Source organism: Lissotriton vulgaris, chromosome 4_1 (assembly GCF_964263255.1).
Source record: "Lissotriton vulgaris chromosome 4_1, aLisVul1.2, whole genome shotgun sequence".
Taxonomy (NCBI): domain Eukaryota; kingdom Metazoa; phylum Chordata; class Amphibia; order Caudata; family Salamandridae; genus Lissotriton; species Lissotriton vulgaris.
The window spans coordinates 1,373,535,795-1,374,112,510 of record NC_141691.1 but is presented as its reverse complement, the minus strand read 5'-3'; positions in this window follow the sequence as shown (position 1 = coordinate 1,374,112,510).

Genomic DNA, 576,716 nt, shown 5'->3' with positions numbered 1-576,716 from the left:
TATATATATATATATATATTCACTGAAAAAACCATAGGTTTCACACCAGTTATAGTTAGCTGGAAATTTTACTGACATAAAACCATTGAAATTCCCACGTTATAGTTAGTTGGACTCTCTATAACTTGCGCGTGCAATGCACTGCTGATGACGTCACATATTACATCACTCATGACATGGTCAGTGACATCACTCATGATATATATATATATATATATATATATATATATATATATATATATATATATATATATTTTACACCAGGATTCCCACGACTATTCCAAGTCGAAAAGTGGGACAAGGACACCAAGTAAGTGCAAAATTTTCTTTATTTAGCTGACTGACGCTCGGCATGTTGGATGACACGTTTTGCCCATCCAGTGGGCTTGATCACATGACGAGACCCTACTCCCTCATTACTTTTCAACACCATTTCCGTACTACGTCACGTGATTAGTGAAACTGGAAAAAAACACTGTTGTGCATTCTCTCTATATTCAGGTCATCGTAATTACTTAAGATGGAGTTAAAAATACATAGCAGCATGGACTGTTGAAATATACAAACTGTCTTGGATCAATCCTATGTACAGTATAAAGTGCTAAGTGCATATTCACTTTATTATTGGAGCGGTGGTTATATTTCTTGTTTAAATACGCATTTCAAAATCGCAATCATTTAAAATGGAAATATTATGATTCTGTGCAAATAGCAACATGGATTGATAAAATAAACAAACTTTCTAGGATCAATCCAATGTACAATACAAAGTGCTAAATGCATGGTCACATTATTTCTTAAAGAAATTGTTGTCATCTTGTTTAAATACACATTTACAAATTGCAATCATTTAAAAAGGGGATATTTTAGTTCTGTGCAGATAAATGTGCGTGGTTGTTGGATATCTCCTATCAAAGTGACCAGAATTATGCAATATTTAGTATATTCTTGATTCATTTGTTGATGGAACACAGTTAATCTGACATCTAAAGGAACAAAAATATCTATATACTGGAAACAAACTACATCATTCATATCTTTAACCTTCTGAAATTCATCATTCAGCTGTCTGACTCAAGCAATCAATAATCCTTTATTCGGTATTTAAAAAACACCATAAAAGTGCATATTTATACAGATAAAAAACAATTAAAATACAATTCATAGACATCACCTGCCCGCAACAAAATTGATTAGGAATAATTGGTAAAACATTCATTCAGCACAACCATCTTGTATTCCTTAGCCTTAGAGCAACCTTAATAAAATTCATAATACAAAACAACGTTCGAGGATCATTGGCCCTTTGCAAGAATAATAGGGCGACTTAGCATGTCTGAACTTGGCCTGTTTTAAACTACCTACTAAAAAACTGCACCTGGGTAATACATAAAATGGGCATAATAATACAAAATGAAGGGTGTCCTGCAGAGACCGAATGTCACAGCCACAGGCACTCTTCTGCTCAACAGTTAAAGTAAAACCTGGCGGATCAGCTAGTAGGTGATGTAAAAGGTTGAGCCTAAAATGGGTCATTAAAAATCTATCCTGCACATTAAACATAAGAGTGAGATAAGGTTCCATCCCCTCCCCTGTCTTAACCATATTATGGGCACAGACTGAGGGTTTGCCTCCTTCCACTGCTGCTCTACGTGAGGCTACCTGATCCAAGAAAATTCTCTTGACTCTAATTTTATCTTGAGAGGTAATTTCCGTTGGCTTTGTAAAAAGATCCTTACAGCCAATTCCCTCAAGGGAAGTCTTCATGTACTTTAACTATGGGATACTCATTCTTTTATCCCTGTCAAGGCAATCTCTAACGATTTGTCTGCTCAAATCTGCCTCAGTTTTGGTCCAAATCTTAAGCCAAGCCATAAGGGGCCTGACCTTTACCTAATCCTCAATGTATACCCTACCAAATTCCTCATGAATAATAAGGGCGGGTATGCTTTGTGGGGTTTTGAGCACCTTTCTTAAATATTTGTTCTCCTCCATCTGTAACAGGTAGGCATTTACAAAACCCCAAACTTCAGACCCGTAGACCACTTTTGAGCAGCATATTGAGCTATACAAATTCATTATTTTTCCGGTGACCACCGACCCAGCCTCATTAAGATCCCCTCTTATTATCGATTGAACAAAGAAAATGTAAACAATTCAATCCTCCATGTTCTATACTGAAAGCCCCATATGAATATAAATTCATAGCCATTGCTTGTCTTATGATGACACCACAAGAGAATATACAAAGTGCGTTTAAAGTGTGCTGTGCAAAAAAGCAAAAATAATCAAATATGTTTAAAATATAAAAATAGAAATTAAAATGACATGATACACCACATGATCACTGCCATGTGGTTTTCATTTAGTGTAATATACACTCAATCACTGCAACCTCACTACTTTGGAAGGCTCAATTGGACATGTAGCTAGAAGAGTAGCCCTGTTGTAATATAATATAGTATATTGTAATATTTATAATGCAGTACCCATTGCCGCATGATAGAATCCTATGAGACCTGAAGTTTCTAATGGGGATGAATAAAAAGGATGTTAGCTAAAAATTTTGTTTATATATATATATACATACTAAATATGGTGTTGTAAATATGATGTTAAAACCTTACTTTAATAGTTTCATAAATAACCATAAACATAAATATTTATAAGATTCTATAAAATCTCTCATAAAATATTATACTGTTCTTCCCCATTGTTAAGTCCATTTGGAGTATCTAATTCAAGTATACATTTGGCCTCCAACTGTTTTAGGACTTTTTCCCTGTTCCCTCCCCTTCTAAATGGTGGAACTGCAGCTATGACAACGTATTTTAAATCTTTCAGTTTGTTGTGATGCACTGACTTAAAATGTATGGCCACTGGATAGGTCATATCAGAGTTGACCATGGCTCTGAGGTGCTGTAAAATACGCACACGAACCTGCAGTTTAGTGCTGCCTACGTATTGAAGTCCACAGGTGCAGCTCAATGCGTAGATGGCAAATTCAGTGCGACAACTATATCAGGCTTTAAGTTTGTTTGAAGTGGCACCAAACACTGTGGTATATTGTGATGTGTTGGCTCCAAACTTACACGCTTTGCACGTATTGCAACTGATAAATCCATTGTGAGGTGCTTGTCACATGTAGCTTGGCTGAATTTCATTAGTAATCACTCTGGGCTGGGCCTGACTAAGGCATTATGCATTGATTTGGACTTTCAAAAGTCAAGGCTGGAGGTTGGGAATAGCTGTTTCAATATCATGTCAGTTTGCACTATGGGCCAATGCTTGTTTATGATGGTCCTAATGTTCTTGTGCTGACTGCTATATGTGGTTATAATTCTCAATTTGGTATTCTCTTCTTCTTTATTGGAAAAACTGATTTTTCTCTTATTGCAAGGGGTAATCTTGTTGGCCAACAAATCTTCCTGGAATTTCATTGTAACCTTAGCCAAGGCTGAGTCAATGATCGTATGGTTGTAACCCCGGCTATGAATCTGAGTCTGCATTAATTTATAAATTTAGCAAATGCTGTTTCTGTGCTACATCTTCTACGCAGCCTTAAGAATTCCCCATATGGTTTACTTCTTATCAAATGAGTAGGATAAAAACTTGATGCATGAAGAGTCGAGTTCCCAGCTGTACTTTTCCTGTGCAGAGTCGTCTCTATTACATTGTTTTCTATAAAAACATGTACATCCAGAAAATCCATAGATTTTTTATCGACTACTGCAGTGAATTGGAGATTAGGATCATTGGTGTTCAGGGTCTTAATAAAAGCTTCGGCCATTTCCTCATTTCCTTTCCATACAAAAAAATATATCATTGATGAAACACATCCATCCTATGAGGCGTACATACCATACCTCCCTGTATTTGACCTTGAGAACCTGCTCCTCCCACCAGCCCGCATGTAAACATGCATAGCTGGGGAAGAAGCAGGCTCCCATGGCGAGTCCTCTTACTTGGTGATATATGTCTTTATCGAATAAGAAATAGTTGTTATGGAGACAAAATTATATCATATCTAAGATCATGTTACCATGTTGGTAGAGTTCCATAGGTTTACTTCCCAAAAAGAAGTGCACCACATTCATACCATCAATATGATTAATGCTGGTATATAAAGCACAAATATACAAAGAAATCAACATATAATCTTGTGACCAGGGAATAACTCTTAATTTCTCCAGGAAATGGGTATCATATTTTATATATGATGGCAGGGTGACAACCAACTCCTGCAGGTGAAAATCCACATATTCCGAGATCTTCTCTAGGATTCCTCCTCTAGCATTGATAATAGGTCTTCCCGGTACTGGTGTAGTCTTGTTATGTATTTTGGGTATGAAATACATTATGGGAGTGATTGGGAACTCAGTGCGTAAATAATTGAATTCATCGTTGATAATTAGATTGTTTCATTTCCATTTGTATAGATATTTGAGGCACAGGGCATTCAGCGTCGATGATTGCTGGGGGTTTCAAATAGCATTTAGTATCTTTTAGATGTTTTTCCGCCTCAATCACATAATCCTTACAGAGCCACAAGACTATATGGCCCCATTCATCAGATTGTTTAATTATAACCTCATTATATTCCTGCAATTTTTGATAAAATCTTGATATTTCTTGAACTTGATATTGGTGCCACCTTTTTGCCCCTTAATTGCTAGGTGAAGCATTTTTACTTCTTCGATGAAAATGTCTTGATAGATATCTATTGGATCACGTGGCATAATGCGAAAAAAGGTTGGTTTGAGTTTAAAAGGGGATTCAGTCTTGCAGGACAAAGTCACACCCATTTCTGTGATCAGATCTTGTGTTGACCTGGAGTATCCTCCTGATTAGTATTGAATAATTCACTCATAGTTTGTAAAGTTGGAATGTCCGATATTTTTAAGTTGGAAACTAAGTCAGTTCTGGCTGAGTCTATATTGACTGGAGATTCTTTATGGCAAAGTATTCATTTTGTTTCATTTTGAGGATTAACTTATAAATATCCACTCTTGTTTGTACGTAGTTCAAGCTACTTTCCGGACAGAAGGATAAACCCAGTGTCAGTATATGGGTTTTTGCCTGATTAAGTTGGACTGATGATAAGTTCACCACGGTGTTCGCCTGGGACTTTACTTCCTGTTCCATTTTTTCTTTCATTGATGCCGGTTTCTTGCATTGTCGGGCTTGCCTTATGGCTTTCCTTCTTTTGTTGTGTCTTGTTGTGGATTTGGTGCGGGCTTCCGAGGTCTTAGCGTCTGGCGCCATGCCCGCTGCACAAAATCCAGTTCCTCTCCCGGGGTGGGGGCACCCATGTCTTCTCTTCCTTGAAATCTAACCATACCACTACCATCTGAGTCAACCTCACTGACGGTTGAGTTGGATTCTGACATGGATTCTGAGACTATCTCTTGACTTATGATACTTTGTGCCCCACTGGACATACCTGGAGGTGTTCATTTATTTTTCAAGACGTCATACTTTTTTGAGAAGGTGAAAATATGTCCGGTCTCATAATCTTGTTTGTCCCATGCATACTTATATGCTTTTCTCGTTTTTATTATTTCTTCCAGTTTTTTAAATGTACCTCTATTTCTAGTCTAGTTTTTGCAATGAAATCCTTAAACTCCAGTTTGGCCAAATCATCATTCGTTGTTTGAATTTGTTTTAAAATTGTGTCCAGGTCAATTTATTGAATATTTAATGAATATTTGGACCATACGCATTGAGGCTTCTAGGTTGCTGCTGGCCCATTCCTTCAACATCTTGGGATTTGAGTTCCTAAAACTAGGGGCCAGCAGTATCCACAACCCTCATGGTACCCTATTTGCTTCCACATATTTTTCACATGATTTTTGTTCCCACCACTTGGTCATTTCTGACTTCATAAGTTTTTCCCATTTTTTAAGCAATGTCCGTACTTCACCCTCCGGTGGGTTAATAGTGTTCGTTTTATTAAGTCCATTAGTTAGGACTACTGGCAGATTACCGAACAGTTCTGCTGCCACTGCTTCCTGCTCTCTAATCGTCTCATCTGCCATACTTTGAGCTAGATATAGCTTATCGCTATATATATGAAAAAACAAACGAACAAACAGTATTGGCAAAATCTACACAAGGGAAGTCCGTTGTCAGTTTTAAAGAGCTCCGGATACTGTCTTTGATTTTTGCCCCTTGTCTCGCCAACCGTCCATTTATCCGCACACCTCCCTAGCTGCACAGACCTCGTATTATGGCAGCAAGTACAACAGCTTACCAGCTGGTTTCTGCCAGGAATAGTCAATACTCCGATGAACGGCTCATTATTGCAGTTCATGAACTTTGTTATGTTCCCAGATTTACCAGTAGGTAATGGGTAGGTTTTCCTGTTTTTGCTAGTGCTACAGGCTTTGCACTTTTCACACTTACAAAGCCCTTCTGCTGTTGTATCCAACTTGGTTGTTTGCTGGTACTCATGTAGCTACTGACCAACATGTCTTTGAGGGAACGTGCTGTCCTGTATATGACCTTAGGATGTTCACTGACTCTCGTCGCTATCACTGGATCATTTCTGACAATGTGCCAGTGTTTCCCTAATGTCTCACATACAGTGTTAGACTCCACTTTGAACTCAGTTATCATCCTTATGTCGTTAGCCTCACTCTTAGCTTTGGGTCTTTTCACCAGTAGGGCTGCTCTATCCTGTGCGGCTACTCTGTCACTTGCTATGTGGAGAAATTTATCAGAATACCCTCTTTTCTTAAATCTGTGTAACATGATATTCTTTTCATTTTCATAACATGAATTGGTATTGTAGTTACGTCTGGCTCTTATAAGCTCTCAGTTTGTGATGCTCCATTTTATTTTAGGGGGTTGATGACTCAGTGGCCTTTCTGTGTAGAGTAGTGAACATATTTTCCTCCACTATGTGTATACCGACATACAGAAAATCCATTTCCTGCTGGTCACATTTGTGTGTAAAGCAGAGATTGACTTAATTCTCCCCTAGTCTCTGAAGGACATCATCCAAGTCAGGTTTACTGCCATCCCATATCATGCACATTTCATCAATGTATTAGGTCCAGAAAACAATGTGTCGAGTCAAGTATTCATTCATATAGTTCCACACCACTTGTTCCTCCCATCATCCCATTAGCATACAGGCATAGCTCGGCGCAAAGCAGCTTCCCATAACGGTAACAATCTTTTGTTTATACCACCTATCCTCAAAAAGGAAAAAGTTATTGTGAAGACAGAGGGTCAACATTTCAATGTGCATGTAAGTTTGTTCATCCAGAAAAACTGATCTGTCTCTAAAGAAATGCCAGCAGGCATTGATACCATCCTTGTGTTTTATACAGGTGCATAGTGACACCACATCTATTGTCACCAGCCAAAACTCTTTCTGCCATGTGATCCCCTCTGTCTGTTGATGAAGTGTGTGCTGTCTCTACAATATGAGGGGAGGCTAAGGACCTATGGGAAGAGAAAATAGTCCAGAAAAATAGATGTGTTCTCTAGTAGACTCCCAATGGCAGATTCTATAGGCCTACCAGGTGGATTGCTTTTGTCTTTGTGTATTTTAGGCAACATGTAAAACACGCTGCCATAGGATGTTTTTTGTGAATACATTTGTGCTCTTGTTCCCCCAGTAGTTCCTGTTTTCTCCCGTAATCAATTCTGTTGGAGAAGGAGGTGGTCGCTTTATCGGGAAACATCCTTTACCAAGCGGATTTTACTCCGCAAGGCATTAACAACGCGTCCATTACAACGCAAGTCGTAACCACGACTTGCGCTGGAGGGCGCTAGAGGATTAAGAATAGTATATTTACTATTTCAACACCTTCCCTAGTGTCCACGGGGACTGGTGTTAGAATAGTCAATTATACTATTCTCAATCCGCGCCCCCAACGCAAGTCGTGGTAACGACTTGCATTGTAAGGGGCGCGTTGTTAAAGCACGCGTTGTGACGGTACGCGTCGTACCATCATACATCCCGCTTTATCATATGCAGACTTATTAGTTCTCTTGTAGTTACCAGAGAGAGTTAGTTGTCTCATGGCCTCTTGTCTATATAGTTCTACATCCCACAAGACTACATTTCCCCCCTTGTCTGAAGGTTTAATGACAAAACTGGGGTAGCTGTTAAGTGTTCCTAGAGCTATACGCTGTTCAGGAGTCAAATTGTGTGCATGTCTATTTATACTGTTACTCCAGATTATTATTAAATCTCGCGTCACCACCTCGTGGAATGTGTCTAAGTTGTCGTGTGGTAGGTTCAGGTTAAAGGTGGATTTGGGTCTGAAGGTAGTTGGAGCTCTACCCCTAGTATCAAGACCCATCTGTTCTAGGAGATCACGCCCATCTGACCACTCACTTATTTCTCTTCCCAACTCTTCAAGGCAAGCTAGACCTTCAATGTCATTTAACATAGGTGTCCAGATAGTCGTTCATCTTCCTTTATGCCCCCAGAACCACTCTCTGTGGCACGCTTTTCTTTGTTTAAAAACATTTCCATCAATTTAAGTTTTCGTACATATAAAAACATATAAATTCTAGTTTTGCTGTAGTAAAAGTTGGCCGTAGGGCAATACGTAAGGCCTAGTTCAAGTAATGTTTTTTCTGCCAATGTCAGTTCATGTGAAGAAAAGTTGATCACTGTTAGGTTCTGCTCACCCTTCATTTCCGTTTTGTCTGCCTCGTTGTTCTCCCATGTGGCATTGTATCCTTTGTGTTTTCTTCCTTCACTCTTTGTTGTTTTCCTCTTGTGCTTGTGCCTCTTTCTTGGCCTTTTCCTCTTCCCCTTTCCGGAAGTCTCGTTCTCAGTGTCATTTTTGTTTGTAAAAACGATATTCCTCAAGGGGTTTGAAGGTGAGGGGGTCTCTTCCTTGGCCATCCGGTAAATCCTCCAGATCTGAGTAAATATCCGAACCGGATTCTGATGTGCAAAATGGTATATCCTAACACATGTAATAATGAAGATACAACTTTTCAGAGATTAGTAAATAACACAACACAATTGATGGATTGTATCAAATCTTTTCTTCTTTTTTAATCAGTCTTCCCGAAGTTCGGGTTTCACGTTTTTCCAAGCCAAGCCAACACGTGTTTCGTCGCTTCTTGTACAAATTAGAACATGCGACTTATTCACGGCTAGGTTAAAACATATATGATACATTGTGAGAATTTCATATGATAAATTACACTTTGAAGCACAATTTGTGAGTAAAAACTAACAAATGTGACATAAACCCAGTGTTATTCATTTAGTCCAAAAGGAATGCAATGCAAGAAAATTCAGTAATGCATGCAGTGCAACATTGTATGCTAACGGAAAATAGATCTGTCAGCATTCAACCAAGTGCTCATGAATTTTAGGTTGGTTATGTGTTTGGCATTACCAATATATGTGATCCTGCCTATCATATCACCAAAATCACTATTAGTCACCCAGTAATGAGAAATGTGTATTTAGAGTGAATCCAAATCCTTATACTCCCTATTTTTAAACACCGAAAACAAGTGGAACAAGCATAGTATAACTCTAGTACCTAAATGGAGAAAGCCATACACTGACCTGTATGTATGATCAATAATAACTTCTGAAATTGCAAAAAACAAGAGTTGTATCTCTGTAAGATCCTATTAGTCAAAGAGGTTTCAAATAATCATAAAATTCAAAAAGAACAAATACCTCTTATATGGCGATAATTTTAGGCCACATGGTCCCATGGCGTGAGCTTAACCTTTAAAAGTCCCCATAGGTACAGGAAATATTAGTCAAAGGCCAATAGCCAGGAGTCCAGAATCTAAACATAAAATTAAAAATGCCCATTATTACTAACAGTTTTATCCCAAACACCAGGAATTCCAATAGTAGCACAAATTAAGACCAATCAAAAAGCTGTCTCAAATGGTAAATTGGAAAGAGAATGGTGCACAGGATTATACTTTTACCTGTTTATATGATGCTCTTCCAAAACTCGAAGCTCGTAGGAGCGTTGACAGTGTACACTAAGTGGCACAATAGTATGATTACTGTGCTTACTTGCAATGTGCACTATTCTCTTTATTACAGTATTACAGCTTTGAATAAGTAAAATATCAACTAAGCCAACCCGAAAATGAGTAAAAGCAACCCCTGACCCAGTGTTTTGCTCTAAATAGAGATCTTCAGAGGGGTATAGCTTTGTCCGGGCACAAGGGAGCACCCAGTATAAGTAAAAAAAATACCCTTTCAGGCATAGAGTGATGAATAAAATATGCAAAAAAGAAGCTGAGAACTCTGGGTAGTTCTCAAGTTTAGGTGGAAAGCAGCTCCTGTACATAGCACTCTCAACACCAGGGACATTCTAGATCTGCTCACCTCAAATGTCTGCTTGTCTATCAAAGTCTTAAAGCATAGGATTAGCACAGTGCCATCCACGCCGAGATAGAAATGGACAAAATCCTTTGCCATTTCTACAGCAAAGTCTTTAAGCATAGGACTAGCACAGTGCTGTCCTTGCAGAGCTGTAAAATAACAAAAGCCATTTACCACTCCAGGCACAGTATTACAGCTTTGAATTGGTAAAATACCAACCAAGCCAACCTGAAATGAATAAAAGCAACAGCTGACACAGTGTTTCACTCTAATTAGAGCTCTTCAGAGAGGTATAACTTTGTCCGGACACAAGGGAGCACCCAGTATAAGTCAAAAAAGAGAAAGGTGGCACATAGTCACCTTACAGGCAAGCTGTCTCACCTTTGATCAAGGTTTTCATTGTGGATTTTCATTGTGGATCCGAAACGCGTAAGGGAACAACATGAGAACACTCTGCCTTTCATATTTGGACACTAAATGCATTACTGTTCTTGGAACTGAGATTCCACATTTGTTAGTGTGTCAAGTGACAGGCTGCTCTGTGCCTTTTGTATATTCTATGCCGCCCTGCAGGGTCAAGGTTCCCTTTTCGGAGGCGATTTGTGGGTATCTCTCTCTCTCTCTCTCTCTCTCTCTCTATATATATATATATATATATATATATATATATATATATATATAGAGAGAGAGAGAGAGAGAGAGAGAGAGAGAGAGAGAGAGAGAGATACCCACAAATCGCCTCCGAAAAGGGAACCTTATATATATATATATATATATATATATATATATATATATATATATATATATATACATTATCTACTGGCTGTTACCAGTATATAGTTGTTGTTAGGACCTATTATGCATAGGAAATCAGCAAAATTCTATTGACAATAACTTTGGCGCCGATTGATGAATCTTCTCAAACTTTTCTAAACTTTTGGCCAGCTCAGTTCCGCTCCTTCCCTGAAAGTTTGGGGGTGATTCGTCAGGCGGGGGCCGAGAAAAAAGGGGGGTCCTAAAACATGTTTTCCCCATGCAATTTATCATAGGACCTTTAGCCACAGCTACAGCCCGAACTGCTGAACGGAATTACACCAAATTTGGCAAACAGGTAGTCCTTGTGCCTTTTGCTTATTTGGTGTAAATCTGTTCAGTAGTTTATGACGTTATCTTTGAGACAATGCTAATTATTGTTTTCTGACTGGTTGAAAAAAAATGTATTTGGACAGTTAAATATTTACAAATTACTTGATATAATGTAAATACCTATTGAAATATAGATGGGATACAATGCATTCACGCAGATATTATGTGGTTAGAAAACAGACTTGAAGTTCACAACACAGTATGTTTTCACTTTTCACTATGTGTGTAGTTTCAATACTCACCTGAGCACAATTAATCATTGTATTTAAGTTGAACTGTTAGAGCAGCGATGTTATGTGAGCAAGGCTACACGCTAGCCAAAACGCGTCATCTTGCCCGACATCTCGCACTTTTTGTAATGGAATAAAGTCATTGCAACCAGCAGTGTAAACTGACTCGTGAGTCCGTGTCTCTCTCCATTGGTGGTCACAGGCGCCGGAGCGGTAATTGAAGATTACCTAAGGAGGTTGGCTTGTTCCATCTTTTACACGGACCCCTCTTCATCGAGTTGGCTATCCTGTCTACGAGCTGGTTTTGGAGGTGTAGCTGTTTAAGCATCATTGGATAAGCCCCCTGCTAGTTTGTATCTAAGAGGCTGTGCAGTGAGACTTTTGTGAATTCTCTCGTAATAGCGATTGTGAACGAGGACGCAGAGGAACGCCTTGCAACAGCTAATTACAATCTATGTAAGCAGGCAAAGAGGTATTGTTACACGACTGGTATACGGGAGTCTGACTAAACAGGTTCCCAGAGACTGCGTAAACAAATTAAAATATAAGTGCGATACGATGTCGGACGACGCGCTGCTCAAACGAGAAAAAGCAGCTGAAGAGCTATTTGATAATTCACCAATGAACCCGGAAGCAAGCAAACAACAAACTCTGGAGGTGGAACAAAGTTTGGATATCAAATCACTGCTTAAGGCGTTGGAGAAAAATACCCGCAACGAGTTGACTAAATGGTGGGAAATTAAATCGCTGCAGAAGTATCATGAGGTAAACCGGGTTCCCCGTGGGCTAAGAATAATGTTAGCCCCAAGCTTTGAGAATCCAAACCTGCTACTTTTAAAAGACTGGGCGGAGAGTAACTTGGAAGCCTCCATGCGACTGGTTTGCCTGCTAATTAAGTATGCGGTGATTGATAGAGAGGAGAATGTGAAAGAAATCAGCCGCATTAACCAAGAACTTCAACTCCTCACCTTGCCAAGTAACAAAGAGTTTATAGACAAGTATTTACATGAGATGGCACTGCGTATCAAGAAGCAGGAATAAAAGGATAAAAGTCAGGAAAGCGTACAAATTCACCCGGGACAAAAATGATTACGAGCGAGGCGAAGTTTTTACCTTTGCCCGTAAATATGATTTGATCAAAAAACAACGAAGTGCGAAGGTGTTACCGAAAATAAATCAAGAACTGAAAACTGGAATGAACAAAGTCACAGGCTCATCCTCGGACGCCAGCATCACAATATCTGATACAGAAACAGAAGATAGCGGTTCGATACGGGGAGCGTTGCAGCCCTGGGCCCCCTAACATATGCTGAGAAAATGGATTTTGTTCATCAACAGAGAAAATCGACCCTACGCTCGAAGAATGCCAACTTTCCCAAAGACAGCGCAGGAACTACAAAAGGCGGCAGCGAAGGAAATGCGCAAAGCAGAGGGCGAGGAAGAGGGCGATACAACAAGAAAAAACAACAGAACAAATAAACGTAAGTGCCGAACAAACAATAATCAATCTTACAAGTGTGGAATTGAATGCTGCGGAATTGCAATTATTGAGTCTGGGTTTAAGTTACTGTCCAGAGAGCAATTTTAACTTTGTTGACACACGAGTTGATGTTTATAAATTTATTCGCAAACTTAAACTTGCCAAATTCTTTAAAATTAAAAACCAATCGACATCAACCAATCCCAGTAATGCTCCTGCTCCCGGTCCCAGCAGACTCAATGCTAAACAAATCCCACTTTTAAAAACGTTGTTTTCCCTGGGTAGAGAGACAACGGACAGCTCACAAATCACCAGCACGCAACAGATAGCTGATAAGGAGTGGATAACAATCTCGGCAGCTGGTGGTAGCCCGTTTAAAGCACCCTCATCTTTTGTCCCCATTATGCCGCGTGACGCTCTAGACATTTTTCATGAGCGGGTCACTGATGAGCTAAAAAAACTGCATATTAGGACAATAAAGGGTCTACAGAAACATGAAGAATCGCAAACAAAACAATATTTTCAATTAATGGAGAAACTGAAATCTAACAATTCAGTGATAGTGAAGAATTCCGACAAGGGAGGTAATTTGGTACTCTGAGACAAATATGAATATAAAGTGGAGGCTTATCGACATCTGGATAATGCAGAATGTTATGAGCAATCCAATGGTTTGGCGGTGAACAGGGTCAACAAGGACTATAAAGCACAACTGTTGGTGTGGAAGAGGGAGGGTTTGATAAGTAAAGATGAACTTTGTTTTCTGAATAAGGACTTTCCCACCCTTCCAACTTTCTACCTTATACCAAAGGTTCACAAGCTAACAACACCAGTGCCTGGACGTCCGATCATTTCAGCTAGAGACAGTGTTTTTGAAAACACATCCAAATATGTGGACCACTATTTGCAAGAACACTTGGTCTCTCTACCAACATATCTCAGAGACTCAAAAGATTTCCTTTGCAAACTGAATACTATCACTTGGGCAGAAGATTATCTCCTCATGACTCTTGATGTGTGTTCTCTATACACGAGCATTAGACATGCTGATGGCCTAAACGCAGTTGAATACTTTTTGCAGAATAGGAACATAGCATTTTATAATCATAATAAAATTTTAATCGACATGATTAGTCTATGTTTAAATAATACCTTTTGTTGTTGCACAGAATCCAAACAGGGTCTAGGAAGCAGTAGATACTAATCTATCAGGGGTACTACTGACTATACCACGTGCTAATGTACATGTACATGTACAGGAATTTTATATAGCGCAAATCACCAACCGGTCTCTAAGCGCTTGCTTAGGGAACCCGTCCTGGTATTCCCCTGTGAGATAACCCCGGCCGGGTATCCGCAAGGTGAAAGCCAGGCATCCCGCTGCGAGGGGCCGTTGTGGAGATTAAGCAAGCTATTGCCCAGAGTCGCAGAGTGTGAACCCGTGAATCGATTAGGCACCGGAGCAAGAATTGTCGAGTCCATGGACATTTTAGGACTCAAGACCCCGCCGAGCCGGGAATTGAACCCTGTTCCCGGGCTGACCTCTGCTTCCAGGTCTGCCTCCTCTAACCAGTGAGCCACACTTCTCCACCTAATAGATGAAAGACCATTGGATCTAGACATTAAAGTGGCACAGAAATTCATAGGCCACAGTGTAGAGGTTTTTTTTTCTTATTATCGTCTAGCACTTTTGTGTGTTATATCTGGTTTTTAATGTGTTTCTTAAACATGCTTTTTAATATGTTTCTTGTGATATATGAATTGTGATAAATGAATTTATGCCTGTTTATTGTTTACAATGAATTGTAGTTAGACTTCCATTTTTTAAAAATAATTTATGAACTTAAACATTTTTTGCTTATGTTATTGTAATCGGTTTATGCGTGTACAAAACTTTTGTAAAAATTTGATTTTATTAAAAAGATTGTGAATGTTCTATTTTAGTGTGGAATCTGACCTCTTTTCCTCCTCTGTGACCATTTGGCCTGTGGGGGGGTAATATATAGATGGTCGAAATACGGAAATTTCCCGTGTGAGTGTGCACCCAGGGATTCTCCCTAGACTGGTATGTGTCCATGGGTGCATGCTTCTCCCCCAGCTACGCGTGTTTACACGTGGGCTGGTGGGAGGAGCATGTACTCAGGGCTCAACACAGGCTTTTAGCTGATAAACATCTTATGCACATTTGGAGATATATTGACGATATTTTCATTGTTTGGAGAGGGACTATGTTAGAAGCAACAACTTTTGTAAATACAATCAACAAAAATGAGTTAGATCTGCAATTTACCGCCCACATAGACCAACACAGAGTGAATTTTCTGGATATTGCTGTAGTTATTGAGGATAATCATATCTGCACCGAATTATATCGCAAACCAATGGCAGGGAATTCCCTGTTACATGCATCTAGCTTTCACCCACAACATACCATTACTGGGTTACCATATGGGGAATTCCTAAGGATTCGTAGGGCATGCAGTACCATCGCAGCCATGAAGACAGCACAGGAAGCAGGCAAAAGTAGAATGTTACAACGTGGCTATTCAGCCAAACTGTTGGACTCTGCATTGACTAAAGCCAATGCCAGAGATAGAAATGATTTGTTATGCACAGAGACAAAAAAAGGTCCTTCATTAACATCAGAATCATTGAGTAATACCCATGATGCTGAACAGAGTTCTAGCAGAACACCACCATGTAGGTTCATTTCTACTTACAGCAGACAGGTGAAAGCGATTAAAGGTATTATTAACGCACAATGGCCCATTGTTCTGACTGATACTGTCTTGGCCCAAACTTTGCCCAGTAAACCTGACTACACTTATCGCAAAGCTAGATCTGTGCGTAGTGACTTAGTGAGAACCAGCCCTGAACAGGACATCAGTAAAAGCTGGCTCACAGCTAGTATAGGTTTCTTTAAATGTAATACATGCCGGGCATGTAAGTTTGGTGTTAATACCAAAACATATGTAGATAGTTTCTCTGAATGGCCAACTAAACTTAAGGGGCACTACACATGTCGCACAGACCATGCAGTCTATGTGCTACAGTGTGGCTGTGGACTCCGCTATATGGGGAGCACAAAACTCCCAGTCCACCAACGAATACGCAGCATTTGAGGGCCACTGTTAACTCAGATATTACATATCCGGTGGCACGCCACATTAATGAAGAGCACAGTGGGAACTTAAATATGTTGCAGTATTTTGTAATCGACAATGTAACCTTAAGTAAACGAGGTGGGGATCGTGAAAAAAGACTGCGACAACTAGAGACCAAGTACATTCTAAAACTCAATAGCAAAACACCTAATGGATTAAACATCTGTGAAGATATTCACCACTTCCTTTAGTACTTTTGGTCTTAGTATGTCAATGTAGCTGAATCTGTAGACCTTGATGTATAACCGTATGTGATATCCGAGCCAATAGGAAGTAACTTAGCATATTTTAGATATTTTGATTATTGTAATTTGTCCATGGGATGCATTTCCTGAAACCTAATTTCCCTGCTATATATTGTAACATGAGTGTTTAATTGTGACTATTCCTTTTGAAATAATTTGCCGAATCTGTAATTCAAGTCTTGACATCCAATCGTCTAATTTTCCATATTTTGATAGATACAGAATTGCTCCACTTTAAATGTCTTTCAAATTGGTATCTTTTTTTAGAAGCTCTTTTTTTGGAGCTGTTTTCTCAAACCAGTTTATTTTAGTGTATATGACACTATCTGGTTTAAGTACTCTGTTCATTATGAATAGATTTTATGTAACTACATGTCACACAATTTTACACTTTAGTATCACTTTATATTGTTGTTGTTGAACTCATAGCATGGGATTATTTGCACTTGTCTTCGTCTCCTTTTATTTATTGATATTCAGTCAATACAGTTAAGTCTAAAAATACAAATGGAAAATCATGAACCTAAAAGTGTTCTCACGCAGTATTTATAATTGCGCAATATGATATATATACTTTTGTTTGGTTCATGCGAAATCTTTGTTTTACTTTGTAGGTCAACACCACAGAATCATCTTCTCACGTTGGACCTATCATGTTGTTTAGACTTAATGTATTTGTACAGTTAATCCAGAGAGACGTTATCTTTCAGACAATGCTAATTATTGTTTTCTGACTGGTTGAAAAAAAATGTATTTGGACAGTTAAATATTTACAAATTACTTGATATAATGTAAATACCTATTGAAATATAGATGGGATACAATGCATTCACGCAGATATTATGTGGTTAGAAAACAGACTTGTAGTTCACAACACAGTATGTTTTCACTTTTCACTATGTGTGTAGTTTCAATACACACCTGAGCATTATTAATCATTGTATTTAAGTTGAACTGTTAGAGCAGCGATGTTATGTGAGCAAGGCTACACGCTAGCTGAAACGCGTCATCTTGCCCGACATCTTGCACTTTTTGTAATGGAATAAAGTCATTGCAACCAGCAGTGTAAACTGACTCGTGAGTCCGTGTCTCTCTCCATTGGTGGTCACAGGCGCCGGAGCGGTAATTGGATATGTATATATATACATATATATATATATATTTTCTACGAGTTTCCAGAGTTCAAACGATGCATACGAACCAACTCGGAAAAGGAGAATAAAGCCACCAGATAAGCGCGTTTCCAGTTTCAGTGCAATTTATTGTGAATGTGCAGCCCACCAGTCGTCATGACGCGTTTCGCCTCAGCCGAGGCTTGATCACATGTCATGCAAGGAAAATAGGAGGTGACATATATAGTTTGGGTGGTCATGTGACCAGTGCACAGTCATACATTTCTTAAAGTCACAGTAGCAATACAAGAAGTAATGTTGGGCATAGTGCCCTATTTTAAAACATTCAAAAGGATCCCTGCTTCCCACACTAAATAGTAGTGCGAAGGTCATATTGATGTGCAAAATATGCAAACACATAAATATAATACAGTCTATATCTAGAAAAAGTCGTTTTTCTTAAAAGACATAAATATATATACACGTCATAAATATGAAGTTAATATATATACATAGCATAAATATTGTTAATTTCCTTAAAAAATTAAAAAAAGGAAAACTGTTATAAAAACCATTTCATTTAGAACAATAAAATTATGTTGTCTAAAAGCCAGTATGGAATTCATTATTACGTTTGTATTGCACATGAGTCAGGGAAAGATTGGATGTAAACATTACACTGTGATTTGTTATCTTGCCCAAAGTGAGCGAAAAATATCTATCAATCATCCATAATAAGAAGTATGAATAATGCACAAAATATGAAAACTCCTAGAGGGTTGTATTTAAATAGTGTATAAAGTGCTAGTGTCAGAAATCAACAAAATCATAATAGACAACATTTTAGATTTTCAGGTTTACGAATCAGTATTTACGATATGCATACATGTATCACAACTAATAGTGGACCCTTGATGTTGTTTCATAAGCATGTGTAGAGGTCCTCACTACTGTTGAGCCCTCCTGGCTGTTTGCTATTAAGCTCTAATATATAGCGCGTTTCCAGGAGGCGCAACTTGCCATCTCTGTCCCCTCCTCGTTTGAGGGGCAGGACTGAATCTATCAGGTAATACTGTAAAAGGTCTGGATTACTGTTGTGTAAACTTTCAAAGTGTCTGGCAACAGGATAGGATTGGTCCTTCCCCGTGATGGCTCTTAGATGTTGTAGGATGCGTTTGTGTGCCGGCAGCCGAGTGCTGCCGACATACTGTAGACCACATGGACATAACAGAATGTAGACTACGAATTCAGTTTTACATCCTAACTTTTGTTTTATCGTAGTAGGCTTTTCCTGAAAAGGACTTTGATAGTGGGTTTTATTTATTGCATGTTTACAGGCCTTGCAAGTTTGACATTTCTTAAAACCTGTAATTTTCTCCCACCATTTCTTTGGGACCTCAAGAGTGTTACTAACCAGGGCACTGCCTAGTGAAGGTGACTTTCTAAAGGTAATTTCAGGTTTCCCTTTTACCAACCCGCCTATAACAGGATCCCCCTGTATTAGATTCCAATTTCTTGTGAATATTCTGCGGATTTCGGCATGCTGCTGACTGTAGGTGATAATGGCCCTGCATTGTGTTTCACCTTGCTCTGTAGTAGAGATTGGATGATGCTCTAGAGTTTGCTGTCTTGTGAACTTGGTAGTTTTTTTAATTGCTTCATCAACAATATTGTTGCCATACCCCCTCTCTCTCTATATATATATATATTATCTACTGGCGGTCACCAGTATATAGTTATTGTTAGGACCTATTAAGCAAAATTCTATTGACAATAACTTTGGCGCGGATTCATGAATCTTCTCAAACTTTGCTAAACTTTTGGCCAGCTCAGTTCCGCTCCTTCCCTGAAAGTTTGGGGGTGATTCGTCAGGCGGGGGCCGAGAAAAAAGGGGGGTCCTAAAACATGTTTTCCCCATGCAATTTATCATAGGACCTTTAGCCACAGCTACAGCCCGAACTGCTGAACGGAATTACACCAAATTTGGCAAACAGGTAGTCCTTGTGCCTTTTGCTTATTTGGTGTAAATCTGTTCAGTAGTTTATGAGAAAATTACATTTAAAAGTACATGTATATCTATGGGCGCAGTGGATCTGCGGATTGTGAGAGGATTGGCATCGTAGCATAAGCGCACCGTCCCGATCACACGCTCAATGCTAATTGACTGTCAAGCGGTTGTAAAGATTCGAAACCAGGAACTGTTGCCAGCCATTTTGTGCCTCGGTAGAAGCGAGGCTGAGGAAGTCAGTGGAATATGTGTGCAAAACGGAGAAAGGAGACAGGGTAGAAATAGTTTTACCCTCTTCACCTGCTTAGGGGGTCCTAGAAGGACCCCAGGGCCCACATTATTTTTCTAAATCGGCAGGTCCGTGTAGGGTGCGCTGACTCTGCTGTAAAATTAATAAAATAAAACAGAGCTTTTTTATAAGTAGCCCCTGGGGGGGTAAATACCGGGGGCAAAATTATAAAATTTTATGGGGGCCCTTATAATTAGACCTCGGGGGGCTAAATACCGGGAGCAAAATATTACATTTTATGGGGGGCCCAGAGGGGCTCTCCAACCCCGGGGAGCGTCACTCCCTGGGGTAAAAAGAAAAAAATGGTGGGGGGAGGGGTCCAAGGTCCCTAAAGCCGCAGGGACCATCACCCTGAGGCGTTATGTATTGTGGGAGGGGGACTGCGTGGCCACCTAACCTGGAGCACTCGAGGGCCCGTTACCCACAGGGCTACAAACAAAAATGGTTGGCGGGGCTGTAAGGTCTCCAAAGCCCCAGGGACCACTGCTCCCTGGGGATTAATGTATTGTGGGAGGGGGACTGTGTGCCCCCTTCCTGGAGCACTCGAGGGCCTTGTTACCCCCATGGCTATAAAAAAATGGTTGGGTGGCAGTAAGGTCTTTAAAGCGCCGGGGAGCACCACTCCCCGGGGCATTATGTATTGTGGGAGGGCCGGCTCCTGCAGTGTCCTAGGGTGTCTATCCTGCCTTCCCATAGCAAGGAAATATTTTCTCCCTTTCAGAATGTAAATGAGAATGCTTTTCCACATGGCGAGCTGCATGTTAGTAGGACTCCATGTGGAAAAGCAACGTCGGCTCCCAAACGCGTAGTAGTTGTGCACCAAAGGCGTTGGAGTCGCCACCATACAGGAGGAACGGTTCTATGATTTGCGAGGCCCTGGACCAAAAGGGAATGCGCGAGGCCCGTCTAATTTATTGAAGTGACCCCTTGCAAAGCATTCATTTTGGCCAGCTCAGTTCCGCTCCTTCCCTGAAAGTTTGGGGGTGATTCGTCAAGCGGGGGCCGAGAAAAAAAGGGGGTCCCAAAATATGTTGTCCCCATGCAATTTATCATAGGACCTTTAGCCACAGCTACAGCCCGAACTGCTGAACGGAGTTACACCAAATTTGGCAAACAGGTAGTCCTTGTGCCTTTTGCTTCTTTGGTGTAAATCTGTTCAGTAGTTTATGAGAAAATCACATTTAAAAGTACATATATATCTATGGGCGCAGTGGATCTGCAGATTGTGCGAGGATTGGCATCGTAGCATAAGCGCACCGTCCCGATCACGCGCTCAATGCTAAATGGCTGTCAAGCGGTTGTAAACATTCGAAACCAGGAACTGTTGGCAGCCATTTTGAGCCTTTGTAGAAGCGAGGCTGAGAAAATAAGTGGAATATGTGTGCAAAACGGAGAAAGGGGACAGGTTAGAAATAATTTTACCCTCTTGACCTGCTTAGGGGGTCCTAGAAGGACCCCCAGGGGCCACATTATTTTTCTAAATCGGCAGGTCCGTGTAGGGTGCGCGGACTCTGCTGTAAAAGTAATCAAATAAAACAGAGATTTTTTATAATTAACCCCTGGGGGGGTAAATACCGGGGGCAAAATTATAAAATTTTATGGAGGCCCTTATAATTAGACCTCGGGGTTGCTAAATACCGGGAGCAAAATTATTACATTTTATGGGGGGCCCAGAGGGGCTCTCCAGCCCCGGGAGTGTCACTCCCTGGGTTAAAAAGAAAAAAATGGTGGGGGGAGGGGTCCAAGGTCCCCAAAGCCCCAGGGACCATCACCTCGAGGCTTTATGTATTGTGGGAGGGGGACTGCGTGGCCACCTAACCTGGAGCACTCGAGGGCCCGTTACCCACAGGGCTACAAACAAAAAGGGTTGGGGGGCTGTAAGGTCTCCAAAGCCCCGGGGACCACTGCTCCCTGGGGCTTAATGTATTGTGGGAGGGGGACTGTGTTCCCCCTTCCTGGAGCACTCGAGGGCCCTGTTACCCCCAGGGCTATAAAATAATGGTTGGGGGCAGTAAGGTCTATAAAGCCCCGGGGAGCACCACTCCCTGGGGCATTATGTATTGTGGGAGGGCCGGATCCTGCAGTGTCCTAGGGTGTCTATCCTGCCTTCCCATAGCAAGGAAATCTTTTCTCTCTTTCAGAATGTAAATGAGAATGCTTTTCCACATGGCGAGCTGCATGTTAGTAGGACTCCATGTGGAAAAGCAATGTCGGCTCCCAAACGCGTAGTAGTTGTGCACCAAAGGCGTTGGAGTTGCCACCATACAGGAGGAACGCTTCTATGATTTGCGGGGCCCTGGACCAAAAGGGAATGCGCGAGTAATTTATTGAAGTGACCCCTTGCAAAGCATTCAGAGACACCGCAGGAGGCCCATTGTACAGGATTTTAGCGCTCCTATAGTTTTAGCTATCAGCCCACAAGCAATTCTCACACCTCCAGCCTGATAGGTGTAAGAATTGCTTCTGAGCTGAGAGTTAACACTGTGTGGGCGCTAAAATCCTGTACAATGGGCCTCCCGCAGTATCTCTGAATGGGTCTCCTTGCAATTGGGACTAGGGGAAGTGTCTCTGTCCTGTAGGTCTCCAGACACCATCCCTGAGTGGCCCAGGGAGGGGGGGGGGGTTTCCCTGGACCCTAATTGGAAAGAGAGAGGGAAAGAACAGGGCACACGATTGGTTGGGGCCCCATGCTGGTGGGCTGAGCGCCAGCCCTAGGCAACTGCCCATGTCTAGCGCTGGTCCTTCACAACAGATTATGAGTCGTGAATGCAGCACATGTAAACCAGAGGCCAAACTGCCGGGGCTAAAAAAAAATGGTTGTGGGGGGGCTGCAAAGTGTTGAAAGTCCTAGGGACCACCACTTGCCGGGCTTTATGTAATGTGGGAGGGCCGGTTCCTGCAGTGTCCTGGGGTGTCTATCCCGCCCTCCCATAGTAAGGAAATCTTTTCTTTCTTTCAAAATGTAAATGAAATTGCTTTTCCACATGGTGAGCTGCATGTTAGTAGGTCTCCATGTCGAAAAGCAATGCCGGCTCTCAAACGCGTAGAAGTTGTGCACCAAAGGCGCTGGAGTCACGCACCCTACAGAATATGAGTCGTGCATCCAGCATGTGCAAACTAGGGGGCCGCACTGAGGTGGGTGCTCGACTTTTAATTTTACTGTAAAAAAGTATTCCCTATCAGTAATTTCTAATATTCCCCTATCCCCTGGGTCTTATAAAAAAATGTTGGGGACCGTGGGGGGAGCCACAAAGCCCCCACGGTCCCGCTTGCTTCCCACGTTCTCCGGGAGCCGGCATTGCTTTTCTGCATGGGGAGATGCTATCTTGCATGTGGAAAAGCAATCTGGTTTTGATTTTGAAAGTGAGAACCGATTTCACTGTTGTGTCTTTCAAAATGCAAACTAAGTTTGCTATGGGAGGGCGGAAGGCGCGAGACTCACGACCTCTCATTGCAAACAGCAGTGTCCCGGGGGTAGGCACCCTGGGACATTGTAGGAGCTGGCCCTGGGGAGTGGCAGTGTCCAGGGCCTTCGAGGGCTCTAGGCATAGGGTCACGCAGTGTGCCTCGCACAATACACTAAAAAAGAAGAGAAAGTGACGAGAGATGATTTGTGAGGTGTTTAGGCTTGAGAGCCTGGATAATCATTAAATGGGGTCTGGCAGAGAAGTGCATACTTATTCTGGAAGAAGTCTTTTGGGGTCTTGCAAAAGCAAGTCATCTTTAATAATTGCCTCTCGCTGTGTGTACTTGCAAGGTTATCTGATTTACTCGTATGTTAAAAAGAGAAGCTTTCAACACCTCTTTTTGATTGGTTGTGAAGCATTGTAAGAAGACGTATTAGCGACCAATCCCTTTCCTTGTGCAGATTTTGAAAAACATTTGATTGGGTGTTGTGTGGTTACGTCTACCTTCCTGATCCTAATGTTGATTGGCTTGTTGTTTCTATGTGACGTTACGATACACTCACCATGTACGTAGCCCATTTTGAGGAGCACTTTATTTTACTATGCGTTTCAAAAACTAGTATCTCTGAATGGGTCTCCTTGCAATTGAGACTAGGGGAAGAGTCTCCCTCCCCTAGGCCTCCAGACACCATCCCTGAGAGGCCCAGGGAGGGGGGCCTGCCCTGGACCCTAATTGCAAGGAGACCGGAAAACAACAGGGCATGGGGTTCGGGGCCCCATGCTAGTGGGTTGACTTTTTTCCTTTAGCGTGGAGTAATTTGTCCTTTCATTACATGTATAGTTCTTCATAGAATCCTTGAAAGAAAAATGCACACGTTTTCAAAATCTTTTTATTGAGTCTTTTATATTCATCACATGGGTGAAATGCACATTTTGTTCTCATTCATTGGTATCACACGTTGGACCACATTTCTTTTATTTTATCATAAGCACTCATTTCTTAAGTTTACATTACATAATTGCTGCCCCATCATCTTTTTTTAAATATAAGGGCTTATTTTACTTTCAGATAAAGTAGAATAGAAGTGCTACGACAAACATTCCCTTAGTACATCATCTTTCTTTTTTCATGTACATTTCATGTCATTATTACATTTTACAATAATTTTTAAAAATTGAAGGAATTAATATTCACATTAACATTTGAAGACACAATTATATTATTTTGTTGAAAAAAAATGCTTGCAAAGATAATCCTCCTATTCTTCACAAGTGAAAATTGGTGAAAGCACTACTCAATATAAATACTTTTAACCCATTTTTACTCTAGAAAATAAAGAGTATTCTCCTTTATTGCAAAGCATTTTCACGAAAGCTTATTTATACTACATTTTTCAACCTTTAAGAAATATTTGCATAAAAAAATTTAAGTCATTCAACTCCAGTTGAAGGATCATAAAGTTCTATATAATTTAAAATATATATTAACAATATGATCCCTCTGTGGAAATGGAATATAAATTGAAGATTATGACATCGCTCCTAATGATTACTTTGCACATAATAATTCCTTAAATACATATATATTATATTCTATTTTTAAACGTAATCATACCACATTCTATAATCAGTTAAATATTTTTGCTTTCTTTCTTAAATATATAGAACATATACCCATTAAGATAATTTACCTCTCTTCGATATTCGTTCCTTCCTCCTTCGAAATTCATCCAACTCCTCTTGAGGGCACATAATGTTTTCTGTTTTTCTAAATATACATTAACAATATGTTCCCTCTGAGGAAATGAAAGATATTGTCTAGATGCTTCTGCAGTCCCGAATCATTACCTTGCTCGTAGTTTCTTCACCCGTATTGATTCTCTAAAATGAAACTAATTCTCCCACGGGTGTGGTTTATATACTTTTTGGTTACTTAACAGTCTATGGGATCAATTTATTGCTCCTCCCACTTTTAAGTCATGTTTTTCAGTTGACATGTGTTCTCATTTGCACTGTTTTAGTGTGTCACGAGTTTATGTAAACGTGCCTCTTTCCATACTTTTTAACGTTTGCTTAATTTCTAAAATGCTTTATTTAATCTCATTCATTCTCCTTTTTTTCCCGACTTATCATTCTAGTGACTTCCCTTTTTTTGTAAAACTATTTTTAATATTCTTCATTACCCTAAACCCCTATTTCCCTACATCCTGTGCAAGAGATAGTCTCTATTAAACTTTGAGTATTCTAATTTATATCCTAATATTAATGTATTTAATTCCATTACTGCGAGTATTAATATATTTATTTATCTAATATTTTTAATCTTTCTTTATACACTGCAAGGGATACTGTTATTTGTGAAGAATAACAGTATGAATCAGTGTCCAATTGGAAAATTGAGAGAGATTGATTTGGTTGGTTGATGTGTTTGCAGTTACCTAAGTATATATACTCTTGCAGCAAGCCAGGCTTTAGGGTATGCTTTGCTTCAAACTCCTATGCATTATGCATGTAGTTGTGTAACCACCTTCACATTTGTGCTTCAAGACTACAATTCCCCATTCAGTATCTATATACTCCCGCTAACATAGTGTGACTTCTGTTGCAATTTGAAAATGACACTTTTTGTACCATGTAGTAATTCATCCAGTAAAGTAAAAGTGAACCAATTAAGAATTCACTCAGTGTCTTTACTTATATTAATGTAATAATTTACTCAGTAAGCATGTACTCATGTAGTGAGGCAGGCTTTAGGGAATGGAGTGCTTTAAAGTGCTATGCATTATGCATGTAGTGGTGTAATGACCTTCACATTTGTGTTTCAGGACTACAATTCCCCTCTCACTATCCATACCAGGGGTCTCCAACTAGTAGCTTGGGAGCTACTGGTAGTTCACCAGCGCCTTGAAAGTAGCTCTCAGAGGTGAACCAAAACCAAAGTAATCTCAGAGATTCTATGTATATTAAAGAAGATACCACTGTTCATGTTACTACCCTTAAGAGTTACAGAGAGCCAAACAAATGGCAGGGTCTGATGATAACACTCAAATACACACTGTGGTGGCGTATGAATCAATCAATCAGGGATGTATAGAGCACACTACTCACCTGTGAGTGTTTCCAGGAGCTTGGGGAGTTTGTGGGAGGGATTTGCGCAGCTTTGGTCATTCGAAAAGGAAGGTCTTATGGATTTTCATTTGTCCTCATTTTTTTCATTCAAATAAACGCTACAATGAGCAGTTTACATTGTAGGAGAAAAATGCCTTTTCTGATTGTTTTTGTGCAGGAAGGTGTGTCTTCCTACACCAAAAGAAACTCCACACGAGACAGATATTCTAACACCATGGTGCAATGGATGGTGCCTGTATCACCCACCACATGCGTGCAGTTTAAGCAGCAGTGGAGAGGGAAGAGCAGACTTCCAGCAAATTTATGTTCATATGTTGCACCTGTGTCCTTCGGAAGTAACTGAGCATGCTGTAGCTAAAGAGCTAACAGCGTCATGGTACAACACTTTCTTATAGTTCTGCAGTTATACATTCATCATATATGACAAATGCATTCTTTAGGCAATTATACAGTACGTATCCATTTATGAAAACTTTCACACATTAACATATAGCTGCATTGCAGAGTGTTGTAAAAAGGGGCGTGGCCTCATAACACATCTCTGCAACGCAGCCCTCTGGCGCATACTAGAGGTATCTGGGGACCTCAGGATTCAAAGGCATTTAATCCTGCAACTTAAAACGCGCCGCAGGGCGTGTTTGCGCACATGTCACCTCAGGCCCTGCCACCTTCCTTCACCATTGTACAAATATTTCTGTAAAATCAGCCGAACTACAAATTCGGATTTGCTCACCTGTTATCAGGAGAGAACGCAGTGCGGCATCTTTTAGCCCAGCACTGACCCTGAAAAGTAATTCTAGGCGTACTTACAGTAACTTGTATTTCCTTCCATAGGAATCCATTGTGTGGTTTTCAGCAGAAAAGTTTCTAAGTGTTGATTTTTGAAACGAACAAATATTCTTATAAGGTCAGTCGAACTACAAATTCTGATTTACTCACCTGTTATCAGGAGAGATCCTAGTGCTGCATCTTTTAGCCCAGCACAAACTCTGAAAAGTAATTCTAACCATACTTACCAGTAACTTGAATTTCCTTCCATAGGCGAACATTGGCTGGTTTCACTTGGAAATTCTTCTGTGTGGAGTTTTTGAACTTTAAAAAATTCCTATAAAATCAGCAGATCTACGATTTGCGATTTACTCACCTGTTATCAGGAGTGACCTCAGTGCTGCTTCTTTGAGCCCAGTACTGATCATAAAAAGTAATTCTAACCGTACTTACCAGTAACTTGTATTTCCTTGCATAGAAATCCATTGCTTGGCTTTTACCAGAAAAGTTTCTAAGTGTCTATTTTCACAAACTAAAAATATTCCTTAAAAATTGCCTGTATGACTTAAATGCATTCTTTCGACTGTTTACAGGAGATGCACTCGTGCTGGAACCAGGATGCAACACTGAGTAAGAAAAAGTAACGTTAACACTACTTACCTGATAAGTGAATTTCCTCCAATAGGATAACATTGGTGATTCTATGTGAAAACGTTTCTAAGTGTCATCTTTTAAAATACAATAAAATTCCTTAATAAACACTACTGTAACCAAAATGCTTCTACTCAACTGTTTACAGGTGATGTCTCAGGACTGAATTTAGGATGCAGTCCTGTGGTTAGAAAAGTAATCCAAAAAGTAATTAATTACATTTAACTAGAAATTCACATCGACCTCAATGTTGCATTGTGTATAAAATTGAGTTGCCCATTGCAACAACTGTAAACACAGTACTTAAAAGTCTATTGCCTATTTGCAAAGTATTTAAACTAAAGAAATTCATTCTGAGAAAGTATATTTTGTAATGTAATGTATAATGTAATTATAATGTAATTTAAAAAATAAAAATTCTAAAAAAAATAGTTTACATTTTTTTATAAATCAGTATAAAAAAGTAGCAATAAGTACATTTAAAAATTGTCATTTACAAAACCTTTGAAATTCACTGAAAAAAACCATAGGTTTCAGACATGTTATAGTTAGTTGGACATTTCACTCGTACAAAACCATTGAAATTCCCACATTACAGTTAGTTGTACTAACTATAACTCGCGCACCCGCAAACCACTGCTGATGATGTCACATGTTACATCATTCGTGACATGGTCAGTGACATCACTGATGACATCACTGATAACATCTCAAATGACATAACTGATTACATCATCCACTTGATAATCAGATACACCTCATCATAGACTAGTATAACCTTTTATCACTCACTGTAAAATACAGAGTACTATATTTGAATGCATTGACAAGCCAATACAAGTTTCTAAAATCCCACTCTGTGATTCCTAGATCTACACACACATCTAATCACTTACCTATAGATTCACTCATACTTGTTATCAATGATCAATAGAACACTATCAAATATACTTATACTGTCAGGAATTGCCATACTGCGCCTACATTGCATAGAAACTACAATTCCCATGATTCCTCCTGCTACATGCAGGAAGTACTTTAGGGATCGGGACACGCTTCCTGTTGTGTGTTATTCCGGTTTTTGAATCTTGCTGCTTCTAGCGTGAGAGAGGTCTTCGTCACGCCGTGTTCCTGGATTGCTGTTCGAGGTTTTGTTTCTTTGCTTTCTCGCTTCTGAATCCAAGGTAGGATTCTTTGTGTTTCATTGTTCGACGAGCGCTGCCTTCCGCCGCTCTGCCGAAAGGATCTCTGACATTTCTTAAAGTGAGGTGTTGTGGAGTACATTGGCAGGCTGCTATTAGTCTTCCTTTTTCTTTATGTTTGAACTGACATCCTGAGGAGCGTTTGCTGTTCCTTGAGAGACTTGCAGTTCGTGTTAGGACTTGATATTTCCGTATTGTGGATTTTGGCTTTCTGGTTCTCACGCGGAATGCTGTGGTGGTAACAACTACGCGCCGCCGTGTTTGTGAAGTTCCGAACTGAAAGAGGGAGGAGAGAATAGCGGAGCGCTGTGGTGGCCACAACTACGCGCTACCATTTATTGGATTGACTTTATAATTGAAACTTTGTGGAAAGAATCCAGAACGTGTTAGTGATATCAACTAGACGTATTGGTTTAATTTTTCTTTTCGTTGGTATCTGTTTGGGTCAAGCAGGACCATCAGGAGCAGAGTGTTGTGGTTCTTGCCTCCTACACACTACCGTATCCCAAATTCTTCATCCAGAATCAATGGTCTATTTGCATGACTGATACTATATGGTTCCTCGATGTTCTCTTCCTTCATAATTATTTAGCGGTATGTTTCAGTGTAGAATACTCACAGTTTTGCCCCTCATACACCAAGAGATGTTCTAACTTTTTTTGTTGTGTTTCATATAGGCATTTTTTCATCGCAAGAAGAGAGGGAGAAGAGGCTGATATCAGAGTATCTTGTTGTTTACTTATAAGCAGGTGTACAGGGTTGCATTAGCGAGAATTCATGAGAGTAGCAATTTATTGATTGTTGATGCTTATGAAGGTATTATTTGTCGTTTTAGGTTTCCCTTTCCCTGCTGACCCCTTCCTTTCGATTCCCTTCTTATCTCTTCCTATTTTTCCCTCACCTAATGACTCGAACACCCTGTGTTGCATATTCGGGGTGTTGGTGACATTTGGAGGTGGAGCATTTTATACAACAACTGGATTCCGTGGAGATAAAATCTGACAGAATAACATGCCCAAGAATTTTACTATACCCGATTCAATTGTGTATTGAAATGGCCACCATGGACAAAGTATTGCAGGTTTTGCTTCTGGTACAACAGGAGCTGGCCTCCTCCAAAGCAGAGGCAACCCCATTGAGAGAGAAGGTAGACAGGTTGGCAAGAAATCCCTTTGATGCCCCTTCGTCACAGATACAGGTCAATGTCCCTCCTCCTATTCCGCTGGCTAGTCCGGAGAGGTATTCAGGAGATCCTAACAAGACACAGGTATTTCTGACTCAGGTCATGCTACACTTTTCTTGTAAGCCCGCCTCGTTCCCTAACAATCACTCTCGTGTAGCTTTTGCTATTTCCTATCTAGTAGGGGATGCAGCTAATTTGGCAGTACCGTTAGTAAGAAATGATGATCCGGTACTCTCTGATTGGTCAGCTTTTCGTGCTGAGTTCGAGCGAGTGTTTGATCAAAGGGCCACTACTTTTAGTGCAGACAAAGAACTATTAGAACTTAAATAAGGTAGAAATGATTTGGTGACCTGTTTGGCCACGTTTAATAGGTTAGTGGCTGAGACTTACTGGCCAGAAGAGAAGAGGATGTCCCTTTTTTACCAAGGGTTAAGGGATGGTTTAAAGGACGTTATCACACAAATAGATCCTCAACCAGTCACTTGTGCAGATATGATTAGTTTGACTTTGAGATTAGATGGTAGAATGACAGAAAGGGGAGGAGACAGGAGAAAGTGGGATAGAGGTCCTTCTAGGCCAGATTGGACTCCCCGTAGACCTATATCTTCCACTGAGAGTAGTGTAGAACCTATGGAAATAGGAGCGGTTAGAGCTCCATTGACCAAGGAAGAAAAAGAAAGCCAAAGGGCAGCAGGGTTGTGTTTATATTGCGGAAAGAAGGGGCATTACGTAAGGGAATGTCCCTCCAAACCTAGGTCCACTGGGGGATGGGCCAGGAACAAAAGAGTAGCTGTTTGGGTGTTGAACCCGCCGGAGGGATCAGTAGATAGAATCCCTGAAGGCAAGAGTGAAGCACAACCCTGGAAGGTTCCCTCATTGACTGTACTCACCCTATTGGACACTGAGACACATATCCTCCTACCCATGAGATTAGAAAATCAATTACAAGTTCACCAGGTCTTGGTCATGATTGATCCCGGGGCCACCGGTAATTTTATAGATAGTGGTCTTGTGTCAACCTTGGCATTGGATAGAGTCTCTAGGGAAACATCAGAAGAAGTCCTAGCGGTAGATGGGAAACCTTTGACATCAGATCTTATCACAGAGCAGACCGAGACTTTGGTGCTTTCTGTCGATGTTAAGGAAGGTATATACAGAGAGGAGCTAGCATTGAATATCATTGAAGCCCCACAATATGAAGTAATTTTGGGGATGCCTTGGCTAAGTCACCACAATCTGTTGATTAACTGGAAAGAAAAGATGGTTCAGTTTGTGTCAGGAGAATGTCAGAAACACATGGAAGGGCCCAGAACCACTTTAGCCTCTATGCTGAGAACTCCATTGGTGGTAGCTACTGCCGCAGAAAAACTGGTTAGTTTACCCGCTGAGTATCAGGAATATGAAGATATATTTAGTGAAAGAATGGCAGAGCAGTTACCCCCGCACAGGTTATACGATTGTAGAATAGACCTAGTGGAGGGAGCCACCATTCCATCATGTAGAGTGTATGCGTTATCCATACCAGAAACCACACACTTAAAAGGATACTTGGAACATTACACAGACATAGGTTTCATCAGACCATCCAGATATCCTGCAGCCTCTCCTTTGTTTTTCATAAAACAGGCCAATGGGGATCTGAGGGCATGTGTGGATAATCGCATGTTGAACAAGAACACCATCAGAAATAGATATCCACTACCCCTCATCTCTGTGTTGATAGACCAAGTAAGGAATGCCAGAGTTTTCACTAGATTGGACCTCATAGGCGCGTACCATTTGGTCCGCATTCGTGAGGGGGACGAGTGGAAAACTGCTTTTAAGACCAGATACGGCTTATATGAGTATACTGTTATGCCATTCGGCTTGTGCAACGCACCAGCTGCGTTTCAATACTTCATAAATGATGTCTTGAAAGATTTTGAGGACAACAGCATAGTAGTGTACATTGATGACATCCTGATATATTCAGAAGATACCTCATTACACAAACAACATGTTGTGGAGGTTTCGCAGAAATTGAGAGAACATAGTCTTTTTTGCAAGATCAGTAAATGCGAATTCAGTGTGTCTGAAGTAGAGTCCTTGGGGGTGATTCTAAGTCATGAGGGGTTGCAGATGACAGAAAGAAAGGTACTAGCGGTACAAACATGGCCTACTCCCACATGTGTGAAGGAAGTTCAGAGCTTTTTAGGCTTTGCCAATTACTACCGCAGATTTATATTACAGTTCTCCAAGGTAGCGGTTCCTTTGACTAAGTTGCTCAGGAAAGGAGAGAAATTTCAGTGGTCTGTTGAGGCTGCTGAAGCATTCGCTTTTCTGAAATCTGCTTTTACCTCAGCTCCCATACTTGCACATCCACAACCAGAATATCCTTTTGCAGTAGAAGCAGATGCTTCGGATGATGCCATAGGGCCTATACTATCCTAGCAGGACAAGGACACAGGGCAATTACACCCTATTGCCTATCTGTCTAAGAAGTTGTGTCTTGCAGAGAAGAACTATACAGTTGCTGAAAAGGAGCTGTTAGCCATAAAGAGAGCCTTTCAAGAATGACGTCAACATCTGTGGGGGGCGGCCTTCCCGGTCCCGGTTTACACGGACCATAGAAATCTTCGATTTATGAAGACGGCTAGGCACCTCACGCAGAGACAGATGCGATGGATGCTGTTCTTCTCAGAGTACGATTTTGCCATCACGTATCGGCCAGGGGCGAATAATATGAAAGCAGATTCACTTTCTAGACAAGAACGAGTAGAAACAGAGAGAGTTGAAAAGAACCTGGCAGCAATCGTAAATCCACGTAAGGTGATTTGCGTGATACAGGCAGATACGTTCCTGGAAGTCATACGCAAAACGAAGGATCAGGATGCATGGGTTCTTTGGGCAACTAAGGGCAGCAACCGCTCGTTAAAACAGGGTCTGCCTTTTCATAACGATAGATTGTTCCTACCCACCTCAGTCCTGCAAAGAAAGGCTTTCTCTTGGTGCCATGATTCCCCATTGGCTGGTTACCAGGGGGGAGGGAAAGACATTATTGCTTTTGTAACGACATTTCTGGTGGGAAACAGAAAAGGCGGATGTGTCCAAGTGGATAGGGCAGTGCGAAGAGTGCACACGTGCTAAAAATATGACTGGTAGAAAGAAGGGTCTGTTGATGCCGCTACCAACACCTAGAAGGCCTTGGCAGACCACCAGTCTGGACTTCCTTACTGTATTACCTCAGGATCAGAGCAAGTCTGCTATATTGGTTGTCTCACTAAGCTGGGACATTTCATCCCATGTGTGAATCTCCCTACAGCTGGGCAAACGGCACAGGTATTACTGACCAATATCAATATCATTCGATTGCACGGAGTGCCTGAGGTCATAGTGTCAGGCAGAGGCCCGCAATTTATTGCCAGATTTTGGAAGGTATTGTGTCAGGCCTTGCATATTCAATTCTCGCTCTCTACCAGCTTCCACCCACAAAGAGACGGGCAGACTGAGAGACTAAATCAGACACTTAAAAATTACCTCAGATGTTACGCTACCGATGCCCAGGATTCCTGGGTTTCTATGCTGTGGATGGCCGAGGTAGCATACAACAATGCTTGGCATAGTTCAGTGGATGTTTCTCCTTTCCTTGCTACCTATGGTTTTGATGCTAGGATCCTTCCGGTCCAAATTCCTGAGGGGGTATCTAATCATTCTACGGTCATGGGGCTGATGAAGAAGAAACACACCGTACATAGGAAGATAAGAGTGCATCTGCTGCAGGCAAAGAAGGAGTACAAAAAATGGGAGGATAGGCACCGGACCGAAGGCCCTGTATATCAGGTGGGCGATAGAGTCTAGTTGTCCACACGCAACATCAAGTTCAAACTTCGTAGCGTGTTTTATCCTAGGTACATTGGGCCCTATACCATCATGAAACGTATCAATCCAGTGGCCTACAAATTGAAATTGCCTGGTACACTCAGAATCCACCCTGTTTTTCACTGTAATCTATTGAAGCCTGCCCTCTCGGCAAGAAGGCGGGCTCCCCCTCCGATGGTCTGTGATGGTGGTCTTGATTACGAGGTCAAGGGCATCAAGGACTCTAAGATCAGAAGAGGTGTTCTTTGGTATCTGGTATCCTGGAAGGGTTACTCAGCTGAGGACGATACCTGGGAACCTGTGGGTAATATACATGCTCCTGCTGCCATCAGCTCGTTTCACAGGAGGTTCCCCCTGCGACCAGGTCCTAGTAGGCGCTAGGGAGGGGGATGTACTGTCAGGAATTGCCATACTGCGCCTGCATTGCATAGAAACTACAATTCCCATGATTCCTCCCGCTAAATGCAGGAAGTACTTTAGGAATCGGGACACGCTTCCTGTTGCGTGTTATTCCGGTTTTTGAATCTTGCTGCTTCTGGCGTGAGAGAGGTCTTCGTCACGCCGTGTTCCTGGGTTGCTGTTCGAGGTTTGTTTCTTTGCTTTCTCGCTTCTGAATCCAAGGTAGGATTCTTTGTGTTTCATTGTTCGGTGAGCTCTGCCTTCTGCCGCTCTGCCAAAAGGATCTCTGACATTTCTTAAAGTGAGGTGTTGTGGAGTACATTAGCAGGCTGCTATTAGTCTCAGTTTTTCTTTATGTTTGAACTGACATCCTGAGGAGCGTTTGCTGTTCCTTGAGAGACTTGCTGTTCGTGTTAGGACTTGATATTTCCTTATTGTGGATTTTGGCTTTCTGATTCTCACGCGGAACGCTGTGGTGGTAACAACTACGCGCTGCCGTGTTTGTGAAGTTCCGAACTGAAAGAGGGAGGAGTGAATAGCGGAGTGCTGTGGTGGCCACAACTACGCGCTACCGTTTATTGGATTGACTTTATAATTGAAACATTGTGAAAAGGATTCAGAACGTGTTAGTGATATCAACTACACGTATTGGTTTGATTTTTCTTCTCTTTGGTATCTGTTTGGGTCAAGCAGGACCATCAGGAGCGGAGTGTTGTGGTTCTTGCCTCCTACACACTACCGTATCCCAAATTCTTCATCCAAAATCAATGGTCTATTTGCATGACTGATACTATATGGTTCCTCGATGTTCTCTTCCTTCATAATTATTTTGCGGTATGTTTCAGTGTAGACTACTCACAGTTTTTCCCCTCATACACCAAGAGATGTTCTAACTTTGTTGGTGTGTTTCATATAGGCATTTTTTGATCGCAAGAAGAGAGGGAGAAGAGGCTGATATAAGAGTATCTTGTTGTTTACTTATAAGCAGGTATACAGGGTTGCATTAGCGAGAATTCATGAGAGTAGCAATTTATTGATTGTTGTTGCTTATGAAGGTATTATTTGTCGTTTCAGGTTTCCCTTTCCCTGTTGACCCCTTCCTTTCCCTTCCCTTCCCTTCTTCTCTCTCCCTATTTTTCCCTCACCTAATGACTCGAACACCCTGTGTTACATATTCGGAGTGTTGGTGACATTTGGAGGTGAAGCATTTTGTACAACAACTGGATTCCGTGGAGATAAAATCTGACATATACATCTATATCGACATTACACACCAGCACACATGCTATTCAGTTATAAACACAATGAATCATACTTACATTTACTCAGTTACACACTTATACACAGACACTACTTTATTTATTGATATAGATAGTAACTCATACTTAGTGTGTTATAAAATCACTGTTACAAGTATACAGTTGTCCATACAGTCACTCATTCAATCAGTGAGTCTTATGTATACTTATTTATATACAACAACTGTCACGTACACTGCCTTTTATATTACTACTTTGTTGGACATGAATCATTGAAAAATATATTTACTCATCACTACACCCATAAAGACTTTCACTCACCCAAACAACTGTTTCCACAAGCAGTTTTAACCTCATATACCTAGTAAATCAACTATTTACACATCTTTGGACAATCACACACCTTCCACTAAAACACAAACACATTCACTCTCCCATAAAAATACTCAGTTAACTAATCAATAAATAATATATACTTTCACATAGCTAGTAACCAACTGGTGAAGAAGTACACAACAACTGACAAAGTGGTACAGATATTCACACAGTTTAGTCACTATCCAATATATTTAGTGAGACAGTATAAATAGTCAAGTAAACAGTTAATCACACTGCTACTAAGTCCCCCATCCAGATATTTATATATCCACTCATTCTTCTATGCAGATTGCTATAAATATAATACATATTTAAATAACGAACCAAACCACATTCACTGGATGATGTCATCAGTGATGTCATCAGTGATGTCATTTGAGATGTCATCAGTGATGTCATCAGTGATGTCACTGACCATGTCATGAATGATGTAATATGTGACATCATCAGCAGTGGATTGCGGGCGCGCAGGTTATTTGTGAGAATTTCAATGGTTTTGTACGAGTGAAATGTCCAACTAACTATAACATGTCCGAAACCTATGGTTTTTTCAGTGAATATATATATATATATTCCACACGAAAGGCAGTAATTAGGCGCTCTTAGAAGTTTTGGGAAAAAGTGCAGAGTTTATTCCTCAGTTGGTAACGCGTTTCGAAAGATAGACTTTCTTGATCACATATTGAGTGTTGTGAAGAGGGGCATCACATTGGCAAAGTACTTAGACAGCAACATAAACAAAGGACTTGAGATAAACGTCAATGTTCACTGCACCACATACTTGCTAGCCATCTTAGAGCTGTTTGTCGTACATGTGTAACCAAAGTAAATGGCATGTTCCACATTATAATGTGCTCAAAAGATATCTATGTGCATTATTAATTCACAGCATGAATAAATGGTAATGTGTAAGAGCATAGAGGAAAGAAAAGTAGAAAGAGGGGAGAACTCCTTCCTGTGTTGTCGGCTACTGCAACTCAAATGATTATATGTTATGTTATGTTAGAAGTTTATAAAGCGCAACAGCTGCCCCAGCTAAGAGGCGTCCCGGAGCTAAGCAGCAAGAGAATGACACATGCAAAAGGCACAGGGAGACCTACAGAGAAGACAAAAGAAATGTTTTGATGGCTTTCCTAAAATGCAGATAGTGAGACCTTGAACATGGGCCGGCGAAGAGTTCCAGGGAATGGCAGCTCTGTGATGAAAAGGGTGACTACTGGTACAAACCCTTCTCACACGAGGAATCATACCAAGCATTGTCCCATAGATCGAAGCGATCGCTTGAGAATATAGGGTAAAAGAAGATCGGTCAAAATTTGCGGGATGCCAGTTTCAAGATTTTGTAGGCTATACACAGTGCATTAAACTCAATTCGCCTTGCCACAGGCAACCAGTGGAGGTGGCGGATGGCACTTGTATTAATATATTAACCTTGAGCCAGACGTGGTAGCACGATGCAGATGCGCCAATGTCAACGCTCTGGAGGAGATAATGGGCTGCGGGCAGATTAGGGTCCCAAATTATGGAAACCTTTCAAGATGGCACTCCGTGCCCATCTTATGAAGTGCAAAAGTGCAATTATATTAAACACACCCCAGGATGCAAAATTAAGGGATGACGACTAGGTAAAGACACATGTATATATGTATATGTAATATACATATACAAGACCAAGGCTCTATGAAGCCATTAGGGCTGGTCGTAAAATCCCCCAAGGAGGCAAAGAGGCCTGGTAAGCTAGAGGTACAGTACATTAATACTAGCGCCAAGTTGCAATTATAGCGCTGATTGCATACCCAAGTACAGCCAAGAAACAACAGTGTCCAAAAGTGAAATTAAGTGAAAAAGTTCCTATGTAAGTGGATCGTGCATTCCCGTTGTCGGGGAAGAAAATGGTAGGGAGCCCATGAAGTGCCAGTTGACGATTGGTGTGCCCCTTCCTTTCCTCCTGTGGAAAAAAGTGAAAAGAAAAATATATGGTTAAAATACACAGTAACACCATGTAAATATGCAGTATGTCAAATATATGAGAGCACATTGAAATCAATATCGATATACATCATTGAGGTCCTAAGACTAATCGGGGAAACAACATATCAGAAATATAAATACAGTACATGTACTCTTCAAGTAAGCTTGTTGCCAATTCCTCTACAAGGTTGTGTCGCATGGGGTACCTGGTCCTGAGATTCAGGATCCACTTGGATTCCTTTTTGAGTAGTTTTAATTCTCTGTTGTCACCTATCAGACACATCTGTACCTGTTCTAGGATACAATAACGCAGGAGTGAGCTATTGGGCAAATGATAGTCCTGGAAATGTCTCACTACTGGGTAGTGGGGGACTTTGTTGGTGATGGCCTGAAGATGTTCCAAGACCCTTTTCTTGGCCATCAGTGTAGTGCTTCCTACATATCTTTTTCTGCACGGGTATTCAAGAATGTAAATCATGTGCGTAGAGCTACAAGAAAGGAATTGGTTAATATTCTGTTTCTATTTGAGTCAGGTGTACTAAACTACTTCACCATAGAACTGATTCGACACACCTTGCAGTGTCCACAAGGGTAAAAACCTTTGAGGTTATGTGTACCCTTGCAAATTTCTGTGATGTCCCCATGCACCAACATACGTTACTTTAGGTCTATCACTGATAGTAGGGCCAACCATGGTGTCAGTTTTAAGGATGTTCCAATTGTCTGCTAAGATTGTTTGTATTTTCTGTGAATCTCTATTGTAAGTAAGAATCACTCTGGTCTAAGGGGGTTCGTTACTCTCCTCTTTAGGATTCAGGGTGTCTTGTCTGGTGATGGTTTTCATCTTAGAAGAAGCACGGTTGAGTACCCAATCAGGGTAATACCGTGCCTTGAATCTAGAAATCATGATGGCCTACTCCTTAAAGTACGCCTCATCATTGCTACAGTTTCTTCTTGACCTCAGCAGTTCACCATATGGAATGCTCCATTTCAGGGTGTCTGGGTGGCAGCTGAGGGCATGGAGAAGGCTATTTCCTGCTGTGACCTTGCAGTACAAATGGGTCTCCAGGGTACCCTGTAGGGCTTTTACCCTGACATCCAAGAATTCATTTTCCTCACTACTTATGGTATCTGTGAGTGTTATGTTATAGGAGTTGTCATCAAGTTTGTTTATGAAATCAATGGCTTGTTGTTTGCTTCTTTTCCATATCACGAAAAGGTGTCAATGCAGCAAAGCCATACTACGGCCTTCTCGAAATTTTGAGCATATCTTGCATCCATCTGTATCTCCTCCTCCCACAGGCCCAGGAACATTTTGGTGAAACTAGGGGTAAAACAAGTACCCATACCTGTCCTCAGTACTTGTTTATACATATTACCATTAAACATAAAGATGTTGTTGCGGAGAGACAAAGATACATTGTTTCTACAAGCATGGTGGTAAGTGCTAGGTAGCTTATGTGCTTCTCGTTCAAATTATTGTGAACATGCTCTATTGCCTTGATTGTGGTCAATTATAGTATAGAGCTAGTTCACATCAAGGGTGATGAACATGTATGTGTCTTCCCATGTTATGCCCCCTAATTTACATAAGTCTTTTGGGATGTATGACGTTACAACGCATACGTTTACAACGCATACCTTTACAAAGCATTTTTTACAACGCAACATCCATTACAACGCATTACATTACAACGCATGCCATTACAATGAATTTTTAAAAACTACCTTTACAATGCATTCCATTACATCACATACTACCTTTACAACGCATACCATTACAACGCATAACTTCACACTGCATGTAAGGTAAGTATTGGATAGTGTAGGGGTAAAAATTACTATTCTAACTCCAGGGGGTGTAATAGTAGGGCAAGTGTTGGATAGTGTAGGGGTAAAAATTACTATCCTAACTCCAGGGGGTGCAATAGTAGGGTAAGTGTTGGATAGTGTAGGGGTAAAAATAACTATTCTAACTCCAGGGGGTGCAACAGTAGGGTAAGTGTTGGATAGTGTAAGGGTACTATGTGTTTTAATGCTATGCGTTGTAATGGTATGCGTTGTATGACTGTGTTGTAATGACATGTGTTGTAGTGGTATGCGTTGTAGTGTCATGAGTTGTAATGGTTGCATTGTAATGGCATGCGTTGTAATGGATGCTGCGTTGTAAAATTTTTGTTGTAATGGTAGTTAGTTGTAAAAGTTGCGTTGTAAAGGTTGTTTCCCAGTCTTTTGTGTCCTTGACATGAGTTGGTAATGTAGTTACATAGTCCTGTAAGAAATGGTCCACGTATTTAGAAATCTTTTTGAATACGCTCCCTATTGATGATACAATGGGCCTACCGGGAGGGACAAACGGATTCTTATGTATCTTGGGGAGAAAGTTCATGATAGGAAGCTTGGGAAAGTCCCTTTTTAGAAACAGGTATTCTTCCCAATTGATGATTTCTTATTGCTGAGATTCAGATAACTTTCCCCATGTATAATTGATACTTTCATTGTAAGTTCTGGTGTGACAACTACAGAAGAATTTACTGTTCTCCAATTGTCTGTGTGCTTCAGCAATGTACATTTCTTTACTGAGAAGCACAATATTGCCGCCTTTATCTGCGGGATGTATCACAATTTCTTTGTCATTCTCCAGGGACATGATAATGTCTTTCTGCTTGATGGATACATTGAAAGTCATAGCCTCTCTGATGTTCTCATTTACCACTTTGTGAAATGTATCTATTTTGTCATGCAGGAGATTGGGATAGAAGATCGAACGTGGTTTGAAGGGGATAGAATCTGCCCTATCAGCTTCAATGTCCAAAACCTCATCCATGTTCAGCATGTTTCCATTAATAATGACCTCTGTAGTGGATTCAAGTTTCTGCATAGTCATGAGGATATTTGTATCTCCTACTGTGAGATTGGACCGAATTATGATATTACTATTGGTTCCATCACTTGGTTTACTCCCTTTGAGGCTGTGCCATTTTTTAAGTTTAAACTTCCTAATGAACTTAAAGATGTCAATACGGTTGTCTGAATAATTGAAGATTTTTGTGGGGAAAAATGTCAAAGCTAAGCATAAGGTTTTCTTCTCCTATAAATACATATATTACCTACTGGCGGTCGCCAGTAGGTAGCTATGGTTAGAAACTAGTTTCCATAGGAATAACATTTATTGAGTTGCTAATATCTTTAACGTCGTCTGACGAATCTTTGCAAACCTTTCAAAATGAATGGCCTGCTCAGGTAGGCTCATTTCTCTAAAGTTTCGGGGTGATTCATCAAGTGGGGGCCGAGAAAATAGGGGGGTTTTCTCCATGTTTATTTCCATAGGAAACTTTAGACAAAGCTACAGCCTGAACTGCTGAATGGAATTACACCAAATTTGGCAGAAATGTAGTTCTTGATTCAGAAAGTGTACTTCTCCTAAATGGTGTAAATCCATTCAGTAGTTCCTGAAATATTCATGTATAAAAATATTATATATCGGTGACTGAGGAGGATTCGCGAACCCTCCCAAGCACAAGCTTGGTTCTGATTGGCTGCCAACACTTCAAACCAACAAGTGTTGGCAGCCATCTTGTCACTCGGTAGAACCGAGTCACAAGAAAAAATTTTAAAAAAAGAAAAGGGGGCAGGGTAGAAACACTAAGCATGGGCGGAAAATCCGTTCCACTCGCGGATTTCGCGGATTTTCGGTAAATTCGCAATCCGCGAGATTCGCGAATTTCCCGCAAAATCCGCGAATGGAACGGATTGGGTCAAAAGTTCAAGCTGACTTTTGTAACTCTTTTAGAATGGCGCCGGCAAGCTGCCAGAGCCATTCTACAATAGTTACAAGTGTGGGGGCTGCGCGGGCCCCGCAGCCCTGGGGACCTCCACCTCCCTGGGGCTTTATTAATTTTTACCATCAGAGCCACGAAGGGATCGATCGGGAGGTATTTCCTTGCAGAAATCGTGCTATTTAGCACACCAGATCCTGACGTTTGGCTCATGAGGCATTTCCTTCAACTCCAAAACAGTTGATTAACAGACTACGTCTTTTTTTTGCTAGGTACATTGTTTTTTACCTGCACTGTAATTTCTTTCCTCACTTTTATTAGAAAATTCTAGTATTGGTTAGAGAAACGTGAGTAAGGTGGGGATTTGTGCACCCCGTCCTGGAGAAGGTGCATCTTGCACCGAAACATGTCGACGCACACCAAGAGGAGGTAACGCACATTAACTGCGTAACAACCTCACACCTGCATTTTAACAGTACCAGCCCGGGGGCTTATTAAATATTTTTTAGTCACCCCACGAGCCAGGTCCTTTTTAACCTTTCACTAATTCCCAAACCCCACAATACACTCACATATAAAAAAAACCCTCACCAACACCGCACATAGTCTATCAAGTGCTCCCGCGTATCGGTAGGTCGCAGCACGCCGTACCCCGTAGAGGGGTACGATGACCCCGATGATGAAGCATGACACCAAGGGGCCTGTTGGTGTGTAAGGGGACCTAAAAACAAGAAAGGTGTGCCCCATTGCGGAGGATACACCCAAAGTCTAAGAGATTGGATTCGATGTGTTTATGTATCTATGCCCAGGGAGAATGAATCCATTCTGATTCCCTGTTCTCTCTCTCCCCCTTCTGTTTGTAAATAAGCTTTTTTAATTATGCATGGGGGCTCTTCCCCCCACACTGCCCTGGGGACCGCCATTTCGCTGGGGCTTTGATGTTTTGTGAGGTGGGGAGATGTCATCAGTGATTTCATCAGTGATGTCCCTGAACATGTCATGAATGATGTAATATGTGACGTCATCAGCAGTGCATTGCGGGGACGCAAATTATAGTTAGCTCAACTAACTATAAAGTCCGAATTTCTCGGGCTTTGTACTAGTGAAATGTCCAACTAACTATAACGTGCCTGAAACCTGTGTTTTTGTCAGTGAAAAAAAAAAATATATATATATATATATATATTTATATAACATTTTGAATGAGTATATATTTAATATTTCTGTCAATTGAAAAGTTAATTTTTTTCAATTTAGAAACAATAAAGGAGGCAACTAAAATATCGAAAAAAATAAGGGGGTGGGGGTAATGACCCTTCAAATGTATATCCTGTTTCTACAGGACCAATATTGGTACAATTTCCCCCTGAATCATAAATCATCTTGAATCTGGTCAACCACTACTATATTCCTCTCTTATATAACATCTTTAATAATACTACCCACCTTTTAAAGTATATTAGCTAGGTGACAAGACTTTTTGGTATGCACACAAATTAAGCTACCCGAGAATTATATTCAGTTAGGCTACAGCGTCCCTATTAGCGCTACTTATTAGAAGTGCTGGACATACAAAAAATTGTAACAGGTTGTCCTCACACACCAACAGGTGTCATGCTTCATCATAGGACAACCCACACTCTCCAAAAACCTGGTTTGATGGACAGCATACCTACACCTGAAGATAGGGAGCACTTCTAAGCTACAAATATGCTGCAGGGATTGCGGTCCGGTTCACCAATGGACCCCTGCCCATCTGCGGTATTAAAAAACATTCCTGAGGTCGTGGCTTCCATCCTTACGTCCTTGTTTAATACTATCATAGACGGAGGAGAATATCCTAGGCCTTGGAAATCCGCCTCTATCCTACCTCTATTAAAAAAAAACAATTTGGATAAAGAGGATCCCAATAACTATAGACCCATATCTCATCTCCCGCTGCTGGCCAAGTTGCTGAAGAAAGCCAATAATAGGCAGCTCAACGCTTTCTTTCAAACCACTAAGGCGCTTGACCCCACGCACTTTGGGTTTAGTGCAGGGCATAGTACAGAGCTGGCCCTGATCAAGGCCACTGAGGAGGTTAGAGCAGCGGTTGATCAGGGAGGTGTACTGATCCTGCTGGATCTGTCCGTGGCTTTCAATACCGTCCATCACCATGTGTTGATGGACCGTTTATCAAAGGCAAGGGTGGAAGGGAGGGCTTGGCACCTCCTGAAATCTTTCTTAACGGACAGAGTCCAAACAGTTGAGATGGAGCAGGACAAATGCAAGCCGTTTACCCTCCCATGTGGGGTGCCGCAGGGCTCCTCCTTGAGCCAGATGCTCTTTAATGTCTATGTCAGTCTGTTGGTGGCACTGATAAGGTCCTTCGAACTGCAATTAGCATCTTATGCAGACGACAAACAAATTGTGCTGTCCATTCAAAGAGGGACTAAAGACATGATGGCCATAGGATGTCATGATTGTCTCAACGGTATCTCTAACTGGATGGCCACGAATTGCCTGAAACTGAATGCAGGCAAGACCGAGGTCTTTATATATGGGAACAATCCACACATCTGGCCTCCTGACATGTGGCCGGAGGGTATGGGCAAATTTCCAGCTCATGTAGATAAAGCAAAAATCTGGGTGTGATCCTGCATCATAAACTCGATTTTGGGGACCAGGTCAGCGGATTGGTATCTACCTGTTTGTATCTCCTTAGGATTTTGAGAAAAATCTGATTTCTCCTTCGAGCAGATGGTTTCAGGACAGCAGTCTCAGCACTAATCTTGTCCCGCCTCGATTACTGCAATAGTCTGTACCTTAACTTGAAAAAAAAAATCTGGTCAGACTACAGACAGTACAAAATGCAGCGGCAAGACTGCTAATTTGGATACTTAGGTTTGCCTCTGTCCGAGATGGTCTCCTGCAATTGCATTGGCTACTGGTTATAAAACAAGCACAATTCAAGGCACTGTGCATGGTTTTTAAGGTGCTGAATGGCACTGGCCCAGATTTTCTGACTAAGAGCTTTGAATGTCATGTTACAGGCAGAGAGCTGCGTTCCACCAAAGGAGGGCATCCATTCACTCACCAACACAACTATAAACACACACTCAGTCAATTCAATTCAAATATCTTTATTCGAATTTCAAGAATTCATAAAAGCTTATCACATTTATACAATAACATCCTTAAATCCTTATTCAAAACTTTACAAAATAGGCATCAGATGATTGGAAGAAAAATTAATATAAAGCAGAAAATCAAAGATTATCCATCATTTTATGGGCTCGAATAACAGGTCTCAAGAAAGTGCTGGTGCGAAAGATTATTTCTTCAGTGTCCAAGGAAAGCAGCATCTGGTAAGATTCACCCAAAGAAAGGGGTCCATGTTTCTTAAACAAAAGGAGTTAAAAACCATTTTACATATTTTAAATAATATTTGCAGAAAAAGAAGAAGTGCAGGTCATCTTGTGCGCTCACTCCATCACAAGGACATGGTATGTATCCTGGGTTTGACCAATATCCCAAGGGAAAACTCAGTAGGCATCTTATGGTTCCCACCCTTAATCAAAATAAGAGGCTTCTTTCCCAGTTTGCCATTGGCAAGGCGAGATATAATGGTATGGGATACCTATACAGCTCCTTGGCCATATAAATAGAGACTGTAGATTTCTTAGATTCCTTATTAATCCTATCTGATTTATAAAGCGCGTAGAGGGCTTTTTTAAAGTCATTCTTATGTGATGGGTCATCTCTAGTTGGTTCTAAAAACAGGTCACCTTTGTCCACACTATATAAACTCTTATACACTCCTGAAAGCCAAGCAATGTCCATTCCTTTCTCACACTTAAGGCAGTCACTTATGATTTCTTGCGTCAGAGTGGCTGATTTATTCCTCCAAACTGAAAGCCAAAATAGCGCTGGTCTTGCCCTAATAAAGTCACAGATGAAATGCAAACTGAACTCCCTATGGCAAATATACTGAGAAGTAGAGATCGGTACACCCAAAAGCTTCCTACAGAAACGGTTTTCTTCTTGTTGGATGCACCGATTTCCAGCCAAACCCCATAGCTCAGCCCCATATGTGGCCACTGGAACGCATTGCAGTTTCAAACTTTTTAAAATAACTTTAATAGCACCTGTTTGCCTCGGACGGGGGAGACTAAGAATTGAGTTGATGGCCTTTGAGAACTTGCTCGTGGAGTGGGCCATAAGCCCAGTCCATGAGCTGTTCGCAGCAAAGACCATCTCTAAATATGGGAAAGTGCGGGTGGAAATTAATCTGTCATTCCCCACTAATATAGAACTGAGCTTGTGTTTCCCTGGCCCGCATGACATAATGAACAATTTTTTAAAGTTCACGCGTAGGTCCAGACCGTCCATATACTGTACAAAACTTTTAACCAAAATACGCAAATAATTTGGGGTGCGGCCCATAAGGACCGCATCATCTGCGTAGAGAAGTACTGGTAATAGTTTACCATTGATTTTCGGAACGTCTGGGGTCGATTGTTTCAGGCAATTGCTCAGCCCATTAATGTAAATGATAAACAGCAGGGGTGCTAAAACGCACCCCTGTCTAACACCTCTTACCACCCTAATGGCACCAGAAACCTCCCCACCCATGCCAATCCTGACTTGTGCTTTAAGATCTGTGTGTAAAAATGCCAGGAAATGTACCAGGGATTCATCTAATCAATAATCCAACAAAATAGACTAAAGTTTGGACCTATTAACTAAATCAAAAGCAGACGATAGGTCGTAAACGCTAAATCAACAGGGGAGGATCGGGCAATGTTATTTTTACTGATGACCAGATTAAGGTTCAAGAACTGTTCTTTCGTGCCAACCTTACTTCTGAAACCCAGATGACATAGGTCCAACATTCCACTTTTCTCTGTCCATTCCAAAACCCTGTTATATATTACTCTGCCCAAGACTTTCAATGTATTATCAAGCAGCGAAATTGGTCTACAATTAATTGGGTCAGATCTGTCCCCCTTTTTATATATTGGGACAATGATGCTTGTTGCCCATGTATTAGGCATGGGAACTTGGGGTAAACTATTAAAAACATTCAAGAGAATTGGAGCCCAGAGTTCCGGTTTCCACTTTTTTATATCTATGGGTAGCCCATCGGGACCCGGGGCCTTATTGCCAAGACTCTGTGCGATTGCCTTTTCTACCTCAAGCAGCGTGACCTGTAGGCAGCAAGGATGTCCCTGCACATAATAATCTGTGCCTTGTGTTGGTGTAGCATATATTCTAGAGAAGTGATTCTCCCATGAATCGCTGGAGATAGTACAGCTGACTGGTGTTAATTGTTGGCCCATGATACGCAGGTCCCTAACTGTGGACCAGAATGAATTACCATTCTTTCCCCCAGCTGAATCAGCTAGTACCTCCCAGCGCTCCCCCAGGAGTATATCCTTCCGCTCTCTAGTTGCTGTTTTATACATCTTTCTTGCTGTCCTTACGTCCATGGGACACCTAGGTTTAGAGGTTAGAGCCTTGCGTAGATTCTTATTCGCCTCTGAACATTTATGGTCAAACCATCTTGGTTCTTTGTCTGCCTTAGGCAGTGGCATTAACAGGAGGGATCTAATTGCAGAGCAGAGTTTGGTAAAATTCTCAATTATACTTAAGTGGTTACTTTTGGTTGAAAGACATGAAGTAATTAGGTGTGAATGCCCTTTTATCACAGTCTCAACTATTCCACCACTATCTACTCCCCTCCACTTCAACCTTAAATTATCTGTTGAAGGAGTGACGTCCCTAGCCCAGTGAAAGATGGTATAAACGGGGTGAGATGCTAATCTTAATACCACCGTCAAGGGTTTGTGGTCCCCAAAATCCGTTGCAAGGACCTCAGCAGTTATTAAGCGGTCTGCAAGGCAAGAGGAGACGAATATATAATCAATGGTTGAAAAACAGTCCCTACCTCTAAAAGTCGGTACCCGCTGATTCGTAGGGGTTAGAACCAAATCCATTACATTACTAAGGATCTGTTCACTAATAAAGATATCAAATTCCAATCCCCTTCGCACTGCTGGGTCTGCATAGGATTTATTCATATCTTGATATTCCTTCGGCATCTTAACATTAAAGTCCGCTCCTAGAAGGATCCCAATACAATCATCTGCACCTTGGTGTCTATCTAAATTTGAAATACATTTTAAAAAGCTCACTAAAATTCCTATTTGGAACAGAGTAAAAGTCATTATTATAAAAATGAATTAGGTAGAAGGGGACCCCTCTTTTATATTCCAATATTTGTATGTTGGGGCTATTGGTTGGTATCACCGTAATACTCCCTCCAGAATCTATCCTGATCCCAATGAATAGACCTCCAGATGCACGCCCAAAATCTGGTTTAGATGCTGTCAGACTAAAGCAGTGATACCCCTCTATATACAGATCATGTGTGGCCCATGTTTCCTGGAACATTATAATGTCTTGGCCGGATATTAAATGCATCCAGTCTGTATCAGCTAATCTCGGCTCAAGGCCTGCAACATTCCAACTCAAAATATTGAGGTCTTTTTGAATTATGTAGATTCTTCGGTGTTACAACAATAATGGCTGATACTAGCCCAATGGACCCCTCTACATGTGAATGGTGATCATCTAAAATATCTAGGTGTGTGGGTGTTGGTTCCTGTATTTCTTTCTCCTTCGCTGCAATAGTTGATCGGTGAGCTAATATCTCCCTTGGTAATGTACAATCATGGTCATTAACGCTAACCAACCTATCCAGTTGTCAGTCTTGTGTGTCTAGATCTGAGAAGGCCTGATCAGAATGGTTATAGGTCGGAACATTATATTCATACCTCTCCTGGTTTTGGGAAATAGATGGGTTGTTGCTTCTATATATAGGTAGGGTCAAGGGGTTACGATAGAAAAAAACCCAGGGGTAGAATATGAATCCACTCCCTGTCCATTTGCGGTGTCTCTGCTCTTTCTCGAATTGTTCTTACTAGGGGCGTCATTAGGATTGCGTTTTTTCCGCATCCGGCCCGGAGGATGCGGAAAAATCGCTGTGGAGCCTTCAAAGACCCCCCACCAGATTAGGATGGCTGGGGGGTCAGGAAGACCATTCAGCGCTTTTCTGCCGCGGTCGCCTTACGACCGCGGCGGAAAAGCTCTAATATGGAGGCGGTGTCTAACAGACACCGCCAGCCATATTAGGATAGGGGTGAACAGATTGCTTTCCGCGGCGGCTTCTCCACCGTGGAAAGGCATACAGTGATTTCGATTTCCCTATCCAGGGGACCCTACGAATCATTTTAAACTCCTGGAACAAGTGCCTACCCAATCCAGTTCTAATGTCTAACAAGTGGAGTGCCCTATTTTTTAAGGTGGTCCAATGTTCCTCAGAGTTAGATGGTATTGGTGGTACATTTGAAAGCACAACTGTATAAGGTGTGGACTCAGGAGGTAAGTTGAGATATCCCTTACCATGAGCAGCAACCAAGCACCCCCATTCAAACCCTTATAAATTCCCCCAGCTTTTACTCCTGCCCATGCACAATTGATTTGTGCTGGTTGGGTGTTGACACTATTTAATGTGGAGGCCTGTGCACCTGTATTAACGATAACATCATTTACTACTGGGGGCCTATTTGAATCGGCGACCAGTCATATATCTTGACCACCCTGAGCTATTGAGCCCCGATTTGGTGTTTTGCCGGTCAGTCACCTATACAACCCTTCACTTATGCACTCACTAACCAATACAGCCACTGACTCACCCACTCACTCATCCATGCAAGCAGGAACACACCCTCTCACCCTCTCACCCTGCCACACAGACACTCATACAGATTCTCAGAGTACCAATCAATCAGCCATACAGCCACTCACTTACCAACTCACCAACCCACAACTCACCAACCCATACAGCCACATAGACACCAACTGACAGACTGATACAAACATTTGCACAACCTAGTCACTCAACCATACATTCACTGACACACCTAATCACTCACTTATACAGTCAGTCATGCACCCACTGAACTGTCCATACAGGCCCCAATACACCCACTGATTTACCAACACACCATGGTAATATATATATATATATATATATATATATATATATATATATATATATATATATATATATATATATATATATATATATATATATATATTGTCTACTGGCGGTCGCCAGTAGGTAGGTATAGTTAGGACCTATTTTCCATAGGAAATCTGCAAAATTTTATTTGGAATAACTTTGGAGCCGGTTGACAAATCTTTGCGAAATTGTAAAAACTTATGGCCAGCTCTGGTCCGCTTCTATCCTGCAAGTCTCGGGGTGATTCGTTAAGCAGGGGCTGACAAAAAAGGGGGTCCCAAAACATGTTTTCCCCATGCAATTTCCCATAGGAACCTTTAGTCTCAGCTACAGCCTGAACTGTTGAACGGAATTGCACCAAATTTGGCACAGAGGTAGACCTTGGTTCAGAGTCATGCCTTTTGCTTAAATGGTCTAAATACGTTCAGTAGTTTACCAGGGGGCTGCGTTGCAGAGAGGTGTTCGGAGTCCACGCCCTTTTTTACACCTCTCTGCAACACAGCCCTGTGGTGCTTACTGGAAGTAGATAGTGGGCTAGTCGCACCCCAAGGACACTCAATATTCAAGGGGAGTTAATCCTCCAACTTAAAACACGCCAGGGGGCGGGTTTGCACAGTGCTGAAGGAAGGGGGGTGGGTCCTGAGTTCACATGTATGCAAACACACCCTGTGGCGCGGTTTAAGTTGGGGAATTAATTCCTTGTCAATCCTGAGGGTCCCTGGAGGCCAGCTAGCCCACCAGGTACCTCCAATAAGCGCCATGGAGCTGTGTTTCAGAGTGTTGTAAAAAGGGGCATGGCCTCTGAACACCTCTCTGCAACGCAGCCCCCTGGCACATACTGGAGGTACCTGGCGGGCTAGTTGGCCCCCAGGGACCCAAAGGATTGAAGAGGAATTAATTCTCTAACTTAAAATGTGCCACAGGGCGTGTTTGCAGACATGTCACCTAAGGCCACACCCCCTTCCTTCACCACTGTGTAAACGCGCCACGTGGCGCGTTTTAAGTTGGGGAATTAATTCTCTTTCAATACTGAGGGTCCCTCAGGGCCAAATAGCCCAACAGGTATCTCCAGTATGCGCCAGGGAGCTGCGTTGCAGACAGGTGTTCAGAGGCCACGCCTCTTTTTACACCTCTCTGCAACGCAGCTCTGTGGTGCTTATGGGAGGTACCTAGTGGGCTAGTTTGACCCTAGGGACCCTTAGGATTGAAGGGGACTGAATCTCTCAACTTAGAATGGTCACAGGGCGCCTTTACACAGTAGTGAAGGGAGGGGACAGGGCCTGAGGTGATGTGTGTAAACCATGTGTAATTATTTCCCCAACTTAAAACGCACCACAGGGCTTGTTTGCACAGTGGTGAAGGGAGGGGATGGTGTAGGAAAGTGTCTCTATATATACTGGAGCTAAGTAAAATCAGCCGAACTACGAATTCCGATTTACTCACCTGTTATCAGGAGAGACCTCAGTACTGCATCTTTGAGCCCAGTAAAGATGCTGAAAAGTAATTCTAACCATACTTACCAGTAACTTGAATTTCCTTCCATAGGCTAACATTGACTGGTTTCACTTGGAAATTCTTCTAAGTGTGGAGTTTTGGAACTTTATATTATTCCTCTAAAATCAGCCCAACTACGAATTCTGATTTACTCACCTGTTATCAGGAGAGACCTCAGTGCTGCATCTTTGAGCCCAGTACTGATCCTGAAAAGTAATTCTAACCATACTTACCAGTAACTTGAATTTCCTTCCATAGGCTAACATTAACTGGTTTCACTTGGAAATTATTCTAAGTGTGGAGTTTTGGAACTTTAAAATATTCACCTAAAATCATCCGAACAACGAATACCGATGTACTCACCTGTTACCAGGAGAGAACCAGGTGCTGCATCTCTTAGCCAAGCACTGACCCTGAAATGTATTTCTAACCGTACTTACCAGTAACTTGTATTTCCTTCCACAGGAATCCCTTGTCTGGTTTTCACCAGAAAGTGTTCTAAGTGTCGATTTTCACAAACTACAAAAATTCCTTCAAAATCGCCTCTATGACTTAAACCCATTCTTTCAATTGTTTACAGGAGATGCACCAGTTCTGGATCCAGGATCCACCACTGAGTGAGAAAAAGTAACGATAACACTACTTACCTGCTAAGTGAATTTCCTCCCATAGGATAACATTAGTGATTCTATGTGAAAAGGTTTCTGTCAACTTTTACACACTTTTACTCAACTGTTTAAAGGAGATGTCCCAGGACTAAATCTAGGATTGTGGCCTGTGGTTAGAAAAGTAATCCATAAAGTAACTAATTGCATTCAACTAGAAATTCACATTGAGCTCAATGTTGCATTGTGTTTTAAATTATGTTGCCCATTGCAAGAACTGTAACGACTGTTCTTAAAAGTCTATTGCCTATTTGCAAAGTATTTAAACTAAAGTAATTCATTCTAAGAAAGAATATTTTGTAATGTAATGTATAATGTAAATATAATGTAATTTAAAAAATAAAATATCTAAAAATGAACAGTTTAGAAAAATGTAGTAAATCAGTATAAAAAAAATATAGCAATTATTGCATTTAAAAATTGTCATTTACAAAACCATTGAAATTCACTGAAAAAACCATAGGTTTCAGACATGTTATAGTTAGGAATTAGCAATTAAAAAGCCTTAGAAATTCACTGAAAAAAACCATAGGTTTTAGGGGTGTTATAGTTAGCTGGACATTTCACTCGTACAAAACCATTGAAATTCCTCACTTATAGTTAGTTGTACCAACTATAACTCGCTCACCCGCAATCCACTGCTGATGATGTCACATATTACATCATTCATGACATGGCCAGTGACATCACTGATGACATCTCCAATGACATTTCAAATGACATCACTGATGACATCATCCAGTGAATGTGGTTTGGTTCGATATTTAAATAAGTATTATATATATAGCAATCTGCATTGAAGACTGAGTGGATGTATAAGTGTCTGGATGGAGGATTTAGTAGCACGATGATGGACTGTCTAAGTGACTAATTTAAAGTGGCTCGCTAAATATATGGGATAGTGTCAGACTGCTGGTTGAGCCTAGAGCCTTTGAAGAAGTGTCTATGACACGAAAAGCGTCAGGCGGGCAAGACTTTAATTTGGGCTGAAGCACCGAGCTGTTTTAATTGTGTTTCCTCAATAAAAACGAAGGCAAGAGTCACTCACCTGTGTGGGTTCCCTCATCTGCAGGCAAACTCTTTGTTGGATGTTTTGCGGCTATGCTTGGGTCGCGAGGAGAGCCCAGCTGCCCGTCCGTGCAGTCCGACTGTTTCACCAAAGGGCGGAGGAGTTTTAGGAACAGTGTGATGCCATTGAGGGAAGCAAAGCGGCAATTTGAACAACGACAGTGATTTACAGCAACCCACTCGGGATTTACAAGCAAAGACAACTGCGGGGCGAATTACTCACTTGAGAAGACGGGCACTACATTATCCATCAGGCCACAGGGGTGGCCACGCCCACATGGGCGGGGACTATTGAAACTTTAAGTAGTGCCGAAATTCAGCCCGTGTCAGACTGCTGGTTGAGCCTAGAGCCTTTGAAGAAGTGTCTATGACACGAAACGCGTCAGGCGGGCAAGACTTTAATTTGGGCTGAAGCACCGGGCTGTTTTAATTGTGTTTCCTCAATAAAAACGAAGGCAAGAATCACTCACCTGTTTGGGCTCCCTCATCTGCAGGCAAACTCTTTGTTGGATATATATATATATATATATATAACACTCATAAACTTTTATATAAACACTCTGAGTCACTGGATGATGTCATCAGTGATGTCATTGACCATGTCATGAGATCATAAGCAGTGCATTGTGGGGGCGTGAGTTGCTGAATTTCTATGGTTTTGTGCATGTGAAATCTGAGCTTAACTATAATATCTCTATAACCTTTGATGTTTTCAGTGAATTTCTAAGGTTTTTTCAGTTCTGTTTCCTAACTATATTGGCCTAGTCACCTATGGTTTTTTCAGTCAATTTCTAAGGTTTTTTTACAATTCTATTTCTTAATTGTAACGCCCATTGTTTTTGAGTGAGCTTCTAAGATTTTCGTATTTTCTTTCTATAATTGGATATTGTACATTATAAATATATCATATAGCACTCATTTTTTTATTTGGTAGGTGTTTATCAGAAAATGCATTAAAAACCGTTTGTATTTTAAGGAATTCTTTTCAGTTGGCACAATATTGCAGCATTTGCTGTGGAGGGTGTGAGAGCAGCAAATGTATTTCAAATACTGAAAAATATACCTAAAGACATTTTCTAAATAAAGTTTAAGCCTAGATATTTAGTAAAATATTGCTTTAACTTTTCATTCTGTAATCAATTTAAGAGAAAAACACCCTTACCAGCGCCAGGAAGCCGTTTGGCCATCGTGCGCTCTATAAATACCTTATTTCATTTCATTTCATTACCAAAAATTTTAATATTCACAACTACCGAGATCATCACGAGGACGTCAGTAGTCAAGAAGAGCACATGGTTTGTACTAAGTGTAAAATATATAGGCACATTCTTCTGTATATTTAACAGTAGAGATTTATTAGTTCTGTTTTCAAACTTATATTTTATAGTGTTTCCAGAAAAATCGTTTTCAAGGACAATTTTCAGTTTTTATGTTGACGCTTGGGCATCAGAATGACGTTTGTAATCTCGAAGAGTGCGTGTTTTGTACAAAGTGTAAAAAATATATAGACATGTTGAACAGTATAATTAACAGTACAACTGTATAACTGTACTTTTGAAACTTAAATTTTGTCAAGAGTTTCCAGAAAAACCATCTTCAAAGACTATTTTCCATTTTCTCGGCGATTATGGGCATTGCAATGACGTCTGTAGTCGCACAGAGTGCATGCTTTGTACAATGTGTAAAACAAATATAGACACATTCTACAGTATGTTTAACAGTAGAGGTGTATTTCTGTATTGTTTAAACTTATGTTGTTGTAGTTATTTAGCTAAAAACTAATGTAGAAATCTTTTTTTCTAATTTTGCGGTGAGTCTGGTCGTCACAACCATATTCATGATCGTGACGATGGGGTGTTTTTGAAAAGTTTAAAAATATATATACACATATTTTAGAGTAAGTGTGACAGGAGGTGGTTATATACCGGAGCTTGAAAGTTAGGCTTTTATATTTACATTTTTCAAACCGAGTTTTGTTTCTTTTTCCAGTGTTCACGAATATGTAAGTAGTTACGAAGATCAAGTGACCTGAAAAGAATGCGATATGATTTGACAAAACAGTTTTCATCTATATTAATAGGAAGTCTGCATCCATATTTTTTTTTCTTGAATGTTCCATTCATTGGGGAATCGTTCTTAGCAGGTGTGTGTGCAGTGGAGAAGTCATTGGGGAGGTTATCCAATTTTTAATTTTTTTGCAGAAAACGTCAGCAGAAGGTGCAGAGGAGAACCAGCTCCAACAGGAGGCAGAACAGTATATTGAGGAGGTGGAAGGAGAATAAGAACAAGATGAAGAGCCCCTGCTGAAGAAGAGCAGTATAGTTTGGGAATTTTTCACTATCCCATCTAGTGAGTCCAAGAAAGTTGTAAAATTTGTAAAAATATTCTCTTTGCAGCAAGACATTATCTAGAGGCTCCAACAAAAAGTACGCATGTGCTACTAAGTCTGTGCTCCATCTTCTTAAAACATACCACAAAAATGTTTTAAAAAGAGCAAAGAAAGCCAGAGAATCTGTGGCACCATCAACATCATTTAGTGCTCCACCTGTTCTTGGAGAAAAAGTGCCAGCTGAAGTAGAAAGCCATCATGTGGGGTTGGTCCCAGAATTTAGAAGGATGGCTGAGTCTTGCATGGACTGTTCAAGTATAGTTACTGCTGGAGAGCAGTCATTTCCAGCTTTGAATAAGGAAGCAAAGGAGCACAGATGTTAATTTTGCTTCAATGTAATTCTTACTTTGTGTAGCTTGTTTCTGCTGCTTGTTTTCGTTTTTTTCATACCAGGTTTAACATTTCTTTGGAAAGAAAACAGCAACAGAAAATATCAAATAAAATAACAATGGTTCTTTTTAGACCCACCTTTCATGGTTAAAAAGAGAAAAGCTGAATTAATTTTTAACTTCATGGGCAGTGCCTGAGTGATTGCATGACTGCATGGTTAGTTTCTGAGTGATTAGATAACTGCATGTTGAGTCACTGGGTGATTGAATGGGTGCATGTGTAGTGTCTGGGTGATTGAATGAGTGCAGGTATAATGCATGGGAGATGGGATGAGTGGAAATGCAGTGTCTGGTAATTGAGTGTAAGTGCACTGCCTAGATGATTGGATGAGTGCACATGCAGTGCCTGGGTGAATTGATAAGTTTAATTGCAGTGACTGGGTGAATGCCTGAGTGTAAGTGCAGTGCCTGGGCCATTGCATGCCAGCATGGGAAATGCCTGAGGGATTGTATGAGTGCAAGTGCACTGACCGGAAAATGGCAGGAGTGCAAGTGCAGTGCCTAGATGATTGCATGAGTGCAAGTGCAGTGCCTGGAAGAATGGATGAGTGCAAGTGCATGCTGGGTGAATACATGAGTGCAAATGTAGTGCCTGTGTGAATAAATGAGTACAAGTGCTGTGCATAAATCACTGGATGACTGCAAATACAGTGTCTGGGTGAATGGATAATTGCAATTGTAGTGCATAGGTGAATGAATGAGTGCATGGGTAGTGCCTGGGCAATTGATGGAGTGCATGAGTAAAGTCTGAGGGAATGGAAGAGTGCAAGATAGTGCCTGGACAATTGGGTGAGTACATAGGTAGTGCCTGGGTGATTGGATGAGTGCATCGGTAGTGTCTGAGTGAATGATTGAGTGCAAGGGTAGTACCTGATTGATTGGATGAGTGCATGGGTACTGCCTGGGTGATTAAATGAGTGCATGGGGCCTGCCTGGGTGATTTGATGAGTGCTTGGGTTGTGCCTCAGTGAATGGATGAGTACATTGGTAGAGCCTATGTGATTGGATGACTGCATGGGTAGTGTCTGGGTGATGGGGTGAGTGCATGGATACTGCTAGGTGATTGGATTAATGTATGACTAGTGTCTGGGAGAGTGCAAGGGTAGTGCATGGGTGATTTTCTTAGTGCATGTGTAGTGCTTGGTGTTTGGATGGGTTGTGTCTCAGTGATTGGATGAGTGCATGGGTAGTGCCTGATTGATTACATGAGTGCATGGGAAATGTTTGAGTGAATGGATGAGTGTATGGGTACTGCCTGGGTGATAGAATGAATGCATGGGTAGTGCCTGGGTGAATGGATGAGTGCAAGGGTAGCGCCTGAGTGATTGAATTAGTGCATGGGTACGGCCTGGCTGATGGAATAGTGCATGGGTAGTACCTGGGTGATTGGATGAGTACATGGGTAGTATCTGGGTGATAGCATGAGTGCATGGGTAGTGCCTGAGTGAATGGACCAGTGTATGGGTTGTGCCTGGTGATTGGATGAGTGCATGGGTAGTACCTGGGGGATTCCATGAGTGCACTTATAGTGGATGGGTGAATGGATGACTATATGGGTAGAGTCTAGGAGATTGGGTGAGTGATTGGGTAGTGCCTATATGATTGCCCACCTGAGAGACCTACACTGGCTCCTCATCAACAAGAAGATAACCTTCAAACTCCTCATCCATGCACACAAAGCCCTACACAACACCGGACCAGCATACCTCAACGGAGGACTCAGCTTCTACACCCCCACCCGCAGCCTCTGCTTAGCCAGCCTCACCCTCGCCATGATCCCACGCATCCGGAAAACAACCGCTGCCGGCAGATCCTTCTCCCACCTCGCCGCCAAGACCTGGGACACCCTCCCCACCAACCTACGACAGACCCAAGACCTGCTAACCTTCAGGAGACTTCTCAAGACCTGGCTCTTCGATCACTACCAGCCACCTCCCCCCCCCCTCCCCCCCCGGCGCCTTCAGACCCTCACGGGTATGTAGCGCGCTCTACAAATTCCTTGATTGATTGATTAATGGATTGGAAGAGTACATAAGTAGTGCCTAGGTAATGGGATGAGTGTAAGTGTTGTGCCTTGGTGATTTGATGAGTGTATGAGTAGTGCCTGAGTTAATTGATGAGTGCATGGGTAATGCCTGGGTGATCGGATGAGTGCATGAGTAGCGCCTGAGTGAATGAATGAGTGCAAGGGTTGTACCTGGGTGACTGGATGTGTGTATGGTTAGTGCCTGATTGGTTACATGAGTGTATGGGTAGTGCTTGGGTGATTCCATGAGTACATGGATAGTGACTGGGTGAATGGATGAGGTCATGGGTAGTGCCTGGGAGATTGAATAAGTGCATGGGTAGTGCATAGATGATTCAATGAGAGCATGGTACAACCTGGGTGATTGGATGAGTGCATGGGTAGTGCCTGTGTGACTGTATGAGTGAATGGGTAGTGCCTAAGTGATTGTATGAGTGCACGAGTAGTGCCAGGGTGATTGGATAAGTGCATGGTAGTATCTGGGTGATTGCAAGCGTGCATGGGTAGTGCCTGAGTAAATGGATGAGTGCAAGGGCAGTGACTGGGTGATTGGATGTGTCGATTGGTACTGTCTGGTTAATCACAGGAGTGCATGCGTTGTACCTGTGGGATTTAATGAGTGCACGGATAGTGGCTGAGGGAATGGATGAGTATATGGATAGTGCCTGGGAGATTAGATGAGTGTATGTGTAGTGTCTGGTTAATTGGATTAGTGCATTTGTGTGTCCTGGTGATTGGATGAGTGCATGGGTAGTGCCTGGGTTAATGGATGAGTGCATGGGTTTGACCTAGGTGATTGGAGGTGTATGGGTAGTGCCTGGGTGATCAGATGAGTGTATGGGTAGTGCCTTGGTGATTAGATGAGTGCATGGGTAGTGACTGCTTGATTGGATGAGTGCATAGGTAGTGCCTGGGTGACTCCATGAGTGCATGGGTAGTGCCTGGTTGATTGCATGAGTGCATGGGTGGTGCCTGGGAGATTCAATCAGTGCATGAATAGTGGCTGGGTGAATGTATGAGTGCATGGGTTGCACCTGGGTGACTGGATGAGTGCATGGTTAGCACCTCGGTGATTGGATGAGTGCATGGGCAGTGCCTGGGTGACTGGATGAGTGCAAGGGTAGTGACTGGGTGACTAGATCTGTGTATGGGTAGTGGCTGGTTGAATCCATGAGTGCATGGGTAGTAGCTGGGTGAATGGATGAGTGCATGGGGTGTGCTTGGGTGATTGAATGTGTTAATGAGTGGTGCCTAAGTAAATGGATGAGTGCAAGGTAGATGTCTGGATGAATGAATGAGCGCAAATGTGCTACCTGTGTGATTGGATGAGTCCAGTTGCAATGTTTGGTTTAATGGATGAGTGAAAGTATAGTGTCTTGGTAATTGCATGACCTCATGGTTAATGCCTGAGTGATAGCATGAGTGCAAGTGCAGTCCCTGAATGAATTGATAAGTGCAAGTGCACTGTCTGGGTGAATAGATGATGGCAAGTGTAGTGCCTGAGTGATTGGATTTGAGAATGGGTAGTGCCTCTTTGATTGGATGAGTGCAGATATGCTGCTTGGGAGATTCTATGCCTGCATGGGTAGTGTCTGTGTGATTTATGAATGTATGAGTAGTGTCTGGGTGATTGGATGTTTGTATGGGTTGTGACAGAGTGATTGGATGAATGTATGAATAGTGCCTGGCTGAGTGCATGAGTGTATGAGTAGTGCCTAGGTGATTGGATGAGTGCATGGGAAGTGCCTTGGAGATTCCATGAGTGCTTGGGTAATGACTGAGTGATAAGATGTGTGTATGGGTAGTACCTGCTTGATTGCATGAGTGCATGGGCAGTGCTTGAGTAAACAGATGAGCACAAGGTTAGTGCCCGGGCAATTGTATGAATGCATGAGTAGTGCCTTGGTGATTTATGAGTGCATGGGTAGTTCCTGGGTGATTGCATAACTGCATGGATAATGTGTGAGTGAATGGATGAATGCATGGGTAGTGTCTGGGTGATTGCATGACTGCATGGGTAATGCATAAGTGATTAGATGTGTGGATGGGTAGTGCCTGCTTGATAACATGAGTGCATTGGCAGTGCCTGGGAGATTGGATGTGTGATTGGGTAGTGCCTGGTTGAATGGATAAGTGCAAGTGTAGTACCTGGGTAAATGGATGAGTATAAGTGTAGGGCCTGAGTGAATGGATGAGTGCAAGTGCAGTGCCTGAGTGAATGAATGACTGCAAGTGCAGTGTTTGGGTGATTGCATGACTATATGGGTACTGCCTGAGTGAATAGGTTACTCCATGGGCCATGCCTGGGTGATTGGATGACTACAAGTATAGTGGCTGGATGAATGAAAGAGTGTAAGTATAGTGCCTAGGTGATTCCATAACTGCATTAGTAGTGACTAAGTGAAGGTATGATTCCATGGGTACCGACTGGGTGACTGGATGACTTCCTAAGTAGTGGCTGGGAGATTAGATGAATGCAAGTGCAGTACCTGAGTGATTAGATGATTGCCTTGGTAGTGGCTTGCTGATTAGATGAGCAGAACTGTAGTGCCTGGGAGATGGGATGAGTATATGAGTGGTGACTCAATTGATACATCACTAGATTAGTGATTTGATACACATAATATATCCCGATCTCCAACCACTGTGAAAAAATATAAACAGAAAAATGTACTAGAATTTTATTTTGAACATTAGGCAACTAAAACAACACACAATATTTTTTTCTCCAGAACTTTAATTCAACATACATACATTTTTTACTGTTCTTTTACTGTTTTAAGATTTCAAACTTCTTCACATTCAACAGTGCTTTGTAAGAAGCATCATCATCATACAGTGTGGAAAAAACTGTTGACAGATTGTATAAAAAACAACTTCTGCACAGAATATCATTTCAAATATGTCATACTGTGCACTTCACTCACTTCAAGTTTTTTAATAGTGGCTTGCTGATCGCTTACTACCTTAATGAAGGCAACTATATGTAAAACTGTTTCTGAAATTTTTATATCTGGTACAAAATGTCCAACAATCATGAAGCAGTCTTAATTTTTGGATATCCTTTTGTAAACATCATCTCCTGTTGGGGCCAAATGATGTATAAAATGTTCTTAGTCCATATACGAAAAACATAACATACAGTAATACGTAGAAGTTGCGGTAGCAGAAACAAAAAGGGATTTTTTTTAGTGGTGAAGAGACTTTTCAAGTGAAACTTAAGTCTACTACTGGTATTATAGTACCTCCATTTAGTGTGCACCTTTAGTAACAGAATGTAGTCCTCAAATGTTTATAAATTGCTTTCCTGCATTTGAAAAGAGTCTTTATTTCTAGGAGCTTGCTGTAGACAATACCCCTGATAGGCCGAATGATGTCTCAGAAACACATAATGCATATATATGTCAACACAATACCACATTTTCTTATTCTAAATTCTCCTTAATACTCCAGTTCTAGAAATAGCAGATATGAGTTTTGTAACTTTTTAGGTAGTCTTGATTTGAAAGTCACTTGTTTGTCATTGCACTCTGTCCATCCTGTTTGGCATCTTAAATATAGTGTGTAGTGTCCAGAGATTATATTAACTCCTTCATGAAATATGATTGCTATAGTTCTGAAAGTTCTTTTTGAAGTAGAGATTTCTCCAGCTACAAAGTTTGTAATTTCAGTTCCTAATTCAGCACCATCCACTCTGCATCACTGTGGCATGTCTATGACATATTTTCCATACCGTTTTAGAAACAACGTTGACCTAAATTCTGATCTGCAGTTTGGACAGGTCATATCTTGATGGGCGTTTGTAGTTATATCTTCAAAGGGCACATCTTTACAATCTTGTAATGTCAAGTAGAGGAATTGTTCTGAATTTCAGTGCTAGACGTAAATCACAGTCTTCACAGTTATGGGTCCATTTATAAGTTAAAGCAATTAATGAATTGATATTCACATCTTCATCCTCTAATTGTCTTAGAATTACCATTAAATATCCTTGAGCATCCTACTGGAGATTTTGAGAGAACGCTACTGATCCAGTAGTGTAAATTTTCTTTTTCCAGAAGCAGAATGTATAATAGTTCTGTCACTTCTTAATTCTTTAAGTAAACTACATAGTTGTGAAGGCATTTTTATATCTACATTTTCTTTAATGGAATTTGTAAAATGAGGCAAACGTATAGTCCATTTAACTCTACATTTGTATAACAATTCACTCCAGAGTTTTCTTTTCTTTGCTCCATCTTGTTTTTCTTTTTGATCATCTTTCTGTTCAACTGTGATACACTACTTTGTTATTTTCCACTTTGGGCACATAATCGGTTTTTCAAACACAGGTTACTGGCCTAAATGAGAAGTATATTAAGCTCTTAACCGGTTACACTCCCTTACACAGCTCACATCAGCACTTACTAGGATTGCTAGTGTGAGCGTGTGAGTGAGAGTCCTGAGGCGGAAGCCGGGACCGTGATTGACAACATCGCGATTGCTGCTTTGTTTTGACAAACTTTGTTCGAATAGGACATTTTTATACTTGCCTGCATTTTAATATTTTAATATTGTGTTGCCCATCTTAATCCTCTCGCTGCTATTTTCTGATGACAATTGCACTTTAGCCCAATTTAGTACCGGAGGCAGCTCTCCCCCGTGAGTCCCGCAATATTGGGTCGGGAGCCGGCCGAGCAGTCTAGTGCTCCGCCCCTCCCGCCCTTTCTTCCTTAAATCCTGACAATTTCCACACACCCCACTGATTGCTAGTGTGAGCGTGTGAGTGAGAGTCCTGAGGCGGAAGCCGGGACCGTTATTGACAACATCGCGATTGCTGCTTTGTTTTGACAAACTTTGTTCCTTAAATGGCTCCCCTTACCAGGAAGCGCAGCGGGCGCGCCGGCGGCGCGGCAAAGGCGAGCCCGTCTGTGCCCGTGCGCGCCGGACCCGCGCCCAGGGCCATACCCCCTGCCTCTCCCGACTTCTGTCACACTCATAGACATGTTTATGATAGAGAGGCGCTATGGGCCTTAAATAATAAGTCCTCCACAAAGGGTTGTGAAGTAAGGGAACCAGGGACCAAAGCCCAATTTAATACCTTCCATTGCGCCAACTGCCTACAAACCCTGCCTAAACTACTCTGGCAACCTATTGTACCTCAAGGGAACCAAAATGCTATCTCATTAGGAAAAAAGATCCACTGGTCAATTGCTTTCTTCTTAACACGAGGTCATTAGTCAAACACAGCTCGGAGGTAGCAGAGGTAATCCAGGACGAGGATATAAAAATAGCATTCATCACCGAGTCATGGACTGATGCTGCATCAGGTCCTGACATAGTCAAGGCCACCCCACAGGATTATGTGTGCCACACCCAAAATAGGGACAATAGGAAAGGGGGTGGTCTAGCCATTATTTATCAAAAAACTATCAGAGGTTCCTTTCAATCCGGTCCCACTGGACTTGACGAGTCACTGCTTTTTAACTTCACCCTTTCAGATCATCTATCCTTTAGTGGCTGTCTTGTATATAGACCCCCAGGTACGAAAGCCCCATTTTTAGTAGCACTGAGTAGGGTACTCGAAGCTGCAGCATCCGCCCAAAAGTTCATTCTTCTGGGTGATTTTAATTTTCATCTGGAATGTGACAGAGACACAGACACCTGAGAGCTAATCGACCTACTGCTGGGGGTTGATATGACTCAACGGGTATCGGACCCAACACACAAAGCAGGACATACCCTAGACGGGATTTTCTCGAATCATCCCAGTCTGAAAGTGACATCAGTTCTGCCGGTCCCTTGGTCAGATCACTCAGCGATCTACTTCACGGTTTCCCTAACCACTCCCAAGAAACCACCTAGTACTAGAAACGCCCCAAGACAGGTGAGAAAATGGAACAACATCAAAGGGGATAAGCTGGAGGACATACTAAAAAACTCCCTGACACCCATTTCCGCCGATGATGAGGAAGGTGCCACCTCCTATACAACTTGGCTGGACCGTGCCTGCCTACTCCTGGCTCCTCCTAAAATCACCTACTCCACACGGGCAATTCCCGCTGCTCCCTGGTTTACCGAACAAATCAGGGAACATAAAGTAAGGTGTAAAAAACTGGAGAGAATCTGGCGAACGAATTACTGTGAAACAGACAAGCAAATCCTTAATTCAGAGCAAAGACTCTATAAAGAAAGAATCTTGCAGGCAAAAAGGGCTTTCCTTACAAAACAGATAGAAGAAGCCAGCAATACCCCAAAAGAACTATTCCTAACAGTTTCATCTTTGGCAAACCCTAAAACCACAGAAGTTCCCCCTAGTCTTCCACTCTGTGAAAATTTGGCCACCTTCTTTCGAGAAAAGGTAGAAAATATTTTCTTTTCCCTAGACAGTCTGGTTAGGACACCTCCCTCGAGGGAGGGCCCGGATCCAGACAGCACTTCGGAAAAACTTCTACACTTTCAGCCCATCACTGAAAAGGAAGTGGTGAGTCGCCTACTAAAGATAAAATCGGGCTCCCCACATGATCCATGTCCTACGGCAATAGCCAAACTAGCCCCCGACATCATTGCAAGTGGACTCACCCCCCTTTTCAATCAGATGTTGGAGAAAGGGGAATATCCGTCCAGATGGAAGCGAGCCTCCATCCTGCCCCTGCTAAAAAAACCTAACCTAGACATCACCAAGATGAATAATTATCGACCGATCGCTCGACTTCCCCTCCCTGCTAAAATCATGGAAGGCAACTTGAATGCACAACTAAGCGCCTTTTTAAAGACAGGGGAACATCTTGATCCTTCCCAACACGGCTTTCGTGCGGAACATAGCACGTAATCCGCCCTGATCAAATCAGTGGAAGACATCAGGCAGGTGATGGATGCAGGAGGCAGAGCGGCCCTTATTCTGTTGGATCTTTCAGCGGCCTTCGACACGGTCCACCACAAGTTGTTGGTGGAGCGGTTGAGGGCCTGTGGAATTCAGGGAAAGGCACTAAAAATCTTACAGGCCTTCCTTTCCGACAGAACCCAGTCGGTGGCCCTGGGAGATTATGAATCGCTTCCGTTTGTGCTGCCCTGTGGAGTTCCCCAGGGGTCTTCACTTAGCCCCACCCTTTTTAATGTTTATGTGGCAACCCTTGCCCCGGTGATTCGATCGTTCAGTTTTCACCTCACAGCATATGCGGATGACACACAGATAGTGGTGTCACTATTACCCGGCAATACTGACAACACAGCAGACAGATTTAAAGGTTGCATGCATGAGGTGGGCTGCTGGATGGGACAAAACTGTCTAAAACTTAATTCCTCGAAGACAGAAGTACTGCTCTTTGGAGCCAGGGATAACTTCTGGTCCCCGAGATGGTGGCCAGACGAAATGGTGCCACTCCCCTCTCCGGTGGATAAAGTTAAAAACCTGGACATACTGGTGGACAATTCGTTGTCCTTCAAACCCCAGATTAATGCACTTTCTTCCTCCCTGCACTATACTCTCAAAACCATCAGAAAAATTCTCCCGTATTTGGAGAAGGAGCATAGGAAAACTGTTGTTACTGGTCTAGTCCTTTCACGCTTGGACTATTGTAACAGCTTGATGTTAAACGCCCAGCAGAGTGTTCTTAATAAACTCCAATTATTGCAAAATGCAGCTTCCCGCCTGATCACCGATACTCCCAAATTCGCATCGGTAGCTCAGGACATGGTAACCCTTCACTGGTTGCCAATCCGTAAGAGAATTGCCTTTAAAGCGCTATGCATGGTCTTCAAGGCCCTACATGACATGGGTCCTAGATACATGAAACTGCTCTTCCGTTGGCACAAACCAGCACGAACCCTAAGATCGGGGGAATTGGCTCTGGTTACTGTCCCCAGAGTTAAAAGAGCACGCTGGGGAGGCAGGAGCTTCTCCCTTGGGGCAGCAGAGGCCTGGAACAAACTGCCACTCTCTCTCAGACAATCCCAGGACTTGATGGCCTTTAGGAGAGAGCTTAAGACCTGGCTCTTTACCCATTTATCCCTTGCTACCCACTCATACTAGTTCAATTTTGCCAGCGCCAGGACACCTCCGGGTAACAGAGCGCTCTACAAATGTGATAAATAAATAAATAAATACTTTCTTCTTATCAAAATCAATCAGAAATATCCCAGACAATATTCTAATTTGCACCAAAGCAACATATGGCATTCCATCTTTGAATACAATACTTTCAATATTAACAAGAGCTATAGCAAAACTTAAACATTGCGATTTGTGAACAGTTACTTCATACGCTAAAGGAACTAGGAACTGCTTTCACTGGACATAAAAGTCTTTCAGGAGTAGGAAATGGACAATGCATCTACCAATCTGCTTAACTTCACCAGTATTATCACATTTTATGGCTAAGTATTCCACATCATTTTTGTTTGGATAATTATTAAATATCATAATATCATCCATTGTGCCATTCACTAGCCCTTCTTCAACATTTCTCTTAGGTCAATTTTTACGGATACAGAATTGTTTTTCTAATCCTTTTCAACATAGACTTTTCTAAACTATCCAATTTCCATTGCAGTTTTTCTGTTAGTAGCACAATAACTCCGCGATGTTCCATTTTATCATTTGCTCTAATTTCCTTGACCTCTTCTTTTTCCAGTTGCATGAATTGTTCGTTGAATTTACTACACTCCTCAAGAGTTGGCATCACACTTACAATAGACTTCTCTTCCTTAACAAAATGATACATTACTTCAGCAGCTGAAACATGACTTGGAAACAATATGTTTATGAGAAGGGTTGGTAATACCATCTTTCCCTCTTTTGTTAGGACTCCTACTCTTATGTCCGTTAGTATATCTCCATAATGCATATCTTGTGCTTGGTGCATATTTTGGATTACCTCTTGAATTTCCAATACTTCCTATTGAATTTCTTGTTTTATTATGTTGTGGTTTCTTGAATACTGATTGTCCTTTTACGGGAGTTAGTTGTAGCAGGTCTCCACAGGCAATTAAGTGTTTTCCTCGAAAAAATACATTGTAGTCAGTTTTAAATATTTGCTGCATTCCAAAATGTAGAAAAGCTAGCATTATATTAGACACCATGCTCACTTCATCAATAATTAGTTGCTTTAATTTCTTAAATACTGTTTCCACTTCACGACAAGCATCACTAGATAATTTGTTTTATTCTAATATGTTTTCATGTTCAACTGGCAGCAGGTATAATTGATGAAGGGTAAATCCTTTCATATTATGTGCAGCTAGGCCTGTTGATGCAGAAACTACATACAAAAAATGGGAATCTGTTGTCTTCTGTAGATACCTTGTCAGTACGTTAATCAAGAAAAGTTTTCCAGTTCCAGCTTGACGACTTATGTACAATAGAACTGGTTTATATGAAGAGCATTACATTTTTTTTCTCATGCAGAAATCCATGTCTACTATACTTTTTATGAGTAAACAACAAGAACTAGCTATTAGGGTAGTGTTTGCGTACTATGTGTTTAGTATGGGAAACCATTTTGTTTGTTAGGAAGGCCCTCACCCACCAGCCTAGTTGGTGGCATGCTTCCTCATCGGGCCCCACCCGAGACACCGAGTGTGCCTCAGGTGTGCTGCGACGCCAGGCTACTGTGGAGCGGGTTTTTGGAACGTGAGTATGCTGTGCTGATGTGCTTTGTAAGGTTTAAAATGCTGTCCTTGGGGTCCCAAAGCAGAAAGTTTATTGGGTGGGCCCCAGGCATAAAATAAAAACAAAGGCTAAGGACGTGTAGGGGTAAACAAAATAAATTGCAACTTTCAAAGAAAAAGTGGAGTCTGATTATGAGGAACCAAAGGTGTGCCCTAATAGGGATGCAACCAAGCTTGGAAGCACAATATTGACCTATTTAATTACGGCGTTGACCCAGGACAGAAGCGTCACCTAAGGAGCACCCAAACCTGATATATCTTTTTATGACTAAATACAGCAATTTGGTTTTATGTACATAAACACCAGAGGCTGTGCACCTACCACCAGATTCTTATAGCTTTTAGTCTTTCCACATTTCTAAAGTAAACATTATTTTGTACCAGATATAAAGTTGATTTTTTACTGTGTTAACATCTACTAACGTCTGCCATATTTTCCTGTTCCTGGTAGTCATACCATTTACAAGAAGTACAAGTCCTTCTTCTAAATCTCTATCTACCCCTTCGGTTTCAATGTTTTTCTTGCCATCTAATAGGAAATACACAACTCTAGCTTTTAGACATTCTGCAGCTCTTTTGGGGGTAAGGTGCCTGTCTTTGGCTCCAAACGTACTATAGCCTGAAATTAGTACATAGTTTGGACAAGAATAGACTCATAAATATGTAAACCTTGAAATGCTTCAGGAATGGCAACCAGTTCTAAGTTGTTAAGTACAGCTCTAGCAGGCATTGTATTATCCTCTAATTTATTGTACAAGTAAATATATATAACTTGCCATGTGGACAAGACAAAGCATTCTTCTACAAAGAAGTACAGAGCAAACGTTTGCCAGTTATCATTACATTCTTTTTCATTTTTTAAATATAAGTCAACAATTCATGATTGAATCTTGTAGTGAGTGTGTCAACAACATAAACAAACATACTCTGGTTTTTCATAGCACACTGTCTTAAATGTTGTAATCTCTTCATCAAAACTATCATCTGTAGTACCTGTGTCCTTTTCTCAAGCTCCTCCTATTCTCAACTCTTCTCAACTCTTCAATTTCCCTACAGTCCTGTGCTATACCAAAGAAACAAAACTGCACATCATCACAAACCTTTTTTACCTCTGCCACAGTACCATGCAAAATGCCCTATTCATCTTTCCTAAATATAAAGCAGGAGTTTTTACATAGTACAGCCTCCAAACTAAAGTATGTATTTTAGAGTGATGTAGAGCTAACATCCTGAAATGATGAAAGATGCTTTGGCACACTTTCTTTGATCAAAAATCCAGTGAGTATCCTGCAAATGTCTGAAAGGAACCAAACCTTGTAAAGTACTTATTTTGTGTTTGAAACTTCACTTAGGAATTTTCTTAATATATCAATGGATTGCTGTCAAATACTACAAACACTACTCAAATTCCATTTGTATTCAGGGGTCTGACTATGGCTTCTTTGTACCTCTTCTGCAATAACTTCTTCTACAGTTCTAGGTAATATCACCTCTTTTGCTATAGGACTGCCATTCTTCATTTCATAACATTGTCCTCTTTCATCAATAGAATGAACTAATCTGTTATCCTTTCGTCATTAAAGAGAGACTCTGTACTAGAAGTATGTATCCATTTTCCACTAAATACTGTACAAAAGTTACTTCTATTTATTAATCCTTTCTTCTAATTTTGGCTCCACATACACCACACCATCTTGTCAAGAGTCTTCATTCTCCTTAGAATCAAAATGAAAACCTTCTTCTTCAAAGCAAATCAACTACACTTCCAACTTTCTGTTTCAGTGCTTCTCTCCTTCTTTAATACTTCTACATAGATCTCAGTAGGTTTCCAACCACTCTACTATGAAACATCATGGCTCTGATTTCCTTAAACTGCTTCTGTCTCCTGGTTAAGGTGTGTCCAACACTTGTTACATTCTTTTCAGTAGTTTCAATACACAATTTTCCACTCTTATTCTTACTCATAGTTAGCATTGTCATTATTTTGGAATCTTTACAAATGTCCACATATATATTTTTTAAAACGTACTTTGCCCTCGTTACTCGTAGCTCTTTCTTCTTTCACCACTTTCTTTGTATTGTGCCACTTTTATGTCTCATTTCTGCATAGATACTGCAGTTGCTTCTCTTGCTTTTTCCTTTAAGCTTTTGTATGCATTCTAGCTGTCTGTAGTTATGTAGATATTGTTCTGTAAACAAAATAAGTATATTTTAGTTTTTATTCTATCCAATGTACCAACTACTTTAGTACAGTTTTTATTTTATGTTGGAATTCTAAATCTACTGAAGAACATAGCTATATAATGATATGCACTTACTGTGATATAGCAACCCAAAACAAAACACAAAACTTAATGTATTATTTACCTTTTAATATTATAGCACCCTTTCATACAACACAGCTGTACCATATCGCAGTTCTCACTTATATATGGTAAAAGACCACTTTATCGCTTCTGTAGTAATTTTTAAAGAAAATATCAAAGCAAGTGTAATGTAAAGATGAGTACTCCTTAAATTGAGTAGTAAGTAGTTTATTACGCCCAACAGGGAGGCAAGTCGTTCTCTTCATAGACCATGTAACAACTGATCAACTCTCAAATAACAATACATTCCAAACCATGACCTAGTTACATTCTCAACAAGGAACGTACTCAATTAAAGGTAAAAATACAACAAAGTGTTAACATACATACATTTTTTAAATACTGTAAATCCGAAAAAACAACATAAGACCTATTTCTGTGCCTCTCTACCACTCTGTCGCTGTTGGATTTAGTGTTTCAGTACTTTCCACTTAGATTTGTCAGATTTAAATTTTGTACAGCAGTCCATATAAAATTCTGCATTTTAATCTCTATCATAGCATACAGTTCTGTAACTCTTCCATGTGCATGCAAACAGTATGTGACAGGTTGCATATATAATTCACCAGATTGTTCTGAAAGACGACATAATCCTCACTAAAAGTTGTAAATACATGTGTTTGTAGTTGAATACATCAATACTCACTGGATTATTGAATGAGTGCATAGGTAGTGCCTAAGTGATTCCCTGAAGATACACGTAGTGTCTGGATAATTCCCTGTGTATGTGAGAACTCCATGAGTCATTCAATATCTGCATACTCACAGCCTGGATGTTTGCATGAGTATATCACTACTATCTGGGTGTTTACAAGAGATAGTGGTTGGAATATTTAATGAGTGCATGGATAGTTCATTTGTGATTGTTTAAGTGCATGCATACCACCTGGCATATTAGATGAGTGCATGAGTAGTGTTTCAGTGGTTGCATGAGTACCTGGCTACTGCCCATGTGTTTTTGTTTGAGTTAACAAGTAGTGACTGGGTGTTTCGATACGTACATGGGTAGTGTCTAGATAATTGAATGAGTGCATCTGTAGTGTCTGGCTGATTTGATGAGTACAACACTAGTGTCTCAATGATTCCATGAGTCCATTATTAAGGCTTGAGTGATTGGATGAAAGCAAGTCCCCTGCTAGGGTAATTCTAGTAGTGCAAGAGTATTGCCTCAGTAATTTAATGAGTTCAATGGTACTGGAAGGGTGAAAGGTTCACTGCAATGGTACTCCCTGTGTAATTGAGTGCATGAGTAGTGTCAGTGTTTGGATGAGTACACATGTTGTGCCTCAGTATTTCAATGAGTGCATGGGTTGTAAGTGGCTGTTTGGATGGCTGCATACATACTGCCCGAGTTCTATAATGACTACATAGATACAGCCTTGGTAGTTGTATAAGTAAATGGTAAATGCCCGGGTGATTAGATAAATGCTTGTGTAGTGCATGCATTGTTCAACCACTACATAAGTTAGCCTGCATGATTGCAAGAGTACATATGTACTGCCGGGGTAATTGAATAATTCCATGAATGGTGCTTTGGTGATGTGATGACTGCCTTGCTGGTGGCTGGGTGATTGCGTGAGTGCCTAAATAGTGCCTGGTTGACTGGGAAGTACCTTCAATGTTGTTAGATACATACCAGTTGTTACTATATCTGCGACCTGCGATATCTTGTGCTCCTTCCCTTGTTTGCTCCCTGTACCCCTTCTCCCACTGATTGCCTGGTTTCACCCTCTTGTTTTTCCTCTCTGTGCCCCCCTTCCCCCATTTTGCCTTCTGTGTCCCATTTCTCACCCCCTCTCCCTCCGTGCCATCTTCCCGCCGCTGCATCCCTGTGGCCCGGCCCCCTACCGTCCCATTCGCCACCCCGCTCCCACCTCCCAGCTGCTCCGCCCTCCCACAGCCCCTCTTATGGAGGCCGCACAGCGGTGAAGGGAGCGACCTTTGACCCTGCCTGCAGGTAGGTCGCCCCCCCAGCTGCTACACGGTCCTCCTGCGACGCCGTGACTCTGTCGTCTTGCTCCCACTGCCTGCCTCATGCTGAGTGAGTCCTTCTGGTCTTCTTTGGTTACCTGCTCCTTCCTTGTTTTCTCCGCTGCTGACCCTTGTGCCCTTGTGCCCTTGTGCCCTTGTGCCCTTGTGCCCTTGTTGTGCCCCTTCCCTCGTTTTATCCCTGTGCCCATTCTCCCACTTATTGCCTGGCTTCACCCTCTTGTTTTTCTGCCGTTTTTCCTCTCTGTGCCCCCCTGCCCCCGTTTTTGCATTCTGTGTCCCATTTCTCCCCCCTCTCCCTCTGTGCCATCTTCCCGCTGCTGCTTCCCTGCGGCCCTGCCCCCCGCCGTCCCATATGCCACCCCGCTCCCACCTCCCAGCTGCTCTGCCCTCCCACAGCCCATCTTATGGAAGCCACGCAACAGACGCTCGCAGCGGGAGCGCCGCTGGCGCCCCAAAGACAAGCCCGTCTGCGTCCGTCTGTGCCTGGACTGCGTCCAGCACCAGAACCCCTGGACCCTGCGCCCCCCGCAACACCAGACTGCACTACGACTCCAGCACTCTCCACGCACTCAACACCGGACGAGACCACCCGTGCTACCGGGCCACCTCGAAGCGCACCCAAGGGCCCTTCGCCTTCCGGAGCTGCAGATTCACCAGCATCCAGCCCTCCAAACCACCAGCCAGAGAACCCAACCACCTCCGCTATATCCTCCACAACACCCGCTCCGCTTGCAAGCACGCCATCAAACTCTGGGACCTCCTAGACTCCACCGCTCCCGATGTCACCTTCCTGACGGAGACCTGGCTGAACGCCACCTCAGCACCAGACATCGCCAGAGCCATCCTACAGGGCTACAAGATCTCCCACAGAGACCACACCAACGGAGTTGGAGGGGGAATCACCATTATCCACAAGGACACCCTCAGAGTCTCGACCAACACCGACGACACCCTCACCACTGCCAAGCACATGCACTTCCAGATCCACACCGACCCCTACACCACCCTCAGAGGAACACTCGTCTACAGACCACCCGGACCACGACCACAGTTCTGCGACACCATCGCCGACCTCATCAGCACCCACACCCTCACCTCCACGGACTACATCCTCCTCGGGGACCTGAACTTCCACCTCGAGAACAACAACAACGCCAACTCCACCTCCCTGATCGACAACCTCGCCAACCTTGGACTCAAACAGCTTGTGACGACACATACCCATGCCGCTGGACACATGCTGGACCCCATCTTCTCCACAATCCCCCACGTCTCCTTCAACCACACCACCGAACCTCACTGGACCGACCACAGATGCGTCCACTTCACCTTCATGAAAACCGCCACACCCAAATGCACCCAACAGCTAGACCGCTGCTGCTGGAGCAAGGTCACCAAGGACCAACTGACTACCACACGCGCCCTGAGACCACCCACCGACCCCACCGACCCAGACACCGCCGCGACCAACCTCAAACAGTGGATCAACGACTGCGCCGACACCCTCGCCCCTCTCACGACCTCCACAACCAACCACACCAACCAGAAAGCCACCTGTTTCACGAAGACCTCCGGATCTCCAAGCGCACGAAAACTGGAGAAGAAATGGCTCCACGACCGAACACCAGACACCCACAGAGCCCACAAAAGTGCCACCCGCAGACACCACCAACTCATTAGGACGCCAAGAGGACCGCCTTCAAAGACCGCCTAGACAACAGCGCACACAACACCAAAGAGCTCTTCAGCATTGTGAAAGAACGCTCCAACCCCAGCTCCAACACCAACGACATCCCACCATCGCAAGACCTGTGCGACTCCCTGGGCACCTTCTTTCACCACAAGATCACTGACATCCACGACAGCTTTAACTCCAACACCCCGCACCCACCACGAGTCCACCACCCCTGCAATCACCACCCGCACCAGCCGCCTGACCGCCTGGTCCCAGGTTAGCGACAAAGACACCATCATAACCATGAACTCCATCCACTCCGGATCCCCATCCGACCCCTACCCTCACCACGTCTTCAACAAAGCCAGCCCAACCATCCCACCCCACCTCCGGAAAACATTCAACAGTTCCTTCGAGACAGCAACCTTCCCGCAAAGCTGGAAGCACTCTGAGATCACGCCCTTCTGAAGAAGCCCAAGGCGGACCCCAAGGACCTCAAGAACTTCCGGCCCATCACCCTGCTCCCGTTCCTGGCAAAAGTGACAGAGAAGATTGTCAACAAACAGCTAACCCGCTACCTCAAAGACAACAACATCCTAGACCCCTTCCCAATCCGGATTCCACAGCAACCACAGCACCGAGACCGCCCTCATCGCCGCCACTGACAACATCAAGATCCTGATGGACAAAGGAGAAACATCTGCTCTCATCCTCCTAGACCAATCAGCAGCCTTTGACACAGTCTGCCACCGAACCCTTTCAGTACGCCTCCATGATGCCGGATTTCAAGAGAAGGCCCTGGCCTGGACCACATCCTTCCTCTCCGGCAGAACCCAGAGCGTCCCACTCCCACCCTTCTGCTCAAAAACCACCAAGATCATCTGTGGCGTCCACAGGGATCCTCCCTCAGCCCGACGCTGTTCAATCTCTATATTGCACCGCTACCCCACGTCGCACGACAACTTATCCTCAACATCATCTTCTATGCCAACGACACCCAGCTGATCATATCCCTCACCAAAGACCCCCACACCGCCAAAGCCAACCTCCACAGAGGAATGAAGGCCGTAGCCGACTGGATGAAGGACAGCAGACTGAAGCTGAATTCAGACAAGATGGAGGTCCTCATCCTTGGACCCACCCCATCAGCCTGGGACGACTCCTGGTGGCCCACATCGCTAGGCACAGCCCAAGAACCCACAGACCACACACGCAACCTGGGGGTGATCCTCGACTCCACCCTCTCCATGACCAGGCAAGTCAACGCCGTCTCCGCGACCTGCTTCAACACCCTTCGCATGCTCCGCAGGATCTTCAAATGGATCCCCCCCCGACACGAGAAAAACCGTCACCCAGGCCCTCATCACCAGCAGACTCGACTACGGGACTGCCCTCTACTCAGGAACAACAACCAAGCTCCTGAGATGACTACAACGAATCCAGAACGCCTCAGCACGACTGATCCTCGACATCCCCCGACACAGCCACATCACACCCCACCTAAGAGGCCTGTACTGGCTCCCCATCAACAAGAGGATCACCTTCAAAATCCTCACCCACGCACACAAAGTACTACAAAACACCAGACCCACATACCTCGCCACAATTCCTCGTATCCGGAAAGCCACTGCCAGCGGCAGATCCTTCTAATACCTTGGAGCCAAGACCTGGAACCCTCTCCCTACCAGCCTACGACAGACACAAGACCTGGCTTTTCGATCAGTAGCACCCCCCCCCCCTCCCCCCAGCGCCTTGAAACCCTAACGGGTATGTAGCGCGCTTTAGAAATGCAATGATTGATTGATTGATTGACCTATTGGTTATGTCCTCTTATCAGTATCAAATTACTTGTTTTAGTGTATCTATCTTTTTCTAATGAGCTATGTATAAGTGAGGTCTGGATATGAAACTTGATGTATAATTCGATACATGGTTCTCTAGGAGCATACATTGCTTTGTTACTCAGCGTGCACATGCATCAGTAAGTTTCTAAAACAGAAAACAAAACTAAATGTTTTCAATTTTTCAAAGCACAAAACCCTTTCCTATTGGCATACCTCCATCATTTCTCAAATATTTCTCCAACTTCTGAAACATATATTTTAAATTTCTCAAAATAAAGGTACAATCCAAATGAAGCTAGCACAAGAACTCTCCAGACATTGTGCATTATTAACCCTCCTCAATTTTAAACAAACCATGTTCAAGAAAAAGCACCGTCCTCTCCATCAATCAATCAATCAATCAAGAGTATTTGTAAAGCGCGCTACTCACCCGCTAGGGTCTCAAGGCACTGGGGGGGGGGCTGCTACTGCTCGAAAAGCCGGGTCTTGAGTTGCTTCCTGAAGGAGAGATGGTCCTGGGTGAGTCGTAGGTGGGTGGGGAGGGTGTTCCAGGTCTTGGCCACCAGGTAGGTGAAGGATCTTCCTCTGGTGGTGGTTCTGCGGATCTGTGGGACAGTGGTGAGGGCAAGGCTGGCGGAGCGGAGCTGGCGGGTTGGCGTGTAAAACGTGAGGCGGTTGTTGGGGTATTCGGGGCCCAAGTCGTGGAGAGCCTTGTGTGCGTGGGTGAGGAGTCTGAACGTGATCCTCTTGCTGATGGGGAGCCAGTGCAGGTCCCTCAGGTTGGCGGAGATGTGGCTGTGTCGGGGGATATCCAAGACGAGTCGTGCTGAGGCGTTCTGGATGCGCTGGAGTCTTTTCTGTAGTTTGGCGGTGGTCCCAGCGTAGAGGGCGTTCCCGTAGTCCAGACGGCTGGTGAGAAGGGCCTGGGTGACCGTTTTCCTGGTTCCAGTGGGTATCCAGCGGAAGATCTTACAGAGCATGCGGAGTGTGTTGAAGCAGGAGGAGGTAACGGCGTAAACTTGCCTGGCCATCGTGAGGGAGGAGTCAAGGATGAAGCCCAGGTTGCGTGCGTGGTCCGTGGGCTTGGGTGGGGGGCCCAGAGCAGGGGGCCACCAGGAGTCGTCCCAGGCGGAGATGGATGGGCCGAGGATGAGGACTTCCGTCTTGTCTGAGTTCAGTTTCAGGCGGCTGAGCTTCATCCAGTCTGCGATGTCTTTCATTCCGTCCTGGAAGCAGGCACTGGCGGAGGTGGGGTCGTTGGTGAGGGAGAGGATCAGTTGGGTATCGTCGGCATAGGAGATGATGTTGAGGTTGTGCATGCGTGCGATGGCTGTGAGGGGGCTAATGTAGACGTTGAAGAGGGTGGGGCTGAGCAAGGAGCCTTGAGGTACGCCGCAGATGATCTTGGTGGCTTCTGCGAGGAAGGGCGGGAGACGGACTCTTTGGGTTCTGTCGGAGAGGAAGGAGGTGATCCATTCCAGGGCCTTTCCTTGGATCCCGGCGTGGCGGAGGCGGGTTGTCAGGGTGTGGTGGCAGACCGCGTCGAACGCAGCCGAAAGGTCGATCAGGATGAGGGCGGCGGTTTCTCCGTTGTCCAGCAGGGTCCGGATGTCGTCGGTGGCCGTGATGAGGGCGGTCTCGGTGGTGTGGTTCACTCGGAATCCGGACTGCGATGGGTGGAGGGAGCCGTTCGTCTCCAGGAAGGCTGTCAGCTGTTTGTTGACGTTTTCTTGATGACTTTTGCAGGGAAGGGGAGGAGCGAGATGGGGCAGAAGTTCTTGAGATCTGAGGGGTCTGCGGTGGGTTTTTTCAGGAGGGCGCTGATCTCTGCGTGCTTCCAGCTCTCCGGGAAGGTGGCGGATATTAAGGAGTTGTTGATGATGTCCCAAAGTTTGGGTGTGATGATGGAGTCGGCTTTGTTGAAGATGTGGTGTGGGCAGGGATCAGCTGGGGAGCCCAAGTGGATGGTGTTCATCGTGTGGGTGGTATCTTCCGTGCTGACCTGAGTTCAGGCGCACAGGGTGGTGGTGGGGGGTATAGGTTCGGTGGTGGGGTACGAGTTCTGAGCACCGAAGCTGTTGTGAATGTCGATGATCTTACGGTGAAAAAAGGTGGCCAGAGAGTTGCAGAGGTCTTGAGAAGGCGTGATGCCGTTGTTGCTGGCGTTGGGGTTGGAAAGCTCTTTCACGACGTTGAAGAGTTCCTTGCTGTTGTGGGTGTTGTTGTCCAGTCGTTCTCTGAAGGATGACCTTTTGGTGGTGCGGATCAGCTGGTGGTGTTTGCAGGTGGTGTTCTTGAGGGCTGTCATGTTATCCGTTGACTGGTTGTGGCGCCAGGCTTTCTCGAGGTCCTGGCAGAATTTCTTGGAGTCTTTGAGATCGTTTGTAAGCCACGAGGCTTTCTTGCTGTTGAGGTTGCTGGGAGGGTTTTTCAGTGGAGCAAGGGTGTCGGCGCAGTCGGTGATCCACTGTGTGAGGTTGCAGGCTCCTTCGTTGAGGTCCGTGGCATTGGTGGGAGGGTTTTGGCTCAAGGAGGTGGTGAGTCCGTCGGTGGTGATCTTGCTCCAGCATCTTTGGGGGGTATGTTGAGGGTGGTGGTGGGTCGTTGTTTTCCTGAAGTTGAAGTGTACGCAACTGTGGTCGGTCCAGTGGAGCTCGGTGGTGTGGCTGAAGGAGATGTGGTTGCTGGAGGAGAAGACGGGGTCAAGCGTGTGGCCGGTGTAATGGGTGGGGGTGTTGAGCAGTTGCTTGAATCCGAGGTTAGCGAGGTTGTCTAGTTCGGCGGTGGTGTTGTTGTCCTGGTCGTTCTCCAGGTGGAAGTTGAGGTCTCCTAGGAGGATGTCGTCGGGGGAGGTGAGGGCGAGCGGGCTGATGAAGTCTGCGATGGCCTCACTGAAGTGTGAGCGTGGTCGCGGGGGTCTGTAGATGAGGGTTCCTCTGAGGGTGGTCTTTGGGTCGGTGTGAATCTGGAAGTGCAGGTGCTCTGCGGTGGCGAGGGTGTCGTCGGTGTTGGTCGTGATGCGGATGGTGTTTCTGTGGGCGATGGTGATGCCTCCTCCGGTCTGGTTGACGCGGTCCCTCCGGATTAACTTGTAGCCGTCAGGGATGGCAATGGTGATGTCGGGGCTGAGGAGGCGTTCATCCAGGTTTCCGTGAAGAAGGCGACGTCTGGTGCCGTTTTGTCCAGGAGGTCCCATAGTTCGATGGCGTGCCTGTGGATGGAGCGGGTGTTGAGCAGGATGCACTTGAGGTGGTTGTTGTTGGCGGCTGTTTTGGCTGGTGAGGTGCATGATCAAGTGCAGGTGAAGTAGCAGGCATGAAATTTTCATTAGCTCTATAGATCATAGATAACCATGCTAACTCATGTGATTTCTTAATAGTATACACTTTCAAGCCATATTTCCAAAAATATATACCTCTCTGCACCTTTAACTAAACTCAAAAGAGTCCCACCGTACATATAACTATTTGCAACCTGGAAAAACATATCTCACCATCTAAGCATATGCAAATCGGTCATTTAAGTGAAAAACCATATTGTCAAACACACTACATACCTAACAAGTATTACTACTTTCTAATTTATATACAGGCGCAAAACATGTTCTCCTCTTTTATTTATGACTACACTACTCCCAGTTATTAATTTTACTAAAAGTGCTACAACTCCAAGTATACAAATAAGATCGATGTGTCTATTCTGAATGTTTAGACGTTTAATATATTCTTAGTTTTAAATACATTCCTCATTACAACTTTCCACAATACCATACTGGTATTTTTCTATGAACTTGAAAATGGTAGAGGAGTCCCTAAGGGTCACCCCCCCCGTGGGGTTAATCAATGAAAAATTCTAACACCCACTGCGCAATAATACTGTACAACCACCAAGTATCAACCGATAGATTTAGATCAATTTAAGGCGTTTCTGTAAACCCAAAACCCAACCACAGCAATATCAACATAGACAGCTTCTTGCAATACTACACGAAATACATCTTGCATAAAATTTCACATGATTTTATTACATTTGATAGTCATTAAAAAAATGTGTTTACAATTGTCAGGTAATATCAAAAGAGATTACCAGAGGTCAGTGCACAGTATACAGTCTATTACACAATTAAAAGTCAATCAGAGAGAAAAATAATATTAAACAAACATTTTAAAAAAATCTTGAGATTAAAAAAGTCGACGTGGCGTTTCGGTTAAAAACCTTCTTCAGGACAGTTTCTATAAGGAAACACAGAATTACTTAAACAGTACTGACAATGATCATAAAGTTTTTACACATGAATATAAAAACCTGACTGAACATTTGCATTTTAAGAAAATTTAGTGCAAAGAGGATCTATATACACCATATACCATTCTAAATATTCTTGTTATTTGGGTTTTGTCGAGATTATAAGGAAGAATAACATTACAAGAACATACTATTCAATGGTACCTGTCTATTACATTATTCGTCATATATGTGCAATGCATCTTCTATGTTATATTAGTGGTTGTACCAGTAAGCAAGCGGGATGTCTAGCTATTAGAAAATTTCATTTAAGATAAGCGCGCAAAAATTGATTCTGATACGCGATTATCTACAGAATAGGGTGATCAATCAGGTAATACTCCTACCTCAAAACAGTATTTCTGTATCGTGTTCAGATGTTAATTACTGAGATCAGATACTAGGATGGTGTCCTAATATAGGTCCACACTTGAGACAATGACTTGCCAACTTAATAAGGCTGGGTTATTTAACTTAAATACTGACACCGTCCAATGAAATCAATCTTTAAAAAAAAGAAAACACCTCCATTTTAAGTGCTTTTCATTTGGAAAACTGCCTTGTTCAGCTCCAGCCTTCTCTGGACTGCTATTGCTCCTTCTCTTGAAATGCTTAGAGTATGGATTGTTGGCCACAGCTCTTTCTATTGGGCTAAAGAGGCTGCAAAAAAGAGAGGTATTGACAGGGACTTTGGCTTGTCAAATGTAGCGATTACTTGGTTTGGACAGAGAAGGTTAAAGTTTCATTAGTTGCTGGCATTGATTAGAACCATTATGGATTGCCGAGCTCCTCAGTTCATGTTTGTGCACTGGGGCGGCAATGACCTAGGCACATTGACTGGGGTGGGGCTGGAAATTCTAATGAAAGAAACCTTTGCAGAACTAATGTTGCTTTTCCCTCACACTGTCTTTGTACAACATAACATATGCCAAAGACAGAAATGGAAGTGGTCAAATCAATTCTGTCCACAGATTGACAAAGGCAGGAAACATGTTATAAAACTTTTTCTGCATTACTCAGGGATCATATCATGGGCCGTATTTATAACAACAATCTGCATTTTGGCATGCATGGAATTTATAAAAATTATGGAGTGCACATTACAGATGAAGGCAACAGTGTGTTTCTAAGTAACCTGAAACTCTGCATCCGGTCTTATGTGTAGCTGTCATATATACACAACCAACACAATAGCTCTTGTCAGAACCACCCTAATACCTGAAATATTGTAAATTTTCTTTAAAAAGATCCTTTTTATATTTTTGGAGATATTCGCAACAATGTCGTGATTGTCACGGATACATCCTGAGAACGTAAAAAAATAAAGCAGACATTCAATGGCTACCAGCACATCCAAAAATAATAAGTAAAAAAATCCATTGTAAACTTTGCACTACACATATTACTATACACATGCTTCTTCAAACACATGTTTAAACTCATGTTCCTTTAAAATCCATCTTTATGACCTATTTTCACTTTTCTCTGTTATCCGGAAAGTCACTGCGACTAGGTTAACTCCAATGATTGTGCCTTTTCCATAAAGTTTAAAACACCTATATGCACATATATTACAGTATTTTACACACTAGAAGTTTATTACAGTACTCTCTAAAGTCATGTTTTTCTATAAAAACAATCTCTAAAACATATTTTCTGTTTTCGTGGTGAATCCGGAGATTGTTGGACTAGCTTCTTGACACATAAGTCAGTTAGTTGTAGCTAGGATTGAGTCTTGGCCTAGATAAGAAGCGGTAGAGTAGTTCCCTGTTACCTGCGAGTACTGTGGGAGATAGTAATTAAATTGGATGCTAGTTCTAACGGGGGCAAGCTACTGCTTCCAGGACAATTAAACTGTGGACCAACCTACTGAATGATATTTATTCAATTCCTAGCAATATTTATGCATCCATAAACTTTTGAAATGTTATTCTATGTGGCTAGGTATCTACAATGGGGAAAATGAAATGTGCAATTTCTCCATCACCAGGGCATACAAAACACATTTGTTAAAGGCCAAGTTTACACTTACATGACCCCCAACCCCTGGGACACCTAGGGGAGACATTGGGGTCTTTTATATGTAAACATAACATGGATCCTCACCCCACAGTGCTCACAGCATCAAACTCGCATTTGGGAGGAAGTTTAATACAATGGGGAAGTGAAATGTGCAATTTCTGGATGCCCAGGGCAATTAAAAAAACATTTCCAAGGACCCTGCTTATAATTATTATGTGACCTCCCATTCCCTGGGACAACTAAGGGAGTCCCTAGGGGTACCTAATATCTAACAATAATGTACATAATGATGGTTACGGCGGTGCAGTGGCGGTCCGACTAACCAAAGTTGAAATACGGCAGTCGGACTAACAGTGTGGCGGTGGCTGGACAGCCACCACCTCGCCACCTGAGTCTGGCAGTGTTAAAATCCCCAAGCTCGTAATCTTGCCCTTAATGTTGCATGCCTAAAAATATGAATCTAACATTGTATATTGTAATTGGTGCTCCCGTAAAGCGGTCCAGTCCCCTTGCTCTCAGTTTGTGCTGCAAAAAACTGCAAAACATAAACAAATTAAGATAAACAGGGCGTTGCATATGTATGCCAGCCTGCTTCAGGAGGGTCCCTGGTTATTATCACACAGTAGTGGAAGGGCGCGATTTTGATCGATATCTTATCACTATTGATCTAAAACCCCGATCTGGTCGACTGAATCTTTATTGCCTGTCATTGAGGGAAGAAAGTGCATCTCTTACCAAGTTAGTTCACCCAATAAAGGACTCCGCTTCAAAGGATCACAAACAACTTCTAGCTTTCAAGGATTTATTATAAAGTCAAGATAAGTTGCAGGTACAAGCATCTCAAGATGAGATTCACAAGATACACGGGCCCAACTACATACATGTGCTCTCTGAAAGCCCTCAGACGAGCAACGGAAACTACCAGCACCAATTCTAAAAATAATAGGGCTATTAGCATAGACACATACTGAGATCTCTCAGTCATTTACAGCCGGAGGGAAAAGACAGGTTAGGCTGTCCCTACCCTGATCTAGATGGTATCCCTACTTAATCAGGTCCCTACCTAACAAAGGTGTCAGCAGTGAATGACCCCCAAGGGAAGTCACCCACTCTCAGTCTCCCAGGGGTGCTGTCCCTAATACAAAAATACAACAACATTTAGGACGCCCCTCGTGAGACGCCCCTCACGTGGTGTAGCTTCTGGCTTTTTCCATGATGAGGCCTTGTGGTTAGAGTCGACCTTGCTTCTCAGACTCGTCTCCGGCCCGCTGATACCCCTTAAACATTCCGGAACCCTCCTCCATGTCTGGTCCGCTTCTTGAACAAACTTCTATTCATTTTATTTCTAATTGAATACCCCCTTTTCTCTTACAGACAGACATTTGCAGCCAAATCCCAATTCTCATAGACTTCCAACAGCGTTGCAACATTCCCCAGCCCAGACTAATATGTGTAAATCAACGTTAAACTTTTCAGGCCTACAACTTTCTCATAATGATTATAACTTTCGACTTTTTCTTTAATTATGGCATGTTAGTACTCTTATTCTGCTATTCAGTAAACACATCTATAAATCATGGTCTATTTGTTATTACTAAAACATTAGTGCAATCCATGTTGTGAAATTGAACCACCTTCCCCCTCCCTTCTAGCTCTGGCCCTGAGGCCTACCACGTTCAGCGTTTCCGTATGCCATCTTATATTTTAGCAGCTACACAACATGGATTCAGGAATAATCACGTTTAATTAAATCATTTGTTTCACACATTTCTGTATTAGTTCCACTTCTACTTAAATCTCTACATTAACTACACATTTCAGAATATAACTGTAGGTACTATCAGCACTCATGGCATTTCTCTTCATGACTTGTGCTTACTACGTGTAAGTGTGACGCACTTCTACATTTTGGTCAGTTTGCGCTCTCTCAGTTCCCCCCTTTGGTGACCTCTCGGGGTCATCATTAACATTTAAACTGCAGTGATTGCTAGCATAACTCGTTTCTGTGTTTCCAGAGCCCTCAGACTCCGGTACTGACTATCTTGTATGGCCGCCAATCTCTGCAGCTGTTTTCTCCGAGCCCTCTCTGACCTTCTTGATCTGTACCATTTGAATACCCTCACCAATCCCCACAACACGATCCCACAGATCAATATTATGATGATAGGTTTTAGTATTTTCCACACAAAGCTTTTGCCTAAGGTGGTGAGCCAACCTCCAGCTTCACTTATTCCATGGCCCACCTTTTCCCAGACATTTTCTCTGCTCAGGTCTTCGATCTCCTTGTGAATATCAGTTATGTTCCTAATAACTTTCTCAAGGGGCTTCGAATTGTCTGGAATGTAAGTACAACATTCCTGGACCTTCAAAGCCTTACAGACTCCGCCCTCTTTTGCTAATAGGACGTCTAAGGCAAGACGGTTCTGAAGAACCATAGCCCTTATCGATTGCATCTCTCCTTCTACCAGCATTAAGGACTGAGCAGTGCTGGCAGACAACCTGTCTACGACTGTTGCCAGTCGTCTAATTTTAACATCATTAAGGATTAATCCCAAAAGAGGGAACACAGCTCCAAAGACGTCTCCAACCATTTCTACACCTCCTACATCTCTCCTTCCCCTCGATGATGTCTTGCCCTCGATGATCTCTAAGTCTTGAGCATGATATATTTTAGGGAAGATAATTGCCAAGTAACATGATCCATACCAGTTGTCAGGTAGTCTTACGTAGGCATTTCTCCCACATACAAAATATACATTTGGAATCGCTTGCATTCCCTTCAGGAAGTCTTTAGTATAGTACTCTAAATTGAAAGCATGTTCACAGCTAACTTCTCCCACGTATACATTTTCATAATACGTTTTGGCTCTATGAAGACATAACTTTCCTCTCTGCGTTCTATCTAAAGCTATTGGACCACTACTACCCTTTCTCTTGTGTGCCTTCTCTTCCTCGGTCCAATCTGTTTTCCATTGTCCTGATTTTTTCAAAATCTTTTGTCTCCTATTTCGATCATCCACCTGCCCTATGAACTTTTTCTCGACTTCTGACACCTTGCATGTCAGGTTATTTCTGCGGGCATGTGAAGTATCTAAGGTAATCCAAGGAATGAAAAACTTTGCCAACCTATCTTCACTCTTCCAGTAGTCCCATTTATTCATTTGTTTATAATTTGGGACTTCTGGTAACACTGCATCGTAATTGGAGAAATAGTATTCAAAACTATCTCTCCCATAAAATATACTAAGCAATAAGCTACATGTAATGCCATACGTCAGCGGGAGGTGATGATATTGAATGCCTTCATCTACAGACGCCGGCAACTGCATGCAGACGTAACAGTCCTTAACCTCCATGGCATCCACGTATTCATATAATAGTTTAGCATAAGCGTTTGACCTAAAGTCACCTTGGGACTCATCTACGTGTAACCTGCGGGCTTCTGCAGCTAATAACGCTTTTTCTTGAGTGTTTTCCCCTTTCTCACCAGCAACGGTGGGTGTAAGCGCCTCTACAGATTTCACATCAGTTACCTTTGCCTCTTCCTCACGTCCCTTTACATAAGAGACTGTTACTACTAAAGCTATTAATATTATCACTCCTACTATTAGTGTACCTATTATACATTTCGCTCTGCGGTTCTGGGTGCCGGCCTCCATTTCGTCAGACCGTATGGCTCTCTCGTATCTTTGCACAAAGTTCTTTCTTTTTCGTTCCTTTACAGTCTCTTTTACTCCTTATTGTCCTTAGAACCACACAACTGGAAGCTGACAACCCTCTTCGCAAAAGTTCTTTATAGTTCAATACAGACAACCCTAGCCCTTCTCCAGTAACTCAAGGGAAGGTCCCTAAGATTCTCTGCTTCCTGGGCGCTAGGTAATCTTCTTTTCTGCTCGCTTATTTACAAAGTCTTTTAAGCATCCACTATCAGGCGATCGCCTGCAGCTTCGACAGCAAAGTTCAATATCTCCATACGAAGATTGTGCTCTTCTTGGGCTGATATCTTTGTACCAAAATCGGGGAATTGCAATTCTGTGAGAAACATGTGCTTTAACTTGCTGAGGCGGGGAGGTCGGGGAACCATAAATGTCAGTGACCCTTCTTGTTCGACACCGGGCACTAACAGTCGTATCTCTACTGTTATGATGGGCTCAGAACTGGACACCACCACCGCTCGGATCCTCCCTGTCACTGGTTTCGAAGCCATCTGTCGCCAGATATGTCCACTCAGGGGTGGAGTATCTTCTGCTAGGTACACGCACTCTTCTTGACCTCCTCAAGACCGGTGCTTCAGCGCCCTGAGCACCTTCTTCCGGGTCTGAATCTTCTGATATCGGAGGAAGGGTTCTCTCTGGAGTTGACCTCAGACTAGAGCTTCTTCTCTGCGGCCAATCCGCTTCTCCACGTACCCTTCTACTCCTTCTCCTTCTCGTCTGTTCGCGCTCTCTGTCAGACCTGTCAGTGTCTGACTCGTACTCCCAGCTACTTTCTCCTTCAGTAGCGTCGTCTGTTTCGCTGCTGTACTGACCGTCCTCAGCTTGGTCAGACTCGTTCCTCGCTTCCGCTGGCACCTCTACAGCTTGGCTGGCCCCCTCTATGGCTTCTCGGTCCGCAGCTGGACGTCTATCCGAGAGAGGAGCTGTGTCTTCCAGAGGTGCTGGTACTCTCCGCGTGTGCGACGCGTGGATCCAGTTGGGCAGGCCTCCCACTTTCACTGCCGTGTTCGTGATCAGGATGATCTGAAAGGGCCCACGCCAACGAACATCCAAACAGCTTCTTCTCACGTGTTTTTTCACCAGGACCCAGTCCCCAGGAAGCAAGTCATGACACGGGTCCTGGCACGATGGTACCTCGGCAGCCTGCACCTGAAGGGACACAGAATGAATGGCGTCAGACAGCCCCTTACAATAGTCCAGGATCATATCATCTGTGATGCTAATCAGTGCAGCAGTTGGGACAGAAGGTAACCTCATTGCTCTTCCCATCAATACCTCATGAGGAGACAAACCAGTTCTCCTATCCGGGGTACTACGGAGGCTCATAAGGACCAATGGCAACGCATCAGGCCAACTCAAGGATGTTGATGAACACACCTTTGCAATTCTGGCCTTGATGGTGCCATTTATTTGCTCCACAATTCCTGAAGCCTCTGGTCGATAACTGCAATGTAGTTTCTGATCTATGTTCAAAGCTGCACAAATCATTTTCACAAGCGAGCTGTTGAAATGCGTTCCCCTATCTGATTCCAAAGAGGCCGGCACCCCGAAGCGCGGGATAAGCTCCCTAAGCAGTAACTTGGCTACTGTGAGGGTGTCGCACCTACGTGTAGGATATGCCTCAACCCATCTGGAGAAAACGCAAACAACCACCAGGATATAACGGAGGCGGCTGCACCTTGGCATTTCAATAAAATCTATCTGCATTCGATTGAATGGACCTCCTGACCTCCCAATGTGGCTCAGTGCAACTGGTGTCTTTTTCCCTACATTCAACTGCTGACACGTCACACAACGCTGGCACACTGCTTCGGCTGCTACTCTGAACTTAGGGTTGTACCAGGTCTGTCTAAACACTCTCAGCATAGCATCTCTTCCTAAGTGGACAGGACCATGTATGTGTCTGGCCATTGGGCTCACCATCTCATTGGGCAACACTGCTCTGCCATCTGCTGAGACCCAGAAATGGGCCTCACCCATCACACATCCTGCCTTTTGCCATGTTTCTTTTTCACAATCAGGAGCATTTTCTTGCATGTCTTTTAGTTCGTCCCAAGTATCAACAGTTTCTAATATCATGGCTAATTCAGTCCTTACATTTATTCCGCCCACTTCCACCTCGGTGAAAGAGTACCCTGTTTCCGCGCAATACCGTGCGACTTCGTCGGCATATCTATTGCCTTGTGACACGAAGTCCATATTTCTGGTATGTGCGGTGCATTTCACAACTGCGATACCTGCTGGATATTGCAATGCCTCTAACAACAGGCGCACAAATTCTCCATTGCGAATGGGAGAGCCTGAAGAGGTCATGAAACCTCTTTGAGACCACAACTGCCCGTAATCATGAACTACCCCGTAACCATATTGACTGTCAGTGTATATGGTGACTCGGATTTGATTGCTTGCCAGGCAGGCACGTGTCAGGGCAATAATCTCGGCTACCTGAGCGGAGTGTACTCCTTCCAGGCATCCAGCTTCCACAACTCCAGTAATTGTACAAACAGCGTAAGCTGCTCTTAACTGCCCAACTTCGTCTCTTACACATGAGCCATCGACAAAGAAAATTTCATCTGGGTCCGTCAGTGGCTCATCTACGATGTCGGGTCTTGGTTTGGTGCATAGTTCAGTCACATCGAGGCAGTCATGGTCTGTACATTCATTATCATCCTCAATATCGTTTGGAAGTGGCATCAAAGTAGCAGGATTTAAAACAGAGCATCTCCTGAGGGTCACGTTCTCTGCAGCAAGAATGACTTGCTCATAGCGCGTGAGTCTGCTGTTCGTCAGATGCTGTGTTTTGGTCCTGGTCATCAACAATTCAACAGAGTGGGGCACATGCACCTCTAACGGGTGCCCCATGACTATATTTTCACACCTCTCAATGCTGACACCTGTTGCGGCAACGGATTTGAGACATCCGGGCAACGCTGCGGCTACTGGGTCTAAAGTAGCCGAGAAATAAGCGACTGGTCTACGGGCATTCCCATGAATTTGGACTAACACAGACAGCGCGCATCCCTCTCTCTCGCAACAGTAGAGCAAGAATGGTTTATCGTAATCTGGCATTCCCAGAGCCGGAGCACGACACAAGTCCTCTCTCAGCTGCAGGAACGCCATCAAACAGTCTTTGTCCCATGGTACCGGATCACTCACCTCCTTGTGCGTCAGTTTTTGCAAGGGCTTTGCTTTCAGTGAAAAGTTTGCAATCCACTGTCGGCAATATCCCACCATTCCTAGGAACATCCTGACTTCTCTCTGTGTTTTAGGCGCATTCATCTTCATGATGGCCTCTATCCTATCTGGTGACACTTTTCGTTTCCCTTTCTCAATTCTGTGTCCCAAGTACTGCACCTCTGTCAGGCAGTACTGCAATTTTCCCGGGGACACCTTATGCCCATTCTCAGCTAGGTGATTTAACAAAGCAATAGAGTCTTCCCTGCAAGCTTCCTCTGTTTCTGACGCCACAAGGAGGTCGTCTATGTACTGGACCAGAACTGACCTCTGGGGCAGCACTAGACTTTCAAGATTTTTCTTTAGAAGCTGGTTGAAGATCGATGGGCTCTCTGTATACCCCTGAGGAATACGACACCATGTTAGGACGCGACCTTCCAGCTTAAATGCGAAAAGAAAATGGCTTTCCTCGTCCAGAGGGATCGAGAAGAAAGCCTGACAAAGATCAATTACAGTGAACCATTCTGCTTGGAACGGTATCTGAAACAGTATCACTGATGGATTCGGTACCACTGGACAACACGAAACGACTATGTTATTAATCTTTCTGAGGTCCTGCACTATCCGGAATTTCCCATTCGGTTTCTGCAAACCCATAATCGGGGAGTTACATGGACTACCCACGATTTCCTTCAGTATTCCCTGCTTAATCATGGATTCGATCACGGGTTTGATGCCTGCAATCGTTTCTGGAGTCAATTTATATTGAGGTGTTCTTGGAAACTCAGCATGCGGTTTCACTACAATTTTCACTGGGTCCACCCCTTTCACCAACCCAATCTCTTCCCCAGTGAAATCCCACACTTCTGGAGCAACTGTCTCTCTCAGATCCCAGGGGAGCTCATCTACTGTCAGAGTGGGATACAATTCCACACATATTCTGGAATTTGCGACTTTAAAGTCAGCATCATCGTCATTAGTCAATACCTCCACGCCCTGTGGTGTGCAGTATATGGTGCAATTTAACTTGCACAAAAGGTCTCTTCCTAGCAGACATACAGGACTAGAATCGCAAACCACAAACTGATGCTCATCACTGTACTTCCCTATTTTCACCTGCACGGGTTCAGTCAGAGGACTGGTCATTCTCCTGTTAGCGACCCCCACCCCTTGTATGGTCTCTCCAGACATGGGCAGGCCTGGCACTGCGGCTGACCTGATCGTGGATCGAGTGGCTCCTGTGTCCACTAGAAATGTCGTGGGGAACCCTGCCACTTCGGCCTCAACATAGGGTCCCCTCTGATCTACCTCCAGAGCTGCCCCGAGGGTGCAGTCATCCCTTTCTACCCTCTGTCCAGTTAGTGGGTCCACATAATAGCATTCCTCTCCCCCGACAAACAGTGGCATCTGTCTATAGGTCTTACCCATAGTCCCTACTCTGGGTGGCTGCGGGAACTGAGCTCGGGGAGGTGGGCCCCCCCCTTTGAGCACCTTTCCCTGGTATTGCGTTACCCCTCTTGCAGGCGCACTCTGGGTCACTTCCTCTTCTACCTCTTGGTCTCCTATCTCAACATTATAGGGACACTCGCGTTTCCAATGCCCCACCTCGTTACACTGGTGGCACCTAGTTGTTTTCTTTAAGGCAGCTATATCTATCCTGGGTCTAAAGGTGGAGTTCTCCTCATTGCCCTTGTTCTGACTGTACTGTTTCTTTCCTCCAGTACCGGTTCCTGGTTGCTGTTGCTGCTGTCCCCCCTTCCCAGCTGCCTGCATCTGTACCACCATCAGTTTCTCCTTTAGTTTCTTAGCCTTGGAGTCTATCTCATCACAGCAGTACCTGGCATACCTCAGTATTTCGTCTAGGGGTTTGTTTTGCCAACAAATCAAGTGTTGCTGTATCATTAAACTAATATCCGGTCTCAGGCCCAAGACGAACTTGGACACAAATTGCCCTATGTCCTTTGGATCCATTACATCCAGACCGCTATACTGTTTAAACGCCTTCAGCAATCTCTCATAGTATTCGTGAACTGTCTCTTTGGGTTCCTGTCTCGTTCGGTCAATTTTTACCCAATCTATGTCCTGCATTGGCACTTTATCTTTCAGCCAAGTCATTACTCTCTCGAATTTTGCCATCACACTCTCGGACGGCCCATTAGTCTTAGCATCTCTCTCGGGCTCTATGGTGGGCCACTCAGCGCTAACCTTGCATGCGGTCCACAAATCTCCTGGCACTACTATGTCAAACAGCGTGTTCAAATCTATCCATAGGACCTTTGAGATTTTTACGAATCTCTCAACTTGCTTATACCACTCCACTGGGTTTTCCCGCAGTTTGGGGAAAGAGGTGGTAAAAGCAGCTAAATCCCCCCTACTCCAAGGGACGTGGACATAGGTCCCATTTGCGACTTCCCTCAGAGGGTATGTCTCTACTCCCTGCTGTCCTCCTGGTGTCATCCTAAGTGTGCTTCTCCTGACGGTCCCTCTCTTGGACCACCTCTCTTCCCACTTATCTAGGGCCCTCCATGTCCTTATTCCAGTGATCAGCTCTCTTATGTGTGTTTTCAATCCGATGGTTCTCCTCTCATCTAGATCTCGGTCTGTGTAATGTAGTCTGTGGTTGCCCTGTAATGCTTTAGTTCTTGACAGGTCCACCATATATTTGCCTGCTAGTTCTACCAATTTCTCATGGATTGCCCTCGCCTTTCGAGTTACGTCCTTTGCCATGAACAGAATTTCATCCTGCTCATACATGTCCATTCTTTCTAAGGGCAGGGTACCGTCTACCATGTCATCCAGATCCGACTTTAAGCTGGAGACATCGAGTCTTTTGGCTTTTATTTCTGCTCGCAATACCTCCTTCGAGGGAGGTTCACAGGTTTCTCTCCCATCCCAACTCCGGGCCCTACGTTTGGGTTCGGGAGAGTTGGGGAGTGCTCTCTCTTGTTCCCATCTCTCCAGGTCCCATGCTCGGCCATCCGATCTTGGAAGGTGATGGAACACGGGCCTGTTACCCCCTATCTTACTTTGTCCATTCTCTCCTCTCTTTTCACAGTAGGACTCTCTGCTATTCTCCCTTCGGTCTCCATTCTCTCTTGGCCTCGTATCACTCAGTATCTGATACGATCCTTCCTGGTTTCCCATATTCCCTGGGCTGCGCTCATGTCCGTTATCACAGGGACTATGGTGCGGTCTCTCGCATCTCCCACTCTGTTCTCGGTTGCCGGGTACACAGTGGATACACTTAAAGCTGTCTCTGTACTCCCGAGCCCTCCTGTCTTCTTCACTATGTATTGGGCGAGACACCCCCCCGTTCTCTGGGTCCCCGTTTTCCAGGTCTGATCTACCTTCACTCCGGGCCCAATGGGTGCCTCTCCTACTGTCCTTCTCCCTCCCGTCCCACTCCGGACTGCTCTCTTCAGCCCCGCAGTGAGTCCGGGCTCTGCTGTCCTGCCTTTCCCTTTCAGCTTCTGCAGTTATGATGTTCTTGTGAGCCTCCACTGCCTCATCCCACTTCTTCATGTACTCGTTTAACTCCTGAAAGGATTTCCGTCCTGATCCCCTCATATCCTCTGGCCATCTATGGCCCCCCGGATCTCCTGTTGTGTGTACTGGGGTGCTCCACTCTCTTGGTATCGGCAACTGGCTTGGGGAGTTGATCGTATCATTCCTCCTTGCCATCTCTGCTCTTTCTCTGTCCCTCCGTACCCGTTCTTCCCCTCTAGCTCTCTCTGGGTCATATATCGATACTATAGGACCTATGGTAACGGGTACCTGTAGTGCATCAGGTAATGCGTAGGATGTGGCACACTCCGTCTCTGGCGGCCTTTGCACCACAAACCTCCCGACCACCTGTTGCACCTGGCTAGGCTGGGACAGTTCTTTCTTTGCAGCGGGATCCCAATCAGGACTGGGAAGCGGCCTATGCTCTCCTGCATTGCCCCCCCCCCTTCTCACTATTCTCATCATCTCCCCCTGCTCTGTTATACGGGGGTGGCCTGTCTGTCAATAATCTGTTTATCAGGCTGTCCTCTGTCTCGCTCTCGTCATCTTCTTCTAGGGGGCTTTTGTTCCCGGGCATCTCTAACACTGGATGCAATTTATTTACTTCCATGTTATGCACCCTCCATCTTTTAGCATCCGCATCCCACTTGGCATCCTGTACTGCCCTTACCGAACGTTTCACTCTTTCTTGCCGTCTGTTCATGTTCTTTTCATGCGCTGCCCTAATCCATGCATTAAGGGCTTCAAACTGGGTTGGTCTAGGCAAGGGTCTCGTTGAGGTCATAATTGCTTTTAATCTGTGTAGCACCTCTAATCTGAACGTCCCGTACTTCGGGAACGTAAGTTCCTCATTTCCGTCTGTCATCTTACTCCACTCTGTGATCCATAGAATCGTATGCAGCCCAACATTTGTCCCCATATAACGGGCTGGTGTACCCTCCGGCGGGGCTTCTTCCCCTTCATACGATCCCCGCCTCTCTCTTTTAAACAGCGCTCTTAACCATTTAAAACACTTCATAATTATGCGTAAAATTTCCAGCTTGAATACTCTGTTTACTTCCTGATGACAATCCACCAATCCTAGCGCGGCTTTGCTAGCTGGCCTATCGCAGCGCGGTCTTTCACCGGCCGGCCAATCCCAGCGCGGCACTTTCTGACGTCACTAGTCTCCGCTTCGCAGCAGCACCCCTCCTTTCTCAGCTCTCTTCGCGGTCATGCATGCGTCCCATTCATACTCCGAAAAATGACTACTTCCGACCAAGCGGTCACTTCCCTCGACTGTACGTCCACAGTCTATCTGTAATTGTCAACACAACTGACGAGATGTCTATCGTCTCTCTGATAGGTTCTTTACACACACAGTAACTTCCGACCAGCGTCCGTTACTCACGCACTCACTCTTACGTTCCCCCTATCTCGGTCCTTCGGGTGATCAGTGGTACCTCGTGACCCCCCTTCACACTAGTTGACAATTACTCTGGGTGTCCGGCACACCCGAACCACTTAAGCTCTCCTTGAACTTAAGATTTCCACCGGTTGTGCGCGCTCACAACCTGTTCCACAGTCACTCTACAAGCATTCAACTCCGCCAGACATTTACAACATAGATACAATACAAAACACCGCAATCTTAACACGCATGACCCTTTATACTCACTCTCGACCGATACTGCTGCTTTTCTGTCTCACGTCATCCGGTCCTTCTTCGGCAGGCGGTTCTTCCGATCATCGATCTCTAGGGGCCTTGGGGTAATCTAACCTGGCCTAGATCACCTTCCTCAAGAAGGCAACCATTCTCTATAGCTACCAACTGGAAGGGCGAGATTTTGATCGATATCTTATCACTATTGATCTAAAACCCCGATCTGGTCGACTGAATCTTTATTGCCTGTCATTGAGGGAAGAAAGTGCATCTCTTACCAAGTTAGTTCACCCAATAAAGGACTCCGCTTCAAAGGATCACAAACAACTTCTAGCTTTCAAGGATTTATTATAAAGTCAAGATAAGTTGCAGGTACAAGCATCTCAAGATGAGATTCACAAGATACACGGGCCCAACTACATACATGTGCTCTCTGAAAGCCCTCAGACGAGCAACGGAAACTACCAGCACCAATTCTAAAAATAATAGGGCTATTAGCATAGACACATACTGAGATCTCTCAGTCATTTACAGCCGGAGGGAAAAGACAGGTTAGGCTGTCCCTACCCTGATCTAGATGGTATCCCTACTTAATCAGGTCCCTACCTAACAAAGGTGTCAGCAGTGAATGACCCCCAAGGGAAGTCACCCACTCTCAGTCTCTTGGTGAAAACCTATAGTTCTCCAATCATGACCCCTCTCTGCCTACCCATCCGCTCTCTTAAGGGTCCTCAGGCTTCTGCTCTAACTCCACCCAGGGGTGCTGTCCCTAATACAAAAATACAACAACATTTAGGACGCCCCTCGTGAGACGCCCCTCACGTGGTGTAGCTTCTGGCTTTTTCCATGATGAGGCCTTGTGGTTAGAGTCGACCTTGCTTCTCAGACTCGTCTCCGGCCCGCTGATACCCCTTAAACATTCCGGAACCCTCCTCCATGTCTGGTCCGCTTCTTGAACAAACTTCTATTCATTTTATTTCTAATTGAATACCCCCTTTTCTCTTACAGACAGACATTTGCAGCCAAATCCCAATTCTCATAGACTTCCAACAGCGTTGCAACATTCCCCAGCCCAGACTAATATGTGTAAATCAACGTTAAACTTTTCAGGCCTACAACTTTCTCATAATGATTATAACTTTCGACTTTTTCTTTAATTATGGCATGTTAGTACTCTTATTCTGCTATTCAGTAAACACATCTATAAATCATGGTCTATTTGTTATTACTAAAACATTAGTGCAATCCATGTTGTGAAATTGAACCACCTTCCCCCTCCCTTCTAGCTCTGGCCCTGAGGCCTACCACGTTCAGCGTTTCCGTATGCCATCTTATATTTTAGCAGCTACACAACATGGATTCAGGAATAATCACGTTTAATTAAATCATTTGTTTCACACATTTCTGTATTAGTTCCACTTCTACTTAAATCTCTACATTAACTACACATTTCAGAATATAACTGTAGGTACTATCAGCACTCATGGCATTTCTCTTCATGACTTGTGCTTACTACGTGTAAGTGTGACGCACTTCTACATTTTGGTCAGTTTGCGCTCTCTCAGTTGTTATGGATTACAATTGTTGTGGTTCTGGTGTATCTTTTTTCAATACAGTGCTTTTCCTTATTTTTTTGTTTGAGTGTTAACTGGAAACAAACACAATTTCGTCTCTGTGGACAATATTGAACTTTACTGGGAAATACCAGTGCATTTCAGTGCAGGTAGTTTGCCTTGCTCCATGTCAAAAAGGTCACAGGGTCAGGTACTGCTTTAATATGCTAATTTCAGCAGACCCATAGAAAGAGGGTAAGATGGCGGCTGCTTGAAACGCCGTGGTGTCTGCCCTCTCCAGCCCACATTAAAATGAGCTAAAATAATTCTGGTGACGCTTGGTAAGTAGAATAATGGAGAGGATGATATATTGGGCCAAAAAAAGATTACTGTTTTACCTCAGAGATGGAGTCCAAGCAGAAGCTAGCGGAGAGCAGGAGCTCACTTCACTGTTTATCCAAGTTAACGTGGAGGTGCTCGGGACATTTAATCACCGTGTCAAGAGTCGATGGAGCTCCACGATGACCCTGAAGCAGAGTATACCCTTGAAGGATCATGCTGAGACTACGGCATCTATGAGGAAGCAGTGGTATCTTTTGCTCAGAATACTTTGGCCGGGCAAAGGTTTGATGACATCAATGCCCTTGCAGTGGAGAGATGTGATGCAGAAGATCCCCCAGATAGGAAACTGGGAGAGAAAGAGGAGCAGTCTAGTGCCGACATACTGAGAGAGAAAAAGCCTCTGATCCCAGAAATCTTTGCTGGGCGATCTGTGGGAGCAGTGAAGAAGAAATAATGCTGTGCAGAGGCTCTGGTGACAGACTACTTGGAAGTAGGAACGGAAACTACTGGCTCCATGGTGACACAGACTGTGAGTACAGACTTACTATTACTGTCTCCCCAGGGTGGTACAACATCTGGCAAGGATGGTTTAATGCTGGAGGAAAGTGCAGTAGATTATGAGACCATGGGACAGGGGCCTATGCAGAATCACCAGAAATTGAAAACTTGGTGGTCCCAGAAAGTGCATGTTTGGGCCTGGAAACTAATATGGGGCCGAGCTTAGAGCGGCACGATCTGAGAGGTGGGGGCCCCCCAGAAGGCATTACAAAATTCTACTCATTAACAGATGAGTCAGATATTGCAGCGAGTACTGCAGCCCAGACGAATGATGACTTGGCTTCTGGCATGTGTGGGTAGAGCTGTGGAAGCTCTTGTGTCAAGCCTGTGATTCAAAAGCGGGCTGCCTCGCAAAAGAGGAAAAAACATATTGAAACATTCAGGTCTCGCGAGCTGGGATATGAATATGATCGGAGTATTGCCAGTCAGCTGAGATTGGACTACTCTGCCACAAGCCTCATCCAGGAGGTGGGGAGGTCAGCGGCAGGAAGCACTTTGGGGAGGGGCCAGCCATGAATCCCGATGCTGAAATAACACCCTCAAGGGAGCTAATATATTCCACATTAAAACAGATGCAGGGGGAATCGCATATTGAGAACATGAGAGCACACCTTTCTACAAAAAAGCTTCAAGGGACAATGCACAAGGTAAATAAGTTCTGCTCCAGAATTTAAGAACGTACAGCGGTTGTGGAAGATCGGACTGTATTACTGCAGGCAGGGGCGAGCAGATTTCCACTCAAGAAGCTCAAGAAGCTTGTATGACAGATACGATGTGGAAGCTAGAAGATTTTGAAAACTGCCAACACAGGAATAATGTTAGATTTCTTGGGGTTGCTTAAAATGCAGAGGGGAGTGACATTCGGTCTTTCATGCTGGGATTACAAAAGGGAATCTGAGGTGCAGAGAGTGCTTCATTTTCTTCTAATGTTAAGAAAAATCGGCAACCCGTGCAGAAGGAGAAGCCTATAGCCATTTTGCTCTTCTTTGGGAACTTTCTCTTGTGCCAGGCAATGTTTGAGTAGGCTAAACCAGAGGCTAAGTTTATATTACATGTTTTTGTTCTGCCGAACTTTTGCCATGTGACAGTTGAAAGAAGGTGGCAAATACAGCAATTGTTTGTGCCCTTTCAGGGACTTGTCCGTGAAGTCAGTAGGTTAAGCCCTGCCTGCCTTCAAGTTATTTTTAAAGGAAATCCCTTGGTATTTACCTCTGAAATTAAAGCTCAGGAATATCTGAAGGAGATCTCGAGTCGGAGGGGGCAAGGCTCAGCTTAGGAATGTGTTGATGGCATTGATAGGATAAACCAGACCCTATATGCAATATTAAAGTAGTGGTAGTGGTAATTGAAAATCATGTAAGGGTATGAAGAACGTAATGGGTAGAACTCAGAAGTCGGCCTAATATTGTAAGATGTACATATTAAATAAAAATGGCTGGGTCACTAGGGTGGTGGCAGTAGTAGGGATCAGGCTGGGGTTGTGGCCAGGTGGTGGTGAGATATCAAGAGGCATCACAAAAGTCATGTGTGACTTATTTGCTCAAGGAATGGGCGGAGTGCGGGAGGGTCAGGGGGTTGGGGGGACGGCAGGGCATAGGGAGACGATGACTGGTGGAAAGGAGGCATCCCTAGAATGGAAGAAGGTTATGGGTAGGTGGGTGCATAAATACAGAGTGCAACATTTATGGCATAGATGAGTAAGTTACAAATTGCTACAGTAAATATTTGTGGGCTAAAGAACCCCAAAAAACAATTGACTGGTTGATAAGGACATACAATTTCTGAAAGCAGAAATTGTATGTCTGCAGGAGACGTACATTGAGGGAAGTAGGCGGAAGGTATTAGTGTTTGCGGGCTATCAACTTGTTAGTAACACCACAGTAGGAACACCCACACGTGGGGTAGCCATTCGGGCTTGCAAACGGAGGTTTAGGTTTCCACGTAGTAGGGCAGACACATTTGGCTGATAGGCCATTGTGGAATGCTGTGTAGATGATAAATCATTTGCACTATGTTCTGTGTATGGGCCGGTGGCCATCTACCCCAATGTATCTGATTGGCTTAATAATGAATTGGCTGGGTAGCCGCTCCCTCTTATTGTTTGCAGTGATTTTAATATTACCATCAAAGGGGGTGAAATAGAGACAGGTGGCAAGCAGTACCAGGCCGCAAACCATGGGTTTTTGGGTCACTGATGCATCTGGGGGTGGCTTGTGGTTTATCTGATGTATGGGTCGAGAAGGAAATACATGACCGTGGATATACAGTTTTCTCTGTCACACACTGTGTACGTATTTGGTTGGATTATTTGTATTTCTAATGGATTTCTACAGGCAAGTCGGATGCATACATATCCCAGGGTTATGTCTGTCCATAACCCATTGGTATTAGAGGTGGAGGTGGGGGTGGTTTCTTCTCTGGTGTGTAGATGGTCATTCATAAGGGTTTTTTTGCATGACAAGTAATATGTTGATAATATGAATAATTGGATCCCCGTGTTTATATCAGAGAATATAGGGAGCACCCAGTTAAGTATTGTCTGTGATGCTCTTAAGGCAGAAATCCATGGGAAGACCTTAAGATGTAGCTGGACCCGTTAGAAGAGGGAGAAAAACGTCTGCGAGACTTGTATGAGGCTGCCGAAAAACAACTGATTGAGGCCATTTCCAGTGGTGAAAAAATTGAAAAGGCCCAATGGAGCGTTGCGGTCAACAAATCTAAGTTCATTGATATTTCTGTTAAAATGGCGGGGGATAAATACACAGTCTGGAAGAACAAGTTGTATGAATTTAATGACTGGGTGGGGCATCTGTTGGCCGTGCGCTCAAGACGAAGGGTAGCTCAGGGAGTGATCAGGAAGATTCGGGATCCTCAAAGTGAGATGGTCTCTGACCCGGCTGGAATATGCTCCTCCTTTCAAAAGTTCTATCAGTATCTGTACTCTGAGTAGGGTGGTAAGGAGTCTCAAGAAATGAATGAGTATTTAGAATTAACGATGCATGAGGGGTTATTGGTAGAAGATTGAGAGCTCTTGGATCGACCAATCAATCACGTATAAGGAGGTTATCACAGCCATTCTATTGTACTGGCAAGGAAATCGGTCAGGACGAATATGATCCCAGGGGAATTTTATAAGATATTTGCACCCCGCTTTCAAACTCTTATGGTTGAAGTATTTCTACTGCACCAGAGTCTTGGGCATTGTCAAATATAATAGTATTCCCCATAAGAAGGAAACATGTGCAGCCGATTACTTTGGTCAATAGGGATGTAAAAATATATGCGAAAATTTGGGCCATGAGATTAGCTGGGGTAATATAGAAGATAGCCCTCCTAAGTCCAACACAGGTTTATCCCAGGCCGCAGCAAAATCGACCATATACGATGGGTTATTACATTATTTAACGCAGCTAAGGTATCCGGATACCTTATGGCAATAATTTAACTGGATGCAGAGACAGCGTTCGATAGGGTCTCCTGGGCAGTTCTGGAGGAAAAAAAAGTTTGGATCTTGGGTTGATTACAGTGCTTCAAACTTTATACCGAACTCCAGTGGCCATGATCTCAGTGATAAGCGGCAAGTCTTAAGTGGTGATTAATGAACACGGCACAAGACAGGATTGCCCCTGCTCTTTGTTAAAAATGGGGTAGCCAATTCTACGAGGGGTAGCATGGTGCAGAGCGGACAGGCCAAACTCCTGAGGACATGTGTGAAGCATCCACGCAGTACAAACAGACAACTCCCAAGGCACACCACAAAAAGAGACACTACACCAGTTTTGGTGAAAAAGAATAACTTTTGTATTGTCTCAAATCTGCAACAGAAATCACAGTAGTCACACTGCTGCACCTACTGGCACCAGGGCAATATATACACTGGGATTATTTACAGTGTAAATGGAAAGAAAGAAGGTAAGTCCATCAGTGTCACTGTTGAAATGGTGAGTGCTTGCATTGTTTAACACTGCGTCCATCATCCCCTTTGGTTTTGCTTTGTTCACCCTAAGTTGGCAGGATAGGCCCAGACGTGGGTTCCTTGCTCACTTTGCCACTGGATTCAAGTTAGCCTGGCTATTGATGGCTGATTAGCCAGAAACCGGTCCTAGGATGCTTGTTTCAGGTCCAGGGAAGACATGTTCAAGTTCAAGTTCATTGATTTGTATAGCGCGCTACTCACCCAGAGGGTCTCAAGGCGCTTGAGTGAGGGTGGGTGCATTAGTGCATGATTTATCGAATAGCCAGGTTTTTAGCTGCTTCCTGAAGGAGGGGTGGTTCTGTGTGAGGCGGAGGTGGGTGGGAAGGGAATTCCAGGTTTTGGCCGCTAAATAGGAGAAAGATCTTCCTCCCATGGTGGATCTATTGATGCGCGGGATTATGGCGAGGGCTTGATTGGAAGAACGTAGTTGGCGGGTAGGTGTGTAGAAGGATAGTCGTTTGTTGAGGCATTCTGGTCCTAGGACGTAGAGGGCTTTGTGTGCGTGGGTGAGGAGACGAAACGTTATTCTTTTGTTGACGGGAAGCCAGTGGAGTTCTTTCAGATGACCAGAGATGTGAGCTTGACGGGGGATGTCCAGTATGAGTCTGGCTGAGGCGTTTTGGATGCGTTGGAGTTTTTTCTGTATTTTGGCTCTGGTTCCGGCGTAAAGGGTATTTTCATAATCCAGTCGGCTGGTGACCAGTGCGTGGGTGACTGTCTTTCTTGTTTCGGTGGGGATCCAGCGGAAGATATTTTTGAGCATGCGTAGGATGTTGAAACATGATGATGAGACGGCGTTGACTTGTCTGTTCATCGATAGGGAGGAGTCTAGGATGAAGCCTAGGTTGCGTGCGTGGTCTGTAGGTGTGGGAGCTGTGCCCAGGGCCGGTGGCCACCATGAGTCGTCCCATGCAGAGGGGGATGATCCTAGGATGAGGACTTCCGTTTTGTCCGAGTTTAGCTTTAGACGACTGTTCTTCATCCATTCGGCTACTTCTTTCATTCCCTCGTGTAGGTTGGTTTTGGCAGTATTGGGATCTTTGGTGAGGGAGAGGATTAGCTGGGTGTCGTCAGCGTAGGAGATGATGTTGAGGTTGTGTTGGCGCGCAATGGATGCGAGAGGGCTCATGTACACATTGAAGAGGGTGGGACTAAGTGAAGATCCTTGTGGTATGCCGCAGATGACTTCGGTTGCCTCTGATTTGAATGGGGGGAGGCGGACTCTCTGGGTTCTTCCGGCGAGGAACGAGATGATCCAGTCCAAAGCTTTTCCTTGTATTCCGATGTTGCTGAGGCGTTGTATGAGGGTGTTATGACAGACTGTGTCAAAGGCAGCGGAGAGGTCAAGTAGGATGAGGGCAACTGTTTCTCCGTTGTCCAGTAGCGTTCGGATGTCGTCTGTAGCAGCGATGAGGGCGGTTTCGGTGCTGTGTTTGGCTCGGAAGCCGGACTGCGAGGGGTCAAGTGAGTTGTTGGATTCAAGGAATGCGGCGAGCTGGCTATTGACGGCTTTCTCGATGACTTTGGCCGGGAAGGGGAGGAGTGAGATGGGGCGGTAGTTCTTAAGTTCGGAAGGGTCCGCTGTGGGTTTCTTCAGAAGGGCGCTGAGTTCGGCATGTTTCCAGCTTTTTGGGAATGTAGCGGAGTTGAAGGAGCAGTTGATGACATCGCGGAGATGGGGTGCGATGATTGAGTCTGCTTTGTTGAAAATGTAGTGGGGACAAGGGTCTGTTGGTGATCCTGAGTGAATGGAGTTCATCAGGTGGATGGTGTCTTCGGTCGTGATTGGGTTCCAGGCGTCAAGGTTGTGGGATTGTTGTTTTGGTTTGGCGGTGGGTGGAGTGGGTTGTTCTTCAGACAGGTTTCCAAAGCTGCTATGAATGTCGGCGATTTTGTTGTAGAAGAAGGAGGATAGGGAGTCGCAAAGGTCTTGGGAGGGAGTGATGTTGTTGGTGCCGGCGGTGGGGTTGGTAAATTCTCTGACGATGTTGAATAATTCTTTGCTGTTGTGGGTGTTGTTGTCGAGTCGATCCTCGAATGCTGATTTCTTGGTGGATCGGATCAGTTGGTGGTGTTTTCGGGTGGCATCCTTGAAGGTGGTCAGGTTGTCAGTGGTTGGGTTTTTTCTCCAGGTTTTCTCGAGGGTACAACATATCTTTTTGGATTTCTTAAGGTCATTGTTGAACCAAGGGGCCTTTTTGCTACCTTGTTTGATTTGGTGGTTTTTCAATGGTGCAAGTTCGTTAGCGCTGTGGGTGATCCATTGTGTGAGGTTGGTGGCAGCTTGGTTTGGGTCCGATGATATGGTGGGGGGGATTTGGTTAAGCGAAGTGAAGATTTGGTCGGTGGTGATTTTGTTCCAGTTTCTTCGAGGAATAGGTTGTGGTGGGATGTGGGTCGTGGTCTTTTTGAAGCTGAAGTGAACGCAGCTGTGGTCCGTCCAATGGAGAGCTGTGGTATGTTCGAAGAAGACATGTTTGCTGGAGGTGAAGATAGGGTCGAGCGTGTGTCCGGCAAGGTGGGTGGGGGTGTTAACGAGTTGTTTGAGTCCGAGGTTAGCCAGGTTGTCCAGGAGGGTGGTGGTGTTGTTATCGTTATTCTTTTCCAGGTGGAAGTTGAGGTCTCCCAGTAGAATGTAGTTCTCGGAGGTGAGGGCATGTGGGCTGATGAAGTCAGTGATGTCTTCATTGAATTGTGTGCAAGATCCTGGTCTGTAGATGAGGGTGCCTCTGAGTGTGGTCCTGGGGTCGGTGTGGAGCTGGAAGTGAAGGTGTTCGGCGGTCGCGAGATGGTCGTCGGAGCTGGTCGTGATTCGGATAGTGTTCTTGTGCACGATGGCGATGCCTCCTCCTGTTTGGATGGTGCGGTCTTTTCGGATGATCTTGTAATTGTCCGGGATGGCTGTGGCAATGTCGGGTGCTGATGAGGCGTTCATCCATGTTTCAGTAAGGAAGGCGACGTCCGGTGATGTAGAGTCGAGTAGATACCAGAGTTCAGTGGCGTGTCTGTGCACCGAGCGGGTGTTCAACAGGATGCACTTCAGATGGATGGGGTTGGATCTGTGTTTAGTGGGAGTGGCTTTGGTGTGGGTTCTGATGCAGGTATACTTGCAGTAGTGGCAGGCGAAAGGTCCGTGGGTGTATCCTGGGGTAGCTGTGCAGCATTGTGCAGTGCGTCCGGGGTTGAGGGCAAGGAGGGAAGCGGTGTCGTACAAAAAGCGGGAAGAGAGGGTTTTGCGAGGACCAGGGGGTCTGGCGCTGGGCGAGGTCCAGGCGCGGACGGGCGTAGATAGGCTTACCTTTGGCGCACCTTCGGCGCGCATGGGGCGCAACCGCTGCGCGTTCAAACATCTGTCATATGTGGATAGAGGAAGGGGAGGGGCGAGGGAGGGTCAGCTGGGAGGCGGGGAGCGGGGTGGAGATCGGGGCAGGGAGGCTCAAAACAACAACAAACAAGATGGCTGCAAGCCAATAGTACAACCGGACTGGGGCACGATAGGCAAATGCAGGAGGCTAAAGGCAGTGGCATCGGCACAATCAGGAAAATTAAATCAGCAGGCAGCAATATCAACAGTTGGACTAGCGCACCCTGGCAAGAAGCGCTGCTATCAGGTATCTCTTGGCGAAGAGCAAATAATTATGCAGGCGAATAAATAAGGTCCAATAATTATGCAGGCAATCGATTTATATTAAATAAGCTCTGCAGGCTCACGCAGTGCAGTGCGAGATCGCTACTGTACCAGGGCAGGTGAGGGCGTGGATCAGCTTGTGGAGTGACTGCTTCTGCTGGGAGCAGGACGGGCTGGACTGTTCCCTTGAAGACAAGACAGGGCAGTAGGCTTTTACCATCTTCCACTGTAGCGTGGCACTCTGCAGTGGGGCTTCCACTAGCCCTGGGGACAGCAGAGGGGTTGTAGTGGGGTGCAGGTCCAGCACACAGGCCCAAGTGGCGGTACCCCCTGGCAGCAGGTCCCCTCACGTTCATGTCCCTGCTCTGTCTGAGCACATGGTTGCACAGCCCCCTTATTTATGCGCCCCTCACCCCACTTACCAGGCAGTGCCAGAAGCTTCTAGAAGCCTATGGGGAACTGGTTATAACTGGTTTAGGGGAGGAGTAGAGCACCCTGGGTGCCAGGCTTTCCCTCTAAATGCTGGGATGACTGGGTACCAAACAACTAGACCGCTTACCCACTGCAGTCAGGTGGCACAACACACACCCATGGCATCCATTTTAAATGCAGCATGCTACCAGGGTACATTTCTACTATGGGGGTTAATAAGTGCACACACCACTGAATTACATTTAACATGGCGTCTCACACCACACATGGCCTATACAGTGTGCTACCATGGGGGAAACATCCTAAAATAGGGAGTTCAAGGTGAAAGATTTTGGGGAAATGGGCCAAGTCCAACACTCTTCTTTGTTGTTTGCCGTTTACATAGACTCTTTGATTAGGAGAATAAAGGCAAATACTTCAATCTGACCGATATGTGGTCAGGGATGTGAGACAACAATTTTAGCATATGCAGAGATGATCTAGGAATTGTTACCCCAGAATCTGTGGATGCTGTAAAAGAAATCGAAATGGAAGCTACAAAGTTTCGATATCTTTCAGGGTATCTAATAAATCAAAATAAAATGCAATTTGTTGTTAATAGTAAGGTTCAACTAAATGATAGCGGGTGGTGTCAAATGCGGTCTATCCGAGTGTGGATGTTACAACAGATATACAGAATACTGTTGAAAATAATTTCAGACCGCTGATCCAGAGTACTAAGCTCGATTTCAGGAGAATGAATAATCTTAGGCTGAAATTGATTGGGAGGAGTAATATTGTGAAAATGCTATTTTTACCTAAAGTTATGTATTTCTTCAGTGCTATTCCCTTGGACGTTGAGGGCTACTCCATTGGAGGTTGAGGGACACTGTTTCAAGGTGTTGGATCAGATGGTTTTGCGGTTCTTGTGGGCTTCATTGCTTCCCAGAAAAGCCCTGAAGTTTTTTCACTCCCCAAGGAATATGGGGTGGGCTGTGCCAAATTTTCAATGACCCTCTGTCCCACATCATGTAGTAGTTTTGTTACTTGGGGCAGGGGGAAGTGGACCTTGGGTGGGGATATACCTGTTGATTTATAACTTATTACTAGGAGGTGAGACTAGGAGCTGTCTCATGCACCAACTAGATTTTGGATATTTTAAAAGAGTCAAATTTAAAATGCTGATTTGTGCATACAGAATCTGGACAAGGGTCTGTAAGAAATTGGAGAAGGGTTAGTTGAATTGTTATAGGTCCCTGAATAATAACCCAGTGCTACAAGATATTTTTAGGGATGCACATGTTAAGAGCTGGAAATGAACGCGGCCCGCCTATTTTTGGTGACTTCGTGGGAGATGCGAGAATTTATTTGTTTGATGAGATAAAAAGAAGTTTGAGTTGGAGCATAGGGAATCTTTTAATGCTTGCAGATAAGAGATTTCTTGAGGAAAGGGGGGTGCAGTGGGTTCTCGATGGTTGATGTGATGGATTCACTTCTGAAGTCAAAGTCCTTGGTGGGTACACTATATAGGATGTTGAATTGTAGGATGACAGATGATATAGATATGAACATTAGCAGATGGCAGGAGTCACAACAAGTGGAAAAGGGGGATTGCAAAGACTCCTAATGCCTGGCCGACTCTATTTTAATATCGGCCAACCTGCAAATGTAGCATTTTGAAACATGTCTTAACCTTTATACTACCCAGCTAAGATTTTGAAATGTGGAGGAGTGACACTAATGCACTGTCCTTGATGTGGGTGTTATGGGGTGGACCTCATACACATATTTGCCACTTGTCCTATTTTAGATGGCCTAAAAAGGGAGATTAGTAGAATGTTAGCAACAAGGCTGGGTTTTAAAATATCATTTATTCCCTAAGTAATTTGTTAGAGGTGTGTGAGAGCGAGATACCACCACATGTGCATACTTTTATGTTTATAGCATAAGCAGTATTAAGGCTCTTGTTTGGTCACAGGTTGGTTAGACCCTGTTCTGCCTGCAAATCATCAGTGGATGGTTCGACTCTTAGCTATGTACCTTACAGAAACAGCAGTTTATGCTCTGAAAGGCAGAGTGGCTAAAAAAAGAAGATTGAAAGCATGGAGCTCTGGTGACTTGGATCAGGGCTTTAGTAGTGGAGGACAGGAACAGGAGAAGGGGTAGTAGTAGGTAGCGGGGGTACTGAAGGGGGGTGGCCTGCAATGTCTGATGGAATAAGTTATAAGAAAAGAGCTCTCCCAGTTAGTTGTAGGCCAAGAGGAGGGAGATAAAGGTACATAAAGCGGAAGCAAAACCTCTTAGAAGACCTATATTACTTTTGACAAGGCAATAAATCCAACAAATGTTTTCATATACAGGGATGCTATAAATAGACAAAACTTTAAGGTATTACAAAACCATTATTTTATTTTCCTTTTCTTTAGTCTTCTTTTTTTTTATCATTTTACTTTTTAAAGGTTTATACAAATAGACATTATATCATACAACATCACATACAAAAAGTAATAAATAATCCTAATACATTAAATAGATTACTAATGATACAGTTAGGTAAAGTGCAGTGTAAAGCAGATTTTTTTCCCCTATGAGGAATTAATTATTACCAGTACCGGCTACCCGATTGTGTACTGATACTATCTAGCACATCATGGAATAATACTATTATTCTTCCCAATAGCCATAGCAGGTAATGACCCTAAAGCTCGCTACTATCACAGTCTTTGCGCATAATCCCAATTCACCTGACTAGTTTTATCCTTTTTCCTCAGACCCCACTCTTTAGCTTCAAGTGAAGACCCAGTTCCCTTTTACTGCACACCTATGTGAATTTCAATAGGTAATCACCACACGTGTCATCTCTTTTATATTCATTTTAATTTTTCACCTGGGTGCATGGACCGGGACCCTTTGGAAGTTTCAGCATTGCTCATTTTTTCACAATCATGTTATTCTCTACAACTACACTGGGTGTCTATATGTCTCACCTACTTGGCTGTGGTATATGATTACTTCTCTCTATACCCTCCATGTTCTTTTTGGATCTCTTCTTCTCTATACTATAGCAGTCCTTTCTTTTAAAGGTAAATAACTGGATCTGCCAGACCATTGACCTTACAGGATGCTTGTTTAATAAATGCATAAATGCCAAAATGCATACATTTTATAAATTGAATAAATCTTGCAGTATGTATATATGTTTATACATGTCTTTTTTTGTTTTCAGAAAAGAAAAAACGTATTGCCCCTACTTTTTAAACTCTGTTCACTGATCGCCTGTATTAGTTTTGTTTGTTTCACCATCTTGACCCTGAGGAAGGTGATTGTTTCACCGAAACGTACGTAGGCCGTACATCCTAACAAGATCTGGATAATGTATCAAAGAATGATCAATACCACACAGATCATCGTTTAAAACCGGTGGAATCCTCATTTTTATATCATCTTTGGAAAGTGTATCACCATTTGCACCTTTGGGTTATTATTCCATCTTACTTAGTGTGTTTGTATGCTTCCCTTTTTTGCTGTTTGTTTTAAACAATTATGAATGTGGTTGTATGACTGGTATGTGTGAAAGGTTGCATGTTATCAAGATGTACTAGCGATATGGGCTAATTTCCTCTTCAAAAAATCTGCTTTACACTGCACTTTACCTAACTGTATCATTAGTAATCTATTTAATGTATTAGGATTATTTATTATTTTTTGTATGTGATGTTGTATGATATAATGTCTATTTGTATAAACCTTTAAAAAGTAAAATGATATAAAAAAAAAAAAGACTAAAGAAAAGGAAAATAAAATAATGGTTTTGTAATACCTTAAAGTTTTGTCTATTTATAGCATCCCTGTATATGAAAACATTTGTTGGATTTATTGCCTTGTCAAAGTAATATAGGTCTTCTAAGAGGTTTTGCTTACGCTTTATGTCTGATGGAATATACTGTGATAACTTTGTGGGGGTAATCTATGATGAATTTCTGTTCTGTTTTGGTTGACTATGTTTTTCTGTTGTTTCCCTTTTTTTCTTGCACCTCTTCGCTATGTATAAAATGATCCTCATTGACTGGTGGCTTTTGAAACTTGTAACCTTTTAAAGGATAAAGATTAAAGTATTGGGATTTGCTTGGAATGGGATTGGGGGGCTACTGGGGGTGTTATTATAACATTGATAATAAAGATTGACAACTATAAAAAGGCCCAAACAACAAAATCTAATAAGTAGAACAGGATGTGTGAGTTTCTAAAGAATAAAGCGCAAATGAGTGCCTAAAAGCACAAAGCGCCAACCACGGCTATCTGGTCGTGATGGACCGGGTCGAATTTCAAAATGTCAGGCTGATCGCTATGAAGAGCAGCTCAAATAAAGTCCCCATTTAGTCCTGCTGAAGGTTTACCTTCTCATTTTTGTGCAGCACTATTGTTTTTTTGTGCTGGGCAAGATATTGGCAGTGGGTATATGTCATTTTAGACTGGGTTTTTTACAATGTTTTGAGCTTCTGGACTGAAGTGTGCCCAGAACAGCAACTGGCCTTTTTACAATATAAATGTTGAGGCCCATATTTATCAATATTTCATGCAATGCAGAGCAGCAAGCCACCATGCTGTGCTACATGAAAGGGAAGGAATGCACCATATTTAATATTATATGGTGCATTCCTGCTCTCTTCCTGTGCCGTTGCACAAACTGAGGCTAGTGCCAACCAAGGTACTCTTGTACTTGCAGGCAGGGTTGTTTTTGTGTAGGAAGGGACACCTTTCTGTACAAAAACAAACCTCAGAGGCATTTTCCTCTTTCTAAGGGGAATATTCACAATGACATATCTCCGATTCATCTCCACTTTAATGCATCAAAAGTAAAGATAGATTTAACACCCCATTCACAAGCTGGTGCAAACTGCAGACATCACCAGTATTCCTGCGACAACTGCCCCAAAATGTATCTCCACGGTGGACTCCACCAACTAACCCTAATGAGATGCAGAGTAGGCATTCTCGTGCAAGAACACACAAAAAAACCAGGACACCAATTTCACAACGAACTGCCAGATCTGCGATGCGAGTCAAAAACACGCGATAAGCCGCGGTATTAGCAGGTATTTAACACCTGCCTCCTGCAGGTGTAAAGTCGGACGACTATCTACAGTAGACAATGGAGCCCCGCATACAGCCACACCAAAAGAACAAACTACACCATGGAGCTACTCACCATGCAGCTCGGAGCCCCAACAAGGCCACAACACCTACCGCCACCACCCTCAGGACCGCCACCACCCCCAGGACCAGGACCCGATCCCCCGGACCACCACAGAGGCAACACAGAGTAAGACAGCAGACCTACCAAAAACGCACCAGTCTCACAGACCATCGTATGTCAAACAGGGCCCACCATGTTCCGGTGCAAGCTCTGAGCCCCAGTCCCGTGACCTCTGCAGCCTCCGTAGACCATCCCTGGCCCCCATGACGCTCTCCCACATTACTCCTTTCTCATTGACATACTCCACCGGCGTCCTCTTTGTCCCAGTAGGTCCCACGTGTGATACTGTGTCCTGAGTCCTGAATAGCAGTGACCCCAAGTCCGTGGCAGCGGCCACAGCACCAGGCTCCCTTCGATCAGTAAGGCATAATTCCATGTCGCAGGCCTGCGACATGTGGTGCCACTAACCCTATTCAACGAAAGCCTGCGACACCTTGTGCCACTAACCCTGTTCAACGCAAGCCTGCGACATGTGGTGCCACTAACCCTGTGCGTCGTGAGTGACCGTCAGCCTCCGATGGAACATCATTGGTGTTTGAGCCTGCGGCCTGGGGGTTGTTATCAGCAATAGGCAGGTACAGAACTTGGTGTCTGGCATGAGTCAGTGGTATTCATATCCGCCACGTTGCCGGACACATCTGGCATGTGCCCTCTGCATCATGCCCTGGGGGTTGACCTCCCATTCTCCCCAGAGACACCCCGCGGAAGGCCCCTATGCCACATACGAGACCCTGCTCTTCCTTCATGACCATACCCCAGTCTCCCACAGGTAAGCATCACATGGCGGTGGGCCCGTGTCAGCCGCTGTGCATCCGGGGCCACTAACCCTGTGCGACTCAAGTCATCCCCCTTGTTGTTCTGACATTGCATTTCAGAGTGCCTCATGACTGTTGGAGTTTTTGCCAGCACCAGCTACTCCCTGAGGGCTGGCTTACACTCACCCCACACACAGCCAGCACAGGTGTCACTGGATTAGTGGGCCTGCCATCACATCCTGCCGAACCAAGGATTGACTCTTTGCTCCCTGCACTGTCACAAGTGATCAAGGATATGCCTCTGCCCTTGGATGATGACACCCCTCCGAGACCCAAACACACCCACTCAGAGGCAGTACAATGGGGCCCACATACGCACCAGCGGCATCGTTGAACGCAAATTTGGCGTGTTGAAGTCACGTTTCAGGTGCTTGGACGGCACAGGTGGAAAGCTCCTGTACAGCCCCGATATCATGTGCAAGATGATCATTGCATGTTGTGTGTTGCACAGCATCTGTCTACGCACCAATGCCCCATGGATCCCAGTTCCAGAAGTACCGGACGATGATGGGGACGGTAGGGCAGGTGCCCACAACCCACTGCAGCTGCGGCAGGAATGTCCGATAGGAACACCATCATTGACAATTACTTCTCATGAGCACGTGACATTATGGCTGTCCATGGCAATATTGGGAAAGTACAAAATGTCCAAAAGCACAGCATGTGTGAAGAAAACACATTTGCAAGTTACGAGTTGTACTTGTACATTGTCATGTCACAGTTTCCTTCTGTGCCAGATGTGATTTGCCATGTTGTGCACATTTGCGCCACCAGTTGAGTCCTGTGTTCTGTTGTGGAGGTGTTGTTGTTTGTACCGGGATGTTGTCAATGTAGATGTGCACTTATACTCATGTGAGTATTCTGCACACTGAGTGATTAGCTACTGCGGCTCTCATTTGTCTCCCACTGGTCCATTTCATGCGGTGTGCCTGTCAGTTCTGTGCTTCCAAGGTGCTGAGATGTTGCAGACTTGGGTAACTTGTGCTCTTTGTCGAGTTGTGACTCTTGGGCATGGTTTGTCCACAGATGTGTCTTTGACGTCAGGGGTTGTTTGTGCAGGTGGTTGTGTCCGAGTGTGACCTGCTCCTTTCCGGTTGTGGTCCGCACTCAGCCACCTCAGTGTCGTGCTGTGTACATTGTCATGGTGATTGGACTGCAGCCATACTACTCGTCATGTGGTGTCTCTTGCATTGTCTGTGTGGGTCACATATATGCATGTTTGCTGTGTTTCGCACATGTGCATGTGTTGGTTGTGTGCTTGTTGATGTGTTCTGTGGGTGCCCCTTTGGGCACATGGTATACGTGGGACTACTTGGTGTTTGTGTGTGTGCTGACGTGTTCACGTAGGATCAGGGACATGATCCTGAGTCATTGTGGGTGTGCAGTGTGCTCTGGTTAATTGTGCATGTGTGCCATTGAGCCCATCATCCCCGTCCACCGACTCCCTGTTGATGTGGTGTCGGGTCATGTTGGACGGTGTCCGGATCCCCGGCTACTGTCACTGTCTCCTGAATGGTGACTGTGGCCAACATCTTCTGCATGTTACAAACTTTTTAGTGCACAGCCTGCATGTTTTCCAATATAGTTTTAAGAAAATGTATCAATTGTTATGTGGTCCACAGGTGGTGTCTTCCGTCCAAGACGTCCTACATATAACTGCCAAAAAGTGCTTCTAACAGACCATTAGTCGCATTCCCCTGGGCACTCCTCTGGTTCCTCATAAAGAACTAGGACTCCAAAAAGTTTTGTGCAGTTGCTGAAACATTTTTTATTAATCCAAGTTTTCTTGCTTTGTTAATGAAATTATTCATCATTTGATTTCATTTTTCATATATTCTCTTAGTATGGCATTCTTGCCTTGCTCATGCTCCTATGAATTTCGCGCTGAAAGCCCTTCTGCAGGGAGCATCACTACAATTCAAAAAATAATAGCACAAACATTTATCCATAATCTGCTATAAACATAGATGCCTAAAATGCTATCAATACTAATGTAAACCCTTATATGCTGTGGTGAACAATGTCTTATCAAAGGGCTTCATAGTGCATGAATGGCACTGTCCTTCTAACAATTGTCTGTTAGAAGCACTTTTTGGCAACATCTTCTCCATGTCATTCAGCTACTGGTGTTCTGCTGGCCCCCCTCCTCCGGGTTGCATTGCTGCTTTCGTGTTGGCAGCCAGTTTCTGCTTGGTTTTACCATTCACATCAGTCCAGGGCCTCTTGTGCTCTTCCATTGTCCTCCTCTGCCATGAGACGGCATTCACTCGGTCCGAGGTGGTGTACCATCTGTGCCTCTTTGTTGCCAATGACACGTTGGAGGTGACTGTACCCCATCTTCCTCTTCTCATTGGCTTTCCACAGGTTCTGTATTCCTGGGTGTTCCTCCATGGGGATTGTGGGGTTCATGTTGTCCTCTGCAGTCGGTCAGGGTGCATCCGTGGTACTCCACAGTTGATGTCATTTTTAGTGGCATTTTCCGTATGCTGTTCTTGGGCTTTTTCCCACATTACGCTTTGGTGTTGCTGGCCTCTCGCTGGTTGTCACTGTTTTCTTATCGCGTTTGGGCACATCGTGTCTTTTTACGCATTGGGGTCTGTGTCTTTATCTCCGTCGCGGTGGTTGTATCATGGACATTGGCCTCGTTTTTGGCAGACTATCGCCTGGTGTCGCCTGGTTGTGAATTCCATGTAGACACAGGGTTGTTTTGCCGCGATAAGCTGCGATGTGTAAAGTTTTGTTTGCATTTTTTGGTAATCTTTAGCACACATTCTCATGAATATACCCCTAAGTGTGCTACAGAATGCAGAACACTTATAAATAAGAAACAATGAAGAGAAACACGGATATGTCTCCACATTGCAACTCTGGTGGGGAGGTGTACAATTCTGATGGATATCCAGGTCTGCCCGTGTTGGTAAATCTGGGAATGTGTCAGAATGCATCAGTTGTTGCATGGGAACACCCATGCTCCACCCATGGAGCACCTCCCTGCAGCAGAGTAATGCAAGGCAGTGATTTGCAATGCCTTCCATTACTCTAGATGTATTAAGTCATAGAGGGCCACGCAAGGTGGCCTTACCTGACTTGATAAATCTGGGCCTGAGTTTACTGGACAGCGCACAAAGGAAATTCTAAGTTTAGTGAACACACTTTAGTACATTGAATTAACTCCTTAAGAGCGTCGAACGTTCAGCGCCCAGTGCTGAACGTTCGAATAACGGGTGCTGGCCCGTCGGCCAACGGTCGTGCGCAGCACTGGCAAGGTAGTGCTCGCGACGACCGTTGGCCGACGGCAGCACTTAAACGGTTAAGACAAGGGCATAGTATGAACGTGTATCGATTCTGTTTCTGTATTTTTAATAAAGTATATTGAAACGCTTTCTTTTAGTCTTACCTATCATTAGAAACTGTGCCGTTCCATTAACAGCGAAGCATTTCATTAACAATAAAAGGAAAGGTTCATAATTTCTATGGAGGCCTTTCAGCTGAGGAAGCCTCGTTCCCATTGGCCTCTCGACCACTATTTTATCTAATTATACTGTACAAAACCTAATTAGTTCAAATTCGAGCACAAACGCCACAGGAGACAGAAGTAATTCCTCATTAATCATTGTTCCACATTTCCATGATAAACAAAAGCTTCTCCTCAGGGGGAGATAAAACTATTACCGGTATAAATCAATGATCACTGCAAATATTTGTAGAATCAACGTTCTGGATACACTAGTGGCAGTAAAGATGATAAGTAGGGAACAGCAGCAGCAGTGAGAAATATTTCTAAATAGATATCAAACGACGTCTAAGAGTGTGTTGCATACAGAATAAAAGATGGGCCTGCCTTCATCTTTGTGAACCAAACAAATAAAATCACACAAAGCAGCACTGCTTTAGTTTCGTGCGTCACAAATCTTTGTTTGACATTGGTATTGAATCTACATTAATTAATGCAATCATGTCACACAACAGATTGTGTATCTTGAGGTTCAACTTCACGAGACCTGGCTGTTTACCGAGCAACTCTTTATTCAGGTTCTCGTATTTGTAGGCTTGATTTTTACACGTTATAAGTATGGGGCCAAAGGTTATAGTCTCATTTTGCTGTTCGTTGAAGAAACAGAACTAACTGCTTCAACGTGACGCTTTTGGCCTGAAGAGGGTTAGCAGATATGAGAAACGGTTTATGGCGTTAAGTAATGAATCAAAGCACAGAGTTTAGTATATTATGTAAACACATGCACGTTACACACCCTACAGAAGCAATGAGCATTTGCAAAATGTCTAAATTACTCCATGGGCTAGATCACAAAACATGTTTTACTGGTCCTATTAAGATAGCAGTTACTTTAAACACCTTTTACTTAACTATTGTGAAAACAGAATTCTGAAGGCGGTAATGTGTGCACTTTGGGGGCACATTTACAAGGGACATTTTATAGTGTTCTGGTGGCGATAAGCCCTTTGATTTATTTGAAAGGCGGCATTAAGCTACGCCGCCTTGTAAATAAGGCCCTTTTTACACTGCACTTAGCATGAAAGGGGTGTGTAACGGTGTTGCGAAGGCGTTCCGTGGCAACACCCATTGCTTTTGACAATTACCCTATTTACAAGGGTGGCATAAATATGCACCAAAAATAAGACCAGAAAAAACCTGGTCTTAACCTGGTGAAACGAGAAGAAATTAATAATATTTCCTTGATTTTTCTGTTTCTATGTGTGCTGCATTACAGAACATCGCCATTAATAAATGTTCATCTGCAGGAAGGTTTCCTCTGATGCACAGAAGCAATCATTTGAAAATGATGAGCTGCAACTTCTATGTGTGCTGCACAAAGCAGCATACATAGAAATCACAAATCGCCAATATGGATTGCTTATGTGTAGGAAGGGACACATGCGGCGTTATCAATTTTGAAGCTTCGTTGCCCTCCACCAGTTTATTGTAAATATGCCCCTTAATGTATTGCGCTTTGTTTTGTTTAATTTCAGTTTTTCTGTGGTGTTCTTTTTTGACTGTTTTGTCGTGATGTACAACGTTCTGTTTTAATCAGCAGTGGCTTCTCCGCTAAGGCAAGAGAGCGTTGCCCAAGTGAAAAATAAAATGAAAATAACCCCATGCTATTATCATTTTATTTTTCAATACTGGCTCCGTAGGTGTGGGCTGCCCACAGTGCAGGAGAAGGAGTGCTGGGCACTTTCTAAGTGTGCATGACGGTTTGGCTGGCCGTTTTGGGATGGCCGAACAAACATACACACTTAGCATGACCCCACCCCGCAGTATTGCACAGCCAGGTGGAGAACATGTGCAGGCTCCTACTACCTGTCTGAATGCTGGACCAGGCCACTCAGATCAATCACAACGCTGCTATAATTCTGATGACAGCAGCATCATAATTGGCACAGGAGAGTCTGGCAGCCTGTGTGTTTTCTGTGTTGACCAAAGAGAATGGAGGAGAGGCGGCGGCCAGCAGGTAAGTGACATTTTTCCTTTTTCCTTTTTTTAACCCCTCCCTGCCCACCACTTATGCCCAGTAGCATTTGCTACTGGTTTTGATTGTGCTGTTACGTTTAACCCTGGGCGAAGCACTACCCTACGCTCGCATAGTTTGCGAAGTTTGCGCTACTTCGCACTACGCAAATTGCACATAGTACACCACAAACACGTGTTACATAGTGCAGCAGTCATTTTTTGCTTGCTCGCAGTCCTCAACAGCAAGTTGGCGACCGCGAGCGAGCAAAATGACATCCCGGTGAGACTATTTCCTCGTTTGCGATCAGCAACACCAAGTTGGAGATCACGAGCATGGAAAATAAACCTCCCGGCGACATTCTCAACTCGGGGAGGTCAAGTTTCTCATTGCAAGTGGTCAAGTATGCCCGCGACCGCTTGTGATGAGAAACTACCAGTCTGCATTGAGAAAGCTGCGGCTCGAGTAGAAATCTACTCGAGCGGCAGAAAACGACCTCTTGCACTGTGCAAGATGCGGTTTGCACTGATTGCACAGTGCGGACATGCATCCAGCACTGTGCAATCAGTGCAAACAGCATTTTGCACAGTGCACTACGCAGATTGTGTAGCTACGCGTAGCTCACGTAGTGCGAAGTGCACTTTGCGGGCTACGCGTAGCGCTACTACGCGAACTAAGCCCAGGGTTAGTTACATTGCTTTGAATGATTTGTATTATGTTTAGCTGTTTATTTTAGATATTTCCACCCAAAAGCTGCACATGCCTTGAGTTTCTGTGACAAGCAACTATTTGCCATTTTCCAATGGTGGTAAAATATCTCTGCTCGATCTCTTCAACCCCCTAAGACACAAGATACCTCAAAACTGTGGCCACCACCAGTGCTCACTTTATGTCTTAACCCCTTGCATGCTCATGACGAGCTCAGCTCGTCATGAGCTACAGTGCTCCGGTGCTCATGACAAGCTGAGCTCGTCATGGCCTTTAGAGCGCTCGCACTCTGGGCTAATTCCCCTGCTGTGCTGAGCGTTCTAAAGAAACAGGTGCGGCCGTGACGAGCTGAGCTCGTCATGAGCACAGGAGCACTGTAGCTCATGACCAGCTGAGCTCGTCATGAGCATGGGAGCGCTGTGCCGAGCAGGGAAGGGGATAAAGCCCCAATGTTTAGTAAGACCTAATGAGGCACAGTCAAGCGAAAATCAAATACCAGTAGGATTTTTTTAATAATTAGAAATGAATTTGTAATTAAGATGTGTGTAAGTTAAAATAACTAGGCCACAATCTACATGACATTATTATTATTATTATTATTAAGGATTTGTAGAGCGCCTGGTGACCCGAAGGCATCCCCGCGCTGTGAACTGTAGGATGGCTCAGAAGGGGGAGGGTGGAGTTGGACTCACTAATTGGGGAATAGCAGCGTTTTAAGTTGTTTGCGGAAGGCCAGATAGGAGGGTTCCATTCGCAATCTGCGGGGGAGCTGGTTCCACCGAGTGGCAGCTTTAACAGAGAAGCGACGGCCTCCGGTACGTGATCTCCTAAACTTAGGGACGTTCGCCAGATGTTCGTTGTCCGACCTTAGGGATCTCAAAGCTTTATACGGGGTGACCATTTCTTTAAGAATGGCTGGGCCTTGTCCGTTCATGAGCTATGGGCGATACACATAGCCTTGAACTCTATTCTCTCCCGCACTGGTAGCCAGTGGAGTGTTTTAAGGGCAGGTTTTGCAGAAGACCTAGAGGGGAGACCAAGCAGCAGTCGAGCGGCCGCGTTTTGAGTTCGTTGCAACTTTCCCAGGGTAGATTCCGGGGCTCCCAGGTAGAGAGCGTTACTATAGTCCAGGCGGGCCAAAACCAGTCCCTGGATCAGTAGCTTCCTGGAAAGGGGGGGAAGGAGGGGGAGAATCTTGCGGACCGACCGCATAAGTCCAAAACAGGTGCCGGCGGTTTTAGTGGCCTGTGTTTTCAAGGTGAGGTCTGGTTCAAGCCAGACCCCTAGGCTCTTGAGTTCCTTCTTTGGGGTGGGAACCTCGCCCAGGGAGTCGGGCCAGACAGATGGTGGGATGGATGTCCATTTTTTTCCCATCAGCATGACCTCTGTCTTGGACCCATTTAGCTTGAGCGAGGATTCGCACATCCAGTGATGGATCTTCTGGAGGCAGTGCAGAAGGCTGTCTGGATGTTGGTCTAGGTGAGATAAAGAGACGACCAGTTGCGTGTCGTCCGCGTAGCTAACGATCTTAAAATCAAAAGGGGCAACTACATCTTCCAATGGAGCCATATAGGCATTAAAAAGGGTAGGACTCAAGGAGGAGCCCTGAGGAACCCCGTTTACCAGAGGAAGAGGGTCAGATCGTGAACAGCCATCCCAGACCTGAAAGGAGCGGCCCGAAAGAAAAGACTCCAGCCAGGCCAGCGCTGTGCCCCCGAGTCCCGCCTCAGCCAGCCGATGGAGCAAGACACGGTAATCCACCGTGTCAAAGGCAGAACTGAGGTCCAGGAGGATCACTGCCACTGATCCTCCCGTATCCAAAATGCACCTTGCTTCCTCTATGACAGCGAGGAGGGCGGTGTCCGTGCCCTGGCCTGGGCGGAACCCCGTTTGGGACTGGCGGAGCAGATGGTTAGATTCTAGGAACTGGGATAGCTGCCCATTGACCAGTTTCTCTGCAATTTTGCTAATGCCGGGAAGCAGCGAGATTGGTCTATAATTCGCTAGGTTTGAGGGGTCTAGTTGGGGTTTCTTTAACAGGGCTTTAACTACCGCTCCCTTCCAGCTAGGGGGAACTATACCTTGGGCCAGTGAGGTATTGATCAGATCTGTGATAAGAGGAGCAATTACCGGGGCAACTTGTTTGAGGAATCTTATAGGAGCGGGATCGAGGGGGGAGCCACTTTTCATTTTGGCCAGAGTCGTTTCGACGTCATCCAGCGTGACTGCTCTAAAAGCCTTAAGAGACGGGCCAGGGGTATTTTCGGGGCCGATAGTAGACGGGACAGGGTCCCGACATGTTGGCTGACTCGACTGCGGAAGTGAGTCGAGGATAGTAGTAATTTTAGAGTCGAAGAATGTGGCGAGTTTTTTGCTCCTGTCCGGGGAGGTGTTGGACATTGAGGGGGGCTGAGGGATCTTAAGGAGTTCTTAAGGCATCCAGCTTGAGTTGACAGCTTTTTGGAAAAAAATTTGCACTTTTATTTTACATAAACAAGCCTTTTCACATGCATGTCAGTGTGTGGTTTTCCATATTAGAAAAATAAGCAAAATGCAATGTCTCTCCAGAGTGTCTGTTGATAAACCTGAATTGCATTAATTGGCTTCCTCATGAGAAAGCAATATTTTGAATGTTCCTGTATGTTGCAATATTCAAAACCCTTTGTCTAGGCATATACTAGAGAGCCATTTATGCTCTGAACATGATACTGTTTGTAAAGATACAAAAACCACCTTACATTTCCATCATTTTCTATAAATGTATAACATAATATTATGTCCTATAATAATATACCCTTCAAAATGCCATGTTTTTGGGAGATGGTCCAGACTTTCCCTGCCTTTAAAAGTGACCCGACGCTCTTATTGTCTGTTTAGTCACTTTACACGTAGACTTTCTGACTGTACAGAGTCTGTGGTAGTCTGTCTATTGATTTAAACTCAGACTTTCTTTTCCTTTTACACTGAGCAGAAGTCTGTTTACTTTATACTAAATTGTGGCGCTTAGATGTTTCCTTACTTTGGTGATAGGTCCTTTGTTGATCCTCTTGAATTATTTGATTTTAACGGATTATGTCTGCTGAATCCCCCTGATTTAACTAGCAATCTTTTTGTCTTCTGTAATTGTTAGACCTTACCTCCTTTGTTTGATTTCCCCTGACTTTTTTCCTTCTGTCCTCCTGCATTGCTGACTTCATTTTTGCTGACTTTTGGATTTTGGGCACTTTACCACTGCTAACTAGTTCTACAGTGCAGGTGTTCCTTCCCTAAAACATGGTAATGTTGGCTTATTCACAACTGGCTAATTTAATTTACTTATACGTCCCTAGTAAAGTGCGCTACATGTGCCCAGGGCCTGTAAATTAAATGCTACTAGTAGGCCTGCAGCACAGTTTATACCACCCACTTTAGTTGCCCGTCAAACATTTCTCAGGCCTGACATTACACAGCCTTTATGTGCAGTTTTAACCTGCCATGTCAACCTGGTAAGTTAAGCCTCTTGCCAGTTCCAAACTTTCCTTTTTAATACATATAATCCACCACTAAGTTAGGCCTTGGGCAGCCCTATGGGCAGGTCGCAGTGTATTTAAAAAGTAGGACATGTACTGTTGAGTTTGACATGTCATGTACTGTTGAGTTTGACATGTCCTTTTAGTAAAAAAATATTAAATTAGTTTTTCACTACTGCAAGGCCTATCTTTCCCATAGTTTAACATTGGGATGACCCTATTACATTTTATGAGTGTAATTTCCAATTGGGAAAAGACAGATATTTCAAGTTTGGTGTCTCTGGAATCACAATCTAAAATCACAACTTTTGGTAAAGTTGGATTTTAAATTGCAAGTCTGAAAATGCCACTTTTAGAAAGTGTTCTTACTTTAACCATACTGTGCCTCTGCCTGTGTCTGCATACATGTTTGGGATGGGTGACCACTGGGCTTTGTGCATTCCCTTTAAACAGCCACACACAAATGGAGCTTAGGTGTGACTGATGGGCCATCCATATCCTGATGAGCGATTAACATCCTGATAGGTCATTCTGGGCAGTATGAGAAGGAGGAGTTGACACATCTGAATGTCCTGTGCCTGTCACCACATAAAGAGCTGCATACCCCCTGTAGTGAGTCTGGACCCAGGTCAGGAAGGGCAGGGATTTTATGCATTTCAAAAGACCTCTCCTTGAAGTCTCCCTCACTTCAAAGGCACAACTGGCTGTAAGTACTGGACCTCAGACACAACTAGTTCAGTACACTTCTTGACCTGTGGATACTCTGCCAGGTAGAATAGCCACTGAGAGGTTACAAGGACTGATACTCTTCTAGACTCCTGTTTTGCTGTGCTGACCTGTTGCTGTGCCCTCCTTCCTGGGAGTAAGAGGGACTGGACTTGCATCTCAACATCCGAGATCCCAGAGCGACATCAATGGCCAGCTGACTGGTCTCCTGTTTCTAAAGTCTAAGGGACACAAAAGACTTCCAACCAAACTTCTGCTCTGGCACTTGGACTCTGCCATCTGTGAGTCTACCCTGTCACATGGTACCACCCCAGTCCTGCACATTTGGAAGTGGGCCTGAGGTGCTCTGCTCTCTGTGGTCCTCCTCAGAATCATTCAAACTTTATTTTGGTTTTTACGACCATAAAGGTGCAAAAGCACACAGTACAGCGTTGCAAGATTGAGTTCATGGGAATAATACATTAACTGTTCTACAATCATGAAAGTGCAAGTGCATATAGTACAGATCTTCAGCTTTGAATACCAATCAAAAATCCACTCGATACACTTCTAAGATCATTTGTAAAAAAATGTATCAGTCAGATAAAAGGGTAATCAGTATAACAGCAAAAAGATATAGAAATTAGTATAGCCACAATGAAAGCCCAGTTTAAGTACATTTAATATCCCACTATAAAATTATTGTCATTGTATAGGTTTTATTATGACCGCTCGCATTGTAAAAGCTATAAAAACACCATTTTTGATATATAAAAAAGTATAAAATAGTTGCATCGTCAAGAACATGTTACAGCAACTGTGTACAACTAGGCCACTCTAGTGTCATGCTAAAACCAGAGAGTATCATGCTATCAGCGCGTTAGAGGTAGAGCTATCAATAATGCATGTAGTGAGATTAAATATGCATAGTTTGCTGAAAAAAGAGTCGGGCATAACACTAAAAAAGTCCTTTTTAATATGCAATTCCATTTAGACCCGACTTGCAAACACCCCTCACAGAAGTATTGTCAAAAGCTAAAAACAATAAAATGCATATGCAAGGTATATAAATTGGCCTGGGTTTGTTATCTTGAGAGCCCAGTGACAGCTACTCAAAGGCCTCATATGACTGTGGGCTACACAGTTCCTGTTAGGGCCATCCTTCTAATTAACCATGCATGGCTTTGGAACTTAGCCACACTGCTGGCAAAAAGCGGTCTTTTGTCCAATCTATGGATTTGCAGGGCAACGCAATACTCCCATGTCTCCAGTTGCCGGCAAATCGGTTTTAACCATTTTTCCCTTGGTGTGGAATGTGCCTCACATACAAACATAATATGGGCAACACTTTCTACAAGGGCCTTGAAGCACGGACATCCTTAGACACTGGGTTGCATGTGTGCCATTAAGATGTGGTTTTGTTGACAGGAAGAATGCCAAACCTAAAGTGGATATAGGAGACTGTCCTGTGGGATCTGGATTATATCTAGAAAAGGCTCTAAATATCTTTCCTGCTTGTGGAAATAAAATCCTGCAGTGAGTCTCCACAGGTTTGGGTTGCTAAATTTTTGTTGGTCCACTCAATCCCAGTAAAGGCGCTTGAGCTCTACTTTTCTATGTGGAGCTTTTGTGTCCCAGTGGGCTCTGAGACTAATGGCTGTCATAATTTTCCTGATATTTGCATTCCAACCCACTTTACTAATTGTGTCTAACCTAATGACCTCAGAAAGGGTTTCCGTGTAAGGCAGAAGCTCTTCGGTTTGCCTAACGCATCAGATCAGAATAAATGCGAAGCCCTGAAAAGCCTTATCACAAGCTGCTGGACTCTCCGTAATCAATGCCAGTTGGCGCGAAGCCTCGCTAATCCTCAGCAAGGCTTGACATTCCTGTTCATCGCTGTGTTTTTCTGTGCCCCGGTTCTGATAAAATGGCAGCTGACAGTCCATCTAAACCAACGCATAGTGACACCAAGTCCTGCTAAGCCTCAACACACATCTCCTCAGGATCGATGCTAAGTGACACCAAGCCCTGCAAAGCCTTTCTGTGCTGCTTCCCGGGACAGGCACAAAGCAACATCAACCCCCGCAAAGTCTCACTGCATAGCTTCTCGGAACCAACGCAAGTTGACGCAAAGCTTTGCAAAGCAATGTTGCGCTGGACCGTGCACCAGATACTGTGTTCAGCAGGCCCCAGTGGGTCCCTGTAGCTGGCTTGCACTCCACTGTGGTCGGTCTGAACTTGTGACTTTGTCCCAGTCCATCACAACCAGATAACCACAGTAGGTGCTTTGTACTCTTATGCGCCATTTTCACCAACTTCTTTAAAATTGAATCTCTCTCTTTGTCGTTTTGGTCTTGGAGTGTTGAACCTTTACAGAACACTGCAAATATTCTGTAATACAAATGACTAGACTGCCTTGAAAAAACTGCTCTGCTAAGCAGGGGTAAAGTGCCTGTGCTCCTCCTTTTCACCTGACTACATTGGCATAGTTCTAATTGACATTTTACCTTACATGTACGTACCTAGTTTAGGATACAAAGTGTACCCCTGGCCTGTAAGTGACATGTTACTAGTGGACTGCAGCACCAATTGAGCCATCCACTACTGTGACAGTGCAAACATGGCTTAAGGCTTACACTTGTAGCCTGACTGTAGCAGTATAAAATGTGCAATTCAACCTGTCAAAATATACCCTTTTGACAGGTCATAACTACTGGTGGGAAGTAAACTCCTCTGTACTATAGCAGTTAACTGAGTTTTGCTACTGGCACACTCACAGCGAGAATTTGCGCACTGTTGTGCACATCACTAACTACACACAGCAAGGATGAGTTTGGCATGGCAGGCCAAGATCTATTGTGTCTAGCATTGCAAATGAAACTGAAAGAATGAAAACATGATCTGAAGTTAAATATGGAAATGGCTGAGACCACATTTCCTTTAAGAATTCCTGCATGCATTGTGTTCGACTGCACACAGAGTCTGCATCGATCTGACTGTCTGCAGGACATGCTTCTGAAGAAAACTTAAGCAAGAGTGTTTGTCTGTCTGCTACTATTGTGTCAGCTTACTGGCTGCTTACTGGTGCTTGCCACCGTAGATAGCCCGGACAGGATCATATGGCATCATTTTATCATTAAAATCAGTGGACTTAATGCACACCACTCACCTTTGTAGCCGGATCTCATTTACTTACAAATTATGTTCTATTTTATGCACATATCACATACTACATGACGCTGAAGGGGCTGCAGCACAAAGAGGTCCCCTTTTCTTCCTGTATGCCACTACTTGAACATGCTAAAAAATACTGGAGAATGAAGCCTCTGTATCCCAAGGAGAGCGGATAAGTTTTCTCCATTGTCCTAAAAATTAGTATAAAACCAAAAACAATACTTTTTAGAGGAGAGAGCTCCTTTAGCCGGGTCTGGTGGCCGGGTCTGGTGGCTCAGTGGACTAATGGGTCTACTGCAGGGGCCTGTGTTCGACCTCATGATCACAGGTTAAAATCCCGGTGGGTCCACTCAGCTTTTCATCTATCTGAGGTCGATAAAATGAGTACCATTGAGTTTGGTAACACCAAACATCTGTTATTCAGCGCCAAGATACCCGTGATAGAATTCACTTTTCGATACCCCAATTACCCATTGATGATGTGTGAGTTAGCATCATATGGCTAACTGATAAAGTTCGTATATGCACCTATGCTGAATTCTTTTACTTGCTCCTTTACTCACATTCAAATATACGTGTGATCATATTAGTTCCTTATCTTAGCTTGTGTGCCACCATTTTGTGTATCCCTCTGTGCCTGCGGGCCCTGCTCGCTCATATGCCCCTCCCGCAGGAATACAGAAATTCACTGTGACAGCAGTTTTCGTTTCTCGGCTTGCTGTGGCCGAAACTAACAAGTTTCTTTATCAGTAATGTTCTCATGCCCAGAGACGCCGAAGCCTAGCTCTGTGGCCTTGAGTACAGATAGCGATGTATCCCTTGCAGGTGCAGATGCCTGCTGTATGATGGCATTGTTCACTGGTACGAGTTTCGGTAAATTTCCACAAGGGGCGTGCCCTTATTAACTGTATTGCATTATAATGTATTGCTGTGATGCAGAGAGTCAGTCCTCTCGTTCGCACTCCTAGGAGTGAGGTCGGACAGGGCCCTCTCATATGAGTGTTGTTTGGCCTAATAAAGACTTTTGTTATTCTTCTCCACTGTCCGGCTGACTTCCTATATAGTGACTATAGGTGAGTGTAGTAAGTCACTCGGGTGGATTTGAGCCACGCTTATCAGATGGCGCCCGAATAGGGACCCCGCGATAAGGATCTTTCTCACCCGTAAGTGGGTAGCAGAAGACCGGGGACCCGCTGGTCGGCACGGTGGGCCCGGGTACCCATCTGATGCCGAGCTTGGTTCTCGCAGCGCTGCCCCACCCTGCTGATCGGGAGAGGTCCCGGTTCGGATCTTACGCCGGGGTCCAGAAGGCGGAACTCGAAGCTGACCGTGTTGGTCCTGGCAGCCGGAGGTGGAGAACTGTAGAGGTCGGTGCCGCCTACGGAAGGTGAGTGGTCCACCTGTGATTGTTTTAGGAACAGGAGTGTTCCGGGAGACTAGGGTGTCTCCAGTGGTTTGAGGAGCCGGTGTGCTCCTGGGGCTAGTGTGCTCCGGGGAACTCAGAGTACGAGTAAGTGCTCTGACAGACTTGACGAGGTTGGGGAAATATCTAGATGTATTGTTTGTAGCGATCCGACCGGGTGGTACTGTGGTGAAGGCGTGGCTCATCGCGGGTGGACTCCGGTGCTTGCCCTGAACTCCTAGAGTGGCGGTTCAGTGGAGGTGAGTCCTGGGTCTCCCGTGGTAAAGTGCGCAGTGATCCGTAGTGCCGCACGGGGAGCGGATTCATTTCCCCATCCTCAGAACAGTTAGTGTACTGTTCGGTCTGCGGTAGAGTCCAGGTTCCCCAGGACTTGGTCGACGGGCCTTGTCCCATTTGGTAACACGTGTTTGGAGGTATTGTATATGTGCGTGTGTGGTTTCCTAATGTATGTCTATATGTGTGTATGAACGAGCTCGAGCTAGCGACTCAAGGTAACGTAGTCTGTGGAGAAGTGTTTCTTTCACACCGAAGTAGAGATGCCGTGTTTTAGTAAGTTGCGATGTTTTGGATGTTGTTGTCGACCTTCAGATACTAGACTGGCCGAGAGCCAACCTGCACCCCCTGAAGGCACTCCAAGCTTTGATATGTATGTCAAGCATGGATTGGTCCCGCTTTTGTTTGGTACTTTGTGGCACCGGTACACTGCTGATAACGTGGATTTACAATGGCCTTTAACGGGTTCTTTCGATGAAGATAAGTTGGATTATTTGCAGGACAGATTGTTTGCTAGGCGTAGCCGTCAGAGTATGTTCGATTCTTTACGAGTGTGGCAGAAAGAGGCCAGAAAACGCAAGTTGAGAGACGAGAAAGAGGCTTATAAAAAGTCCACTCAGACTATGGCGCAGAAGGCGAGAGAACAGGTTGGAAATGAGAATGCGCTACGCATGGAGCGCTCAGATAGACTTTGTAGGTTGAAAGAAAATAAAAGTTATGTAGTGCGAGAGGACGACCCAGATGAGATGGAAGACATTTTGAACACCCGACCCCCTCCCCCTTATGCCCCACAGCCCTTGTATCCCTCCTTGCCAGTTCCGGCCCCCATTAGTGGAGTTCCGGGTCTTTCAGCAAGTGCCCCCCAACAATCTTCGCCCTCGACACCCCTCGTTTCTTTACTCCAGACCACTTCACCTGCACCCTCCCAATTTTCTTTAGCACTCCCTACTGTTTCAGCTAGTACCACCCCCAGTCAGGAGATGCTGACGCCGATTCGAGGCTCAGGTAGCGGATTACTCTCGCAGGTACGGAAGTTGCTTACGCGTTCTACAGTCGGTTTAGATGAGAAGAGTATGGTGGCTAATCAGGCATGTCAGTGGGCTCGGAATAATATTTATTCGTTTGAGGATATTTGGTCCACTATGAAAGATTTTGAGCCTTTGATGCAACAGCACGCTTTGTGGCACATGTCAAATGTATTGATACCGCTATGGGAGCAGGGGTATGGAGGTGTGGCTCCAGCGACTTTACGAGATATACAGAACGGAGCCTATAAGACGTATACTGGAGTGAAGGAAGTGATGAGTAGTTTACGTGCTCTATTACAATATAGAAATGAATTGCCCTCTGCAGGCACACCCTATTTCCCAGGTCTCCATCCAATGCGCGAGGTGCACCCTATTTTTCATCCCGAGATCCCCGAGTTGTTAGATCCGGTCACGAAGGCTGTCACCAGGAACAGGATGGATGCTCATTTCCAGGAGCAATGGGTGTATACGCCATGGAAGAGAAGTGAGGTATTATCGTTGAAGGCTCAGCTACCAGATTCTAGAAAGAACCCGACTGCCTACTACAAAGAGCTAACAGAAGCTGCGTCTTCTACTGTAATGACTTTGGCTGATGTTGAATTGTTTTTCGGGCTTTTGGTCCCGGTCGATGTGTGGCGGCAAGTGAAAGGTACTGACCATGCGGAAGAGTTAGGAGGTACGTGGCAGGAGTTGCAGGACTGGGATAAGGAACGTAAGCCAGGGGAGAAGCCGAAGGCTGAGATTTTAGCTTTACCAGGGCACATAATAAAATACATGCATTCTCTCATTCCCCCGAAAAAGGTAGATTGGGATAAGTTGACGGCCTGTAAGCAGAAAAAGGATGAGGCCGTTTCAGACTTCTTTACGAGGTTTGAGGAAACGTTCATAGACTTTAGTGGGCAGGATGTGTCACAGGATGGAGGGCAGCGGCTTTTTGTTAATAGGTTTGTCATGAACTTATTGCCCAAGATTTCAGCGAGATTGCAAGCGTCGGAGAGCACGTGGACAACGTCCTCTCCTTCCGGTATCCTTAGTATGGCGCAGTATTATGAGAACAGAGAAAATGAGAGTAAGGACAAGCAGGAAAAGAAGGCTAAGGATCTGAAGACAAGGGTTTTGTTGCAGCAAGTGGCTAGAGGCAGAGGAAGAGGTGCGGCGCCGAGTCGTGGGGGCGGATTTGGGAGAGGTGAGAGTAGGGAAAGGCTGGGACCGAATCAGTGCGCGAAGTGTAAGCAGGAGGGGCATTGGTGGAGGGATTGCCCACTGCTTCAGTCGAATGCTGGTCCAGGGCGTGGACGAGGAAGAGGTAGCGGTGATTTTGGGAGACAGGCTGCACGGTCAGAAGGAGGCGGGAGACCGGGAGGAAATTACTTTGACAATGGTGCAGACAGACAACAGTTGCAGAGGGGCGGTGGTCAGTACTATAACGATGATTACTCAGTGGACGATTTGACAGGGTTCTCCCACAACTAGGACAGCGTAGGACAGAGCATGGGACCAGTACTTGTGGAAGTTGATCAGAGGGGACCCTATGTCGAGGCAGACTTATTGGGGTCTCAACAAAAATTTCCAGTGGATACGGGTGCAATGAAAAGTTCAGTGGCTCGTTCTCGGGTCCCAGGGGCGGCTCTGTCTGGCAAAAACAACATCTCTGTGGGTTTCGCAGGAACTCCGGTGATTAGCCCCATTTCTAAACCTCTCACATTGACGATTGGCCCTTTCACTGTTGATTCACCGTTTTTATTGACATCGAATTGTGGGGAAAATTTGTTGGGCTTAGATCTATTGAAAAGGTTGCACGCCACCATCTATTGTTCCCCAGATGGCGTGTACCTTACTTTGGGCCCCAATGTCGCCCGCCCATTACAGTGTTTTTCAAAAGATGACCCATTACCACCTGAATTCCAGGGCATACCCGACAGCTTGTGGGCTGTCAATGATACAGATGTAGGTAAAATGGATATTGCCCCGGTGACCATAAGAGTGAAGGTGGGGGAAAAATTACCCAGGGTTCCACAGTACAGGATTCCTAGGGAGGGAGAGAAGGCCCTGTTACGAATAATACAAGATTTAATACGGTCTGGTGTAGTGGAAGAGACGGATTCGAACATATGTAACAGCCCTATTTTACCCATCCTTAAAAGACGATCGCCTGAAGCTACTGATAATACTCCTGATGTCTATAGGTTTGTGATTGATTTGCGCCAAGTAAATAGAGTAGTGGAGCCACAGTACCCGGTGGTCTCGGATATCACTACCATATTGACAATGATTCCCCCCTCTGCTAAATATTTCTCTGTCCTGGATTTGAAAAATGCTTTCTTCAGTATTCCAGTACATGAAGACAGCCGTTATCTCTTCGGATTCTCATTGGCTGGCCGAAGCTTCCGCTTTAAGAGAATTCCCCAGGGGTACACTGAGAGTCCGAGCATATATAGTCAGGCTCTAAAGGCACAATTGGATGAACTGGAACTTCCACCTGGCAACGTCATGTTGCAGTATGTGGATGATATCCTGATAGCGTCGGACGACGAGAAGGGTTGTCGGGATGCTACTGTGAAGTTACTGCACCATTTGGCAAAAAGGGGGCATAAAGTGTCCCTTCCAAAGTTTCAATATTGTCGAACGGAGGTAACCTACCTCGGTCACCTCCTTTCGAAAGTGGGGAGGAGATTGACGCCAGAGCGCATAAAAGCTATCAATAACATGAAGGTACCTAACACGCAGCGAGAGGTGCGCGCATTTTTGGGCATAACATCGTACTGTCGCCAGTGGATACCTAATTATGCGTTACTAACAAAACCCCTATTGTATCTGACTACCAAGGAAGTGCGCAAACCCCTACCCTGGACCCCCGCATGTCAAGAAGCGTTTGAGTCACTAAAAATGGCTTTATGTTCTGCGCCTGTTCTTGGAACACCTGATTACCAGAAGCCTTTTGTTCTCTACGTGCATGAGGCGGAAGGTTGCGCGTTGTCTGTTTTAACTCAGTGTTACGGGGGGAAACAGAGACCCTGCGCTTATTTTTCTGCAATGCTTGACAATGTGGCAAGAGCGCTGCCGAGTTGTCTGAGAGCCACGGCGGCTGCTGCGGTCTCCATAAGACAATCGGCAGGGCTCGTATTGGGATCAGATCTCACAGTCATGGTACCGCATGCTGTGGACATTTTGTTGAACAGAACACAGACGCAGCACTTAACTAGTGCTCGTCTTACGGGTTATGAGATGACTCTTTTTGCACCCCATGTTACGATCAAAAGGTGTGCTACATTGAATCCTGCCACATTGTTACCTATCCCCACAGATACAAAGGACGATGACATACATGACTGTCTGTTTAGGACAGAGGAGGAGACAAAGGGGAGGGTGGATCTGACAGACAGGCCTTTGGACGAACCAGACGGGGAGTTGTATGTGGATGGGTCTTGTTTTAAACTACCAGATGGTACATCGACGGCAGCATATGCAATAACAACATTACAGACGGTAGTGGAGACCTCTAGGATACCTTACAATTCGGCCCAAGCTGCTGAGATTATAGCCTTACTGAGAGCATGTGAATTGAGTGAGGGGCTAGACGTGAACATTTATACTGACAGCCAATAGGCCTTTGGCGTGGCTCATAATTATGGGCGACTTTGGGCAGAACGGGGATTTCTGACTTCTCATGGGCAACGCATACAACATGGCCCACTGATATTACCACTGCTAGCGGCACTGACACTACCCAAAAGATTGGCTGTGATAAAGTGTAGCGCACACAAGACAATAGTGGATGATGTAGGGCGAGGCAATGCCTTTGCCGACGAAACAGCGAAAGAGACTGCTCGAGGAAAATTACCACGAATGTTTGTGGCAGGACCAGCTAGATGGGTCCCAGATGTCCATATGTTCTCAGACACTGTACAGAGTGTAAAGAATATACAGGGAAAAGCGACAGAAGATGAATTGAGGGCATGGAAGGATGGGCAGGGACGATTGGATGCGGATGAATGTTGGACAGATGTGACCGATAAGAGACGATGGTTACTTCCAAATGCATATGTTCTTCCAGTAGTGACGATGGCGCATGGGCCTGCACATGTTAGTGCAAAAGGGATTTGTAAATTGTTAGACCCAGTGTGGAGCAATAAGAATATCTCTAAAGTGGCGACTCACTTGGTTCGACAGTGCATGGTGTGTTTGAGGCATAATCCTGGAAAGGGTACCCCTGTCCCAACTGGGAATTTCGCACCTCCTTCTTTCCCTTTTGAGGTGATTCAGATGGATTACATCGAAATGGAAAGGGTCAACAACTTAAAGTACGTTCTTGTAGTTGTATGCGCCTTTAGTAGGTGGGTGGAGGCGTATCCAACGAAAGATTGCACGGCCATTTCTACTGCAAAGATGTTGATAAAGGAGTATTTTTCTCGCTTCGGATTACCTAGGGTGATCTGGAGTGATAATGGCACGTCCTTTAATGCAGAACTAGTCAAGCAAATATGTAAAGGCCTACAGATTTCCCAAAAATTTCATTCGGCCTTACACCCTCAGGCAGCAGGACTTGTGGAGCGGTTTAACGGAACGCTAAAATTAAAAATGGCCAAAATACATGAGAGTACAGGTCTCCGTTGGCCAGATGCCCTTCCCTTAGCCTTGCTTTCAACGAGAGTAACAGTGAATTCAAAAATGGGCGTCTCCCCCCATGAAGTGGTATTCGGCCGCCCGGCCAATATCTGGGGAGTGCCCAGGCCTAAATGTTTTTCAGAAGTACCATATCCTTTGTTGATAGACTATCTGTATGCTTTGACTAAAGATCTTCGTTCTATTCATCAGCAGGTAGCAGACACTCTGAAGCCGTTGCCGGAGGGGCCAGGACACTCCATCAACCCAGGGGACTGGGTTGTCGTCCGAAGATATCAGCGGAAGTCCTGTCTGGAGCCAAGGTGGTCGGAGCCGCGTCAGGTGCTCCTCACTACGCGTACGGCGCTTCGGGTGGAAGGAAGGAAGGCGTGGACCCACGCCTCACATGTGAAGAGGGTCCCACTCCCGTTGCCCTATGACCAGTGGGTAAAGGACGGCATTGCTGATGAGGAACATGAGAATATACCAAGATACGTTCCCTTCTCGGATGCTTCACTGATTGGAGAAGAGCGAAGCGGAATAGAGAATTCAGTGAGCTCTACTATTCCTGTTGATACTAGTGAAGAGACACCAGAGAGTCCAGCATCTGCCACAGATACACCTGCTTTGTTCACTGACCCCGAAGTGCCAGGGAGCACTCGATACAATCTGCGGCCCCGAAGAAAATAAGTAACAGTGATAAATATGATGGACTAAACACTGGAAGAAGGGCTTAGTGAATTTTCTGAATACGAAGATTTAGTGGTAGGGATGGACTTGTAAGAGCCCTGGTGTTTGGCCGAAGATTGCGTTTTATGAGACTATAGAGTGGTGCGGGGCCCGGATTAAGTGCTCCCCTGTTTTCAATTGTTGAAAGCGACGTTGGAATAAGGTATGGACGGTAAAAGCCTGCCTGTGAGGCTTTGAAGGACACAGGGAGAAGATCCCTTTTTAAGGGTTGAAGAACCCCTCTGGCCGGTCGAGGATTGTCTGGGACTATTTTTTTAGTAGAAGTGTTTTTTTTTTTTTTGGCTCAGTTGATATATTTTGGACGCTCTTGGAAATGTATCCCTTTGGTCGTCCCCTCCCTGATGAGGAGCAGCCCTTTGCGGCTCCTCCGAGACCTGTACCTGATTCCCCCTGGTTGGCCCTTCCCTGGAAAGGAAAAATAGTGGTAATAATAATTGTCCTCATTGCTTTTATAGTGACTCTTGGAATATTGTTTTTTCTGGATAAAGCTTACCCCGTTCATGTGTTTGCACCCACACCCACCGCCATTCCTGAACATAATATGATTACTGTAGATTATGGTGAAAGAATGTTGAGAAAGGGTTACAAAGAAAATGTTTTTATTAAGACTTTGCACCATGCGCATGCCACCACCAATTTGACTGATTGCTGGGTTTGTGGGCTCCTCCCTTCTGCTGCCTACAAGAAAGATAGATTTCTAGCACTCCCTTTGACGCCTGTGAATAGTTGTGTGGGGTGGTATACTCTCATAGGTCTTGTTAAATATTTCCAGCAGCCAGATTTCCTGACTCCTCGACTGCAGAATAGGGGGTGGACAATGACAATGCGAGTACGTCCTCTGCCTCCATCTTCCCTTCGGCGAATATACACTGACGGACGTTTCGACCAGACCTTTATAGAGACATGTGAGAAAAAGTTGGGCCGGTTTCTGATACCAAATGATACTGACAGAGTTAGGGACAGTTTCCTGAAATTGAATGCTTCTCTGTCCTACAGAAGAAAGGGTAGAGAGGCCTTCAAGGGAAATACTTCATAAGAAAGATCAGTTGTTCGATATGTTTGTGGGATAAAATTAAATACCCAATGTATCAATCATATGGTTCAATGTACACAATCAATTTAGGAAACACATAAAAACATGTAAACGTATAAACAACAAAACACAAAGGTGTATCAAAAGAAGAGTTTTATCAAAGATTTCATTAAGTCAGCAGTAAATCAAAAAAGCAGGTAAGGAGATGCTGATATGAAAAGCACATCTTATCTCCACAGTGTTTAATTCACTTCTTGTTTTGAGATAGATGTCCTTTTTAGGTTTTGCTGTATTATTGATTTTCTGCCATTATGCTTTTCATATCAGCATCTCCTTACCTGCTTTTTGTTTTGTTTTGTTGTGGGGTGGGGTGTGTTACCTAGCCTACATGATTCCTCCTGTATATGTAGCCCCTTCTGATTACCACAAAACTCATCGTCGATTCCCCAGTCCCCAAGAGCAGCGAAAAAGGAGGGAGCTTCAGGTAGATGACGTTGATCAGACGAACACCTCGTACCAACAATGGACTGATTTTTCTAAGGGTTTGCTACCTTTCTGGGGTCCGATATTTAACAGTAGGGCTATTCGGCGACTGTCCAGGGTAATGGAAAAGGTAGTTCTCACTGAAGCTGACATTACAACTAACATATCTGTCGAGATTCAGGCTATGAGATTATTTACGATCCAGAACAGGATGGTGCTTGACGTCATACTGGCAGATAGGGGCGGGGCCTGTCGCGTCATCGGGACATCTTGTTGCGTGTATATCCCTGACTCAGCTCCGACTGTTAACTTAGCAGTACAGAAATTACATAGATTAGCGACTGAACTGCATCAGGATAATGGGACATGGTCCTTACAGGGGTGGCTCTGGGGTGCCTTTTCTTCCTGGGGTTGGAAAATATTGATGGGTTTGGTTGGTGTGGTGAGTGTAATACTGACTTGCTGCCTTTGTGTATATTGCCTCCCTCCATGTTGCTCTATGTGTGCTACGAATTTACGTCCGAAAAAGAAGTTACATGGTCAATATACAACTTCTATGATTACTGAAATTCCTGCTGATGCAAGTTGGTTGATGTTTATTGCAGAGGATGTTCTAGATTAAAGAAATAAAAAGAAAGGTGTATAAATGTCCTGCCCCTAGAATGGATGTCGACACTACCTTTTGGCAAATAAATGAGGCCATAGTTAGCCAATGATGCTAAAAGGAGGGTCTGATAGAATTCACTTTTCGATACCCCAATTACCCATTGATGATGTGTGAGTTAGCATCATATGGCTAACTGATAAAGTTTGTATATGCACCTATGCTGAATTCTTTTACTTGCTCCTTTACTCACATTCAAATATACGTGTGATCATATTAGTTCCTTATCTTAGCTTGTGTGCCACCATTTTGTGTATCCCTCTGTGCTTGCGGGCCCTGCTCGCTCATATGCCCCTCCCGCAGGAATACAGAAATTCACTGTGACAGCAGTTTTCGTTTTTTGGCTTGCTGTGGCCGAAACTAACAAGTTTCTTTATCAGTAATGTTCTCATGCCCAGAGACGCCGAAGCCTAGCTCTGTGGCCTTGAGTACAGATAGCGATGTATCCCTTGCAGGTGCAGATGCCTGCTGTATGATGGCATTGTTCACTGGTACGAGTTTTGGTAAATTTCCACAAGGGGCGTGCCCTTACTAACTGTATTGCATTATAATGTATTGCTGTGATGCAGAGAGTCAGTCCTCTCGTTCGCACTCCTAGGAGTGAGGTCGGACAGGGCCCTCTCATATGAGTGTTGTTTGGCCTAATAAAGACTTTTGTTATTCTTCTCCACTGTCCGGCTGACTTCCTATATAGTGACTATAGGTGAGTGTGGTAAGTCACTCGGGTGGATTTGAGCCACGCTTATCACCCATAGTAGTGAACGTGCGCTTTACAAATACACATTGTGTTATGTTACGATGGTTGTCTGAAAATGTAAAAATATATATATCATTTGTGTCCCCCTCCTGTCATAACTCCCCCAAACATGCTTTAATTGATGCTCCAAAAATTCAGACTGCAACTGGAAACATTAAAGCTGTGAATTGATGTGAGATTAAACAGTGATGATCCAGTAACAGTAGTTAAGGCCCACTCTGTCCGTCGCTCTGTCCGTCGGTACCTCGGGCTAAGCCAGAGGTACCGACGGACAGAGCGGGGCCTCATTGCCTGAGCGAGCGCCAGGAGAGGTGAGGTCTGATCCCAAGATTGCTCTGGGATACGAACTATCCTTCAGAGACACCACTTCCAGGTCTGGAACACAGTCATATGGTAGGGTCTCTGTGTTTATTGAATTATTTTTCCTCACATATTTGCAGTAGTGTTTTAAAATTTGGTCCTGAAGAAAGCCACTGGACTACCCACCGTCCTATTGGCTGGAACATGTCGACCTTTTTGAACACCATTGGATAGTTACCATCTATCTTTACTATGCTAACACTATTTTTAACCTGACATTATGATGAACGCTCAATAAACTGGTTCTTTTGGCATTATAATAGTCAATTTTAGCTTTCACCTTTTCATTCTTTTCACACTGCAATTTATCATTTTTTCAGCACCACCGCATTCCATCTTCGGTTGTGTTACATCACTGGTGGATCCTTCTTTGGATGTTCCACGATAACAACTAGTGGGACTCCTGGATGAGATACCAGTTTTCCTTTTTCAAAAAATCCCAGATGATGATGCTCCGCCATTGAACGGGTTTTCTATACATTTGTGGTGCCAAATACATAAGACACAGCCTATGCCACATTTTAGGGTGTCCTTGAGCCCACAAGACATCATCCATATTCATGAGGCATTGTTATTTGCAGACACAAATACAGTTTTGAGTAATTGAAGAACAAAGCACAATTTGTTTGTGAACCTGCAATTATAGCATAATATGCTTATCCCTATAAAACAACGTCCTTCCCTCAGTGTAATTCTGATATTAGGGATACCAAGCGAGCCCCGTTGGTGCTGATACCATGTTTATCAACATTCTCCATGGTCTCGCCGATGTCATTCTCAGCGTGCCTTTGCAGGGCTTCAAATATCGAGAGACGCAACCAGGAGTTGGTGTCCTCAATTTTTAGCAAGTAGCAGACTTGACAAAGGCCACAAACAGTACAGGAAAGTGACAGACTGCCATGTAATTTTTTCAGCCTCTGTGTCTGGGTTGAGGCAGGACACAGATTGTTAGGGAGCTGTTATGGCAAGGAGTGAATTTTCAGGCAGCTTACAGTGACAAAACAGCACCGCTCACCAGTTTCTACCTCAACTTGTAATAGTGGTACATTGTAAACACACACCTTCCTCATGTATTTGAATAGGGAACAATTATAGGGGTGGGTGGAACTCTGGGGAATTTTGCTGAGTTTTTATGAAATGCCACAAATTCCACAGAGTAAAACTCCACGAATTCTGCCCACCCCTAGTCACAACCTTCCTTAAAATATTAAGATATCATCCCTACGTAGGCATTGTGACCCACAAGGCAGAATGCATGATATGAAAAATTAAGATATGTAGACATGTAATGTTAACATGTCCTTTCAGTGACTAGCTTTTTTTCTTTCAATGTTGTGGGCCCATTATTTTATATGCAGAAAATCAGAAAGCAGAATAAAACCCTAATACTGTGTCTCGGGAATGGGGCTAGCTGGAAAAAACTACTATTTTAATAGTTATTAATAACCCAATTTAATGTGAAGTCATTATTTGTTATGTTATAAATATTAAGGAAAAGTACCTTTCCAAACGTTACCTTTTCCATGCCTGAAGTTTCTGGAGACCAATTTGCATTTTCTCTCAAACTTCCCTCAGACAGGGATCAGCATTTGAATAGGTGAGAAATGTTGCCAAGGTCAAAAAATAAGCGGCCTGAATTGACAGGTATGACTCCTCTAAACATCACCAAATATGCAGGGTGTGGGCTGTGAACATCTATTTTAACATCTCAGTGTCAAATTCTGCTTCAAAGGTCTGATGGATTTCATATAACGTGTTGGAAAGCACTTGCAAGGCTGGAGAGAGTACAGCCACTGTGCATGAACTGTCTGGATGTTAATGAACCCTATTTTGTCCTAGCAGATTTTTGTCTTTTGTCTCTGGGTTTTACATATAACACTAGGACCACATTTGAAAGGAAGGAAAACTGGATTGCAAAATAATTCTTGTGTAGCTGTATCTGCTGTTTGGTTGCAGGAAAGTCCTACTTTTGTTCTACTAGACTTCTGTCTCTTGGTTTATTGGAGGGTCAGTGGCTTCTTCAAACTGGATTTTGGTGTTAGATGTGGAATGGCACTGAAATTACCATATTACACTCCCAACAAATGCAGCTGGCCATCAGAATGTGAGTGTAGCTGAAGCCTTTTAGCATTTTGCAAATGCCCAAAGTGGCAATGTTTGCATGGCTGACCTCTGGAATATTGACCCCATTGGTTGGGGTATGCCCAGGAGTCATTCCAACACAATAGCTTGTGCCAGGCATACACGTGGCACTACAGACGCCCACTTCAGAACAATTCTGCCCATGAGGAAGAAAAGAAGAGGACTGGACCTGCTGTCTGTGACCTGAGAAGAGACTTTAAGGACTGGATCTGTTCCATCTTGTACAGAAGACAAAGAAGTGGACTCCAAGGGTCATAAGGCTGACCTTCTATTCTAGCTGCAGGGATTCAGCAAGCTACGAGAGGCCTTTCTTGCAACTTCTCAGCTACCAACCAGGCTACTCCATCACAAATGTGACAGGTATCCCGTGTGCCGTATTACAAGTCCACTATATCCTATGGAACTTGTAATACTGTAGGCGTGATATTCATCAAGTTTTGACAGAGTAACCCGTCGGCCAAACTCTAAATCTGGCCCCAAGTCAGAAGGTAGAATTTTTGACCAGGATGAACCTAGTCAGTGTTTCGAACCACATTTTATCACTGCCAAGCTCAAATAGCACCTAGGGCCCAGTCTACCCTAAGCATAGACAGCCATTAGCACAATATGGTCCTTGGCGCTATTCTTACTTACAATATTAACAATACATATCTCCGGTTCCCCTTGTATTTTTGGTGTTATTTTGTTTGTTAAATGTTACTCAATTTTTCTAATTCCATTTCAGATTTTTATTGTTTTGCATTTCAACTTTATTACCGTTTTTTTTTACTACATACATTCTTTACACATTGCCTTACTTTAAGCATGTCTGCTCTGTGCTATAGCTTCCAGGGGGATAAATCAGTTCAATTTAGTGAATTTGATGGTTTACTATGACAAGGGGTTTTGATTATTCCTTGAGGTGGGTAGTCAGTCATTACAATAATTATGCAATTCTTTACAGAGTAGACCTGTGCAATTTGAATCATACTGTCGTCAGAATGTATTTGACCTTTCTGTTTTTATGTATATAAAGTCATGTAAGTGCTTTCTTCATTTAGGGATGGGGAAGGTTGCATGCATTTCAGGGGGTGGGAGGGAGAAACCTAAAGAAGCAGGTGAAAACTCAAACTTCAGAAGTTTGTAAGTATTCACATACCACTTTCAAGTAGCTACTTACTTTAGAAAAGCATGCAAATTGATGATGTCAAAGGTAGTAGTATTCATAATCTCAAGATGGGAATAAATAGGATTTCTGGATGAGAAAAAATAGTTTCTCTGTAGGGAAGTGAAGAAGTTAAATGTGCATGCTTAGGCATGCAGAAATGCTTCGGTAGTCTTTTGACTCTGTAATTCCCTGACAAGTCAGACATTTCCTTCAAATTGAGACGTAGATACTTAGGAACACATTTGTGACTGTTCATTCTCGTCTTTCTCATAGGTGCTAATACATATTTCCTACATACAATTAACGATTCCCTTCTTCTTAAGCATCCAGTTATCACGTATATCTCAGGCCCCAGCTGTAGATTTTTGTTGGCATCTCCTAAAGAAACATGTAGCTATATCTTTCCGAAGATCATTTCAGCTGTTAGGCCAATTACATTTGCATTATGCCGTGTAAGCTTTCATTACAAGCGCATATTCTTGCATAATTTCCAGCATGTCTTTCGGTGATCATTACATGAAATGCAGAAGATTACGAAATTACAGCACTTTGTTTAATGGGGATTTCATTCAGGTAAACAGCCTAAAGTGGGAAAATGTGAACAGACTGAAAGTGCGCTGCTGTTGTTCGCGTCACACATGTTTTTGTGCTGTTTTTTTTACCAGGAAATAATCCTCACTTCAAATTAGACATATTTTGCGCTAAATAATTGTTCAAAATTCCACACTATCATTTTGTCTAATACCGTCTACTTTTGCATATTTCTGGGCATTTTGCGTAATTTACGAATTAGAAACTACGTACATTTTTACTCATTATTAATTTACATGCATTCACATACCAAATTCAGCGACACACAATAAGAATCAAGGCGCTTACAACTGAAAACCGAAGGCTTCATGTCAGGCACTGAATTTCAAAGACCACTTAGGCAATTTACTGAATGTTAGAACCAAAGTGGAACTGCCTGCCAAAAAGCAATGTTTGTGTCAATTCTGATACAAACAGTGCACAGATGACAATCTACAACACATGTGCTCACCGCTCATGGTCCCAAACATGGAGAGAATGGGACACAATTACTTATAGCCTATCAGGAGCCTTAGATACTGATCTATGGTGCTTCAAGGAGACTGGGTGAATGACCAACACTAAATATGCATTTAACAGTGGACAAAATCAATTAGGACGATTTCAGACAGCACTCTTGGCCCTTGTCATGAAGCTGCACTGCAACTGGCAATCAATGCAGTGGACACCGTTTAAATCAAATGACAATGTAAAACATGTATGCAATGAATTGATGTTAATGCATTTGTCTCGAGGACCTATCCGAGGAAGAGGTCTGCTAAACCCCCTCATAGAAGAACCAAGTGGAGCCAGAGTTGATACTTACAGTGACGCCTGTAACCTAAGAGAGTAGCCCTTTGAGCTCCTAAAGTGAAGATGTGGCTGAATATTAGGGAATTGGTGGTTCTTGCGTGGCTCCTAAAATAACAACCAGAGAGGGCAAGTAAGTAGTATTTCATGTCTGGTACATTATCCACTTCACCTACACCTGCTTATCCTTAGTCTTAATCCTACCCTTACTAGCACTCATGCTCTCAACCTAAGTCCTCCTCATTGTCCTACTTACTTCTCCAACTCTACTCAGAACATACAAATCCGGAGAAATTTATTTAATTAAATGGAACTGAGTTTGAGATTATTTTTGGCTATTCAATAACAGAGTTCTGGATCAATAAATAATTCAAAAGTAAAGCAATACACAGTTGATGCCTTGAAGGCTCTCAAAGGCAGAGTCATACAGAGTATGTAAAGAGCAGACATTTTCTCTTAGTCCCAAATGGGCAGCTAAATCAATACGAAAATGGACAGTCTCCAAAAAGCTCTCCTGCTCGGATTTCCACCCCTGGCTAGGTCAAGTTTTGAGATCTGGAGGACCGAAGACCACAATTCATGTATGGTAGGCGGCTGGCCGTCTTTCCAGTGTCTACAGATCTCCCTACGCGCCGCCAGAATGGAATAAAACAACAGGTTAGAAGCAGTATTACGGGCTTTGCCCCTCAGGCCGAAGATAACAAGGGCGAGATCAATGGAAATGTGAGAGCCCAATGACAAGGATAGTTTGTTTCCTATAGAGTCCCAAAATGAAGCTAGAGCAGTCGTACTGAGCCTGGGGTGTTTTTCTTTTTTCCCCCAGGGTCCTATGATTAATGCGGGCATTGCTCACCTTTGTTTCTATGGCGAGGAGCCATGGTGCATATGGGGCCTCGGTATCTCGGGCACTATCTACCAACGAATAGCCCTAAGCAAGATCTTTCAAGGCTTATGTGAATGTGCTGTTGGGAACCGGCCACCCCCCTCTCCTACGACATCCCTGCCAGCTAACGCTGAGACAGTACAGAAGCACAGCCCGATTTCCTGCTCTGTGGCATTTTCTTGTTCTGATAGATTGGAGCCATGCAAGCAAATGAGGATAAAAAAAAAAAAGAAAATGGACAGTCTCCATAGCAGCATCTATGTCTCCAGGAAAATCTTCTAAAAAATCTCTGACTTACCCCAAATTCAAGTGGTTTTATACATCATTCTTGAATAGTAAATCAGCATTTTTGCTGATTCATCATGGAGTGAACAAATGTATAATTTCTTCATCAAATCAGAGCGCATGACCAATAAAGCGTTAGATTGCCTTATTACTTGAAGCACAAACCCGCTACATAATTATTCAGCACCCTCTATGCTAATGTCATAAGGAGATGTTCGAACAGAAAATGATACATCAACAATAAAGTGTTATGTTAATAAACATGTCTCAGTGAACCAACAGAAGTAAAATCAAACATGTTAAAAGTTGAAGCTAAATGGGGAAGGCTCATCAGGAGAAAAACAATAATAACAGTGGAAAACAACTAACTGCATCACAGCGCTTGACTGTGCTCTGTGAAACTCGTGGGAAGAGGATATGCAGATGGACAGGACCACTAAATGAGTGACAGAACTTACTTCCATCTTGATGCAGTTTCACACATTAATGTGGCCTAATTAACAATCATTATAAAAAATGCACTTCTACTCATCGTATAAAATTTGTTTCAAAACCAGTCATATTTTATCAGTCTGTACATGTGAATTGAATTTGTGAGTATAAATACTTACTTCCCACTGTTAATGTTACACAAAAATAGAAACCTATAAAATCTCTAACAAGTACCCCCTCTGTTTACTCTATAATCACTAAAACACACAATTAATAACAAATAATGAATCAAGAAATAATAGCACGTCTGTTTCACATTCTACTTTTTCTTAGCATTCTCTTCCTTCATCTTTAACTGGTTGTGGACACAACCCTTGACATCCTCCAATTTAATTTCTTCTTCACATTTTTATCTTAATGATTTTCCTTTTTACTTAAATCTACAGGTTAGAAACAAACAGCCAAAGATGTTTCACAAAAAACAAGAAAATTTCTCAAATCATTATGATTACTACAGGTGTTAGGATTAATCTCACCCTTTCAAACTGTCAGTCCATTCACCAACCTTATTAAAACCCTTCCCTGTCTCACTAACCCAGGAACCTACAGACTCCTATACTCCATGCTCTTCTAAAGCTCGGGCTCTATAAGAAATGTTAGTCACATTGGTTGTATATACATTAATAACCGTGCTGTTATAAGGTATGAAGTTGCAACCTTCCTTACCCTTTAGTGCCTTGCCGTCACTGCCTTCCATTGCATGAAGCATATCCATTGCTAAAGAGTTTTCATTACCATTGCATGTATAAAAATTAATTCAGAATACATTTCAATAACCGTAGGGGCCATGTTAGAACGAAGCCAGTCCACAAAGTGTAGACAAACATCTAATTTTCACATTATTCATAGCCACATCTACTGGAGGGATAATAGCACCTAATACACCTAATACTATCTTTCCAAAACTATTTTTCACTCTCGCCAAACCAATTGCATCATCCATTACACTCTTACATTAAAATCTAGTAAACACTAAAGCAAGATAACAGGATCTAACCCAATTATGCAGCAAATTAAAATAAACAGTCTTATCACACACACACAATGGATCCCTCTCAGAATTGGTTTTTAACTAATACGAAAATCTGCTCTCCTATCTTAATCTCATCTCTCCAGTCTCTCACAATCTTCATTCTCCTCTCATTATATTTTTTGACACATTCATGTTCCCCTTTACTTAAACCACATCCATGCTCCTGGTTAGTTGTCTTAGATTAATGCTAATTTGTGCAACTGTTTTCAGAATGTTACTATATTTCAGATCCTTGTTAACATCTTCATCTTCAAATATAGGCATATCTTTGAGTTAAAGTTGAAAACCGACAAATATGGAGACAAAAAATCACTTTTTTAATGTATACTAAAAAGACATTGCAGGACAGTCTATATGAAAGAGGAAAATAAGAGGCCCCTTCACATTCAGAAGGAAGAAAACTGCACACATATCTGTATTTAACGTGTATTATTTCTATGTATTCCTGTAACATTTTTCCATAAATATTATTGTGAAATCCACTAAATCAAATTTCCCCATATGTCAGTGTGCTATGCTTAACTCCCATATGTACTGTAGTTAACTCAGTCTTTGTGGGGACATTTTGCACCAGAAAATATAGGTACAACAACAGGTCAACTAAGAGTATTAATATAATTAATTGGGTAATTAAATGGAAAGAGTTACATTACTTGCTGCAGATTATTATTATTTTTTTTTAATATCTTTATTTGATTTTTCCCAACAATTTAACACTTCCCCAAACTCACCCCCCACCATCCCAGGTCAGACAAGTGAAAATACAATATCATAATTTCATAATCTCATAATTTCATAATTTCATAATCATGTTACATTATCCCCAGGTGTACATAATTTTACAACATACCATACAATTGAGTATTCTTCATAATATACCACTAGATATTGCTTTGGGATTGACACCATTTTATTAGAGGTGACCAGATTCTCAACCCCCTTTCACGCCGTTTCCTGCCTTTCCATTTATAAATAGCAGCCTCCAGAATAGGGATTGTAAATAGCCTAGCTAGCCACTGATGAAAGGACGGTGCAGTAGGATCCAGTCAAGCTGAGGCTATGCACATTCTTAACACTGCCATAGCAATAAAAATGAGTTCATGACCAGTCTGAAATTACTAGGATCTGTGGCCCCTAGTAGGATAGCGTCACTAGATAGAGCTATATAACTTTGAAATATGGCAGACAGGAATTTCTCAATATTTTGATTTAAAGAAGTTAGTCCATCACAAGTAGAGAAGATATGTACACAATCAGCATTGAACAACATACATCTAGGGCAACACGTCCCCTTGCCACTCCCCCATTTGGCGATTTTGTCTGGTGTGTAGTATAAGAAAAAGCATGTTTTATAAAACTGTGCTTGAAGTTTTGTGGACATAAGAATTGTTTGAGACATTGAGTAGGCATAGTTAAATTCATCCATAGTTGAACAAATTTTCCCCTGTCACTTCTGTGACGTTTTCTCCAGATCATCCGGAAACAGCGCATTTAAAAGGGAATATATTCCCCCAATAGTGCTTTTTTTCCACTAAGGTTATTTTTTCAGGCAGAGCCCTTCCCCCCACCCTTCTTAATAAAAAGTCTCTGATTTGAACATATTTAAAAAAGTTCCGCCAGTCCAGTGGAAAGTTTTTTTTTAGTTCTTCAAAGGATTGTATCCCTGCAGGGGAGAAGAGGCACCCTATATAAGTTATTCCTGCCGCGTTCCATTTGTAAATGCAGTAATCTTTAAAAATTTCACTTTTTTTATGGTAGCTTTCATGCAAATGTCGCCAGAGATATCCACTACTTTTACTGCCCAAAATTAGCTGAAAGATAGATGGCGAGCCGTCCCCGGGTATCAACTCTATCCCGGTATCCTGTAATAGCTCACTATTATAGAGCAACACAGATGCCCAATAGTATGCTTTTAGGTTTGGGAGAGATAATCCTCCTCTTTCCTTTGGAAGGGTCAGAAGTTTATACACTTGTCGGGGTTGCGAGTATGCCCAGATAAAACTTGAGAAGGTGCCCTCCATAGATTTGAGCCATTGATCTGAAAATTCTAAACATATTGCTCTAAAATTTTCTAAGATGAACCATGTGAATTCGTTACATCCATGGTTCTTCATTCTATAATGGTCTGTTAGGGGAGCGTTTTCTTTTAGATTTTTAATTGCTGATCTGTGTTCCAACAGTCTGATCCGGAGTTCCCTCCCTGTCTCGCCCACGTAGCCGTAGCCACATGGGCAGATTAAGAGGTACACTACACTCTTACTTCTGCAATTATTTAGACTCTGAGGATTCAATGTTTTGCCATTGAAGTGGAGTGTTTTACTTTCAATGCAATTGGGGCAAATGGAGCATGATCCACATTTGTAGTTGCCTTGTGCTTTCTTGTTGCCTGTCAAAGTGCTTTTTGAAATTTGTATATTATAGATTGTATTTTACATATTGTTTAAGTGTATTTTTATGAATCAGCTCTCAAATGAGTGCTTTTTAATGAATTAACTGTATTTGTACAAATATATTTTTACAACAATAAATGATGTACTACATTACTGCTGTTGAAGTGATTAGTCAGTGAATGAGTGTAGCGGACCTATAACTAGGTATGTTAGTCACATTAAGTATAAGTTGTAGTCTCGCATAGGTTCACTAGGGAAAAGTCTTTTTTATACTGTTAAAGTACCCTATTCCCTTGGTGTTCAAGGGGTCTGTCTCAAATTTCTAAACATTATAAGTACAGTCTAGCTTGGACTGGAGAGTCTGTCTATAGAACACCCTGTATAGTATTAAACATACTGGTAGTTGTATCTAAGAATTTAGATTGGAGAGTCTGCAAGTAGAACAACCTGTATAGTATTTAACATACAGTGTGTTGTATCTAAAATCTGAACTATTAATTCTCTAGACATTGTAATACACCATGGACAGTTTTAAAACGTTTGGGTTTTCAGAGGACCAACTTAATAAACTATTGAATCAACAACCCAAATCAGGGGGTCCCTATGTAACCAATAATCAAAATGGTCATGACGAACTAATAAAAATCCTAAACCTTAGGAAAAAACTGATAAGAACGGAACTCCACGCGGAATTCCTCATGGGTTACCTAAGAGCGGGAGTCATTCCATTAGGACTCCGCATTAGAAATGAACCAGGACTCTTTACAGATAACAACAAATTCCTTGAAGTATGGTCACACATAGCCAATCGTTGTAGTAGGGATTGGCTAATCCTGATTATAGAAACAGCTCAGGAAGTCATCATTTTGGAACGCCAACAAATTGAGGAGTTAGAGACAGCGATTAAACAAAATAAGGCAGTGGATGATGCAAAAAAGAAACTAGAGGAGATAGCTCAGGATATCGAAGGCTACCAAATCTATCTAACCAATAGGAAATCCACAAAACTTAAAAAAGATATTGAGAATTATAGTGCTGAATCAGTTTATCCATTCCTTCAAAAAGACTACTATACCATCAAGAGGGATCAGAAATGGGATAAGCCCCAACAGCCCAGACAAATATACTCCAGGGGGGGAAACAGGAGAGTCACTTTCTCTGAAAGCTCCGGGTCGAGTGAGGAGGAGGAACACAACAATGACCACACAGGGAGACCAAATTCAAATTATCAGAAGGAACAGCAACATTTTTTAGGAGGCCGACCCTTCAGGGGGCACAGAGGCTACCGGAATTACTCCCGGGACGAGCCCACGAGGAACCAACAACCTCAAAATTTAGGCACTCCAAACTACCTAAAAACACGGAATGCGAGGTATTGGAGATAAGGGATTTCCCTATTATTAATTTGTCCGACAGAATACTAACAACTGAAGAAATTGAAGTCCTGAGATATGGCTTTAGTTTCGCTCCCAGTGCCCCACCTAACAAATTTGAACTTGAGAAAGATATGAAAAGCTTTTTCAGGAAAGTAAGACTCAATAGATATTTTGCAGATAGAGATTATGAACCTAAACAAAATACAACTGGTTTTAAACCAAAATCAACCTTTACCCCTAGCCTGAATCAGGTAGAAAGGAACGTAGAATTATTCGAGAGGATAGTGGAGATAGAAGTGAGGAACACCCTAACATCAGTAGGAAGCACAACAAACAATCTGTCAAGTAGTCAAAGAACAGCACTAAAAGATCTACAGGATTGTGATCAAATAATAATAAAACCCACCGACAAAGGGGGTGGGGTTGTTATTTTTAACAGCTCAGACTATGATAAGAAAATGAAGTCCCTTCTAGATGTAACAGATCATTATACCCCCACCTCATACAAAACAATTGATAAATTAAACAGAGATGTTTCTATCTTCTTAAATCAGGGTAGAGAGACCGGTGTAATCTGCGATGATGAATAAAATTTTTTACTTAACAGGAATCCGATAATTCAGCAATATACGGATTACCTAAAATCCACACGAATACTGAAAATCCTCCTATGCACCCGATTGTCAGCAGCCTTGGATCTCTATTAGAACCACTTAGTAAATATGCAGACTATTTTTTACGTCCAGTGGTACAGGCCCAGAAATCCTATTTGAAAGATACAGCCCACACAATTTCTATCTTTGAAGGTATGGCCTTCAATCGGGACACTCAATATCTGGTCACTCTAGATATTGAGGCCTTATATACAAATATCCCCCAGGATGATACCATTAAGGTTATATCGACCATCCTGGGGGATATTCACCTCAGTGACGGCCACAAAGTATTCATTTTGGGCTGTATTGAACTGGTCCTGAAAAATAATATTTTCTTGTTCAAAGAGGACCGTATAAACAGGTCAAGGGGACCAGTATGGGGGCCACTTGTGCCCCCAGTCTGGCCTGCCTCTATGTGGCTAATTTTGAATCAAAACATATCCACAACGAGGCAGCACCCTATTTTGAAAATGTCACCTACTGGCACCGTTTCATAGACGATATCATCTTCGTCTGGACCGGTGCCAGTGAGGAGCTGGTTTCCTTCCTAGAATGGCTCAACTTAGGTGATAACAATCTTAGATTTACCGCGCATTACAGCAAGAGTAGTGTAGATTTTTTAGATATCAAATTAAAAGATTCCCAGGGGAAACTGGAGGTAGAATTATACACCAAGCCAACGGATAAAAATAGCGTGTTAAAGTATCAAAGCAATCACCCAATCACCCAAAATCCCAGAGAGATAACATTCCCTTTGGGGAATTTCTGCGGTTAAGGCGGAACTGCACGAACTTAGATGATTTTTACCATCATGCAGAGATCACAGAGAGAAAATTGCTGGATCGGGGCTATCCGAAAGAACTAATAAAATCATCTCTGAAAAGAGCTAGATTTTACAACAGGGAGGCCCTTTTAGATATGAATAAAGAGAAAACAGATAAGACAGCAAATAGAATAGTGTTTGTCAGCCAATATTCAGGGTTGAGTAACAAATTAAAAAATATTGTGAACCGAAACTGGAAAATTCTGAATAGCGAATTGTCGACACCAATGCCAAAACCTTTGTTTTCCTTCAGGAGGAACAAGACAATTAGAAATGCATTGGTACATACTTATAAAAATCCTAGGGGCCCGTCCCAAAGCACTTTGACAGGCAACAAGAAAGCACAAGGCAACTACAAATGTGGATCATGCTCCATTTGCCCCAATTGCATTGAAAGTAAAACACTCCACTTCAATGGCAAAACATTGAATCCTCAGAGTCTAAATAATTGCAGAAGTAAGAGTGTAGTGTACCTCCTAATCTGCCCATGTGGCTACGGCTACGTGGGCGAGACAGGGAGGGAACTCCGGATCAGACTGTTGGAACACAGATCAGCAATTAAAAATCTAAAAGAAAACGCTCCCCTAACAGACCATTATAGAATGAAGAACCATGGATGTAATGAATTCACATGGTTCATCTTAGAAAAGGTGAGCATCAGTAGAAGAGGCGGCAATGTAGAAATGATACGCAAATCACGAGAGCAGTGGTTCATGATATACTTGGACACGATAAATAAAGGGTTAAATTCCAGAGAGGACTGGATGAGAATCTTGGCAAATCAATGAATACATTTATGCCCGGTCAGTCCGCACGAGTAAATCTGGATACCAGGCACCCTGCCTTATAAATGTGCGACAGGGAGTACCACACACTTATAACAACTGATGCCTTGCAAAATCTGCGTGTATGCACTTTTAGACAGGATGTATCTGTATAACTCAGGTGCATTCAGAGCACCAGATATCCAAACTAGACAGTTGTCGAGCTTATATTAAAAGTAGTGACCCGCTAATAAACAAAATAACAATATATATTTGGTTCGTAAACAAACAAGAACTGATTGTGGTTGGTCAGTATAAATATAATAATGGAGATAATAGTTATGTTAGGCAATTATGAATCAGTGCATGAAGCAAGACAATGGGACTAACAATAAAGTTAGCGTTTAATGAAACATATAACGCGGTCTATTCCATGAGAGATGATCAAAGATGGCCGCGTACCAAAACGAGGCGTGGAACCCACAGGAATAGCGGAAGTAAACACAGATGAAAATATCCCCGCACAGAATTAATTACTTCACAGTGCTCACCTGGTACAAGAGAGCCTTACCCAATAGCGCACTAGAACGTGATATTTAAAAAACAACGTGAAATGCTCAACGGTCTCTTCGTTTAATTAGACGTGAGACGACCGGCGGTCAGCTTGAGACACCGACTAATCGTGAAGGACGAGGGGTGAGGGAGACGAGGATTCTGCCTCATTCAGGTAAGAGCCCTTACTAAGCGGAAGGCAAACTGGGATAGTCAGGGAATTCCGGCCCGTAATTTAAACACAAAACTAACAAACAGCCCTATCTGTGAAAAGGTACCCGCCCCGTGAGAAGAATAAAAGATATAACATCCGTAAGTAGGGGAAAGAAGGGGTTTAAGTGCACAACATATAAAATATGGGCAATTAGAATAAAACAACGTATACCTTTTGTCCACAATTAAACCAACAGACCAGCGCGCTGTGAAGTCCCACAGAAAACGCAAAGGGAACAGTGTAGCACACGAACCTTCGAAAACCTAAAGATAAACTTAAGGTAAATTAAAAAGTGCCCGGATATTTATAAAACGTGATAAATAGTTGTGAAAATGAGCAATACTTAATTGGCCCATACCTTTATATTTCTACATGCAGAAAGCCCAACAGGGATCAGCCTATGAAACGCAAGTGGAAGGGATATTTAACCCACAATATATAAAACCAGGATCAGGAACAGAACCTAAACGGTAAAATTATCATGTGGCTATATAGAGATATTTGGAGAGTAGAGTGACTAAATACAGAGAGCTAATGCCAGTATATTCACTTTTTAGAGTGTGTTGTGGGGATGAACATCCGACCACTCAAGCTGAATATGTATAAAACCCAGTAACATGTGAAAGGTAAAATAGGCTCCTACTATATAAGAGTATAGAGATGTTGAAACGAGGGCACAGAACTAAACTAGAGCTGTAACGACGAAACAGCATGGCATCGTTAGAAAAATCTCTATTTTTAATAAATATAACTCTGTCCAACGTGCTAAACAGCGAAATGCATAAGAAGGGTGGAATCCAATATTAAAGGATCAGGACATTGACCTATTTATATCTGACTGTGAAATTTGTAGAATTGTGATAATTATCTCACTCTGTGTGCAGTAGAAGGGCGGATCCCTCACTCTTTGTAAATACAGGCATATAACATTGCAATTTGAAGTCCAACCCTCTACTTTTAACATATAGAGATGAGAAATGTTATGATATCAGCACCACGAATATTGTAGATATGTCCAGACATGAGAATTGTCAAAAAATATAAGAGCTGTCTGTACTTAAATGCATGATATGTAAGACACTGACGGCAATATGTTTATCTGCAGGAGTTTTTTGACATCACGGGCAACCAACCAGTGCCAAAATAAGTGGGAGAGACTAATTAGAATAGTCTTGATAAAGATGGTAACCTATCACTAAGACCATCGAAACGCGTTGACGCTCTACCGCACGATCAAGGGAGATAAACACTTATCTTGTAGAACAATAATTATACATTGTCAGGATTATGTGTATATGCAGCCTCACAACGTGCAACGCTTATTGACAAGTTTTGTGTCATGTGTACGTCTCTCCTTTTTCTGTTCTCATCCCTCCTTTTCATCTTTTTTATCTTCAAGTTTTAGTAATGCCAATTGAGTGTACTGCTTTTTGAAATTTGTGTATTATAAATTGCATTTTACATATTGTTTATGTGTATTTTTATGAATCAGCTCTCAAATGAGTGCTTTTTAATGAATTAACTTTATTTGTACAAATATATTTTTACAACAATAAATGATGTACTACATTACTGCTGTTGAAGTGATTAGTCAGTGAATGAGTGTAGCGGACCTATAACTAGGTCTGTTAGTCACATTAAGTATACGTTGTAGTCTTGCATAGGTTCACTAGGGAAAAGTCTTTTTTATACTGTTAAAGTACCCTATTCCCTTGGTGTTCAAGGGGTCTCTCTCAAATTTCTAAACATAAATATACTCAGACATGAGTCCCTTTCTCACTGCACCATCAGGATTCAAGCAAGCATGGCCGACGACGGCTGAAATGCCAGAAACCGGTCCCGGTAGCTTGTCTCCTTTTTGGTGAAGAATTGGCTTGGTAGTTTAGTCTGCCCTGTTCCCATGATGCACTGGGCCAGGGACAGACTGATTTGCATATAGCCAGGTTCTGAACTGGGATGGTGCAGTGAGATAAATAACGGTGATGGATCAAGCCCTGATCTTTGGACTGGGTAAGAGTGGTCTGCTTAATTCAGACACTCTGTTCATCACCACCCCCTTTTCTGAATCGTTTTAGGCCACTATAGGTGTGGCAGGGTATACTCAGACATGAGTCCCTTTCTCACTGCACCATCAGGATTCAAGCAAGCCGGGCCGACGACGGCTGAAATGCCAGAAACCGGTCCCGGTAGCTTGTCTCCTTTCTGGTGAAGAATTGGCTTGGTAGTTTAGTCTGCCCTGTTCCCATGATGCACTGGGCCAGGGACAGACTGATTTGCATATAGCCAGGTTCTGAACTGGGATGGTGCAGTGAGATAAATAACGGTGATGGATCAAGCCCTGAACTTTGGACTGGGTAAGAGTGGTCTGCTTAATTCAGACACTCTGTTCATCACCACCCCCTTTTCTGAATCGTTTTTGGCCACTATAGGTGTGGCAGGGTATACTCAGACATGAGTCCCTTTCTCACTGCACCATCAGGATTCAAGCAAGCCGGGCCGACGACGGCTGAAATGCCAGAAACCGGTCCCCGGTAGCTTGTCTCCTTTCTGGTGAAGAATTGGCTTGGTAGTTTAGTCTGCCCTGTTCCCATGATGCACTGGGCAAGGGACAGACTGATTTGCATATAGCCAGGTTCTGAACTGGGATGGTGCAGTGAGATAAATAACGGTGATGGACCAAGCCCTGATCTTTGGACTGGGTAAGAGTGGTCTGCTTAATTCAGACACTCTGTTCATCACCACCCCCTTTTCTGAATCGTTTTTGGCCACTATAGGTGTGGCAGGGTATACTCAGAAATGATTCCCTTTCTCACTGCACCATCAGGATTCAAGCAAGTCGAGCCGACGACGGCTGAAATGCCAGAAACCGGTCCCCGGTAGCTTGTCTCCTTTCTGGTGAAGAATTGGCTTGGTAGTTTAGTCTGCCCTGTTCCCATGATGCACTGGGCCAGGGACAGACTGATTTGCATATAGCCAGGTTCTGAACTGGGATGGTGCAGTTAGATAAATAACGGTGATGGATCAAGCCCTGATCTTTGGACTGGGTAAGAGTGGTCTGCTTAATTCAGACACTCTGTTCATCACCACCCCCTTTTCTGAATCATAATTATTTTCATGCCGTTCCCTGCTTTTCATCTTTTGTCGTTTTTTCGAGGCATTTTTATGTTTCTGCAGGTCGTTATCAGAGCTACTGTACCACTTGCCCTCCTCCTCCCCGCTTGACAAAGAAATGCTAATGTCTGACATCTCGGAATCTTCTGTAAGAGAGTAGAATTGGTCCTGATTGTCAGGCGTTTTCAACATGTAGTCTTGCCGTGTGCTACAAGTGGCTTGTGAAGATAGTACAGCATTTGAACATTCCTCCGGAGTATTTGACCTGCCACTTGGGATAGTATTATTGTTGTTGTGACTGTCGATGTTGTCCACGGGGGTTCGTTCTAGCTGAGCAGAAAGTACCAAGCAAACAGTTTTTTTGCTTGGACTGCGGGGAAGGGGCTATCTGGGAGTGATAGATCGCTCGGTACGACCGGTAAGGAGTGGCCCCCCCACTCACAGCACCAAAGCTACTGGTGATCAATGGCTGAGAATAGTAAAATTTTTTATTTAAGCGAGCGGGGCTTTTTTTGTAGTTGTAGTGTTTGCTATATCATTTTCCCCAGGGCTCTTATCAGCGTACTCCCTCTTCTCTCCTTTCTCTCCCCCACTTTGGCCTTTGATCTCCAGGGTGTCCAGGTTCTTCTGCCATGTCGCTGCCAAAGTTGCGCTGATCTGTGAGGATACTGTGACATTTTGGCCTTTCGCTACGCGTGCCCCTTTGCCAGTCATTCTTACTTGTCTCTCCTGGATACTGATGCTAAGCTGGAGAGTGGATGTACCGGCTCTGGAAGAATTTCTGTAGCGGCCACAGCGCGGTTGCGGAAGCTGACAGTTTCTTCTCTGGAGAGCGAGCGCGCTCCAGCACCTCGCCGTACTCCTGCGATACCGCCGTTCGGCTTGAGGCTCACACATGCCCAAGTGAATCCGAGAGGTCAGAGCTCGGCGGACGTCCTCGAGGCAGGGAAGATGCGTGCATTCGTACCACAGCAAACAGGTAAGAGAGATGAAAAATAAATTTATTTTGTTTTTCCTGCTGCATTCCCTGGTCGGGGTTTAGTTTGTAGATTATAGCAATTCAGCCTTGTCACGAAGGTCTTTTCAGAAGTGAATTTAGAGAGATTTCGGGGGATGCTCAGCGGAGCATCACAGCTGTGATGTTAGCCGGATGCCATCTTGGCCCAGAAGGAAAAGGTTCCTGAGATGCTGTAGAATACTTCTATTGAGACAAAAAACAAATGTTATAGTGAAGGCCCCAAAAAGCATGTTCTTTAAAACAATAATAACTTATTTTCTTCAAAACAAAAACAAAGTCAAAATAAACTTCAAAAAGTTTCTTCTTTTTTTTCAAAGTCCAATTTCAGTTCGAGCTGTCATCGATTACTTATTTCTCCTAGTACTCGACAATTTTTTTTATAAGTTAGCGTTATCTTAAACAGTCTTTTCAAACTTTTCAGGGTGATTCTTCTTCTTCCTCTTCTGATTCACTTTCAGGTTCACTTTCGAAGATGTACTGGCAACAAATTAGTAGACTATTGTTTTCTGATTTTGTCTCTTCTTCTTCCTCAGATATTGTTGCTATAAATACCCATTCACATGATGCATCCTTTCTTTTTGGAGTTCACAGGTCTTTTAGCTACTGGTGAATCACATTTACTAATTTTACTGTTTCTGGTTTAATTACTTCAGATTATTAGTTAATTGTCTTTAGTCTCTCATTTTCCCCATCCTTTCTTTTTTTTTCAGCGACTTATTTCTCTCAGCCGTTGTACCTCCATTTGTTTCAACTGCTGAATCTTCTCTTCTCACTGATGGATGTAAGGTATGTTCATCATCAGCAGCACAATTCACTGTGAACTGTTTTCTTCCTCTGGGGAAAATTGTGACTCGAATTTTCAACTGGAGTTTTTAATTGTCTGGATCAGAGACTACTTCTTCTTGCTTCCATTCATGTCTTTGACTTTGACATAGTGTGGATCCACTGTGAGATTCCAAAATGCTTTACAGCAGTATTAGTCACCAACATTATCTGATAAGGTTATTTCCATGTCTCTTCGAGGCAACTTTTTCTTAAGTCTCTTCCGACAACTACCCAATCACCAGGGTTTAGATTATGGCACTGAGTTTCTTTTGTTGCTTCAGTTGCCAAATCACCTGATGACAAACCGATTTCACCACATCAGCCAGGCTTTTACTGTAATCTTAAATTATGTAATCAGAAATTGATGCAAGGGTAGATGAAGGAGTATCAGCCAATCCCATTGCTGTTATTAGAGACATGGGGAGAGATCAGACTTTTTGTCAGGGGTACATCTAATGTTTATCAAATCAAGAGGAAGAGCATCTGGTCACTTCAACCCATAGAAGCACAGACGTGGCCAATTCTTTCTTTATGGTCTTGTTCCTCCTTCCCACCATCCTGGATGATTGAGGATGAGAACTAAAATGGAACTTCGCATCAATTTGAAGAGCAGTCCAATCGAATTGTTAAATCTCATTCTTAAAACGATCACCACCATCTGCCTCAATAGAGTTTGGCAAGCCAAACCTACATATTAAATCACTTACAGGTAGCTTGGCAACTAGCGAGCTATGTGATCTCTGAGTGAGCAGACAGCAACCCATTAATAAAATGAGCAGACAACCACCAGATTATGGTTAGAGTTATCTTAACAGGCATTTTGATTAAATATCTGGAAAGTGCAAAAAATAGCCACTCCGTATTGTAATTTTTCAATATCCTGTTTGCATTTCTCAATTGGAATCTAGATAGGGTGCGACAAATTGGAATTATCCATTTCTTAATATATGAGGAGTATGCGTGCCAATAGAAGTTTAAGTGCTCTTCATTTTCAGTACTCGCCCCACATGTAGATCATGATAATTGCATGTGACAATCGGTCCATCTACTGATTATACTGGCAGGATTCCATATCTGAATTTAAAAAAAAATGGATCTAGCTTCTGGTGGCTTAATTCTATCCAAGAATGATTCAAACTTCAATGTGCTCTTATAATCTAGAAACCTCACTGTTAACAAATCACATTGTTATTGTGCAGCCATCTTCCACAGATACGGTTCCAAAATCTACTCTTTAGACATTCCATTGTGTGCTTCATAATTTGCTTTGGCTCATCTCAAAGTTCAGTCATCCCTAGTATAGACAGCTAAGTTTCAATGTACTTGAGCCAGGGTATGCACCTCATATCTAGCAATTTCACTTCAATAAATGATTGCTTCAGTGGTAATGGGGAAAAATTGGACCAAGTGCTAAGCCAATAGTCCAGTGGTTTAAAAGCTGCCAAATCCTGTTATGTGTCTTACTTTCTATGGTTAACGCTGTCATTCGGTTCTTGTAAAGAATTCAACATAACAAAACTTAGACGACGTTATCAAAACTACAGTACCCATGGTTCCTGCATCGTACTCCCTGTTTCTTCATGATTGCTAATCGGCAGGAGAACTGGCCGGAACCCTAACATGGATTTCTGCGGTCTGCTGGCTGCAGATTATTTTCTAGCTGCGTGAGGAAGCGGAGCTGATGAGTGAGGCTGCGGTGTGGTAGGGTGCTTGCACCACTCAGTGTATGCTCTGGCAATGGCGTACTCTTACACGCTTGTTTTGGGACTACGAGTGCTTGAGTCCCTTCTGTTACTATGTTTTCTGATATGGGATCAGCATAAGCTTCCGCTGTACTTTTGGTTTAGTGTTGAGAACGCAACGGTGTTCAAAGAACAAGATCAGCTGCTCTCGGGGTGGAGTCTTTCTTCAGTCATTTTTTAGTTACTTGTCTTTGATACTTTACGGAATCCTTGATTGAGGTGTAGATATACATGAAAAATATATTCTGTTTGCTGTGCTTGAAGTTGTTCAGAAATCTACGAAGAATACACAAAGAAATCTATTAGTAGAGTAATTCTCTGCCGTTTTCATTTCGCCTATTAACAGGGAGTCAGAAACTAGAGGAATCCGTCTCTTCCCCTGTTAAGTTGGGCTGACCTATTCAGTTGATAGGTACTGTGGGAAGGGGATAACCAGCAAACTAATTATGCATTAGTATTCTTGTTCTCACTATTACAAACTTGAATCTGATCCTGTCCATTTATATTTCCACAGGAATAATCAATGACCATTACATAGGATCAATCTATGATTTAGCTCTCCATGGTCTTGTGAAGAATCTTGGATTATAATTTTTCTTAATTTGTTTTTTTCAGGTATTAATGACAATATACATAGAAACATGTAGCTATATGTCAATTCTAAGATGGTGTTATCATTGAAGATAATCTTGTTAACATTTTTATTTTAGGTCTCCTTCCCAGCTGTTCCTTTGCCTTCCTTCCATCACTTGATCTGATCACCATTCTGTTTTTATTACAATCAGAAGTGAGACAAGCAAGAGGGGGATCAAATTTTAGCATAGAATCAACTCCGAGGTATCTACAGGCTGACACATGCACTATATTTTTAAGGCCAAAGTATAAAAGCATTGGGGTTGGGGGTAACATGAGTGCTGATCTTATGAAAATAATCTCCACTCTTTCAAGTCCACCAATGTGGTTTGTCCCCTAGATCTCTGATTCCTAGAGTGCTGCACCCTTTTGCACTGTAAATATTCAAACACAGGTGTAGTTAACCTTTAGTATGAATTTTGTAACCGTTTAACTGTAGTTGAACCTGCATGTTGGAGATCCAACTGACTCATAGTTACCTGGTGGGCCAATGTGAGTCTGTTAGTAATTCTCACCCCCAAATAATCAAAGCTTTTTATGTTCTCCAGGTAGGCTGACCCTAGCTTAACCCTTTCCCTGAATGTCTCATCATGAATGTAGTCTTAGACATGTTGACTGCCACTCCTCACATTTTCCATGACACTACAAACTGGTTAGGTACATTTTGCAACCCAATGGGTGTCTTTTATATCAGTAGCGTGTCATCCGCGAAAAGCAGAGCTGGCACACTAAGGTCTGATAGCTTCGGTGGGTCACCTTTGCAGTCAAATAATGTCTTAATAAGCCCATTAATATATAAAGTAAACAGTGTCTGACATAATACACATCCTTGTCATTCTTCTCTATTTACACAGATGCCCTCAGCTAATTCGCCATTCATTCCACATCCTACCTCAGCATAAATATATCTGTGGAGCCACATTATAATATGTACGAGTTTGGTTGACATCCCCATATCATCAAATGATGCCCATTGTTTCTCTTTGGGGATAAAGTCAAATGCTGCATGGTGATCTACGAACACTAGATACATGTGCTCTTTCTTTAAGACAACACATTTCCTCAATATGAGCAGAAATCATAATACTTGATCAACAGTACTTGTATTGGCTCTCAAACCCACCTGTAGAGGGGATAGCACCTGCACCTCCTCCATCCATGATTGAACCTCACCAGAAGCTATCTGCAAAACAGCTTTTGGGAGCAGTCAATCAAACTGAAATTTACAGGGTTGCCTTTGTCTCCCTTCTTGGAAATTGGCACTACTGCACTGCCCTTCCATGTAATTTGTATATCCCTTCCTTTATTTATGGCATTAAAAAACAGTTTAAAATATACCCCCAGGATAACTGATTCAGAGGCAAAAAGGTCTCCTGGTATTTTGTCTACAACTGGGGCTTTACCTTTTTTTAGAGCTATCAAGTGCTTCAAGTGTCTCATCTAAGGTGAAGATGATCTTCTTATTGGCCCCTTTTTATCCAATTCTGCCTACTGTCATCATGTCATCAACACTAGCCTCCATCATTTTGCCCTGTCTTGAGTATAAAATACTGAAATGATTGACCCATGTTTGCGGCTGAATGCGGAAGTGTTCCACCCTATTTTGTGTGGAGTCCCTTTGCTTATCAAGTGCCAGAAGAACTTGTTATCCTTCATTAGTGCAGCCTTAGCTAGATCCTGTCATAGCTTCTCTTCCCAGTTCTTTTTAGCTTTTAATTGGGCGTATTTATAATTATTTCTTTCCTAAGTTATGGCGTCCCTAATGCCCTCCCTTAATAAGTCATCGAACCACTGAGCCCCACTAGGTTTAATTACTTTCCCCTTGCCTTCTTTGAGAAAAACTTGCATATAGTTCATATTAGTTTTGTAAAAATGCACATAACAGTTTGTGCATCTTGCTCCTGATTATTAATTTCAAATAATGCACACATTACAAGAGTGTGCATATGGGATAAGATATCCTCGTTACTTCCAATTGTGGGCCATTTTACTCTTCTTCTGTAATTGCTGACTATAGTTGGCAAGCAATCTATTGCAAGAGGTTACTAAAGGAAAATAGGGACATGTGTGCCATTTCTAGTACTAAATTCTTATGTTAGCTACCATGGCAGTCCATCACTTCCATATCTGTTAGTTGTTACCATACAGATACTTCTAGAGTTTTTCACAATAAGGGCATGTAAAACATCAAAGTACATGTCCAACACTTTCATTACAATAAAAATAAATTACATTTAAATGTATAAAGAGCTCTACCACCCATTGTTGTCTAGGCACTGGATCTTAGAAAAGAGGAGTCATCTTGTGAGACAGAACAGATAGAGGATATTATCATGAAAACCTACTGGCTGAAAAGCCATGTTTCTAGAGCTTTCCAGAAAGAGTGGAGGTTTGATAGTTTTCTTGAGATCCGGCAGCATTAATCAATCAATCAGTCATTTGTTAAGCGCACTACGTACCCATGAGGGTCTCAAGGCGCTGGGGGGAGGGGCGCTACTGATCGAACAGCCAGGTCTTTAGTGTCTCCTGAAGGTCAGCAGGTCTTGGGTCTGTCGTAGGCTCAGTGGGAGGGCGTTCCATGTCTTGGCGGAGAGGTGGGAGAAGGATCTCCTGCCAGTGGTTGTTCTTCGGATGCGGGGGACGGTGGCGAGTGAGAGGTCGGCAGAGCGTAGTTGGCGGTGTAGAAGGAGAGCCGTCTGTTGAGGTAGGCTGGGCCGGTCTTGTGAAGTGCCTTGTGTGCGTGGATGAGGAGCTTGAAGGATATCCTCTTGTTGATGGGGAGCCAGTGAAGGTTTCTCAGGTGGGGGTGATGTGGCTGTGTCGTTGTACATCAAGGATCAGTTGTGCTGAGGCATTTTGGATGCGTTGTAGTCGATTGATGAGCTTGGTTGGGGCTCCCGCGTAGAGGGCGTTTCCGTAGTCGAGTCTGCTGCTGACGAAGGCCTGGGTGACTGTCTTTCTTGTATCTGTCCGGATCCATCTGTAGATCTTACGGAGCATGCAGAGGGTGTTGAAGCAGGAGCAGGAGACGGCGTTGACTTGCTTAGTCATTGATAGCGTTGAGTCGAGGATGATTCCCAGGTTGCGTGCGTGCTCAGTAAGGGTCGGGGCTGCCCCCAGTGCTGTTGGCCACCAGGAGTCGTTCCAGGCTGACGGGTTGGAGCCGAGGATGAGGACCTCCGTCTTGTCCAAATTCAGCTTCAGACGGCTGATCTTCACCCAGTCGGCGACGGCCTTCATTCCTTCATGGAGGTTGACTTTGGAGGTGATGGGGTCCTTGGTGAGGGAGAGGATCAGTTGAGTGTCGTCGGCATAGGAGATTATGTTGAGGTCGTGCTGTCGGGTGACATGTGCAAGCGGGGTCATGTAAATGTTGAACAGTGTTGGGCTGAGGGAGGATCCTTTGGGTACGTCGCAGATGATCTCGGAGGCTTCGGAACGGAACGGGGGAGGCGGATGCTCTGGGTTCTGCCAGAGATGAAGGAGGTGGTCCATTCCAGAGCCTTGTCTCGGATCCCTGCGGTGTGGAGGCGTGCGCGTAGTGTGTGGTGGCAGACGGTGTTGAAGGCGACAGAGAGGTCTAGGAGGATGAGTGCTGCAGTCTCCCTGTTGTCTAGCAGGGTCCTGATGTCGTCGGTGGCGGCATTGAGGATGGTCTCAGTGCTGTGGTTGCTGAGGAACCCTGTCTGGGAAGGGTCCAGGATTCTGTTCTTTTCGAGGTTTCGGGTTAGCTGTTTGTTAACAATTTTCTTGATGACCTTGGCCGGGAAGGGGAGCAGAGAGATGGGTCGAACGTTCTTGAGGTCTCTTGGGTCTGCCTTAGGTTTTTTGAGTAGGGCATTGATCTCAGCATGTGTCCAGCTCTCTAGGAAGGTCGTGGTTGCAAGGGAGAGATTGATGACGTTGGGTAGGTGGGGTGCGATGGAGCTGCCTGCTTTGTTGAAGACGTGGTGTGTCAATGGGTCTGACGGAGAGCCGGAGTGGATTGTGCTCATGGTCTTGATGGTATCATTGACGCTCATGCTGGTCCAGGCTAGTAAGGGGACGTATTCAATGGTGTGCAGAGGGTCTGTTGTGTTGCTGTCTGTTTGGGCTGTCTGGGTGTTGAAGCTGTTGTGGATGTCTGCTATCTTGCGGTGGAAGAAGGTGGCGAGGGAGTCACACAGGGTTTGCGACAGCGGGATGTCGTTGGTGTTGGAGCTGGGGTTAGAGAGTTCCTTCACGATGTTGAAGAGCTCCTTGCTGTTGTGTGCTTTGTTGTCGAGGGGGTCTTTGAAGGAGATCTTCTTGGCAGCCCTGATGAGGTGGTGGTGGTTGCGGACGGCGTCCTTGTGTGCTGCGTAGCTGTCCGGAGTTTGTTCACTGTGCCATTTCTTCTCTAGTTTCGGCAGGCTTGCTTGGAATCTAGGAGTTCTACTGTGAACTAGCTGGCCCTCTTGCTGGTGTCTCTGTGGGGGGGTTTTCTTCAGTAGGGCGAGGCAGTTGGCGCAGTCCTCGATCCAGCGTGGGAAGTAGTGGGCAGCGACGTTGGTGTTGGAGGGCTCGTAGGTGGGCTGAGAGCGAGGTTTGCATGTAGTTGGTCTTCGGTGATTTTGCTCCAGCGGCAGCAGGGGAACTGTTGGGTGCGGTGGTGGGTTTCTGGAAGGTGAAGTGGATGCAATGGTGGTTGGTCCAGAGGATTTTAGTGGTGTGGCTGACGGAGACGTGTGGGCTTGAGGAGAAGACGGGGTTGAGCGTGTGGCCGGCGGAGTGGGTGGCAGTTGTGACGAGTTGCTTCAGTCTGAGGTTGGCGAGGTTATCGATCAGGGTTGTGGAGTTGTTGTTGTTCTGAAGGTGAAAGTTCAGGTCTCCGAGGAGGCTGGAGTCGGTGGAGGTCAGGGCGTGCATGCTGATGAAGTCGGCGATGTAGTCGCTGAACTAGGTGCAGGGTCCGGGGGGTAAGTAGACGAGGGTTCCTCTGAGGGTGGAGTTGTGGTCTTTGTGGATCTGGAAGTGCATGTGTACGGCAGTGCTGAGCGCGTCGTCTGTGCTAGTAGAGACCCTGATGCTGTTCTTGTGGACGATGGCGAATCCTCCGACGACTCAGTTGGTGCGGTTTCTGTGGGTGATCTTGTAGCAATCCGGGATGGCTATGGTGATGTCGGGTGCAGAGCAGTTGTTCAACCAGGTCTCTGTCAGGAAGGCGACGTCCGGGGAGGTTGTGTTGAGCAGGTCCCAGAGCTCGACTTCGTGTTTTCGTGCGGAGCGGGTGTTCAGTAGTATGCATCGGAGGTGGTTGAGGTCTTTCTTGGTGGGTGGTTTGTCGGCTCTGTGGCTGGTATAGCTGCCGCTCCAGCAGGTGGAGGGACCGTGTGTGCGTTTAGGTGCGGCCTTGAAGCAGTTGTGGGTCCGTCCGGGGTTGAGAGCATGCAGAGTGCTGGCGTCATAGTGGCAGCGGTTGTCATGGCGAGTGCGGGGGCCAGGGGTGCTAACGCTAGGCACGGTCCAGGTGCGGACGTGTGCAGATGGGCTTGCCATGTGCCAGCGGCGCGATAGCGCAGCGTCCAGTATGTATAGGGAGGTGGGAGTGAGGAACAGCTGGGAGGCGGGGCAGCAAATGGGAAGTCGGGGGTGGAGCCACCGGGGACGCAAGCGAAGGGGGCGGTGAGAGGTGACGAAGGAAACAGAAGGCAAAGGGCACAACAATTGAGGGGTAAACGAGTGGCACAGAGGGCAGAAAGGTCACAAAAGGGCAAAAGGCCCAGAAAACGGGGGAAACGAGTGGCACAGAAGGCAAAAGATCACAAGAAAAGGGCAGAAAGGTCAAAAAAAACGGGGGGAAATGAGTGGCACAGAAGGCAGAAAGGTCACAGAAATGCAGGGGCAGCTAAGCAACAGAAGGCAAAAACGGGCAGAGAGATACGGGGCCTTGAGGGGATCAGAAGGAAAAACCGGGCAGAGAGACACAGGGGCAGCGAGGGGAGCAAAAGGGAAACCGGGCAGAGAGACACGTGGGCAGCGAGGGAAACAGAGGGAGAAAATAGGCAAAGACCACGTACAAGCAGCGGGGGAGAAAACAACAGCAGTCACAGACACATCAATGAAAATGCAGTCACAACAACAGGAGCAATGAAAGAAAATACAGGCAATACAATGGAGGATGAGCAAACCTACGGCCTACCACTGGCCATCAGGGATGAGGCGCAGGTGGTGGCCTGCGGCTGGAGGAGGCCCTTGAACTTCCTCAGCAGCGGCAGCTGGGGCAGGGACACACAGGTGGTGCTGTGCGGAGGGGAGAGACTTACCTGGAAGGGTCAAGGGTCGCTCTCTTCACCACGCAGCGGCCGGCCTATATGGGGAAGTGGGAGGGAGGAGCAGCTGGGAGACGGGAGGTGGGGGCAGAGAATGGACAGTCAGGGGGGAGGGCCACAGGGGATGCAGTGGCGAGGAGCGATGAAGGAAATAGAGGGAAAAAGGGCACAACAATTGAGGGGGAAACGAGTGGCACAGAAGACAGAAAGGTCACAAGAAAGGACAGAAAGGTCACAAAAAATGGCGGGAAACGTGTGGCACAGAAGGCACAAAGGTCCCAAGAAAGGGCAGAAAAGGTCACAAAAAACGGGGGGAACAGAGTGGCACAGAGGTACGAAGGTCTCAAGAAAGGGCAGAAAGGTCACTAAAAAAGGGGGGAAACGAGTGGCACAGAGGGCAGAAAGGTCCCAAGAGAGGGCATAAAGGTCACAAAAAAACAGGGGGAAACGAGTGCCACAGAGGCACAAAGGTTACAGGAAAGGGCAGAAAGGTCACAAAAAAACTGGGGGAAACGAGTGGCACAGAGGGCAGAAAGGTCCCAAGAAAGGGCAGAAAGGTCAGAAAAAACGGGGGGAAACGAGTGGCACAGAGGCAGAAAGGTCACGGAAAACGGGGGAAACGAGTGGCACAGAGGCACAAAGGTCACAGGAAAGGGCAGAAAGGTCAGAAAAAAACAGGGAGAAACGAGTGGCACAGAGGCACAAAGGTTACAGGAAACGGTAGAAAGGTCACAAAAAACGGGGGGAAACGAGTGGCACAGAGACACAAGGGTCCCAAGAAAGGGCAGAAAGGTCACAAAAAACGGAGGAAATCGAGTGGCACAGAGGGCAGTAAGGTCCCAAGAAGAGGGAAGGTAACAAAAATACAGGGGGAAAGGAGTGGCACAGAGGCACAAAGGTGCCAAGAAAGTGCAGAAAGGTCACAAAAAACAGGGGGAAACGAGTGGCACAGAGGGCAGAAAGGTCCCAAGAAAGGGCAGAAAGGTCACAAAAAAACAGGGGGAAACGAGTGGCACAGAGGCACAAAGGTCACAGGAAAGGGCAGAAAGGTCACAAAAAACAAGGGAAACGAGTGGCACAGAGGCAAAAAGGTTCCAAGAAAGGGCAGAAAGGTCAGAAAAAAACGGGGGGAAACGAGTGGCACAAAGGTACAAAGGTCACAAGAAATGGCAGAAAAGGTCACAAAAAATGGCAAGAAACGAGTGGCACAGAGGCTGAAAGGTCCCAAGAAAGGGCAGAAATGTCACAGAAAATGGCAAGAAACGAGTGGCACAGAGGCTGAAAGGTCCCAAGAAAGGGCAGAAATGTCACAGAAAATGGCAAGAAACGAGTGGCACAGAGGCAGAAAGGTTCCAAGAAAGGACAGAAAGGTCACAAAAAATGGCAGGAAACGTGTGGCACAGAGGGCACAAAGGTCCCAAGAAAGGGCAGAAAAGATCACAAAAAACGGGGGGAAAAGAGTGGCACATAGGTACAAAGGTCTCAAGAAAGGGCAGAAAGGTCACAAAAAATGGGGGGAAACGAGTGGCACAGAGAGCAGAAAGGTCCCAAGAAAGGTCACCAAAAAAAGGGGGGAAACGAGTGCCACAGAGGCACAAAGGTTACAGGAAAGGGCAGAAAGGTCACAAAAAAACTGGGGAAAACGAGTGGCACAGAGGGCAGAAAGGTCCCAAGAAAGGGCAGAAAGGTCAGAAAAAACAGGGGGAAACGAGTGGCACAGAGGCAGAAAGGTCACAGGAAACTGTAAAAAGGTCACAAAAAAGGGGGAAAGGAGTGGCACAGAGGCCCAAAGGTCCCAAGAAAGGGCAGAGAGGTCACAAAAAAACAGGGGGAACGAGTGCCACAGAGACACAAAGGTTACAGGAAAGGGCAGAAAGGTCACAAAAAAACTGGGGGAAACGAGTGGCACAGAGGGCAGAAAGGTCCCAAGAAAGGGCAGAAAGGTCACAAAATACAGGGGGAAACGAGTAGCACAGAGGCACAAAGGTCCCAAGAAAGGGCAGAAAGGTCACAAAAAACAGAGGGAATCGAGTGGCACAGAGGGCAGTAAGGTCCCAAGAAAAGGGCAGTAAGGTCACAAAAAAATGGGGGAAAACGAGTGGCACGGAGGCACAAAGGTCCCAAGAAAGTGCAGAAAGGTCACAAAAAACAGGGGGAAATGAGTGTCACAAAGGGCAGAAAGGTCCCAAGAAAGGGCAGAAATGTCAGAAAAAAACAGGGGAAACGAGTGGCACAGCGGCACAAAGGTCACAGGAAAGGACAGAAAGGTCAGAAAAAAATGGGAGGAAACGGGTGGCACAGAGGCACAAAGGTGGGCAGAAAGGTCAGAAAAAAACAGGGAGAAACGAGTGGCACAGAGGCACAAAGGTCACAGGAAAAGATAGAAAGGTCACAAAAAACAGGGGGAAACGAGTGGCACAGAGACACAAGGGTCCCAAGAAAAGGCAGAAAGGTCACAAAAAATGGAGGGAATCGAGTGGCACAGAGTGCAGTAAGGTCCCAAGAAGAGGGCAGTAAGGTCACAAAAATACAGGGGGAAACAAGTGGCACAGAGGCACAAAGGTGCCAAGAAAGTGCAGAAAGGTCACAAAAAACAGGGGGAAACGAGTGGCACAGAAGACAGAAAGGTCCCAAGAGAGGGCAGAAAGGTCACAAAAACACGGAGGGAAACGAGTGGCACAGAAGGCAAAAGGCCACAAGAAAAGGGCAGAAAGGTCAAAAAACGGGGGGAAACGAGTGGCACAGAAGGTAGAAAGGTTACAGAAATGCAGGGGTAGCTAAGCAACATAAGGCAAAAACCGGCAGAGAGACACGGGGGCCACGAGGGGAGCAGAAGGGAAAACCGGGCAGAGAGACATGGGGCAGCGAGGGGAGCAAAAGGGAAACTGGTCAGAGAGACACGGGGCAGGGAGGGGAACAGGGGGAGAGAACAGGCACAGACCACGTACAGGCAGCGGGGGAGAAGACAACAGCAGTGTCAGACACAACAATGAAAATGCAGTCACTACAACGGGTGCAATGAAAGAAAATACAGGCAATACAATGGAGGATGAGCAAACCTACGGCCTACCACTGGCCACCAGGGATGAGGCGCAGGTGGGAGCCTGTGGGTCGTGGAGGGCCTCAAACTTCCTCAGCAGTGGCAGTTGGGGCAGGGACACATAAGCGGTGCTGTGCGGAGGGGGAGCGACCTACCTGGAAGGCTCAAGGGTCACAGCATGGAGTCCCACAGCCTGTCAGTGCAGATTACAGAGCTTCTGCCTCTCTAATTTGCTCTTCTGACCTAGGGAATGACAAGATTGGCTGTAGAAGAGGAGTGCAAAGATTTTTTAAGAAAGTCCCAATGGAAGCGTTTCGTAAGATATTTCGGACCTGAGTTATGCAGAGCTTTAAATGCATTTAATAAAGGGTTAAACTCAATCAATTTTTTGATGGGCTGCCAATGTATTGAAGGCAACATATGGGAAACTGACTGATATTTAGGAATCTCCAGAAGCAGCCGAATAGTCACATTCTGGAGGATCCATAGTTATTTAAATATATTTTCTACATGTTAGAGAAATGAGCACTACAATAATACATTTTTGACAAAATGAGTACAGAAATGACAGGTTTCTGTAAGTCAGGTGGAATAAAAGGAAGTATTTTCCTAAGGGTTTTAAGCATGAATAAACAAGAGGATGTGGTGGATAAGCATGGGCGAAAAATCTGTTCCGCTCGCGGATTTTGCAGATTTTCGGTAAATTCGCAATCCGCGAACGCTCGCGAATTTACCGAAAATCCGCAAATTCGCACGCAGCGGATTTTTTTTCTTGGTGATACAATTTTGCGGTGTGCGGTGTAAGTTCACAATTGCAAACATGTAGGTGCGGCAGGCAGCAACAATCTCGCACTCGCGAAATTACAAAAATTGCAATTCTGCACAAGAAATCTACTAGCAAGCAGCATAGACCTTCTGAAAATGATGATTTTTATCAGAATAACTCCACAGGTTGACATTTGCCTGCACTTTTTTGAATTTGAGGCCTTTTGATTTTCTTTGGATAACTTTTGGATTAGAAATCAACTTTCTCATCTAAGCTTGTTTGGGGCAATACAGTTGCTGTAATGCTGTTCTGCAGAAAAACGAGTTTTGCAAAAGTGAAAGCATTCATCAGGTTCAAAAGTTCAAACTCATCATTAGTAACCATTCCCTATAGTGCTTCCTGACAAGGGCCCCTCCAGAGTTCAGTTGCTAGTTGCAACAAATGTATGACCCTGCTCTGACCCTCACAGCAGGCTCATAGAATAGCTACAAGTAGGCCACAAAGGTCCTGAAAAAAAATTGCACTGCAACAGAAAGCAAATTACAGATAAGGAAGCAGGTGCCAGACTGGAATTTTAAAACAGTGACACATTAATAAATCAACCCCAAATTAATTCATGTCAGTTGAAGCAGGCAGGTGTGCTTGCTTTTTCCCCCCATAATCTACAGTGATGATGAACCAGAGGGTGGCATTGATGTACCAGAGGGTGGCATGGGTGAAACAGAGGGTGGCAGGGGTGAAACAGAGGGTGCTGGGAACCTGTGATGATGAACCAGACGTAGAAACAACATAATTGCGACCGTTGCGAGCCGACATGTAAGTTCGCAATTGCGAACTGGTACAAAACCCTCGCGAACTGGCAGAAATCCTTGCGAACTGGCAGAAATCCTTGCGAACACAAAAAAAAATATCCGCAAATTTGCGAGAATTCACGGATTTTGCGGATTGTGAGTTCGCAAATTCGCAAAATTCGCGAACGCCAGATTCCCAAAATTCGCCCATGCTTAGTGGTGGATTTTACATGTCCTGAAAAGGTTTTTAACTTTGGTAACAGTGGTTAGGAGACCAAAACGACATGTTTCTGCCAAACAACAAATCTCTGTTTTACCCAACTTTAGTTGTAAGCAGTTACTCGCCATCCAGATTCCAACATAAAGCATGCAATTTTGAAAAAAAGAGGCTGTGTCATCCGGACTACTGGCCACAGACTCCAAAATTATGGTGTTGTTGGCGTAAGACACCACTTCAAAACCATAAGATTTTATTAAGTGAGCAAGAGGGGTAACATATCAACTGAAAAGGATCGGGCTCAAAGCCAAACAGTATGGGACCACACAGGGAATAGAAAAGGAGGAAGACTTGAAGCCATTCAGCTCGACAAACTGCTCTCGCTCGGAGAGAAAAGAAGCAAGGAGCTTGAGGGTCTTGACCCTGATGCCTAAAGTGAAGAGACGGTCAATCAGAAGACTATGGTTGACCATGGCGAATGCTCACAGAAGTCTAACAAAATTAAGCAGCATTTCCACCCATAATCTAGTGTTTGCCTTATTTCTTCAGAGGCATTGATCGGAGCTATTTCGGTTCTGTGTTATCTTCTGAACGCAGCTGGGTGGCATCTAGGAGTGCATTATTATTAATAAAGAGTAAGAGCTCAGAATTCATATGTTTTTCCACAATATTGGCAGGAAAGGGGAGGTGAGAAATGGACCTGTAATTATTTGGATCACTACTGGATTGATTATTTTTTTTTAGAAGCGGCAAAATGGAGGCTTGCTTCCATTTCTTTGGAAAATAGCCCACAGTAATCATCCTATTGAAAATATTGATGAGGTGTTTAGAGATAATGCCTGGTGCTAGATGAAGAATTCTGGGAGCGCAGGGGTCGAGAGGAGAGCCAGATTTCACTTGGCTAAGAAATAACTGACCTAAATTATCTGCAAGAGGATTAAAGGACAATAGAAGAGTCTCTCAGGTTTCTGGACAATCTCCTAGTGTGATGGAATGAGGAACAGAAAAATCCTCTGATGACTTTATCGAAACCGAAGGAAATATAGCATTCGGTACCAAGTCACTGTGTAGGTCCTACTCAAAAGATGGACCCTGGGAAGAATGGAAGTTTGAAAACTTATTATAGATGGCTTCAACATTCTTTAGAAAGATACTTGCTAGCTTGGTACAGAATACCAGTTCGGCTGTATTATTTTTAGGTTCAGAGACCTTTCTCAAATTTGTCACTGCTAAGAAAAGTTATTTAGGGATATCTAGAGAAGATTTCATTTTAGCTGCGAAAAATATCTAGATTTTGCATTCAAAAGCCTCTCCTTATATACCAAATAACCTGCCTATTTGGAACTGTATCACAGGGATCATCCTGGGAGAGTAATTTCCTTTCTAGCCTTCTACAGGCTTGTTTATGGGCTCTAAGGTATTCATTAAACCAGGGTTCGGAAGGGAAATTTCTTTTATTTTTACAGCTCTTAAGTAGAGCGAGCATATTAACACTAGAATTGATCCACTGATGGTTAACTATATGTGGAGAGGTGTGGCTCACTGGTTAGAGGCGGCAGACCCGAGAGCAGAGAACGGCCCGGGACCAGGGTTCGATTCCCGACGCGGCAGGGTCTTGGACCAGGATCAGCGGACTGATAATTCTCGCATCGGTGCCTACTCCGACCAGAGATCACACTCGGCAACTCTGGGCATTAGCTTGCCTCATCTCCACAACGGCCCCACACAAACGCCGGGGATGCCTGGTTTCACCTTGGAGACCCCCAGGAGGGACTATCTCACAGGGAAAGCCAGGACGGGTTCCCCAGCGGTCTATAGCGCTACGAGGCCTGCAGTGCGGGTAGCAGTGCGCTTTACAAGACACAATTTACAATTTTTATTTTATTTATGTGGCTAAATCTAGGTCCACAGTTCTCTCTAGCATAGATTGAACCAGATGTACAGAGAATGTATCTGGATCCATTTTATGAAAAGAACGGCACAACGTGTGCTGTGGCTGAAGGTGATCAGTAAGGTCACTAGCCTTCGGAATCAGTCAGAACTTAACTGCATAATGGTGTGATCAAAGAAGTGGGAGACCAGTTGTTATTTGGAGATAAGGATTATCTGAAGAAAAATGCCATCTAATGCATGGCTAGCTGAATGTGTGTGAGGGCACCCTGCCCTGTAGGCTGTCTAGGACTACCTTAAGGGTGACCCACATGTAATAAAAGGGAATTTTAGGCTCAGCAAGAGTGTTATTTTGCCAAGTCAAATTGGCAGCTTAAAACCGCTTACAGGCTGAAATGGCAGACCTAGACAGGTTTATTTATTTATTTATTTAGAATTTTATAGAGCGCACAGCTACCTCCGACGGAGGTGTCCCGGCGCTGAAGACATTATCTCAGAAGGGACGAGGGCGAAGGAAGGAGGGGGATTAGATCTGAGAGAAGAACCAGGTCTTTAATTTTTTTCGGAAGAGGGGTTCTGAAGTGATGAATCTTAACTCTGAGGGCAGCTGGTTCCAGAGTTTGGAAGTGACAACGGCAAGACCCCTTCCTCCCGTACGTGCAAGACGAAACTGGGGGGATATCATTAGGCGTAGATGATTGGATCTGAGGTTACGTTGTGACTGTGAGAACCTCATTCTGCGCCGTAGGTATGCAGGGCCTCGGTCATTGAGGGCTCTGAAGGCAAAGGTCAAGGCTTTAAATTGGATCCGCATTTGTATTGGGAGCCAGTGTAGTTTAATAAGGTGGGGTGAGATGGAGTGACGGAAAGGGATATTGTTGATTAACCTGGCCGCTGCATTCTGAACTCTCTGTAGCTGGTTGATGAGGTAGGATGGGGCACCTACATACAGGCTATTCGCGTAGTCTAGATGGGAGGTTATCAGGGCATGGACTACTGTTTTTCGAGAGTCTAGCGGTAAGTAGGAAATCATTTTTTTTAACATACGTAACTTCCCGAAGCAGGCAGAGGTAACTTTGCTGATTTGTGTTTTACAGGAGAGGGAAGTGTCAAATTGAAATCCTAGGTTACGGGCAGTTGGGACAGTCACTGGGGGGGGGGGTATAGTTTGGTCGGCCACCAGATATTAGGGGGTAAAGGAGATTTTTGATTAAAAAATAAGACTTCAGTCTTATCAGTGTTGAGTTTTAAATTGTTCTCAGACATCCATGAGGCGATCTTTAGCATGCAGTGGCGAAAGTTGTCAAAAGATTTTTCAGCGTAGTCTTTGAAGGAGAACACCAATTGGGTGTCGTCGGCGTAGAAGGTCACACGATTCGACAATCTTTGCCAATGGTTTAAGGTACACGTTGAAGAGGAGCGGGCTTAGGGCGGAGCCCTGTGGGACTCCCCAAGTCAGTGTTTTTTTGGCAGAGAGAAAGGATCCCAGCATCACTTGTTGGGTTCTGTTTTTTAGAAAGGATTTTACCCACAGGAGGGGGGGCCGCCGATCCCTATCTCTTGTAAGTGAGTCATTAGTTTGTCGTGCGAGACGGTGTCGAATGCAGCGGACAGGTCGAGGAGGACTAACATGGCCTCCTCTCCCCTGTCCGTGCATTCCCTAATTGACTCAGAGACTTCAAGTAGTGCTGACTCGGTACTAAAGTCCGGTCTGAAGCCAGACTGGGTGTCATGAAACAAGGAGTTAGATTCCAAGTAGTCTGATAGTTGTAGTTGAACAGCCTTCTCTAGTACTTTGGCGGGTTCGGGCAAAAGTGAAATCGGATGGTAATTGCTTAGACAAAGAGGGTCTATGACTACCTTTTTTTTGGATAGGGATAAGTAATGCGTGTTTCCAGGCAGCAGGGACAACACTGGTAGATATGGAGGAGTTCCAGATTTCGAGCAGGGAGTTGAAGATTAAGGCGGCAATATCATTCAGGATTAAGGCTGGGGCAGGGTCTAAAGGTGAGCCTGACTTGCAATCCAGAAATAATTTCGTAGCTTGTTCCTTAGTGAGAGGTTGGAATGCTGTAAAGGCAGGATTACAGTTCATATCAGGGTCTTCAGTACTGACGGCGCCGCTTTGATGGATAGTAGCTGCAATATTAATAATTTTCTCTTCCAAAAAATTTGATAGATTGTCGCACAGTGTTTGAGACATGAGAACTGAGGCAGTAAGTGCATTAGGCTGAGTGAAGTCTTTCACTATATTGAAAAGGGTCTTCGTGGAATTCTTTGCTTTGGCAATGGTGTCAGAGAAGTAAGTGCTCATGGAATGGTGTTTGAGTTTACGAAACTCTTTAAGGCCTTGTCTGTAGATTGCCTTGGCTACTGGGTCATAGTTCTGTCTCCAGAGTCGTTCCAGCTTTTTGCACTTGCTTCTATGTGCCCTGAGTTCTTGTGTGAACCATAGAGCAGAAGGTTTTTGTCTGTGGGAGGTGAGAGGGCGCAGTGGGGCAATTTTTTCTATTGCAGAAGTAAGATCATTGTTTAGTATACGTACTGCTGCGTCCAGGTCGTCCGGGAGCGGGTTGGAACTAGTGAGATATGTTTGCTCTAAGGCCGTTAGAGAGAGTTTGTGCCATTTTCTGCCTTGAGTTCTTATGGTGGATTCTTGTTTAATAATTTGGGATAGAGAAATCTCAAAAGGTATTAAGTAATGGTCAGACCATGTCATGGGTAATGGGGGGAGGATTTTAAGTGTCTCATGGTTTGAGAATATGAGGTCGAGAGTATGCCCAGCGGTATGAGTGGGGCCAGTTACCCTTTGTGATAGATTTAGATTTTGCATAGATTCCAGGATTCGAGCAGCGCGGTTGAAGTTGCTAACATCCACATGATGGTTGAAATCTCCCAATACAATAAAGTCAGGGTGTTTAAGGGAGAGATCTGCTGTAACTGCCAGTAACTCGTTGACGGCAGGTTGGGGAGTGTTAGGGGGAACGTAGGCCAGCATCCCGGAGGAGATGGCAGTAGAGGAATCTATGATAGAGAAATATAGAGCTTCTATAGGTTTGGTGTTAGTAATTTTCCTAGTGGTAATTTTTAAGTGATTCTTTAGAATTACCGCTATTCCTCCTCCAGGTTTGGAGCCTTCGGGGCTAAGGCCAGTAAATCTGTAACCAGTGGGAATACCTAGGGCAATGTCAGGGTAGGCATACTATGTCTAAGGGTGTAGAGGACAGTAGCAGCCAGATGTCATTGGCGTGGCCGGGTAGTGAGCGGCAGTTCACTAGTCCCATAGAGTAGGTTTTTGGGGGGGGGGATTAGTGTCAGCGGGTTTGCGTGGGCAAGTCCAGGCGGGTTGAAGCGAGAAAGAGCAGTTAGGGCATTTGTGTAAGAAAGGGTTGGTTAAGGGGAAGCAGCAAGGCGAGGAGACGAGCAGGCTGTCTTACCTATGTCCAGAAGTTGTGCTTTGGTCCAAGTTAGTATCTGGGCAGGAGGAGAACTAACAGCATAGCAGGCCCTAGGCCTGGAGCTGGCGCGGACGGGCGCAGACGGGCTTGCCTTTGGCGCGCCTTTGGCGCGCAGACAGCGCGCCCGCTGAACTCGTCCGCTGCGCGGCCGGGAGGTGCACATGATTAAAGTGTTAGGGGGCGTGGCCTTGGGAGGTGGGCGTGGCCTCGAGGTGCCGAACAAATGGCGGCAAGCCTGGGTGGCGGTCTACGTCAGCGCTAGAGTCCGCTGGGTGTGAGTGTGCAAAGGAGCAGCAGATAGGCTTTTTAAAAACACAGAATACAGTAAATCTTTTAAAATAATTAGGCAATAGTACAAACACGTCTCCCGGCTTCCGCCTCAGGAGATTCGTAGTCTTAGTTTTAGGGGCTACTAAGTTGGCAGCACAATAAGTGCTCTAGGCCTACAAGTAGCATTTAATTTACCAGCCCCGGGTATATGTTATACAATATTATTAGGTGCCTGTAGGTAAATTAAATATGTCAATCAGGTGTAAGCCACTTGTACCATATTTTAGCAAGTGAACACAAGCAGTTTACCTTTGGTAAGCAGTGGTAAAATTCACAGAGTCCCAAGGCCAACAAAACCTAATTCAGCAAAATAGGAGGGGTGAAGGCAAAAGGTTTGTGGGTGACCCTGCAGAGAGGGCCAAGCCCAACATATCCTCACTCCAACAAAAAAGCCAGGGGAGCTTTTTAAAAACACAGAATACAGTAAATCTTTTAAAATAATTAGGCAATAGTACAAACACTTCTCCCGGCTTCCGCCTCAGGAGATTCGTAGTCTTCCGGTCGCGCTAGCAGTCAGCGCGCCTAAAGTACTCGGTGCGGGGGGCGTGGCCTGGGGAGGGGGGTGTGGCCTCGAGGTGCTGAGCAAATGGCGGCAAGACTGGGTGGCGATCTACGTCAGCGCTAGAGTCCGCTGGGCGTGAGTGTGCAAAGGAGCAGCAGATAGGCTTTTTAAAAACACAGAATACAGTAAATCTTTTAAAATAATTAGGCAATAGTACAAACACTTCTCCCGGCTTCCGCCTCAGGAGATTCGTAGTCTTCCGATCGCGCTAGCAGTCAGCGCGCCTAAAGTACTCGGTGTGGGGGCGGTGCCTGGGGAGGTGGGCGTGGCCTTGAGGTGCCGAGCAAAAGGCGGCAAGCCTGGGTGGTGATCTACGTCAGCGCTAGAGTCCGCTGGGCGTGAGTGTGCAAAGGAGCAGCAGATAGGCTTTTTAAAAACACAGAATACAGTAAATCTTTTAAAATAATTAGGCAATAGTACAAACACTTCTCCCGGCTTCCGCCTCAGGAGATTCATAGTCTTCCGGTCGCGCTAGCAGTCAGCGTGCCTAAAGTACTCGGTGCGGGGGGCGTGGCCTGGGGAGGTAGGCGTGGCCTCGAGGTGCCGAGCAAATGGCGGCAAGCCTGGGTGGTGATCTACGTCAGCGCTAGAGTCCGCTGGGCGTGAGTGTGCAAAGGAGCAGCAGATAGGGTTTTTAAAAACACAGAATACAGTAAATCTTTTAAAATAATTAGGCAATAGTACAAACACGTTTCCCGGCTTCCGCCTCAGGAGATTCGTAGTCTTAGTTTTAGGGGCTACTAAGTTGGCAGCACAATAAGTGCTCCAGGCCTACAAGTAGCATTTAATTTACCAGCCCCGGGTATATGTTATACAATATTATTAGGTGCCTGTAGGTAAATTAAATATGTCAATCAGGTGTAAGCCACTTGTACCATATTTTAGCAAGTGAACACAAGCAGTTTACCTTTGGTAAGCAGTGGTAAAATTCACAGAGTCCCAAGGCCAACAAAACCTAATTCAGCAAAATAGGAGGGGTGAAGGCAAAAGGTTTGTGGGTGACCCTGCAGAGAGGGCCAAGCCCAACATATCCTCACTCCAACAAAAAGCCAGGGGAGACTAATCAAAACATTGATGGGCTTCCCTGCTTATGCAATAGAACATGGACAATGGCCCTCTACTGCAGACGCCCTTGCAATTTTTATGCTCTCCTGAACTCAGTTGTATCCCTCTGTCTACACTCTCCTGAACCACTGTACTGCCCCACAGAGAACCCTTCTGCTCACCTGTGGGTCCCATATCTGCAGTACCTAACCTTAGCTTGGTCACCGATTCATCCAAGTAGGCAGATAGTACCAACACCCCCAACAAAGTGATGTGGCCCATTCCACCGCTTCGATAAGACTTCTGTCCCCAATCCAAGGAAACCTCTGTACATAAGGACGCATACCAACAAAGAACCCTCTCAGCTGTCAATGTCCAGAATCAGGCCTCAAGCCATCCAGAGTTATCTGACCCAGAGGGTTTTTCTGAGTGGGGGGTGAGAACTCCCAGTTTTAGGCACCCTACTTCCTCCGTATTTCCCACCAGTCCAGGGGTGGTACCCTGATAATGGTTCTCCAGGTCAGGGTCTGTACCCTGTGACTGACCAGAAGTTAGCATGAGCCTTTACTCCCCCTAACCCTCCATCCAGGCTTCTGTACTTTCCCTATGTGAGCAGTAACCCCAGAAACTAAGATTTCAGGGTGCATAGGGCGGCCCCCCTCCCAGCTCTTCTACAGGCTGTAGCATCTCATTTCCCAGAATGCAGTCAATGGGCATCTGGGGGACTAACTATTACCTTCCTAAGGGTCACCTTCCCAGCCAATTTCAGTGACATCAGGGCCATAGAGTGGAAGAAATCCTTCCCCTGACCCTAAGTAACATTGCATGCCTCCTAAGTGTACTGATCTGGGGAAACCTTGGTCTGGCTGACATTGATATCCCTCAGGGCAGTGAAAGGGACCTACTTTACTGTGATCTGGTGGAAGGTATACCTCCTACACTCAGGGAGCACCAGCTTACCCTCTGAGTCTACCTCATAACTAAGGGAGACTAGGGTCAGTTCTAACACCAGCCCCCTGGGACTACTTACCCCTAAGGCAACATTGGCAACTCCTGTAGAGGTTCCAATAGTATGTGGATTCTTAGGATATAGAGAGTCCCCTTGCTTGTGTCCTAGCTGAGAACAATCCAATCACGGGGTTGGAAATAGGGCGTCCTGTGCCCCAACTCACCAGAATCTCCTCCTACTTTCTCAGGAGGGACATCGGAGCTCTGTCCCCAATAATATGGAACTCATCTGTGTCTCTTTGAACCCCCTCCTCACTCTGCTGGGGGGAACTTGAACACCCTACTTGGGGTCACTTAGTCACTCTGGTTCGAATCCAGAGGTCTGCCTCCCTAGCAAGCTCCCTGGGAGCAGATCGGTTACTATCCACTAGGTGTTGGTGCAGCTCTGTAAAAGTCATATTGAGCATGTGCTCCCTCAGGATCAACTTGTGCATCCCAACATATTGATTGACCTTGCTGCCCCTCACCCATCCACTCAGTGCCTACTTCGAAAGTCAAGAAAGTCCCCCCAAGACTAGAGCAGGAGTTTGTGGTTGTTCCTTAACTTAAGGGGGAACCTTTCAGGGGTCAGTTTAAACTTGGAGACAAGAATGGCCTTCAGAGGGATGTACTACAACTGGTTCCCCACCTGTAATGTGAGATGAGTTTCCTTCCCCACTGTGGGCTTGTGTTTCCATATGGTAGCCCCTCAATACTCCTCTGGTACCCTGTGCATTCTCATTGTAACCTCATATGCAGAAACTCACTTATCTCCATCATCTCCTACCACATAACTGGGCACCAGGTTTTGTTGGATGTGGACTCTCACCTCTCTAGGGGACACTGCTGGTATGCTGCCATCATTGTTGCTGAACTCTACATATTTGTCTCAGATGTCCAGCTCTTTCAGAATTAGGCAATGGGTCATTTTTCTCTCCACCATGGCTTATTTATCTTCCTCTAGGGCTCTCTTTGCAGCCATCTCTCTCACCTCCATTTGTATTTTGACCATTTGCAGCATGAATTCCTTTTCAACCTTCCTGTAACCCAGGAGACATGCCTTGGGAAGATGCAAAGCTCCTTACTGGGTCAGGTGGCTCAATTTCTACCCCAAAGGTATCCTCATCAGCCTCTGAGTACGTCAGCTCAAGGTCTGATGCCAGACTGCCATCCTCCTCCACCTCTAAGTCTACTTCTTCTACTTCCTCTGGAGTAGACTCCATCCTTTGAAACTCTGCATTGGCATGAGGGTTACCTGGAGATCCACTTCCCCTCCATATTCATCCTTCTTAATTTTCAAAGATTCTGTAGCTGAGCCTGGCTGAGGGTATGAAAGTTGAGCAGCTTCATCTCCATTGTAAAAATAAGTAGGCAGGGAAACTTAAATTTGGAAAAGAGAAAGAAATAGTCAATCAAAAATGAAGGAGGATTTAAAAGAGGTCAAGTCTGGTGTCAAATTATTTACCTGGGATTTAAATGTTACACTGATCACTGTATGGCACTCCACAAACACAAGTACTGTATACCACACTGAAGACCAATGTGAGATTTTTGGGATGTTGGTTGAGGATGGTGTAAGCCCCTCTCAAGCAACAGCCACAATCTTCTTCAGGATAAACAACCAAATTCACTAAATGGATCCATGCTTAACCCTCTGGTACCTTTGCATAAAAGCATCCAGGCTTAACTTAGTGGCAATGTGTAAAATATTTATGCAGCACACAAAGAGTAATAAAGTGAAAGTACAACACAAGAAAAATCCCACACCACTTTAGAAAAATAGAGTACATTTAAATAACTTATTTGACAACAAAACTAAAAAAAACATAATCATTAGAACTGGAGATATGCAATTCTAATGATTTAGGTAAAAATGGTGTTTGAAAACACAAAGCGCTAACTGTGGTTATCTGGTGGTACCGGACTGGGACCAGGTTAGGCCACCTGAGAGTTGTATATATCTATTGGGGAGATATTCTGCCAATGTAAAGAAATTGTTTCCAGCAGCTTGAGTAGTTTCTATAGATATATGCTGTCATCTTCCCCTGAATCTCTGCCTATGCATCAACTCTGGGGCCCCTTTAGTTTTTTAGCTTGTTTAATTGTTTCCCAGCTGAGAGTAGTAGCTTATGTCGTTGATGAGGGGCATTGTTCCGAGAAGTGATGCAGGATCCTGTATTCCGTTATGTCAGTCTGTGTCATTTCTGATGAGGAGCTGCAAAGGTTGAGATGCAAGGTCTGCGTTGAGTTATGTTGCACTGTGTTAATTCCGATAAGAAGCTGTGAGGGTTGTGATGCGAGGTGAGTCACACTGCATCAGTTCGGATGAGCAGCTATGTGCACTGCTTTCGGGTTGCACAACCCTGAGTCGATTCTGATGTGGACCATAGCTGGGCTGGCAGGGCACCTTTATCCCCACTTCCAAGGGTCCAGGACTGAAGAGGCACCACTTGGGATGGTTAGGAATTACAGCAGGCAAAATTCAGGTGCACTGTTCAAGATGGTTGGAGCCTTTTCTGTCCTAAGGGTTTGATCAGGAGGCCAGCCAACTAGTCCTTGGAGTCACTCTTATGGTCCTTGGTTCAGGGTGCAGGTCCAGTCCTTCTTACTGAGGCAATATGGCTTGAGAGCAGCAGGGTAACAGAGCAGTCCTCCTTGCAGCAATGAATTCCTTCTTTTGAGTCTTCCACAGGTCCAAAACTAATCTGACGAGTGGGTATGAGGCTCCAGTATTTAAACCTGGTGCCCACTTTGAAGTGGCAGAATCTTCCAGAGAATTCCCCTACAGAGGTACTTCCTGCCTCCCTGCCTTTGTCCCAGTCTGTCTGTGGACACCATAGGCTAATAGGAAGTCCTTTGTGTGTGAGCTGAGACGGTGCTTTTGAAGTGCAAGTATTTTAGGTGACAAATCCACCCCTATCAAGTTAGAGATAGACCATTCTGACAAAATCCAGCCCCTGTGATGCTGTCTGGGAGGAACACCCAAAGTGCAACTGCCAACTACACCTAGGCATGTGATTATCCACAATTAGGCTTTTCTAGTGTAAAGAGAAACTTGCTCTCTGCTGGGTATCTGGCTGTCAGGTCTACATGCGTTCATGTACTATGGGGATAACAGGCAAGGTGTGACCCTAACAACCCCTAAACTAGTGCTTGGAACTCCAAACCTGTACAACATTAACCAAGGACCTGCGCACACATTAAGTCACAACATATAATATGTAAATATAATGGGCATGTGAACAAAAAGTGGAAATTCGCCACGTCTTTTCTTGTTGGTTTAATGTTAGTTTGCATGGACATCAGCCGACACCTATTTTGTCAGATTACAGTCAACTCTGACTCTTCAGGGCCGAGTCTCAATGGACGGCATCGTTGGCCCCTAGACCGGTGATTATTCCAACCTGGTCGGGGTCTGAAATGGTCGACGGAGTGGTCTTCTATACAAAAAAACTTCAAGGTGCTCCAAAATTTTGTGATAAATCCAAAAGGAAATTCAGATTCGGATTCAAGGGGTGAGTCTATCTGTCAACAATCAAACTTCATGTACGTCCACAGAGTCTGTATAATAATAAGTGGGCACGTACAAACGCCGAACACGGGTCAAAAAGGAACGGGTACATCTTGTAGTTAGTATTAAGGATATGAAAGGAAAATATCTGTCCTTCGCGTCCCGTACAAGGGTTCAAAACATGAGCACAATAAGGGACCCCGTCTTGGCGTATGTTTGTCAGGACCATGGTGGTGAGTGCTTGTATGAGTGGGAGTGACAAAAAGGTTCGGAAGCGCTTTCAGGCATCCATCAAAAACCCTCACTGGAAAAGGCAACATGCTTCAAGCAAAAGTCTTTTAATCAGCGTGATAAAGAATCTTCAAATGGCGGCAGAGACAGGCAGTGAATTTGACAGAATAAACTTGGGTCAGCGCTCTAGCGTTTGTCAACGCGCGAGAGCCAAGAGAAATCAAATGCACGTGAATAGAGAGAAAATGCGCATTTCAACTGTAGCGTGCGGTGAGCTACTACACACATCTGAATTGTCTCTGAGGAAATTTGTCAGGTGCTGAGGAGAGCGATAAATTTGGATTCTGAAGCAGTAATTAATTGAACTTCGTTCCGTTCTAGGGCTGCTGTGTTCCCGAGAATATCGCTTGTTCATTAGTAGCGATATTATTAGTTATGCGTCTTGGGCGAGCTGTAGTTTTTCCTGGACAAGATGCTTGTCCTCTTTTCTTTTTTCTGAAATTCATTTCTAGAGTGAGTTAACTCGTATTTGAATTAAGGAGCTTTCAAGTTACAAGGTACAGAAGATTAACAACGCAACACGGCAAGCCAGCCTTTCTCAGGATTCAGCTTGAAGATAAGGTACCGTGCTGCGCACCGCCAAAATACATTGTCAATTGGAGTCACAGGATTATTTAGTGTTATTTCTGGAACTTCTGAATTCTTTCAAAGCGCTAAGCCAGTTCTTTTGCATATGACTCTGCAGAAAAGTATTGTGAAGACAATTCTATAAGAGACTTTCCAAGAGCCTTATTTGGACTACATTATCATATAGAGAGAAGCATTTGCCTTGGACAGTGGGGTATGAGGTGTAATGTTAGCAATAATATATAGTATATGATAGGAATTGTTGGAATGTTGTTGCATGATTCTGTCTCTCCCCATGCAGATGCAGTAATGTTAATTCCATGCTGAGAAGCTGAGGTGCAGGAGGTATCCAGCGAATAGATCTTCCAAGGCAGTCTCTCTTTTTCTCCACTTCCCCTTTCCCCCCTGCTATTGCCATCACCAGGAATTATCTTGCTGGAGGTGGTACTGGTGGTGGGGCGTTGGGACCATTGTCGACTCCTGTGGAAGTAGTTTGGACTTCTGACAATGTTCCCGCTGCCCGAATGCTGTGTGTCTCCAAGAGACACACAGCATTCGGGCAGCCAGAACATACGCGAAGGACAGATATTTTCCTTTCAGATCCTTAATACTACCGATGTGTTAGTTCACCGAAGTGTGGAAGAGGAATGAGGCAGGTCCGGGGCTGAAAGGGAAGCGAGGTGGTTGGATAGAACTGACCATCGAAGGCCTTCGGGGACTCGGAGGCGCTGGGTGGGTTAATACCTGATGACGAGCTAGTCAGTAGTATGTAGGGAAGACCAAGAATAAATCGGGAACTTATCAGGAATAAAGGCAAGCATAGGATTACCAGCTTCGGCCTGGAACCAGAGGGCAAATTATTCTGCCCTGTGCAGTGTTCGTGGTTGCAGTGTGGATGCAAGAGCCAACGTGATCAAGCCGGAGTCCTCGGAGTCCTTCACGGGGGTCTGCACGGGGTCAAGGATAGAAAAATGTAATGTAGTGCTGATATAACTACTTTTACTTAAATACAGACCAATTTATATGGTTCCTCTTAAATATTGCAGTCTCTCTTATTTTCTTTGCGCAAAAGTGAACTGTTTTCTTCTTGAATTTGTCTAACTAATTACTACCAGTTGAGACATTTTCACTGTGTTGCAGGCTTCAAAACGGCATCCTTTTGGCCCTAACATTCGAAAATATTCAAGTTTATTATATGCTTCACCTAAAACCTCTGTTTAAGTTAATGGCCGTGCATCGTTGTATTTTAATGAGAGGCATGCAACAGGAATGTTCTTAATCACTGGTATTAATTATTTTATCCTTAAAACCCTTTTAAGAAATCCTTTGCAGGTCATCTTCTTTTCTCGGTTATAAACATATGGAAACTGAAGTTAAATTTACTGCAGATGCAGATGATGTTTTACTCGATGTTTCAGAACCACAGATTTCAATTTAATTTTTATTAACTTACTAAATGAATATTCAACCATATCCAGTTCTAAAATAAACATGGATAAGTTGAACGTCATGCCCTTAAATGAATACTGTTGAACGAAATATTTGAAATTCCGTTTTACATAGAAATCAAAGAGCATCACATGTGTGGGAAATAAATATTCCAATTCTGTAAAAGAAACAACCCCGTCAATTTATCAGACGTTAACTATAAAATAATTACTTTGACAGAGAAATGGTCACCTTTGTATTTATCATAGTGGGGAAGATTAGATACCATCAAAATGATAATAATGTCAATTGTTAATTTCTAACTATTAATGCTTCCAGTGATACTCCTTAAGAATTGTGTAAAACCCTTAATAGATCGCCTATAAAATTTTTATGGAACAAAACAAAAGCACGTTGTCATAACATGAATTACTAGAACCTAAACATTTGGCTGGGGTGAACTTTTCTGATGTTACAAAATATCATTCTGCTTTTGTACTGACACAAAGTTGGCCTCTGTTATCCAATGATGATACTGCTCATCTTACTGTGTGGCTTCAAGTGGAGGACTCATCAAATGCTCCATTCAGCTTTAGGAAAATGGCCCATATTTCAATGCCTCTAAAAACCTTCTCCTCTCATATTGTTAATAATTTGAATATCTAAGGCCCTCGTAGGCCAGAGTAGGCTGGGCTGGGCCCTCCCATTAACGTCTGTAGATCTGTTGTCCGTGTTACAGGCAAGTGAATGGCTATGCTGTCTGAACAGGGAACTCCTGGGAAAAGAGGAAGACTACGCAACGGGTCTCTGGACAATTACTTCCCTAAGGTCTTGTGTGAGGGTGACAAGGATTCTATTCTGGCTGAGCGAAGGGCTGAGCGGCGACCCTCAGTCGAGAGTCCGAAAAATAGATCCCTTACCGACAGTGCTCCTCTTACTATGGCCCGGGAGGGAGGTTCACTTGATATGAGTGGGGAAGCTGCCAGTCAAGAAGGTGTCCCTTTTTTGTTGCGCGATTATACCCCCACCCCCTGCTTGCCCTCAGACCATATTGTAATTGTTTCTCCTACTCCTAGCCCTTGCCGTACCACTGTTACGGCGAAGCCGAGGAAGTTGAAACCTAAGCAATTAGTTGTTGCCCAGATTCATGGCCCAACACCTAGTAAAAAAAGGGAGGAAATTAAGGGCGGCCCTAGGTAAAGCTAAAATCCCGCACTCTGACTTTGGTAAAGTGTTAAAAACTCCCACTACAAATGAGAGGGTACTAGTGGAAGTGCCGGAACTTCCATCATCTGAGGCACCCCCGCCAGAAAACAAATCACCTGAAATAGTCACACAGGTTGTAGGTTCTGATAGTAACGTGGGGGTTGTAGCACCAGATATTCCATCTCCCCCCACATTAATAGGGAACTTGGAATTCTTACTGAGATCTCTCCTCTTACCTATTAATGAGACCATTAAAAAAGTTGAAATCAGATTGACAATCCTGGAGACTGCTATAAACAGCATGGTTACTTTAACCAAAGCCCAGGGGAGCGGGGTGGTGCATCCCATACCTCCAGTTAGGCTACCTATTAACAATGCTGCTAATACCCCAATCGCCCCACCCCAGCCGTCTAAACAGAAGCCACAGCCCCAGGGTAGGGCTGAGCCCGGCCCTCAAAATCCACCCCCTCCTAAACATACTAATACTCCTGTAATTGAAACGAGTGGTGACCCCAAAAGGTTAGTGACGAAGGCCCCCACAACTAACAAACGGGAGGAACATGGGGAAGGTAGATATATTAGAGGCCCAGTAAACAAGGGGCCGCAAGTGGAAATTCCCCCAGAAGCAGTGCCCTTTGTGGTAGTTTTGACCGGGGTTCCACCGTTAGCAGGAAATAAGAAGGAGGGACATGCTGAATTAAAAAATAAAATCATACACTGGTTGAGGACATATAGGCCCATAGCACATAATATAGATGGGGATATAGTGCATGTCAGGCGGATCAATTGGCTGGGTAGTAGACGCAAAGATATTGAAGGGGACATAGTGGTGGTTAACTTTAGAGACCCTCGGGCAGTAGATTACATTCTAAACTGGCCCACTGGAAGTGGGGACACTCGTATTATCCCTCGGGCCCTAACATATTTCTATCCTAGGACAGAGGCTTTTCCCCCCAATCACCAAAGTTCCACCGTTATAGACCAAACCCTCCCTTACCATATAGCAGCATCTATCCTCAGTACGGGGAGTACCCTGCCCAGGCTGCTGATCACTTTGCCTGGACTACAGTACCCCAGAGACACACAATGAATCATGACACAAGGATGGAACATCTAAGACCCTTTACTCCTCTGGATATTTGCAATAGGTTTTCGCAGCTTTCAGGGTTGGAAGACTGCGATTGATGCTCACAGAGAGGTGGTCAGCTAGGTGTGGAGGCTCCGCGGTCAGGTGGCCGTAAAGGTACAAGGCAGGAGGGATCCCCTGTAGTTCAAAATGCAACTATCAACAGCACCATTGGGGCTTCATTGATAGCCGCGAGTACGGTCAGTACGGTTGGCTGCACTGTACACCCCAAATCTTCTATCCGGGAGGTGGGTAGCTGCACGACCAAGGCGGGTATTGATGGGGGGAGCAAGGGGGCCCATACCAAAGTATCTAAGAGCCGACGGGTAATAAACCTGTTATCCTGGAATATAGCAGGGTTAAAAAGGAAGATGGACATACCGGAATGGCAAACATTCATCGAGAATTTCGATGTTTGTCTGTTTCAGGAAACCTGGAGCCTGCTACCCATAAACAAACCGGGTTATACTACCTTTTTTTCTCCAGCAGTAAGCAGAGGGAAGGGCAGACCGGCGGGAGGCCTCACGGTCTGGATAAAAATTGATTTGGACTGGGATGTGATCCACCACGATTCGGAGTGTAGTGATATACTACATCTCTCCTCTAGGGGTCATATTGAGGGATGTAGGCTCGAACTATTCAATGTGTACGCCCGAGGGGCCCCAGGGGATACCATTTCAGCAACTATATCAAGTCTAGATTCAGCATTAGCCAATTGTCCTCCTGCAGCTAAAATTATTGTGGGGGGGATTTCAATTGTACGTTTGAACCTCTCCTCGGAGATGACCCCCTAGGTATCGAAGAAGAAGATTCTAAATGGTCCATCCCAACCTTGTCTTTACCCCCATTAGAAAATGGTCTGCTAGGGCAATTCAAATTAATGCACTTACCAGGGATCACAAACTAAGAGCTCTTAACGGTAGGACTATGTCCGACCGGGCAGGTGCGTTGACCTTTAATAGGCTCATAGGGCCGTCCAGAATCGATTACATCCTAATGGACGTTAGCATGTGGTCTGACCTAATTGATATGGAGGTGATACCTACTCAGGATAGTGACCATAACCCCTTGTGCAGCAAGTTTAAGTGGGGTAACTTTAAAGATAGGAGGGTGAGTGCCCCTACGAAGCTAACTAAAGAGATTATCCCATATAACAATAATCGTAGACTGAAATGGGATAAGGCAAACTTGAAGGAGGACCAACTAGGGACCATTAAATCCCTTGTGGTGGGCCTGTATTTGGATCTGGAGGTTTGGGATCGGGAAAACGGGAGTAGCCAGAACCCTCCCACTACCCTTGATACAGTCTATAAAGCCACAATTGAGCAAGTAAGTCACTTTTTTATCTCCAAAGGGAAAAGCCGTAGAAAGAACATCACACACCCCATTTCAAGCAACCCTTGGTATTCGGACCAGTGCAAGGTTAAAAGGAAAAACCTGACAGAAGCCCTACTTTCAAGGGATCCTTTACTAGTTAGAGCGGCTAGAAAGGATTATTTGAAAGTATTAGCCCTGGCTAAACGCGAATGGGAGTAACAGCATTGGCAGGATCTAACAGATGCTGTGAGCATGAGGAACCCGAATCTTTTTTGGGACTTAATCAATAAAGCTAGACAAGGGAGATCGCAACCACTTGCTGCTCATATAACTAGCCAGCAATGGTTTAATCACTTCTCAGCTTTATATGGAGGATCTGAGGACATAAATAGCCTTGGGGTAGCCAGCTGTGGGGGTGGGGAACCTACAGGGGAGGACGAGCTTCCATTTACGGCCTCTGAAGTAGCAGTGGCTATTAGACACCTAACCCCCAAGAAGGCGGCCAGTCCGGACGGGATCCCAGGGGACCTCTTGATTGCGGAACCTTTGGCCTGGGCCAACCTAATTGCCACAATAATGAATTTGATTGTAAGGGGCCATCCTGTGCCTGATTCTTGGAAAGGGGCTGAGGTGGTAACTGTGTTTAAGAAGGGGGCAAGAGATGACCCTGCCAATTACAGACTTATCAGTTTGATAGAGTAATCCAGAAAGTGGTTGTCAGGGTCATTATCTCAAGGGTTGGCGACTGGATGGAGGAGGCTAGCATCCTCTCCCACCTCCAAGCTGGATTCCGCCGAAAGGTAGGCACGATGGACCAGGTCTTTCGCTTTTTGTTATCTATTGGAAGACAGTTACCATCAAAAAGGGCAGTCTATATATGGCCTTCATAGATCTTAAAACAGCTTTTGACCTGGTCCCTCGGGCTAAATTGTGGGAGATTCTAGGAGGGATGGGCTTCCCCGGTAGACTCTTGAGTTTAATTGTAAAGCTCCACGAGGGGAACTACGCGAGGATCAGATGGGGTACCCAGGGACAGTTGACTGATAGGGTCCCTGTGAGGAGTGGAGTACGCCAGGGCTGTGTTATGGCTCCGACTCTTTTCTCCTTGTTTGTGAATGGAGTGGTGGACCATCTGAGAGGGGAAGAGTCGGATGCCCCATTCCTGGCGGGGGAAAGAATCGCCACTCTACTCTTCGCCGACGACACTATACTGATCTCCAAATCCCCAGTGGGTCTGCAAAATCTTTTGAATCGATTCAGCTCCTTCTGCATAAATAGAGGCTTAACCACCAACACCTCAAAAACCAAGCTGATGGCCTTCTCACCCTTCAAAAGATTTAAAAAAAAATTTCGCTCAATGGGGCCCCCCTGGAGATGGTCGATTCATTCGACTATTTAGGGGTGCGGATAAATAGTCGAATGAATTGGAAGGACCATCTGGCTAAAATGTTACTTGGTCACAAAAGAGTATCTGGGGGGACTCTGAGGGAGTTTCGAGAGTCAACAAGTAAACCTGTGTCCCCGGCCATGGCCATTTATGAGGGCCAGATACTCCCGGCTGCATTATATGGCTCTGAGCTTTGGGGGTTCGAAAATGTTTCGGAACTTTCCTTAGCGGAAAATAAGTTTTTGAGGGAGGTGGTGGCTCTCCCCGCCTCTACTCCGCTGATCCCCTTGCGACTAGACTTGGGTAGACGAGCCCTTAAGTTACCTAGTGAGGCTGCGCCCATTGATCTTCTGGGTCCGCTTAAGAAGGACTAAGGAGCTTGTTAAGTATGCTGAAGGGTTGGATGACCTATTATTGCTTGATACTGGCAACAAGATTGGATGGCTGAACAATGTGAGACACCTGGTTTTCCAACTGGGACTCAGAGATGCATGGGAGACACAAACGCCGCCGCCCAAACTAGTGATCAAGAAGCTATACTGGGATTGGGTACAGGGCGAGGCAATACGCGGTATGGTTGGGGGTTCACTCACCGATCAGTTTTTAGAGTTCAAATGGGCTAGAAAGCTGGAACCCTTTTTTGATCTGATAACCAAACCTCTAGACAGAGCGTTATATTTAAAACTAAGGTACGGGACCCTCCCGGTGCATGAATGCACCGCGAGGTGGTCCAACTCTGGTGTTCCTTACCGTTCGTGCCCTGGTTGCGCAGCCCCTAAGGAGTCTGTGGCCCACCTATTTTTTGCCTGCCCCGCCTACAAAGTGGCTCGGAAGATCTGGCTGAAACCTGTTTGCAGGGAATTGGAGTTGAGGTGTCACAGACTGGCCTTACGTGTACTCTCTACTGACTCAACATCCACTGCCTTGATATGCGGGGTGGCAACATTTTTGAGTAGTGCATGGCTGACGCGCTCAAGGATATTGAAGCTGCATTCTAGGCTACCAATTGATTGACTATATGTAATTGATGGCCCTCCTACTTAACTTAGTGAATGGTTGAGGATGCTTCGTCCTAGGTCTATATTAATTATACTGTTATATTTTATTACTGTTTTTAGTGGGGGAAATGTACTTTTATTGTGTATATGTACTCTTTTATGGTGAACAATTTTACCGAATAAAGATATTCAACACACAATTTGAATATCTAACAGTCTTGCAGGCTTTTATAGAATCTCGTATTTCATAGAATAATAGGATTAGTTATTGAAGCAAATAGTTTTTTGGAAGGAGTGGATGGTAAAGGGTATCATCCAAGTTAATCTGTTACTCTCAGTAACTGACTGTTTCTCCTCTTATGAGCTTGAACATAAATAAAATAGCTCTCCTTTCCTACATTCAAATATGAGTTGTTTAAGATGACTATTTCACAATACGTCAGCCCTCAAAACTTAAGATTACATTAACCACAGCAAATGTCCTGCTATTTTTAGTTTTTTCCTTACTGTTAATGCTTCCTACATTTATCTACATCTTGACTATTTGCCCACCAACCAATCCAAATGCAAACTGGAGATGCATTGGAAACTAGATTTAAACTGCAATTTTCAACTTCATACCTGGAATACCATTTAGTCTAAAATTCATTCCAACTCATGTTCAGCTAGTACCAAACAAACATTGTACTATTTTTTACAATTGTATTTTTATCCTTTACCACTCTCCATAGATCCAACCTCACCATAGATGATAAATGTTGAACCTGTAGTATTTTTCATGGAAATGTTATTCATATGTTTTTTATTGTCTGTCATTTAAATCCTTCTACTTGCCAATTTTGGCACCAATCTCAGCTATTTGCTTTACAAAACTTCCTTTTGATATTATGCATATTTTCTTTGGTGGCTTTTCACTGATGTGACATGGAAATCATATGGTTGGGAAATGTGTTGACTTACTTATTCCTGTTACAAATTATCATATCCAGTTGGAAAGATGGAACTATGATTACTTTTACCACCTAGTGGAATCTTTTATCTGACAACCATAGAATACATAAAGCAAGTGTAATCATTACTCAGTAAATAATTAGGAAATACTTATTATAGCTACAACTTTCCACACATTTATCTTGACAACACGTTCAGTTTTCTGATGCAAATGTCATTTTCCACCTCAACCAATAATAAATTACTGTTGTTTTAAAACATTTAGTACATTTATAACTCTCATAGTTGACAATCCTACTGTTCATAAGTTATTTTCCTCTTCCAATAAGGCATTTTACTTTTTCAATTTTTTCATTTTCTTTTTTCTACTCTCCCTTTTCTCTTACTCATTTTCCTTCTTTCTTTGAGTTTCTTTCCCTTCTGCATATTTTCTTCAAAACAAAACAAAAACAAAATTACAAACCGATAGTTTCACTACTGATTTAGGTTGCACATTTTTTACATATCTTTACACAGCTGTAAAATGGTATTACTTATATTGTTAATTGTTAGGTTTAATAATATTGCTCTTAATGTTATCTCTGTTATTTCTTTTGGAGTATTTAAAATAACAGGTTTTCAAACTTAAAAAATTGATACAATGTTGCAATTTCCCACACCTTGGAAAAATGGATACACATCAGTTTATGTTTCACCTAGACCGCTATCCTCACTTAAAAACAGACCTATGTAAATCTCTTTACAATAGTGGAGTTACAGTAACTGGTCTCAAGGGTGTGCCACAGGAAACCATAGAGTAAGGCACATTTTAATTTTCTCTATTGAGCCTCTGCTGCTGCCTTTATCCTTTACGTGAGGAATCAACTGGGAAGGCAAATTGGTACTTAAGGACAGAGCAAATTGATCTTTAACTCAATTTGGCTACGAAAAGATATGAGTGGCTGTATTAAAGACTTTAATGTTCTCTGTCAGTTGAGGGCTGCTTCTCCAGTTGTCTCAATGCGTTCACGCTCCTCTTAATTAGCACCTGTAAAGATACTAAGAAGTGTTTAGGACTGGGGGTGGGTGGAACTCACAGACCTTTACTCCTCAGAGCTACCCAAGAACTCTGCGAGGGTCCAAAGAGTTCCGTGGGCAGTGGAGTTGTGGCATGTCACACTGCTCGCGCTGGTTTTTAGTGCCAGGAGCTTGTCCCACATTCTAAAATCAGCATGAACAGCACCATGCCAGAGGGTGCTGATTCTTTCTGAGACTTAAGTAGATTTTCTACTTGAGTGGCAGATTTCTCACTGTAAGCAACATCTTTCTCAACACAAGCGGTAGAGACAGGCTGTGAATGCCTGTGTAGAGAAATCTCACTGGGAGGCGGTCAAGCGCTTGATTCTCCCAGTCACATGAGCTAACTTATACTTGCTGAGCTATGTGTGAGAAAAACTCCACCACGCAGTGCTCGCCACATTTTTTCCAAAACTCCAGGCTCCAAGCAGAGCAAGAGTGGACAAACTGTTTATGTGTGGCATTTTCATGGCTTCAATGTAGTTATGAGTGAAATTCAACTGCCAAAAGTATGACTTTATGGTGGCATTTTCTCACAAGTAAAACCAAGCTATGAAGTCCGTAAACTAGAACTATCAAAAAGTACTCCCTTTTGAGCAATGAGAATCTCTAACAGATATTAAAACTGCAGGAAACCCGCTAAAATGGAAAGCCACCACCCTACTGCCCCTATTTTTTTTTTTTTATGGCATGCAGATTCACAATACTTTCCATTTCTGGCACTCCAAATACACAAGTTGCATTCTCCACTGCATCAACCAGTATTCAATTATGTTTCTCTGTAGTCACATACACATTTACATACCCACAACCCTGCAGAAAACTTTATTCGGAAACCTCATTATGACGGATGCCGCCGACAGACTACAAACTGATCGTCTAAGTAGAACGATCTTTGTGCCACAAGAAATACTTATTCTTAGTTGTAACTAAAAGAATTTACATCATTCTTATGAAAGATCATCTAAGTTGAACGATCTTTGTTCCACAAGAAATATTTATGCTTAGTTGGAAATACAAGAATTGACGTTATTCTTTTAAAAGCCCTGAGGAAGCACTGGTCCGATGACCATGTAAGGGCGAAACACGTGTCAGCTGTTGAGAGTTCCTACTTGCACCTTTCTTGCTATGGCCACCGGACAATAAATATATTCAAAATCACCACCTGGAATCATGAAGCATTTTTTATCCAAACAACTGAAGAATGGAGGAGGAGGCATTCACACACTCCTAAGTTATTCCATTAACAAATTGAGGTTTTATAACGTAAAATAGTACATTTGCCACCAATTTTTTAAATCAGTTATCTTTGCATATTATATATATTTGGAAAGGAATTGTTTTATATTATTATCTAGTCACATTTTGTGGCAGCCTAACTTATGCTGTTTGTAATACAGTTTTGAGCTAATGACTTGCATATTTACAGTCCTTTCATTTGCAGATTGGGACCTTAAAGCACTGTAAATACACAAGCCAATTGTCACAACGTTGCCAAGTAAGATTCAATTCTATTTCTCGTTACTCACACACAGACATCTGCAGAGTTTAAATTAACTATCAGACTACAAGGAAATCGGGTAACCTTGTCCTTGTGCTCATTCCAAGGCAATAGGGCTGTTGTTTTACAAATGGAACTTAACAGTAGAATGAACATGGCTAAATGTGCTCAATGCAGTCTTATTGCAAATCCAGATGACAGTAAGCTGATAAATTTAAAAGTCTGTCTGAAAATAGGACAGTTTTGTCACCATGATTTGATCCTGCAATGGTGGGGCCTCTGTCGTGGTGGCAGCAACAATTGTCTCTGCTAGTGCGGGCTCCTGGTGCCCAGCGGGCCAGGTCTGCAGGACTACGATAAAAGCATAATCTGCATGCTCTAGACTGTGGCATAGCGCAACTCCCATCTCATAATTCTGGGTGGTGCTGGCTGTCATGCGTGCAGGCTGGACTGTAAAAGATGTCACTGACTCTGGCAGGCTGTGAGCACAACAAAGAAAAAAAAGCTGCTCGCTTGCAACTCGTACCATATGCCTCTGGCCAATCAGGTCCTGCATTGTCACAGTGGGGCAGGCAGATTGCCTAAAAAAACAACACAAGGCATACTACAACCCTCTGGATCCACGCGTGGCAGGCACTGTCTGACTGAATTGCTGGACAACATAGACACTGTTATGCACTAGTGCTCAGGTTTTGGTTTTTACATGAAATTCTGAGGTGAGGGCACCAGTAAATTCGTTGATGAGTAAGTCAGTGAGCTACTTAAACATGAAAGTGAGGCAACAAACTTTCCAAGCACAGCATATACCAGTGCAATCACTTAATTTTGTGCAGCGGAGTTCCTACAGTGCGCCTCATCAGGTTGTTTTGGAAAATTATAATTTCATGACTAATGGCTTTTAGTGCAGTGCTGGGGTCACCAGCAATAAAATGCATTTGTCTAACCCCTGATGCATGGTGGCAGAGTGGGGTTTTGTACTCCTAAATCTCTGGGTGTGATCACCAAACAATCCCCTCCACTGGTCGTATGGACCTTTGTTCGTAGACAATTAGAAGTGTAAAACAGCAATCATCTACATCAATCCAACAATGCAATATATTGTTTATGACATTATAACAGTCAATAAAGAGAGTTTTGTATGAGTTAAAGAGTTTTATTCTTCAATGTCTCAGGTTTTAATCAGTTGTACTCAATAAGAGTTAGTCTTTTAGGCATCAGCATGAGAAAAGCACATCATCCGAAAATTTACATTTCAATATAAGTTAAAATAGAACATTAGTCGAAACAACAGCACATATTGTTATAAGGCATCAAGTGTGTTCCATAAAAGTAGTTACCTAATCTAAATATTTTAAAATAAGGTATAAGTTCAGATACTCAATAAAGAGTTCTGATGAGAGAATTGATGCATAAGCATAAAGCCTCTGCATGTCAAGCTTGAAAGTGTTTGCGACTCTAAATCACCAGAGAATCATGGAACATAGACTAAGCAACTTCTAACGTAGATAAGTATTAGAAACTGTAAGATCAGTCCTGACAGAGAGTCGGAGAAGGAGAATCCTGCGGCTACTCTAGGAAAATGATTTAATATAAACAATATTCCAAACTGCATCAAGCGTCTTTTTGTCTCCTGATTTGAGCAACAGGATTGTAGTTAACACCTGGGAATAGGTAAATGCCCTATAATCATACGTCTTAAGACATTAGTCCTTGAAAAGTTACATCCTTCCCATTCTGCGGTCCAGGCTGTTCTTCTCATGAATTATCCTTCCTGTAGTCTCTTCTCCTCCAGGTATATAATACAAAACAAGTGTCTGTTCCATAACTAACAGAAGGCTTCTGTAAAGTTACAACATCTGCAGTCAAAAAGAAAAACATTTAGTGGAAAAATAACCATGCAATGTAAAAACAGGCCTTTGAATGTTAATGCATTATTTCAGTTAACATGGCATCAACAACGAAGCTAACCTAAATCAGCACTTATTTACTTCACTTGTAGGCCTCTAACATTTAAGTATGATTATCTGCTACAACTTTTCGTGTTTAGTATTTGTGCTATTCAAGCATAGGCTTTTGGACAGCATTAATAAAAAGCATTTTTGTTTGCAAATAGTATTCGTTCTGCGGTGGCAAATGGAAGTGCACTTGGCCTCTTCAGCGGTATCCATCATGAGATTCTCCACTGTCCCAGAAACTCACCAGCTAAACTCTTTGATCTCTTCCACATTAAAGGGAGATCCTGGTTCTGTATTAATGCATTCTTAGTCAGATATTTTTATGGGCCTACTCATTCTGTGTCAGGTATCATGCAGCAAATTTTACACTAAATTAGAAAATAAAAAGAGAAATATGTTTAACAACAAAAAGTTATATAAAATTCAAACCAATGTGCTGGTATGGAATTGTTCAATACCACAAGAAAACAAAGCACAAATTTTACATCTTCTCTTACATTTTATACGGCAGACATTGCAGAGAAACGAGCTTAAGACGGATTGAGCCCCCGAAATTAGACGAAAGTGTCCTAGAGCAGCAGAATTATTTAGTGGCAGTCAGGTTTCAAACAGGGCAGCTGTTTGGAATTCTTGAATTCACTTTTTGTGACGGAACGGCAGAATAAAACATGTCACCTGTTGCGTTCTATTTACAAATTCAAGCATCTAAGTAGATGTGTTACTTTGTAAACCCCTGCGCTACATTATACCTGCATCAGGTATAATGTATGCACGGGGGTTCCCATGCAAGTAAGCCTCCTAGAAGTGATGCAGTGAAATCTATGCAATTTCACTGCGTCACTTCTAGGACGCCATTGCGTCAATCTCTTACACCTGCCTAAAAGCAGATTGATGCAGGCCCTTTCACATGGGGCTTACCCCATGTGAAAGGACACATTGATGGGGTTGCGTCATTTTGTGACACACTCCAACAATGCGTCATTTTTTAACCTACAGATACGTCAGATATACTGACGTATCTGGAACTCCTTGCGACATGATGCGTCATACTGTAAATATGGCACATCCAGCATGGAGGGTGCAATGAAAAGTGACACATCGCTGTTTTCACGCAGCGATACATCACTTTTCATAGATGAGGCCCCCTGTGCCTAACAGAAATTAATGTGTGCTTGTGTGAACGCAACTGATGCTCATGTAAAGCTCTCTTATACCTTTGTGTCGAGTTTGTGCTATTCAAGCATAGGCTTTTGGACAGCATTAATAAAAAGCATTTTTGTTTGCAAAAAGTATTCGTTCTGCAGTTGCAAATGGAAGTGCACTTGGCCTCTTCAGCGGTATCCATCATGAGATTCTCCACTGTCCCAGAAACTCACCTGCTAAACACTTTGATCTCTTCCACATTAAAGGGAGGTCCTGGTTCTGTATTAATGCTTTCTTAGTCAGATATTTTTATGGGCCTACTCATTCTGTGTCAGATATCATGCAGCAAATCTTACACTAAATTAGGAAATAAAAAGAGAAATATGTTTAACAACAAAAAGCTATATAAAATTCAAACCAGTGTGCTGGTATGGAATTGTTCAATACCACAAGAAAACAAAGCATTAATTCTACATTTTCTCTTACATTTTATACTGCAGACATTGCAGAGAAACGAGCTGAAGACGGATTGAGCCCCTGAAATTAGAAGAAAGTGTCGTAGAGCAGCAGAATAATTGAATGGCAGTCAGGTTTCAAACAGGGCAGCTGTTTTGAATTCTTGTTAGGCTTACCATTTGCTAAGACGTCAGTGAGATCATGTTTGGGGAGCAAGGATTGGGGAGAGAACAGCTAGGGCTGTATGTCTCAAATCTGGGGGACAGGGTTCGAGTCTCAGCAATGACGCTCAACTTCCTGTGACTCTGGGCAAATTACTTAAACTCCCTGGGCCTTATTTAAGAGGCCATGCATCAGTTTTGCACTGCTGTTGCGTCAAAAAGTGACGCAACGGCAGCATAAAACATGTCACCTGTTGCGTTCTATTTACAAAGTCAAGCATCTAAGTAGATGTGTTACTTTGTAAACCCCTGCGCTACATTATACCTGCATCAGGTATAATGTATGCAGGGGGGGTTCCCATGCAAGTAAGCCTCCTAGAAGTGATGCAGTGAAATCAATGCGATTTCACTGCGTCACTTCTAGGACGCCATTGCGTCAATATCTTACACCTGCCTAAAAGCAGATTGATGCAGGCCCTTTCACATGGGGCTTACCCCATGTGAAAGGACACATTGATGGGGTTGCGTCATTTTGTGACACACTCCAACAATGCGTCATTTTTTAACCTACAGATACGTCAGAAATACTGACGTATCTGGAACTCCTTGCGACATGATGCGTCATACTGTAAATATGACGCATCCAGCATGGAGGGTGCAATGAAAAGTGACACATTGCTGTTTTCACGCAGCGATACATCACTTTTCATAGATGAGGCCCCCTGTGCCTAACAGAAATTAATGTGTGCTTGTGTGAATGCAACTGGTGCTCATGAAAGCTCTCTTATACATTTGTGTCGAGTTTTTGCTATATAAAACTTCGGGTGAAAAAAAGGATAGATAGTTTGTTTGGTGGACATCGCTGCTTGGTTATGTGACCATTAAGTTGTGGTTGCTTGAATATTTTGAAATTTCTCTCAACATACGAACACGTCGGCTAAAGACCTTAATTTAAGGTTTAAAATACAATAAAGCGATAGTCTGTCAATTTTTAGAATGCTTTTGTGAGGCGTGTTGTTATTGTGGCCTTAGACTGTGTTGTTTAAAAGCCAAAAAATGAATAAATGTTAATATAGTTTGTAGGCGTCAGAAACTAAAAGTTTTTTTTCTTCACAGTACAGTGTTATAGTAGTGGTTACATATGTGTGACTGTATATGTGTTGGAGGATTTTATTTCAGAGCATGCGTAAATTTGCTAGGCTGATCATCAGATTTAAATTCAAATAACCTTCAATAAAATAATGTATAAGTCCTTTAGAGACTTCTTGGGTCTCCGGCTGGAGGGGGGTAGGGTTCATTTCAACATACAAGTTGGAAAGCCTATAGATCAGTTCGAAAAATATAGGAAAAAATGTGGTCTAGTGGCGAAGTGTCGGCTCTCAAAATATGGCCACTTTTTTTAATATGTGAGATTAACCATGGGAAACACGCGAGAAAAGAGCAAGGGAAAAGAAAAATCTAATATGAAACATTGTTATCAAACAGCTTAGTTTAATTACGCAAATTCAGACATTTTCCAAGCAGTTTCCATATAACAAGTTTCTGGCCTTCCTGTCCCTTCGTCATAAAAACTACTGTTTCAATTCATCAACATTAAGCAGTGAGGACCGTCACTCTTTGATTGTAGAAGTGTAGGGGGCCACCCGGGCCCTCTACTATTATGTTGCCACTTTCATGCCTCCATACACCCCTCGGGTGGGCTCGACCCGAGGGGATAAATAAACGGCCGGAGATCGCTTGGGGTCTTCCGGCCACAACTGTAAAAGTAATTGTCTTGTGTGCTTCATTCACACGCTGCTGTGGCCTAACCTCACCTAGGCCCCGCCGCGCTACATTGGTGACGAGGCCAGTCGCATCCCACACGTGCCCACCTACCTTGCGTGGTTCATGCTGGGAGCGTGCGAAACCCACCTGCGCTGCTCTGCTCCCTCTGTTGCCGCTCTGCGCTCTGAAGGAAGCTCACGGAGCTCACCTGCATCACTTTGCTCTGAACGACATCTGCTGCCGCCTGGAGCCTGATGCCCGCAGCCTCTGCAGCCGCGCCTCCTGCCCCACTACCGGCGCTGATCAGCTTGCGCCTGCCCACGCATCACCCTGGCCTTCAGGAGTGCGATCAGCTGGCTGTGCTCGCTGGAGAAGTGCTCACTGTGGGGTAAGTGCCCGCTGCCCCGCCCGCACAGCGCTCACCTCAAGGACATCTCCACTCCTGCCCCCTGCAGCTCTGATGCCATGTTGAGGCCCGCAGGCCTGAAGTCACTCCCCACACCTGCTGTCTGACGGCGAGGCCCTGGGACTGCAGTGCCCCATCTGCTGCCTGCTCCGGCCCAGCATGTGCTAAAGTGGACTTTTTCCTCCCCACCGAGTGTGCAGCAAATCACAACGGCACCAGGTGGTGGCACAGGAGGACTGAGCTGTTTATTCTGGGATTCCCAAGGTAGGACCATGCCCCTGGAGTCAGCTGGGGGTAGGGGAAGGTAACAGGAACTGGGGACTGAAAACAAGGAAACATAAACACATGGAGTCTCACTGAGCAAAGAACTGAGAAAGGGTGAAAGGAACAGAGCAAGGCACACAGCAGCCTGCCACACCCACTTTTTCCCTCGTTCCACTGGGCAGCGCCGGAGGGTGCACTACCTCCTGCGCGCACGTGTAGCCACGAGGCAGTCAGTGGCACGTGGTCCTGTGCCCACACACATGCCCAGCTGCAGATTTTCAACATCCAGAAGACACCCTCACGCTGGTGCTCCAATGCACGGCCATCATCAGCAACCCAGCGACAGCTGGCACTTCTGCCCAGCAGGATGGAACAAATAATCCATGTGGGGGTGCCGCTGTGTGGCTGTGCCCCTGGCACAGCCACACGGCAGTCGCACCTCTGCCCCTCTTCAGTGAAGCCTCAGACCCTGCCAAAGCCGTGCAAAGATGGAAAGTGTGGGTCAGACGGCTCAAAAACTACCACTTCAAGGGGACAAGCGAAACTGACGGCACTGTCAAATGGTCACTTCTCTTCTACTATGGGGGCGGGGAAATCTATGACCTCTTCGAAACGCTCCCCAACACAGGGAATAATGACGATTAAGAGGTGGCGGTTGCCGCGCTTCACAGGCACTTTGACCCCCAACTGAACCCCGACTTTGAGAAGGACAAGTTCAAGAGGGCATGACAGATGGACTCAGAGTTTGTTGACATGTTCTATGCACGGCTACGTCAGTTGGCCAGCACGTGCAAGTTCACTGACCAATGGAAAGAGATATGAGACCAGATCATCCTGGGTTGCCACTCCAAGCTCCTGCGGAAGCTGATCCTCAGTCAACCAGGAATCTCACTGGACGAGATCCTGGTCCTGGCCCACTCCCACGAGCTATCGAACATCAGAGCGGAGGAAATGGAAGCCGCCCTGCACACACCGGTTGCCACCTCACATGCGCCAGGCACCGGTCGATCAAGGAAGAGAGGGTGGAAGCAATCAAGAGGCACCCCACCACGGCTCGCCAAAAGCTCAGGCCACCACTAGGTGGACCATGTGGATACTGCAGTGAAGATCACCCCGCGACGGCCGTCTGCGGGGCAAAGTGGAAGACATGCTCCCGCTGTGGCAATCTGAATCACTATGCCAAAGTATGCTGAGGAGGGCGGTTTAGACAAACCTCATCAAGGCCCAGAAGCATACCCCAGCGTGTTCGCCAAGTCTTTCTCGATGACTCGCCGTCGACATTGGATGACCAGCCACAGGAACGACGCCCAATGTATGAATATGAGGACGAGGAAGTGTTTGTGGTGTTGTAGCAGAACAGGCACTCATTGAAAGCCACCTCCCATGTGCTCTGTCTCAGTCGAAGACACTGATGTACAAGACCACATTGACACCGGTGCGTATGTCAATGTGATGGACTCGGAGCAGTATGACCACCTGTCACCTCGGCCCCTCACTTGCACCTTCCACAGCCCGAATCTACTCATATGTAGGAACTGACACGCTTCCTCTCCGTGGAGTCATTCAGACCACAGTCGCTAGTGGAACCTACTCCACGAGGCGAGGTTCCACATCACCGAAGGGAAAAAGTGGACTCTGCTCAGCTGCCACACAGCTGAAGATCCAGGACTTGTTTTCTTCGCCAACCAGATCCATGACTCCCATGCTGAAGTGATGCTGAAGAAATTCCTGGCTCTCTTCAACGGACTGGGAAAGCTCAAGGGCAAGAAGTTCAAGCTTCACACTGAACTCTCGGTACGTCCAGTGGCCCTCAGGCAACCTTTGCCCACAAGTGGAGGAAGAGCTGTGAAAGCTTGGAGATCTAGATGTAATCGAAAAGGTCTCTGGCCCAACCCCATGGGTGTCCCCGCTGGTCATGGCACCCAAACCCAAGCACCCTGGAGCCATCCGGCTCTGTGTCGACATGAGGCTGCCAAATACCGCTGTAAAGAGAGAACGTCACATCACTCCCACAATGGATGACATCATGGCGGACCTAAATGGGACCAAATGGTTCTCCAAGCTAGACCTGAATGCTGGCTACCATCAGCTGGAACTGGACCCCGAGAGTAGGTATATCACCACCTTCTCAACGCACGTTGGCCTTCAAAGATACAAGAGGCGCAGCTTTGGAGTGTCGTCAGCTGCCGAATTATTCCAAAATGCCATCTGGGCTACAAGGGGTTTTCAACCTTTGTGATGATATACTAGTGTTCTCAAACATGCTGGAGGAGCACCACACCCACCTCTGAGCGACCCTGAAAGGCTAGCAGACTGTGGGTTGACTCTGCACAAGTCCAAATGCTCGTCTTATCAGGAGATGGTCGACTTCTTTGGATATACGTACACCCGAGAAGGGCTCCTGGTAGACCCGAAGAAAGCTGAGGCCATCCAAGCAGCCAGCATGCCCAGAAAACCCACTGAAGTGAGGAACTTCCTTGGCATGGCCACTTATTGTTGGCGCTTCATCCGCAACCTAGTGGGCATGTCGAAGCCACTCCGGGTCCTCACATGCCATGATCACAAATGGTAGTGGACGACGGCGGCCAACAAAGCATTCCAGGACATCAAGGCAGGACTGCTAGACAAGACGGTGAATGCCTACTTCCATCCAAGGCAACGCACGGAACTGGTCGTCGACGCCAGCACGGTGGGCCTAGGAGCGGTTCACCTTCAGGAACATGGCCTGGAGGTCTGGAAACCAGTCGCTTATGCCAGCAAAGCTCTCACTTACCCAGAGACCAGGTACGCTCAAATTGAGAGAGAGGCGCTGGCTATCAAATGGGTGTGCCAACATTTCCATCTGTATCTGTGCGGCCAGGAGTTCCACGTTGTGACTGACCACAAACCGCTACTCCCACTGTTTGCAGGCTCATCCCAGCTGGCACCCCAAGGATCGAACGATGGGCTGTGCAGTTACAGTCGTACAACTTCAAAGTAATCTATCGTCCAGGGGATCCCAATTTAGCCGACTATCTGTCTCATTATTATGCCATCGGACCTGTCGGTGGATGCCTGTAATACCGAAGCCTTCATCAGCATGGTGTTGCAAGGGGCATGTTCTACAGCCATGATGCTCGAAGAAATTGTCCGGGCCACTCAGGAAGACCACACTCTGTCCCGAGTAAGGGAAGCGCTAGAGAACAATGGATGAGCCCGCTTTATGGATGGAGCCCGCGTCCTCCGGCCCAAAGTCAGCCATGCCTGACAACAGCTTTGGCAAGTCCGCCATGAACTCAGTGTGGGGGTAAAAGGAGTTGTGCTAAGAGGACACCGGATAGTGGTCCCGGAGAGTTTGCAGAAACGGATCCTCACGCTGGCACACGTGGGACATCAAGGGGTGTCAAAGACAAAGGCCCGGCTGTGGGACAAGCTCTCGTTCCCAGCGATGGATTCCATGGTGGAGGAAATGCTGAGACAGTGCCACACCAGTACGATCACCAGAGGGGATCCAGCTCCTGCACCGGTGATCACAGAAGAACCGAGCAAGACCCTGTGGACAGACATTAGCCTGGACTTTGGGAGCTTCCTAGATAGACGTCACATGCTGGTCATGGTTGACTCATTCTTGAAGTTCTCTATTGTCAAAGTAGTGTCGTCTACAGCATTCCCCCAGGTGAAGAGGGTCCTGGACAGGATTTTTGCAATGATGGGACTGCCGGAAGAGGTAAAGTCCGACAACGGACCCCAATTCCAGTGTCGAAAGTTCCAGGAGTATCTCGAAAATAAGGCGATTCACCACTGGAAGATCTCCCCACTATGGCCACAAGCAAATGGGGAAGTGGAACGTCTGATGAGGACACTCAACCGTGCACTGTGCATCGCAGTAGATAGGGGAGAAGACGCTGAAACAGCTCTCCACCAATTCCTTGGTACGTATCGACAGACCCCTCATAGCACCACCAAGTGTGCTCCGGCTCATCTACTGTTCAAGCGGGCCCAACGAGACAGTATCCCGTCAGACCCGACGTGGGTGCCCGTGAAGCAGGATGATACAGCGGTCCAAAAAAGGAGGGAGACAACGAATCAGAAAGCCAGCGAAGCCCGAAGAGCACAAGAACTTCAGCTAAGAGTGGGAGACCTGTTTGTGATCAAAGACCGACACACCGGGTGGAAGTACCGGGCGCCTTACGAACCAGAAGTATTGATTGTTGTAGGTGTTCAAGGGACCATGATCACTGCTCAAAAGGCACAGCACTTCATAACAAGGAATGTGTCCAGTTTCAAGAAGACAGATGAGAGGGAGCTGGACCAAAAAGCATCCGACTACCAGAGCACCCTTCTGAGTTTCTACCCTCCTGCCTCACCCAGCATGGGGAGTACACCACCGGAGACACCCCGACAATTCAGCCAAGTTTGTGCTGACGCTACCCGGTCGACTTGTGAAAACACCGCCACTGAGTCGTCCGGGGGTGTCCCGTCCAGTGTTCCAGCCGGTCACAGTTCCCGGAGCCAGAGGCCCAATCCTGTGCAGTCAGCGACTGAAGGACTTTGTATATACGTCTCCATGAATCAGGAGGACTTGATGGTCCAGAACCGAAAAAAAAGAGGGATGTAGAGAGCCACCTGAGCCCTCTATCACTATGTTGCCACTTTCATGCATCCACATACCACTCTGGGCGGGCTCAACCTGACGGGATAAATAAACAGCCGGAGACCGCTCAGGGTCTTCCAGTCACGAGTGTGAAAGTAATTGTCTTGTGAGCCTCATCAACGCGTTACTGCGGCCTAACCTCACTTAAGCCCCGCCGCGCCACAAGAAGGACTCAAATTTATTCCATGCCTAGCAATGCATTAGGGACAAATGGTGACAGCAATTAAGCAAAACACACCCGCTTATGTACATCACAATGGGCCCCAAAGATGATGGTTCTAGTGTCCATAATGGTATACAACGGTTACCACGCATTTTTTACAACGCGGTACCGTTAGCACGCTACTTTTACCACGCAGGTCGTTACAACGAAATGCGCTGGGGGGCGCTCCAGGATAGTAAATACTTTAATTTACTATCCAACTCCTTTCCCTAGAGTCCACGGGGACTGGAGTTGGAATAGTAAATTAAATAATTTACTATCCAGCGCCCCTCCACGCAAGTCGTTGTAACGACTTGCGTGGTAAAAGTAGCGTGGTAATGGTACGCGTTGTAAAAGTACGCGTGGTACCGTCATACATCCGTCCATAATCAAATTGGAATGTGTACTTTAATTCAATTGTTTGGCGATTCGTAGACAAATGGCCAAATAAATTAATGTCTCCTCCTACATAAAATTGAAAATGCATAGGAAATTTAAAACTGTGGTCAATGTGTGAATAATGCAAAGTGTCCAATTAATGGGTGTTGGTTTCTTTGCTTCCAACTAGGTTCATGCTTTTTTCATGCTACACGATATATATACAAATAATCTATACAAAGATTGAGAATGTCCTCAAAGACTGGCAGGAGTATGGTTCACATAAAGGACAATGTGTGGAGTAGTGTGGCTCACTGGTTAGAGGCGGCAGACCCGGAAGCAGAGAATGGCCCGTGACCAGAGTTCAATTTCAGACACGGCAGGGTCGTGGACCAGGTGCAGTGGACTCGATAATTCTCGCCTCGGTGCCTACTCTAACCAGGGATCACACTTGGCAACTCTGGGCATTAGCTTGCCTCATCTCTACAACGGCCCCCCACATTCGCCGGGGATGCCTGGTTTCACCTTGGAGATACCCAGTAGGGACCATCTCACAGGGATAGCCAGGACGGGTTCCCCAGCGGTCTACAGCGCCACGACGCCTCAGGGCAGCAGTGCGCTTTACAAGACACATACATTTACAATGAACTAGCTTGCTTAGTAGTAAAACAATTAGATTACATGCTACAAATACTAGAAATGCAAATGAAGAGTCTGATTGTAAATTGATTTGTAGAAACAAGTGTTTTTTTTAGGGGGAGAGGGATATTCAAGTTATCTGACTAAACCATTCCTGTTTATTTTCCTCTGGCTCCTCCAGGTATTTGAATCTTTACTTTACATTAAATTGAATGGTAAGAAATATCAGGTATATTACCATTTTTTGCAACAATGTCTGCTATGGTGCTATGGGTGTCTCAGGGTTACAGACCAAACACAGATTTAGGTAATTGTGCGCCTGTTTACCCAGGGCTGTCCATTGTTCAAGAAAAAATTCCCTAGGCAACAGTTGGTCCAATAAATATATAAGACCATAATTATAACATGATAGGAAAATACTCAGTGTACCCTGATTTACATTAAAAATGCACTTTATTCATATAATTTTAAAAAGACTACAACAAGTTCTATTGTTCTGTATAAAATAAACATAATATCGACAATGACATCACAAAAAACAAACAATAGGTTAAAAAGAGATATTTGTTTTTCCAATACCTCATACAGAAGGCGCAGCTTTATGTCCCCTAAATATGATTATTATAGTGAAAACTGCATAATTAAACAGTGGTTTAATCCCACACCAATTTATAAATACAATAATCAACTAAACAAAGACAGTAAAGCAAATATCAGAATGGAACGATACAATTTGGTGGCTTTTTTAATTCATTTAATGATAGATCTTCAGTGTGTCTTAGAGCGTTTAGGTGAACATAGAGCCTTCATCAGGAAAACCACATAGAAAAAAATGCCAAGACCATAAGGATTATGGTCAACCAAGAACATCAAAGGAGCCAAGAAAATGCTCACAGCTGAGGAAGTTGGATTACTTTATCAATAATGTATTTTAAGACTTAGGGCCCGATTCACAGAACTAACTTAAGACAAAATACTAAACTTACTACTTTTGGTATTCACAGAAGTTAGGATTTTGTCTTAAGACAGACTTAAGACAGACTTAAGTTAGGATTTTGTCTTAAGTCTGTCTTAAGTCTGTCTTAAATTTGTCTTAAGACAAACTTAAGCCAAAATCGTAACTTCTGTGAATACCAAAAGTAGTAAGTTTAGGATTTTGTCTTAAGTTAGTTCTGGGAATCGGGCCCTTATTGTCTAATCCGGATATGGCCACAATATATAAAGAAACAGAAAGGATAAAGTAGAATCATTTTAATATAAAGCCAGCATATAAGATAAGGAGTAAATGCAGAGATTTCCTGTTCAGTGCTGGCAACGTGATTTATTAATATACGAATGAGCAAATATTCATCATGATGAACCAAACCATAGAAGCTACCACTGGCTGAAAAGCACCATAGGTTCGATCATCTGCGAAGAATATTTCAGAAGACTTACTGTCAATCCAGCCCCATGACTGAGATGTGTTTGTTGACACAGTTGGCAGGGTAGTTCCTGCTGTTTTCTTTAGACATCCTGTTCATGCAGGGGAATTATTTTCCTAACAGTGACTGTTGGATGTTGAATGCTTCTATCCAAGTAAATATGCTGCCTTTTTGAAACCTTCCCAACTCAACATGGCCACAATCAGTTCCAGGGATATCTCTTCCCATCTTTCGACCTCTTCATACTGAAGCAGATGGTGATTCTGCGTGGCCTAGTGTTGCTCTGTGTTGTTTGCCCGCTCTCGATCCTCCGGGTCTTCTTAGGCATGCTTTGTCTGGTGTCTTCGTTGCCTGATCCTCCGCTTGCCTGAATTTCCCTAGTTTTATTCTTCTCTCAGTTTTACTCTGGAAACTGGAGTTTTCCCCAGTCGGCATTTCTTGTACTATGTTAGACAGGTTTGACCATGCTGGTTCTATTACTTAAGTGTGATTACAACAAATGTTTCCTCTATTTTGGACTGGATACCATCACTTAGAATCTTATGCGTAACTAATGTTGTTACTTGAACATGCCATTGAAAGCTACGTTCTTTCCCTTTCCTGACCCCGATCCATTTTCAGGTCTCGCCTAGCAAACCCAGCAAATGCACTACTTTGCCTTGGTGAGACTATTGTTGTTGGTTTGGTGCTCAAAGGGGACAAAACATGTGCGCACACTGAGAGGCGATGTGCACGCGCATTGCATCTCCTCTCTAGCAATGTTAGTTTTCACACGATCCCACTGTGTGCTTAATTTAGCTTTCAGTTTCACTGCACGCCAAGCTTCACACACACAGATGTGCAGCACAGGCTGCAGCAGCCAAGCTCCACACAGATGTGCAGCACAGGCCGCAGCAGCAAGCTTCACACACATAGATAAGGCAATAGCTAGGTATTGTGAAAGGTTTAGTGATTTAATGAAGAGCTTCACCACATGTTGATGTGTGAGTTAGTGAATTGCATGGGAGGCATGTGAGCACCTACAAAGTCTTGAATCTTTGTGCCCTTCTAAGCTGATGCCAAGAAAAGGCTTGGAAATGGATAAATCCCCACCCCTACCGCTGAAGAGTAATACTGCAAACAAGTGTCCCTCTTCCCATGTGTGTCTCACGGAAGAGCTCTGTTGTGCTAAGTTTTCAAGTGTTTAGATTGGGTTTCACTCCGCTTCATCTGGGACTCCTAATGTTGTACAAATCACAACCAAGCAGACAGAGAGGGAGGCCGTGAGAAGCCTGGGTCCACTTCTATCTCTAGGCACCCGCAGGGGTGTCAGAGCGGCACCCCGACTGGCCCCATTCATTGGTGGGATCTGGAGCCAGTGCCCAGTCTTGGGGGGCCCCTGCACTGGGGCCCCAGGAGCGGTCCACCACTGGCCCCAGCAGCTGCTGCCAGACAAGCGTCCCAGCGCCTCGGGTGAGGCTCTCCTTCACCAGGCACTTTGGCTGTATCTGAACGGTTCTGCTGGAACTTTGGGTTTCCTTCATTTAAGACTTTGGAAATGTTATATTTTTAGCGCTCTAAATACTTTACTAAATTTTACAGAGATAAGCAACAGAGATCCAGGCAGTAGATTCCTGCTGAGAATAGATCTGGTACAGACTATTATGGTGAATAACGCAATTACAACCAGGGCTTACAGACGGTACGTAAAGCGGTTTGCACTTTGTTTGTTGAAACATGGCTGGATTTTGGCTGAAAACAGTTTGATGATTTGTCCACTTTCACAACCCACCCCTTACCTTAGAGGAGCTGTGGCACCTGCAGCACCGCAGAGGTGTCTGTTCATTTATTTATCAGTACACACTTCCCTGCATGCACCTGCTGACAGATCCAACTCTTTAGGGATAGCTCAGTCCTAGGGTGACCAGATTCCCAAAACAAACAAGCATTTAGAATGCAAAAGGTCTCGCAAATAAGCAAGTTTGAGCTATTGGCGTTGTAAATGACAATGCTTTTTGTTTATGTTTTGGTTTTTAAAACATAAATGAAAGGCATTGTCATTTACAATGCTAATAGCTTAAACTCTCACAAAAGTGAGACCTATTGCATTGCGAATACTTGTTCTCTTTGGCCTCCGTAAAGATTATCCAACAAGAACCACTACTGTAACGTGCATGGACCCTGTTATATTTACTCACTTTTCTCAAGGTGGGTTATTTATTTACACCTTGAGCTTACGTCCACTTATATTATCGAGACTCTTCGGTATGGGTCCACACTTCTCTAACAACTTTTATCACTTATGTTTTTTTCACATGTTAGGGGAAGGTCCCTAACTGGTTGTTTTGCATATAACACTACATAACACTTAGGTTTCTGATTAACCTTAGAAGTTTCTCAACTTCTCACAAAACTGTACTTTATCGTTTACTGGATGTTTCTTCTTTTCGAGTATTTTTGGAAATCTTTTGGGTTCCAGCACCTTACATGGTTTCCTTTTCACAACATTTTGGCCATCTTGCCTTTTGTCTCTAGACCTCTCTGCTGTGTCTGTCTGTGACATCAATCAACTATGTTTTGTCTAATTAGTCCTTTGTAAATATTCTGCAGCCTTGAAAAAGTCATGAGGTGACACACGTGTTGGCTGTGCTTCTTGTGAAGATTACAAGCTTAAAAACCTTATGTCATAACTACATTTATTTGTTAACAACATTCTTACTTTTGTATCAAGATAAATTAGAAACTGTGTTTTTGTAAGTAGTCCATATTGTTTAGACATTACATTTATATTCCAATACGCTGGACAGTGCTTTGGTATTATCCAAGACTTATATTTTACACAATGATTTCGTGTCAGTGTGTTTCTGCACTTTTGGCAGTAGAGTGCTCCTACCATTACAGCACCTCCAATATACTTGGCTTTTCTCCTAACAACTAATTTTTCCCACAAATTACTTTGTTGCTTCCAAATGAGGTGAGATAATTGTTACCACTACTACTGATTGTTCAGTTCTCTGTTACTTCGATGTTTACATACCATTGTGGAGCAAGAATTGACTCAGAAGAGCAGCCGGCCATTTCTGCGAACCAAGAGAAGAAATATAACTTTAACTTTGCGAAGACTAGCCATTGACACTGACACTCCAATCAGTAGGAGGCAATCTGGATGAACTGGGTTGAGAAAATTTGAAGCCAGATTTTCGAGCATGTGTGTTGATATATATGTGAAATGTATCTACTAATGCTTTTTTAGCCTCATTGCTTTGCATTCTGGTGTTTGCATTTTTAAATTTTAATTTAAAATGAAGCATGAACTGCAGGATTCTTCCTGTAATTTACAGACAGTGACGGCACCCGCAAAGTTGTCGCATGGAATTGTTTTAAATTTAGGAAATACTCACTTGTTATGTGTGATCTTACATAACAGCCTACTGTGACAACACCCGTCAAGGTCATTATGATCATTGTCTGCAGACCTTATTTTTTACCTGCAAGTTATTGATTTCATGCATTAATCTAAACATTTCGATGGAACAAAACAGGACTACATCATCCAGAGTGCATTAGGGCACCAATCAATAATGATTTGAAGGGTTGTGGCAATTCTAGAATGAACAAAAAGTGACAAATTCGATTTAGGCAAGATGCTCAAATTGTTACAAACAAATCAGCATTGTAGAGTTAATGACGGTGCCTAATTATTGTCGAAAAGCATTTCATTACATAGGTTTCATCCACGAGAAATTTAAATGACCCCAAGACAAACTCTTTGCTCCATCCATTCTAACCGTTGCCTGTTCTGTGCTGGACTATTAGCGCCATGAATCCTTTTTGGTATATGTGCGCTTTATAAATTCCCCCAACTTCAACTTCAACTTCAATAACCATAGAAAACGTAACACCAATGGATGTGAAGATGCACCATTGACCTTTGATATTGCCCATTTTATGCATGTATTTGTTCTCATGTGTAATTAAATTATCAACATGGGATCATGAATTGAGGTTGATGTGAGGTTCACGTTATGCACACCAATCTGTTTTATAAAAACTGTCCCTTCCTTTCAAAAACAAAGATTTTTAATCGGAGATTCAGAGAGTGATACTTATCATTACCTCGTCCTATTCTTTAGCCGATGGGTTATTTGATTCCAGGCAGATACTTGGCTAACTATCCAACCTTTACTAATATTATAACTGTCCAATATAGTTTCGTCCACATCCCCTAGAAAACAAGGAAACCTTGGTACATCACTTGATTTTTTTTTGTTTCAGTGATTAATATTGATACCTTTCTTCAAGAGTCCAAAAAAAAGCCTGTATGTGTATTTAAAGGTTATGCATTAGCATTTCCCTTATCCTTTAAATTAGACCTGCTCAATCATTTCATAAGCTTAGTTACTTAAAGTGCATGGATCTAATGAGCAGTTCAGCAAATGGACTCAGAGAACCAAATATTAAAGCCAAGAATGATGACAAGCCTTGCTTGGATTTGCTAAGCGATCCAGACTCTAGCTGGCAGAGAATTCCCAGAGGGAATATTTAATGTCAAGAAAATGTTATTTCATTAGTGTGTGCCACCAAAGTGGTGCCTGAACTGATTGTGGTAGTGGCATCGTGAGATCTGCCTGAGATATCGTTGCCTAGGAAACAGAGCAAGGGGAATGCCTTGTGCTTTGCTCTAGAGGAAACGATAGGCATCTTTATGGCTGTGTTTCAGTTAATGACAGCGCTGAACGTCTACCTTATTTCATAATTGGAGAATTCCGTTTCTAAAATGAGGCACATTATGTAGTCAAGTATGAAGTGTAACAGAAAGCATCAGGAAGAGGGTCACTCCTCCTGTTGACCCATGGCTCAGCAGGTTGACCATGAACCCCTAACATGACAGGTGTATAAGTCAATATGGAGAAGGCTTTCAATGGAGCATATCTAGCCAAAGAAGCTTTCAATCCTAAAGATGCAATTTTCTACTTTTCGTCATGTAGTAAAGGAGACAAAGCCTGAGGAGGAGGAGGTGAAATGCAAATTCATTCAAGGACCTCAGTTACATGAGGTGTTGCAACACTTGAGAGAAGGAAACTTAAGTTTATACCTCTCCATACCACAGTCCGATGAACTCTTGAAGATAAATGGGAGGAAGTAGACAAACACTCCTTCCCCATATTTATCCTCTTTATAAATATATAGAGGTTTTTCAGTGGCTGTAAAGATGGATTCATTAATAACATACCTGTCATCTCGAGGGTCAGTCATTTTAGAGAATACAATACCAAATGATTCAGTGAATGCAAAAAAAGTGGAAATGGCAATAAAACAATCTTATTCACCATCAGATTTGACCATAGAATGTGCCACATACTTGAACTATGCAATTCAGTCTCACTTAGACCCTTGTAGACCAAATACAGCAGTAGGGTGAATTTGTTGGTATTTTGTCTATTTGAACCAACAAGTCTGGTTTATCTTTGGCATATCTTTGATGCTTTATAATCATCATGACTACTATTGGTGCATCCATTGCTGCTAAAAGTCATATTTAGATTCATTTTATGAAGGCAGATGCCATGCAAAAATCATTGTTAATGAGTATTCCTTTTACTAGTTACAAACCTTTTGGATTTCAGTTACAAGATTATAAAGGAATCCACCGAGGACATTAAATGAAGGCTCACCAGTGTTCTGTTTCCGGAGGTTGAGGATTTTCTTACAAAAGGGCTTTTGGAACAATATTCCTTTCAGAATATCTAAAGAACACTTTTAAGAGAGGAATTGTAGCGGGGAAGGGCCTTACCTCATTTAAATTCCAGCGACAGGTAGTTGCAGCAACAGAAACAACCCCTCATCTTCCTCCAAAACCATGATCATCACCCGCAACAACCTTCTATTTTTGTGGGGGGAGGGTTCTAGTATTTTCTGGTGGCATGAAAAAGATTTTCCTCAGAGAGTTGGATCCTTTAAAGGGTGGAACATTTTTCGAAAGATCCACTTTTTGGAGACTCCACAGTACGTTTTGTAGTAACACCTATTTCTATTAATGTCTGTAGAATAACAGGGGTGTTAAAGGGGGAATATCTTCTGGAAAATGCAGCAATTATTTGATGCAATATTCTCAAAGGGAGAAAGAGGGAAAGGATTTCACTCAGTCCTGTTCCTGGAATGGAATGTGTTTAGAGACTCAGACCTTTACTGGATTTTAAGATTGTCAACACATTAATTCATCACAAAATTTTCACAATCAAGTGATTATCAATTTCTAAAGCTGGGAGACTTTTTAGGATCCCTGGATTTGCTGGATGCATAAACTCACATTACAATATACAAATCATACCTACCTTCAAATTTCATACCTTCATTTCTCAGGGATTTCACTATAAATTCCAAATTAATCTCCAAGGGTTTCACCAAAGTCTTGGCGTCTCTGATGGGGATGATTCATTCTAGAGCTATGTAAGTTCCCTACTTGGATCACAGGTAAATTTACTGAACTTATTTTCCTAAGACATGCAAAAAAGAAATAAACATTTTGGGAGAAATATCAGGATTCCTGATTCCTAATCAATAATCTCAAGAGATTTGATACTTTGGAGGTGTTTTAATAAAAGACATTAGGAACGTTTGATTGTCTATGACAAGGAAATGGAGAATGATGACTCATATTTCCAAGCTTCTGAGCAATCCGGCTTCCACAGTTTGAGTGTGGTTGAGTATGCAGGGAGATATAGTCACAGCCGTAACTATTTTTTTACTTGTGAGACTACATCTTCACCCCTTAGTAAAGCATTTGCCCTATTTCTTGGGGTTGGCTTCCGAGGAGTAAGAAACAAAGGTTTTCAGTGACAGCGATAGCTCACATCCTGCAGTGGTGGCTAATCCCACTAAATATGCACAAGTGTTTTCCCCTCTTATCCACTTTTTTGTGACAGCAGACACCAGCAGATTGGAGAAGGAGCATATATCTAGAAGAAATATTATTTCCGGGTCAATAAACTGTGTAGTAAAGCAAGAATTAATCGAACTACAGGGAACTGAAAGCAGTATGGTTATTATTATTGCACTTTGCTCCCATTCTGAAAAGACAACTACACGAATAAGGACAGCTATTTAATTGTATGTTTTTATCTCAACTGACTGAGGAGGAGTTTTTTTAAGGGGTGAGCAATGCAGAATTCCAGTTGTATATGAGCTAGCACATAATAATTTCTCCTACACTGAAGTAAACCTCCCCTCCCTTTCAGCAGGATATCTTTAAAGGAGGGAGTTTAGGCTTGCAACCAACTGGCTTCAAGTTTTCATTACTTGGTGGCTCAGGGCCCAATTACGAGTTTTGTTGGTGCAGGGGCAGGTAGTAATCCACTGTTGCGCCTGCACCGCCGAGACTCACCACCACCCACCGGCCAGATTACAAAATATCTGTAATCTGGCAGGGGGTGGCATGAAATTCCCTGGGTTGTGGCTCTTTAAAACGCCATAGTGCCTTTGAAAAACACACCACAATGTGAATGCTTCACAAGGTGCCTGAACTGCATGGACTTGAAAGTCCATGCGGTGCAGCAACTTTGGTGCATGCACACAGTGGGGCACATGTTGTGCACTCCTGTGCACAGGCACAAGTGGAGGAGGCAATGGGGGCCCTGTAGTTCCCCCTTTGTTTTCTCTCCTCCAAGGTTTACACACAACTTATTGTGCCACCACAAGTGTGAAAGACACATTGAAGGCTGGCAGAGAAGTTTGTACACTGATAGCTTGACTTTGCCATTTAAATTAATGGCAAAGCACAGTTCTTCCCTTTTATAATGTATGTCACCATTAAGGCACGCCTAACAAGTTATGGCAGGACGAGGTGGTGCGCTGGTGTGGAGCAGAGAGTGCGGCTATTCGATGTGAGGAGGCTAAAGGGCTCAGAAAACACCCAATCTCATTGGACTGGGACCGCATGCTTGAAGAGTTTCGACAGTTAGATCTTACACCTGGGCCTGCCACACCTACATCATAGTACATTCATACGGCCCAAACAGACACAACGCAAACTACTTCATTGACTGATTGAGGGTTCTAGCCACCCAGATAATGCGGCACCAGCGGCAGGATTTTAGAGATCCTAGGTACAGATATAATACTTAGACAAAGATTAGAAAGTTGAAGATGCGGACCAGAAGGGAGGGTGGGGGGTGGGCACAGGGCTATTTTGGGGAAGTATTAGTGTTAACTGCATATCATTTCTAACTGTCATTGGCAATACCTATGAGATATTCAGGGAAGTGATGTTGCCAAGGCATAGGATTAATCTTTTTCCTGTGGTTACATGACTTGCGCTATATCGTATGATCATAGTTGAGTGATTATATGTATGGAAATGTCTCAGCAAAAACAAAACTGTACATGTCATGATACATTCTCTAATACCAGTGTACTGTCCAATGGTGTGCAATAAAGTTTGTATAAAAAAAGGCACTCCTAACAAGTCCTAAGACAGGGTGCTGTATAATAAAAAGTAGGGCATGTGTCTTTACTTGTCCTGGCAGTAAATACCCTGCATTGTCATTTTTACTGTGGAAAGACTACTAGCCCCATTGGCGAGTACAGAATTGCACTCTGAGAACTCAGGGGCATTTGTATGAAAATCCCAGTGTGCAATTCTCAAATAGCATATTTTTGAGAATCGCTATTTGAAAATTGCAAAACGGGATGTGTGAAAAAAATCGCAATTATTTTGCCATTTCTTAGTATTCCTTAATTGCGCTTAGCAAATTGCGACATTGCAATCAAGGAATACTTTCCCATTCATTTCTATAGGCCAGGAGGCCCAAAGGAGTGAATGGGAAGTCATTCTCAATTTGCAATTCGCAATTTGAGAATCGCAAATTGAGAATATTTTCAAGGGTGTCATAAGGACACCCTGATGCACCCCTGAAATGAACATGTGTGCACTTATGCCAAAAAGTTCTTTTGTGAAAGAAATTGCAAATTACCACCAACTTGAAGTTAGTGGTAATTTGCGATTTCTTAATGAGAAATCACAAAAGTTGAGTGCTTGTTGCATAGCATTTAAGGAGTCGCAATTTGCGATTCCTTAAATGCTTACACAAAATTAAGAAATCACAAATTTTGCGACTTCTTAATTTTGCGATGCTTTTTTCCTAAAACATCCCATTTTTCATATTTTTTTGTCGCAAACGCTGCTTTTGTGCGATTCGCAGCGTTTGCGACTATACATTCGGTTCATACATATGCCCCTCAGTTCTGCTATCATTCGAATGAGACTAGTAAATATGATACTTCTAGGTATCAAAATAATCATTGTATTAAATCTGACATGGTGCTCCAATCAAATTGAATGTAACCTCTGCACAAATGGCAACTTTAGAAAGTTTCCACTTTGTTGCCCAAAGTTTCCCTGTGAACGTATATGGATGCTGATCTCAAATCAGCCGGCTGCCCTCCTGAGGGGAGGAGTGAATGACTCTCAAGAAGAAACACAACTGGACTGCCATTGGAAGAGATTTGATATCAAAATGTGAGCTTCATAGAGAAAGCCACCTTTGAAGGACAAATGGTAATCACGCACAAGAGGGGTTGCCCGTTTGTTTTGCGTTCATGCAGTCATTGTGGACACAGAGAGGGAATACACTGTCAAATAATTTGTTCTGTGGATATGTAGCCTTGGGTAACCACTCCACTCATATCAGCTATGGAGCTCCACTCACTAAGAGGAGGGTTCTGCCATATTGTGAAGGTGCAAAATGGTGCAATTTAGACAAAATATTGGGGCATATTCTCAAAGATTTATCGCCGAGTTAGCAGCACTTTTTTGCAGCCAAAGCGGCAATAGATTCATCTCTCTATTCACAAGCTGGTGCTAAGAGCCGACATTGCCAGTTTTCCTGCGATAGCATCCACAAAAAAAATCGCCACGGACCACATCGGCAGCTAATGCTAATGAGATGGAGAGTGGACGTTACGGTGTAAAAAGCCGCAAAAACACAACTTTGCAACATTCTCAACGACCAGGCAGATCGGTGATAAGATCACAAAACATGCAATAAGGCACGTTAGCAGCAGGGAATTAATACCTGCTCTTTCCTGGTATTAAGTCGGACAATACCCTGCACCAGAAATGGGAGTCCAGCCCACAGCCACACCAGAAGAACAACAGATGCCATAGAGCTACTGATCATCCAGCTCGGTCACCCAAGAGGGCCACAACACCCCCCCCACACACCCAGGCTTCACTGCTCACCTTCTGCTGCCGGTGTGTCTCAAACCACATGCCGGTATACACTGCAATCCACCTGTTCCCTTATCTGAAACAGAGTCCAGATTTATGAAAGGCAGAGTTTATATCATTAAACATGCCATCATCGCTTGCCTGTCCCTGAGCACACAGGCTGCTGCACCTAAGCCCCTCCCGCCACCCAGTGGTGATTGCCCGCCCCTGCGCACCCAGGCCTCACTGCTCACCTTCCACCACCGGCGTGTCTCTAAGAGGGTCCACCACATGCCGGTGCAAGCTCCAAGCCCGGGGCCCACAACCCTGGCAGCCTCCACATCATGCAGCCCCACACCGCAGGCCACCAGGTCACACGTGATTCTGGGTCTTGATTTCACAATGGCAGATATCACATCTGTTCACACGGCAGCATCGCAGGTGCACACCCGCTCAGCTCTTTAGATTCATTAACTCTGTGAACTGCGAGGCAACACCATGTGGCGGTAAGCCCACGCTGCCCACTGGCTCAGGCCTATACTGCGGTCCAGCAGGGCTCACACAAATCTTTACCAGTCCAGTTTGCACACCCGCTCAGCACTTAAGGTGCCCTTTCCTCAGTGCACCGAAAGTTACTGTCCCATGGTGGGAGGCCCACACCGGCCGAAGTGTATCCAGTGCCACCGACTCTGTGGAACGCAAGTCATGGACCCTTTATGATTAAGTCTCGTGATATGCCAGGTGGATGCAGCCATTTCACCTCCGGCAGTGGGAAAGAACTGGGACACGTAGCGGCATCCCCCCCTTTATACGTAAACCGAGTGGGCTGGCTCGGCATACGCCAGGCTAGCGCAGGGGTGTGAATAAATATCCCTGGGCTCTGAGTGTGGTTACTTTCTGGACTGGACAGGAAACCAAAAGATGCGTATGTCTCTGTTGCAGTGTTGGCACCACACGGCCCGCAATCAACAATGTTGCAATGTTGCATTTACCCGGAGGCCGGCCGCACACGAAGGAATTGTACAAGGAGCGCACGACCGCCCAGGCTCTTGGCTCATACATGCCAATTGTTGTGTGTGCATTGCTATTGGTGCACCCTAAGCCTAATTCCTAGCCTCAATTGCAGCGTGAAAGTCACATCACATTTCCAGAATGCAAGCAGTAGTCAGACTAATATTAGGGATGAAAGCTCCTTTGTCTCAAAACAAAAGGCGGAAGGACATCTTCACCTCCGACCTTGGTCTTGATAGCGGCAGGCACCACTGAGAGAGATACCATAGCAGATGATGACGCTCATGGTCACACATGTGCATTAGTTTAATTTCTCAGGGTGTACCTTTTGTGAGATTAATGTCCTTACATTCATCCATACTTTCATACTTGATCGATTATGGGCATGACACATCTTTGTGAATTTGAATTATTTATTCACATTCGGTGGAGTGTTGGAGCTGGAGCAGTATATGACCATGTAAACCCCAAATTACATTGTAGCCCAGTAAGGGGCCTGCCAGAGTCATTCAGGGATTGACAAGTACATCAAAAGAGGAAGAGTACAGTCTGCAGTCTGATTGCTGTGTCATTGGCAAGCAAACAAAGTATGGCAGTTCATCTAGAAGTTCAGGGTGAGTGTTTCGGGGGACAGTGCGAGGTGTTGTTACAGGGCATGATGCAAAGAGCATAACCAAGCTGAAACAGGGCATTTGGCCGAGTAGATTGCTACTGGCTCCTTCTTAATACACAGGGGGAATAAGACGCATATTCGTCCCCTATGTCATCTGTCTGACATGTGGGTGCTGATATTTGGTGCCACTGACACATAAGGGCCAGAGATGTGTGTGTAGAAGTACCAGCAGCATTCATCATTGACTGCCTTAGTGGCAGCAATGTGATGATGAGGATCTGTAGGGCATGGCAGATACCAACAACTTTTCACTGGTGTGCATCCGTGGCAGCCTTTTTTTCCACATGCATCTGCTCCATGTTCTCCATTTTCCTCAGCAATTGTGCCAACTCTCGACTGACATCGCTGAGGCGACTCAGACTAGACAGTTGTTCCCCTCTCAGAGGCACGACTACAGCGATGTCGGGCATGGATTGTTGGACATCATGGAGCAAACAGTGGGTGTCTGTTAGGGAGTGTAAGTGGTCCCTAATGAGACTTAGACACCCATTTTAGTCATCTAGTTTGGCTGCCATGTGGTAGAACCCCACCCTCACCTGTTCAGCCACCTCCTTCTGGCAGTCTAACACCTGGCCTTGGAAAGCGATGTGTCTTTCGGTGAGGTGCTGGGAGCCAGTCGTGGTGGTGGGTTCTTCCTGTTGTGTGGTCTGTGCAGGGGGTGGGGTCTCCTCGATGCAGCTGGGCTGCCCTGCTCCTGCAGGTGGGTTGCGGTAGCTATCCATGATCTGTTGTAGGGCATCGGTGTCGAAGTTGTGGAGGTCCTCTTCATCATCACTTGTCTGGTCTGCTCTGCAGGTGGTGTTAAATTTCCCTCTGCAATGTGAAGGGGAGATGCATTTTGACATTGTGTTGACATGTATGTTGACACATTGTTCAAGTTTACATACACACTGCATGACAATGTACATTGGTACTGTTTGGGAGGAGCTGATAATTTGATGCGGGAAAGTGGACATTTGAACTACATCACGGATATGAGGTTGTACATGTACAATATAATCTCACAGTTTCATGCTATGCCAGATGTGATTGGCCAGTTTCTTCGCACAAGCAGAACCAGTTGTGTACTCTGTTCTGTAGTGAAAGTGTTGCACTTGTACCACATTGTTGTCAATGTTGATGTGCTGCTATTGCTATGTGTCTGTGTGTGCTGCATTGTGGGAGAGTCGCCCCTTCAGCTGTGATTTTGCTGCCCATTATACCTTTCATGCGGTGTGCCTTTGACTTCTATGCTTCTACAGTGCTGAGATGTTGCAGACATGGCTAATTTTGACTCTTGTTCAGATTTCGGACTCTTGGGCATGGTTTATCCGCAGATGTGTTGTTGACATCAGTGGTTGTTTGTGCACATGGATGTGTCAGTGTGGCCTGCTCCTTTCCGGATGTGTTCCACACTCATCCACCTTAGTGTTGTGGCGTGCACCATGTCATGATAATTGGACTGCAGCCATGCTATTCGCCATGCAGTGTCACTTGATTTGTCAGTGTGGCTCCTAGACATGCAGCTTTACTGGTTTTAAAACTTGTGCATGGGTTGGTCGTGAGATTGATGCTGTGTGGGGAGGGACCCCTGAGAGCCCATAGTGGACGGGGGCCTACTTGCTGTTTGTATGTGTGCTGCAGTGTGCCAAGGGGATCAGGGACATGACCCAGAGTAATTTTGGGTGTGCAGTGTGCTCTACTTAATTGTGCATGTGTGCCATTGTGCCTATCTCCCCCCATCCACCCAGTCCCTGTTCGGTACTCACCTTGTTGCTGTTGTGTCAGGTCATGTCGAGAAGTGTTCGGACCCCCAACTCCTGCCACCTTCTCCCCACTGATGACACCATTGTCTCCATCTCATCCAGCTCCTGGTGTTCCACTGGACTGCTACCACCAGTCTGTATTTCTGCCTGATGGTTCTCAGCGAGTTTCTTCTTGGTTTTGTGCTTCGCATCATTCCATCGCCTCTTGACCTCTCCAATTGTCCTCCTTCTCACTCTGACTGCATTTAACTTGTCCAGGATGGACTGTCATATAGCATTTTTATTTGCCAATGACACGTTGGAGGTGACGAACAGTTGTTGGTGGTGTTCTATCACCGCCGTGCTGATGATCCTGTTTTCCTGCAGATTGAACCTCGTCTTCCATGTCTTCTTCTCCTTGCCCTTCGGTGACCCAGAGGTCCCAGGATGGTCCTCCTGGGGGCTTGTGGGGTTCTGGTTGACCTCTGTACTTGCTCCTGCTTCCTCCATGGTGCTACACTGTTGAAATTTGTGTTTTTCAGTGCTTTTGCAGGTCATTTTCCCACATGACGCGTGGGAATTGCAGGCTTGTTGCTGGTTATCGCTGATTTTCGCATTTTTAGGCAACGCGATAATTTTAACGTGGTCATTTGATGCGTTATTGTGAGACTATCACATGGTACCGCTGTGTTGAGAATACAACAGTAACACAGCGTTATTTTCCCGCAATAGACTGCGATATGCAAAGTTGCATTAAGCTAATTTTATGATAATTATCACACGTTCTTGATAATATGCCCCATTGAGTTCAAAATATTGGAAAACATGACTATCAGAAAAAAAATATTGTGATTGAATAATATTGTGGTCTAGAATATTGTTGTCAAGAATATCATTTTGTTTGGTAAACAATATCGTTTTCAAACATATCTTAGTTTTTAGTATTGTTTTCAGTAATTAAGGGCTAGATGTAGGTTATTTCTATTTACAAATTCCTAAATACCGAATTTTACCGATTCGGTATTTATGAATCGGTAAATAGAATGCAGTTAAAAAATCAGTACATTTTACCGATTCGGTAATATTCATGACAGCACCTGCAGCACATTCATGCATGTGTGGCATACATGCCACACCGTGCAGGAACTGTGGTGCAATTACAGGCGGGCACCGCATGTGCTCCCCCACATGCACCCTGTGGCCCAAATTTGGCAGGGGGCCCTGTTATGGCCCCCTTAGTGCCTCTCTGTCACCCTTTTCATGGCAGGCTCAGCACCACGAAAAGGGTGTTGCAAAGGCAACTCAGAATGTTCTTGGCAGTGCAAGCAATGGCACAGCCAGCATATTCATGCCAATTGTAGACCGCCAGCACAGCGTGATCCCTTGATCCCGGTGGAGTTGGAGGTCTTGTAGCGGACGACAGCCACACTGTTAATACTGCTGGTGGGCCGGCAGTGTGGCGGTGGTCGAACTGCCACTGCGATTATGGCAGTTTTACAGACCACCGTACTCGTAATTAGGCTCTACGGGCCCCATTAGAATGGTGGGCTGATTGCCCTCGCTGGGCCGGCCATAGTCACCACCGGCCCGGCGGGGCTATCCACCAGTCTTCCCTGCAGAAAAGACCCCCTGCCATATTACAATGGCTGGGGGGGTCCGCATCGGAAGGAAAGACTGTCCACCGCTTTTCTGTCCGGTCGACATGTCAACCGGGCGGAAAAGGGTTCAATATGGTGGTGGTGTCTAAAAGACACCGACAGCCATATTAGAATGTGGCCTTGAACATGCCTTTCGGTGGTGGCATTGCCGCCACAGAAAGGCATGTAAAGTCTGCTTGGGGGCCCGTTGGGCGCCCCCAGGGACTCCGGGGGGTGGGGGTACACATGGGGGTTACCTATGGTACCCCGCTGCCTTTCAATGAACAACTTGGCCGGCACCGCGCTGTGCCTGTCATGTTGTGCATTGAAATGCACAACCTGCCTCAGTGGCATTGCGGCGGGTGGTGCTCTCTGCACCGCCCGCCGCAATGGTGCAGATGCTCTATGCGCCTGCCAGTGTGTCAGGCGCATGCTATTTGGGAGTGCAAGACCCCAGCACCCTCAGCGGGCGGTCCTGGTTCCAGAGGGTATGGTGGGCAGACAAAGTCGGCCCGCCATACTAATGGGGCCCTAAGTATTTAAAAATGTTTACTAAACTATTAGGACTCATATTCATACATCTGGTCCTTTTGAAGTCAAATACTTTCCCTACTGTTACTTGGACTCGATTGGGAATTGTATACTTAACCCGTTCGAAGTCCAACACTTTTCCTACTGTTGCTTAGACTGGAGTGGAAATAATACATTGAAACCCTCCGAAATCCAATACTTTCACTGGTGTAGGTTAGACTGGAGTGGGAATAGTAAATTAACCCCTCCAAAGTTGAACATTTTCCCAAATGTTGCTTAGACTGGAGTGGGAATAATAAGTTTAACCCCTCTGAATTCTAACACTTTCCCTAATGTTGCTTAGATTGGAGTGGAAATAGTAAATCTAACCCTTCTTAAAATCCAAAGTTTTCACTACTGTTGCTTAGACTGGAGTGGGAATAGTAAATGTAAGACCTCTGAATTCCAACATTTTTCTTACTATTGCTTAGAATGAAGTGGGGATAATAAATGTACTCCCACGAGTGGGAACAGTATTTCTAATATTTCTGGAGTCCAACATTTTTCCTAATAATCATAAAATAAAACTTGTAATATATAATTTGTAATTCTTAATACTTTCTTAAATTTTAAATATTTGACTATTTTATATCTTGATGAAATTAATTAATATACTTTGTAATTAAAAAGTTTACATTTTTCACATTGTTTATATTTGCGTAAATATTTTGTATATCAGTTGTGTGTGTGGGTCTAATTGTGCATTAAATTTTAAATATTAGAATTATGTCATACTATATATTTATATTTATATGAGTGTGTATATATTTGTATAAACACACACATTTCTGAATGTGTTTTATTTAATTAAATATTTATATATATATATATATTAAATAACTAATAGAATGTCTTTACATTATATTCATTTGATATATTATATTATTATATTTTATAACATACTATTTAACATTTACATCTTTAAACATTTCCATTATAAGTATAGAAACACAATATTGTGGTAAATGATATTTTTGACACAATATTTTTGTCAATAATATTGATTGCCATGATATTGTGTGAGTTGGTTATTAGTCGCCACATCGACTGAGGACAAGAACAGGGCATAAAAGTGGCACCCCAGCACATTGACCTCAGATCACTTTTGTACTGGAGAGAGGACAGAAGAACAACTGCCCTGCTGTTCCCTGCACCGGGCAAAGAGGGGCTGCACATATGAGTAGACTCCACCGGCTGCTCCTTGGGCTAGCATAGAAAAGACTGTGTCTGTGGTGCCCTGCTTGAAGAAAAGTTGTCCCTGAGACACATACAAAGAAGGTGACTCCAAAGGTCAGTTGGCTGACTTCCTGCTACAGTGCCACAAAAAATGAAGAAGCTTGCCTTGGTGAGTTGGTAGCCAAAAATGCATGACCCCAACTAACCGTCAAATTGCAGCATGGGAGAACAGGTTCTGGCCCTCGAAAGCTGTGCTTGAGTCAGCAGGATTCGGGAGAGTCATCAGAGTGCAGTTTGATTGCCCAGCATGGAAGTCACTGCCAGTCAAAGGGAACAGCCATTTTCACTGTAACCTGAGAGCATTAGACCAGTGGCAACTGTTTTTTTTCCTGGCTTCACCCAAACTTCAAGGGGCATCAACCCTCGTGGCCAAAGTTTTCCAAAAGTATGTTCGTAAATCATGGGGCTTCTGCAGGAAGACCGCTGTCAGTGGCTCAACATCCTTGAGCAGCTTCAGCATCCTGTATCCCTTGCTTCAGGAGCACTCCATTGAAGTGTATGGCTGTTCACCCAGAGTGACTGAAACAACTGGAGACTGCTTTGACTGCAAGGTAACTGTTCTACTCAACCTTACTGGTGCTAGTGACAGGCCCTCTGACAGAGTTAGTTGTTACAAGAGTGGCTTTGTAGCCATTTTCTAATAACTTGTCATGGTTAACCCTAACCGTCAAGCTGCTGTAAATTACAATGATTTATTGTACTAAGTGAAAATATGTGATTCATTTTTTCTTTAAAAATTCATATCTCTGGAACCCTCCAGTGGATTTTTGTCATTGAGGTGTCTATTTCAGGAAAAAGTACAACCTATTTTTATACATTAGTGGCAGATTTTTATTGAGTTATGTTTTAGATTGTATTGCAAATAGTTAATGCCATCACTTTAGTGCCCACTCTTTTCACAAATTGGTTGAGGTTTGAGTGGGAATAGTAAATGTCCCCCTTTTAGTGTCCAACACCTTGCCCAATCTTGTATATATTGGAGTGCGAATAATAAATTTCACCCCTTTAGTGTCCAACATATACCTCAAATTGGTTTAGATTGGAGCGGAAATAGTACATGCCACCCTTTAAGTGTACAACACTTTCTTCAAATAGTTTAGGTTGGATTGGGAATATCAAGTGCCTTATTATGACTACAGAGGTCCTTCGGACCACCGTAGCCACAATGGCTGTGTGAGCACCCCAATGTGGTCCGACTGCCCATTACAGCTTGGGCAGTCGGACCACATTGGCACCTCAACAACAGGTCTTGATCTTGAGGCTACATTATGCTTGGCGGGGCTGCTGTGGCCCCACCAAGCATATTATGAGTTTCCTCACCACCACACTTTTCATGGCGGTGCAACCACCCTGAAAAGTGTGGTAGTAAGGATACAAAGGAGGCCCTACACAACCTCCTTGTGCCTCTTGCCATGGGGTGCATGCAGCGGGGCACATGTTGTAACCCCTGTCTTCATACAACCATAGTTGTTCAGGGGATAGACTTGACTGTCCACACCCTGTTATATTCTGGCTGGTGTTTTTTTCATGGCTTTGGCGGTCTCGGAGCATGGTTGCGGCGTGGCGGCCCCATTCTGAGTCTGTCAATGTCATAATATTAGTCACTTCTTTGATGCTCCCATTGCACTGCCTTTTTCAAAGGCATCACAGTGGGACCTTCAAAGAATTGCCCACCAGAGACTTTAAAAGTCATACGCTGGCGGACGTTTTTTATGGCATTGGCAGTCTTAGAGCGGGGCTGCGGCTTGGTGGCCCGCTCTGAGACTGCCAAAGTCATAATAAGGCCCTATGTGTCAACTCTCTTGTTTCCAACACCTTCTCCAAATTGGTTTAGATTCATGTATGAATTGTAAATATCACCCCATTAGCGTTGCACACCTACCTATATTAGTTTAGATTGGAGTGAGAATAGTAAATGTCATTCCTTCAGTGTCCAACACCTTCCCCAAATTGGTTTAAATTGGAGTGGGATTCGTAAATGTCACCTCTTTAGTATACAACACCTTCCACAAATTGATTTACATTAGAGTGGGAATAATAAATGTTACCCTTTTCGGGTCCAGAACCTTCTCCAAATTAGTTTAGATTGGAATGAGAATAGTAAGTAGTAAATGTAATCGCTTTAGTGTCCAACATCTTTTCCAAATTGGCATGGAATGGAGTGGGAATAGTAAATGTGAAATTTTTAGTGTCCAACACTTCACATAGTTTAGTTTGGAGTGAGAATGCCAATTGTCATCTATTTAATGTCAAACACCTCCACCTAAATGATTTAGATTGGAGTGGGAATAGTAAGTGTCACCCTTTTAGTGTCCAACACTTTCGTTAAAATGGTTTGTGATGGAGCGTGATTACTGAAGTTAATAATTTTAATGTGAAATCCTTCGTTAAAATTGCAATTGCGTGTAGTTGAAATAGTGTAAGGTATTATTTAGTAATATTGGTGTTTAGACATATAATACAAATAGTTGTACTTTTGTAATATATAAATATCAATTGCATATTTTTATAGAATAAAGAGATGTAATACATTTTCCAAATTTTATTTATGTTTTGAAAGCTTTTTTAATGTATATTGTTGCATTTTTAAACATATATTTAAACTTAAAAATAAACTTTTATATATTGGTAAATAAAACATTTTTAATACATTTTTAATACTGCAAAAAATGGAAATCATATTCTAATAGTATTGTATGTCATACATTTTCCATTCTTTTCACGGTTTATCATTTCTTAGATTATTTACATACATATTTTCACCATCATTATAGCAGAACATTTTGTTTACAATTATTGTATATATCTTATACTATTACTTAATTTATACTTAACATTGTCTACAACATTTTTGACCTTTTTATAAATGTGACAATTTTGTACTTTATAAACATATTCAAAAATATTAAATTATTTCCTTTTCATTTCTATGGGGAGAAAGCTTATTTTTAGTTTCATTTGGTGGCCAAGTTTTTCTCAATAGATTTAATTTGTAGACTATTTGTCTAATTTTTAGTTTTCTTGATTCATGTCACTGTAAGGTGGTGCTGTTCATTGGTATAGATAAGGTATTTTCAAAGGTTTTTGAAGGTTTTTTTGGTTAAGGGGGATGTAATGGAGAGGTCTAGAGGTTTGGTATACTGTTGTTAGTGTGTTGTTCCTACATTTAGATTTATTAAAAGGTGTCTTTTTCAGTGTTGTGTAGTATTGGGGTTTTGTTTACTTTTTTAGTATTGTAACGTTATGTTATGTTTTGGGAATGCAATGTCTTTTGTGGGTGAGTTTTCTTGTTTACTTTGCTGATTGTTTGTCTATTAATGTGCAATTTATCATTTAGGCTTTATTTTTTAAACACTTTTTCTGTTCTTTTATCGTTCCTAGATACTTTGGTTTTCTTTGGGGGTTTCTATTGTATTTGTTTAATTTTTATATTTTGTTGAGATTTTTTGTAAAATATTTCTCACATTTTTGATGCATTATTATTTTTGACAATGTGGATACATGCAGCTACAGAACAGAAAGTCATATTTATTTTATTTGTTTTAGTTGGGAAAAGTTATACTTTATTGTTTGCATAAATAGTCTTGATTGTTATTTGGCAATGTGTGGTTTATGTGTTGTCCTTATTTTATGTGATGTTTGAGTTTGTTTTTGAGCTTTTTGGTGGGGGGTTTACATTTTTCATGCAACTAATTTACATAGTATTTTATTATATCAGTCTAATTTAACATTGGAGTTTATTTGAGGTTGTTAGATATGAGATCTCTGGTAGGCTAAGGCTTGCGCCAAAGCAAGGCGGAGACCACCACTCTAGTCAGGGCAAGGGAGTTACACGCCAAAGATAACCCCTGCCCACCCCCTTGGTAGCTTGGCACGAGCCGTCAGGCTGATCCCGGAGGCAATGTGTAAAGCGTTTGCGCAACACACACACAGCAACAACATACTTGGCACCCCATAAAAGGAATTCCTCACAAGGGTATATCAAAAATAGCCTTTGTATTATCATATAACACATTAGAATAGTAGTCGCACAATATACACTGTGCCAACTGGCACTGGGCAATACAAGGGATTGTATACACACGACAGGGCCACTTGGGCCACTGTCAGAACCATCACTTAGTAAAGATAGCAAATGTAGAACATAGAATAAACATAGAACACAACCAGTAATTACTGGCAAAAACTGTACTCAGCATCATCCTGTAACACAAACCAGATTATGCACAGTATCACATTTAGGCATGAAATACATTCCACGCCAACCTCATAAGCCTAAACATATTATGCAATCATCTCATTAGTCTAAACGCATTAGACAATAACCTCCTAAGCAAAACTCACATTAGGGAATAATCTCACTAGCGTAAACGACAGTAGGCAAATAACCTCATACCTAAACCACAGTAGAGAATAACAAAAAAATAAACAGAGTATGTAAAACCTCATCATTGAAAAACCACATTTAGAGGCATAAAACAGGGTGCGTAAATTATAGCAGATAAATCACATTTCCTAGCACCACATAAATCACATTAGCACATACCCTCCTAATAAAAACCATCATAGAGGCATAAATCCCATTAGGGCCTACAAAGCTAACAGTCCCCCTGGCCAACTGGCCTTCTCAAAGGGGCTGGTTTTAAAAAATAAAGGGACCCCTACATAACACAATGAAAACTTGCTAGCTAGTAGAGAAGACAATGTCAAGGGGAAAAGGACAAGCTAATCACATCATACATTTTTACAATTATAACAGGACATCTTACACTTAATCAAACAACATAGTGCTTAAATATTATCCAAAAATTTGTTTTGCAAAATATTCTATCATTTCTTTCCAGAATATCAAAAATATATAATTCTGTATATTTTACTATCACAATACATCAACACATGTTACAACATATAAGACATAGTCAAATGAATAGGAGATTAGAACATAATGATACTGTTCTCTAATGATACAATATTTTTTCGTCTCTCTTATATTTACAAGTGGGTCCAGATCATATATGGACAGAAAGGAGGATCGGCGGTAGATAGTAGATGGTACTATGCGTGTTTCGGCAAGTTGCCTCCTTCACGACACCGTATCAACTTTCACTATTATTATGTTTGGAAACGCTTAAGAAGTCATTCCAGTTTCAAAGTTTCTCACAGATAAAATGCACAGATGCCCTGAGCCTTATTGAGTAAATGTTGGTATATTTATCTAATCAGTCGATTGTTTCAGGTGTTGTTATTATACTACAAGGATTATGTTAGCCTAGACTAGAGTATTTGATCCAGTCGCAGATATATTGTTCTGTGGTTGGTGCCTATGGGACCAAGGATTACAACCAGTTTGTGTTCACTGTGCTCAGGACATCATGTGTCAGCAATTTGAGGTCTTGATCTGATAGCGTGCAAGTACCCAATTAAATGAAGGACTGTGGCCTAAACGTAGCCGCTGGCACTAAGTGCTGCGCAGCTGTGAATCGAGGGCTGGACACTCACGGTGCCTTTTGGGTGGCAAATATGCAAAAATGTTGCAGCTGCCCACACTTGTGCAGCGCAGTTGAGAATCAATATTTAGCCCTGGCACAACTGTGTCCTCGGGGCCTTCACTGGGGCTCCATATCTAAAATGCCCCTCACATTGCAGCTGCCTTCTCGCAAGCGGGGCAACTGTAAAGAAAGATGGCAAACACAGAGAGATCACGGGTCACTCTGGGCCCCCCTTCAATAAACTTGCCCCCTCGTTGAAGTGGCTTGCTGCCAGATGGGGCCACTCAGGAAATAGGAGATGGCCTGAACCAGCACCACAACTGTGCTGAGAAATGCCCCCATCGGTGGGGCGGCCCAGTCTACTGCGGGACCCTCCAGACACTAGCGCTGAAGGAGGGGGACACAGGCGACATTGGAGCGGCCCGCTCTCCTGCGGGTCTGCTCAAGAAATAGGCACTGCCAGCGCATCGATTCTACTTCCCCCAGCCAGCACAGTGAGGGTTATCGCCTGGGGGGAAGACTCCTCATCCCAGGCACTGTCCAGTGTTGGGTGGGCTCAAGCCTGGATTCTCTTTTTACTTCATCTGGACCCCGTCCTGGGACCAGGGACTTCTTCACCAATCAGGCCAGCACTGACGCGGGGCTTCCCTTACTCATGAGAACCCCGTGCTGCTCTCGGCAGCCTCAGTGGCCTTGCTAGACTTCCTCCTTCCAGGGCAGGGTCCACCCTAGGTCAGGCAGACGTGCCTGACTTTCGCTTCACGATTGGGCCACGGCGGTGATTTTTAAAAGGGAGAATGCGGGGTGGGCACCCGCAAAGGAAAATAAACACCATTTAAATAACAAAAGCACATTGTTTTGCAAGCTCTTCTTTTCCTTTGTTAGGTGGGGGCTAGGTGATCAGACACACCACAGGGTGCGGAGCCTGCATTCACTAGGGCAGGCACCATCCTATTCAGAGTCAGGAGATTACCCCTTCCAATACTCTCAGCCAAGAGGTCCTATTCAGCCCAGCGCTGACTCATCCTGCCCCTCCTGGAGCCACACACACCTCCCAGCTTCTGTCACTCACAAGCCAGACATGCAATTCACATCAGGCAGGCAGTCTCATAGCCCACAGAAATGTCAACTTCTAAAAGTGGTATTTCTAAAATAACCACAATAAATCTGCGCACAATATTGTGCAGCATTTATTCACACAATTTCATACATACCAGACTTAACCACACTGCTCCTCCCATAACAGGAATTACCACTGACACACACTGATAAGGGAATCCCCAATGCATTCCTATAAGAGGGCAGACCAAGCTTACAAATGTAACACAGAGAGTACACACACTTTACATTGGTCCACAGTGCTAAAGTGCAAGGAGGCCTAAAACCACCATGTCATAGAGAAGGCAAAAAGTTTAGGGGTGTACCTGCCAAAAAGGGCTAAGTCCAACAGAGGTTTAGAATGATGTAGTAGAATATTCTGTTTAATATTTATATTAAAAACAATTTGTCATGTTCTAGTTTTTGTAACAGTTTTTAGGACCTTTGTTACTATTTATTTTATGGCATGCTTTTGGGCATTATTTCTCACTAATTCAGTCCTTTGTAGTTTTTGAAGAGTTTGACTTGTAGCATGCCATACATTCTGTTGGTATGTTTGCTACATTTAGGTGCATTTTGGGTTACAGACTGCTCCAAGTCCATTCATAATTGTAGGTAGATTTTCTCTTTTTGTAACGCATCTATTAATGTATAGAGTGCAGGATGGGTGCTGCCTAGTGTGGATTGGAAGGCATTGTGCAATCCTTCAACTGTGGTATTTGATTTGAGTTCATGTGCCAAGGTTGTGTCATAGACATTTCACTAAGGTATTTGGAATTTGGTTTGGCATCTGTTGCAGAACGATACAGTCTCCCAACCCAAGTGTCTTTGACCCTTGACCCTTCCAGTTAGGTCACTCCCCCTCCGCACAGCACCGCCTGTGCCCGTTCTCTCCCTCGCTGCTCCCATGTCTCTCTGCCTGGTTTCCCTTCTGCTCCCCTCACTGCCACTGTGTGTCTGTGCCTGGTTTTTCCTTCTGCTCCCCTCGCGGCCCCTGTGTCTCCCTGCCCGTTTTTGCCTTCCATTGCCTAGCTGCCCCTGCATTTCTGTGACCTTTCTGCCTTCTGTGCCACCCGTTTCCCCCCGTTTTTTGTGACCTTTTCTGCCCTTTCTTGTGACCTTTGTGCTTCTGTGCCACTTGTTTCCCTCCGTTTTTTGTGACCTTTTATGCCCTTTCTTGGGACCTTTCTGCCTCTGTACCACTCGTTTCCCCCCGTTATTGAGACTTTTTCTGCCCTTTCTTGTGACCTTTGAGCCCGCTGTGCCACTCATTTCCCCCTGTTTTTTGTGGCCTTTTCTGCCCTTTCTTGTGACCTTTGTGACCTCTGTGCCACTCATTTCCCCCGTTTTTGTGACCTTTTCTGCCCTTTCTTTTGACCTTTGGGCACCTGTGCCACTCGTTTCCCCCCTTTTTTGTGACCTTTTTCTGCCCTTTCTTGTGACCTTTATGCATCTGTGCCACTCGTTTCCCCCCGTTTTTTCTGACCTCTTCTGCTCTTTCTTGTGTTCTTTGTGCCACAGGGCCACTCATTTCCCCCTTTTTTTTGTGACCTTTTCTGCCCTCTCTTGGGACCTTTCTGCCTCAGTGCCACTCGTTTCCCCCCATTTCTTGTGAGATCTTCTGCTCTTTCGTGTGACCTTTGTGCATCTGAGCCACTTGTTTCCCCCCGTTTTTTGTTATCTTTTCTGCCCTTTCTTGGAACCTTTCTGCCTCTGTACCACTCGTTTCCCCCCGTTTTTTGTGACCTCTTCTGCTCTTTCTTGTGACCTTTCTGCCTCTGTGCCACTTGTTTCCCCCCGTTTTTTGTGACCTTTTCTGCCCTTTCTTGGGAACTTTCTGCCTCTGTGCCACTCCTTCTCCCCTATTTTCTGTGATCTTTTCTGCCCTTTCTTGTGACCTCTCTGCCTCTGTGCCACTCATTTTCCCACATATTTTGTGACCTTATCTGCCCTTTCCTGGGACCTTTCTGCCTCTGTGTCACTCGTTTCCCCCTCAATTGTTGTGCCCTTTTGCCTATTGTTTTCTTCGTCGCCCTAGCCCCTGCGTCCCCGCCCCCCTGACTGCCCATTCGCTGCCCCCACCTCCCACCAGCTCCTCCCTACCACCACCCCATATAGGCCAGCCGCTGCGCGGTTAGGAGAGCGACCCTTGACCCTTCCATTGTTAAAAGTTAGGCTGCAAACGTCAACATTATCGGCGCCATCTTGCTCTTTTTGAGCCCATTCGTGCACGTAAGCGGCAGCCATTTTGAGCACCATGGCCTCCCTGCCCCTCGCTGATAGCCAGCGCGTCTCTCTCTCTCTCTCTCCTAACCTCGCAGGCATCCCCCGCACGCTGACAACCCCCCCGCTCTAACATGCCTTGGGTCATAAACCCCTCTTCAGCGCAGCTCTGCCTCGGAATCCCATCCTGTTCCCAGCGCGACACCTCCCTTCATTCCTTTCATGGTCCCAGGTCCTTTGATACAAACCCCCTTTTCCTGTGTGCCCGTTTGTCTTCCTCGTTCCCAGGCCGCCACCTGGCCCTGCGGATACTGTTTATTGCCCCCCCCGTACAGTAGGAAGCTTCCCCCATTAAAGGACCCTCGAATTGATCAAAGCCCCCACCCTATGAGATCCGATCAACCCCACACATTCCGTGAATCGGCGGAATGTCCAGCTGCGCAATAATCATCACCTGTTGTGACCGGGGTGGGGACTTCAACTGTAAATGTGTGTGGGAACGGGCCTGAAGGGGAGATTCCGAGGATGTCCTTTCATACTTCAAAGCATTGCAAGAATGTGTTACATGCAATAAAGATCATAAACTTGTGTATAAGAGGCCAAGCCTCAGAGATGCGGCTAGAGCACCTTGTGACGATACTTGCTGTCCGAACTGATGTGTTCTCCTCCGGAGAGAATAAACCCTTGTTTCCTGCCTTCCAGTCTCCAGCGCCTGCCTCTTCATTGATTAATATTTTGTGGGTTAAAGAGGCGACACCGCTGGGCAATACTTAAGGATCTTTGTTTATTGGTTGCTTCCCACATTTTTACAATTGGCGCCCCAAACGTGGAGCCCATCAGCGACTCGTGGATCCAGTGGGAGAGGTCCTGACGACAGAGTGAACGACTGCAACGATCGGGAGTGCACCTGTCCGATAGACCCTCGTCTGACAGCCGATCATCCGAACTTCACTGGTTCCGAACAGACCTCTCTCGAGTGATCTACGGTCCTGACTGGGAACCATCAGGAGTGCCGCGAGGAATACGAAGAAAAGAGGACGATCGGGCGCTGGATTCGGAAGACAAGAAACTATCCGTGCGGTCCGGGTAAGGTCGTATAAACACGACGAATTGCGAAATGATTGTTTGATTGTTTGGAAAATACTAGTATTACTCTTTGTTGATTGGTTTGGAGATTCGCTGTCTGCAAACAGGAAAGAACAGGTTCCCTCTTTGCAGATAGTGAAAGGGTAGGTAACGCAGACCTTTGCGGGCCTACTTATTCTCCCCACTGATTGTTTGATTGACCGAACATTGACTGTTCGATATTGGTTCATGAGGTATTCACTGCCTGCAAACAACGTAGAATAGAAATATTCTGTCTAGTCTTTGCACGCACTGATAAGATAGGTAGTGCTGACTTTTGTCCCCATTGTGATCCTTCATGTCTGTCTTCTCCCCACTGATTGGTAGCCTGTTTAGCCCGGACCGCTTATTAGAGATAAACCATCCGGCTCCACTGGAAGGCACCCCTAATAAGGACATGTTCATGAAGCATGGATTGATCGCTATAGCCTATAGCAAGCTGTGGCATAAATATACGAAAAAGGATCGAGAAAGTCAGTGGCCACTGATAGGATCCTTCGATGATGATAAAATAAACGCGCTAGAAACAGCCCTTGGTAAAAACAAGACAACGCCCACTATGCTTGATAGTTTCGGCATGTGGCGCAAAGAAACTGAACAACGTAAAAAGAGAACTGAGAGTAGGTTGGGAAAAGAGCTGTGAAAAGCAGCCCACCTAGCTGCTCAGAAACTAGAAGAAGAGATAAAGGAAAGAGAGGAAGCCAAACAGAAACTAGAAATGGAAACATCAAGCCAGTGTCCGGTTAGAACGTCCTCCACGCTCTACCCTGAATTACCCTCGAAACAACGAGCCAACGATGATCTGCTGTTAGGTCCTCCGATCATCTACATGCCCCCTCCATATGCCCCTTCCCAACCCTTAGCACAGCACCCACCACCCCCAGGTACAAACGAGAGTAGCGCCACAGCTTCGGCCCCCATGGCCTCTGTGCCGGCCGAACTCCTTGTATTAGATACTACGCAAACGACAACGTTAGGCGACCCTGAGACCCGAAGGGTTGGTTCTGCAAGAACAAGCAGACTAAGCAAAGATGAGCGAGCAGGGATTGACAAGATAGCAAGGACACTGGTAGAAAGGAAGGAAGATGAAGAGTACATCACGGATATGTTTTACTCGTATACAGGGAGTCACAGACGGCATTTTACCGTACGACTGTGTTACCATGTCTTGAATGCATACGAGGACCGATATCGAGACAAAGGTCCCGAGAGCCTAACGACTCTGTACCGGAAGGTCGATATCGGGGATGAGGGCGAGTGTGATGTGACGGACCTCCTTATGCGTACGCTTGAGGTTTTCCGCCACCTCACTGAACAAGAATCGGGAACTAAACCCACGACATCCGTAGCGACCGAACCACAAACTGAGCAATCTAACGCCATGATGCCGATACGAGAGGCTGCCCCTTACTGGGTTCCTCCACGAGGTGAAGGGACTAACGATGATGCAAACCACAAAGATGCAAAAGGAAGGGTAGTGTACAACTGGGTCTACCAGCCATGGGACCGGCAAGAGATTCTGACATTCCGGAAATCTCTGCCTGACCTACGTAAAAACCCCACTGCCTTCTATACTGAATTAGGTACAGCCCTAGGTTCAACGATTATGACCCTGGCTGACATCGACTTGTTTTTTGGGTTATGTCTACCAGCTGATGTGTGGAAGCAAATCCGGAAAGTCGACCACCTTGAGCTGTTTGGACATACCTGGTCACAACTCAATGGCATTGATAAACAACGAGAACCTGGACAAAAGCCTTTGAAATCCATTTTAGACCTCCCAGATAAAATCGTACAGAAATTAAAAACCCTGATTCCAGAAAAGAAAGTGGACTGGTCGATAGTAACGGCCTGTCGCCAGAAACCCCAGGAGGATGTATCGGACTACTTCTCCCGGTTTGAAACGGTGTTCTCCGATTACAGCGGCCAGGACATGACCACTGCAACCGGACACCATCTGTTTGTCCAGAATTATGTTAAGGGTCTGTCACCAGAGGTCTCCCAGAAACTGCAGGCCAGCGAGAGTAGTTGGGCAGCCTCCAAACCTACGGCTATCCTCCAGATGGCCCAATATTATGAACATCAGAAAAATGAAAACGATAGAGCAACAGAGAAAAAGAAGAAGGACTTGAAAGAGAGGGTGATGATTGCACAACTGCAAGGGGTGACTATAGGACGAGACCAATACCAGGGAAACTATCAGACGAACGTCCCTAAGACTGCACCTCCCAAGGACCGCACTTTGACTCCCCACATTGGACGTACAGACATTAGAGAGGACCAGTGTGCTTTCTGTAAAGGAACTGGCCATTGGAAATCCCAGTGCCCGGTTCTTTTGGAAATAATCAGAAACAAAGACCCCAAGGACATAGCAAGTGGACCGAGAAATAAGGGACAGCAGCGAGAGCCCCCAAATGACACGACTAACGACAGATCAGGCAGACCAAATACATTTGATCGACCCAGACAGAACCAATGCCAGCAATCTGACTACGATGACGCCCACGACTTTGCATAGGACTGCCAAGGGCAAGGGAGGGATCCAGTCGAGCTCTATGTTGACCAGCAAGGCCCTTACGTCACTGCTAAGGTCTTGGGTACAAAGTCTCCATTTCTGGTAGACACTGGCGCAACACGTAGTGCGTTATCTAAACGACTATTTCCAAGGGCACTCTTGTCTGGCTCACTTATAACATCGACAGGTTTCGATGGAACGCCCTCCACTAACCCTTTGTCCGCCCCGATCCTCTTCCACTTAGAAAACAACACCACTGACACCACGTTTTTGCTTTCCTCCAATAGCCCTGACGCCATTATGGGACTTGACTTATTGAAACACTTCCGAGCGACAATTAGATGTTCTCAAGACGGAGTTCGAGTTTTCCTTTACGACAACCCCGTTCTGCTTAGACATTGCCCTCCCCGACGCATGTTTTCCATTACCGACGCTGACATATCCCTGCTTGACACTCTGCCTCCGTATCTGTGGGCCAAGACGGATTCGGACGTAGGGCGCATGATGATTGACCCAGTGCACATTACTGTCCGACCAGACGCAACACTCCCAAAACTTCCACAATATCGGATATCGCCCGAGGGCGAGAAGGCATTGGTAAAGTTTATTCAGTCACTGATAGACGCAGGAGTGGTAGAGGAAGTGGTTAGCAACGTTTGCAACAGCCCTATCTTGCCCATCATCAAGAAACAGGGAGAGGGAGATGAGAAAGCATACCGCTTTATCATTGACCTTCGAGAGATCAACAAAGTGGTGGTACCCCAGTACCCCATGGTCTCAGACATCACCACCATCCTGACTTTGATTCCTTCTACTGCCACCACCTTCACTGTCATTGACCTCAAAAACGCATTCTTTTCCATCCCCATCCACCCAGACAGCCGATATCTCTTCGGCTTCACCCTAAAAGCCCGCTCATATAGGTTCTGCCGAGCACCCCAGGGCTACACAGAAAGCCCTAGCATCTACAGCCAGGCCCTCAAGAGACAACTGGATCAAGTCCAGTTACCCGATGGAGTGGTGTTAGTGCAATATGTCGATGACATCCTTTTGGCAGCCGACACCACTCCATTAGCAGTTACAGCCACCATTCAACTCCTGCACTTCCTTGCGGAAAATGGCCACAAGGTCTCCAAGAAGAAGTTACAATTCTGCCAACCCCAGGTCACTTACTTAGGCCACCTTTTGTCCAAAGACGGAAGGAAACTCACTCCCGACCGGTTCCAAACAATTCTCGAAACTCCTGTCCCTAAGACTCAGAAACAGGTTCGCTCCCTACTAGGCCTCACCTCCTTCTGCCGACAGTGGTTACCAAACTTTAGCCTCATTGTGAAACCGCTGCTTTCTCTGCTAGCTAAAGACGTCCCCTTCCCACTCCCTTGGACCCCTGATTGTCAAACCTCCTTCACGGAACTACGAGATGCCCTTTGTTCGGCCCCTGTCCTAGGTACCCCCGATTACACAAAGCCCTTCTCCCTTTACACTCACGAAAGGGAGGGGTGCGCTTTATCTGTCCTGACCCAGTCCATTGGCCCAAAGCAATGACCGTGCGCTTACTTCTCTGCCACTCTTGACCCTGTAGCCAGAGCCTTGCCTGCCTGCCTTTGAGCTGTAGCTGCTGCTGCAATCTCTATCCAACAGAGTGAGGGGATCGTGCTCTCGAATTCCCTCACGGTACTGGTACCCCATGCAGTTGACACCCTCCTGAACCAAACCAAGACGCAACACCTGACGAGTGCACGACTGACGGGATACGAACTGACTTTGCTTGCACCCCATATCACCCTGAAAAGATGCACCACACTGAACCCGGCAACTCTGTTACCCTTACCAGAGAACGATCCCAATGTGCACCCTGTACATGACTGCGTTACTCTTACGGACGAACAGACTAGAAGTAGGGTTGACCTCAGAGACACGGCTTTTCCTGACCCTGACGGAGAGCTGTGGGTGGACGGTTCTTGCATCAAACTCCCCGATGGCACCACTTCAGCTGCCTATGCAGTCACCACGGCTCGAGCTGTAGTCGAGACAGCCCGCATCACGCAACGATCTGCCCAGGCAGCGGAACTGATTGCCCTGACACGAGCCTGCATTCTAGCAGCAGGAACCACAGCGAACATTTACACCGACAGCCAGTACGCCTTCGGGGTGGTTCACCATTTTGGGCTCCTTTGGAGGGAAAGGGGATTCTTGACCTCACACGGCACCCCCATTTTGCACGGGGATCTAGTCTCCGCCTTGATCGAAGCTGTCCTTCTCCCCAAAAAGCTTGCAGTCGTCAAATGCCAGGCACACAAAAAGGTGACAGACATTATTGGACAGGGAAATGCACTAGCCGACATCACTGCCCGAACGACAGCTGAAAATAGGACGACAACACATATGTACGTGACCAGGTCACAAGCAGAAAAATGGACTGACGCTAGGGACACTATTAGAGACATTCAAATGGCTAGCACACAACACGAACTGACTGAATGGACACGGGTGGGATTAAAAGATGACGAAGGCTGCTGGTGGACAAAAGACACAAACAAATGGTTGCTACCTGACTCATACCTGATTCCCATACTGACTAGTGCACACTCCCCTGCCCACATAGGATCAGCCCCCATGATTGAACTTGTCTCCAGAGTTTGGCACAATGATAAAATCACAGACTCCGCCAAACGTCTGGTCCAACAATGCTTGATATGCCTGCAACACAACCCCGGGAAAGGAACTGTAGTACCCCGGGGAGGGTTTGGGGTCCCAAATCACCCGTTTGAAGTCCTGCAGATGGACTACATCCAGCTAGACAGATGCCAAGGCCTGAAATATGTACTTGTGGTGGTATGCGCATTTACCAAATGGGTGGAAGCATACCCAACCCGTGACAACACTGCTATGGCCACTGCAAAAGTACTGTTAAAGGAGTTTTTCCCCCGTTACGGCCTTTGTCATATTTTATGGAGCGACAATGGCCCCCACTTCATAGCCGAAGTCATCCAGCTCATCTTAAAGGGGCTGAGCATCAAGCAGAAGTTCCACGCAGTCTTCCACCCCCAGTCTGCTGGACTTGTTGAGCGACATAATGCCACACTAAAGCTTAAACTGGCCAAGATAGTGGCTACCACGGATCTGAAATGGCCAGACGCCCTCCCACTGGCATTGCTATCGATGCGTTCCACCCCCACCAAACATCACTTGACACCTTATGAGGTTGTTTTCGGTCGACCCATGAGTGTCTGGTCTGCACCGAAACCAACTTCCATTCATGACGTCCCGGACGTCCTAATGTCTGATTATCTGTATAAATTGACTGAAACTCTGTCTGTCATTCATCAGCAGGTGCAGCAGGCCATCCCCGATGCTTCCAGGGGTCCGGGTCACGCCATCCAACCTGGAGATTTCGTGCTGATCCGAAACTTTCAGCGGTCGAAGAGTTTGGAACCCCGGTGGACGGGCCCCTGGCAAGTGTTAATCACCACCCGGACGGCTCTTCGCGTGGAGGGGAAACGGCACTGGCTGCACGCACACCACTGTAAGAAAGTCTCCTCGACCATGGCCACGACAGAAAACATCGACAACCAAGAAGAGCTCCTGAACAAGGACCGACCGTCACTAACCTGCTATCCTGATACCGAAGCACTTGAACTTTCAAAATTCTCTGATCCCACTGTGCCATCCAGAGAAGGGTATTTCCTGCGTCGAAAGGAGGGAGCTTCGGCTAAGTAGACCACGGACTAAGTTAAATCTCAGAACGGTGACCTAAACACCACCAAGGGTCACCCGGAGAGAAGCTAAACGAAGTCTGTGGTTCTGCCTGCTACCGAGCACCTTGAAGATGATGGAAGCGCCAGATAAGAAGATGATGGAAGCAACAGGAAATACCCACTACAGAAACCCAAGAACAGACAGACTCCACAGCTCAAAGACAATTGCACTCTTCATCACAATCCTTTTCTGCTTTCTCCTCATGACCACACTCTGGATTATGGAAGAAAATGCACCTGCTCACGAAACATTCCTGACCACTGCTCAGCCTACCACCATGAAGGAACATTATCTGATTTCGCTCTCTCCTCAACTCAGAGAGAGGCGAAAGGAGTTTTGGAATAACTCTTTCGTACAGCTACTTCACCAGCACAATCTCGCCACCAATGCCACCAACTGTTGGATCTGTGGGTTGCTACCCCACGCCACTGGACACTCGATACCATTCATCCCTTCACCCTTCTCAGTTCATGGCTCCTGCCTTGCTTGGCTGATCCTCCTGCAAGAAAGCTATAAGGACAATGCCACCTCCAGCAAAACCGTAACGCATTTCTTCCACGGGGTCTGGCGAAACAAAACAAAGACACACTTCTGCCCGCAGACCTCCAACAACTCAATCCACATGGACATCCCTGCTAAAGAACGAATTGAATTGCAGGTGTTCAACAATCCAACCAGACCCACCTTCTCCTACCTGCGGAAACGAACGGCTGCCACTCTGACTGTGGCCCTGTCAGTCAACAACGTCACAGGCCACATGTGCATAGAAGGGCTTGGGACACAGCTGGTAGGCCGCAGTGCTTGCCATTTTACCAGAACTTTGGACTCCACTGATCCACCTTCCTTTGTGTCGTCCCCAAACATGTATTTTGTCTGCGGCACAAAGGCTTACACCTGGCTCCCCAAAGGCTGGGGGGGCACTTGTTTCATCTCCTTCATCCTTCCTCCGACTTATGTGGCTCCAGCGAATCATCATAGACAAAAACGAGCCAAGGACAATGAACAAGCCGACTCAACAGGAGCGCAGTTCCTCGATGCTATGAAGGGACTTGTTCCCCTCTGGGGCCCGATGGCAAACAGCCGTGCCATCCGACATCTGACTCAGGCAGTTGAGACAACAATGAACATCACAGCTGGTATCCTTGCTAACAACACCGCCGAGCTTCAAGCGGTCCACTTGGTGGCCCTCCAGAACCGCCTTGTCCTAGATGTGGTTCTTGCGGACCGTGGTGGAGCATGCCGCATTATTGGGTCCAGCTGCTGTACATACATACCGGACAACTCACCCTCAGTGTACAAAGCCATCGAACATCTTCACAGACTCTCTTCAGAAGTCCACCAGGAACAGGAAGAATGGTCGCTTGGTGGTTGGTTCTGGAACACCGTTAAGAACTGGGGCTGGAGACTGTTCACCATTATCCTGATTCCTGTAGTTGTAATATGCGGTCTATGCTTAGGAATTCAATGTCTGCCACCTCTGTGTTCATTATGTACAAATTGTATTTGCCCTAAGACTGTGGACTTTGGAAACGAACGCATGGGAGCATTATATGATGCCGAGGTTAGGAATTTGATGAAGATTGACATTGAGTAGGCAAGTTGGCTAGATATGTTGAAAAGGGAGGACTGTTAAAAGTTAGGCTGCAAACGTCAACATTATCGGCGCCATCTTGCTCTTTTTGAGCCCATTCGTGCACGTAAGCGGCAGCCATTTTGAGCACCATGGCCTCCCTGCCCCTCGCTGATAGCCAGCGCGTCTCTCTCTCTCTCTCTCCTAACCTCGCAGGCATCCCGCATGCTGACAACCCCCCCGCTCTCACATGCCTTGGGTCATAAACCCCTCTTCAGCGCAGCTCTGCCTCGGAATCCCATCCTGTTCCCAGCGCGACACCTCCCTTCATTCCTTTCATGGTCCCAGGTCCTTTGATACAAACACCCTTTTCCTGTGTGCCCGTTTGTCTTCCTCGTTCCCAGGCCGCCACCTGGCCCTGCGGATACTGTTTATTGCCCCCCCGTACAGTAGGAAGCTTCCCCCATTAAAGGACCCTCGAATTGATCAAAGCCCCCATCCTATGAGATCCGATCAACCCCACACATTCCGTGAATCGGCGGAATGTCCAGCTGCGCGATAATCATCACCTGTTGTGACCGGGGTGGGGACTTCAACTGTAAATGTGTGTGGGAACGGGCCTGAAGGGGAGATTCCGAGGATGTCCTTTCATACTTCAAAGCATTGCAAGAATGTGTTACATGCAATAAAGATCATAAACTTGTGTATAAGAGGCCAAGCCTCAGAGATGCGGCTAGAGCACCTCGTGACGATACTTGCTGTCCGAACTGATGTGTTCTCCTCCGGAGAGAATAAACCCTTGTTTCCTGCCTTCCAGTCTCCAGCGCCTGCTTCTTCATTGATTAATATTTTGTGGGTTAAAGAGGCGACACCGCCGGGCAATACTTAAGGATCTTTGTTTATTGGTTGCTTCCCACCTTTTTACACCATGTAGGTCGCTCCCCCTCCGAAATGCACTGCCTGTGCCTGTTCTCTCCCTTGCTGCCCCCGTGTCTGCCCGGTTTCCCTTCTGCTCCCCTCACTGCCCCGTGTCTCTCTGCCTGGTTTTTCCTTCTGCTCCCCTCGTGGCCCCCGTGTCTCCCTGCCCATTTTTGCCTTCTGTTGCTTAGCTGCCCCTGTATTTCTGTGACCTTTCTGCCATCTGTGCCACTCGTTTCCCCCGTTTTTGTGACATTTCTGCCCTTTCTTGTGACCTTTTGCCCTCTGTGCCACTTGTTTCCCCCTCAATTGTTGTGCTCTTCTGCCTTCTGTTTCCTTCATCCCCCCTCACAGCCCCCGCAACTGCGTCCCCTGCGGCTCAGCCCTCAGACTGCCCATTTCCTGCTCCCGCCTCCCAGATGCTCCTCACTCCCACCTCCCTACACAAGCCGGCCGCTGCGCGGTCTCGGTGCTGGCATGCGGCAAGCCTGTCTGCGCCCGCTCGTGCCTGGACCGCTCCTGGACTGCGCCCAGCACTAGAACCCCTGGCCCCCGCACCCGCCACCACTACGACACCAGCACTCTGCACGCTCTCAACCCCAGACGGACTCACAACTGCTTCAAGGTTGCCCCGAAAAGCACACACATCCCTTCACCTGCCGGAACTGCAGCTACACCAGCCACAGAGCCGACAAACCACCCGCCAAGAAAGCCCTCAACCACCTTCGATGCATACTACTGAACACCCCCTCCACACGCAAACACTCCGTCGAGCTCTGAAACCTGCTCAACACAACCTCCCCAGACATCGCCTTCCTGACAGATACCAGGTTGAACAACTCTTCCGCACCCAACATAGCCATAGCCATCCCAGACGGCTACAAGATTGCTCGCAGAGACCGCACCAACGGAGTCGGAGGAGGAATCGCCATTGTCCACAAGAACAGCATCAGGGTCTCGACTAGCACCGACGACGTGCTCAGCACTGCTGAACGCATGCATTTCCAGATCCACAAAGACCCCAACTCGACCCTCAGAGGCACCCTCGTCTAGCAACCCCCCAGACCCTGCCCCCAGTTCAGCGACTCCATCGCCGACTTCATCAGCACACACGCCCTGACCTCCACCGACTACATCCTCCTCGGAGACCTGAACTTTCACCTTGAGAACAACAACGACAACAACTCCACAAACCTGATCGATAACTTCACCAACCTCAGACTGAGACAACTCGTCACAACGCCCACCCACTCCATCGGCCACACGCTGAACCGAGTCTTCTCCTTAAGTCCGCACGTCTCCATCAGCCACACCGCCGAACTCCTCTGGACCAACCACTGCTGCATCCACTTCACCTTCCAGATACCCACCACACACCACCACACCCAACAGATACCCCGCCGCTGATGGAGCAAAATCACCAAAGATCAACTACATGCAAACCTTGCTCTCAGCCCACCAACCGAACCCTCCAACACCAACATCCCTGCCCAAAACCTCAGATGCTGGATCGAGGACTGCCCCAACACCTTCGACCCGCTGAATAAAACCCCTCCACGGAGACACCAGCAAGAGGGCCAGCTGGTTCACCCCAGAACTCCTAGATTCCAAGCAAGCCTGCCGGAAACTAGAGAAGAAATGGCTCATGAACAAACTCCGGACAGTCAAGCAGGACACAAGGACGCCGTCCGCAACCACCACTACCTCATCAGGGCTGCCAAAAAAACCTCCTTCAAAGACTGCCTCAACAACAATGCACACAACAGCAAGGAGCTCTTCAACATCGGAAAGGAACTCTCCAACCCCAGCTCCAACACCAACGACATCCCGCCGTCGCAAGCCCTGTGCGACTCCCTCACCACCTTCTTCCACCGCAAGATAGCAGACATCCACGACAGCTTCAACACCCAGACAGCCCCAACAGACAGCAAAACAACAGACCCTCCGCATTCCATCGACCACATCCCCTTGCTAGCCTTGACCAGCGTGAGCGTCGATGACCCCATCAAGACCATGAGCACAATCCACTCCGGTTCACCGTCAGACCCATTCCTGCAGCACGTCTTCAACAAAGCAAGCAGCTCCATCGCACCCCACCTACACAATGTCATCAATCTCTCCCTTGAGACCGCGACCTTCCCAGAGAGCTGGAAACACGCCGAGATCAAAGCCCTACTCAAAAAACCCAAGGCAGACCCAAGAGACCTCAAGAACTTCTGACCCATCTCTCTGCTCCCCTTCCCGGCCAAGGTCATCGAGAAAATCATTAACAGACAGCTAACCCGATACGTCGAAGAGAACAGAATCATTGACCCTTCCCAGTCAGGGTTCCGCAGCCAACAAAGCACCGAGACCACCCTCATCGCCGCCACCGACGACATCAGGATCCTGCTAGACAAAGTGGAGACTGCAGCACTCATCCTCCTAGACCTCCCCGCCGCCTTCGACACCGTCTGCCACAGCACACTATGCGCACGCCTCCACGCCACAGGGATCTGAGACAAGGCTCTGGAATGGACAAGCTCCTTCCTCTCCGGCAGAACCCAGAGCATCCGCATCCCCCCGTTCCATTCCAAAGTCTCCGAGATCATCTGCGGCATAACTCAAGAATCCTCAAGAATCCTCCCTCAGCCCGACACTGTTCAACATTTACATTGCCCCGCTTGCACACGTCGCCCGACAGCATGACCTCAACATAATCTCCTACGCCGACGACACTCAACTCAACTGATCCTCTCCCTCACCAAGGACCTCATCACGCCAAAGCCAACCTCCATGAAGGAATGAAGACCGTTGCCGACTGGATGAAGATCAACCGTCTGAAGCTGAACTCGGGCAAGACAGAGGTCCTCATCCTCGGCTCTAACCCATCAGCCTGGGACTACTCCTGGTGGCCAACGGCACTGGGGGCAGCCCCGACCCCCACTGACCATGCACGCAACCTGGGTATCATCTTCGACTCAATGCTCTCAATGTCCAAGCAAGTCAACGCTGTCTCCTCCTCCTGCTTCAACAACCTCTGCATGCTCTGCAAGATCTACTGATGGATCCCGATATATAAGAAAGACAGTCACCCAGGCCCTCGTCAGCAGCAGACTCGACTATGGAAACGCCCTCTATGTGGGAGCCCCGACCAAGCTCATCAATTGACTACAACGCACCCAAAACGCCTCAGAACGACTGATCCTCAATGTACCACAACACAACCACATCACCCCCCACCTGAGAAACCTACACTGGCTCCCCGTCAACAAGAGGATATCCTTCAAGATCCTCATCCACGCACACAAGGCAATCCACAAGACCGGCCCAGCCTACCTCAACAGATGGCTCTCCTTCTACACCCGCAACCGCTAGCTCCGCTCCGCCGACCTCTCACTCGCCACCAGCCCGTGCATCATAAGAACAACCACAGGTGGGAGATCCTTCTCCCACCTCACCGCCAAGACATGGAACTACCTCCCACTGAGCCTACGACAGACCCAAGACCTGTTGACCTTCAGGAGGATACTAAAGACCTGGCTGGTTCGATCAGTAGAGGCCCCACCTCCCCCCTAGCGCCTTGAGACCCTCGAGGGTATGTAGTGCGCTTAACAAATGACTGATTGATTGATTGATTGATTGAAATAATCCATTAGAGGGCTTAGTTTGTGTTCCTTTTGTTGGTAGAAAGGGCTTTTTATCAGTAAATTCTAGTGGATATCTACCTTTGTGACAGAGATATAGGCTAGTGCTATAATTTCATTTTACTTCAAAGTGCAAATAGGCTGTTTGCAGGATATTCTACACTCAGGGCTCTAATAGTACGGCTCATGGGGGTGTGGCGGTTGCGGTTTCCTGACCGCCCTATTATGATTTGGGTGGTCGGACTGCCACAGCCCCGCCACAGCTGCCAGGGACCCGCCATTCCTTGGCGAGTTGCAGCGGTGTAGAGGCAGTAATATACTTGGGGGCCCACTGGGTTCCTGTCAATTATATTACAAGGTTCCTCTCCATTATGGTTCCATCGCCATGAAAACCGTGGTGGAAAGGAAACGGCCCCCTAGTGCCTCACGCTCTGTTGATGCACACAGGGAGGCACAACATGTGCCCCTCTTATGCATGCACACCGGTTCCTGCATGGACTTTACAGAGATAGTTTTGTTAATTATTATTATAAATTTTTCACTTTATTTCAAATTTATTTTTGTTTAAAAATAAATTTTACTTACTTGGTTAAGTAGGTGTCAAAATGTATATATTTCTTCTTTAAAAGTTTAGTCACAGATTTTGTAAGAGTTTCTGCATCGTGTATCATTTGTCGTTCTTGATTTTTTGAAGGTTGTTTATAGTTTAACTTTATTGGTTAATTTAGATTTATTTAGAATTTGTTTTTTATCACTTATGTCCTTCTGGGATAAACACTAATATTTATATTTAAATTGTTGTATAAAAGTGTTTAGTTAATACAAATATGTTTTTTTATATTTAGATGAATTTAGTTATATATTTTATTCGGGTCAATTATAAATATTTGGTGATGTGATATATTTGTTTTTGATCCAAACATGTGTATTTTTATTTTAATAATTGTTTTACACAAAAAGTGCTTTTTATATTTATTCATTATAATGTAACTATTTGGGCAATATTATTGTAGTGGTTATTGTGTGAATTGATAGTTATCAAATATTATATATTTATTTGAAGGGGATGATATTTTTGTTTCCAAAATCAGTAAAAATCTATGGGCCATATGTATGAATTTCGGCATTTGCGATCGCAAAATAGCTAAGTGGTATTTGCAAAATAAGAAATCGCAAATTTGCGATTCCCTATTTTGCAATTGCATTTAAAGAATCGCAAATTGTGATTCCTTAAATGCAATGTATGAGGCCCAGAAAAAGTGCAATTTGGCCATAAGAAATCGCAAATTACCACCAACTTCAAATTGATGGTAATTTGAGATTTCTTTGAAAAATTCACTTTTTTGCATTTTTCAAACAGTTGGTCACTCATGCACATTTCAGGGGTGCAACAGGGTGTCCTATTGTCACCCTGGCACCCTTGAAATTGCATTCTCAATTTGCAATTCTCTAATTGAGAATCGCAAATTTAGAATGTCTTCCCATTCATTCCTAAGGGCCTCTAGGCCCATAGGAATGAATGGGGAGGTATTCCTTAATTATTTAATTAATTAAGGAATATGTAGGATTCGCAAAATTATTTGCAAATCCTACATACATAGCATTTTGCGATTCTCAAATAGCGATTCTCTAAAAATCGCTATTTGAGAATCGCAAAATGTAACTTTCATACATATGGCCCTATATTTTTAACAATGTTATTCGTGCTCTCGATATTTATGGTTTTATTAGTTATGTATAGGGAGGCAATATTTTTGCTAATAATATTTATTTTCTGATATTTTTGTGTTTCGATATTATGTGCATTGATATTATGTCAATGATCCGAGTAAAAACAATGGGCCTGATTACGATGTCGGTCGGAAAGGCTCTGAATGAAATTCGGAATTTCCTAACCTGCGTCAGACCCATCTTTCCGACCCACTCAGAAACATTTCCATCCAAATGATTATGATAGAAGGTGACAGTGCGGTCGTTCTGATTCGGTTCTGACCAACATTCAAAGTCTCCGAGCCAGTTGGAGCCAAATCGTTCAGGTCTATGGACAGCGTTTCCGACAGGCATATTACAGTGTCAGATTCTGGCAGCCTTTCTGAATCTGTCTGTCTGACATGAAACGGCTGTCAGAAACTGACTTGGGGGCCTGTTTCAGACCCCCCTTCAACCAGAGGCCTCCTGTTGGGGTCCATTGGTGTATCCAAGGGACCCCTCCATACAACCATGCACATTGTGGCAGGCACCATGGTGTGCCCGCCACAGGTTTCAAGGATTCTGCAACCACCCCTTATTTCATTGGGAGCCTGTGTTGTCGGTCAGAACACAGGCTGCCATTGAAGTCAATGCGAGTCTGACCGAACGCGGTTAAGAAACATCATAATCAGTCGGTCGGACTCCCCGAACCTGAGTCGGTCGGAAATGATTCCGACAAGGAGTCAGTCAGAATGCTTTCTGACCGACATCGTAATGAGCCCCAATGTTTAGTATGGCTGAGATACCCGCCAACCCCTCTCAACACAATCCCCAAGGATGGGAAACCGGAAACGGTTCTGAACTTTTGGAAGGCGGGAGGGAGTGACCCTCCCGGCCGTATTTATTAAAATATGAAACAAAATCAAAACATTAAAATAACAGTTTCATATTATGTACAATTTCATTTCCACATTACGATGTTTGGCTAACCTTAACATATTTCTAATACAAAGGTTCTCCTAGCCGAACTAACATCCTACAAAACATTTAACTTGAAATTGTACATCCTAACTTTTAAGGGCCAACGGCAAGGTCGTAACCGGTGTCAGATCCCTAACCAGAAATACCCCCCCCACTTGGGAGGGGCGACCGCACAGAGGCGTACCTCAAGTGCATCTACCAATTTCCCTTGACTTGACGGGGGCCCCAATGAACTCGTCGCCATTTAAAGGTCGTCCGAGGACTCGTGTGAGGTGTCTAGAAGGTAGCGTAAACCCCCTCCCCACCCCACACAACTTACCACATCTGCCGTCGCAGGTGTCCTGGCCCCGGGAAATTCCCCAGGAGGGGCCCGTAGCCCCTCCTATCCAGGAAAGGGCCTTGACCGCCTTTCCTTTCCTTTCGGCGGCCCATCCTTAGAAGGGACCGCCTCCCCGTTGAGGGGCCAATGGCCACCTCCCCCGAGCGCTCCCATCCGTAATGGGTGACGCCCCCCCATAGGGATCTTCCAATTACTGCTCACCGATCATGACCTTACCGCCCGACCAAAATAAATACGACAATTTAACTAAAATCCCTAAATTACAAAACAACCATAACTATTACAAGTATGATTACTGATCAACACTAGTGCAGAATTACTTTATTTGAAAAAACATACTGTAAATGACCATTCTTTATTGCATACTCAAAATATCACGACAATCATCACAACCTGCAAGAAATAGAGTTACCACATCAAAACTTTATTTAAAACAACTGGCTGTCCTCAGGGGCTGGTGGGTGGGTCAAAATTGGCTCTTCGTTCCGTCTCGAGCTCACGTGCAGCGGGGAGGTGCAGCTTCAGAGCACAGGAACAAGAGGATGCTTTCTTGGCTTGTTGCTCCTTTTATCCGTCTTTGGGCGGGCGTAAACCCGCCTCCGCCTGCCTCCGGGGGCGTGGCCGGCCGCGTCAGTGTCTAGGACAACCCACTCCTGGGCGGGAAAAGGCACGCCCCGGCTACGCCGCTTCGGGCATACCAGCCGAGACTCGCCTCCCGCCCAAGATGGCTTCCCGGGGGGATCGGGGTACTCCACCATACGTTCGGGGGGAACGAATGGTCGCCCCTTTCCATATGGCGGAGATACCCGCCACCCCCTCTCAACACAATCCCCAAGGATGGGAAACCGGAAACGGTTCTGAACTTTTGGAAGGCGGGAGGGAGTGACCCTCCCGGCCGTATTTATTAAAATATGAAACAAAATCAAAACATTAAAATAACAGTTTCATATTATGTACAATTTCATTTCCACATTACGATGTTTGGCTAACCTTAACATATTTCTAATACAAAGGTTCTCCTAGCCGAACTAACATCCTACAAAACATTTAACTTGAAATTGTACATCCTAACTTTTAAGGGCCAACGGCAAGGTCGTAACCGGTGTCAGATCCCTAACCAGAAATACCCCCCCCACTTGGGAGGGGCGACCACACAGAGGCGTACCTCAAGTGCATCTACCAATTTCCCTTGACTTGACGGGGGCCCCAATGAACTCGTCGCCATTTAAAGGTCGTCCGAGGACTCGTGTGAGGTGTCTAGAAGGTAGCGTAAACCCCCTCCCCACCCCACACAACTTACCACATCTGCCGTCGCAGGTGTCCTGGCCCCGGGAAATTTCCCAGGAGGGGCCCGTAGCCCCTCCTATCCAGGAAGGGGCCTTGACCGCCTTTCCTTTCCTTTCGGCGGCCCATCCTTAGAAGGGACCGCCTCCCCGTTGAGGGGCCAATGGCCACCTCCCCCGAGCGCTCCCATCCGTAATGGGTGACGCCCCCCCATAGGGATCTTCCAATTACTGCTCACCGATCATGACCTTACCGCCACAGGCCGGATAGTTGACCGGCTATCCGGACCCCCCACAACAACTCCTGCCTAAAGGTCATGTTTTAAACTCTTTAGCCAAGCTATGAGGTCTCCTATGAGTAACTCATTCCCCACCCGGGACAAATGGACCCCATCTCCCAGATACATACTGTCCCCCTTGATACAACCATGCGGAATAGAATGCAGTGTACTTGAACGAAACAATCTACCCAATTTGTTATTTACTTTCTTCACTGAGTGATTCAGAGCAGAAACCGAATTCGCCCCCGCCACACTTTCCGTGGAATCATATGGGACCATGCAATTGTGCACCCTGGAACTCTTCTCGCCAACCAACTTACTGTGGAAAGTATTGCCTCGAGAAGAAGTCGTCTACCAGTGGCCACCAAATCGTTGCCCCCAAGATGGACTATGATTATAGACGGCGGTGACCTTGTCCGCCCTAACAAACCCTCGAAAAAGGATTGAAACTGGTCAATACAGAGCCCGCCCCTTCCGTAGAAGGTCACCCTGTACCCGTATTCCCCAGCCATGTGAATCATGTCACCTGCTTTGAATACGTCCGCGGCACGCCTCACGTATGAGTGGCCCACGACCCACACCTCTCTTTCCGCAGCCGGTGATGTCTGACCGCTGGTTCCCAGGTGTCGGGTCGACTGCACAGTCCGCCCCGCCTCGTAAGCTTGCGAAACTGTAAACCAAACAAAAACAAGAAGCGTGAGTACATCATTACAGCTTCACAACATGTGCAACCGCACATACCTTTTGTAACAATTCGAGGACCAACGCCCCAAACGTTTTACTTTTTCCACACTCAGACCCCTGGCTGTAGCCTCAGTAGCAGCCCCTATCCGAAAGGAATGGGTCCCGAACTTGCCGGGGTTCAAGCCCGCGGCCGAAATTGACATCGCAAGCACCCGCTGGAACTGAAACCTCGTCAGTGTCTCAACAAGGTCCCCCCCCATGATGCCACCCTCTGCGCCAAATATTCCTCTACGCAAACAACAGGGCACATGGGAGACCCGGGAATCCTATGTATGACTATGCAGTCCCCAATCGCAGCCTGATCGGTCTTGGATCTGACAAACGAGACAGTCATCGTCTCCCCCTTAACCTGGATGTGCTCTCGGCACAGTCCCCCCACCGTATCCTGCTTGTTCTTCGCCACCAGTTCGCTTACCCGCATAGCCCCATGGAATGCTAGCGCAAAAGCGGCTCGGAATAACACTGTTTCATACTGGGATGAACATGTCGCAGGGAGTACAGAAAATAACAGGGCCAATCTATCCAGACCTATCGGGTGTCTCTCATCTACTCTGCGACCCTCCAGGCGTTGCCACCCACGTAGCGCTTTCTGTACCACGAAAGACGCTGTCGGGTCCTGGATCCCATGAGCCCTTGCCATAAAGGAAATGGCGGCCCGATGCCTCTGGGCCGTAGCTACTGATTTGCCTGCCTGATGTAAAGACAGCAAAAATTTTACGACAAGCTCTTCCTGGCCCCAAAGCTCCCACCTAGCAGAACCCAAAAAAGGACCAATAGGAACGAAACTCCCCTTCATATGCCTTCCTTGTCCTGGGTGCTAAACTCTCTCCCACGAGGTTTTGTAGTTCGGGGCACCGAGAGACCAGAGAGCTTCGGGAAAGGGTGCCGCCACCGGGTCCGCTGTGGGCAGAAAACCCCAGAAGGCCTGCATACGGAAACGAGAAAGCGCATCAGCCGCTTGGTTCAGCACCCCCGGGACATGTCGCGCCCTAAAGAGCACATTCAACTGCATACACAACAATACAATTTCTTTAAGCAGTCTCAGAATCCATTTACAACGTGCTGCCTGACTATTGATACACTCAACCACGGTCATGTTATCAGACCAGAATACCACAGAGTGATCTCGGAACCCCTCAGGCCATGTTTTCAGGGCCACCAAAATAGGGAAGAGCTCGAGGAAGGCAATGTTACTCGTCAGCCCGCACTCGTGCCACCATGACGCCCATTTCTGAGCCGACCATTGCGTACCGAATATGGCGCCAAAACCTATACTCCCCGCCGAATCTGTCCACAGCCCCAGCTCCTCGGAGGACACCGCCGGCTTGTTCCAGACAATTCGACCATTGAAATCCGCCAGGAATGCCAACCAAATGCGCATGTCCTGGCGAATCTCTGCCGAAAGCCTTGTGCGGTGATGTCCCTCCTTAAGGCCGACCATGGCTTGTGCAATCGAGCGGGAAAAGGGGCGGGCCATTGGTATTACTCTGAGGGCAAAATTCAACTGGCCCACCGTTTGTTGCAATTGATGCAGGTTTACCTTAGACTCTCGAATACAAGTTTCAAGTGATGCCCTGAATTTTAACACTTTTTCTTTGGGTAACCGAAAACAACCTTCCACCGAGTCGAGCTTGATCCCCAGAAACTCGAGTGAAGTCGAGGGACCCACAGTCTTACCTGGTGCCAATGGCACACCAAAATGATTCATTAGAACACAAAATTCCTTTAAAGCCTGTCCACATTCTGGATCTCCGGCTGCCCCCAGGAACAGAAAGTCATCGAGATAATGCATAACATGCTGAAAACCCGTCTTTCTCGTGAATACCCATTGTAGAAAACAGCTGAACTTTTCAAAATAAGCACAAGATATAGAGCATCCCATTGGCATACATCTATCCATGTAATAGCGACCCTGAAACAAGAAACCAAGAAGACGCTGATCGTCTGGGTGTACCGGGAGCAACCGGAACGCTGACTCGATGTCTGATTTTGCCATCAGCGCCCCGGGCCCCAAGCGATTCAACATGGCGACGGCCTCATCGAAAGATGCGTACCGCACCGAACACACTTCCGGGTCTATCGCATCATTCACGGAAAGACCTCGTGGGGCTGACAAGTTATGTATTAGCCTAAACTCACCCGGGTCCTTCTTGGGGACCACCCCTAATGGGGAACAAACGAAGTTAGCAACCGGTGGAAAATCGAATGGACCGGCAACACGCCCTCGAGTCACCTCTTTCCCAATCTTTACCTGTACCACCGCCGTATGCTGCAGGACCGACAGTTGGTTCTTACAACTTGCTTCACCCCGAAAATCCCCCACTGGAATGCGGAAACCATATGAAAACCCGTCTCGCAACACCCCAGCGGAGACATGATCCGGGTATTCGTTGAGCCAAGGAATCATTGCCATGGTATCAATCGGGGTAGGTAAAGGCGCCCCTCGGACTATTTTAGACCTGTTTGGCGCTTCCCCTACCACCGTTATCACCCGTTTTGGCTCTGCACATGGTCTCAGGATGGGAAGACTGTCCACACCCCCCACATTCATGTCTAAACTTGCATGACCCCTGGGGCCTCGTACATTTTCCCCTGTTAAAATTCCAACAAATCCCCCTTTTACCTGCGTTGCCACTCGACTTCGAGTGGTGCTCGTTACCTGCACCCGTCCGAAAGGGCGTCCCAGAGGATTGGCGGGAAGACTCACCCCCGTTACTCCCCGACAATGGTACTTTTAACATGCCTGAATTCTCCATTTTTTGCCAAGAAATGGAGTCATAACAATCCCATGTTAGAGCTGGGTCGTGCTCCTTAGCCTTCCGAAAAATATTGTCATAACAAAACCACTGATTGCCCTCGTACGCTAGAGAATACTCCATGATACGTGTCTGGTAAATAGGCAACTCCGTCAACAACTCAGGCCTTCGCTCACCCATAATGGAGGTAAAAATGCCAAACGCTCTGCCCCAAGTACCTATGTTTTCGTCGACCTTAAAGGCGGCCATTTTTGCGCGCCAAACACTCGGATGCATAAGCTCTTTTTGGCCCTTCACATGCTCCATCTCGTAATCAAAGAAAACATATTCACATACTTATCGGCCCAAATCTTTTCTTTAATTTTAAGTGGAACATGCTGGGCCACTTTCTCCCTTCGTGAGGGTACAGACCCCTCCCCCGCACTCGGCAGTAGCCGCTTACCTGAACTAGGTGCTGTAATTGCTGCCGAACTCGTGCCCGCTGCGGTCTCACCCACCGGAACCTGTGGGGGAACAGAAGATGGTGCCTTCGCGGCCTCTCTAGATTCCCGCAGTTGTCTCATTACTGCCCTGGCGTCGTCAGCCGTGGTGCCCTCACTATCTTTTCCCAACCACGCTGCCAGTTGTGCCGCCAACTCGGGAGGCATATCTTCCCCGTTCACGGGGGAGACCTCCTTCGGAACCGGGGTTGGCTCCTCTATCGGTGTATCGGGAACCGGGGCCTCCCCCCCAGGTGCCCCCCTCTTGGACCTCTTGCCTCTCCCGCTAGGGACTACTCCCGGCAATGCTGGTCCGACGATTCGCTTCGGTCCTCCCTCCCCGTTCTTTACCGCCATCTGCTTCTTCAGATCGGCTACCTCCTTTATGAGCATGCGGAGCATCTGATCGGTCCCGACCCGCTTTCCGACCTTCTTGCCCGGCATTCTCCAACGAAGATATCTGAAAGAACAAGAACAAAATTACAACGCTCAAAATTGGCTCTTCGTTCCGTCTCGAGCTCACGTGCAGCGGGGAGGTGCAGCTTCAGAGCACAGGAACAAGAGGATGCTTTCTTGGCTTGTTGCTCCTTTTATCCGTCTTTGGGCGGGCGTAAACCCGCCTCCGCCTGCCTCCGGGGGCGTGGCCGGCCGCGTCAGTGTCTAGGACAACCCACTCCTGGGCGGGAAAAGGCGCGCCCCGGCTACGCCGCTTCGGGCATACCAGCCGAGACTCGCCTCCCGCCCAAGATGGCTTCCCGGGGGGATCGGGGTACTCCACCATACGTTCGGGGGGACCGAATGGTCGCCCCTTTCCACTTATCATTTGGTGTTAGTGTTTTTGGTTGCCAAATTCCTTCTGCTAGGGCAGGGGCCTCCAACCTTTTCCATAACGCAAGCTACGTATGTTCAATAATAATCATTGAGAGCTAGTGGTGTCCATATTTGGCGAGGTTACATTTGTGTCCACCCTAAGCAGGTTTGAAAACAGCGATCAACTCCGTCCATAAGTCACGGTTGCCAGTGGTAATGTAAAAAAAAGGTTGTGTCAATATGGAAAGGCTCTACACAGGTAATACATAACAGCCATAGCAGCAGTCCCTGATTTATAATCAAATATCAATGTTAAATATATTGTGGAAGTTCTGTCATTTTTCTTCAAATATTCACTTATGAGTTCTAAAAATAAAGACATTTGCACCTTGAACTCACACTTTCAACTTTAGTATATGTATATTAATTCAACTAGGCAAACGCTTCTAATTTGGTCGGCTGGACTCCACACATGAGAGCTACTTATGGGTACCTGAAGAGTTTCCAGTAGCTCATGAGCTACATGTTGGAGAAGCCTGTGCTATGGTATAAACTGTCATTATAATTTGCAGCTTTATATAGTGTGGCTTATCACCTGTGAGGGTATCCAAGTGTTGTCCAGGGCATGGGGGAGATTAAAGCACTTATTATGAGTATGGCGGTCCTAGGACTGCTGTACTTGGGTGGCGGTCCGACAACCACCACCACTGCGGGTGTGCCCTCAGTATTTCGAGTGGTTGATCAACATTAAGGGGCAGGAGTATGCTGGTGGTGCTGCTGAAGCACCACCGAGCATATTCAGAGTTGCTTTTACAATGCCCATTTCATGGGTGTTAGCCCGCCATGAAAAGGTTGATGGAGATGCAACTATGGGTGTCCTACCAGGGCCACCTGTTGCTTCTGGGCCTGAAGGTGCATGCGGGGGGCACATGTTGTGCCTCTCTGGAATTGCACCTCCGTTCATGCATAGTGTGGCCTCATGACATGGTGCATGCCACACTATGCAGGAACATGCTGCAGGCACTGTCATGGCAGTGGTCTGCTTTTAAGGTTCTCCTATGAGCCTAACACAGCCGCCATTGTGAGACCGCCGTAGCACCATCCACCCACCCTGGATTACACTCATAATCCGTCAGGTGGGTGCACCATGGGCTTGGTGGTCCTTCTGCAAAAGATGCGTTGCGGTGCTGCAGAAGGACCACCAAACTCGTAATAAGGCCCCAGATGATTTTCCCGGAATCATGGGATGTTGAAGCAATGCCAAGATACAAACCTGGATACCCCGCACCTAATGCAGCAGCTCTGGCCACTGCGCTACATCCTCTCATCAGCTTTAGACTGGAAAGAGGAAGTCAGATGTGGAAGTAATGACTGTATTATTTACTGGTCATCTTCACTACTCTGAGCTTTTGTCCTTTGTCTTCCTCATCACAGTGCTTGTGCCCAACCTGCCTTCCCTAGTAGAAGATAATAAAGTTCTGGTCCAAATAAAGTATATGCCTTTCGAATATGTCTCGGTAATACAGGAAATTATACATGGAGGGTTCTTCTTTTTCTGGGAGAGGTGGAGGCCCAAATACTGGAGGAATCCCTCTTGGGAGGATATAATATTATTAAAGGTTGGATATATATCAATTCTGTGTATGTAGACAAATTACTCATCAGGTAAGGACTGTGAGCAAGAAGACCAACAATTGGAATAATGACCACTAATGATAACTATTCAGATCATTACTTTCATATGGACAGAAAGAATGTTATTATATTGACAGCAAAAGCCGTATATATTTTATTTCTCAACAGCTGTCTAAACTAAAGCCCCGTTCAGCAGAAATATGGAAAAAAAGGAATCACATTATTTCCAGAACATGGATCAAAAGATGGTTGAAAATCATATGTTTCCTTTGACCTTGAAGGGTCTGATATGGACATTATGATCAAAAGATATGCATAATTGGCTCTCAAAGAAGGATAATTATGATGCATTGTGAAACGCAGCAATGAATATCACATGTAATAGCTGGATACCATTAGGTTGGACAATAGTAGCTCCTGCTTATAAGAGACTGAACGGTAGTTGAAAACTGTTAGATATAGAATAGTTCTCACACTTAAAACCTTAATTGAATAATCACATTGAATTTTGCTATAAGGGGGCCACTGGCTTTGTAATCATCACGAAATGTATTTTATAAGCTGTGTAATTGCAGCTGTTGTGAAAATTCTATTGTATTAAGCTACTTTAGGATTACTTTGTCTGAAGCCTAGAAAACGGGTACTCTGCTCTAAAAGTTTAGTTATATCTACCTATTCATCCGTCCAACTCTAGGAAAGCCTGCTGCCATTGTACGATCTGCAATTGTCCACTCTAATGTATTTTTGATGTGAGGCCATGAAACAGTATTAATATGCCTTTCAGCACACAGATGCCCACAGTTGTAAACAAGATATGACGAAAACTGTTTTTTTTTTAAACTTGTACAGTGATGACATTGACTCTTAAACCATAATATCAGCCAGTAAGCAATACCTGGACCATGAATGAATGAAATCTCTTTCAATAGTCTTCGAAGAGCACTGTGCAACACAATGCCTAAACTACGAAGACTTAATCAGATTTCAACATTTTTTTGGGAGGGCAAAACAGATCAGGGTGTGCAATTCGACATTGTGTATTACAAGTGGCTGACACTTTTCACGGTTAACTGGTTACCTCTCAGTTGTTGATTTCGGTTTTCATATATATCAAAGGAAACAACGACTTGATGATTTTGCCTTGTATTTTTAATTGTTTTGGGAGTCCCGTGTTGTTCATTTGTACAAAAATTACAAAATGGCGAGCACTCTAACAAAATGTGTGTCTTAATGCTGCATAGTAAACCTTGCTGAAACACTGAGTTCTCTACTATTCCATACTAGTCATGGTTAGAGTTTGTTGGATATACAAAGTAAAAGTAAACTAGCTAATGTTCTTCTGTCCCCCTTAGCTAAATGAGGCTACAAATACTCTATTGAAATTTGAGTTGAGAATTATGATGGAAATGTGTTTACTTGTTTTGGCTTAAGGAATTACAAGTGCCAAGATAAGTCCTACTCTTGTATTGGTTGTATTTTCATTCCTAATTATGAGCAAGGAGATAGGAATACATTCTCAAACTGTTGGTAGTTTTCCGTGACTCAAATTGCAAAATATTTGTTCCACATCTTCAGACCCTTCCACTAGGTCTCAGAGTGAGGACTATTGCATGACACTCACATGAGGTTTGGAAACTGCTGCGGTTCTACTGTTCACAAAATGAAGACGATTGCCCAGAAGCCAACTGAAAACCTTAAAGCTCCTCTTTGTTGTGCCCCTGTGGACTCCTCCAAATCTTTTACTGCACATAGTATTTTGCAAAGGAGGGTTGTAGGCCTGTTGGATGGCAGTTTAAACTGAGCCAGGCTCCCTTTATGGGCACCTCCACCAGAACACATCTGGTGAGAACTTTGTTATTCATCTTTCTTTTATGATCAGGCTAATTCCAGATGGCAGCGCCTACTTTTTCTCCCATGCTCATAAATATCTCTCACATTGAAGGCTGGTAGTGAAGGAGATTCAGGTGGGTGATGCGGTTTGCTGTGGACAATGTCAGAGCCTGCTAGGATTTTCTTGTTTTATTCACAAATTCAACAGAAGCTTCTGCACACTGGACACAAAGGATCCTAGACTTGCTTGCCCACTTTAGGATTTCTGGAAACCTAGATTCTTCAACCTGTCACACTGATTCCAGCAGACAATGCCCTTGCCTCTCTATTGGTTCCACACAAAAGCAAATTGACTCCTTTATGTTAGCACGCCTCTAGATCTATAAGTAGGTTCTTTCATGAAATTACTATCTAGGGGCACATATAGGTGGCTAAATACCGGTTGGTAACGCAGAAATTCGGTAAATTTCAGCGTTACCGACCGGTATTTACCCATTCCTAATGTAGGTAAGGAATAGGTAAATAAGGAATCGGTAAACACCAATTCCTTATTGATCTTGCATTTAAGGAATCGATAAAACCGATTCCTTTAAAGCAATGTAGGAAGCACATAAAAGAGTGCTTTCGAGCCTTAAGAAATTGGTAATTACCAGCAACTTCAAGTTGGTGGTAATTACCGATTTCCCTTAAAAAAGCACTGCTTTGTTTTTTTTGGACACCCAGGCACCCTTGAAATACCTCCTGGTATTACTGATTTGGTAATACCGAATCGCTAATACTGAATGTCTTCACATTCATACCCATGGGCCTCCAAGCCCATAGAAATGAATGGGTAGGTATTCCTTATTACTGAATTCAATTACCGATTCGATAATAAGGAATATTAAGGATTCAGTATTTTTTACCAAATCTTTACCCACATAGGAAATACCGATTTCTTAATAGCGAATCAGTAAAATTCGCTATTAAGAAATTGGTATTTCTGATTTACCTACATCTGTCCCCTAGTTACTTAAAAAAATCCTAATAGGCATGGCTGAAACTTGACTCACACCAGAGAGCAGTATTATTATTATTATTTTTTTTTCAAGTTCAAGTTAAGTTTATTTGATTTAGTTCTCGACAGAGAACAACAAATATTTGATACAGAAAGTTTTCCTTTAAAAGTTTTGCAGTAAAATAATAAATGTTGTCATTCTAGTACATAGTTAAAAAAGATTTTAAACATGTAAATAAATTGTAACATACAAATTCATTTGGCGGTACCTTACAAAACGAAATCAGTGTTTGAGCTGAGTTAATTTTACATTTTGTTCTGATGGGTTTAATCAATCTTTTTCTTGCTTCAAAAACTATCACATTTGGACAGGTATACAACATGTGTTCCAAATCATGCTCCCCGCCATTACGTAAGTTACAGCAAGTACTAGTTTTTTCTTTTTCCTTTGTGAGCCACTTGAGGGTAAGAGATTTTAATGGTAGTATCCCGAGCCAGAGTGATATAATTGAGTGTCTGACATCGTGCTTTATGTTAAAATAGAGGTAATGCTGTATTTTCCTATATTCAATTGTTTCAACATGTGTTTTGTATATTGTCAATTTGGCACAATGATGAGTATCGAGATCAAAGCTTAACCTTGGTGTCAAATGTTTTAAAAAGAGGTTCAACTGGGCAGGAGTCCAAGATTGCAACATATTTATATTAACATTTGATAGTTTAAAAGCAATTGTGCCATTATTACAAAATACATATTTCAGCGATCCTTGTTCGAAAGTCTCTATTTTTAATAAGCAATACTTGTTCTGCATGGATGAGGCTATATGCCCATCTGGTAATATTAGTTATTCCTCTTGCAAAAGAGCTGACTAGTGAAATTTCAAGACGGAGAGCTTGTACTGGAACTGCATGGGACATCTTTGTTAGTTTCCGTAATACTTTCACTTCCTTGAGATCCAGATATTTCCATTGACTTAGTGGGATGTATTCAAGAGTGTATGATAGTACTGCCAAAATCTTAGCACTGTTACCTGAAGAAGAGAGGAAAAACGCCTTTGACCGATCGCAGCATATAATCATAAAAGTGCCGCCATATGAACGCCGACTTTCTGACTCAGATTCAGTATATGAAGCGAGATTTGCAGTGATTTAGAAAAAAATTCTCCCTAAGTAGGTATATTGATTTGCCACTTCCAACAGTTTAACCCCTAGAGTCCATTTATAGTTAGTATACCATTTCCTTCCCGAAAAAGGAACTATTTTTGTTTTTGTTTTTGAGGTGTTTGGTATTAAGTGATTTTCTTCTGTGTAATCATAGAGTTCTTGCATATTTCTTTGCAGGCCAAATGCTGTTAAATCTAGGATGACTACATCGTCTGCATACATCGTGGTGTGGATTTTATAAAGTGCAATTTTAGGTGGAAAGTTGCAGACTTTTTTGAAGCTTTCTGGCAGATCACTAAGATATAAGGAAAATAGTAAGGGAGCAAGAAGGCATCCTTGTGTGAGGCCGTTCGGTGTAGGTATTGGGCTTGTAAGACTCTTTTCCTGCCCCTTTTGGACTTGGCACCTAGTCCCAGAGTATAGTGATGTGATCACATGCAGTAGGTTATCCGGGATAGCCATTTGACAAAGTTTTCTCCAGAGCGTTCTTCTATCCACTCAGTCGAATGCAGTCGAGAAATTGACAAATGCTGCATAAAGTACCTGTGCTTTTAACGTTCCATATCTATTGATTATTGTTTGCAGCACGGCAATGTTGTCAATGACCGAGTGTTTAGGTCCAAACCCAGCTTGATATATAGGAATTAGACCTGATGAAAAAGCCCAGTCTTTAAGATGATCTAGTACTGCTGCTGCCAAAATCTTTCCTGTTGCGTCCAGGAGAGCTATCTGACAATAGTTGGCAGGAAGCAACCTAGAGCCTTTCTTATGTATTGGGATTACAATATTCACCATCCACCATTTTGGAATTCCCTTGTCTCGAAGATATGACGAAAGAGTGGAGCTAGGAAGTTACTCAATTTTTTTGTGTTGGTTTGGAGGACCTTAATTGGAATTTCGTCCAGTCCTGTTGCTCCCAACATGTTTGCCTTTTTTTATATATAACTCAATTGTTGAAGGAGATGAGGCTCCATTTTCTAAAGGGTTTGCTCCAGGAATACTTGCCACTCTGTTCATATTTTCTGGTCTTTTATTTATATAGATTGGATAGATACGTTTCTCATTCTGATGGGGTACTGGGATAGCTTTAGTGATTTTTTTGCTGTTTGTTTCTTTGGCAATTATATTCCAGTACGCACGTTGGTTTTTCTGTTTTGCTGCTATCTGGATGTTGATTCAGTTTTCATCTTGTGTTTTTTTATGATGTTTTCCTTTTTCTCTCCTGCGCTGTTTTTTTCAGGTTGTTAATTTCTAGCTGATTTGAGGCAGAGTATTGGAGAAATTGTGACCTTACTAATTTATTTAATTCCAAAGCATTAGTGGATAAAGTCCGTCTTAGATTTTGTTTCACTCTTGGACCTCGCTTTGTTAGATTTTCTTGCAGAGATTGTACCAGGTTTTTGATGACTACTTCAAAGTTTGTTATCAGGTTCGTAAAGTACGTTATCTGTATTGGGTGAGCCATCTGAAATGCTTTCATCATTTTATTAAATGCCCTTGAATTCCACTGTATCCGTCCTTTGATCTGGTTTACCAAGACTGTACTTTGGAAATACATAATGTTGCTTGAGGCTGTAAGTTGAGTTTTCCACTCTGTCGCTAGTTGAATAATTGCATGATCACTTCCCGGTGCAAAATTAATATTAAAATATGAGACTGAACTAAACAGATCCAAGCTACAGATCATATAGTCCAGGGTTGAGAAGCTGGAATTCCCTTGTCTAGTAGATGATGTTGGAAAATCAACTTCGATGTTGCAGTTTAGTATTACTCCGTTTAGCATTGGGAGAGAGGCTAGCAGGATTTTACCTCTTTAATCAGCTTTGTTTTCTTTGAGGAAAGACGAAGTTGAAATTCCCAGGATTTCTTCTTTTTCATAGTTTACCCATTTATCGAGTAACACGTTCAACATTTTTCCATTGAAGTCGCCTGAACTGAAGCCTGATGGGTAGCCTTGTTCATCCATTACCTTTTCTGTTCCCTCGAATATTTCTATTGCAAGTGCATCCATTTTTGACCCAGGGGGAATATAGACATTAAAGTTGAGGAGCTCATTCCGACTTTCAAGTGGATCGATCCCAAATTTGACCTTAATACATTGATAATTCTTTGAGTCTATGGGGATGATTACTTGGTTCCACTTATAGTCTTTGTTAAGTAGAATTGCGATCCCTCCTTTTGCATATCCCCGTGGATATCATATACAAAGTAGTCTTGTAGGTCCTGAGTTGTTGTAGACCATGTTTCTTGAAGGGCAACTATCCCCGGTCGGTCTTTCAGAATTAAGGCTAATTCCTCCTGAGTTTTTCCAGCGATGTTCCAAGAAAAGATGGTTAACCTTGCATTAAAAAGGGCGTTTGTTTTCCTTGTCCTGTTTGTTACTCTTCAGATTCTCCGCCATCCAAGGCCATGAGTATTTGTTTGTTCATATTTCCCGCTTTGGTAAATTATTACTCCAGCTTCTCCTTTCTCCGTTCTATATTGAAACAAAAATATTTTCTTTAAAAAACTTTGGGGGATTCTTTATGGAGCGGAATTTCTGGATCGATAGCTGAGATTTAGTTTGATTAATTTCTTTGGGAGACTCCAACCTTTGAATTTCGCAGTTGTGCACTGGTGTCAAGTCATAACCGTATTTATGAAGAATCTTGCTTTCCTTTAATATTATTCCAGGTATTACTGGAGACCAGAATTCTACAATTGCTAATGTGGTTTTAATTTTTTCTGGAAAAGTTACACATTTTATTTTATTTTGAGAAAAGGAGTGTAGCGGTGGTATCTGTTGTAGTAGATTTGTAATCCTCTCCCGATTAAGCGGGATGTCGCCTGGGAGACTCCAACCTTTGAATTTCGCAGTTGTGCACTGGTGTCAAGTCATAACCGTATTTATGAAGAATCTTGCTTTCCTTTAATATTATTCCAGGTATTACTGGAGACCAGAATTCTACAATTGCTAATGTGGTTTTAATTTTTTCTGGAAAAGTTACACATTTTATTTTATTTTGAGAAAAGGAGTGTAGCGGTGGTATCTGTTGTAGTAGATTTGTAATCCTCTCCCGATGTCGCCTGAAGGGAATAGGTCTGTAATTTCCAGGCGACATGTCTTGATGTTTTCAAACTGTTTGTGCATCATCCCAGTAGAGTAGGATCTTTGTGGTTTATCCTTGTACACCGGGGTCTTTGTTACAGTTTCTGGAGCTGAGAAACTTGACGTCATTGGGTTAAATGGTTAGAATTTCCCCTTTTTGCATTTGTTGATGTTTTCTGCTCCTTTTCTACCAGGATCTGCACCATTTATGAACTTTCTTATCTTTCCCAGGACATAGTCGTGGGGGAGAAGGTATTCTGGAACATTGTCTTCCGGGCTTTCTTCTTTGTTATCCTTCTTATTGCCCTTTTCTTTGTTTTTTTCCAATGTATCTTTTTTGTTTCCTTTCGTTGATCGATGGTTCTAGGCCCGGAGAGGCAATAGTTAAGTTTGGAGTAGTTTCTATTGCTTCTTGATTAGAAGCAGTTGAATTATTTATATTTAGTTGTGCTTTAATTTTTGTTCTGGTGAAAATTGGGTAAAATACTATAGCTGGTTGGTGAGTGTATGGCTCCTTAAAGAGATTTCTGAGGGATTACATTTGGTTGAGGTCTTGTGTTCCCTTTTTTGCCTTTGGTAGAATCTGACCTGTTTGAGTTGCTACTTCTTTCTTCAATGAAAAAGGCTATTTTGATATGAACACATCTTTAGGTTAGAGGAGATTTTCGACATAATGTTATTCACCTTTTTCTGCTGTTGGTGTTGTTTTAAGTTGGTCTTTATTCCTTTTTTTGTCCACTAGGTATTTTCCCATTCCTAATTGTGTATCCAGCATCTGGTCGGAGTTTTCCAAAATATTCCCAAGATGAATGAGGACTGATGCTATGATTTTTTTAAGGGTTAACAAAGATTTGGATATCGTAGTATATTTGTTTGATGATCCCGTGATCTTTAATAGTGAAAAGTCTGGTGATTGACAGGGGGACCTGTCTGGGTTGAATGGTTTTTGTGGTGTGCTGTTATGGATTATCCTTCACTTCTTTGATGCATCTTTGTAGAAGATAAAGTCCTTCAGGTTGATGTCTGGACAAGTGACATCATAGTCTAAGATTTGCTGTACTTGTTGAGTTTCTAACTTTGTTGGTTCCGAATTGCACTGTTACTGGTTAGTTCATCCAGAGTTCTAGGTGTGTTTTTTGAGTCTGCTTCTTGTGTTTTTTGGTTTTTATTGAAGTCATTGGGATCTTCTCCTTTCTTTTCCTCCTCTTTATTTGTTTTATTTTGTTGAACCTTTTGTGTTTCCTCCTGTACCTCTGTGCTTTGTTTTATGAAGTATTTGGTTATTCCGGCGGACATTGTAGACTTTCCTAGTCAGACTGACTTTCCGGGACTCCTCCTAATAGCTTGTTCAGTGCCTATTCTTTTCATAAATATTGATCTCAGTTTTATGTAAGCCATTGATAGTGAAAATATATACTGCACGTTTTTGGTGAGTGACTGTAGTATCTTTCAGCACAAATTAATATGTAGAAGACCGTGAAAAGCCGTCAGTAGATAGATGAAATCAGAGAGGTGGGAAGAGTTTGAAGGTTTCACCAGTCGCCGCTCTCCTGTGCACGCTCAGCCACTTGCAGGAACTGATTCAGCCACAGACTGAACCATTGCCACACACCACTTACCATTCGCTGCTCCTCTCCTCTCCGTCTCTCCACCATTTGCCCTGGTTTGTCCTGCTTCTCGTTAATCCAAACATCGCTGCTCCCTCTCTTGCTGCTCTACTATCTGCACTCCGTCCTCCCGGAACTCACAACCCAGCTTCCCTCCTGGCTTTCTCTCCTGGTGAGAAGCACTGAAGTCCACTACCGGACCAGATGATCTGCCTGCTTAGAATTGAGTCCAGTGTAGGGGAGCTGGGCGGTCTGACAGGGGGTCCAAGAAGATCTGTGGTTCCCGCTTTGCACAGCTTTGCAGCACTGCCGTCAGAATAGTTGTGCTTTCCTCATACTGCCCTCAGAATAGTTGTACTTGCCTCTTACTGCCCACCATCCGCCGTTCCTGCTGCTGCACAATGCTGTTTCCCTGGTGCTACAGTGGGGGGGGGCAAAAGCTACTATAATCTACACAGGCTTTGAGATGGCCCGCAGACTCCTTGGTCAGTTGTGAGGTGATGGGACTCGGGATCGGGATCAGGCAGACAGGGAGGCAGGCGCATGCTCCCGGGGAGAGACCGCCGCATTGCAAGTGGTGCCATTGGTTTTCACGGGTTCGTGGGAGGGTCTTTATCTTGCGTGAGGTGTTTCCCTCTCGGTCCCCTTCGTAACCACATCCGTGCCTGCACTCGCCGCCCGCCGCAACCAGAGCCCCTGTTTTTGCTCGGTTCGCTCACTCTGCACATCAGACCCTCTCAGACCCGCTCAGTAAAAAGTTGAGAGCAGTATTACAGTTTAAATCATGGCCTCCCTTGATTATGGTACAGTAAACCAAAAGTGATCATCATGTAAGGCATTTATTACTAGTTGGTAGCTTTAGTAAAAATTACAAAATTACTCAAGCATTATCAGAACTGCAAATGTGGTGCATCTTTTTATGTTGGGCCTGGACAGTTAAAGTTGAGAAGTTAGCTCATTTTCAGGGGGGCTGCCTGTTGAAAAACTGATTTTTGTCTTTCGCTTGTTAACCTGCTGACAAACTATATTTGGTTGTTGTAAGTAATGTTATCTTTAGATTTTTATTATGTATCTCTGTACTTCTTTAGAAGTACAGTAAGCTGGCTAAGTTTTTGTTGGTTCTCAGAGTTAGCCAAGCTAGATCAAATGTACATTTTCTCCCACCATTAGTAGTAGTTGGATACATCTTTATATATGAGATCTTGTAGCACAAACATTGGGAATATTAAAAAAAAACAGAGGAACTGATATTTTACATTGAGGTCAAAAGGAAAAACTTGATGGTATATTTGAACGTCTTATGTGAAGTTCCACACCAAATATTTTTAAAGCTCCTGGGCGATAAATTTTAATGTGTGTCTCTTGGGATCAGTTCCCCAAACACCTTCCTTAATATAAGGGAAAATAAGATAGAGTGATGTTGCACATTGTCTGTATATCTCTGCACCAGTTACATGCTCAACATCCATTCAGTTAGTGCACTACAGCTGCTGCACTGTTAGACACTAGACCAATCTAGGATTGAATGTCTGACAAAATATCGAAAACTAGAATATCGAAGTACAAAAATATCGGAACAAAATTATCGATGTCAAAAATATCGGGATCCTATACTTAACTATATATCTACACAAATATCGATTTTTTAATATCGACATACAAAAATATCGTTTACTTTGATATCGACCACATTTATATCGGAAAACAAAAATATCGCAATCTGCAAAATGTAATGACACTTACAAAAATATCGAAATCAAAAATATCGTGAACATAAATATCGGATTTAAAAATATATCGACTTTTGTAAACCTTTTCTTTACATAATTAAGGAACGCTTTATATGTTTTCACATCAAAAATAACATACAACACTTTTATTTCTACTATACAAACACCATAAAATCAAATATTTTTTTAATTCATTTAAAAATATGTCACCTACACATATAAAATTATTCTATGGTACTGTGTATACTTTTCTAATTATTCTTTGATTTTATATTCTAATACTAATTAATGTCAACAGAAATTCAAATCTACTAACTAACCAATCACAAGCCTAATTTTTTAAATGAACCAATAGTAAAGTAATTACTACTGACACTCCCCTATATAAGCAATGAAAACGTAAGCACAAACTACTTGCCAAAAGTCACAGAAGGAGATTCATCTCTATCAGAATTGCTGCACAACAAGTAGAAGAACGAGAGTGAAAACCTACTATTACATCTACTAAGTAAGTAAATAAAATATATCCTACATTATTTTCTATTTGTATTTACTTACCTGCTAAATACCCAGTGGCCCTTCGCTATTCATACTACTTAACATTCTAAATAATGATATAAAATAATTTTTTTTAGATACTACCACTACTGATAATTGTACTCCAAATAATTGTGAACAAAAGATAGGAATACAGAATCAGAAAATTATGTAAGTAATTTGACATTGTTTCGTTTTATGCACATTAATCTAAAAACCCAGAAATAATGACTTTTGCACACCATCTTTTTATTTTTCTATAGATTCTGCTACAGAAAACTGCACTAATACAGAACTAAGGCTACAGTACTACATCTATAATCCTTTATATTAAGTAAGTACATAAAATAGAAAGTGCTTCATTTGCTAGTAATACTTAATTACCTGCTAAATACCCAGTACCCCTTTGCTATTCATTGCAGTTAACATGCTAATAAATTATCTGCTAGTATTTGTTTAAGAGACCACGAGGACTGAATATTTTACTCTAAATAACTGTGAACAAAGCATAGGAATACTGAAGCCAAAATATATGTAAAGAATGGCACATTGTTTCATTATGTCCACATAAATCTAAACACAATGAAATAATCATTTTTCTCCCACATATTTATTTTTCTATATAGATTATACTACTGAAATCTGCTTTACTACAGAACTAAAAACATCAGAACTATATCTAAAATACTTTGTCATAAGTAAGTACATGAAATAGAAACTGCATATTTAGTACTCCTAATTATTTTCATGCTAAATACCCGGTGGCTCTTAGCTATTCATAGTACTTAACATCCAAAATAATAACATATTATTATTTTTTTAGATACTACAACAACTGAATTTTCTTCTCAAACTAAGTGTGAAGAAAACATAGGAACACAGAATCGAATAACTATGTAAGTTAAGTTACATTGTGTAATTTTGTGGTCAAAAATCTAAAAACTTACAAAATAACAGTTTTCCTCAACATATATTTTTTTCTCTGTAGATTCGACTTCTGAAAACTGCACTCCTCATTAACTAAGGACCCCAGTAGTATTTCTAAAAGACATTTTAGTAAGTAAGTATTATGCAAATGCAATAAATGTGTGAAAACAATTCTAACATTTCTAACTGTTTTAATAATTTTCTATGACATATTCTTTATTTACAGAGCAAACACAGTGAATAGATATACAGACAACATACAGAACTTCACATTCTAAACAGCAGTAAAACTAATAACTAAGTAAGTATATTAAATGACATATTTACCACATGTTTCAAAAAACCTACCAACATGGTGATTAAAGTAACTCATATGTTCCTTATTTTTTATAGATAACACTACAAAGTATTCTACAGAAGTTGAAGAAAGAATTATACCTGCCAAATACCAACAACAAAAATTATGTAAGTATCTTCACAATGTGAATAATGAAGACACATCTTTGTAGTAAAAATGAGCTTTATAATTGCTAATTTACCTAAACATTAATAAATAATATACTACTTTCATATTTCTCTGAACAGCTACAACAACATCAAAAATATTTATCCTCAACTAAAGAAACAAGAAAGTCCAAAGTTTAGCTGTACATTGTAAAACACGTAAGTATAAACATTCCTACTTATCACTAACATAGAATATTGATCACATTTAAATTGATATTAACTATTATATATATTTTATAGATATACACAGTACAAAATGACCGAAGGAGCCGAGTTTGTGACCAGCCAAAAAGGAAAATTATTGTTATGCTACATGGGTTACACGTACACACAGGAAAAACAATATGGCATGAAAGTGAATTGGAAATGTTGCAAATATTATTCCAACAAGTGCTACGGCAGAGCAACAACAAAAGAAGCTACAGTACTATATACTAGGGAACATAATCATCCACCTAATATTACAGAAATAGAAGAAGTCAGAACAGCCATGGAAAGTATAAAAGAAGCTAGTACTGGATCCCAAAAGCAAACTAATGTAATTTTGAAAGAAGCCATTCCAAAAATTCCCAAAACAGCCTCAACCCAAATGCCAAACATCCTATCATTAAAAAGAACAATAGCACGGACCAAAAAAGCGACAACTTCTTCAACACCATGTCCTAGAACATATCAGGATATTAGTTTTAGTGCTAACGAAATAATAACTTTAAATAAACAACCCTTTATAATTTATGACAACGAAAGCAATGAAAATAGACTAATAATTTTTGGTACCAGTATGAATTTAGTGAAACTGCAGCAAAGCCAATATTAGATGATGGATGGGACATTTAACATCTGTCCCAAACCATTCTTCCAATTATACACCATACATGGCCTCTATCACAACTGCAATATCCCTTTGTTATATGCACTATTACCTAACAAAAACAATTCTACTTATATGGAATTATTAAATGTCATAAAACAAAAAACCAATGATTTCTCTCCGGACAAAATCATTCTTGATTTTGAGCATGCAATGCTCTCCACTATTCTAAAGATCCACCCACATACCTCCATTCAAGGGTGCTATTATCATTTCAACCAGTGTTTATGGCGACACCTTCAAAAAACTACCCTAAGTGTCGAATATGCTACAAATTCTTCATTTGCTTTTCAAATAAAAAAACTTATAGCACTTGCCTATGTCCCTACAACAGATGTAGCTGAACATTACAATATTATCATAGACAGTCCATTTTATAAACAAAACGAGGCTAGATTAACTCCTTTTCTTGATTACTTCGAGGACACCTGGGTAGGCAGACTCCACAGATCTGGGCACAGGAGAAATCCAAAATTCCTTATTCCCTGGTGGAATGTGTACCATAGTACCCTTAACGGGGAGTCAAAAACTAACAATGCCGTTGAAGGTTGACACAATGCATTTGTCCAATCAACTGGCAGAAGCAAACCTAGTCTCGAAAAATTCATAAAATGCCTACAAAAAGAACAGAGCTATCAAGAATTCCGAATGGACCAATCTGTTACCGAAATTGTCCCTAAAACATCCAAGCAAAATAAACAAATGCACAAGTACCTGGAAGAGCAGGTTAAACTGTACCCTAATACGAAAGGCATAGAATACCTAAACATCATAGCCAAAACACTACTGTAAATAAAGCCGAAACTGTCATAAAAAACCAAATGTAGCACCTAAGTATGTGAAAAAAAGTAACGTGAGCTTTTAAAGTATTTAATGTATGCAATATATAATGATATTATTTTAATATATGCACACATTAAAACAAAATAATAAGTTAAAATCAATTCCGTAATAAATATGACATTACCCACCCAAAAAAAATAGAAAGCAAACACTTACCAATTTAGTTGTCTATCCAAGAACGTCCATTACCACCAAAGTAATCCAGGTAGAGCAAAAGTAACCCAAAAAAAAATGTAAAAATACAACTGTTCCACAATTAGGAATTCCACGCGGTCCTTAGCCATCGAACTACCATAAAAAACCCGAAAAAGTGGAAAAAAAGAAAGAATCGCTCCGGAAAACCCGAAAAACTGTAAAGAAGTGTTTGTAAATCACTGTAGGATTAGAAAAACTAACACTTCCTTTAGAAAAAAAACGGAACTTCCGATGTTGCGAACACCTAGGAAAAAAACATAGAAAACAGACATTCCCACCCACAATATTTAACAAATAATGACAGAGTAACATATTAACATTGATGAGTTAATGTTCGATATACCCTAAAATACTTAAATGAAGTCTATAAATAATTAGTAAACTAACTAACACGACGTGTATATACCATACGTAAATATGTTATTTCTAAATCTGAAACATAGCTCCCTCACATTCAACAGCACTAAATATAAGCTCACTAGTGTCAAACCATAATATTAATACACATATAATATATAAAATGAAGCTTACCTGCAGCGACGTGAAGTGTCTCCCAACCGCGATCAGCCCTTCTTCAAAATAACCCAAAACGACCAAACCCGGTTACAAAAGAAAGCACCAAAAACTAAATAAAATAGTCCCATTTGTAAAATATAATATCTATACAGAACTAAATGTGTTAAAAAATAAGTATTAATTTATGTTATATAGAAAAAAATATATTTTTTTTTCCTACAAAGAAATCATGATAAAAATGTACATTAATATAATATTGTAATATGATGAAAAAAATGATGTTTATGTTAACAATGTTAAAAATTGTAAGTACATTGTCACAAAAAGAAAAAATTTATTTTGTACAAATGTAAAATGTTTATTTATATTGTACAAATGTTATCTTCACAAATGAAGGTGAGAAAAGATTTACAGAAAAATATTATTGTTATTAGCAATTTTTTCCTGACAAAACAATATGTGAAAGAGATTATAAAGAATGTTAATGTCATATGAAAATGAAGATAAATAATAATGGTTCTGTATAGTTGTTATTAATTGTGCTTATAAAAGTTTATTTCGAAAGAAATGTCAATAAAAAGATATTATTATGCATTTATGTTATTTGTTAAAATGTAAATAAATAAAAGTTAATAAAATCATGCTGAATATTGTATTTTATTATCTTACTAAAAAGTATCAATGTAATAAAAAATAAATATCTGCATATTACAAATGAGTATATGTTGGACTATAATAATGTAATGAAGAATATACAAAATCCAGTGTACATTAAATTACAATACATGTAGCACAGTAATAACATAAATATTAATATTCCTACTATACTCTACAGCAAATGTTTATATGTACTATACACTAATTAATTTCAATAGATTATTCCAAAAGTAGTGTACAGTAAATTAAACTTGATGTAATATTATATATGTTACAAATCCTGTAATTGATTAAATGACAAATACATATATATTTATCCTGTAAAACTAGGTACCAAAATAAATAAATTAACCCTGAACTCTACAAATACTCCTTTACCCTAAAAACAGAACACTGACCCTGAACCCCAAAAATAGACCTTAACCTAAAAACTTAAAACTGACCCAGAACACAACAATAACCCCTTGACCCAAAAACTAAAAACTGACCCTGAACCCTAAAATTAGCCCTTTACCCAAAAACTTAAAACTGACCCTGAACCCTAAAATTAGCCCTTTACCCAAAAACTAAAAACTGACCCTGAACCCTAAAATTAGCCCTTTACCCAAAAACTTAATACTGACCCTGAACCCTAAAATTAGCCCTTTACCCAAAAACAAAAAACTGACCCTGAACCCTAAAATTAGCCCTTTACCCAAAAACTAAAAACTGACCCTGAACCCAACAAATACCCCTTTCTCCACAAACTGAAAACTGACCCAGAACCCTAAAATTAGCCCTGTACCCAAAAACTGAAAACTGACCCTGAACCCAACAAATACCCCTTTATCCACAAACTGAAAACTGACCCTGAACCCAACAAATAACCCCTTATCCACAAACTGAAAACTGACCCTGAACCCAACAAATACCCCTTTCTCCACAAACTGAAAACTGACCCTGAACCCAACAAATACCCCTTTCTCCACAAACTGAAAACTGACCCTGAACCCAACAAATACCCCTTTCTCCACAAACTGAAAACTGACCCTGAACCCAACAAATACCCCTTTCTCCACAAACTGAAAACTGACCCTGAACCCAACAAATACCCCTTTCTCAACAAACTGAAAACTGACCCTGAACCCAACAAATACCCCTTTCTCAACAAACTGAAAACTGACCCTGAACCCAACAAATACCCCTTTCTCCACAAACTGAAAACTGACCCTGAACCCAACGAATACCCCTTTCTCCACAAACTGAAAACTGACCCTGAACCCAACAAATACCCCTTTCTCCACAAACAGAAAACTGACCCTGAACCCAACAAATACCCCTTTCTCCACAAACTGAAAACTGACCCTGAACCCAACAAATACCCCTTTCTCCACAAACAGAAAACTGACACTGAACCCAACAAATACCCCTTTCTCAACAAACTGAAAACTGACCCTGAACCCAACAAATACCCCTTTCTCCACAAACTGAAAACTGACCCAAAACTCAACTAATACCCCTTAAATAAAAGATAATTAAGTACAATAAAAAAATAAATAACCAATAAAAATTAATTTTTCTCAACGAATTGAGTAAATAATAAATTAGACTATATAATATTAATTACAGAACTAATTATTATTAATTAATTGCCAATTAGGTGTAATGTAGGAAAAAATATGTACATTTATTAATTATTATTTTAATTATTAATAAATTACTTCCCACCCTTATCCCCTATAAACCCAATAACCCGCTCCTGAACCTAAAAAAATTATTAATAATGTATTTTTCTACTTGTAGTAAAACAAAATAAACAAATATCTACATATATAGTTTAAAATATATATTTGTTAATTAATAATTAATATTTATTAATTATCAATTAATAATTAATTACTAATATAGACTATATGATCTTAATTAATTAACTAATTATTTATAATTAATTAAATAATATGTATAATTTAGTATTTGTTATTAACATATATTAATTAATTATTAATAAATTACTTCCCACCCTTATCCCCTATAAACCCAATAACCCGCTCCTAAAACTAAAAAAAAAATGTTGCAAACTTTTATTTTACTAAATGTGTATATATACAAAATTATCAATTATCTACATATAATTTTAAGATATATAATTCAAATTTCATAATTAATATTTATTAATTATCAATTAATTATTAATTAATAATATACACTATATGATCTTAATTAATTAACTAATTAATTATAATTAATTAAATTATATGTATAATTTAGTATTTGTTATTAACATATATTAATTAATTATTAATAAATTACTTCCCACCCTTATCCCCTATAAACCCAATAACCCGCTCCTAAAACAGAAATAAAATTATTTTAAATTTTTATTTTACTAAATGTATAAATACTAAATTAACAATTATCTACATATAATGTTTAAAATATATAATTCTAATTTCATAATTAATATTTATTAATTATCAATTAATTATTAATTAATAATATAGACTATATGATCTTAATTAATTAACTAATTAATTATAATTAATTAAATAATATGTATAATTTAGTATTTGTTATTAACATATATTAATTAATTATTAATAAATTACTTCCCACCCTTATCCCCTATAAACCCAATAACCCGCTCCTAAACATAAATATGTATTTTTAAATATTTTATTAATTATTGTTTTATTTATTATAAATCAGCTTTTTTATAACTTTCCCATACCATTATTTTGATTTTTCCTATACTATAGATTATTTCCATTACTACACGATATTTTTTTTTTACGATATTTTGACACTCGATATTTTTTTTGTCGATATTTTTGCATACTCTTCTATTTCGATATTTTTGTATCCGATATTTTTGCATACCTATATTTTTGTCCTACGATATTTTTACTTCGATATTTTGTCTTTCCGATATTTTTTTTTCGATATTTTGTCTGATTACCCTAGGATTAGCTACGTCAAATCTGATGCAATCCCTTGTTAGAAATTGTCACATATTGTTGTGCAGCTTGACTTGATTTTGTGTGTCTGTTTCCATACTGTGGGCCATGGAACATTGTATGCACTGACTTCCTGATAATCTATATTTCATATACCATATTTCTCCTACTCACTTCAGGCTAGGACCATAAATACCCATGGAATGTCCAAGTTCACTGTTTCAGAGTTCATGCCCAGTTCCTGGATCTTTTACAAAGACACCGGGGCATAGCTGTAGCCTCTGTTCCTCAAGATCTTAGTATAGTATTGGGTCACCTTCATCATCTTTATTACAGGTATTGGGCAAAGGAGTTAAAGTGATCTTTCATATTCAATACCTATTTAATAAGTAATTGTGGTATAAAAACTAATGATTGCTGAGATGAGTGTTTTTTACAGTCCATTGATGCCAATGTGGATAGGGTATAGTGAGCAGTGATCTGATTGATTCCAATGAACTCACTGCATTTTCTTTCATTATTTGATAGTGGACTGTGTACCTGATTAGTGCAGGCTAGTGGCATGTGTGTGTTTGGTATTCCCACAGATTGCTTCATCCTTCTCTTCTTCATTTCCCTGAGCTGACAAATGGATCAGTGGAAAATGACCCACAAGCAAACATTTCCTGGATTCTGGTTGCTGACTGCGCTGGTTCATCTACAGGTAGTGTATTTGGCACAGGAAGATTTCCCAAAGTCTAATGGTGGAGTCCCATGGAGAAGGCATCCTTGAGTTTTTGGTTGTACTAATTGGTACTAAATTCTATAAAGGTTGGTTCCGTAACACCTCCCTGGACCACCTGACTCTTTCTAAACTCTCTCTGATGGAACAGTGCTTCAGAGGTTTAACCTCCAGCCTCTAAATGTGAGCATCTCGTAGAAAAGCATCCTTGCCGCTGAGCCCTCTCCATAAGTACATCACTTTCTGAATTTGATTCCAGGGTTCTATAACATGTATGCCACCTGCTGTTCTATTTATTTACAATGGGATATCGATGTGGATTTAACAAGTTGCCCTAACTGCTAGTTCTTGGGAACCTTCATAAAAAAGTGCAGAAAAGAAACTGATGTCCACTCAGGGTAGGGTACCACATAGAGTCCTCCCATTCCAAGGGCAGCATTGAGAGTGATCCGACATACAAGTATTAGAGCTGCTCTGTTCATTGTGCCTCTTTTCCTTTTGAGGCTTTTCCACCTGGAAGATCACGGAAAAGAAATCTGTTGATGAAGGGGTTAACTACCAAAAGGGATCTTGGTTTTCCCATCACATGCAGGATTTTATGTTTTTTGTGATTCTGACGTTCTGGCTTTCAGAGGTGAAGCAAGCTAAGGTTGGAGACAATCCTTAAAAATTCCAAGCTGAATATTGAAGCTTTACAAGCTATCAAGTACATTGTTGCTTTGGGTCCTGGAGCAATGCTAAGCAGAGTTAAGAAAATCCTCCTGTGGCTTGTTCCATAGATCTTGGTCCATGATTTATCAGGTGTTACTGTGTTGGTGCTAGAAAAGTAGAACGTGGAGCCTAGCTGTCCTATATTTACTGAATGCCCTCTTTTTAATTCCATCACTAAATGTACAAGGATAGTTTTCACAAAATTCTTGATTAATTTCATGCACCACTGTCTACATTGGCAACATAGAACATTTACAATGTCAGGCAATTGATTAGTGTGACGCAGAAACCAAAACAGATAAGGTTTGCGAAAATATGGCCAGAACAACCCACTAGGATAATATTTTGACCTAACACTTTGACCAGCTCCTAAAAAATCTTCTGCTGTTAGATGGAGAAGGAGGTAGCAGCAATAAAAATAGCTGGCGATGGCTAGGATTAAAGTGTGCTAGAAACAGATTATTTAGCAAGGTGCATGATAATAGTACTGGATAAAAAAAGATAAAACCAGAGAAAAAGGACAGAAGAGAATGAAAGAAATAGTGAAATCTCCAGACAGTAATAGTCAACAATAGTATTATCCACAGAGAAAAGGAGAAGAATAGGAGTGATACACTCAGTGAGGGTGGCAGAGACACCTAGAAACAAATCCAGACAAGTTGTGTAAGGTAGGTAGATAGGCGGATGGATGGATAGATGCAGGTAGCTGCAGATGTATGTACCAATGGATGGATAAATGTAGCCGCAGATGTATATGTGGATAGATGGCTTCAGGTTGCTAAGATGGATAGTTGATGCTTAGTTGGATGGAAAGATGGGCAGTTGGATCCACATCGCTACAGACATCAGTGATGTCATGAGTGATGTCACTGACCATGTCATGAGTGATGTAATATGTGACGTCATCAGCAGTGCATTGCACGCACAAGTTATAGTGAGTCCAACTAACTAAAACGTGGGAATTTCAATGGTTTTATGTCAGTAAAATTTCCAGCTAACTATAACTGGTGTGAAACCTATGGTTGTTTCAGTGAATTTAATAGGTTTTTTAAATGCTAATTCCTAACTATAACTGGTGTGAAACCTATGGTTTTTTCAGTGAATTTCAAAGGTTTTTTAAATGGTAATTCCTAACTATAAGTCTCAGTTTATAAGTAAGACTGTTAGCGCTCTAGTTGTTCTTTAGAACACTCTGGGACATTTTGTCATTGGGCTATATTTGGGCTACATCTGGCTGATATTTGGGCTACATTTGTTTTTCTTGTCTCTGGTGGCCATCTTTGGGCTACATTGGGCTACATTGGGCAACATTGGGATACATTTGGGCTCTAACATATATATAGCCCAATGTAGCCCAATATATATTTTTTCAAAGTTAATTTTCGTAAAAACCACTTGAGCATATATCTTGAGACATAGCAAAGGCACATCGGGCTACCAGTCCCTACAATTTTGCCAAGTTTTTTTTTTGTATATTGTTTTTTTTTTGCCTTGGAGCGCTCCCGGTGCGCGCCCCGATGAGCGCCCCGGAAAGCGTAGTTTTATGAAGCGCCCCGGGGCGCGCACCGGGGAGCGTCCCGTAAGCGCCAATATCGCGAACGAAAACATGATTGTGACGTATCGCGTAGCCGCGTCCGCGTGATACGCACGCCGGAAGCGCACCTGGAAGCACTCAAGCGAATACGATCGTGCAACGTAGGCGTCCGACGCGCTTACGCGATGCGCCCCTGGGCGCACCCCAGGGCGCGCCTCGGGGCTCGTAGCATAAGCGCGTCGGGTCATGTGACCTGAAAATAACATTTTTCATAGGTTCATAACAGTTTTGGTTTCATAATGATGAAGTCCCTGGTCATGTGACCTGAAAATAACACTTTTCATTGGTTCAATACATTTTTTTTTTCAAAAGGATGAACGAGCCCACCTTTTTTCCTAATTCTGACTTTGTCCTTTGACTTAGGAAGACCTGTTTGTACCTCTCTGTACCTTTTTGATCTTTATAATGGCTTCAGTAGCAGCAGCAGCTGGTGCATCTGCACCACCACCACCACCACAACCACCAAGAGGACCACCACAAGATATCATCAACAAGAGGAGGAAGAGGAGTAGGAGGAGGAAGAGGGGAGGAGAAGATGGCTTGAAGAAAAAAAATACCCCATACCAGCCAAGACCACACATTATATGGGAGTTTTTTTCGATCCCAGAGGGGAAGAAAAAAGTAAATGCAGCCAAGGTGACTTGCCTAATCTGTGGCATGGAACTTTCTAGGGGGAACCCTAATAAAAAATATTCATTTGGAAACAACACGATGATTCGCCATATGCAGCGCAAGCATCCAATAAACTATTCTGCTGCAGAGATGAGGGAACTGGCCTGTAACCCTCCCCAATCTACAAGCACATCCTCAAAAAGAAAGCCACCCACTCCGTCGGCACCAGAGGAAAGTGAGACGATGTCTTGCATTCAGCCACGATTTGCAGATTTCCGAATTATCTGTAAATATTGTGGGAAGACCATCGCCTACGGAGAACAGAGCGTAAAGCTCATCGTCCTTGCTGGGGACAACCACAAATGCCCCAATAAACCCTAATTATTTCTTTTCTTTTTTTTGCTCCAGTTGAGCCATTTTCAATTCCCTGTTTTTTCGTTTCTCCCCATGAAAAATACAAAAAAAATATAAAACTGTTCAGAAAACCCAAAAAAAGTTTAAAATGTTCAAAAAACAAAAAAAAATATAAAACAACAAAAAGAAGAAAAAAGTTCTTTTTAGAACTACCTCCAATTTCTAAAAAAAGGGTAAATTTTTAAAAAACTCTATTATTCATTTTTCCCCATGGGGCGCTCCCCGGTCCGCTCCCCGGTGCACGTACCGGGCTCTCCCGCCGCGCAAAACGATTTTTTTAAAAAAAAAATTGCCCCGTGGGGCCCTTTTATAGCCCCCACATCAAACCTAGGGGGTCAGGAAGGTCTATCCCTGCCCCCTTATGGTCATTTCCCCCTTTGTTTTGGCCACCTCTTGTGTCTCGATCCTACCAAGACACAAGATGGCGGCCGCTCCGGACTGTTTTGAATGTTTACAGACACCCGAGAGCCAATCAGCCTTCCGTGCGCAAGTTGCTTGGCGCGCCTGGTGCGCTCCCCGGTGCGCATACCGGGGCGCTGCCATAGATATATATATTTTTTTTAACCTAAATTACTCAAAATCCACTGGAGCACATATCTTGAGACATAGCAAAGGCACATCGGGCTACCAGTCCCTACAATTTTGCCAAGTTTGGTGGAAATCCATTCAGCCGTTCGGGCTAAAAGTGAGTTTGACCGGCCTATGGAAATTAACATGTGGAAAACATGTTTTGGGACCCCCCTTTTTTCTCGGACCCCGCTTGACGAATCCCCCCCAAACTTTCAGGGAAGGACCGGAGCTCGACGAGGCAAATTCGAGGAAATTTTCAGGCAGATTCGTCGACCGACGCCAAAGTTATTCCAGATAGAATTTTGAGATTTTGCATTGAAATAAATCCTAACTATAAGGTAATATATATATATATATATATATATATATATATATATATATATATATATATATATTCCAGGAATAATCCGGTGTAGCGCAGAGCTCTCAGCCAGCTGCCAAAAACGGACTCGAACCCAAAATTCAGTGCAAAGATGATTTTTTCAGCCAGTGGTATTCCCCTAGTCATCACGACGCGTTTCGCGCTTCACAGAGCGCTTGATCACATGACACAGGTAATCACCTGAAACATGTTTAAATACATTCTACCAATGCAGGTCAGACTACAAATACAATGGAAATAGAAGAGTTAGTTCCCTAAGGACTACTCTCTTTTTGCTCTAATATCTGCTAATGCATTCAAAAATTGTAGCATGATGGAATATATTTCAACATTAATGTTTAAATGACCAACTGCAGACATGATAAAACGTGCGAAATAAGTGCTTGGTGATAATAAATTAAAAGTGAGTTAAACCAAAAAGTGTTTGTGATTTAAAACAAAAAAAGCAATTTAAAATTCATTGTCGGTTGAAGTGCGACATTCTTTGATGTTCAAGTTCTAGTGATAATATCGGTAAAATACTGTTATCCTAGGAACCATGCTATTATGACAAATACCCATGTGGAGCCCCACATGTTCATACATTGTCAAGTGATAAATACAGACTGAAAAGTCATGGAGAGTGTTTGTAAAGTGCAAATGCAAAATAACTGGAAAAGCTTCCAGGTGTCTGAGGACATATTCTCAATTAATTGAAACGATATTGCACAATAGGTATAGAAAAATAATCTCTGTAAAATACATGTTGTTATCCAAGTGCATATCGTCCTACCAGTAATAACATTATCATTGTGTACAGTACTAGAGAAAATATAAAAACCATTCATGTAAAACCATTTATACATTATACCAGAAGTAGCCCAGGGATTTAAAAGACATAAAACCATTCATAATTCATAAATGAGCCTATAAAAAACCTTAGAGTGGTTGTTTTTTTATATATAAAAGGCTAGAATAAATGAATATGAGTCACATGTCTAAAAATCTTCATATAAATACTAATTAATAGGTATGGTGAAAAAGTACAAAAGGACATAAATAATCTAAAATATTTCTCTGTGTTGAGGAGGCCCATACAGCACTTGAGTAAATTTTGTTATAGGCAGGTGTATAAATCCTCTGTAATATTTAAGCCTGAGGGATACATATATATTTTTCAGTATCAACGGGCAGAAAAACCACACACTGGCGAGACTGTGTACCAGACAAATAAGTTTATTTGTCAACCCTAGGACGCGTTTCGCCTGTCCCGCAGGCTTGTTCACCAAAGTTATAATGAAAACAATCACTATTTAAAGTGCAAAGTCATGGGTCACGTGATCGGGACCAGTCAACAACAGTGACGATAGAAGAAAGACTTATGGTTTCTCTCTTTACAAACTTAATATAAACACTGTTTATAATTCATTGTTATTACATTCAACAATTATAAATACTTTAACTCATAGTCACATTGTATTAAAGCTTGCATTGTGAGGAAGGTTTGACAGGTGGGCGCGCATTCGATAGTAGAGCGCATGCGCCGCCTGTTCGTGTGCTTGGGTATTTTATATTTTGGGTACTAATAATGATAATACATGCCAAGTGGGCGTATACATTTTCGATGGTTCCCGATATTGCCCACAATAAATGTGCCTCATTTATTGTGGGCAGTATCGGGAACCATCGAAAATGTATACGCCCACTTGGGCAGTATTATCAACATTACTACCAGCAAATAAAGCTACAGTATTGAAATTGTCATAATGTAACTAGACTACAGCGATTGCACTGCACGGTGGTATGAAAGCCCACTTGGGCATTATTAGCAATAGGACAAGTATATTTGCGACCTAAAAAGATCGTGTGAGTAGCGAATGCAAGTGTTAATTCCCTTGTGTACAAATAAAGCTCAGCCAGTCGGTAAAAAAATAAATGTATAAAAAATACCCAAGCACGTCTATAAGAAATTTTATCTGCAGCTCGGGCCGCATTACATGCGGGCCCTGGAGCAGGCGCAGGAGCACGGCCGCCTTCCACCGGATTGGCGCCATGCCGAAATTGTGGTATTCCAGAAGCCGGGTAGGCCCCCTGATCGCCATGAATCTTATCGCCCCATATCCCTCATTAACTTTGAAGCCAAGCTCCTGGCCAAGGCGCTCGCGAACCGCCTGCTTCCACATATCTCGGCCCTCGTTCACCCGGATCAGGCGGGCTTTATGCCGCAACGGGCAAGGAGGCACAACATTCGGCGGGCGCAGGCTGCGATTGATGCGATCGGGTCTTCGGAGGATCAGGCGGCGCTCCTGTTGGCTGATATCGACAGTGCCTTTGATTCGGTCAGCTGGACCTTTCTCTTTGCTCTCCTACCGCTGCGGAACCTAGGCCCGGTCTTCGTCTCCTATGTCAAGTTGCTCTATACAGATGTTACTGCCTCGGTGCTTGTCTCAAGGGCTACTTCCGCTCGGTTTCCGGTGACCAGAGGCACTCATCAGGGGTGTCCACTCTCCCCTTACCTTTTCGCGCTGGCCATGGAGCCGCTGGCCGCCCGGGTGCGCCGGGATGTGCTTTATCAAGGGTTCGTGTGGGGGGCGGATCATTCGGACCGCATAGCTCTATATGCCGATGATGTGCTATTCTTCATGACTGACCTGCAGCGCACGGGCCCTCGTGTACTGGAACTGATGCAAGAGTTTGGTCGGGCGTTGGGGCTCTTCCTTAACCCGCGCAAGTCGACTCTATGGGTGTTGGGGGGTGACACGGTGAACTGTCCTTGGGCTGCATCCCTTCAGGTGGCTGTGGATGGCGTGAAGTACTTGGGTGTTTTCCTCTCTGCCTCGCCCACGGTGGCGTGGGGTCGGAACGTCCAGCCGGTGTGGGATCGGGTCCAGATAAACATCAAGACATGGACGCGTATGCCTCTTAACATCTACGGCCGGTCGGCCATCTTTAAGATGGTGGCCCTGCCTCGTCTCCTCTACCAACTACAGAATCATCCATTCAAGATTGACCCGCAGTGGTTCCGGAGTGTTGACTCTGTGCTGGGCCGATTTCTGTGGGCTGGGGGTGCATCCAGGGTGGCACTACGCACGTGCTTTCTCTCTACATACTGCGGCGGCTTGGCGACCACGGATATTTTGTCTTACTATCAGGCCTCCCATCTCCTTGTGCTTAACGAGTGGTGGTATGGGGACCGTAGTGATCCGGCCTATGCTCTGGAGCATTCTCTAATGGGTGGCGCCTCCCTCCACACCCTGCTGTACTCGGCCAGGCGGAGGCAACTACTTCCGCAGGTTACCCAGGTGGTCTTCGCGGTCTGGCGGCGGGCTCTGCACCGTATGGGTTGGTGGGGTAGACTGACGGCCGAGACTCCACTGTGGCGTAATGGCCTACTACCGGCACTGGCGTCTCTATCCGGGTTCGGTGGCTGGGACGCGATCGGGATCTCATCCCTCGGCTATGTCCTCTCTGGCACTACGCTTAAGTCCTTTCAGGACCTTAGTTCTGAATTTAGCATGCCCAGGTCTCAGTTCTTCCGGTACCTCCAGTTTCACCACGCTCTTACCCCTAGCCTGGTGGGCCTGGAGCAACTCCCTGACTTTAGCCCCATCGAGGCAAAACTTTTTATGGGGGACCTGGGCGACAAGGAGGTCTCTCAGATATACCGCTCCCTGGTCACACATTGCTCCCCTTCCCTCTCGACATTGAAGGCTTCCTGGGAGAATGATGTTGGCCCCCTGGATGAGGATGACTGGCGTGAGGCCCTTGAATCTCCCCGTGGTGCTGCTATAGCTATCCGCCTCTGCTTTATCCAATTCAAATACCTTCACCGGGCTTATTACACTAGGGATCGCCTGTGGCGGGCGGGTCTTATAGCGGCCCCGGAGTGTCTGAGGTGCGGTGCTGAAAGGGGGACGCTTTTCCATACTGTGTGGTCCTGTAAGAGACTGACTAGATTTTGGGCAGGGGTTTGGGACTGCCTGTCGGAGGTGTTGGGGTGGGACCTGCCTCGTACCCCTAGGCTGGGCCTTCTTCATGTTCTTGAGAATGTTGGTGGTAACATCTACAAACGTCATCTGTTGTTGCTGGGGCTTGTGGTGGCGAAGAGGGATCTGGCGCAGGCCTGGAAGAGCGAACGTGCCCCCCCGCTCTGTGCCTGGAAGGCGGGCCTGGACTTCCTCATGGGCCTGGAACAGCCTGTATTCGAAGCCCGGGGGTGTCCCCGCAAACATTACAAAATCTGGAAACGGTGGGCGGACTACAGGGGCCTGACCCTTGACCCCCCCATGGACATTGATGATGCTTTGCCTCCAGATGTGGATCCCGTACTCTAGGCTGCTGGCCAGCACCACCTTTGTTTTCCATCTTATGTTGCTGAACTGTGATCACGTGCACTGGGTTAGGGTGGGATAAGGGGTGGGTAGCTAAGGGTGGGGTTGGACGGTGTTCTTGGGATTGTGTGGGTTGGGGTAGTTGGGGGTATATCGTTCTAAAGTACTGGGTTCAATGCTGTGTCAATGCTGTATCTTTCCAAATTTGTCGTTGACAGTCTCCTCCTGACTGTGGAGGGCTATACCAAAATTTGCTTGAACTCGTAATAAAAAATGGTTTTGAAAAAAAAAAATACCCAAGCACACGAACAGGCGGCGCATGCTCTCTACTATCGAATGCGCGCCCACTTGTCAAACCTTCCTCACAATGCAGGCTTTAATACAATGTGACTATGAGTTAAAGTATTTATAATTGTTGAATGTAATAACAATGAATTATAAACAGTGTTTATATTAAGTTTGTGAAGAGAGAAACCATAAGTCTTTCTTCTATCGTCACTGTTGTTGACTGGTCCCGATCACGTGACCCACGACTTTGCACTTTAATTGGTGATTGTTTTCATTATAACTTTGGTGAACAAGCCTGCGGGACAGGTGAAACGCGTCCGTGGGGTGACAAATAAACTTATTTGTCTGGTACACAGTCTCGCCAGCGTGTGGTTTTTCTGCCCGTTGATACTGAAATTTTAAGAGACCCGGCACCGGAGGTCTCTGATCCAGGCGAGACACCCGTTGTTTTGGAGGTGGTGGCTATTTTCCGAGGCGAGGAGGAGTGAAATATATATATATATATATATATATATATATATATATATATATATATATATATTACCTACTGGCGATTGCCAGTGGGTAGTTATAGTTAAAACCTAGTTTGGGTTTGCATTATTGCAATTTGAATATGGGTGCGCTCTTAACACTATAGCACATGAGTTATTGTAATTGTAGCACTAAGATGTACCTTGAGTATTTAACATAGGGCTCATGCTGACACGCTTACTGTATAGTGTTCAGTATTACATATATATTTTGTCTGTACCCGACCATTAATTATATTAGACCTGTTCGACGGTTTGCCCATACAAGGCGTTATATATGTGAGTGTGAAAGGAGGACTATCGTGCCCATTATGGGCTGGATTACGAGTATAGCTCCTATGTATCATTTATTGTGGGACATGCAATAATGTTTGTGTATCGTACCTAGAATTACACATGTTTAACTTAAGACCGGGTTGAACTTGTATTTAACACACACCATCTTAAGATGGCGGATCCCATTTACAATAATTGTATAGTCCTTTTTCGTTCTCTACTCAAAATGTGGATGTCAAACATTTTATTTAAATGAGTTGAGCGCCTCCGCTCTTTGCATATCTTGACGAAGCCCTCTGGCGAAACGCGTCGTATGCTGTGAAGTTCCCGAATAAAAATCTAGCGTGGAACTACCCCCTGCGTGTGCTGCTTTCTTTACGGACAGATGGTCCGTGGATGTTTGAAGCTGTGATTAATATAACGGGCACACCCCCGTTTGGCGTGCACCCGCTCACGTGTGCAACCGGCTGGTGTTTGGAGCGAAGGATTTGGATTACCGGCTGCACCGAGTTCGTCTGCTATATGTGCCGCATTGCCTGGACCCCGAGGATATTGCCGTGAGGAAGGATTTTCGTCTCACACTTATTCAGGCTTTCTGTATTACTCGGGTAAGGCGCGGTGAGCGCAAAATTGACTTTTACTATCCTTGTCGTGCGCTGGCATTGACTCTGAGCGAAGGGGGAAACAGCTTGTTACATACTGGTAGTTGCGGCTGCACTACCATTCACAATGTTCTGCGAGGCAGAGAGGAGAGAGGCGGAACAAGGGATGTTTAAAAATAAGAAAAAACCAGATGGAACACAAAAGGCAGGCACTAGTCAAGCTGGTGGAGGCAGCACCACTCTCAATACGAAATTGGCCACTTTGGAACAGCTATACGAAAGAGAGATCAGAAAGTGGTGGGAGGCAACATCATTACAGAACTATATTGATGTTGACCGCGTTCCTCGAGGATTGAGAATATACACTATCCCAGCATATGAGAACCCGGACCCTAAACTATTGGATGCTTGGGCGGAACACACAGCGGCATCCTGCAAAGGTAGTCTGAAAATACTAGTTCGCTTTGCCTGGAGTGATAGAGATAAAGCTCTGATACAGATCAAAGAGTTGGAGGATGAGTTACTAAAGGAAGAGGATCAGACCAATTTGGGAGAAAAACGTGAACTAATTAAAAAACGTCTAAAAAATATGAACAAAAAATCAAACAGCGCAAAGAAGAAAAATTTGAAAGAGATGAAAATGATTATAAAATGGAAAGAGTGTTAACCTTTGCCAAAAAATATGATCATACCAGGAAACAACTGAAGAAAAAGGCAAGTGGTCCAGTCACTGTGGAACCCGCAACTTCCGAATCCGATACCAACGCAGACGATGTGATCAGTGAAGATGGCAGCGAAGAAGCCTCTTCTTTTCAGGTGGAATACAAAGTCATGCGGAACAATCAACTAGAGGGAGGCAGGGGCAAGCCCCCGGACAATCAAGGAGCAAGAGGAAGACGAGGCGGGGGGGGTGCGGGAAGAAATCCATCAGGTTCCCCACCCGTAACACGCAGCATGAAGAACTATTCCAAGAAAAAGAACTAAAATTGAACCAAGAACACACTGTAAATAAGGATAATCTGACCATCATCAATCTAACCGACAAAGTACTCACTGTAGAAAAGAATTCCATACTCAAATTGGGCTTATCTTTCTGCCCACAGAGGAACTTTGAATTTGCGCAGACCAGAATTGATATCTTCAAGTTCACTAGAAAATTAAAACTCCACAAATTTTTCTAACTGAAACCGCACATTGAGAACGCTGGGTCTGGTAGTGAATGTGCAACCGAGGAATTGAGATGCAGTGATTTAGGGGGTCTCCGAGCCATGGAAAGCCTCCATCAAGAAATCAACTTGGGCAACGACGGTGAAGTAACCAATACACAAACAGTGGCCACCCTAGACATCCAACAAAAAGGTGGGTGCAGTGGATTCAAACCGGCATCTACCTTCATGCCCATTTTGGGCACTGACGCTATTGACATCTTCTCGGATGCGGTCTTAAGGGATCTATCGAGACTACGCAAAGAGAAACAATATACATTGTCTAATGACAATTTCACTAAGCAACAGCAAATTGCTCTACAAACTTTGTGCAAGGATTCTGGTCTGGTATGTAAACCCTCAGACAAAGGGGGTAATATTGTGCTTTTAACAGCTGCCCAATATGAATGTGAGGCTACTCGGATTTTGGGAGACATCACAACTTACATTACCGTGGGCGAAAAAGACTATAATCGAAGTGTGGGCGAGTACCACGATATGATATCTAAGTGGTATAATAAAAACATGCTCAGCACAGATGAATATTTGTTTTTGCGCTGTCTTAGTCCTGTGATCCCCACCTTTTATTACCTTCCCAAGGTACATAAAGACATACTTAATCCACCGGGTAGGCCCATCGTTGCCTCCAATGGTAGCCTCACAGAAAACCTCTCCATTTATGTGGACTCGTTCCTCTCACCTTTGGTCATGTCATTGCCCTCGTATCTAAGAGACACTAAACATTTTCTGACACTTATGGACAAAATCGTTTGGAAAGATACTTACTGCATGATGGTGCTAGACATCGCCAGTCTATACACTTGTATAGCACATGAAGCTGGTTTGAGATCGATGGCTAGTTTTCTGGATCGACGTCCTGTACGTTTTTATGAACATAATAAGATGTTGATGGACTTTATGAACTTTAGTCTGAATAATAACATCTTTCTTTTCCGTAAACAACTGTATAAGCAGATTTCTGGAGTCGCCATGGGAGCTTGCTCTGCTCCCAGTTTCGCTAACCTCTTTGTAGGTTGGTGGGAGGAGCAGGCTCCCTGGAGCATCACTAACCATGAGTGGGACAACCGTATTATAGAGTGGCATCGTTATATCGACGATCTTTTTATCATCTTAGAAAGCCCTGTAGAAACTGCTAGTTGTTTCATTGACGTACTCAATAACAATGACATGAATTTAAAATTCTCAGGTCATATCAGCAGGACCTCAGTCAACTACCTTGATCTCACTGTATACATGACAAAGGAATAGTGCAAACCAAATTATTCAGGAAAGAGACGGCAGGGAACTCCACCCTCTTTGCCACTAGTAGTCATCCCCGCCAATTAGTAGAAAGTATTCCCTATGGAGAACTTTTGAGGCTAAGGCGTAACAATTCCAATGAGGATGATTTTAAGAAGGCAGCGGAGGCTAGTCTTCAAAGATTCAGGATAAGGGGTTACAGTGATGGGGTTCTAGCTGGCGCTTATGATAGAGCGACTAAGATGGAGAGAAAAGCACTGTTAGAACCTAAGAGGACTGTTAAATCCAATAACGGGGCATTCCGCCTTATCACCACCTTTTCACGGAATGCAGGGCAGGTCAAAAAGATACTTAAAAAGAACTGGAACATTCTAATGTCCGACAACATCATTAAAGCGGATTTGCCTAGCAATCCGTTAATCACCTTTAGGAAGGCCAGATCTCTTAGGGACCATTTGGTCTCAAGTCATTATACTGCTCCTGATAATATCCCTAAACCTCCTGTATTGAATGGTTTCTACCCTTGTGGCCGGTGTAAGGCCTGCAAATACAGTAGGCGGACGCTTACTTTTAAGATACCAGGTCTCTCTACACCCAAAAAAATTACTAAATTCCTGACATGCTCCACAGCATATGTCATTTACAGTCTTACCTGCCCTTGTGGCTTAAATTACATCGGTAACACGACCAATGCCGTTAAATTGAGAATATTAGAGCACATGCGTGCTATTGCCAAAAAAGATGTCACCTACCCCGTAGCAAGGCACTTCGAAAAGAAGCACAATAGTAACAGGGATCTGTTATCTTACATTTGTCTCGATAGTGTTCCGGCTAACATTAGGGGAGGTGATCGCCTTCTTAAGCTTAGAAGGCTAGAGTCCAGATTCATAATAGACTTGCAGAGTAAACACCCTAATGGCCTCAATATGCATGAAGAACTTTCGGTTCATTTAGGTTAAGTTATATGCATTTTTGATAATGATGGACTTTTTATGTTGGATCAATGCACTGTATTCTTGATTGGTATCTTCCATTGTCTTGATAAAATGTTAGGATATCTGGTATTTAAGAATTTTTTCACTGCAACTTATGTATCGATGGCATGGTTTTAACATCCCTCTTAATTTTGAGAACCTCCGAACAGGTGTTATATCCTTGCCCATCCAGGGCGTAATTTGGGTTTGCATTATTGCAATTTGAATATGGGTGCGCTCTTAACACTATAGCACATGAGTTATTGTAATTGTAGCACTAAGATGTACCTTGAGTATTTAACATAGGGCTCATGCTGACACGCTTACTGTATAGTGTTCAGTATTACATATATATTTTGTCTGTACCCGACCATTAATTATATTAGACCTGTTCGACGGTTTGCCCATACAGGGCGTTATATATGTGAGTGTGAAAGGAGGACTATCGTGCCCATTATGGGCTGGATTACGAGTATAGCTCCTATGTATCATTTATTGTGGGACATGCAATAATGTTTGTGTATCGTACCTAGAATTACACATGTTTAACTTAAGACCGGGTTGAACTTGTATTTAACACACACCATCTTAAGATGGCGGATCCCATTTACAATAATTGTATAGTCCTTTTTCGTTCTCTACTCAAAATGTGGATGTCAAACATTTTATTTAAATGAGTTGAGCGCCTCCGCTCTTTGCATATCTTGACGAAGCCCTCTGGCGAAACACGTCGTATGCTGTGAAGTTCCCGAATAAAAATCTAGCGTGGAACTACCTCCTGCGTGTGCTGCTTTCTTTACGGACAGATGGTCCGTGGATGTTTGAAGCTGTGATATTATATATATATATATATATATATATATATATATATATATATATATATATTACCTACTGGCGATTGCCAGTGGGTAGTTATAGTTCAAACCTAGTTTCTATAGGAAATCTGCAACATTCTATTAGGAATAACTTTGGCGTTGGTGGACGAATCTTCGCGAGTTTCTCCAAGAAAATGGCCTGCTCTGCTCCGCTCCTTCCCTGAAAGTTTGGGGGTGATTTGTGAAGCGGGGGCCTAGAAAAAAGGGCGGTCTCAAAACATGTTTTCCCCATGCAATTTCCGATAGGCTGAACGGAATTACACCAAACTTAGCAAAAAGGTAGAGTTCTGTTCGCAGATCACGCTTTTTGTTGAATGGTGTAAATCTGTTCAGGAGTTCATGAGAAAATCATAAGTAAAATCATAAGTATATCTATAGAAGCTTACCGAACTCTTTAATGTACTCCATACAGCAAGTTTAAGGTACGCGTACCTTCCTGAGCACGAGCTGCATGCTAATTGGTTGTCAGCTGTCTGTGAACACTCCAAACCAGGAAGTGTTGGCAGCCATCTTGTGCCTCGGTAGAACCGAGGCACAAGAAAGCTGAAAACAAATGCGCAAAACATGCAAGGGGGGCATGGTAGACACACCCTGACCCCCTAGGCCTGCTCAGGGGGTCCCACAGGGACCCCCAAGCCCCCCAAAATTATATATATATTTTTTCAAATCACGTACCCCGCGAAAAAAAATGAAATAACCCGGTGTGCTTTTTTTAATATTAGCCCCCGGGAGGACCAAACCCAGGTGCATATTTATAAAAAGTGTTGGGGGGCCCCAATCCCCCCCCACCACACTGCCAAAGTTATTATGCTAGCGGGGAAAAAGTTAAGCTAGGTGCTGATAGAAAACATAAACCTATTTTATATCTCAAAAGCAAAAGGAAACACACAGAAATATGAATCAAAGCACATTTATTTTCTTATTTTGTATATAGCTCATGATCAGCTTTATAAGTCATATATCCATTAATAGTATCTATTTAATAACAATCATTTCATATTTTTTTTTCATCATAACCAACAAAATTATACACATACAAAATACGATAGACGTGAAGTCGATGGAGGCAGTGCGGCAGGTGTCAACTACGTGCGTTTCGGAATACTTGCCTTCATCAGGTAGCCGTCTATTGCACATATAGATTTCTGATAGTTGTACTTGATGTTGTACTGACGTTTTTATTGTGTCTAGTTTCTATTGGCTGGATGAAAGAGGTACATAAGTCTCGCACGGAAAACTGTCACCCTTGTTATGGGTTGATACCCATGCAGTATGTATAGAGCTCGTCTGGCCATCGAAAAGACTGCTTTCGATTACATCAATTTTGCTCTATTTTAATTCTAATATATTTTAGTTTGTCGACATGGCAATGCCAGATAATGCAGTGATACAGCCCGGCTATGGTGCGAAGAGGAAGGTGCCCTTATATACGAACGGGTTTAATTATCCATCTCTCTCGCCAACATGCCTCATAATGGGGTCACAAATGGATTCAGACCATCTAAAAAAAACTTTTAATGAAATGATTGTTATTAAATAGATACTTTTAATGGATATATGACGTATAAAGCTGATCATGAGCTATATACAAAATAAGAAAATAAATGTGGTTTGATTCATATTTCTGTGTGTATACATTTAATAGATAGGATTGTTTCCTTTTGCTTCTGAGATATAAAATAGGTTTATGTTTTCTATCAGCACCTAGCTTATTTTTTTCCTTAAATGCTTTATCTCCCTACGTTATAGCTAGTTGTTACTATAGGGGTCACTTGTTTTCTAAAGATTATGCTAGCGGGGGGCACAGAGCCCCCCGCAGCCCCCGGGACCATCACCTCCGGTGCTCTGTTGTTAGTGATGGGGGGCCTTTAAGGCCCCCAGAGCCCCGGGGACCGCCACCCCTGGGGCTTTTTTTCCAAGTATGTAGGGGGCTCACGGCGCCCCCACAGCCCCGGGGACCGCCACTACCCAGGGCTTTAATATTTGTGATGGGGGCCTCTGAGGCCCCCCGAGCCCGGGGACCGCCACCCCGGGGCTTTCTTTTTAAGTATCCAGGGGGTTCACGCCCCCCGCAGCCCCGGGCACCGCCACTCCCCGGGACTTCTTTTTTATAACTAAACCTGTGTGGGGGGCTCAAGACCCCCCCACATGCCCCGGGGACTGCCACCTATGCAAATAGCCTATATGCAAATAGGGAGGTCCGTGACGGACCCCCAGCCCCGGGGACCACCACCCCCATGGCTTTGTACATGTTTGTACATCCTGGAGCCCTTGATGAACCTGAGAACCGCCACCCACCAGGCTCCTTCAGTGTCCCGGGGTGCCCACCCCTGGGTCACTGCTGTTTGCTGTGGTAGGACAGGAGCTTTGCGGCTCCCACCCTACCACAACATACTGCTTTGATTTTTGAAAGAGAGAGCAGGAAACCTGCTCTCTCTTTCAAAAATCAAAGCTGATTGACTTTCTGTTTGGGGAGCAGCATGTTAGCTGCTCCCCATACAGAAAAGCAATGCCAGCTCCCGCAGGATGCGGGCGCTGGCAGGGACCGTGGGGGCTTGGGGACCCCCCCACGGCCCCCAACGAGGCAGGCCAGGGTTATTTTTATTTTTAGGAAGGGGGGTTGCGTGGCCCCCCCTTCCTAAAAATAAAAATAATAAAAAAGGCCGGCCCCGGGGGAAGGTGTCCCCGGGCCTTAAGGAAGTATAGGAGGGGGGCTATGCAGCCCCCCTCCACAAAAATATAAATAATAAAGTTGGACATGCCCTGGGGGATGTTGTCCCTGGGGCCTATAAAGGCCAAGGGAGGGCAGCCATGTGGCCCCCTTCCCGATTAAAAAAAAAATAATAATAATAAAAATTGGGGGCAAGCCCTGGGGGGATGGGGTTCCCCAGGGCCAAATAAAAAGAAAAAGAAGGGGGGCTACACAGCCCCCCTTCTCAAAGTTATTTTTTTTAAACAACGGGATCGGGAGGAGGCCACACCCCCTACCTGCACTTCTCTGCAAACGCGCCCCCTGGTGCATTTGCAGAGGGGGAAGTAATTCTCCTCGCATACTGGGGGTCCCTGGGGCCAACTAGCCCACCAGGAACCTCCAGTATGGGCCAGGGGGCACCCTTGCACAGATGTGTAAAGAGGCCATGCCCCTTTTTACACCTCTCTGCAATGAAGCCCCCTGGCGCATACTGGAGGTTGCTGGTGGGCTAGTTGGCCCAAAGGGACCGCCAGTATGCAAGGTGAATTAGTTCCCCCTCTAAAAAAGCGCCAGGGGGCTGCGTTGCAGAGAGGTGTAAAAAGGGGCATGGCTTCTTTACACCTCTCTGCAACCTAGCCCCTGGCGCACACTGGAGGTTCCTGGTGGGATAGTTGGCCCACAGGGACCGCCAGTATGCAAGGTGAATTAGTTCCCCCTCCAAAAAAGCGCCAGGGGGCTGCGTTGCAGAGAGGTTTAAAAAAGGGCATGGCCTCTTAACACCTCTCTGAAACGCAGCCCCCTGGCACATACTGGAGGTTCCTGGTGGGCTAGTTGGCCCCCAGGGACCTCCAGTATGTAAGGGGACTTAATCCCCCAACTTAGAACGCGTTACAGGGCATGTTTGCACAGTGGTGAGAGTAGGGGGCGGAGCTTGAGGTGACATGTTTGCAAACACGCCCTGTGACGCGTTTTTTGGTTGGTGAATATATTCCTCTTCAATCCAGAGGTCCCCTAGGGGCCACCTAGTCCAACGGGTACCTCCTGTAATTGTCACGGAGCTGCGTTGCAGAGTGTTGTAAAAAGGGGGCGTGTGCTCTGAACACCTCTGTACAATGCAGCTCCCTGGCACAAACTGGAGGTACCTGAGCGGCTAGTTGGCTCACAGGTAACCTCAGGATTGAAGAGGAATATATTCCCCAACCTAAAACGCGCCACAGGGCATGTTTGCACACATGTGTCCTCAGGCCCTGCCCCCTTCCTTCACTATTGAGCGAAATATTTCTCTAAAATAAGCAGGAGTACGAATTCCGATTTACTCACCTGTTATCACGAGAGACGTCATGCTGCATCTTTGATCCCAGGTCCAACCCTGAAAAGTAAATGTAACCATAATTACAGTAACTTGAATTTCCTTCCATAGACAAACCTTGACTGGTTTCACATGGAAATTTTTCTAAATGTGGAGTTTGGAACTTTAAAAAATTCCTGTAAAATGAGCCGAACTACGAATTCCGATTTACTCACCTGTTATCACGAGAGACGTCAGTGCTGCATCTTTGAGCCCAGGACGGACCCTGAAAATTAAATGTAACCATACTTACAGTAACTTGAATTTCCTTCCATAGGCTAACATTGACATGTTTTACTTGGAAATTTTTCTAAGTGTGGAGTTTTGGAACTTTAAAAAATTCCTCTAAAATCAGCCGAACTACGAATTCCGATTTACTCACCTGTTTTCAGGAGAGACCTCAGTGGTGCATCTTTCAGCTCACTACTGTTCCTGAAAAGTAAATGTAACTGTACTTACCAGTAACTTGAATTTTCTTGCTATATAAAATATATATTACAATTTCAATATTTTTAAAAACATTTATTTTTCAATTTATATAAAAAATATGTAATGTAATTTAAAAAGTAAATATCTAAAAATAAATAATTTAAAACAATGTAGTAAATCAGTATAAACAAAATATAACAATTAATACATTTAAAAATTATCATTTACAAAACCTTTGAAATTCACTGAAAAATCCATAGGTTTCAGCCACGTTATAGTTAAAAATGAGCATTTAAAAAAACCTTAGAAATTCACTGAAAAAACCATAGGTTTCACCTGTGTTATAGTTAAAAGTTAGCCTTTAAAAAACCTTAAAAAATCACTGAAAAAACCATGGGTTTCACACACGTTATAGTTAAAAGTTAGCTTTTAAAAAACCTTAGAAATTCACTGAAAACAATAGGTTTCACACATGTTATAGTTAGCTCTGCTTTTTCAGTGAATTTCTAAGGTTTTTTAAATGCTAATTTTTAACTATAACACAGGTGAAACCTATGTTTTTTTCAGTGAATTTCTAAGGTTTTTTAAATGCTAATTTTTACATATAACGAGGCTGAAGCCTATGTTTTTTTCAGTGAATATATATATTGCACCTTTTTGAACCGGCAGATGGGTGTCGGTGTTCCCTACTTGAAAGGCAAGTTTGGAGTTGTTGGAAATTTCTACGAGGGAGCCCCGGTACCGTTGCACTGACCCACCCTGCAGAGTCTGTGGCTCATTCACCGGCGCAACGTTTGTGGCATATATATATATGTATATATGTATATATATATGAAAAATGCCAATGTCTCCGTACTTCCGAGTCCGCCAGTCAGCTTCACTGCAAACAGAAACATGAACCCAGCATTGAGAGGCAAATTACTTTATTTTAGCCAGAACCTCTAACTTATATATATTGTAGAATGGATGCCCAGGTAGATGCAGGTAGCTCCAGATTGATGCAAGTAACTGCAGATGGATGAATGTACAAGTGGATAAGGGTAGCTGCAGTTGTATTGTTGGGTGGATGCAGGTAGCTGTATATGTATGTCTTTATAAATGGATAAATGCATAGGTTGATGTCAGTAGCTGCAGATATATGCATGAATGCTGCTACCTGCATATTAATGGATTTCTGTTGGTAGCTTCGGATGGATGAATGAATGCAAGTAGCGATTGATGATTAATCTATGTAAGTAGCTGTGTATGGATGGATGGATGCAAGTAGCTGCGGATATATGAATGGATGCAGGGAGCTGCAGGTGTATGACTGAATGGAGGTAGCTGTGGATTAATGGATGGAAGCAGACAGCTTCAAATGAATGGATGAAGGCAGTGATATTAGATGGACGATGGATGGATGCAAATGCCTGCACATGGATGGATGGATATGGTAGCTTCAGATATGCATATTGATCGATGCATGCAGGTAGATGAAGTTCGATGGATTCATACAGCTGCAGAAGGATGCTGTAAATCCAGGCAGAGGGATGCAAGTAGCTGCAGATGTAGCGATGCATGGATATATGTAGCTATGGATATATATGGAAGATGGGTGCAGGTAGAGGCAGATGAATATATGGACGGCTGAAGGGAGGACCAGATATGTGGATAGAATAATGGATGCAGATAAAGGCAGATGTAAGGATGGATGAAAACAGTTAGCAGCAGATGCATGGATCTGGGTTGACGCACATGTATAAATAGATGAATGGATGCAGATTGCTGCAGAAGGATGAATGAAGGTAGCTGCAGATGGATGGATGCATGAAGGCAGCTTCAAATGGATATCTGTAGTTACCTGCAAATGTGTTGACTTATAGAGGAATAAATGCATGGATATCTGCAGTATAACTGAAGATGCATGAATGAATGGAGGTAGCTGCTGATAGATGGATGTGTGCATGCAGGTGCTGTAGATGGATTAATGGATGCAGCTGGCCTCAGATAGATGAATAGATGCAGTTTTCTGTGAATGGATGGATACAGTTGCTGCAGATGGATGGGTGTTGTTTGCTGCTGATGAATATATGCAGTTTGCAAAATGTAATAGAAGGGGGGAGAGAGAGAGTCAGTGGATTCAGTCTCCCTATGCGTATAAGTAAACAAAGTGGAATCCACTCAAGGTGGTGATCCCTAAAGTGATGGGGAGACACACAGTGTTGTTTAAATGCCCCTCACACACCAACAGGCCCCTTGGTGTCATGCTTCATCATCGGGGCCTTCGCACCCCTCTACGGGATGCGGCGTGCTACGACTAGCGGGTACGCAGGAGCACTTTGAAGTGAACTATGTGTGGGGGTGTGTGTGTATATAACCAAAGTGTGAGTGAGGTGAGGTGATAAAAGTGAAAAAAGTTAAAAAATACCTGGCACGTGGGAGAAAACAAAATTTTATTAATCCCCGGCTGGTATTGTTAAAAGAAGTGCAGAGCGTGGTCGTGTAGATACGAGTTAAGGTATCAAAAACCACTGTGAAAGTGTCAACATGTTTCGGAGGGCAACGCGGCTTCATCGGAGCCGCGTTGAGGGAAGGCTGGCGAATGGCATGTGCAGTAACCGTCTTTCTGAGCAGGAAGGAGGGATCCCCAATATACGCTTAGGCTCATGAGGTTTTACATATTAGAACTTTAAGTTCTCTCGCCAACTGGGCGAAACGACATTCACTAACACTAAATAACATTGTTAGGAACATTACACATTGTGGTAATTTTTAACTAAACACTTTTACATTCTACATGTGAGTAAGGTGAGGGTAAGTGCATAACCCTTGTCCTGAAGAAGGAGGCTGTGCCCTCCGAAACATGTTGACACTTTCACAGTGGTTTTTGATACCTTAACTCGTATCTACACGACCACGCTCTGCACTTCTTTTAACAATACCAGCCGGGGATTAATACAATTTTGTTTTCTCCCACGTGCCAGGTATTTTTTAACTTTTTTCACTTTTATCACCTTACCTCACTCACACTTTGGTTATATACACCCCCACCCCCACACATAGTTCACTTCAAAGTGCTCCTGCGTACCCGCTAGTCGTAGCACGCCACATCCCGTAGAGGGGTGCGAAGGCCCCGATGATGAAGCATGACACCAAGGGGCCTGTTGGTGTGTGAGGGGCATTTAAACAACACTGTGTGTCTCCCCATCACTTTAGGGATCACCACCTTGAGTGGATTCCACTTTGTTTACTTATATGCAGTTTGCTGCAGTTTGATACAGTTAATTGTGGGTGGATGAATGGATGTAATTAGCTGCACATGGATGGATAGATGCAGGTAGCTACAAATGGTCGGATTGATGCAGGTAGCTATAGATCCATTTCTGGACACAGAAAGCTGCAGTGATGCATATATTGATGGATAGAAGCAGGTAGCTGAAGATGTTTGTGTGCATAAATGGATGAAGGTAGCTGCATATATATATATATATATATATATATATATATATATATATATATATATATGGACAGATGCAGGTACCTACAGATAAGTGGATGGACAGATCGATGCATGAATTGATGCAGGTAACTGCAGATGGAGGGATGGATGGATGAATGGATGGATGGAAGCAAGAAGCTGCGGCTGGATAGAAAGAATGTAGGTAGCAGCAGATGGATTAATGCATGCACATGGGTGAAAATGGAGGGATGCAGTTTGCTGCAGATGGATGCAGTTTGCATCATTTGGAGGGATGTGGTAGGTGGATTGATGGATGAATGGATGGATGGGTGAATGGATGGATGATTAAGGGATGGATGGATACAGTTTGTTGCAGAAAGAGGGATGCTGTAACTTTGGATGGATTGATGCACATAGCTGTAAATGTATATATGTATATACTGAATGGATCCAAACATAGATGCAGGCAGCTGCGAATGAATAGATGGATTCAGGTAACTGCAGATGGATAAATGCACGGGTGGATACAGCTAGCTGCAAATGTATGGTTGGATGGATGTAAGTAGGTGTAGAAGGATGCAAATAGCTGCAGACAGAGAGATGTGGGTATCTGCAGATGCAGCAATGCATGGCTAAACGTTGCTGTGGATATATATGGGTGGATGGATGGCTGTAGGTAGCACCGGATGTACAGATACATTTAATTGATCCAGATAAAGGCAGATTTATGGATGGACAGGTAGATGCACATGTATAAATAGATGGATGATTTGCAGGTAGATGCAGAAGGATGAATGAAAGTAACTGCAGATGGATGGATGCACACAAATTAGGGGCCTTGGAACACTAACAGCTTACCCTCAAACGCCTGCTGCTTGTGCAACTACAAAGAAGAGTTGCTTGAGCATTTATCTATGCCCTCATTTATTAGAGCTATGAAAGAGAATACCTGAAAAAAGTATTTAATGCAATCAATTGTAGATCCATCAAAGAGGCTGTTACATATTGTTTTTCCACTGGTGATTGTCAATTTATTTGGAAGTGAACTAAATTGTTATATTATTTCTATTCTAGTCTTAAGGAGTTGTGATTGAAATGTTGTTTTTATAGAGTATTTGAAGATATGCTTGTGATTTTAACAAAGTTTTTTCCTATTGTGTAAATATTTTAATATATTTTCTACAAAAGAAGATGTATTCATTAATGTGTTCATTCATTCATGCAGGCAGCTTCAGATGGATAGCTGTACTTACCTGTAACATGTTTTCATATAGGTGGATAGATGCATGGGTGGATGTAGGTAACTGAAGAGACACAAATGAATGCAGGTAGCTGCTGAGGAATGAATGAATGGATGGATGTGTGCACGTACGTAGCTGCAGCTCGATTGATGGATGCAGCTGTCTCCAGATGGATGAATGGATGCTGTTTGCTGTGAATGGATGGATACAGTTTGCTGCAGATGAATAGATGCAGTTTTCTGCAGATAGAGGGATGCAGTCTGCTGCAGATGGATTCAGTTAACTGCAGATAGATGAACACATGCACATGGATGGATAGATGCAGGTAGCTAAAATAGATGAATGGACGCAGGTTGCTATGGATTAATGGCTGGATGCAGTAACCTGCAGTATGTATGTCTATATTGATGGATAGATAGATAGAAGGAGGTAGCTGCAGATGTATGTATGCATAAATGGATGCAGGAGATGCAGAGGTATGTATCGGCAGATGCAGACATCTACAGATAAATGGATGGATAGATTGATGCAGGAATGGATGCAGGTAACTGCAGGTGTGTGGATGAATGGATGGAGGGATGAAAGCAAGAAGCGGAAGATGTGTGGATGGATGGATGCAGGTAACTACAGATGGATGGGAAGAATGCATGTATCTGCAGCTGGATGAATGCATGCAGGTGGTGTCATGGTTCAGGATCGAGGACACTGTCTGGGGGGGCTCGGGCTATCTGTGTGACTTCCAGAGTGTTTGTTCCACTTCCTTGCAGATAACCTGGGTCTTCGGAATCCCCAGGTTAATGATCCAGCTTCCTCAAACAGGAAGTAGACCGGGAGGTCACCGGGAGGTCAACACAGGAGGAACTACCACGCGAGGCTGCATATGAACCCGCGCTGCTCAACATGGCGTGCTTTACATACAGATTCCTCGCCCAGCTGGAGACGTCGTGGTTGGCAGAGTTCTGCTCTTCAAACTTTTAGTGATTTCCGGGTACAATACGCAGGAGTGCTTGTGTGCCTCACTGTGCTGCGGCACGCGCAGGAGCGCGTTGTCGCTAGTTTGCCGCTGGCCGCGCGACGCGAAGGGGAGATAACGCGAGACAGTGTCTTAGTGCCACATGCCGCGCGAGCACAACTAGCGCGCCGGCCCGGGAGCCGCCCCCTTTTGAAACGGCCAATCGGTGGCGAGACTGTGCAAGCGGGGGGCGGACTCACGGGACTTATAATCAGCAGAGCAAGCTTTGCTCGGTCTTTTCTGCTGCGTTTCCTGGGCTGCTCTGCGCTGTTTGCCGTTGTCATCTTCCTCGTCGTTTTGAGGTATGTGCCACGCTCTCCTCCCCCCCGGCCCCGTCCCTGGCCTGAGCCCAGGTTGAACAGGGGCCCTGTGGTAAGGATACCACGGGGGTGAGAGAAGTGGCCCGAGTGCGTGGTATCGCGTGCGAGCGTGCGGGTCGCGGGGCGGTCGGGTAGAAGAATAAAATATACTGCTCTGACTCCTTTTCCACTTCCTTTCCCCAAATTCTCCGTAGATGCTGGAGATGTGAGCTGAATGTGCGGTAGTACCTTCCGAGGCACTAGGCCCCTGGCATGCTGCATCAGAAAAACAAGTTGCACGCTGCTCCGGTGAAAACAATAGACGCGGCATATTGACACAAGCCAACGGGAGCTCTTGACGGGGTTCAGAAATTAATCTTAACCCTGTGTGGCTCATACATGCGAGCGCCCCTGCATGGATGTGACATATCGTCCTGCAAGGGACGGCGACGCGAGCTCAGCGTTTGACATGAAGGCAGAGGCTCGGCTGGTGGCGCGGCCTGCTTCGGGGATGCAGCGCGGATTGCGGGCCGCTGTAGGGTGCCACGGCTTGCGGGGCCGCTGTAGGGTGCCTCGTGGCCGGGCAGGCGAGGTCATTTAGTTTAAGACGGCCACTTAAGATGAGGCCACTGGTGAGAGGAGTTGGCCTAGCGGCCGTGGCGGGCAACGTTGTATCGCAACCGGGTTTGAGCCTCAGCAAAGACTCTAAACACCCTGCGATTATGGGCAAATGCTCGGAAACACTCGGTAAATATATGACCTGGCATCCCTAAACTATTTCTTCGATCGGAGCTACCGGTTACCACCTCCGTATTCTGGCTTGAAAGCATCTTGAGCCAGCGTATAGCGGGCCGTGCACTGAAGCCCATGTAGCTACTTCGGTTGAGTTAATTAGGCTATAAAGCGAGGGGTCCGGGGTTCGATTCCCGGTTCGGGGGCATAGCATGTTCTAAATCATAAAATTCCCAGCATGCAAAGCGCTCTTGGCTGGTTGACGTCGTCACAAATGACCCGAGCCCACTTGGCAGCTATCCTTCCCCAGGAAACAACCGAGCACACGCCCTGGCACCACCCACGGCTCCCTGGGCGAACCCCAAGCACGCCTCCATAATCGCCCCCTTGTTAGGAAAGGTGGTCATGGTCGCTATTCAGATTCGGGAGCCGAGCCGTCGCCTGCCCATTCTCCCCCCCCTGAAACGGGAGACCCGGCCTCTACCTACAAGCATTTCCGGCGCTGACCTTGCCCTACCGCGCGGCTCCTACGGGATGGCAATTCTAAATTAGGCACCCGACAATTGGGGCTTTCTACAGCAGGGACGGTATCTAACAATAAGGGTTATAAAATGTGCGCACAGAACTGCTTGAACAAGTCAGTTATTCCCGCTCTTTCGCAGAGGTTCGTTTATAATTTGCTATTTTATGCACTCCACCCATGCGTTTAAAATGCACCTAATTTAATGCGAGCGTAATAACTTCAACCAGTTCTGGCTTTTTAGCCGACATCAAAGTGCATCCTGGGACTAGCATTCGTTGTGCGATTCAGGGGCAAGATGCGCGAGATACATTTCTTGAGCCCGCTCTCTAAGTGGCCGTGGTCGGGCCATTAATCACCACATCTTTGGTGCACTAGTTAACATGTGTGTGTATATACACTGATAAAATAAAGTATATACACTGCTTAGTTATTGTTTCAATACATGTGCTACCTCGTTGTTTCCCGTAAAACGTGCAAGATGGACTTGCACCGGCTAGGGTGGTAGATTCTACCTAGTTGCGTTTCGCGTCAGGGGGGGGGAATCTATTAGGAAATTCATCAAACTCCGAGAGCTGGGTGAATTTTCCATGCAGGCCTTCTTTTGAGACATGGTACTGTTTGGTTGCATATGACAAAGTACAATAACAAACAGTCTTGATTTATTGTTGTGTGATACAATTTTTAAACCAATATAAACTATTAATCATTGGTAAGTGCAGCAGCGAATAATCACGGATTTCTTTTCCAAATTGTCTGTTGGAGGCAATAGGATTCACCTCCATACCCCGCGAGCAGTCGGCTCGGTACTAGCGCTTAGAGCCGTGTAACTGCCTTAGGCTTTATACAGAACGTTGATGTTGTTTTGTGCAGTTCAAGCAGCGTTAGCGCACCGCGCTAAGCAGGTCTTTTACCAACCCACCGAACCACACTGCTATCGTAGCATGTAATTGGGAGACATTCACCCTTCACTGGTTCTGGAGACTATCAAGCCAGAGGAGTGCCGGTGTTCTAGACGCCTTTGCTAGCTCACGGAAGCATAAGCCGAGCATGAGCTGAAAAGGAGATGTGAACATGTTGAGTACACCTCGCACAATGTGGTTTGGCACTGTGCTAAGAGCGTCACCTTGTACAGCGCATGCGATTTCATGGCGAAGCTATCCATGAACATACAGCGTAGAATGACAGTTAAAATGTAGTACAATAGAGGGGAAGCTAGCGCAGCGAAAGCTAGGCCACCTGCGCAGGCATGCCTTACGGCAACAAGCAGGATTTCTCGTGCAAGTTACACTAGACTTCCTTACCACGCCGCTTTCGAGGCGCGTGACTTGCCCCGCTTGACCGCTAACTCGCGCCAATACCGAGTCTGTCACTGACTTCTAACAAGTAACCTGTGGTGAATACAGACGAAAACTGCTCTGTATTCGTCCATCACTGATACACTCCATCAGATGAGTGGTCAGTCGCTGATCCCAGGAGCTTCTGCAAACTGACATTGAAAACCTAGGAAACGTCCATTGCCCGCTCGGTATCCAAAGCATTTCTAAGTCCCGTGCAGGTATGCAACTGGAGAAATGTACTAGGCAAGGCTAAAGGTCAGGACTGAGGTCGGAATGCCCTGGAGGGCTGGAACAATTCTGAGTCTCTCTGAGGGCACAGCTGGTAAATTCAGGACGCTGGCTATAGCCGCAAGCAGGACTTATCCACACTTTATTATGTAACTGATCCCATTCCGTGCTGTTGGGAAATCACCTGCTTGTCCTACAGGCATGTGGCTTTTCTTTTGTAAGATGTACAAAGCGACCCTCATGCATGTCTCGAGAATGCTCTCAAACTGCAATTAATATTATTAATGTTGTCAGTTTCAATGGCGTTCCCCCTGTGATCGGCAAGTTACACACAGAAGTCTGTGGCAGGCGCTTAAACCACTGAGTTATCTCACAGCAGCCGAGTGCACCCGCGCACAGAGCACAGCATGTGATGCCAATATCGGCATCAAGAGGCTTAGTTTATGTTTAGTAGGCGCACCTTGAAATAAATTGAATTTTAGATCAGGATTTCGGGCACAGCGTTTTGCATCCTTTCATTGGGCTGAGGATCCTGTGTGATTGCCGATCACGCTTGAGAACACGTAGAATCCAAAATCATGATGCAGGCAAAGAGTGAGGCCCTCTTAAAATGCACGGACATAGAGGCTGGCCAGGTATGAGAGTCTATTAATGTTAGTGGGCCTTTGAGGCTTAACAATTGTGTTGACGTTCAGACAAGCCCAGTCCTGGCACCCTATTTCGAATCTATTGGGCCATTGAGCTGGCGTAGTAGGCCAGCCTATCATAAACTTTGAGGACATTGAGACAGACAAAAAGTTGCGGCCCATCAAATTCAATTGTCTTGCCTCGGTATGCTCTGTACGGCTTGGTTTATTAGAAACACTGACTGTCAAAGGGCATTATTGCATCCAGTGATTTCTAATGTTTCTATTTTCGTGTGCGCCTGCCATAATCTTCCTCACACCTAAAGCTCAGAATTTCTTAATGTATTTGGGAAAAGGTTGGCTTATGGCTTTCAATGTAAATGTTCAGGATCGTAGAAATGCAGCCTACCGCGTTCTGTCACCTGGCCTTAATAGTTTGTGAAATGTTGCAGGGTAACCAATGCTGTCTCCCAGATGCTGCCAAGTATGTAAACAGTGCGCAAACAAGACCTCCCTGCGAGAAATACAGTACGAGAGACAATAAATAACGAACACCGCTCTAATTATTTGCTTCTCAATTTTAAATCGCATTAGCCACAGTTCTAATGTGTCATGACACATGTAAGCAGACTGGAAGCATTTTCACACTTGCCGCTTTCAGATATTGCCCGTGCCAAGTACTTGCTGTTGTTTGTCCTACCCTGGTACATGTGGGGACAGGGCTAACTAGAGGACTAAAGGTTACAGTCAAGTTTGTTGTTACACAAGGGCAGTTACAGGGAATAACGGTTGTATGGTCTTTCAGTGCAATTACAAGAAATAACGGTTGTATTCTTCTTTCAGATACCGCTTGGAACAAGTCGTAAGGTTAGCACCCCCTTGGGAGAAAGGCGTAGATCAGCAGGTATTTGCCGGGGGTAACGTCCATTTGGTCAGCCCCGTTGAGCAAAGGGGCGGTTGGGATGCGACCTGTGTTTCTCGCTCGGGTAGGGCGGGGTCATGTAGAGGAGTGGTGCATGGGGTAACGCGGGTTTCTCTGTTGTGGTATCCTCTGTGTACGAGTGTATCTACTGCACGACCCCTTCTGATGTGTCCGTAAATTTGGCTTTTTGTCCCGAATTGCACCTACGGTTGAGTGTCGTCCCGCGGTTGGATGGAACCAATTAATTAAATAAAAGCACTTATCTTGCAATCACCACAAGGCTTGGGCACGAGGTTAAATGCAAGCATAAATCCAAATGTGTCTAAACTCACACATGTAAACCTAAAAGGCACTGCAGTATTAGGCAGTAACCCACAACACTTCAGGTGTACACTCCGGACGTTTTGACATATTAATGCAATATCATTCAACTAAACGGGCAGCAGGCTGAAATAGCACTCCTCCTTAAAGTATATTTTGCCCTTATTTTAGTCCGGGTCCAATGCCACTGAAAGCATTACTGCATCCACCAGGTAACCATTATGACGCAAAGGTGTCTTCAGGTTTTAAATAGAAGTGTATACGATATTCAGGCTAGCTTATGTGTCTTCCTTACTGAATACGTCACACACCTTCTGTAGTTTTAAATTTAAACAGTTCCATCGTTAGGTCAGAGCGAGTTTATGTATACATTGAGAATGCATCCATTGTAGGAGCGAGCTGGGGGTACATACATGGCAGAGTGTGCGGTAGGTGACATTGAGGCACAGTGATTGATACGTTATGTAACAGATTATTAGCTAATATATCTGGTTGTTCTAGCAGTGCACAGACAGGCTCAGGCAAAGTTGTAATTATGGCATATTAAAACTGTCATTAAGGACGCCAGTCGAAACCGCCCGGCGGAGCTCTTCGCAATAAGTACAAAAAAAAAAAAAATGACAGGGAATAATCGTACAAAAGCAGACGTTAAGTCACATGAGGTAAAGTGACAAGTGTGCAGCAAACAAAATACATGAGGTAGCAAACAGTGCATTGCAGAGGGACAAGTGATAAGTGTGCGGGTTGCAAGAGAGACTAAGTACAATTGGAGGTAAAATACTTGTGCAAGCAGCAAAGGCAAACAACGGTTACAAGGGAAAATACAGTATAATTAGAGGGAACACTGCAATACAACAGAGAACTGGGAATGACACTTGACGGCTACGGGCATCAGCTAGTGCGGGCTCTAACCAACCTCAAATGACAACATTGCAGTGAGTTGCCAGGACATTCACGGTCATGATTATTGCAGCTCAGGACAGGTCTTTCACAAGCCCTACTTTGCTGGGACAAATATCGGACAAAACAACTGACCGCCAAGGAATCTCTTTAAGAGGTGTGGTTTTTGTAACTAAAGGGTGGCCTAAGAACCGTATCTAAGCAATCCCCATCTGAGGTGCAGCATATGTTCTAGGGGCGTGTCCTAAGAACCGTCCAAGAAATCTCCATAGCGGTGTGGTGAAGGGTACTATGATAGAGGTGTACCCAAAGGCTTAGTAAGGAGGAGAGACTAAATCAATCGCCCAAATGCAATGGTCACTATCAGGCTTAAGCACCTGAATAAGGGGTAAATTAAGGGTTGCAACGGCAATGGTGGGTTCAAGGTGTAGGGTGCCTCTGGAATAGATCCTGAATGTGATGTGCGGGGATAAGTAACGCCATTAGGTGAACAAATACATGAGGTAGCTAACAGTGCATTCAGAAGGGAAAGTGACAAGGGGCAGGCTACAAGAGAAACAAAGTACAATTGGGGGCGAAATACCGTGGCAAAGGTTCCACAGGGAATCAAGAGAGGCTTTCCCGATGGCGTCCTGGTTACACGGCCCCACCATCTGCGGGCGATACAATTGTTGCCTTGTAAGAATGCTCTTAGGTTGGGTACACTTGTCGGGACTGGGGTGAACATATCCCTCCCGGAAGTACAAGTGGAGCGAAAGAGAGAGCGAGGTGAAGTAGCTAGGTGGGTGGGGGGGGCTCTGTCATCGACGGGGGCCTCCTCCAGAGCTGTGGCGGAGTACAGGGCGATCTGGAAGCAGATGGACAGTAAGGGTACCTCTGCGGCAGAAGGATACAGTCAATACCTCTGCCTGGCACAGTAGGGGTGCCTGAGCAAAGAACCTGGAGCCGAGGGGGCCCAGGAAACAGCGTCAGCGCCCCGTTAGTCCTTCGGGCGGTCGGGGGGCCTGAACCGACCGGGGGTGTGCCTCATCGCTCCGCCCTGACAGGGGGGGCGGGAGTAAACCGAAATAAAGTATTAACGTATTGCACCGTCAAGAGCATCGACTTACCGTGCAAGATGGCTAATTAGGCATGCGGGTCAGCGAGGGGCTGCCGCATTGGATCGCCTGTAAGATGACCCACCTTATCTGCTACTTGTTATGCAAAATAAACCTGCACCACCGTTTTCCCACATTTATGTCTCATGAGTCTCCTTGGTATGGAAGTTGCATGGGGGCGCAAGGTGGAGGGAGCGCTGGCGTTGTGGGCACTATGAGGGCAGTGCAAAAGCACTGGTATCTTTTACAATTATGCGCAGGAGCGCTTATTTGCTTTATTCTCGTGTTGGTGTTGGCACTGGAAACGTCTATTTTTTTGGGGAGAGCCATACTCGCTGGACGGCAGTTCCTTACCTGTGGAGCAACAGGGACAGCAGAGTATTATCTCTCCCTTCTCGTATACGCGGGAGCGCCTACGATCTCAAATCCGCTTCTGTGTGCGTATCAGTACAGTACCAGTCCATACCACGTCCCAGGTGAATAGAATATACTTCCCACAAACTGTTTAGATGTCTCTATGGAAGATTGTGTATGTGTCATCCAAGGGTGCAACACTATCTAACCATATAGTTTATCCCTACAGGCAGTATTCCCAAAAGGGGCCCCCACATCTTCCGTGGGCGGATACACCAGGTATACACACAGAAGGACAACACTAAGCATCTTAGGATTCCTTCTCCTGGCCCCCATCTTTGCCCTGGTCGGTATATATTCTCTCATGTGGGAAAGTGGAGACGGAGGAAGTTGTTCAAGTCGTCTCTGCAAGATTCCTCAGCAAGCAGTAGGTAAGACTTGTGGGTTACTGGCATGTGGTTGCAGATGTATGAATGCACTTTACTGCAGATGGATGAATGCATTTTGCTGCATTTGGATGGATGCAGTTTCTGAATGGATTGATGGATGCTAGTAGCTACAGCTGGAGCAATGACTGGATGGGCAGATGAATGGATGGAGAAATGGATGCTCACTGGAAGCTGCAGCATATATTGGTAGATGGATGAAGGCAACAGATATATGTATGTATGGATTCAGGTAGCTGCAGATATATTTATAGACAGATGCAATTAGGTGCAAATGAATGGATTCAGGTAGCTTCAGATGGGTGGATGGATGCAGATAATTGTGATTGGAAGGACCGCACGATCTCTGCAGATCTGCAGATGGATGAATGGATGCAGGTAGATGTATATATATTTATGGATGGTTGGATGCAGGTTGTTGCACATGCATGTATAGATGGAAGGATGCCTGGGTGAATGCAGTTATATGTGGATGGATGCAAGTATCTCTTGTGGATGGATACAAGTTCCAGCAGATGGTTGGTTGAATACAGGTAGCTAATAATGTATCTATAGATGAATGGATGCATGAGTGGGTTTGGTACCTTCGAATAGATAGATGGATGCAGGGAGCCTCAGTTCGATGGATGGATAGATGGATGCAGCTAGCTGCACATGTATGGATGGATGAATGCATCTAGCAGCATTTGTATTTATGCATGGTTTGACGATTCTGACTTCACTTACAACATTGTAATCTATATTTTGTAGCCACTAGTTTAATGGTGGTTTGCTTAATATTGGCCTGGCACCAGGAATGCACATTGATGGTGCAATGATTGAATTCTGTTGGCAAATTAAATAAGTTAGGAATGCAGTGAAAATGTACCATTGAGATTTCCAGATGTAATGGAGGTTCAGTAATGGTTTCTGGAGAAAGACCGTGGCAGCTTAATTCCACACTCTACTGTCCCAAGACAAATACATAACGTACTTGACAAATCATACATCCTGATTCAATTAACAAAATTAAAGTTCTGTACATGTACTTATTTAACTATGCTTAAAGTAAAATTAAATTAAAATAAATGAAAAACCTTAGCAAACCTCAGTACCCCCAACCTGTGTACCTAGCACAGTTGTTACCATATTGTACCCCCCAGTCCTGGATTCTGAGGTGAGAATTACCAGCCCAATGACGGAGGAACCAGGACCCAGAGGGAGAGGGCAACCTGGGTCAAGGGCACAGGGTCATTGGGGTGAGGGTTGTGGCTGGGGTATTGTGGGATCGCTGAGTGAGGCCACTCACACTCAGGCCAGTATCCACCACATCTTGGGAGTCTATCATGAGTCCCAAGGCGTGATGGGCCAAGTACTGACCGAAATCAGGGAGTTGAAGCAGCTGCAGAGGGACATATATCAGGAACTGGCCACCCAAAACACCAACACAGACTCCATAATTGAGGTGCAGTAAGACATCAACTCAACCCTGTGCTGAGCTTTTCCACCACCATCTACATCTTCCTGTGGTCCAACTATAACCGGACCATCTACATCTGTGGTAGTCACAGGAAGGGAGGACCAGTTGGAGGAAGACAAGCCTGCAGACACCTGTGTACCAGCAGCAGCACATACCACTGCCTTCACAAGCAGGTATGTCCATACAAAAATCCAAGAGGTATGGATGGCAAGACACCCACAACCACAAGCAAGAAACATAACATTTCCTCCAGTGTATGTAAACCATTTACTCTGTGGACAATTTCTGGACAAGTTTCCCTTTCAGATGGGAGTAGTAAATATGCAAGTTACAAACTCATGGTCTGCTGTAGTAAATCTCATATATATATATATATATATTCACTGAAAAAACATAGGTTTTAGGCACATTATAGTTAGGAATTAGCATTTAAAAAACCTTGCAAATTTACTGAAAAACCATAGGTTTCAGTCACGTTATAGTTCGGAATTAGCATTTAAAAACCTTAGAAATTCACTGAAAAAAACATAGGTTTCACACATGTTATAGTTAGCAGGACATTTCACTGATACAACACCATTGAAATTCCCCTGTTATAGTTAGTTCAGCTAACTATAACTCGCGTGCCCGCAATCCACTGCTGATGACGTCACATATTAAATCACTCATGACATGGTTAGTGACATCACTCATGACATCACTCATGACATCTCAAATGACATCCCTGATGACATCATCCTTGTGAAAAAGTGGCAGACCTCCTCTCACCCTAATATAACCTTTGATACACACATTGAAAAATAGAAACTAAAATTTTCAAAACAATGGAGATACCAATACCAGTTAGAACAACCTATTCAGTAATTCCAAAATCTACATACACTTTTACTCATTCACCATCACTTCTATATAGTCACTCATACAAGTACTCATTCATCATATGTACTCATACACCTATACATCCTGTTACACACCTACACTCATACATAGAGTTACTCACACATAACTGTGAGCCAAAAATCCGTTCCGCTCGTGGAATTTGAGGATTTTCGGCAATTTCGTGATCCACGAATCTCGCAAAATTGCAGAAAAATCAGCAAATTCGCTCTCGGGCGGATTTTTGTTTGGGCCCACAGGGAGCACTTACAGTTAAGGCAGGTACTCAAGTTGAAGCTAACTTTGTAACCATTTAAGAATGGCGCCGGCAAGCTGCCAGAGTTGAAGTTGCTTACTTGCAAGTTGCAACTTCAACTCTGGCAGCTTGCCGGCGCCATTCTAAAATGGTTACAAAGTTAGCTTCAACTCAGGCACCTGCCTTAACTCTGTAAGTGCTTCCTGTGGGCCAAAAATTAAACCTCAACAGGAAGCACTTACAGATATGAATAAAGCAGGTGTCAGAGTTGAAGCTCAAATTCAGTAACATTTTAATCAGCCCAAAACAGTAGTGAGCACGGTCGAGGCTGGGCAAGTGTGCTTTAACACTATATCTGCTGTTACAAATTAGCTGTAATACTCGAGGGAGGTATTTGAATCCCTGATTTTCTCTAGCGCAACCCCCACGTAGTTCCTGTGATCAAGAGGCTGCTTTCTCCTCACCTGCTGCCCTGCTCGTTCTCTGACCCTTTATACACAAGAGGCATATTGACACGCACAGAAGGCCCGCTCATTTGGCCCCACACCACACACTAGCGGTATCAAATATCTTCCCGCCCTTTCCCAACTATGATGGACAGCTCACTCAAGGGACCTCTGCGCCTTTTGGCACGGTGGCAAAGTTACAGGCACACATGGTCAGTGGAGACAAATCTCCTGGCCCTTTACGCAACTGCAGGGTAGGAAAAGCACTTTACATTTACCCAACGAGGTAGCACTTACTGATTAGTCAGTAGAAAGTACTCCAGTTGAGTAGAGTGCAAATCGCAAAAGAATCAGCAAGTTCTTGGGAAAATCTGCAAATTTGCGGATATTTTAGCGATTTGCGCTAAATTGCGGACCACAGATCCGCAAAATTCGGCCATACTTACTCACACATACTCACACATGCAAATAAACTATCAAACTTCCATTTACTTGCATATACAGCTATACAGACACCACTACACTTACTTCTACAGAAACGAACACATACTTACTCTCTTAATCAATCAGTTATAGGAACACATATTTATACAGGAACTCTTACACCCTCTCACTCTCATATATATATACTTATGTACATCAATACTCACATATACTAGTTTAAAACATATGTACTTACTCATAAAGACACTATTGAGACCGTCATTCACTCACTAACACACTCATACACACACTCATCCACTCATACAGTTCTGCACACATGCTGTCTTCAAAACACATACAAACAGTGAGTCACTCATTCATGCATCTATGCGCTAAGTAATATCCTCCACCGAACCATAAAGACACTCATACTGATACTCAAAAAACCAACTAATAACCAATATAGACACTCATGTAGCTACTCACTAACCCATGCAGTCACTTACACATACCAACAGTGAGTCAGTCATTCATGCATCTGTGCGGTAAGTAATACTCCCACCAAACCATACAGACATTCATTCTGATACTCAAAAAACCCAACTAATAACCAATATAGACACTCATGTAGCTGCTCACTAACCCATGCAGCCACTTATACACAAAGTGAGACACTGATACAGATATTTAAATATTTAAACATTATTCGCTAATACATCTATTCACTGAGATATACTTAATAAGTCAGTTATACAATCAATTTAACAAAACAAAATCCATTTAGACACGTATTTACCCATTCATTCTTCCATCAACCTTTAGATATACATACAAAAAAAATATTTATCTTTCAGAAAGACACACATTCACTGGATGATGTCATCAGTAATGTCATCAGTGATGTCTTTTGAGATGTCATCAGTGATGTCATGAGTGATGTCACTGACCATGTCTTGAGTGATGTAATATGTGAGGTCATCAGCAGTGGGTTGCGGGCGCGCGATTTATAGTTAGCTGAACTAACTATAAGGGGGGAATTTCAATGGTTTTGTATGAGTGAAATGTCCAGCTAACTATAACATGTGTGAAACTTATGTTTTTTTCAGTGAATTTCAAGGTTTATTGAATGCTAATTCCTAACTTTAACGTGGCTGAAACCTATGTTTTTTTCAGTGAATACATATATATATTCACTGAAAAAACCATAGGTTGGTTAAGGACGGAGCTTGGTTAAGGATTGACTCTTTGAGAGTGTAGGTGTGAAAATTAATTAGAATCTTCCTAGGCTTGGATCTCTGTGGGTTCCTCCTAAAGGGGTCCCAATGGATTCTTTGTATGTCAGTACTTAGATCTTCTACCGAGCCCTAAAGAATCCTTTAGAAGCATGGAGACAGACAGTCCTAGCGTTAAGACCATCTATTTTACTCTCCAAGGATTCACAAAAATTTCTGATCTCCGTCTGGTTTGCTGTAGACACTTCAAATCCCTTTTTCATGTCCAACGTCAAAGATGAAAACATAGATTCCAAGGAGACCGCTGGCGGCCCTCCCTCAGCCTGAAGAAAACTTATCGCTGAGGTAGTAACCTCCTGCTGACCCACATCTTGTACCGCTGTACCAGGGTCAGTCTCTGTTGTCTGCTGTAGTTTCAAAACAGGCTCATCCAATGTACCTGTATTCCCCATCTCCATAATGGCAACCTCTACGTTCTCCGCCGGACCCAAGGCCCCACGACTGATGTTACGATCGTTTGATAATGAAACTTGCATAGGGGGTACTCTACGAGAGGCTCCCTCTTTCACTAAGTCTAAGACTTGTGGTCCCACTTTGAAGTAAGATCTTAAAGAGGATGTCACTCTTGTACCCAGGGCCACAGCCAATTTAACAGCCTTAGTGCATCTTTATCCTTTTGCTCGTTTAGCCTTGACTTCTGCACTCAAAAATGAAAGAGATGTTTTTTTACTTTAATTTTTCTTTTTATCTTTATTGCTATCAGTGGTGGAACTATGGCTTGCAGACTCACCCCTTGTGCCTCTGTATATCTCCGGTGAGATGTCTTCCTCTTCTCTTGCCTCTCTCTTATTGCCTTGTGTTTTGGACCCACACTTTTTGCTTTTTTTTATAGCGCCAGGCCCTAATCCTACCCCCTGATCCTGTATAGTCGGCGAGCTAACAGCAGAGTCTGTAAAAATTGCCTCGCTCACCCGATTTTGGCCTGGATCTCCCAACCGCTCCTTACCCTCACCGACGCTCGTAGAATCCACCTCTGACTTGCGGGGGACGCCTCCTCCCTCGCTAGACCCAGAAGCACCGGTACTGCCGCTGCCCCGAGCGCCCCGGAGGAGGCTCAGAATCTTATGACCTCTCTGAAGCTCCAGCATGGCCGAACCCCACCGCAGCAAACCGGGTGCAGGAAGAGCGGGGAGGGGCGGGAGAGTTGCTGCCACAAAGCACATAGGCGGCGGAGAAAGAAAAAAAAAACACCGAGACGTGCAGAGAAACCGACACACCAATAGTAAGGATAAGATTCCTTTGTAACTCGATATTATTAATACTGTCTAGGTCGCGGAAAGTGTCCCCCGCATGTTACAGCAATTTTAAATAAAAGATCAAAGTTTTCTCCGGCATCAGTTCACATGAAGAAAGGGCATTACGGGAACCCTGAACTGGAGCACAGTGGCAGCTCAGCTGGCTGTCGCCATGTTTCCCTGTCCGGAAAAATATAAAAAATATTTAAAAAATGACTAATTTTCTCCTCTGTAGTATCTTTTTTCTTTACAAAGTGATTCTTGGTGAAGATCTGGTGGTCTGGTGGAGGTTTAGGGGCTTCCTTTTGGTATTTAGGTTGGGAATTCGGCCATATGGTAGGCATTGTTACATATGAGTAGTCTACAGATTCTCTCCTGGAATATTAATGGCCTGCGCACCAGACCAAGAAGGGATAAAATTCTGCAATATCTTCGTGATTCTGATGCACAGGTCATTGTTCTTTAGGAGGCACATTCAACAGAAGTGTAGATGCTTGCAATGGATAATAAGAACAAATGGATTGATTTTTGCGTTGCTACAACTCAGTATACGAACATTAGGGGTGTTGTGATACTTTTTGAGAAAACAGCAAAAGCTCGTCTTATATCTAAGTTAGTAGACCCTGGTGGCAGGTGGGCTATTGCAACAGTAGATATTTCGGGTGTACAAATTACAATTGTCAGATATTATGGTCCTAACCAGGATTACCCCTCAGTTCTTAAATCCATTTTTTCTCATTTATTACTGTTTTCGGAACCTTTTGTTTTGGCCGGAGATTTTAATGTTGTTTTAGACCCCCTGCTTGACAAATCGCCTAATAGCCGGGCCTCAGTTCCCTCTAAGACCAGGGCCCTCCTGTTAGACACTATGAAACAGTATGCCTATTTAGATATATGGAGACTGAGGTCAGGAAAACAGCTGGGCTTCTCATTTCACAACTACAAATATCATCATCAATCAAGGAATGATTTTATCCCGATTAGTCAGACTCTGAAGAGTGTAGTAAAGAACATCTCCTACCTCCCCTCACACTTGACAGACCATTCCGCTGTATGGTTGGAAATGGAAGGTATTGGCCAAGCTTCCCCTAGAATTTGGTTGTTCGATTGCTCGCTTCTCTTGGAAGAGGAGGAGATCGCCTCTCTGTTGCTGAAAAACATTTTTTAAATTAATTTTGAAAAATACATATAAAAATAGGTAAGAAATGATAGAAATCTGTTAAACAATACACAATAAAAGCTAAAATATACAACATAAAACAGAATTAAAATATAATTTTCATTTTTTACTGATCAGAAATATTTGTATTTACTTTATATAAATATTTATTTTTAAATTCAAGTCCATATGATGCCAAAATGTAAAAATAAACAATAAATAAACTTTGAATACATGAATAAAATTAGATAAATGTGCCATGTCTTTAGTAAACAAAAATATTTAATTAATAATATCAATGATTGCAAACATAAAACAAACTTTTTTATTATGTTTCTAATCGCCAACAATGCTACTAAAATAACACAAAGGGGTCTATTGCGATGTCGTTCATAAGGCCTTACGACCGACATCGTCGGTTTCAATTCCGACTGGCTGATTGTGATTCAGCCTGTTGGAATTGAAACCAGCCGATAATTCTGTCTGGCTTCTGATGGGCTCAATGAAGCGGCACGTAATCCAAATGGACGACAATTTACGCTATCCAGATTATGATGCACGGTTTCCGGCAGGGTTTCCATGGCGGTCTTACTGCTATCTGAGCTGGCTTGTACTTAACCAAACTATGATGAATCACACAACTTTTAAAAGATTTGTAATTCCTCACAGCACTTCCACACACTGATTCACGCCTCACGCAATTCTCAAGAGTCATCTTTCAGAAGCACCTTTCAGGAGATGTTGATCAAATATCCACGTATCAAATGCAAGCCCAGTCTTCATAGCCTCTTGAGGGAGCCTTTAAACAAAGATCTAAACCAAAGGCAGTCACCGTTCTACCACACCAAGACATAGTGCTGCCTGTCTCACTTGAATTGCAGAGGCCCTACCTCCAAAGGGAGTGCTGGTAGCATCTTTATGGTCTGTGACAAAATTATGTTGAGTATGAATTGGGGTAGCCTCCAAGAGTCTGTTATCATTTTAGCTCTAGGCTTAGAGGCCAAAGGTTTCCCAGGGCTAATCCCACCCTAAAATATGGTTGTTTTAGCCTAAGTTCTACTTAGTCCTTGCTATCAAGGTTCATCGCTTTTAGCTCAGCATACAGTCCTGCTAGTTTGCAGGAAACCAACTGGGCCCCCATCAGTCTATGCACCTCCTCCTGCTCTCTGACCTGTGTTTCCAGCTCAGATAATGTTGTACTCCTCCTTTAATTTACATTACCTGAAAAAAATATCGGAGTTCTCCTGACACATGCCTTTAGTGAGCCCCAATGTGTATTCCCCTCCCCTTTGTCATTCTAATGGAGAAACAGTTATAGAACCCCTAAAAACAAGGGTCTTCTTACTTTTGCTGAACAGAAAACTGTCTCTTAGTCTCAACATCTCTGTGGACAATTGGTGTGTGTGTATATGTAAAGCAAATGGACCGGAAAATGGCCTGAGATCGCTAACATCCCAATTTTCACATCACTTACCCTTTCCATCAAGATTGGAAGAGAGACCTCTCCCTGAAATATGCTTGAAAGATGATGGCAACTCCCCCTTTCCTTAGCCCGTCCAATGACATAAGCTGTTTGAAAAAAAAACATTTCACGTGTACGGGCATAGTTTCTGCAACAAGCATATGCCGCTTTTAGAGACCTTTAGGCATGCCGCTTGAGAGAACTGTCAATCATTTACCCAGGGCTTTGAAGCCCTGCACATTCAGACTGTAATTGTAAGTGATTCATCATAGTCGAGGCCTGGGGACATCCCCCCACATACATTCATGTGGCTCCCCTGTGCAATTAACTATGGACTTCCCTCATGGCATTAAAAGTCAATGGCTATGGTGTTCAACATTGCATCTGCATCTGGCTGAAACCCATCCCTTTCCCCAACCCATCCACTACAACTAAACAAATTTGATAACAATACTTCTCATCCCCCACCATAGTATTACCCAGGTATCAGAAACAGTCATAATTCTGACCTCAAATGTGACAATTTCACAGAGCTCACCCCCGGAACCAACCTTAGCAGTCAAGACAACATGTTCCCCCTGAACACAACTGCATCTGAAATCAGTTCAGTAATCGGTTTACCCATACCAGTACTAGTTCTCCATTGCCTGGGATGCAGGCAGAGAACCTTCCTGCCTATCTCCTGCGAAATCACCTTCCATTCTGATTCCATCTTTTCGGCTGAGGACTTCTGTTTGCTCCGTATGTTCTGGATCTTTTTCTATCTATGTGGTCTAAGGTTTTTATGGGTGCTGTTAGATGTTGGGCAATCTGAGGCAAGGTGCTCTCTGATGAGTCCTGCATCTCAAGTATGTACCAAATTTCCATGAGAGATCTCAGGGGAGCACAACACGGAAGGAGTGGCCCCAACCAGTACTTGAACCTCTGGTCCTGAAGAAACACAGTTATTAATCGAAACTCTTGTCTCCTCTGGAGTGTAATGACTGATTGTTCGTGGAAAAGGCTGTCTTTGCGGCCCTCAAAGGTGATCTGAGCTACTGCCCTGGCTGTCCTCATCAAGTTTGCAAACTTCACGAATTTGGCTGCAAAAAGGTGGGTAGATGCAAGTTAACAGAATTTACAACTACTCACTTCCTTGTTCAAAATTAGTTTTACTTTTCCTTAGTAATAGCGAATTCTCTATGTTATTAAACGTGCATCCTTAAATATTCAGGGTTTACAAAATATTACCAAAAGAAGAATAGTAGATATATACCTACTCTATGAGATCCATGTAAATAATAAATATATTGATGGAATGGCCAAAAGTCGGATTTGCTCTGTAGTCTAATTTCGGTAGAAAGAATGGCACAGTAAAAGTATTTGCTGAAAGGCTTAATGCACAAATGCTAGTTTAGCATATTGATCGACGTTGCTAAGATGTACTTTGCATGGGTTATTTACAATGGCTAAAAAAGATCAGAAGCTAGAATCAAGAGGATGTATTCCCTTGTGGGACAAGGCAATGCTCCTCGATGACCTTGCCAGCACTTCTAAAGAATGGAATCAAACAGGATTGATCAAATACTTGATATAAGTGGGGTAATGTCCTTCACGGATGAAAAACAGAAGCATGAAAAAATTAAATTTAAAAACGCTTATGTTAAAATGGTACCTGAATAAGAATTTATTTATTTGATTATTATTTTGTTTCCTTTATCCACATTTACACTGGAAACAACTTCCATTGCACCTGCTGAAATTTAATTACGCTGCTAATATTACATTTGAATAATCTGTTTTTATATTAGTGTTCATCAAGTAGTAGTTTGGCTGAAATAAAATGTTTGCACAACACACTTAATCGAGACTAAAAAGGGCAAGGATATAGCCATCAGTTTGCTGGAAATCTTTTGTGATTTGGTGACAAATAAATAGCTGTTATGAGCTGTTATGTACTGTTGTGTGGTAATTTATATATTACAATGCATTTGATAACATTAACATCCTGGCCCATTCGTATAGAAACAGTACAGCACCAAAACAATGGAAAAGTGATTAATCTTATGGCTTAAGATGAGATCTTAGCCAAATTATATTGAGGAAGGGCTGCACTAGCCTATATGTGAGGCTATGAGACAAAACAGAACATCAAGACACATACAGTGAAAATTTGGATTTACTTTCCAGTGCAAATCCTGATTTGTAGTAGGAAGTACTCCAAACACAATGCAAAAGAGCACTTTGCACAAATTTGCATCGCCAAGGCATCCCATGGGTGGCACATGAAAGTTACCATGGAGCCAACTATGTTTTTTGTTTCAAAGTTCAATCTACTGAACATGGTAGACTGGTCTTTGTGCCACAAATGTATCCCTCCTTGAGGCAGGACTCATTTTGGAGAACGGTTTTCTTCCCCCTAACTTTGCATATGTTTTCTAATGTACAGAAACACCACACACTTGGAAAAGTATTAAACTATGTCAATGCATAGTATTTTTTGCTGGAAGGGCATTCTTTCAGTACAAAACCCAGGCTAGACATCATGCACCCACCCTTCCACCATGGAAGAAGGATGAGTGTTGCAAGACTGTTTTAAGTGCAATAGCACGGGGGAGGAAAGAAACAGTGTTTGGGTTCAACAGGGTCTCCAGGAGGTTGGACGTGTGGCTCCCCTCCTTCTATTTCCATAAGCCGCCCTGGGGAGGTGGTAGTCCCCTGCTGTATGTGACCCTCTTTCATTTAAAAATAACTATTAGGCCTCGGGGAGGTGGTGGTCCCCTGGGCCTCTGCGTGGTCACCCATCATTTTTAACTTAAAGCTCTGGGGAGGGGGTGGTCCATGGGACCCGGGGGGGGTACATGCTCCCCCCACAAATTTATGAAAGAGAGGCCCAGGGAGGTGGTGGTCCCCAGGGAAATATTAAGCCCCAGGAGGGGTGCCCCATAAACCTCCTCCTTATTTTTAAAAAATAAAATATCCCTGGGACCTGGCCCACCCAGGGACTCTTTACAAAACAAGCGCCTGGAGCCCGCGTTTGTTTTGTTTTTAACAATTTTGTCAGTTGCTGATCTGATGGTATTTTCAGCAAAAAGTATTTAAAGAAATGTTTTTTGCCTCTGTCCTTGTGGGGGGGGGGGGGGGGGGGGCGGGACCCCAGGTAGGCGCATAGGGTATTCCTATCCTGCCCCATTTTCTTTCTTTTTTAAACATGGTCATCCAAGCCCCAAGATGACTGCCAAAACCTCCTGGTTGATGTGTTAGCAGCCAATCACATTTCAGCACGGTGAATGTTGGATCCTCAGTGGATCCCTGTCCCTATATATTCAAATTTGGGTTTCCCTTAATACTTCTAAAACTTCTGAATGGATTTACAGCAATTTACAAAAACGGTTGCTTTCTGGACCAGCAACTAGCTTTATCCCAAATTTGGTGTCATTCCATTGAGCGGTTTGGGCTGTAGCTGTAGCTAATGACTGCTTCACAAAAGTTAAAGGCAGGCATGTTGTTTTTATGTGCAATTTGCCTGTGTTCAGCATTACGCCTTTGGATTCACATAAGTATTAGGTTTGGTGTTTTGCCATACCTTTTAACACTTTTTTAAAGTGGTAATAGGTAGGGAAAAATATTTATACGTTTCTATATATTTTTTTTAATGTACAGAGTACAGTAGTACTTCTTCGGGAGTACTGTGGTACATTAAATACATTTAAGTGGTGTGTAGTGGAGAAAATTTGAATTTAGTGGCGCACAGTGAAGAGATGGACAATGGAATGTCTTACAGTGGACTAGCAGGGAGTGGAGTGGCATAGTGTGGAGTGTTATACAGCAGAAAAGAGTTGAATAGAGAGAAGTGTAGTACCGTAGTGTATAGTGGAGTGGTCTACACTGGAATGGCGTAGATTGGAGTGGCATAGAGTGGAGTGGTGTACATTGTAATACATTGGAGAGTTATAGAGCTGAATTTCCTATAGGGACGTGGCATATACTAGAACAGTGTATTGTGGAGTGGTGAACCATGGAATAGCAAACAGTGAAGTAGGTACACTGTAGTGACATAGAGTGGAGTGGCATAGAGTGAAATAGCGTAAAGCAGGGGTCTCCAAACCGGTCCTGGAGGGCCGGATCCATGCCAGATTTTTTAAATAACTACATGTATCTCAATGGGGATATCCAAAAAATCAGGCATGGATCCGGCCCTCCAGGACCGGTTTGGAGACCCCTGGCGTAAAGTGTAGTTTTGTACAGTAGAGTTGCGTAAAGTGGAATAGGTTAGAGTGGACTAGCTTAGAGTGGAAGGGAACACAATGGAATTGTGTAGATTGAAGTGTCATAGAATGGAGTGGCATAGAGTGTAATAGTGTATCATAGAGTGGTGTAGAGTGGAGTGGCATAAAGTGGATTAGCTTAGAGTGGAGTGGCGTTTACCGTTGTGTTGGAGAGGGAAGCAGTGTATAGTGGAGTAGTGTAGAGTGAAGTGGCCTAGAGTGGACTGTGATCCTTGAAAAAGATGTAGCGTGAAAGTGGGTAAATGCATATAGATGTAAATTGTCTAGAATATATATTATGAGGTGTAAACAGTAACGTTTGGTAGTAGGTGTAAATAAGTGGTGTGAAGTTATAAATGTAAAAAAATATATTTTGCTGCTTTACACCACAGTAATGTTGTGATGTATGTAGGTATATATATATATATATATATATATATATATATATATATATATATATATATATATATATATATATATATATATATATATATATATACATACATATATATATATACACACATGTGTGTGCACAATGGCTAGAATTGCATACAGTGGAGTTGTGCACAGTGGAATAGCTTAGAAAGAAATAGCATACAGTTTAGTGACGTTCAGTGGAGTGGAGTAGAGTGAAAGAGCGTACAGTGGGGTAGCGTACCAAAGGTTAAAGGGACATTATAGTTAGGTATGGTAATAACATCTATATGTTACAAATAATTATGGTAGATAGTTAGTTCAAAATTGTTCATGCTTTGTGTTAGGTTAGCGTATACTTTTGGCCTTTATTGGCAGTCACAACATCTCTACTAGAGTTGCGGCCATCCAATGGGGTTACTTGGTACCAGTCCCACAGGCCTATGTAAGAAAAAGCCCGCTTGACCAATCGGAGCACTTATTTTGTGCTGTACTATGGGAGTACCTTGGTACCAACGGTAAAACTTATCAATATATTTTGAGTGGTAAGTTCTCAAAAAAAGCTGAACTGATTCACACCATTCACAAAAACACTCTTTCTCAGTAAAGATCTAACATTCTGTGAAATTTGTTATATATATTTGTGGATTTGCTGTTGTTTTTACGAGACCACCTACGTATGTCGCCGCACCCACTACAAAGTGAGCGGTGGCTTTTGGGAAAAGTGAAACGAGTTGATTTTTGCCACGAGCTCCACTGTCGATCCGGATTCAGGAGAGAAACACAGCTCAGTGGAGCCACAGTCAGGAGTGATATTCTGACATGGCGGATAAATGCGTATTGATGGGTAGGACTGTGCCGAGACGTTGTAGACTCAACTGTAACGGGTCAGAGGACGCGCAGCCATGGAGAGGACCAACCCAGAAGGTTCTAACCGAATCAGTATATGCATTAGCAACGTAGGACAGTAGTGTCTCAAGCTGTCAGATTTCAGTAATTTACTTTAATAAGGCATTAAGTGCACTGCTTGCAAAACAAAGTGAAATATGTTCAGCGAGCCTGAAGGGTCAGAAGAGGTGATTTTCTTTTTGTCAATGCAGCATCTAGCAGTAGAGTGCACGGGGTGCACGTGGAGTAGAAGCCATGCCAAACTGTTTAAACTGACTTTTTTACATTTGGAAAGGACATATGAGAACGAAATTAGAAAATGTTGGAATGGAGCATCATCACAGTGCTACCTGGATGTTATCAGTATCCCATGGGGGCTACAAATCTACACCATTCCGTCATATGGAAATCCTGCCCTTAGTCTCTTGAAGGAATTGGACGATTTCACCACACAATTAGCTAAGGGAATGGTGGAAATCCTAGTCAAATATGCCAAAAGTGATAAAAGTAAATTGTTAGAGGAGGTTCATAAATTAGAGAAAAATGATAACATAATATGTGGGTAAAGAACTAGCAGAATGTTTGAGATAATAAATAAAGACATGCCTGATAACATATGAGAATAACATTAAACAATGCAAGCAGAGTAAATGTGCACGGGACCAGAGGGATTATGAATCAGAAAGAGTGTTAAACTTCCCCAGAAAATGTGATGCCCCACATAAGGCACTGCAGGAAACAAGACATTTTAAGTCAACAAACGTGAGGGACCTTCCGGAATCGAAAGTGGAATCTTATCTCTCACAAGCTGAAACAAGCAGGACGGCATCAAGTTCCAATAGAAATGGAGAGATACATTTTCCTTAGGAGTACCAATTAATCGAAGACTCATTGCGAAAGTTTCCCCAACGATCACATCCTCCAGAACAGGGAGGCACAAGACCAGACGAGGGTCAAAATGAAGAAAACAAGGGGGTGCAACCCTGTATAACCAGGAGCAAAAGAGGAGGCTATTGCAAATGATCCCAAAAAATATGACAGTGGCCAACTTATCTCATTGAGCACTGTCAAAAATTGAGGTAAAGGTGTTACAAAAAGGATTAACATTTTGTCTCACTACCAGGTGGGATTGAACTCAATTTTGTATCAATTTATACCAATTTATCAGAAAATTTAAATTGTGGAAGATGCTCATACAACAATCAAAAAATTAAGCAAAAGTAGAAACCATTGCAGATAATCTACGGACATATTGAAGGGGAGTAACCTAGAAACCTTAGCGACACTACATGAACTGCAGAAATTGCCTTCAGTTATGACTGATAAAGAGAAAAATAGGGCACTTCCACTCCTGGATCACGCGGGAAAACAACAGCAGGGCAGCAAACATGTATTTAAAGTGAAATCCCACTTCATACCCAAAATGCCATTGGATGCCATTGATTGTTTTCATAAAACAATGATCAGGGAATTGGACCAACTCAGGATGAAGGCCAATCCTAAAAAACTGAAAACGAAACACAATCTCACAAAAGAACAATGGATAGCTATTATTGCCTTAAATAATGATGCCTCGTTGGTAATCAAACCTTCTGATAAAGGCAGAAATGTGGTGATTTTTGATAAGTCAGCCTACTAGGAAAAAGCATTGTGACTTTTGAGCGATAACGAAAGCTACAAACCTGTTACAAGAAGGCAATATAAAACCAGTGTAGAAGCTTTCCATGAAAGAGTTGGAGAGACAAAGGGATCCTGAGGGAAGAAGAATATAATTTCCTCAATTCAGTCCTGCTGACCTCTTACCATATTTCTAAAATTCATAAAAACAGTTCAAAATCTCCTGGACGTCCAATAGTGTCTTCCAAAGTGAGTCCTCCGGAACAGACATTGATATATGTGCATTCCTTTCTGTTTCTATTTGAGAAAGACTTAAGCTCTTTTATTCAGGACACCACTGACTTCATGAGACCCATATAAAATATCCACTGGAAGGGGGACTTTATTTTGATTACAATGGACATTACTAGTTTATACACATGTATAGAACATCAACATGGCCTACTAACAGTAGAATCCTTCCTTAAAGACAGATCTCTCAAGTATCATGAACATAATGTCATGCTGTTACAATTGATTTTCTTCTGTCTGAACAATATTGTCTTTCTATTCTTAGGACAACTCTACCTCCAAACTGAGGGGACCACGATGGGCGTGTGCTTCGCCCCCAGTTATGTGAGCCTTTTTGTGGGCTGGCGGGAGAAGCACAGGGCCTGGATGGAGGCCAAGTATATAGATTATTTTTGTATTATCTGGTGCAGCACACATGAGGAGGCTGAAGAATATATTGCTATCCTCAACAAAAATGAATTTTATCTTGGATTCACTAGCCAGCTGAGCAAAATTGAAGTACCATTTTTTTTACCTATTAGTTTTGGCAAAGATGGTAAATTGTGTTCCAAGCTTCATGAAAAGCCTACTGCTGGCAATGCGGTTTTACATGCCCAAAATCAGCATCCACGGAGACTGAAAAATAGCGTTCCCTACGGGGAGTTGTTATGATTGAAACGCAATTGGACCTCAGCAAATGATTTCAAGGAGGTAGAAATGGATGCTTGTAGTAGGTTCAGCGAGAGAGGTGATTTAAATGCTGTCCTGAAAGAAGCAATGTATAAGGTACAACAGAAGAATAAACAAGAACACCTAGCCCAAAAACACAAGCAAAAGAAGGAGCAATTTACAACAAGAATGATATTGAATTTATCAGAGGATTCTGGGAAAATTAGAGGGCTCATGCGGAAACATTGGTGCATCTTACAGAAAGACACCATCTTAGGAAAAGAGTTGCCTGAGAGACCAGATGTAACATAAAGAAGGAATGTTTCATTAAAAGATATGATAGCCACTACATTGAGTAGACCCCCACAAAATTTGGAGTGACAGGATTCTTCCCTTGCACTAAATGCAAGGCATGTAGAAATAGCAGAAAGGTAAAAGACATCGAAATACTGGGAAAAAAGAAAAAGAGAGGTCAAGAAATTGCTGATTTGTAATTCAAATTTGTTTGTATATTGCCTGGTATGCCCATGTGACAGGAAATATATTGGGAGTACTAAAAAGCTAATTTTGGAGCACTTTGCAGAACTACATCAAATTAGAAGTGATTTATTGCAATTTTTCTGCATTGATCAAGTGCCACAGAAAGAAAGAGGTGGTGACAGTTTCAGATCCTTGAGGCAGTTAGAATCCTGATATATAGTAGAATTAAGAACTTGTATCCTATGGTGCCTCAACAGTTAAGATGAGTTATGGTCCCATATAGGCTGAAAGACAATGAATAGGGGTAAGTGTAAATACCACCATTCAAATCGACAGTTCAGCACTCAATGTTTTAACATCCCGTGACATCACATGCCATGACTGGAAAAATACCCACCTAATTTTGATTCATAAGGACTGCCCAGGATTAGGAACTGAAATTTAAAAAGGAGGTAGCCACAGAATGTCCTTTCTTGCAGATTTAATTGATTATCAACATTTGAGATTTACAGAAGGTGTATGACAATATTTGTAATAATTGGAAACAGAGCTTTGTGAAGTGTATATAACTGATTGGACACAGATAGCCCATCCAGGGCAAAATTCATTGAAGCAGCAATGCAAATATGACTTGTAATATTGGGCATTGAATATATGAAAGAATTGAATTATGTGGGCCCATCCAGAGCCAAATTCACCTTATTTATAGTCTCAAATAATACATCACTTGCATGAAAGTAATTTTAATTGAAATTGTTGCTGCAAGAATGTGTTGCATACTATGTGTGAATGATTGTCCAACAGCAGTATGACAAAATGGCCGCCACATAATTCACAGTTTGGTGGGTAGTGCGATTCACAGTCCATTGTTAATTTCAATGACCAGACGGCTGCCCAATCATTTTTGTTCTTGTACATAATATAATGTTACTGGCCAGATGAGTGAATTGACATTGAAGAAGGCCAAGAGGCATGAAACTCGTGTCATTTTTCTTGTGTTTTGCAAGCCAGAAATAAATCAGTATACAGCTTTTGAGTTTGCAACCAATTTCTGTGGTTTTGCTATTGTTTTTACTTAAACACCCATGTAAGTCACGGCACCCAATACAAAGTGAGTGGTAGCTTTTGGTGGAAAAGTGCAACAAATATACATACATAGGGTCTCTCTGTGCTTTCCGGGCTGTGGAAGGCTGGATGAAAAAAAGAAGCTTTAAGTTAATCAGCTTTGTGAGCATGCTCTCTATATATATATTACCTACTGGCAGTTGCCAGTAGGTAGTTATAGTTAGGACCTAGTTTCCATAGGAAATCCACAACATACTATTTGGAATAACTTTGGCGCCGGTGGACAAATCTTTGCGAATTTCTCCACAAAATGGCCTGCTCGGCTCCGCTCCTTCGCTGAAAGTTTGGGGGTGATTCGTGAAGTAAGGGTCAAGAAAAAAAGGGGGTCCCAAAACGTGTTTTCCCCATGCAATTTTCCATAGGGACCTTTAGCCAGGGCTACAGCCCGAACAGGTGAACGGAATTACACCAAATTTGGTAGAGAGGTAGAGTACGGTTCGCAGATTGTGCTTTTTGTTAAATGGTGTAAATCTGTTCAGTAGTTCCTGAGAAAATCAAAAGTAAAATCATAGCGATATCTAGAGACGAAGTACAGCTCGTGTACCGAAATCCGTACAATTAAGAGCACGAGCTGCTTGTTGATTGGATGTCAACTGTCTGTCAACACTCCAAACCAGGAAGTGTTGACAGCCATCTTGTGCCTTGGTAGAATCGAGTCACAAGAAAACAGTACAACAAAGTTGAAAAAAATGGAAAGGGGGCAGTGTATAAAGATCCTGACCTTGTAGGCCTGCTCAGGGGGTCCCACATGGATCTTTAGGCTCCCAATTTAAAAAATACATTTTATTCTTAATTAGCCTCCATTGGGGCCAAATCTCGGGGCAATTTATATCCATAAGGGGGGCTTGTAAGGCCCCCCGCAGCCCCGGGACCGCCACCCCCTCAGGGTTCTTTTTAAAAAGAGTATGTTTTCAGCTCCCCCTCCCTCTGTAGACGCCCCGGGGACCTCTACCTTCCTGGGGCAGTAATATGTAAAATGACCTTTCCGTCCCGGGGACCCGCACCCCCGGGGCTTTTTAATGTTGGGAGGGGGTCACGCGGCCCCCTCCTAGAGCCCTTGATGGCCATGGGGACCACCGCTTCCCAGGGCCGGCTCCTGCAGTGTCTCGGGGTGCCTACCCCCTGGACACTGCTGTTTGCTGTGTTAGGGTCAGAGTGTCACTGTTCCCACTTTACCACAGCAAAACCGCTTTCCTATTTGAAAGAGAGAGCAAGTTAATCTAGTCTCTCTTTCAAGTAGGAAAGCAGATTGGTTTTTGATAGAGAGAGCAGCATGCCGGCTCTCGAAGGACGCGGGGAGGATCGTAGGGGCATTGGGGTAAAAAAACAGGGCCATATTATCAAGCCTGGGCGATAAAATTATCACCGCTTTATCGGTAGGAAACTGCAGATAAAGTGGCGATAATGGGCTTGATAATATGCTCTATGTAATTCCATTCGAAGCTCATGTTAGATGTGAAGGACATCTAACATGTGCTGCGATTGGAATTCCAAAGAGCATATTACAAAGCCCATTATCGCCACTTTATCAGCAGTTTCCTGCCGATAAAGCGGCGATAATTTTATCGCCCAGGCGTGATAATATGCCCCACAGTTCTTTTTGAGACCTAACTTTACTGGTGAAAAAAGAGCTATATTTCTATGATAGTATGTGAAACTTTCAGTTTTTTTGTGCACCAGTTGTACTCTCTATGCATGAGCAGCCTTGTTTACAAGACCATGTTTCTTTTTTTTTCTTTAAGTTCGCCAAGCAAAGCTGTCCTCATTTCAGGTATTAAATTTTCCGCTTTCTTTTCCCGGGCCGTGTGTGTCAATCGCTGCTATACTTTTGTAATATATTAATAATCATATTGCTGAGGCACCAAACGTTGATTACATACTCCGTCCTCCGCTATTTTAGTAGTTTTACTACATTTTTTTTAATATCTGTTACTTTCATTTTACCCTCCGCCTATCTTGTCTGTGGTCGATGAGATGTCCTGTGTTTGTCTTTGGCCTCCGATGTTATCAGACTTGGTCATGTATACATAAAATGTAATTTGAAGTACGTAAGCCACAGCCATTACAACGCGTGTCCATCCCCAGAAAGCCATTATTATGCTTATGCTTTTATCATGGGTGGTAAATGTATATGGCTTACGACATTCTCGTGCTCCCATCATTATCATTGCAGGTTGTTCACCTGCTCAGTGCTTTGGTCACCACTAACTCAGTGACCAATGAGGCCACGCATGTAGTAATGAGCCCCTTGTTCGGTACTTTGGGAACAACTCTAAAATGGCGTAGAACACGTGCGCCCCGTCTTTTTTATACATAGGGTCACGTGTGTAGTGACGGATGTGCTGGATAGGTGTGGTGTGGGTGTATACCAGCCATGAGAGAGTGTGTGTCGATCTGACAACTAGACCTGCAACTAAGAAATCACTACAATGGAAATCTGGGCTTTGTACTGTTGTTGTGTTTTCCTGGTAGCGTAAGCACATTAGGCTGTACTAACGTATTCGTTTTCGATTAATTTACCACCTCCCCCAGGGGCTTTTAAATGTTGGGAGAGGGGTCAATAATTGTGTTGACTTTTCTTCTTTAGTCTGCAGTGCTATATTGTTTTATAAAATGTATAAGTCTTCAAACTATCTTTACTCTTACAACATACGTGCAATATTTCCGTAATTGATTTTAAAAGTAATATTCGCTTTTTTAAAGTTTTAAAAAACTATTTTTATGATTATCCCAGATAATGTCTTCTCTTAATATGTACATTAAATACATAAATATATGTTTTTGAACAATTAGAATCTTACGTGGAGTACGTGTACAGGGCGCCGTACATGACCTCACGTGGGATTTTTTTTTATTTTAAAAAAAACGCAGGGGACGCGTTTTGGGCGAAAAAGAAAAAAACGCGAAGCCCGCTTTATTGTTAATTAGGCTCCGGGGGGGGGATCAAATCTCTGGGGTAATTTGTTTTTCATAATGGGGGGCGCAGAGGGTCTTCCCTGTGCGGGGATCGCTACCCCCCAGATCTTTAACTATATGTATGCAGGGGCTCATGGCCTCCCGGAGTTCCAAGGACTGCTTTCTCCTCCACTCGACCGCCCACCCCGGGCCACTTTTTATTGAAAAAAACTGTGCAAAGGGGTTGCAAATGTGGTATTTTGGTTTTGCTTCTGTCTTGTAGAGGATCCAAGGTAAATATAAGTTTTTTTGTACAGCACTACTTTTCTGCCTGTTACCATAGTAACAGTTCATGGATCAGTTGCGTGAGTACTGAGGTTAGAAGTTCATCACAATATGTTGCTAATTGAAATACTTACTGTGCTGGAGATTTATATTTATTTTTTTCATAGGAACCGTTAGTCGTATAAGAAGTTTGTGGAAAAGTTTTATTAAGGATTCCTTCCTGTTCGGGGAGTATTAGGGTAACGTGCTCCAAACGGGAATTTACGAAGTTTAATGTTCATTGGCTGTAAAGTATTAAAAGTAGAAGGCTTAGCAGTCATTCCTTGCTCGTCTTTGGAACAACATGAACATTTTATTGGCTAAAGTGTACCGAACACAAGTTTGCTCCTTATTGGGTGGGAGCGGTTCACTGTTGTCAGTGATATTGTGATGCATTTTCCAAAGGAGTACGGGAAAGAAAGTAGTAGAAGGCAGTTTAGGAATACTATTAACTGTGTACAGTGCCCATAAGGTGGTGGAGAGGAATTATGAGGTAAACAATTTTTTATATATGTTTCAAGGGCCATTTATATAATTGCTGTGTGGAGTATAAATAACAGCAGAAAAATAACAGTGTCTTGCCCTGTTTTCTTTTATCAAGTTTGTAGGTGACATACTTCTTAGTAGTACTATTTACTTATATTGTGGTGTTTACTTTCATGATGGGGAGGTGTGGTTGTGCAGCAAAAAATACAGTCTAGGTTTGAAACAGTTTTTATTAAGCAAATACAAGTAAACTTTTTTCAGAAACTGTTGCAGTATATATGAAAGGGGTGACAATTAAAAATGGATTTTCATCAAATATCAGTTAAACAAGGCTATATAGTTCATTTTTGTGCTACAGTTTGTAAAAGTGTTGCACCACATTCTTGTTGATGTAAGAGGGCATCAGTTACTTTTAGATGAAGTAGAATAGAAGTGCTACAACAAACACTCCCGCACAACATTATCTCAGATCAAGAGAACAAGTAAAAGAGTAAAATCTAAATTGTTTCATATTACATAGAAATGCATGCATTATTATTTTAAAAATTGTTATTCTGTACAATTCAGAAACGTGCTGTTTTAGCGTTTACAAGTTGCAGACTGTTCCGCTAATAAATCACATACTCAGCAAAGAATATATAGAATGTTACTCTTCAAATATAAAGTACAGGTCCTATGTATTCTTTAGGGAGAAGGTGAATAGGAATCGCAAATAAGAACAGAAATTAGAAAATAACATTCAGAAATGTAGGGTTTATTCAATATTTAAAGTAACAAAGTATGCATGATATCTATATTTTAATATATATAAAAATATCTGATCAAGTTTTTATAAATATTTGATAATTATATTACAGATGGCGCTGACAAATCTCCCATTCCTCTTCTGTAGCAATAGGAAAATCTATTATAATATAACAATTGATACCATTGTTACAGTAAAAAGAAAATGAAAATAAAGTTATGTATTTAACAAAACATCCATAATGAAATAGTTTCGAGCGGTAATTATTTACTGAACTTCTTTTCTCCGGGAGGTGAAAAAATGTGATCTTCGTGGCGACGGGTCATAAACTCCTCTGAGATCATGATGGTGAGAATAACAATATGTATATATTCTCACAGCATATGATCACAAGGGGAAAATAGACTGAAAACCGCAAGCGGGTAACGTTGCTTACTTATCGTTACTGTTGTGAATTAGGCTAGGATCACTGAGACTGTTAATGTTATAATATACATATTAACAGTATGTGATCTCTAGGGGAAAACATAATAACAAGTGTATCATTGTCACGTTGATTGTAAATGTTTAGGGTTTGCGTCGACGGGTTAGCAACACCTCTCGTGCGAAGTACAGTATCAATATTATAATATAAAAAGTCACTATATATAAGGTAACATAAGCCAGAAAAGGAGTAATATTTGTTATAATATATCTGTTTCTAAGAACAAGCTGCTGACATTACAGAGAAAAAGTGAAAAACATGCAATATAATTTTTTTCTACATATAAATGTTTAAATATTGACAAATAGTCCCAATTTATAACTAAGTACTATGCCTATGCCATCTTGAAACAACTTATAACTCCGAAATATGTTTGTTGACGCAAAAAGAGAATCCGATGCTAGAGAATGGAACCTGCAACAGAGATTGGCGATTCAGAAATAACTCGGGAAAACAAAACTAATTGCACAGCAGGTGTGGTTTATATAGTTTTTTGTTGTTTAGTAGTCTATGGAAGGAAGATGTGGCTCCGCCTATGTAGATGGCACGTTTTGCAGTATACACGTGCTCACGTTTTAACTGTTTTTTGTCTGCACGTGTTCAGAAAAGTTTCAAACTGTGAAGTTGTAATGGTTTCGATTTTGATAGTAATACAGTATTATTATCTACATACGTTGGAGAGTTTAAAAAGTGTTACTCGGTAAAATGTGTTCTTTGCATTTTCATGATTAAAAGCATCTAAATAGAAGACATATAAAAAAAGATCGTTATCATTAGAAATAAAATGGAGGAGAGATACATTTTCCTCCGGAGTACCAATTAATCGAAGACTCATTGCAAAAGTTTCCCCAACGATCACATCCTCCAGAACAGGGAGGCACAAGACAAGACGAGGGTCAAAATGAAGAAAACAAGGGGGTGCAACCCTATATAACCAGGAGCAAAAGAGGAGGCTATTGCAAATGATCCCAAAAAATATGACAGTGGCCAACTTATCTCATCGAGCACTGTCAAAAATTGAGGTAAAGGTGTTACAAAAAGGATTAATATTTTGTCTCACTACCAGGTGGGATTGAACTCAAATTTGTATCAATTTATACCAATTTATCAGAAAATTTAAATTGTGGTAGATGCTCATACAACAATCAAAAAATGAAGCAAAAGCAGAAACCATTGCGGATAATCTACGGACATCTTAACGGGGAGTAACCTAGAAACCTTGGCAACACTACATGCACTGCAGTAATTGCCTTCAGTTATGACTGAAAAAGAGAAAAATAGGGAACTTCCACTCCTGGATCACGCGGGAAAACAACAGCAGGGCAGCAAATGTGTATTTAAAGTGAAATCCCACTTCATACCCAAAATGCCATTGGATGCCATTGATTGTTTTCATAAAACAATGATCAGGGAATTGGACCAACTCAGGATGAAGGCCAACCCTAAAAAACTGAAAATGAAACACAATCTCACAAAAGAACAATGGATAGCTATTATTGCCTTAAATAATGATGCCTCGTTGGTAATCAAACCTTCTGATAAAGGCAGAAATGTGGAGATTTTTGATAAGTCAGCCTACTAGGAAAAAGCATTGCGACTTTTGAGCGATAAAGAAAGCTACAAACCTGTTACAAGAAGGCAATATAAAACCAGTGTAGAAGCTTTCCATGAAAGAGTTGGAGAGACAAAGGGATCCTGAGGGAAGAAGAATATAATTTCCTCAATTCAGTCCTGCTGACCCCTTACCATATTTCTAAAATTCATAAAAACAGTTCAAAATCTCCTGGACGTCCAATAGTGTCTTCCAAAGTGAGTCCTCCGGAACAGACATTGATATATGTGCATTCCTTTCTGTTTCTATTTGTGAAAGACTTAAGCTCTTCTATTCAGGACACCACTGACTTCATGTTACCCATATAAAATATCCACTGGAAGGGGGACTTTATTTTGATTACAATGGACATTACTAGTTTATACACATGTATAGAAGATCAACATGGCCTACTAACAGTAACATCCTTCCTTAAAGACAGATCTCTCAAGTATCATGAACATAATGTCATGCTGTTACAATTAACTTTCTTCTGTCTGAACAATATTGTCTTTCTATTCTTAGGACAACTCTAACTCCAAACGCGGGGGACCATGATGGGCGCGTGCTTCGCCCCCAGTTATGTGAGCCTTTTTGTGGGCTGGCGGGAGAAGCACAGGGCCTGGATGGAGGCCAAGTATATATATATTTTTGTATTATCTGGTGCAGCACACATGAGGAGGCTGAAGAATATATTGTTATCCTCAACAACAATGAATTTTATTTTGGATTCACTAGCCAGCTGAGCAAAATTGAAGTACCATTTTTTTTACCTATTAGTTTTGGCAAAGATGGTAAATTGTGTTCCAAGCTTCATGAAAAGCCTACTGCTGGCAATGCGGTTTTACATGCCCAAAATCAGCATCCACGGAGACTGAAAAATAGCGTTCCCTGCGGGGAATTGTTAAGATTGAAATGCAAGTGTACCTCAGCAAATGATTTCAAGGAGGTAGAAATGGATGCTTGTAGTAGGTTCAGCGAGAGAGGTGATTTAAATGCTGTCCTGAAAGAAGCAATGTATAAGGTACAACAGAAGAATAAACAAGAACACCTAGCCCAAAAACAAAAGCAAAAGAAGGAGCAATTTACAACAAGAATGATATTGAATTTATCAGAGGATTCTGGGAAAATTAGAGGGCTCATGCGGAAACATTGGTGCATCTTACAGAAAGACACCATCTTAGGAAAAGAGTTGCCTGAGAGACCAGATGTAACATAAAGAAGGAATGTTTCATTAAAAGATATGATAGCCACTACATTGAGTAGACCCCCACAAAATTTGGAGTGACAGGATTCTTCCCTGGCACTAAATGCAAGGCATGTAGAAATAGCAGAAAGCTAAAAGACATCGAAATACTGGGAAAAAAGAAAAAGAGAGGTCAAGAAATTGCTGATTTGTAATTCAAATTTGTTTGTATATTGCCTGGTATGCCCATGTGACAAAAAATATTTTGGGAGTACTAAAAAGCTAATTTTGGAGCACTTTACAGAACTACATCAAATTAGAAGTGATTTATTGCGATTTTTCTGCATTGATCAAGTGCCACAGAAAGAAAGAGGTGGTGACAGTTTCAGATCCTTGAGTTGTTCAGTTAGAATCCTGATATATAGTAGAATTAAGAACTTGTATCCTATGGTGCCTCAACAGTTAAGATGAGTTATGGTCCCATATAGGCTGAAAGACAATGAATAGGGGTAAAAGGAAATACCACCATTCAAATCGACAGTTCAGCACTCAATGTTTTAACATCCCGTGACATCACATGCCATGACTGGCAAAATACCCACCTAATTTTGATTCATAAGGACTGCACAGGATTAGGAACTGAAATCTAAAAAGGAGGTAGCCACAGAATGTCCTTTCTTGCAGATTTAATTGATTATCAACATTAGAGATTTACAGAAGGTGTATGGCAATATTTGTAATAATTGGAAACAGAGCTTTGTGAAGTGTATATAACTGATTGGACACAGATAGCCCATCCAGGGCAAAATTCATTGAAGCAGCAATGCAAATATGACTTGTAATATTGGGCATTGAATATATGAAAAAATTGAATTATGTGGGCCCATCCAGAGCGAAATTCACCTTATTTATAGTTTCAAATAATACATCACTTGCATGAAAGTAATTTTAATTGAAATTGTTGCTGCAAGAATGTATTGCATACTATGTGTGAATGATTGTCCAACAGCAGTATGACAAAATGGCCGCCACATAATTCACAGTTTGGTGGGTAGTGCGATTAACAGTCCATTGTTAATTTCAATGACCAGACGGCTGCCCAATCATGTTTGTTCTTGTTCATAATATAATGTTACTGGCCAGATGAGTGAATCGACATTGAAGAAGGCCAAGAGTCATGAAACTCGTTTGTCATTTTTCTTGTGTTTTGCAAGCCAGAAATAAATCAGTATACAGCTTTTGCGTTTGCAACCAATTTCTGTGGTTTTGCTATTGTTTTTACTTAAACACCCATGTAAGTCACCGCATCCAATACAAAGTGAGTGGTGGCTTTTGGTGGAAAAGTGCAACAAATATATATACATAGGGTCTCTCTGTGCTTCCCGGGCTGTGGAAGGCTGGATGAAATAAAGAAGCTTTAAGTTAATCAGCTTTGTGAGCATGCTCTGTATATATAACTACCTACTGGCAGTCGCCAGTAGGTAGTTATAGTTAGGACCTAGTTTCCATTGGAAATCCACAACATTCTATTTGGAATAACTTTGGCGCCGGTGGACAAATCTTTGCGAATTTCTCCACAAAATGGCCTGCTCAGCTCCGCTCCTTCGCTGAAAGTTTGGGGGTGATTCGTGAAGTGGGGGTCAAGAAAAAAAGGGGGTCCCAAAATGTCTTTTCCCCATGCAATTTTCCATAGGGACCTTTAGCCAGGGCTACAGCCCGAACGGCTGAACGGAATTACACCAAATTTGGCAGAGAGGTAGAGTTCGGTTCGCAGAGTGTGCTTTTTGTTAAATGGTGTAAATCTGTTCAGTAGTTCCTGAGAAAATCAAAAGTAAAATCATAGCGATATCTAGAGACGAAGTACAGCACGTGTACCGAAATCCGTACAATTAGGAGCACGAGCTGCTTGTTGATTGGATGTCAACTGTCTGTCAACACTCTAAACCAGGAAGTGTTGACAGCCATCTTGTGCCTCTGTAGAATCGAGTCACAAGAAAATAGTACAACAAAGTTGAGAAAAATGGCAAGGGGGCAGTGTAGAAAGATCCTGACCTTGTAGGCCTGCTCAGGGGGTACCACATGGATCTTTAGGCTCCCAATTTAAAAAATATGTTTTATTCTTAATTAGCCTCCATGGGGGCCAAATCTCGGGGCAATTTTTATCCATGTGGGGGGCTTGTAAGGCCCCCCGCAGCCCCGGCGACCGCCTCCCCCTCAGGGTTCTTTTTAAAAAGAGTATGTTTTCAGCTCCCCCTCCCCCTGTAGATGCCCTGGGGACCGCTACCTTCCTGGGGCAGTAATATGTAAAATGACCTTTCAGTCCCGGGGACCCGCACCCCCGGGGCTTTTTAATGTTGGGAGGGGGTCACACGGCCCCCCTCCTAGAGCCCTTGATGGCCATGGGGACCACCGCTTCCCAGGGCCGGCTCCTGCAGTGCCTCGGGGTGCCTACCCCCGGACACTGCTGTTTGCTGTGTTAGGGTCGGAGCGTCGCTGTTCCCACTTTACCACAACAAAACCGCTTTCCTATTTGAAAGAGAGAGCAAGTTAATCTAGTCTCTCTTTCAAGTAGGAAAGCAAATTGGTTTTTGATAGAGAGAGCAGCATGCCGGCTCTCGAAGGACGCGGGGAGGATCGTAGGGGCATTGGGGTAAAAAAACAGGGCCATATTATCAAGCCTGGGCGATAAAATTATCACCGCTTTTTCGGTAGGAAACTGCAGATAAAGTGGCGATAATGGGCTTGATAATATGCTCTATGGAATTCCAATCGAAGCTCATGTTAGATGTGAAGGACATCTAACATGTGCTGCGATTGGAATTCCAAAGAGCATATTATGAAGCCCATTATCGCCACTTTATCGGCAGTTTCCTGCCGATAAAGCGGCGAAAATTTTATCGCCCAGGCTTGATAATATGCCCCACAGTTCTTTTTGAGACCTAACTTATAGAGCTATATTCTATAATAGTATGTGAAACTTTCAGGGTTTTTTTGTGCACCAGTTGTACTCTCTATGCATGAGCAACCTTGTTTACAAGACCATGTTTCTTTCTTTTTCTTTAAGTTCGCCAAGCAAAGCTGTCCTCATTTCAGGTATTAAATTTGCCGCTTTCTTTTTTCCGGGCTGTGTGTGTCAATCGCTGCTATACTTTTGTAATATATTAATAATCATATTGCTGAGGCACCAAACGTTGATTACATACTCCGTCCTCTGCTATTTTAGTAGTTTTCCTACATTTTTTTTAATATCAGTTACTTTCATTTTAGCCTCCGCCTATCTTGTCTGTGGTCGATGAGATGTCCTGTGTTTGTCTTTGGCCTCCGATGTTATCAGACTTGGTCACGTATACGTAAAAAGTAATTTGAAGTACGTAAGCCACAGCCATTACAACGCATGTCAGTCACCAGAAAGCCATTATTATGCTTATGCTTTTATCATGGGTGGTAAATGTATATGGCTAATGACATACTCGTGTTCCCATCCTTATCATTGCAGGTTGTTCACCCGCTCAGTGCTTTGGTCACCACTAACTCAGTGACCAATGAGGCCACGCATGTAGTAATGAGCCCCTTGTTCGGTACTTTGGGAACAACTCTAAAATGGCGTAGAACACGTGCGCCCCGTCTTTTTTATACATAGGGTCACGTGTGTAGTGACGGATGTGCTGGATAGGTGTGGTGTGGGTGTATACCAAAATAGAATCCACTTAGAGAAAGGGTCGTGGTCCCTAAAGTTATGGGGAACACACAGTGTTGTTTAAATGCCCCTCACACACCAACAGGCCCCTTGTTGTCATGCTTCATCATCGGGGCCTTCGCACCCCTCTACGGGATGCGGCGTGCTACGACTTGCGACTACGTAGGAGCACTTGGTAGTGAACTATGTGAGGGTGTGTGTTTTTAGGAGTGAATAAGTGAGGTGAGGTGAAAAAAGTGAAGTTAAAAAATACCTGGCTCGTAGGAAGAAAATAAATTTATTATATCCTCGGCTGGTATTATTAAAAAGGTGCAAGGTGGGGTTCATTATATACGTATTAGGATATATCAACCAAAAGGTGTCAACATGTTTCGGAGTACACAGACTTCTTCTTCAGGACAAGGATATGCACGTTATCCTCACCGTACTCACATGAGATGTCAAAGTGTATTCTACAAAAATAGACTAGGTGAAATGTACCAATCAATGTTTCAACGAGTATGCTCAGTTGCACCCAATTGGCGTTGAGACAACCTGTGAAATAAAAAGACATAGTAAAAATCACAGTCGGATGTCCAGGAGCTATGGAGAGAACAATGCCATCCAAATACATAAAGGGTGGAAAAAGAACCAAAATTAAGGTTCAAAGACCCTGTAAAAAAGACATAGAAATACATAAAAAGGAGACACACAATGCACACAGACACACAAATACATTGTAAATTCTGTTCTCCCAAGTTTGGTTTAAGGAGGAGAGGAAGGAGTTTGTAAATGCTGGCTTACTTATAGTTCAAGGTTAGGGGACCTCATGAGCCTTAGCGTGGTTTTGGGGGGATCCCTTCCTCACTGCTTAGTATAAGCAACCTAAAGGATATTAAGGTTGAGATTTAGATAATATGGTGGTGAGGTCCAAGCAATGAAAAAATGTATAGATCGCTCCTCTTTGCTGTCGTGGACCCAACTCACAGTTACTGCATGGCCAGTTCGCCTGCCTTCTCCTCAACGCTGCTCCGATGAAGTGAGGAGTGAGCCAGGCGGATTTCTAATATATACTCCCAGGCTTGTTAATTAGGTATGGTAAATTGGTTAATTTGATACAGAAGTAAGCCCAAATACGGGTGTTCTCAGGCACACGGATCCGCTGTTGCGCTGTGGGCAAGGGTGCGGTTACCGCGTTACACTGCGCATGCGTTAAGAAGCTAGCGTGCAAGGTCTTGCGCACGCGTGGTACTCGGGGAGTCTAGTTGCCTGCGCATGCGCTGGGGATCACTGCGGATCGCATCCAGGGGTCAATGCAGATAGGTGGAACCAGGCGCTGCAGTGTCTGAAATGGGCTATTGTTAGTATCCATCCCAAGGCATAAGACCCGATTTTCTGATACTTTTATGCAGTGATCACGAATCATGTTACTGTTCTGAACGTGATTAGCTGTCATTGTTTTTACGAGGGGACTCATAGGAAGGGCAGTGCCAGAGACTATGAGTATGCATGTAAAAATGTTTACCAACCTACACATTGTTTCATATATGATGGCCAGACAATTAAAGCATGCTTGCATTTTTGCAACCCAAATAGTTTAACTCCCTGTACGTTGTTATAGAGTTGGGGCTAATCAGTGAATACGGTTAAGCATGGTGTTGGTCAAACAAGGTTACAAGAGGCTCAATATATCATAAAAAGGGGAAAGGCTAGGTTCAGAATATGGTGAGTATGGTGTCTCTGTCTATTCAACGTAGCTGGCTCCAAGGAATGGAGTCGTTGAGCCCAGAGGTGTCAGTCCCCAAACGGAACACCCACCGCTGTTCTTTTTCAAATAACCCTGACTCAGAGGGTAGTTGTTCGATCACTGTCCAATGTAACTCATTCACACAATGTTGGTACTCCAGGAAATGGGATGCCATTTTTGTGGTTGACTTTTTGCATCTGATGTTACTTTTATGTTCATTAATTCTTATTTTCACTTGCCTCGTTGTCATACCCACATATTCCTTCTGGCAGGGACATGTGATAAGGTACACAACATTTCTGCTGTTACAGTTGGTAAAGGTACGTTGGTCCCAGCTGGTGCCATTGGTGAAGACTAGAGTCTGGCTTTTTTTGGTGAGGTGGCAGCTGTTACAATTGCCACATGGGTGATGGCCATGTATACCCTGTAACCTCGTTGGTTCCACTCTGCGTGTAGGAGGTCTGGTATGGACAAGTATGTCCTTTAAATTCCTCCCCCGTCTGTGGGCAAACAGCGGTTTCTCTAGATTTAGTGAGCCACTTGTCAGTGTACACCAATGTTTGTTGATCAGTTTTTGTACTTGGTTGGTTACCGGACTGTAGGTGGTAACGCACACCGTTCTGTTCAGTTGGTCGTCCTTTTGTGGTTTGTCCTCTAAGAGGGCTTCACGATTGTTGTTCCTGGCTCTTTTCATAGCTTTAGCGATGACCTGATTGGGATATTGTCTTTGTCTCAATTTGGTGCTTAGGTCCTTCGCCTGAATTTTGTACTTGGCTATGTCGCTACAGTTCCGACGTAGGCGTAGGAACTGCCCGTATGGCAAATTCTCCCTCAGGTGACGGGGATGGAAACTGTCAAACCTGAGGAGGCAGTTCCTCGCCGTGGGTTTGAAATGGGTCTCTGTTTTTAAGAGGCCTGCTTCATGGTAGATGTTGAGATCTAGGAAAACAATTGACCTATTAGACATTTTGTGGGTGAATTTTAAGAAAGGGTTCTGGTCGTTGAGCCATTTCATGAACTCGTTGATTGTCTCGCCATCACCCTCCCAAATAACCAAAATGTCGTCGATATATCGTCGCCATGTATGGATTCTACCCCTGAAGGGATTACTGGGGTGGAGAATCCTAGAGAACTCCAGGTGATGGACGTAGAGTCCCGCTAGGCTCGGAGCAAATGTGCTCCCCATGCTGGTACCATGGCTTTGCCAAAAGAGAGTGCCTTGATATTCGAAAAAGTTTTTGGTCAGGGCCAGCGAGATACACTCCATGACAACCCCACGGGGGGTTTGGTATTTCCATTGGTCAGAATGGAGTACTTCTTCGATGATCAGGAGTGTCTCATCATGTGGGAGGCTTGTGTAGAGACTCTCTACGTCAAGGCTCAAAAGCATTTGTGAGTCAGGGTCAAAGGAATGGTTCTGTAACAGTTGCAGTACTGCTTTAGTATCCCTCAAGTACGTGTCAGTAGCTTGTACCAGGGGTCTCAAAAAGGCATCGGCAAATTTTGACAAAGGTTCGAGAATTGATGCAATGCCGGACACAATTGGGCGTCCTGGTGGATTTTCAAGGTTCTTGTGGACTTTGGGTATGGTATAGAAGTAAGGGATGCGTGGATTTTTTTGCACCAGAAATTCAGATTTTTTTTTAGTAAGCCAGTCGTGTCCTAGGGCCTCCTCAATCATCCCTTCAATTTGTATTCGTATAGATTCTGTGGGATCTTCTGTCAGAACCTGATAATTTCTTCTATCAGAGAGGAGTCTTCTGCACTCTTTGTTATAACCAGTAGTGGTTTGAATAACCACTGCCCCACCCTTGTCTGCAGGTTTTATGGTTAGGTTCTTATTGAGTCTCAGTTCTCTGATTGCCTCATTCTCTAGTTTGCTCATGTTCTGGAACACCTTCTGTTTGGTGTCCAGTTCCTTGAGTTCGTGCATGATCGCTTTCTCAAATGCTAACACCTCCACAGGGAGTTGGTTGTCTAGAGGTGTAAAGGTAGATTTTGGTTTCAGACCTGTATCAGAGTTATCTTGAAAAGGTTCTTTATCTTAAAAGAAAGCCCTGAGTTTGATGGTTCTCATGAAATCTTGGATTTCCTTGTGTAACAAGAAGGTGTCAGGCTTATTGGTTGGAACATACCCCAAGCCTTTGTTCAATACCTTTTGTTGTAACTCAGTGAGGGGCCAAGAGGTTATATTAATAACTAGGTCCCTCTCTTGCTCGTTGTTGCTTGGTTCACGTTCATGCTCCTTGTGAGGACCCTGGGGTCTGTTTCGTCTGGGGGTTGCCAGTTGACATTGTTGCCCTTCATGTTCCTCCCTCTGCGGATTCCCTGGCCCCAGGATAAAAAAGGCTGAGCATTCTGAGGTACGTTGGCTTGTTCTGGAACGTAATGAGGATATATCTGCCCCATCTGGGGTGGGCCAAATTGGTATTGTGGAAACTGAAAAGGGTTTTGATAAGGGTTGTATTGAGGACCCTGAAAGCCTCGCCATCCTCTCTGGCGGGGAAATTGAGATCTTTGTTGTCGAAAACCTCCCCTTTGTTTTCTTTGCTGAAACCCACCTGATTTGGTGCTTGTAGTACTGCCATCGGAGCTTACACTATCTGTGTCACTCACATTCTCTTTTATCACATAGTCAGCTCTTGTGTACGGATAAGCTCTCTCTGGAGTGAAGCGGTCCTTATCCTTTTTTAACTTGTTAAATTTACTTTGTTTTAGAGGGGCCTCGAACTCCATCATCTGCTGATTCGGTTCTTCCAACCCTTTCTTTATATCGGCTGGTGAAATGTAGGCTTTTAGCTGTACTTCAAGTTTCTGAATTTCCACTTTTAATTCCAAAGATTTTCTTGTGGCGGTCTGAACTAATAATACCAGCCAGTCCCTGGTGCAATGCCAGGAGAAAAGGGACCACGCTTTTTTTAAAACGAGGTCGTCCTGGAAAATAAAGGGTTTATTCTTTACCAATAGACCCTGTGGGGCTTTTTTGTTCCTTAGATATTCCCTCATCAACAGTCCGTGTAGGGCTGCCCTGATCTGGATTTTTCTAGTGTTCATTAATTCATCCCAGTCTGCTACTGCAGGTCCCGGGTCGCTACTGCTTAATCCTTCAAAAGGATTGACATCTGCGAGTATTCTATCGATGTCCTCCTCACTGAAGGTCAGGCCATGTTCATCCTCCATGTTGGTGTAAGGAGGGTGGAAGGTTTTGTTTTTAACTTTGGAAAATGTAGTGTGTGTCAAAAAATGTCTTAGTGTGGTCTATAGAACAAAATAGGGAAGGGGCTCCCACAGCTGTGCGCTGTCTAGAACATAAATGTAACCAAGAGGGGGGAGACAGAGAAGAACAAGTGGATTCAGTCTCCCTTGGTAATATGAATAAACAAAATAGAATCCACTTAGAGAAGGGGTCGTGGTCCCTAAAGTGATGGGGAACACACAGTGTTGTTTAAATGCCCCTCACACACCAACAGGCCCCTTGGTGTCATGCTTCATCATCGGGGCCTTTGCACCCCTCTACGGGATGCGGCGTGCTACGATTTGCGACTACGTAGGAGCACTTGGTAGTGAACTATGTGAGGGTGTGTGTTTTTAGGAGTGAGTAAGTGAGGTGAGGTGAAAAAAGTGAATTTAAAAAATACCTGGCTCGTAGAAAGAAAATACATTTATTATATCCTCGGCTGGTATTATTAAAAAGGTGCAAGGTGGGGTTGATTATATACGTATTAGGGTATATCAACCAAAAGGTGTCAACATGTTTCGGAGTACACAGACTCCTTCTTCAGGACAAGGATATGCATGTTATCCTCACCTTACTCACATGAGATGTCAAAGTGTATTCTACAAAAATAGACTAGGTGAAATGTACCTATCAATGTTTCAACGAGTATGCTCAGTTGCGCCCAATTGGCGTTGAAGAGAACCTGTGAAATAAAAAGACATAGTAAAAATCACAGTCGGATGTCCAGGAGCTATGGAGAGAACAATGCCATCCAAATACATAAAGGGTGGAAAAAGAACCAAAATTAAGGTTCAAAGACCCTGTAAAAAAGACATAGAAATACATAAAAAGGAGACACACAATGCACACAGACACACAAATACATTATAAATTATGTTCTCCCAAGTCTGGTTTAAGGAGGAGAGGAAGGAGTTTGTAAATGCTGGCTTACTTATAGTTCAAGTTTAGGGGACCTCATGAGCCTTAGCGTGGTTTTGGGGGGATCCCTTCCTCACTGCTCAGTATAAGCAACCTAAAGGATATTAAGGTTGAGATTTAGATAATATGGTGGTGAGGTCCAAGCAATGAAAAAAGGTATAGATCGCTCCTCTTTGCTGTCGTGGACCCAACTCACGGTTACTGCATGGCCAGTTCGCCTGCCTTCTCCTCAACGCTGCTCCGATGAAGTGAGGAGTGAGCTAGGCGGATTTCTATTATATACTCCCAGGCTTGTTAATTAGGTATGGTAAATTGGTTAATTTGATACGGAAGTAAGCCCAAATACGGGTGTTCTCAGGCACACGGATCCGCTGTTGCGCTGTGGGCAAGGGTGCGGTTACCGTGTTACACTGCGTATGCGTTAAGAAGCTAGCGTGCAAGGTCTTGCGCATGCGTGGTGCTCGGGGAGTCTAGTTGCCTGCGCATGCGCTAGGGATCACTGCGGATCGCATCCAGGGGTCAATGCAGATAGGTGGAACCAGGCGCTGCAGTGTCTGAAATGGGCTATTGTTAGTATCCATCCTAAGGCATAAGACCCGATTTTCGGATACTTTTATGCAGTGATCACGAATCATGTTACTGTTCTGAACGTGATTAGCAGTCATTGTTTTTACGAGGGGACTCATAGGAAGGGCAGTGCCAGAGACTATGAATATGCATGTAAAAATGTTTAACAACCTACACATTGTTTCATATATGGTGGCCAGACAATTAAAGCATGCTTGCATTTTTGCAACCCAAATACTTTAACTCCCTGTACGTTGTTATAGAGTTGGGGCTAATCAGTGAATACGGTTAAACAAGGTTACAAGAGGCTCAATATATCATAAAAAGGGGAAAGGCTAGGTTCAGAATATGGTGAGTATGGTGTCTCTGTCTATTCAACGTAGCTGGCTCCAAGGAATAGAGTCGTTGAGCCCAGAGGTGTCAGTCCCCAAACGGAACACCCACAGCTGTTCTTTTTCAAATAACCCTGACTCAGAGGGTAGTTGTTCGATGACTGTCCAATGTAACTCATTCACACAATGTTGGTACTCCAGGAAATGGGCTGCCCTTTTTGTGGTTGACTTTTTGCATCTGATGTTACTTTTATGTTCATTAATTCTTATTTTCACTTGCCTCGTTGTCATACCCACGTATTCCTTCTGGCAGGGACATGTGATAAGGTACACAACATTTCTGCTGTTACAGTTGGTAAAGGTACGTTGTTCCGAGCTGGTGCCATTGGTGAAGACTAGAGTGAGGTGGCAGCTGTTACAATTGCCACATGGGTGATGGCCATGTATACCCTGTAACCTTGTTGGTTCCACTCTGCGTGTAGGAGGTCTGGTATGGACAAGTATGTCCTTTAAATTCCTCCCCCGTCTGTGGGCAAACAGCGGTTTCTCTAGATTTAGTGAGCCACTTGTCAGTGTACGCCAATGTTTGTTGATCAGTTTTTGTACTTGGTTGGTTACCGGACTGTAGGTGGTAACGCACACCGTTCTGTTCAGTTGGTCGTCCTTTTGTGGTTTGTCCTCTAAGAGGGCTTCACGATTGTTGTTCCTGGCTCTTTTCATAGCTTTAGCGATGACCTGATTGGGATATTGTCTTTGTCTCAATTTGGAGCTACGTCCTTCGCCTGAATTTTGTACTTGGCTATGTTGCTACAGTTCCGACGTAGGCGTAGGAACTGCCCGTATGGCAAGTTCTCCCTCAGGTGACGGGGATGGAAACTGTCAAACCTGAGGAGGCAGTTCCTCGCCGTGGGTTTGAAATGAGTCTCTGTTTTCAAGAGGCCTGCTTCATGGTAGATGTTGAGATCTAGGAAAACAATTGACCTATTAGACATTTCATGGGTGAATTTTAAGAAAGGGTTCTGGTCGTTGAGCCATTTCATGAACTCGTTGATTGTCTCGCCATCACCCTCCCAAATAACCAAAATGTCGTCGATATATCGTCGCCATGTATGGATTCTACCCCTGAAGGGGTTGCTGGGGTGGAGAATCCTAGAGGACTCCAGGTGATGGACGTAGAGTCCCGCTAGGTTCGGAGCAAATGTGCTCCCCATGCTGGTACCCTGGCTTTGCCAAAAGAGAGTGCCTTGATATTCGAAAAAGTTTTTGGTCAGGGCCAGCGAGATACACTCCATGACAACCCCACGGGGGGTTTGGTATTTCCATCGGTCAGAATGGAGTACTTCTTCGATGATCAGGAGTGTCTCATCATGTGGGAGGCTTGTGTAGAGACTCTCCTTACACCAACATGGAGGATGAACATGGCCTGACCTTCAGTGAGGAGGACTTCGATAGAATACTCGCAGATGTCAATCCTTTTGAAGGATTAAGCAGTAGCGACCCGGGACCTGCAGTAGCAGACTGGGATGAATTAATGAACACTAGAAAAATCCAGATCAGGGCAGCCCTACATGGACTGTTGATGAGGGAATATCTAAGGAACAAAATAGCCCCACAGGGTCTATTGGTAAAGAATGAACCCTTTATTTTCCAGGACGACCTCGTTTTTAAAAAAGCGTGGTCCCTTATCTCCTGGCATTGCACCAGGGACTGGCTGGCATTAATAGTTCAGACCGCCACAAGAAAATCTTTGGAATTAAAAGTGGAAATTCAGAAACTTGAAGTACAGCTAAAAGCCTACATTTCACCAGCCGATATAAAGAAAGGGTTGGAAGAACTGAATCAGCAGATGATGGAGTTCGAGGCCACTCTAAAACAAAGTAAATTTAACAAGTTAAAAAAGGATAAGGACCGCTTCACTCCAGAGAGAGCTTATCTGTACACAAGAGCTGACTATGTGATAAAAGAGAATGTGAGTGACACAGATAGTGTAAGCTCAGATGGCCGTACTACAAGCACCAAATCAGGTGGGTTTCAGCAAAGAAAACAAAGGGGAGGTTTTCGACAACAAAGATCTCAATTTCCCCGCCAGAGAGGATGGCGAGGCTTTCAGGGTCCTCAATACAACCCTTATCAAAACCCTTTTCAGTTTCCACAATACCAATTTGGCCCACCCCAGATGGGGCAGATATATCCTCATTGGGTTCCAGAACAAGCCAACGTACCTCAGAATGCTCGGCCTTTTTTATCCTGGGGCCAGGAAATCCGCAGAGGGAGGAACAGGAAGGGCAACAATGTCAACTGGCAACCCCCAGACGAAACAGACCCCAGGGTCCTCACAAGGAGCATGACCGCGAACCAAGCAACAACGAGCAAGAGGGGGACCTAGTTATTAATATAACCCCTTGGCCCCTCACTGAGTTACAACAAAAGGTATTGAACAAAGGCTTGGGGTATGTTCCAACCAATAAGCATGACACCTTCTTGTTACACAAGGAAATCCAAGATTTCATGAGAACCATCAAACTCAGGGCTTTCTTTCAAGATAAAGAACCTTTTTCAAGATAACTCTGATACAGGTCTGAAACCAAAATCTACCTTTACACCTCTAGACAACCAACTTCCTGTGGAGGTGTTAGCATTTGAGAAAGCGATCATGCACGAACTCAAGGAACTGGACACCAAACAGAAGGTGTTCCAGAACATGAGCAAACTTGAGAATGAGGCAATCAGAGAACTGAGACTCAATAAGAACCTAACCATAAAACCTGCAGACAAGGGTGGGGCAGTGGTTATTCAAACCACTACTGGTTATGACAAAGAGTGCAGAAGACTCCTCTCTGATAGAAGAAAAATATCAGGTTCTGACAGAAGATCCCACAGATCTATACGAATACAAATTGAAGGGATGATTGAGGAGGCCCTAGGACACGACTGGCTTACTAAAAAAGAATCTGAATTTCTGGTGCAAAAAAAATCCACGCATCCCTTACTTCTATACCATACCCAAAGTCCACAAGAACCTTGAAAATCCACCAGGACGCCCAATTGTGTCCGGCATTGCATCAATTCTCGAACCTTTGTCAAAATTTTCCGATACCTTTTTGAGACCCCTGGTACAAGCTACTGACACGTACTTGAGGGATACTAAAGCAGTACTGCAACTGTTACAGAACCATTCCTTTGACCCTGACTCACAAATGCTTTTGAGCCTTGACATAGAGAGTCTCTACACAAGCATTCCACATGATGAGACACTCCTGATCATCGAAGAAGTACTCCATTCTGACCGATGGAAATACCAAACCCCCCGTGGGGTTTTCATGGAGTGTATCTCGCTGGCCCTGACCAAAAACTTTTTCGAATATCAAGGCATTCTCTTTTGGCAAAGCCATGGTACCAGCATGGGGAGCACATTTGCTCCGAGCCTAGCGGGACTCTACGTCCATCACCTGGAGTCCTCTAGGATTCTCCACCCCTGCAACCCTTTCAGGGGTAGAATCCATACATTGCGACGATATATCGACGACATTTTGGTTATTTGGGAGGGTGATGGCGAGACAATCAACGAGTTCATGAAATGGCTCAACGACCAGAACCCTTTCTTAAAATTCACCCACGAAATGTCTAATAGGTCAATTGTTTTCCTAGATCTCAACATCTACCATGAAACAGGCCTCTTGAAAACAGAGACCCATTTCAAACCCACGGCGAGGAACTGCCTCCTCAGGTTTGACAGTTTCCATCCCCGTCACCTGAGGGAGAACTTGCCATACGGGCAGTTCCTACGCCTACGTCGGAAATGTAGCGACATAGCCAAGTACAAAATTCAGGCGAAGGACCTAAGCACCAAATTGAGACAAAGACAATATCCCAATCAGGTCATCGCTAAAGCTATGAAAAGAGCCAGGAACAACAATCGTGAAGCCCTCTTAGAGGACAAACCACTAAAGGACGAGCAACTGAACAGAACGGTGTGCGTTACCACCTACAGTCCGGTAACCAACCAAGTACAAAAACTGATCAACAAACATTGGCGTACACTGACAAGTGGCTCACTAAATCTAGAGAAACCGCTGTTTGCCCACAGACGGGGGAGGAATGTAAAGGACATACTTGTCCATACCAGACCTCCTACACGCAGAGTGGAACCAACGAGGTTACAGGGTATACATGGCCATCACCCATGTGGCAATTGTAACAGCTGCCACCTCACCAAAAAAAGCTAGACTCTAGTCTTCACCAATGGCACCAGCTCGGAACAAAGTACCTTTACCAACTGTAACAGCAGAAATGTTGTGTACTTTATCACATGTCCCTGCCAGAAGGAATACGTGGGTATGACAACGAGGCAAGTGAAAATAAGAATTAATGAACATAAAAGTAACATCAGATGCAAAAAGTCAACCACAAAAAGGGCAGCCCATTTCCTGGAGTACCAACATTGTGTGAATGAGTTACATTGGACAGTGATCGAACAACTACCCTCTGAGTCAGGGTTATTTGAAAAAGAACAGCGGTGGGTGTTCCGTTTGGGGACTGACACCTCTGGGCTCAACGACTCTATTCCTTGGAGCCAGCTACGTTGAATAGACAGAGACACCATACTCACCATATTCTGAACCTAGCCTTTCTCCTTTTTATGATATATTGAGCCTCTTGTAACCTTGTTTGACTAATACCATGCTTAACCGTATTCACTGATTAGCCCCAACTCTATAACAACGTACAGGGAGTTAAACTATTTGGGTTGCAAAAATGCAAGCATGCTTTAATTATCTGGCCACCCTATATGAAACAATGTGTAGGTTGTTAAACATTTTTACATGCATATTCATAGTCTCTGGCACTGCCCTTCCTATGAGTCCCCTCGTAAAAACAATGACTGCTAATCACGTTCAGAACAGTAACATGATTCGTGATCACTGCATAAAAGTATCCGAAAATCGGGTCTTATGCCTTAGGATGGATACTAACAATAGCCCATTTCAGACACTGCAGCGCCTAGTTCCACCTATCTGCATTGACCCCTGGATGCGATCCGCAGTGATCCCCAGCGCATGCGCAGGCAACTAGACTCCCCGAGTACCACGTGTGCGCAAGACCTTGCACGCTAGCTTCTTAACACATGCGCAGTGTAACGCGGTAACCGCACCCTTGCCCACAGCGCAACAGCGGATCCGTGTGCCTGAGAACACCCGTATTTGGGCTTACTTCCGTATCAAATTAACCAATTTACCATACCTAATTAACAAGCCTGGGAGTATATAATAGAAATCCGCCTAGCTCACTCCTCACTTCATCGGAGCAGCGTTGAGGAGAAGGCAGGCGAACTGGCCATGCAGTAACCGTGAGTTGGGTCCACGACAGCAAAGAGGAGCGATCTATACCTTTTTTCATTGCTTGGACCTCACCACCATATTATCTAAATCTCAACCTTAATATCCTTTAGGTTTGCTTATACTGAGCAGTGAGGAAGGGATCCCCCCAAAACCACGCTAAGGCTCATGAGGTCCCCTAACCTTGAACTATAAGTAAGCCAGCATTTACAAACTCCTTCCTCTCCTCCTTAAACCAGACTTGGGAGAACATAATTTACAATGTATTTGTGTGTCTGTGTGCATTGTGTGTCTCCTTTTTATGTATTTCTATGTCTTTTTTACAGGGTCTTTGAACCTTAATTTTGGTTCTTTTTCCACCCTTTATGTATTTGGATGGCATTGTTCTCTCCATAGCTCCTGGACATCCGACTGTGATTTTTGCTATGTCTTTTTATTTCACAGGTTCTCTTCAACGCCAATTGGGCGCAACTGAGCATACTCGTTGAAACAATGATAGGTACATTTCACCTAGTCTATTTTTGTAGAATACACTTTGACATCTCATGTGAGTAAGGTGAGGATAACGTGCATATCCTTCTCCTGAAGAAGGAGTCTGTGTACTCCGAAACATATTGACACCTTTTGGTTGATATACCCTAATACGTATATAATCAACCCCACCTTGCACCTTTTTAATAATACCAGCCGAGGATATAATAAATTTATTTTCTTCCTACGAGCCAGGTATTTTTTAACCTCACTTTTTTCACCTCACCTCACTTACTCACTCCTAAAAACACACACCCTCACTTAGTTCACTACCAAGTGCCCCTACGTAGTCGCAAGTCGTAGCACCCCACATCCCGTAGAGGGGTGCTAAGGCCCCGATGATGAAGCATGACACCAAGGGGCCTGTTGGTGTGTGAGGGGCATTTAAACAACACTGTGTGTTCCCCATCACTTTAGGGACCACGACCCCTTCTCTAAGTGGATTCTATTTTGTTTATTTATATTACCAAGGGAGACTTAATCCACTTGTTCTTCTCTCTCTCCCCCCTCTTGGTTACATTTATGTTCTAGACAGCGCACAGCTGTGGGAGCCCCTTCCCTATTTTGTTCTATAGACCACACTAAGACATTTTTTGACACACACTACATTGTCCAAAGTTTCAAACAAAACTTTCCCACCCTCCTTACACCAACATGGAGGATGAACATGGCCTGACCTTCAGTGAGGATAGACATCGATAGAATACTCACCGATGTCAATCCTTTTGAAGGATTAAGCAGTAGCGACCCGGGACCTGCAGTAGCAGACTGGGATGACTTAATGAACACTAGAAAAATCCAGATCAGGGCAGCCCTACACGGACTGTTGATGAGGGAATATCTAAGGAACAAAATAGCCCCACAGGGTCTATTGGTAAAGAATGAACCCTTTATTTTCCAGGACGACCTCGTTTTTAAAAAAGCGTGGTCCCTTATCTCCTGGAATTGCACCAGGGACTGGCTGGTATTAATAGTTCAGACCGCCACAAGAAAATCTTTGGAATTAAAAGTGGAAATTCAGAAACTTGAAGTACAGCTAAAAGCCTACATTTCACCAGCCGATATAAAGAAAGGGTTGGAAGAACTGAATCAGCAGATGATGGAGTTCGAGGCCACTCTAAAACAAAGTAAATGTAACAAGTTAAAAAAGGATAAGGACCGCTTCACTCCAGAGAGAGCTTATCCGTACACAAGAGCTGACTATGTGATAAAAGAGAATATGAGTGACACAGATAGTGTAAGCTCAGATGGCAGTACTACAAGCACCAAATCAGGTGGGTTTCAGCAAAGAAAACAAAGGGGAGGTTTTCGACAACAAAGATCTCAATTTCCCCGCCAGAGAGGATGGCGAGGCTTTCAGGGTCCTCAATACAACCCTTATCAAAACCCTTTTCAGTTTCCACAATACCAATTTAGCCCACCCCAGATGGGGCAGATATATCCTCATTGGGTTCCAGAACAAGCCAACGTACCTCAGAATGCTCAGCCTTTTTTATCCTGGGGCCAGGGAATCCGCAGAGGGAGGAACAGGAAGGGCAACAATGTCAACTGGCAACCCCCAGACGAAACAGACCCCAGGGTCCTCACAAGGAGCATGACCGCGAACCAAGCAACAACGAGCAAGAGGGGGACCTAGTTATTAATATAACTCCTTGGCCCCTCACTGAGTTACAACAAAAGGTATTGAACAAAGGCTTGGGGTATGTTCCAACCAATAAGACTGACACCTTCTTGTTACACAAGGAAATCCAAGATTTCATGAGAACCATCAAACTCAGGGCTTTCTTTCAAGATAAAGAACCTTTTCAAGATAACTCTGATACAGGTCTGAAACCAAAATCTACCTTTACACCTCTAGACAACCAACTCCCTGTGGAGGTGTTAGCATTTGAGAAAGCGATCATGCACGAACTCAAGGAACTAGACACCAAACAGAAGGTGTTCCAGAACATGAGCAAACTAGAGAATGAGGCAATCAGAGAACTGAGACTCAATAAGAACCTAACCATAAAACCTGCAGACAAGGGTGGGGCAGTGGTTATTCAAACCACTACTGGTTATGACAAAGAGTGCAGAAGACTCCTCTCTGATAGAAGAAATTATCAGGTTCTGACAGAAGATCCCACAGAAACTATACCAATACAAATTGAAGGGATGATTGAGGAGGCCCTAGGACACGACTGGCTTACTAAAAAAGAATCTGAATTTCTGGTGCAAAAAAATCCACGCACCCCTTACTTCTATACCATACCCAAAGTCCACAAGAACCTTGAAAATCCACCAGGACGCCCAATTGTGTCCGGCATTGCATCAATTCTCGAACCTTTGTCAAAATTTGCTGATGCCTTTTTGAGACCCCTGGTACAAGCTACTGACACGTACTTGAGGGATACTAAAGCAGTACTGCAACTGTTACAGAACCATTCCTTTGACCCTGACTCACAAATGCTTTTGAGCTTTGACGTAGAGAGTCTCTACACAAGCCTCCCACATGATGAGACACTCCTGATCATCGAAGAAGTACTCCATTCTGACCGATGGAAATACCAAACCCCCCGTGGGGTTGTCATGGAGTGTATCTCGCTGGCCCTGACCAAAAACTTTTTCGAATATCAAGGCACTCTCTTTTGGCAAAGCCATGGTACCAGCATGGGGAGCACAATTGCTCCGAGCCTAGCGGGACTCTACGTCCATCACCTGGAGTCTCTAGGATTCTCCACCCCAGCAACCCCTTCAGGGGTAGAATCCATACATGGCGACGATATATTGACGACATTTTGGTTATTTGGGAGGGTGTTGGCGAGACAATCAACGAGTTCATAAAATGGCTCAACGACCAGAACCCTTTCTTAAAATTCACCCACAAAATGTCTAATAGGTCAATTGTTTTCCTAGATCTCAACATCTACCATGAAGCAGGCCTCTTGAAAACAGAGACCCATTTCAAACCTACGGCGAGGAACTGCCTCCTCAGGTTTGACAGTTTCCATCCCCGTCACCTGAGGGAGAACTTGCCATACGGGCAGTTCCTACGCCTACGAAAATGGCAGCCCATTTCCTGGAGTACCAACATTGTGTGAATGAGTTACATTGGACAGTGATCGAACAACTACCCTCTGAGTCAGGGTTATTTGAAAAAGAACAGCGGTGGGTGTTCCGTTTGGGGACTGACACCTCTGGGCTCAACGACTCTATTCCTTGGAGCCAGCTACGTTGAATAGACAGAGACACCATACTCACCATATTCTGAACCTAGCCTTTCCCCTTTTTATGATATATTGAGCCTCTTGTAACCTTGTTTGACCAATACCATGCTTAACCGTATTCACTGATTAGCCCCAACTCTATAACAACGTACAGGGAGTTAAACTATTTGGGTTGCAAAAATGCAAGCATGCTTCAATTGTCTGGCCACCATATATGAAACAATGTGTAGGTTGTTAAACATTTTTACATGCATATTCATAGTCTCTGGCACTGCCCTTCCTATGAGTCCCCTCGTAAAAACAATGACTGCTAATCACGTTCAGAACAGTAACATGATTCGTGATCACTGCATAAAAGTATCCGAAAATCGGGTCTTATGCCTTAGGATGGATACTAACAATAGCCCATTTCAGACACTGCAGCGCCTGGTTCCACCTATCTGCATTGACCCCTGGATGCGATCCGCAGTGATCCCCAGTGCATGCTAGGCATGAGCGGATTTTGCGGATTGGCAATCCGCGAATTTGCGGATTTGCGAACTCGCAATCCGCAAAATCCGCGAATTCCCGCGAATTTGCGGATTTTTTTTTTTTTTGTGTTCGCCCGTGTTTCTGCCAGTTCGCAAGGGTTTTTACAATTTCGCAATTTGCGAACTTACCTGTCGGGTCGCAAGTTTTGCGAACTTGTTGTTTCTACGTGTCCAACCTGTTTGGGACACTCTTCTTCATCACTGCCACTCTCTGTCACCACTGCCACTCTCTGACTACTCATGCCACCCTCTGGCCCACCCATGCCACCCTCTGTTTCATCACCACACCCTCTGGTTGTCCAGTGTACATTATTTTCGGCAAAGCAAAGCACACCTTCCCTGCCTCAAGTGACCTGAATTAATTTGGGGCTGATTAATGTGTCACAGAATATTTTTTTAGCTGGCACCTGCTTCCTTAGTGCGCCCTGATTAGTGATCTTTTGCACTTGCTAAGTGCTTTCATTGTTGCAAAATTAGTTACAACACCTGCCCTGCCCCAACTGACAATAATGAATTAGGGGCTGATTAATGGATTTTAACTTCCAGCCTGGCTCCTGCTTGTCTCCCTTAGCTGTAATTCATGACCTTTGTGGCATATGTGTAACTATTCTGAGGTTCAGAGCAGGGTCACATAATAGTTTCAACTGGCAACTGAACTCTGGAGGGGCCCCTCAGGAAGCACTACAGGAAATGGCTACTAATGATGTGCCTGAACTTTTGAACCTGGTAAGTAGTTACTTTCAGTTTTGCTTAGATCGTATTTCTGCAATTTCGCACTTATTCGCGGGGCGCGAACTCACGCGAACAGTGCGAGCAGTGCGAGCAAAATCCGCTGCTCGCGGATTTGCGGATTTTGCAGGAAATTCGCAAATCTCGCGGATTGCGGATTTCCCGAAAATCCGCAAAATCCGCGAGCGGAACGGATTTTCCGCCCATGCCTAGTGCATGCGCAGGCAACTAGACTCCCCGAGTACCACGCATGCGCAAGACTCTGCACGCTAGCTTCTTAACGCATGCGCAGTGTAACGCGGTAACGGCACCCTTGCCCACAGCGCAACAGCGGATCCGTGTGCCTGAGAACACCCGTATTTGGGCTTACTTCCGTATCAAATTAACCAATTTACCATACCTAATTAACAAGCCTGGGAGTATATAATAGAAATCCGTCTAGCTCACTCCTCACTTCATCGGAGCAGCGTTGAGGAGAAGGCAGGCGAACTGGCCATGCAGTAACCGTGAGTTGGGTCCACGACAGCAAAGAGGAGCGATCTATACCTTTTTTCATTGCTTGGACCTCACCACCATATTATCTAAATCTCAACCTTAATATCCTTTAGGTTGCTTATACTGAGCAGTGAGGAAGGGATCCCCCCAAAACCACGCTAAGGCTCATGAGGTCCCCTAACCTTGAACTATAAGTAAGCCAGCATTTACAAACTCCTTCCTCTCCTCCTTAAACCAGACTTGGGAGAACAGAATTTACAATGTACTTGTGTGTCTGTGTGCATTGTATGTCTCCGTCTTTTTTACAGGGTCTTTGAACCTTAATTTTGGTTCTTTTTCCACCTTTTATGTATTTGGATGGCATTGTTCTCTCCATAGCTCCTGGACATCCGACTGTGATTTTTACTATGTCTTTTTATTTCACAGGATCTCTTCAACGCCAATTGGGCGCAACTGAGCATACTCGTTGAAACATTGATAGGTACATTTCACCTAGTCTATTTTTGTAGAATACACTTTGACATCTCATGTGAGTAAGGTGAGGATAACGTGCATATCCTTGTCCTGAAGAAGGAGTCTGTGTACTCCGAAACATGTTGACACCTTTTGGTTGATATACCCTAATACGTATATAATCAACCCCACCTTGCACCTTTTTAATAATAGCAGCCGAGGATAGAATAAATTTATTTTCTTCCTACGAGCCAGGTATTTTTTAACTTCACTTTTTTCACCTCACCTCACTTACTCACTCCTAAAAACACACACCCTCACATAGTTCACTACCAAGTGCTCCTACGTAGTCGCAAATCGTAGCACGCCGCATCCCGTAAAGGGGTGCGAAGGCCCCGGTGATAAAGTATGACACCAAGGGGCCTGTTGGTGTGTGAGGGGCATTTAAACAACACTGTGTGTTCCCCATCACTTTAGGGACCACGACCCCTTCTCTAAGTGGATTCTATTTTGTTTATTCATATTACCAAGGGAGACTGAATCCACTTGTTCTTCTCTCTCTCCCCCCTCTTGGTTACATTTATGTGGGTGTATACCAGCCATGAGAGAGTGTGTGTCGATCTGACAACTAGACCTGCAACTAAGAAATCACTACAATGGAAATCTGGGCTTTGTACTGTTGTTGTGTTTTTCTGGTAGCGTAAGCACATTAGGCTGTACTAACGTATTCGTTCTCGATTAATTTACCACCTCCCCCAGGGGCTTTTAAATGTTGGGAGAGGGGTCAATAATTGTGTTGACTTTTCTTCTTTAGTCTGCAGCGCTATATTGTTTTATAAAATGTATAAGTCTTCAAACTATCTTTACTCTTACAACATACGTGCAATATTTCCGTAATTGATTTTAAAAGTAATATTCGCTTTTTTAAAGTTTAAAAAAAATATTTTTATGATTATCCCAGATAATGTCTTCTCTTAATATGTACAGTAAATACATAAATATATGTTTTTGAACAATTAGAATCTTAAGTGGAGTGCGTGTACAGGGCGCCGTACATGACGTCACGCAGGATATTTTTTTTATTTTTTTTAAAACGCAGGGTACGCGTTTTGGGCGAACAAGAAAAAAACGCGAAGCCCGCTTTATTGTTAATTAGGCTCCGGGGGGGGTCAAATCTCTGGGGTAATTTGTTTTTCATAATGGGGGGCCTAGAGGGTCTTCCCTGTGCGGGGATCGCTACCCCCCAGATCTTTAACTATATGTATGCAGGGGCTCATGGCCTCCCGGAGTTCCAAGGACTGCTTTCTCCTCCACTCGACCCCCCACCCGGGCCTCTTTTAATTGAAAAAAACTGTGCAAAGGGGTTGCAAATGTGGTATTTTGGTTTTGTTTCTGTCTTGTAGAGGATCCAAGGTAAATATAAATTTTTTTTTACAGCACTGCTTTTCTGCCTGTTACCATAGTAACAGTTCATGGATGAGTTGCGTGAGTACTGAGGTTAGAAGTTCATCACAATATGTTGCTAATTGAAATACTTACTGTGCTGGAGATTTATATTTATTTTTTTCATAGGAACCGTTAGTCGTATAAGAAGTTTGTGGAAAAGTTTTATTAAGGATTCCTTCCTGTTCGGGGAGTATTAGGGTAACGTGCTCCAAGCGGGACTTTACGAAGTTTAATGTTCATTGGCTGTAAAGTATTAAAAGTAGAAGGCTTAGCAGTCATTCCTTGCTCGTCTTTGGAACAACATGAACATTTTATTGGCTAAAGTGTACCGAACACAAGTTTGCTCCTTATTGGGTGGGAGCGGTTCACTGGTGTCAGTGATATTGTGATGCATTTTCCAAAGGAGTACGGGAAAGAAAGTAGTAGAGGGCAGTTTAGGAATACTATTAACTGTGTACAGTGCCCATAAGGTGGTGGAGAGGAATTATGAGGTAAACAATTTTTTATATATGTTTCAAGGGCCATTTATATAATTGCCGTGTGGAGTATAAATCACGGCAGAAAAATAACAGTGTATTGCCCTGTTTTCTTTTTATCAAGTTTGTAGGTGACATACTTCTTAGTAGTACTATTTACTTATATTGTGGTGTTTACTTTCATGATGGGGAGGTGTGGTTGTGCAGCAAAAAATTCAGTCTAGGTTTGAAACTGTTTTTATTAAGCAAATGCAAGTAAACTTTCTTCAGAAACTGTTGCAGTATATATGAAAGGGGTGACAATTAAAAATGGATTTTCATCAAATATCAGTTAAACGAGGCTATATAGTTCATTTTTGTGCTACAGTTTGTAAAAGTGTTGCACCACATTCTTGTTGATGTAAGAGGGCATCAGTTACTTTTAGATGAAGTAGAATAGAAGTGCTACAACAAACACTCCCGCACAACATTATCTCAGATCAAGAGAACAAGTAAAAGAGTAAAATCTAAAATGTTTCATATTACATAGAAATGCATGCATTATTATTTTAAAAATTGTTATTCTGTACAATTCAGAAACGTGCTGTTTTAGTGTTTACAAGTTGCAGACTGTTCCGCTAGTAAATCACATACTCAGCAAAGAATATATAGAATGTTACTCTTCAAATATAAAGTACAGGTCCTATGTATTCTTTAGGGAGTAGGTGAATAGGAATCGCAAATAAGAACAGAAATTAGAAAATAACATTCAGAAATGTAGGGTTTATTCAATATTTAAAGTAACAAAGTATGCATGATAGCTATATTTTAATATATATAAAAATATCTGATTAAGTTTTTATAAATATTTGATAATTTTATTACAGATGGCGCTGAAAAATCTCCCATTCCTCTTCTGTAGCAATAGGAAAATGTATTATAACAATTGATACCATTGTTACAGTAAAAATAAAATTAAAATAAAGTTACGTATTTAACAAAACATCCATAATGAAATAGTTTAGAGCGGTAATTATTTACTGAACTTCTTTTCTCCGGGAGGTGAAAAAATTTGATCTTCGTGGCGACGGGTCATAAACTCCTCTGAGATCATGACGGTGAGAAGAATCATATGTATATATTCTCACAGCATATGATCACAAGGGGAAAATAGACTGAAAGCCGCAAGCCGGTAATGTTGCTTACTTATCGTTACTGTTGTGAATTAGGCTAGGATCACTGAGACTGTTAATGTTATAATATACATATTAACAGTATGTGATCTCTAGGGGAAAACATAATAACAAGTGTATCATTGTCACGTTGATTGTAAATGTTTAGGGTTTGCGTCGACGGGTTAGCAACACCTCTCGAGCGAAGTACAGTATCAATATTATTATAACATAAAAAGTCACTATATATCAGGTAAAATAAGTCAGAAAAGGAGTAATATTTGTTATAATATATCTGTTTCTAAGAACAAGCTGCTGACGTTACAGAGAAAAAGCTAAAAACATGCAATAACATTTTTTTCTACATATAAATGTTTAAATATTGACAAATAGTCCCAATTTATAACTTAGTACTATGCCTATGCCATCTTGAAACAACTTATAACTCCGAAATATTTTTGTTGACGCAAAAAGAGAATCCGATGCTAGAGAACGGAACCTGCAACAGAGATTGGCGATTCAGAAATAACTCGGGAAAACAAAACTAATTGCACAGCAGGTGTGGTTTATATAGTTTTTTGTTGTTTAGTAGTCCATGGAAGGAAGATGTGGCTCCACCTATGTAGATGGCACGTATTTTCAGTTTACACGTGCTCACGTTTTAACTGTTTTTCGTCTGCACGTGTTCAGAAAAGTTTCAAACAGTGAAGCTGTAAAGGTTTCGATTTTGATAGTAATACATATAAGGTATTATTATCTACATACGTTGGAGAGTTTAAAAAGTGTTACTCGGTAAAATGTGTTCTATGCATTTTCATGATTAAAAGCATCTAAATAGAAGACGTATAAAAAAATATCGTTATCATTAGAAATAAAAAAAGGTTTCTTATTTGTTATTTTTATGGGTCCTCATTCAAAAAATGCTAGCATTTGTAAATCGTAATCCTGCCCTCGGAAAGGTGTGCTGGCCATTGGGGCTTTGGGAAGGTTATTAAATAACAAATGCCCTTTTCTATGCACCTGTAGACTTGGCTTTTAAACTTTCAATTGCCTAGTCTGTATATTTACTCTTCCTCCAAACATTTTGGTACTGCTATTTTAGTATTGTATTGAGCCATTCAGTAGTATGTGTTTATGTATACACTGTTCTAAAAGTGAAGCTTCTGTACATTTTGCCAGACACTCTCCTTGCAGAATTGTAATAATTCAGCCAGTACCCAAGAGGTCATTGTGCAAAGTGGGCCTTAGGGCATGGACTGCTTCAAACTACTATACACTATGCATGCAGTCTTCTATGCATGGGACACTTGTTTTTTATAGCTTTTATTATCCAGTCTATATTCTTACACTTCCAGCAAACTATTTGTGATTGCTGATTCAGTATTCTAGTGAAGTATTCAGCAGAATGCCTTTATGTATGGACTGTGCTAAAAATGAAGCTCTTCTAAATTCAGACAGACAGTCTCCTTGCAGAACTGTAATTATCCAGTCAGTACTCATAGTAATCATGGTGCAAAGTAGACCTTAGGCCATGTACTGCTTTAAACTAAGCATGGGCGAAATTTGCGAATTTGCGATTCGCAAATTTGCGGCTTTGCAGATTCGCGATCCGCAAAATTCTTGAGTTTGTGTGAATTTGCATATTTTTTATTTATTTTTAAAATTTTTAAAACCTTTATTTCAAAAGAGCACACAGCTATTCAGCCAACATCCCGGAGGCAAGGCAGCATGGTAAGAGGAGCGTAATAGTGCAAAACAATTACATCAGGACAATGCAGGTTGTTTTATAACGAAGAGTAGAAGAAAAAGAGAAGAAACGCCAAACGGCGCCAAAGAGTGGCAATGGGATAAAGAATACAGCAGGGTGTTGGTAGCCTGGGGGGGAGAGAAAGCATCGAAACAATGACACAGTAGAGTGAAGGATAGTAGGAGGGGATAGGAAGGACAGGATCAGTCAGGTAACGTGCACAGTTGGTGTCACAGGCTACGGTGACAAACGTTCATCCTGAGGAGCAGGCTCTGGTGGCAGGCATATATCACCCCGGTAAGAGTTCCAGGCACCCCACACTTTATTCCATTTGCAGGGCCTACCCCTGGCAACATATACCGTCTTCTCCCGGAGCATACACCAATCCATGTTGGCTTTCCATTGTACCACCAGGGGAGCTGTCGGGGCACCCCACTTCTGAGCAATATCCCGCTTGGCCACCATATTGCCTAAGGTCACCCACTGGGTCTGGGCCGTGTTGTGATCAGACGGTTCCCAAATGTTGAGGAGACACCTCCGAGCCTCCGCCGTAGTCGCCACTCCGGTAACTTCACTCATAACACAGTGTATCCTTCTCCAGTAGGAGGCTATGACGGGGCATTCCCATAGGATGTGCAGGAAGGTAGCGAGGGCACCACAGCCTCGACGACAAAGACCGTCAGGCGAGTAACCCATGTGTACAAGTCGGGGGCCAGTAACATATACCCTGTGCAGGATCTTAAATTGGACCAACCTGAGACGGGAAGAAATGGCAACCTCCTTAGGGGAGGACACTGCGCTCTGCCAATCTTCGTCGTCGATCTCAAAGCCATCTCTCACCCACTGATCACGCACTTCGAGGAGGAGGTCGGTGCGGACATTGATTAGTTTTTTGTAAGACAGCGAAATAGCACTGTCAGGCATATGGCCGTCCAACACTCTGTCCTCCAGCGGAGAGCTCTCCGGAATCGTCCCCTCCGGTGGCATGGCCGAAAGCAACGCGTGCCTCAGCTGGGCATATCAGAAGAACTCCGAGCCGCCCAAGTGATATTCAGTCTGCAGCTGAGGGAAGGTCTTAATGGCCCCTTTAGAAATCATGTTGTCCACCCTAGAAATACCAATAAGGTCCCATTTGTCGAAGCCCTTGGTGTGCCACAACCTGCCCAAAATGTCGGAATCGTACAGAGGGGTGAATCTCGTCAGTCTGCCCTGCCATCCCTGCGCCTTGGTAATCGCCCGCCAAATGGAGACCGCCGTCTTCGTTGGGCCCGACATCCGCCGGTCCAGGGACCTCGAGTACAGGGCCCGGTAGTAGTTGCCACCACCCAAGAGCCATCTATCCAGGGCATAGCCGGGACTATTCACCGGGCAGTAAAACCCGTGATTGAGTGCTGCGAGCTGGGAGGCCCAGTAATATCTACGCACGTCCGGCAGGGCTTTGCCCCCGTCGTACCACGGAAGCGTGAGCTTCGTGATCGCGACACGGGGCCGACCATCCCAGAGCAAGGCTCGTTGGAGACCTTCGATCTCCCTGAAGTAGCGGGCCGGAACCGGGCCTTGGGTGTTCTGTAAGGCATAGAGAAACCTGGGCAAGGACATCATCTTGAACAGGGCCGCACGACTGAGTAGGGAGAGCGGGAGCTTACGCCAACTATCCACATCACGTTGGAGACGCTGAAGTGGGGGGAGCAAGTTCTGGTCGTATTGCGCCTTCGAGCTCCCAGAGATGTAGATCCCCAAGTACCTGAAACCCTGTACGGCCACCTGGATATTGCAGCCTCTGGGGAGGCGCGGTGTGTCCCCCTTCAGAACGTAAAGGGAGGACTTGGCCCAATTGATGACTAGGCCAGAGTGTCTCCCAAAAAGTCTGAGTACGTCACAAGCCACGAGGAGGGACTTGTAAGGGGAAGTCAGGTAAAGCAGGATATCGTCGGCGTACAGGGAAATCCGGTCCTCAAAGCCAGGGGCCCAGGTGATGCCATGAAGGTCAGGGTGCACTCACAACATGGCCGCGAGCGGCTCGAGAGCCAAGGCAAAAAGGAGAGGCGACAGAGGACAGCCTTGTCTTGTGCCCCTGTGTAAGGCAAAGGACGTCGACAGACGGCCATTCACTAATACGTTAGCCAGTGGGCTAGTGTATAGGAGTTTCACCCATCCCACAAAGACCGGACCAAACCCGAGCTTAGCCAGCACTGCCCAAAGGTAGTTCCACTCAAGAGAATCGAAGGCCATAGTGGCATCGAGAGAAGCCAGGACTGCCGGTTCCTCTAGGGTATGTGCCCTGGCTAGGGCACCGTGGAGTCTACGTAAGTTGAGGGCAGTGTTGCGGTGAGGAATAAAGCCCGACTGATCCGGGTGCACTAGGTCGCCGATGACTCCAATCAGTCGATTGGCAAGCAGTTTGGCAAGAACCTTAGGCTCGACGTTCAAGAGAGAGATGGGGCGGTATGAGCGACACAAATCCCTTGGCTTCCCTTCCTTGTGGATGACCACAATGGTGGCCAGCCTCTGGTCAAGGGGAAGAATACCGGCGTCTCGTGCTTCCAGGAACATAGTACGCAGATACGGAGAGACTGCGTCGGGTCGTATCTTGTATAGCTCGACCAGGATGCCGTTGGGACCGGGTGCCTTGCCAGACCGCAACGAGCGGATCGCGAGAGCGATCTCGTCGGCAGAAATGTCTCTGTCCAGATCGTCGCGGTCCTCCTCAGAGAGGCAGGGGAGGTCAACCGTCGAAAGAAGCTCTGTCGAGTCAGCCTCGGAGTAGTCTGATGTGGAAGCGTAGACACCCCGGAAATAGTCGGCGAAAGACTCGGCAATGGCACTGGGGTCAGTGACAGCGGTCCCGTCGTCCCCCATTATCTCTGGTACGACGCGGCCAGCCATCTCCTTCCTGTCCAACCAGGCCAGCAGGTTCCCAGCCTTGTCCCCAACGTCATAGATACGGCCTTGTTGTTCCCTAGCCAAGGTCAGGGCGGCATTCGTGGCTAGATCACGGTATTCCAGCTGTTTGACGGAGAGAGCATGGAGGAGGACAGGGTCAGGTTCGGGCCCCAACTGGGAGTCAAGGTTCAGAACCTCTTCCACGATGCGAAGTAGGTCAGCATCCCCAACCCTACGGGCCTCCGCTATCAAAGTGAAAGCCTCGCCCCTCAAAACGGTCTTAAATGCCTCCCACAGGGTCACGGCAGAACTAACCGAGCCGTCATTTTCAGAGAAATAAAGGTCGACGGCCTTGGCCAGAAGAGCGCGAGTTTTAGGGTTGCGGAAGTACCAGGGATTAACCGCCGCCGGTCGGTCCGATAGGATGATGTCAAAGTCAAAGGAGACCCATAACGGAGAGTGGTCGGAGACGCCCCGCGCCAGAAATCGGGCCTCAGACATGGCAGACGCGTGCGCTGCCAAGGTGAGAACGTAGTCTATGCGAGAGACTGCCATGCGCACCGGAAAGGAAGGAGAACTGACGAAGCGTGGGGTGAAAAAGACGCCAGCTATCCACTAAGCCCATGGATTCTAGGAACGAGGGCAACCACAGTTGAGAGCTACGGAGATCTCTAGGCGGATGTCGGTCCAGGGAGCCAGAGCAGACTGAGTTGAAGTCACCCCCCACAATCAACAAGCCATCAGGCAGTGCTAAAATGGCGCCACCAAGGTCTCGAAAAGTACTGGTCTGTAGGCCGGGGGGGACGTAAACCGAAAGTAGAGTGAGGGCACGCCCTTCCCAGCGTCCTGCCACCGCGGCGTATCGCCCTCTATCATCAATCGTAGTGACGTCAATCTCGAACGGAAGGGACGTACGGACAAGGACGCCCGCCCCCCGAGAGCCCGAGGAGAACCCCGAGTGGGCCACCATCTTGTACCCTTTGCGATTGAGCGCTTTACATGAGTTACCAAACAAGTGTGTTTCCTGTAAAAGAACAACATCAGGCATGTGGCGCTTAAGCAGTTGAAGCACAATCCCCCTCTTAATACGATCACCCAGCCCATTAACATTCCAACTGATTACTTTTAATTTCCTACCCCCCATCATCGTACCGCCCGCCCCGTCCAGCCCCAACAAGCCTCAGCAAACAGAAAAATGCAACAATATTCACGACCCATTGCCTTAAAGAAGAAAGAAAGAAGGAACAAACAAACAAGTGAACTCATCCAAAAACACCCCCCACCCTGCACCCCTGCATCAGACTAAACAGCCCCCCCAACCAGCAGTGTGCCTGTCGCCCCATTAACTAATCTACGAAAAGCCCCCAAAGGAGTAAGGATTCCCCCGGACACCTCCCGCCACCCTCCCTGAACCAACAGGAGATCTAAAAAGTCAGCTCAGGAAAGTAACGATAGTCACATATTGCAGGACCACCAACCGCCAATGTTCTCGCGGCAGAGCCAAGTCTCACAAATCAGAACCACCAGCAGCTCCCCCTCCGTTGTCGTCTTGGTTTTCCCGGCGCTGCGGGAGAGTGTCCAGCCATTCGCTAACGTTGTCCGGAAAGTCAAAGAACAGGGCATGGCCATCGTGTTCAATCCGAAGCTTGGCAGGGAACATCATCGAGTACTTTAGGCCCATGTCCCGCAGTCACCGTTTCACTCCCGCATAGCTCTGGCGCTGTCTCTGGACCGCCCTGGTAAAGTCAGGATAGTAATGCACCTCTGAGTTCTGGAACTGGAGCGGCCCCTGCCTCCTAGACGCTTGCAAGATAGCGTCCCGGTCTCGGAAGTTGAGGAGCCTAGCAACTATGGGCCTGGGTGCCACGCCCGACTTCGGCGGGCCGCCCGGTACCCGGTGTGCGCGCTCCACCTAGAAGAACTTGCTCAACCCGGGAGGAGCTAGATGAGTCTGTATCAGGTCCTCCACAAAGAGGTCAGCCGCCGCCTCTTCCGAACCTTCCGGAATTCCAATAATGCGAACATTCTGCCGCCTGGCACGGCCCTCAAAATCCTCCAGCCTCCTGGAGAAATGATCGGAAGTCAGTCGCAAGGTCCGGACCTCAGTTTGTAGGTCTGAGACGTCGGTGGTGAGGCTCGAGGTTTTGATGTCCAACAACTTCACCCGATCATTAGTTTTACCCAGGTCGGCTTTGATAAGGGTGAGATCCACTGCCAAAGTGTCCACCTTGTGGGTCAAGACCTCATATTGCTTCTGTAGTTCGGTCCGTATGCCCGAGATGGCCCCCATAATGTCACTGAGGGTGGGCTCGGACCCATCGGGCGAGCTCGAAGAAGGAAGGTCTTTAGTGGAGGCCACTGCTGCGGGCGAAGTGCGCGGCTGAACATATCTCTCAATTCTATTCTGTTGAGTTTGAGATTTGCCACAAACGCCTTTGTTCGACGTCTTGTCGGGTTCGCCCTTGCCCGCCATGTTGGGTCCGACGGGAGCGAAAGGGCACACCACACAAGTCCACGCCAAAGACACCAAAAGCAGTAGTAAAGGCCAGATGTTCAAGTAAGGCCGGTGGAGGTAGACACCGCAGTCTCAGGCACTTCGCCGTTGGGGATCACCACCGAGCACTACGCATTCCAGACTTGCGGAGTGGCGGAGACCGAGGAGACAATGGCGCATCCCTGGCACGGAGTCACACTCGACGTATCTCAGCGTAGGAATCACCGATTCAGAAGCGGAAGGCAGATCCCGCGTCAGTGACCCGTCAGCTAGTAGAATCCACCAACGTGGAACAGGATTTCGAGCAGGATTATTGCGGAGGGTCGGAGGGTCCGCGGAGCTCCGAGCTTACGCGGCCATCTTGTTTGCCCGCGAAGCTCCTCCCCCCTGCGTATTTTTCTTTGCGTGTTCGCGGGGTGCTTTGCGTGTTCGCGGGGCAATTTGCGTGTTCGCGGGGCGCTTTGTGTATTTGCAGGTTTTTTTTGTGCGAGACCGCGATGCGCCCTCTGGTTCATCACTGCCACCCTCTCATTTTTTGCGCCCTTCTGCCCTCTGTACCACTCGTTTTTGTGCCTTTCTGCCCTCTGCCCCACTCGTGTTTGTGCCCTTTTGCCCTCTGCCCCACTCATTTTTGTGCTCTTCTGCCCTCTGCCCAACTCGTTTTTGTGGTCTTCTGCCCCCTGCCCCACTCGTTTTGGTGCCATTATGCCCTCTGCCCCACTCGTTGTTGTGCCCTTCTGCCCTCTGCCCCACTCATTTTTGTGCCATTCTGCCCTCTGCCCCACTCGTTTTTGTGCTCTTCTGCCCTCTGCCCAACTCATTTTTGTGGTCTTCTGCCCCCTGCCCCACTCGTTTTTGTGCCTATCCGCCCTCTGCCCCACTCATGTTTGTGCCCTTTTGCCCTCCGTCCCACTCGTTTTTGTGCTCTTCTGCCCTCTGCCCAACTCGTTTTTGTGGTCTTCTGCCCCCTGCCCCACTCGTTTTTGTGCCATTCTGCCCTCTGCCCCACTCGTTGTTGTGCCCTTCTGCCCTCTGCCCCACTCATTTTTGTGCCATTCTGCTCTCTGCCCCACTCGTTGCTGTGTCCTTTCTGCCCTCTGCCCCACTTGTTTTTGTGTGATTCTGCCCTCTGCCCCACTCGTTGTTGTGCCCTTCTGACCTCTGCCCCACTCGTTGTTGTGCCATTCTGCCCTCTGCCCCACTAGTTGTTGTGCCCTTCTGCCCTCTGCCCCACTCGTTGTGCCATTCTGCCCTCTGCCCCACTCGTTGTTGTGCCCTTCTGCCCTCTGCCCCACTCGTTGTTGTGCCCTTCTTCCCTCTGCCCCACTCGTTGTTGTGCCATTCTGCCCTCTGCCCCACTTGTTGTTGTGCCATTCTGCCATTCTGCCCTCTGCCCACTCGTTGTTGTGCCCTTCTGCCCTCTGCCCCACTCGTTGTTGTGCCCTTCTGCCCTCTGCCCCACTCGTTGTTGTGCCCTTCTGCCCTCCGCCCCACTCGTTGTTGTGCCCTTCTGCCCTCTGCCCCACTCGTTGTTGTGCCATTCTGCCCTCTGCCCCACTCGTTGTTGTGCCCTTTCTGCCCTCCGCCCCACTTGTTTTTGTGAGATTCTGCCCTCTGCCCCACTCGTTTTTGTGCTCTTCTGCCCTCTGCCCAACTCATTTTTGTGGTCTTCTGCCCCCTGCCCCGCTCGTTTTTGTGCCTATCCGACCTCTGCCCCACTCATGTTTGTGCCCTTTTGCCTTCCGTCCCACTAGTTTTTGTGCTCTTCTACCCTCTGCCCAACTCATTTTTGTGGTCTTCTGCCCCCTGCCCCACTCGTTTTTGTGCCATTCTGCCCTCTGCCCCACTCGTTGTTGTGCCCTTCTGCCCTCTGCCCCACTCATTTTTGTGCCATTCTGCTCTCTGCCCCACTCGTTGCTGTGTCCTTTCTGCCCTCTGCCCCACTTGTTTTTGTGTGATTCTACCCTCTGCCCCACTCGTTGTTGTGCCCTTCTGCCCTCTGCCCCACTCGTTGTGCCATTCTGCCCTCTGCCCCACTCGTTATTGTGCCATTCTGCCCTCTGCCCCACTAGTTGTTGTGCCCTTCTGCCCTCTGCCCCACTCGTTGTGCCATTCTGCCCTCTGCCCCACTCGTTGTTGTGCCCTTCTGCCCTCTGCCCCACTCGTTGTTGTGCCCTTCTTCCCTCTGCCCCACTCGTTGTTGTGCCATTCTGCCCTCTGCCCCACTTGTTGTTGTGCCATTCTGCCATTCTGCCCTCTGCCCACTCGTTGTTGTGCCCTTCTGCCCTCTGCCCCACTCGTTGTTGTGCCATTCTGCCCTCTGCCCCACTCGTTGTTGTGCCCTTCTGCCCTCTGCCCCACTCGTTGTTGTGCCCTTCTGCCCTCTGCCCCACTCGTTGTTGTGCCATTCTGCCCTCTGCCCCACTCGTTGTTGTGCCCTTTCTGCCCTCTGCCCCACTTGTTTTTGTGAGATTCTGCCCTCTGCCCCACTCGTTTTTGTGCTCTTCTGCCCTCTGCCCAACTCGTTTTTGTGGTCTTCTGCCCCCTGCCCCACTCGTTTTTGTGCCATTCTGCCCTCTGCCCCACTCATTTTTGTGCCATTCTGCTCTCTGCCCCACTCGTTGCTGTGTCCTTTCTGCCCTCTGCCCCACTTGTTTTTGTGTGATTCTGCCCTCTGCCCCACTCGTTGTTGTGCCCTTCTGACCTCTGCCCCACTCGTTGTTGTGCCATTCTGCCCTCTGCCCCACTAGTTGTTGTGCCCTTCTGCCCTCTGCCCCACTCGTTGTGCCATTCTGCCCTCTGCCCCACTCGTTGTTGTGCCCTTCTGCCCTCTGCCCCACTCGTTGTTGTGCCCTTCTTCCCTCTGCCCCACTCGTTGTTGTGCCATTCTGCCCTCTGCCCCACTTGTTGTTGTGCCATTCTGCCATTCTGCCCTCTGCCCACTCGTTGTTGTGCCCTTCTGCCCTCTGCCCCACTCGTTGTTGTGCCATTCTGCCCTCTGCCCCACTCGTTGTTGTGCCCTCCTGCCCTCTGCCCCGCTCGTTGTTGTGCCCTTCTGCCCTCTGCCCCACTCGTTGTTGTGCCATTCTGCCCTCTGCCCCACTCGTTGTTGTGCCATTTCTGCCCTCTGCCCCACTTGTTTTTGTGAGATTCTGCCCTCTGCCCCACTCGTTTTTGTGCTCTTCTGCCCTCTGCCCAACTCATTTTTGTGGTCTTCTGCCCCCTGCCCCGCTCGTTTTTGTGCCTATCCGACCTCTGCCCCACTCATGTTTGTGCCCTTTTGCCTTCCGTCCCACTAGTTTTTGTGCTCTTCTACCCTCTGCCCAACTCGTTTTTGTGGTCTTTTGCCCCCTGCCCCACTCGTTTTTGTGCCATTCTGCCCTCTGCCCCACTCGTTGTTGTGCCCTTCTGCCCTCTGCCCCACTCATTTTTGTGCCATTCTGCTCTCTGCCCCACTCGTTGCTGTGTCCTTTCTGCCCTCTGCCCCACTTGTTTTTGTGTGATTCTACCCTCTGCCCCACTCGTTGTTGTGCCCTTCTGCCCTCTGCCCCACTCGTTGTTGTGCCATTCTGCCCTCTGCCCCACTAGTTGTTGTGCCCTTCTGCCCTCTGCCCCACTCGTTGTGCCATTCTGCCCTCTGCCCCACTTGTTGTTGTGCCATTCTGCCATTCTGCCCTCTGCCCACTCGTTGTTGTGCCCTTCTGCCCTCTGCCCCACTCGTTGTTGTGCCATTCTGCCCTCTGCCCCACTCGTTGTTGTGCCCTTCTGCCCTCTGCCCCACTCGTTGTTGTGCCCTTCTGCCCTCTGCCCCACTCGTTGTTGTGCCCTTCTGCCCTCTGCCCCACTCGTTTTTGTGCCCTTCTGCCCTCTGCCCCACTCGTTGTTGTGCCCTTCTGCCCTCTGCCCCACTCATTTTTGTGCCATTCTGCTCTCTGCCCCACTCGTTGCTGTGTCCTTTCTGCCCTCTGCCCCACTTGTTTTTGTGTGATTCTGCCCTCTGCCCCACTCGTTGTTGTGCCCTTCTGACCTCTGCCCCACTCGTTGTTGTGCCATTCTGCCCTCTGCCCCACTAGTTGTTGTGCCCTTCTGCCCTCTGCCCCACTCGTTGTGCCATTCTGCCCTTTGCCCCACTCGTTGTTGTGCCCTTCTGCCCTCTGCCCCACTCGTTGTTTTGCCCTTCTTCCCTCTGCCCCACTCGTTGTTGTGCCATTCTGCCCTCTGCCCCACTTGTTGTTGTGCCATTCTGCCATTCTGCCCTCTGCCCACTCGTTGTTGTGCCCTTCTGCCCTCTGCCCCACTCGTTGTTGTGCCATTCTGCCCTCTGCCCCACTCGTTGTTGTGCCCTTCTGCCCTCTGCCCCGCTCGTTGTTGTGCCCTTCTGCCCTCTGCCCCACTCGTTGTTGTGCCATTCTGCCCTCTGCCCCACTTGTTTTTGTGAGATTCTGCCCTCTGCCCCACTCGTTTTTGTGCTCTTCTGCCCTCTGCCCAACTCATTTTTGTGGTCTTCTGCCCCCTGCCCCGCTCGTTTTTGTGCCTATCCGACCTCTGCCCCACTCATGTTTGTGCCCTTTTGCCTTCCGTCCCACTAGTTTTTGTGCTCTTCTACCCTCTGCCCAACTCGTTTTTGTGGTCTTTTGCCCCCTGCCCCACTCGTTTTTGTGCCATTCTGCCCTCTGCCCCACTCGTTGTTGTGCCCTTCTGCCCTCTGCCCCACTCATTTTTGTGCCATTCTGCTCTCTGCCCCACTCGTTGCTGTGTCCTTTCTGCCCTCTGCCCCACTTGTTTTTGTGTGATTCTACCCTCTGCCCCACTCGTTGTTGTGCCCTTCTGCCCTCTGCCCCACTCGTTGTTGTGCCATTCTGCCCTCTGCCCCACTAGTTGTTGTGCCCTTCTGCCCTCTGCCCCACTCGTTGTGCCATTCTGCCCTCTGCCCCACTTGTTGTTGTGCCATTCTGCCATTCTGCCCTCTGCCCACTCGTTGTTGTGCCCTTCTGCCCTCTGCCCCACTCGTTGTTGTGCCATTCTGCCCTCTGCCCCACTCGTTGTTGTGCCCTTCTGCCCTCTGCCCCACTCGTTGTTGTGCCCTTCTGCCCTCTGCCCCACTCGTTGTTGTGCCCTTCTGCCCTCTGCCCCACTCGTTTTTGTGCCCTTCTGCCCTCTGCCCCACTCGTTGTTGTGCCCTTCTGCCCTCTGCCCCACTCATTTTTGTGCCATTCTGCTCTCTGCCCCACTTGTTTTTGTGAGATTCTGCCCTCTGCCCCACTCGTTTTTGTTCTCTTCTGCCCTCTGTTAAGTAAAACAAGAAGTTTTCCCACTGGGAAGTATTCTAACCTGTTACTAGATCAGGATTCAAACTCACAACCACAAATCACAACATTCATTATTGTGGAACTAAAACACTTACCAAGAAGGAACATATACAACAAGTTATAAAAAAGTTGCAATTTATTAAAAATAATTTGGTTACAAAAATTTATCAACAAGGTTATCAATTAAAAACATATATAGCAAAAATATCCCAAACCTATACACAATGTTAAAACACAATCAGAGCCACCTAATGTGGACGTGGAGAAGTTTTGGAAAGACACTACTATCTATCTTTTTCATTTCATTTCGGACATATAGTTTGACAACAATGGAAGGAATGTTGTTCCTTTGGACCAGAATTATTGTTGGCAACGCCGAATATGAGTTTAAATTAAGCGCCCTTCTGCCCTCCGCCCCACTCGTTGTTGTGCCCTTCTGCCCTCTGCCCCACTCGTTGTTGTGCCATTCTGCCCTCTGCCCCACTCGTTGTTGTGCCCTTTCTGCCCTCCGCCCCACTTGTTTTTGTGAGATTCTGCCCTCTGCCCCACTCGTTTTTGTGCTCTTCTGCCCTCTGCCCAACTCATTTTTGTGGTCTTCTGCCCCCTGCCCCGCTCGTTTTTGTGCCTATCCGACCTCTGCCCCACTCATGTTTGTGCCCTTTTGCCTTCCGTCCCACTAGTTTTTGTGCTCTTCTACCCTCTGCCCAACTCGTTTTTGTGGTCTTTTGCCCCCTGCCCCACTCGTTTTTGTGCCATTCTGCCCTCTGCCCCACTCGTTGTTGTGCCCTTCTGCCCTCTGCCCCACTCATTTTTGTGCCATTCTGCTCTCTGCCCCACTCGTTGCTGTGTCCTTTCTGCCCTCTGCCCCACTTGTTTTTGTGTGATTCTACCCTCTGCCCCACTCGTTGTTGTGCCCTTCTGCCCTCTGCCCCACTCGTTGTTGTGCCATTCTGCCCTCTGCCCCACTAGTTGTTGTGCCCTTCTGCCCTCTGCCCCACTCGTTGTGCCATTCTGCCCTCTGCCCCACTTGTTGTTGTGCCATTCTGCCATTCTGCCCTCTGCCCACTCGTTGTTGTGCCCTTCTGCCCTCTGCCCCACTCGTTGTTGTGCCATTCTGCCCTCTGCCCCACTCGTTGTTGTGCCCTTCTGCCCTCTGCCCCACTCGTTGTTGTGCCCTTCTGCCCTCTGCCCCACTCGTTGTTGTGCCCTTCTGCCCTCTGCCCCACTCGTTTTTGTGCCCTTCTGCCCTCTGCCCCACTCGTTGTTGTGCCCTTCTGCCCTCTGCCCCACTGGTTGTTGTGCCATTCTGCCCTCTGCCCCACTCGTGTCTGTGCCCTTCTGTCCTCTGCCCCACTTGTTTTTGTGCCATTCTGCCCTCTGCCCCACTCGTTGTTGTGCCCTTCTGCCCTCTGCCCCACTCCTTGCCTTTTATTTTAGAATGGTGCCGGCAAGCTGCCAGCGCCATTCTAAAATAGTTACTAAGTTAGCTTCATCAGGAATCACTAATAGATAAAATAAAGCAGGTGCTTGAGTTGGAGCTCAAATTCTGTTAAACTCGAGCACCTGCTTCATTTTATCTATTAGTGCTTCCTGTTGAAGCTAACTTAGTAAGTATTTTAGAATGGCACTGGCAGCTTGCCGGCGCCATTCTAAAATAGTTACAAACACTGAGCTTGAACTTTTGCCCCCCGGATCTGTTCCGCTCGCGGATTTGCTAATTTTCTGCAAATTCGCGGGCATTCACGGATCGCGAATTTGCCGAAAATCTGCAAAATCCGCGAGCTGAACGGATTTTGCTCCCATGCTTACTTTAAACCTGTATAGAGTATGCATGCACTCTTCTATGCAGCTGCACATTTGGTTTTTATACATTCAATTGTCCAGCCTGTTTCATAAGACTTTCACAATCACTCTCACTCTACTGTTTCAATATTGTAGTGAGCCATTCAGCAGTATTTCCTGATATATTTACTGTGGTAAAACTGAAGCTTTTATAAATTCAGTCATGCACTCTCTTTGCAGAACTGTAATCATGCAGTCAGTACCAAAGTAATTATGGAGCAAATTAGGCATTAGTATATGGACTGCTTCAAACTCCTATTTACTATGCATGCACTGTTTTATCCACCTGCAAATTTACCTTTTATATTTTGAATTCCCTAGTCTCTATCCTTAAACTTCCACCAAACACTCTGTCATTCCTGCTATAGTTTTGTAGTGACTTATTGATTAGTGTGCAGTAATCCATTCACTACATTCAAACAGTACTCAGCAGATGTACAAGAAGTGGTACATTCCCAGAGATATGGCAGTTATTGTGCACTGTGATATCAGCACAATGGATGCACCGTATTTACAATGTAGTGTATTATGGAGCAAACACGGCACAGATATGTAATGTATTTGAGTTGTGAAGGTGGTGCATTGCTTCATTTGCGTTCCAAGTGCAACGCAGCTCCAGCAATGCTCTTTTGGTTCTATGCTCACAAAGCTGTGTCAATCCTTAAACCTGTTTCAAGCAGGTGCAGGGTTTTGACGTAGCATAGACCTAAAAGTGACTGAATGAAATATTATAGATTTCACTCAGTCACTTTTAGGAGGTGTTCCTATGCTAGAACACCTCCACTCCCTCCCCCCCTCTCTGTGCAGGAAAGTCTCTTTCTGGCGCAGGGCTTTAAAATGTGATGCACCTTCCAAATGCATTACATTGTAAATATAGGGTACTATGGTACATCTTTTGCAAAACCGCTGCATCACAAAAGTGACGGAAAAGATGTGTAAAAGAGGTAAAAGGGGGTTGTAAATTCGCTCCTAACACATACAAATTCCCCCAGGCCATTTCAATAGCAGTGCAAATAGAAGTATAGACTTCTAACATATTTATATGGATGTGTTACATTGACGTGCTTCGGAGGTACTACAGTATAGTATAAGTAAACACCTTATACATTTATGCTGTAGCACTCTCTTATAGTTTTGCACTTTCCCATTCACCATACACTACTAATTCATTCGTTCATTTATGCACTACACATTCATTCTGACAAAGTTTTACACACTTATATTGAAATATAGTTCTTTTTTAAGCCAGTGGAGGTATTTCTGAAAAGAGTGGGTTTTTTTCTATTTAGTTTTCTATGTTTTTTATTTTTTCAGCAGGTTTTTAGTAGTTTTTTTTTTTTAAACCAAAAAATAAAACTGCAAATAAAAAAACTGTGGAACAGGAAGAAAAAAGAAAAAAAAAGTATTATTGTTTTGGGCAACGGTGCTCTTCTTTGCTCTTCACAATGAGGTGAATAGATTGCTCACCGTAACAAAGGAGTTCTCTGCAAAATTTACAATGAATTGTAAGATCTGCAAACTGAGGCACAATAATAGGATGTGGACTGCTCGTAGGAGGTGGGGTGCAGTTGAGGTAGAAGGAACTGCAGGTTGAGGGTTCTCCTGGAACCTTTGTGTTGCCATCCTTCCATAATTATTTGGATGCAAATTTATGACATGGCAAACCGTTGAGGCTGTCCTGAAAGAGTACTTTTTAGTGGGGTCAGCTCTGGAGAGTGTAACCTCAAAGATCTTGCATGTAATTTTCGGTACATTCACCTTTTTCTGTCCCTCCGTAAATGAAGAAAACTTCCAAAATGAAAGCTTCTTTTCTCTTTTTCTGAGGTGCTCAGTAACAAAATCTTCCTTAGAGGAATGTACTGATAAAGTCTCAAAAGGAGCATCCATTGTAGAGTTTGGTTGTAAAACACTACAGCTCCACAGAATAGATGTTTTCCGTGGGAAAGTCGAAGTAAGATGATCAAAATGAGAAGGGTCTTTCAACAGTTGGAATAGGAATTATTATGAACCAATCAAAACTCTTCCTTTATGGTCACATGACTTTGCGTACGCTTACAGTGCTCTTACGGTGCTCTTAAGATGCGAGTATGTACGACGTACCTCTGCAATTTGCGTAATTGCTTTTAAAAGTAATAATCGCTTATTAAAAGTTAAAAAAAACAATTTTCATGATTGTACTAGATACTGTCTTCCCTTAATATGTACATTAAACACATACATATATGTTTTTGAACAATTAGAAACTTTTGCGCCGTACGCTTACGGGGCGCCGTATATGACGTCACACAGAAGCATTGATGCGATGCGCATGGTCAAAGTGTATCCGTAACGAGTGGAGGACCATTTGCTGTTCAAAGTGTGGTGCAATCACTGTACGTGTATGGTGCGATTACTCAAAAAAATATGAAAAAGGAATTCTACAGATTTTGATTGTAAAAAATGGAGACTTTTTTTATATAAAAAAATTGGGATTTAGTTTTGTTATTATTTTACATTAAAAATATGAAATATAATTTAAAAAATAAAATAAATATAAATATTTTTTTAAAAAATTTAAGAAATTAGTATAAAAAGAAAGAAATGTAATAATTTATACATTTAAAAATGATCATTTACTAAATCTTTGAAATTCACAGAAAAAAACATAGGTATCAGCCACGTTATGGTTAGGAATTAGCATTTAAATTCTCCCGTTATAGTTAGTTCAGCTAACTATAACTCACGCGTCCGCAATGCACTGCTGATGACATCACGTACTACATCACTCATGACATGGTCAGTGACATCACTCATGACATCACTGATGACATCACTGATGACATCATCCTTTTGAAATAGTGGCAGACCTCCTCTCACCCTAGTATAACCTTTGATACACACATTCAAAAATAGAACGTAACATTTTCAAAAGAATGGAGATACCAATACCAGTTAGAACAACCTATTCAGTAATTCCTAAATCTACATACACATCCACTCATTCACCAACAGTTCTTTATAGTCACTCATGCATGTACTCACTCATCATATGTACTCATACAGCCATACCTCCTGTTACACACCTACACTTATACATAGAGTGATTCACACATATACTCACACATGGAAATAAACTATCAAACATCCATTTATTTGCATATACAGCTCTACACACACCACTACACTTATTTCTACAGAAACATACACAAACTTACTCTCTTAAACATTCAGTTATAGAAATACATACTTATTTATACAGGAGCTCTTCCAATCTGTCACTGTCATATATCTTTACTTATATACATCAAGTCTCACATATACTAGTTTAAAACATATGTACTTACTCATAAAAACACTATTGAGGCAGTCATTCACTCACTAACACACCCATACACACAATCATCAACCCATACAGTCCGCCACAAATTCTGTCTTCAAAACACATACAAACAGTGAGTCAGTCATTCATGCAACTGTGCGGTAAGTAATACCCCCACCAAATCATACAGACACTCATTCTGATACTCACAAAATCAACTAATAACACATATAGACACTCTTGTAGCTACTCACTAACCCATACAGCCACTTATACACAAAGTGAGACACTGATACAGATATTTACATATTTAAACATTACTCGCTAATACATGTATTCCCTAAGATATACTTAATAAGTCAGTTTTACAATCAATTTTACAAAAAAAACATTTAGACACTTATTTACCCATTTATTCTTCCATCAACCTTTAGATATATATATATATATATATATATATATATATATATATGTATAAAAAAATATTTATTTTTCAGTAAAAAACACATTCACTGGATGATGTCATCAGTGATGTCATTTGAGATGTCATGAGTGATGTCATGCGTGATGTCACTGACCATGTCATGAGTGCTGTAGTATGTGATGTCATCAGCAGTGCATTGCGGGCGCGCAAGTTATAGTTAGCTGAAGTAACTATAACGGGGGAATTTCAATGGTTTTGTATGCGTGAAATCTCCAGCTAACTATAACATGTGTTTTTTTCAGGGAATTTGCAAGGTTTTGTTAAATGCTAATTCCTAACTATGACGTGGCTGAAACCTATGTTTTTTTCAGTGAATATATATATAAATAACATTGTAAATAAATTGGGGTGTAACAACGTTGACAAAATCTTTGGACCCTATTGGAAGGGCATAATTGGACTCCAACTCCCGGCATACAACTCATTGGAGAGTGAATGCAATTAAGGGAAAATGAGGTGGAGCATGCCGGAACTTTGTCATCCCCCCTTTCCCTATGATTAAGCTGCATGCACAGCGAAACGCGTAAGGGACAGAAACTAGTCGGGCTGTTTTCATGGTTCGGTAAAATAAAGGTTGGTGAAATCATCCTTCGTTGGAGTGGCGTTTCTGAAACCTGGGGCACCTGTTGGAAGAGTTGTACGCGGCGGCCCCTAGCCGCGGGATATGCACCGCCTGAGACTGGGAGCAGGTCTGTGAGGCTGGGGATTTTTTCAGCCTGCCAGCGCGAAGGAATATAATTTGAACCAAGGAAACAGCCTCGAGGCCCACTGGAGGGCTGTAAACATTGTAAATAAATTGGGGTGTAACAACGTTGACAAAATCTTCGGACCCTATTGGAAGGGCATAATTGGGCTCCAACTCCCGGCATACAACTCATTGGAGAGTGAATGCAATTAAGGGAAAATGAGGTGGAGCATGCCGGAACTTTGTCATCCCCCCTTTCCCTATGATTAAGCTGCATGCGCAGCGAAACGCGTAAGGGACAGAAACTAGTCGGGCTGTTTTCATGTTTTCATGGTTCGGTAAAATAAAGGTTGGCGAAATCATCCTTCGTTGGAGTGGCGTTTCTGAAACCTAGGGCACCTGTTGGAAGATATATATATATATATATATATATATATATATATATATATGTATGTATGTATATATATATATATATATATATATATATATATATATATATATATATCCAGTCTTGCCAAACTCATCCGATACGAAGAAGGCGCTGACACCATGAATCTCAATCCAAACTCGATTTATTTACTCACTGTCTGCTTAGACGCGTTTCGGCGTTGCCGCCTTGTTCACTACATCTGCATTCAAAATGAGCTCATACATATATACTGTGGAGATATGGGCATGTCTAACAATTAGCACACAGGTTTAGACCAAGTATTACCATGGTTACATGATGGTAAATCTGGGATGTTACACAGAGTCTTTTCTCCATCCTTATTACCGAGTATTCACTGCAGAAAAGTTTTTTACACAACAGAATTTAAAAATTCCTAAATCACCTAAACAAGTGTTCAAAGTAATAGTGATAACAGCCTTTTCATCAAATAGCATGTTACATTTCACAGCTGTTGAAAAGGCAAATTAAAAACATTTGCTGCCATTTCTGCGTTTAAATAATAAGTTATAATAAGTTAACACTTTTTGCCGCTTTTTTACCCTGAGTGCCTGCCATGGATGTGCCATGGATGTGCCCTTTATTAAGGTCCTAACTTAGTAGACCCTTTGGTTTGCCTGTGCATCCCAGTCTCCCATGTGTCATGCTGGTGTGTGTACCATTACAGCGTGTGTGTGTGGGGGTGGGCTTGTTCCCCATTCTATGATCCCCATTATTGCCGCTTTGGACCTGAGCATTTCCCCGGGTGAGTTCTACATATATATATATATTACCTACTGGCGGTCGCCAGTAGGTAGTTATAGTTAGGATTTTTTTCAATGTTAAATCTCAAAATTCTATTTGGAATAACTTTGGCGCCGGTTGAGGAATCTGCCTGAAAATTTCCTCAAAATGGCCCTGCAGAGCTCCGGTCCTTCCCTGAAAGTTTGAGGGGGATCCGTCAAGCGGGGGCTGAGATAAAAGGGGGGTCCCAAAACGCGTTTTCCCCATGTTAATTTCCATAGGGCGGTCGATTTCACTTTAGCCCGAATGGCTGAATGGATTTCCACCTAATTTGGCAAAATTGTAGGGGCTGGTAGCCCGATGTGCCTTTGCTATGTCTCAGGATATGTGCTCCAGTAGATTTTGAGTAATTTAGGTTCAAAAAAATATATATATCTAGAGCCGCGCCCCGGTACGCGCACCGGGGAGCGCTCAAAGCGCGCCACGCGACTTGCGTACGGAAAGCTGATTGGCTCTCGGGTGTCTGTAAACATTCGAAACAGTCCGGAGCGGCCGCCATCTTGTACCTCGGTAGGATTGAGGAGGTAAAAATCAAAGGGGGAAATGAGCAAGAGGGGGCAGGGTACACCCCCCCTGACCCCTTAGGTTTGATGTGGGGGTCATAAAAGGGCCGTACGGGGCAAAAAAAATTTGGGGGGGGGATTTGCGCCGGGGGAGCACCCGGTACGCGCACCGGGGAGCGTACGAATGAGAAAAAGCTGATGTTTTTTTAGTGAATATATATATATATTCACTGAAAAAACCATAGGTTTCACACCAGTTATAGTTAGGGATTAACATTTAAAAAACCTATTAAATTCACTGAAAAAACCATAGGTTTCACACCAGTTATAGTTAGCTGGAAATTTTACTGACATAAAACCATTGAATTTCCCACGTTATAGTTAGTTGGACTCACTATAACTTGCGCGTGTAATGCACTGCTGATGACATCACATATGACATCACTTATGACATGGTCAGTGACATCACTCATGACATCACTGAGGACACCATCCAGTGAATGTGTGTCTTTCTAAAAATAAATATGTTTTATATATGTATATGTAAAGGTCGATGGAAGAATAAATGTTTAAATAAGTGTCTTAATGGATGTTTTTTTTTTAAATGATTGGTTAACTGGCTTATTAAGTGTATCTTAGTGAATACATATATTAGTGAGTATTGTTTAAATATTTAAATGTTTGTATCAGTGTTTCACTTTGTGTATAAGTGGCTGCATGGGTTGGTGAGTAGCTACATGTGTGTGTATATGTGTTATTAGATTTTTTTTAGTATCAGTATGAGTGTCTGTATGGTTTGGTGGAAGTGTTACTTAGCACATAGATGCATCAATGACTAACTCACTGTTTGTATGTTATTTGAAGACAGCATATGTGCAGGACTGTATAGGTGGAAGACTGTGTATATGTGTGTGTTAGTGAGTGAATGACTGTCTCACTAGTGTCTTTATGAGTAACTACATATGTTTTAATCTAGTATATGTGAGTATTGATGTTTATAAGTGAGTATATATGAGAGTGAGAGATTGAAAGAGTTCCTGTTTAAAAAAGTATGTGTTTCTATAAGTGATTGTTTAGGAGAGTATGTGTAAGTTTCCTTAGAAGTAATGTGCTAGTGTGTGTATAGCTGTATATGCAAATAAATGGATGTTCAATAGTTTATTTGCATGTGTGAGTATGTGTGTGAGTAACTTTTGGAAGACTGTCAGTGTATTAACGGATGTAAAGGTGTCTGACTACATATGATAATTGAGTATATGTATGAATGACTATATAGAACTGTTGGTGAATGAGTGGATGTGTATATAAATGGTGGAATTACTGAATTGGTTGTTGTAACTGGTATAGGTATCTCCACTTTTTTGTAAATGTTAGTTTCTATTTTTGAATACGTGTTTCAAGGGTTACATTACACTGAAAGGAGGTCTGTCACTCTGTCACAAGGATGGCGTCATCAGTGATGTCATGAGTGATGTCACTGACCATGTCATGAGTGATGTAATATGTGACGTCATCAACAGTGCATTGCAGGCGCGCAAGTTATAGTGAGTCCAACTAACTATAACGTGGAATTTCAATCGTTTTATGTCAGTAAAATTTGCAGGTAACTATAACTGGTGTGAAACCTATGGTTTTTTCATTGACTTTAATAGGTTTTTTAAATGCTAATTCCTAACTACAACTGGTGTGAAACCTATGGTTTTTTCAGTGAATTTCATAGGTTTTTTAAATGCTAATTCCTAACTATAATTCTCACTTTATAAGTAAGACTGTTAATGCTCTAGTTGTTCTTTAGAAAACTCTGGTACATTCTTTCATTGGGCTATAGTTGGGCTACATATGGCTGATATTTGGGCTACATTTTTTTTTTCTCTTTTGGCCATCTTTGGGCTACATTGGGCTACATTTGGGCTACATTTCGGCTACATTTGGGCTCTAACATATATATATATAGCCCAATGCAGCACAATATATATTTTTTTGAAAGTTAATTTTCGTAAAAACCACTTGAGTATAGCAAAGGCCCATTGGTCTACCAGTCCCTACAATTTTTTCCTTTTTTTTGTATGAATTTAAAAAAAAAAAAATTTTGCCTTGGATCGCTCCCGCTGCGCGCCCCGGTGAGCGCCCCGGAGAGCGTACTCATTTGAAGCGCCCCGGTGCGCGAACCGGGAAGCGTCCCGTTAGCGCCAATGTCGCGAACGAAAACATGATTGTGACGTATCGCATAGCCGCGTCCGCGTGATACGCATGGCGTAAACGCACTCGGAAGCATTCAACGCGCTTACGCGACGCCCCCACGTGGCACGTAGCGTAAGCGCGTCGGGCCATGTGACCTGAAAATAACACTTTTGATTGGTTCACAACAGTTTTGTTTTCCAAATGATAAAAGACCCCACCTTTTTTCCTCATTTTCACTTTGTTGTTTGAGTGAAGAAGACCTGCATTCTGTGAGAAATGGCTTCAGTAGTAGCAGCTGCAGGTGCATCTGGACAACCACCTCCACCACCACCACAACGACCACCACAAGACCACATTGGTGGTCCTGAAGAAGAGGAGGATGAAGAGGAGCAGGAGGAGAGGCAATATCTGCCTGAGGACACTCCCCCATACAAACCCAAAGAATATTTCATTTGGGAGTTTTTCAAAAGGCCAAGGGGTGCCAAAAAAGTAGATGCAGCAAAGGTGACTTGCCTCATCTGTGACCAAGAACTGTCACGAGGGAACCCAAACAAAAAATATTCGTTTGGGAACCACACGATGATAAGGCACATGCGGAGGAAGTACCCAAACAATTATTCCAGAGCAGAAGTCAGGCAACTGACCAAGAACCCTCCCCAACCTTCTACTTCCAGCACCTTCAACCAACCCACTTCATCGGGTGAAGAGGCTAGGGAGATGGTCCCTAATGTTCAAACAAAGTTTTTCAAATTTAAATTTGTTTGCATATATTGCAACAAAACTATATCTTATGGTGAGCAGAGCATCACTTTACTTAATCGAGCTGCAGACAACCATCACTGCAGCAAGCAACCTTAATTTTTTTCTATTTTTTTGCTCCAGTTGAGCTGTTTGCAATTCCCTGTCTTTTGTTTCACCCCAGAAAAACTACCAAAAAAATATAAAATTGTTCTGAAAATCCCCCCCCAAAAAATGTTCCAAAAAACAAAAAAAAATATAAAACAACATAAAGAAAAAAACCAGTTCTTTTCAGAACTACCTCCCATTTATATAAAATGACTTACATTTTTAAACTCTGCCATTCTCTTTTCTCCCCGGTGCGCTCCCCGGTGCGCGTACCGGGAGCTGCCCCCGCGCAAATTGAAAAAAAAATGTGTTTTTTTTTTGCCCAGCGGGACCCTTTTATAGCCCCCACATCAAACCTAGGGGGTCAGGGGGGGTCTACCCTGCCCCCTTATGGTCAATTCCCCCTTTGTTTTGGCCACCTCTTGTGTCTCGATCCTACCGAGACACAAGATGGCGGCCGTTCCGGACTGTTTCGAATGTTTACAGACACCCAAGAACCAATCAGCTTTCTGCGCGCAAGTCGCGTGTCACGCCCGTAGCGCTCCCCGGAGCGCTTACCGGGGCGCGCCTATAGATATATATATTTTTTTGAACCTAAATTACTCAAAATCCACTGTAGCACATATCTTGAGACATAGCAAAGGCACATCGGGCTACCAGTCCCTATAATTTTGCCAAATTTGGTGTAAATCCATTCAGCCGTTCGGGCTAAAAGTGAGGTCGACCGCCCTATGGAAATTAACATGGGGAAAACGTGTTTTGGGACCCCCCTCTTATCTCGACCCCCGCTTGACGCATCCCCCCAAATTTTCAGGGAACGACCAAAGCACCGTGAGGCAAATTTGTTGAAATGTTTAGGCAGATTCCTTAAACGGCGCCAAAGTTATTCCCAATATAATGTTGAGATTTTGCATTGAAAAAAACTCCTAACTATAATAATATAAGGTTTTTTGGGGCAATTGTGGTTGTCACCAGCACGGTTGATGAGTTTAATGCTTTGCTCACCATAGGTAATTGCTTTTCCACAAAATATACAAAAGATTTTGAATTCTCCAAACTTGGGTTGGATGTTTGGGACCATCTCCCTTGTCTCTGGACCCAATGGAGTGGGTTGTTTACTTTGGGAGGTGCTGGGAGAAGATTGGGGAGGGTTTCTGGTCAGTTCTCTGACCTCTGTCGCAGCATAGTTGTTAGGGTGCCGGCTTTGCATGTGGCGAATCATGGTGCTATTGCCAAAAGAGTACTTTTTGTTAGGGTTCCCCCTGGAAAGTACAGTGCCAGTGATTAGACAAGTAACCTTTGGCGCATTTACTTTCTTGAGAACCTTTGGGATTGAAAAAAACTCAAAGATAATGTGCTCCTTTGGCTTATATGGGGTAGTATATTCAGGCAGGAACCTCCTCCTCTCCTCCTCCTCTTCTTCATCTCCACCACTGTGGTGTTGTGGTGGTCCTTGTGGTGGTGGTGGTGGTGGTGGTGGAGATGCTCCTGCTGCTGCTGCTACTGTAGCCATTTTTCAGTACAAATAGGTACAAACAGGTCTTCCTCACTCAAAGTAGAAAGTGAGAATGAGGAAAATAGGTGGGGGCTTTCATTATTTGGAAAACAAAACTGTCCTGAACCAATGAAAAGTGTTATTTTCAGGTCACATGACTCGGGCTTTCATCATTTGGAAACCAAAACTGTTCTGAACCAATGAAAAGTGTTATTTTCAGGTCACATGACCTGACACGCTTAAGCTACGCGACCCGGGGCGTGCACCGGGGCGCGCCCCGGGGCGCTTACGTAGCGCATTCGTATGCGCGTGGGTGCTTCCGGGTGCGCTTACGCCGTGCGTATCACAAGTATATAAAAATATTATATTTGATAGCAATAGAAATTTGCTAAAAAAAAAACCTTTTAAATTCACTGAAAAAAACATAGGTTTGAGGCCCTATATATAGTTAGGAATTATCATTTAAAAAACTAATGAAATTCACTGAAAAAACCATAGGTTTCACATCAGTTATAGTTAGGAATTAGTATTTAAAAAACATATTAATATCACTGAAAAAACCATAGGTTTCACACCAGTTATAGTTAGCTGGAAATTTTACTGACATAAAGCCATTAAAATTCCCACGTTATAGTTAGTTGGACTCACTATAACTTGCGCGCCTGCAATGCACTGCTGATGACGTCACATATTACATCACTCATGACATGGTCAGTGACATCAGAGACAAAAGAGCCCAAATGTAGCCCAAATATCACCCAGATGTAGCCCAAGTATAGCCCATTGACAGAATGTCCCAAATTGTTCTAAAGAAAAACTAGAGCGCTAACAGTCTTACTTATGAAAAAAGTATGGCACACCAGAAGCCATCTTGATTGGAATGAAGTGGTGAGTCTGAAAACATTTAATTTAAAAAGGAACAAAATGAGGGGGTTCATTTTGCCATAGAAAGTATGATTAGTGCTGCAGTAAGAAAAATTAGGGCACATTTTGAGTGACTTCTCAAATCCTCTTCTATTTCATTTAAAAATTCTGACATGCAGTCTCCCAAGATGGCCACCAGAGACAAAAGAGCCCAAATGTAGCCCAAATATCACCCAGATGTAGCCCAAGTATAGCCCAATGACAGAATGTTCCAGAGTGTTCTAAAGAACAACTAGAGCGCTAACAGTCCTACTTATTACAAAGGTACGGCACACCTGAAGCCATCTTGATTGGAATAAAGTGGCAACTCTTAAAACATTTAATTTAAAAAGGAACAAAATGAGGGGGTATATTTTGCCATAGAAAGTATGATTAGTGCTGCAGAAAGAAAAATTAGGGCACATTTTGAGTGACTTCTCACATCCTCTTCAATTTCATTAAAAAATTCTGACATGCAGTCTCCCAAGATGGCCACCAGAGAGAAAAGAGCCCAAATGGAGCACAAATATCACCCAGATTTAGCCCAAGTATAGCCCAATGACAGGATGTCCCAGAGTGTTCTAAAGAACAACTAGAGCACTAACAGTCTTACTTATGACAAAAGTATGGCACACCAGAAGGCATCTTGATTGGAATGAAGTGGTAAGTCTGAAAACATTTAATTTAAAAAGGAACAAAATGAGGGGGTTCATTTTGCCATAGAAAGTATGATTAGTGATTCAGAAAGAAAAATTAGGGCACATTTTGAGTGACTTCTCAAATCCTCTTCTATTTCATTAAAACATTCTGACATGCAGTCTCCCAAGATGGCCACCAGAGACAAAAGAGCCTAAATGTAGCCCAAATATCACCCAGATGTAGCCCAAGTATAGCCCAATGACAGAATCTCCCAGAGTGTTCTAAAGAACAACTAGAGTGCTAACAGTCTTACTTTTGACAAAAGTATGGCACACCTGAAGCCATCTTGATTGGAAAAAAGTGGTAACTCTTAAAACATTTAATTGAAAAAGGAACACAATGAGGGGGTATATTTTGCCATAGAAAGTATGATTAGTGCTGCAGAAAGAAAAATTAGGGCACATTTTGAGTGACTTCTCAAATCCTCTTCTATTTCATTAAAAAAATTCTGACATGCAGACTGAAACATGCACTTTGAATACCAGCAGCAGACTTCCCTGGTGAGCAGTAGCTTTACTACAGTGATCTAATGAGCAACTAGAGTGCTAACATTCAGAATGTAAGGAAAATGTGTGACACATCTGAATGCCTTCTTGATGGAACCAAAGTAAACAAGCATTGAAAATGCAATAGATCTCACCCTCGTTTAAGTTAAAGCCATTCTGTTTGTAATGAGGTGGCTTTTTAGCTTTGCTTTTATTAGTGTTTTTAAAACTTTCATGTAAATAACATGCATATGTATGCATATATGTATATGCATGCATGCATTTATATTTGTATTTATATAGATATGCAGATTATATGTGTTTATATATGTATGTATATATATATATGTACACATACATATATATAAATGCATATGCATATATATATGTGTATATGTGTGCGTGTAGAGAGAGGTAGAGAGGTAGAGGTAGAGAGGTAGAGAGGTAGAGAGGTAGAGGTAGAGAGGTAGAGACTAGTAGAGAGAGAAGTAGAGAAAGGCAGAGAGGTAGAGAGTAGAGAGTGAGTAATAGAGAGTTGAGAGTGAGTAGTAGAGAGCAGTAGAGAGAGTAGAAGAGAGTGAGTAGTAGAGACTAGTAGAGTGAATAGTAGAGTGAGTAGTAGAGAGTGAGTAGTAGAGAGTAGTAGAGAGTAAGTAGTAGAGTGAGTAGTAGAGAGCAGCAGAGAGTGAGTAGTAGAGAGTAGTAAAGAGTGAGTAGTAGAGAGTGAGTAGTAGAGAGTGAGTAGCAGAGAGAGAGAATAGTAGAGAGTAGTAGAGAGTGAGTAGTAAAGAGTAGTAGAGAGAGAGTAGTAGAGAGTGAGTAGTAGAGAGTAGTAGAGAGTGAGTAGAAGAGTGAGTAGTAGAGAGTGAGTAGTAGAGAGTAGTAGAGAGTGAGAAGTAGAGAGTGAGTAGTAGAGAGTATTAGAGAGTGAGTAGTAAAGAGTGAGTAGTAGGGAGTAGTAGAGAGAGAGTAGTAGAGAGTGAGTAGTAGAGAGTAGTAGAGAGTGAGTAGAAGAGTGAGTAGTAGAGAGTAGTAGAGAGAGAGAGTAGAGAGTGAGTAGTAGAGAGTAGTAGATAGTGAGTAGTAGGGAGTGAGTAGTAGAGAGAGAGTAGTAGAGAGTAGTAGAGTAGTAGAGAATGAGTAGTAGAGAGTGAGTATTAGAGAGTAGTGGAGTAGTAGAGAGTAAGTAGTAGAGAGTAGTGGAGAATATTCCAAAGTTTGGCACAGCACCACTTGCACAATAAGTCCAATCAAATCATATCACTTAGAGTCCTTATTGAAGCGCTGAATCTTGGTGTATGTTCAAATGCTTTTATCATCCTTAAGTTTATGTACCACAGCCAGCCGACGCGTTTCGTTCTTTACAACAGAACTTCTTCAGGGCGTTCTTATTTCCTTCAAGTTATGTCGGTATCCTGTTGTCATATAACTAGATATTTCTTCCAAATGTTAGACGAGACGCAAGTATATTCTTATTCAAAGTGACTAGGTATCAATTTTACCCACACAATTCGGGCAGACTTGAGTAATTTATAGCATCCTCAAAGTCAGTCTTGCAAAAATTCCAAAGTATCGGACATGATAATCCAAATCCAAATGTTTCTCAAGAAAAGTCATTTTCAATCGTTCGGAATATCGGCGTTTGGGCAGATATGACCCAAGGACCCCCAGTATGCAAGGGGAATTAGTCCCCCTCTGCAAACGCGCCAGTAGCCTGCGTTGCAGAGAGGTGTAAAAAGGGGCATAGCCTCATTACACCACTGTGCAATGCAGCCCCCTGGCGCATACTGGAGGTTCCAGGTGGGCTAGTTGGCCCCCAGGGACCCCTAGTATGCAAGGGGAATTAGTTCCCCCTCTTCAAACATGCACAGGGGCTGCGTTGCAGAGAGGTGTAAAAAAGGATGTGGCCTCAATACACCTCTCTGCAATGCAGCCCCCTGGTGCATACTGTAGGCTCCTGGTGGGCTAGTTGGCCCCCAGGGACCCCAGTATGCAAGGGGAATTAGTTCCCCCTCTGCAAACGCGCCAGGGTGCTGTGTTGCAGAGAGGTGTAACAAGGGGCATAGCCTCATTACACCTCTGCAATGTAGCCCCCTGGCGCATACTGGAGGTTCCAGGTGGGCTAGTTGGCACCCAGGGGCCCTCAGTATGCAAGGGGAATTAGTTCCCCCTCTTCAAACATGCACGGGGGCTGCGTTGCAGAGAGGTGTAAAAAGGGTCGTGGCTTCATTACACCTCTCTGCAATGCCATCCTCTGACGCATACTGGAGATTCCTGGTGGGCTTTCAGGTCTTATATAGTTAGGAATTAGCATTAAAAAATCCTTTGAAATTCACTGAAAAAACATAGGTTTCAGGCCTTATATAGTTAGGAATTAGCATTTAAAAAACCTTGCAAATTCACTGAAAAAACCATAGGTTTCAGGCCCTATATAGTTAGGAATTAGCATTTAAAAAATCTTTAAAATTCACTCAAAAAACTATAAGTTTTTGGGGTGTTAGAGTTAGCTGGACATTTCACTCATACAAAACCATTGAAATTGCTCTTATATAGTTTTATATAGTTAGTTGTACTGACTATATTTCGTGCACCCGCAATCCACTGCTGATGATGTCACATATTACATCATTCATGACATGGTCAGTGACATCACTGATGACATCTCAAATGACATCACTGATGACCTCACTGATGACATCATCCAGTGAATGTCGTTTGCTTCGTTATTTAAATATGCATTATATATATAGCAATTTGCATTGAAGAATGAGTGGATATATAAAAATAAACAAATGCTAATTCCTAACTATATAAGGCCTGAAACCTATGGTTTTTTCAGTGAATATATATATATTTTGAGAAATGGTCCTCAACATGAATTCCTCAGCAGTATACTTATGCTTTTTTCCATTTGCGAAATTTGCACAGAATAGAGCGAATTTGCACAGAATTAATGAAATGTATTTTTTAGTCATGATTTTAACATGCAATATACAGTGTCATTTTATTCTTTTAATTGATTTTAGATTCCAATCAATTCAATTAATGGGAATTTGTGTGAGGGTGACATGAGGATAAAGAGTCTACATGTGTTGAAAGAGTAATAATTTTCTTTAAATGTTTGATCTCTTACTTGTACATGTTGTATAATAGTACATATGGACCATGACTGATTAACTTATGCACTAGAATTTTACATGTAATGTGTCGTGCATTCGATCCTGGACCAGGCTGAAGTCTGTTTTTTATGTCCACAGGCTGAGGGGTCAGCTGATGACGCACTTGCACTTTAAATTGATTGGGGGAATGCCAGACCATGTCATGTGATCAAGGGACTGAGGTCCCGAAACGCGTCATGGCGGCGTGTTTTCTGCACGAGGATGAAAATAAAATAAATAGGCAACTTTCCATTTGGGTCCGGTTTTCGTTTTTGTTCTGAAGCTGCATTTGGGGCATTACGGAGTTCGTCTCACATATATGTATATATATATATATATATTTTTAAAATTCACTGAAAAAACCATAGGTTATAGACCATATATAGTTAGGGATTAGCATTTAAAAAACCTTATTTTACTCGCACAAAACCATTGAAATTCCATATATAGTTAGATGCACTAACTATATATCGCGGACCCGCAATCCACTGCTAATGATGTCACATATTACATCATTCATGACATGGTCAGTGACATCACTGATGACATCACTGATGACATCTCAAATGACATCACTGATGACATCACTGATGACAACACCCAGTGACTGTATGTTTCTGTAAAGTTAAAATATGTCTTACATATTGAAGAATGAGTGGATGTATAAGTGTCTGGATGAAGGATTTAGTAGGTGCATGACTGACTGTATGAGAGAATGATTAAATGTGTCTCACTGAGTGCATGGGTTAGTGATTAAAGTGTCTTAATTTGGCAATCATTATTTATGTTCTTCTGTAAACTGCTGCATGTTTAAATCAGTAGCTATATCAGTAACTATATGGGTTATTGAATGGTTGCCCAAGTATTTGTATGGGAGACTGAGTATGTGTGTGGGTGGCTGGGAGGTGTATAACTCTGTGCATAGATGTGTGAGCAGTTGATTCCCTAGGTGTATGGGTTCAAAAGTGCATGTAGAAACAGCTGTATGGACAGTTGACTGTGTGCATGAGTATATTGGTGAGTGAATGGATATCTCAGTTCTACATGTCAAAGTAAGTACATATGTAAAACACACTCCATGTGAGAGTTGACATATATAAATAACTGAACATAAGAGCCAGTGAATGTGAGAGTGGCTGTATGAATCATTGTGAACTTGTATCAAGGATTGTATAAGAGAGTAAATATGTGTTAGTATATGTTTGAATAAGTAAGGTGTGTATAACTGTATAGCTGAGGAAATGGAGGTGTGATTGATTCTTTGCATGACTGACTAGGTGTGTGGGTAACTCCATGGATGTGTGACAGTCTGTGAGTGCCTGTTTACACTGAGTGTATCTAAGGTTATATTAGAGTCTGAAGATGTATTATCACATAAATGATATCATCAGTGATGTAATCAGTAATGTCAAATGAGATGTCAGTGATGTCATCAGTGATGTCATTTGAGATGTCATCAGTGATGTCATCAGTGATGTCATTTGAGATGTCATCAGTGATGTCATCAGTGATGTCACTGACCATGTCATGAATGATGTAATATGTGACATCATTAGCAGTGGATTGCGGGTCCGCGATATATAGTTAGTGCATCTAACTATATATGGAATTTCAATGGTTTTGTGCGAGTAAAATAAGGTTTTTTAAATGCTAATCCCTAACTATATATGGTCTATAACCTATGGTTTTTTCAGTGAATTTTCAAGGTTTTGTAAATGCAAATTCCTAACTATATATGGTCTATAACCTATGGTTTTTTCTGTGAATTTCATTGGTTTTTTAAAAGCTAATATCTATAGCTGTAAAATATATTCTTTATTAAGTGACGTATCACGTAGCCCGTGAGACGCCTCATGATGCATCGCATAACCGTGACGTATCGTCTCTGCAGCGCAAACCAAACCCAAAACGTAAGCGCGCCAGAACACGCTTAAAGATATATATATTTTTTTAACCTTAATTAGACAAAATCCACACGTGCACATATCACAAACGTTCAAAAAACACAATATGTCGGACTCCCGTTACGCTGCCGGTTAGATGGCGGCCGCTCCGGACTGTTTACAATGTTGACAGCCAATCAGCTACTCGTCAGACTCCCGTTACACTGCCGGTTAGCTTCCCGGTTAGCTGCCCGGTTAGCTGCCCGGTTCGCGTACCAAGACGCGTCTCTATGGCGAAAAAATAGGAATTTTTTTTTTTTTTTTTTGGGCCCAGCGTGGCTCTATAATATCCCCTCATCAATCCTAGGGGGTCAGAAGGGGTCTACCTTGCCCCCTTTCCTTCAGTTCCCCCTTTGTTTTTGCCTCCTCTTGTCTCTCGATCCTACCGAGAGACAAGATGGCGGCCGCACCGGACTGTTTAGAATGTTGACAGACACCGGAGAGCCAATCAGCTTCGCTTCGCAAAGTTCCGATACGCGATACGAAAACAGTCCGGAGCGGCCGCCATCTTGTCTCTCGGTAGGATCGAGAGACAAGAGGAGGCCAAAACAAAGGGGGAAATTACCATAAGGGGGCATAGTAGATCCTCGTTGACCCCCTAGGTTTTATGTGGAGGTTTTAAAAGGGCTTAGGAGGGTCCAAAAAAAAAATTTTTTTTTTGCGTGGTAAGCGCCAAGTTCACGAACCGGAAAGCGTTCTGGGCAGCGAACTTTAAGGATAAAAGAATGATAGACTTTTCTAATACTGTATGTTAATTATTTGTTGTTTTTGTTCGTTTTTTTATTTATTTATTTATTTTGATTTAAAAAAAATGTATTTATTATTTTCATAGTTCATTAAAACTTCCAGCATTATATCATCTGGTATCTCGTCAAACATGGATGTTTCTGTCTCTTGTAAGGTTTGAATAAATTGTTCGTCAAAAGATTGATCCATAAAATCTTCATCCACATTTTCTTCAGTTACAATGTCTTCGGATGTAATCTCGAAGGAAACATTAGTTTTTTCTTGCTCCCCTTCCATTTTTTTGCTGTAAATTGCATAAAAAAAATAATTAAATTAGAAGAGTTAGGGCACTGTTGGGTTTAAGTTCAGACAGGTAGTTCTGTTTTTTTAACAGTGAACTTAAAGTAAGTAAATTCATAATTATAGCAGAGAAGTGTAAGTCAATCAATAAATATAACAGAGGAGTCTATCTGTATCTATAACTATAGCAGGGGGACAGTAAATAATTATCAAAAACGTTTTTACAAATTAATTTAAAGTGCCAATTACAAATTATCAATTTAATTTACAGGGAGGTGAAAAGGCTCTTGAAATGTAGTTCAGGAAGTAGTAGTCAAAATGGCTGTGTTTCCTTCTCTTCCTTTATATATATTCAGGTACATAACCAATCAAATGTCAGGAAAAAAAAATTGAAAATGAAAGTAACATTTTCATTGGTTGTCAATTCCAACACTTCAGATGTGTTTTGTGAAGTAATTTACCTCACGGTACTTAGAGAGGTCTACAGGCTTAATGGCTAAATGGAATTTCAATCAAATTTGTGAAAATGAAAGGGATTGTTATGTAGTATGAGCTAATCTATATTTGGTGAGAGTGTCTCTAGTCGTATTTCTGTAAATTACTTTCCCACCTTTTTTTAGGACCGCTTTCCGGAAAGCGGCCCGGTTAGCGAACCTTAAGCGTCACGGGAGTCCACCATTTTGTGTTTCGGTCGCATTAAGATACAAGATGGAGGGCAAATAATGTTTAGAATGGGTAGAAGGGGTCATGGTAGACTTATCTTGACCCCCTAGGTTTTCTGAGGGTGGCTGAGGAGGCTTATATGTGCGGAAAAAAAACATTTTTTTAAAAAATCCGCGAGGTTAGCTTTCGGTTAGCGAACCGGGTAGCGCTCCGGGGAGCGTATTTTGTGGAAAATTAGTGAAAAAAGTTAGAGAAAAATAATAATTGTGAGTGATCAGATGTAGGGTAGCTCTGAGAAGAGCTTTTGGGTTTATGGTACATTTAGGTACTTATAAGTAGGTACCAATGCACAGTCTTAAATTCAGAATGAAAATTCTGTTGCCCTCATCTGAGAAGTGAACTCCATCTCCTCTGTAGATATCTTGCATGTAGTAACGCAAGTTATTGTTGTACAGAGAGCCCATTCCATGGTCTCTCATGTAAGCTGAAACAGATTTGTTTACATGCTTCCTCGCTTTCTCAATTTGTGGAGAAAATTGGTTGGACCACCTCCATTTCTGTCTTTGGCATATATTGGAATATACTTTTTGTACTTATGATATACATTTAGAAATGTGAGGTAGATATGGAGAAACTGAGTCTTCTGTAAGTGTCAATGTTAATGCTTACAGAGCTGTACTTCTGGGTACTGTTTTTTTTTAAAAAAAATGAATAGGCCTCACCTCAAAGAAAGCTCTTGAAAGCACACATCTTATTTGCATCCTGAAACAATCATTTAATATGTTAGACTCAATTTTATGATGGCTTTACATCTTTTTTGCGCTGCTATTGCATCACTATTGTGAGACATTAGCAGTGCAAAAGAAGCACCATGTTCCAAAATAGGCCTCAGTTCATCAACATCAAGATACAGTTTGTTTAAAATATATATGTTTAGGATTGTGTAGGGGACGTAGAGAAGCAGAGGCTTCTGTAAATGTCAAAGTTGTTGAAAAACTGTTTGTTCTTGAACCTTTTCCTTTGTCTTTTCTAATTTTTAAATACATGTTTTAATATTTTTGGAAATGTTTGTTCTCTCTTTTACAGATTGAAAGTATGAAAAAATATTTTAAAAAGGTAACAAGAATTATAAGGTAAATGTTTTCTACTCTTTTTACCCGCAATGCACTGCTGATGATGGCACTGACCATGTCATGAATGATGTAATAAGAGGACATGACTTACTTCATTGGTAGGCCTTCACATGCATTATCTGCTCTGTATTCTTCAACAAGTGTAAAATTGATCTGTAACCCTGAGTAGGTCTCACCTTAAACAAACCTCAGGACAGATCACACCTTATCGTCATCCTGAATTAATAAATAGATCTATTAAACAGTATCTCTGGTTTACTCCCTATAGCTGTCTTTCTTTTAACATTACTCTCTGTTTACTTCCCTTATACTAACTCTTCTTTTTTTTAAAAAAATATTTTTTTGGTTCGCTTCAAGTTCGCGAACCGGGCAGCGAACGGGAAAGCGAACCAAAAGAAATAGAGCTTGCCAGAGTGATAAACATTCTAGCAATTTTATTTGAAAGGGGAGGTAGTTCTGAAAAGAACTTTTTTTTTTTGTTTTTGTTGTTTTATTTATTTATTTATTTTTCTGAACATTTTTTGATTTTTTTGTATTTTTAGAACAGTTTTATGTTTTTTTTTGTTTTTTATGGAGGGGAAACAACAAAAAAACAGGCATTGAAAAGGGCTCAACAGGAGCAAAAAAAAAATTACTGCTTGGGTGGGTTAGGGCACTTATGGTTTTCGAACACCATATTGATCAAGTTCACGCTCATGTTCCCATACGAGAGCATAGCACCACAATATATACAGGTAAACTTCATATGTTTAAAGTTTGGCTGAATGTTTGGCACAGTTTCCTGTGCCTCTCTTCCTGTCAAAGATATTGTTGACGTAGATCTGGCCACAGGAGTTGTCGGGGGATTATCTTGTAGGTCCCTTAACTCTGCCCGGCTGTAGTTTAAGGGATGCCACCTGGCCATATGGCGATGCATAGTATAGTTGCCCATACTATATTTTTTCTCTGTGCCTCTAGACAATCTGTATTTACAGATGAGGCAGGTGGCATATTTAGCATTGACCTTCTTGTCCCCTGGAGGGATGGAAAAAAACTGCCATATGAAACTTGTTTTCCTTTTAGAAACACGGGGCAACTCTGGGATAAATTCTGGTTGATCTCTATCCTCTTCTTCTTCTTCCTCCTCTTCCTCCTCTCTGTTGGAGATGAATTGACTTGGTGGTCCTCTCTTCTTATGAGGAGGTGGAGGTGGTGGTGGGGGTGCACCAGCTGCAGCAAGTATAGAAGCCATTGCTGAACTCCAGGAAAATGGTCTTTCTCTCACCAAGATGAAAGTCAGAGTGAGGAAAGAAGGAGGGGTTTACATGATTTGGGAAAAGCAAAAGTTCTGAACCAATGAAAAGTGTTATTTTTAGGTCACATGACCTAGTCATACATCATTTGGAAACCAAAAGTGAAATGAACCAATGAAAACTTTGATAAACAAGTCACATGACCTGTTCCGCTTACGTTACGCGGTGCGCGCCGCGTCTCGGATCGCTTCCGGTTCGCGGTCCGGAGCACTTCCGGGAGCGCTAACGCGGCGCGTCATTAGACGCATTACGCGACAACGTGATACGTCGCGCTTCCGCGACGCGTCACAGTTCCGCTAACGTAACGTTTACCGGTTCGCGGACTAGGTCGCGGCATCAAGATGAGCTAACGGAAAGCTTCCCGGTTCGCGAACTGGAAGCGAAGAAAAAAAATATTTAAAAAAAAATTATTAATAAACATCTAAAATATATTTTAAGATTTAAAGAAGAATACATTTTACAGTTACAGATGTTAGCTTTTAAAAAACCAATGAAATTCACAGAAAAAACCATAGGTTATAGACCATATATAGTTAGGAATTTGCATTTACAAAACCTTGAAAATTCACTGAAAAAACCATAGGTTATAGACCATATATAGTTAGGGATTTGCATTTACAAAACCTTATTTTACTCGCATAAAACCATTGAAATTCCATATATAGTTAGTTGCGCTAACTATATATCGCGCACCCGCAATCCACTGCTGATGATGTCACATATTACATCATTCATGACATGGTCAGTGACATCACTGATGACATCACTGATGACAACATCCAGTGACTGTATGTTTCTGTAAAGTGTAAATATGTCTTACATATTGAAGAATGAGTGGATGTATAAGTGTCTGGATGAAGGATTTAGTAGGTGCATGACTGACTGTATGAGTGAGTGATTAAATATGTCTCACTGAGTGCATGGGTTAGTGACTAAACTGTCTTAATTTGTGCATTATTATGTCTGTTGTTCTGTAAAGTGCTGCATGTGTTGATAAGTAGCTATATGAGTAACTATATGGGTTATTGATTGGTAGCCCAGGTATTTGTATGGGAGACTGAGTGTGTGTGTGGGTGGCTGGGAGGTGTATGACTCTGTGCATAGATGTGTGAGCAGTTGATTCACTAGATGTATGGTTTCAAAAGTGCATGTGGAAACAGCTGTATGGGCGGTTGACTGTGTGCATGAGTGTATTGGTGAGTGAATGGATATCTCAGTGCTACATGTCAAAGTAAGTACATATGTAAAACACAGTACAAGTGAGAGTTGACATATATAAATAACTGTGCATAAGAGCCAGTGAATGTGTGAGTGGCTGTATGGATCATTGTGAACTTGTATCAGGGATTGTATAAGAGAGTAAATATGTGTTAGTATATGTTTGAATAAGTAAAGTTTGTATAACTGTATAGTTGAGGAAATGGAGGTGCGATTGATTCTTTGCATGACTGACTAGGTGTGTGAGTAACTCCATGGATGAGTGACAGTCTGTGAGTGTCTGTTTACACTGATTGTATCTAAGGTTATATTAGAGTCTGAAGAAGTTCATCGTATTATCACATGAATGATATCATCAGTGATGTGATCAGTAATGTCAAATGAGATGTCATCAGTGATGTCATCAGTGATGTCATCAGTGATGTCACTGACCATGTCATGAATGATGTAATATGTGACATCATCAGCAGTGGATTGCGGGTGCGCGATATATAGTTAGCGCAACTAACTATATATGGAATTTCAATGGTTTTATGCGAGTAAAATAAGGTTTTGTAAATGCAAATCCCTAACTATATATGGTCTATAACCTATGGTTTTTTCAGTGAATATATATATATATATATATATATATATATATATATATATATATATATATATATATATATATATATATATATATATATATTTGTAGTCCAAGTGCCCTGAAGCATAGAAGGTCACACAGCAGCGCCTCGCCATACGGCTCCTTAGTGCAGCTTGCCTTCCTGCTCTTAAATCATTCCAACTGCCAACGCGTTTCGAGGAAAACCCTCTTCTTCTCGGGCTGCCAAAATGAAACATCTGAATCTCGCATTTTTTCACTATTGGCTCTTTATTGAATTGCATCACCGCCCCCCAGTGGGCGTGTTCACAGTATGGATTTGCGTGAATGTTGGGACATGGAGTCCTAAATGCGAGCACCCTTATTTACTTTGGTAAATTCAATAGTTTCATTCACTTTCAAGGCGCTTTTAAATCCTGTAGTAGGTATTGAGCACTCGGCAGGCTTTTCTTTGCATATTAGGCACTGATGATGATACTGTCTTAATTAGTGTAAAAAAACAGCCTCACCCTGCTGGTATGTGGAATTCTCCTCCAGCTTGTTACGGTAATGGTGCTCCTCCTCACGGCCGGGCTGCCGCGTTTATTTTTGTAGTCCAAGTGCCCTGAAGCATAGAAGGTCACACAGCAGCGCCTCGCCATACGGCTCCTTAATGCAGCTTGCCTTCCTGCTCTTAAATCATTCCAACTGCCAACGCGTTTCGAGGAAAACCCTCTTCTTCTCGGGCTGCCAAAATGAAACATCTGAATCTCGCATTTTTTCACTATTGGCTCTTTATTGGATTGCATCACCGCCCCCCAGTGGGCGTGTTCACAGTATGGATTTGCGTGTATGTTGGGACATGGAGTCCTAAATGCGAGCACCCTTATTTACTTTGGTAAGTTCAATAGTTTAATTCACTTTCAAGGCGCTTTTAAATCCTGTAGTAGGTATTGAGCACTCGGCAGGCTTTTCTTTGCATATTAGGCACTGATGCTGATACTGTCTTAATTAGTGTAAAACAACAGCCTCACCCTGCTGGTATGTGGAATTCTCCTCCAGCTTGTTACGGTAATGGTGCTCCTCCTCACGGCCTGGCTGCCGCGTTTATTTTTGTAGTCCAAGTGCCCTGAAGCATAAAAGGTCACACAGCAGCGCCTTGCCGAGTGCTCAATACCTACTACAGGATTTAAAAGCGCCTTGAAAGTGAATGAAACTATTGAACTTACCAAAGTAAATAAGGGTGCTTGCATTTAGGACTCCATGTCCCAACATACACGCAAATCCATACTGTGAACACGCCCACTGGGGGGCGATGATGCAATTCAATAAAGAGCCAATAGTGAAAAAATGCGAGATTCAGATGTTTCATTTTGGCAGCCCGAGAAGAAGAGGGTTTTCCTCGAAACGCGTTGGCAGTTGGAATGATTTAAGAGCAGGAAGGCAAGCTGCATTAAGGAGCCGTATGGCGAGGTGCTGCTGTGTGACCTTCTATGCTTCAGGGCACTTGGACTACATATATATATATATATATATATATATATATATATATATATATATATATATATATATATATTACCTACTGGCGGTCGCCAGTAGGTAGTTATAGTTAGGATTTATTTCAATGTTAAATCTCAAAATTCTATTTGGAATAACTTTGGCGCCGGTTGACGAATCTGACTGAAAATTTCCTCAAAATGGCCTCGCGGCGTTCCGGTCCTTCCCTGAAAGAGTGGGGGGGATTCGTCAAGCGGGGAACGAGATAAAAGGGGGTCCCAAAATGCGTTTTCCCCATGTTAATTTCCATAGGGCGGTCGATTTCACTTTTAGCCCGAACGGCTGAATGGATTTCTACCAAACTTGGCAAAATTGTATGGACTGGTAGCCCGATGTGCCTGTGCTATGTCTCAAGATATGTGCTCCAGTGGATTTTGAGTAATTTAGGTTAAAAAACATATATATATCTATAGGCGCGCTCCGGTGCACGCACCGGGGAGCGCAACAGGCGCGACACGCGACTTGCGCGCGGAAAGCTGATTGGCTCACCGGTGTCTGTAAACAATCGAAACAGTCCGGAGCGGCCGCCATCTTGTCTCTCGGTAGGATCGAGACACAAGAGGTGACATAAAAAAAGGGAGAAATTACTATAAGGGGGCAGGGTAGACCCCCTCCTGACCCCCTAGGTTTGATGTGGGGGCTAAAATAGGGTCCCGCGGGCATTTTTAAAAAATATTTTTTTTCAAATTTACTGGGGGGAGCGCCCTGTACGTGCACCGGGAAGCGCACTGGGGAGCGCACCGGGGAGCGAAGCACAGGGAAAATCCAGGGCCTTATTTATGAAGGCCTTGCAACAGTTTTGCGCCGCCTGTGCGTCACTTTTTGTGACGCATCAGCGGTGTAAAAAAATGCGCCTCGTTGCGCTATATTTAAAAAGTGACGCATCTAGGTAGATGGGTCACTTTTTAAAACCCTGCGCCACATTATACCTGCATCAGGTATAATGTATGCAGAGGGGGCGTTCCCCCACAAAAAGCTTCGTAATAGTGACGCAGTGAAATCTATGAGATTTCACTGCGTCACTTTTAGGATGCTGTTGCGTCAAAATCTTGCGCCGGCCTCACAGCAGGCGTAAGACTGACGCAAGACCTTTCACATGGGGCTTTCCCCATGTGAAAGGACGCATTACTGGAGTTGCATCACTTTTGTGACGCACTCCAGCAATGTGTCACTTTTGTGTTTACAGATACGTCAGAAATACTGACGTATCTGTAACTCCTTGCGACATGATTCATCATACATTAAATATGACACATCTGGAATGTCGTAAGGAGTGCGCACAGAAAAGTGACGCATCGCTGTTTTCACGCAGCGATGCGTCACTTTTCAGAAATGAGGCCTCCAGTTTATTCACTGTGTCACCTCTACGACCCTTTCTCGCGTCAATACATCCCTTTTGCATACATTACATCTGACGTAGGAATAATGTGGCGCAGGGGCTTACAAAGTGATGCAACTACCTAGATGTGTCACTTTGTAAATATGACTGAATAAGGTGCATTTTTTACAGCACTGGTGCGTCACAAAAAGTAACGAATCGGTGGCGTTAAAGTGACGCATGTCCTCATAAATGAGTCCTTCAGTCTTCTACTCATGCGTCATATTAAATTTATGACGTATTATGTTGGAAGTTCTTTTAGATACGTTAGTATTTCAGACGTATCTGTAAGCGCAAAAGTGAAGCATTGCTGGAGTGTGTCACAAAAATGAAGCAACTCCAGCAATGTATCCTTTCACATGGGGCCAAGCCCCATGTGAAAGGGCCTGCACGCCTGCTGTGAAACAGGCGTAAGATTTGGACGCAACAGCGTCATAAAAGGGACGCAGTGATATCTCATAGATTTCACTGCGTCATCTCTACGACCCTTTCTTGCGTCAATACGTCCCTTTTGCATACATTACACCTGACGTAGGAATAATGTGGTGCAGGGGCTTACAAAGTGACGCATCTACCTAGATGCGCCACTTTGTAAATATGAATAAATAAGGTGCATTTTTTACTGGACTGATGCGTCACAAAAAGTGACGCTCTGGTTGTGTTAAGGTGATGCATGGCTTCATAAATGAGGCCTTCAGCCTTCAACTCCAGCAATGTATCTTTTCTTACCCTTCCACACCCCCGTTCCTTTTCAACATTTTCTTTGAATATCAACATTCCCTATATTCACTCTTCTTCTCCTTACTTTTCTTCCCAACATTCACCTTCTTTCAGTCCCCCTACTTCACTTCCTTTCTCCTCTCATACCTTTCTGTTCTTTCTTACTCATTTTCCTCTCCATTATCAATGCACTCCATTTCACTTACTCTTTTTCGTTTTTTAAAGGATATAGTTCTTTGATGAAAATTGGAGGTAGTTCTGAAAATAACTTTTTGTTTTCTTCTTTTTTCAAAACAGGAACAAAAACAGGGAATGAAAACTGCTCAACAGGAGCAAAAAAAACAAAACAAAATTAGGGGTGGGAAGGGCAGTGATGGTTCTCCAATGCTCGAACCATGAGCTGGACACTTTTCTCCCCATAGGTGAGGAGTTGATTGCAGTATCTGCATCTCAGGACACCATGGTTAAAAGCAGGTTGAATGTTTGGCACCAGCTCCTGCGATTGCCCCCTCCCAGAAGAAGTTGCTCCTCCGGTGGATGTAGAGGCCCCATCACTGGGAACCTCTTGTGCCAGAGCCCTGACACTTTCCCGGGCAAAATTCTGGGGGTGCCTCCTCTCCACATGCCGGATCATCGTGAAGTTCCCAAATGAGTATTTTTTGGGGGGTCACCCCATGACAGGACCTGTTTGCAGATCCTGCACTCCACTTTTGGAACATTTACCTTCTTCTGGTCAGCTGGAATCTTAAAAAATGTCCAAATAAAATGTTCCTTCACCTTTGGGGTAGGAGGCTCTTCATTGATGAAATCATGTTCTTCATCACACCTGGATTCTCTGGCAGCCATGGTAAATCAAGAAAGATCCAGGAGCAAAAAATAGGTCTTTCAGTCACAAAAGTGAAAGAAGAAGTGAAGGAAATGGGTGGGGATTTCATTCTTTGTAAAAAAAAACTTAGCAACCAATGAAAAGTGTTATTTTAAGGTCACATGACTTGACGCGATGACGCTGCGCGCAGCGGAGCGCTTCCGGGGGCACATACGCGGCGCGAACGTTGGCGCTTCCGGGTCGCATACGCGGTGCGAACGTTGGCGCTTCCGGGTCGCATACGCGGTGCGAACGTAGGCGCTTCCGGGGGCGCTTACGCTGCGCGCCGAAGTGACGTTTTGATAGGTTCACGGAAATGCAAAATTACTTTCTTTTCCTTATTTTAAAAAAACTGCTTATATTTGTATGGTACGAAATGTTTTGCGTTATTATTAACTTTTCATTCATATTTTTTCCACGAACGAAAGTAGAACTCTGGGTGCGCTTTCCGGAGAGCTTACCGGAGCGCGCACCCAGAGCGCCCCAGGAAAAAACGATTAAAAAAAATAAATAAATACAAATTAATACTTACACAAAACAGCAAATTGTAAAAAAAAACATAGGTTAGAAACTCGATATAGAAAAGAATTAGCATTTAAAAACCTATGAAACTCACTGAAAAAACCATAGGTTTCACACCAGTTATAGTTAGGAATTAGCATTTAAAAAACCCATTAAATTCACTGAAAAAACCATAGGTGTCACACCAGTTATAGTTAGCTGGAAATTTTACTGACATAAAACCATTGAAATTCCCACGTCATAGTTAGTTGGACTCACTATAACTTACGCGTGTAAAGCACTGCTGATGACGTCACATATTACATCACTCATGACATGGTCAGTGACATCACTAATGACATCACTGATGACACCATCCTTGTGACAGAGAGACTGACCTCCTTTCACTGTAAAGTAACCCTTGAAACACATATTGAAAAATAAAAACTAACATTTTAAAAAAAGTGGACATACCTATACCAGTTACAACAACCAATTCAGTAATTCCACCATTTATATACACATCCACTCATTCACCAACAGTTCTATATAATCACTCATACATATACTCACTCATTGTATGTAGTGAGACACCTATACATCCGTTAACACACCGACAGTCTTCCAAAAGTTGCTCACACACATAATCACACATGCAAATAAACTATTGAGCATCCATTAATCAGCATATACAGCTATACACACACTACCACCTTACTTCTAAGGAAAGATACACATACTCACTCTCTTAAACAATCACTTATAGAATCACATACTTATTTAAACAGGAACCCTTACAATATCTCACTCTCACATATACTCACTTTTATACATCAATACTCACATATACTAGATTAAAACATATGTCGTACCTGATAAAGACAATAGTGAGACAGTCATTCACTCACTAACACACACATATACACACTCATCCACCCATTCAGTCCTGCACATATGCTGTCTTCAAAACACATACAAACAGTGAGTCAGTCATTGATGCATCTGTGTGCTAAGTAACACCCCCACCAAATCATACAGACACTTATACTGATACTAAAAAAACATCTAATAACCCATATACACACACATGTAGCTACTCACCAACCCATGCAGCCACTTATACACAAAGTGAAACACTGATACAAACATTTAAATATTTAAACAATACTCGCTAATATATGTATTCACTATGATACACTTAATAAGCCAGTTAACCAATCATTTTTTTTTTAAAAAAACATCCATTAAGACACTTATTGAAACATTTATTCTTCCATCGACCTTTACATATACATATATAAAACATGTTTATTTTTCAGAAAGACACACATTCACTGGATGGTGTCATCAGTGATGTCGGCCGCTCCGGACTGTTTACAATGTTGACAGCCAATCAGCTACTCCTCAGACTCCCGTTACACTGCCGGTTAGCTTCCCGGTTAGCTGCCCGGTTAGCTGCCCGGTTCGCGTACCAAGACGCGTCTCTACGGCGAAAAAATCGGGATTTTTTTTTTTTTTTGGGGCCCGCGTGGCTCTATAATATCCCCCTCATCAATCCTAGGGGGTCAGAAGGGGTCTACCTTTCCCCCTTTCCTTCATTTCCCCCTTTGTTTTGGCCTCCTCTTGTCTCTCGATCCTACCGAGAGACAAGATGGCGGCCGCTCCGGACTGTTTAGAATGTTGACAGACACCGGAGAGCCAATCAGCTTCGCATCGCAAAGTTCCGTTACGCGAAAAGTACGCGAACCGGAGCGCTGCCCGGAGCGCTGTTACAGATATATATCTTATTTTAAACGTTAATTTCTCAAAATCCACTGAAGCACATATATTGAGACCTAGCAAAGGCACATCGGGCTAACAGTCCCTACAATTTTGCCAAGTTTCGTGCAAATCCATTCAGCCATTCGAGCTAAAAGTGAGGCCAACCGCCCTATGGAAAAATGAATGGGAAAAACGTGTTTTGGGACCCCCCTTTTTTCTCGGCCCCCCCTTGACGACCCCCCCCCCCCCCCAAATTTTCAGGGGCTGCTCAGAAACAAAATGTGCCATTTTCCTGAAAATTTCAGCCAATTCCGTCCACAAACGCCAAAGTTATTAGACATAGAATTTTCAAAAGTTCCATAGAGAAAAAATCCTAACTATATATACCTACTGGCTATCGCCAGTAGGTAATATATATATATATATATATATTACACACAAGATGCCTCGCACTTGAAGCGGAACCTTGAAGGGCGGCCGGTGTTACTGCTGCGAGGCTTTTCAGAATGAATTGCCACAAACCCTCCTTGTGAACAAAGAGGGACACCAGCCCTGGCAGTATTGCTGAACTTCTTTTATTCGTGGAAACAGCACGAAGACAAACGGCTTCCTTTCCCAACGTTTCTGCTACTGAAAGCCTTGATCACGGGAGAAGTCTCTGGCTTGTTTGAACTGCCCACGTGGTTATTTAAAACACTGCAGGCCGTATTCTCATGCCGAGTGCGCGGGGGAAAAAGACTGTGGGCTTGAAATGGAGGCGCTTTAATATGCGTGTAATCCTTCATTGTACCTGTCACTTCCCCAGCGCAAAAGTTCAGTCAGCCATAAAGTTCGTGTTCTCATGTTTTCCACTCCTGTAGAAATGCAGCTTCAGCCCCCATCTCCCACTACCTGGAAATCGCTTTCACAGAGGGCAAGCAGGTCCCGTATATATATATATTCAATGAAAAAACCATAGGTTATAGTCCATATATAGTTAGGAATTTGCATTTACAAAACCTTTAAAATTCAATGAAAAAACCATAGGTTATAGACCATATATAGTTAGGAATTCGCATTTACAAAACCTTATTTTACTCACACAAAACCATTGAAATTCCATATATAGTTAGATGCGCTAACTATATATCGCGCACCCGCAATCCACTGCTGATGATGTCACATATTACATCATTCATGACATGGTTAGTGACATCACTGATGACATCACTGATGACATCTCAAATGACATCACTGATGACATCACTGATGACATCACTGATGACATCTCAAATGACATCACTGATGACATCACTGATGACAACATCCAGTGACTGTATGTTTCTGTAAAGTTAAAATATGTCTTACATATTGAAGAATGAGTGGATGTATAAGTGTCTGGATGAAGGATTTAGTAGGTGCATGACTGACTGTATGAGTGAGAGATTAAATGTGTCTCACTGAGTGCATGGGTTAGTGACTAAACTGTCTTAATTTGTGCATCAGTATGTCTGTTGTTGTGTAAGCTGCTGCATGTGTTGATCAGTAGCTATAAGAGTGGCTATATGGGTTATTGATTGGTTGCCCAAGTATTTGAATGGGAGGCTGAGTGTGTGTGTGGGTGGCTGGGAGGTGTGTGACTCTGTGCATAGATGTGTAAGCAGTTGATTCACTAGGTGTATGAGTTCAAGAGTGCATGTGGAAACAGCTATATGGGCGGTTGACTGTGCATGGGTGTGTTGGTGAGTGAATGGATATCTCAGTGCTACATGTGCAAGTAAGTACGTATGTAAAACACAATACATGTGAGAGTTGACATATATAAATAACTGTGGATAAGAGCCAGTGAATGTGTGAGTGGCTGTATGAATCACTGTGAGCTTGTATCAGGGATTGTATAAGAGAGTAAATATGTGTTACTATATGTTTGAATAAGTAAAGTGTGTATAACTATATAGTTGAGGAAATGGAGTTGTGATTGATTCTTTGCATGACTGACTAGGTGTGTGAGTAACTCCATGGATGTGTGACAGTCTGTGAGTGCCTGTTTACACTGAGTGTATCTAAGGTTATATTAGAGTCTGAAGATGTATTATCACATAAATGATATCATCAGTGGTGTAATCAGTAATGTCAAATGAGATGTCAGTGATGTCATTTGAGATGCCATCAGTGATGTCATCAGTGATGTCATCAGTGATGTCATTTGAGATGTCATCAGTGATGTCATCAGTGATGTCACTAACCATGTCATGAATGATGTAATATGTGACATCATCAGCAGTGGATTGCGGGTGCGCGATATATAGTTAGCGCATCTAACTATATATGGAATTTCAATGGTTTTGTGTGAGTAAAATAATGTTTTGTAAATGCGAATTCCTAACTATATATGGTCTATAACCTATGGTTTTTTCATTGAATTTTAAAGGTTTTGTAAATGCAAATTCCTAACTATATATGGACTATAACCTATGGTTTTTTCATTGAATTTCAATGGTTTTTTAAAAGCTAATATCTGTAGCTGTAAAATATATTCTTCTTTAAATCTTGAAATATATTTGTCATGTTCTTTAGACAATATTTTTAAAACATTTTTTTTGTTTTTTTAAATCTTTTCTCACCTTAGCAAATACTTTTTGAGTTTTGAAAACAGTCTCAGAAATACACCAAATTGTCTTCAGCAGAAGAAAAACGATGCACTCCAGAGGCTGCAGCTATTGAAAGCACAGAAATACAGATATTCATTTCACATATCTCTCATATTAGCCAATCATAACTCTTCCCTCACTTTTTTCAAATCAAAACCCTTCCCCCCTCTGCCCTCTCTGCCTTTTTTCCATAGCAACGACCTCCTGGAAGACCTCTCATGTTTGCAAATTCACACAACAATGTTTCAATTGAACTCTGAACTCTCAGTGCACCTGCGTATCCAGTGCAATCTTTCATTAAATGTTTCTTCCTTGACCATTCAAATTACATCTTTCAAAGAACACATCCATGCACCCTAACTTTCTGTTTTCAGAAATGGAAATGCACCAATCACTGCTAATGATTCATTAGCATTGGAAATCCACAGTTTTTTTTCTTTACAAACTCCTACTGTTTCAACTGCCCTTTCATTACCACACTTCATCTGACTGCAGAACAACCTTCTCCCACCATGTTTAAGGTCTGGATTGTTGGACATAGTTACATCCACTGGGCTCAAAGGTATGCTGAGAACAGAAATTTACACAACCTCAATTTACAGGATGTGGAAATTAAGTGGTTGGGCCAAAGAGGATTAAAATGTCACCAATTAATACCATTGGTGAAAACCTTTATGCATTTGCCAAAACCTGACCTGTTAATAGTGCACTGTGGAGGTAATGATTTGGGCACTTTGACAGGGGTAGGTCTGGAAATGCTTTTAAAGGACACCTTTGAGCAATTAATGGCACTTTTTCCTCAAACTGCTTTGGTATATTCCAATATATGCCAAAGACAGAAATGGAGGTGGTCCAACCAATTTTCTCCACAAATTGAGAAAGCGAGGAAGCATGTAAACAAATCTGTTTCAGCTTTCATGAGAGACCATGGAATGGGCTCTCTGTACAACAATAACTTGCGTTACTACATGCAAGATATCTACAGAGGAGATGGAGTTCACTTCTCAGATGAGGGCAACAGAATTTTCATTCTGAATTTAAGACTGTGCATTGGTACCTACTTATAAGTACCTAAATGTACCATAAACCCAAAAGCTCTTCTCAGAGCTACCCTTCATCTGATCACACACTTTTATTATTTTTTTTCTAACTTTTTTCTGTAATTTTCAACAAACTACGCTCAAAGAGCGCTATCCGGTACACGAACTGGAAGCTAACCGCGCAAAATTTAAAAAAAAAAGTTTTTTCTTCGCACATATAGTCCTCCTCAGCCACCCTCAGAAAACGTAGGGGGGCAAAATACTTGTACCATGCCCCCTTCTACCCATTCAGAACATTATTTACCCGCCATTTTATACCTTGATTCGACCGAAACACAAAATGGTGGACTCCCGTTACGCTCCTAGTTCGCGGACCGGACCGCTTTCCGGGAAACGGTCCAAAAAAAGGTGGGAAAGTAATTTACAGAAAAACGACTAGAGACACTCTCACCAAATATAAATTAGCTCATACTACATAACAATCCCTTTCATTCTCACAAATTTGATTGAAATTTAATTTAGCCATTTAGCCTGTAGACCTCTCCAAGTACCGTGAGGTAAATTACTTCACAAAACACATCTGAAGTGTTGGAATTGACAACCAATGAAAATGTTACTTTCATTTTCTACTTTTATTACCTGACATTTGATTGGTTATATACTTGAATATATAAAGGAAGAGAAGAAAACACAGCCATTTTGACTACTACTTCTTGTTGTACATCACATTTCAATAGTTTCCAAAAACTTCAACTTCTTTGTGAAGGTAAGTTATAATTTTTAAAAATAAAATATATTGTGCACTATAACTTAATATAGTAGACTTTTTCTGCTAGATATACACTATCCCTCTGTACTAGGAATGTATTTAGATAGACTTCTCTGTTATAGTTATGAATGGAGTTAGGCTTGTCGTGGTTAAATCACATACACTTTTTTATAGTCCTATTTCCACTCTGATACTATACACTGCCAAAAGATAAATTCACTGATAAAAAATGACTATCTAAAATTAATCCCAACAGTGCCCTATCTCTACTAATATATATTTTTTTAATCCAAATTTCAGGCAAAATGGAAGGGGAAAACCAAGTTTCTTTTGAAATGGACCTGCAAGAGAGCAGCCAGGAATTGATTGAACAAATTGACATGGAATTTATGGATCAAAGCTTGGATAATGAACTGCTGCAATGTGTCCAAGCAGTAGATGCCCTCCTTGCAAATGAGGACATTTTACAACCTCACAGATTGCAAACAATATTTCAAGAAAATAATGACATTTCAGACACTGAAATGTTAGAAAGTTTAATAAATTATGAAAAACAATCAAAATAAAAAAAAAAGTTAAAAATAAAGAAAACAAAAAAAACAACAAAAACAACAAACAAAACAACAAACAATTAACATTTAGTCTTTGAAAAGTATATCATTCTATTATCCTTATAGTACGCTGCCTAGAACGCTTTCCGGTTCGCGTACTAGGCGCTCATCGCGAAAAAAAAAAAAAGAAAACATTTTTTTGAACCCTGCTGGGCCCTTTTAAAACCTCCACATAAAACCTAGGGGGTCAGGGAGGATCTACTATGCCCCCTTATGGAAATTTCCCCCTTTCTTTTGGCCTCCTCTTGTCTCTCGATCCTACCGAGAGACAAGATGGCGGCTGCACCGGACTGTTTAGAATGTTGACAGACACCGAAGAGCCAATCAGCTTTCCGTGCGCAAAGTTCCGTTACGCGAAAAGTACGCGAACCAGATCGCTGCCCGGAGCGCTGTTACAGATATATATCTTGATTTAAACGTTAATTTCTCAAAATCCACTGAAGCACATATATTGAGACCTAGCAAAGGCACATCGGGCTACCAGTCCCTACAATTTTGCCAAGTTTCGTGTAAATCCATTCAGCCGTTCGGGCTAAAAGTGAGTCCAACCGCCCTATGGAAATTAACATGGGAAAAACGCGTTTTGGGACCCCCCTTTTTTCTCAGCCCCCCCTTGACGAACCCCCCCCAAATTTCCAGGAGCTGCTCAGAAACGAAATGTGCCATTTTCCTGAAAATTTCAACCGATTCCGTCCACAAACGCCAAAGTTATTAGGCATAGAATTTTCAGAAATCCCATAGGGAAAAAATCCTAACTATATATACCTACTGGCTATCGCCAGTAGGTAATATATATATATATATATATATATATATATATATATATATATATATACATACATATATATATAGCGAAGCTTGTCACTCGGCACAAAATGCCGGGATGCAAAGTAACAAAGAGCCGACCCAAAAGTGCTGGTTAAAAGGTGGTTTAATTCAGTGAAGCCAGCCCTGCAGCCATGACGCGTTTCGCCTCCAGGGATTATATATATATATTCACTGAAAAAACCATAGGTTTAAGGCACGTTATAGTTAGGAATTAGCATTTAAAAACCTTAGAAATTCACTGAAAAAAACATAGGTTTCACACATGTTAAAGTTAGCTGGGCATTTCACTCATACAGAACCATTGAAACTCCCCCGTTATAGTTAGTTCAGCTAACTATAACACGCGCACCCGCAATCCACTGCTAATGACGTCACATATTACATCACTCATGACATGGTCAGTGACATCACTCATGATATCACTGATGAAATCTCAAATGACATCACTGATGACATCACTGATCAATCAATCAATCAATGCATTTCTAAAGCGCGCTACATACCTGCGAGGGTCTCAAAGTGCTGAGGGGGAAGGGGGCCGCTACCGATCGAAGAGCCAGGTCTTGAGGAGTCTTCTGAAGGTCAGCAGATGTAAATGTAAATGTAAATATGTGGGACTTGTAAAGCGCACTGTTGCCTGTGAGCGTCCTGGCGCTGAAGTCCGCTGGGGAACCCGTCCTGGCTTTCCCTGTGAGATGGTCCCTTCTGGATATCTCCAAGGTGAAGCCAGGCATCCCCGGCGACTGTGGGGGGCCGCTGTAGGGATGAGGCAAGCTTAATGCCCAGAGTTGTGATCCCTGGTTAGAGTAGGCACCGAGGCGAGAATTATCGAGTCCGTTGACCCTGGTTCACGACCCTGCCGCGTCAGGGATTGAACCCTGGTCCCGGGCCGTTCTCTGCTTCCGGGTCTGCCGCCTCTAACCTGTGAGCCACACCACTCTACAGATCCTGAGTCTGTCGCAGGCTGGTGGGGAGAGCGTTCCAAGTCTTGGCGGCGAGGTAGGAGAATGATCTGCCGCCGGCAGTGGTCTTACAGATGCTGGGAACTGTGGAGAGGGCGAGGTTGGCCGAGCAAAGGCTTTGGGTGGGGGTGTGGAAGCTGAGTCGGTTGTTGAGGTATATAGATCAGGTGTTGTGTAGGGCCTAGTGTGCGTGGATGAGGAGCTTGAAGGTGATCCTCTTGTTGATGGGGAGCCAGTGCAGGCTTCTCAGGTGGGGTGTGATGTGGCTGCGTCGGGGGACGTCCAGGATCAGTCATGCAGAGGCTTTCTGGATTCGTTGTAGTCATCTCAGGAGCTTGGTTGCTGTTCCTAAGTAGAGGGCGTTCCCGTAGTCGAGTCTGCTGGTGAAGAGGGCATGGTTGACGGTTTTTCTTGTGTCAGGAGGGATCCATTTGAAGATCCGGCGGAGCATTCGTAGGGTGTTGAAGAAGGACGCGGAGACGGCGTTGACTTGACTGGTCATGGAGAGGGTGGAGTCAAGGATGACCCCCAGATTGCATGCGTGGTCTGTGGGTTCCGGGGCTGTGCCCAGCGATGTGGGCCACCAAGTTTCGTCCCAGGCTGATGGAGTGGGTCCTTCATCCAGTCGGCTACGGCCTTCATTCCTCTGTGGAGGTTGGCTTTGGCGGTGTGGGGTTCTTCGGTGAGGAATATGATCAGCTGGGTGTCGTCGGCGTAGAAGATGATTTTGAGGTTGTGTTGTAGTGCGACGTGGGCAAGCAGTGTCATGTAGATGTTGAACAGCGTCGGGCTGAGAAAGAATCCCTGCGGAACGCCGCAGATGATCTCTGTAGTTTTCGAGTGGAAGGGTGGGTGGCGGAAGCTCTGGGTTCTGCTGGAGAGAAAGGATGTGGTCCAGGCCAGGGCCTTCTCTTGGATTCCGGCGCCGTGGAGGTGTGCTGATAGGGTGCAGTGCTGACTGTGTCGAAGGCTGCTGATTGGTCCAGGAGGATGAGGGGGCTGTTTCTCCTTTGTCCTTCAGGATCCTGATGTCGTCAGTGGCGGCGATGAGGGCGGTCTCGGTGCTGTGGTTGCTGTGGAAACCGGATTGGGAAGGGTCCAGGATTTTGTTGTCTTCGAGGTAGCAGGTTAGCTGTTTGTTGACAATCTTCTCTGTTACTTTTGCCGGAAACGGGAGCAAGGAGATGGGCCGGAAATTCTTGAGGTCCTTGGGGTCCGCCTTGGGCTTCTTCAGGAGGGTGCTGATCTCAGCGTGCTTCCAGCTTTCCGGGAAGGTTGCTGTCTCGAAGGAACTGTTGATTGTTTTCCGGAGGTGGGGCGCAATGGCTGTGCTGGCTTTGTTGAAGACGTGGTGAGGGCAGGGGTCGGATGGGAATCCGGAGTGGATGGAGTTCATGGTTTTGATGGTTTCTTCGTTGCTGACGTAGGACCAGGCGGTCAGGCGACTGATGCGGGCGGTGGTCGCAGGGGTGGTGAACTCGGTGGTGGGTGCGGGGTTGTCGGAGTTGAAGCTGTTGTGGATGTCTGTGATCTTGCGTGAAAGAAAGTGGCCAGGAAGTCGCACAGGTCCTGTGATGGTGGGATGTCGTTGGTGTTGGAGCTGGGGTTGGAGAGTTCTTTGAGGATGCTGAAGAGCTCTTTGGTGTTGTGTACGTTGTTGTCTAGGCGGTCCTTGAAGGCAGTCCTTTTGGCGGTCTTGATGAGTTGGTGGTGTCTGCGGGTGACGTTCTTGTGGGCTGTGTGGCTGTCTGGTGTTCGGTCGTGGAGCCATTTCTTTTCCAGCTTCCGACAGGTGCTCTTGGAGATCCGGAGGTCTTCGGTGAACCAGGCAGCTTTCTTGTTGGTGCGGTTGGTTGTAGAGGTCTTGAGAGGGGAGAGGGTGTTGGCGCAGTCGTTAATCCACTGTTTGAGCTGGACGCTGCGGTGTCGGGATCGGTGGGGTCGGCGGGTGGTCTCAGGGCGAGGGTGGTAGTCAGTTGGTCCTTGGTGACCTTGTCCCAGCAGCGGCGTGGCAGCTGTTGGGTGCGGTGGTGTGTTTCCTGAAGGTGAAGTGGACGCATCTGTGGTCGGTCCAGTGGGGTTCGGTGGTGTGGTTGAAGGAGACGTGGCGGCTTGTGGAGAAGATGGGGTCCAGCGTGTGTCCCGCGGCGTGGGTGGGTGTCGTCACAAGCTGTTTGAGTCAGAGATTGGCGAGGTTGTCGATCAAGGCGGGGGATTTTGCGTCCGCTGCGTGGGCGCTGCACGGCCTCCATATGAGGGGGAGCCATATGAGGGGGAGTGGGAGGCGGGAGTGGGGCGGCAGATGGGAGCAGCGGGGGCAGGCCGCAGGGGTGCAGCGTCGGGGAGAGGTGGCGTGGGAAGCCAGGGGGAGGGAAGGGGGTACCCGGGGCACTGTGGGGCACGGGGGCACGGAAGGTGAAGGACACAATCGGGACACAGGGTAACAAGGCGAAGGACGCTATTAAGGACACAATTCATAAGGCAAGGATACAATCACAGATGGGGGCAATGATGCAAACCAAGGCGGAACAGGAGGCACGTGCCGCACCAGGCAGCAGCAGGGGGCAAGGCGACAGCGGGGGCATGGAGCAGCGTCACAGGAGGACCGTGCAGCGGCTGGGGGGCGACCTGCCTGAGAACAGGGTCATCATCCAGTGAATGAGTGTCTTTCTGAAAAATAAATATTTTTTATATATGTATATCCAAACGTCAATGGAAGAATAAACGGTTAAATAAGTGTCTAAATGGATTGTTTTTTTTGTAAAATTTATTGTATAACTGACTTATTAAGTGTATCTTAGTGAATACATGTATTAGCGAGTAATGTTTAAATATTTAAATATCTGTATCAGTGTCTCACTTTCTGTATAAATGGCTGCATGGGTTGGTGAGTAGCTACATGAGTGTGTATATGGGTTATTAATTGTTTTTTGAGTATCAGTATGAGTGTCTGTATGGTTCGGTGGGGGATATTACTACGCATAGATGCATGAATGACTGACTCACTGTTTGTATGTGTTTTGAAGACAGCATGTGTGCAGGGCTGTATGTGTGGATGAGTGTGTGTATGGGTGTGTTAGTGAGTGAATTACTGCCTCAATAGTGTCTTTGGGCCCGATTCACAGAATGAACTTACTACTTTTAGCATTCACAGAATGCACTTACTACTTTTGGTATTCACAGAATGAACCTACTCATTTCGGTATTCACAGAAGTTAGGACTACTAACTTTAGGACTCCTAAATGCCTTCTGTGAATACCGAAAGTCTTAAAATTAGGATTTTTCTCAATTTAGTAGTAGTAAAGTTAGGATTCCTAACTTTAGGGCTCCTAAATGCCTTCTGTGAATACCGAAAGTCCTAAAATTACGATTTTTCTCAATTTAGTAGTAGTAAAGTTAGGACTACTAACTTTAGGACGCTTAAATGCCTTCTGTGAATACCGAAAGTCTTAAAATTACGATTTTTCTCAATTTAGTAGTAGTAAAGTTAGTAGTCCTAACTTTACTACTACTAAATTGAGAAAAATCCTAATTTTAAGACTTTCGGTATTCACAGAAGGCATTTAGGAGTCCTAAAGTTAGTAGTCCTAACTTCTGTGAATACCGAAATGAGTAAGTTCATTCTATGAATACCAAAAGTAGTAAGTGCATTCTGTGAATGCCAAAAGTAGTAAGTTCATTCTGTGAATCGGGCCCTCTATGAGTAAGTACATATTTTTAACTAGTATATGTGAGTTTTGATGAATATAAGTGAGTTTATAGGAGAGTAGGAGATTGGAAGAATTCCTGTATAAATAAGCATGTGTTTCTATAAGTGATTGTTTAAAAGAGTAAATATGTGTACGTTTCTGTAGAAGTAAGTGTAGTGGTGAGTGTATGCTCTATATGCAAGTAAGTGGATGTTTGATACTTTATTTGCATGTTTGAGTATGTGTGTGAGTAACTCTATGTATGAGTGTAGGTGTGTAACAGGATCTATAGGTGTATGAGTACATATGTTGAGTGAGTACATGTATGAGTGACTATATAGACTTGCAAATAACAAATACCCCTTGTGATTAGGTATCAATCCAGGGACAGGGTAAAACATACAATGAAAAATAACATTCCCAGGCACTGTAGAACATAAGCAATGTAGAACAAGGAGTACAAACAAACATGATGATAAAAAGTTTTTTATGTAATTCAGGTAATTTATTCTCGTTAATACGAATGTACATATATGTATATAGACGGAAAAATATTTGTATTGACAGGAACCGTACAATATATATATTTGTATTAAAACAAAGAAAGTTTTTGATAGCAGCATTTTGTATCCACCCACTATTATTTGTATAATTATCAATTACAGCAATGTACAATAGAATTGGAGTTCTAACTGTTGGTTTTACTTAATTTTAGATTTTTTAACTTGATGGTATTTCCTGACAAAGACACGCCTGTGTCGAAACGCGCGTCGAAGCTACCATCACATACTTCCTTTTTATTGTTCTAAATATCATGATTTACAAATGTATTATTGAAAGTCATTGATTCTGTTTTTAATAATTATCATGATCATTAAAATTTAAAAAAACTTTTTATCATCATTTTTGTTTGTACTCCTTGTTCTACATTGCGTATGTTCTACAGTGCCTGGGTATGTTATTTTTCATTGAGTGACTATATAGAACTAATGGTGAATGAGTAGATGTGTATGTAGATTGTGAAATTACTGAGTATGTTGTTCCAACTGGTATTGGTATCTCCATTGTCTTAAAAATGTTAGCTTCTATTTTTCAATGTGTGTATCAATGGTAATATTAGGGTGAAAGGAAGTCTGCCACTCTTTCACAAGGATGATGTCATCAGTGATGTCATCAGTGATGTCATTTGAGATGTCATCCGTGATGTCATGAGTGATGTCACTGACCATGTCATGAGTGATGTAATATGTGATGTCATCAGCAGTGGATTGTGGGCGCGCGAGTTATAGTTAGCTGAACTAACTATAAAGGGTGAATTTCAATGGTTTTGTATGAGTGAAATGTCCAGCTAACTATAACATGTGTGAAACCTATGGTTTTTTCAGTGAATTTTGAAGGTTTTATAAATGCTAATTCCTAACTATAATGTGGCTGAAATCTATGTTTTTTTTGTGAATTTCAAAGGTTTTTTAAATGCTAATTCCTAACTATAACGTGCCTTAAACCTATGTTTTTTTCAGTAAAATTTATAGGTTTTGTAAATGCCAATTTTTAAATGTATTCAATGTTATATTTATTTTTTTGATACTGATTTACACCATTTGTTATAATAATTATTTTTAGCTATTTTATTTTTTGAATTATGTTACATATTTTTAATGTAAAATATTAAAATAAAAATAAAATGTTTATTTTATTTTATATATTTTTTCAATATATGAAAATTAATTTCTTTCTTTTTTTAGCATTTTATTTTGTGGTAAACGTATGGTGCGCGTACTGTCCTCGCACATTGCTGCGCAACTGTAATCGTACTGTACACGTACCCGCGCATACGTCACAGATACTTTAAAGCACTCCATTCCCTAAAGCCTGCCTCACTACATGAGTACATGCTTACTGAGTGAATGATTACATTAATATAAGTAAAGACACTGAGTGAATTCCTGATTGGTTCACTTTTACTTTACTGAATAAATTACAAAAAAAGGGAAGTTACTAGAAAAAGAAGTTGAAAAAAAGGGGAATGAATGTTAATACTCGTATTAAAAAAGTAACCTATAGAAATGCTTTAATGAGAAAAAAGAGTTTAAATAAAGCATTTTATAAATTAAACGAAAGTTAAAAAGTATGGAAAGAGGCACGTTTACATAAACACGTAACGCACTAAAACAGTGGAAATGAGAACACCTGTCAACTGAAAAACATGACTTAAAAGTGGGAGGAGCAATACATTGATCTCATAGACTGTTAAGTAACCAAAAAGTATATAAACCACACCCGTGGGATGATTAGTTGCATTTCTGAGAATCAATACGGGCGAAGACACTACAAGCAAGGTAATGATTCGGGACTGCCAAAGCATCTAGACAATATCTTTAATTTCCTCAGAAGGAACATATTGGTAATGTATATTTAAAAATACATAAAACATTTTGTCCCCTCCAGAGGAGTTGGATGAATTTCGACGGAGGAAGGAAAAAATATTGAAGAGAGGTAAATTATCTCAATGGGTATATGTTTTATATATTTAAGAAAGAAAGCAAAATTATTTAACTTATTATAGAATGTGATATGATTACCTTTAAAGAGAATATAATAACAAGTTCAATAAAAAATCATTACAAGAAATATAGTTTATTTAAGGAATTACTACGTGCAAAGTAATGATTAGAAGTGATGTCATAATCTTCAATTTATCTTTCCTTTCCACAGAGGGATCATATTGTTAATGTATATTTTAATTTATATTAAACTTTATGATCCTTCAACTGGAGTTGGATGACTTACAACCACCAATTTCTTTTTTTTTTAGTATGCAAGTATTTCTTAATGATTGAAAAATATAGTATAATTAAACTTTCGAGAAAATACTTAGCAATAAAAGAGAATGCTCTTTAACTTCTAGAGTGAAAATGGGCTAAAAGTATTTATATTGATTTGTGCTTTTAGTAATTTTCACTCGTGAAGAACAAGAGGATAATCTTCGAAACCACTTTTTTTCAACAAAGTAATATAATTGTCTCTTCAAATAATAATGTGAATATTAATTTTTTCAATTTTTATAAAGGATGGTAAAATGTAATAATGACATGAAATGTACATTAAAAAAAAAGATGAAGTAGTGAGGGAGAGTTTGTCATAGCACTTCTATTCTACTTTATCTGAAAGCAAAAAAAGCCCAAACATTTAAAAAAAATGATGGGGCAACACTTATATAATGTAAACTTAAAAAATTAGTGCTTTTGATAAAATAAAAGAAATGTGGTCCAACGCGTGATACCAATGAATGAAAAAAAAATCAATTTCACCCATATGATGAATATAAAAGACTCAATAAAAATATTTTGAAAACTTGTGCATATTTTTAAATACCTTTACAGTCAACAAACTTGTAAGCAGAGTACACAGTTTAAGTTAAAAACACCCAACAACTAGTTTTTGAAACGCATCGTAAAATAAAGTGCGTCACAAAATGGGCTACATACATGGTGAGCGTATCGTAACGTCACATAGAAAAAAAAGCCAATCAAAATTATCATCAAGAAGGTTGACGTAACCACACAACAGCCAATCAAATGTTTTTCAAAATCTGCACAAGGAAAGGGATTGGTCGCTAATACGTCTTCTTACAATGTTTCACAACCAATCAAAGAGAGTTGTTGAAAGTATCTGTTTTTAACATTCGAGCAAATCAGATAACCTTGCAAGTAAAGGGTTTAGCTGACTGCCTCCTTGGCACATTCGTCAGCATCCTAGCCGCAGCATTTTGAACCCGCTGAAGCTTGCTGAACATAGCTTCAGGGGCGCCAAGGAATAAGGCATTACAGTAATCGAGCCTTGAAATGATCAGCCCCTGAATGAGAAGCTTCCTCGATGTCAAAGGGAGGAGAAGCAAGACTTTACGGGCTGAACGGAGGAGCCCGAAACAGACCCCTGCCGTTTTCTTAGCCTGGGTCTTGAAGGTAAGGTCTTGCTCCATCCATACCCCCATGCTCTTGATCTCCTGCTTAGGGCTAGGGAGCTCGCCCAGGCAACTGGGCCAGATGGTCGAAGGGAGTGAGGGAGTCTTGTGCTCTAGCAACATTATTTCGGTCTTCGAACCGTTTAATTTAAGCGCCGATTCGCACATTCAAGTGTGTACTTTGGTCATGCATAGGCGCAGCGAATCCGGGCTCTTCACCAATTGGGACAATGCAACCACCAGCTGAGTATCATCAGCATAGCTGACGATCTTTATCCCAAATGGGGCAACCACATCCTCCAGGGGGGCCATATATAAGTTAAACAATGTAGGGCTTAACAAAGAGCCCTGTGGCACACCACACTGGAGGGGGATAGATGTTGACCATTCGCTGCCTTCCCAGACCTGATAGGTGCGGCCACACAAAAATGACCGGAGCCACTGCAATACCACTCCAGCAACCCCCACATTGGACAGCCGTTGGATCCACACTTGGTGGTTTACAGTGTCAAAAGCCGCACTGAGGCCCAGGAGGATCACTGCCACTGACCCTCCTGAATACAAAATGCTCCTGGCTTCCTCAACGACTGCCAGTAGGGCGGTGTCTGTGCCCTGCCCTGGCCGAAAACCCGTTTGTGACTCTCGTAACAGACCGTTGGATTCCAGAAAGTCTGACAGTCGGTGATTAACCAGTCTTTCTGCGATCTTACCAAGACCCGGCAGCAGAGAGCTAGGCCTGAAGTTTGCCAAATCTGATGAATCCAGATTAGGTTTCTTCAGGAGAGCCTTTACAATTGCTCTTTTCCAGCTCGGCGGCACCACACCCTGGGCAAGGGATGTATTAATCAGGTTTGTAACAGGGGCCGCAACAGCAGATGTCACCTGTTTCAGAAACCTCATTGGGGCTGGATCCCCAGGAGAGCCACTCTTCATAGATCCCAGCTCCTTTCTGACCTCTGCAACAGGAATTGGACCAAAGTGTCCAATAGGGCACAATCTCTTCCTACCTGACTGCCCGTGTCTGCGTTCTGCGCAACTTGAGACAGCGCGCTTATGATGTTCTCTATCTTTAAGTGGAAATACTCCACTAGCTCCCTACACTTCTCAGCTGGGTTATCCTGAATCAACGGGGGCTCAGGAAGTTTGAGGAGCTCCTTTACCACTTTAAAAGTCTCTCTAGAAGAGTTGGAGGAGCTTTTTATTCTTTCCTCAAAGAATTGGGCCTTGGCACAGCGAAGGGCATTTTTATATGCTCTAATTGCTGCGCGGTATTCGTCCCGACTAGCCACCCCCCAATCTTTCCTCCAAGCCCTCTCCAGCCTCTTACATCCTTTCCTAAGCATTCGCAGTTCCGGTGAGTACCATGGGGCAGACCCCATCCTCTTTCCCCTCTTTGCCACTCTCTTTTTTGGGAGGATGGCATCCAGGGAATTGGTCACCCACAGCTCAAAATCCGCATCAGCCGTTACCGGGTCCGAGGCTAAGGATGGATGAAAGCAGGGCAGGCTGGGTGCAGGCCTATGGCTCAAAGCACACTGCCTGGTTTCAAAATGGCCCCTTGTCACCCCAGCCACATGGCCAGGCCCTTCCTGGGCCAGGCCTCAAAATGGCCCCCACCCACATGGTGAGGCCCCAACAGCACCCACAAAGTCGAAAAACACACAGAAAACACCACAATCCAATGCCATCCATGCCCTCAATGATGTTTAAATTCAAGAGGCCCCACACACAGCCTTTGTCCATGCACCACTCACTACCCCTGGGCATAATGGGTGAAAGCAGGGCAGGCTGGGTGTAGGCCTATGGCTCAAAGCACACTGCCTAGCTTCAAAACGGCCCCTTGTCCCCCAGCCACATGGCCAGGCCCTGCCTGTACCAGGCCTCAAAATGTCCCCCACCCACATGGTCAGGCCCCAACAGCACCCACAAAGTTGAAAAACACAAAAAACACAACAATCCAATGCCATCTATGCCCTCAATGATGTTTAAATTCAAGAGATCACACAAAGCATTGGTCCATGCACCACTCACTACCCCTGGGCATAATGGGTGAAAGCAGGGCAGGCTGGGTGCAGGCCTATGGCTCAAAGCACACTGCCTGGCTTCAAAACGGCCCCTTGTCCCCAGCCACCTGGACAGGCCCTGCCTGGACCAAGCCTCAAAATGGCCCCAACCCACATGGCCAGGCCATAACAACACCACAAAAAGTAGAAAACACATAAAAAACACCACAATCCAATGCCATCCATGCCCTCAATGATGTTTAAATTCAAGAGGCCCCACAGAAAGACTTGGTCCATGCACCACTCACTAATCTGGGCCTACTGGCTAGTGAGGCTGTACAGGCACCCCAAAATGTTTTTAAAAAAAAGATCCACATATAACAGTGAGCTAAAATTCCATGACATAAATGAGATTTCAGCTGAAAAAAACCTCACAGAAACAGTTGTATCATGCAACCATGACTAACCCTGGGCCTTCTGGATACTGTGGCTACCCACAACATATTGTTTTTAAAGTTGTGAAAAAGTTTTAAAATTTTAGTTGCAGCAACTGCAATGCCCCAAACAAACAACACCAACTTACTTGTAAAATCTCAAATCCAAAAGTGATCCAAACTCCAAAGTCCAAAAAGTCCTCAAATACAAATATCCAGCAGCAGCCACAAAAAGTAATCCTTCCAGCTCCAGATCCAAATCAAAAGTGACCAGGACATGGACAAAGCACTGGGAGGAGCCTGCTGGACAGGAACAGGAAGTTGGAGACTCTGAGGCACTTCCTTCCTCCCACCCCCCCAAAAAAAAATGGACTTCTTGCACAAAAAAGTGCAGCCAAATGTCAATCTGATGAGTTATTCTGATCAAAATCATGATTTTCAGAAGGTTTATGCTGCCTGCGGTGGATTTCTTTTGCAGAATTGTAATTTTAGCAAGTTCGGGAACGCGGGCTGTTTAAATCTCCCTTCGGAAGTCAACTGCGCGCCACATCTACGGCGTTGCATGATCGCGGGCCCTTATGACGTACTCGCTTTGTCAAACTCTCGCTGTGCAAGATGGCTTGCCGCAATGACGTAATTGCGGTTGAAAAACTCTTGTGCGATCACGCAGCAAGATCCAAAATGGCGCAGCACACGCAAGCCGGGAGAAAAACAACTCGACGAACACAGAATCACGGTAAGTCAACGCCGCACGCGCGATATTGTATTTTCCAACCGCGACCAGGCAAAAAAATTTGCCAGCTTGCGAATTTGCGGATTTTGGGTCAAATTTGCCAAGCTGCTAGGTTGGGAACAGTTGAATAACCAGATCTTGAGTCTGTTTCTGAATTTACGAAGAGAGATGAGGTCCAGAGGTAGTGGGGAGGCTGTTTCAGGAGTTTGCAGTGAGGTAAGAGAAAGAGCATCTTCCACTGTTGCTTCTGTGGGTGCAGAGGGCGTGAGCGACGGGGAGGGAGGTGGAGCACAGGTGTCTTGAAGGATGGTGGAAGCTCAGGTGGTGTTTGATGTATGCCAGTCCTTGGGTGTGCAAGGCTTTGTTGGCGTGGGTCAGAATCTTGACTTCACACATCTTGTGGATGGCGAGTCAGTGGAGTTTCTTGAGGTGTGGGGTGATGTGGGTCTGCCAGGGACAGTCAAGGTGAGTCTGGTCGCTGAGTTTTGTATGGTCTGCAGTCTCTTCAGGAGGTGAGTGGCAATTCCAACGTAGAGTGCAATGTTGTAATCTAATTGGCTAGTAACGAGGGCTTGAGTGACGGTACATCTGGTGCTGACTGGGAGGCATTTGAGGATCTTTCGGGGCATGTGAGGAGTGTGGAAGCAGGTGGAGTAGACTGTGTTATTCTGGTTATTCATGGTGAGTTTGCTCTCCAGGATGATGCTGAGGTTCTGGGGTCTGTATGAGTGGGTGAGGGTGCTAGTTCAGCAGGCCACCAGGAGTCATTCCATGGGGAGGTCCTATAGGTACTTCCTTTCTTCCTCCCTTCCTTCCTACATCCCTCCCTCCCCTTCTTCCATCCCTTCCTTCGTTCCTTCCTTCCCCATTGCTCTCTTCCTACCTTACTTTCCTATTACCTTACCTATGCCAGTCATATCACCACCCTGTATGCCTTCCTTCTGCCCTTGTCTTAATTTATTTGCTGTTTGGAACATTCCCCTCCCCTTCTCTGTATTCCTTTCTTACTTGTTTTATTTGTGTTGTCATTTCTAGAATGATGGTCTCCTTCTTACTTTCTTTGACACTGTCTTTCCTTGACTCCTTGCTTCCTTCATTTGTGTTTTACTTACTTCCCTTTCACCCGGCATAATTCCCTCTCATCATATTTACCACCTATCCTCAATCCATGTTCTTTTTCTTATTTCCAGTTATTCTTTCCATTCTACTTTCTTTTATCTTTATGTATTTCATTTGTAAAAATTGCCTTTTTGATGTTTGTTTTGAATCCATATTTTTGTTTTATTTCTGTACATTCTACCACATTCTTGCCATCATTATTCCTTCTTACATTCTTTTTCTTTTGTTACTTTCCCTCTTATACTATGTCTGGTGGGTGCCAAGACCTTTCCGATTTTGCAGAAATTATACTATACTCTATTAAAAGGGAGTTTAGCCAGCCCTCCTCATCCATTCACGTGTTATGTGTTGTAATTCGCATTTTCGTTGAATATGTGGAAATGAGAGATTTTCTACATTTGATTTGTTTTGCTTACCTAAAAATGTGCTATTACCATGTTAATGGATATGAATGTTACTTGTTCAAACACTAATTTGGATTTTGTCTTTTAAACCGTTCTTTATTGAGATATTTTCACATATTATCCGACCAGCCCCCCTCACCCCCACCCCTCCCCCATACAGGTATTTCATTTTATATATACATACACATAGTCAGGTATGAACAAAATATTAGGCATATTCCAAAATATTTCAATCATATTTAGACCAGTATCCTGGGTAAATATTTTAATCAGGACGTTCTATCCATCGTGTAAGGGGGTCCCATATTTCTAATCCCTTCCTTTTCTCACTCCTTCCCTTCCTACTATAAATAGCTATCTCTAGGCTATGTGTTGCTAGCAGTTGTTCCCACCATTGCTGGAATGTTGGTGGTTTTGAGTCTAGCCAGGCCGATGCCAGGCAAATTCTAAGCACTGCCATTGAGAAAAACAAAAGTCCTTTCATTCTGTTCAGTGGAGTGTCCCCGTCTGCCCCTAGCATTATTTCCATGGCTGAGATCTCTATTCTTGTTTCGAAGATTCCTGATAGAAAGATAGAGATTTCCCATCTGATGGGGCTAAGAGCCTCGCATGTAGCTACCATGTTTATTAAATCTGCTTCAGGTAGCGCGCAACGTGGGCACTGCGCGCCTTTGCCTGTACTCCATTTGCTATTCTATTGGGGGTATAATACAATTGGAAGTATGTTTCATAAAACTGAGCTTGCAATTTGGTTGACATTAATAGCGTTTGGGAGAATTTGTATGCCCTCTGGATTGAGCTCTCCGGAGTATCTAATTTGTTCTGCCGTTTTTGAGTATGTTTGTCCAAGTCATCAGTAAATCCGGCAATTAAGTTAATATATATTTCCCCAATTTTGACTTTCGTATTTTGGACGACGAATTAGATTGTCTGAATTCTCTGGAATGCAGCTCTACCACCCCCCCTTTTTCATTATAAAATCTCTTATTTGTAGATAATTAAAGAAATCTCGATTTTCTAGACCAAATTGAGTTTTTAACTCTTCAAATGAGCTGAAGCCTATTGGGGTATAAAAAGAGCCACATTGCGTGATGCCCAACATGACCCATCTCTTCATACATGCGTCAGTAAAAATCTTTGGGAGGTTATTATTTCTATGGAGAGTCGTATAATAAGAGAACCTTCCGATCCCGAGGAGTTTATGCATGTGATTCCATGCGGTATAGATGCCTTTTAAAGTTTTAAAACAAACTTTTTTGAAATGACAATCGTATGTCAATCGCCACAGATGTTGTCCTGCTTCATTACCGAGGATAAGTTCCTGTGGAGTTGCAACTCCCCTCTCTTTATCGGGATCTCTATTTGGGATCAGAAGTGCCCTGCTATATTTAAGTATTGTAGCCCACCAGTAAGCTTTAAAATTGGGTACGGCAAGACCTCCTCTTTCCTTTGGTAGAGTGATGTATCTATAGGCTCTTCGTGACCTACTATACCCCCCAAAAAAGCGAGAGAATATATTATCTATTTCTTTAAAGATCTGTTGGTCAAAGTTTAAACATATAAGGCTCCATTAGGATGTCGGGCAGATTGCCACCGCCATGGTGGCGGTGGCGTTCCGCCCGACAGAAATGACTGCCCGCCACCCTTTTCCCTCCTCGCCACATTACAATGGCTGGGGGGACCGCAAGGGAGGGAAACACCGCTCGACACTTTTCCGACCCGGGCGCATTGCGGCCGGGGCGGAAAATGATTATTATGGTGGCGGTGTCTATGAGACACCGCCAGCCATATTACAATGGCCAGTGTGCAATGCCTTTCCGCGGTGCAATGCCGCCACAGAAAGGCAGGCGGTGTTCACTCTGGGGGCCCCTGTGGGCCCCCGGATTGAAGGCCAAAGGTGGGTGGCACATGGGGGGGGTACCTGTGGTACCCCCCTGCATTTGGATAATCAAAGCGGCAGGCACCGCGCGGTGCCTGCCGCTTTGATTTCGTAAATGCTGATAAACATTTTTAGTATTGTAGCGGGCGGAGCAGGGAGCTCCACCGGCCGCAATACTATAAATACAGGATGTGCCCGCCACTGTGGCGGGCACATCCTAGTGGTCCCGATTTCCGATAGGATGGCGGGCGGGCTTTAATGGGGCCCATAGTTCTAAAAAAATATAAGAATTTAGGAAAACATGGTATTTTAATTAGATTGCATCTCCCAACAATAGTTAGATGTAAATTATGCAATATACTAAGGCTTCTTTCCGTCTGTTTCATGAGTGGGTTCATATTAATTTTATGCAACAACAACTAAAGAGTGACTAATAGGTGCTGAGGTCAAAAATTGAAAACCAAACCACCCTAAGAAACCAGACTCACACCATCCGTGATGAAACTTAGACAAGAGCGAAAGCAACTAATGAGTGAAACACATGCAATGATGGAAGAAATAACTTATTTTCTAAGAAGAACCCTCACTCACCCTAGTGGTGACATGCTTCATCATGGGGTTCCCACTGGAGGAACCGAATGTCCCTCCAGTGTGCTTCAACGCCTGAATTACAGCGGAGCTGGTTGTTGTGAAAAAGTTGTTTGCAATTTGTGTTATGTGCAAGTGATAGTGAGTTAAAAAATATTAGCAGTACCAGAACCAACTTTATTCAGTGGTCAGCTAATATTAATAAAAACAGTGTGTTGGATACCTTTGAGGTGATATTATTAACCCCTTGTATCCTTTCAAAAGTTTAGGTCGACATGTTTCAGCTGTTCAAAGATATGAATGCAGCTTTCTTCAGGACCTAAAAGGTGAATATCCCCGGTGGTCCACGCTCGCTAAGGCGCGTCCGTCCCAGGTGGATATGATGTGTGAAAAATATGGATCAATAAAATCTACCGGAATTTTCTGTGTGGGCACTCCTAGTGTTTCCAGAGGCCATAATCTGTGAAATAATAAAACACAGTATTAATAGATTCATTCACATATATTGATCTTGCAGTCATATGAACTATGACTACTAAATTTCCATGCATGTGTACCAAACAAACTTTATTTCAGCACATGGGTTCACTCTCTAGTGCTATTACACACAAAACCACATTTGGGGTGATTAAAAAGAGTGCCACAGTTATATTCACTCCCCATATCGTGAATAAAATTCTATTCACAATCAAATTGGTATTCGTAGTCTTAACTTATCAAAACTAAATGTCAAATGGAACTTTGTTTTAGTCCATGTGTCTCCTGACCCCTCAGTGCGTACAAGACCCGACTCTCAAACAACTAAAAAGTACCAAATGTTCCTCCTAGAACGAAAGAACATGAGACCGGGCTAGTTAAAAATTAGAAAAACCAAGCTTGCTCACTTACAGCACATTGCTATGGTGATGTCGTCATGGGCCAGGCGGTGGAGGCATTCTTCACGCTACCATTTCTGAAAGTAAAAACGGCAGCGTTACTCCAGATAGCAACCACCTCAGATCACGGCCCTCGTTATAATCATATACAGTTTAGATAAACTTACTTGTGTGACAGCGGCTCGCCGCCAGCAACCTACTCCATTCAATGCCGCTGCCCGGATGGTAAACTCCCTTTGCGGCGCGTCATTAATGAAAAGAGGTCAGGGGCGAGTCACGTGATCGACGTACATGACGCGTGTCCAGTTTCTTTAAGGAACACGCATACGGAGATTTTATCGGATGACCCGATAAAGAGGCTGCTGCATATTTTAGAATTAACAACATTGCTGATATCGGTAGAGATATATCAGAGCGAGTTATAGTTGTAATAAAGAAAAAAAGTAAGAAAGAGACCCAGTAGGACCAAAGGCAGGAACGTGCTACACCGCAGCCCTTGCTTGACGTCTTACTTTTTATCATGTCAATAACTTTATTGCACACACCAGGATATGAACATGGTACTGATTTTCATTGGTCTGCAGGGGTTATTTATTACCAAGCATACAGTTGATTCATGGGCAGTCTTTTCATAGCTATATGAATCAACCGAACAATGCATTTTTATATGTTGCCATTAATTTGATGATCGTAACAGTGTAAATGGCAGTATCAATAGACCAAGATACGGTGGATCGGTGATATCAGTATGTTACTAAGTTGGATCAAAATTTGCAGTATTTATTTAGAAACATGATGGTTTATAATTTTTCGTGACTTTCAAAAATAACAGTGAACTGCCTGGTGTTATATAATGTTAGTAGCAGGTCACAGACAGGCCAGTATCAACCTTGTGAAATTGATTCGTAACGCCCCTGTTTTTAGACAGGTACCATGTCTGAAGCCAAATAATCAAGTTCAGTGGGGAATTTAGACAAAGTCTCAAATAATGGTGGCATTGTCATGTTGTAAAAAACTTTTTTTGTAAAAATGTCTTTTTCTTTTTAATCATCTTTTCATTACTGTTCCCCAGGGAGTATCGTCATTAAGGCCCGTTTGGTGGCACGAAAGGTGATATATCCACCTTTCTTCTTTTTCGAATAGTCTGGCCTCAGAGCCCTGGGCCAGTTGTTCGATGACAGTCCATTTTAGTTCCGCAGGTGTATGGTTATGCTGTAAAAAATGAGAAGTCAATCTCGTATTGCTTTGGTGGCACCGGATGTTACTACGGTGTTCACCGATCCGCAGTTTTACTCGTCTTGTTGTCATTCCAATATATCTCAACCCACAAGGGCAGGTAATTAAGTAGATGACCTTACAAGAATTACAGTTTGTGTGGCTCCTTTGTTGCCAAACTTTACCAGCTTCTAAATTTAGTGTCTTAGTAGCAATTGTCAAAGGGCACACACTACACTCTCAGCAAGGAAAATGTCCTGTTATTGGGAGTAAACCTCATGCGTTGAGAACCCCATCATTGCTAGTATTGTGTTGTTTCTTGGGGCGGGTGTGGACAATAGCATCCTTCAGGCTCCTTGCTCGTTTGAAAGAAAATAACGGCTTGTACGTGGTTTGTACTCGTGAGCATATGGCCGGGATACCCGTCACCCCCTCCCAACACAATCCCCAAGGATGGGAAGACGGACACAGTTCTTGACTTTTGGAAGGCGGGAGGGAGTTACCCTCCCGGCCGTATTTATTAAAATATGAAACAAAATTAAAACATTAAAATAACAGTTTCATATCATGTACAATTTCATTTTCACATTACGATGTTTATTGGCTAACCTTAACACAGCTCTAATACAAAGGTTCTCCTAGCCGATTCTAAACATCCTGCAAATGCATATACTCCAAATTAAATTGTACATCCTAACATTACGGGCCAACGGCAAGGTCGTAACTGGTGTCAGATCCCTAATACCAGAACTCCCCCCCTTACTTGTAAGGGGCGGGCGCACAGAGGACTGTACCTCTGTGCCAACTTCCAATTTCCCTTGTCTTAACGGGGGCCCCATATTTACTCGACGCCATCTTAGTGGTCGTCCGAGGACTCGTGTGAGGTGTCTAGAAGGTAGCGTAGACCCCCCTCCCACCCCACACTGCTTACCACATCCGCCGTCGCGGATGTCCTGGCCCCGGGAAATTCCCAGGAGGGGCCCGTAGCCCCTCCTCCCCAGGGAGGGGCCTATGACGCCTTCCCTTTCGGCGGCCCCATCCTTAGAGGGGTATCGCCTCCCCGTGTGAGGGGCCAATGGCCGCCTCCCCCCGGGCGCTCCCATCCATAATGGGTGGCGCCCCACCTCTAGGGATCTTCCAATTACTGCTCACCGATCATGACCTTACCGCCCGACCAAAATAAATACAACATTTTGAACCTAATGAGGACGGAATAGACGGTTAGACTGGATATTACACAATAACCTTTATTCACACAAGTAATACATCTTTCAACTAGGCTGTGATACTTCACCTAAGAACATGCTAAATAGCAACCATTTTATTATCCTCAAGAAGACAATCCAGACTTTATTAAAACAACCTGTAAAAGAGATAATATCACCGTTAATCGACTTTATTGCAGTACTAATCGTTGCCATAAGGGGCTGGTGGGTGGGTCAAAATTGGCTCCTTGTTCCGTCTCGGGCTCACGTGCAACGAGGAGGTGCAGCTTCCAAGCACAGGAACAAGAGGATGCTTCCTTAGATTGTTGCTCTTTTATTCTTCCTCGGGAGGGCCTGTACCCTCCTCCGATCCGCCCACGGGGCGTGGCCAGCGGTGTAGGTGTCTAGGACAACCCCTCCTGGGCGGGAAAAGGCGCGCCCCGGATACGCCGCTTCGGGCATACCAGCAGGGGCACGTCCCCGCCCAAAATGGTTTCCCGGGGGGGTCAGGGCACCCTACCATACGTTCGGGGGGACCGAGTGGTCGCCCCTTTCCATATGGCCGGGATACCCGTCACCCCCTCCCAACACAATCCCCAAGGATGGGAAGACAGACACAGTTCTTGACTTTTGGAAGGCGGGAGGGAGTTACCCTCCCGGCCGTATTTATTAAAATATGAAACAAAATTAAAACATTAAAATAACAGTTTCATATCATGTACAATTTCATTTTCACATTACGATGTTTATTGGCTAACCTTAACACAGCTCTAATACAAAGGTTCTCCTAGCCGATTCTAAACATCCTGCAAATGCATATACTCCAAATTAAATTGTACATCCTAACATTACGGGCCAACGGCAAGGTCGTAACCGGTGTCAGATCCCTAATACCAGAACTCCCCCCCTTACTTGTAAGGGGCGGGCGCACAGAGGACTGTACCTCTGTGCCAACTTCCAATTTCCCTTGTCTTAACGGGGGCCCCATATTTACTCGACGCCATCTTAGTGGTCGTCCGAGGACTCGTGTGAGGTGTCTAGAAGGTAGCGTAGACCCCCCTCCCACCCCACACTGCTTACCACATCCGCCGTCGCGGATGTCCTGGCCCCGGGAAATTCCCAGGAGGGGCCCGTAGCCCCTCCTCCCCAGGGAGGGGCCTATGACCGCCTTCCCTTTCGGAGGCCCCATCCTTAGAGGGGTACCGCCTCCCCGTGTGAGGGGCCAATGGCTGCCTCCCCCCGGGCGCTCCCATCAATAATGGGTGGCGCCCCACCTCTAGGGATCTTCCAATTACTGCTCACCGATCATGACCTTACCGCCACAGGCCGGATAGTTGACCGGCTATCCGGACCCCCAACAACTCCTACTAAAGGTCATGGCTACACAAACTCTTTAACCAAGCTATGAAGTCTCCTATGAGTAAGACATTCCCCTCCCGGGACAAATGGACCCCATCCTCAAGATACATATGGTCCCCCCGAATACATCCATGTGGAATACAATGCAACTGGCCTGAACGAAACAACCTACTAAGTTTGTTATTAACTTTCTTTGCCGACTGATTCAAAGCTGACACAGAGAGGGCCCCCCGCCACACCCGTCTAGGAATCATGTGTGACCATGCAATCGTGCACCCCGGAACCCTTCTCGCCAACCAACTCACTGTGGATAAAATTAACTCGAGAAGTACTCGTCGACCAATGGTTACCAAATCATTGCCCCCAAGATGTACTATGATTACAGACGGCGGTGACCTCGTCCGCCCTAGCAGTGCCTCAATAAAAGTTTGAAACTGGTCAATACAGAGTCCGCCCCTTCCGTGGAAGGTCACCCTGTACCCGTATTCCCCAGCCACGTGAATCATGTCACCTGCTTTGAATACGTCCGCGGCTCGCCTCACGTATGAGTGGCCAACGACCCACACCACTCTTCCCTCAGCCGGTGATCTTTGACCGCTGGTCCCCAGGTGTCGGGTCAACTGCACAGTCCGCCCCGCAGAGCCTGCTCACGAAACTGTAAACCAAACAGAACAAGAAGCGTGAGTGCATGACATTGGCTTCACAACATGTGCAACCGCACATACCTTTTATAACAATTCGAGGACCAACGCCCCAACTGTTTCACCTTTTCAACACTCAGACCCCTGGCTGTAGCCTCTGTAGCAGCCCCTATCCGGAAGGAATGGGTCCCAAAATCGCTCGGGTTCAAGCCCGCTGCTGCGATTGCCATTGTTAATACCCGCTGGAACTGAAACCTAGTCAGTGGGGTGGCGTCGGTGTGCCTCAGCAAGCTTCCGGCCCATGATGCCGCCCTCTGCGCTAAATACTCCTCCACGCATTTTACCGGGCACATGGGAGACCCTGGAATCCGCTGGACTACCACACAGTCCCCGATCGCTCCCTGATCGGTCTTGGACCTGGCTATTGAGACTACCATCGTCTCACCCTTAATTTGAATGTGTTCTCGACACAGACCTCCACCCGTATCCTGCTTATTCCTCGCTACCAGTTCGCTTACCCGCATAGCCCCATGGAATGCTAATGCAAAAGCGGCCCGGAACAGCACTGTCTCTGATTGAGATGAACATGTCGCAGGGAGTACGGACATTAACAGGGACAACCTTTCTAGACCTATCGGGTGCCTCTCATCCACTCTACGACCCTCAAGGCGCTGCCACCCACGCAGAGCCTTCCTTACGAGAAAGGACGATGTGGGGTCCTGGATGCCATGAGCCTGCGCCATGAAGGCAATGGCGGCCCTGTGCCTATTGGCTGTTGCCAATGATCGGCCTGCCTGATGTAGTGATACCAGAAATTTCAGGACATACTCCTCCTGCCCCCAATGCTCCCCCGTAGCTGAACCCAAAAATTCCCAATAGGAACGGAACGCCCCTTCATATGCCTTCCTTGTCCTGGGTGCTAGACTCTCTCCCACGAGGTTTTGTAATCCGGGGCACCGAGAGACCAGAGAGCTTCGGGAAATGGTGCCGCCACCAAGTCAGCTGAGGGCAGAAAACCCCGGAAGGCCTGCATGTGGGAACGAGAGAGTGCATCAGCCGCCTGGTTCAGTACCCCAGGCACGTGTCTTGCCCTAAAGTGGGCGTTTAGTCTCATACATAGCAGGACAATTTCTTTCAGCAATCTCAAAATCCATTCGCAGCGTGCTGCCTGATTATTGATACATTCAACAACGGTCATATTATCAGACCAGAACACCACAGTGCGATCACGAAACCCCTCTGGCCATGTTTCCAATGCCACCAGAATGGGGAACAGCTCAAGAAACCCAATGTTACCTGTGAGCCCGCTATCGTGCCACCACGCCGGCCATGTTTGTGCCGACCATTGATTACCAAAGATGGCGCCAAAGCCTACACTCCCTGCCGAGTCGGTCCACAACCCCAGCTCCTCGGAGGAAGCTGGCGGTTTGTTCCACACGACGCGACCGTTGAAATTCGCCAGAAATGCCAGCCATATGCACATATCCTGGCGAACCTCTGCTGACAGTCGTGTGCGGTGGTGCCCTTCCTTGAGGCCAACCATGGCCTGTGCGATAGAGCGGGAAAAGGGGGCGTGCCATCGGTATCACTCTAAGGGCAAAGTTAAGCTGACCCACAGCTTGTTGCAACTGATGGAGAGTTACTTTTTTCGCGCCTAGGCACATTTCAAGTGAGGCTTTAAATTTCATTACCTTCCCCTTGGGCAAACGGAAGCACCCCTCTACAGAATCGAGCTCAATTCCCAGAAACTCGAGTGAAGTAGATGGCCCTACCGTCTTGCCTGGTGCCAGTGGCACGCCAAAACGTTTCATGAGATTACAGAATTCCCTCAAAGCCTGTGCACATTCCCTGTCCCCAGCTGCCCCCCGAAACAGAAAATCATCAAGGTAATGCATAACCTGCGTAAAGCCCGTGGCTCTGGTGAACGCCCATTGCAAAAAAGTACTGAACTTCTCAAAATACGCACAAGAGATGGAGCAACCCATCGGCATACATTTATCCATGTAGTAGCATCCTTGAAACACAAAACCTAAGAGACGCTGATCGTGTGGATGTACCGGGAGCAACCGGAATGCTGACTCGATATCTGATTTAGCCATCAGCGCTCTGGGCCCCAGGCGATTCAACATGGCGACGGCCTCATCAAAGGATGCATACCGCACCGAACAAACTCCCGGGTCAATCGCATCGTTCACCGAAAGACCCCTAGGAGCGGACAAATTATGGATTAACCTGAACTCACCCGGGTCCTTCTTGGGGACCACTCCCAACGGTGAACAAACAAAGTTGACAACCGGTGGGTTTTCATATGGACCCGTAACCCGACCTCGGGCCACCTCTTTTGCAATCTTTGCCTGTACCACCGCCGTATTTTGTTGAACCGATAGTTGGTTCTTACACTGTGCTTCCCCCCGAAAATCCCCCGCCGGGATGCGGAAACCATATGAGAAACCGTCTCGCAACACCCCGGCAGAGACATGATCAGGATATTCGTTCAGCCAAGGGATCATTGCCATGATATCAACGGGAGTAGGTAACGGTGCCCCTCGGTCGATGTTAGACCTGTTTGACCCCTCCTCTACCTCCTGTATCACATTCTTGGCTCTGCATGAACTCTCGGGGTGTGAAGACTGTCCGCACCCTGCACACTGCATGTCCCTTGTGGCCTAGTGCACTTGCCCCTGTTAAAGCTCCAACAGACCCCTTTTCTATTCGAGTTCCCGTTACTCTTTGTGTGCTGATCACTGTTGGCGCCCGCCCGAAAGGGCGCCGCCACATAATGGCGGGAAGGCTCCGCCCCATTCCCGCCGAAAGAAGACGACTTCGTCGTGTTCGGCATAACCTGCTTCTGCCAAGAAATGGAGTCGAAACAATCCCACGTCAGGGATGAGTCGTGCTCCTAGGCCTTACGAAATTTGCTATCATAACCCATCCATTGATTGCCTTCATCCGTTTCATAAAATTCCATTATACGTGTCTGGTAACAAGCTAATCCCGACAATACTTCAGGCCTACGTTCCCCCATGATTGCAGTGAACATTCCAAACGCTCTGGCCCAATTAGCGATCGTTTCATCTACCCTGAAACCCGCCATTTTTGCACGCCATACACTCGGATGCAACAACTCCTTCTGATTTCTAACGTGCTCTATCTCATAGTGATTGGTCAACAGCGAAAACATGTTCACATATTTATCCGCCCAAATCCTTTCTTTCACATCCATCGGGATATGTTGTACCACCTTTTCCCTCCTTGAGGGTAACGATCCCTCCCCCGCCATTGGCAACGGCTGCTTACCCGAACCAGTAGCTGGATCCGTTGATGCTGCTGTTCGAACGCTCGACGCCGGTTGTTCCGAGGGATTCTGCGGGGAAACAAGAGGACAAGGTGCCTTCGCAGCATCTCTCGATTGCCGCAACTGCTTCATTATTAACCTGGCCTCCTCGGCCGTGTCTCCCGGTGCCATAGCACCCTCGTTGCTCTTGCCTAACCACGCCGCCAACTGGGCGGCCAGTTCCGGAGGCATATCCCCCTCGTTAACGGGTGTAACTACCACAGGAATCGGCTGTCCCGCGTCCGGGATCGGAACTGGGGCCTCAACTGGACTGACCGGGCTCGACGGAGGTGACTCGGGCACCGGGGCCTCCCCCCCTGCCGCCCTATTCCTGGCCCTTTTACCTTTCCCGGCAGGGACTACTCCCGGCAATGCTGGCCCGATGACTTTCTTCGGTCTACCCATACCATTCATTGCCGCCATCTGCTTCTTCATGTTCGCCATGTCTTTCACCAGCATGCGAAGCATTTGTTCGGTCCCGACCTTCTTTCCGACCTTCTTGCCAGGCATCGTTCACGGTTATTCGACTCAAGGTCCTGGATCCAAAGCTTCGGAATCACTGAAATGAGAAACACAAAAATTACAAGTTCTCAAAATTGGCTCCTTGTTCCGTCTCGGGCTCACGTGCAACGAGGAGGTGCAGCTTCCAAGCACAGGAACAAGAGGATGCTTCCTTAGATTGTTGCTCTTTTATTCTTCCTCGGGAGGGCGTGTACCCTCCTCCGATCCGCCCACGGGGCGTGGCCAGCGGTGTAGGTGTCTAGGACAACCCCTCCTGGGCGGGAAAAGGCGCGCCCCGGCTACGCCGCTTCGGGCATACCAGCCGGGGCACGCCCCCCGCCCAAAATGGTTTCCCGGGGGGGTCAGGGCACCCTACCATACGTTTTGGGGGACCGAGTGGTCGCCCCTTTCCACTCTCCAGTGCTTGTTTACACAGCGAGTAACTGCGTTAGACAATGGATTGTACATCGTCACACATGTAAGAGGAACCACGGAGGGTGCTTCTTTGGGGTGGTCCTCCAGCAGGGCATCTCTGTGTTGGTTTCGGGTCCGTTTGCAACTTTTTTCCAGGATAAGATTAGGATAACCCCGACGTTGTAATTTGCCTGTCAGGTCCCTGGCCTGTTGTTTAAAATCAACCAGGTCGCTACAGTTATGTTAATTTTAACCAGGTTATTTAAATTTGAGGTAATATTTACTCCTAGATCTGATGCATTATCCACTATCCTCGCGTCATTATAGGTACTTTTATTATTAATTATTATCTGGGTTTTATCTTCATTTAATTTGTAGCCGGAGATTTCTCCAAAATGACTAGCTTCCTCTTCCATTAGTTTGACTGCTTTGCTTGGGTTGCTTGTGATAATTGCGATGTCATCCGCGTATGCTAGGGTCTTAGTTTCTCCGTTTGGGGTCTTCATCGGTGTTATGGGTAAGTTGGTTTCTAGCCTGCGAATAAACGGGTCTATGAATATAGTGAATAATAGGGGGGAACATGGGCACCCCTGCCTTGTCCCTCTAGTTACTTTAATGCTACCTGAGATTTCCCCGTTGATCATAACCACGGCTTTCGGATTGATATATAACATGCAGACAACATTAATAAATTGTTGTTTGGATTTTTGTTTGCAATTGATTTTTATGCAGTATGTCATTTTCGGTTGGAACACTGCCCCACATAAAACCTCCAGATGTATCCCTTTATTTGAACCTAGTTTCTTAGGTACTAAGGTCCACTTTTACCCTGTGGCCAAAGAAAGAGCAATTGACTTTTATCACAGCAACATTGTTCGTGAAATGTTGCAGGGGAATGCAGATAGGTCCTGTAATCTGGAAAACAGGTGCTGTAGCCGTAGGAAGGGTGAGGTAATAGCTCTGAAGTTTCTGTCAGTCTTTCATTTCTGCACAAGTGATCCTTTCAGGGAACTGAGCAGATCCTGCTGGAATTTTACACATTCATCCATCCACTCATTCTATATTTATTTTGTTTTTAACACCTTGGCTGCTAGGTGTTTTCCCCCCCTGTGCTGGAACTCATTTATTCCCATTGTTTCATGACGAGCTCAGCTCGTCATCAGCACAGCTCAACCGTGCATCATGACGAGCTGAGCTCGTCATCAGCATCGAAAGGGTTAAAAAGTAAAGGGGCACATTACAATCACAATCTAACAAACATAGTGATGCAACAAATAATATAAAAAGTATAAAGTATATAAAACATATAAAAATGCAAAGATACGAATTTCTCTCACATTCATAGGAGGTTCAGCATATTTTATGCACAATTAAAGGCTACTGATTTAACATGCCGTTATGCAATTTTATCGTTCGCCTTTACAATTGATTTTGCTTTGCCTGAAACATTATACTATAAATTTCAGCATCACAGCACCATCAAGATACTACATATAATTATATTTAAGTAAATTATAGACATAGCTACTATTGAGATAAAGCTTACCACTCATTAGAAGCTTACTGGCATTAGATGAGACACCCCTATAATTTACTTATTATACAAAGCAGCAGCATAACAGACATCATGATGGTCGTGCACAGTAAGACTTTGATTAGAGGATGAGCTGTAGCTTGCGGCTATTGTTAAGGGCCCTGAATCCGAGATATAAGTCCGAGCTTCAGGCTCTATTTAGAATTATTCATAGAACAGGCTTCAAGTGTTTGTTAATTATTTGGTGTTACATTTATTTATTTTTGATTTGAGTAAGACAAACTTGCAGAGCTCGAGCAGATTTAAATCCCCTTGAACTTCGAGAAGCCTTTGTTTTATTTGTTAGAACATTCTGCCCTCTAGTGGCAGAGTGTTCTAATAGCCTTCTAGCCCTTCGTAGCAGGGCTATACCGGCTAATAAAGTCCCGTCCCTTGTTAAAGTCTTTCGCCTTCGGCTCGTGACTTTAACGCAGGAGTGGGCCTTTAATAGCCGGTATAGCCCGGTATAGAACATTGGAATGTTGAGTGCTTCATTGAAGACAATGCAGTAGCTCCGGGTTTATAATAGCTGGTATAAGCCAGGAGCTTCAACATATGCTTGTCTTCATGCTTCTCCCTTTTTGATTTAGAACATGTTGTCCTTATTGGGTGGAATGTTCTAATATAGCTTTATAGCCCCTATGCCTTAAGCTATTCCTGTTCTTAAGGACTCTCACCCTCATTATAGGCACTCACCTGAAGTTTAGGCCTATGATGAGGGTTCAGAACCTTTCACAACCGGTATAGCCTCGGCAGCGGACCATAAGGCTATATAAAAGACACATCAGAATATGGAACACGATTGAACAGACTTGCTACAGTCAATTCATCTATTCAGAAATCTACATGTTTCTACAGGTGATTTACTCTACTCGCTCCTCAAAATTAATTGCATAACCAGTGTGTGGTGCATGGTCCAAAATGTCTCTAAACATGGTAACCTGTGCCTTCAACATTTCACTGCGTCACTCTACTCCTTCACTGAATCAAAATCCCTACGGCAGCTCAGACCAAGCGTAAGGAATGACTCAGGACTTTTTGTATAGGACTTACATATTGGTTGTGTCACATTGCTGGAGTTGCGTCACTTTCATGAGCAACTCCAGCAATGCGTCAATATTTCTGATGCATCTGTTAATCCATGCGCCATGGAGCACAGTATTGTAAATACAGCACGTCCATGGTGGCACAAGGACATTTGGCACTGGTGCAAGGAAACTGATGCATCTATGCAGATGGGTCAGTTCCTTGTAAATCTGCCCCTCAGTCTTTAGATGCATTTCTATGTTTCTGGAAATTTGATGATTCATTATTGTGTGTTAGTTGACATTGGACGGTCAGTTCAGCAGTTGAATTTTATTGTCACTCATTAGTAGTTCTGAGTTGTTTCATTGATCTGTGAGGTTTCTTATTCGTTGAATATCGGCAGATTCACATTTTGGTATTTGTGCCTCATGCAGTGGAGGGGGTGCTACTTTCTCAACTGTTAGTAGAGCAGGACTATCTTCTGGTGTTTTATCACATGGGTTATTCCCTGTTCTGAATCGCTCCCCATTTTCATTTGATACACCTGCATCTAGCTCAGTTTATTTAATTTGTGCAAGGTCTGGAATGTTTTTTTTTAAATAGTTTATAATAATAACAATAGTAGGGCATCTGTTGGATAAATGGTACATACATTGGATATGGCAGTTCATTATAAAAGACAGCTTCAGTACATTATGCAGGATATTAAGATAACATAGTTCCAATTCAATTGGTACATTCCCATAGCCCCTTACCCCCTCCCGCCTAGGATTCAGAATCACTCTCTTCTTCTGGCATTAGTGGATCGCAGAGATACCCCCTGTACTCATTCCAGGCACCCCAGATTTTATCTTGTTTCCGAGGACAACCCCGGTGCAGTTACACCACTCTCTCCGCCAACATTGCTGCATCTAGATCTCTGCACCAGTCTCTGAGTGCGGGCACCTCCCCGGAACCCCAATACTTGGCAATATTTCGCTTGGCATACATTACACCCAACGTCACCCAATCTTGGGCAGGGTGGGTAAGGTCATTCGGTCCCAGATGTTCAATAGACAACACCGTGGCTCAGGTACTACAGAGTCTTTCACTACCTGCAACATTTTTCTCATGACCTTAGCCCAGTAGGCTGCGACTTGGGGGCATTGCCATATGGTGTGGAAGAACGTTCCTTCCTCCCCGCAGCCTCTCAGACAAAGGGCGGTGTGTGGCTCTTCCAATGGTATGCAAAGTGACCCTAGTGTAGTATACCCTATGAAGTATCTTCAGCTGTACCAAGGGGAGTCTAGAGGGTATGGCCACCTCCCACATAGAAGATAATGCTGTCTGCCAGTCCTCCTCATCCAATTCCCCCAAGTCATTAGACCAACTATTCCTAGTTTCAGTGTGGGATCCGGTAAATTATTAACTAGCTTGCGATACTTAAAGGACTTCGCCTTTTTGGGCATGTGCTCAGTAAGTACCATGTCTTCCAACGGTGTTGAATCAGGCAAATCAATATCTGGTGGCATAACCGACCTTAGTCAAAAAATACACAAGGGCCATTACTCCTAACTCAGCATGGCTGAGTCAAACCATAACTATGTAACAAAACGAGAACCAATGCTGAGAAGTTCAATTTGCCAACAAACAAATTCACATAAATAGCTGTTTTGAATCAAGCAAAAACAACTTGCTTAAAGTATAGCAACATATGTGATTTAATCTTTTTTTGATTTCTTCACTTGTTATGACACTATTTTTTAGTGCATGGAAATACAAACAAGTTTATATACAATATATACAGTAATAACGTAAATAACAACAAAACATTTGCACACTTCATACATACATGGCCATTCAGTCATACAAAACACATTCACACAAAATGACCTAAACAAAAAGGACAATGGGTCCACGTATCGGTTGTAAATGAATGGAAACAATCCTTTTGTGATTTTCAATTTTTTAGAGTCTTGACAGATCGCAACTCAAAAAGAGTGTCCACATCTCTTGTTGATGGCTAAAGGACCGTTGTGAAACACTAAATATGAGCCAGATACGGGACTGGGCTGGTCGACGCGTTTCGAACCCCTATTAGTGGCGGGGTTCTCCTCAGGACCAAAAAGGGTTCTGTAACAATGACAAAAAACACTGCTTAAGGATGGTGATCTAGTGGGATCTAGAGACTAAACCCCTGCATAAGACAACTGCTGCACCCTACCTTAAACCACTTGGTCAATGATCCAAACGTGAAAGGGTAGAATTCCAAGCACGAAGAAGCAAGGTATTTCCAACAATGAAGTGCACGCGGGGGCTGCAGAAGGGACAGACAAAGAAGCGCGCTGCATTTAGTCACAAACACTTTCAGTCTATCACTCTGACTAACCCAGTTTAGGGGGTGGAACTTACCCGCTGGAGCAATGGCTTCTAACTAGCCGAGGGTTCCATATCTCTCCTTGTTGCTGGGGAGGGGCTGATCCACCGCTGAAATATAACGGAAAAGAGTCGTGAGTCTGTCAGTGCCGTGGGACAGGTTGTCAAAACGTGGGGGATATAAAGTTGGCAGAACAACGCACCGGTGGAGAAAAGACTTCCGTACTTCACTCGGGCGTGTGGGATGATTCACCTTCGCTTGCTGTGTGACCGCGGCTGGGACTTCCTGGTTAAAAAACGTCCCGGGCGGTTCTGGGACTTGTGGTTTGATGCACGAGCTTGCTGGTTGTTGGCAAAAAGAAAGCAGTGGGGTGGATTGGTACAATCAACTGGATGTATGTAAAATGTCAGATGCTGTAACCACACTGTCAGGGAGCAGTAATCGAGAGGATTCAGATGCTAGGCTTGTAAATTTCAGAGATTTCATTTAGGCCCCTTATTGCTGTATTAAATTTCATTATCAACAGCGCTTCACGCTGGGCTAATTTTACGTCCAAATCACCTCCCCGTGGGTCTCTTTCAATTTTAGATAGAACTGTCCATCTTAAGTCAGTTTGCTCATGTTTTGAATTAGTCCAATGATTTACCAACGGGGCATTTTCGACCCCTCTGCGAATTCGCGATTTGTGTTGCGTGATCCGATTTCTGACTTCTTGCATAGTTTTCCCAATGTAAACCAAAGGACACAGACACACAATGGCGTACACCACATTTTTGGTTTTGCAGTTCGTAAAGGTATTATGCTTCCAATGAATGTTTTCAAAAGTGAACACAGAGTCCTCAATTGTTTCATTACAGCAGGTACACGTCCCGCATTTGTGATGTTCTTTGGTTGGGGGTAGTCCAAATAGGCTTTTCAATGTTGGAGCTTTGACAATCGGAAGGGCAGCTCTTACGATATGATTGGCCACACTTTTCTCTTTTTTATACGCAAATAGTGGGGGTGCGATGAAATCTTCGTGGAGATCTTTCAGTAAATGCCAATTGGACATTATGAGTTTCTTGTGTAGATTTGCTGCTGGACAGAACGTGGTTACACACACCATCCTTTTCAGATCTGGTTTGATTTTCTTTTCAAGCAAAGTCTCTCGTGGGGTCCACCAAGCTCGTTTGAGGGAGTTTTTTAACAGTTTTTTAGGGTATCCTGTTTGAATGAGACGGTCTTTTAAGTGGCCAGCGTGTTTGAAATAATCCTCTTTCCCTGAACAATTTTGACGGAAAGAAATTTTGGAATTCAAGGATTTTACTGTTACACAAAAAAATAACAAATTCGAAGTAGACAAAAAGAACTTTTCATTGGAATCCATCTACCCTTATTTGAACAAGGATTTTTATACACGTTCTGACTCACGTCGATTCTTGCAAGACAACCAAGGACGGTCACGCCGGAAATTCGTGACTTTCTCCGACACAACTTCATCTTCAGGTAGCGTGTCAGATAACACTAACCGACCACCCCAAAATAGAACAGGCAACCGATCGGATCAATACCAGCAACAACAACAAAATCAAACGCCTTTTTTAGGACGAGGCCAGCAGAAAGCCAGGGGCCGAACCCGCTTCTCCCAACCATGGGAGATGAGAACACGTCAAAAGTTCTACAAGAATTAAATAAATCGCCGATTTTCAACCTATCTGACAGGATCCTCACACCAGCTGAAACATCCATTTTGACCAAAGGGCTCAATTTCGTTCTGTCTAGACCCACTGATTTCGTAAAGATGAAATTGGAGACATTGAAATTTTGTCGCAAGATCCGTCTAAAAACATTCTGTCATGAATCAGATGAAGATCAACAAGAGGAGGTAACAGGGTTTAAAAGAAAATCGTCCTTCTGTCCCAAAGGACCCAAAATTCCTAAGGAAGTTACAACGTTCAAACGTACTGTACTATCTGGAATATCCTCAATTGAAAAAAAGAAAACCTTTGTCAAATATAAAAGCTGAGAAAGATGCTCTACTGACTATAAAAAATGATAATACAATTGTGGTCAAGCAGGCCGACAAAGGCGGAGCTATTGTGATCTGGGACGTTGCCAAGTATAAACAGGAAGTCCACCGCCAGTTAAATGACCATAATTGCTACAGACGTATTGGAAAGGACCCCACTTTAGAAATAAAAAAACAAATGTTCGAAGTGATTCAAAGAGGCTTCGACCAAGGATTTGTAGGGCCAAAAGAATTAGCTTTCTTACAAAATAAAAATCCTAGAACCCCAGTGTTCTATGTGCTCCCTAAAATGCACAAAGATGAAAGCAATCCACCAGGTCGCCCCATAATCTCTGGCTGCGAGTCACTTTTTGAACTGGTAGCGAAATACATCGATTTCTTTTTGAAACCCTTTATTGACACCATTCCAGCCCATTTGCAAGACACCACTGCTTTTCTGAACCGAATAGCTACCATCAATTTTGACAGTAAGAGACAACTTCTAGTCACACTAGACGTGGTGTCTCTTTACACCCAAATTCCGCAGGAACAAGCTCTTGAAACTTTGACAGTGTTTCTGGAAAATAGGGAAAGGCCAGCGAGGGTCCCCACGGATTTCATCCTTGACTTGGCCCGCTTTGCACTACAGAAAAATTTCTTTACCTTCGATGCAGAGTTCTTTTACCAAATAAAGGGGGTAGCGATGGGGTGCCCCTTTGCCCCAGAGTTAGCAATAATGTTCATGGGACTATTCGAAGAAAAATTTATATATAACGACAATCCCTACAGTAACTGCATTTCCAACTACATGCGTTACATAGACGACGTGTTCCTCATCTGGACAGGAGGACACGAAGACCTGAACCAATTCGTTTGTTGGCTTAACTCAAGAACAAGCGACATCAAGTTCTCAGTTACAGCATCCAATGAATCTATCACATTCTTGGACGTGAAAGTAGAACCCCATGAAGAGGGTCTAAGTACAACCTTATTCCGTAAGCCACCAGATAGGAATAAAGCGTTGCACTTCACCAGCAACCACCCACGTAGTCTAAAACAAAACCTACCATATAGACAATTTCTTAGGATGCGTCGAAATTGTTCAGGGAAAGAGGATTATTTCAAACACGCTGGCCACTTAAAAGACCGTTTCATTCAAAGAGGATACCCTAAAAAACTGTTAAAAATCTCCCTCAAACGAGCTTGGTGGACCCCACGAGAGACTTGGCTTGAAAAGAAAATCAAACCAGATCTGAAAAGGATGGTGTGTGTAACCACGTTCTGTCCAGCAGCAAATCTACACAAGAAACTCATAATGTCCAATTGGCATTTACTGAAAGATCTCCACGAAGATTTCATCGCACCCCCACTATTTGCGTATAAAAAAGAGAAAAGTGTGGCCAATCACATCGTAAGAGCTGCCCTTCCGATTGTCAAAGCTCCAACATTGAAAAGCTTATTTGGACTACCCCCAACCAAAGAACATCACAAATGCGGGACGTGTACCTGCTGTAATGAAACCATTGAGGACTCTGTGTTCACTTTTGAAAACATTCATTGGAAGCATAATACCTTTACGAACTGCAAAACCAAAAATGTGGTGTACGCCATTGTGTGTCCGTGTCCTTTGGTTTACATTGGGAAAACTACGCAAGAAGTCAGAAATCGGATCACGCAACACAAATCGCGAATTCGCAGAGGGGTCGAAAATGCCCAGTTGGTATATCATTGGACTAATTCAAAACATGAGCAAACTGACTTAAGAAGGACAGTCCTATCTAAAATTGAAAGAGACCCACGGGGAGGTGATTTTGACGTAAAATTAGCCCAGCGTGAAGCGCTGTTGATAATGAAATTTAATACAGCAATAAGGGGCCTAAATGAAATCTCTGAAATTTACAAGCCTAGCATCTGAATCCTCTCGATTACTGCTCCCTGACAGTTTGGTTACAGCATCTGACATTTTACATACATCCAGTTGATTGTACCAATCCACCCCACTGCTTTCTTTTTGCCAACAACCAGCAAGCTCGTGCATCAAACTACAAGTCCCAGAACCGCCCGGGATGTTTTTTAACCAGGAAGTCCCAGCTGCGGTCACACAGCAAGCGAAGGTGAATCATCCCACACGCCCGAGTGAAGTACGGAAGTCTTTTCTCCACCGGTGCGTTGTTCTGCCAACTTAATATCCGCCACGTTTTGACAACCTGTCCCACGGCACCGACAGACTCACGACTCTTTTCCGTTATATTTCAGCGGTGAATCAGCCCCTCCCCAGCAACAAGGAGAGATATGGAACCCTCTGCGAGTTAGAAGCCATTGCTCCAGCGGGTAAGTTCCACCCCCTAAACCGGGTTAGTCAGAGTGATAGACTGAAAGTGTTTGTGACTAAATGCAGCGCGCTTCTTTGTCTGTCCCTTCTGCAGCCCCCGCGTGCACTTCATTGTTGGAAATACCTTGCTTCTTCGTGCTTGGAATTCTACCCTTTCACGTTTGGATCATTGACCAAGTGGTTTAAGGTAGGGTGCGGCAGTTGTCTTATGCAGGGGTTTAGTCTCTAGATCCCACTAGATCACCATCCTTAAGCAGTGTTTTTTGTCATTGTTACAGAACCCTTTTTGGTCCTGAGGAGAACCCCGCCACTAATAGGGGTTCGAAACGCGTCGACCAGCCCAGTCCCGTATCTGGCTCATATTTAGTGTTTCACAATGGTCCTTTAGCCATCAACAAGAGATGTGGACACTCTTTTTGAGTTGCGATCTGTCAAGACTCTAAAAAATTGAAAATCACAAAAGGATTGTTTCCATTCATTTACAACCGATACGTGGACCCATTGTCCTTTTTGTTTAGGTCATTTTGTGTGAATTTGTTTTGTATGACTGAATGGCCAAGTATGTATGAAGTGTGCAAATGTTTTGTTGTTATTTACGTTATTACTGTATATATTGTATATAAACTTGTTTGTATTTCCATGCACTAAAAATAGTGTCATAACAAGTGAAGAAATCAAAAAAAGATTAAATCTCATATGTTGCTATACTTTAAGCAAGTTGTTTTTGCTTGATTCAAAACAGCTATTTATGTGAATTGTTTGTTGGCAAATTGAACTTCTCAGCATTGGTTCTCGTTTTGTTACATAATAACCGACCTTAGGGCATGACTGATCTGTAAATACCTAAATTTCTCAGTGGACGCTAAATCATATTTGGTTTGAAGCTGGTCGAATGGTATGATTGCACCGCTTCTCCATAGGTCCCCCACCGTGGAGATATCTATCAGGTCCCACTCTCTGAAACCTTTGCTGTTACAAAGTTTGCCCAGTCTGTGTGCGGTCCAAAGCGGTGTCATTTGAGCAATAGTGTCCTTGCACTTAAGGCGATTCTGCGCATCGTACCAAAAGCCCACTGTGTGTGCCGTTGGGCCGAGAAGGGATGATGAGCCCTTTTTGTCGTATAGTATAAAAAGAATTCCTGCCTCCCCAATCTCATACCTGTCAGCTGGGATGTGTGCAACCATTGATTTATTATTTTTAAATGGGCGGCCCAGTAATATAACTGAGTATCTGAGAGGGCAACACTTCCATCATACCAGCTCCTAATTAACTTACCACGTGATATCCGTGCTGGCTTATTACTCCAGAGCAGACCTGAGACCAATGTATCTATTTCTTTGAAATACTTTATAGGAACAGGGAATGGGGTGTTTTCCAATATATATAACAGTCGCGGAAGTGTCATCATTTTGTAAAGGGCTGTCTTGCCCAAAAGTGTCAAAGGCAGGGTATGCCAGTGCTTTACATCAGTCTGGAATCGTTCAAGGGGGGCTCTGAGTTTTTAAGGAGGAAGGCACTTGAATTCGGCGTTATCCACACCCCCAAGTATTTAAAGGACTCGTCTGTAACCCTTAAGGGGCATTCCGCCCGGAAGCTGTGGAGGCTGGCCTTTAAGGACAAATAAGGCAGATTTGGATTGTGGTAAATATTTGATTTACCGTCCTAATTTCTATGCAGGTAAGTACTTAATCAATAATAACTCAATCGGAAAGAAAGAGGCAGAGTCCGTGGTGTTAGAGTTCTTTGGGGTTTTATTCCTTAAAAAGGAATGGTTCTAGAACTGGATATCATGTTCCTGCAACCACAGGGGTTCAGGAAGGGATAGAGCAATATTTTATTGACAATACATAGCTTATATACTTAAATCGTACAGTAGAAACCAATACAGTAGGCGTAACAGCTGAGAGAAGCAAGATAAGAGCACACACGTGGTAGTGATACGTAATTAGAAGGCGTGAACTAGGCGTGAACTAGAGGTGTGTGCTAGAAACGTCACAGGTAGGTGTCACAAGTGGGTGGCACAAAGCAGAATGTGGCAATGTCAGCAGAAATCTGAGGCTTGGATGCGCGCGCAGCTGCATGACGTCTGATTGACGTGAAACCAGAGGGTGCAGGGGACTTGACATTTACACTGGCGGAAAGAGACAGAAGTCTGGCATGTCAGATCAACTCGTACTTCTATCATATCTGATATCTGATGTTTGGGAACCATATTATCTAAACGGAAAAGGCTCTGGGGTAGAAGCTATTCTATACTGACTGTGAGTGCGTGTATAAGCGCCAAAGTGTCTGCATGAGAATGCGAGGGGCATGGGCCTTCCATGGTAACAGGGCTATGAATTACTTGCACGGAGACAGTGAGGCCGGGCCCTTTGCTCTGCAGCTGGGGGGATGTTTACTTAAACTAGTAGGCAGGAATGTATTTTCGAGGAGCGGAACAGATAATTCGAAGGTTGAAGTCAGTCTTGGCAGGCAGCAGGCTGAGCTAAGCGCCATGAGCCGCACAGAAAGTAAGGCAGAGGTCACGGGTACAGAGACAGCCTGGGCTGAGGCTTTCAGAGTCAGAAGGCAGGAAAAAAGGCTCGATGGCAGAATTCAGGGCCTACTTTGCCAGAGCTGAAAAACGTGTAAAGTACACCACAAAAAGACGTTGGCATAGCATACTCAGAAACGCACTATTCAACCCATTCAGGGTGGGTCTGAAAGAGGACATGTTAACGTTGGACGCAAATGTATTTGCGTCTTCATAGCTGGCACAGGAGGGAAGTTACATGCACTTTAAGCTGGTACATGGAGACGGTGGGGTACACGCTAGGGAACACAACTTGACCATAAAATTTATATTTCCTCATTCCCTCCTTGTTCCCTACGGACCCTTCATGATATATCGATCCTCATGAATCGATCAGTTTGTTCTTGTAACATCATTTGTTCTTCTTTCTTTCTTTCACGTTTTGAGAGAAAACTGGAATGTTCAATGCATGATGTGGCACACAGTCCACAAATCGCTGGCCCACACTGTAGGCACAGGCAGCAACTGAATACTATGACTAGGCCAATGCCTAGGAAGGATAGGATCTTCCATCCCCAAGCGGTCAACGTTGTCCAGAACCAACCGGACCAAGTCCAGGTGCCTGGATTCTGATGTATCTGACTTGCAATTTTATGAAGACGTGTAATAGCTTGGTATACCGTTGGCGCGTTTTCTGGGATGAAAACACAGCAACTTGACCCAATGACCTTACAAGCTCCGCCTCTATCTGCCAAGATGACGTCAATAACAAGACGATTCTGAAGAACAACAACCCGCATGGCGGACTGCTCCTCTGTTAAGTTACCTAGGGCGGAGGCAGTTTCATTCACTACTGCTTCAAGTGTTCTAGTTAATCTGCGTATTAATTTACTATTTTGGACGGGGCCTGTGAAGAAAAAGAATCCTTTATTGAAATCTGTGTACTGCTCCCATGCCGTTTCCGTGTAGTCGACAATCGGGAGATCTCTTCGGAGCCTATTCTTTACTAGATTTGTATTTCTGTGATAATCAGGAGGGGCTAGAAAAACAGGTGGCAGAAAGAATGCAATGTAACAGGTACCATCCCAATCTGGAGGTAAGCGTATGTATGCGGTATGACCACAAACAAAGTAGGAATGACGGGTAGCTCTAAAGGAAGATTTGCCTTGATCACTGAATTCGACCACAGTAGTACATTTACTATGACCTAAGTGTACTGAACCTTTCTTACTGACACATAAATCACCAGTGACTGGTAATACTGACATAGCAGGGAGAACTGGTGCAGCTTCGGATTCGACAGTAAGAATCATAAGGTTAATTGTATAATTACCTAATCCATATACTTCATTTTCTAGATCAGTTCCTATTCTAGTGGGAAGTCCCTTCTTGTCAGGGTAACAGACGTTAAGCAGAACTAAGTTCAAGTTTCCCCAAACCCAGCTTCCTTTGAAAACAGCAATATCAGGATCTAAGGAATTAATTATTCTAAACCATGCACCACAGGAGCCATTATGAGTGAACGGGTACGGAAAGAGGGGCAGAACTCCCTTGTATTTCTGGTAGGGAGGGAGTCGGCCACATATCCAGCAGTTTGTAGCATTGTTAGTCTGATGGGAGTGATGTAACATACTAATGAATGTGTTGTTGCGCAGCGCAAGTCTGTAAGAAAGTTCGTGGGGAGGTAATTCACTAAAAGAATGTTCAGCAGTGACATTGTAAGCAGATTGTTCACGCTTGAAAATAGGGTAGTATATAGGAAGCAATATACTCGCAACAATAATCAGAAGACTTAGAAAAAACATAATCAATAATGTCACTATACAGTGACTGCGGAGTGATTTGCAATATGTACGTTTCTTGAGTTGTCTCTCTCTCTCTCTATCTCGATCTAGGGGATACATGTCAGAAACTATTCAACCGATTCACCTAGGGGAGGACTTAAACAATTAAACTGTCTGACTTGCTAGATCGGAGTTTCATGCGGTACTCTTCTCGGGGAGTTTTCTCTTGTTTCGGAACTTTAAAGTCACTAGGTTCGATGCAGTCTTTGGAGGGGGTGGACGAGTATTTTTCTGGCATCAGTTCGTTACACTTTTTTATATGGCTTGTATGGATCCACCCCTTTCTGCCTTCCACTTTGATGGCGGTCCTCGTTGTAAGAAGGACGGTCTTCGGCTCTTTCCAGCGGGGCTCCAGCGGACTTTTTCTGTCGAAGTTCCTAATTAGGACTGTGTCACCGGGACGGACATCATGCGGCTTTACATCAGTGTTGTCGGGGAAAGCTGCGGCAACCTGTGAACGACATGATTGGAGTGCAGACATCAAGGAGGCAAGGTAATCTGTCAACATATTACAATCAACATCGGTAATTTTCTTAGGAATGGGCGTCCCCCACATATTCGGTGGTCTGCCAAAAACCACTTCATACGGGGATAGTCCTGATCTCGAGTGGGCAACCAATCTCATGTAGAACAATGCAACTGGCAGGGCGACTATCCAGTCGACCCCTTTCTCTTTACATATTTTACCAAGGCGGGTCTTTAGGGTCTGGTTATGCCTTTCTACAAGGCCAGCGGCTTCGGGATGTCGGACACAATGGAATTTCCACTGATATCCTAGCAGCAGGGAAACCTGTCTCATAAGTTCGGAAGAGAATGGCTGTCCGTTATCTGAGTACACGACATGAGGCAAGCCGTACCGTGGGAAGAATTCTCGAACCAGCTGCCTGGCAGTGGTCGGAGCAGTATAATCTGGGACTGGATATGCTTCGGTCCAACGGGAAAGTGCACAAACAATTACGAGGACATATTTGAATCCTCGACAACGGTCCATCTGGATATAATCCATCTGGAGGACTTCAAAAGGGTGATCGGGAGGATGAAATCCACCTTGCTCTACAGGGACGCTTTTACCTGGATTGAACTGACAACAGATCATGCAAGTACGCGCTTTCTGTTTTGCTGCTGCTCGTAAGTGTTTGTTGTACCAGAGATTCTGTAAACTGTCTAACATCGCTTTCTCTCCTAGATGTGCAGGACTATGTGCTGTATTGATTATGACTTGAACCATAGAGTCGGTGAGAAACCATGTAGATTTTCCCTTCGTCATCCAACCTTGATCTGTCTGGATCCCTCCTAGTTCGGTCCATTTCTTTATTTCATCTGTAGTAGCATGTGTCTGAATATCAATTACATCTAGTGTGGGATCCCTGACTGTCATACAATGTGTCGGTACTATTGTCTTTGTCACGTCAGTTGTCTGGGTGTGAGTCAATGCTGTATGCTTTGCTGTCTGGTCTGCCAGGTCGTTACCCTGGGAAACAGAATCTGTAACTTTAGTATGTGCTTTACACTTCATGACGGATATGCCTGAGGGCAGATGTATTGCTTCTAACAGTGCTTGAATGAGGGGACCATGGTGAATCTTGGCACCATGAGAGGTCAAAAAACCTCGTTCTTGCCATAACATTCCGAAGTCGTGTACAACTCCGAACGCATAACGTGAATCTGTGTATATATTAACATTTCTGTTCTTGGCTAGTATACAGGCTCGGGTCAGAGCGATGAGCTCTGCCGCTTGAGCAGACAGTGTGTCAATACGATATGTTTCTTTTACTTCAGTTTCAGTGGTCACTGCATACGCGGCCACTAATTCTCCTGTACTTGTTCTCATACATGAACCATCCACATAAAGTGTCAGGTCTGGATTTGTCAATGGAACATCTGTTAAGTCTCGTCGGGGCTTTGTTACTGCATTAATGATCTCTATACAATCATGTGGAGCTGGATCTGTCATAATTGAAGGTAACAATGTTGCGGGGTTTAGAATGCTGCAGCGTCTGATTTCTATGTGTGGCTGGAATAGCGTTAATTCATAACCTGTCAGTCGTGCTATAGTCAAGTGTTGAGTCTGAGTTCTGTTTAAAAGAACCTCTACAGAATGTGGAACTTGTACTGTTAATTGATGTCCTAAAACAATTGAGTCGCTCTGTCTGATTGCTAAAGCTGTTGCTGCTACTGACTTCAAGCACGCAGGGAGTGCCTGGGCTACAGAATCCAATGTACTTGAAAAATAAGCGCAAGGCTTATGTGAACCTGCTTGATCTTGAGTGAGGACAGACAACGCTGTGCCATCACGTTCTGTAACAAAAAGTGTAAAAGGTTTGCTGTAACATGGTGTCGCTAAAACTGGTGCTTGGCATAAAGCTTTCTTTAATTCTTCAAAGGCTTGTGTATGTTCCTGAGTCCAAGGGAGGACAGTCGAAGTCGCTGCCTCCTGTGTCGTTAACTGGATGAGTGGTTTAGCTAGAAATGCATATTGAGGAATCCATTGTCTGCAGTACGAGGTGAGGCCTATAAAGGCCCGCACTTCCTTTTGTGTCTGGGGTTGTGGCATATTTACAATTAACTGAATGCGATCGGGAGTGAGCTGTCTCCCCACTTTGGACAGCAAGTGACCCAAGTACACAACTTGCTGAACACAGAATTGTAGCTTCGAAGGAGACACCTTGTGTCCCTTGTCGGCCAGAAAATGTAAAACTGTCAGTGATGCTTGTTCACATTCGGGCTCACTTCGTGCGGTGATCAGCAGATCATCGACGTATTGCAGTAAGGCGGTGTTAATTGGCATTTGAATACAATCTAGTTGTCTTTTCAGTGCTTGACTATAGATGTTGGGGCTTTCTGTGAATCCTTGAGGTGCGCGTGAAAATTTGAAACTTCGTCCATTTAAACTGAATCCGAAGAGATATTGGCTCTCTGGGTCAATAGGTACACTAAAGAAGGCGTTCTTGAGGTCAATTACAGTAAAGAACGTTGCTTCTGAATCAATAGCAGTCAATAGGGAAGAGATGTCGGGGACCACAGGGTACTGTGGTACAATGCATTTATTCAGTTCTCGTAAATCAATCACCAGCCGATATACTGGCAGTGCATTGGGATCAGTACGTTTAAGAATCGGAATGATAGGGGAATTACAGATATTGGAGTCGGTCTCTACGACCACTCCCTGGGCAATGAGCTCTTCAATGATTTCCAGTAAAGCCACTACAGCATCGGGTGGTAACTTGTATTGTCTGATTCGTGGTAAAACAACACCTGGTTTCAGTGTAACACGGTAAGGTGTAATGTGCATGCAGCCTACATCGGTTGGGCCTTGTGCCCACAAGTGATCTGGTACATTTTTCAATCTGACATCAAACTCTCGTAATACATAGTGACCCTTGAAATCTCGCAGAAAGAGTCTAACTCCTTCCGGGGAACAACATATCACTGCTCCTAGAGCCTTCAATGTTTTGATACCTAACAGATTTTCTGGACATGATTTCGTAAGTAACAAGTCTGTAACACGTGATAATGGACCCACAGCCAGGGGGACGGGTTTCGATACCTCGTTTACAATAGGCTGTCCTGAAAAACCAAGGGAAACATTCTGTGAGCCTGAGAGGGGTGCCCCTGGAACTTCATCATGACTGATTGTTGTGCGGCTTGCCCCTGTGTCAATTAAAAACTTTCTGTCTTTTCCCAATACTTGACTGTGTACATAAGGACCCTCTTGATCTACAGGAATTTCAATAAGAGGCAAGCCAACCTCCCTCTCTAGGCTGTTTCATGTGTATCGTGGATAATCGGGGTAAGCAGATTGGGCATACTGGTACATCTGTTGTGAAACTTGCTGAGTCGCGGCAATGGGCTGTGGCTGTGATACCGCTACTGTCTGTGCTGCATGTGGCGAAGCATGCATAGGCTGTGTATTCTGCATGGGCTGTACATTCTGTGAAGTCTGTTGCTGGGCCTGGTCTTGTCTAGGCGGATGCGGTCTTTCCTTAGTCTTACCTGTTGCTATATTATGTTTCAGAACTGGACATTCATGTACATAGTGACCTGGCTGCTTGCAATAGTTGCATGTCCCTTTAACGGGAGCTGCGGCGTGACCTGTCTGAGTCGTACCCTTTCTCTGGCCGTCGGCTGGAACCGATTGGGCCACTAACATTTTCATTTTCGTGTCTTTCATGCGTTTCTGTTCATGATCCTGTTCTTCTCTAATTCTGTTCTGATGGTATTGTAACATCTGTAACATCTGTGATGGCGTATTTGCTTGCCATGTACTCTCAACCTTGTATACACGGTTTTTAACTGCTAACAGGGAATTCTCCACTAACTTCGATACAAAAAGATGCGGGTACGACTCGCTACTTGGTTTAAGACCACTATTAATAATGAAACATTTCTCGAATCTTGAATAGAAGTCACTAGTATCTTCATCTTGCTTCTGTTTACAGGCCGAAATTGCGTCCCAATCTTCCTTTCTAGTTGTCAGTAATCTTGGCAGAACCTGTACTATCAAACCTGGTAATGCTTTAGTTTTCTCCCCAAGGCCTAGCCCTGGGGTACGTTTTTCCTCCTCGTCTTCTATTTCTGCCCATACAATCTTTTTGTCTCCCACCTCCCATTCTTTTTCCTTGAGTTTCTCGTAGATGCCCGTGGGCAGCAGTACCTTTAACATTTTCATGATATCTTCATATGTGTAATCCCCCATCAATAACATGTCTTTAAGTTCTCTATGAAAACCTGCAGGGTCTTTATCATGACAGGGTACTAGCTTCTTCATTTCTAACAGTTCTAACTTGGTCAGAGGCGTGTGTACATACATACACACGTTTCAAGTTATTATCGGTACCCATAACTGGATGTACTTCTCGTAAGGGGTTCTGACTTTCAATGCCATGCAGACGCTCCATATGATACATTTTTCTTTCTGGGGGCGGAGCGGGAACATATTCGGCACTTAAGAAAGTGTTGTATCTATGTCGTTGTTCTAGAATTATTTGTATTAACTTGGTACTTAGGCCTTTCCATCTATCCATGAGTAGTGCTTCTAATGTATCGTGTAAGGGACCTGGATCAGAATGTTGGTTTCTGTATAACGTGAGGAGGTGCTGAATCATGTATACACCTGCTAATTTCTGCTCGTCTGGGGAAAGGTTCAGAAATGTCTGCGCTACTGTGTCATCATTGTATATGTTCGGATTGTCAGCCCATAATACTGCTGACCGGGCTAGTTCTTGTTCATCCATAGAATTGAGTACATGGTACCCTATTCGTTCTCGAAGCCTTTTATCAGTCTCCTGGAACTGATGTTCAGGAGAATTCGGTTTTGTTATGCCAGAGAGAAAAACTCTCTTGCTTTCCGGACGAATGCCTTTCCTAAGGTAAGTTCCTTTACCTACATACGCTATCGTATCTGTAGTCTTTTCTTGTTCTTCACGTTCTTCCTCCTCCTCGGAGGAAGCTTTTTCTTTCTCTTTTTCGTGTATTTCTATCACTGCTTTTCTTATTCTCTTGTACATACTGGCTATGCAACCCCCTTTATCATGTTTTCCTTCGGATATATTTTGACCCCACTTGTTGAGTGCCTCTATTTCATCCTGTTCTGTCTCGGGCCTGTCTCGTTCTCTTATTAGGCAATTTATAAAAAAGCGTAGTATATATGCTTGAGTGTCAACTTTCTGATGTGCCATGGCCTCCTTAATACTGTCAGGGTCTTCCCCAGTCTGGACAAAATGATATATTCTATCTAGGTGTTCTTTCATTCCTGAGAAAAACAGTAGGTAATCTGTAGCATGTCGTAAGCGTAGTGATGCTAAAAACATTCTATCGTCTTTACCGGGTACTGGATCGTATCTGCAAACTTGAAGCGGTTCTTTGAGTATGTCGAGACGGGGTGATTGGAGTGTAAAAGGGTTCTGCATATCCCTAAGCTGTAATCTGTGTGTTGGTGGCGGGGTCCGGTAACCCCCGGTCGCACCTCCTGAGGCGGAAGCTTGGACATTATCTCTCTGTGGAGTCTGTATCTGTACTTGAACTTGTCTTTTAGTAGGATCAGGTAGAAGCGGTTTTGGTATATCAATTTTAGGTGCGGGAAGTGGTGGAGGTGGAGGAACGATGGGCTGTCGAACGGGGAAACCTGGTTGCGGTAATGGCGGGATATGGTCTGGAGGCGGGTTGCCACCTCCGTCACCGTCAGTAGGCGGGACGCGGACAGGCAGATTGGTGTAAGCGGGTGCTACATCCTCTAGATAGGAATTCAGAAATATGTCTTTAGTGGTCCTGTGATTTACTTTAGTTGGAACCAATGGTGGCGGCAGATCTTTCGGTATTTCTGAAGTGGCTTCAGGCGAACCCTCGGCCACAAGATACATGCCATTTACGAGATTGTTTCGTGCGCGGTCTATTTGTTCTGATTTTACTCGGATACCTTCAGTAACTAATTCGTTTTCTCGGGCTTTATCTGACTCTTCTCTATGCCTGTCTTCTCTACGGAGTGCTTTTTCAGCACGCTTATGTGATTCCTTACGCCAAAATTCTATGGCGTCCTTCTGAGATTGTCTGGCTTTCTTTTTCCATAGTGCTTCCTCTACCTTCATGATGCACTCAGCATCCCATGTTCCGGTGACAGGCCATCTATGTCTTTCGTCTAGATGCTTAGTATAATCGGCCCATAAATCTAGATACAATATGGCATCTAAGCCATGCTTGTGGTACATAAAATTTCCAGGACTGTCCCTAGGGGGGATAGGAATTTCTTCCTCCAGTATCCCTTTCCTAGTTCCTATCTGCTTTAACTTATTGAAAAACGGCATATTGTTTACTTAGTACTGAATGCTCAATCCTTGCTACTTAATACTGAATACAGCTAGTTACACAAGAACACAATAATGCACATTAAAAACAGTCACACTCATACCACGACATTAATCACATGAAAGACATTTGAGACATATATGACTACCCCCTATACCGGAAGTACTGCTAAACAGTACAGATACACTGTTGGAGACAATGCAAGAACTTGAATAACTGATGTACTGCTAAACAGCACAGATACACGGTCTAAAACAGTGCAGACCAAATTTGTGTACCCAAACTCGTCTTGATACGTCCCAGCAATGGTACTCACCGGGAAGCACGGAAACAGAAGGCCTCGGAAAACTCGACTGGACTGGACCGGACTCGACTCGATTCGACACGTGGATACTTCGGAAACTGGTGGGCCTCTTGACACCTCGGACCTTGCTTCTTTCGGCTAGGCTCTGGTCGGGATCCTCCGCACTCCTCACCGCCTCGTCTGGGTGCTGATCGCAGTCTTTGTCACCTCCGTGGGCCAGAGGGAGATACAGGAAATCCTGCCAGTACGCGTAGTTCCGTCTAACTGATGGCAGGGGACAGAGCTTGCAACGCACCAACCGGCGCGTGGGGTGGGGGAGGGGTCCCTGTTCGGGCGCCAAATAATGTGGTAAATATTTGATTTACCGTCCTAATTTCTATGCAGGTAAGTACTTAATCAATAATAACTCAATCGGAAAGAAAGAGGCAGAGTCCGTGGTGTTAGAGTTCTTTGGGGTTTTATTCCTTAAAAAGGAATGGTTCTAGAACTGGATATCATGTTCCTGCAACCACAGGGGTTCAGGAAGGGATAGAGCAATATTTTATTGACAATACATAGCTTATATACTTAAATCGTACAGTAGAAACCAATACAGTAGGCGTAACAGCTGAGAGAAGCAAGATAAGAGCACACACGTGGTAGTGATACGTAATTAGAAGGCGTGAACTAGGCGTGAACTAGAGGTGTGTGCTAGAAACGTCACAGGTAGGTGTCACAAGTGGGTGGCACAAAGCAGAATGTGGCAATGTCAGCAGAAATCTGAGGCTTGGATGCGCGCGCAGCTGCATGACGTGTGATTGACGTGAAACCAGAGGGTGCAGGGGACTTGACATTTACACTGGCGGAAAGAGACAGAAGTCTGGCATGTCAGATCAACTCGTACTTCTATCATATCTGATATCTGATGTTTGGGAACCATATTATCTAAACGGAAAAGTCTCTGGGGCAGAAGCTATTCTATACTGACTGTGAGTGCGTGTATAAGCGCCAAAGTGTCTGCATGAGAATGCGAGGGGCATGGGCCTTCCATGGTAACAGGGCTATGAATTACTTGCACGGAGACAGTGAGGCCGGGCCCTTTGCTCTGCAGCTGGGGGGATGTTTACTTAAACTAGTAGGCAGGAATGTATTTTCGAGGAGCGGAACAGATAATTCGAAGGTTGAAGTCAGTCTTGGCAGGCAGCAGGCTGAGCTAAGCGCCATGAGCCGCACAGAAAGTAAGGCAGAGGTCACGGGTACAGAGACAGCCTGGGCTGAGGCTTTCAGAGTCAGAAGGCAGGAAAAAAGGCTCGATGGCAGAATTCAGGCCTACTTTGCCAGAGCTGAAAAACGTGTAAAGTACACCACAAAAAGACGTTGGCATAGCATACTCAGAAACGGACTATTCAACCCATTCAGGGTGGGTCTGAAAGAGGACAAGTTATCGTTGGACGCAAATGTATTTGCGTCTTCATAGCTGGCACAGGAGGGAAGTTACATGCACTTTAAGCTGGTACATGGAGACGGTGGGGTACACGCTAGGGAACACAACTTGACCATAAAATTTATATTTCCTCAGGATCAGTTAATGGTATAGCCAGACGCCCGTCTAAAAATTTCACAAATATTTAGGAGCACTATGATAGACCGCCTGGGGGAAGTCAGATATAAAAGGACATCGTCCGCATACAGGGAGATGCGGTCCTCCCATGTTGCAGTCCAGTTTAACCCCTTAATCATGGGGTCCCATCGAATCCAGGCCGCCAATGGTTCCAATGCCAAAGCAAATAGCAAATGAGACAATGGGCAGCCCTGGCGGGTGCCACAACCTAACGTGAAGTGCCTGGAGACATGGCCGTTGCCCACTACGTGTGCCAGAGGATGTGAGTATAACTTGGTACCAAAGCCCAAATGCCTGAGGACCGCGAACAAGTAAGTCCACTCCACCATGTCGAACGCCATTCGAGCATCTAAAGAAAGGATGACTGCTGGTTCCTGAAGAAACGGCATGCGTGATACCACTGCGTGTACCCTCCGTAAATTAAGTGCAGTACTTCTATTGGGCATAAACCCAGACTGATCCGGATGGATCAGTGTTTCGAGGTGTGGGGTGAGAAGGGCAGCAATCATCTTGGCCAAAATCTTTGCTTTTGCGTTAAGCAGAGATATTGGACGGTATGAGGAACATTCATCTGGAGGCATGCCAGGTTTGGGCACTGTAACTATAGTAGCCATTAGTTGGTCATGCGACAGTTCACCTGCCTCTAAGCTGTGCACGAACATTGCCAGGAGATGCGGGGCAGTTAAGTCTGACGTACGTTTATATAGTTCAATGGGGATTCCATTGGGCCCCCCAGCCTTTCCGGACTGTAGAGAATGAATGGCGGATATAACCTCGTCAGTCGTAAAATCAGCCTCTAAAGATAATGCCACATCTACTGACAGAGTGGGCATTTGAATATCTTCAATATACGTTTGTGCCTCCTCCGTTGTCATCGGAGAATTTGAAGTATAAACCTGCTCAAAATAGTCAGCCAGGGTGTCTACTATGTCTTCAGGGGCAGTAACTATTGTATCAGTCGAGGTGTGGAGTTGAGCTATTGTTCTCTGCATTCTGTCCTTTCTGTTTAACCTTCTGTCTAACCATGCCAAGAGCCTGCCTGCCTGCCTGCCTTGTCCCCGAACTCGTACACCGTATGTCTCGTAGCTTGGAGCCATAGTTTAACCTGCTCACTCTGGTATTCTCTAAGTGTGCACTAAGACGCAGGCTTTGCGCTGTCTCTGGAGAGGGGGTCCGGTTATGTTGCTTCTGAAGCACTGTCAGGTCAGCCTCAAGTGCGTCTAACTTTCCTCTCGCCTATGACCCGCTATAGAGGCGATAGCCTGTCCTCTAACTACAGCCTTATATGCCTCCCACAAGATACCCGGGGACTGTACAGAGTTTACGTTATCTTGGAAGTAATGCTTTGTGGCCGTTACTATATCTTTACGTATCTTGGGGACTTGTAAGTAACCTGGAGTAATAGGGAAAATTTGTTTTCTTGTTCTCATATGTAGTGTATAAGTCAGGAGCACAGGTGAGTGGTCAGACATGCCCCGAGGACGTATCGCCACATCAGTTACGTGGGGTAGGCCATCTGCAGAAAGAAGAAAGTAGTCGATACGGGACAGACTAGGATGCCCCTCTCACTGATAAGTGTAGTGTAGTCCTGTAGGGTGTCTATATCTCCAGGCATCTGTGAGACCTAAAGCGTCAATAAACCCAGTCATGCGGGAGCCACCCTTCCCCGTGTGCCTACTAGTGTAGCGGTTCTTGGCACCGTGAATCACTGCATTAAAATCGCCCCCCATAGCAGTTCTCCTTCCGGTAGGCCCAATACAAAAGTGCCAGAAAAGCCACAGAGTGAAGGGCAGGGGGGATATATACCGACACTATATTGAATTGCCTCCCCTCCCACTGACACGATATGGCTGCAAACCGCCCATGAGTATCGGACCAAGTACGATGTATGATCAATGGGAATTGTTTACGAACCAGAATGACCACCCCTCTCGAGCATGATGTGAACTCAGAATGCACCATCATTCTGTATCCCCAGCAGTCCACAGCTCTGCACGCTGAACCCATCAGGTGCGTTTCTTGTAATAATGCCACTGCTGGTGTGCAACACCTCAAATATTGCAACACTAGCCCTCTTTTAATCTTATCCCCCAGACCATGCACACTCCAGGTAAGTATTGTTAAAGGGGATACTGGGGTTGTAGTGAGGACATCAGTACCATTTTCAGAGCTTGCCGACATTGTCCCTCCCGCCATGAATAACACAACGTTGTAAACTTCCTCTTACTTCTCCCAGAAGATCTTGGATTTGGCCTCCAAGTCTAAGGACATCTTTTCTATCGTGTAGGAGCTTACTTTGCCAGATCGTGTCACTGTTCAACCTCTACCTTCTCAAGCCCTTTGTGATTCTTTGAATTTATACTTTATTGAAAAAATTGGCACTATCAAGAACAATATTCCCTCTCCCTCCTCCCCTACCCCTCCTCCCTTGCCTCCCATGAATCCATGTCATCTGGATGTTTTTCCCCCTATCTCCCCGACGAAGTTCATCTCTTTGTTAAATTCAGTGAGCTCGGGCTCTCCTAATGATTGCTGCCCCCCTCAAATCCTCAAAGAAGCTTTCTTAGCCTGTCCGGATCCCTCGCTGTCATTGCTCAACAACTCGCTTGCCACCGGCATAGTCCCAGCCTCTTTCAAACATGCGGTCGTAGTTCCCATTCTTAAGAAACCCGGCGCAGCTCTCTCGGTTATGAGTAATTTTCATCCAATCTCCCTTCTCCCGTATCTGGGGAAAGTCTTGGAGACTTATGTCACTAGTTGTATCAGCACATTTATTGAGGGTTCTTCTTTTCTGGATAACCAGCAAGCCGGCTTTCGACCAGCTCATTCCACCGGAGCTGTCATCGTGACCGTGATGGATGTGTTACGACAAGGTGCCGACAAGAACATCGCCCAGGCTCTTGTATTACTAGATCTGTCGACTGCGTTGACAATGTCGATCATACTATCTTGATCGACCGTGTCAACAATGCGGGCATCCAGGGCACTGCCCTTGATTGGATCAGATCCTTCCTGCACCAGCGCTCCCAGGCAGTCCACCTGCCCACTTTCTCTGCTTCTTACTCCCCCCTTTTCTGTGGAGTCCCTCAGGGCTCTGCTCTGTCGCCACTTCTGTTTAACCTTTATATGCATCCCCTCATGGTTTCCCTCCGTCACACCCCAGCTAGTATCTTTAATTATGCTGACGACTTACAATTGATTTTTCCTGTTGATTCCTCCCCCTCTTCCTGCACTAACTTTAAATCCACCATGCTTGCTATCTCTGAGTGGATGCACTACAGTCAGCTGAAGCTTAACCCTAACAAGACAGAGCTGGTGCTGATTGGTGGGCCAGCCAACCTTTGGAATTCCAGCTTCTGGCCTCCCACTCTCGGGACCTCGCCCTGCCCTGTCAACTCAGTAAAGAGCCTGGGCGTCATTATAAGTAGTGACATATCTATGAGGCCTCAAATTAATGCAGTTACATCATCCTGCTTCTTCCATCTGCGCAGGATATGCAAAATCCGTAGGTTCCTCACCACTGAGGCGCTCACCCTTGTCATCATGGCTCTTGTCACCTCCCGTATTGACTACGCCAACTCCCTCTATGTTGGAATACCGGCTTTCCATCTACACCGGCTGCAGTTGGTGCAAAACCAGGCGGCCAGACTGGTCTTTCGTCAGAGCAAACATCAACACGTTTCGCCCCTGCTGAGGAGACTGCATTGGCTTCCTGTGGCCTTCCGCTGTATGTTCAAACTTGGCTGTATTGTTTTTAAGGCTCTTGCCGATCAGGCTCCAGCCTTAATCACCTCCAGCCTTCAGCGGTACACCCCCTCGAGAGACCTTCGGTCCATCTCCCACAACCTTTTGATGGTCCCAAGGTACAAACGTAAAAAGCATGGTGGCTCGTGTTTTTCTTTACTGGCCCCCACTCTGTGGAATTCCCTCCCCATTTCTCTCAGACTCTGCCCCAGTTATGTCCACTTTCGCAAACTTCTTAAAACCCACTTCTTCCAGTTAGCCTATTGAGTTATTCTGCTGCACCGCTTACCCGCTGTTGTCTTTGAGCGCCATGAAACCATTTTGGTGACCGTGCGCGGTGAAATGTTTTTAACATAACACAGGGCAGTACATCCATGCAATAACACCATGAACATTATCCTTCAGTCTTTGCCCTAAACTTAGAACATATAAATCGTGAACATCACGCAAGGAATCCCCTTTCCCCCCCTCCACACCCTGCCTCCCTGCTTGACGGAACTAGAACTGCCTGCCACCCCAACAAAGCAGAGTGCTTAGTACCCATTCCCACTCCTTAACGATGAGGGAGAGAGAAAACTGCTCTTGTCCCCCACAGAGCTCCAGCATTGTCATTGAATCCGATGTCCAGGTCGAGTGTTCTCAGTAAGAACTGCAGCGGAATAGTCCTGTAAGTGTCTTTAAGCCGCATCCCGGCCAGGCCTCCCACCAAAGAGAAAACCTTAACAAACAATACCTTAGGGTGAGTTCTGAACGTGCATTGCATCCACAGCATTACATATCTTGTCAAACATTGTTACCAATGCCAGTCCAGCCCTGAGGGAGCACAGCGCGGATCCGTCACGCAGCCACAGTGCTGGCCTTCCATCCGAAGCATGTCCGAGGTCAGAGATCCATATTCATTCTTGTTCCGCGGTGTCTTGTCGCTCGTTGCGTCGCTGCTCACGATGACCATTGATGCCCTGTCTCATCACCTTACGCGAACCCTCCAGCCAATCCTGGGCCTCCTCAGGCGTTAGGAAGAACTATACTTTTTCCTCGTCTTCCACTCTAAACTTGGCTGGAAATAGCATGGAATATTATATCTCCCATTCCCGAAGGGCCCTCTTCACATCAAGGAAGCCCCTGCGTTGCTTCGTGACTGCCGCAGTGTAGTCCGGGAAGATTGTGATGTTGGCGTTGTTGATGCAGATCGGTGGAGCCTTCCGGACCGCCTTTAAGATTGCATCGCGGTTTTGAAAATTAAATATTCGCGCCAGGATAGGGTGCGGGGGCGTCCCAGGTGTGGGTCTGCCACCTGGGACCTGATGAGCCTGCTTCACGGAGAAAAAGTTTGATAACCCTCGCGGCTGAAGGTGAGTTGTCACCAGGTCCTCTACCAAGAGGTCAAGGGCCGGCCCCCCGCCGCCTCCAGTACACCAATTAGGCGAATATTGTTCCGCCTCGAGCATCCTTCCTAATCCTCAAGGCGGGCTTTAAGAAACTTATTGTCTTCCTCCAACTGGTGCACCTGTTTCTTAAGGGTGGAAGTATCCGAGGCAAGGGCCTCTGTTGTAGTCTCGACGTCTGAAATCTTGGAGGACAGTTTGTTGAAATCTGCTCGGATTAAAGCCAGGCCGACCGCAAGTGTCCCAATTCTGGTGTCCACTTTATTTAATGTCGCCATATTTATCTTGCAGGGTGACTTCCTGCGCGGCCCCCCAGGCGCTCAGCGTGTGAAGAAACTTCCTTTTCTTGCGCTTCACCTTGTGAATTGGTGAACGCAAATTTGTCCAGCCTCCCTTGATTGGTCCCTTTTGAGTTTCTGCCACTTAAGGTGGCGGCAGAAAGGAGAAGCGCACACCGATCCGGACCCCAATAGTATGCGCCCTTAGGCTGGTTAACGGCGTTCCTTCAAAGCTGTGATAGCAAATATTTCCCAGCCCTCTGGAAGGGGGGGGCGGAAACGCCCCACGCAGGCAGGCAGAGCACCCAAGTACAGCCTCTCAGCAGGCCATGCGGCAATCCGGTCTCAAGGGCAGAGTATTTGGAGCAGTAGAAGGCACCAGGTCAATCAGATATACTGAACAGCCCTGCTGAGGAAAACAATGCCCCCAGGGGTCCGAATGACAGCTCCACGGTAATCCTAATCCACTCCGAGGTAGTGTGCTGCAGGAGCTTATGGGAGGTTATGTGTCCAGCTGAAAGAGCCCCTGTGCGTACCATGGGGCCGCCTCTCTTCCTCCTCTCGGCTTCTTCCCGGAGTAATTCAATAGCATTACCAGCCTCCACGCTCCCGCAGGGCTGATTGCGGGCTTGACGCAGTATCTTTCTCTCACATCTGGTACAAGAACCCTCTGAACCAGGCCGCACTCCCTGGAGGAGCCGTAGTGGGGACCAGAGCATACACTTGAGACTGGGGGGGGGGGATGGGTGAGGCAGGCATCGCGGGTCAGCAGAAGAGGGTCCTTTTCTCTGCCGCAGCTCCGTCTATCCGTCCTCAGGCGCCCCCGCGAGAGTGAGTGCCGTATGCAGTCTGATGGGTGGCATTCAGCAACACAAAATGGGCGTCCCCATCCGCTCCGTCCCAGACCGCTAGCCCGATCTCATAGGACCTCTATCCAGGGAACTCCGCCGGCCCTCGCCCTGGGCCACCGGCCCCACCGTGCGCCGTCCATACTCACCACCCTCACGAGGAACACCGGGGGGGCTGAGTGTCACGACCAGATGCTCGTTCTGCCTCCGCAGATCCAGTGCGCGGGCTTCCACCCCCGGGCACTGTCAGCACTGTGGGTCCCAGCTGTTACACGCAGTTAAGCCCCAGCCTTCCGATGTTTGCCACTGCTGAAGGCAAGGTCGTAGATCAGTACAACTGACACCGGACGGCACCGCACAGCTTTCTCCGTGATCCCACGAACTCTGGGGTCAATGAGAGTGCGGATAAGTACTCAGAATAATCGGGCTCTGTGCTAGGAGCCCGGAGCCTCTCTAGGCTGCGGCCATGTTTCTCGGCTGCTAGCCACGCCCCGAATGTTTTCTTCTATAAAGTCAAACAGTCGAGTCAGATGGAGGTGCTTTGCAACAGAACTTCATTACGTTGGAGATGTTTGTGCATTTTGTAAAATTATTTATAACGTGTAGTACACAACAACCTTTGTTGCATCAGACAGTTTTGGCATTAAATAGTACCATGAGTTTATGGCACGTTAAAACCAAGAGCACCACACAAGGTAACAAAGATGAGGAATTCAGAGTGAAAAAAAGAGCACTATTGTTAAAAAGTCCTCACTTAAAGGACCACACAAAGGGATTTACCTAACCTTGACCAACACCAAGAAACAATCTATAGAAAAGATGATTAAAGGTTAATCATCGTGAACTTAAATGAAATCTTGGGAAAATGCGTTAAATTTGGAGACTCCAAACTTTCCTTACGGTTGCCAATATTCATGGATGTATCTATTTCAGCCCTTCTATCAGTTATCTTATGGTTTATTTTGTTTACTTCTTTCACATTAGTCATATCAAACTTAGTAAAACCCTTTGGGGCTCATTTTTAAGTCCATTGTGCAGCCGGTGGGTCACATTTTTGGATGCACCAGTGGCGTAGTGGGCCTGCCCATTTTTACATGGCCAGGTAAAGCCACCCGGTGTGATTTTTCATGGCCTTGTAAATATGGCTCCTTTTACGCATTACTCTGCCTGATAGCGACATTCCATGTGTGTTACTATGGGTGCTCCCATGCAACATCCATGGAACCTGACACATTCTCAGATTTACACGGGGTTGTTAACCAGGGACTGCGTCAGATTCCTACACCTCCCAATGGGAAGTGTAAGGGAGGTGCAACGAGGAGAAATACCTTTTTTCTCCTCATTTTTCCTTTTTCTATATGTGCTGCATCAACAGGAAAACACCTCTCATGATTGTTTTTTGTGCAGGAAGGCGTTTGTGTTTCTTCCTGCACAAATAAAATTGCCCTACAACACAGAAATCCTTGCACATTGTGCAACAGTGCCTGTGTTGGCGCATGGCAGCCCATTTTGCGCCAGTGGGGGGGAGGACAGGCATGTGCAGTATCTTGTAAATATGGCACATTCCTGCCCTTTTTTTTGTCACATGAAAGCACACCAGGAAGGCTTGCTGCGCTGCCCTGCGTCAATATATTGTAAATGAGACTCTTAGATTCCTGCTTTGTGGTTGCTCACTTTTTTTTAACTATTATGTCCCATGTCACCTTCTTTAGAGGAAGATGAAGTTTCTGGACTTTACTGGATGGCATGCAAGATGGAATGCATCCCACCGACCCCAAAGGGTGGTGTCGACTTCTACTGTAGGATGCCACACTCATGATAGCTGGGCATCTTACATCAGAAATCTAGACTGGGCATCACCATCAGACATAACCAGGTAAATCAAGATGGGGAATTATGGTTCTCTGAGCAGGGGATGGGGATGGCCACTGAACAGTGTCTCTCGCAGTGCTGAAGGACACAAGAAACAGTTGTCTGCTACCAAAGCTGACATGCTTTTATTTTTTTTTAATTCGCAGGCTTAACATTTTGCAAAATAATTGTCCAGTTGTGCCTGAACCAACTTCTCAACTTTGAACACCCTTATGCTGCTAGTAGTAGACAACTGTTTTTGAAGAAGTCTAAAAGCCATCACAAAATTAAAATGATGGACATAGAAGCTATTAGAAGCTATTTGAATACCCATTGATTTATTTATTTAAAGGTTTTATATTGTGCTAGCTAGACGTGAAGGTATCAGAGTGATTTACACAAAAAGAACAAGCATAACGTAGCATTACAAAGGATGGATAAGTGAGACATTGACAAACGTAGCTCTGCGTATGACGTTCAACACATACATTGTAGATTTAACCTGAAATAGAGATAGAGAGACAGTTTAAGAAAAGATCTATAGCTAGTTGAGTCAATGAATTGACATAAACAGTTCTAGGTCTATTTGTAATGTATAACCACAAAATGATATTACTTAAAACATCACAAATTGACTAGAATTATCACACATAAATCTAGGAAAACCTTTTTCATTTTATTATTTAATATTATAGATATTTTTGATTTATAATTTTTGTTTTCATCCTTTTTTATGTTTAACCAAACAAATAATTTCAAACCATTTGTATAAATAATGTCAGACATAATCTACATGCATTAATTCATATGTACAGTATAAAAGTACAACATTATAGAACGATAGACAAGAAGTTGATGGGGGCAATGCGGTAGATGTAGACTATACACATTTCAGCATTGCTGCCTTCACCAGGAAACCGTCTATTACTCTAAAATGTAGTATGTGTAGAGTGGACTCCAAAATGGGGGTCCAATGTATATGTTGATAGCGAGCGAGAAAGATAACCACCATATATTTATGAACTTTAAAAAGGACTGTCAGAAAATACAGCTATTCCAGATAGGGTGTCCTTATTAGATACAGGTTATCCAGGAAATAGTTATACCGTGCCACCATGGAGGGTTGATAATTCATTAGATACGAGGTCTTCCAATAATTTATGACGCAAACATGCTGAGCCTGGATAAAAAATCCCCCAAATGACGCTATTTTATTAGAAATATCAGGAGATAGATATCTTCGTAGACCACAAATCTGCTGATAGTGTGGAACTGGATCACGCTAGCCAGGATAGTCTATTTTCATAGATACTACTAATGTGTTAAAAACACCAGGAACATAATGTCCTGGAAAACAGAAAAACAGCGTCTACACGTGGGGTCCTGCACAATACCGCCGTCCGAATGTCATCTAGTGACCGCCATGATCAATGGGGGGGGGAGAGTCAGGAGAGGTGTGAATACAGTGTGCATATTCGTTTAGGACAGCCTAAATTGGATGAATGACGAGGATATTAAGCTGCAGAAACAGTCAGAAACCAACTGTCACACGCAGTCTTGATTAGCGTGAACTATTGGAGCATTTTGGTTGGCATAAGTGGTAAGGTATTTGTTGACGAAAAGGAGTTTTAGGTCCCTTTTGAGCAGGAGAAGGAGGGGCTGCAGCGGAGGTCTCTAGGGAGAGCGTTCCATATCATGGGTGCATTTCCAGGGAAGGAGCAAGCCTGGGTGTTTTTTCTTTTAAGTTTTGGAAGAACAAGGAGAGATTTGGAGCTTCTCAGAGTTCTGGTTCTTCCAGATGTCGTAAATTTGTTGTCTAGATAATTTGGGGAATGTGTGTTGAGGGCTTTGTGTGTGATGCAGGCAGTCTTGTAAATATATCTTTCTTCAACAGGCAGCCACTTAAGGGGTTTGAGGTCTGGAGTGATGTGTTCATATCATTTAACACCAGTTACAAGTCGGGCTGCTGAGTTCAGAACTGATCTTAGGAGGACGAGGTGAATTTTCAGCATCCCTGTAAAGATGGTGTTTCCATAGTCAATTTTAGAGAGAACAAAAAATTGTACTACTGTCTTGAAGTCGTCGGGGGAATGAAAAATGTCATTTTCTTGAGGTGTTTCAGTGAGAATAGTGCTCCTTGGACTGAGCTTTTGATATGATCCTTCATTGTCAAGTACTTGTCAAGGGTGATGCCTAAGGACTTTACTGAGTTGGGCAGGGTGAAGGTGCAATTTAGGGCATTCAAGTTCTCAAGCCACTCTTGCATTGGTTGGTGGTTATTTTTCAGGGCAAATAGTATTAATTCTGTTTTGTTTGGATTCAACTTTAAGTTGTTCGAATTAAACCAATTTAGAATTTTTGTTAGTGTGGCGTTGAGGTGTAGGATGCCATTAGGTTATTTGATTTTGTAGTGGAGTTTCATGCCATCAGCATATAGAAGGTATTTGACCCCTGCTTGCTTCAGGATGGTTGAAAGGGGTTTCATAAAGATATTGGAAAGGGAAGGGGAGAGTATTGAGCTTTGGGGAAAACCAAGGCTCACACGTGTGGGTTTGGAGAGGCAGGAGTTCATTTTAATTTGTTGTGAACGGTGTTGAAGGAAAAGGTGAACCATTTATGTACAGTGCAATTAATACCAGAACAGATCTTGGGTGTATCAAGTAGAGCTGAATGATTGTCAATGTCAAAACCAGCTGATAGGTCAAGCAGGATGAGTAAGCATGCTGCACCTTCATCTGAGTTTCTAAGGATTTTATCGGAGATATAGACCATGGCAGTTTCTGTGCTGCAGCTCTTCTGAATCCTGATTGGACTGTATCTTGGAGGTTGTCTTCGATATGTTGGGTAAGGTGTTGTAGAATGCACTTCTCCATGGTTTTGACTAGGAACAGGAAGTTGGAGATAGGTCTGATGTTGTTGAGTTCATTAGGATCAGCCTCTGGTTTATCCAGTATGGGAGGGCTTTGTTCTAATTGGAGGGAATCAGGTACGGAGCCTGAGGCCAGGGATGAGTTGATGATTTTCGTCCAGAATGCGTAATGCTGTGGTTGCATTTTTGCACTTTTGTGGACGGGAGGAAATCCGTAGTGTGGGAAGAAAGGCTTTAAGTTTGCAATTAAATTGAAGACTTATTTTTTTGTCATGAGTTTGAAGTCAGATCAATTGGCATCGTTTTTCAGTTGGGTGCAATCATGGTTGTCCTTAGTATAATTTTGGTTCATTTGGTCGTTAGACTTTTAGAAATGTGGAAGAGTTCCCTGGGTCTATTCTTAAAATGGTCAAGTTGGTTGCGAAAAAATAGACTTTTTCTCTAAAAATGTGCTCCTTGTATGACAGCTGTGCAGTTCTATCTAGAGCTGTGTGCAACGTTGAGGGGTTCTGTTTCCATGCCCTTTCCTCAAGTCTGAGTCGTTGTGTTTCTTTGTTAAGATCGCTGTTGAACAAAGATTTTGATTTGATAGACCTCGAACGTTTTAGTTTGAGTGGAGCCACTTGATCAAGCACCTCTGTCATAGCTGTGTTAAAGTGTATCGCAAGGACATCGATAGTGTGGTTGGGTGGTTGACGCTGTAGTTGGGCACTGATCCTGGTTTCCAGTTCAATTAATGGGGCTTGTTTGATGTTCCTGGTCCAGTGCCCATTGTGATTATACGTGAGTCATAGCAAAGAAGAAGTTGTTTTTTTTGCATAAAACATTGGGGAACTACAGCAGGCAATTAACAGGAGGTATGCTCTAGGGTTTTGGAGCTGCATTGTTAGGGGTAAAATAAATGCCAGCCCAGCACTCTCGCTTGTTAACATCAGAGCAGAAATAATATCTACATTTTCAAGCATGTTACAATTCCACTGTTAAAGTCATTCCCATGACGGTGCCCAATTTAACTCCACTAAGGAAGGTTGATCCTTGCTCTATGGGGAAAGTTAAACAGGCATTAACAGGTAGTAAACAGTGGAAGGCCCTGCCAGGTTGTGGGGGATCTTATTATTAATTAAACTGAGGTCTAGTCTGCCACATATTGAGTGGCAAACCTAGAAACTGCAAACCTTGTACAAAATTCTTGGAGGTGGGCCGAGATTTGCTCTATTTAAAATAAAAAGCATTCACAGTGACCCAATGTCTTTTTTATATAGCCCAAGGAAGACTTTAGGAACATTATTTATTCATATGGTCTAGGATTGGGCTTATATACATAACTTTTTCCGAATACCCAGGGCAGAAAATAAAGAAACAATACATTTTACTTTTCTTGATTTGAAAAGTGCTTTTGATGTTGTAGGTAGAACTAAAATATTGCTGCCATGGATGCATTGGGCTAAAATTGAGGGTTCATTGAACTTGTGAGGTTACTTGTCTCTAATGCCGGCATTTGGGAGGGGAGAGGATGATGCCTAACAACTAGAGCGGTAAATCTCAAATCTGGGGAACGGGGTTCGAGTCTCAGCAATGACGCTCAACATCCTGTGTTTCTGGGCAATTCACTTAATCTCCCAGTGCCAAAATGAATGTGTAATGCAACTCGTTCTCATGTAAAGAGCTCTGATACCTGATACCTTTGAGTCAGGTTTGGGTAATATAAAAATATGAAAAAAAGTAGAAATTGTTTTGAACTCAATTGGAAATTAACCAAAGAGTTGAGTGCACATCAAGAATCTATCCTTTCTCCTTTTCTATTTAATTTATTTGCTAATGCATGTGACATGAACTACAGGGCTTAAACAAGGATGGCCCTGGGTCAGGGCTGGATATTGTTCCTCTTAGTCTCTTCGTCAATAATGCTCTATTTTGTGTGCCTAATGATAATATTCTTGTGCAGTTCATGGCCAGATTTGAGAAATTTAGTCTGGGATGCAAATTAATTAATATTGTCCCAAAATCAAAAGTTTGGGATGTTGGGTTGGGTGCAAAAAAAATGAAAAAAAATCAAATCATTAGAATTTTACTGGCGCAGATCTTGACATCCTATTTTCTGGGAATAATATTCTGTTCCAAGGGAAATTGGAATAAGAGAATTAAACATGTTCAAAAATATTTTGCCTTCAACCATAGCTGTTGGGTAGCCAGAGCTGGCCTAAGATCATTTAACAATAGCTTTGATGGATGCATTTTGCATGCATTTTGCAGGTTTCCAATTGTAAGCTGATATTTGAAGTCACTCTAAAATAAAAATAATGGGTTCTGTAGAGAATGGGTTTAAAATATCTTCTATTTTCCTTCCCTCTTCAACCCCATCTTTGAAACTTCAGGAATAGTTTGGTATGTACATTGTAGTTCACCTTGCACAACATAATCAAAATTGTGGTTTAGTAGAAACCTACATGGATTTGTGTGGAAAGACATATTAAGAGATTTTTCCCTTAGAAATAGAGAAGTGTGCCCTAGTTCAAACATGTTAGAAACTAATGTTTCAACATGGAACTGCATGATTTCTAGGCTCCCCTAATTGTATTCGGCTGCATAATGGACTTGTTGCTAAACAAAAAAACCTATTTAGTAGAGAATTGGAAATTTGATGTGATGTCTTGTACTAACAGGGACCTGCATTATTTATCAACCAAAAGCTTGAGGGGATGCACACCAAATTCACAGATTAAGTATGCCACCTACATGAGATCTTTATTCATGAAGTTAAAGCTCGTGAAGAGATTATGAAGGTGAATAATTGCCAACATCTGTGCCATGCCTGCCTATGTGATGCACACGATTATACACTATTATCCTGTTGACTATATTATACTCAAAGACAAGATGGCTAATTCCTCTTTGCAGGAAGCACAATGTTAATTCAGTCTCTGAAGCACTTTAATCATTAATCTCTTATATTCTTTTTCGTGTCACAATTTTTATATAACACGCTTGGTGAAATCTAAATTATGTGTCTTTGGGAATTGATAGATAACTGAATGTACATTTTAATTTTTCCATTTAATTCACATAAATTCATTTTATAATCTCTACTTCACAATTTTTATTGATCTATATATAATATTTTTAGCCTGACATTCTGTGGATGTTTTGTGGATTTTCTGAATATGAAATATGCAATATTTCAAGTGTGTTTGCCTTTGGCCCAAGTCTTTATAAATTCTGGGCTAGCAAGAAGGGTGGACATAAGGCGAGAACTCACCAGGAATGTCCTCTATCCCCCGCTTTGTTTGCGTTTTTACAGAACCACTTGCTGCTAAGATTAGAGCTAATCTACAGATAAAAATGCCTCTGGACGGGATGGCCAAATTAAAACTGTTTGCAGACGATAATATTATTCTTTACCTTAGGCCAGAGGAACGGAACATCAGGACGACATTGACAGAATTCATGCAGTTCGAATCTATTAGGGGATATAAAATTTATCATAATAAAAAAGAAATTCTGCTACTTAACACAAGTAGTCAAATTCTTCAAAGTTTCTTGCAATGGCAAGCCCAATCCCCGGACCCTATTTGTAAATAGGGATCTACCTTAAAAACAGTTATGAGGAAATTTTTAAACTGAATTACCTAGCGATGGTTGCAAAGATTAGAAATCTATGGGATAGATGGACTCTTCTCCCACTTACACTAATCGGCAGGGTAGCCCTTATAAAAATGTCCATCTTACCATTAATATTATTTGTATTTTCAAATGTACCGATAAAAGTTAAAATGTTGTATTTTAAGTAGTTGGAAGTTATGTTTCGTCAATTTATTTGAATGAAGAAGGCATCACGAGTAAGATTTCCAGTGCTTCAACTCAACATTAGTCAAGGGGGGTTTGCACTTCCCCAGGTGCAAACCTATTATGAAGCTATTTTTGTGGATATAATGGCTCGAATGCTAGATGTCAAGGAATTATTGGATAGTTTTTTTGTGGATAAGATGATGCAGGAAGCAGAATCTCAGACTCCAGTTTTTTTCAGAAATTCTAAACTCCCTAAAAAGATTTGATACAAGACAGGGATTCGAGGATTGGATATGTCATTTTATCATATGAAGACACAAACAGGAGGATATGAGTTCTTGAAACTCTCAGAATTCAAAATGCTGGGCCTACAAAAGCAGAATTGCCAGATAAGATTCTGGCAAAGTAAGAGCTTTAGGGAAGTAGGCCACTTTGTCGTAGGAGGGAGATATTTAAATTGGCACGAGATTTAGGCTAGGTGTGAAACTAACTGTAAGTCGGTTTTTTTAGGGTCTCTCAGATTACCCAATTTGTGAAGACATTTTGCTCTCCATTAAGCTCTGCCCTGGTGCCCCTATTAACAACCCTTTATAGAGACAAGATCAGCGGATTGGAAACTGGTACAGAGTTTTACGGAATCAAAGGGAAAGCTCCATTGTAATAAGCTTTTTAGACAAGATCTCCCAAGAAACACAGTGTACTTTTTCAAAACTAGAGTGGCAGGAGATTTCGTGGCATGGCAATAAAGCACTAAGAGCAGCGAATTTGGAATGGCATTTTTATCCTGCTGGATGTCTTACTATACACCATGAGTGCTTTTATTGCCAGCAAATGGGTCAGGGGGGTTGGTCGCATATTTTTTTTACTTGCCTGTTTTAACCCAGTTCTGGGAGGAAGTGTTTTCCGCCCTCAATGCGGGCACAAAGAAAATTAAAACCGGAACCAGAGATAGCATTGTTTGTGTTTGTGTAGCAGAGCTTGAATGCTCCAATCTCCAAAGGGGAGAAAGTATTTATAGCGATTTCTGCCTTAGTCGCATGGTCCTCGATCCTTCAGAATTGAAGGACAGCTAAAGTTCCAGTCTACTTAAATTGGAATAAAAAAATGTTAGGTGCCAAAACATTTGAGGAAGTTTATGCAAAAAGGGTAGGGGCTATTAAGAAATTCTTAGCAGTTTGGAAATGTATGGATTAAATAGAAGGTAAAATGTATAGCACTTTAGACTGAGGCAATATGGTCAACTCTTGCTTTTGCTCATAAGTTCTACTGCCTTGGGAAAGGAGGAAAAGATATATGGACTATTAAGGAAGAAAGGACTCAATGGGGTCTATTCTGATTTGGGAAAAAACGCTCCGAATAGCCGTTCAGAGACTTTTTCCCATACGAATCGTACCATGCAGCGTCCCCCTTATGTACAATGAAGTACGATTCGTACCAGGAGCTGGACTCCGTACGAATCGTACAGAGACCGTATGAATCAAATCCCCGTACGAATCTCCCTCAGAACCCGCTGTACGCAACATCTGTACGGTTCACGGCTGCTTTTTCCGACCCGTCAAGTACGATTCGTGTCGGGTATGCACCGTATGACCCTTTTTCTACGGGAGCTGAGAACAGCTGTAAAAGCCGAGTTTGCCCCGAAACAGGTACGGAATGGCCCCCCGGGTACAGTGCGTACACCCCATGATCGCAGGGGTATGGTGCGGACCCCTGTGATCACGGGGCGGATGCACCATACCCTGCGTTCTTGGGGTGTACGCACTGTACCTCATGTTTCGCTGGGTGTACGGTGCATACACCCTGTGATCACAGAGTATGGTGCGTACACCCCAAGATCGCAGGGGTACGCACCTTACCCCTACTTCCATGGGGTGTACACACCGTACGGTGTGTAGGTGATTGTGTGCTTTTCCATACGAATCGCCCTTACCTGATGTGGACCATACGAATCGCATCCTCATACCCCGGTACGAGTCGTACGGTTCACTGTTTCAACCTTGCAATACATACGGATCGCGATGATTCGGACGGATTGACGGAATATGGATCGTACTACGCGACTCAGACGGATGGGTACGAATCGTACGCCGATGGCACCGGATGAAAATCGTACAGAATTTTTTTTTACAGGATTGGAATCGGCCCCAAAATGTAATTTAATGGATTTTATCCACAATTATCAAAGTAATGACCAAATTATGTAAAACCTGCTGTGCACCACACTTTAGTTTCTGTATTTAGGACATTATGTCAAAGCTGCTCTGCACTGCACTTTATTATCTGTACTTTGGATTGGTGCAGGATGTGCGCTTGAATGGGACGAGGTTGTGGGACATGCTCAATTCCAGCCATAAGTTAAGAAGAAGCCTTTATAAGGTATTGATAACTATATGTATTGTGAATGGTGTTCTTTCTCTGTTATAATTCTGCTCAATAAAAATTTATAAAAAATAAATTGTGTTTGTCTTTTTCAGCCATAGAAGTGTCTTTTACATTGAAAGGTAGCCGCTATATGAACCATCAATTTACAGCCACAAAAGGTATAACAGAAAAGAAGCAAAACCAAAAGTATGAAAACGTTCTCAAACGTTTGCCAAAGAACCACTAGACAAAACAATGTATTCAAAGTGGTTTTCAAACCGATACAATTAGACACTACAGTAAAACTTAATAGAAGTAGGCAGAGCCAGTAACAAAGAAATATAAGCAGAATAATTATCAATCAATCAGTGACACTTATAAAGCGCGCTACATACCCGTAGGGTCTCAAGGCGCTGGGGGGGGAGGGGGGTGCCGCTACTGCTCGAACAGCCAGGACTTCAGCTTCTTCCTGAAGGAGAGGTGGTCTTGGGTCAGGCGCAGGTCGGTCGGGAGGGATTTCCAGGTCTTGGCGGCCAGTGAGGAGAAGGACCTTCCTCCTGTAGTCGCTCTTCGGATGCGGGGGACGGCGGCGAGGGCGTGGTTGGCTGATCGGAGGTGGCGTTTGGGAGCGTAGAAGTTGACTCGGCTGTTGAGGTAGCTCGGGCCTTGGTCGTGTAGGGCTTTGTGTGCGTGGGTGAGGAGGCGGAAGGTGATTCTTTTGTTGACGGGGAGCCAGTGAAGGTCTCTCAGATGTCCGGAGATGTGGCTGGTTCGTGGGATGTCGAGGATGAGTCTGGCTGAGGCGTTCTGGATCCGCTGGAGTCTCCTCTGGAGCTTGGCAGTGGTACCGGCGTAGAGGGCGCTGCCGTAGTCCAGTCGGCTGGTGACGAGGGCCTGGGTGACGGTCTTCCTGGTCTCGGTGGGGATCCACCAGAAGATCTTCCGTAGCTTGCGTAGGATGTTGAAGCACGCCGAGGAGACGTTGTTGACTTGCCTGGTCATGGAGAGGGAGGAGTCCAGGATGAAGCCCAGGTTGCGTGCATGGTCTGTCGGTTTGGGTGCGGTGCCCAGGGCGGGAGGCCACCAGGAGTCATCCCAGGCGGAGGGTGAGGAGCCCAGGATGAGGACCTCCGTCTTGTCCGAGTTCAGTTTCAGGCGGCTGGTCGTCATCCACTCGGCTACCTCTTTCATCCCTTCGTGCAGGTTGGCTCTGGCGGCGGCGGGGTCGTTGGTCAGGGAGAGGATCAGCTGGGTGTCGTCGGCGTAGGAGATTATGCTGAGGTTGTGTTTGCGTACGATGGCCGCGAGGGGGCTCATGTAGACGTTGAAGAGGGTGGGGCTCAGAGATGATCATTGGGGGACGCCGCAGATGACTTCGGAGGCCTCTGACTTGTACGGTGGTAGGCGGACTCTCTGTGTTCTTCCGTCGAGGAAGGAGATGATCCATTCCAGCGCCTTGTCCTGGATTCCGATGTTGCTGAGGCGCCGTACTAGGGTGCGGTGGCAGACCGTGTCGAATGCCGCGGAGAGGTCTAGGAGGATGAGGGCCGCTGTTTCTCCATTGTCCATCAGGGCTCGGATGTCATCGGTGGCGGCGATGAGGGCGGTCTCGGTGCTTATGTGTTAACATGTACAAACAACATACAACAACCAAGAAGTAAGATGCGAAAAGCAAGCATAAAAGGAATGATTGCAAGGTCCACTATAATACAAGCAACAAGTAACAGGATTATTTGTGCTTTAATATGCCACATACTATAAAGAACATGTAGTCCAAGACAGAGTGTAATAACCCAATTAAACTCTATGTGCCGAATAGGATATGTTCCAATACATTTGAACACCAATGCACAAAGTGAGGAAATTCTAATGAGTAAAATACACACACACATATTACAGTCCACAAAATATCATGCAGATACTTACATTTCTCCCCGCTTATTATGTTCTTCTGTATGCTGGTTGCAGCTCCTAAAAGAGCCAGTGTATGAACAGCAGTATGCACTTCTTTCAAGAGAAACAGACAACTCCGTTTGTTCATTTTCACTGGAACTCTTATAGTTAATATTACAAATGCGGTATGCATAGAGTGCATTAAAAATATCACATGAAATTCAAATAGCAAAGCACACGTTTGCTTAAAATAAATGCCAGGCCAGTGAAGACATCTGTTATAAGCTTAAGAAATATCAATGACATCTACTACAAACTGAAACCAATAAAACATAAATCAAACACATTTGTTAACAAGCTTAAAATTCCTGAGGGATCTACTCAGTCGTTTGACCATTAAAGATTTAAGGAAACCCATTAAAACAAGGAGATATACCCTCCTGGGCCTCTTAAAAGCTGTAATCACAGTATCATCAGTTAGAAGGTGACAACCATGTATTCAATATTTTTCAATATTTTAAGAAGCATAGTAATAAGAACTGAGAATGCTATGCACTCTTGTTTTGTGGAGGAAACATGCTTGCTACTTCTGAGATAAATCACCAGTCTAGAATTGAGTTGATAATCCAATGTTTTAACCTGAAATCTGGCAATTTTGCCACATTTCCTATATTCTCAGTTTTTTCAAGTATGTCTTTATTGGCATTTTATAATACAGAGAGTTATATAAGTGGAAGAGCACATGGGAGCTTAACTGACCATTTGCATGCCTCACAATGCCTTTATAAAAAGCATGTCAGCTATTTGTTCTCGGCATGGAGCTAAATATAGCATTTCCCATTACTCTATCCTGAGTAAGGCTCTCGGGTGTTGCAGTGATTGCCAAGCCACAGACATATTAGTAAGGTACTAATTAGGCTATGCAACACGCACAATAATAAACATGAAAACAATTATGCCATTCAGTGGTTCTGTATATAAAACACAATTCTCAGTTCTGTACAAGTCAAGAAGGCGTAACGCCCTATTGTGCTGGGTTTTTTAGTATTATCATGGGGTCGGGGGATGGGGTGGTGGTCTGCGTTCCCACTAACAAGTAGTGTCTCCAATGTGTCATGCATCAGTAATCTAAAGGTGTACCTCAGGAGGTCACGCAGTCTGTTCCACATTCAGTGTCTCTATAGTGTTACCTTTTAGGTTACCCTCCTCTCTACTGTCTCATGCCTGTAACACTTCTGTCCATAACCCTGCTATCAGGCGATGGCTTATCCCTTGAGCATCTTCCCCCATCGGTGCTCTCTCCTCTACTCTAGCCCACCCTTCCACATCCCATTCCCAAGCCATTACTGGGGGTCCTATCCATGCTTTCCACCTCAGGGCTACACGCAGTCGTGCAAGGACCTGAGCCAGGTCCACGACTCTGGAGCCCCCCCCTTCCCAACCCTGGGTCGGGGGAACAGTCTATGAACGTCCATGCCAGTATGTGATAATGTAAAAACTGTCCATGGGTGAGGCCATACTGAGTTATGGAGTCCCCCAATGGAATCAGTTCCCGATGCTGATAGCAGTTTCTTATTTTCAATATGACTGCTGCTGCCCATTCACATAGTTGGTGTTTCTTTAATGGAGACAGGCTGTCTCCATGCTGTAGCCCCGCCATGGGGGGATCCGGTGCATAGAGGGGGGCCCCATATGTGCGCTGGAGACACCCACCTCAGCACTTCAGTGCCACCTCAAGCAGCACCCCTGGTATTGGAATGGTCACCCTCAGATGTAAGTATTTAACAAACAATAGCCCCAGTAGCCCATTAGTGCTACAGTGCAACAAGAAAACATTTTCCCAGCTCTCAGTTTGGGAATTTTTCTGATTTAGTAAAGTAAAACTGTCAATGTATTTCAGTACAACAAACTCTCAGGCATGTGAATATTCACCAACTTTTTTCAGTTTCCCACTTTAATCAGTGTATAACTATAGAGATATAGAGCAAAGGATAAATATGTTTAGAGACTGAGAATGGGGAGGCAACTGAAAAAATCCAGTGAGGTGTGGGACAAGGAGTTTGTCATTAGAATTTTTTTTTGCCTCATTGTTAGAGACGTGGGTCTCTAGTTGGCAGAGGTAGGTATCTTTGTCCAAGTTGAGACCCTTCTTCCTCATCAGGTGAAGGGAGTTACACTCCTAAAATAACCCCTGCTCACTCTCATGGTAGCTTGGCACGAGCAGTCAAGCTTATCTCAGAGGCAGTGTGTTAAGCATTTGCATGCAACCAACAGTAATACAGTGAAAACACTACCAAAGGACACCACATCAGTTTAGAAAAATATCCAACATTTGTATATATCCAAAACAGGACCAAGACGATAAGAATCCAACATACAGTACTCAAAAATATATAATTTGCAAGATATCCTTAAAATTGCAGAAATATCTCAAAAACACAGGGCCCGATTCACAGAACTGACTTAAGATAAAATCCTAAACTTACTACCATTTTGGTATTCACAGAATGCACTTACTCATTTCGGTATTCAAGGAAGTTAGGACTCCTATCGTTATGACTCCTAAATACCATCTGTGAATACCGAAAGTCTTAAAATTAGGATTTTTCTCAGTTTAGTAGTAGTAAAGTTAGGACTCCTAACTTTAGAATAGAACTCCTAAATGCCTTCTGTGAATACTGAAAGTCTAAAAATTAGGATTTTTCTTAGTTTAGGAGTAGTAAAGTTAGGAATCCTGACTTTAAGACTCTTAAACTGAGAAAAATCCTAACTGTACGACTTTAGGTATTCACAATAGGCATTTAGGAGTCCTAAAGTTAGGAGTCCTAACTTTACTACTACTAAACTGAGAAAAATCCTAACTTTACTACAACTAAACTAAGAAAACTCATAATGTTAAGACTTTCGGTATTCACAGAAGGCATTTAGGAATCCTAAAGTTAGGAGTCCTAACTTCTGCGAATACCGAAATGAGTAAGTGCCTTCTGTGAATACCAAAATGAGTAAGTGCCTTCTGTGAATACCAAAATGGTAGTAAGTTTAGGGTTTTCTCTTTAGTTAGTTCTGTGAATCGGGCCCACAGTTCCCCATAGTCGATATCTCCACCCGGGACTATCACGGCATCATGAACATCAGATCCAAACAGCCCTGTCTGACCAAGGCATCATGGGCCGGCTATGGTGTCGGAAAGACCTGCTAAACAGTAACTTTTAGAAAGGTAGGGCATCGGCAAACTCTCATTGAGCCCCGAAGAAACAGCGCCCGCAGGCTTTGGTTCCAGAGGTCAGTGCAGGAATCGTCGAGCCCTTAAAGTCACACACGTTGCAGATCGAACTCTTCACTGTTGAAGTTGGGAGCGCCAGTGTCGGGCTGCAGTACGAAGTGCAGCCGTGCGACGTGCATTGCCCTCAGGTCACGTGCAGGCAGAGGCTCGGTGACGGTTGTCCAGCAGCATCGGTGAGACCAGAGCTGCGGTGTGAAGTGATGCGGTGCAAAGGGATGCAGTGCTTGTCGTGGTGCTGGCAGGTCATGGTGCAAGCAGTAGCAGCATCCTTGTGCAATCACTATCGTGGGCTGACGAACTGGAGTCAATTCACAGGTGTTGGTAGGCCAAGGCTGCAGTGCGGGAAGAGGGCGGTGCATCCTGTAACTTACGAGCAGTGCACTCGAACCATAGTGCAAGCCGTAGTGTCGATGTCGACAAGGAGTGGTGTCATTGGTGATACCAGGGCGGCGGCGTGTTGCTAGGCGTTGTGCAGTGCAGTGGCCACAGTTTGCATTGAAAGCGGCTCAGTGATGGCATCTGGCAGGGTCATCGGTGAGAACAGGGTTGTGGTGCGAGATGCGGTAGTGCCCTATGCGGTGCCTTAAGGACACAGAGTTGACAGCGGTATTGTTGACGGCGTCAGGTTGCTTTTTCTTCTGTTGCAGCACAAAACACACAGTCCCCAGTGCTGGTAGCAGATGAACTTGAAGTCTTTGCTGTTCCTGAGACTTCTTGAACAGGGGGCAATCTCTACCCCAATCCCCTGGAGAAACTCACACCAAGAAGGTGCAGAAAGTTGAGTCCAGTCCTTTCACTGCCCAAGACAGAAGCAGCCACTGCAGGCCAACACAGCAAAGCACACAGCAAAGTGGTAGTTCCTCCTCACAGTTTCTCCAGCTCTTCTTCTTGGTAGTCTTCTTAGTCCCAAAAGATTTCTCTGAAGTCTTTTATCTTCCTGAGACTTCCAACAGGAGGCAAACACTACTGCAAGCCCTTGGAGAAAACTCTGAACGCAAGATGATAAAAGTACAATTGAGTCCTTCCCTGCCCAAGATAGAAGTGGCAAGCAGCAGGCTAACGCAACAGAGCATGCAGCAAAGTGGCAGTTCTTCCTGACAGCTTTTCCAGCTCTTCTACCTGGCAGGTTCCTTAGTTCAGCAGTAATCCAAAACTCTGGGGTCTGAGTCTCACTTTTATAGCCAAATTCCTTTGTTCTATGCTGACAGAGAAGCTATTTGCCCAGCCAAAGCCAGTTCTGACCTCTCTGGAGTAGCTTCCTGGCAGGAGGTGGAGACAGCATTGTCCAAAGCAGACAGGGCCTATTCAGGTGCAAGGGAAATCTCCTACCACTCTGAATGCAGACCAGGCCTATTCAGGTGCTAGTGAAAACTCCTTCCACTACTCTGAATGCAGCCCAGGTTTTTTCAGAATAGCCCTGACTCATTCAGGAAAGGCAGAACACACATCAACCCCCCAGTGGCCATCTGAGAGAATGCACATCCCCTGCCCCAGTCACTCCAAAGCCAGACAGTCCATCCACAAACCAGCAGAGACACACAGGATGGCTAAGCAAGAAAATATCCACTTTCTAAAAGTGGTATTTTCAAGCACGCAATATAAAAACCATCTTTACTAAAAGATGCATTTTTATATTCTGAGTTCAGGCATACTAATCTCCATCTTTCTTATCTTGTCCCAATGGGAAGTTATATTGATAAGATGTTATAAATAAACTCCCATTCTATCCAATGGGACATATATCCTTTCAATAGTAAAATATGAAATTGGCAGTATTTCACTATCAGGACATGCCACACACATCACGGCATGTCCTACCTTTCTCATACACCGCACCTGTGCACTTTACGAGGGACTTACCAGTAAATCAAATAAGCCAATCCTGGAAACAACAAATTCATAACATCATTTATCTGGTGACAATATGCACTTTAACACTGAATAGCAGTGGTAAAGTGCCTAGAGTCCTAAAACCAACAATACCGGGTCCAAAACAGGAGGTCAAAAAGCAAAAAGTCTGGGGATAACCCACTGGATAAGCCAAGTCTAACACTCATGAAGAAACAACCCTTGTGTTTAGAAGTGAAAAATCTTAAAATCACCACCTAGTACCTTTCTGTATTTACACTTTAACTTTTCGGTAAATTTGGGTTCCACTAAGTGCAAAATCATATAGTATTGGAGAAGCAACCATCTCAAAGACATGAAAGCACTGATTAAAAAAGTAATGAACCACCTCTTTGAGGATCAAAAAAAGCAACACTGACACAACATTCCAACAAAGTGAGAAACGCATAAACTAAAGAAGATTATTGTATTAACAAATCAAAAACCAGCTTTTCAATTTACTGATTAAAAAAAAAATCATGTGTCATTAAAATTTTAAAGGGTTATGCATTGATATACAAACAAACTGATTGTATTTACCTTGTAAGAAATGTGGAAATAACAGGAAATGTGAAATCAATACATGAGTCTTTACTTTTCTGGTCAGTTCCATGTGATGTTTAAATAGTGAGGTAGTAATGCAACACTGAGATAATTTAGTGGAGAATATGCTTGTCAGTTATGTAAGAAGAAACCATAGAGCTGGCCCAATATCATTGCATGTAAATCCCACTCTTTGTTCCTTGTAGTACAACTCACTAGCCAAAACTGTAACAATGTTCCCACAAATAATTATGTTATATAAACAAAATCCCAGGAGGAGAGGCCACTGATGTTAATGCATCCCTTCTTGCTGAGAACAGTGAATAATACATGTATTATTATGAATGTAATGCTATACAATTTAACAATCACAGGAACAGGGAAGAACGAGTTAGCTTTGATGGAATGTGAATCTATGAGCTGCAAATCTCCACAGACATCAGAAACAAGTATCTATCGCATTGAGGCATCTTGCATGAGATCTGAACCATACATGAAAGTGAAAAACAGAAAGAAAATGTACAGTTGTGTGGAAACCACAATTGTATCTACAGTGCAAGGAGAATGAATTGGTGGCAAGACCCAAGAAGCAGTGTGAATCATGTTACCAGAAAGCATATTGATAGAAATGCATAAACAAAGAACATATGGTTGCACATTTTGTGTTCACAAGACACTCAGTGTCCCTTACTGTTTTTTAGACTGCTACAGCACATTAGATTGCATCATTAATGTGAGATTCAGTCATCTTGGGTTTATATGACATGTCATGCTTGATTTCACAGATTTGATTGGCGATCTCTTATGATAGACAGCTATAAACAGACAGGATTGAAAAAGGAAGTTATATCTCAAACTAGTACCAGAAATTGTTGGTCTTATTATTATGATTAGGCTGCATTCTGCTCTTACAGGACCCAATCCATGAATTAAAAGAAACAGTATGAAATTTGCTCGAGTAGGATTATACTATTGTTTAGGTCAAATGTTGGACATTTAGATCAATGTTAAATAATTCAAAAGGTACAGGTAAAAATGAAAGTCCCCAACACATTGCATCTGGTCAATCTTTACCAATTTCCAGTTGTTGAAATGTGGTGCTTTGCAGTATCATTCATTGAGTGAGGTCCTGGTGCCATGGTCCTACATTGGTCTTCCCACCTTGTAGTTCTAATGGTTTGGCAACTCTGAACATACATTGTAGAAGCACTGACAAGATTGCTTATTCTTGTTTTCAGGGCAATTAGATGCACTGACAGTGGTTACCTACTGCCTCCCCTGCATAAATTAAGAGAGGCTGTTTGGGGGCAGTGTTGAGGGAACCTTTGAGTAATTGTTAATGACTGAGCTTAATGTCTGTGAACATTACAGACATGTACTGCTATTGTAATAGTTACAAATATTTTTAAAAAATGCATACGATAAGAGTTTAATATACACTACCACTAGACTAGTCATTGGGCTTACTTGTCCTTGATTGTAAACATGTATGCTATGTAACAGTAGCAGTAGCATTTTCTAAATGTAAAATGAGTTCTGTATCAGAGGATACTCCTGATCCAGCGGCATACCAGCCACAGATACTCCAATACCATATACTCAGCTGGGCCCATAAACACTCACTCACAAATTTGGCAAAGCGCTGGAGTCAAAATGTTATTATTTTTCATACCTCAAGATTGATTAATCTTTATTCCTAACCAACCTTTCACTGATCAAAAAGTTCTTTGCTCTGGTCACTGGACCATTAGTTGAACTAGTTGATGGTGACATTTCTAACTTAATTTTAACCATTATACTTTAAGTAAAATTAACACAGACTCAGAAAGTTTTAAACTTTATCTAAATCCTTTGCGTGAAAAAAACCATTCCAAAGTACAGTACATTCACCATAACTCATAGGAGAGAATATTCAATTAATTCAATCAATAACACATACTTCAAACTTGCAATGACTTGTGCTCAGAAAGGAGAGGACAGAGAGAAATGAACATCTGCAACCTTAAGAAATTGATAATTACCTAGGATGGTGTGAAGACCAACCCTCTGGCCAAAGGGCTGGTAGGGGTCCCCCGGGATAAATCAGGAGACAAAGACTTCAGAACAGGATTCAGGACAGGATAGATGGCCTCTCAAGCACTGACGCCCATGTTGTATCCCTCTTTGACACTCTCTTCTTTCTCGAGATTCTTCAACGCTCTTCTTTCTAAGCCTAAGAATTAGGATAGTAGGATCTATGTTCAGTTCTTCATCAGCATCTCACAACATCTCTCCGATAGCACCCACAGCTCACTGCAACTCAGCATTGACGTCTCTATAACTAACTAAAACTACTTCCATTAATGTTTCAATGTCGTAAATACTTAATTCTGATTGGTCATGCAAGGGGGAAGATCATCACACCGTGCTTACATGTCACCTTTTTCAGTCAGCTCATTGTTCATAGACCCATCCCCTTAATTTGTATTCACAAACTTTATTCCCACCCGTATTCACATTATATTTGCAACATTTAATAATAACTTCCACATTTTCTTCGATTCCTATGAACTCTTCACTGGTAAGTTCCCAGGTCAGAGCACTCTGTGGCCTTGGCTTGCATTCAAGCTTGTAGTCATCATTTCGGGTTCACTCTTAATGGGCACGGGCAGATGCACGATTCAGTCACATGACTCTGCTTACTTCTGTCATACTTGAGAGGCCCAAATGTGCACTAATAATAAAGTCAGAAAAAAAAACGTTACTTTCAAGAATAAATGGTGTCACTGTTTCCCACCCATCTCTACTCTAGTTCCCTTTATTCATTAATACTTTCCCAGCATTAGCATTAGTGAAATAGCGCCACTTAGTTTCATGCAAGCATATGCAAAGCATGTGAGTCTTCAGGAAGCGATTTTGATATTCTCTGCTCATGTGCAAGAATTTCCCTCCAAGCGACAGCTCGTCATACTGCGTAGATGCAGTTGACGCATGCGCAATAAAGATTTTCCATTAGCAGCCATTTTAGAATTTGTTCGAGTTACTTACGTTAGCAAACACATAGGCAAGCTTCTCAGACTTTTATTTTTGGTGTGGAGCATATTAGTTTTACACCATACATAATTATTATCATGCTAGGGAGTTAAATGAGAGGATTGCTTCCAAGCAAGTCTCTTTTATGAGTCCTTGCTCCATCACTCCCATATCCTACCTTGTCTCCCTCTGCTCTCCATTGATAAGAAACTATATAGATGGAAATACTCATAGTTTCCCAACAGACCAGTCTCATGTGATATGTGCATGGGTGTTTGGATGCATAGGGGATCTACATTGCATTCTGAAGAGAGCATCTTTCCAGAATCAACTGCGGATAGGGATAACGTGATTTATTCTGATTCAACCATGGAAGGTGCTAGATGTACTGCACAGTGACTGATATTGGGCATCCTCCTAACTGCCTTGGTTTGTGTATATAATACGGTCCAGAGAGAAAGCTGGTAACTTCTTTCAAACTAGGGCTAGGCCTAACGGCCCTAAAGAAACTTTGCTTGATGCTTTTTTGCTCCTACTGACCCTTGATTGCTTGAAACTGTAAGCCAACTCAGGGAGACAAGGTATACTGTCCCAGTGCATCGAATCCTTCAGTACCCCTCACCAGAGGTCAGAGATGGACCTAAATGACTGAAGACGTTTATGAGCATTTCTTGAAGTACCTTGAATAGAGATGGGCTGCTGAGAATTTGACTGCTGAAAGGACAGCTGAGCTTGCCTGGTAACTCTGCCTTGTGAGCAAACTAATCTCTGCACTATTTTCTCTACTGTGTCCAGTTACTAGGAGAGGGCTAATTGGCAGAGTTTGATTCTACAGAATTACATTAAAATTCATTGGAATTCCAGGGCAGAGTGGGCATCTGACACTATTTTCTTTGCATAAAATGCACCCTCGCATCATAAAATGGATGTGAGCATGCATTTTGTGTTAAGAAAATAGCGCAGCCAAGTACCCCGCTGCACCCTTACATACAGTATGTAAGGGTCTCACCGCAGAGTGTTATTCAGTAGTTTCGAAACTTTAGAAACCACTGCACATCTCTCTGCAGGGCACAATCCTTGTTGCCCTTACTTACTCTGCAGTAATCCCTGCAGAGTATTTAAGGGCTCTGAGGGGTATGCACTATGGTGCTGTGATTTTTTAACAGGATGTGAAGAGGGAGCAGTCCCTCATTGATGGGTTTTTGACGTAGGGCAAATGAAAAGGGCGGGAATGTGCTGTATCTAATAGATATACCTCATTCCTGTCCATATCTCTGGCGCACAATGGGCTGCGGTGCGACAAAGCAGGAACCTTTGCACCATGGTTTAATGGTACCTGCACTGTGGGGATGATTATTTTTGTGTAGGAAGGGAAACCTTACTGCACAAAAACAATCACAAGAGGCTTCTTCCTCTTTCTATGTGTGCTTCAGAATGCAGCCTACAAAGAAAGAGAAAAAACAAGGAGAAATAAAGGTATTTCTTCTCATTGTGCCTCACTTACGCCTCTTCTGAGGAGGCATATGTTTTTGGTTCTGCCACAGACTTACAATTTCTCGAAAATATGGGGCAGTGTCAAAAAGCCATGGATGTTGTTGGGAACGCCCCCAGCAGCACCCATGGAATTAACCTTTCATGCATTTTTCTGCATGAAAGCGGCACATATTTATAAGGTTATGAAAAGCCATGTAATGTGGCTTTGTGTGGCCTTATGAATATGCTAGTGGCACTTTGTGCCACTGGAACGTCAAACAAGTGACATTTCTGCAGTGCAATAGTGTTGGTAGGGCCTCATAAATAGGCCCTCTGTGTTTAAATATCACTGCAGATTAAAGTTTTATCTGCAGTGCATACCCCTTACCACTCCTACATACTCTGTAGTAATCACTGCAGAGTATGTAAGGACACTGAGGGGTATGCAATGCAGCGCATACCCCTTGAGGACCTTGCATATTCTGCAATGATTACTGCAGTGTATGAAAGGGTGCTGATATGTATGCACTGCAGTAGTCTCTAAAGAGGGTCGCAAGAGGGAGCAGTCCCTCTTTGTTTAAAAACCACAGCAGAGTAAACTTTAATATGTAGTGATTTTTAAACAAAGAGGGACTGCTCCCTATTTTCCTGCATTCTTGAAGAGGGATCGAAACATCGTCGACTTCTCACACCTTGACATAACTAAATATTTTTATCAATATCGGCTAGGATGCGCAAATTTACTCCGTAGTGGCTTAAATGTCGAATTTGTTTGGCCACAAATCTTGGTTGCCTGAAATCCCTGTCATGTTTATGCTCCCACTTGCATAGATTTTGTTCTGTTTAATCCTACATTTAAATATCATATCCAATAGGACATAAAAAATAGTCATCATTTATTGGTATTTGTATATGTTGAGAACTAATAACCTTCTTGTTAGGGGCCATTGTTCCTTGAAACAGAAACTATGACCAGGCAAATCTTGGCAACATACATAATGATTGGCGGATGGTTGCTGTTGGTTTTTGACAGCAGCTCATTAAACTTTACCCACATGTTTGTTTTTCAGAAACAAACTCCCAAAGTGAGAGCTTGCTATTGAAAAGCAATTAACTAATGACCAACACACCCAGAGAGTTTTAGCTGTTTGTGGCAAACATTATTTGTTTTTTTCCATCAATCACAGCCAGGTTTTTGCTGGTAGTGACAGGCAGCAAAAAAGGACATCACAGTGTCCACCCTAAATAGGGAGGATGGTGTAATCCCCTTCCAACTCTGTGGGGCTACCACGTGAAGCCAACTGAAGCTTTGTTGATGGAAAGATTGTATTTCTGTCCACCCTGAATAGGTCAGGTGGACCATCTTTTTGGCGGGCAGGATACCTGTCACATTTCTGATAGAATACCCTGTACGCCAGCGACGGCTCGTGGAGGGAGTTACGGTGGGGCAGGAGGGCGGGGAGGGGGAGGGGCAGGGTGGAGGTTGCTAAAAACCGGCATATGGATAATTGCAGGTAAGTAAACAATTTAATTAATAAAACGAATTTCGTAGTGCGCCTTGCATCGCAAAATGCAATGCAGTGCGAGCTACGAAATTCGTTTTATTAATTAAATTGTTTACTTACCTGCAATTATCCATATGCCGGTTTTTAGCAACCTCCGCCCTGCCCCTCCCCCTCCCCGCCCTCCTGCCCCACCGTAACTCCCTCCACGAGCCGTCGCTGCTGTACGCCAAACTCTGGGGGACTTATCAACAACAACATGAGATAATTATCACTAAACGCGTTTAGTGCGTTATTCATTATCGCTAGATTACATCGCAGTGTTAGCAGCGTATTTGCAACGCTTTGCTAATAGGCGATGTGAAATCCGGTGATAGACGGTGATAATTATTATTAGCGTGCGAAAACTTGCGATAAGAGAACTGTTCTAATGAAAATGTTGATAATAGGAAGGTGTGGACTTAACCTTGCGATACACCTCCCATAATACAGATAGCTAAGTCGTAAATAAAACAGACGTTAGATACCAGGCGATGAGCGCGGTTAGCGTGGATTTAATTATCGCTTCGCGTGTCCGGACCGGCTTGTAAATTCCGCGATGTCTGGTTAGCGAGTTTTTCTCTGTTGTTTCTGGGAAGCAACTCCTACTCGCATTCTTTCTCATTAGCAAGGCAAGGCAAGGCATTAGTGAAACGGATGCTGACATGCGCTATTGCTTGTGAGCAGCGCATTGTTAATAATGAGTTAAAATAATTGCTGTTTTTCCGGCGCAATGTGCAGGAAAAGCGGTGTTATGTCTCTTGTTAATATGCCCCTCAATCTTATCCTAAGTCTATAACTTGGCTGAATAACACTGTAAAAAAGTCATACTTTTCTATTCTGAATATTATGTTGCACTGCAGCTTTTAGTTACAGGTACAGCCCATCCTGGATATATACAATTTGCATATGCTATTTTGTTTCCACATAATTTTGATGAGAAATAATTGTGTATTTTTGGGGAAAATGTTCTGTTCTCATCTGATTTGAAAACCAGCATTGCTGAAGCGTCAAGTCAGACCCTTACAATCCACTGACACTTTGCACATCTGTCACGTGCACCCTTTTGTTCCATTAGCATATGTTGACAGGATCAGAGCGCATTGATGGAAATAATGGTGTTAAAATAATTTAAAGTGCTAAACAGTCAGAAGGCTAAAATTCATAACACATCCAGAATACAAAGCGCGTCTCCTGAAAGCGAGAAAATAAAAAAAAAATGTTCTGAATAAGGCAAAAAGGTGTGTTCTGCCTCCAAAAGATAAAGGCTGTCAAATATTTCGTTGGTGGCATTGTTAATGTGTGCTTCATATTACACATATGCCGAACCCGCTCTTCCGTTTCTTTAGGGCATCTTTTATATAGGATATTACTAGCACCATCATTATAATTGGTACACCAAAGGTGTTTTGCATGCTCTTTTACCAGCAGCCAGTGCTAGAAATACCAAGGAGGGAATGTGTTCTACGACGTGGGGCTTGCGGTGTGATGGGAAACATGCTATCATGGTGGGACAGAAGCCAGGGATTAAAATTAGTAGAGCTGCTGTCAATGTCTGACGTTAGCACAAACATTTTTGTTACTCAGAGGCAAACAGATTGGCGATAATGATTTTGACCATTTTATCAAAAGTAGTGGCACTAATATCAAGCATGCTGGGGCATAGGGTTCTGGGGATGGGCGAGGCGCACATATTTTGGGGGCCCTGTATTGAATACACCTTGAATTGTATTACACATTTCCTTTTAATTCAAACCTGCATGATGCCAAACACTAACATATTTTAGAACATTGGAATGTTGTGAGCTCCATTGAAAACAATGGAGTGCTCCGGGCTTATAATGGCTGGTATAAGCCTGGAGCTCCAACATTCCAATGTTTCTTTGTTCACAGCTCTGGCTGTGAACAAAGGCTTCAGGGGTTTCCAATCACCTCACGCTTCCAAAAGGCTTTGTTTTTTTGTTAGAACATTCTGTCCTCTAGTGACAGAATGTTCTAATAGCCTTATAACCCTTCGTAGATGGGCTATACCGCTATTAAAGTCCCTCTCCCTTGTTAAAGGCCCTCGCCTTCGGCTCAGTGCCTTTAACGCTGGAGAGAGCCTTTAATAGCCGGTATAGCCCTCTACGGCGGGCTATAAGGCTATAATATGTTAAACTTTAACAGAGTCACATGAAACAGTTGAAGTATGTGTTGCCTACAACATTGGTCAGAGAGGCAGAGTTAGAAACAGGTTGGCAATAACGGAAAGAGGTTTACTTAAAAGAGAGAAAGCTCACTTTCCCAAAAAGGACCCTGATCCATTGTCCACTCTGCCCAGGCCTTAAAACATCAACGCAAGCATGTCTGTAGAACTGTAGGAGGGACCTGTGACTGGGCCCGGCAATTATTGAGGAGTCATTTTTAAAAAAAAATTCTTGGACGTAAGGGCCATTGCTAAATTCTGCCCTGATTCTGATTATCACCAATTGACACTGAATACATTGGACTAAGGATCAAGAGGGTTGTAGACCTCAATAAACGTGCAAGAATATGAGTTGGACATATTTTTTAATTGTGTTGTTTTTATCGATATGTGTATATTGGTTGAAAATTGTATATTATTCCATGTGTGTACCTTCGAAACGTCAGTTAATTTGTTAATGCAGGGTGATAACCATTACGGGGTTCTAATTGGGAAAAGATTGATATTTACCGTAAGTGTTCCACACGAGAATTATGCCGACTATTGTAGTGACAAAGATTATTGAAGAAAAGAGATTTCTTACTTTTTAATGAATGTATTTTAACAATATTGATGTTGTAATTCTTGACTGTTTTGCACATTGACTCGTATGAATGATGTTTTATTTTTTATTTTTATTTGGAATTCCTTGGAATTCCTAATCATAATAAAATTAACTGAAACTGAAACTGACTTGGACATGCAAATATTCACTTCTATTAGTTTGAGCTAAGGCAGTGGGGGTAATAAATTGACTCCTCCGGAAAAACAGAATCAGTCTCCAGGTACCGGAGTATGTATGGGTATGATAGTAGACCGACAAATCATTCAGGTTTCTTATAAAGCGCAACTACTTACCTGTGAGGGTCTCAAGGCACTGAGTGGGGTGGGGGTGGATTTACGGTTATGTCAAAGAGCAAGGTCTTGAGGTCTTTCCTGAATTGCAGCCGGTGATTGCCTGAGCTGCAGAGGCAGGGAGTTCCAGGTCTCCCCGTTTTGCAGTTGCAATTCTTTCTACCATTGAAAAGCTATAAGAACTCTCCAACCCCATCCAATTCAATCAACAATGTATTTTTCAAGATTTATTCATCAGCTAATAAGTTTAATGCTATCAAATTAGGCTTGGAGGAGTGGAGAGAGAATCTCCTTCATACACCATGTCAGAATGTTCTTCCAAGTAAACCATTACAGTTCCTCCTTCACGTTTAGAATCGTGAGAGGGAGAACTTATCAAGAAAGGGCGATACATTATCGCCGTTTTTATCAGCAGGAAATTGCCGCTAAAGCGGCGATAATGGGCTGGATAATATGCCCATGTGAATTCCAATTGAAGCCCAGGTTCTGGTGTTAACCTGGGCTTCTATGGGAATTCACGAGGGCATATTATCAAGCCCATTATCGCCGCTTTAGCTGCAATTTCCTGCCGATAAAAGCGCTGATAATGTATCACCCTTTCTTGATAATATGGCCTGTCATTCCTTTGGTGAAGGAGAGCAAACACTCAGGGTGCACAGCTGACATTCTTCCAGCTAGGCTGCATGAAAATCTCTTCTATTTAAGCATGCTTTGGTGAGATCCTTGCTAGATGCCTCATTATCTTTTGGAGTTGTTTCTTCAGATTTTAAAATGGCTCTTCCAATACCTAAAACTTGCACTGAATGCAGATAATGTATTCAATTATCAACCAATCTCACAAATCAAACATTTAGATAAGTGATTGCAGATGGTCATTTTTAACTAATTGTCCAAACATGTGAAAGTCAATAGCTTTTTGTACCCATGGCAGGCTGGCTTTCAGTCTGGGTGCAGTTGTGAATCGGTTGTGTAAATATGTAGGTATGATTGTCTATATTCTGGCAAAAACATTTTTCAGCATGTCATCTATATTTCGATGCTCTGGTACGTTGCTTTAGGTGTTACCCAACTATCCAACTGGCCAAGTGAGCCTTGAGTGTTGGATCTGAGTCCACACACTCATGAGACGTTTGCAACTGTCTAATAGATATATAGATTTTTTCAAAGACATATTTTAGTCCACTTCTTGCAGTGTGGACTATTTCAGTCATTTTGATTTCCAATACGTAGAGTGTATAGAAATAGTGTAGTTTAAACTGTAGCTGAAAGTGATTCAAAAGTCCACATTAGTATGATACTGACTGCCCTTTACATTTAGGCCCTCTTTCTAGCTGCCTTGGTGATTTTGTAATCAGGAGCAAATATTGTGTGCACCCAGACCCCATTATTTCAAGCTGTGTTGTAATTTCACGATGCACATTTCACCAGATAATAATCAGTGGAATTTGCACCAGAGAAAAAGCCAGAATAAGGGAAAACATGCAAAATCAGCTATGGTAACATTTATTCACCGTTATATCGTATGGGAGAATTCCGAGGTAAAGTCAATGCTTCATTTGAGCTGGTGGTTACTGGTGCTCAGCTTAGGCACTTAATGGTCAGGACTGTACTTATGACAGTCCACCACATAGTGGTGCTGTCTGTCTAATTTTGAAATGAGCACAACAACAGTTGTTAAATAATGACATACATTAAAAATGACTAATACCAGCTGCCCAATCCATTTTTATAGTTTTGGGGGTCTGGAACAGTCTGGATTGTCACACTTTTAGGAGTGTCATGGTTAGTGGTTGCTATTGCCAGCACAGGCAGTGGCAAAGAGTGGTGCAAGCTGCAGTGGCCTCCTGGCAAGTATCCTGACACTGTTTTACAAATTAAGCAGTGGGTGAAACATCGTAGGGAAAACCGCCAGGCTCAGTAACGGATTTTCCCTGGGACTATTTCACAAAGTGATAATAATTAGACTTGGGTGGGAATGTAAATGTAAGATCATTCCATTCCAGCTGGTACTGGTGCTGCTTTGGTTGTTCGACTAGAGCACTTTAAAAAAAGATCCTCATTATGTGGAACTTTTTATGATGTGAGATAGACCTTTCTTTGCAGATCCTTTAACTTGGACAGGAGGGGTACACCTGCATCTTCATCTGTTCTCGCACCCCCGCCCATTTTTCGGGATTGGTACATGCTCATTGCTCATCCTATGCTGTCCTTGTCCCAACAGAGACAACGTTATTCTGAACGTGAAGTGCTTTACAATTAATTTCATGGAGTTTGTTGGCATCATTACGTGAATGCCGTTTAATTAAACCCAGCATTCCTTTCGAAATATATTCACAAGGGTTATCCTTCTTTGCTGCTGTACAGAGCTGATGAATAGCAGAACATACCGTTTGAATGCAAATGGAGGGTTTGTTGTTCACAATGACGGACGCATAAATGATTCAGCAACTCTTGGCAATGCTGGGTGAATGAAAAGATGCAATTCTAAGAGGCTTCCAATAATATTGTCTTGAATCTTTCACACTGAAGTCTTATCAATTATAAATAGCAGTGCTTTCCAAGGCCAACATATTCATATTGTAGGTGGCTGCGTAGTAATACATTTGCAAAGACAATGGAAAATTGTGTAGGTAGCTATGCTAATGGCTTCTCGGTCTTGGATAAAAGCACCAGATCGTACTTCCTGGAATCACTTCCAATGTCATATGTAAAGAGCGGAACATTGATTTAGCATTTTGGGGCCTTATTAACAAAGGTAAACTCACACTTCTGAGTAAGTTTACTATTTTTTTTTGCTATTCGCAAACTCCGATTTCATTGTAAGGTTATGCCTGCTGAGACTTCGTAGTTATAAAACGTACGATTAAAGTACAATTTAAATTAAATGAAATTAATTTTGATTTCTGTATCAGGATTTATGCTGGACGGAACGATCGAAAATACGGATAGTGGATACCCACGTTGTATATATGTATCATATTTTAATTGTTTCTCTATGTATGAGCACTCCACCGTCTAACTATATTTTTCTGCTTAGCACCTTTTTGGAAGAACAATAAATGTGATTCATGATTAAACTCCTCGGGGCAGATTTATGAAGGGCTTGCGCCACGTTTACGCCGCCGTTGCGTGACGCAACGGCACGGAAACGTGGCGCATCCCTGCGCCCTATTTACAACGTGACGCATCTAGGAGATGCGTCACGTTGTACAGCACTGCGCCATGAGGAGGCGTTCCTGCGCAGGGGGGGCGTTCCTGCGCAGGAACGCCTCCTGAAAGTGGCTGAGTGAAATCTATGAGATTTCACTCAGTCACTTTCAAGGCAATGCTGCGTCAAAACCCTGCGCCTGCTTGAAGCAGGCGTAAGGCTTGAGGCAGCATTGAAAGAATAGGCCCCCCCAGAGCATTGCTGGAGCTGCGTCGTGCTTGCGACGCAACGCCAGCAATGCGCCACATTTCCGGCACAGATGCGTCACGCATCTGTGCCGTTTTTACCCCATGGTGCGCCGCATCATAAATGCGGCGCACCATGGGTGGCGTAGCTGTGGCGCACTGTGGCGCATGTTAACTGGCGCATCCCTCGGGATGCGCCAGTTAACATAAATCTGCCCCCACGTGTTCTTTAACCTCATGGGCTACCTTAGTTGAAACCCACTGAAACATTTGTACTATTACAAGCTTACACTAATTGCATCGATTTTATTATTATTTTTTTTTAATGCTTCGCCAGGTTTTGTTTTTGGTAGCATCTGATGCTGTTAAACAGTACTTTCCGTACAATTTATCAATATTGACAACACAATCTCCTATTAGAATTTCTATATTATTATCGAAAAGCTTATGTTTTGTTTTTCTTGTACCATCATTCAGACCCCCCAGGATATAGCGGCATGGATTAGCAAATTTAGCGGCACAAATATGGAAATTTAGCGGCACAAATATGGAAATTTAGCAGCATTTTTGCGGCACTTTATTTTACTCATAATCATTCCTTTTTAGCCTGAAATCAATGGAAACTGTTTTAGCAGAGTATTCCACTTTGCATTAGGCATATTTAAAGGGTCTGCAGCTCTACGGAAGCACAGCTCAAGTCCTAGCCTCATGGGAGGGAGCTGTATTTCTCCCTGGGATGTTCTAGTGCCCATATGTGCACCTCTGCCAGGGCACCGCTGCCTCGCGGATCCGTGAGGCAGGACACATCTTCCTCAGGCACCCTAGGGCGCAGAATCGTAGTGGTTGATCCAAATAAGTTAGACAGACTGCATAGGAAGGTCACCACCTGCTTACCTGGTTCAGTCTTCATAAGTTGACTTGAGCATGTACTTAACACCCTGGTACTATTCCTTGTGCCGCTAAACTTGCTAATCCATGCCGCAATATCCTGGGGGGGTCTGACTAGAGGAGCGAATTGAAAGATTTGTAGAAACGTGAGCTGCAAAGCAAGCTGGTTTCAGTTCCCCCTTTGAAGGTGAAGATGTAATCATTAGCTCATCAGGAGGAGTGTTGTGATGGGAGTAAAAAAATTAAGGAATTCTGCCATGCATGGGGTGTTACCCAGGAGTCAGACGTTTGCCGCAGAAAAGGGGTCCATCATATGTGAATTTGTCTTCAGCCTACCTTCTGTAGTTTATCTGTTTCAGGCATGTAAGTTCAACTATAATTATATGCAAAATGTTGAAATTGAGTATTCATAGAACGTGTTCCTATTTTAAATTAGAAATCTTCTTCCTTGTGGGCTAAACCTACGCCTCTCAGCCTGTTAGTCACCTCAGACTTACCCTCTCACATCATTAGGCTCTTCAAAGTTTCCACAGGGTAGTTGGGTAGTGGTCTTTTTGGACTCTGCACTTTTTCATATTTATATCTATAGCGCAAACTCAACCCGAAGGTATTGATTGGAGCTTTACCTGAGCGCCAGTTACTTTACACAAGGACATATTCATGTTTTTAGTGTTTAAGTGATTTGCCCAGAATCACAGGATGAAGAACTAACGCCGAGACTCGAACCGAATTCTCCAGTTCCAGAGTCAGCAGTTTTGACTGTAATGCCACACCTTGCCTCACTCACCACGAGCTGCGAAGTATGCAAGCAATGGTTTCCCTTGATTACAGTCACTGTACTCAAGGGTCTGCGCCTTCCCCCTTTCAGGTTTGAATATAGTTGGAGTCATCTCAAAGTATTTGACGTTTATGAGTCTCCAAATAATGAAAAATAACCATGCTCGTCGTGCACTGCAAATCCCTTAAATGCTATAAATATTGTGTCGCAGATCGTTTTATTTAAACCAACCATCAATAATATTTTGCCAGGTGTGTTTTTTGTCAGGAAGCACGTGGAATTCTATGTCCGGCAGCGTCTCATGTATTCAGTGCGACTAACAAACACACACGGTGTGAACAAGAAGTATCAGGAAGGTGTCATAAAGTAATGGCCAAAAATATAATTAAAATCCCAGAACATGCTGTTGTGCTCAGAATTGACGAATTGGAGACATTTCAATAGAAATACTAGATATTTTCTAACATTGTTTAATTGCATATTTACTAAATGATTTTCAAATACTTTTTCTGGTTTTCTTGAAAATACATTAACACAAGTGTAAATTTAATAAACCCTTACAGTGTATGTGCGCATCTACCAGCTTAGGCTTTCACAGAAGTGGGCAGCTGTCTAGTTGAGCAACTTTTGATCCGCCGAGAGATGGCTGCTGCGGCTTCTTCAAGGTTAAATTCAGGTAAAAAAAATCCCCAGGTGATTTCTACCGAGCCAGCTGAGTGGGTTCCTAGCTCATCGAGGAAAACGGATTCGTTTCAGAAGCTGCCAGCAAAAACTGCACTAGGGCTGAGTACCAACACTGGTTACTAGCGTGTGAGGTGCAGATTAATATATTGTGGCCCAGCTCTCGGCAGTTTGTCCTTCTGAAGACAGGGACTTTTTTTATCGAGGGTGGCAACTGCATGCTTTCGAGCTCGACTGGTTTAGCAGACGCCCTGAAATAATCTGCAACCCCTCGCACTGCGAAGTGAACCCCCTTAACTGTCCCAGAGCTGGTATACCGTCAATAAACTAAAACAGAAGTTTGAGCACATATCGTTAGGCAACGTGCAAACCTACAGCACGCGCTAGTGTAAGTATGAACCCCTGGCCAGCGCGACGGCTGTGTTTAATTAACATTTGGCAGACGGAAATAATACAACTTTCCAACTTTTAGTTAGCTAAGTTCAGAGGTCGGCGCGAGTTCTAACAATACTCGAACCTTGTCTTAATGAAAGGAGTACAGATGCTTTTATAGAGGGCACAGAAATAATGAGCTGAAGTGCCGTGTAAAAAAAACAAAAGGATTGCGTTTTCCAAATTTCGCGGGCAGTTTAGGAAAAATCGCGGATTTTTTTCAAAACTGCCGATTTCGCGATTTTTTTGTAAATCGGGAAATCGCGATATCCTGGAGGGTCTGATCATTCTCTCAATGTTCCTGGTTTCTGATTTTTGATGAATTGTCGGGTCACTTGCTTAACGAAACTTGAGGGGGCCCGCTGCAAAACTACATGGTAAAGCCCCACTTTGGACCCATTCAGGAGCTCTCTGGCTAGGATACTGTCCTAAGGTGTGCACCTGAAGAAGTAGTTTATAAATACTTACAATTTAATTTACTCTAGGCTATAGAGAAAAGAAATGTTGGTGGAAAATAATCTGGCAAAAATAATATGTAGATTAGAAAGCTTTACTGGGAGGGGGGAGTTGTGGTGAAACAAAAGGGGAACGTTACCTAGCTAATAAGCAGGCATGGTTGCTTCTGAATCACAGACATGATCCTTGATTCATCCACTTTCTGAACAAACATTCTTCCAACATAGAGCTTGAGGATACGTCACCCTCTGATCATCAGTGCTCTTGCTCCCCATCACAGAGATTGAAAGTATTATATTTTCTCTAAGGAGCAGCTGTTTGTGATGGGTTCTCATGAAGATACAATAGTCTTTACTTGGATTAGTGATATCACTTTTCAGAGTGATTATAGCGCATGCAATACGTCACATGACAATAATATTGCATTTGATATATTGACCTAGCAATACATTGTAAGGTAATTTTACAACTGCATTTGGGTAATTTCTGAGCTTTATGAATTTTAAATCAAATCAAATCCTTCTTAATTTCATTTATACTTACCACTGAAGCTAAGCTTTGGTGAAGACTATAATTACGTAATATAGCGGTAGATCAATAGATCACTTGCACTGTTATTGTAGGCTGATGTTGTCAACCGCTATCGTTTACTATAGGCACCAACGGAGATACTAAGGTAAATTCATTTGGCTACTGATTAATACCATACATTGATTACAATTTGTTAAAAACAGCCCAGTGACATTCAAATATAGTACTAATTTTATTAGCCCTTTGGCATCCATAGTTTTTCCAAATTCATGAAGGGCTCCAGAGTTACTTAAGCATAGGTCCAGTGCATTGTGGGACTGTCCATCCTGTCGTCAGGGGCTGCTTATTTAAGTCACGGAAACCACATCTACAAATTGAAGAAATAAAACATAGGGGCATGTTTACAAAAACATGTCAGAGCACAATGCTTCACCAAATTTGGCAACGCCGCGCTGTGACATTTTTTAACCCCTTCGATGCTGGTGACGGAACCATTCCGTCATCAGTCACAGTTGAGCTGTGCTTATGACGGAATGGTTCCGTCACGACCACACCCATTATCATTGGGGCCCAGCACAGGGGGAAAATATCATCCGCAGTGATGAGGTTAAAGGCAGGGGTGAGTATTATTCACAAGTACACAGCGCACCCCTGTGTTTTCCATAGTGCTGTTGCAAAAAAAGCTTCAGGCAACCTTCTACCATGTTGCAAGGGTGCCTGCGCCGCAGGGGTGATTGTTTATGTGCTAAAAGGGACACCTTCCTGCACATAAATATTCAATAATGGCAAAAAATTTGGAGAAATTGATCAATTCTCCTTGCAACGCCATGATAAGACCAGGTATTCCCTGTCCTTAGTTTTTGGTGCTGCCTAAGCCTTGTAAATCTAGGGCAGCATCAAAATGTATTGGGTGTTGCCGTGGAACACCCACTTCAACACGTTAAGTGGCTTAGCGCAACCTTGTAAGTATGGGAAAGGGCACTGCGGTGGCTAATGGGTCTTGTAAATATGCCCCATAATGTCTAAATTTGCTAAGTGATTTAACAATATGCACACATGCCTCACGAAAAGCAATGTGTATGATGAAAAACAATGCTGAATATTTTTTCAAAACAAGTGAAATATTGTACAATCTAATCACGTCATAAAGATATACTTAATACACTACATTTTTTCTAACTCAAAACCTTCATAAAAACGTTTGCTTATCCACATTTCACGAACTTATAAAGAGTCTAATGCAAATATAAACATGTGAATTAAACAGTCATTTTTTTACCTAATAACACAACCACAATAATGGCTTTCTGAAAACTCTGACTCAAGGCCCTTCCACTCAGAGGAGAAATCATTGGAATGTGGGGAAGAGCCCTACTCTTTTAATATCTGTGTGGCACTCTTGGCATTTTTAGTACAGTCAATCGGCATCAAAATCGTCTTGAATACGGCTAATACATACCTACTGCTGCCTTATGAGGATGACTGAGTCACTGCTAAACAAACATTTGCATTCTGTTTGGCAGCAGTGTTGCTTTGGCTTAGATATAATCTCTTACAGTGCAACACGAACAAAATAGAAATTCTGTTGTTTTCAGCCCTGACCCTCTTCCGGCTGGACAAACACCTAGCCAATCAGTGGTGTTCCACCTCCCCCTCCAACAGAGTTGTCTAGGACCCTGGGAGTTTTGTTCGATACTCTGCTCTCTTTTAAAGCACAGATAGTAGCAGTGGTGCCATCTTTACTTTGGATTTTATGAATGCTGAAGAAATTCATTAACTTCCTGCCCTGGGATGCGCGGATAACAGTGTTTAGAGCGTTGATATTGTTCACATTTGACTATCTCAATATATTTGACCTTGGTGTTCCAGTCTTTCTGCAGACTGAGCAAAACATGGCAATCCGCACGAGGTTCAAACTGTCTAAACATTCTTCAGTGTCCCACTTTCAGGAACAACTACACTGGCTGCCACTCCAAAAGAGAATGAGGTTCAACTTCAAAGCCTTAACAATCGTGCATCGTCCCTTCTACAATACTGACCTCAAATATCTTAATGAGAGGACCCATGAATACTGCTGGACCAGAGTCATGCGTTCCTGGAATCTGATGATGATTGCTCTCTCTCGTTTTAGAAAAAAGTGATGGGGTGCCATATTCGTGGTACTTGTGGCCAAGTTGTTGAACCAGCTAATGCTTCAATTGAGAGCTCTCATGGAGGTATAACATTTCCCAAAAGTCCTGAAAGCCCATCTGTTCAAGCTAAAAGTTTGCATCTCTGTCTGGTTTCTTGCTGTAGCTTCTGGACTCTCATTGAGCAACAGCGAGCTATGCAAAGCCAATCATTCATTCATTCATTCAACAGTATATCTGCGGACATACTCTGTGATCTGGCGTAGGTCCCCATAAAGGAAATTGCGTTTTTGCACCTTCTGCTTGCACTACACCCTGGTGGTGCTATTTACAGTCATGAATACTGTGAAAACAATTGCTACTGGGCGAGAACAGTTCTTTGACAGGAGTGCTGTACAGCATAACCGTTCTAAAATTTAAATGACAAAACTTCCTGCCTATTGGAATATTGGTGAGGTTTGTAGCTTAATTCCCCCATGGTTCAGTTCTGACGGTTTTCTTCTCCTGTGATGGCAGAGTATGTGTTAGTAAGCAGGCGTTCACACTACTACATAGCATAATGTTGGCAAGATCAGCCATTTATTTCCTGTAGGACACAAATAAATGCCCAAAAATATTTCCACTGAGCAACAATTCATACGCACACTAAGTCACACTTTGCACAAGTGTTATTAAGTTAAAACAAACTCCTAGACTATCTCTACTTATTAACAATCAATCCAGTTCAATACCACAACACTATCCCTGGCTAACCTATATCTTGTGCCACAACCCAACTCTAACTGTCTAATTGTGCCCTGTTAGCCCTATAATCCTCCCCATCCAATTCATAACTAATGCCTTAAAAACAACACACAAACACACACACACAGATTACCCAGGCAACATCACTTTCACCATGGCAAATCCATAGTAACTATTACCAGAACCTCAACTATAACGGTACTGTGGGAGCTCTAAAATACCCCCATTCCACTACCAAATAACCTATATCTATCCTGTATCTAACAAATAATAGGTATATATGCTCTATAATAACTATGCAAAGTGATTGCTAGGCAGTTTTTCTCTTTGACTGTGTATGGGTCTCAGGCAAAATGTGCAGTTTATGTGAAAATGAGAGGAGCTGGGGGTGCTGGTGAATGGGTGGGGAACTACTGTACCATAAGGTTATCTGGGGGTTGACAGAAACCATCCTTTGCCATACTGATCTATCAAGGAATTCTATTCATGCCCCAAAACAGGGCTGCTTGTCCCTCTACAAGTTGTGGAGCAAATTTCTACACATTGGTGGCAATTCCGTGCAATACCTTGAGGTTTTTCCTGTCAAACTTCCTTTCCATGACTCTGTCCCTTTGTGCTGTATTCCAAACCCATAAGTGGTGTATGTGATGAAACATCAAGGACCTTAGTTATACACCCATTAATGGTGAGAGATATTGCATCTGTGTGGCACAGAACTGATGCATATTGCCAATAAGTGTTACCCTTCAAGCAAAACATTTCAGCATGGAATTTCTCACAACAGTTCGTATTTCAAGACAACCCCCAAAATTGCAGTTCATAAAAATCCCACATTAATAATAATATAAAATATTAAAAAACACAATTTAAAAAAAAAGAAAAGAAATCATGAATATATTTAACAAGGAAGTTGGCACAGTGTATGAACGGGTTCCAAGGTTCTCTCACCTTTTCAGGACATGTATAATGATATCAAACATATTGCACTGTTAAATATAAAAAGAGAAAACACAGGTACAAGTGTGCAGTACAGAACTTCTCATGAATTTTTGTATACATAACTATGTTTTCAATGTACTTATTTGTTGTATTTAATTACCTAAATACTCATTTAAAAAATTTGAATTTGAGATTACATCAATGCCCCTACATTTTGAATATCGTAGGTGGATATTCTCCATTACACTAGATGTATGTCACCACATAACACCCGTTTTACTGTGTAAATTATTGCACTAAAGCCGATTTCAATACAAGAACGGAGGCTACATTATGCATACAACTTTTACTGCGTCTCTAAGCAGCCGAGGGGTGCTATGGCCAGCAAATCCCTCTGGTCTGGTGGTAAGCTTGAGGATATTCTTAAAGCTGCTGATTGGTGAAACGCTAGCACTTTTGCTCGACATTACTGTAAACCTATAGAACATATGTCTGATGTTGTTTTACAAAGCTACCAACATGCATAATGTAGCCTCCGTTCTTGTAATGAAATTGCGATTCTCCTATTACCATGACTAGAGAATCTGGATTTCATTAAAGACAAGAAGGCTCACATTATCCCACCCATCCCTCCCTGGGATGTGAAATGTATTTGTTTTCAACTGTACTCTTTACAATTGTTTCTTTATCAAATACCGCTTATATATTATTAATATTAAATGTTGAAATGTTTCATTGTTTAAAATTTTTTTCATTATTGAATTTTTTCTATCCTATCCTTTAATTTTGTTTACCCCAAATTTACACAATATTTTCTGCTTTTCAGATAATCCTTCTTAAATCCTGGGATGTTTGGATCCTTGTTGAACTTCGAATTGTTTGAAATATCTCATTCTAAGCTCGTCAGATGTTACGAAAATTTGGAACTTGTTGCAGTTTTTATGAACTTCTATTTGAATCCTTTTGTTGTTTTTTATGACTTCTCCGTAATTTCCTCATTTAACCCGTTGAGTGCTGATGACGGAGCCACTCCGTCATCAGCTACGGGTGACCTGTGCTGATGACGGAGCGGTTCCGTCATGGCCCGCTCGGCGCACCTGCGTGGCGTGAATTTCGCGCCTGCGCTGACGTTCTATTGAGCGGGGCGGGCCATGACGGAACCGCTCCGTCACAAGCACAGGTCAACCGACGCTGGTGACGGAGCGGTTCCGTCACCAGCATGCGGCCGCCGCACGGCCGCCCCGCCCCCTTAGCACTGCGGCAGAATAGCCGCCGCAGTGAAGGGGTTAAAAGAGGCAGTGTTCTGATGGCTCTTGGAGTTTATTTGTTATGAATGTTCTCAATGGAACCTTTCTATTATGATGTTTGCGGCTGCTTAGAGACGCATTAAAAGTTGTATGCATAATGTGAGCCTCCGTGTCTTTAATGAAATCCAGATTCTCTAGTCATGGTAATAGGAGAATCGCAATTTTCTTCCATATCGCTCTTTATTTTAGATATGGTTTGGCACACTTTCTAATTAGACAGTACTCTCACGTAATGCATCATGTAGGGATCTAATCTAATTCATGGTCAATGTTACACTTAAGTGACCCCACATTGAGATACCAATGACATTTAAAATAAGTCTCTATGAGTACATTTAAATGCTCATATGTGTGCTATATTTATAGAAATACAATACTAAAACTTTAATGTAAGTTCATGTTAAATATTGAAATGTATGCCAAGACAACGTAAACTTTATGAAAAGTTTTCAATAAATTAGATAATATTTTTTAACTAAACAAATAAGTGTTACAAAAATCAAAAAGATTCTGTGGGTCACCGGACTTTCCAGCTTACAGTCCACTGCATCCTAGATTTAAGAAAAACATCTGCTTAAGGAAACTAACTCTGTGTTGCTTCATTTCTATGCCTCTTCAACTCTTTCAGTGGAGGCATAGAGTTCTTTAATTCCAGGAAGGGATTACTCTTCATAGGAGCTGGCACATTTTCCATAAAACACACAAAATGTGATTGGGGGAATGCTTGAAAGCAATCTAAACCACTGGTAATATTTCTGGGTAGCATTCCAACCCAATGTTTTTCAGCCACTGTGGCAATCTAGACAGAGGCCTATCTTATGGAAATCACTTCTGACCATGTTCGTCATGGGAATAGTCCATCTCAGCTGCCGGATGAGGCCCTCCGCTGAAATAGATCACAATGAACCCCAGGACCAGTTTCATTCTTGTTAGGCCTCATCAATGAGGTATAGCTTTGATCCTGTGGCAGACCAAGCAAGGGACCTACATCTGGGCATACCCTCGGATACTGAGGGCCATCAAACACACAAACGGTGATGAGAGAAATGCTGGGAAATAGTATAAAACACTGGCAATTGCTCTGGGTAGTATTCTAACTCATCATTTTTGCCCATTCTGCCACTTTAGGCTGAAGCTCACCTCATGCATATCACTACTCACCCTGCTCCTCATGGTAACAGTCCATCCCGAACTGCCATGCGAAGCCCCTTATTCAGATGTTGTCTGTGTATGTAGTCTACAAAACACAACAGAGCAGAACAGGTCAAAAAGGATATTGTGTGACTATACCAGTCAGCAAAACAGTTGGGAAAACGTGTGAACAAATGCTGTGGAAAACAAACTACAATGCATGACACAATGTGGTACAAGGCAAACCAGAGGGGTTCTGTCACAAGTCTGTTGGGTTACATGTGTAGAGTAAATGAGGTTGGACACCCTACAGTTGTGTGCTGAATGTGTTCCTTTTTTCTACACTATAGAGCGGGGCCTCATGCTCCCGAGCGGATGCCGGGTGAGGTGAGGCCTTCACCCACACAAAGCTGGGTGAGTATCACTATGGGGAAATGCCTCAAGGTGATTAAGCTAATATGCTGTGCTAATATGCTTTTCTAATATGCAGAATGCAAATTATTCATGCAGGTGTGTCTGTCTATGCGGTCATTTGTCTCTTCATGCGGGTGTATGTGTGGCATCTTGTGTTGTTGGAAATAATTAGACTCTTTGTCTTTACACCAGGAAGAAGATGTATTCTCTCCCTCCAGTGGGTATATAAAAAAAGCGTTCAAGATTCCTGGTAGATATGTAACTTTTTCAATTACATTCACTTTTTTACTTTATAGATTATGTACTTTTGCAGTAGCTTTTCCATGTCTTAAGGTCATGAAGAAAGCCGGGGTAGAGCCCCATGGGCTGAAACATGTCGACCGTTCTGCAATAGCGCCTTAGGGTAGTCCTCACTACTCGGCGTGTTTTTAACCTTTGACACATAGATTTCTGTTTCAATATTTCCAGAATCTATGTAGTTGATTTTATCTGTCACTATATTCTTTTGAGCACTGCACTTTATTTAGATTAGTCTAGATTTATATTAAGAATGAACATAAAAGCTAGACTTCTGACATCCATCCCTGCAATGGCATCATGCGGTCATATGCGGCACTGGATTGATCAGCTTTTCCCACATGACGTGAACTCCACCGAAAGGGTGGTCTGATGGGAATTGTCTCAGCTCTTGGTTTGCCTTGTACCACATTGTGTCATGCATTGTAGTTTGTTTTCCACAGCATTTGTTCACACGTTTTCCCAACTGTTTTGCTGACTGGTATAGTCACACAATATCCTTTTTGACCTGTTCTGCTCTGTTGTGTTTTGTATCTTATGAGTAGGGGATTGAGCAGTCAGGTCGTTAAACATTCCCCTTGACCCCCCCCCACACCGTGTTTGTTTTTCACTGTGTATGTAGTCTGTCAGATATTCTTTGAACAAACCAATCAGGTGAATACCTAAAGTAGTAAAGTTGGACTGTTGGTCTTTGTTTACCTTTGTGAATACCGAAAAGTAATAAACTTACACAAAAGTGTAAGATTACCTTTGTGAATCAGGCTCTGAGTGTCCTGAAGAAAGTAGTGCAAGAGAAAAATTGTAAATCGCTCTGGGGCATATTATCAACAACTAGCGATATTTATCGCTAAATAAGCTTAGCGACATTTTTTTTATCGCCGCGCATCTCCGAATTTTATCGCAGAGATAACGTGCTATTAGCAATGTTTATCTCCATAGCGATCAAATATCCGGCGATAGCTGCGAAATGTGTGAATATTATAGAAAATTCAGCGATATTCAGGCATTATCGCTAATAGGGACGTAACCTGAATATCCACCTCCCATTGGATATACAGGCTAAGAAGTGGTCTAAGCAGGCGTTAGGATTTGGCGATATTCGCGCTTAGCACAAATAAGTTAATCGCTACGCCTGCATTGATAATAGGTGATAGCGATGTTAGCGACTGCTTTCAGTCGCTAACAGGTTGGGTACGCCCAGTTTGCATGTCATTAGCGATAAATATCGCTGACATGCAAAGCGAGCCCCAAACCGCTCACTATCATCTAAAAGCAGTCGCTAACTGATGTTAGCGACAGCTTGCTAATAGGGCGATGAAATTGTCGCCGATTTGCGGCCGAAAACGGCCACAAAAGCGGCAATAATTTCATTTTGCCTGCCTTGGTAATATGCCCCGCTGTCTTTGACAACTTAACTCTCTGCTTTGCTACATGTTAGGTCGCTCTTTAGCATCAACATCAGATCAGATATTCAACAGGGCATGGATTCATTAAACCTAACTCTTGAAGGTATCACAGTGTTCTACATGATATCTGAGAGCTAAAATGAACAAATCAATACAGCAGAATGGACAATGGTTTGTAGAACTTTTAACTTTACTTGGGTGTCACCATAATGTCACTGGTGGGCCAGATTTACTGTGCCCTTATGTTTTGCTTAGATCATGTAAATTGGATTAATGAAGAATGATGTGAGTTAAGCAAACGGTGGCCTCTGCAAATTAAATAAGCATTGTGACGTGAAATCACAATGCTTACTAATGCATAGGGGGACACTGACATGACCCTGCATCTACATATGTATCCTACAAGGTCACACACTGTAGGTGGCATATAAAGACAAATTAAGATCATCCTTCTGTGCAAGCCTGCATTCATAGACAAAAACTCCCCTACGTGTGGACATGTGCACCATTTCACAATTAACTTAACAATATTTCACTTGGGTTTTCATTGATCTTGAAAATTTGGTTATATCTTGATGAATGTGCTAAACTGATATATGTCTTTAACTGTTAACATTAAAGTCTGTAATGTACTTTAAAAAAAATTGGTTATATCTTCTATGTCTACATTTGTCATGCAGTAGATGATGTACAAGACATTGTCCACTGTATGTGAGGTCTAATTATGTCACATAACAAAGTGCCCGCATTCAAACTCCAAAAAGTCATAGTAGTAAAACCTACAGCTTATGACTTCAGAGGAGAATGTTGGTACTTCTACTGAATGAAATGGCACAGAGCACCTAGCAATCAGTACGTGGCATTGGTATATTCTATTATTGACATCATATATAAACAAAAACAAAAACAAAAACCAGGGCATATCCATTTCATACAACCATGGCATGTCAACGACCTTAAAAAATATGCCTGTCACGCGAAAAACTTCACTAAAGCTATAGATAGCATGAGACCCCTACCTGGTCTCATACTACAATGCATAATAGGGCAATAATTAGGGGAATGAGAAAGTAAAAAAGTGAAACGTTGGCAAAATGATGCAAAACTGTAAGTAATTGCAGGAAATGTAAATATGTCATTTGATGCTACATTTTTGTGAGAAATGCATTGTGTCATCAAATGTTGGTGTGAGGACGCAATTAAACATAAGCACCGCAAACATCAGCTGCTCTCGTTCTGATGTTCCCGTGCATTCACACTAAAATATACTGAAAATGGCGCCAAACACTGTAAACTTGTACAGCTAACAGCAGAGAACTAGGCAAAGTGGCGTAATTTGTGTAAGAAGTCTAATGCAAAGTAGTCAAAATTCTGAGGATTACAGAGGCGTAATTACATTTTCACCCAGGCCTAGGAACAATTTATACATCGTGCACATTCTGCATGAATACAATGTGTTTCGCTGCAAACAGTGGACAGTTTGAAAGTTTCGATATGACTTAACAGCAGAAGAAATGTAATTAGTTCCAAGAAATTCTATTTCCGCAATGGCATGTTCTCAAACCAAAACGGTCCGAAGTGAGTGAGCTTCACCTATAGTATGTGATTACCTAGAACAGATACACACATAATGCTCTTTGTAAGAACTGTCGCATTCTTAAGCACGGCAAAACAACATTTCGGCGTGCATCATAAATGCATTTTGAAGTATCAAAAAAAATCATATATACCATGAAAAGCAGGGACATATTTGCATGTCAGACGGAACGAGGACCAACTGTCTCATTAGCAGCAAATCCAAAATCAGCTTTTACCAATGTGTCATCGCTGTTAATGTCACAACATGTTGATGTTATCGTAAAACACTAAAAAGATACATTGATATTCATACACCATTCAAATCAAATTACTTGATAACAAGCCATGAAGGTGCATATTCTCAATGACTTAGCAGCACTTTCTCGCAGCCAAAGTCGTGCTAAATTTATCACCCCATTCACAAGCTGGTGCAAACAGCCCAAATTACCAGTTTACCTGCGATAGCAGCTGCAAAAAACATCGCACAGATGACCCGGCAACTAATGCTAATGAAATGCGGAGTAGGCGTTCCTGTGCAAAAATCTGCGACAACACCACAATTTAACAGTTAAGAATGGAATGGAATTAGGATTAGGTGTATTCCTCCCTATATGGGTATTATTGTTCCTAGTTGTGGCAAGAATAGACTGAATGTCTGCCACCTACTTAATGAAGAAGTCAGCAAGCTCCTCACATTTCACTTGTGAAAGTGAAGGAGAAGGGGCAGTATTGCTGGGTCTGACAAATCTTGGACCACTCTAAAAAGTGTTTCGGAGGAGTTTTGTGCTTGGGAGATTTTTTCAGAATAAAACAAGGCGCGTGCATTCCTACAGTAAGGGTGGTACTGGTGTAAGGCTAATTTCTATTCTTTTTTTAAATTTGTATCATACAGCTTCCTCCATGCCCTTTCTAATTCCTTGCATTACTTCTTCTCTACCTGTACGAACTCATTAAACCATGAGGCAGGGGTGTGCTACTTGGTTGCAGGAGTCCCGGGCCAGTTGTGGATCAAAGGTTGATCTAAGTTGACCTTCTGTGCTTGCTGAGGTAGGGACCTCCGCAGGGATGCATTGAATGCGGAGGTGTCAAGTTTGACCCAGTTTTTAACCATAACTTTGCATCTGGCTACCATTAGAGTAGGTGGGGGATAGAAAGGTATAGAGAAGGGTACTGCAAATGATCAGAACAAACTAACAGAATGGGCCGATCTATAGCGAGGCTTGGAATGTTAGAAAAAATGGGATCTTGCTGATGGCCTGCTTTGTGAGTAAAAGAGAGACTAAATAACTTAGGATTCATAGCATCCGAGTCCTCAATAAGCATTTGACTAAATGTGCACATGGTATCCTCTAAATGCAAGTTGAAGTATCCAAGTAAAATGATCTTGGCACATTTGACAATGTAAGGGGAGATTGCACATGAGATTTTGGAGCACCATTTCCCGGCATAGTCGGGAGGACGGTAAATTAGGGTGGCAGCTATCATAAGTTTGAGTGTGAGTCTTAGTGAGAAAAACAGAACTTCGCAGCCTGCCACCTCTCACCCCATGTTTACGATCCCTTCTGAGGATACAGTAGTTATGCGGCAGAGGGGATATGACATCCTGCAGAGATGCCTCAGAGTAGCCAGAGTAGCCAGGTTTCTGTCAGAAACGGCATCTGGGGACATGTCTACCAGAAATTTGCAAATGTGGAGTTGATAGCAAGCCAGAGAGTGGCAGTTTTGTGCTAAAATAGTGAACGCTGCAGTTGGTAGAGCAGCTTGTTGTCAACCCCTGCATGTTCTCAACCTCTGGGATGCATACCTTCTTATTGTTATCAATACCTTCTGTGTATTCCATGGAGTTACAGAAGAAAGGGCAGTTTCTACAACTGTCCTTGTGAGTCATGGGATTAATCAATGGCTGCCATGCATCTAGGCAAGCTGGACGCATAGCTCTTAGTAGGTCTGATGAAATAACTATTCTATCTGTTTTAAAACAGGCAGGGTCACTGGCCCCTGGTCCAATTTGGGTTCGGACTGGTGCAGACAATCTTGCCATTGGAGTGCCTTTATTGTGCCAGTGACGTGCCTGCTCTGGCGTCGGCGCCAGGCCACTCTTTTAATCAGTATGAGCACCAGAATGCCCACAGCTGTACCACAAGCCATTTATGATGGTGGTTGTCAGGGAACACTGAACTCTGCAAAAATGCATTGTAGCTCCCTCTGCACAAACCGAAAACCCACAGAAGACTAAGAAGTTGGAGCAGAAGGCAGAAGAACAGTTTTTAATGGTAAACAGTTGCACAAAAGTAGAGAGCTGTGAGCGGAAAAGACCAGGAAATCAGCAGTTCGTTCTCCCTAATGGTATCACTTCCCATTCAATTTTCGTAGAAACAAACAATGAACAGATATAAAGGTGGTACAAGCTATTTGCACAACAGTTAAAAACCCTGGGGCAGATTCACAGACCTAATTTACGACAAAATCCTAAACTTACTACTTTAGGTAATCACAGAAGGCATTTAGTAGTCTTAAATTAGGAGTTTGTCTTAAGTTAGGATTTTGTCATAAATTGGGATTTTGTCTTAAATTTGGATTTTGCCCTAATTTAGGATGTTGTCTTAAATTAGGATTTTGTCCTAAATTGGGATTTTACCTTAAGTTAGGATTTTGTCCTAAATTAGGATTTTGTCTTAAATTAGGATTTTGTCTTAAATTAAATTTAAGAGAAACGTAAATTAAGCTTAAGTTTAACTTAAGACAAAATCCTCACTTAAGACAAAATCCTAACTTAAGACAAAATCCTAATTTAGGACAAAATCCTAACTTTTGTCCTATATTCGGATTTTGTCTTCAGTTAGGATTTTGTCTTAAGTTAAATTTAAGAGAAACTTAAGTTGAGCTTTAGTTTAACTTAAGACAAAATCCTCACTTAAGACAAAATCCTCACTTAAGACAAAATCCTAATTTAAGACAAAATCCTAATTTAGGACAAAATCCTAATTTAAGACAAAATCCTAATTTAAGATTACTAAATGCCTTCTGTGAATACCAAAAGTAGTAAGTTTAGGATTTTGTCGCAAGTTAGTTCTGTGAATCGGACCCCCTGAGTTCCCAAAGTGTCAATCCAACAAGGTGTTTGAAATAGTTTGTAAAATGAACAGATCAAAGTAATTAACATACCAATTAAGAGCCCCAGATTCCCTCAAGGTACCGGCAAGATTGCTAAAGGACAAAAAGCACAGAAGTTGAAAATGGCCTTAATATTAGCAGATTGTTCCAGTGCAGGCGTTCCCCAAAGTAAACTACAACTGGGCTAGTAAATGTGACCACTTTAGTGTGTAACACCTTTATCATAACATATACCTTGAAATTATAGATGGGAAACTAGACACCCTGACGGCCGGACTAGATCAAGTAAAGTGTAGAGTTAACAAACATGATTCTCGCATACATGCACTTTAAAACAAAGCAGATGATGCTCACCAATTCCAAACAAACACTAAGGAACAAATATTCCAAATGGAAAAAATTCTCTCAATAATACGGGCCAAAAACTAAGAACTTGAAGCATGCTCTTGGCGCAACAACCTGCGCATCGCGGGGGTGCCTGAGACAACAACAATGGCATCAATTGAACAATATGTCTAAATCCTACTAAAAGACCTGTTTGGCACAGACCTCTCTGCAGTGTTCATAGTGGAGAAGACCCATCCCTCACTGAGACCCAAACTACCTGTGGGAGCTACATCAAGGCCTATCATAGCGTGCATACTAAACTAGAGAGATCGGGACAGAGTACTTAGTTTGGCCTGAGAATGGGGCATTATACAACATCAAGGCAACACATTAGTCTTCTACCCTGACTTGACCCCCAGGAGTACAGGTGGCTCAAAAAGAATTCCTCCCAGTAAAGCGCCTGCTACAGCGATCCCTTACACGCATCTATACCCAGTAAAACTGGGCATCACTCACAAATGAAAACAACACCTCTTCACGGATGTGAAATAGGTGATGCAATTAGGTAATAAACATTTCGCTATTGAAAACGTGTCAGCCCGCCTCCTCCCGGGGAGAGAACAGGAGACACTCCAAGTGACAATTATTGACTGGCAAGACAGTCTCAAATCACCATGCTGTCCTAAGGCACTGGATCCAACTGTACAGGCCGAGGTCACACTGCATTAATACCCCTACTGAAATCCCTATTAACCTCCTAGCTAAGCATGGGCGAATTTTGCGAATCTGGCGTTCGCGAATTTTGCGAATTTGCGAACTCGCAATCTGCAAAATCCGCGAATTCTCGCGAATTTGCGGATTTTTTTTTGTGTTCGCAAGGATTTTTGCCAGTTCGCGAGGGTTTTGTACCAGTTCGCAATTGCGAACTTACATGTCGGCTCGCAACGGTCGCGATTATGTTGTTTCTACGTCTGGTTCATCATCACAGGTTCCCAGCACCCTCTGTTTCACCCCTGCCACCCTCTGTTTCACCCATGCCACCCTCTGGTACATCAATGCCACCCTCTGGTTCATCATCACTGTAGATTATGGGGGGAAAAAGCAAGCACACCTGCCCTGCTTCAACTGACATGAATTAATTTGGGGTTGATTTATTAATGTGTCACTGTTGCAGTCTGGCACCTGCTTCCTTATCTTTAATTTGTTTTCTGTTGCAGTGCAATTTTTTTCCAGGACCTTTGTGGCCTACTTGTAGCTATTCTATGAGCCTGCTGTGAGGGTCAGAGCAGGGTCATACAATTGTTGCAACTAGCAACTGAACTGGGAATTTGCGGATTTTTTATTTTTTTTGTGTTCGCAAGGATTTCTGCCAGTTCGCGAGGGTTTTGTAGCAGTTCGCAATTGCGAACTTACATGTCGGCTCGCAACGGTCGCGATTATGTTGTTTCTACATCTGGTTCATCAACACAGGTTCCCAGCACCCTCTGTTTCACCCCTGCCACCCTCTGTTTCACCCATGCCACCCTCTGGTTCATCACTGTAGATTATGGGGGGAAAAAGCAAGCACACCTGCTCTGCTTCAACTGACATGAATTAATTTGGGGTTGATTTATTAATGTGTCACTGTTTTAAAATTCCAGTCTGGCACCTGCTTCCTAATCTGTAATTTGCTTTCTGTTGCAGTGCAATTTTTTTTCCAGGACCTTTGTGGCCTACTTGTAGCTATTCTATGAGCCTGCTGTGAGGGTCAAAGCAGGGTCATACAATTGTTGCAACTAGCAACTGAACTCTGGAGGGGCCCCAGTCAGGAAGCACTATAGGGAATGGTTACTAATGATGAGTTTGAACTTTTGCACCTGCTGAATGCTTTCACTTTTGCAAAACTCGTTTTTCTGCAGAACAGCATTACAGCAACTGTAATGCCCCAAACAAGCTTACTTGTGAAAGTTGATTTCTAATCCAAAAGTGATCCAAAGAAAGTCAAAAGGCCTCAAATCCAAAAAAGTGCAGGCAAATGTCAACCTGAGGAGTTATTCTGATAAAAATCATCATTTTCAGAAGGTCTATGCTGCTTGCTAGTGGATTTCTTGTGCAGAATTGCAATTTTTGTAATTTCGCAAGTGCGAGATTGTTGCTGCCTGCCGCACCTACATGTTCACAACTGCGAACTTACACTGCATGCCGCAAAATTGTATCACCAAGAAAAAAAATCCGCTGCCTGCGAATTTGCGGATTTTCGGTAAATTCGCGAGCGTTCGCGGATTGCGAATTTACCGAAAATCCGCAAAATCCGCGAGTGTAACGGATTTTCCGCCCATGCTTACACCTAGCAACGTCTGCTACCTGACCCATTATAATCACAGAACTGTGAATGGGAAGAGCCAACAGAGCACATAACTATTTGGCCACCTCGCTAACTACAGTGACATATACCTTGAAATCATAGATGGGAAACTAGACGCCCTGACGGCTCGACTAGATCAAGTAAAGTGGAGAGTTAACGAACATGATTCTTGCATACATGAACATTAAAACAAAGCAGACAATGCTCACCAATTCCAAACAAACACTAAGGAACAAATGTTCCAAATGGAAAAAATTCTCTCAATAATACGGGCCAAAAACTAAGAACTTGCAGCATGCTCTCGGCACAACAACCTGCGCATCGCGGGGGTGCCGGAGACAACAACAATGGCGTAAATTGAACAATATGTCGAAATCCTACTAAAAGACCTGTTTGGCACAGACCTCTCTGCAGTGTTCATAGTGGAGAAGACCTATCCCTCACTGAGACCCAAACTACCTGTGGGAGCTACATCAAGGCCTATCATAGCGTGCATACTAAACTACAGAGATCGGGACAGAGTTTTCAGTTTGGCTTGAGAATGGGGCATTATAAGACATCAAGGCAACACATTAGTCTTCTACCCTGACTTGACCCCCAGGAGTACAGGTGGCTCAAAAAGAATTCCTCCCAGTAAAGCGCCTGCTACAGCGATCCCTTACACGCATCTATACCCAGTAAAACTGGGCATCACTCACAAATTAAAACACCACCTCTTCACGGATGTGAAATCGGTGATGCAATTAGGTAATAAACATTTCGCTATTGGAAACGTGTCAGCCCGCCTCCTCCCGGGGAGAGAACAGGAGACACTCCAAGTGACAATTATTGACTGGCAAGACAGTCTCAAATCACCATGCTGTCCTAAGGCACTGGATCCAACTGTACAGGCCGAGGTCACACTGCATTAATACCCCTACTGAAATCCCTCTTAACCTCCTACCAAAGTCTGCTACCTGACCCATTATAATCACAGAACTGTGAATGGGAAGAGCCAACAGAGCACATAACTATTTGCCACCTCGCTAACTACAGTGAGGGAGTTCGCTGGTGATGCCTCGCCCTCAGCGGGTGAATTCCCTACTTTTTCTGTTGTGATGTATCATGATATCAGTTGGTTGGGAGGGTGGGCATGGGTGCACAACCTGTGTGGGGGCTTGGTGTCGGAGGAGGGAGGAGGGAAACAGTTGTTGATGTTAATTTGGTTCATCATCAGGAGTTGATAAATGCCAGCTATGACAAGCCGGTATCTAATCACTGCATAGATTCAACACACCCCATAGATAGCTCTGCCATGTACCAGGCAATAGGTCAGATGAAAACCACTATACCACAGATCCCAAACACAACCATTAGTACAGTTGCACTAATAGTTGCACTACATGGCTGGACATGACGTCTCTATCACTCCTTACTTGGAACATCAGAGGGTTAAATGATTATAGAAAAGCAAGCTTAATGCAATCCTATTTACTTAGGCATAATATAGACGTGTGCTTCCTACAGGAGACCCACCTCACCGCTACAACGCTCACCAAGTTGCACTGGAAGTGATGGGAACACATCAATGCAGCACACTACTCAAACTACTCAAGGGGAGTAGCGATTCTGATCCGCAAATAATTGGGAAAGGTCACCGTGACCACCGTACAGACCCAGAAGGCAGATATGTTATAGCAGACGGGCATGTCAGAGGACAGAAACTCACAATGGTGGCTGTATATGGCCCAAACACTTACTACCTGGACTTCTACTGAAAAGTGTGGGCAGAAATATTAAAAACGGGGAGAAAAATGATTATATGAGGCGGAGACTACAACCTAGTATTAGACGACATGAAGGACCGGCCCGTAATTTGCACCCTAAGGCCATGGCACAAGTAAAATCCATCATGGGCGAGGATCACTTGATAGATATCTGGAGACAGTCACACCCAGACACACTTGCAGGCACATGCCTCATCACAGCGGTCTCGATGCTAGTGCAGCAGTCGCTGAACTGCCACAAATGTGGCCCTGTGTGTCTGGTGGTCCTCAAACTGCCAGACTTATAATCAGGCCTATAGTTTAATTTCTTCATTCTGACTATTACCACTTAGGGCCGATTACGAGTTTGGCGCATTAGCGGCCGGCATTGCTCATGGGTGGGAGGGCGGGCATGAGTGGCCATGGAGGGATTCGCAGAGTGTTGCAATGGGGATCACGGGGAAATAAAAAAAAATAATAATAATAAAATCAAATGTACCTTCCCGCCGGGTCCCGCGTCTTCTCCGCTCCGTCTCCCCAGCTCTACGGCCTCCGACAGGAACAGGAAGCAGGCAGCAAGGCTCCCTCCCAGAAGCCAAACAAAATCACCCCATTAGCAAGCTGTCACTAACAGCAGTTAGCGACAGCTTGTAGGCGATAGCGAGTGGTTTGGGGCCCGCTTTGCAAGTCAGCGATATTTATCGCTAACGACATGCAAAGTGGGAGTACCCAACCTGTCAGTCGCTAACATCGCTATCGCCTATTATCAACGCAGGCGTAGCGACAAGAAAATTAGCGCTAAGCACGAATATCGCTGAAAAATAACGCCTGCTTAGACCAGTTCTTAGCCTGTATATCCCATGGGAGGTGGATATTCAGGCTAAGTCCCTATTAGCGACAATGCCTGAATATCGCTGGATTTCCAGCGATATTCACGCATTTCGCCGCTATGGCTGGATATTTTATTACCTTGGAGATAAACTTTGCTAATAGCACGTTCTCTCGGCGGTAAAATCTGGCGATGCGCGGCAATAAAAAAAATTACGCTAAGCTTATTTAGCGATAAATATCACTAGTTGTTGATAATATGCCCCTTAGTTAGTACAATTTTATGTTTTGGTTTTCTTGCACTGCGAGAAAGCAGTGGGGCCATGCTCCTCTGCCCTAGTGGAGGAGCCACCCCCGGATTGGTGGTGTGGGGGTGGGCGGCCATGCTACCGTCAGCTCCCACACAGCCAAACAGGGTCACGATCCGACCGCCAGATTACGAGTGAAATAATAGTCTAGAGGGCGAGCAGCATGGCTGTTCCGTAGTGGTTCAGTAAAATGTCTTATTTATGAGCCGTAATGCTGCATCGCTGCTGGACCACCACAACGCGTTCCAGCATTGGCATGGACTGTGATGTCCATGTCGTTCTGGAACTCGGGGTGCATGCACTCGGGGGCCCAACATGTGCCCCCCTCCATGCACCAACATGCATGGGCAGGGGGGGCCCTGTAGTACCCCCTTTGTTTCCTGCCCGTATTTTGTAGTCTATTGTTGGCATTTTAGTCAGATTTCATGGAAGAACTTCACAAAAACCTGCTGGTGGTGGACTGATAAGGTAAGCGTTTTTTGGACTTTTTGTTAGAGTTTTGAGGGTAGGAAAAATGTAGGTAGATATAGATAGAATTAATTATAGTCCTAGCTGTGTTTTTTAAGCCTATTTTGTAGTAGTTTGTGTTTTGTTTTATAGTAGTGTTGTGTATTAGGCCTAAATATAGTTTGATGGTAGTTCTGTATTATATAGATGATGTATTGTTGTTTCTTGTGTTTTTTTGCAGGTCTAATATAATGTGTATGTTCTTTGGGAAATTGTGCTTGGTGAGGGTAGGTATGTTTTTTTACAGGTTGACGGATCCATAGTTATCCCATGGACCTATATTTTATAGGTATTTCTTTTAAAGAAAATGACTTCAGTTTGCAGTAAACCAATATTATTTTTAAAATTTTCCTTCAATATTCAGGTTTCCTGGAGTGATTTTTATGTTTTTGATTTTTCTGTTTATTTATGGTTCCTAACTTCTTTGGTTTACTTCAATGAATTTACTTTGGACATTTTCATGTTTGCATTTTCTTTGGGTTCTTTGGGCTTTCTTTTTTTTGTGAGGATCTGATTTTTTGAACATGGACACAAATGAAGATCTACAGCTACAGAACAGTAAGTATATTATCTATCTTTGTTATTGGTTGGGAATTGTTATAGTTTAATATGTGTATGTATTACGGCTAATTGCAATGTATTGATTTTATTACCTAATGTGTTTCCTGTTGTTTATGTGTAGGTTTTTAATTAAGTATCAAAACATATTGGGGCATATAAGCAAGGGCCATATCGCTAGCGGCACTTTTTGCCGCTAAAGTGGCGATATTTGTATCGCCCTATTAGCAAGCTGCCGCTAACAGAAGTTAGCAACAGATTTTAGGCGATAGGGACCGGTTTGTAGCCCTCTTTGCATGTCCGCGATATTTATCGCTAATGACATGCAACGTGGGCGTACCCAAACTGTTAGCGACTGAAAGCAGTCGCTAACACAGCTATCGCCTATTAGCAAGGCAGGCATAGCGATAAAATAATTGCGCTAAGCGCGATTATCGCTATAATCTAACACCTGCTAAAAACATGACTTACCTGTTTATCCGATGAGAGGTGGATTTTCAGGTTAAATCTCCATTGGCGTTAATGCGAGAATATTGCTGGATTTCCAGCGATATTCACACATTTCGCCACTATCGTTAGACATTTTAGCACAACGGAGAAAAACGTTGCTAATAGCAGGTTTTCATCGCTAACATATCCAGCGATAGACAGCGGTAAAAAAAAATGCAATAAATATTGCTATTTCTTGCTAATATGCCCCACTATTTTTATTTAGCAGTCTTAGATTCAATCCTATATATATATAATGTGTTGATTTATGCATAAAAATATAATTTTTATGATTATATTATTTATGGTGGAGTTTTCTTTTGTTAAGGATTGTGCAGGTTGTTAAGTATTTTATAATATGGATTTGCAGTTACTTATTAGTAGTCTACTCCTTTGTTGTTAATAAAGATTCTAACCTTAAATTTTAGCATGTGGTACATTCTCTTGGTTTGTCTACTTTTCCTAGTTGTTGGCTTTTTTCTTTTTGGTGCTCTTCTAAAAATATACATGGTGCAGGTTTGGTTCTCCAAGTGTGGCTTGGAAGGCATTGTGCCATCTTTCTGCAGCATTGTTGGGTTTAGCTTGCGGAGCCATGGTGCTGTTGTAGACATTCCACCATGGTATTTTGAATTTTTGTTGGTCTTTGTTTTCAGAGCCGTGCAGTCCGCCAACCCAACTGTCTTCAAAGTACTCCATTAAGGGACTTAATGTGTGTTTGTTTCAGTGGTAAAATTGAGTTTCCATAAGCATTTGGCAGTGGTTAGCTCTCTGTGTTACTGGAACATATGCTAGTAGGTCAATTCAATTCTTTATTTCAAAGGTAACCTGGCTGTTTATTTTATATTCTAGACTTAGGGGGTGATTACGATGTGGTCAAAAAAGCCTCTGACCGTCGGCTGGAGCCTTTTTTGAACGCATTGTAATATGCCGGTAGCATTACTTTCCGACCGCCTCATTACCATGGAGGCGTCAATAAGGAACCCAAACGGTCATTCTGACTTGCTTCCGAAAGGCTTGGAGAGCCCGTCTGCCAGTCGGAATGTGGCCAGTAATCCCAAGGGCAGCTCTTTCTGCCCATGGGATTACAATGTCAGGTTTCGGCCGCCTTTCCATGCTGGCTTTTCAGACACAGAAAGGCTGTCGGAACTTGACTTTAGGGGCTCACTACAGGGCCCCCTTGGATGCCTCCGGTTGGAGGCCACCCCCGTTGATCAGTTCAAGGTGCCTGCCACGGGGTGCAGGGATGAACTGCACCTCCTATTTTACAATGGGAGCATGCTTCCCAACGAGTTTATGGCTGGAATACATTGTCCTATTGTAAAGTATAGGAATGCAACTGAACAGTGTTTGGTCGCATTCTAATTAGTTAGTCTGGATGGCTGACCGGGTGTCGGTCGGTCCCATGACCGAGATGATGTCGGGGGGAGTAAACTCAGCCCGACATCGTAATCAGCCTCTTAGTGCAGTTTTTTTATGTCTCCAAATGCTTTGGTTGCAATAATAGCCATGTGTGGCGGTCCGTGGGTATAGCTTAAGTGCTTAAGTATTGTTTGTATTATTGCATGTTCAAAGTCTATTATAATTTTTTAAGGGAAGCAGTTGTTTCTTTTATTTTAATGTGGCTTAGTAGTTCATAGTGAGTACTACTGTGTTTGTTAGCATATATTATGGTTTTGTTAGTGTTGTGATATTCACTATATATGGTGTATATCTGTGTGAATGGTCTCAGGTACATTTTGAATATTCCAGCCATCATTCACTTTCACATTGGCTTAGTCCTAGTACGTTATTTGCAGTAGCAAATATAATAATTAATTTCTCAGTATTAAGGCTGTCATGTAGGAGGATGGATTCATCATTATGTGTAGTGATTAAGTGTTCAGGAATTCAGTGACTTATTATCTTCTAGCGGCAGCAGTAGTTTTGCTGGCGGATATCTTAGTGCATGTTATTAGGCATTTCAAAATGGATATTGCTGGTAGCTGACCTGTGATGTGTTCAGATACTTTAGGGAGTAAATCTTTCAGAATTTTTGCAGTGAGCACTTGGGAAATAGTGCTTGGGTCTTTTACATCTTGTAGTGCATGCCTTACTTGGATATCTATGACACTTGGGTTGTGGTTGTGTGCTCTCACATTAATATCTAAAACATTTTTCGTAGTAGCCCTCCCATGACAAGGGTTAGAGTAGTATTTTGTACATTTCCAATTCCATTATCAGTGCTTGTGATTTCCATGTTTTGCCTTTTTGAGACATTATATATCTTGTTCCTTCTATCATTCTTGGTGAAAATAGTTTCAGAGTATAGTTAAATATTTTGTTATCAATCTAATTTACTTTGTTAATGTACATAAAATATTATGTTAATCATGTAACATTTTATACTTGCATATGTGTGTTGATTATAATTTCATTTCTTTTTTTAAAAAAATTATTTGAAGTTTTTGAAATGTGGGTCTGGTTGGTTGTTTACTGTTGGGAGAAAAATTGATCAAGTTATATTTTAAATGTTTAGTTTTAGCTCGTTTGTTGCGTCTGAGGATTTTTATTTTTTTTACATTTAAGGTTAATTTTTATGTTTTGAAGCAATATGATTTTGCTAACTTATAATGTACCTTTGTCCGGGTGTTCGAATTATGAATTTAAATAGATGTTTTGTTGGTCCTTGACTTTTATTTAATTGTTGTTTAATATGTAAACAATAAAAGAGGCATAAAGTGATTGGTTAGTACTTTAATCTTTTTTAAATTAGTTGGTTTACTTTGTACTGATGTAAACTTCATGACTTACTTATTAAGGTGTTTGTAGTGTATTTTATACTTTATTTCTTTGTTTTTTTCTTAGGAATCCGGCTGTGTCTATCTCCTGCAGGTTTGTTGCTTTTGGTGTGAGATATAGTGACTTTCTGCTCCATTTACATTACTGTCAGAGGGACGGTCGGAAACAGAAGTGGGGAGGCCGTATGGGATCTCTACTGTGATATTCTGTGAGGGTAAGAGTCACAGATACATTGGGGGGGACTGAACAAAATAATAGTTCTGGTACTGCAGCACAGATAGAGGAGTAAAAACGCAATCCAAACAGGTTTCAGTAAGGCAAAGTCAGGATGGAGGGTAATCAAAGTGGTCCTGTTGAATCAGCACAGGCAAAGGGGTTTAGCACACACCAGAGGGATTCCAACAGGGATCTGTAAACCTGGGCATCAAAAGGGGTCCTCGTCGCTGTCTGAGGATGTCTGTTCGGGTTCCGAAGTTCCAGTTCCCCAACAAAAGAAAGCAAAAAGCATTGGTCAGTACTCAGGTCCTACTTGACCTTAACAACTTCCAGCACACTATGTGCAGGACTGGCCAAAAGAGTGAGGGGAAAAATGCGGGAAAAGCATACGGGAAGATAACCAAAAAATAAGAAAGTTCAGGTGACCTGTAGTGCTCAGTAGGGTGAATGGTAACACCTCAGTCTCCAGCTCACTCAACTCTGGTGGGGGTGGTTGGGCATAAAGCATGCCATTTGTGAAGCAAAGTGATAAGAAAACAACAGAGAGAAAGAGTCTCCCTCTATCCCGCTCCCCACCCTCAGACCAGGTCATGTACCGCTCTCTGCCACAACTCTCCTGAGTTGCGGAAGCTCAGGCACCTCCTCTGGGATCCACCAGTCTTCGTTCCAGTCCTCAGGAACCTCTGGGTCTCTCTCTCTGCCGTGTTTGGGTCTGGTGTCAGCAACAGGCTCCATGCTTGTCTCCGGTCCTCCAGCTCTCACTCCGTTCTCCCGCTCTCTCCAATTCCCAGCAACTGATGAACAAGACACGCCTTCCTCCTCTCTTTTCTGCAAAGCCTGACCTGTTCCTTGCATTCCTGATTGGTAGCGTTGTTGTTCCGCCCCGCCTCTCCACAGACTGGCTGCTTCCAGGTCACTTCTTCCGGGCTGCGAGACGAGGGAAAAGTCCTATGTTACTGGTGGTGTTTCTTCCTGAATTTCACTATCATCTTCGCCTTGGCTAGAACGGTAAGGTACTCATGAGGGTTTTACCAAGGGAATATCGGGAGTAGCGGTGGCGCTCCCGGGGGTTTCCTCACAATTGTTTTGTGAATTAATTCAGTGTTTTGCCATTGGTTGGTTTGATTACGGCAACATTTATTGATTCGTTTTTGCTTAGTTTAGTTTGAATATTTTCTTTAATTTTTATGGTGGACCGTAATTAGTGTTTCTGTTTTAATGTAAATTACATGTTTGTGTTGTTCTCTATTATTATGCATATATTTTATGTATAATGTTATATTTTAATAAGTAACATTGCCATTATATTTATTATTTTGGTATAAATTATTTATTGTAAGGTAATTACATTTGTACATGTGTCAAGGCAATAGTTTATGTAATTTCAATTTTATTTGCTGCATAAAATAAAATAGATTTTTATAATTAGTGGGATTATTTTTAGCGCTATTATTGTAGATAATAGTGTGTGTTTTATATTTTTGTTGTTTAATATGGTTATTTAAAGACAACAATATTTCTGTCAATGATATTTTTGTTTTCAATATTTTTTTAAAGTAAATAGTTTTGATGACAATATTATTGTCATCAAAATTTTTGTTTTTGTCCGTTGGATATGGGATGGCGATATTTTCCATCCAATTTTTCTAACTGATATTTTTGTGAGTTGATATTGTTTTCCACGATATTACATCATTGATCTGAACGAATGATGTGTCTTTGTGCGATTGCGATCATTTCACTGCAGAGAGAAGTTTGACATATCTTGCACATATAATAGAACATTTTACTAAGCCCCCAGTGTAAGACCTTGAGCTGCGGGGACATTGAATAAATTTGCCTTGTACCAAATCCATGCCAAGCTGATGCCCCGGCCAAAACCAACGGAAGAAGTGAATGCACCATTGCTTTGTCCACTAGTCTTCAAATAACATATCACGCTAAAATTACATTTACATTTTGTAAAAGGAGGTTAAATAGGGGAATGATGATTCCACCTCATTTACATTCACCGCTGCCATGGCCTCAGGAACTAAAGATGGGGTTTTGACCTGTAAGGGAGGGGTGAGGGCAGTATATAAGAGGGGTATGATTATTTCGTTCTAGAAGGGTAATAGCCTAAAGAATTAATTGTGTGCCTCACCCTTACATGCTCAAGATCACTGCATTGTTAAGATTGCCCTTCCTGCACAAAAACAATCATCCCAGCAAAGCCGGCACCCTTACACCATGGCGCAAAGGGGCCTGTGTTGGCACATGGCAGCCCATTGTGCGCCGGCATGGGCAAAAAATACAGGAATGCGCTGTATCTGATAGATACAGCACATTTCTGCCCTTTTATTTTGCCATACAACTGTGCAGCAGTAAGGCCTGGTGTGCTGCCCTACAACAAAATCTTGTAAATAAGGCCCAAGATATGAAGCTATCCCGTGGTACCAACAGGCTTCAGTGAAATATATGAAGACATCAGCAACACCATGATGCTCTAAATTTTAATAAACGAATACACAGCTTCTTCTTTGTTGAGCATTTATGCCTGTTTTATTGACTATACAACTGCATTCAGCAACATTGACCGCTACAAGCTCTGATTGAAATTGAACTCCTGACACATTGACCACACACTTCTAAAAGTGCTTCAAAATGTATTATACTCAGATACATAGATTTAAGTGAAACTGGACAACAGGGCCTCCTTTGCTAAGAAACATTTTTCAAAAACAGAAATTTAAAACAGTTCTGGTTTAGCACCAGTCTTTTTCATGTTTCTGATATTGCTAAAGATGTGGATAATACAAGAGAATGTACACCCAAATATCAGAGGAAAGCCAATGGGCCCGATTCACAAAAGTAATTTGAGACAAAATCCTAACTTTACGACTTTCGGTTTTCACAAAATGCATTTAGGAGTACTAAAGTTAGGAATCCTAACTTTAGTACTCCTAAATGCCCTTTGTGAATACCGAAAGTCATTAAGTTAGCATTTTGTCTCGGTTAAACTTAAGTATTACTTTTGTGAATCGGACACATAACCTCTTCTAATGTACGCAGGTGAAACTGTGATGTTTGACCATGCCTGAAATGGATTGCAACAACCCCTGAAAAAGCTTGAGTTGTATTGTCATAACAACTATGAAATGATGTACCAGGATAAATCCAATGTGCTCTATTTTAAAAAAAGAAACACATTTAAACTATCTGACATTGCAAATACCTGGGTGTGTGGTTCAATAATACATCAACTTTAACCATGGAGCAAGCAGTATTAAAACCAAGGCAAGTGGCTTGCGTTTGCCCCGCCAAAAGTGGCGAATAGGCTCTCTAGTCTGTCAATAAAACCCATCCATCATGTAATTAGAGACAAGTATTTGCCTTCCTTATCCCATGGCTGCCAAGTGTTACCTGGATCACTGAATAAGTGGCTGGAAATAGCACAATGTAATTTTAAGGCACTTCTTTGCCACCTTCTATAGCTGGCCCAAATTTGCCTGGAGTTTAATTTAATTAAACAGTCAGCCCAGCAGGCATCTATTGTAATACATTTTTGTCAGAAGCACTAGAATGCAGAGTAAGGCTCTTTAAGATTTTATCTGTGGTCAGAACTTAGAAACTCCATAAAAATAAATCATGCCATTATGATTCCTTGCTTAAAGCCTGACATCTTTTACAAAAGAGTAAGGCTTGAGAATTATTTTTTTTCTGGACACAATTTAAACTTAGTTTTAAAAAGCGATTAGAAGTCCCAACTTTTAATTTGGATTCTAATGCCTGCCATGTACTAAAACGCTTTCATACTTTATTAACTCCTTATAATCAGGTAATGCTGCACTCTTAAATTAACAGAGGCTAAGAATGAAAAAGAACATTGAAGAATTCGGTTTGGCCAGTTCGATATTGGCGAGATAAAACAGCAATGGAGATGCACATACCAATCTGCAAACTCCGACTCCTGTGATATGATGTTACAAAAGTCTGCCAAAGTACCCAGCCTCTATTTTACTTCCATGCTTTTGCTGCCTGGGAACTAGGGGGCATATTATCAAGCCTGTGCGCTAAAATTATCGCCGCTTTATCGGCCGAAAACGGCCGATAAAGCGGCAATAATGGGCTTGATAATATGCTCTATGGAATTCCAATCGAAGCACATGTTAGATGTGAAGACATCTAACATGGGCTTCGATTGGAATTCCAAAGAGCATATTATCAAGCCCATTATCGCCGCTTTATCGGCCGTTTTCGGCCTATAAAGCGGCGATAATTTTAGCGCACAGGCTTGATAATATGCCCCTAGCTCTTTAGTGGCAGCAACAAGAGAGTATTTCAATCCTAGGCCCAGTTTCTCTAAACACTCATGGAAAGCAGTGCAGCAGCCACAAATCCTGCACTGTGCTGTGTTGCATGACAGGGAGGGAGCAGGGGAACGCCATATCTACAGAGATACGGCTCTCTCCTCACGGCCGGACTGGGAACAGCAACCAGCCTTGTTGGTGGGGGTGCTGATAGTGTGGAGCACTGCTCCCGTTTATGTTACAGGGGGGGGGGGCGATATTGCAGCACTGCTGCAAAACCGGCCCCAGTAACAAAACCGGCCCCCACGGGTACACATCCAGCCCCCACCCCTTTGGCCCACTGAGTAAACACCCGGTGCCCGCTACGGCCAGTCCAGCTCTGTCTCTCCTACCCTCTACCTAGCGCCGGTGCTGCTTTCAGCTGCCATGTGCCAGGGACACACCTTAGCTCCATTGTGCTAGGGTGCGTGCCTGAGAATCTCATAGGTTTTGTACAGGAAGGGCAGCCTTCCTGAACAAAATACTATGGCTAGACAAGTTTAGAACTGTTTTTGTTATATGTGTGCTACACAGTGCAGTACACATGCAAAGTCAGAAAACATTTCTCCTTTTAATGCCTGATTTTCAGCAGGGTTAAGTTTTTCAATAAACACTGTTAACTAATGTTAGTAGATATGGTTTAACATCAAAAAGCATTGGTGGTTGCTCATGCACCACCCATGTTCTGCATCTGCAATGCATTGATAAAGTAAGGTTAACCCAACGCTAAACCTTTATGAATGTTGGCCCCAGAGATATGCAGTTGACAAGCAGTTATGTACAGTTCATGAAAGTTGTTTTAGTCAAATTAAATGTTTCTTTTGCAACTGGACATAATACAGTAGGTAGAATTAGAATGGGACCTTTATGAGTGAAATCAGCAGTAATGTCAAGCTTAGGACCATCCAAGGTATAGATGTTCCAAGGCTAATGGCTTGTCTGATGAGAAGTTCAAGTCTTCCGTCCTCTCATCAACATCCTTATTGCGATGCTCAATATCAATAAAAATATAGTCCAATCTAGACTTTTACTTACCTCGATGGAGGATTGACTTCAAGGCATATCTGGACGGAACCTACCATTACCAGCCCAAAAAAGAATTTTCAACAGACTCAAGCTGTTTTGTTCTTCTCAAAAAAGTTTATTTGTTATTCATGAATTGCATTTGAATCTTTTTCAAAGGCCTCCAAAGAGAGGGGATGTGCTTCTTCCAAGAATGTATAAAAACCCCAACAGTGATTTGCCCACTCCTGTTATAATTAGATACACACTATTTGGGAATAGGATCCAGCACCAACAACTCTTGAAAACTCATCACATCATGCCATGAACTAAAATGATTATATTCTGGGTTTCCCAGCTTTGTAGAAAAAGTGGCACTGTTCAAGGTAATAACTATTGTCACTACAAGTCTTCCCTCTAAGGATTCCACATTAGATCTTAACCCCCTTCTATGAATCCCCATCTCAGTAAAGCCTTCTTCCCCATCAACTCTGTTGCCAAATTCGAATATCTAGGGTTTGAAGGGGCCTTTGTAACAGATGGCAGGTGGTTCAACTGGCTTTCAAGAGAGGTAACAGTGTTGAATGGTTTGGGCAACTATTCAATGGATGCCTAGAAAGCAGCATCTAACGCTTGGCCCATGTATAAGGCCAATCCAACGAGAGCATCTATTCTGCTACTATCATCTGTTCGCTACTTACTCCCTTAACATCAGGCACACCAGGCTGCAAAGTCTGGTAACCCTATGTGGGGGATCCAAAGGAATTCAATATACATTATCTGCATTGCCATTTGATCCTGTCGTTGCGTGGGAACCCCTCTATCAACCTAATCTGAATTTTTGTCAGAACTAGACAGGTCTCGCTTTTTTTTGCATATTTGGAAGGCCAATGGCAATCTCACAATTAGCAAGATCACTCTGAATAAGATTTTGTTTCCAGTATTTGGGACATCACTGGCAGTCCACAATCTGTATAACTGACAGAAACAAAGAAAAGCCCCTCACATTTATGTTCTAGTGAATGGCCTTCTTAAGTAGGACATCTTGAGATTCATATACTGCTATTTTCAGTTGTCACACACCTTATGAAAGCCTGTTCTTTTGTATCAATAGCGCCACTAGTGGACCTATCAACACCCTGACATCCCCACAATTATCATTTTTCTCTTTGTCATATTAAGTTTTTAACAACCAACATTCCTTCTCAACTGGATATCTCTGACGCAGGCCGGCCCCAATCCAGGCCACTTAGGACACATATTGACCCACCTGGCACATGGGTTGCAACGTTTTTTTAAGGCTCTCAGGCCCAAATCCTTTTTTGATATGGGGTAGAGTCAGAGTCCTGGGAAGTACTCAGGGAGTAGTAATAATAATTTTGAGTCTAGTTATCCTATGTTCTTTTGTGATGTGCTGGGGTGTCTTGGCGTTCTTCTACTGAGTAGGGTCAGGCAGGGATGTAATGGTCAAAAAACAATGGAGAGACATTTCTGACACCTTCCCTCTGTCTATAGGTCTTATAACATTCCCCTCAATCCAGCTGGTTACATACAAGGATTGATACTGAGCCCTGGATGCACAAAGGGAGCTATTCCTTCTAGGACTAGTAGCCCCTAACTCATAGCAATCTTCTACAGACTAGGTCAGGTAGGTATGTGAGGGTCATGGAAGGACAGGGAGATGTGCTCTCTGGCTGCCGCCCCACAAGGTTAGTTTCAATATGACTCCTGTCTCGGCTGCTACAATCCAGTCAGCCTACCAGAAAACAACATGATACAGCTGTGATCCTCCCTAATTCTTATTCAGATGAAGGAAAGTGTTTGAACCTGAATCATAAATCTGAGTTGTATACCAAGTAGAGCTTTAGCAAGTGTGTGACTGCACAGTTTGTCCCAGTAATACCTGGAGGAAGGTATGTGGACCAATCACGCACATTTGTAGGCTTCACCCCACAGAATGAGGGAACACATAAGCTGTTAGCATGTTGTCCTTTGCTTCAAAGAGCAAAAATCAGACTGGTGTGGTGATTGTGCACCGAAGAAATACCGCACAAGGTTGTATCAGTAGGTGATATTGCACATGGTGTTTACTGAGTGAGCAGAAAACAACCGGGATTGTGCAGGTCCTAGAAAAACCCCCATATGTTAGAAGAAATATTACTTAAACTGACAGAATTATTACTTTGCATGAAAGTAATGTGATGAGCTGACTATTGCTGTAATGTTAAGCAAGGTGCATTTTTGGCAGTGACAGTTGTGTTTCTCAATCAATCTGGATTTGTAGAGCGCAGCAATTCAACCGTGAGGGTATCCAGGCACTGAGAGTTCTGCTGCAGGGAACTAGAAGAGCACCCAGGTCTTGAGTCCTTTTCTGAATTCAAGCAGAGATGATGAAGTTCATAGGTGATGTTAAAGGCTGTTCCATACTGCCCAGTGAGGGAGGAGAAGAAGCTTCCTCCACTGTTGCCGAGGCATATGCGTAGGTGTAGAAGAGGCAGAGGGTGGTGAGGCGCTAATGTCTGGAGGGAAGGGGGAAGTTCTGTCAGTGGTTGATGTACGCTGGTTGTGGAAAGCTTTGAAGGTGTAGGCCAACATCTTGAAACTGACATCTCTAGCTTGTGGGCACCAACTGGAGAACTATGAAAGTGACTGAAAAAATGTTACTATATCTTGGCAGTCATTGTAAATATGTATTTTGTCTAGGAATTGACTTCTTTTATTTATCTTCCTCCTTATCATTATTCACTGGATATACATCACCTGAGCTATCAGAAAACAAATGTCTCATTCTTAGCGGGAGGAACACTCTACCTAATTACTATGATAATCAAAGTATTCTATCAATTAAGGACATTCAAGAAGATGGTAGCCCTAAATGCACATTTAGAACTATCTGAATGTCCAAATCAGCTCATTTAATGTTTTTTTACGGGTTTAGCAACTTAAGGATTCTTGGCCCTGTTGTACCACAATTTGTTCAGGGATTTGGATCCATTTGTTTTACCAAACCTAACAGGCCTTGTTTGTTGGTGTAAGGGTTGTCATAAGGTATAAGAGGCGCAGTCACAGGTGAGACTGCTGTTTTTCCCCATGGACTAGGACTCCTGATATTAAGTATGACTCCAAATGATCTTTGATTGTCTGGGTAATCACAAAAATATTTGTGGACAAAGTATTTTGTCATTAGAACTTTTTCCTGAAAATCGAGAGTCACCATTCTGAATTCATCAGGTTGCCATTGTTTATTTTGGCAGTTCATCATAATGATGGATTTCCTGCAGACCATCAAGATACAGTGGTATTAACCCTTATTACTTTACCGCAATAAGCATGATCTACTATTTCTATCATCAAACTACCAAATGTGCAAGGATTCAAAACTCGTTTGTTGTTCATTCACTATTTTTTATAAACTGGGCATCTATTTAGACTTCCTGGCCTTGCCAGATGCCATCATTACTGATAGAGAATCTCAACTCATAGCCTATTTTTGACTGAATTGGTGAAAGTGATAGGCACTGCCCATATTAAATCCACCAGCTATCCTACCCAGACAGACAGGCAGACATAGAGGTTTCATCAGTAGATCAAGGAGTACTGTATGTGTTTTTTAAAATTGATATTCTTTCCTTTTGAATTCTCTAGATAGACAACCCATGCAGGATTTGCCTACAATAAAAATGTGCACTGCTTATTATGAACATCTGCCTTTTCTTCCAGTGGTCTCAGGAATTAATCTCTTAGGTTGTGACTTTTTATCTCCCCTTCCAATATAACTTTGCACAACACTTATTGCAGGCTAGATTACAAGCAAACAAGGCATTGAGGTGGGATGGATATCCCAGTAAGTGTTGTGACAGCATCTGCAGTTCAGTCGTAGAACAAAAATGGAAATTTAAATTAGTACATAAATGTAGGAAGGTAAGATCTTTCTGCATAGTTACCCCCACACTTTTTGCCTGGTGCTGTGCTGGTTTTTGACTAATTCAGCTGGGATCCTGCTAATCAGGACCCCAGCCAATCTACTTTCTCCTTAAAACTGTTATGATATTTACTAGGTACACTCCAGATTGGATAGTGGGCTACCTTTGTCAGTCCTTATGGTACACATGTACTCAGGGCATAGGTACCCCAGAGGCCTCCCGTGGGCTGCAGCATGTATTATGCCTCCCAGGAGAGGCCATACAAAATGGAACTACAGGTCAGCCATTGCAGCATGTGTAAGTTGGTGCTTGCATCACTTATAAAAGATATAGGTTTACTATATCTATAGATATCTACACTTAAAACAGTCACCCCTCTAGCAGGCCTTGCCAATCCTGAGGGCAGGGTTATGGGTTTTACGTGAGATAGTGCCCCTGCATGAGCAGAACATGCCTGCAGCCTTCAGAGACCATTCTCCCGGGTTGTCGGTGACGCAGTCAGACATAAAGGTAGGGGTGCATTATATGCTCACGTAAAATGCTATCTCAAAAACGGTGAGAGCAAAACATGTTGTGTTTGGTATCAAACACCTTGGAATCATACCTCCCCACCAGTACCTGGTGTGGGAGGTATGATTCCACCTTTCTGAAGTGAGCTTCTTGGGCTCCCTGGTCTTCCCTGTACCAGCCTTCTCAACCCGGACAGCACAAAATGGCTGCTGCCAACCGGACACACATTTTTGCCCTCCTGCTGCTGAGGCAAACTTGAGCAGGGGGAAGGCAGAACAATAGGCATCCTGTCACAGGGAGGTGTGAACACCTCCCAGACAGGATTTAGTGTATTGTGGCAGGGTGGGTGCACTTCCAAAGTGCCTGAAAGTCAGCACGAGGGGCACACTTTGTGTCCCTGTGCATAGTCCAGCTCAAACCAGTTCTGGGAGCCGTTGGCTCCTACTCTGGCGCAAAACTAAACAAAGGATACAGAAGTAACCTCCCCACTGTCCAAACCCTCCCCTGAGATGGTCCCCTGAATCTGTCCAACCCTCTCCCGTGGGTAAAAAAGGCTTACCTGACTGTAGGACCCTAGATTCAATTTGGACAAGATTCTGAACCAGAAACGACAGAACTTCGACCATGTGGACACTCTTGACGTTGAAATCTGGAGTAATGCAAGGCAGCGCAAGTTGCTGCCTCATGTTACTTTGACCTGGGAAGGCATTATATGGGTGCACCATGCGTGTGCCCACACATCCACTCTTGGTTTTTGGCTTATTTCCAGACTTATTAACAATAGTAAACTTGGTTATTTATGTAAAAGCTATGCCTTCCAGAGGAGTTAAAGAGATAAATGTTTATTTCTCCTAATGTTTTCTCTTTCTACATGTGTGGCACTCTAAAATATACTTAGAAAGTGGAAAAAGCCTAAGAAGATTGTTTTTGTGCAGCAATGTGTCACTTCGTAGATATGGTGCATTTGTGTACAGCAAGTTGGCTTGCTGCATTGTGCTGAGTCAAATGTTAGCAAATCTACCTCTGTATGTTGTTACGGTTCACTAAATAGTCAGCCACCAAGGAGCAGTGTTAGCTTTATCAGTAATAAAAACATATTATTAATATGACCATGGATAAAACACAGCACAGTGTCCTACCAACTACTTAGATTCATCAACTGCATTTAAAAAATATTTACTAACTTTCATAGTTTTATGATTCTTAATTGGTCAATAAAGATTATTACCCTGAAAAGGTGTGTGAAAGTAAAGCAGAACATTTCACTATTTTAATTTAACAACCAGCTAAATTCCTCCATGGGTTGTTTTGTTGCAGATTTGTTTAGTGTTGTTCAGCTTAGTGGAAATGAGTGATAAAAACTGTAATAAAGTAGTCATTTTTAGTCTTCAGATGTAAATACTTTTCAGGCAAACATGGCCCAATTGCTAAGAAATGTTGGACTTCATTTAAAGTTTTGAGGATGGGATATTCAGTTGAAGCATAACGGATATCCCATCAAGCATAATACAAGTGCCATAGGCTACAATACACTTGCAAGATGGCACATTTCATGTATTTAAGATTGGATAACAATGTACTCCAAGGACCTTCAAAGGGCTATACAATGGTGCAAAAGATTACTTTTCAGTGATGTGATTTATATGAGTATTGGTTTGTGTTGGATTTCAACTATTATAGATTGTTTAACTGCAGATTTTACCACCCAGTACTGTACCAGAGCTACATTTGGAATAGTTCAAACAATATTTGAAAACATGTACTATTCATGTTTGCAAACAGATCATGATCACACAATTCAATTGGTAAGGAGTTATACTTGGAAGGCTCATTTTCCCCATTTGCATGTCTGCCTTGGGGGATTGTATCGGGTTCACAAGCTCTAACTTTTTTACTCACTTATTGATCACGAGCATCTAAAACATGATGAGACAAGAAAGATATGGATGCACTCAACAGTGGATCGAAAACCTGAAAATCAAAATGACCGTGTCTGAGAGTTCTGGAAAATTAGTTGCCATAGTTTGGAAGATAAGCCCATCTCTGGGTTTAGATTAAGTGGTTTTAGTCACTTACAATGGGGATATGTAGTGAACTGGATATTCTAAATGACAAAGTTTGCAACTGCAAAATAGATTTTTTAAATGTACTAAACCCATTTTGCAATTTATTCAAATATCACCTAATTACAATATAGGTTTAGAAAGGCATAGCAAAATTCTATTAGGAAAGGACATATTTAAGGTTCCCTCTTCCAAAAACTGATTTGTTTTGGTATATATGAATGTTTTGCAATCGTAATCCAGTTGCAAATCATTGAAAAGTTACAGCTTTCTGGGATGCAGTGGTAACACATTTACAAAAGGGAAGAGTTCCCCTTCGCACCTCTAGCCATTTGTGAACGTAAACAAAAAATAGTAGAGGAGTAGACAGTGGTCCTGGGGACACCTGCCAACTTTCAAACAAATTAAAAAATGTATTGTTCAATGCAGCCCTGTTTAAGAAAAGGAGATGTATTTATAAAAGGTTCAATTTATGTAAATGCAACCACAGACATGGGGATCAGCTGACCCCAGCAGGCAACTGACCAGTGATGTCATCCAAAAGTAGTGAGTCGTAATTTGTGACCTACCTAATGTATAATGATGTAATGGGTTGTATTATGACCAACTACAATTCAGAATTTTGTGAACCAAGCATCTACAATGGAATTCCAGCAGCAGACTGAAGATTTGTCTGTCTGTCAAGGCACTGTATTTCAATTTACAACTTGCCTCTGTTCATCTATTGCACATTTGCCTTGTAATGAAATATTGATTGAATATCAGAAAACCATATTTAGGGGGTCATTAGGATCGCGGAGTCCGTCCGCGACCCCGGAGTATGAGGGAACGTCCGCATGGGCTGTGGCGTTCCCTCTGTGCAGATTAGGATGTGACCGCCAGGGTGGCGGTCACATCCCCAATCTTTAACATTGTGGCGGGTGCAGCTTCAAGCTGCACCCGCCGCAATGTTAAAAAGGCATGCACAGCATTTGCGTGCACAAAGCGGCAGGCACTGCGCGGTGCCTGCTGCTTTGTGCACGCAAATGCAGGGGGGTACCATAGGTACCCCCCACGTGCACCCCCCACCAACCCTTCACCTAGGGGGCTCGCAACGGGCCCCCGAAGTGAAGGTCCGTATGCTTTTCCACGGCGGAAAAGCCGCCGTGGAAAAGCATAGAAGTTCAGACATCCTAATATGCCTGGCGGTGTCTGATAGACACCGCCAGACATGTTAGTGTCAGAAGGCGACTGCGGCGGAAAAGCTGTGGACGGAATACCAGACCCACCAACCATCCTAATTTGGTGGTGGGTCTGTGGAGGCTGCGCAGCGGTTTTCCCGCATCCTCCGGGCCGGCGGTGGCTTCCGCCGGCCCTGAGGATGCGGGAAACCGCAATCATAATATGCCCCTTAATTTTTGGTAACATACAAATAAATAAACCCATGTCAGTATAGGTCCACAATCCTCACCTAGACGCTGCCCTCCCAAGGTGACCACATCCTATGTGGGACTTAGGAACGTATCATTTGTCAGGTTTCGTGCAAGATAACAAAGCACACATTTATACTTGAACATTCAAAGATATACCAAAGTGCATCGGCTTACAAAAAAATATTCTTTGATTTTTATTCATAAGGTAGATGTCTTCTTATTACAACCACACCTAAAACACAACCCGATTTTATATAATGTGCGTACATTCATCTAATGATTTACAAAAAAATGCTATCTTAATTGTTCTCTATAGTGCATTGTACTAAAAAACGATGTGAAAGTGCCAAGGAACATTCTCCATTTTTCATATCTCAAGCATCAAAATTCCTTCCTTAAAGGAACTTCTTACAGTTTAATTTTTTGGGAGTTGGAGGTCACATTAATGTTGCTCAGCTTAAAGGAAACTGGTCATAACAAGTCTGCAATGTACTAATTGTTAATTAATATTTAAATACATTTTGGCTACACAGGGCCGTAGTGGCAGAATATTTATGTGATTTTTATCTTTCTCGAAGTTCGGACACCTATTGCGTTCGGAGGTGCCTTAAAAGCTCATATTATCTGCAAATTACAACTTTTATTTGATGTAATTTCTATGAACATCCACTGCTCTTGCATTTCAACCTTTATCCTTATTTTTTTTAATACAGATGTCATCAAAACAAATTCTGTCTGTGTTCCACGTGTGTTAATATGCAATCAGAGGGTTTTGATATAGAAATGTGCTTGGCATATTAAAGTGATGAACACTCACTTGATGTATGTTTCCATGTGTTTAACAGTCTAGGATACTCGTGTAAACAATTCTGATTAGCTCACCAATATGAGGATCATTGCTTCCCCTGACCAGGTGGAAGACACCCACTCATTGCTTGTTGGCTTGGCTGGTATAAATTGGGCTAAACTGGAAACACAATCTTTAAAACTGTATTGCCATCTCGCTGCCATTTGATGGTTGGCAGTTGGCATTTTATCTGTCTTTCACACATATGTTAACGTGATGGTGCTCACGTTTGCCTAGAAGCAGTGTAGTGAGGGTTAATGAGTAGTTAGTTTCCCTGCATTATGTCTTTTGCTGGAATCATTGGGGTGCTTGGCCCCTTCAATCCTACCTTTTCATTGGGGACTACACTATCCTTCTCCCGCAGTGCCAGGAGGATCACCTGCAGGATGTTGTCTGGAGGGGGCGGGCCCTCCTCCAACGTGCTGAAAAACGCGTGTGCAATCCGGCCTGTGGGAGTCTTTTGATGGCATCACTGGAGTGCTTTACCCTCTTGGACTTTCTTCATCACTGGGGACTACACTATAATTCTCTGGCAAAACCAGGAGGATCACCTGCAGGCTGTTGCCTAGAGCGCAGGCTTCCTCTGACGCGCTGAAAAGCACAAGTGCAATCCATCCCTTTGGGAGTCTTTTGCTGAAATCAAAATCCTTAGGGTGCTTGACGCCCTTGGACTTTCCTCATTATTGGGGAGTATACCTCTCCACAGCACCAGGTGGCTCACCTGCAGGCTGTTGTCTAAAGGGGGCGGCACCTCTTCTGACCTGCTGAAAAGCACAAGTGCAATCCCCACCCACGGTACACGTGCGGGTAAAGCCACGGCCAAGGGCGGGCCATCCAAGCCTGTCAGAGCCCGGAAGAGACTGGGCTGGGCACTCCCCCTACATCTTGACCATGGTACTGTTCTGAATGTAATTTTGTAAGCGAAGTGGTTACAGCCCTTGTTTTATGCTGCGGTGGGGAAGAGAAAGGACATAGTGGCAATACACGGGCTACCAAGTGCAAAGAAGGGTCCCAACTCAGCAGGAGCAAAATAGGTAATTAATAGAATTGATGCCCTCTAGGTTGAAGTTGAAGAGATATTACATTTCCCAGAGGGCGTTACACTATCTGCCTTGCCATACCCCAAACCTACTTTGGCCAGGAGGAAAAGACCACGAAAGAGGATCCATATATGTTCAACAGGAAGAAGTCTTTATCTCCACGGTCTATCGAAACCTCCTCGATCTTCAGCTTGTCCCGCAGTATTGGTGACCAAAACTCCGGGGACAATATAGTGACCTTAGTTAATCTTGATATTTAATGTAAAAACATGTTTTGCTACTCTTTGTTTGCAGGAGGGGTGGGGTGCCTGCAGCTGGCTCTGTGCCCCATCATAATATGTCCAACGATGTTGCAAAACTAATGGAGATGATTGAGGGTTTAAGGAGTGAGGTTCGTGACGTAAGGATCATTAATAAGTCCAAGGAAGGGTAAAAAGATTAAAATAAATCAATTAAGAGGATTCCAAGAGCTCTATGTCTGCTATGACCAGGGGTGAGTTGATATCCCCATAGAGAATCTCCCTCCTCAACTTTAATTGAACATGAGTTCCAACTCAGTGACACCCATGAAGCACAGGGCTTATTGACACAGCCTACTCCATGACCTACAAAATACACAAGATGATGGACGGAATGTTGCACAATGGCAAAACATTCACCCCCAGTCACAGATCTGGGTTTAATCCATCGTTATTTTGCTCACCAACCCACCCCAGTTCTGACATAGCCATATGAAAATCACTCTTGACCCTGTGCCTCATGGGAAACAGTCCAGACCAAACTGCCAAGCCATGTCTTTCCTGGACCGGAATCAAGCATCATAGGACCGGTTTCTGGCTATCAGCCGTCTTCAGCCAGGATAGCTTGACTCCAGTGGCTTAGTGAGCATGGGTCCCACGCCTGGGCATATCCTTCTCACATAGGTTGAACAGCAAAATACACAAGATGATGGACGGAATGTTGCACAATGGCAAAACATTCACCCTCAGTCACAGATCCATGACCTAACTCAACTTATAGAGCAGGTGAGTTGCTACAAACACAGATGCATGACCATGGGGCTAGGGGGATTTGGTTGAAGGGCAAAAGTGGAACAGGCTATTGTTCGAGGACCAGACAAATATGCAGGGGGATGAATACTAGGTCCTCTAATGACTCTAACAATTTTTGTTATACATACCATCCACCTCACTGCCCAAGGAGATAGTTTGGTGATGGGAGTGCCTGACATTCAGCCTATATATGGCAAAACAGAATGAGATCTTCCTCTTTCAATTCCCCAAGGCCATCCAAGGGTGTTGGGTAGACAGAGAATCCCACACCAATAAAATCATTCACTGGTTTTAGAATGGAAAGGGGTGTTACTCAATCATCAGGAGTGACATCATAGGCGTGGTGTGGATTGTGGTCTCTGGTCTCCCTGAGGATGTAGGGAGAGTGGTTTTGAAGGACCAGGACCTGGTCGATAGCCTATTGTCCGTGGATGCCCATAGGATCTGCACAGCTAACACCCAAATCCAGATTAGCTATCTGTACGACCCTGAAGTGCAGTACACCCCTAGGTGGAAGGGCTATGGCCTAGGTGGGTATAGTAGGCTAGGTGATATAGATGGACTATGTAACATCACCACCCGGACATACCCTGTGGATAAAAGTCAAGATAGTCATAGACCTACCGACCCCAAGATTAAGGGGGAAATTAGATCTACTATAGTGTATTTCTTCAAGCCCAAGTCATCCAATTCCCCAGTGATGAGCGGGGGAAATGGCATGTGATGGCCTCCGCGAGTTTAGTAGAACACATACCTGGGGGGCTGTATCCCTTGCAGTAATGAGATTTCTTTGGCTCATGCCCACATACCAATACCAATCTTATCATGGAATGTGGCTGTGATATGTGCTAAATAGAGGAACACAGATTGTTCATAGTTCATAGATGAACATGGTATCTTCCTCCTCCAGAAGACATGGAATGTCTCACCTGTGGCTAGGAATGGGTATTCCTCATTCTCTGTGAATGCAATAGAGCCATCCAGGGGAAGACCATCCAGGAGTTTGGTGACATAGGTAAGCACAGATCTACAATATTCAGTGAGAGTCCTACAAGTTACTTTCCAGAATGTGCTGGCTATAAAGGTAGACCTCTGCAGTCACAACTCTTTGGTGATTATTAATTTGTATTATTATCAGGGTACTGGTTGGAAAGAGGAGACCTTGGTCATTAGTTCTATATAGGATTTTCTCTCTGACTACAAGGGTAAAGGTGAGATCATAGTGGCAGGTGATTCAACCTTCTGCATTTGAACCTCTTATGTCATTTGATCATGATATGTTAGAGAGGAGGATGCAAAATGGAGAATTCCCCAATAGGCCTGCCTACTTTAACCACATGACTGCTAAGGCAATTCCCCTCCTGTGCTGGAAGTTCCTATATTCCATGGATGTCATGAGCACACGACCAGTGTACTGCACGACGAGCTGAGCTTGTCATGAGCAGCGAAGGGGTTAAAATGGTCCATGAGGGCTGCACAGCTACTGGCACTAATGCTGACTTTTATTATTTGAGTAGTAAATGGTAAAACCTTGTCTGATATTAAATGAAAACATACTTTAATAGGCCAGGCTATACTATTCCTTTTTAATTGGCTTGAAGGGCTGGACTTTTGTACAGGGTATGGGGTCATTGATAGGGTAAACAGTGATCACAAGACTCTTAGCATGTCATTCATGGGTACCCTTGACAACATTCCACCTATCCAGAGTTTTACACAAGTTGGGGGTGTGGAGCTCTCCAACAATGGAAAAAATAATTAGATGGGGATGGGTTGAAAAACACCTGAATGCACTGCAGGAAGTGGTTGCTGAGGCTAATGAGCTGTTAGTGGCTTGGATAATTAGGCACCCGAGGATAGAGGTCTGCCGCTAGTAACAATGAATGAGCTGTATAAGCGATCGCCAGTGAAATAACACAATCCAGAAAGAAGCAACACGGTATTCCAAAGGCTGTAGGCTGGCCAACACACAACTATTGGCAGCTGCCAAATCTAAGGACAGGTCACAGCTTGAGGTGTGTAGGGCACTTTATGAAAAAAAATGGAGATTGCTAAAAGAGCCTGGGAAGATGCACTATGGGACGAGTTGTCCCATACCATGTTGGCAAAAGATAAGACAAAGTTTTGGGAGTATGTGGCACTGAGGAATAATGGTGGCGGAAGCAAAGTTGGATACCATGTGCAGCCTGAGGACTGAGTTTCCTATTTTAGAAATTTATATTCCTGCAACAATGTGATACCCTGGGCAAGGTTCGACCCTGAGTTGGCAATCAATTTAAAGAAATATAATACTGTTGTGTTAGACCTATGTGAGACTGACAAGGCTATGGGAACTAGCTTATCAGCAAAAGCACCCAGTCCTGACCAGATTCCAAATGAGCTTTTGAAATCAAACTTTGAAATCAGGGGACCCTACATGAAGCTATTTTGTTATGCCATTTTGAATGGCACACTAATTCCTTAAACTTTGCGCACTGCAGAGATGGTTACAGTCAAGAAGAGGGCAGTCCCCAGGGCTGCAGGGGGGTGACCGAGTGGCCCCCAGTATTATTTGTGAATAAATCCCCAAGGGAGGCAGTGGCCCCTGGGGCTTCGTAGGGGTCTGAGAGGCCTCCAATGTAAAAATAAATAAACCCTGGGAAGGGGTAGGTCCCCAGGGCAGTGAGGGAGGCTGCACATGCCTACCTTGCATTCATTTCTAAGAGGTGGTGGTCCCTGGAGCATTAATCTGCCCTAGGAGGGGGGCGAGTACCACTCCTCTTTTTTTTTTAAATGCCCCCAGGACCTGGCCAACCCAGGGGGTGATTTTTAAGGCAACACAGGAGACCTGGTTTAATTTTTGTTTTTACATTTTCTTCAGTATCCATGGATACAGCAACCCATTTAAAACAAAATTATTTTTTGGCCCTGCAGGGTCCCTGTGGGACTCCTTTCCCCCAAGATGCCTAGGGCATCAGTGTATTTATATCCTGCTCTCTTTTTGTATGTGCTTTCTATGACTTGGCTCCAACTGAGTCTCAAGATGGCTGCCCACACTTAATGGTTTGAAGTGTTTACAGCCAATCAGATCTCAGCACGAGATCGGAAGGGGTCACGGATCCTTCCCGTCCCTATATATACAACTGGAAATTTCTTTACATCACTCCGCAACTACAAACAGATTTGCAATTTTTGAAGATTTGTCAAACAAATCCAAAGTTATTGGCAAATGAAAAAACGCTCTTCCTATGGAAACTGCATTCTAACTTTAACTACCTTCTGGTTATCGCCAGTAGGTAATAGACATAGATATAGATATATAAATATTACAGGAGCAAGACGTAGGAATTTGTTCCTTGAGTAAACTGACTCAAAACTATTGTATAGTACACTAACCAAGAATGGTTTGCAGGTGCTGATGACCTGACTATATACTGTATGGGAATACATGCTTGAAATTAGACAGATTTCAACATACTCTGGAGAGAATAATAACACCCCCTCTACATTTTTCACCTTTCTTCACTCCCTATACATACAGGGGAATATTTATGAGAGGAGATGCATCGCTCTTGCACCACAGAACATGGTGCAAGAGTAACACAAGTCCAAAATCTGATTCATTAGTCAAGCAAGGCCACCTGGCATGGACCTGAGTGACTTCATAATTCAGGAGCAAATCACTGTGTTATGTTACACTTCTCTGGGAACATGTCTCATGAGCTTTGCTTGGGTGTTTCCATGAAACTCTCAAGGATTTTGATGTATTCACCGATTTGCCAAAACGTGGTAGACCTAGGAATGAACCAAAAAGATACACCTTTGTAGTATTTTCAGCTCATTCTTTTTCTGTTTTGTTTCCCTTTTAAGATTATCTACATTGTGTTTCCCTTTTAAGATGATGTTCATTAGTTCTGTGCACATGCTAGTGTTGTAAGATTCTTTATTGGAATTGTTTACCTGTAAATGTGGTGTACTGGCATTATTCTGCTGGGACTTGAAGATGTGAGTACTGTGCTGTTATTATTAAACCAATACCAACTGTCCTTGGATTACTTGAATTATTCACCATTATATACTACAAATTTGGCGACGGGGGTGACCAGTACCTATCTACTCTACTTGCAGCACAGGAGTGGTACATTTTTGGATATTTCATGAACATTTGAACCTTTGAATCTTTTATTGGGAAAGAAGAATAACTCTGGACTGTAGTGGATTTACTCTAACTACGATTTCTATCTTCATATGGAACCTGTCTTATGAATACAAGGATTTCTCGTATTTCTGAACCTTTATTTCGGCTGGCATAGGGATTATTATTATTATTATTATATTCTTATATAGCGCCAGAATCGACCCCCGAAGGGGTATCTCCGCGCTTGCCTTTGGAACCCGTCCTGGTTTTTCCCTGTGAGATAGCCCCTACAGGGCATCCCCAAGGTGAAAGCCAGGCATCCCGCCGCTGGGGGCCGAAGTGGAGATTAAGCAAGCTTAATGCCCAGAGTTGCAGAGTGTGAACTCATGATTAGGTCAGGCACCGAGGCGAGAATTATCGAGTCCATGGACATTTGAGCTCAAGACCCTGCCGCGTCGGGAATTGAACCCTGGTCCCGGGTCTGACCTCTGCTTCAGGGTCTGCCTGCTCTAACCAGTGAGCCACACTTCTCCATTGTGAAGAGATTTGTATCCTACTTCGCTTTAATCTGATCTACGTCATACTTATACACCGAAGTATTATTGCTGTCAAAACGAGAATTTTCCATATCAAATTATTGAGGCTTTACGGATTTTAGACACTTTCCTGCATTTTTCAAACCTTTCATCTCTGCTCTGCGCAACGCTTTCCGTAGTCGCGTGAAGTCCGCTGTAACTTTTGGAACTTTGCTGTTGCCTGGCTACCAAGAAGCACAACAACCTACGCGAGGTGCACTGCACAACGACCTTGACTACGCGAGGAAGACAGCGTACTGAATGATTGGCTGTAACGCTGTGACATCACTACGCGGCGACGTGCAACATCATTGGCGGCCATTTTGAGTTGCCATAACAACGCGGGAGTCTTTTGCCGAGACGATTTAACTCAACTGTGAACTGTGAACTGTTGTGACATTTGCGAGATTACTTGGGTGAATTTCATATTTTAAAATGCATTACCATAAGCTTATTTCTTTTAACTAGTGAATATTATTATTGTACCTCTCATAGTTTATATATATTTGTTATTCTTCACATTTTTACTATGCAATTCGATCCTCCGTCAAAATTTCTCCAAAGTAAGGGGGATCCTCCAATACCTTGGACTAGGTGGAAGGAGGAATTCTTAACTTATCTTAAAGCTATAAATGGGAAAAGGATGGGCAATGAGAAAAAGAAGAATATTTTTCTTCATTGTTTAGGGTCTGAAGGGCAAGCCATTTTTAGGACTCTTCCTCCAGTACCTGGAGAATTGGGTAATTTTGATGAAGCCATGTAACGAGTTGAAACTAGATTCAAACCTACTACTAGTATTGCTCTTAACCGTTATAAATTCTACACCAGGGCACAAAAGGATTCTGAAACTTTTGATGATTTTTTGACTGCTTTAGGTCATTAGTTATTTCGTGCAATTTTGGGGAGATTACAGATGAGATGATAAGAGACCAGATTATAGTGAATGTAAGCTGTAAGAAAACACAAGAGCAGTTATGGATTTTGGGGAATCCTACCTTAAAAGAGAGTAAATCTACAGCTAAAGCGTTTGAGCAATCCAATAAATGGATGAAAACTATTGAAGAGAACGCTAAATGTGGGAAGAATGACAAATCTTGTGATGATGTGTGTGCCATAAGTAATGTAAAGAATAATTTTCAATCCAATAAGAATGTTGGAAGAAACCAAATTGTGTGTTACAGATGTGGGAGTAATAATCATGTAGCATCTTTTAAGTTCTGTCCTGCTATTCGTAAAGAGTGTAGCAAATGCGGCAGAATTGGTCATTTCTCTAAAGCATGCAGAGATGATAAAAAAAGGAGTAGTGATCGCAATTTCAAGAAAAATTAAGTTTCTTGTGTAAGGTCTATTCCTTCCTATGAGATCTCTTGTATTCAGTGTGAACATTCTAAAACTGGAGAAATGAAGAGAAGGTGGAATGGTGGTTTCTTTGATAAGTGTTGGGGTGGTTGATGGTGGAGTACTTAATTCACCCAAATGCATTGTAAATTTCATGGAGGTAGACCTTTAATTGATGGCAGACTCTGGTTCTCCCTGGACCATAATAACTAGAGATTATTTCTCTGAAAAATATGGTTCAATATTATCTGAAAAGGATCTTTCTTCTCCAGATATTAATGTGCTGTGTTTTAATGGTTCAAACATCGATTTTATTGGTTATTTACAGTCTGCTATTCATTTCAAAGGAAAATCTGGCATTATTAAATTGTATGTAGCTAAGAAGGGTGTTGATGTACTCGGATGGAGGGATCAATGGAAGCTAGGGATTATGTTAAATCCATGGAGCAAAGAACCTGTCACAGTATTAAACGATGTATTTTCAGAAAAGGATCTATAGTCACTATAGAAGATGACAGTAGATGGAAGAATTTAGCTAAGGAATTCCCTAATGTATTTTTAGAAAGCTTAGGTAGATTGAAGGGTTTTGCACATGCTATTAAGCTCAAACAAGGAGCTGTTCCTGTAGTGCAAAAGCTTAGAGGTGTGCCACTTAATGTCATGGAGGAGTTAAGCCATGCTCTCAAGGAGATGTTAGATAATGAAGTGATAGAGGAGGTTGAATCATCTGAATGGGTTTCTCCAGTTGTTCTTGCCCCTAAACTAGATAAAAGTTTGAGACTTTGCATTGATTTGAGAGCTCTAAATGCAAATATCGTTATCAATTGTCATCCCTTCCCCAACATAAGTGAAGTTGTGAGCATGCTTGGGGGTGCCACAGTGTTTTCTACTCTCGATCTTAGATCAGCATATCATCAAATTGAATTGACAAAAAAATCTAGACATCTAAAGGCCTTTATTACCCCTCAAGGATTGTACCAATTTAAGAGAAGGCAGTTTGGCTTAGCTTCGGCGGCGTCCGTTTTTCAAAGGTCAATGTATCATTTATTCAAGGACATGGAAAATTATGTGAAATGTTTTCAAGATGACATTCTCATTTTTTCTAAGGATGATGAAATTCATTGTGAACATTTAAGAAATGTTTGTAGAGTTTTGAGCGAGTCTGGTTTGACGATTAAGAGCAAAAAGTGCAAGTTGTTTCAGAAGACTGTAGAATATTTGGGGCACACAGTTTCGAAAGATGGTGTATCTCCAAAGAAAACGTTGGTTGATGCTATTTTAAAAGCACCTGCACCTGATAGTAAAGACAAGTTGCTGTCATTTTCAGGTCTCTGTGAGTATTACAGCAAATTTATCAAAGATTTTGCTACTAAGATGGAACCCATTAGAGAACTTGCTAGGAAAAATGTGGAATTTGTATCGGGTAGTAAACAGCAAAGTGCTTTTGAAAGTATAAAAGCTGACATGGTTGCTGCTCCCACCCTCAGACCTTTCTGCCTTAATAAGTTGTGTTTGTTGACTGCAGATGCTAGTCTTTATGGTCTAGGTTGTGTTTTGTCACAACGTTCTGGAAAGGAAGAGTGGAATGTGGCATTTGCATCTCATACGCTCACTGTCACAGAGAGAGGATAAGCTGTTATTGAGAAAAAAACTCTTGGGATGTGTATGGGCTGTGGAACATTTCCGGAATTATATTTGGGGTGCAAGGTTCGTGTTAAGAACTGACCATAAGCCTTTGGTGAATATTTTGTCGCCTGATGGAGGGTCTAGAGCTACTGCTCGCATAGCCAGGCTTATGTCACGCCTCCAGGAGTACAGTTTTGACATGGAGTATGTTCCAGGGAAATTGAATGTAACTGCGGACTGTTTGTCCAGGCTGCCATGTCACGGTGCTGAAGAACATAGTGATGATGAAGTTGTAGTTAGTATTACCGAGGCTGGTTCCAAAAATTTTAAGTTGATATCTGAAGATATGTGGAGAAAAAGTATGAATGAGGATGTTTCACTGTGTCAAGTGAGAGATTATATCAAGAAGGGTTGGCCTCCTAAGTGTGAAGTGTCTGCGGTTCTCATTCCATTTTTGAATATTAATGAAGAGTTAGTTACTGAGGCAGATTTGATTTTTAGAACAGGAAAGTGTGTTCCACCTTTAGGCATTCGTGATTCTATTTTGAAACTTAGTCACGAGTGTCACATGGGTATGTCATCCATGAAGAGATTGATTAGATCTCATTTCTGGTGGCCAGGGGTGGATAGATTTGTTGATAAGTTTGTGAGAGAATGTCCAGATTGTATAGAAAGTGACAAGGCTTGTAAATGTAGTCCAGCTCCTTTGATACCTGTAAAGTGGCCTCAGTATCCATAGCAAAAGTTGAGTATTGACATATCTGGACCTTTCAATTTTTTACCTGTAGACTGTAGGTTTGCCATTGTGGTTGTTGACTACCATTCTAAATGGCCAGAGGTCAAGCTCATTTCTCATCCCAATTCACGTAATGTGATTTCGTTTTTGAAGGAGCTTTTTGCTCGAGAAGGTTATCCTGAAATGATAATTTCTGATAATGGTGTATAGTTTAAGTCGTCAGAAATGTTGGATTTCTTTAAAGATTGCGGTATAAAGCATGTCACAACAGCTTTGTATGAACCACAAGGGAACGGACAAGTTGAGAGATATAACAGGGTTCTCAAACAAGATATTCTTTGGGCTCGCAATTTTAGTAGCTTGTGGAGAGAAAGGTTAAGGGAGAGACTTTGGTTATATCGGATAACACCTCATTCGACTACTGAGGTTTCTCCTTTCCGGTTGTTAAGAGGTAGCGATCCCACATCTAAATTGTGTCCGTGGTGGTTTAAAAATAGTACTATTCCTCATGATGTTATAGTTGATCTTACTGATGTGGCTCATAAAGTTGAAATGAAGCAAGACAAGATCAAAAATGATTATGATGTTCGAATGAAGGTTAAAGTACCAGAGTTTAAGTGTGGAGATTGGGTGAGAATTCACAAAGCAGGTTTTATTACTAAAGGCGATGTTAAATTTGGTAAACCTATTAAAATTGTGAAGGTAAACCGAAATAGTGTTGTCACGCAAGATGGTAAGGTCTGGAATGTCAGACATGTTTCTAAATGTACATCCTTGTGTCATTCAATTTCTTAAGAGGGGAAATGTGTAGTATTTTCAGTTCATTCTTTTTCTGTTTTGTTTCCCTTTTAAGATTATCTACATTGTGTTTCCCTTTTAAGATGATGTTCATTAGTTCTGTGCACATGCTAGTGTTTTAAGATTGTTTATTGGAATTGTTTACCTGTAAATGTGTTGTACTGGCATTATTCTGCTGCGACTTAAAGAAGAGAGTACTGTGCTGTTATTATTAAACCAATACCAACTATCCTTGGATTACTTGAATTATTCACCATTATATACTACAAATTTCTCACAGTAGTAGTAACAAAGAGAAATATATTAATTTCAGTGCCTTACTTCCTCTTTCTATGTGTGCTGTTTTCAGCAGTGCCTAAAGGGATTGTTTTTGTGCAGTAAGGTGCACCTTCCTGTACAAAAACAATCCTCCTTACAGCATAGGCACCCTTGCACCACGGCGCAAAGGTGCCTATTCCTGCAGAAAAACAATCCTGCTTACAGCATAGGCACCTTTGCACCATAGTGCAAAGGTGCAGGTGTTGTCACTAAGCAGCCAAAACAGCGCCTGCACAGGGACAAAGGCTGGCATCTGCCATACTCTTTTAAATAAGGTGCATTCCTGCCCAATCCCTGTCACGCAACACAGCAAGGTGACTTACTGTGCTGTGTGACGTTCTAGTAAATATGTCCAGTAATGCTTAATGTAGTGTAGCAATCCTACAGAAGGACAACCTGTTTTTCCACATTCTCCACTTTTTAGGTTCTTTCAAGCCTGGGTGCTACTTCATAGAAATATACTCTTACTATGTCTGCTTTGTGGATATATTGTCTTTCCTTTGTGAACTGTGTAATGAATTCCCTGAATTATGGGCAACAAACTCCATGGCTTGCCATACAAAAATTCGAGCCATGCACGGTGGACTTTGGGTGCATTGCATGGAATGACTTTGCAAAATATCAGTCAGCTCATAAATTGATTCCTTTACAATTTCTTCAGGCATATTTAAAAAAAAGAATTTCAGTAATTTAGCCCGTTTTACATGTTGATACAGAGTCTGTGCAAGGTTGATAACTTCACAAGGTCTGCTTTTGTTATTCCTGCCTTTTCTGACTCCACAAGGTCCTGTCATGGTCTGTATTGCTATGGCGAGCAGTAAAAGAGTGCAGGAACACCTGCTGTTAACAGTGGTCGTTCTTGAGTCAGCAAAAAAGGCCCCAGTTCCGCTGTTTGTTAGCAGAGGCCCCTTCTAAGCACCACAGGAACAGCTTATAATGGTGTGTTCAAATGTACCCCATTTTTTTCAATGCATTTTGTTTGTTCTGGGAAAAAAAGGAGGACTCACATATCATTTTTTCAACCATCCAGCCATGGGGTTCTCCTCTTTAATTGTTTTTCTACAAATTACAAGGCTTCATATAGTAATTTTTCAATTCATGTTTATTTCATTTTTTATTCTACTGTACTCTGCTAAGAGCAATGCAGTTTGGATTAATCCCATTTTCTAGATGTGGCTACAGAAAGATGTAGCTGTTTTTTTAGAGCCCATGCTATTAACATACACACATACACAGAAAGGAGGAATAGGGCAGCCTCATTTCGCCATTGGCTTATCTGGGTCAGTCCTCTTCAGTATTCTTTGTGTGAAGTGTCAATCACGTAAATACCAGCTGACAATAGTATTGCACCTTTTTATGTTTTGTAGAGATGATTAGCTTGAAAGTCAATGTGGGGTTGTCAGAGGTCACAGGTGCGACCCCTGGCTTGCACTCTGCGACCCCTGGTCTCAGAGATAGCAGGACCAGCACCAGGACAAGAATGCAGGGGCATATCATCAAGGGCTGAAGATATAATTTTCTCCACTTTAGCGTCATTTTGGGGCGAAAAGCGGCGATAATTATATTGCATTATTTGCAAGGACATGCTAGTGCGTGTTTCCTTGATTCAGCTCCCATTTTGTTCACTCCTCGCTTTGCATCTCTAATGAGATGCAAAGGAGGCGTGACTGACAAAACACCATGGGAAAATATCACTACCCCAGCTTCGTGATATCATCAACAAGTGGTAGCGATATTTTAAATCCCATTAACTATGCCTTAACGCAGGAATGTAACGTCTCTTCAATTCCCGACTAAGGCATAGCTAACATGGGAGGTGGATTATGGTGATACGACCACAGGGTCGCATCACCAAGGCTATCTCCGTTTTGAGTGCAACATCGCTGGTTTTCCAGTGATGTTGGCCCATTTCCCTGGAAAATTATCACCCTGGAGTAACACGTTGTTACTAACGCTTTACTGGGCGATAAATTCCAGCGATAAACGGCGATAAATAAACAAGCGCTAAGCGCGCTTTGCGTTTATTTATCGTCGTCCTAGTAAATATGCCCCGTTGTGTTTTGAGAAACCTGTTCTTTTTCTATTATTAGCATGCATGCCTACAAAACCTTGCCACTGATGTCCCTTCAAGCTGCATGCATGTGTAGTGTCAGCATAATGCATTCTTTCTGGAGAAGACAGAGAGCATATATCTGCCATGTCAACATCAACATGTCAAGTGAACTGCTACCGGGGAGAAATGTTTAAATGGGGGACCAATGTTTCTTTGCAAATGAAATCTTGGAAAGAGCGTTATATTCTTATTTTCTACGTTACAATGAGTTCTATTCGAGTAGAGATAGTGACACAATACATAATGTTTACTTTTTTTCATGAAAACTAATTTTCAAAATGACAGCACTGCAAGCACATGATTGTGTGACATACGCATTTGCAAAAAATCAGTATATATAAGAATTTAATAAACACCAATCAAAGAGAAGAAATGATTTATGCCCTTCTTAAGTGATTAAACATGCATAATCTTTCACACTAACATACATACAGGTATTTATGAAACCCTTAACCCAGTCTATTCCACTGTAATGAAAATATTAGTTTTTTACAGACTGTAACAGGTAAGAATTGAAAACTTCCCACACTGTACATTTAACACAACGGAATCATCAGGAAGCTGACCTAGCTATTGTTTTTTTCTAGTAAAGTTGAGAAGTTGGTAAGCCAGTTAACTCTTATTTTCAATATAATGCACCCTTATGTAACCAAGTAGTGTCTTCAAATAGAGCTTTTTTAGTCAACTGCAATTTGCAGTAAGGGATTTTTAGTTTCATAATTTCTTATTATAGTCATCAGCATAACTATCTCATTATTCAAAGTATGCTTCCACTTGCCGAATATGTCACACAAGGCATGAGGCTGATTGATGGCTGTGTATGTCGCTCATAATTGAATTGTACAGTCTTCACCTAGCTCTAAACGTTATTGGATAGTTCCTAAAATGATGATAGCATCTGTTTAGGGACTGCACAAAGTATCAAATACTTGATGCTTGAGGGCACCAGATTAATGTAACCTGTACGATAGTTCTGACGTCAGAGGCATGAATATGTAAGCATGTAACAACTCAGTTACTTCAGGGATAGGTCTGCAGATGAACCTTGATTCTGCAAGGTCTCTACAACCTGATGGATGAAGCTGTTGGCAGTTTGAGCCTTTGACATACGTGTACAAGTGAGGGAGTGATATGGCCTCCAATTTGCGAAGCTGTATATCTGCAACCTGAATAAGCATGGGCGGAAAATCCGTTACGCTCGCGGATTTTGCAGATTTTCGGTAAATTCGCAATCCGCGAACGCTCGTGAATTTACCGAAAATCCGCAAATTCGCACGCAGCGGATTTTTTTTTCTTGGTGATACAACTTTGCGGCGCGTGGCGTTTACTTACCGTCATTCAGCGTTTGCCGAGTTGTTTTTCTTGATATTTTGCGAGTGCAGCGCCATTTTGGATCTTGCTGCGGGATCCCGCGGGAATTTGGCGAGCGCGATTACGTAATCGCGGCTTGCCAACTTGCACAGCGAGAGTTTGTCAACGCGAGTACGCCGTGATCATGTATCGCGGTACTTCGCAATTGCGAGCTTGTAGATGCGGCGAGCAGCAACAATAATCTTGCACTCGCGAAAATACAAAATTTGCAATTCTGCACAAGAAATCCACCAGCAAGCAGCATAAACCTTCTGGAAATGATGATTTTTATCTGAATAACTCATCAGGTTGACATTTGCCTGCACTTTTTTTGCGAGGAGTCCATTTTGGGGAGGGGGGGGTGGGAGGAAGGAAGTGCCCCACAGTCTTCAACTTCCTGTTCCTGTACAGCAGGCTCCTCCCAGTGCTTTGTCCATCTCCTGGTCACTTTTCATTTGGATCTGGAGCTGGAAGTATTACTTTTTGTGGATGCTGCTGGATATTTGGATTTGAGGCCTTTTTGACTTTCTTTGGATCACTTTTGGATTAGAAATTTCACAAGTAAGTTTTTTGGGGCATTACAGTTGCTGCAACTACAATTTTGGAATTTTCGATTTTTGGGCTGTTTTGGGGCCTTTTGCCCAGGGGTACTCAGTGGTGGGTGCACTGAGTCTTTATGTGGGGTGTTTTGAATTTAAACATCATGCAGGGGCTGGATGGCTTGGGATTGTGCTGATTTTTCTGTGATTTTCGTTTTTTTGGCCTGTCGTGGCCTTTTCACCAGGGGTAGTGAGTGTTGCATGGGCCTAGTCTTTCTGTGTGTGGTCTTGAATTTAAACATCATGGAGGGGCTGGATGGCTTGGGATTGTGCTGATGTTTCTGTTATTTTCGTTTTTTTGGCCTGTTGTGGCCTTTTCACCAGGGGTAGTGAGTGGTGCATGGGCCTAGTCTTTCTGTGGGTTGTCTTGAATTTAAACATCATGGAGGGGCTGGATGGCTTGGGATTGTGCTGATTTTTCTGTGATTTTCGTTTTTTTGGCCTGTTGTGGACAGGCCATGTGGTTGGGGGCCATTTTGAGTGCTGCTACAGGCCCTGGCCATGTGCTGGGAGGGAGGGGACCATTTTGAATGCAGGCAGTGTTCTCAGGCCTGCACCCATTTTGCCTAGCTTTCATCCATTATGCCCAGGGGTAGTGAGTGGTGCATGGGCCTAGCCTTTCTGTGGGTTGTCTTGAAATTAAACATCATGGAGGGGCTGGATGGCTTGGGATTGTGCTGATTTTTCTGTGATTTGCGTTTTTTTGGCCTGTTGTGGCCTTTTCACCAGGGGTAGTGAGTGGTGCATGGGCCTAGTCTTTCTGTGGGTTGTCTTGAATTTAAACATCATGGAGGGGCGGGATGGCTTGGGATTGTGCTGATTTTTCTGTGTTTTTCGATTTTTTGGGGTGTTCATGGGGACAGGCCATGTGGTTGGGGGCCATTTTAAGTGCTGCTACAGGCCCTGGCCATGTGCTGGGAAGGAGGTGGCCATTTTGAATGCAGGCAGTGTTCTCAGGCCTGCACCCATTTTGCCTAGCTTTCATCCATTATGCCCAGTGGTAGTGAGTGGTGCGTGGGCCTAGTGTTTCTGTGGGTGAATTTAAACATCATGGAGGGGCTGGATGGCTTGGGATTGTGCAGATTTTTCTGTGATTTTCGTTTTTTTGGCCTGTTGTGGACAGGCCATGTGGTTGGGGGCCATTTTGAGTGCTGCTACAGGCCCTGGCCATGTGCTGGGAGGGAGGGGGCATTTTGAATGCAGGCAGTGTTGTTAGGCCTGCAACCATTTTGCCTAGTTTTCAACCTTTATGCCCAGGGGTAGTGAGTGTTGCATGGGCCTAGTCTTTCCGTGGGGTGTCTTGAATTTAAATATCATGGAGGGCATGGGATTGTGCTGATTTTTCTGTTTTTTTTTCGATTTTTTTGGGGTATATAACTGAAATGATGTTCCTCTGTCTTCCATTGCTTTTAGTTGCACAAGACTCAAGAGAACCACCAGTGCCAGGAAGAAGTCCTGCAGCGGTGTGTGTGTGCAGCATAACGTCACGCGGCGTCACGTCTGGCCACAGACAACTCCGCAACTCGTGCAACTGCGGCCTGCTGTTCTGACCTGCTCTGAAGAAGATGGCCCCAAAAAGAGTTCCCCGTAGCTCCTCTAGCAAGAAAGTTGCCAGTAAGGAGCAGAAGAAGCAAGTTACCAAGGAGGCTGGTGTGCCGGACGCCACGTTTTTTGGGAGTAAAAAAAAAAGTACGCCTGCAGCAGCAGCGGGATCTGCTGGGGACCAAGCTGGGAGCAGCACCCCCGCTCCATTGGGCTCAGTGCCGCCACCACCACCACCACGCCAACTTAAGTCCAAGCCTTTGAGTGCTGCAGAGGCAGTCAGTGTACTTCTTCAATCACCATCGACCAGTGATGTTGGCTCATCGCAAGAAAGTAGCAGCATTGTCCCTGAATCAACACAGGTTGTTGTAACTCATCTGACAAGTGTTGAACAACCACAGCCGCAACAACAACCACATGTGCAAGTACAAGCCCAAGTACATGTGGAAGGAGAGGCAGCGCAAGGAGATGCGCAAGCAGAGGTGCATGGAGGGTCACAAGTGCCCACAATAGTTGTTCCTCCCGAAGTAGGGGCACATCAGGAAATCGACAATCAAACCGAGGTATCATTTGAGGAAGCCACTCCTCCTGATGATCATTCATTGTCTTCCACATCCCTAGCAAGGAAAAGATCAAGGGGGGTGTCTACATCTTCTTCAAGCCCACCTCCTTCTGATGATCTGGATGAAGATTGGGAACCATCACGGCTGCCTGAGAGTGAGGCACACCATGATCTGACAAAGGTACTTAAGCGTAAAAGGAAGGTCGTCGAAAAACTCATAGTTATGGAGTGTGATGAGGCTCAACAAGAAGTGGCGGATACTGCTGCTGATGAAGCCTCTCACGACGATGAGCCAGTCATCATAAAGGTCACTGGAGCCCGAGCGGGCATGCAGCAAAGAGACATTTTGACCCTAGCCCGAGAAGCTGCTGAGCGTGATGATGATGTCGACGAGGAGGCAATGGAAACACAACAATCATTGGAGTTAACTAGTACACCAACACCTACTGCTTCCATATTTCTTCCTCGCAAGAAGGGACCTCCATCCACCTCGACCTCAATTAGTGGTGGTGAAAGTGCACAACGTACTAAAGTTCGGCAATCCACATCCTCCACTTCATCTGGCATTAGCAGCAAGACCACTGCCACCAGTATCGCCGCCTCCTCCGGCCCCCACAGACAATTCAAGTCCCCAGCTTGGGACTTCTTTAGTGTTTGCCCAAAAAGGGAAAACTTTGCCATTTGTAGCATTTGTAAGGTTGCAGTTAGTCGTGGTAAGTTTGGTACCAACTATGGTACCGAAGGCCAGAGAGGTCATCTTAAGAGACAGCACCCTGTCCAATGGTTTGCGCACCCACAGGCGATCAAGGAAGCCCTAATTGCACGTAATGAAACCGTTGATTTTTCATCTGATGATGACAAGGAGGAAGAAGACGTGTCAAACACTTCTCTTACACCCAGTACCCCTGTCAGCAGCACACCCCATGTGAGCCACACTAAGAGTGTGGGAGAGAGTGAGACACCAATGCGAAAAAGTTCTTCAGCGAGCGTAACTGGGTCGAAGATATCATCATCATCATCATTATCCCGTAAATGCTTGGTCCAGGGCAACATTAAAAAGATGTTGTTTACAGAAGCGCAATATGAACGCAACCACCCACTGACTCGTCTGTATAACACTAAGCTGGCTAAAATGCTAGCTCTGGACCTTCTCCCTTTTTCTTTTGTAGAAGGGGTTGGTTTTCTAGAATTAGTGGCAGCGCTCTGCCCTAAATGGAAGGTTCCTAGCCGGTTCTATTTTGCCCGAGCTGCGGTTCCAGTACTACATGAAGATGTTCTGGAGGTGATTGGGGCAGCTTTGCAGAAAAGTGCTGTTCACACTATACATCTGACAACAGACATGTGGACCAGTGGCGCAGGCGCTGATTACATGTGCATCACTGCACACTGGGTCTCTTTTTCAGGGGTTAAAGCAAATCTAAACGCAGGTGTTGACCCAGACCAAGTTTTTAAAGCTGCTCGGAAAAATGCAACACTAGCCATGTTTGGTTTGGAGAAACGTCACACAGCAGAAAACATTTTGGATGAGTTTAACACAAAGGTCCTTGACTGGATATCCCCAGAAAAACGCCAGATTGGTTATGTTTCCACGGATAATGGCGCCAATGTAGTTAAGGCCATGGAGCTGGGTGAGTATTTCAGAGTGCCGTGTTTGGCGCACTGTATAAACCTGGTTGTCAAAAAATTCTTGAGTGATAAAGACAGTGCAGCGTACAGGGTAGTGGACACCTGCCGAAAAATGTGCAAGCATTTCAGCCATTCTTTTAAGGCCCGGAAGCATCTGAGGAGCCTGCTATATGAACGTCGAATGCCAGTGAAAGCACTCATCCAGGAGGTGGCAACACGTTGGAACTCAACCTTCTACATGCTTGAGCGTCTGTATGAGCAGTATACGGTACTCGATCACTATTTCTTAACACAGGGTACAGCTCAGAAGGAGGACCTGAGGATGGGTGTGGCGCAATGGGACATAGTTAAAAGCCTGACACGCATGCTTCGTCCTTTTGAGGTCTTCACGCGTGCAGTCAGCAAGGAGGACTGTAATTTGGGAAAAGCTATCCCATTGTTCTACATGCTGGAGCACCAACTGAAGGAGGTGTGTTCTGTGTTTCAAAAAGATGAAAAATAACAAGACCCTTTTGTTTTGGCGGAGAAATTATTAGAGCGCCTACAAGGTGATGAACGTCTTCAAATGATCCACTCAAACCAGCATTACATTTGTGCTACTATTCTGGATCCACGCTACAAAAAGGCGCTGGCAGGCCGAGCATTCTTTCCTTTTGCTGATGAAGATGTTACAAAGTACAAACAGTGGCTAGCCTCCTCAGCCAAGAGGTTTGAAAGAGAACGGCAGAAAATTGAAGGAAAAGGCAGTACATCATCATCAGCAGGCCATCCCCAGTCAAAACAATCCACTTCTGCACCTGTGGCTGCGGCAAAAGTGACCTCTCAGCCGTTAAAGACACCGGCAACCGGATCATCTGCACCACCAGACACAGCAGTAACATTGGAGGCTGAAGAGGATTGGCTAGCTCGGCTTGGGTTTCGTTCTCAAAAGGTCACAGCAACAGCTAAGCAAAGTGGAGGAACCTTGGAGGAGCACCTTGAGTGGATGGTGAAGAACTATCTGAATGACTCAAAAGAGGTCTATGTTAATGCTGACCTATTGGCGTATTGGCATGGGAAAAAAGAATTGTGGCCACAGCTCTCCAACCTGGCTTTAAACTACTTGTCTTGCCCACTCGCAAGTGTGTCTTCTGAACGTGTTTTCAGTGCTGCTGGTGGCATTGTAACTTCCAAACGGAGCCGCCTCTCGCCCAAAAATGTGGAGAGGTTCACAATGATCAAGATGAATCAGCACCACATACCACCAGATTACAGAGTACGAGAAAGCACGCCGGATGAAGACGAGGTGGACAGCAACATAGATGAGGGAATTTCTTCTCTGTCAGGTGACACTGAGCTCACCCTGCCTGAATTCGCAGAGTATGATGACAAAGCCTTATTCTTATTCGTGGAACCTGACACCAAGCCCTGAAAATGAGACAATGAATCAATAACTTTCTTTTTCGTCCTTATTCACTTTTATTCCTGTGTGTCTGTCTTTCTTTGTTGTGCACAGTTAATATAATTCAAACTTTAATCACCTAATCACAAAAGCAAGCCCATCAGCAGAACGGTCTTCACTTGTTTGCTTATTGATTTGAAGGTGCCGCAGTCTGCATTCCTCAGGTTCACAAGTTCAGAAGAACATGCTCCTCTATCCTCCTCCTCCAGACTCCTATTTTGATCAAAGCAGAGGGCTGGTTTATGCCCAATGAAGAAAGACTCAGCACTTGTGGGGGTGTTCTACTTCTTTGCGGGTGAGTTGACAGCTCTGGGGCCATTGCTGGGAAGCTCTAATACCCGATAAAAGTGGTTTGGACCAAATCGGAGGCGGACTTTTTTTGTGTTTTTGCTGACTTGCTTGCCTTTGAGGAGCTCTTTGGAGGGTTCCGGCTGTTTGTGGGTGGGTTTCGGGGTCTGGGAGCACTGCTGGTACACTCTAATCTTGATTGCATTTGCTTTTCAGGAAATCCGTGGTGGTAAACTGAAGTTATGGCCTAGCTACACAGCGCGTTTGGACCGAAGGCCGAGAAATATTGCAAGTATGAGATTTTGCTTTTGGGCAGTTTGGGGGTGTTGTACTTTTTGGCGGGTGGGTTGGCGGGTCTTGGGGCATTCCTGGGAAGGTCTAATACCGGACATAAATGGTTGGGACAAATCCCACGCTGATTTTTTTTTTGCTATTTCTGACATTTTGCTCAATGTAGCGTTTTCGGGGCCTGTTTGGGGGGCTTCCTGGTGTTTGTGGGTGGGTTTCTGGGTCTGGGAGCACTGCTGGGGCACTCTAATCTTGATTGCATTTGCTTTTCAGGAAATCGGTGGTGGTAAACTGGAGTTATGGCCTAGCTAAACAGCGCGTTTAGACCGAAGGCCGAGAAATATTGTAAGAATGAGATTTTGCTTTTGGGCTGTTTGGGGGTGTTGTGCTTTTTGGCGGGTGGGTTGGCGGGTCTTGGGGCATTCCTGGGAAGGTCTAATACCGGATAGAAGGGGTTGGGACAAAATCCACACTGATTTTTTTTTGCTATTTCTGACATTTTGCTCAAAGTAGCGTTTTCGGGGCCTGTTTGGGGGGTTTCCTGGTGTTTGTGGGTGGGTTTCGGGGTCTGGGAGCACTGCTGGCTATTGATACTTTACTTTGCAAGAGGTTTGAAGCAAATCCATGGTGGCAGAGGGGAGTTAGGGCCTAGCTGCAGAGCGCGCGCGGAGTGATTTGGGAAATTGGCAAAAAAATCACTAAGTGCCCATTTTTGTACTTTTGCTCTTCGGCTGTTTGGGGGTCTTCTACTCGTTTTCTCCTGGGTTGAAGGCTCTGGGGCCATTGCTAGGAAGCTCTAATACCGGATAAAAGTGGTTTGGACCAAATCGGAGGTGGAATTTTGTTTGTGTTTTTGCTGACTTGCTTGCCTTTGAGGAGCTCTTTGGGGGGGTTCCGGCTGTTTATGGGTGGGTTTCAGGGTCTGGGAGCACTACTGGTACACTCTAATCTTGATTGCATTTGCTTTTCAGGAAATCCGTGGTGGTAAACTGGAGTTATGGCCTAGCTACACAGCGCGTTTGGACCGAAGGGCGAGAAATATTGCAAGTATGAGATTTTGCTTTTGGGCTGTTTGGGGGTGTTGTGCTTTTTGGCGGGTGGATTGGCAGGTCTTGGGGCATTCCTGGGAAGGTCTAATACCGGATAGAAGTGGTTGGGACAAAATCCACGCTGATTTTTTTTTTGCTATTTCTGACATTTTGCTCAATGTAGCGTTTTTGGGGGCCTGTTTGGGGGGCTTCCTGGTGTTTGTGGGTGGGTTTCGGGGTCTGGGAGCACTGCTGGGACACTCTAATCTTGAATGCATTTGCTTTTCAGGAAATCCGTGCTGGTAAACTGGAGTTATGGCCTAGCTACACAGCGCGTTTGGACCGAAGGCCGAGAAATATTGTAAGTATGAGATTTTGCTTTTGGGCTGTTTGGGGGTGTTGTGCTTTTTGGCGGGTGGGTTGGCGGTTCTTGGGGCATTCCTAGGAAGGTCTAATACCAGTTAGAAGTGGTTGGGACAAAATCCACGCTGATTTTTTTTGTTGCTATTTCTGACATTTTGCTCAATGTAGCGTTTTTGGGGGCCTGTTTGGGGGGCTTCCTGGTGTTTGTGGGTGGGTTTCGGGGTCTGGCAGCACTGCTAATTTCTAATTTAAAACACTTGTAGAGCGCGGCGTACACCTTGCGGTTTCTTGGCGCTGGAGGTTCAGTAACTGAGGAGGAAAGACCATGGACGGGTGGAGTAAGTATTAGGCGGGGAAAGCCTGGCTGAAGAGGAAAGTTTTCAGGTCTCTACGGAAGGAGAGATACTGAGTTGCAGAACGGAGATTGTCTGGAAGTGAGTTCCAGAGAGTAGGGGCCAGAGTTGAGAAGTTAGAACCGCCCCACTTTTTGCGTGAGAAGCGGGGGATCTGGAGAAGGGACTTGGAGGAAGACCGGAGGTTTCTAGCGGGGACATAGGGTTTAATTAGTGAGGCGATGAAAGCGGGGGCAGTGCCCTGGCGGGCCTGAAAGACCATGCATCCGATCTTGAAAAGGGAGCGTTGTTTCACGGGGAGCCAGTGAAGCTCTTTTAGGAGGGGGGTGGAGTGGTGATAGCGTGGGAGGCCGTATATCAGCCTGGCCGCCTGGTTCTGGATGGTTTGGAGTCTACGCAGGCTGTACGCTGGAATGCCATGATAGAGGGCGTTGGCGTAGTCCAATCGTGAGATTACCAAGGCGGCTATGATGATCTTAAGTGCCTGGGGAGAGAAGAAGCGGGAGACAGAGCGGATAGTTCGGAGAGTGAGGAAACAGGAGGAAACCACAGAACTGATTTGTGAGTGAAGAGTGAGCTGATTATTCATTTTAACACCCAGTGTTTTGACCACGGTAGAAGGGGATGGTGCCGGGCCAAGAGAGGGGGGCCAGAAAAGAGAGTTCCAGGGGCTGGATGAACCACCAGTGAGAACCAGCTCGGTCTTGTCAGGGTTCAGTTTAAGATGATTGTGGTTCATCCAGTCCCTGATGAATGTCATAGTTGACTGGAAGTTAGAGACCGAGAGAGGAGAGGGGGACAGATCAAAGATGAGCTGGAGGTCGTCCGCGTAGTTGTAAACAGTGACCTCCAGCTGCTGGAGTGCATAGATAAGAGGAAAGATATAGAGATTAAAGAGTAAGGGAGAGAGAGAGGAGCCCTGGGGAACACCGCAGGTGACAGGGAGAGGGGTGGAGGTGAAATCGCCTAGTCGGACCGCCTGAGTGCGGTCCCTCAGAAAGGAGGAGAGCCAGACCAGAGCTGATCCCCCGATGCCGGCCGCCTTGACACGGGCAAGTAAGATGGTATGGTCCACCGTGTCAAAGGCGGCGGAGAGATCAAGGAGGACCAGTGCCTGGTGGTTATTGTCATCCATACCCTTTCTGAGGTTGTCTAGGACTGAGACTACGACCGATTCGGTCGAATGCCTGGGGCGGAAACCTGCCTGGCGAGAGGCCAGCCCCCCATTCGCCTCAATGTGAGCGCTCAGTACCGCGGTGACACTGCTGGCTATGGATACTTTACTTTGCAAGAGGTTTGAAGCAAATCCATGGTGGCAGAGGATAGTTAGGGCCTAGCTGCAGAGCGCGCGCGGAGTGATTTGGGAAATTGGCGAAAAAATGACTAAGTCCCCATTTTTGTACTTTTGCTCTTTGGCTGTTTGGGGGTCTTCTACTCGTTTTCTCCTGGGTTGACGGCTCTGGGGCCATTGCTGGGAAGCTCTAATACCGGATAAAAGTGGTTTGGACCAAATCGGAGGTGGAATTTTATTTGTGTTTTTGCTGACTTGCTTGCCTTTGAGGAGCTCTTTGGGGGGGTTCCGGCTGTTTATGGGTGGGTTTCGGGGTCTGGGAGCACTGCTGGTACACTCTAATCTTGATTGCATTTGCTTTTCCGGAAATCCGTGGTGGTAAACTGGAGTTATGCCCTAGCTACACAGCGCGTTTGGACCGAAGGGCGAGAAATATTGCAAGTATGAGATTTTGCTTTTGGGCTGTTTGGGGGTGTTGTGCTTTTTGGCGGGTGGGTTGGCAGGTCTTGGGGCATTCCTGGGAAGGTCTAATACCGGATAGAAGTGGTTGGGACAAAATCCACGCTGATTTTTTTGTTGTTGCTATTTCTGACATTTTGCTCAATGTAGCATTTTCGGGGGCCTGTTTGGGGGGCTTCCTGGTGTTTGTGGGTGGGTTTCGGGGTCTGGGAGCACTGCTGGGACACTCTAATCTTGAATGCATTTGCTTTTCAGGAAATCCGTGGTGGTAAACTGGAGTTATGGCCTAGCTACACAGCGCGTTTGGACCGAAGGCCGAGAAATATTGTAAGTATGAGATTTTGCTTTTGGGCTGTTTGGGGGTGTTGTACTTTTTGGCGGGTGGGTTGGCGGGTCTTGGGGCATTCCTGGGAAGGTCTAATACCGGTTAGAAGTGGTTGGGACAAAATCCACGCTGGTTTTTTTGTTGCTATTTCTGCCATTTTGCTCAATGTAGCGTTTTCGGGGGCCTGTTTGGGGGGCTTCCTGGTGTTTGTGGGTGGGTTTCAGGGTCTGGCAGCACTGCTGGCTATGGATACTTTACTTTGCAAGAGGTTTGAAGCAAATCCATGGTGGCAGAGGATAGTTAGGGCCTAGCTGCAGAGCGCGCGCGGAGTGATTTGGGAAATTGGCGAAAAAATGACTAAGTCCCCATTTTTGTACTTTTGCTCTTTGGCTGTTTGGGGGTCTTCTACTCGTTTTCTCCTGGGTTGACGGCTCTGGGGCCATTGCTGGGAAGCTCTAATACCGGATAAAAGTGGTTTGGACCAAATCGGAGGTGGAATTTTATTTGTGTTTTTGCTGACTTGCTTGCCTTTGAGGAGCTCTTTGGGGGGGTTCCGGCTGTTTATGGGTGGGTTTCGGGGTCTGGGAGCACTGCTGGTACACTCTAATCTTGATTGCATTTGCTTTTCCGGAAATCCGTGGTGGTAAACTGGAGTTATGGCCTAGCTACACAGCGCGTTTGGACCGAAGGGCGAGAAATATTGCAAGTATGAGATTTTGCTTTTGGGCTGTTTGGGGGTATTGTGCTTTTTGGCGGGTGGGTTGGCAGGTCTTGGGGCGTTCCTGGGAAGGTCTAATACCGGATAGAAGTGGTTGGGACAAAATCCACGCTGATTTTTTTTTGTTGCTATTTCTGACATTTTGCTCAATGTAGCGTTTTCGGGGGCCTGTTTGGGGGGCTTCCTGGTGTTTGTGGGTGGGTTTCGGGGTCTGGGAGCACTGCTGGGACACTCTAATCTTGAATGCATTTGCTTTTCAGGAAATCCGTGGTGGTAAACTGGAGTTATGGCCTAGCTACACAGCGCGTTTGGACCGAAGGCCGAGAAATATTGTAAGTATGAGATTTTGCTTTTGGGCTGTTTGGGGGTGTTGTACTTTTTGGCGGTTGGGTTGGCGGGTCTTGGGGCATTCCTGGGAAGGTCTAATACCGGTTAGAAGTGGTTGGGACAAAATCCACGCTGATTTTTTTGTTGCTATTTCTGACATTTTGCTCAATGTAGCGTTTTCGGGGGCCTGTTTGGGGGGCTTCCTGGTGTTTGTGGGTGGGTTTCGGGGTCTGGCAGCACTGCTGGCTATGGATACTTTACTTTGCAAGAGGTTTGAAGCAAATCCATGGTGGCAGAGGATAGTTAGGGCCTAGCTGCAGAGCGCGCGCGGAGTGATTTGGGAAATTGGCGAAAAAATGACTAAGTCCCCATTTTTGTACTTTTGCTCTTTGGCTGTTTGGGGGTCTTCTACTCGTTTTCTCCTGGGTTGACGGCTCTGGGGCCATTGCTGGGAAGCTCTAATACCGGATAAAAGTGGTTTGGACCAAATCGGAGGTGGAATTTTATTTGTGTTTTTGCTGACTTGCTTGCCTTTGAGGAGCTCTTTGGGGGGGTTCCGGCTGTTTATGGGTGGGTTTCGGGGTCTGGGAGCACTGCTGGTACACTCTAATCTTGATTGCATTTGCTTTTCCGGAAATCCGTGGTGGTAAACTGGAGTTATGGCCTAGCTACACAGCGCGTTTGGACCGAAGGGCGAGAAATATTGCAAGTATGAGATTTTGCTTTTGGGCTGTTTGGGGGTATTGTGCTTTTTGGCGGGTGGGTTGGCAGGTCTTGGGGCGTTCCTGGGAAGGTCTAATACCGGATAGAAGTGGTTGGGACAAAATCCACGCTGATTTTTTGTTGTTGCTATTTCTGACATTTGGCTCAATGTAGCGTTTTCGGGGGCCTGTTTGGGGGGCTTCCTGGTGTTTGTGGGTGGGTTTCGGGGTCTGGGAGCACTGCTGGGACACTCTAATCTTGAATGCATTTGCTTTTCAGGAAATCCGTGGTGGTAAACTGGAGTTATGGCCTAGCTACACAGCGCGTTTGGACCGAAGGCCGAGAAATATTGTAAGTATGAGATTTTGCTTTTGGGCTGTTTGGGGGTGTTGTACTTTTTGGCGGGTGGGTTGGCGGGTCTTGGGGCATTCCTGGGAAGGTCTAATACCGGTTAGAAGTGGTTGGGACAAAATCCACGCTGATTTTTTTGTTGCTATTTCTGACATTTTGCTCAATGTAGCGTTTTCGGGGGCCTGTTTGGGGGGCTTCCTGGTGTTTGTGGGTGGGTTTCGGGGTCTGGCAGCACTGCTGGCTATGGATACTTTACTTTGCAAGAGGTTTGAAGCAAATCCATGGTGGCAGAGGGGAGTTAGGGCCTAGCTGCAGAGCGCGCGCGGAGTGATTTGGGAAATTGGCAAAAAAATGACTAAGTCCCCATTTTTGTACTTTAGCTCTTTGGCTGTTTGGGGGTCTTCTACTCGTTTTCTCCTGGGTTGACGGCTCTGGGGCCATTGCTGGGAAGCTCTAATACCGGAGAAAAGTGGTTTGGACCAAATCGGAGGCGTAATTTTTTGTGTGTTTTTGCTGACTTGCTTGCCTTTGAGGAGCTCTTTGGGGGGGTTCCGGCTGTTTGTGGGTGAGTTTCAGGGTCTGGGAGCACTGCTGGGACACTCTAATCTTGATTGCATTTGCTTTTCAGGAAATACGTGGTGGTAAACCGGAGTTATGGCCTAGCTACACAGCGCGTTTGGACCGAAGGCCGAGAAATATTGTAAGTATGAGATTTTGCTTTTGGGCTGTTTGGGGGTGTTGTGCTTTTTGACGGGTGGGTTGGCGGGTCTTGGGGCATTCCTGGGAAGGTCTAATACCGGATAGAAGTGGTTGGGACAAAATCCATAAGGAAAAGCCTTTTGGCACTTTTTGTAACTTAGGGTTCGTTAGGATTAGCCCTAGCAGCAGGATTGCATGTGTTTGGGGGTGTTCTAGATTTTTGCAACTGAGTTCAGGGGTCTTAGAGCACTCGTGAGAATGTGTAATTTTGGTTGCAAGTCATTTGAAGAAAATCCATGGTGGGAAAGGGGGGATTTGGCATAGTTAAAGAAAGCGTTTGCCACTATTCTTAACTTATGGCTCGTTAGGGTTAGCAGTATTTCTATTGCATGTGTTTGGGTGGGGGGGTTTTCGAGTCTTGGAGCGATGCTGGCTATGGATACTTTTGCTTGCTTGCAAGTGGTTTGAATACAATCCACGGTGGGTAAGGGGGTATTTGGACCTACTTTTACTTTCGAAGTACGTTTTGTCACCAGTTTTCTGCTAGGCCTCGTTTTTTGAGATCTGATTGGGGGTCTTCTACATTTTTGCAACTGGCTTTAGTAAGGGTCTGGGTGGAAGCACTGCTGGGAAGGTCTAATTTTGTTCTAAAACACAGTTTACAGTACACCTAGCTTGAGGGGAAAGATCCGCTAAATGAATTCGCCCATACTTATTTATCCTTGAAAAGGTGACTCAGACAGAGTACGCACTTTCAAAAATGTTGTACTGTCTATTAGGAAAATCAAAGTGTGACTTTTTGCACTACACAGCGTACATACCTTATATTTATTTATCAGTGCTGTTTTTCGTTCAATAATTACAGTCCGGGTTTCAGTCTGCAATGGGGAAAAAAGGATGGAGTCAGGCTTCACATTAGCGAGCCGCAATTCAGCATCCGCCAGGCAGGCAGTGTACAGGGTGTCTTATGGTCACCAACATTGATGGACGAAGCGTCAGCTGGAATCGAGGAGTGCCACTAATAAGAGGAATTGTTTGCTGCATGCAACTTACTTACCAAATTCAACAACACAACTACAACAATACAGATACAGTATCCATTCTTTTATTCAATGAGTGTGTGTGACTGCATTTCTTGGATCTCTCTCTGCTTCTAAATTGATCCCTACAGCCATTCTATAGGTTTTACTTCGGCTATTTTTTAACCTAATTTAATGTAGCCCTGTACTATCGCATTCTGGCATTCACGGTTGTCGAAAGTACTACTTACTTTTCTGTAACAATGCATTCAGTAGTGAATGCACTTCCTTTATGTCACGTAAAAGATTTATGGTTAGCTTTGTACCCAAAAATTTCTTTATGTTCAATTATTGTTTGTCCATGCTGTGCTTCTTTTTTTCTCTCAACAAAACCTACCCAAAAAGAAACCCCCATTCCTATCCTTTTTACAAACCCTAACCCTCTTCCCCCAGGTTGTGTGGTTTTGCTTGATGTGTGACTAACTGACATCAATAATTCCACACACTTGCTGGGGAGGATAAGGTCATAGCAACAGGCTGGTGAAGGAATCCGAGGATATATTCTAGACTTACTCAGCTTCAGTACTATTTCTTGTAGTATTCGCCAATGTCAAAGAAATCCTACGCAAGTACAAGTTATACTATAAATACTTTACCATTTGTTAGGCTACATTGTGGCACTGTTGTAGTCTAGTGTACTGTTACCTGCTATATTCTCTATCGTACCATTGTAATGCTACAGTAAGAACAAACCAGGTTTCATTTTCTTTTTTTCCATAGCCATGCAACTGCCACTGTGTCACACCACTAGTACCACCACAAGGAGGAGGAAATTTCAGCCGCCCTGGATTGCAACCTTAATCGCCATTTCCCGTGGAGCCAGCCCTGGGCCTAGCCCTACTTTCAAACAGAAATTACAGGTAAGATAAGCATTTGGTTGGAGGTAGTATAATGGAGTATTAGGCGAGACGAGAGATTGATGGTAGTACTACTAAAGTCCTAGGACTATTCAGGAAAAAAACTTACTGTTAAACCCCCACCCACCAGACTCAAAAGCAGTAAAAAACAGGTATGGTCAGATAAAGTTTCAAAAACTATATTTTTATAGCCCTAACAAAATAATCTCCCGCAAGACTCTCCCTAACCCCAACGATTGTCCTTCAAAAGTCCCCAAAAACCCAACTCCCAATTCCCACCCCCAAAAAAGTCTCTAAAAAAGGAGCAAGGGACACAATGGCAGGGTGCTGTTGACTTTAGCAGCCAGGGCATCATGCTCCTTGCGGAGGGTGGCATGTTCGAAGCGGAGGCCCTCCACCAAGTTCTTATAGTTCAGGACCTCCTGCTCCAGGTAGGACAGTCTGAGGGATAAGCGGCGCCGGCGTGCCTTGCAAATCCTGTGGGGGGCAGCTGCTGTCTTTGCTGCTCGGTTGTGGCGTTTGCCTTTGGTAGCCCGGCTCCGTACCGCTGGAGCACTGCGCTGGCTGGCAGCCCGCACGGAGGAGGATGCAGCTGTCCCAGTGGACGTTGTTGTATTACCAGACTGCATCTCCTCCTCCTCCAGGGCCACCAGCCGCCGATATTCAGCGACAGTGGCATCCAGCCTCCGTTGCCGGGCCATTCGAGCCAGCTCCTTCCTCCTTGATGGTCTCTTGGATTTGGAAGGAGCAACTACATGAAGAAAGAAAGACATAGTCTGTAACCAATGCTCCTTAAGATTAACACAAAATGATTGAGCAGAAACTTGTCACAGTACAAGTAGCAAATTGAAAGCACAGTACATAACTATTGAGGACAGTATCTATGTAACCTCCGACTTCTTCATCCTTGCTCTAACATTAGTGGGAGTTTAAGGAACAAATTCTACGAGCACTATGGACTTCCATTACAGTCGACTATGACAGTACACCAGTCTTATTCTTCTTCTTCTCTCTTGTTTAGGAAAAGTGGTACGTTATCTTATGCAAGCCGGCATAATGCCAGCGCAGTGAACTTGCACCCGAGAAAAACAGACGCACACCATGGTGAGTGAGACAGACTTGCGTTACTGTACCGGTCCAGTACATGCAGGTGGTGAAGCTCTTACTTTTCTATTACGGGTGGCACTGAGAATACTCTGTTAAAAGGGCTACTGCTTAATTAATTTAGCTTTCACCCTACAGTGCAAATGAGTATTAGAAAAGGAAAATGAAGAAGCTAAATAATCTGATTATCTATCACTTCACATGGGATGTATTTGATGACATATGGGATGACTTTAGGTGCTTTGCTTATTATTGAGTGAACAGTGATACACCCACACATGAATGACGTACTACTACTTAACTAAAGTTATTAAGAGAGGTAGGGAGTGTCCACCGTAATAACCGGATATATGCTGTGCTTGCAGTTGCAATACAAACTACTGCTACTATTCATGGTAGTATTTGGACAAAATTACAACATCTTTTCCTTGCCTTTCCTACACTGGAACGGACGTGCGGGTGCGGTGTTACGTGCTCTTCAAAGTAACACTTAGTTCATCCAGTGACCGTCTACTCTCTCTAGATACACATATGCTATCTAAGAGTCAGATAGTACCATGAATGATCCAGGCATCCATCAATTCAAAGTATATGCACACATACAGTTTCTGTTTCACCCACCCAGGCTGTTCTCCTTCATCATTCACCCAGCCATGCACCATACCATATTCTTTCCTTCCCAGCCACCTCGGGGACAAAGCAAACACATATCATTCTTCTTTGCCAATCATCATTACATTTCTCGTCCTTCCACACTTACTTACACCCTTCTTTCGCTTTTCGTTCATCCCATCCATCAAGTTCATCTCAGATCTGATTGGGATTCTTCTCGCCAAAAACTTCACAGCTAAGTCGAAGTACATTTAGAGGAGGCTACTACCTGGTTTATTTATAATACACCCATGCAGAAAGCACACTCTGCAGTCTTCAATCTCAATGAGTAAGGAATATATAGCTTACATCTGCCCGCCACCACCGTGTTATCCCTCACAAGCATGTCCTTGTCCGGCACTTGCACCGCCTCCACCCCAGAGTTGTCCTCCTCGTCCAATGCCGCCACCACCTCCGCGCTGGCCCCGCCTCCAGATGTTCCACCTAAAAAGTACATTTAATAATGTTAGAATACACCACTCACTACTATATAATATTTGGTCTAGGAGGAAGAAAGAAATGTGAAAAAAACAGTATACAATTTAATAATTTGTGACTGTCTACTCTAAAGTAAAAATGTCTCTTTTTCCAGGGAAGGCTGTTGTCTTGCTGCACTTTTTGACACAACTGATGAATGCTTGCTTTTTATTTTTAACACGCACCACTTTTTCTCCTAACAGACAGAAGCTTGACTTCTAAGAACTCGAGCAGGATCAAGTTCAAACCAGGTGAGAGCTCGGCTCGACCACAAGAAATGTGTCCAATTAATCGTCAGCACTAAGCACTTTTCCATTTTCAGTTAAACGTTTACTTTTATGACAAACTTGATTTTAATAAATGTGTTTACTTTTAATAAAGCTTTTAAACTTAAATAGACTCTGTGGTTTTTGGTCCTCCAGAATAGAGTGGATGAGCTAAAGGTTTTGCCATTTTTGCAAGCATGAGTCCGTGCCTCTGACATCATTGGAGAATAATCATAATCATCGGTGACTTTGGGAGCTAAATGACTCTGCCACACTATCTTGTCAGTAAGGAGATTGGGGGTTCAACTACAAAATCTGTTATCACTGAGGTATGTGGAAAGTCTAACAGCACCTATTATAATTGATAAGCTAAGCAATGCATTATTTAGTGTCCATAGTTCTGTTTGTGCAGATTTGTCCCTGCAACAGTAGTAGAATGGATTGTCCTCCTATCCAAACCAAAAGTAAAGTAGTATCTTATTCTTTCTTGGGGGTCATTCACCTTTTTATTGTTGGCAATTGTCAAAGCATAAACATTTAGAAGACTTGAAAAGACATTATGGACAATCCCAGAGGACTGCACTCTGTGCATAGAGCTATTGCTGACTAGAATGGGAGTCCAATGGAATTGACAAATGTGCAATCTTAGTTAGCTACACAGAGAGACTAATAAGAATAATCTAGTAATACCACACGGAGTGATAGTCGAGGCAGGATAAGAATTTAGATCCAGTCTACAAGAATATCAAAGACGATTTAGAAAAAATCGAATGAGGAACGCTGGGAAAAAATAAGTACTCTATATTAAAATTAAAACTTACTGGGGCCAGAAAAGGAGCCCTCGCCTGCCCGAACCTGGCCTGCATCCTCAACAGCACCCTCCTCCTCCTCCTCCTGTGTCCTCCTCTTGCCCCTGGGGGAAGCTGATGTACAACATGAAAGAAAGAAAAACAGAAAACATGGATGATATTTGTCAACCAAATCAAACATTTCAAAAGAACTAACAAAATATTTTGGCGAAATAGCAAATAGACAACTATTCAACGGGATATATTATGGACCAATGTCATGTGGTCTACTACGTTATTAGTATTGCTTGATTTGCGGACCGTCGAATTGTAAACTTCTTATGTAACTCACTACACAACGTACTAAAAAGGTTTGCCTAGGATTGGCAGGCAGCAGTCCGTAGCACGTGAAGTGACAGCCAAAGTCCACCGTGATTGCAGATCAGCGACAACACTAAAGTTTCCTACTACATTAACCAGTCATTAAAATACTCAAACTATCAATCCACCACCACTATTTCTTCTTATCGCCATGTGTACAAAGGAAGGACTGGACTTGAGTCTGTAGGGGCTGATTTAGAAGCCCCTTGCGGCTCTTTTGCTCCATTGTTGCGTGACTTTTGTGACGCAGCGGCAGCACAAAAGAGGCGCAATGATGCGGCGTATATTAACAACGTGACGCATATGGGAGATGCATCACGTTGTAAATCCCTGCGCCATCAGGGGGCGTTCCGGCGCAAGGGAGGGCGTTCCTGCGCAGGAACTCATCCTAAAAGTGGCTGAGGGAAATCTACAAGATTTCAATCACTCACTTTAACGCCAATGATGCGTGACTCTAATCCTGCGCCTGCTTGAAGCAAACGTACGGCTTGGTGCAGCTTTGGGGATATAGGGCACCCCAGAGCATTGATGGAGCTGCGCCATCGTTGCGACGCAACTCCAGCAATGCGCCGCCCTTACGGCACAGATGCGTAACGCTTTGGTGACGTTTTGGGCCCATGGTGTGCCACATTGTAAATACGGCGCACCATGGGTGATAGTGGCGTGGCGCACAATTACTGCTGCATCCCTGCTACTTTGCAGGGATGCGCCGGTAATTAAACATCTGAACCTTAGTGTGTAGCATTACGCAGTTCTTTAAACTACACTCATACATAATTTCACAGGCCAATGAAATGAACACAAAATCGGAAACAAATAAGCATAGTAGCAACACTACTGAGAAGGAGAGCAGTGCACCTGAAATGCACAGAAGATTTTGAAATATAATATACCTACAATGTAATGAGCAGCATTATTGCTCTTGGTAAAAAAAAAAAAAATGCAATATAATAACACAGCAGGAGAAAACAGAGTAGTAAAGAAATAGCTACTACTACTACTCACCAAGCCCGGGGATCTCGAGGCCAAGCAGGTCGAGCAGATCTCGTTCATGGGTCAGGACATCCGTCCAGCGGTGGGTGGCCTGGTTGTAGGTGCGCTGGACCCGAGAGTGGTGGTACATGGCCCGGCACACCTTATCCCACCGCTTCCGGTGATCCCGCATCCCGTACCCGCCTCCGATCTTGCCGCCTGCCATTATGGTCCTGGGGAGGTGGCGCTGTACATAGAACACTAGTGCGCCCACCTCCTCCGGGCTGAAAATCTCCCGGGGAGCGACTGTCTCCCCCCTCAAACGCCCGCACGGGAGCCGGGCAAGGGGTGCGGGACCCTTCCCCTTCTCGGGAAGCTTCCCGGCTCCCTTCACCATGGTCTGGGCGGAAAGGAATAAAGAAAATAGAATAGGGAAGAGAAGAAAAGAAAAGAGTTAAAAAAACTGCAACAGAATGCAAATTACTGATAAGGAAGCAGGTGCCAGACCTGGAATTTTAAAATAGTGACACATTAATAAACTAACCCCAAATTAATTCATGTCAGTTGAAGCACGGCAGGTGTGCTTGCTTTTCCCCCCCATAATCTACAGTGATGATGAACCAGAGGTTGGCATTGATGTAACAGAAGGTGGCATGGGTGAAAGAGAGGATGGCAGTGGTGAAACAGAGGGTGCTGGGAGGCTGTGATGATGAACCAGACGTAGAACCAACATAGTCGCGACCGTTGCGAGCTGACAAGTAAGTTCGCAATTGCGAACTAGTACCAAACCCTCGCGAACTGGCAGAAACCCTTGCGAACACCAAAAAAAAAAATCCGCAAATTCGCGAGAATTCGCGGATTTTGCGGATTGCGAGTTCGCAAATTCGCAAAATTCGCGAATGCCAGATTCGCAAAATTCGCCCATGCCTAAACCTGAACAATAATTCTGGTGTCTGAGTAGTGAGTCTGGAAGATCTATTTAATCTTAAGGATAATTATAGCGTCTGAGGTTTAAACCTTTAGGATATGAGTAACCTGATGAAAAAGTCTTCTGCTGGAACTTGAATCTGTCACACGAGTGTAACGTGATGGCTAGCTCTGTTTTAACCTATGAGATCCTTGAGGCCTGAAGGTTAGATCTGCTATCGGATGCATGAGGCTCTAAACTCTGCTTACCCTTTGGATACCTCTACTCTCTGAGGCCTAAGCCCTTAAGATCGGTTTCAACTCAGGCATATATCTCCTGTCTTAGGCTTGCTTTGGTAACCTGAGGACCAGCTCTGAACCACTATAACCTGTTTAGCCTAATGGATAGCACAGTTGTCTAAAGCAAGAGCCAGTAAAATCTGATTACCTAAGAGGGAGGTTTGCTGTGCAAAGCCTGGGGATGCAAGATCTGTAAGACATCAGGGACAACTCTGTTCTATTGCCAGGACAGTAAATGTCCAAACAGGACATTTGAGACGCTCCTTAAGTATGTGAAGATATGCATAAGAATATGTTTGCAGTGCCTATCCAGTTGAAACTGCAATCAGACATATGTAGATATACTTAGGCATACCGTTACTTTTACGTTTTATTGGTTATTTTACTTGAGTGATATTACTTTCTGTGATGGGTGTATTAAATTGCATGTGATGTCACTTCCTCTACCCCTGACTTGTTGGTGGTCAAAGTGATTAGCAAAGTAGTGTGTTTGATTCAGCCTGTAGCGCCTGTGAATGCTCCAAGCTCTCAATAGCAAGAAGACAAAGGGAGTCACATTCTACCCACTGGTTTCTTCTGAACGGGAGCATCTTCGAAACATTACTGGAGTATTGTCTGCCAGTGCTCCCTCAGTGCAGCCTTCTCCGATAGCTCTGGTGATGGCCAGGATAACGCTTTGCTTTGGCTGACTAACCCTAATGGATTGCGAGTAGAATCCAATCATTTAAGATAGCAAAAGTATCATGGCATTAATGTTCGCCCGTGAGTGGGATTCAATTTATCTTCATCACTTTCCACTTTCAGAAAACTCCTAAAAACATGGCTTTTTAACCAACTAAGTTAAGATAGATCATATCTGAGTCGCACCATCCTGGATGTCGTACAGCAGCCAGACCCCTACAGGCATTCCCTGTGCATAATCAGACCATTCATTCATTCAATTTAATGCTGTAAGGAATCCTCTCATTTAATATGCCTGTGGCTTAAACATATTGAAAGACGGCTGGTGCCAGTGTGGCGGATTGCTAACCTGCTTTTTGTTTCTTCTCTTAGCCCTTGTGCCTTGCCTTCTTTGGACTATGTTCCAGGGACGCAAACCAACTATACTTACTGAGAACCATTGAATATTAGTGCACTTCACATTGGTGAAGCTGGCATGTTGCAGCTCCTGAGTAACGTGGGAATTCCACAGTAGGGCACTTTGGGTGAGGGCTAGAAGTGTATGGCACCTTGTTTTTATTTCTTCATTCCAATGAGATATATTGCTCGGAGTTTGGGCCATATGTATGAAAATAGAGTTTTGCGAATCTCAAATTGTGATTTCCAGCGAGTCGCAATTTGAGAATCGCAAAATGCAATGTATGTGGGATTTGCTAAAAATTTTGCAAATCCAGCATATTCCTAATTTGCAAATTGCAAACTGAGATTCGCAAATAAGGAATACCCATAAGAATGAATGGGAAGGCATTCTCAATTTGTGATTAGCAAATAAAGAATCGCAAATTGAGAATGCAATTTCAAGGGTGCCAGGGTGTCAAAAGGACATGTAAGTGTGCCACCTAGAACTTAAAAAAAATGCAAAATAGTGCATTTTTAAGTGACATTTTAAGTGAAATCGCAAATTACCACCAACTTGAAGTTTTTTGGTAATTTGCAATTCCTTAAGGCCAAATTGCACTTTCTTATGTGCTTCTTACATTGCATTTAAGGAATCGCAATTCGCCACTTTCACTTACAGCAAACAAAACCAGTTGCCTTTGTCAGCTCTCGCTGAAGCAAGACGGCAGTGAAGACGGGATAAAAAATGTTGACCGCCATTGTCTGACACTGGTTGTGTTGTGGGTAATATTTTGCATCCTTATTAATATGTAGGAGGGTGTCATTCAACATGAATGAAATCTTTAATTAAAAAAAACTGCAAAGTTATCCCTAAAAGGTAGTAAACTAAATAACTACATAAGATACGTTCTCCCACCAAAAGAAATTACAAAATATGAAACTAACTCAATTTTAACAAAATTCGTGCAACCATTACTAGTAATCATATGACCTGATTTACCACGGATAAGATGAACAGAGTGTTTTCCGACCATGCTTGACAAAAGGGGATATTCCTGTGTGAACGTTGGATGACAAAACATGATCTGGCACACAAGACCATCTAATTTAACCTCCTATGCTTGCCTAACCATGGAAGCGTCCGGATAGTGACATGGCTAAAATATATATCTTATCGATGAGTGCAGTTATGCTTGTGGACTTATCAGATGAAGCAAGCAAGTCACCAACACAACCCATGCATATGACTCTGCTTTTCATACTAGAGAGAAGGCAACTTAAATATTCGTAGTGTAAAAAGCAACCCCGACAATAAGTGCCGCAATCATAGAAAAAGAGGCAAAGGCACAACCAATAGGGCCGGCGGTTTTATATGAAAAGTTGATTCTTCGATTGAGGAGTGGTTGTTTGGATGCGTGAGTTGTTAAATGTGATTTGGAGCCAGCAGTTGGAGAAATGAATGAATACTAAGACTGATGGATGAGGAAGCAACTGAATACATGGTTAACTATCCGATGAGAAGTTCATAGATGAATGGATGGTTCAATATGTAAGTGCTTTAAAGGATGACTGGGGGAATGTAGGAGCGCAGTCATGGATTCATGAATGAGTGCATGGATAGATTCAAGCAGTTCATGCCAATATTGTAGTGTGAGGCCTCATCCAACAATTTATATAGAATTCAAAGAGTGTCATGAAATAGCACTAGTATGCCAGTGTACATTACACCAGAACTTGGTCATATGCAACCAAGAATGTCATCAGTAAATGTAACTACCTGTCAACATTGTACCAGTGTAATCATTATAGCGAATGTTGGCATCATTGTTCCAAGATTGTCTACAATATCAAAAGAATTACAGTCATTTGCCCCACAAATATTAAGCGGGAGTGGGCGCACTATTGTGCCATAAATGACCCCAAGCTGTCAGGAAATGATGATTCCTACTATGATGCATGTTCAGATTTGCATCATGTGTTTACATTTGAGCGTTGCTCAGTAATAATTGTTGCTTGTTAAACCCTTGGCTGTTAGGTGTTTTCCCCTCCTGTGCTGACTTTTTTTCATTATCATTTTACATGACGCTCTCAGCTCGTCATCAGCACAGCTCAACCATGCCTCATGACGAGCTGAGCTCGTCATGAGCAGAATCTCTCTGTAATTCGGTTGGGATTGATAGCAAACGTAACCATCCTCACCGGATATAAGAGATCCATGGGCAACCTGTGTATCCGGAGATTGCAGATGCTGAAAACAGCTAAATCTTGAGGTAAAATCTGGAAAATGAGGGATCAGAATGGGAATTGGACCAGGATATATTGATTACCCTGGCCATCTTTATTTCTCAGACGACCCTCAGGACCTCACTTATATTTCACGTAACTCCCTACCTGCTCGAGCTCCCGATTCCCTTCCTAAACAGTAACCAGGCCTAGCAACACACACCTCAAAACCAGAACATTGGGGCATGTTCAGATGCGCTTCTTTACTCTTTAATTTAAAATATTGTTTAGATTTGAACTCAGATCCAGAGCGTCAGGGCAGATTTGCACCATTATTTAGAATAGTAATCCCTTGTGCATGTTACGATTTTCACCTTCAGTCACTCATTCTCAGTACATGCTTGCACAATCACTCAGTGATATTGCCTCATTCTGTTTGCATATTAGCAAAAAAGTCAACATTAACACCTTAGATGCGCGAAAACATCCCTCCCCAGTGCTGCGCTGTCCATTGGAACTAGTGCTGAATGGACGTCCAATGGTCGTGCGCAGCACTGGGGAGGTAGTGCTGCCGTCGGCCAACGCCCCGACGCAGCACTTAAGAGGTTAAATACTACTATAAGAAGCCATTTCCCAAATAACCCAGGTCCTGATTATGAGTTTTTTGCAGCTTTCTGACTGCTGTGAAAACCCGTGTTTTGCGCAAGATTAGAATTCAGAGTTGTGTTTAGTTTACTATATCTGGTAACAACCCGACAGTGCTTAATTTGTAAAATATAAGTGCTGGTGCCCAAAGCTCTGCTCAAAAGCCCACAGCCAATGAAATTAAAAAGTGGCATAATCTTGAATCCACCACGGACCTCTCTACTTTTCTCAGGAAATGTCTGATGAGGAAAAATAAGTGCTGGTCGTCATTGCAGTACGAAGAAACATCTGCATGTTATTCCCTAAAAATCAAGGAACTGGGCAATGCATCTCACCCTTTAAATTACAAACCCTTGGAAGACGGATCTTGTCGGGTGCTATAAATATCACCTTCATTCTGGGGCACTCATAATCAGGGCCCTAGTGTTTACATTGATGACACTACACCCTCCCCCTCCTTTCTCAACAGAAATGTCTCTAGCTTCTACTTCCTTCTTATGCTGCTAGATGCACAAGCCTGTTACTGTAGGTTCCTCTGCAGAAGCATAAAAGGTGCATTATTTAGATCATTACTAGAGGTCGCTTTGAAGTCAGCAGAAATTGTACAGTACATCTATATGCTACTAGAAACCCCTCTAAAACCAGCGGAGGCATTTGATTTAACACAGAACATTGTGGACTTAAGTGAGGGTTTTAAAATTACTTTTAAATAAACATGCTGAAATATATGTATGCATTTAAAGGACACTTTGTTAAATGCCAATGTGTGAAACTGAATCCTTGCTTGCACTGTGTCAGTCTTTTCATTTGCTACTTGATAGTTACATTTCTGCAGCTAAATACTGTAAAATTACCATGGGAGTCTCTGCAACCGGGACTTAAAAAACACGGACAACAGCACTAACTTAGCTCCATCCTTTTTTTTACTGCAAGGTAACTTATTAGTATTTAAATTTCAAGAACACATTAGAACAACAGTCACCTTAATAGAAAGGGTTGCTATTTTGCTTTGCACTGCTACTGCTACTCACCTTATCACCTTAATAGGAAGGGGTTGTCTCAAAACCCAATTTCTGTGTCTTTGTGTGTGTTGATGTCAAGCGGAAATCTAAAGCTCTCTGCAAGCAAGGCTACCAGATGTAACATGCATTGGCAAGGATTACATATCTGGATTTAATAGACTAACATGCATAAACAGGGATGGATAATTGATATGCTGTATATGTTTTTAACTCGTCTTTGTGGCACCTGCTTCGGAGCCCTCATTTTCATTCCCTTTAGTTGTGGCACTGTTGTTCTTCCCAAACTTTCGGTGCTGTTTCCAGACATCACCGCCAGTTTGAGGACTAAAAATCAGTGCCTAGGCACTGGATAAACAGAAAAAGACAGGGACATGACACAAGTTAGTGGTTACTGGCTTTATAAATGCTAATTTTCCAGTCCTTTTAAACAAAAACAGATTATAGGGCTACAATAAATTAAAGGAGTGCATGTTTTAAAACAACCCTTCAGACTGAAAATAACCCCTTCAGTACAGTACAATGTTTACGTACGGAAATGGTTTGGAGTTTGGAGAACAGGAAGCAGTGGCGCTCTAAGCGGTGTGATCTTTTAGTTGTAAAGTTCGTGCGGTGGGCACGCAGTGCAATACAGGACAGGGGAACACAAACCCAAATGGAAAAACACCACTGTGTAGGTTCAGGGAGGCCTAGACCAAAGTAGAAGAGAAGCGGATCCTGTGCACACGCTGGAGAGATCGGTTGTCCTGAAGTCAGGACGCAATGATACATACGAGTAGGAAAGGTATGTCAAAGTACAAAAATCAAGCACAAATGTTTGTGTACGTGAGGAAGTCTGTTATAAATCAATTGTTGGTCAGTACAGTAAACAATAGCCAGCCGACACGTGTTTCATCACACCGTGAAGGAGATGTGATTCATCAGGGCTGCTTTGTTGAAGGGGTGATCAGGGTCGTCGTGGCGAGCTCAGAGGTGGAAGTGTACACGTATTTGAGCAGGAGTAAATACAAAAAAGGGACCCTGTTCCTCAGTGGGGGGCGGAAGTAGCGGATGGGTACATCCAAAACTTCCCGGGGGTACTTGGAACAGAAGTCGGGAGCGCAGCAGGTTCGTGCGTCCGAGGTGCGTGGTCCGGGTAATGGAGACTATTACCCGGACCACTCACCTCGGATGCACGAACCTGCTGCGCTCCCGACCATTATAACATCATCATAAATACATCATCAGTATGTTTTAATCACAATTAAAGGAATGTAACTCAGTAGTCGACATTTCGGTCTCACGTAGAATAAATCTGTGAGACCTTCCCCAGGACAGTACAGTAGATCAGTGGTTGTGACCCTTCAAAAGAAAAACAGGACTGCATAAATAGGTCCT